At 44.8% G+C, this 576,716-nt stretch overlaps 1 protein-coding gene across 1 annotated transcript; it reads right to left on the bottom strand.

Annotated features, from left to right (window-relative positions):
- Nucleotides 1-130,470: 130,470 nt before the first annotated feature.
- CLVS2 (clavesin 2) lies at nucleotides 130,471-539,506 on the bottom strand. Its single transcript, XM_069607559.1, has 5 exons — nucleotides 538,240-539,506; nucleotides 290,624-290,798; nucleotides 216,178-216,288; nucleotides 152,350-152,570; nucleotides 130,471-132,815 (listed from the first exon to the last, which is right to left on the bottom strand). The coding sequence occupies exons 1-5, from the start codon at nucleotides 538,626-538,628 to the stop codon at nucleotides 132,728-132,730; spliced, it is 984 nt and encodes a 327-aa protein (XP_069463660.1). The 5' UTR covers nucleotides 538,629-539,506; the 3' UTR covers nucleotides 130,471-132,727.
- Between the last annotated feature and the right edge of the window lie 37,210 nt (nucleotides 539,507-576,716).

Below are 576,716 nucleotides of genomic sequence, written 5' to 3'. Positions count from 1 at the left end.
ACATAAAAATGTTACATGAGAAACTAGACAAAGGGGATACTAAGTAACTCCTCCAGCACCCTATGGTAAGGTAGTGTGTGCTGGGTCTAGAAAGTAAAAAATTGTAAATAAAGTCAATTTCACTTCACTGCTCTTGGAAACAGTAGTTTATCCAAGAGAAGGTATTTAAACCTTGGGGAAATCTAAATGTGCTGTGTGTCACATTGCAAAGATGATGCCAATGGAGTTTGTCAGACTCCAAAGTCAAAAGAAACACAGAGTCCAAATCACAGAAAAATACATGAGAGAGTGGGAAATAGGTCTCTCTCCAGTTTAGAAATACATACCTAAAGTCCAGCAAAGGAGCTGGGGGTCTCTAAGGTACAGAGGAATTAGCACATTTTTGAGAATTCTCTCTAACACTCTCCAACCTTGTGGGAACCAAATTGCCAAGCCAAAAAATCAGACAGGCGCATTGAGACATTTGACAGACCCATCTTTGGGATCTGTGAGGAAAGTGCCTGCCCAAATTGAAGGTTGGATGGTGGGTTCACCAAGGTGGCCCGGTGCCGTGATAATTCTAATGTTGCTGTTCCCGGGGGCAGTGTCGAGAGGATCCCCTGGCTATCCCCACCACGGCATGAACAGGAGGGAGGGAATCGCCAGATGGCAGTGTCAAGGCCCACTGTCCCTTTAAGGCATGGATGTCAAATACAAACCGACAGGAGGTGGTTTGGAGTCCAACACAACTATTCTGAGCTGCACAAACAGCTCTTTGAAAATTTAAGGCATAATAATACAACGTGGTGACTGATGTATCGTTAAAGTGGTTACAGCACGCGATTAGTTCAAGGGAAGTGGGGCTTCCTGAAAGCATTCAGTAGGGTTCAGAAAAATGTCCCTACCGAGAACATTTTGTAAACATAGTTTCAAAATGACGTTGTACTTAAATAGTGACATAGGTTTCATATTTGTTTCAGATATTGAACAGGTTTCAGGAGCCACATCCTTGTCCTGGTACGTCACAGGCTACAGTGATCTTTTGTGTCATTTTTGTGCATCTTGTTCAGTACAAAATAATTGCCTCCTCTTTATAAATCGAGCCAAAGTTATGGTGTGTTTGTTAAAAGAATGTAGCTATTTTAATGGTAAGATGACTGTTTGCGTTTACGTATGAATTTTGCATTATTTACATATTGTTTAGATTATAGTTCATCTCTGCATTCTTTAACTTGTTCTAATATGCAATCCTTTTAGGCTGTTGAGCTTTCAGTCTAGTGGTGATCCCAGAGAATGCACACATGGCGACCGTGTATTCCCCTTACACGACGCAAAATGCAGCCTCTTCATTGGAGGAGCCTTTCCTTTGCTGCTCGTGTCAAATCGCACCCCCTTTCAATGTGCACTGTTCATGTGGAGGTTCTGACGAAAGGTCTTCAGGGGCCTGATATTGCCCATGGGCGTAATGGTTCACACATCTGCTTTAATGAACTGTTTATGAGGGAAATACCCTTTGCTGTGATGCAGAACCCAGGAATGTTCTTTATCTATTTGTGTTGAACCATATTGGAAAAAGCCCTTGGGTATGGTATCATCTAGTATAATGAATTCCAGGAAAAGAGAGGGCAGTCCAGAGGATCCAGCAGCTCCTGTGCACTCAGTCCTTTTCAGAAAAGTGGAGGAAACACATCCAAAATGGCAGTACACGATTTATCCGCTAGAACTGTGGAACCACAGGAGGGAAAGACGCTATCCGAACTGAGGCAGAAAGCTCATGCTGTCAGTAAATATCAACCGTTGGCCATATTAGTTGCATCGGAGGGCCCTTTTAAAGGAAAGGACCGTGGCAGAAGTCTATGGGAGTTTGAAGAAGGAGTTCATTTGTATATGGTTGTGGAAGAGAGCAGAAGTAGCTGGGCATGGAGCAGGAGGCTGGTGATCAGACCCAGGAGATGGGGTGGGGGTAGCAAGAGGCTGGACAGGGGTCAAGTCCTAAAAATTAAAGTGGGGGGACTCATCAATAAACGTAATGGAATGTGACGTCACTGTAAATTAGCATATCAAGGTGAAATATGCATATTTCATTAAATTGGCTTTGCATAACCACCCAAATTGCACAGGACGAATGGCATTTTACTTTCATAAATTCAAAACACACAAAAAACCAAGAGAGGATATTTTCTTCTAATAGTGTTTTTGAAAACGTTAAAAGGAGTGCATGTTTTAAACAGCAAGAATACATATGTGTTCCCTGGAACTTGAAATACCGAAATGGGACATTTCACCTTTAGTTGTTCGTTATTTTTTATCAGGTTATATAGTGCATTGGTGAAGTGTCTGGTCTGTAAACCTGATGACTTGGTTCGATCCCCAATGTCTGCTTTTCATAAATGCAAAGAGGAAATTCAATGTTTCACATTTTAGCTGGGGGAGGGGGGGCTGAGTCCACCCTCTGAAGAAGGTGGTTGGACTCTGTCTGCCCGCGTGTACCCTCGACTTGAGCCCTGAGGCTGAAGGAGAACCAGAGGAGGGTGGGGAGAGAAGGAGACATATGGCTGTAGGGACAGAGAGGGGCATTAGGGAGAGATTGAGTTGATTCAGGAGTTGGTGGTGAATAGCGAGGAGGCGGTGGAAACTAATACAGAGGGGTCCAAAGAGGGGGTAATAAAAAGTGAGGAGGTGACACTGGCTATGGAAGTGCCCAAGGAGAAGCTTGTGAATAATGAGGAGGGTGTAACACTGGATTCAGAGGTGACTGATAGTGAAGTAATAATTAGCAGGTGGTAAACAATAAGGAGGAGGCTAGGAGGAAAAGTAGAAAGGAAGAGGGTGAGAAAAGTGGATACATACTTGAAGACAGATAAAGGAGGATATGTAGAGATGAAATAAAAGAGGTTGGGGAGTAGAGGGTGTGATGAAAAAAGAGTAGGAGAGGATAAATAGGTGGGGAATAGAGGAACAAGAGAAGGAGGAGGTAATTGAGAGCACATGGGAGGAGGAGATGGAGGCTTTCAGTAGTGGGCAGGAAACGGGTTGTCCGACCCTAAAAACATTAAGGGGTTTGTATGGAGGGAGGTGAACCTTGAGCCTGAAAAGGGGCGCCTGTATGGGGTGGAGAAGTAAGTTTTTGTCCAAGAATTTAGTAAAGAGAAACGGAAGAGAATGCAATAGGGGCAGGCAGCTCCTTAGGTTCAATCTTGTCTTGAGATGTTGATAAGCAGAGAGGGTTTGGATTAGAGGTCTGTAGATACAGGACCCCAAGAGAGGGGGGTGGTGAGCCCTTTAGTAAGGTTCAAGGCTGTCTCAAAAGAATCACTGAAAACAGAATCAGCTAACAGACTCAAATTTTGACTTGAGACATGGGAGGAGGTCTCCACACTGTACTATAGCTATACTAGAACCTTCCAAGAAAACAAAGCATACTAGTGACTGGGACTTTGCTTAAAGCATGAGACAGATGGGTAGTGGCCATAAGAAACAGCAGGAAGTATTGTGACAATTGTTTTTCAATAGTTATTTATGGTTTATTTGACCAAGTGGCACTTTTCCCCCATTTCTGTTTGGTCGTGTTACGCAGTCAGGGAGACCAGCAGCGAGGTTGCACAAAAACAAAATAATCTTTGCTTGCAACAGTTTTGCACTTCCCAGAGAGAGAGCAACTAAATCGTGATTTTTTTCCTGAGAACTGACCGCATCATGGCTGAATGACTATCTTGGCCTAGATTAAGTTATTTTGTGCAAATTCATGGCCCTATAGGAATTGCTTTGATTTTCCCCTACATGATACCCTAGGAAAGACATGTTGAAACATACCTTTTGTATCAGAACTATATTTAATACCAATTTACGTTCTTACAGAACCAATATCCCAAATCCAGTTAGAAAGACTAGAAATAAACTTCTCAACTATGTACAAGCCTAATCAAAGAGGTCAGATCCTTTTCTCTCACGTACCCCATTCTGTGGGCTATCAGATTTAGTGCCGGTACATATACCCTCACTAGCTGGTTGTCCTGGTTGTCCTTCTCTACTACTACTGACTGATCTTGGTGCCTTGGGCGCAGCGATCATGAAGATTCCATGAATGCCTTCCAGTTTGCTCTGGTTGGGGAATATGTTTGCTTCCTTGTGAGACCACATCCACTGAGACAAGTCTTTTAATTATGTCACATCCCAACCCAAATTTTGGGAATTTTGACTAGTAGGACCTGCTGATGTGTATCTAGCAAAAAACCCTTATTCAAGTTGGCGGTTGATAACCACCAGCAGAGCTCCTCTTGATGGGATTAATACACTGGGATCATGGCCTTGTACCAACATGAACTCAAAGTCCAATGACAAAGAAGGTGTTGAGCCACAGGTTGCAATTGCATACAGACTGAGGGGAACACCTGAAAGGAGGCCTCCATGTTGCCCCGTAGCAGGAAAGTATCTTTTCAAGACTTGTTACTTTGAAAGTAATTTCCGAATTTGAAGCAAGAATTTAGAAATTTGGATTTATTGTTAGGTGACATTATTTTTATTTAATCAGGAAAACATGAATTTGAACCCTATTAAAAATCTTGACACAACATCTGAGTCTGCCTTAAAAAGAGCAAAAGTGAAAATCAACCCATCATCCAAAATCAGAGAACATTGACACCTTGTTCCTGTAAAATAAAAAACACTGAAGGAGCTTTTGCCTTTGTAAACACTCTTGGTGAAGATTCCAACTATGTAATAATACTACTCTTGATCTTATTCTTGGTTCCAAACTAGAGTTTCTCTCTCTTGCTGGTACTTAAATTAACCTTTTAATACTTCTACTCTCAAGGCTCTCATCACCTCTCAAACTGCCTTTTTCTCATGTTCTGCCCATGGTGTGAATGGCTTTCTTAATTTTTCATTGCTCCGCTCAATTTACCTTTACAGAGACTTTCGAGAGGGCTACTTTGTTTCGCTGGACCACTCTGTTACTTAGTATCGCAGAACTCAAAGCTGCCTTTTACTTCAAAGTTCATTCACAGGTCTGCCTTTCGTTGCTATTCAAAACTTGAACACTCACCGGTCTTTCATGTCACTTGCCAACTCACCGGCTTAGTGCGTTTCTTCTTTGCTTTATGATTTCCAATTCATGAGTCAAGGTTAGTACCACAGGCTTGGCCTCGCCTCCCCAACTCTGCCATTCACCCGGGAAGGTTGCTGGCGTCCTGGAAACACAATGCAGTTTTCACTTGCGGAATAAGCCCTTCTCTAATTGTCTCTCGTGTCCTGTCGGACGCAACATCCCCTGGTAGGGAACTCTGGGGTTTTCCCACCCACTGCTCTCGTCTCTTGGTCTGTCGCTCTGCTCTAATAGGTTTGCCTTCATCCCGAAAGTTCTGCTCATTCTAGTGTTCTGCCTTGCTCAGCGCGTTTTTTTGGGTTCTGCCTTTTATTCGTGTGAGGAGAGCTAATTGGTATCAGTGTGTATGCCCTTAGATTTACCTGTCAAGCCATCATGTGTGAAAGTTAATGTTGTTACTCTCAGTCACCCTCTTCCTCGGCCCAGTGTTTGTGTAAAAAGGGGGGGAGTAGGAGTTGGGATCCCACAGCATCCTGAAACAAAGGATGGGTTGGATGAAACAAATAGGGGGGAATACTGCGTCTCACCATCAGCTGTCTCACCCCCACTCCCTGAAGACCCCTCACCCAGGTGATTCTCCCACACTGGTCCACCCCCAGGGTCTGGATCCAAAGACGATGGCGGTGCCCTGGTCACCTGAGGGAGAGATCCCGGGACTAACAGGTGAGACATCCTCTGGTTTCTCACACTGTGCAGTGAAGGAAGTAGCCATCTGAGGAGTGAGATAGGGAAAAACAGTAAAGCACAGAGAATGATGGAAGGTAGAGAAAGAGGGCACACTTAGAGAGTGGAAAATGTGGGGAGAAAGATAAAAACCCAAAGAGTGGTGGAAGGAGGAGAGCAAGGGAAAAGCAGGATGTGGAAGATAGTGTAAGAGCAAAAACCAAAGAGCTAGACATCTTATCACAGGGGAATAAAAGCATTAGCGGGCACCTTATTATCATTGAACAATACAGATGCTGTGTCCCTTGAACAGTCAGACGCCTTGGCCTACATATAGGCAAAGTAGAAAAAAGGCAAGGGGCCCACCTTATCCCAAGAGATTAAGTAGACATTAACAGGCAGAGGCTTGGTTCACGTACAAACAGAGGAGTAGAAGAAGAAGGTTAGTGGGGTACCATGTCCCGAGAGAAGAGAGACAGAGGTGGTGACTGTAATCAAACAGAGACAACAACCCCATGGAAAGGCAGTACAAGTAAAGTCATATGTTGTGAATAAGCAGAAGACGCAGAGATAAACGGCCAAAACTCACTCAGAGAAAGATAAACAGTCAGTTCCGACCAAATAAAGGTTGAGTGGAGAAAGGTTCTGAAAAGTCAGAGAAAGTGGAAGAGGAAGCCCTGACCAAGGAAACATCAGAGACCCAGAGGTCTGAAGCACTTGCCAGGAAGGCAGAGAATGAAAACACAGACTGGCCAAGGAAAACAGGCAGAGGGTGCCACTCACTAATACCCAAAGACGAGTAGGGGGACTGACCGGGCACTAACCCAGAGAATAGAGAAGCCACAAGAGGAGCCTAGTTTAGTAACACTCAAAACCCCAGATAAACTGACAAACGCCCTGCCAAAAAAATATATCCCCTGCAACTAGAATTCCTTGTATTCCAGACTTTCCACATTACGTTTCACTCTGCAACTGCATTGGTTTGCGCAGGAGGGGGTTAAGCTGCTTTTACTAGCGCCATGACTGAGACAAGTCAGGGATTGCTTGCTAGCATATCATTAACTGCCTTGCTAGTCAGATTAGCTCCTTGCAGAACTACATGAAGAACATTTTCCAAATGCCAATGTAGATCTTGCCAACCTCCATTTCATATTGCTATATCTAGAATAGATGCTTAATTCACTAAAATGTTATACCTACCTAGTGTACTCTCTATGACAAGCACCATCATAGTGCTGAAAACCACTGTCTGGTTTTGAGAAAGCAAACACTCCTTTATTCCTTAGTTTCAAACTATGCTTCAATAGCCTCAGTTGAGGTTCATCATGCTGAAAATAGTGTAGAACACAATTTCTACAAGTTAGGTCAAGGCTATTTTCATATGCCACTAGCAGTTGTACTTGTGCTTTGCAGAGTAATTCCTACTAAAAAAATTAAAAAAAGACGAAGCTATAGTTATATTTTGCATTGTCTACGCCATGAACCTACCCACATACCACAGTTCAGGTCTCTATCATGTTGAGAAGTATGCTGAACATTTCAAACACACACACACATATCCACAAACGCCCCCACCCAAAAAATAGACAAATGTATTAATTGTCCACGCCATGGAACCTACCCACATGCCAAAGTTCAGGTATGTAGCATGTTGGGAAGTATGCTGAACATTTAGAACTTACACACACACACACATTTCGCTTTCATATATAGAGGTATGAGCCTTTCTTATATTCAAATCAATATTCTCAGATGTTGGTACAAGTACAAAAGGGCTATTCCATTGACAAAGAAAGATCTTGTCAATAAGCCCCAATGCAAGTATTTTGCCCACCTTATTCTTGATGATTCCCTGGACCCGACCTGAAAATCTGTACTGCTGCCCTTTAGAATTTCAGCCTCATGCAAATCAAGAGCTGTGGGAGTCCATTCTGGAGGGAATAGGGATCGTTCCATGTCATTTCATCGCAGGATGTTTTTTCGTGGGGTTTTTTATGAAAAAACTCATCCAATTTTTTAAAATTATTTTTGGGGGGTTTCCCCCCGACCCTCCCATTTTCCTTCATTTATATTTATTCCCAAACACCCCCACCCCATATGTATAATTTACTAACCCCCCTAAAAAATGTGATGTGTTTTTTTAGAGAAAAAAAATTGCTACATAAAACCCCACGAAAAACCATCCTGCGATGAAAGAAAGTCGTGCCATAGGGATGTTGCTTCCTGTTAGTATGCCAATGGGCATTTCTGCAACTTCCTAACAGGACCTCAGGAACATACCTTACCCCACCCTTGCTGCTGCCAATAGGAACATCCCAATTAATTTCTCAAGTCGTTTAGGGTCTGTGGTGAGCACCTAGAAAAACATTCCGAAGACTCTTATCTCCCCAAGTGCAAATTCAGAACACTGTTTCTGGAGTTTAATATATGAAAGCAACCCTTAAGCAATCACAGTCTCTACAGAAACATTTGACATTAGGAGCATGCTCACTATTAATACACCTCACTAGAGGCCACATGCACTGCCCATGATGACGTGCCTGGCTGTAGTAAAATGACTGGCTGCATAGTCGCTGCATTGGTAGTGAAATGGAGCTAACGTGGGGTCTGGGTCTGAATCTCACCTCCTTCAACGACTATTCAAAGGGGTCTTATTTTTCGTTTTCTTCGATCTTGTTGCAGTTGTTTTTCCATTTGCAAACATCAAACAACAGAAAATAAAGATGGACTTGATATGCATTCTTAGAGAAGTAATTAGCCTCATGGTTTAGTAAAGGGGGTTCCCATTTGTGACACAGAGAAGATTAAAGCACCTACATTTGTTCCCCCTAGTCAAACATTGTCACCATTTTTAATTACAATACGACTTTCAAAACCAAAGTGTAATTAGTACCCAGCGGGGGCAAAGGGGCTGGCGGCAGCATCATGGTAACCTCGCTTCGTTCAGGCCTGTAACTATGGGCCCTGGGGCATTACCTGAAGTGGTAAGGGCCCCCTCTGCTCGGGGCTTATTGCTTAAATGCATGCTATGTTTTTCAGACACGTTTTGGAATTTCTTTCATTCATTTCAAATTTGGGCAGCTGCAGAGTGAGGGGCTTGTGAAACTTGTGTTGTTTGATTGTATATGCGGGAGTGCCCGTCTGCTTCCTTCCTACACTCTGCAATGTAGAACCACAAGAAAGTGCAGGGCCGGAAAAATGTGTGATTTCTGTGACATAGCAATCAGCACACCGTGGTGGAATATATCCACTTAGTTGGCACTCACCTTTAATGTAACATGTATTTTGTGCTGAGGATTGTATGTTTGGTGTGGCAAAGGGGTAGCCTACAGATTGGGGCACGCCACTGACGTGGATATTTTAACTTCCTTCACCTTTCCTGACACCACATTGGCCCTCAATGGCCCATAATGTCTAAAACCAAAGGCAGACAGATGAAAACCGATCTGAAGGAACATTTTGGATATGGGTATTCAATTTCATAAATCCAACGATGCCTAATAATTCCCATAATGCCCCCCGGTTACCTGATATCAACAAAGCACACCAGGGGGAAATCGCACCCACAGAAAATGTGCATTATGTATGTGGATGTTGTTGTGGGATGCTGTGTTGCTGTTGCTATGTGTCATTGATGTTTTATGTTTTCCCTCCTTAAATATCACACATGCCAAGTCAAGTCATTCGGCAAGCAGAGTTCTCAGGGATGTCTTTCACCAAAATGACTGAGGTAGCGGAAGTAACATCACACGACCCCTGATGACACAGACCCTACTCTGAAGTGCCATCACGGGAAGCGATGGAACACGACAGGTTGGGTGATATTGTATGTATATTTGTTCTATATAAAGCGCGCAAGGGTAAGCGCTATATAATAACACATCATTATCATTTGGCCTTGGGCGTCTGATGGCACAAAACAGGAAGTGGTATCACATAGCATTGTTCCTAAGTACACTATGAAAATACATTTCATACAAGAATGGATCACCACATGTATCGTTAATATCAGTGTGAATAGGCCCATATTATCAAATTACTGTGAATTCAATCAGACGCCCAAGGCCAAATGATAATGATGTGTTATTATATAGCACTTTACCCTTACGTGCTTTATATAGAATATACATACAATAACACATAACTTATGTTGCTACTCATTTATCAACTTCAGAAGGATGAAAAGCTGAGTTGGCCTTGGCGTGTTTCGAACCTTCAACCTGCCGATGGTGTCCAGTCAAACGATCGAAAAAAAAGGATTGAATGACCTTTTGCTCGAATGCATACATATTTTTTTAGTTTGGATTGGTAAAAAAAATGTTTTTAATAAAGAAAACAGGGGCTTGGGGGGACCCCCCCATAAAAAATAAAAATAAAATATCGACCCTTGTTTTCGATCCTTTCACTGTCGAACAAAAGGCATTCGATCCTTTTGTTTTCAATACTATCACTGGTAACCCCTGCCGATCATACCCACATTGCTTCAGCGAGTGAGCCACCCACTGAACTATCTTACCATCTATAGCTATCTTACCGGCTATAGTAAAATGATCAATTACATGTCTGAATGTTCAGAAAGTCAGAAAGCAAATTACACTATGTAGTGGATACCATTAAATTGGTAACAGATTTAACAGCACACTGGTGCAAAGTTGGACACATGTCAAGCCAGCATGGATCTACTTTTCAGGCTTCAGAGGTTGGTCTCACATGGCATCCCGTACTCTGGGTACTCGTTACCTCATACATGCAAACAAACATCCTGAACAGCATTCCATGGAGATAGGAAAGATAGACGCATTAGAACATGGCACTCATTGTGGCACAATGAAATCAAGGGCCACTTTATGTGCTATGGTCAAACATTTGTACACTGTACACATGCTTTCAGGCACAAGGATTTTGTAAAGTGACCAAGGATAGCAAGAAGCAATGTCTTGTGATGATTATACCAGAGACAACAACAGAAACAAACATGCCATAACTGCAACTTGCAAAAAGCTAAATAAATACTCCAAAATGAATGCTTATTTTACTCTAAATGCTTTTTGGAAGTTAGTGTCTGGATTGTGAATTTTTCGGTGTTTAAGAACAGACTAAATTAGTTACTCACCCCTGAAGTGGGCCTGAAATAAACCTTTAATGAGTCTAGCAATTATTGTATAGAATTCCAGAAAGACAAATTATTTGTTATTCCTATTCTATGGCATGACAGAAGGCTTCATATTATGCATGACAATCTTTACTCTGAAACTACAGCAGCAAAGAAAAAACTTTTACAAACAAAAATGTTTCAATAACAGAACTAAATAGAGTTCGAACCTTCAACCTGCCGATGGTGTCCAGTCAAACGATCGAAAAAAAAGCATTGAATGACCTTTTGCTCGAATGCAAAAGGATCTGAAAAAAAGGGTTGATTTTTTATTTATTTATATATTTTTTTAGTTTGGATTGGTAAAAAAAATGTTTTTAATAAAGAAAACAGGGGTTTGGGGGGACCCCCCCATAAAAAATAAAAATAAAATATCGACCCTTGTTTTCGATCCTTTCACTGTCGATCAAAAGGCATTCGATCCTTTTGTTTTCAATACTATCACTGGTAACCCCTGCCGATCATACCCTCATTGCTTCAGCGAGTGAGCCACCCACTGAGCTATTTTACCGGCTATAGCTATCTTACCGGCTATAGTAAAATGATCAATTACATGTCTGAATGGTCAGAAAGTCAGAAAGCAAATTACACTATGTAGTGGATACCATTAAATTGGTAACAGATTTAACAGCACACCGGTGCAAAGTTGGACACATGTCAAGCCAGCATGGATCTACTTTTCAGGCTTCAGAGGTTGGTCTCACATGGCATCCCGTACTCTGGGTACTCGTTACCTCATACATGCAAACAAACATCCTGAACAGCATTCCATGGAGATAGGAAAGATAGACGCATTAGAACATGGCACTCATTGTGGCACAATGAAATCAAGGGCCACTTTATGTGCTATGGTCAAACATGTGTACACTGTACACATGCTTTCAGGCACAAGGATTTTGTAAAGTGACCAAGGATATCAAGAAGCAATGTCTTGTGATGATTAAACCAGAGACAACAACAGAAACAAACATGCCATAACTGCAACTTGCAAAAAGCTAAATAAATACTCCAAAATGAATGCTTATTTTACTCTAAATGCTTTTTGGAAGTTAGTGTCTGGATTGTGAATTTTGCAGTGTTTAAGAACAGACTAAATTAGTTACTCACCCCTGAAGTGGGCCTGAAAAAAACCTTTAATGAGTCTAGCAATTATTGTATAGAATTCCAGAAAGACAAATTATTTGTTAGTCCTATTCTATGGCAGGACAGCAAGCTTCATATTATGCATGGCAATCTTTATTCTGAAACCACAGCAGCAAAGAAAAAACTTTTACAAACAAAAATGTTTCAATAACAGAACTAAATAGAGTTCAATGTCAATGCAAGAGGAGCTCCCCAATCCATCATGGAGGACACGTCATGCCCTGCAGGGGACCAATGAGCAGGGACCCTCCTCTATATATATGTCCTTTACTCTAAACCCAACTCCTCTTTCTGCAGCTGTCTTGCACCAGACGCCCAATATAACGATTCCACTGCGTAGCGCGGAGAAAGGATCCAGTGAAACTGGAGGGATCTCAACCTCTCCGCAGTCGGAAGCTATGACAAAGCTCTTCTGGATAGGACTTCTCACCCGAAAGCTGAAACAATATGAAAAAGAACAGGCAGAGTTTGATGAAGAGCGCCGGAAAGCTGGTGCCCTTCAAAGGCAGAAGGACGACCTGGCAGCATAGATGCAGGCTCTCAGTCAGGAAAGAGACACCATAGGCCAGGAAGTCTGCCATTTAAAAAGGAAAATGGAAGAAAATCACCTGGCCCTCCAGGGGCTGGGTGACCTCCAAAAAGAAAACCAGAACTTGTTAGAGCACACCAGGAGGGTGGAAGAGGCTCTGGCAAGAAAGGAGCAGGCCAATAGGGACACAGCTCAGGAGGTAAACCTCCTGCAGCAAAGACTGGCCCAGTTCTCCAGGACCAACCAGGAAGCACAGAGGGAAAATGAGGCCCTCTGTCAACACAATGATAGGCTCCAACAACAGGTAGCGATGCAGGAGAGACTGATAGAGTCTAGTAAGGCCTTAACTGAGGAACTGAAGGCACAAATGCAGGCTCTTGCATTGCAACAGGGAGCAGGGGCGGATAGAGATGAGGTTCGCTGGGAAATGGAAACTCCGGAGCATAACCTCAGGAGCCCTAGTACCAGAGGCCCTCATACCTCTCAGTCCCTGGACTCTGCCACCCCCATGTCCCCTGGCGCACATGAGCACAGGGCCACAGGGATGGCAGATTACTATCCAGCCAGAAGCATGGGGCTCATAGGCCAGTACCTCCCAGGAATGGATGGGCGGGCATCTGGGCATGGGCACCCAAGCATGGTGCAATTCAGTGGGGAACCCCGGGAGAATAGGCCCATTAAGGGCATCCTGAAAACCACCGCCCAGTTAGGTCAGTGGAGGGGGTACCCATCAAATCCTGGCAGCAAGGAGGAATCTGAAGACTCCTCTGAACTGCACAGGACACAGGAGACCAGGTCCCCACATTCTGCCAGCCATTCCCAGGCTCGCAGAATCCGGGAAAACCTGGAAGAGCAGAGAGGAACCTCTGGGAGCAGTGCCTCTGAATCCGAGGACGAATGGACAAGGGTTACCCGAACCAAAAAGGCCAATAAGGCAAAAAGGGCCTTGCTTAAGGACCCCTTAAAGCAGATTAAGGCGATCCGGAGCGTCATCACGCCTTACCATAAGAACGCTAAGTATTCTGTTTGGGAGCACTTAGAGTTGTTTGAGCAAATGATGGAGACTTTCAATTTGAAGGACAGCCAAAGCTGTATTCAATATGTAAAGTGGACTTTCTCCCCGGAATACTCCAGTTTCTTTGCGGGGCTGGAGGACCAAAATCATTTAAGATGGTCCACCTATAAGGTGGCCATCTTGAAACATTTTTCTGTTCACAGAAATCCTCAAGAGGCTCGCAAGGCAGCCTACAATTTGCAATGTGGGGAGGATCAGGCCCCACAAGAATTTGTGCAGGAGTTAAAGCGTGCTTTTGCGCAGACCACCAGAAGGGTGCGCACAGACAGTAGAGAATTCATTAATACATTTTTTCATGCCTTGCCCAAATACATAATGACCCAGCTCGTGAGGGATTTTCACGAGAAAAGATCTTTAGACTGGGTCATTGAACAGGCTACCCGGATCTATGAGGTGCAGAAACCGGTAGATAGCAAAAGTAATGCCCAGAAAAACCCCAAAGCCAACAGCACCCCTGCTGCTGCCAAGGTGGCAGAGGTAAAGGTCACCCCCGTTTTGGATTTGGAGATGGGGGGGCATAAAAACCTACCTGCACCTAATAATGCTAGGCCCAGGAGGTCCTCGGGTCAGTCACAGACAGGGAGCCAAGGAGGCAGCCCCACAAATGGGGTCCCTCGCTCTCCTGATTATGTAAGTCCCCGTTACAAGGGAAATCGACCCATCCTGGGTTATGTGTGGACTCCTCCAGCCCAAGGGGGGGGATCCAGCCAAGCACCTAACCCAGGGAACTTCCCTCCAAACTTCCCACAGGAGGGCAGAAATTTACCAAACCCTGGGCAGAACTTTTTCCCCAGATATCCACCCGACTTTCAGCCCCAAAACCATCCATCCTTCTTTCCCCAATTCCCTGAGCCCAGACCACTGAATCCGGGTGAGGGGAGGCCAAGGGTGGAGGGGTACCCAAATCTTCCCAACCCGGGGTATTACCAGAGGAGGGACAGCTACCCTTCCCGGGATCAGCCCAGGGGAGAAAACAGGGCCCCGTACCAGCCTGAGCGGGTTTCCCAGTTAGAGCGCCAGGTTCAAAACATGGCGCGGGATCTGGGTCACATACTGACGGCTCAGCAGAACCCTCAGATCGGCATGCCGGCGCAGAACGCACCCAACTCTGGACCTGGTGCTCCAGAACAATGACGGCGGCAGCACCCCGATAACACACCGGTCCCCAGGGAGGAGGCACAAGGGGAAGGGGGGTGTAAAGCCTTGGAGGAAGCTTCCTTCCTCACTTGTAAACAGCCCCTGGAAACCCAGGAACCGGAAACAAAATCTCTTGCCCCTGAAAGTCTGCCTCCTAAGGAGCAGAGGGGGGGTAGGAGAAACAAAAGACCCAAACAGACTCAGTTTGAGGAGGAGGTACAGATCTTCCAATTTGAGGGAGAGGGATCCTCAGAGGATCCTGGGAAAAGGATCTTCTCCTTCAGAGAGGGGGGAACTCCTCCCAAAGAAAAATGGGTCCCTAGGGATGTAAATCCAGACTGGGGAGATGTGGAGAATGAGCTACCGCCACCCACCATCTCATCCCAGAACCAACAGCAAGAAAATCCCCTGGTTCAAACCCACCCTGGGGACTGCCTCCAAAAAGGGGGGGGCGGCCCAGAACCGGAGCCAGGGGAACCCACAATGGCTCTGATCTCCAGTTGCCAAATTTTTCTTTCAGATTCCCAAGGCTCTCCACAGAATTCTGCCCAAATCTCTTCGCTAGCGATGTCCAAAACCAGAAAATTAGCCCACCAATTGTCCGAAAATGTACATTATCTGTGCCCCCTTGAGGAGAAGGAGGGACGATATTATGCCCCGGTACAAGTACAGGGGCAGGGTACAATCCTGGCACTGGTGGACACTGGATCTCAAGCTACCCTTCTGTCCAGAAGGGCCTTTGACGAACTGAATGCAGGAAGGGGAGAGAATTACCAAATTCCTCTCACCTCTCTTCCTGGACAACTGCAGAACTTTGACGGGAAGGAAATTCCCGTTGAGGGGACTGCAGACTTGGACATTAAGATCGGGGGACACAAGTTGAAACACCCAGTCATAGTTGTGACTCCAGAGGGCACCCTTTGTTTACTAGGGAATGACCTCCTGAGAAGGTTGTCACCCCTAATAGATTGCGTAAACAAGGTCCTCTGGACCCAGACTAGCCGACCCATAAAATTAAAACAGAGTGTCAACCATGTTAGTTTAAACGGCACCTGCCACATGGTTGAACAAAAATCTGACCAAGTAGAATTTCACTTCCAGAATAGCCAAATTCCAGACGTGACAGTAATAGCAGTAGGACAACAGACTGGTGATGGGGGGCCCTCTCTATTTCTGAAAATCAACCTTCCTTCCAGTCTAAAGTGGTACTCCACGCTGGAAGGAAACACTCTGAGATTCTATACTAATCCACAATCAGAAACTCCCACTCCTATAGTCCAGAAAGATGTGAAATCAGCTCAGAGCCTGGCTGATATTCAGCAAATTGGAGAGCAGTTGTTCATCCCTGTTCAGTTAAATGATGGGAAGGACTCTGTTCTCGCTCGAGTGTGTGTGAGCAACGGTAAGAGCTTCATCAGCGAAGCCATGTTTCGCCAACTCCCAAAAGATCCAGCCATTCCCACCTTCAAACTGATAGACAAATGGGAAATGGACCTGGAAGCACCTGATTCCAAACATCTCCTGCCAAGCAGGTGTATGCTCAAAATCTCCATTGGCAACAAGAGCATAGTCCACAATTGTTGGGTCGTGCGAGACGTCCCTGCCGCCTTTTACTTAGGCAGTGACATTCTCAATCGCTTTGCCATTAGTTTGGACCTAATAAACTTCAAAGCTTGGTCCCGATTAGCGGATAATCCCATGAGCTTTGATGATCCAGAAAAAGCATTTAGGTCAGCTCAATTGCTACCTTATGCAGTTGAAATTCAGGTTAAAGAGGAAGTCACCATCCCAGAAAGGACCCGACAATTCTCCCTGGAAGTGAAAGTCAAAAGGGGACAAGAGTTGAAAAACCCTGATGCTTACATACATCTAAATGCTTCTCTCCAACAGCAAGGGTTGGGGTTAAACCCAACTCCATTAGTCAACATAGAACATGACACCATTCCAATAGAGGTGGATAACAGCGACTTAAAGAGTATTACTCTAGCCGCAGGCACCATTATTGGAATGGCGGTTGATGACCGACATTTTTCCATCGACTTATTAAATGAACTGTTAGGACCAATCCCCAAGGACTGTTTTGACAGTGACAGTGAGGACAATACAACACCAGACAGGATTTTTACCCGGCATGGGGGGAACTTCCTGGTGTACACTTCCTGCCCTTATGGTAAGGAAGATGTGACTTGTGACTTCAGGAGGGATGAGGTGATTTTCCAGGTCCATGAGGGCTGCCTTTCCCACCTGAAGCCTCCAGTCCAAATCAGCACTCTGACCAGGGACTTCTCCACCCAGCTGGAGGAGGCCGCTGAGATAGCCAAACCAGAAGTCTTTCCAGGCTTCAGGCAGATGGTGGAAGAGAGAGTCAACCTAGCTGATGCCTGTGTGACTCTGGAACAAAAGCAAAAGTTGAAACAAGTTTTCTTGGATTTCCAAGATCTCTTTGCGGTAGACTCATATGACTGTGGTCGCACCGACATCCACACCACAACAATCCCCACGGACCCTGGCATGACTCCTGTGTTTGTGAAGCAATATCGCTTGCCTCTCGCATCAATGGAGTCCCTCACTGAAATAATCAAGAACCTTGAGTCCCGGGGAATAATCCGTCCAGTCCACAGCACCTTCAATAATCCAGTGCTGGGAATATTGAAGCCAAGCGGCTAGTGGAGACTCTGCGCCGACCTCAGGGAGCTCAACAAACGGGTCCATACTTCCCGATGGCCTCTGCCCTACATTGACCAAGGGCTGGCCCAGATTCAGGGGTCACAGGTATTCACTGCAATAGACCTGACCATTGGATACTGGACCGTGCCTGTCAGTAGGGAGGACCAATACAAACTGGCTTTTACCTTTGGGGGCCAGCAGTACACCTGGACCCGGACTCCCTTCGGATACCTTAACTCCGGTAATGAGTTCAATATTTTCCTACATAAGGCCATGCCCGACCTGGGTGCGAGGGGTAACCTGGCTTATGTAGATGATGTCCTCATCAAAAGTTCATCTGTGGAGGAACACATAGCGGAGATCCGTTATGTTCTGACGCAGTTGAGGGCCGCCGGAGCAAAACTTTCCTTTCAGAAAGCACAGTGGTGTAGAACCCGTGTTAATTTCTTGGGGCATGAGATTACTCCTCAGGGTCTCTGTCCCCAGGAAAAGAAAGTGGAAGCACTTCAGAAACTGAAAGACCCCACAACTCTGCGAGAACTAAGGAGCCTCCTTGGACTGACTAATTACAGCAGAAAGTTCATTGAGGGCTACGCAGAGATTACCAGACCCCTGATTCATCTCCTGAAGGGGGGGGTCAAGTGGGAATGGGGTCCAGAACAAGCCGAGGCGGTAAAACAACTCAAAAGAATCCTCTCACAAGCGCCTTGCCTAGCTTACCCTGTCAGAAACAAGGAGTTCTTCCTGGAGACCGGGTTCTCTAATACGTGCTTGACGGCAGTATTATACCAAAAGCATGACAAGGTCAATAAAGTAATCTCCTATGCGAGCAAAACTTTATCCTCTGTGGAGGAAAAATTCAACGATTGTGAGAAGGCACTCCTGGCAACGGTGTGGGCATTGAAGAATTACCGCCCGTTTATCCAGGGGGAACACATCATAGTGGAGACTCCACACCAGCCTCTGCAATATCTCCAAAGTGACAGAATCCGGGCCGGAAATGTGAGTAATTCCCGAATTACTTCCTGGATTCTGTCAATGCAAGGCTTTCCTGTGGAGGTCAGATATGGCCAAAACAAGAAGAGTCCACTCGCGCAAGGTCTGGCTGACTTGCATGATTGTGCCAGAGAAAACTGTCTCGAGGACGAAAGTCTAAAAATCAAGGACAACACGGAGGCATACCTTAATTCCCCATACAAAGTCTTTGAAGAGGACAAGTGTGAGGGAATGCCCACTGTCTATGTGGATGGATGCTCTTACCATGTTGACAACAACGGGGAGAAAGAACTGGTGGCTGGCGTAGGGAATGCATGGGTGAATGAGTCCCCAGAACCCTCCGCTGGATACAAAATTGGTCCCCGAAGTAGTCAGGTGGCAGAATTGATGGCTGTGCATCAGGCCATCCTCACTGCTGTCCAGCATCAACTCCACGAACTGGTCATAATCACAGATTCGGATTATGTACGGAACGGGTTCGTGGAGCACCTGGTTAATTGGAAAACCAGAGGCATGTTATGTGCTAACAACAAACCCTTGAAACATGGGAAGTTGATCCAAAACATTGATGATCTGGTCACCTCGAATGAGATGACCATCTATTGGAAAAAGATCAAGGGTCATTCCAAAGTAGAGGGACCAGACAAAACTGGAAATGACTTAGCTGATCAGCTGGCCAAAACCGGGGCCATCCAAGGGGATCTAATTGAGATTGAGTCCCTGTTGGGGGAAATCCAGGTCACTGCCATCACTAGGTCCCAGACAAATGCTCACAACGACCTTTCAATTGTACAATGGAGTAAGGAGACCCCTGATGCTGATTTGATTACCGCTCAGAAGGGGGATCCAATTATTGGTAAATTTTACCAGCACCTTGAGGACCCTGAGAACTTTCCCCTGACGGATACCGATTACATTGGGAAAGAGGACCTAAGAGTGTTGATGAAATGTCCAAAAATGTTCCGGATCCAAGACGGTTTGTTGGTAAGGAAATCCAAAGCTGGCCACGATCAGTGGGTGGTTCCTACCTCATTCCAAAGCCTGATGTTAAGTCACGCCCATGATGCGGCCACCGCCGGTCATAGGGGGTTTCACACAACATTGGAAATCTTAAGAGAGGTTGCATACTGGCCACACATGGGGCAGGACCTCGACCAATACTTGAAGGGGTGTCTTGTGTGTGCACAATTTCAGCCATCATCCCTCATGCACCGTGCGCCTCTCCAAAAGAGGGGGATGACACTGCCATGGTCAGATTTACAAATCGACTTTGTAGGCCCTGTGATTCGCTCTGCTAGGGGGAATAAGTACATGTTGACTGTGACATGCTTGTTTACCAAGTGGGTGGAATGTCTCCCAGCCCCAAATTGCAAGGCAGAAACGGCAGCTGCCTTGATGATTAACCACATCTTTTCTCGTTTTGGTCTACCTCAAAGGATTGAGTCAGACAGGGGTAGCCACTTCACCAGTGAAGTAATGACAAAGATGTGGGAGATACTGGGGGTCAAAAGGAAGTTGCATATTGCTTACAGGCCAGCTTCTTCTGGGGCAGTAGAGAGATATAACCGAACCATTGTGAGCATGTTAAAGAAGTTTGTGGCAGATTCTGGGCCAAGTTGGGATATCCGATTACCTCTGGTCCTAATGGCCATCAGATCTACCCCTTCATCTGCAACCAAAATGTCACCATTTGAGTTGATGACTGGACGCAAGATGGTGCTTCCTCAGCATTTGCTCTACAGGACCCAAGAGCAGACACTGATAAATGCCTCCACTACTCATGAGTATGTGGAGAATTTAAGGAAACACCTCCAACATACTTTTGCTTACGCTCAGCGGAATCTAGAAAGATCGGCTGATAGCATGAAGACCCACTATGACCTGAAAACTTCCAGGAAGGAATATCAGGTGGGGGACCGGGTCTATCTATACAACTTCCAAAGGAACCAGGCCAAGCAGCGCAAATTTTTGCCTAAATGGAAAGGACCCTTTGAGATCATCGACAAGATCTCCCCTGTGGCCTACAAGATCCGCATCCCCAAAGGCGGTTCGGCAGAGGGGGAAGACAAGTGGGTCCACATAAACCAGTTGAAATGTTGCCATCCCAGGCACACTCTGCAACAACTGGAGGAATCCTCTGGAATCCTAGCGGGTACTGTCTCCGACTAATTCAGTTCCAATCATAAAACATACCACATCTAGTCTCTAAAATATTGTGATTTGCATGAAACTGTCTTTTAGTTATACTGTTTTTTTTTCAAAATAAGAATGTAATGTTTCGTGATGATGAAATGCATATGCTCCCCCACTATCTCAACAGTGGTGGAAAAACATCTATGAGTAGGTATTGCCGCTCTTCCTTTGTAGTCCTAGGAGAAAGAAGACCTTGAGACTGGCCAAGGAGGATGACCCAGGGACCGGGAACGAAGATCCAATGGGCCCGGGGTACCGCCCAATATTCCCATCAGGACCGACGAGGCGAACCCATCGATCAGTACCGGATGGAGGAAAAGATGCTGAACTGTGCCATCTACCGGAAGAAGATGAGAACTACATCCCAGATCTTGCGGGTCCCACCAGTGAAGGATCAGATGGCCACCGCAAGAAGGGGGGCTTGTGGGATGTTTTTAGCCATGCCTCCGAGCCCTACCTCAAAACTGTGCATTACTGGCATTGAAAACATCATAATGGCCAGAGCTCCACAGAAAATGCACAGGAAAATCCCATTTTGCCTATGTTGTGAGCTCAGAGAGGCAATGCTGGTTGCCAAAAGCAAACCCATAACTGTTGGGAATTCATTTTTCTTGAATGTCAAATATGGCAAAATCATGGGCACAGAATTACTTTACTTCAGAAACACACCAATGCCATGTCCTGAACATGGACAATATACTCCATGTAATATCACTTGCTGAAATGAATCAATCTAAAAAAAAATCCCAAGGATGGATGCAGTAACCACAAAATCCTGATGGTGGCGCTAGCGGTCTAAACTCTGACAGGAGAGCTGTCTTGCAAAACTGTCTAAGTGCAAAGAAAGGGGTCCCATGTCATTAAAAGTTCAAAGGGGTTGCCTGTCCTGAGAACTCTTGACACTTCAGAACTCAACACAAGAAGCCAGGAAATAACAGGGTTCTGTTAATTAAATGCAAAGTGGCTCCCTGGCCTCCTGATCTGAGCTTGCAGGACACCACACAAAGGACCCTTTCCTCTGAAAGGAATATGTTAATTCTGAATGTTTGCTGTCAACAAAGGCCTGCCTGCCCAGAGGACACCTGTGACTGACCCACCCAAGTCTTGGAGGCGGACCTCAACACTCTGAACTGACTTGAAAGCAAAATATATATTTTACAAAAACACTGATAACTCTTTGTAATCAAATGACAGAAATGTATAACTTTGAGAGCCTTAATTTAAAAAATGTACCTTTAATTCAAGCCCAAACTCCAAATTGTGGGATATTCTGGGACAAAACCCTGCTGTTTATTAATATTACAGACTCCCTGTTTCAGCTAGACAAACGAAAATGCATTGGTATGTGGGTAGATATGTGAGGAACAGTTGTATAAAATTTAATGAAGATCCAATGTTGTTTAGCACATTAAAAAGAAACGCCAGAGTCAGAACAGGGGGTAACATCAGTAATGCCTCATGTGTGTATGTCATTTTAAACAAATGTGTACCTGTGCAAATATGTCTTTTGTTATCAAATATAGAATGTGTGCAATTTGACAGGGGAGTGTCCTCTCTGCAAGCCATAAAATGACATCACTCTGACACAACTTAGCTCCCCCAATCAGGGGAGAAATGAAAGCTGGACCAATGGCAAGTGGAGAGGGGTAGGGTCTAGTGATGCTGCATACACACCCACTCTCAAAACCCATAAACGCAGACAGTCAGGACAGATAGGGACCTTCATTTCCATCTGCCGCTGGAAGCTCTGCCGTAAAAATCCATATTTACCTCCATCAAACCTCCAGAGAGACAAACTAGAGACTTCAAATCCATCAATCTCCAGAATCCAGAAGCAGTGCTGTACCCAGAGAGAGAGCAGAGCTGACCCAGACCCATGTTAGCAGTTCCAGAGACCAGACCGCTGTGCGGAGAGACCGTCCGTGGCGAGTGAAGAAAACCTGACCAGATCCGTGACGAGGCCCATTTAATTCAAGAATATAGTGTGAGTACATAGTAAAACTGTACCAAACCAAAGCTCTTAGTTTAAATTCATCTAATTCAATCTATTTAACCTAAGTAGAACTGCCTGATAACTCCAAATCTGTCACCTGTCATTCTAGCTGCAAAATATGTCACTTGTCATTTTGAGCTTTTAAAATTTCAAATCTGAAAAACAACCTTTACAAAATCGCTCATATCTCCGCGACCGTTTGTCTTAGAGACTTGCAGTAACTTTCATTTGGAAGCTGAGATCCTAGGCTTTCCTAGGACCCCAAAACGATAGTGATAGTCCTTGTAGTTGTTCTGTAATAGCGCCCGGCGCATTCGCGAATTTTACCGCGATTTGCAAATTTCTCCACGTGTAAAAAAATCTGCTGCTGCTTGCCTTCCATTTGACAGAAATTCGTTTAACCTGCTAATCATTCCTGAATCATTGCAAGAGTGAGCCTGGACTAATATTAACTAGATACCACTCACCCTGAACCTCTGAAAGGGAATTAAAAGCATTTCCAGCATATTTCTCATCCATTGCTAGCACATATAAAAGCATTTGGGCCTGTGTTTTCAAAACTCCTATCTGTTTTCTTTAAGCGTGCTTGGGGGGGATTGAACTGAATTAAATTGATTGCATTTCTGAGAACTGTGTGCTTTCCTCCCATTTCCTTGCATTGCATAAAGAGGGGGGGAGTGAATAGCCAGAGAAAAGTGATTACATTGTTTGGTTGAAATCATATTGAGTATTTTCTGTACTGCATTCATTGAATATTGCATCCACCTGAGCTTACATAAAGCATTCTGTACCACCTTCTTCTTTTGTTCCTATTCACCTGTGTGCTACCTTATCCATTTCATGTCAACTCCTTATTGATTATAGAGAAGCGTGTTGGTGCCAGATTCTCCGTTGTTAATCTTTATCATATCAGATTAAGTGTGCTATTCAATTATTAATTTATTATAAAGTGTGATATCTATATCTATTGTTTAAATTATCAAATAAACCTTTTAACTTGCAAAACAGAACTACTTCTTGGCTCAGTGGGGTCAGGAGGATTCCAAGAGAGGGGTGTTATATAGGGGTAGTCATCCAGAACGCATGAACTGGACATAAAGGTATATCAATAAGGGTTTTCATTCAGTATTCCAGACTAGGCGTCGACTTAGCTGTAGTGTTGAATTGAATCCTCTTACAGGTGGGTGGAATAAGAAACAGAAAACAAAGGGAGGGTGGGTGGGATAATATGGATTGGGGTGTCCCCCTTGCATTGACATTAAACTCTATTTAGTTCTGTTATTGAAACTTTTTTGTTTGTAAAAGTTTTTTCTTTGCTGCTGTGGTTTCAGAGTAAAGATTGTCATGCATAATACTTGCCTCCTTTCTCTAATAGAATCTAAACCCCCTGTCACGTTAGTGAGGGGGATTTTCCATTCTTTCTTACTTAGGGTCACAACTCAAAGTGGTACACTTGTGGAACCGCCTGTTTTGTTTAAAGAGGCCTGAACAAGAAATACAGCCACTCCAGAAACAAAGAGCCACATGGTGCTGGCCCCAGCCGAAGACCCTCCATTTAAAAAAAATAAATATAATTAAATGTTCTTTTTTTAGGGGTAGCAAGGGAGATCACAGGGGTAGCAAGGGAGAGCTCAGGGGTCGCAGATGACACCCCTGGTGACCCCTAAATGACATCTCTGAGAGTTCTTCCATTTTCCATCTGTATGCAAAGTCTTTTTTCTTTTTTTTTGCATGGGTCTGAACATTAACAATCCATTCAACTGTGCTTTGCTGTACTTTTTCATGTACTTTACTTTTAAGCACTTGTTTGAGATCATTGGTCTTCATTACAAGTTTGGTGGGAACTCCGCTGAGATACCACCAAACTGTATTACCGTTACCGCCACTTGCCCCCATGGTATTGCTGCTGGATTACAAGTGGTGCTAGGTGGTGTTAGTACGCATTAATTGGAATCTATGGGACTCCATGAGAGATGTTTGGAGGAATTAGCGCTGTAGTAATAGCTGAAGGTGAATCCTCCAACTTTGTGCTAAAGTTATTGTTGAGTGGTGCGGTAATGCACCGGTATACGGTAATACAGCTACATTTTATCCACACCACCCAACTTTTCTGTGACCAAGGAAGATGATAACTAAACTGAATAACTGCTCAGATCTCTGATGTCTGCTCTTTGCAGGATTCAAGTTTCAATTGGAGCCATCCACTGTGCTTGGTGAGCTCTGGACGGGATATGGTGGGCGGATTGTGAAATGAAATAGACTTTAAACTTGTGCTAGAGTGAGGGTGGAAAGTTCTCTACTTAACTATTGTGCATTACATTAATGCATGCTTCTCAACTCACCCTAATTTGAATGGAGCTTGCCACCTGGCTTTAATGGAATCACACACCAAAAATCTAACCTGAATGGAGTTTGTAGAGGAACAGCCACATGCCTCTGCAGGAAGTCCCAACCCCCTCCCATCTGTATGCTGGAAGCATGAAATGTGTGCCATCCTTGACGCCAGCAGTTGTGACCATTCTGCAGAGAATATTCGAGAAAAGGCACCCGCTGAGAAAATCCTATGAAATGCATTCCTGAAGCGATAACAATTTGATGGAGAAGCACCTCGAAGGAATACGAAAAAGAGTGAAAGAGAATCTTATGACATTATGAAAGACAAGCGTGATGCACAGAGAAGACTGGCTAACAAAGAGAATGTATGGACCTTATAGAAACTGATAACAAAGTAAAGAATCAAGTAAACTTTCATATGCAAAGAGAAGATTGCATGTGTGAGAAGCACTGCAGAAAATGCGAGCCACTCAATAACTATACTGATGCTGTAACGCAAGTAGATCAAGTAATCTTACGCGCTGGCTATAACTAGTGGATAAACTGCAGGCGGAGCCGCCATTGCATAGAAGCTGGACATGGGTGTCATTCATTTAGTAAGCTTGGACCCATGAAGAGAGCAGCACAAACTAGCTGGGATTGTGGAAGAGTCTGGAAGAGCTTTCTGGCCTGGTGTCCAGGCTGAAGCAGCCAAGACCGGTTATCTCTTCTTGAAGGCCGTGAACGTGAGATGCTGCATCATCCCTTGTTAAGGTGCAAAGAAAGAACATCATGAGTGTCAGGTTTAATTTATTTAAGACAATTAAATGCTGCAAAAAGGACCAAATCGTGGTCTCCTGGCACGTGAGCCATGGATGGAAATAGAGTTGGCCGAGGAGTTCTAGAACGACGATAGTGCATGCTTCTACTCCCTTATATTCCCAGGGACAAGAATACTCTGCAAGGCCTAGTTCAAAGACAATCTTCATGGCAGAAGGTGTGGGTGATGAGAGATGTTGGGTTAATTGGGTGGGGAGGTACAGTCAAGTCCACCTCCTGGCACCTGGGGTATGAGCTTACATGCTGCGAGTGAGTCAAATGTTTGAGGCTGGCACAAGCATGCCAACCAATTGTAGAGGGCCATACAACAAAGGGCCTTATAGTTTGAGAGCCAATGATATACTGTGTACCTAATAGTGATGAAGATAACTTGCACTAGAGGTGGGGATACGTTGTCCGCTGACAGTAGATATCCAATCACAACCCAACCCCTTATAGAAAGTATACTTAGATGTTCCCCTTGAACATATCGCAATCCCTCATAGTTTTTTCTTATTTGCCACATAGTATGACGTGCCATATGATGAATTATTGCTATATAACTGTGATTTTTTTAAAGATATGCTGAGAGCTTGAGCGATCGTCCATTGATGTCCGTTGTAACTCCGTTTTAGACCATTGATAATAAAACAGAAACCTTTGTCATCTTCCTGAGTTGTTTTTATTTTTGGGACGAAACAGCTCCAACCAAGGGCTCACCGCAGCTGCAGGGGGGGGCACAGAAGAGACTTGAGCTACCAGAAAAGAGGGGGCCCCTGCAGCCCCCCTCATCCCAGCAACGAGATGATCACCAGAAAAAGCAACCAATTCCCAGCCCTGGGACGCCCTCCCCGGCTATATGAACCCACATTTGTATCAGATGATTCTAAAATTTCTGCAGCCCCCCCTTCCACCATTAATATCCTTCACATTGTGTATCAACAGGATTTCTATGTCTGTTAGATCTTTTAAGAGACCCTTGCTGGCAGATAATTGGGCCTGGAATAAATCATCCAAGTCGGCTCCATCCACAATTATATGTTGTGATAAAGTCAAAGGAGCTGACGTTATAGGCATTGCGGGGCATCGGGGGTGGGGGGGGAAGGGATGGCTGTTGAAGTGGCGACTGAGCTCATAACCTTACATGGTTGAGGTCCAAATAAAAAAAAACTGCCGGCTTCCACGTTTTTGCCGACAGGCCCATGCAGACACAGTGCTCTGGGAAAGCCGATAGCCATGACAACCGTCACAGGAGAGTTAGTGGCTGCAGGGTTAATAAAGTCATTAACTGTGCCATTTGCGCTAACAGGAGCAATAGTCATGGCTGGTATCGCTGGTATTGCCATCTGCAAAAGTTTAAAAACAGTTGTATAAAGAAAGGTGGGTGGTAGAAGCATGGAAGCAAACCACTTTCTGGGATGGGAGCATTGGGGGCACTGATGCAGCACGGCACCCAGCTAGCGTTACAGTGCATGAATCAGTCATAGTGTGTAAGGGCAGAAATGGTAGGCGCAGGGATAGGGGCTTAAGACTGCCATGGACGTTGTGGGTTTGTGCAGAGCAAGACAACTGCAGCCCCCCCTCCCCCACCATTGCCATTAACATTCTCCTTTGAGCCCACCAAGGCCGACAAGCACATCATAGCACTTCAGTGGAGAGCTCTCCTTACCACCATGTCTTGGATCATTCATAGTAGGCAAGATTGTTTCCTGTGCAAAGATCTTACTGGTCACTGGATGCCAAAGGGCCAAAGCAACTTGTTTTCAGGACCGTTAGTGTCACACCAGTTATGCAGTGAAGGACTCAAACGCACCACACCGCACTCGACGAACTGTCAAACTTGTAAAACACTTGCTGAGGCGCACACGCCAGGCGCGTGCAAGGTAGCTTTAGTAGCTGCAGCTGGGTTGGAGGCAGAGTAAAGGCTGTGTGATGAAAAAACACTGGTATTTCCAATACTGAGGCAGAGAGACAGCGTTTTCTGGCAAACTGGTAGAACACTTGTGAAACATCATGTGGTGGCAGCCTTTAACAATGATGTTAGTGGATTTACTCCCAGTTTTGCTGTACATCCAAATCTCAACGTTTGTTGAAACTGGAAGACAAAACCTCACGCACATGCCTTAAAAATATAGAAGAATTATCGCTGGTGTATTTACAGCCGGCGATAATTCCACTGGGGCTCCATAATGGGGATTAGCATTGCCTCCCTGCCACTCGTAATTCCGCAGATGTACCACCAAAATATGTAGCGCTAACACTAGACGTGTTTTCAGGAATTAGCACTGGTGGTTCTGTCAAACTCATGATGATGAGGGCCATTGTGTTATTTACCATTTGCAAATGAATGAATAGGTTAATCCACAGGTCTGCATCCTTTGGCTCTACAGCTGTTCTGAACTGCAAAGCACGAGATGCCTCACTGTTGGTTAAGATGGTTAGGGCTAATGGGAGGCATGGTCCAAACATCTGGAGAGTCAAAGGTTGCAGACCCCTGAAGCAGCCAGCCCTTTAACAAATGTCTTTGCACCAAATCAACCTCCCTTTTTTACATTTTCAGCCATCTTTACTGCTCAAGATTAGACAGTCCCTTACAATTCTACCTCCGAAAGACTTGTTCCACGTTCCTGTCTTCATGTAACCTGGTTGGTTAAGATGAGCATGTATTCTTCGTCCATTTCCCTAACTAGCTGTTAAGCATCTTTTACACATGTCTGACCCACATTAGGCTTCCACTGTCACTTATTTCAAATGTTGGTCCCTATGATTGATGCCGCTTGTGGCATATTTTGTTCCTGCTTGTCAACTCCACTTGCATTAGATTTCCACAATGTGAGCTCAGCGGGCACCTGCGGGCTGTTGCTGTTTTTTAAGATATGCATTTTTCCCACTTAATGGTTTGTTTTTTCAAAGTATAAGGTTCCAGTCAGAGAAAGTATATGTCCAAAACTACACCTCAGCGCCAGGGGACCCCTCCGGTGGTGACATTGAGCAGTATAAATATCCTTTAACATAACATCACATAGACAAAATAAGTGGGGTGGCGAATACCTGTACCGTGCAAATTGCTAGTCAGCCATTTTGCGTTGACAATATATATATGTTCAAACCAGCCGCATAATGCTTTGCATTAAGCATATCATAACTCTTTCAAATGTCGTCTGACGCCAAGACATGGCCGTTGCGTATGTAGTTGCGTATTCAACTCTTGCTAGCGGGTTGTGATAAAGTACTGTTCCTGTGCCTAAGAAACAGTATGCTAATATATGCTTCCGAAAGGAGATTTTTGACGTGTGTGGGCAGACATTTTTAAACTGCTGAGGGAGGAAAACGTTTGTCAGGCACCAATATTCAGACCACTCGAGGCTGTCGGTGCAGCTGGAGTACGGGACTCGGAGACAGACGTCTAACTTGACAGGGCCTATTTTAGAAAATGGCGCACGTAGCCAATTTACAAGAAACTTGAACTAAGGGGTCTTTCCAACCCAGACAAGGAGACGAGGCCTTGACGTACAGAACGGATTCACTGTTACTTAAGGTCACTCTGCTTCAGAATGTGCTGTGACTAGATATGCTGACCACATTAGTTATTAAAAGTGAAAAACAATGCACGCAGAGCACGCGCGTTCCATTCTTAGAGGGACTCGCGCAGCAAGAAAGTGAAAAAGAAAGGTGAATGACGTTTTGTGGGGCATTATATCTGAGAGCCCAGTCCAGCTGTTCAGAGGTGCATTGCACTACAAATCCGTCCCATTAACCGCTTCGGTGATGGTCATTTTTACGAATCCTTATGCGCCTTTTGAACGTAGTTCTTTATTTCATAAACTAAGTCGTCATAATGTAGATTTTTCTTCAAAATAGCCTATTTTCCATGTACCTTTTTTACAGGTCGTTTGCAAAGTCCAAAGGTCATGCACAATTTCCTCTCCACACAATATCGATTCATCAGTGGGATGTCCATAATGTCTGGGCCCAAGATCAGAATGATTTTGGGAGTGTGATAAAAAAAATGGCGGTAACCGAATTAATGTATGTTTACCACACCACCATGCTACGGGTTTGGAGGAAATGTGGAGCACGTGACTGGAGATATTTCCTCCACTGTAGCACAAAGAAACGGTAGGAATTACTGAAGTGGAATTAACACCTGCAGTAATTACTCCAAAATCACCATACACTCCTAGGCACGTCGAAAATGGGTCTGGCATACCATTACCCGGCCACTTGTAATTGGGCAAATAATGCATACGTATACGCATGTGGCAGGCGCGTTAAATACGTTCGGCTGTAATTCCTCCAAAATAAAACCTAGAGTTTCGCCTGGGGAAAAAAAAAGAAAAAAACGAATTTGAAACATGTATGTTCTAAAAAAATAATTGGGATCCTCAAACATATGCCTCGTGCGATATGACCATGAAAATTGCAGTAAGCGTGTGACGCAAAAGCCCAAAATAAAGCATGTCTATAACAATCTGTAGATCAGGCACCGGAACCCGCAGCTATCCAGATGTGTGGGATTACAACTCCCATGATCACAATTGACAATGCTGGCTAGGGCTGATGGGAGCATAGTCCAAAACATCTGGAGAGCCAATGTTGCAGACTGATTCTGCACACATGGTGCATTGGGCCCTTTGCATTACTATCCTTATCACAATGTAGTCCTCATCTAAAGGGAGGCAAGAAGGGAACTGTAAAGGTAAGAAAGAATAAGAAAGTGAACAATCTGAACTAAAAATGTGTGCAACATGATATCGTTGAATAGTTGTGTCTACAGGCAGAGCATAGGCGCATAGTTCTTCAATATTCCATTTAGTCCATCTTTATGAGTTGGGCAATAATGTTAGAAACAAAAGGCATTTCAAATACTGTCTCTTTATGACGTCTGGCAAATTATAAGTCATGTGATGTTTTCCTTGTGTGGTATTTCTGGAAATATGCAATGCAGCAAATACCAAATGAATTTGAGTAGGAATGACACCTTCCAATTACTCCAATTTTTACTGCTGACCAAAAGGTAGCAGTAAATTTGAAATCGTTTGCAACCTGCATGAAATAAATCTTGCTGTCCTTTGTTTTAACTCGAGGGATAAAACATTTGCAGGGGAACTACTGCAGCGTGTGGAAACACAGGCGTATCAGATGTCCACTGTGTACTCCATAATGCAATGTAATATGCAGAAGAGTCAATATTGAATCGTGTGTGCATTATTTAATTTACTGCAGTAGTAACGTGAATCTGCAATCCGTTTCCATCCTCCAAACAGGGATGGAAAGGGATTTTAAAACAGTTACAAAAAATATGTACATTTTCTGAAATGCTGCATTCAGTATTTTAAAGATTCTCTATGTTTTCAATGCTTTTACCATTTTAATGAAGGAACATTTGAATTGTGCAGCTATTATACGATTTTAGTTGGGGCCATGGCAATTTACGCACGTATAAATCTAGTCCAAAATCTGCCAAACTCATAAATCAGGCTCTTGGTTAAATGAGGACTTATAGTAGTAGACTATGTGTGGCAGGTTTAGTGTGGAAAAAGGTGAGACTGGTCTTGTGTCATCAGAAAGAACCAAGATATGAATAGTGTACATGCTGTCACTGGGTTTGGGCTGGGTAAGAGTGGTGATGTAATTAAGGTGGCGCCAATGAAGTTCATAACATCTTCAACATCTCTGATATTTATAGATCGATTTTAATGTGGATGGTTAGGACCAATTTATTAGGCCTGTACATACCTTTTAAATGAGTGCCCGATTCTTCCGCACCTAAGATAGGTGCCCTAACAACATTCCCTATCAAGTGAATAGAGCCTAACAAATCTCCATATTCATATTGTACTTTTAATGGGATGTCCTGTATGAAATAAAACCTAGCAGGATGAAATGTGAGCAATTGCTATTTTATTTTTACTTATGGACTGCAATTGTGTACTAAGACTGAACTGTTGACATTTCTATCATTGAGGCAGCATAATATAATCAATCACTGTCTATAGTGCCTCACTGTGATCAACATCTTCTTATCTAAAATCACCCTCAGAGTCCGCTATGTCTTGCACAGTGTGAGAAACATTATCATATAGTTCATTGTTTCCTCCACGCTTACACACCGCTCTACAAGGTCGGTTGTTTGCTAAACCGGTACACGGTGGACTGCCGCTGTTCTTCCCACGCAATCATCTTATCAGCTGCAGACTGGACTCTGGAGCGCATGGCATCTCCATGCTCCATCCGTGTCTAATGGGAGATAGAATCGTTGGCTTTGATTGGTCATCTTGATTCCAAATCATGACCTGGAAGTTGACTCTCTTCATTGCAGGTACAAAATCATTTCTTGTAGACAGTACATTTTCCCAGCTCATTTGTTTCTGAAAAAACATTGTCCACTACAACTCTGCTATTTGTAAAAAAAATGGTGCCTTCAGCCACTGGAATGAGTGCTTTCCAACATAGAATGTGTACTTTCCCAAACACAGCACCTGTTCAAGCGTATCCAGACAAGGCATGACATTAAGGTAATGCAGAAGCCTTCAAGGAACTTAGTGATAGGAATATCTCTGCACTTGATTTAATGTGTTTTGGCATGTGTAAGTATATAGATTTGTGTAACTCGTTTTCCTGGGGCAACAATAGCATCGGAAATGCGTTCAACATGTGTCTTGATTAGTACATCTAAGCAGATACAAGGGTGGTTACCAGAATGATCAATTTAACCTTGACAAATCATTGAAATCATATTAGAAAATGCCACAATAAAAAAGTATGTAGCAAAAAGCCACTGTGTGATATTTGTATATTTTGGCCATAATCACACTAGTTGCCATTTTGTTTCATGGCTTTTCTGGCAACAACATTGAATATAAAACTCAAACGGTACTATATTCTGTAGAGGAGGATGATCTAAGTAAAAACAGTATCTAATTGTACTATTCTTTAAAACAGTAATGGTTGTCCCAAATATGAACACTGAGGAACAGTTTGAGTGGTATCTATTCAGATTATTATTTAAACCTGGTATTATGTCTTTTGAGATAACATATGATATATGTTAACAGAAGAACATACAGAGTTCACAGGTGCTGAAAGACATTTGTACCAGAGAAAGCCCGGGAAATGAATTTAATAACATAAACCACAGGATCAATTTACCCTTTGCAGACAAATAAGGTCCTATAAAGATATTGCTATTTAATGACACTTGGGTACTATCAGTTTCTTACTTCGAATGGACCTGTATTTGAAAAGCAGGAAAGGTGGACCCAGCTCATACTGGTGGTCTTGTGGACGACTGGTGTGGGCCTGCATTCATCTATCCTGATATTTTCTGTAGTCTCATACCCCACTGGATGAAACTCCTGCTCTTTGCAGGGTCCTCAATAGGCCTATGGGTGTTATAGTTCCATTTGTTCTTTTTAAGTTGCGCTTGTCTGTACAGGATTTAGCTGGGTTTCCAAAGTCCTTATGTATCAAATCATTTTCTGCTCTCCCATTGTGTTGTATGCTTAGCTCCCTATGTGTCAGACCTTAAATAGGGCACTCATTCCAATGAGGGTTTTCCTGACTTGCAAAGATTCCATTGTCAAAGGTGTGTTCAATTAACACTTAGTTTAGTTTATGTCTGCAATTGGCCATTATACCTTAGTAAATATTCACTACATATACTTCCATAGTCCCCAATGAAAGAAAGTGTGAGGATAGAAAAATCAATCATTCCAATAACAATTGGGGATTAAGGTATGACTCGTTTTCTCCTCTTTCCCTAAAAAATTTAATGTTGCATCACACTCTTCAATCACCATACAAGTGTTATTATTGTGTCTCCTTTTTTATTTTTTTTATTTATTGTGCAATTTTTTTAAGCACATCTAATCAACAATATTTAAAAATGAAATAAAAGAAAAGGATTGCAATTCACTTTATTTACACCATATAATTAATAATAAGGAAGGAATGTATTTCAGTTAGTACTCTAAGGTCCAATACAATATATGGCACATAAAATAATGCTACAATAAAGAAAACAAAAGATAACATTTTATGTACATATACAATACATTTAACATTTCTTCAGAGCGTTCTTCCATATATTAAAAGTGGCTGCTACTATAACTATCGAATTTGCCTCAAATTAAGTAGACTACAATAGGTCCTTGACAAAGTCCTCAATATATGAGACAAAATCAGCATAGGCCCTCTTATAGAACACTTTCATTTTCATACAATTAGTCAAGATGTGGCAACTAGTCTCTCTCCCCCCGTGACACAGTCTACATAAGCATGCATCAGTAGTTTCTTTTTTTTCTTTGCCATGAGTCCATGGTTGGTAATAGATTTAAGCGCAAGTATAGTATAAAGCGTTTTAGTTCCATCGCGCGCAGCTTAGTCAGATATCCACACAGCCTACACCATACAAAACCTTGTTGTAAATATTCTTTATATCTTATTTTCCTGTATAGCTTGTCCACATTCATCAACCTATCCCAGCACCTTGATTTATTTTTTATTTTAGTTTCAAAATTGGGTTCAGTTCTTAAGATATCTGACTCCAAATTTAATGCTTCTATGAATCGGTCTGCGTTTTTTGTAGTTCAGTGATGAAGATGTTTTTATCTGAGATAGCCACCTTCGTACCCATTACTAAGAAAAACTCATTCGAATTTTGACTATGATTCAAGAACTTCACAAACAGTAAAGTTATTTGAACCCGCCAAGTTGTCATAGGTTACCCCAAATTCTAACTCTGTAGTGCAATTTGTGTGAGGTCTAGCATTGTTATATAATCGGCGTACGAGAGCCAAGGTATCTTTTATTAGCAATCTTTCAGATGTGTGAGATTCACAGAAGCTAAGACATTAAACCTTCTAATATGTAAAGGTGATCATCTGATTTGTATCAAATTTGGGTGTTTTTATTTCTCTGAATATGAGCTTCATAACAGTAAAATTAATATATCTCAATCACCTACATTCACTTAATTATAGGTAGCGGAATTTAGTGCAGGAACAAGTATAAACGACTTTCACTTATCAGCTGCCTGTGGTAACAAGAATGGTGTGTCATATGAGTTTCGCTTATTTTTTTCTTAAATCACAGCTATGTATTTCAAATCCATATAATCAATTCTCAAGGATGTGACATCGCATGAAAATGTGCTTACATTTCACATAGTATTTCTTACTACGCTGACATATAGTATTGAAATCACCCAACAAGGACACCTGTAAACATTCTCTTGTCTCAGAGACCCTTGGAATCATATCGTTTTCATATTTACTAGAAAGTCTTTAATTCATGCATGCCCATCTGTTCCAACTGGAGAACAGATATTTCTCAGTACCTAATCTGAACTGGAGAGTGTTTCAAATGGAACAATTATGATGGGTTTTATTATGTGTTTTGTTTTGAAATCAAACCTTTCACAAAAATATTAATTGCAGGACTGAGAATAAAAAGCAACACAAAATGTTAATGAAGAAATGATGAAAGAAAAAATAATCTATACTATATTATGGTTTCAACAGCACATGCTCACCCAACTAATTTATCTTATAGCTAATTAAAAGCATTTGACATAGTAACCAAGTGACACAAAGAAAAAAGGACAAAACAAAAAGGGTGAAAAGAGAAGAACCGAAAAAGAAAATTCATAATAAATTCCATCATTTAAAAATATACAACCCACAAAGTTTCAGATATGGAAGAAAAATGAAATCATAAGGTCAGAATTCAATTTCAGCACTTCACAGTGCCAAGCAGCCAACACATTTAAGATACCTATCTTAGAGTTGACAAGGTAAAAAAGAAACCTGTTTCCCAGCTACAATCCTAGAGCAGAAACATGACAATGAGATACTATTTGTATCTCATATAATACTGTTGAGAGGCAGATGAATTCATCATCCATAGCATCTGGCCCTCCCCCAGCTCAATACTGCACAGGTGAAAAACATTACTCACTAAGACAACGTACTGCCCTTACCCCAGGCAGTTACAGCAGGTGATGGACACATCCTAATCTTAAAATGGCACAAGCAACCAAATTAACATTGTGACTATACATGTGCATGCATTAACCACAAAGCAAATGTGCACTCAACATCGAGAACGCTGAAACAAGGTAACGTATGCATGTACACTTGAAGAAAATTAACATAGCATTGATAAGACATGAAGAATCCTAAAATAAGCACTGTTTAAGCTGAATGCAACATGACCAACATGCAAATATAGCTCACTAAGGTAGAAACGCAACAGTTATGGGCAGCCATATTTTCCAAAATGGAAGCCACAACCTACTTCTAAGTAAACAGAACACCTCAAGGCTTCACAAGAACTCAAAATGCTGGAGTCATAAAAATGCAGATCTGTCTAGCATTCAAGCAGGAGCTGGCAACCACAGCCAGGGTAATTGCAAATTAATAGAGGGTAAGAACATTGCAGTGAAAGATTGAAATAGCAATTCCCAGGATGCAAGAAGGATACTCCCAGATGAATTAAGGCTTTACAAGAGAACAGCCAGCCTTTGTAAACTAGGTGCACGACAACTAAAAGTCAAAATACTCCATAAAGAACGGGTTCACCTAAAAAGACCGATATAAATTGCCTGGATGCGTGATTTGGGCAAATTTTGGCCGTTCCAACATTCCAAACTGCTGAAAAGTTTGACCAAATCAAACATTTGGTGCTGGGGGCTGCAGGGGGGGGGAGGTCCCCTGCACTCTTGCTCACTATAATGTGAGTGGGGGTCGCAGGGGTGTCCCCTGCAGTCATCCCAAAATAAAAACAAAAACAAAAGGAATGGACCCTGCGGCCCCGGTTCCCGGTCATGGAAGTGAAAGGGAACAGGTGTTGCAGGGACCAGCGAGTCGGGGACAAGGTAAGTAGGGTGTTGGAGGTCAGAGTGTGTTGGGGTGGGGGTGGGGTTGTGTTACAGGTGTGGGCAGGGGTGTGAGTGGGGGTGTGGGCAGGGGTTTGGCCAAGTCAGAAATGTTCTGGGGAGAAAAGACCCTTGAATATTTGTAACTCAGTCTTTCAACTCAAATCCTAAAGAATAGCTCAAAACTGTCCCCAGTGGCAAGAGAAAGTATAATACTCCCATCAATATTAGCTAAACTCCTAATAAATGAAGGGTGAAATTATTCCAAACACAGTCCCATCACCAGTGACCCATAATGGATGAACACTGTCTATTCATTAGCACAAACTCAAATAGGACACCTGTCTTACTCCTTACACAAATCCCCAGACACAAGACACCACACAAGGCCAAATACAAAGAGCTCATCCTGGCTCATGGCCTTGAAATGAGGGATGATATCTTCTTTAATTGAAAGGAAAGCAGTCTGTGCACCTCTCCCCCCCTGCACCACCTACTCCTGTCTGACTCATGTCTTGATGACCTGTCAGTTGTCCAAGGTTGGTTAGTAAGAATCCAACAAATGAAATCTCTAATGATATACCGTGCATGAAGCAATGTGCCAAACAATTAAATATTAGAGTGATGATGTCTTGCTGCCGTTATCAATTTAGAGGTGGTCACTGGAGGAGCCATAAGCAAAGCGTTACCACATTAGAAATGGAACCCCTACAGAATGTATATGTAGTTACCACTATTATCCAATCCCTGCACCCTGTAGGTTTTGGTAACTAAGATTGCACTATGATGTCAGTTATGACAAATGTTGAATATATAAACCATTGTTTTTTATGTAACAAGCGAAAACACCATATGCTTGTATTCCGTCCCTGCTTTATTTTAATGGTAATAAAGCTGGATTTTGACTTGCACTTTCTCTATTTACGCTATTGAGTCCGGTTTGAACTGGGGAAGGCAGCTGGCTGTTCAGGGAGACGCAACACTGAAGACCTCCAGGAGGACCATGGATGACAGTTTGACGTAGGCCTGTAAAAACAGGAGGAGGGGATTGTTTGTATATTGGGGATTGTGATGAAATGAAGAGGTACATGATAAAGGGGACAGCTTCTGACAAGGGTCAGGAAAGATCATGTGGTAACACTCGTTACAGGGTACTGATAAGAAGAGATGAATACCTCACAAGGATTTGGGAAGACAACCGTAGTATATATATTTGTGTAGTAATTGCTGGTGCCAGCCCTATGTTGTAAGATAGCTAGGCTTTGTAAAAGTGGATTTTGTGTATATTGGTACATATTGTGGAGGACGTGAAGTTGTGATGTGGACTGAGGAGTGTGGCCTTGTGTGGGAACAGCGAGGTGGGGCTGCTCAGAGCATGAATGGCAATTGTGATGCCACTGTGAAACATTTGGTGACGTAGGAGGCGTGCTCTCAGAGAGAGAGATGCAGAAATATTAAGTAAGAGAATATTGGTGGGAAAGGGTGTGACACAGAGGTAAAAGGTGGTGAGTGAGAATTGAAATAAGAAATGTGGTCATTATTGGTAAGTTAAGCTGTGACATTTAATCATGAGAGACACTCTATTATCCACCTGTGCAAAGCATTACCCCAGAATAAGGACACAATTATTAAATACGACACACAGTGGGTGCGGGACACAGTGGGTAAAATCTTTATGCCGTGGCTGCAGGAAGGCACTCATTCAAACACAGTACTGCAACACATGTGCACCTATTTACACCCAGCTTATAAAGGAAAACAGATACAGAATCGACTAGCCATTCTAGAACTGCGGAAAATGTATTGGGAAGAGATAGAGGAGCCACCCGCAGAAGAATGGATGCTTGATCAGCATGACGAAGGAGGCACATGACCCACGGCTCTTCCTCCTCCATCTCAGAGCAGTGATCGGTCTTCGGAAGTACAGGGATTATATGCATTACAAGCATTAAAAGCAGCAGTGCAGTACACTGATCCCACATATGTGCCCCCCATGTACATTAGTGAAGACATTAAAAGTGGATAAAAAAAATAAGTAAGCAAAAACCAGTGTCCATACATATAGAATATAACAAGCGCCATGATTTACAGGTAAAATTGACAGAAACCGGAGAGGAAGTCCAGAGGAAGTCCTGAGAAAGAGAGGAAGTCAGGGCAACAGGGATGAGACAGCGATTGTATCGAATGAATGGGTAGGAGGAGAGATAATTCTCAAGTTGGATGGAAAGAGCATGGACAGTTTTAAAGTAAGAGAAAGGGAAGTTAGAGAAAGACAGGAGCACTAAGAAGAGAAAAGAGAGAAGTGAGTGAAAGAAAGAATGAACCAGGAAGAACAGAAGAGAATAGGGAAGCAGACAGAAAGAGGGAGAAGAAGAAAGCAAAAAGTAGAAACGAAGAATTGAGGAGAGGGAAAGAGAAAGGAAAAGAGAGGAAGAAAGGGAAAGAGAGAGACAACAAGATGCAAAAAGAAGTAGGGAAAGGCGGAAAAAAGAAGTTGATGATGTTATTAAAGTGTGTATGCTCTCAGACAGAGGCAGAGACAGGAAACAAGAACAGAGAGAAAGAGAGAGGAGCTTAGGAAGATGTCGCAAAGAAGGGGATAGTGGATGAGATTCTTAAAAAGAATACGCTTCCAGATGCAGGAGAGGAAGGGGCTATTCAAAGGAGGATTGGTAATCTGTACAGGAACATGAGGGATGGCACCAGCAACATAAATGGGAGTAGAGGAGGGTTTCCACAAGATTGGGGAAAGGATATATTGGAAGACGTGATGAGTGGAGCGTATAGGATGAGTCCCCTTGGGAGACAAGATGACACTATCCTCTGTGTTCTGTGCATGGGTAGCATGAGCCTCTTGCCCCCACAACAGTGTTGGGGCCTGTGGGTGTTAATACACACAGGCCTCCGCAACCCCAGCAGGGAAGGAGGGTTAGGGTTCTGTTGATTGGATAGATAGAGGGGAAATCAGGAAAACTGGATACAAGATCAGGGCGAGGTTATTGATGGGTAGCGGTAGTTAGGGTAAGTACAGCTCCTCAGCTTCTGCATTCCAGTTGGCAGTCCTGCCCCTTAATTCTGATACATACACACACTGGGACTCCTGTCCTCTCGTGCATACACACACTGGGACTCCTGTCCTTTCATGCATACACACACTACTCACACTATGCCCTTCACCGCCTGTTTTTTCACAGGCAGTGTTTTAATAATGCCCCCAAAATACTGTACTAACTAGCAACCTATTTGGTTGTTATAAGCTGCTCAGTGCGAACAAAACAATGAACATAGCACAAGAAAGGGACTTAGCTTCATGTAGTGTCCTGGTTGTCTCCAACGAATTGTGCCTCTTTACGAGTTCAGTGGTAAAAATCAGGTGTTTCCGTGATGATGGTCCCATCGTTTCCGGCAACCCGTGATGCCGGAAATAACAAACGGCATGCCAAAACGGTGGCCCCGGCGTCATGGAAACACCGTGAAACACTGTGAAAAGTGGCAAAAAACAACAGCACTGTCGCCACCGGTTCCAGTGCTACCGGATCTGGCATCACAATGCCGTAGCCAGCGGCACTGGAAACAGTGTCCCTGGAAACAGCGGCACCGGAAATAAAGTGATCACTGGAACAGGAAACAGTCCGGTGGCCATCATAAAAACACAATCCCTTGCAATATGCAGCATCCACTTTCCATCCTCCCCCTCCTAACTGCATCAATCTAAAGTGTAACATGTCTACTCGCATTCGTGAGACCCGGCAGCGCACGCTGCGCTTCTCAGAGGCGGAGCTTAACATACTATCTGATAGCAGAAAGGCCATATTGGAAGAAGTGGCAAAGAAGGTCTCTGCAGTGGGGACAACTCCACACACAGTCAGGGATTGCCACAAGCGGAGGGATGAACTCTGCCTCAGGGTCCGGAACCTCCTCTCAGAACACTGCAAGCAAAACATGGCTGCAGGTGGTGGAGCCTCCTCACCAATTAGACTAATTCCCCGGGAGGAGACGTGCTGCACAAAGAGGCCATAGAAGGGGTTGGTGCTTTGGAGGCTGGAGTCAAGACAACTGATGAGGGCAGTGAGTACACATAGCCCCAAAATACTGAACAACCCCCTGGTCACCCTGCCCCCACCAATTCATCACCACATCACTGAGATAGGAATTGCACCATCCCCTTCCCTCAGAATACATTCTCCAGGCACCCCCCCACACTTGAACCATCACCCAGTGCTTTGTCGTGGCCATACACCCAGGCCCCCTCACAATCACCCATGCCTGTAATACATGATGAACACTGCACATGCACCCTGTACTGCCAAGTGTAGAGGCATCTTCCCCCACACAGCCACACAGCACACTGACACAGTGTACTGCATGTGCACCTGGCATGCCACCGCTGGCACCAGGACACAAAAATGTACCTCAGCTCCGCCCACACATGGCCACCCTCTCATACAATGGCAATGACACAAGTACACCAAATCCCTGACAGAACTGACAAACACCCCCAATAGACATACTGGCCCTTCAACTGGGTCATCCATCAAGTCCAGCCTTGCCCCATCCACACCCTCCACACCTCCTCCACATCCCAACACCCCACACTCTGACAGAGCCCCCATACCACCATCCCCAGCAAATGCCAGGATATCACGCCAGTAGTCCCAGTACAGCAGTGTATCATGTACCAACATCCCACAACCGGCAGCTGAGTCCTCACAACAGATGCATGTGTGCACCATGCCATGTTCAACGGCATGTCCTCTCTACAGCTCACCTCACAACCTACACATTGCATGTATCTGTACATCTTGAACCCACACTGGTCCCTAACATCATGCCTTTCTACCACCCTCAGGCACCTCGTCTAACAGCGATGTAATGCAACTAGGCACCTCAAGGGGCACCAGATGCTGATGGCAGCAAACTGCACGGACCACCACCACCACCCAGGACACTGCAGCAACCACTGCAACAGTCACAACTGCCACTCTAACACAGTCTGCACGTGTTTTGGCTAAACCTGCTGCCCCCTCCGCCCTACCAGCACCTGTGGTGGCTACACCTGCTACCCCCTCTGCCCTGCCAGCACTTGTGGTGGCTACATTTGCTGACCCATCCGTCCTGCCAGCACCTGTGGTGGTGCAATTGCTGCATGGCCAACAGCAGGAGGTCAGAAACTACCCCCACCACAGCACCTACATTCACAAGTCGACTCCAGTGCAGAGGAGGCTGCTGACGATGCAGGTGACACCACAGGGCCACCAACCATACCACCGATGAGCAGCCAGAATTCAGCCTCATGAACATGTCAAACCCCCCACGCCCAACATTCCCAAGTGTCAGGGACATGGAAGGCCATCTGCACCACACTGATGAACAGTAGGAGGGATTGACTGCCCTGGTTCAGCAGCACCTAGAGGAGCCCTGCCTGATGCGTGGGGAGGCATCCCTGCTGCACACTGAGGCCCAGCTGATGCGTGAAAGCATGCAGGCCACTGGGCACCACACTGCACGCACTCTTGGATGTTCTACATCAGCGATTGGCCTCATGGCCAGGAGGGTCAGCGAGGGGAACGGCATCATGCCGGCCATGGGCGAGCGCAACGGCATCATGTCGACCATGAGCGAGTCAATGGCAATGACCCTGCAGGTGGCCCTGGATCGACGGGCTGGTGACCCTACATAGACTCCATCCACAAGCTCCATGCCTACCAGTTCTCTCCGTGGCAGCCGAAGGCAGAGGTCGATGCACCTGTCAGGCACACCACACCATGGCAGCCCAGGTGGCAAGTGAGCACGTGAATAGTTCAAGGACTAACATGTGCCATGGGTGTGTCTTGGGCTGAGACATCATGGACAACATGCCACAAGTTGAGGAAAGGGCGAGGGGAGGGGTGTTGGGGAGGGGGTGTGGGGAGGGATAGTTGGGGAGGGAGTGTGGGGAGGGATAGTTGGGGAGGTGTTGGTCAACCTGTTATTTCAAATCATACATTTCAATACACCGGTGTTGCATAGAAATCATGACTGGACATTTATTTTTCCTGTGATTGTGTGATTTATTTTGTGCATGATGCAGATTGTGGTTGGTGGCCTAGGCCATGTGCATGTGTGATGTGCTCAAAAGTAGTGTCTGATCAGTCCATCCCTGCGATGGGGCAATACAATTTCATCCTCACTGTCAGTGTCATCCTTTGCCTCCGCTGGGTGCATGTCCATGTCTAGGGGACGGGGAATGTGGCGCCTGATGCACATGTTATGTAACATGGCACAGGCCAGGACAATCTTGCCCACCTTCATGGGGCTGTACATAAGTGCACCCCCAGACCGACTCAGCAGCGGAACCTTGCTTCAAGCAGCCCAAAAGTTTGTTCTATGGTGCTCTGCATCCGGATGTGTGCACGGTTGTAGGCATTGTTGTGCGGTTGCCTGACGTGGATCATCAGCCATGGCATTAAGGGGTATCCTGCATCACCTGCTTGGGAGGGACACAATGGGGACAAAGTCAGTGTGGTGGTAGTCATGGAAGCCAAGTCTGGATGTTGGTCTGTGTCACATGGGATTGGCACAAGACGTAGGCAATGGCACAGATGACCCTAGTATCCGGTGCATTATGTTAAAGGCTTCCAGTTTCCCTTTTTTACTGATTTGTGCACATTGATGCAGACAGAAATCAGCCTACTTGCAGTCTGTATTTATGTATGTACATGGTAAATAAGGCTAAAACAGGTCTCTCTGTCTGGTTCTCAAAGGCGTCACTCATACATCACAGGGCAATCTCAGCGCAGATTGGCGACAGGGATAGTGCAATAGTTGTATGAAAATTGCAGTGAAGGTCGTAGATTTGCTCACAGCATATATTTTAAGGCAGTAGGTGTCACACGGGCTATCGTTTGATGCTATGGAAGGAATGGAGTTATGCTTTCTTTCCTATATGGCCGCATGCATGCTTTAATAAATGGATTTTTTATATGCAATTAAAGCAGATTAATACTGCCTGTGAATTATCTTTTCATACGACGCCACAGAAATGTGGATGATGCAGAATGAAGGGCCCAGAAATAGATGTGGATGAATGCAGACGGAAATGCAAGTTAATATATGCCATGCACTGTAAGCCTTAATCATGATACAAAGGGAGAGGGATGGGTTCCGTTCAAATTTCCCTCACCATTTTAAACACACCTTGCCCATTGACCCTATGGCAACACCAGCTTCTACCTTGTCCATTGCCTGTGCTATTTCTGGTTCAGTTTGCATGTTATACAATGGTCATCTCACCCTTTGTCCATCTGTGTTCCAAAATGTTATGCTTCATTTCACATGCATATCGGTATGTGCACTTGTGACATCTTGTGGGGTACAGTGCTTGGGTCGGGGGGTTACATCAGTCTCACATGGCTGTGTTGCAGGTGGTGGGGATGTGCACATTGTGTAGATGCTAGAGTAAGTGGCGTGGGTGAAATGCATTCTGGTACCTGCAGTGCATGTGCTGTACCTGTCTATCAGTGCAAAAATAGTGCTCGGATGTGCTCCATTTGCTCATGTACCACATTAATGATATTCCCTCCCGCTCATGCATGCTATCTGTGTACATGACATTGCATTATGCCCATGCATCCCCCGTCCCACTGTGCACATGCCATGCTATTTTGTCTCACCCAACAGCCAGGTCCGGTCTCCGCTGTGTCGTGCCGTATAACCTGGGAGTGTGACGTTCCACAGCACCATGGAATCATGCGTTGAACCAGGGTAAAGTGCACAGCAGTGGGTGATGAGGAGGTCTGCATCGCACACAACCTGCACATTCAGGGAGTGGTACAGTTTGCGGTTGTGGTAGACTGCCTCATTTGCATGGCTGCCCACCATGTCTGACCACCAGCTCAACATGTGTGCAGTCCAGAGCACAGATGATATTGGGCATACCTGCCAGCGCTTGGAACCCCACTTTGGTGGCATTCACCTGGGCAGGTTTTCTGGGGGGGCTATATGGTCTGACACATGCCGCATCCAGGAACTGAAATAGCACCCTGGAGAACAGGGCTGGGATAACCCATGCAGCTCTCCCACAGTGTGCTGAAAGATGCCAGTGGCCAAGAAATGCAGCACCCATACCACCTTGAGTGAGGGGGGTATTTCAGTCCTGAGGTTGATTAGGGTGCTGGTGTCATCATAGATGAAATCAACAATGTTTGTAATAGTCTCCCTGTCCAGCCGATACAGGGTGTGGATCTGTGCTGCACTCAGGTTCAGGGTATGGCCCTTAGGTGGGGTATGGGTGGCTGCCTGTGAGGTGCTACCTTCGCCCCCTGTGCCTCCACCACCTCCTCTGCTCTCTCCAAATCCTCCTCATATTGGACCCAAGCTCCATGACTGCTACTGCAGCTGCCAGCATTGTTGTGTTGGGAGGTGTGTGGGGTGTGGGTGTGGTTCTTTTGAGCATTCTCAGTGCTGATGGTGTGCAGCTTGGCTGATTATTTACACCTGTGGCCTGTTGCTGCAGTCCTGAGGCTGCTTTCCCGCCCGATCCGCGATGCTGGTGTTTCCTGTGAGGGGATCACAGTGGCACCAGTATTTTTATGCCAGTGATTCCGTGATGGCGGTACTCAGAATGTGTCCGTACGACCGACGTGCCAGTGTTTCAGGCACGGGCTATGGGTGCGATCGATGGTCGCGGTCACAGTGCTGCTGGCAACAATGGCACCGTTTTTGTGGCATTGGTGTTTCTGCCATCGCTACTCATACTGAGGCGGTCCAGAAAATGGTGCTCATACAGTGCTACCGGCACTGCCATTTCCAGACTGCCACACTTGTAATGAGGCCAATTGTCTGGATCCTCAGAATTCGGTGAAGTGGCTGCAAAAAGAGTCGTGTGAGGGATATACCATCCTACAAGTATGCACAACAGCAAGGCGTTCATTGGCAACAGCGAACGCAACACGAACACTGCCTTTCGTGTGGTTAGTAACTCTAGGTTGACAATAAGTGAACTGTTATCATGCGGTATGGTTCCCAAGCTTTGATGCAGTGTCCTTATTACAGCAAGCACATTCTAATTCCTAGCACTACTATGGGCATGGATTAGTCAGAAAAGTGTTGACATGCAGGATATGTGGTGGGGAGATCAGCGATCTGACTGTGCAACTTATCTGCGCATACAGGAAAAGTTCTTTAGAAATGGGGCAAGGGGGAGGCTGCCCACAAAATGTGTACAGTATGTGAAATTCCTGAGAAGCAGACAGTGAAACATCTTTTGATGGAATGTGAGAGCACCTGTCCCTTTAGAGCAGCCTTATTCCAAAGATTTGTGGACAAACTGGAGGGTATTCTTACAGATATGTTTTGGGCTAGGTTGATGTTAGGGACAAGAATCTAGTTTCATGATAAAGGTAATACAAGTGCTGTAAAAGATCAAGATTTTCTTCTGCAGTCTAACTATTGTCCCTCTCTGTTTACTCTGGCTTTGACATCCTCTTTCTTTTGTCCTTTCTTTAACTTGAGCTTAGGTTGTCGGTCATATGAGCAAATAACTGTAAATGAAGGTGACTTTAACCTACTAACCACTAAACCACCCACTCCAGTCCTACAGGTGGCTCCAGCCTGCCCCACAAGAAACAAAAAGAATATTACAGTGGATAATATTATTCCCCTGATCCTTCCAACCTTAAATGCACTGCCAGACAACCTTGACCCTAGTGCATTGGTCAACGAATACAACAATATCATGCGTACCACTATGGACAAAGTCGCCCCACTCAAAATGCGAACAAGCAAACCCAAGGCACACTTAAACAAGTGGTTCACGCCAGAACTTAAGGTCCTGCGCTTAACCAAAAGAAAATGCGAATCTGACTGGAAACTATGTCCAACCGAGGAGAACAAAGTTAACTTAACTAACATCTCTCAGACTACAAAAATGAAATTTGTCTAGCAAAGCGTAACTCTTACAATGTTCGCATTGCCAACTCTAACTCAAGTATGAAGGAACTCTTCTCCATCCTTAAAGAACTTGAGTCTCCCATTGCCACACCAGATACCTGTATTAAGGACCAGACCTGGTGCACAGATATCCAAACTGCCTAGCAAATAAAATTACCACGCTGCAAAATAAAATCCAACTAAAAAAAGAATCCTTAAACCTCCCAAACAAGCCGCCACTCAATGACACCACCAACGACCCAACTAACAAATTCTCCTTCACTAAAACTACCACCTTAGAGGTAGAGAAAACCATCCTTTCCCTCAAACCTTCGAATTGCAAAGGTGACATCTGCCAAGCTCAACTAATAAAAGACGCTGCCAGAGACCTCTCACCATTCATTTCCAAATTGATAAACGCCTCCTTCACCACAGGCAACGTCCCGGCTAACCTAAAACAATCATGGGTGTTCCCACTTCTCAAGAAGCAGACTCTAGACCCCCTCATCCCCACCAACTCTCGGCCCATTACTACGGTACCTTTCTTACTGAAAATACTGGATATGGTTGCCTATACACAAATTCAAAGACACCTTGAACTACATAATCTATTGGGAGCTAGACAATCTGGCTTCCGTCCACTCCATGGAACTGAAACTGCCCTCATTGATTTAAAGACCCAAATAGATGAACTAAGAGATCAAGGTAAGACAGCACTCCTCCTTCTACTTGATCTCTCAGCTGCTTTCAATCTGGTGGACCACAAGGTCCTTTGCAAACACTTGGACACTGCTGCACACTTCTCCACCCATGCCATTAAATGGATTGAATCCTTTTTGAACGAGAGAACAATGAGAGTCTTCTCCCCTTCAGCAGCAGCCGACCCTTCACCATTCACGTGCGGAGTCCCTCAAGGCTCTTGTGTCTCACCGAACCTATACAACATATTCACTAAACCCCTCTTCGATGATCTGGACCTTCTAGGTATCACCTACACGAATTATGCAGATGATACACAGATTCTTCTCCCGCCTTCTGGGGATCACAGCAAGGACAGGGAGTTGGTGAATAGGGTGTACCTCATTATTCAGGCATGGATGGCATCCCATGGCCTGTGCCTGAATGTTGATAAGACCGAGCTGATCATCCTGGACACGCAGGCCAATATCAAGAAGTTAGGCAAGGACTACTCCATGTTTAACATAGATGGCAATAGCATTAAGGTTTCGAGAGAAGTAAAAACACTAGGTTTCTATCTCGATTCCACCATGTCTTTCACCAAACAAGTTAACTCCTTAGCTTCCACTACAGCTTATACCTGTAAATTAATAAGAGCAGGTAAAACTTTCTTATCTAACGATAGTTGCATGATCCTAGCGAGAGCCTTAATATTATCCTGACTTGATTATTGTAATGCCCTTTACAGTGGTGCTAACAAAACTATCACCAAAAGGCTACAAATCTTACAAAATAATGCCATCAGAGCTGCTCTAGGCATAAATAAAAGGGAACATATCTCCTCTATCAGACACCAATACAAATGGCTTTCCACTGACAATAAAATCCATCTAAAAATGTTCTCCTTGACGCACAAAGCCCTCAACAACGCTGCTCCCAGCTAAGTGATGGACAAAATAAAAAGAAAAATCTCCAGTAGGCCTACAAGAACTCCCAACTCCAGCTGCCTGGTAATTCCTAGATTTAAACTTGCTAAAATTGGCGGTACCTGTTTCCCCGTGCTAGCTGCTAAATGGTGGAATGCCCTGCCACACAACTTGAGAACAGACCAACCTTTCTCACACTTCAGAACAAATCTCATCAAACACCTCAATGACAAAAACATGTAAGGTACTGATAGACACTTGTGTTATGCTACTTTATCTGAACGTATATATGTATTATTAGAGATATATCACAATTGTAAATAATTATAGTAACATTGTATATAACTGACCACCTCGCCTTATAGCAATGCCTTAACCTCTTGATTAGATACGATCCCTGCTAAGTCTGTACATACCTTCTCCTTATCACTGTAAATTATGTAACATTGTAATCCTATGCAACATTGTATCTCTTTGTAACACTGTAATTCTATGTAACATTGTAAGCTTTGCATATTCTCTTCACTGCGCCCGGTTACCCTTGGTCTGGCGCGCATTACAAATAAACAAACAAACAAACAAACAACAAACTGTACCTTTTATTATTTTTTTTTCTCTTGTTATGATATGAATTTGATTTGAATTTCTCTCTCTTTTCTTTCTTTTTAATGATGGTGTGAAATTGTATGTTCTGTTCTTCAACTGTGGACATAGGTAGATTGTTTTTAGAACTAATGAATTTTGAACTATAATGGAAATAACGTTTTTATTCGTTTCATGCTTTTCTTTCTGATTGTAAAGGTTCTTTGTAACCATATACAAATACAAACAAAGTGTGATATTTGAACATAATCCTCTCTTCTCAAGTATCTCCAATATTTCTCCAGTGTACCACATTGATTGGTTGATCACATAGGACACTCAATGGTCAAATTGCAAGGGTTAATTTGTAGTTCATGCCCCCTCAAACCAGCACAAAGGGGTTTGGCTTGTTTCAGCTTTAGTACCATTGCTTCTGACCAAAATATTTAAGCACCCATGTTTTATTTGGTATGATCGAATTGTCAATACCAAATTGTTGCAGAGTGAGAAAATATATATATTAAAAAAACTTTAAACAAGCTTTCTTTTGTTCCGATGTATGACTAATTATATGTATATTTTGTCAATATGAAGGGAGTGTCCATTCTTTGTGTTTATAAGCTGTTTTAGATTAGTGGTAATTTTTCCATCGTCTTTTTTTACCATTGTGAGATAAGATGACGTAGCACGCTCAGATCATGTGACCGGAATGCGTATACTAAGACCATTAGCTCATGAACGCGATACCTAACAGTGGATCCGTGGCACTTGCGGGAAGAAGATGATGGATATTTTGGAGCGTGGTAACACGCACAGAGTATGTAAGTAAGGGAACGCTGAGGCATTTCCGTTCCGAACAACTTATGGAAATATTTCTGTGCTGAACAACTTATGGATTGACCTGGCAAGAAAGGAAGAAGAACATCATGCTCCCACCAGCTCCCACCTTCCATCCTCCTCTGGAGGAGCACTCACAACAAGGAGCAGCAATCACATCAAGGTAAGCCCCGTGGGGCGTGTAGTCTGCAGGAGAGTCAATCTAGCTTTATGCATTAAGATTTACATTTAAATTTAAAATGCGCCGCTTAGCGTGTGAAATGCTCCAAATTGGAACATCTGAAGTGCAATTAACTGCTATCAAAACATTTTCTACATTTGTCTTCAGTGTTGCCTCTAAATTGCCCAGTGTGTGCAATCTTTATATTTTTCCATAAATGTGGATGCTTTGTGTGCACTTTCCAAGATGGCCACCCCTGCCTAGGGCCGAGAAGCCATCCACTGCCTGTAGTCCTGCCCCCTGTACCATTGGCTGCCTCACTACACTTAGGCCAATCAGGGACACCAGCAGGCAGAAGCCAGACCACCCAACCCTCCTAGGCCCACATCCAAGGCCCTGTCTGCACCTGTCCCTGCCTAGGAGGGCTGGGAGTACCCCACCACAAACTATGCTGCAGCTTGCTGGTTTCATCTTGCTCTCCCATGAACTCGGGCCTCAGCACCCCTACAAACTATTGAGCCTTCAGTGAGTGATGGTGGGTCTATTTGATGCCTCCTCCACTAGCATCCAGATCTATATCTTCGGATATATATACATCACTTTGCTTAACCTCTTCTCTTCACCTTTCCCTTCTCTCTCTCTGGTGTGTCCTCAGCACAAATTAGTTTTTTAGTTGTGTGCACCCTAATTTACTGCATTTGTGGCCTTTCATTGAAAATTGTTTTTAGCTATGTGCCCTAATTTACTGCATTTGTGGCCTTTCATTGAAAATTGTTTTAGCTGTGTGCATTTACATCGTGCACCCTAATTCACTGCATTTGTGGCCCTTCATTGAAAAACATGTTTAGTTATATACATTTACACCCTGCACCCTAATTTACTGCATTTGTGGCATTTCATTGAAAATCGTTGTTAGCTGTGTGCACCCTAATTTACTGCACGTATGGCCTTTCATTGAAAATAATTTTTAGCTGTGTGCACCCTAATTTGCTGCATTTGTGGCCTTTCATTGAAAATCATCATTAGCTGTGTGCACCCTAATTTTCTGCATTTGTGGCCTTTCATTGAAAATCGTTTTTAGCTGTGTGCATATACATCCTGCACTCTAACTTCATTGGGTTGTGTCCTATGCTATTGCTAGGCCACCTGTGAGATTAGGTCAGAACTGTGCAGTGCAGTCACCCCTCACCTTTCAACTTCCTTCCATCAGCCTAATGGCACTCACCATCTCTCCTATCTTCTCTAATTGCTACTCTATCTCCTTTCCCCCCTCTCTCACTAAGTGTGGAATGAAAAAGCACATAAAAAACATCTTGCGTGCAAACCCTGGTCTTCCCATCACAGACAACTATGTCAGCGCAACCCTCAGAGAGGTCTTCATGGATATCCTTTTCTCTAGCCCCTATCCAAATCTTTGGACTCCTCATCTCATCTCTACTCTCTCCCCTTTCACTTCCTCTCCCATTAATGGTGGGCCAGGTGGGAAGTCCTCTTGGCAGGCTTATCATCCTCACGCATCGGCAATGTCTACCACAAGGGCATTATCCTGGTTCAGGGTCCTCAACCCAACCTTCTACTCTTTGACTGGATCCTGCCTTCACTCATCAACTTCCTTCCTTCTGCTGCCTCTCCCCTCGCCTCTCTCACTGTCCATCCTCTCCTGACAGGAGTACCACTCCCCTGTACTCCTCCTCAGAAAACCTTCAAACTCAGAGGCCGCCTCCACCTGGCAACTCTTAACAACCGCTCTCCAAACAAACACTCTGCTGACATCTGCCTTCTTCTTGAAGACACTGACATCCACTTTCTCACTCTCACCGAGATTTGGTTCAATGCCAGCTCAGTCACTGCTTTTGGCTCCCTCCTCACTGTCGGCTTCAAGATAATTTCCAAGCCTCAACCTCCCTGTGCTGGTGGCAGGGTTGTCTTAATCTATCCTGAGTGGGTGCCTTCTTCCATCGTACCCACACAACTCTATACTTCTGTCAAGAGACTGGTCTGCAAGTTGGTCATCTCTACGTCCTCCACTCTGACCATTGCTACCATCTACCAGCCTCCAGGTGCTACCACCCTGCTCCTCTCTGAATGGGCTGAGTTCCGCTCCTCTGTGCTTTCACCCCTTCCAACCTCCTCCTCTTGGGTGACTTCAACATCCAATTGGATGCCTCTGCCTCAGCATCCACTATTTTCTTTTTTTTTAAAAACCTTTATTTTTGACACAATGCCATCAGTATCTGTTAAATCACATGCGAGCAATATGGATGCCCTGGATGCCATCATCCACTCCAGACTCTGGCTCGCTCACCCTTTGGTTGCCCCTCTTTCCTTGTCAGACCATGGTCTCCTCTCCTCCCACCTAGGTCCCTTCGTCCCACCTACCACACCCACAATAGTCTTGCCAACCTTGTTTTCAAACATTCACCCAATGAAATGAGTGTCCGCCGCTGTCTTTGCCTCTACCTTGATCCACCTTTCCCCTCTACCTCAGACTCCACATCAGACTCTGCTCTCAGCAATCTTCACTCAGCAATCACCAATACCCTTAACATCCTTCCCCCAGTCATGAGGATCAGCATGAAACCTGCTTCTAAGAGTAACATCTGGTATGACTCCGAACATGCAGCCCTGAAAAGAAACTGCAAAGCAGCGGAACGGAAGTGGCAAACCTCAGGTTCACCCTCTGACAAAACTGGCCTGCCACCTGCTCCAAAGGCAATACAGACTCACCATCCATGCCAGGAAAAGGGCCCACATTCAGGCATGGGTATCGGGTGCATCCAATAACATGGCTGAACTTTACAAAATGTGCAGGCAGCTAGCCAACCTTTCTACAGTCTCGCCCTCACCAATTCCTTCCCAGGCACTCTGCAATGCACTGGCCACACACTTTGCCACCAAAACTCAGGACATCCTGAACACCCTTGTTACTCACCCACCTAACCCATCCCACACCTCCTTGCCTCCCTTGGCCACTCTCCCTCCTTCTTACACCTTTGCCTCCTTCAACTCGGTCACACCTGAAAAAGTTTCCAGCGGTGTCTGATCTATGAAGGCTTCTTTCAAACCGGTTCCCCCTGCTCGTCCAGAACTTTCATGGACAACATTGCTCTCCTACGCTCACACTCGTTGATTTCTACAATCACTCTTTCGCCACTGGTTCTTTCCCCTCCTGCCTCAAGAACTCCATTGTGCGCCCACTGTTGAAAAAGCCTTCAGCAGACCCTACATGTCCATCCAACTATTGCCCTATTTCAATCACCCTCTTCTTGGGGAAATTGCTGGAGAAGCTGTTGTTGCCCCAACTCAACTCAACTCGCACCCTGAACATGTTGGTGGTCTCCACGATCCGGTATCTCGGAACAGGCACTGGAATGGCTGAGTTCTTTCCTAACTGACTGCTCTTCCCATGTCATCGTGGGCACCTTCGTCTCTCCTACTTCCTTCTCCACCTGTGGTGTCCCCAGCGATCTATCCTCTCCCCTGGCGCTTTAACATTTGCCTTGCTCAGCTTGCTTGCCTCATCTCCTCCTTCTCCGTCAACTTCTGCTGTTATGCAGATGAAACTCAACTCTTTTTGATTTTGCTGAGTCACACTCAGGAAATCAATCATTCAGAAGTGCATTCATGCAAGCAGGCAGCCAATCGGGCTCATAGTGCATTCAGGCCATTCTTCTCCTTCCAGACACCCACAACAAAGAATGTGGATTGGGACAAGCACCCAGCCATTCAGCACTCCACACTGTATTCATACCAGTTTCGGGCAGGGCTGTCTCATTCATTGTGTGACACACAAGATACAAGACACCCATAACATGAAATGCATATTGGTCACACACTCCATTCACCCAGGTCCCACGCCAAGGGTGTACCCACAACAAACATTCACTGGGAAGGCTCCAGGTAGGCTGGCCTGTACTTCTCCACAAAACCTTACATAGAACTTCCACCCAACAGCCAGTCAGGGGAAGGGACAGAGTCAGGGCTTCCCAGGGCTTTGGAAGAACAAGGTAACAGGCAATAGAAAGCAAGAGGCCATAGGGCCCATCTTGTCTCCTATCAGGAATCAACTGATTCCATTGGCAGGGCCTGGGTATCCCAAAATAGAGGATACTCAGAGCACCTGCCGAAATTAAGCATGGGGCTGCCACCAGTGGGCAACGTACAGGGGCACAAAAACATACACTAGGGGTACAGGGTTGTACCCCCACCCATGGGTGCCATAAGGGTATCGCAAGGGTCTATAGACCAAACCAAAAAGAGGAAGAGCTGCACTGCAAGGAGTCCCACATGGACTCCTGTGCAGACAATAACAATGAACACACATGATAAAAGGACTACAGGACAAGGACATGGAGTCCCTGTCCCTCCAATGCATTTCCAGCATCATAGTCGCCCCCCCCCCCCAGACTGGGGGTTTACTCTCCCATGAGATTGACACCATCATCAAGACGGTCACTATACCTTCTGGATAGGCCATCCACATTGTTATGACTCTTCCCTGGACTATGCTCAATGGTGAAGTCTATCCCTTGCAAGCTAATGGACCACCTGAGCAGTTTTGGGTTTTCACCCTTCATCTGCATAAGCCATTTTAAGGGCTTATGGACTGGTTGGATCTTCAAGGTAGACCCTGTAAGGTAGCACCTAAAACGCCTTAGGCTCTAAACTATACTAAAACATTCCTTTTCAACAGTAGCCCACCTAGGTTCTCTACCCTTGAGTTGTCTACTGATGAATATGATAGGATGCTCTCTCCCTTTGTCATCTAACTGGGACAAGACAGCTCCAATTCCGGTGTCGCAGGCATCAGTCTGAATGATAAAGGGTTTGCTGTAATCAGGCGCACACTACACAGGTGGCCTACACAGACTTTCCTTCAAGCCAGTAAAGGCCCTCTGACAGTCTTCTGTCCAATTAACCTTCCTTGGTTGTTTGGGTAAAGTCAGAGCTGTCAGAGGGGCAGCGATGGTTCCATAGTCCGCCATGAAGTTGCAATAATACCCAGTGACGCCTAAAAAGGCTCTCTCCTGGGTTTGAGTAGTGGGAGCCTCCCAGTCATATACATCCTGTACTTTACTGGTGAGAGGTTGGATTTGACCCCCTCCTACCTCATGACCAAGATACATGACTTTCCCCTGAGCTATCTGGCACTTGGTGGTGTTGATAGTGAGGTAAGCCCTTTTCAAGGCCTGCAACATCTTATCCAAATGAGTCAAATGCTCTTCCCAGGTGGAACTGTAGACAGCAATGTCATCTAAGTAGAACACACAAAAGGCCTCCAGCCCACTAAGCGCATGGTTGACTAATATTTAGAAGGTGGCAGGTGCATTTTCCAACCCAAAAGGCATGCCTCTAACTAGTGGAGCCCCTCAGGTGTTGAGAATGCAGTTGTTTCCTTGACATGGTCCGTCAGAGCTATTTGCCAATAGCCTGAGTTAAGGTCAAAGGTGGTTCCAAATTTGGCAGCACCTATTGTGTCCACAAGCTCATCAGCCCTGGGCAATGGGTGCGTGTCTGTTTTGGTGACAGCATTGACCCCTCTGTTAGGGACAATGAGAAACACCTTCGTTTTCATAACTCTTGCTCTTCTGGTGGTACCCTTCCCTGTAGTTTGGTAATTTGTGCTAAGGGTAGCATATTAAAACCTTCCTTCATCACCATGTTGCATGCATGTGTGTATCTCTTCAGTGCAGTTCATTGCAGCCACACTGTCAGATATTTTCAGGAAAATATGCTTCTCTTTTTGCTTCAAGATTGGCAGCTTTCTTGCTGTGAGAAATCAAATCTGCACCTCTTGTGTGAGCTGCAGACTTCAGCATGTCAATGGCCAATGGGAGTTGGAGTGCGGGTATGAGCCTGGCCAATGGTGGCGCATGCTGCACTGGTGTGTTGTCTGCATGCAGGAAGCCCCTCTTCTTCCAACATGACAGTCCTGCCTGTACTGTTGACGTAATGTGTACGGGGTCAGAAAATACACCATCACTGCATCTTCTTCACACGCTACAAGTGTCAAAATCAGCACTACCAATTCTGCTGCTTGTGCAGGGAAATGAGTGGGTAATCTTGCACTTGTCACTGTCTCAAAGCTGTTATTCTCCTTTGCCTTCATTACTTCTGTGCCACTGAGCTTTTGCCGGTGCTCTGGTCTATTGATGATGACCCGTCAATGAAGAATTATCCCCCCTCTTATGGTGTTTTCCTTAACATGTGGTAGTTAATGATGGTATTCAGTGTACTTAGTGCAATCATGCACGTTATCTCCTTCCTTTACTGGTTCTGCTGTAAATCTGCCTGGATGTACCACTCGAAACCTGACAATTTTAATTGATGGGTTTGATATAATTACTTCATAACCTGAGGCTCTTTGTGTAGTCAATGGGGTCATTACGAGGTTGCCGGTCTGGAAACAAAGGTACCGGTAAGCTTGCCGGGACTGTTGTTTCCAGACCGGCAAACTACGAGTTCTGCGACCGGGTGCATTTCAACCAGCCAGGTCTGACCTGGCAGGCAGAACGGCACCCACGCACAGACCTTGATGGATGCACCGGCACCATTCATGATTGGTGCTGGTGCATCCGTCCTCCCCATTCCCATTGAGTACAATGGGACTTGAATGGGAATGGGGAGTAATATTTTCCGGCGTCCGGCAATGGGCAATTACCGGGACCGTTGGGGCCGTAATGCCCCAGTAAGTCCCCATTGTCGGGTGCCGGAAAGTTAATGACTCTGGTGGTAGCCGTGCCCGTATTTACCGGCATGGTTACCGCCAGAGTCATAATGAGGCCCATGTGTTTTGGGGCTTTTCAGGTATGGCAGACAGGGAATGCTCAACGTATAATATAACTGTGCAGCCCGTAGTTATGCTGGCAAATTTCTCAATTGCAAAGGATACTGCTGTCAATGCTTGCTCGCAGGGATAATGACCTCTCATGATTGGATCTAAAATCCCACTATAGAATGCTAATGGTTTGTGTCGTTTTCTGAGCAAGGACAGCTGTCATTGCTACTCCATTTGAATACAAGCGTAAAAAAAATTCTTCATTGTAGTCACAGATCCCTAATGCAGAAGCTGTGCTAATTGCTACCTTCAATTAATCAAAGGAATCACTCATCTCGCCTGTCCAAGCTACATTACTGTTATCTTTCTGTGCCTCTTTCAGGCCTTTCAGAAGTGCCCTTACATATGTGCCGTAGTCAAAAACCTATGCCCAACAATAATTGCAAAGGCCTAGAAATTGTAGTAAACCTGTGTCTGTGTCTCGCTTGAGTGTCTTCATGATTGCTTCTGCTCTTTCAGGTGTTACCTTCCTTCCATCTTTTGATATTAGCTGGCTTATATACAGGACTACTTCCTGGCAATATTGCATTTTTTCTTTGTCAGCTTGGAACCCTTTCTGTTCCAACACCATCATCAGCTCTCCCAAGTCTCTCCTGCACACTTCCTCTGTGTTGGTGCACACTAAAATGTCATCTACATATTGTATTACTGTGCTGTCATTTCCTAAGCCCATTTTCGGTGCTCGGTTAAAGACTGAGGGGGATTCGCAGTACCCCTTGGGTAACCAAGTATGTTTTAGTTAAATCCATGGTAAATGAACGAGGTCAAATATGGCAATTCTTCATGCAAGGGGGAAAAGAAAGCATTCTTTAAATCAATTGCTGGAAAATATTTAGCTTTGGATAGGATGTTACATAATACTGTGCCTGGGTTTGGAACCAATGGGATCTCTGCCTTCACAATATTATTCAAGGGGCATAAACCCTGGATAAATCTCCATTTTGACCTGGTACTGAGCCATTTTACATGGGGGTTCTAAAGGCACTAATATCTCTTGCTGCAGTCAGGCATCAATGATCTAATAGATACCTTCGTCAAATTCTTTTGACATGGGATATTGTCTTACTCATGGTAAAACTGCTCCTGGCTTTAATTTAATTTTGTCCGCCCCCACTGCTTTCAATCCAATCAATGTGCAAGGTACGTATGCCAAATGTTCCTGGTGAAAGGATGGTTCCTTTTTTACTAGTCAGGAGTCACAATTTACAAAAGTACCAAAATTATGTATTTTTAATTGGTACAAAAAATATTGACTAAATCATTAAACAATTAATTCAATGCAGGTGAATGATAAAATCACAACTCATTCTCACATCTGAACTGGGCAATGTGCCCTAGTCTCAACACTCATATCTGTCTCTACTGTTCACACTCATACATAACAACTACAATTACATGACAATTACTATTATAAAACATCACAATATGATCAACAATATTTACAAAACTGTATGTTTTACTCTCTCCTGGAATGAGTGCTATTTAATTTATTGTAAAAAGACAATCCCATTTTCAGGTACTTAACCAGGACCGACCGGTTTCAACGTATTAGGCACAATTCATCCACATCTTCATCAGGGAACATACAGCATTCCTACAGGGGTTCCACATAAAAACAATTCATTGGCCCTCATTACGACCTTGGCGGAGAACCATGGTGCTATTAGCACCATGGTCCATGGCGCTAAGTTGCCAACTCCGCCATGGTGGTTGGCGGACTTACCGCCCCATTCCGACCTTGGCGGGGCGGTAAGTCCCCAATCCCCATTTACCCTTCCCCATTCCCATTTTTGCCCCATAGGGCATAATGGGAGTGGGGAAGGCGTTAATTACACCACCGTAAATTACGGTGGCGTAATTAACAACAGGGTCCCTTAGCGCCATGGATTTTAACACCTGCTAAAAGCAGGTGTTAGATCCGCCATGGCGCTAAGGGAACTCGTACTCAGGCGGTAAGGGTCGCCGATGTTTACGCCGGCGTAAACCCCTTACCGCCTGGGTCGTAATGAGGGCCATTGACCCAAATAAAACATATATTCCAAACCCTTTTAACACATTGGTGTCATTTTCCACCTTTTTTAATTCATCATGTACGCAGGAACATATGGTGTGTCCCAATAGTCCCTGAATAACCTTTGTGCCACAAACACCAAGCCATGGCCCAAGTAAGTAGCCACACAACACCAGTATGGACAGGCCAGCGATTATCACCTTGATGTATCATGGAGAAAACCACATCACTACTGGCCCCTACCAGGATAATAATCTCCCAAAAGTACAATTTCAAGGACACTTTACCATTTGAGACCCCGTATTCACCTGAGACTTCGTACTGTTGGCCAGACTTTGCTGTACATAGCAGGTACATATTTTCTTCACTTTCACCTGAACCACATGTAGAACATACTACTTTGACTCCAAAAACATGTCTTCTGTCAATGCAAAGTGAGATCTAATGATCAACTTGTGTATACAATCATATGTTTGCAAAATGATTGTCCGTGGGACTATGCATGGGCCCACAACCTACATGATGTTGACAGTACTCAGAGGGTAAACTCATCTATCAAATTCAAATGGACAGAACCATCAACAATACACAAGTTATGCTGAAAAGGCCATGCTATATTTATTTATTTATTTTATTTATTGTTTGCTTTTTAGGCGATTGTACAGGAAATAAATTACGTTTCAAATCACCTACAGGGCAGCACAGAGGGAACATGAGATAGCAGTGCAATTAATTACAAAAAATACAGATGGGGAAGTGACGGCCATACCTACTATGCCTTGTGTGTATTCAGAACATGCACGTGCAGGAAGGAAGAGGGCAGTGGGGTAGTTGCTGTGGTGTCAGTGTGAGAAGGTGAGCCGCGGATAAAGTGCAATGTATCGTAAGTGCTATGCGGCCAGGAGCCGCGTTGGATGGAAACTGTGTATCTCCAGTGAGTAGGTTGTACTGAGGCAATTGCTGAAGGAAAACATATGCTGCGGAGATTGGGTGGTTAGAGACCCAGAGGATGCATAAGGGTCACCATTCACAGCAACTGTGGGGTTAGCAGAGGAAGGAAAAGGGTAAGGAGGAGGAAAAGAGCAGAGTCTTGAGGTGTTTTCGGCACTTCAGAAGGTCCTACTCAAGATGGAGAGGGAGGGGGAGGCTGTCCAGAGGAGCTATCCAGCTGAGGAAAGTGAGCGGCCTCCTGCTCTCTGTTTAGCGAAATGCTTTACACACAGAGAGTTGGTGCCAGAGGAGCAAAGAGGTATAGAAAGAGACTATTTGGTAAGAGAGAATTGCAGAAAGTGTTGTTCCTGGTCCCATACAGCCTTGTGGATGATGCAGAGGGATTTTAATTTGATCCATGCAGCAACCAGGAGCCAGTGGAGGCTTTTTAGGGCATGAGAGATGTGGTCCTTGGACTTAAAACCAAGGATAAGTATTGCTGCTCTATTCTGGGTTAGCTGAAGGGGTAGTAGAGTGGAAGAAAGTAGATTGAGGAGGAGGCTGTTGCAATAGTAAAGCCTAGAGAGAATCAGGGCTCGGGAAACATTGAGCTTCTGGGGGAAAGTGAGAAATGGGAGGATTCCTTTGAGAAAGAAGAGTTGGAAGTGGGACTTCTTGGCAATGTCCTGCATGTGATAGAGGAAGGATAAAGAGGAGTCAAAGATTACGCCAAGGTTTCTGGCTTCAGAAGAAGGAGCAGAGGGAGAGCCCAAGGTGGGAGGCCAGAGAGAAACAAAGAAGGAGGGAGCAGGGATCCCAATAGGAAGGCGCTCAGTTTTGCTGGCATTGAGGCGGAGATCATTGAAAGAGCACCAAGCCAGGATGCCAGACAGGCAGTCAGAGATGAAGGATGGTGCGACCAAACTTTTTCTGGGGACCTCTCACTGATGGAAATCGCTCAGAAGCTGGAAGAAGAAGGTTAACTGCTGTTTCCCTTTGACGCAATCTGAAAGCTGCTGTGCCTTCAAGCAACTGATCCAAGAGAGGACCTAGCTAGGAGACCCCTTCCTGAGCTAGGAGGGACCATTGTGCACCAGCTAACCTTCACCAAGGTTCCCTGGAAGTCAGCCTTTTAAAGACTGTCGATCGGAGACAGGGACCGCCGAGGACACTGAAGAGAAGCGCCCAGACATTCCATCCACTGTCATCGACCAGGGTTCAGAGAATCGCTGTAACCACTGGAGGCCCGTCGAAGCCATGTTTCCCAGAAGTGGGGACAGCTTGCCGCCGTGCCACTGACAACCAGAGCCGCAACGCTCCATTCCCTAAGAACACTTTGAAACAAGGACTCCCTCGCTCATCGCTGATGACCGCTTTGTAAAACCGGAGAAAGTCAAGGCCACCGACGGACTGAGGAGAATCCGCTGGTGGGTTTCTCACCACCCGAAGACCACAAAGACGCTGACGACCCGACATCCTTGCTGGGCCAAAGTTCTTCATTGACTCTTTGCAGCAACAAACTATCGTCATTGAGGTGCACTGCATGTCTCATCTTCGCAAGACGTCCACGACCAATCATCGACGAGCACCACCAGGTCCGGAGCTGCTGCCTCAATGCCATTGTTCACCCATTTCTTTGAGGGATCTCGACGATCTATGGTTCCTGATTTAAAGCGAGTAGAAGGATCTGTTGACGACCCGACGTTGAACTCTGCTATAAAAGGTACTTTTCAGTGGTAGAACAATTATAGAAGGAGATAAGTCTCTGAAAAGTAATATATGGGGGGGCGTGGCCAGCATGCGAGCAGGCAGGACGTGAGTCCGTGGAGCTCCAACGGCCGCCAACGAAATCCTGTTTAAACATCTTTTTTGGTGGAACATATTTGGCTTCAAACACATCAGTGGCGAAGAGGACAAGGTGTGGCACAGATACACGGAGCTGGAAAACAGAAAGCCAGCCTCTCACCGAGATATTCGACGACAATGAAACCCGATCGGGCGTGAAAGCGTGAAACCAAGATGGCTGCCGCGACTTAGTGGAGCTGCAGAAGAGAGCTGCGGTGTCCACGAAGGGGCTGGGAACGTGGCTGTGCTGTCACCCGGTTAGTGTGCCCAACACTGAGGAGGCAGGCAACGAGCGCAGAGCTGCAGTGCAGGATGGAGGGAGAGAAGCTAGGAGCAGCGGGAGTGGCGGGTGATACGCGGGGCGGAAGGCACAGCGCTGCGCGAGCCTCCCGGAAAGAAGGTAGGAAGGGACGCTGTTCCGAGAGGGAGCGGACGGATTCCCCCTTCCCCCAGCTGGAGTGCACGATCCCTCGGACCGGAGAATATCCTTTTGACTCCACTCCCCTCCCCCCAACCTCATTGGAGTAACGGCTCGCCGTTGGACTGGCGGTGAAGCTGGGACTACCCTCTGGGGACGAAGCAAGAGACTCAAGTTGGCGTGTAGCGGCCTCCCCCCGTGAATGGCACTGGCTTTGCGGCCCACGGCCTATCCTATCCTCGCCCCCCGCCCCCGCGGTGAGAACTGGAGAAAATCTGCATCCCACAGACTGGGCAGAGAGGCAACAATAGATCCGGAACCGGCGCCTACAGGGACACTCCTGAAAGTACTTAAACACAACTCCTACCTCGGCAGCTACCGAGAAGCGAAACAGGCACAGAATCGCACCAGAAAGCACGAAGCCGGGGCGGACTCACGGGGGGCCATTTGGGGGGGCACGGCTGCACATTTCAGACAGCATAGCAATCGCATATCTAAGTAATACCTGCAAAATCAGTTAAAGAGTTTAATAGAGCAAGCTCCCACACACTATACTGCCACCTCCCACGCTACAGAATGGGGAAAGACAAACCGCGTAAATCGAGCATACAAAGCAGAATGGACCAATATGCTTTCGCCACGCCATCTCAACCGACGGATCAAACACCGCTGTCAAACTCTCCAGGCGCGGAGGACGCCCTCTCTCTGAAAGATGTAATGGCGGCCATTGCGAGTTCCCGCACCTCCATGGAAATGAAAATAGACAGTATAGCGGCAGATGTGTCCTTCCTCCGCCATGACCTGCAAAAACTCACTTCCCGCATGGGGGAATCGGAACAACGCATCTCAGGTACAGAGGATAACATTAGCAACATTAACCAACAATTGTCACAGACATTGCGCCGGTTGCATACCCTGGAGGCCGGAGTGGATGAGGGAGAGGGCAGATCTCGCCGCAACAACGTGCGAATCCTCGAAATCCTAGAGGGGACGGAGGGACCGAGCATGGAACTGTTCCTGGAACAGTGGCTAGCGGACATTAATGACCCACATTCCTTTTCCAAGTTCTTCTCAGTAGAATGTGCCCACAGGATACGTTCTGGCAAGCCCATCCCTGGAATGCCACCCAGGACTGTAATTGCTAAGCTCCTTAATTATCGTGATAGGGATGCGCTGCTCCAGATGGCCCGTGCGAAGGGAACGGTCACTTATAATGGCTCCTGGATAGCCTTCTTCCCCGACTACACGAAAGAAGTGCAACGCGCAAGACAATCATTTGTACCACTGAAGCGGCAGCTATCCCTCATGAAAGTAAAATTCGGACTGCTATTTCCAGCTCAGCTCAAGATTTATCATAAAGGTACGACTACACACTTCACTGACCCTCAGGAGGCCTGAAAATGGGCGGAGACCCACATTGAGGGTGACTGGTCCGCGTGACAATGGAGACAGGAAGCCAGACCCCGGCCCCGCCCGGACCTGGCCCCCCGAGGGAGACCCCCGGCGGACATGGAACCAGTGACTCTAGAACAAGCAGTGGAGTCTGCCGAGCACCAGCCAGGATGATGCACTCTCACTCCGAGCCACAAATAACATCAAGAAAACAACATAGCAACGGTGGCCACCCGAGGCCACCTCCCAGGAACTTGAACTTAAATTTAGACTGTGACCACGAACAGTCAGTTTGGCAACGGAACAACCAAAGTAAGACAGTTGGAGATTGGTTAAAGCAGAAGCACAGAGACTTGGGTAATGGTTATTAGTTAATGAGTTACCTGTCCGTTTGACAAGGTGTTTGATTGTTGTATTGGGCGACAGATGCTTCAGGTTGGGTGGAGTATGGGGTGGGAGTAACCAGGGTGAGAGTTGTCATGTTAAAAGTTGCACCAAGTTCAAGAAGTACATAGCAATAACTCCCTCGCGTATGACCCGCATGGAACGAAAGAGCAAACAAGTCCCAACATTGAACCAACAGATGTACAATCCAGCTCAATCCCTGCCCGGGTTGGTGGATCATGGAACACTCTTAGATACACAATATACTGACACCACACATGCACAAGTTACATGGCACATAGCACCAACATAGATAAAAGCAGAGCCATCCGGGTGATGACATGGAACGTTAACGGACTCGGAAATAGTATTAAAAGACGCCTACTCCTACAACCACTGAACCGTCACTCACCAGATGTGGCCTTCTTAACAGAGATACATCTGGCGGGCACAAAATGCACATTGTTTAGACGCACAAACTACCGAAAAGCCTTTCATGCCGGATTCACCATGGGATCACGTGGTGTATTGATCCTAGTACACAAAAGACTTCCCTATAGCCCCACTGCAGTCACCCAGGACCAGGGAGGTAGATATGTACACACGACAGGAACCCTTTGGGAACACACTATCTCTATGATCGCCGTATATGCACCACCTAACCTCCTACCCCCCTTGACTAACGATATTACACCCCCAATTGTTGACAACACTGAAGGCCTCACGTTGATTGGAGGAGACTTTAACGAAGTCATGGACACAGAGTTGGATAGGACACATGTATGATCCAGAAATCCAAAAATACACACTAAACTCGCCACATTTACAAATGCACTGGGGTTACATGATGCATGGAGATCCCTACATCCCAACACAAGAGAATATTCATACCACTCTGGTGCACATGCTTCGCTATCCAGGTTGGATTACTTCTTCCTACCAATGTGTAACATACATGAGGCGTGTGATGCACAACTGCTCCCCAGAGGTATTTCAGATCATTCCCTACTCATGTTAACGATTAAGACGAGCAGGCCACTCCCCCCACCCAGTTGGAGACTGAATGGTTATTACCTGGGATTTCTTGAATTGATGGAACATATACGAAAGGTTACGAAACATACTTTGAAATAAATACTGACTCTGTGGACAGCCCAACAACGCTATGGGAGGCACTAAAAGCAGTATTAAGCGGTGAAATCATAGCCTGGACTGCAGCCCATAAGAAAAAACACCTTGAAGCGATACGTGCAGCTGAAGCCAAGGTACAGAATGCAGAATCTGCTCACCTGACCCATGACCTACCCGAGACACAACGTGTACTGCAGTTAGCACAGAAACAGCTACAGCACATAAGCGCATGCAGCAATGCGAGCGAAAATATATGAAACTGGGGACAAGGCGGGGAAAATTCTGGCTTGGTTGGAGCGCAGGGACTTAGGCCTCACCCAAGTTAGGAAACTAACAACAGAAGAAACAGACCCACTAGTAACAGACCAGGACATAGCGGAGGGATTTGCTAAATATTACGCTGAATTGTATAGTGCACCACCTACCGATATATTAGAGGAAATTACCCTTCATACCCTAGACGAGCAACAGGCGGTCCTACTAGAACAAGAAATCACAGAGGAAGAAGTAACCTCTGCAATGTCAGAACTCCAGTCAGGGAAGACCCCAGGCCCGAATGGTTTTCCTGTCAAAATATGGAAAAAAAATAGGTGTAAACATAATCTCTCCACAACTACTGCACCTCTTTCAACACTCGCGCTCGCAGGGTTGCCTCCCCCCAGACCTCAGAAAAGCTACAATAATAGTTTTGCCAAAAACAGATAAGCCACCTGACAAGTGCAGTTCCTACAGACCCATCTCTCTTATAAACTGCGAGGCCAAAATATGGCGAAAGTACTGGCCAATCGGCTGCAGCGGGTCATACACACACTAGTGCACCTGGACCAATGTGGATTTATGCCACAAAGATCAAAAGGCAAAATATATATAGATTACACACAGCACTAGAAAAAACACCTAAGCTATCAAACCCCCTAGCCCTACTGTCCATAGATTTCGAAAAGGCTTTCGACTCTGTGCACTGGGAGGCAATTTGGGAAATTATGCGATGAATGGGCATAGGCCCTTACTTCATGAGTTGGGTTAAACTACTATACCACCTTCCAGTAGCAGTAACAAGAGTGAATGGGTATACTTCCGAACCCTTCCAGCTAGGTAAAGGCACGTGACAAGGCTGCCCCCTGTCAGCTTTGATTTTTGCGTTAGCAATCAAACCTTTAGCAATCCTGTTAAGAGCCACGCAAACATGGAGTGGCTTCAGGTGGGCGGACGGCTGGGAAGACAGAGTGTCTTTATACGCGGACGATCTGTTAATTTACCTGGCGGACCCGTGGGTTTCGTGTCCCGTTGTGTCGCATTTATTAGAGAGATATGGCGAGTTCAGTGGACTCCGCTTCAACTGGTCAAAGTCCATACTATTCCCGGTGAAGTATATAGATATTGCAATACCAGACATGTGCCCCTACCGTATTGAAAGGGAACAATTCAGATACCTCGGTATACAAATCACACACAAACTAAAGCACTATGTGGGGAAAAACTTACATCCAGTGGCGACCAGGTTCAAGGATGATGTTCGCCACTGGATGTCCCTAGCACTCACATTACTGGGACGCGTGGCACTCTTCAAAATGATGGCCCTTCCCCGTTTTCTCTACGTACTACAAAATGCACCATTGCCAATAGCACCCAGTGAGTTCCATAAAATAGATCAAACACTTAGGAGGTTGTTATGGAAAGGGGGGCACCCACGAATGGCACTTACTACCCTACAAAGATCCGTATGGGAGGGTGAGATTGGACTCCCCCGGTTACAGACCTACTACTGGGCCAGTCAAATGGCGATAGTTAATGATAAATTGCATGGGGATACCACTCTACTGCATAACATAATACAGGACACCGACGCACAGGAAAGACCCATCATGAGCCTCCTCTACCGGAAAAAAGGGCGACCCGCTGACCCATCCATGTTGTCGCATATAACTGTAGTCTGGGCAGATACACATAAATACCTAGGTTGGGATAAAAAAATAACTCTAGCACAACCACTCTGGAACAACAGACATCTCCCGGAGGTGAACAAACTCCCTAAATGGCAAGCATGGGCCCAACTATGTATTACGAAAATTGGCGATGTGATGAAAGAAAATGTAATAATAGCATTTGCAGATCTAGCTTCCACCTTCGCACTCCCACCAAACGAACAATACCACTATGTCCAGCTCAAACATGCGTTGCAGGGTCATCTCCCTGAATTGAGTGACATACCTGATTACTCTCCACTAGAACGTAATGTATTCCCAGAACTGCTTAAACAGAAAGTCACATCGACTATGTACAGTGCTATTAACTCCTTTGCTACGAAAGAGCTGTCGAGCCTGAAAGCCAAGTGGGAGAGGGAGGTAGGTGATATACTCCCAGAGGAATGGGTGACTGCGCTGATGTACCCCAGAGAATCAACTATCTCCTCCAGGCTTAGGTTAATTCAACTGAAGATACTGCATAGGATTTATTACCCAAGGGTGGCACTGTACAAGTGGGGAAAGGCTACGAATCCATACTGTTTGCGATGTAAGAGGGAGGAAGGCTCCTATTATCATATTCTGTGGGACTGTGCCATCATTCAACAATACTGGCAACAGTGCTGTGATGAACTGTCAAGGGTAATGGGCAAAAGGATACTTGTAAATCCAAAACAAATAATACTGGGGATAGAAGGAGACACTGATCTAACGAGGTATGAGAGAGCGTTCTTATCTACCACCACAGCAATACTTAAAAGGAACATAGCGCAACTCTGGGGCTACGAGAGGCCACCGAGCCTTGAACAATGGATCTCGGATGTGGATATCTGCATCGCGATGGAAAAAAGAGTTTATACTGCCAGGTGGTGCCCAGAAAAATCGCAAAAAATCTGGCAAAGCTGGGAAGAGGCAAAATGTGAACATTCCTTTGTGGGTGCTTGGGGACTGCACCGTACTTCAGAACAAGCCTGCATCACCTCCTGAGAGCATAACCCTTGGTTGCTTGTCCACAGCTACCAAATATAGAACGTTGGCTGGGGTGCTCTGTGCTTCTACTCTGCCATATAGGGAGCAGGAGTACAGATACCCCCTCCAGTCTTTACATGACCCTACCTGACTCTATTAGTGGGACAACTTGAGTTCTTTCTATGGTGGGTTTCCCTTACTTTCCTCATGCTACTCCTATGGGCAATTTATACTGATCTTAGTTGCGTCTTCCTTGTCTCAGTATTTAGTGGAAATGGGGAGAGGGAGATGGGGTGAGACTGGAGATACCACATAAAGTCTGAGGGAGTTTAGGTTGGGGTGTTTTTGGGACTGGGGAAATACCATGTCTCGCCCTTGGGTAACCTCCTCACAATCCCTTGTGACCCTCCACTCAGGTGATCCTCCCTCGCTTGTCCACCCCCAGGGTCAGGATCCAAAAGCAATGTCCATTCCCTGGCTACCTGAAAGCAAGATCGCTAGGGAGTGGGTGGGAGAATACCATCAGATTTCTCACAACTGGTAAAGTGTTTATCAATGCACTTTAGTTTGATTTTGGCCCTCATTACAGTTTCTCAGTATCTCGCAAGTGAGTTCGGCGGAATTCTGGCAAAACTGCCTTATTATTTCTGGTGACCGATATCCAGATATTACCGGGATATTACGGGCGGCGGAGGCACTGGTAAATTCCCATTCTGTGGATTGCTGTGGGAATTCTGTGTGATTGCCAGAGGCACTGGTAGTACGGATGCCAGTGATTCCAGCATATATTTGCAGGTAGGGCCTGAACTGTCGGCAGGTTAGGCCTTCCGGTAGATCCCTGCCCCCTCTCCCCTGGCAAACTTGTTTCTCTCTGTTCTGGAAAGAATGCAGACCGGGGAACTTATAAAAAGCCCCTTTTTGACTATTATGGTCCATGGGGCCCTACTACACAAGAATAATGCTAATCTCTGCACTGAAACAAGAGGTGAAAATGCAGTGCAGGATTACTCTACAACACCTCTATAATGGTGATCCCTGCACTGCAGCAGATGTTAGACAAGATTGACAGTGGGCCTCTGCCTCATGAGTGCAGAGGTGATCCATGCAAAGCAGAAGGAGTTGCATATGAGGCCCCAAGTAACCTTGTGTCACCACTACAGCCGTGATCCATGCACTGCAGTGGGATATGGCAGCTCCATGTGAGGGAGAAGGCAGCTTTATCTAGTGGATTTCCTTCAAGCTTCTTGGAATATGCATTACAAAGCGTCACAGTCGGAAATGGGCTTTACACTAAACAATACGTTAACACGCAGGTCATACAATGAATGCTGTTTATTATGCTAATCTGGATTAAGGCTCTGTAGGACATGTCTCAAATGGATTGGATTAGGGGAAACGCGCCATTCAAAATAAGATGGTTAAAAATACGAAAGAGGATGCACTTCAGAATGTCTATAACAAAGAAAAAAATGAAGAAACTCAAAGTTGGTTTTGCAGGAATCAGCTTTTAAAGGTCTGTTCTTCCCAGATGCAAGGGTGTGAATTTCTGAGAAAATGAAGGAAAGCCAATGCATTAAACCTACATTTGTGGTATGCTTTGACTGAGCAATGCTCGTTACCTGGCAAACTACAATATCCCTTCATGTGAGTTAAAGGTCCTTGTTACAAGTTCGGCAGTATTAGCAGTGCAAATACCGCCATATGAATATGCTTTTGCCTCCAGCGGGGATGGTTATTATGAGTTTTAGTTAATCCCTATTCTGAACTCCCACAGGACTTCACTGAGGAGTGTGGGCTATTAATAGGAACACTGAAAAGCAGGCAGTTCTCATGCTTTATTGGTTCCCAAACTATAGCCAGGCAGAGTGGACAGCTGGTGGCAGTGGGCCTCATCGTGAGTTTGGTGGTAATCCAGTGGTAAATTCACAGAATTACCAAAAATGTTGCTTACTGTTATGCCACTAGGTCCTGTGATATTGACATGGGATCACCATGGTATGACGACTGGTGGTAAGGCGGTAAGGCGATGCCAATCCCCATGTTTGGGGTCCCATGACTCATTGGGGATTTGCAATGGATTTACTACAACTTCGGCACACAGTGTTACCGCACGGTGAGCCAGCCAAGGTTTGGATATAAAGGGAAGGATTTACCTCCAGTAAAATGCTGGAGGTACGTCATCCATCCACTTAACCCACAAACCTATAATACAGTGGTGAGGTAATGCGGCAGTAAAGTAGCAGTGATATAATTGCTGCCACTTTACCACCCTTTTTACTGCACACTGTAATGATGGCTCTTTTACCATTATTGCCATACTTATAATGCGTCCCAAAATATGTACTTACAAAAATGAAACCTCCATAGGGATTCACTAGCGCAATGCCTGATGCTAGCCCATTAAAGTTATATCACACAAGGAGACATAGAAATTACTGATTGGAAAAGTGTGGAGACCAACTTGACTCCAGTTGATATTAATTATGAAAAGATATCTCCGGGGAAAATCAAGGCCGTTATGCTTGGTTTGGTTTGCACACAGGGGAGGGTTTAGAGTTAATTACAAGAAAATCAATAACGGTCCAAGGACAGGTTTTTATTTATCCTTCAGGAAAGAATCCCAGCGGAAATTTCACATTAAAAGACACCACACTGATTGTTTAAATATATTTTGAACACACTGCTTTAGAATGCATAAGTGGCAGTGCCCGGACCCAACAAAACAAGCACTTAGTACATACTTGGATAAGTTATCATTAAAAACAAAAACGGTTGAGTTACCAGAAGTAACGCTGCAATGTGAAAGAAATATCAATATCGTCCAAAAGAAGATGATGGCAAATCCTTTGCTGAAAAGCTATGCGGATGTGATTTCTGATGACAAAGCAGTGAAAAGGGCCAAGGATTCCCAATACAATCCATCCGCTGAAAGAGAGCTTGGAAGCATGCCAAGCTGTCATGGAATCATTCTGAAGCAATGGCAACTCTCCTCAAAGGAACAGAAGAGGATACAAGCATGATGGCATGACATTTGCAAAAATGGGCTCTAAACATTTAGATAGGGGTCATAGCTCTGAATATGTGAGATTCCTTCTGTGCACAGCTTCTCGGTATATCACTGCTGTGTATCTCAGCAGAAGGAATAGACAAGTCTTCCCATACAAACATCGGATCACCCACATTACAGTTCATTCAACCAGTTCTAGCCACAGACAAAGCTTTGGAAAAGTTTATCTGAAGTTTGACCACATGGCCTAAAGATGGCATATGGCTGGTGGTCGTTCAGTATAGGGCAGCCATCAGAGAGGCAGGGCAGAATTGCTGGAGGCAGGCATAGGACATTTAGGTAAGGGTTAATGATGATGAGTGAAGTCTGAGCAGCTCAGAAGGATTAAGGGTAAGGAAAGGTAGTGAGTGACTGAGGACCCAGAGAGTTAGGCTTAAGGTTAGTTTACTTATGCAGCACTGTGTGACACATTGGCCCTCATTAGGACTCTGGCGGTAGCCGTGCCGGTAATTACCGGCACGGCTGCCGCCGGAGTCATGAATTTACCGGCACCCGGAAATGGGACTTACTGGGGCATTCCAGCTCCAGCGGACCCGGTAAATCCCCATTGCCGGGTGCCAGTAATTATTACTCCCCATTCCCATTTGAGTCCCTTTGGACTCAATCAGAATGGGGAGTCTGGATGCACCGGTACCATTCGGTAATGGTGCCGGTGAATCCGTCGAGGTCTGCTCCTGGGTGTCGGTATGCCCGCCAGGTCAGAGCTGGTGGGCGGAAAGGCACCCGCAAGCAGACCTTTTAGTTTGCCGGTCTGGTAACAACAGTACCGGCAAGCTTACCGGTAATGTTGTTACCAGACCGGCAAGCTTATAATGAGACTCATTGAGTGATTTGAAGTGGGTGAATAATCACTGCCCTCTGAATAGAGTTTAGGGAGAAGGAATCCCTTGGGTGACTGGGAGGCACAGCCAAGTATCTAATCATTTCCCTGAGAGCAGTTTGCGGGGGAGTCATTACCACTTCTTCAGGATTCTCGCCACCTCCTCCTACTACAACCACCTACTCTGATGTTACCACCTCCACCAATCTATTACCACCCCTTCGTCTGACTACCACCTCCTCCTAACTTGACTGCTTCCCATAGTCTCCTACCAACCCCTACTGGTTCCTAGTCCACCTCTCGACTCCAGCAGCATTCAATCCTCCGCATTCCTTGTGACTTGCTCCAAACTCCTCCAACCTCCTGCTACAAACTGCTTCAACAACCCACACTCAGCAACTGGAAATGATTGAATTTCTATACTATGTTCTTTCTACCCAATAGATAGGCGTTACACTGAGGGTCTGCTGCTGCTGATTGAGTGAGTGCAGGGAGTTGTTAGCTTGCCTGAGTGCACCTGCCAATACTTTTGTCTCAGGTGATTGGACCGACCCTGTAGCTGGCCTGTCCACCATCTTGGGTTTTAAATTTGCTCTTCCGATCCTCGCTGAAGCTGCCTGCGCTAAGCTGAGGGCTATGGTTTTTGCAGAGGAAGAGATAATGGTTGAAAACACACTAGGAAGGCTTTCTCTAGGGTCATATTCACTGGTGGTATTGTGTGAGTTTCACCAGCATAAAGGTTTGTTTGAGGGAGAATACTGGTGTCGTAATGTGGCTTCCTGTGACAGTTTTCTTCTGCATTCGGGATGTTGTAGGATAGAAACATTTCATCCTTCGAACCGCAGAGCTCACCACGGGTTCCACGGCTCTCTAAAATTAACTCCTTTGATGTGCTGCTTGAATGTGCCGCAGTAGCACTATGTGTGCTACCTTCCTCTATAGCCTATAGGACGGCTCTCCCTCAAAGGGAAAGCTTTTCTTTTAAGTATAGAATTTTGAGTCTGGCTAGGACAGGAATTAGCCTCACTCCAACAAGGGGGTGAGATCTCCAATAAGAGGATCCAAACGTCTGTTAGGGATGGTGGGAATGGGTGAACCCCTGAGACTGGCCTGGGATGAAGCAATGTGAGTGTCCGCAGCCTTGAGTTGGGACAAGGGTAAGGTGCCTAGGGAATCCTCCCCATACCACCCCCAGGTCCAACATCCACCTGCTCTGGGTGGTAACCGGCACCTTGAGTCACCTTCCTGGTGGTAACTGTCACATATTTCCCTTGGTTTCAGGATGGGAACGTCCTGAATACTCTTTATTTTGGCTGCCTGGGGTTGGATCATTTCTTTTCCGAGATGGAAATCAAGATGTTTTTACTGATTAGAAGGTCACATGACTCTTGTCTGGGTTGATGTTGATGTCTGCCTAGATAGGTCGAGGTGCTACATGTGGTCGGCTAGGTTTGATAGTAGATAATAATAATTCACATTTACACAGCGCTAGGAACCCTCAGGTATCTGAGCGCTGCTTATTATTACCCACGGTGTCTAGTGCTCATTTATCGACCTCGGAAGGATGAAAGGTTGAGTTTGGCCCTACCAGGATTCAAACCAGCGTCAGCAGGCTCTGCACGGATGTCAAAGTGAGCACTCTATCTGCTGTGCTATCCGACCGGCTATAATGACAAGCTAAGCTCCTGAGTAGGCCGAATGGGCCTAGAACACAACCTTCATTACCCTTTGAAAGGTAAGCAGCACACTATGGAACCAAAGAGCAACACAGTGAACTGGTAAAAACCCATCTCTGTGACAAAGGCTATTTTGACGTGTTCTTTCTCTGTGCAGTATTATTTCACACGGGAAAGGCTACGGGATACCGGATTGCAGAGTCAAGGCATGACTAGAATATAAAGGTTCTCTGACTTAGACAGGTTGTGGGGTCCCATCATATTCCTATCTTTCTGGCAGAAGTGTTCTTCAATAATGAGTACCTTTGGAGAGGAGACATGCCTACATCATGGAAGAAGATTGTCTGAAACATGGGGCATTCGTAGCAGCGCTTCTGAATATTGTAGAGTGTGCCTGGACACAAAAACCCAAAAACCTACTGAGGACATGTTCTTAGATTTCCATGATCCCTTGATACCCGGCTGATAGATTGCAATGGGCCAAGCCCAGGACCACCCTTCAGCTTTCTGCTCTGGTCTCCGGTCCGCGTCCTCCGAGTCCCGGCACTAATGAAGGGAAAGCCACCCAGCGGTAGACTTTGGTTACTACAGCTGGCTGGCTTTTCCTTCATTAGTGCCGCAAAAGCAAAAGCCAGCACAGGAGGTCCTCCATTTCATAAAATGGCTGCGCCCCTGTGCTTGCTTTTTCGAATTTTGAGCTTGAATAGCTCAACATTTTACATAGGAAGTTTTAAAACGGAGGATGCTAGTATTTTTTTTTTTATGTGGCCTATCTATTTTTTAAATAAAAATGTTTACTAGACCATCCCTTTAACTTAGTATGAGCTCGAACTTGATGGTGGGCAGCCTCCGTTTGTGCGGAGCTGACACTGACAACTTTCACTACATAGAAAACATATGATGGGTTGTGATAGGCTTAAGGAGAACATCTAGGTATACTTTCTATGGAGGATAGGATTGTGATTGAAAACACAATGTGGAACATCCAGATTCTATACACAATATATATATAATGGTGGCACCGCCTGCAGTCTATTCACTATGTACAGTCAGCCTTCATGATTACTTGGTCTACTTGCGTTTCAGCATCTGTACAATTGTGAAGTGATTTGCATTTTCTTCAGTGCTACATGCAATCTTCATTCCGCACATGAAATGTCACTTAACTCTTTACTTCGTCATCAGAATCTATAAGGTCTATATACTTTCTTCTTTGGCATCTCTTCTTGGTGCGTCATTTCTGCTTCATGTGATGTCGCCAGTCTCTTGCCTTTGCCACCTCACACTTCTTCAAGAAACTCCTTTAAGAGGCTGTCATTTTTCCTCGGATACACCATGTAGGGCTTTCTTAGTGGATACCTTGTTTCGAGGACTCTTCGCGGGATAGATACCAATATTGGCGTTGTGCATGTCACAATTTCCGGCTTCAAACAAATGGGCAGAATTGGCGCGGGACTTCCAGTAGAGGCATTTGGCTCCTCCTCTACAAGAGGGCTTTAAAGAATATGACCCACTCCAATAAAGACCATAAAGAGTTAGTCAGAAAAAATGATTATGTAGTCTAATTCAAGGTGTGGAACCAAAGTGTTCAGGTTCATATCCTGGCTTTGCCAGTGGACAACACAGTGATTCTGGAAAAATCATTGTATCTCACTGCATAGTAATCTGCTGCCTTCCATGGGAAGGCTTTCATTGTCGCATACTGGTGCCATTGTTTAGCCCGTTGCCCGACCTTTCTTTTTATGTAGGCCATTTGTGTGAACGGGTCCTATACAGAAGAGAGCTGACAAAATGTTGCCAGCCTCTGGCAAGAATTCTTTCCTCTGTGTTTATTTAGCACAGAAATTGGTTGCTATCTTATACAATTTCAAAAGTACTTCTGCACATCATACATAACAGTCAACATGCCAGATTGTTGGGTATAGTTGAACCTTTAAAATAGAATATAAACACCCAAATTAAATCTTTTACACTCACACCAATTGATATTCTGGTACCTGCATACTCACCTTGATGATGGAGAACATGAAGCTGGAATCATTCTCCTTCAGTATAACATGTTTCTATAAAGTAATGTATTTTCATATTGTTAAGTCAGGTTATTGTGTGATTTGTGTACTCTACTAGGTCAGTTGTACAAAACAGGTTATTATTTTGTATTGTATTTTATTGTAAGGATATTTATAGAGCACAGCAAATATCAAAAAAGCATCAAGGCGCTAGGTAGGGTGAGAGAAAAGAGGGCGCCATCAAGCTAGAAAAAATATGTTTTTAAAGCCTTTTGAAAGAGAAGGTATTCAGAAATAGAACAAAGATCAGAAGGCAGAGGGGTACAGACCGTGGGGGCCAGAACTATAAAGGATCTTCCTCCCGCTCTGGCAGGATGGATCATAGGAATGCACAACAAAGATTGATTGGCCAATCAGAGAGATATGCTAGGAATGTAGGGCACAAGTTTGGATCGTAAAAACTTTGCCCCACCATCATGAATTGCCCAATGAACAAGACAGAGGATTTTAAACTTGACCCGGTACCTGATGGAGAGCGAGTGAAGTTGACAAAGTAGATCCTGACAATGAGTGAGTCTGGGGGCTCTCAGAGCAAGGTGGGCCACCGCATTTTGGAGAGTTGGCAGGCATTGTAGTAGAGCCTCAGGTTGGCTGAAATAAATGCCATTGCAATAGTGCCGGGAACTCATAATAGATGCAGTCACAATTTTGAACCTAGATTCGAGCGGCAGGAATGGCAAGACTTTTTTCAATTCTTTCAATTTGGCGTAGCCTAATTGGCAGACTGCAGAAATCTGGCCTTCTCTAGAGCTGTGGCCATTAGTTTGATCAATAGGCTCTTCGTTGTCGGAGAAGGGTCAGGACATGGGCCCAGGAGGTTGGCCAGTAATCACAGTTCCAGGGCTGTCCTTTGCTATTTAAGCCAACTAAGAGGACCTCAGTGTTATCTCTATAAAGTTTGAACCAATTATTGGCCATCCAATCCACAACTACAGACAGACAGTCCTTCAATTTTTGAGGGGGGTCAGATGATGGTACATCAAGGCATATGAATAAAAGTGCACCCATAACTAGCAATCAGATTTGCCAGAGCCCATATGTATAGGTTAAACAGAAGGGCAGAAAAAGCGGACCCCTTGGGGACTCCACAATCCAAAGCTGTGGGAAAAGAAGTAAAAGGGGGAAGGGAAACAGTTTGAACCCGGTCAGACAACAAGGAGGAGCACCATTTCAGTTGGATGCCTGAGATTCCTGCCTCCCAAAGACAATGAAGCAGGCTGTCATGGTCAACAGTGTCAAAGGCCGCAGAAAGGTCAAGGAGAATCAAAGCTCCCACCTCTCCACTGTCCTGAAGCAGAGCAATATAGTCCATGAGAGCAACCATCATGGATTCCGTACCAATGGCGGGAAGGAAGCTAGCCTGAAAAGGATGAAGCAAGTGATTAGATTCCAGGTAGGTGGAAAACTGAGGGGTCACAATGGATTCTATCAATTTCATGAGGACTGGAAGGAGCGAAATCGGCAAGATTTTAGTTCATGAAAGTCGAATATTCACAAATAATTGTGCTTGTCCTGGGATGAGAACTGGGAAACAAAAGTGTCAACTGCAGAAATTGTGGACTGGTTAAAATCACAGCTTTACCTCATAACCACTGTACAGGAGGGCGGAGCATCCTCTGACGGGCCCATAGGTCAGAGCTCACCCTCGAGTACCTGTAAAACAAGATAGCTGCACCTTGAGGAGGATAGGGTGCAGGATTCTCTTACTCAGACACAATTCAATAAGGACAACTCAATAGTTTGGCAAAGGTAAGTCCGTTTAATGACAAGTACAAAGAATGGGGAAACATGGAAATCAGCAGTGTTGCGTTCGCCTGTCTCGCTTCAACTTCCAAATTCTTCATGCAAACAGTAACGTTTATAGTAAGTTCTCGTCACCATTGACGTGTAACACTCATAAGTTTGACATGCAATTCTATTGGTTGGAAAAGGTAACTTAAGTATAGGTGCTATATCTGTATATGGTAACAGAGCATGAGGATTGGATGACTCTTATCGGGTGGGCATCTACGCCCATCCCTCTACATCAATCGTGATAGACGTCACTACAACTACAACGTCTTATTCGTTCTACAAGATATAGGACCCTAGATTATTTGGTCCATTGTGATTGGGTAGGTTACACCCCTAAGCATAAATCTCCACTTTAATTAGCAGCATGCAGAATGGACACCCAGATGCGGAGGGCCCCTAGATTCACCCTACCTCCCTTCCATCAATCAGTACTTTTAGGGCTATGTGTCAATTAGTTGGCTGAGGATGGCCTATAACTGTAGTTTCTTATCAGGAAAAGTTATGGCATCCTCGGGTTCTGGGTGACATCAGACATTGGTACCTCTTGCCCTTGGCTGGTCATGTGTCTGTTCACTGTGAATCTGCTTCATTTTCCTGTTATTCCCGTATTTGATTCTTCCATAGCATCGGCACCTTCCTGGGGCCTCTTTATCTCGACCTTCACTGGCTGGCTGGTATGCTCTGAAGTTTCGATTCTCTGAGGCTGTCGCTCTCCTCCCTTCCTTAGGTTGACCTCAAATTGCCAGGCATTGAGCTGCTTCTTACTGAGTTTCGATTCCGCTCTTTCCTTTGGCTTTGGCTGGAATATGAATCTTGGCCTTGTTAGTCCTTTGCTGCCTGGGTTTAATTCTGCTTTACAAAATGGAGTCGCACTTGTATACTGTGCTTCATTGAGGTAGATATATAATTGGTGCATGCCGCTCTATTCTTCTACTAAGCATTGCAAGCAGTTCCGTTTTCTTAGCTTTGTGCGTTCCAAGCCTATTTACAAGCGTTAGCTGGTTGAAGACTTCCATCTTGCTTCACAGCTACGATTCCTTACGTCTCTTTATGTATCAACATCGTTTCTTCTTACACGTCCATTACATCATTATTCTTTGTATTTCACCCTTGTGTGTCATCTTTCGTTCGTCGTTTATGTTCATCTGTACGTCTGTCTGGGCTCTTATGTCATCACCATTTACCCTCCATTAGGGCTCTTTGGGTCTCTTCGGGGACGGCCTGTAAGTAGTCTTCACTTTGTGTCAGCTGCTAGCACGGTTGTCTCAGTGGGTACCGAGCTGCCCATGGTTGTCTGGTCATAGGCACTTCAACAGGTATTGCTCTTCTGATGTGCACTGGGCATAGGCTCAGTCCAGCTATCTGTTGGTTCAATTGCTCCTCGTACGTCACGTACTTTGGCGAGTATGTTCCAGGTACCTCAAACTGTGGGGTTGGGGTGTAGGCCATGTCTGGGACCTCCTCTACTCTCCCCCCTCTGGTCGGTTCATCAACCACTTCTGCATCCTCATTTGGGTTTGTCTTATTTCGCTCTTCTGCTTGTTGTTCATCTTCTTCTGGGTTTGTACACAATGGTGTGAACCTATTTATCTTTGGAGTCCATATTTTTATTACTCCTTTCAGACTTCCTGCTGTTTTTACATGTTCGTCTTTGTTCCAGGTCATGAGCTGACATTGTCCATTTGGGCTGCAATAGATCCACTTCCCTTCGTACCTTTGTTATTTTCTGGGATACACAAACTTTGTTCCTTCTGGCGCAAATTCGCTAGCCCTAACACAGTCTCTGATTTCTTCATCAGTCAGGTCTCTGGGCTTCCATCCTGGTTTGACATCGACCACGATCTTTATTCCAATGGCTTTCTTCGCAGTCTTCCGGCATTGTGTGACAATTATCTTGATAACACAAAATCCTATTAGTATCATTACTAGTAGGGCTCCCAGAATTTTGAATATGTCTGCCATCCATTGTGTGACCCATAGAAATAGTGTTCCAAACCAGCTGTCATCGTCAACCTCATCGGTTTCATTGACCATCTGGTTCTGCAGGTTTGTCAGCATACTTATGGCTTCTGTTAAAGTTCAATTTTCTTCATCATGCGAAAGTATAAACGTGCAACATGATTCTCTGATTTTTGCGCAAACACCTCCATCTATCGCTGTGATCATGTCTAGTACATATCTGTTCTGGAGGGTCATCAATCGGATTGCTCTCAATTCTTCTTTGATTGCGTTGAATGCTTTTATGGTGGTGTTGATGGTCTGCAATTACTCCCATCTGGTTATCTGCAACCATTTCGTATTTACTCCAACTTCGATATGTGGCAAGAGTATTGTTGTGAGTACTGATGAGGTGAGGCTAAACAGCCTGTGTTTGTATGGGATTGCATAAAATGCTTCTTCTGATTTGGTAGAAAAGTAATTTTCCCTCTTCATTCGGGATACCAGTTCCGCAGACCTTCTCTTCCTTAGGTGAGCATCTGCTTTCGGGAAACTGTCCATAGTCAGGTCACTTTTTGGGATTACTAGCGCAGGAACATGGACGTTCACTATCGTGCATATGCCTCCCCAGTTTTTCGGCAGCCTAATGTATGCTTTAGATCCACATGCCCAGAAATGGTCCACAATGACTGCAGTTCCCTGAGTCATTCCTAGAGCTTCAAAGATTTGTCTGCAGTTTTGATTCTCTCCCATCTTCCTCGTGCCATTGTTCCTGAAGCACAATTTTGGGCTTTCAGTGGCACTATCTGCAGGGGTCCTCCTCTGTCTTCGACCCACGTTAGCAACTTCACCAACTTTGTCCATCGAGGTTTGCACAGTTTTTGTGAATTTCCTATTGCTTCCTTGCAGGCTCCAAGGAACATCCATGCTCGGCATATCACTACTCCTGCTTCCCATCCATCCTGGGATAGCACTGTTCCCCAAATCTGCATCTGGCCCCTATTCTTCCAAATTTGGGCTTCTTCTGGACTTTTTCCTTGGATGTTTAGTCTCGGGTTTATCTCCCATTTTGTTCCTGCTCCTTGCGCTTCTGGCTTTGCATACCTGATCACGTGATTCCTGATATGGGCTCTGTTTCTTGTCTTAATGTCCTGGAAATAGTCATCTTCATCGGGATATGCTGTTTCTGTTGCCCATAGCAGTGAGGCATCTCTTCCCATAAATTGTCCTTTGGTGTTGCACATTGCTACGTGTGACAAACAGTGTGCTGTCGGGACATCAATTTCTACAGCTACGAAGATGTTGGATTTTCCCATGCTGTACGGTAGGAGTGCACAGACGTAGCATTCTCCTCCAGCTTTTCTTCTTCTGACCTCTTTCATGTGTTGGTACCAAATGTTATTTGATAGATGTGCTGTGCTGTCCAGGTAATCGTTCAGTTCATTGTTATCTTCATGCGGGCTTCTCTTGATTCTTAGTGTCTTTCTGTAGTTAGCCATAACTACATCTGTAAATGCTTTGGTGTGACTTTTCCTTGCTAGAGGACTCTCAGACATGCTTGTCGGTGAAGCAGGTTTCATTGTCTGTATCGCTGTGATAAGAGGCAGTTTTGTATTTCTCTTCCTCTCCACTTGTATTCTTTCGTAGAGTGCCTTTATCCAACATCCGTTTGGCATCAGCCCAACGTAAGGTTGTATCGTGGGCCTGGTGTTTGCCGTTTTCCTTGGAACTGGTATGCTTGTCACTCTAGTCTTTGTAGTTTTATTCCTCAGCTCCTCGTGTAGTTTCTTTGCTTTAGCTACAAACTGGAATAAAAGATCTATCAGCATTTGTGTCTTTGCAGTAAATTCTCTTGTAGCTGCCTCTGTCTTCTTGAGGGCTTTTGTTGTGTCTTCCTTAGTTGGTCTTTCACTTGATTCTTCTTTGTCACTTCCACTATTTTCTGGGACTGATTGTTTGGTAGGCAGTCTCGTACTTCCTGTTGCCATCGTTTGGGGTTTGAGAGCCATTGACACTTGCCCTTGTTCGTGTGCATTCAGTGTGTGTGCGCGTGTAGTGGTCAGTGCTACATTTTCATTCATTTCGTGCTGACCCTGTCTCCAGCTTTTCTCTTCATTCGTTACCTCAAGTGTGTATGAATCACAGCTAATTACAATCAATTTTAGGTCATTTACTTTACCATCAGATTTTCTTGGGACTGGAATTACTATATAGGGTCTAGGTGCTTTCATGGGACTCATGCATACCTTATCCGGTGGGTGCACTGAAATTGGGACACTTCGTGCACCAATGAAAAATGCAGTTCTGATTGTTAATGACAGAAAAACAATTATAATTACTATGCATATGCACATGATTGATCGGTTTGACAGCTGGCTGCATTTTCTTCCCAGGAAGCGGGGGCACCCCTCAGTTTGCGGTACGACCAAGTTACTGTTCTGAGCCCCCATTTCCATCATGAGACAATTGTCAGTGTTTATTTCTTTTCACTTACTCGATTCTTGTTTCTCAAAAGATTTGTATCATAAAGTGTCAAGTGCTTCTCGAGTGTCCCCCTCTTGTGGTGGACGATTGTCTCTGGTTATGTGAACTAGTTCGCATACTGGATTATGGAAAAAGCTTAGACTAACACCTTTGGTAAATCACATTCATTATGCATATTCAAAATAGGTAAGTTCCCAATGCACTCCCTGAATCTGCTTCAGTCCTGAGGACATGCGGAAAAAATGGAAAAAGTGGTATCACTCAAAATTAAACCAAAAATAAAAATGAAAAACAAAAATAAAAAATAAAACAAAACGGTGAAGTTCTCTAACGGTGAAGTTCTCTTCTCTGCTTTTCTCGGTCTGTCCCACGGCGCAAAGATGAAGAACTGTGTCTCTGTCTCCTCGATCTGTCCCTCGGCGGAAAGATAAGGAACTGTGTTGTGTCTCAGTCTCTTGGATCTGTCCCTCGGCGGAAGGTTTCACTGGAATCTCCGTAGATATTCTCGTTGGAAGTTGGACAGCTCCACTTGGAGCATGATTCCATAGAGGAGTGTTCCCATGTGTGCAACATTAGCTGGATCGCTGATGAAGGTGATGACGTTAACTTCGGCAGGTCTCCCCACCATTTCTGGATAGTCAGTGACTAGAAGGAATAGGAATTTGTGAGTCAGCCGGCTGTCCTCGGGTGACAGGGACATTGTCCTGCTTTGCTGGTTTCTAGATCATAGGCCTTTCTTTTGACGTGAACAGTCTCTGCACTTTCCTGCTGCGTGGATTGCGACCACGTAGTTTAGCTTGATCCACAGTTGGTTCAAATGTTCAGTGTTTCTTGGATCCCTAATGTACGTGAGTGTGTCCGTGGTTCTCCCGACGAGTCCTAGGCACTCCTCCATGATACGAAAGAAAAGCGTGTACGTGAGTTCATCTATGATCACTTGTGGTGGAAGCATTTGTGTCCTTATCACTGTATTCGGGCAACTCAGCAAAGGCTTCCACAATAACAGTCAGCAGATGCCGGATAACTTTGTTGTTAGCAGGAACTCGAACAAAGTCTGTGACACAGGTTACTCTCCCTATAAGTGACGGATAAGATAATACCACTAACTGGAAGTAGGTGAGTACATCCCATGTGAGATTTCTGCTGGGAGATACCATGAATTCTGTGAAGCAAAGTCTTGGTGTTGGTTGCTTCAGGACCTGTTTTATGCTCTTACACGGAATGTCTTTGCTCACAGTCTCTCAGAGTTTTGTTTTCAAACAATGCTTAAGTATGGCTTGATTCAAAAGTTGGTATTATCTGTGTGTTGTGGCTTAGATGAGCAATTCTCTTCTTCACCTTGCAACTACGATGCACAGAGTGTCCATTATGTCCTTATCCCCTTTTTTGCTTAGAGGACATGTCCGGTTTAAGCCACAACTTGCAAACAGGCTCTTTGATTTGGGTTCCCTGCTCATGCGTCCTTCTTCCTCGTCATGGATCTTGTCTGCACATGCTGAGGTTCTTCCCCGTTGTCTGTAGTTTCTTCGCGGTGGGGTGCAGCTAGAGGGATCTCACCGATAGGGTTTAATGTCATTAAGGAAGATCCATGCTCGCCTGCCTTGAACTTTAACTGCTAATGGAGTGCAGTCCTCGACGATGAAAGGCCCGTTGAATCTTGGCTCTTCCCACCTTTTTCTCGTGTGGTTCTTTACCAACACTGCATCACCAGGGAAGATGATTGGCACACATTGACCTTGAACTGTGTCTGTTTCAGCACCTCCTGCTGTGTCTCGTGTTGTGCTGCACCCTTTTCGTTGTCGCTGTACTTGGTCTGAAACGATAAGAATGCTTGATGTCATGCAGTTCAGGTGTTCCGACAATTCGGTTCCCAGGACCTCTCGAGTTGACTGGGCATCACATCTAGCTCTTTTTCGTGGGGTAAGGGGGGGTGTTCATTCTTCTTCCTGTGACTATCTCGTGCGGCGTAAGATGATGGTCGGAGCCTGGTTGGTTCCAAAGAGCATAAAATGCCAGTGGAAGGCAGTGCAACCATCCCTTCTATAGAGTATGCTTCAACGTGGCTATCCTTTGCTTTAACAAGCCGTTGAGCCTCTCTCAAATACCATTACCTTCCGGATGATACACCGACGAGAACCTGTGCTTTATACCCAGCAGCAAGCTAATCTGCTCAAAGACAGAGTTTAGAAAATGAGCCCCATTGTCTGATCTCATCACCTCGCACACCCCCCATCTAGGGAACACTTCCCTCACCAGGAATTTGGCAGCACGGGTTGAGTCTGGGTGTGTACAGGGACCTGCTTCTATCCATCTAGAGAATGGACACACCGCTACAATTAAATACCTGTACCCGTTACACACTTGAATCATGTCGACATAATCGATATGTAAGTGCTGAAAAGGCCCATTTGGCCGGGGGATGACTCCTCTCATTACTTTTGATGTGTGCCCAGAGGTGAATTGCTGGCAGATTATGCAGTTCACCATGAACAATGCAACATGCTCCGCTAAATTCGGTATGAACCAGTCTTCTGTGAGCGTTGCAGCTAGATTTTCTTTTGTCATGTGAAATGGTTAATGTAGTTGTTCCAATGCTATTTTTAGTAGGGCTACAGGCATTACTGGTTTACCAGTGCTGTCTTGCCGCCACAACCTATCTGAGGGGTTTAAAGAACACCCTCAACGCTTCCACAGGTTCTTTTCATCCTGTGGTGCCTCCCCTTGAATCTCCATCAGTTGAGTCTGCCCCATATTACTGTAGGCTTCTGGAGTGGCTCGAGCTACCTTAATTCGTTCATGGGTGCGTGCCACTTCTACTTCCATGATCATTTAATTCTTGGATGCCACACACTTGGCTTCCGTGTCTGCTGCGTGATTTCCGTGTGACACAAAATCTGTCCCATGAGTATGGGCGACGCATTTCACGACCGCTATGCCCACTGGGAGCTGCAGTGCCTTTATCAGCCTGTCCAATAAGGCTGCATGCTGCACTGGCGTGCCGTCTGCTCGGAGGTAACCCCTCCTTTTCCAGCACACTAAACCTGCGTGTACTGTTGACGTCACATAGGCGGAGTTGCTGTACACCGTTACTTCCTGATCTGTGTGATTCTCAATGGTGAGTATCAACGCCAATAGTTCTGCCGCCTGTGCTGAATAATGAGATGGTATTTGTGCACTGATGAGTATTTCAAATTCTCTGTTTGCTATGTGCTTTACTACGGCCACGCCTGTATATCTTTGTCCGTCTTCTTGGTCGATTTTTGACGAACTGTCAATGAAAACGATCTCACCTCCCGCCAGGGCATTTTCCTTCACCCTGGGGATTTCATCATAGAACTCTTCATAGTTTGCGCAGTCATGTATCGGCTCTCCTTCAGTGACTGGCTCAGCTATGAATGGAGCTGTGTTTACAGTTTTACATCGAACTATTTTGATCGATGAATTAGATATGATCACTTCATAGGCAGAAGCCCTCTGTAATGTCAATGTGCCTTTTGGTTTCTCCAAGATGGCGAATAATGAGTGCTCGACATATAACGTCATGGAACAGCCCATTACAATGGTTGTCCCCTGCTCTATGGCGAATGCTGCGGCAGCTAAAGCTCTCATTACTGGGTCCAGATTTCCACTATAATACGCCAGGGGCATGTACCCCAACAAGGTTTTTTGAGCAAGCACTGCCATCCTAACTCTGCCATCTGTGTGCAAGAACAGGTAGAATTCCTCTGCATAATTAGGAATCCTGAGAACTGGAGCCGTGCAAATTGCTCTCTTGAGTTCTGCGAACCCTTTGTCCATTGCCTCAGTCCATTCAATCTGTTCCTTTGTCGCTTGGGCCTTCTTTAGGGCCTGGAGCAAGGGCTTGGTATACGAGCTGTTGTTGAAGACCCATGCTCTAACATAATTGCACAGGCCTAAGAAGCTCTGCATTTGCTTTATCGTGAGTGGCTTAGCCGTGTTCATGATGGCTTCAGCCCTTTATGGGGTCACCTTTTTTCCTTCATGCGAAATTAACTGGCCTATGTACACCACCTCTTTTTGATAGTATTGTAGCTTTTCCTTGTCAACCTTATATCCGTTCTCTGCCAATATGGTCAGTAACTGGATAGAATCGCATCTGCATTGCTCTTCAGTGGTGCTGCAGATCAGAATGTCATCCACATACTGCAAAACAACACTGCTTACTGCAATATTGCTTAGGTCCAGTTGCAGGACTCTGTTGAAAATAGATGGGGACTCACAATAATCCTGTGGCAATCTTGTGCTCTTCAGACGCATTTGTCTGACTGTAAATGACATCAGATCTTGCGAGCCACAGGCAGTGAGCATGACAGCGAGGAGCAGGAGAGCCACCGGGCCAGCACCTCCAGGGGCCAAGGCAGGGGCCGCCGTCTCCCTGCGAGGAAGAGAACACCTGGAGACACACCACCGGCTCCAGCAAGGCCCGAGGAGGGTGCACCACTCCATCCCCACCCCAGCCTGCACTGGTGGCAGACACATGCCCTACGCCACGCTCTGAGGAGTCGAGTGTGGCTGGAGAGGTGGCAGCCACAGCCTCCCTCGATGCTGCCGACAGCCCTATTTCCATCTATGGAGTGACTGAGGAGGACACATTTGCAGTCGTCCACATCCCTGATGCCCAAAGAAACCCCCAGGACTCCTATAGTGACTCGGGTGAGACCGACACACCTGAGATCACTGGGCAAGGAGCAACACAGGGACATGCCAGTCCTGTGGCCAGTTCCCTTGCGGAAGCGCCGGAAACACATGTGAGCCCGATCCCCAGCAGGGCCACAACATCAGCCATTGATGCACAGCGGGCTGAGCAGCTCACAGGCCTGATCACTGACTTCATGCAGGACAATCGGCAGGCCAGGGAGGAGTGGCGGGATGAACTGAGGGCACTGGGCCAGGTCATCATGGACAGCACCAACCGGCACTGTGATGTCCTTGGCCGGATAGCTGATGCTCTGGAGGCTGCACATCCTGCACAACAGCCCCAGCATGAGGACACCCCCTCAACTAGCAACTCAACACAGACCAGCCCGCTCCACCGGTCCCTCCGTACGAAGCACCGCCAGGACATGCCTCCCGATGGCTCTGAGATGGCACAGTGACAATACTGCCATCCACATGTGGGCTATGTGGACCCTATGGGACTAGTGTGGGGTTGTTGTGGTGGGAGGGGGATGAGAGTGTGTTTGGGAGTTTTGGTGGGAGGGGGAGGGGTGTGAGGGTGTGTTTGGGAGTTTTGGTGTGAGGGGGAGAGGGGTGAGGGTGTGTTTTGGAGTTTTGGTGGGAGGGTGAAGGGGGTGAGGGTGTGGTTGGGAGTTGTGGTTGGAGGGGGAGGAGGGGACGGTGGTGGATGGTTTGTTTTTCACGTTTAAATTTTCACTTTGAATACACCGGTTGTTCATCTAAAAAAACAGAGTGGATATTCATCATTGCGCATGTGTCATTTAATATTGCACAGTGCATAGTGTACATGTATCCCCACACCCAGTGCCCGATGTCCTGACATCCTCACACCCTCTGCTGACTTGTGTGTCAGAAATATTGTCCAATCAATGATTGCTGCACGGCACGTCCCTCCTGTGCATTGGCACTCTGATGCTATCCTGCCACTTCTTCCTCCTCCTCCCCTTCATCATCATCAGGTAGTAGCAGTTCTATGTCAGGGGGCAGGGGCACATTCCGATCGATGCACATATTGTGCAGCATTACACATGCCATGGTGATCTTGGACACCTTCTCATGGCTGTAGATGAGTGCCCCACACGACCGGCTGAGGCAACAAAATTGTGACTTCAATAGGCCAAAGGTCTGCTCAATCACCATGCGTGTATGGGTATGGGACTGATTGAAGTCCTCCTTGTGCCTGTCTGTGGGTTTCGGACAGGGGTCATGAGCCACAGCTTCAAGAGATAGCCACCATCACCTGCATGAGAGGGGAATGAAGGTAAGTGTTCGTACAATCATGGCAGACAACTGTACCAGTCTTACATGGCAGCAGGTGATTTCTGCCCCTACACACATGTCACTGGATGCATTGACCCCATTTCTGGCCCCGCTATGTGCCCTGTGCAATTGAATGATGGAGGGGATAGCAACTTCAAGATGGGTTATGGTGTGCACTCACATCTTGTTGCACGTGCATCGTATATGCATGCAGCAGTGTTGGCCTAAAATCATTGATGTGTTGTGTTCTGTGAGATTTGGTAGCAGGGAGTGTTGACTGTAGTCAGTAGCATATTCGTCATTCTGCACTGATCAGTACCATGGTGACTTGCAGCTCTCCTATGGGTGTGCGGAACCAGTGACACGCTGTGGTATCCCTGTTAGGCTCAATTCAATGCACTCCCAGGGTTGACTGTCCTGTGTGGTGATATGCTGGAGGCAGTGACATAATGCATATGCAGTGCATAGTGCAGAATGCCCTTACGGTGTGTGAGGGCGCCGAAGAGTGGGGCATGTGTTGTGGGATGTGGCCTGGTTGGTTACCTGTTAGTCATGTAGTGTTAGGTGTCGGCCTTATTTCATCACTGTGTGATTTGGTAGTCATGTGCCGTATCACTTGCTTTGGGGCACAGTGTCAACATTTTCACCCAGGTGAAGTATGCATCTCCCCCCCTTCCCACCCAGGTGGAGTATGCAGCCACCCACCTCACAACCCTGATGTACTGCTATGGCCCAGTCAGGCAACTCACCAAGCAGCCAGGCACATCGCCCAGCATGTCGCTCCATGTAGCGTGGTAGCGTGGAGTTCCGCAGGACCAAGGAGTCATGAGTTGATCCTGGATATCGGGCACAGCAATGTGTGATGATCTTGCTGGCATTACATACCATCTGCACATTGATGGAGTGGTATTGCTTGTGGTTGCGATATGCCACCTCCATGGCATGCGGGACCACCAACTCCACGTGGGTGCAGTCGAGGGATCCTATACAATTTGGCATGCCTGCCAGTGCATGGAAGGCAACTTTTGTATCGAATATCTCCTGGGGAGTCCGTGGTAGGGATATGTAGTCCCTTGTGTGCTTGAGGAGGGCATCCAGCACTTGGGTCAGTATCTGGGAAAATAAGGGTTGTGATATGCCATGCATGTGCCCCACTGTGTGCTGGTAGGTGCCTGTGGCAAGTGGCAAGGAAGTGGAGCACAGACACTACCTTCAGTAGAGGGGGATGGCGGTGCGTATTTCTATGAGGCTCACTATGTCATCATGTATCAGGTCCACTATGGTGGTGATGGTGTCAAGGTCAAGCCGGTACAGGTTGTGGATCTGCTCTGGTGTTAGGTTGAAGGGGGTGGCTCTGATGCGAGGGATTGGGGGCTGCGGCGTGGTAACGGTGGCTGCACTGGTGGGGCATGCTGGGCCTGTCTCACCCTCCTTCTCCTCCTGCGTATCCTCTGTGGTGGGGGCTGTGGTTGTTGTTGTTGCTGTTGTTGTTGTTGCTGCCTTGCAAGCAGGGCCTCCAGCTCCAGTAAGGCTACTATTAGTATCATCTTGGTGTGGGAGGGGGTGTGGTGTGTGGGTGTGCTCCTTCTGTGCTGTGCCACACTCCAATGCCACCACTTGTGCTGATTGTGTGCACCTGTGGGTCTTGGAATCACTGCTTAGGGTTCTTAACACCTTCTCGGAGATGCCTGTATTTACTCCATGCCGGTAAGGTACTTTTCGGCCTTAAGTAGGCCATTATTTGCATGTCCGCATGGCTTGTGATCAGCTCCGGTTTACGTCATGCCGGAATTGCTGGCATGTTGAGTGGCGCGCGCTTTGACCGCTATTTACAGCATCGTAAATCGCGGTCTGGTTGGTCAGAATAGCCCGTATCGGTTTTACCTTACCTCCAACCTCGGAATGACCCCCACAGTCATATTCAACTTTGTCATTAAGTCTCGACCCAAAATGTTTACTGGGGTCTGACATATATATAATAAAGGTACATTCATCTCACAATCTCCTACAGAGACTGGGAGATTGTCCTTAAAGGGAACTCTGAGTATATATGGCCTGGCCGGACAAGGAAAACTTGCCTTCTCGTATGCACGAGCGTGTTGCACCCGTGTCAACCAAGAAGGAATATTCTTTCCCCCCTATGACGACATTTACCCTCGGTTCCCTGTTAGGGTCTAGTGTCACTGATAGGATATACCACATCAGGGTTCCCAGCGAGCTGTCCTATTTCATGTATAAGTTCGGTCCACTGTATGCTTGTGTATTTTCTCCATTCCCAGGGTTGCCTCCCCTTCTGGAGTTTGTGCCCTGTGACATTTGCGGTGGTGCCTGTTGGGATTGCCCTTTTGGCGGGTTCCCCATGTTTGAGGGTTGAACCCCTTGTTGCGCACCTTGCTGCAAGCCTAGTGCTTGCTGCTGTACTGTGTGATTTTGTGCACCACCTGTTGTGGGATAGCAGGTGGATTCACTGTGCCTGCTCCCATTCTTTGTCCATTTTGCCACGTGCCTTGGCTTCTGCTTCTGCGCATGCCACATGCCCTGTCATACCACACAGCCATCATACTGGCGGTGGTCGGGCTATCTTTCCATATGACATATCTGGATTGCCTATCTGCACGTTTTGAAAGCCTCCTTGATTATTCTGGAAACCTCCCTGATTACTCTGCCATCTTCTTCCTCCGAATCCCCCTCCCCTCGGGTAAAATCCCGCGTTACCCTGGTTATTCTGCGAGGGGTTAGTCACCTGTTGTGTGTTCGATTCAGCTGGGCTGGTCAGCATAGCTCCTTCAAGAGCATACTTTGAGAGTTTCTTTTGCACCAGCTTCGCTTCTTCACCCTTACGAGTTGCCTCCCTTTTTCGATTCTTTTCTTGCAACAATCTACAGTAATGTGCAATTGTCAACTGTATTTCGTCCCATGGTTTAGTTTCTACTCCTACCAATTTCTTGAGCTGTTTTTGCACCGGTTCTGGTAACCCTTGGCACAATATATGGTAGAATACAGGGATAGATTTCGTCCAAGATTCATGCGTTTCGAGCACCCACTCGTCTTGGAAATTCTGGATATAAATCAATGGATCTTCTGACTCCTTCATTTTTCGAGTCATTATAGCTCCCATATCGGAAGTGTCTGGGTACAATACTCGTAGCGCTTTCCACACCGCTGCTCTACAATTATTAAATGGTGCTCCGTCATGGGTAGTGTTAATTATGGTGACCCCAGGGTTCCCTGCTCTTTTCCACACATCGTATGCTCTGGTAGAATAGAGGGATGGATTTCGTCCAAGATTCATGCGTTTCGAGCACCCACTCGTCTTGGAAATTCTGGATATAAATCAACGGATCTTCTGACTCCTTCATTTTCCGAGTCATTATAGCTCCCATATCGGAAGTGTCTGGCTACAATACTCGTAGCGCTTTCCACACCGCTGCTCTACAATTATTAAATGGTGCTCCATCATGGGTAGTGTTAATTATGGTGACCCCAGGGTACCCTGCTCTTTTCCACACATCGCCTGCTCTCTCATCAAGTATGGTGATCAGTAGGCCCTTAATGTCCCCTATAGCTAACGTGACACCCCCTGTCATTTTCTCTAACTCGTGTATCCATTTCCCAGCTTCGGATGTCAGCATTGGAAGTTTGTTTTTCAGCTTCTCTCGATCCATGTGTGGCCATGGAATATATTGTGGTCTTATTCCGCCTTTTTCTAGCAGCGGGAATTGGGATGCGCCATTTTCCTTCTCCTTCCCCATGGCTCTCCTGTCTATTGCTGGAGTAGCATTTCTGCATCGACGTCTACCCGGCAATGTCCTCAATCTGTCTACATAGGCAGGTGCTGACACCCCCCACTGACCGTGGGGTGTTCCTTCATGTTGGCCAGGCTGCGTGGCAGTCTCTGATGCCCTAGATGCAGACTCACTGGCGTCTGACCCTCGTACCCCTTTGTCCCTTGGGAGCCGCTTCTCGCGCGGTCTCCCTTGTTCATTTATCTCGTCCTCCGTTTCCCCTCGGAGTCGGACATTGATTGTTCTGAGTTCACACAACTCCTTGCATCATCATTGTTCTTACTAATTTCTGGCCTGTCCAGGGACAATCTCCCGCTCCCACTACTTCGGGTGACCTCCTCTGTATCATATAACTGAGTGCTCTCCAAGCTCTCCTCTTCCCTTTCCCTGTGGGATGTTGGCTCCAACCCCATTTCATCATATATTTTATCGATCGTTTCCCCGATGCTTCTGGTGTCGAAGTCATCTTCAATATTTGCCCCACTTGTGCCCGGTACTGAGTCGTATGCAGGAAATAATTCTTCGATATCTTCCCATTCTACAACAGGATTGGGTTTTTTTAACTTCCCGCTCCAAATATTCAAGATTGCGTGCCCTGTGTCTACGCTTACATTCTATATCATTGTCAAATTCCTTGCGTCTCCTCGCATCTTCTCTAGTCCTTTCTTCTTCCCTTTTTCTTTCATTCCTACGTTTGTTTACCCTTCTAACTTCCTCATCCTTTCACCTCTTTATCCTTTTTTCACATACTCTTTGCTCTTCTTCCAAACTTTGCTGATTCTGACTGTACTGGTCATAGACTGCCTTCTGTTTGTGAACGAGCTGTTTTTCTTGCTCTTCGCGATATAGCTGTTCTCGCCTCAGCCTATCTTTCCTTTTTATCCTTTCATCCCTTATTTCCTTCTCCTTTTCTTTCTCCCTTCTTTGCATCTCATCAGACTTCTCTCTCGGTCTCACATCATCACCTCCCTTTCCATCGAGTTTCAATAATATCTGTCCTCCCATCCATTTGTCTTTTATGAATGCTATCTCATCAGCTCTATCTTCACTTCCTTTCCACTTCTTTCCTTCTCTCTCTTTATCGAGAGGTACACCAATCTGTGCCTGGTCCTTCCTTTCACCATTGTGTCTCTCCTTGTCCCTCGGGACAGTGGAGGAAACATTAATTTCCTGATCCTTCCCCTTAATTTCGTCACTACTATAAGTAGGTGACTCATATGCAGGGTTGCTATAACCGGTGGCTGCCTTAAGCTCTCTTAATGGGTAGAGTCCCTCTGACTTATTTCCCTCGATCTCTGGCTCAGGCAGGGCTGGTGGCGCGGTAGGCGTCTCACCCCCCTCCGTGCATACGTTTAATATCCAGTCTACGGGTGGCTCCTCCTCTTTCGGCTGTTGGAACATTTTCCAAAGTTCCAGAACAACGAGGCGTTTCTCTAGTTTTTTACCTGTATATGTGTCATGCAGATAAGTCGTCATGTGTTGTAGGACGGCTTTGGATAGGGACCCGTTCTGTGGCCACGGCATAAACATCTTGTGGGCGGTACCCTTAACCCACTCAGCACTATATTTCTTAAGCTTGGGTGCATGTTTAGGCAATTGCTTACATGAGTGGGCGAATGGTGTAATATCCTCCATGCTTGAATTCTGTTTTCAACAATATTTTCATGCACTTTCAATACTCCCAACAATACGAGCAAGCACCAAATACTGCAAGCTCCAATCCAATCTTTTCCCTCCAAAATTTTATATCATCAATATATTCAAGAACACCAATCAATGTGCAATTCCCTCTCAGTTACAGAATCGAGTAAAACCCAAACTTCATTTCAAACAATGATACAGTTCTCTACATTTGGCATATAACAGAACACGCACGACAGACACTTGACAGACCAGACAGACACCAGCTGGACACATATATCTCTGCCTTCTAATCAATACCCCGACATGGAGTTTAAACAAACCCCTTTTACGGCGTCTTTAATCGTAATAGTAGCCTAATTTTTCCCTATTATGTGGACTATGAGTTCACATTTCTTCTGACCGCTATATTAAAGCGCAGGAACAAGGCGAATCCTCTTACTTTTTTATCTCAGGTGTCCTTCCTGGTATCTTCAGTTTTCTCTCGGTTGCCCTCCCCGTAACCACTGTTTTTCTCTCGGGTATCTATCCCGGTAACCACTGTTTTTCTCTCAGGTATCTATCCCGCTAACCACTGTTTTTCGCTATTATACTCGAGTCATTATCCCCTTATACATATATACAGTCTTCTCTACTTCTGATTATTTTATTTTCTGCCACCCTCCGTTACCTTTTCCCTTACTTGTTCTAATGCCTACAAAACATTTGCCAAAATATTGAATCTTTGTCGTTCACTCACCGCTCGCATGGTTCCTCTCTGGATCTTCGGGATCACCTGCCCCTCTGTTACCGCCTCTCCGGTCTTTTCGTCCGAATGGCTGCCCGTAGGAATGAGAATGGTTATGCTCTGTAAGGCAGGTTCCTTCAGACCCACTGCAGATTTTATGGACTTACTCTATCATTGTCCACGGGAAGTTTCTCAGTCTACTCAGCCGAATGGCAAAGGACTTGTGATATTGGCGAAAACCTAGGGTTACTTTGTGCTGTCGGTCAATAGGTGTCTTATCAATAGTTAATCAATACTCGATGGTCACAACCGTCCTCTTGCTACCAAGTGTACAGGAGGGCGGAGCGTCCTCTGAAGGGCCCATAGGTCAGAGCTCACCCTCGAGTACCTGTAAAACAAGATAGCTGCACCATGAGGAGGTTGGGGTGCAGGATTCTCTTACTCCGACACAATTCAATAAGGACAACTCAATGGTTTGGCAAAGGGAAGTCCGTTTAATGACAAGTACAAGGAACGGGGAAACAAATAGAAATCAGCAGTGTTGCGATCGCTTGTCTCGCTTCAACTTCCAAATTCTTCATGCAAACAGCAACTTTTATAGTAAATTCTCATCATCATTGACGTGTAAAACTCATAAGTTTGACATGCAATTCTATTGGTTGGAAAAAGTAACTTAAGTATAGGTGCTATATCTGTATATGGTAACAGAGTGTGAGGATTGGATGACACTTATTGGGTGGCCGTCTACGCCCATCCCTCTACATCACTCATGATAGACGTCACTACAACTAAGACTTCTTATTCGTTCTACAAGATATAGGACCCTAGATTATTTGGTACATTGTGATTGGGTAGGTTACAACCCTAAGCATACATCTCCACTTTAATTAGCAGCATGCAGAATGGACACCCAGATGCAGAGTGCCCCTAGATTCACCCTACCTCCCTTCCATCAATCAGTACTTTTAGGGCTATGTGTCAATTAGTTGGCTGAGGATGGCCTCGAAACTGTAGTTTCTTATCAGAAAAAGTTATGGCATCCTCGGGTTCTGGGTGACATCAGATGTTGGTACCTCTTGCCCTTGGCTCGTCATGTGTCTGTTCATCGTGAATCTGCTTCATTTTCCTGTTATTCGCGTATTTGATTCTTCCATAGCATCGCCACCTGCCTGGGGCCTCTTTATCTCGACCTTCACTGGCTGGCTGGTATGCTCTGAAGTTTCCATTCTCTGAGGCTGCCGCTCTCCTCCCTTTCTTAGGTTGACCTCGAATTCACAGGAATTTAGCTGCTTCTACTGAGTTTCGATTCCGCTCTTTCCTTTGGCTTTGGCTGGAATATGAATCTTGGCCTTGTTAGTCCTTTGCTGCCTGGGTTTGATTATGCTTTACAAAATGGAGTCGCACTTGTATACTGTGCTTCATTGAGGTAGATATATAATTGGCGCATGCCGCTCTATTCTTCTACTAAGCATTGCAAGCAGTTCAGTTTTCTTAGCTTCATGCGTTCCAAGCCTATTTACAAGCGTTAGCTGGTTGAAGACTTCCATCTTGCTTCACAGCTACGTTTCCTTATGTCTCTTTATGTATCAACATCGTTTCTTCTTACACGTCCATTACATTGTTATTCTTTGTATTTCGCCCTTGTGTGTCATCTTTCGTTCATCGTTTATGTTCATCTGTACCTCTGCCTGGGCTCTTATGTCGTCACCATTTACACTCCATTAGGGCTCTTTGGGTCTATTCGGGGATGGCCTGTAAGTAGTCTTCACTTCGTGTTAGCTGCTGGTATGGTTGTCTCAGTGGGTACCGAGCTGCCCATGGTTGTCTGGTTATAGGCACTTCAACAGGTATTGTTCTTCTGATGGGCACTGGGCATAGGCTCAGTGCAGCTCTCATTTGGTTCAATTGCTCCTCGTATGTCACATACTTTGGCGAGTATGTTCCAGGTACCTCACACTGTGGGGTTGGGGTGTAGGCCATGTCTGGGACCTCCTCTACACCACTGTTTGTGATCTTCAGCAATTCATGTAATCATTTGTTGCCTAACTGGTCAGAATTGCCATTCTCTAAATATGTTGCATTGTGTTGTCAGCTCCTAAAAGAGATTTAGTTCTCCAGATATGTTCTTCAAAAAAAGTCTAATTCATGGTTTAACTAGCTATAGTGTTTTTTTCAAACATGCTAAGTGCTTTCATGCGCGGAAGGAAGGTTACCCTCAGGCACACCGCTTTACATAACACTCATACCCCCGGCGACTCCCCGACACATAACACAGCTAGACTCCCCAAGTCACAGTCAGCCCCTCATAAGGTCACGCTACTTGTGGTGCGGAGGAAGCGTCATCAGCTCCAAGGCTCTGTCAGAGGGCGACTTTGTTTGTTCCCTCGTTTTCAGTGGCAACTGCCATGGAGATTGCGAGCAGGCTGGAGCAGCCGACCGCAACCGCTTCCTGGTTCTGGGCCGACTTCCCGGTCACGTGCCCTGAGCTCCGCTCACGTGATCGGGAGTCGGCAGACATAAAAGCCGCGCAATTTGAATCATTTGCCGCTTCACAGCTGTTTCACGACACTGTTTGGCGTTCTCGATTCACGTTTTGGATTCATTGGAAAAAGACCTCGAGCTTACGGATTATGGACTGGTTATTCTGCTCCTTGAATTTGTGGTTTTGGTTTCTGCTCGGATTCACAGACTTTTGGATTTTTGGCTAACGGTTAACGGATTCTTTGGATTACCCTTCTCTGCTTTGTCACTTACTTTTCTGTCTTCGAGGTTCCTTGAACTGCTACGGTGCCTCCAAGTAGTCCATGAGTACCACAGTGTCACGAATACATCCAAGAATCATCAAGTGTGTAGCCAGCACTGAGTTTCTGGCGCCTGGCTTAATGGATTGCTGACGCTTCCTTGCACCACAGCCTCAGAGTTCCTAGTACCTTTCCATTAAACTTAGGTAAGCCCCTTTTCAATAACAGTTACATTGTTTACAGTACTGTGCTTGTTCGGACTAATACCTGAATTCATTCCAACAGCTCTGGGGTCCTCGGCGGCGTCTGATCCTGAGAAACAACAACCACCTGTGGCCTCAAGGCTCGCTCAGGGAATAGTTTTCTCTCTCCCTGTGTGGAACTTCGGACAGAGGCCCATATATTCTTCATGACGCGTCAAGTCAAGACAAGTGCCCTTGATATACTGCAGACCATAAAGCCATGTGTTTATTCGCTGACTAATATCAATGTAGCTTGGCAGAGAAGTGAACTAAGTGGGTCAAATCAAAGAAGAAGAGAAACATGGGTTGGGGACCCAAACCAACAGAGTCATGTGAGTCATGTTTCTCATGGCAGTACTTGGCAGTGAAGTGAACCATGTGAGACAAACCAAAGAAGAAGAGAAACAATGGTCGAGGACCCAAACCAAGAGTGCAATACAAGTCATCTTCCTTGTGGTAGTACTTGGCAGGGAAGTGGAGCAAGTGGGCGAGACCAAAGAAAAAGAGAGAAGCCAGTGTTGCGGATCCTCATAACACTCAGAGTTGGGTGTTGTAAGTCTTAAACCTAATGAGGAGAAGACTAGGGAAAGGGAGTCATTCTCCCTGGTTGTAAGATATTGTTTTGAAAATACCAGGAGAAGGGAGTAATTCTCCTGGTAACTTGGACCTGGAGGAAGGTCCAACAGGCCTGGATTAGGAGGTCATTCTCCCGGGTCTTTTTGAGACTGAGACCAAATGCCAGGAGAAGGGAGGCATTCTCCTGGTGCACCGAGAAAGTCAACACTGTTTTGGAACTTTGTGATGCGGGGAAGGAAGTAATTCCCCCAGGCTGTTTAAGACTGAACACAAGGAGAAGGGAGGCATTCACATGGCCTACAAAGTGAATATTGTTTTGGAACTTTGTGACCTGGGGAAGGGAGCCATTAACCCAGGCTGTTTGAAACTGACCACCAGGAGAAGGGAGGTATTCTCCTGGGATCAGAACACTACTGACTTATTCTTTAGGTTATAGTGTAAGGGCCAGAAGTAGGGTTTTCTTGACACAGGATGGTGGACACTTTTACTTTAACAGACATCCTGTCAGTCATCTTAGATCTTTAGTTGAGGCAGGGAAACCCTCTTAGGAATAGGGAAAGATGGGTTTTCTCTTGCTTTACTACCGAATAAAGGGCTTTCACCCCAAACATGCCATATTTGTGTTAGAGTACTTCTTCTGCACCCTTACAGAGCCCAAATATATTTTTTAGAAATCCATTTTCCATTGTTAGTAGTAATTTGGCTTTCATGGAGCCCCAATGTTCGGTGCCATATAGTGCCACCTGTGATGCTTGGAATTTATAGGCTTTTCATTTCTTCCATCACTACTTCTGTGAGGATTGGCATACAGAATAGCCATAAAGTCTGCTTGCACCCCTTTTTATTCTTCCAAAGCCCCCATACTAACTCTGTTACTTATTCACCATGACTACTGTAGGGAGATTGTGAGCAGGTAGTAGCATGTCAGCATGTGCTGTTTGTGTGATGGGGCTAGGTTACAGGCTGTAGGCCTTTACAAAAATAGTAACGTTGTGGCAAGCTAACATTGCAGCACATGCTATGTGTAGTGTAAAACATGTAGCAATAGGAACTGAAAGAGGGGTGTCTTTGCAGTAATAGCAGCTGATGTAGGGGTGATTTTTGTGGCCAGGATTTGTAGGCCAAAAACTATGTGTGTACTAACAGTGCAGTAGGTGCATGAACAACACGCTGGCTGATCATGGCTGGTTTCAAAATAATGTAAAATTGAGAGTTGACACCAGTCCTTTGGAAGGCAGGACACATGCAGTCAAGGACCTTAAGAATAAGTTCCCATTGTTCGTACAAAGCAAGTGCAGGAAGAGAGGATGGGATGTTTCCATTCTTTTCTGAGCGCAGAAAGAAACAATGAACAAGCAGGAATGCAGCTTGCCAAAAATCAGCGGGTGTGAGCTGAACCAAAATGGTGTGCAATGGGTGCTAGAAGACACTGGAAGATTTTCAAATGTCTCCGCACATGATAAAGTTGGAAGTGACTTCATGAAAAGGGAAGGCTGGTAACAGCTGGTCACCAAACAGGAGGGACAAGATGTTCAGAATCTATGTGTGATATGCCAGACTGGACTGGGATTCTGGAGAAGGGATATAAGTGGCTGTGAGAGGTAGGTGCTTTTGGGCTTTTTGGTATTTTACATAGTCTGTGGATTGTCTTGGGACGGCAACAATTTTAAAACTGGGTTGACAAACACTGACTTCTAGTGAGGCCTGTGGTTTTTGGTTGCCAAATTTTGAAGAGATCTGGGCCTTACAGAAAGCCTTTGCTACCTCCATTTGCATTGAGTGAGCAAACTGTGCTGGCTTGGTTGGTGTGCTGATTTGAGCACAATCGAGAGACTGAGACCTTGAAAGTTGCTTGGAGCCGTCTTTGAGATGATATATCTGGGTAGCTGGCAGTGCCACAGAGTTCCGAGCAGTGCAGTGTCCTGGGATCTTGTCAGCTGGAAGATGGGGGCTGCTGCAGAGTGGACCCCAGGTTGCAGGCAGGCCAGAGGGGCTGGCTTCTCCGGAGTTACAAGTGAAATAAAGTAAGTACTAAAAGGGACACAATTAGCTGAGACTCTCTTGCAGGGGTAATCTGGCATGGTCTCAAACCGACACAAAAGGTATAGCTCCCGTTATTTCTAAGGTACCCACGGATAAAGGTAGTTGTCTGAATCAACTTTGGTTATGGGGGTTGTTCTGCTATTCAGGATAGTCCATAATATCCACTCCCATATTAATCCAACCATACCTAAGGGCAAGCGGTAAATAGGAATTAAGGATGTACCTACAATGCATTTGCTACCATAGCCAGGTGCCAGATAGGGTGTCTCCCAATTTCTTCCCTACCCTAACTTAATGGTAAGTGTGGTTGGGGGCTAAGGGTGAACTTGTTTCATGCTGTGTTACACTCATTATTAATGCATGTCAGCTAGGGTTGTTTCAGAACCAAAGGAAAACTGTCAGTGTGGAATTGCATGTTTTGTACTTCCTTCTTTCCAACACCATGCACTGATAAACATTATGTTCTGCTTGCTCTTACACATTACCAATGTAAAAGTCTGAAATGTGTGTCTTTTCTTGCTACAAAGTTTAATGCTTTTCATATAAAGAGTAAACCGGTGAGCCTGTGGGTGGTCTTCTTATTTCTAGAGTATGCTCAATTTATGGTATCCAGTGATACAAGAATTTGGTGTGTGCCTGGTGCAGTACAAAGCCTTCTGTTGTATGGCCAAAGAGCCTGTAATCTAACATAATTGTGGCAACAGAGAAGTGTCTGGTATGCATCTAACAATACTATGCTAGCCAAATATTGGGCCTTCTCTTTTACTCCTTCTACCCATTCAACAAAGTACTTAGCTTCACTAGCGGCACAGCCTATAATATCCCCCCTCTGCTCCACTTCTCATTACTTACTCAATGCTGGCTGGCTTGCAGTGCAAACCCCACGCCCTTTCAAGTTCTTGCTGCTTGTCTTTAAATCCATACCTGGCCAGGAATAATGCCCATATAGGCAGTAAGGCTTAAGTGTGTTCTGTTCCCATCACGATATGTTAGAAAAGAAGCATAAACATGTTTTCCCTAGGGAAACCTAGAAGGAACACATTCTAAAACATAACAGTACAACATAACAGTACATAGTGCTTCAATACACAAGTGGAACAAGTGTGACATAGACACTAAGTTCTGTGGTCAACACGACAGTGTTTCAGCCTTAAAGGACAAGATCAGTGGGAATTGGGAGCTTCCTGCGGTCACATGATGAGTTGATACCACGGTAAATGGTTGCAGACCATCTGGACTGTGTCAATCGGTCCTTAGCACAAGCTGGTAACTGATCCAGTGTTGCGGGTCCAATCTAGTTAGATGAACCAAATCCTAAATCAATGGATTTGTTGCGAAGTGTAATGCATGGAACATCAACGCGAAAACTGTCAGCTTGTGTCTGGGATCACACCTGACAATGGATAGTCAGACGTGTCAGTGGAATGCAGGCACCTCCAGCTGCTTGCAAGCAGAGTCCAAGTCACTGATCTTGTCCTGATGAGGGCCCATACAAGAACAGCTGCAATCCCAGCCCTTTAAGGCCGAAACACAGTCATGTTGACCACCGAACTTTGAGTCTTAGTGTCTATGTCACACTTGTTCCACTTGTGTATTAAAGCACTATGTACTGTTATGTTTTATAATGTGTTACTCGTATGATCCTTCTAGGTTCCCAGGGTATGTACTTGTCATGTAATTGGAGTATCCAAGATAATGACTTTGGACCAGCATTAACTGTATCTTTTGTTGATTTTGTGTCTAAATATTGAGCATCCTGCTGTCAAAATACAGTAAAGTCTTTGGAATAACTAGTAAATACTTTGTATTCCTGTGTATTCAAGAAAGGAGTGTGTGCTATGGGTGTCTTTGACCCTGTTCATTCTGTTGATTGAATGTCTCTTAGACAAGACATTTGGGAAAGAATTATGGGCCTTTGATGCTGTTAAGGTGACTGAAATATAAAAATATTAGATATTGATATGAAATAAGATATGAACATCTGAAATATTGTTGCCTGGATGCAGGGGCAGAGAAGAAGGCATGCAGAGCTGTTACACCGCCATATTGTTTCCAACACATAAATCCGGGGCAGAGCAAGATATACTGCAGGCTAGGTGTAAGACGACATAGGAATAAAGTAAAATCCTACATCAAAGTATTTGCCAAAGGAATACACAGACACACCAGGTCCAGTGACCAAAGATGTGGGGCCACCCTTTAGAGGTCAGATACTGAAAATCAAGTGTAACACTGCAATCCCACTCATCTGCATATGCATGGATCACACTGTGTGGTGAGCACCCCAGATAGCTATGCATTCTGCCACGATACAGCTAGACTGCACATGTACAAATGGGGCCGAATGAAAAGTGCCCCAGGATGCAATGTGCCTCTTCACTGAGCGTTGTCATCGGTCCTTTGAGACATTGCTGTATTTGTATTTGGGTTTTAGATAGAGTGAAGCTAGCACACTCTAAATATAACAGGTAAGAGACCTATGTGTAATTGGATGTGGTGTTTCGTTTCTAAAGAGTTACAAGCCAATTCCTTGTTAAAACTGGTTACTGTGCTGCCATACGCAGCCTTTCAGTGTTTGTGGACAAGCATGGAAAGTCTGATTCCTCCAAGATCACTGCATGAATCACAAGAATAAAAGGAGGCATTGAACTCCTCCACCTAATTCTGTGCCCCCCCCCACATTCTGGCTTATGGTTCCCTGGGATTGATCAGGTTTCATCACTATAGAGTCACAATAGAGGCCAGGCTGGCAAAGAGCAATCCTATTGCAGAGCGTCCTCGGAAATACAAGATCATTGATGATGCCAATGGAGACGATGGTGAACCGAGGACACCATCAAGGATGACGCCCTTCAATACGGGAGTAGATACAAATCCAGTTAGACATACGGTCTGAAATAATGGCATGTATGCAATGATATAGATGTTATGAATGATGATTTACCAACAATATTAGATGTAAGGATTTCCAGTTGAAGACCCCTGGGGCACTAGGGATTCCAGTTATTCCTCAAATCGTGTTGGTCATTACAGAGGAGTTGAATGAGCTGCATAACCCAAGAATGCCCAGATTTCTCAGTAAGATGCAACCATTACATGGTTTTGAAGAAAGTACCCTGCAAAGCTAAAAATGGACTCTCTTTCCCTTAGGTAAAGCAGCTGTAGTGTCATGTAAGAGTTATCCATCTGATAACATAGATAACAAATTTGAATCTTCATTGAAAAGAAGCTATGTATCCAACAATTGTTTTGTTATGGCATCCACCTATGGCACATACAATACAGAATCTGTTAAGAATGATTTCTGAGGTAGATGGACAGTAGCTGGAGTTAGATTAGGCTGTTGGAGAAGCTTATGGCGATGGTAAAGCAAATGCAACTGGCATAACATATTGCTTGTGAGCCTCTGGCAGCCACAGTGCCAGCATGCACTCTGAGGTTACCGTTATTAAGTATGGCAGCATGACATAGTCTACATCTCTTAGATAGGCTGCACAAAGAGAAGAGCTGATTGAAATTGGCATGTCCTCACAAGTAGCCCTTGCAGTCTAACCATCTAGGCGGCTCTATCCCTGGAAGTGCTACAATTGACATTGTCGTTATTTTCAACTTGTTGCTTTTTGCCTGGTCTTCTCTTGTATCATTTAAGCAGATAAAGATCCTGGAATTCTTTCAAAGTGGGTTCTCTCGAAGTGTGGCAGATTCTAGGTTGTAATGCAACCGATTGTGATAAGAGCTTTTAGCGAGCCCACAGCGAACCTCACAAAATGGATTGTTAATATATTTTCTCTCTCCCGCTCCCCCACTCCCACACCCTCCTCCAAGGCTGTTTCCCCCTCCCTGAGACCTTCTGTTAACTACAACCATGCTATATTTAATGGCTATACCTTCAGTTAGACGTCTTGTTGAAACAGAGACTCTACTATGCTAGTTTCTTTAGGTTCAAATCTAATAGGAGGGATTAATCATGCAATTGTGACCCTCATATACTCCTAAAGTTACCCCACCTTTTCATAGGGTGAAGGAAATTACTCTCCCCACATTCTTAAGCCATTGGGGAGAAAAACCCATTCCTTATATGTAGGAAACACCATAAAAACATACATCTCTCGCAAAGCTAACTTTTGCGAAGGGGATCTATTGTTTGTAACATTTGGCCCTTGCACACAAGTCCTTAAACCGTCCACTGTGATAGAAAGCATATTGCTCAAACAGATGATCATTGTGCTATTTAAATTGGAAACGCCCCTGCTTCATCACGTGGGCAGTGTAAATTGACTAGACGGGATACAGCATTCTGGTCAGAGCTGAAAGTAGGGTCTTATGTCAGAATCTCTTAGGGCTGGCACCTAGGAATCCACATCTAGGTTTATACAGCACTACTAACTCCATGTGGAGACTGATCCTGGGGCATTCTGTGCTGGGGTTCTGTAGGCAGCTACTCGATAGGTGAACAGTATCACGACTGAATTACATTAACTTGCACTGCCCTTTATGAGTGGTGTGGTTTGTGGCTCAAAGCCTTTTACTTTCCATATCATCACTTGTTTAGGACTGGGAAATTGTAACGAGTATTTTCTGTATGATATCAAATATGCACACTGAGACTGGAAGTAGGTGTTATTTTGTTTCAGAAACAACTTTTATTCATCTTAACTTTCTTTGATTTCTTTTCTCTTAGAAAAAAAAGGATACGTTTTCTTCTCTTCAGACGTCTTGGATTGCAAGTAGTTTTCAGGCAAAGCACTTGGGACACATTCAGGTAAATCTCTGATAAGCTTTCTCACTTTTTCAAGGTCTATTTACAGTATCTCTTTACCTCTGTTCTGCTCACGTTTCAAAAATCTCATCTTGTTATTACATTCACTTCGACTCTTCCTGTCACATTCGGTTATGCAGTCTCTGGACGTCTATATTATAGTTCTTTCAGTTTATTCTCATTCATATTAATCTCTCTTGGCTTTTCTTTAATCTTTATAATCATTTGGTCTCTGTTTCCTCTTTAGGCAGCTTGTTGTTAAATTGTTTCTTTAATAAATAACTTCTAACACCAAATTGTAATATTCACTCTTTTGTCTCTTCTTAATAAATCAAACTGCCTCTCCTGGATTCTGTTTAATCAGTCTTCACCTCATAGTACGACACTCTGGCTCTTAAAACAGACTTGCACTTCCACGTCCCTTCTTCACTTTACTTTTCTCTCTCTGGCTCCCACGTACCTTCTTCACTTTACTTTTCTCTTTCTGGCTCTGGCCGCATAGAGTTTCCTCCCCGTGGTCTTCTGAACAGCTGTTAGTTCTCGCAGGAGGTCCGTGTGGTCTCGGCCCCTCCCCTTCAGCTGACGATCGTGTTGCAGCAACTCCATCTGAACTCCGCCCCTCGGGTGTGATCTTAGCCGAGCTGTGGGTCCTGAACTCCGCGCTGCTCTCTCTCTCTCACCTTCCAATGTTGCGATCCTCTGATCGAGCGTTTCGGGAGCCTTGTTGATGAGCTCGTCCTCGACCGGAGAGGATACAGAATGTAAACAGACACTCTTCAACAGGTACGGTGTGATGTTGAGTTTGGTCTTTCAATTGAAAATGTGTTACTGTAACTCAGCAGATGTTATGATGCATTTATGATGTAATGTCATTCCACATAGAGTTCTGATGTGTGTGTTAGTTCCATTTAGAATATGGAATTGTTTACATTTGCCTTGTAAGGGCAGTTGAGGCGAGTCTTCCCAGGAGGACGCCTGCTGTCACTTGTGTTCTCTTCAACTTATAATAAATACTTTGTAACTATCTGTGGCAACCTTCATGACTCAACATTGGCGACGAGGAGCTCATCAACCCATTGTGACGGCCCCAGCGTGACCTGAGCAGTGTTGCCTCCCTGTGGCGGCGTGACAGCAGGCGTGCGATCAAAGTGCCGCCGAGGGAAACGAGGCCGGAGAGGTGGCGTCCTCAACAGGTCAGGTGTATGTGTGAGCCTGTTTGCACGGGAAGCGCCGCGTGGGAGAGCCGCTTTCGCTCCCGTGTTCAAGCAACGAGCAGCGCCGCCTGCTTCAGAGCGCGAGCCCCGCTCGAGCGTGAAGGAGACTCGCGAGCAAACCAGAGCTCGCGAGCGGAGGCAGCGCCGCCTGCATCAGAGCGCGAGCCCCACTCGAGCAGAAAAGAGGCCCGCGAGCAGACGTGAGCTCGCGAGCAGGGAGCGGCGGTGTTGTGTTTACTCGCGGCGCCAGGAGCTGCATTTGAACGAAATGAGTTCGCGAGCTGAGGACTGGTGCTGGAACGTGTAAAAGCACACGCGCACTAAGGAAGGAGTGTGCGAGTCTTCACGGCTCATCAGTGTAACAGAGCCTCACGCCTTCCTCTGACCCCCATTAGTCCCACTATCCAGTTCTGCAAGTGTGCACTCCGGTCTCCCAAGTGACATTTTACATATCATTTTCAACTATTGCGGAAGTCCAATTTGGGTGCTACCCACCAAAATAAAACTGTGTTTTTCTTTTCACACGCAAAATAGTAGTTTTAAAACAACTACACAGTTCAATTTATTTCCTTTCAATTGGCAACATAGTTTTCCTCTCTCCTGCACAACATGACCTCCATACCACCTCCTCTTCCGTTTGTCAGCGAGCCAGGTCGTCCTGTCATCCCATGGGATAGGTGGAAAGACATTTTTGAGAATTATTTAGTGGCCATGGGTGGAGACAGATATCCTGCAGCACGAAAGAAAGCGTTACTTCTTCACAATTTAGGCACCGAAGGGCGCAGGATCTATGATGGTCTTCCAAGAAATCGCGATCAGGGATCTGGTGATATGGATGAATACTCATTTGCCCTAAAGCAACTTCGAGACCATTTTGAGCCGAAGAAGAATGTCAGCTTCGAAAGGCATAGGTTCTTTCAGAGGGTCCAAGAGAAATCAGAATCGGTGGAATCTTATATTGCCTGTCTCAGATCATTAAGCTATACGTGTGAGTTTGAGCAATTAACAGATTCGCTCATCAGGGACCAGCTAGTCAGATGCACAAACAACCCTAGAATTCAAGAGAAACTATTGACAAAAGATATGGTTCTCCAAGAGGCAATCGAGATGGCGAGGAGCATTGAACAAACGTCTGAGTACGTAAAGGAACTTAAAATTGACAAATCCAGTGTTGATCAATCCCCTGTATGTGTTGTGGATCAAAAGAAGAGGGGTAATTACTCCATGGGCAAGAAAGGGCCTTGGAATGCAAAGAATATATGTCCTCGTTGTGGCAGCTTCAAGCATGGAATGAACTATCCGTCATGTCCGGCCAAGAACGCGGATTGCTTCAAGTGCAAGGGCATGGGCCATTTTGCAAATGTTTGCAGGAGTAAGTCAATCAACTATGTAGAACCCAAGATGGACAATACTGGGGAGTTTGACAGTAAGACAGGATATTATACTCATCAAAATTCGGCCGTTCAGGAGATGACCCCTAAGCATGTATTTCAAGTATCGGAAGTATCCGCTGACAATAAAGGCCCCGTTGACTTATTCAGCATTGATGGCGTTGAACTGTCAATGAAGGTAGACTCTTGCTCACCGTGGTCCATCATATCCAGAGACACTTTGAGAAATATTCTCAAAAAAGATGATGCAGTTATCCTTCCCACCGGCATAAGAGTATGCGGATATGCCAACTCTGACATAAAAATTGTTGGTCAAATCTCTTCAGAAGTGTGTTACAAAGGAAGAACCTGTCAAGCCATGTTTCTTGTGGCAGAGAAGGGAGCATCTTTGCTGGGTTGGGAAGAACAGAAGAAATTAGGAATAATAGTGCAAGCCAGTGCACCAGTTCCTGTATCGATTGCCGAAGTGGAGGATGGCTGGACCAAAGAGTTTCCTGAAGTGTTTACGGAGGGTCTTGGCAAACTTAAGGATTTTGAACATCACATCAAGTTGAGAAATAATGCTCAACCTGTAGTACACAAGGTTCGTCAAGTCCCTTTGAAGATGAGGGCACAGCTCAAGGAAGAACTTGACAGTCTGATGAAGAAGGGAGTTATTGAACCAGTAGCAGCCACAGAATGGTTGTCTCCTGTCGTTTTAGTTACTAAGGCCAATGGTAACTTGAGGTTGTGTGTGGACTTACGCAGTCTGAACAGGAACATTGTGGTGGAGAGACATCCATTGCCTAATATTTCGGAGATTCTGTCCACCCTGGGAGAGCCCAAACTGTTCTCCATTATTGACCTGTCGTCTGCATACCACCAAGTGCCACTGTCTGAGAATTGCCAACATTTAACTGCTTTTATCACTCCAGAAGGGGTTTTTATGTATAAGCGCATGCCATTTGGTTTAGCTTCGGCAGCATCTGTTTTCCAGAGGGTGATGGAAACGGTTCTCAAGGGTCTTAACAATGTGACCGTGTTTCAGGATGACATTCTCATTTTTGCTAAGAATATGATTGAACATGACAATGTGTTAAGATCTGTTTTAGCTAGACTTAGGAATGCTGGTTTAACAGTACAAAGAAGGAAATGCAGAATTGCCATGACAGAGGTTGATTATTTGGGACACAACATTTCTAACAAGGGTATTTCTCCCAGGAAGTCTTTGGTGGACAGCATTGTGAGTGCTCCGCAACCCCGTGATAAGGATCAGTTACGTTCGTTCATGGGGTTGGCGGAATATTATCACAAATTTGTTGATGGGTTTGCAAACATATCGTCTCCTTTGAGAGATTTATTGAAAAAGGGCTCCAGATATGTGTGGTCGGATCAATGCCAGGAAGCCTTTGTTAAAATAAAGCAGGGCATTGTTGAGGCTCCTTCTTTGGGTGGGTTTGTGTCTGGAAGGAAGACTGTGTTAGCTGTAGACGCAAGCATGTTGGGGCTCGGAGCTGCCTTGTTTCAATATGAAGGGAGCGTTGAAAATGTCATAGCTTTTGCCTCTCGCCCATTGAGGGGGGCAGAGAACAATTACTCTGTAGTAGAGAGAGAGGCATTAGCCGTTTCATGGGCAGTAAGTCATTTTAAATTTTTTCTTTGGGGCCAATCTTTTCTTGTTAAGACTGATCACAAGCCTTTGGTTCAGTTGTTAGGCAGTGCAGACTGGACAAAGGGGTCTCCTAGGATATCCCGGTGGATGGTGGATCTGTTGGGGTATGATTTTAGAATGGTCTATGTTCCTGGTGGTGATAATGTTATTGCTGACTGTCTGTCCAGACTGCCTATTCAAAGTGAAGAATTCAATAATGCAGATGCAGAGTTTTCTGTTGGGATTTGTGAAATGGTGCACAATGCAATATGCGAAGAGGAGTGGGTGTCGGCGGATAATCTTGATGATATCTTAGGCCAAGTTAAGATCTGGGTTAAAATGGGTTGGCCCAGGAAGGATCTTGTGGAAAAGAAATTTGATGCATTCTATAATATCAAAGAGGAGTTGAACTTGTCGGGGAATGGGGTTCAACTTAGGAAAGGGTTGAGGATTATACCTCCCTCTGCAGTGAGAGCCAAACTTGTAGGGATAGCCCACCAGGGTCACCTGGGTATGGGGGGCACCAAGAGACACATAAGGCAATCGTTTTGGTGGCCTGGTATTGATGGAGAAGTGGAAAGAGTAGTCAGGAAATGTAAAGAGTGTGAAAGAAGTGATAAAACTAAAAGTGTCAGGGAAACACCTTTAAGGCCTGTTAGTATTCCAACAGAGCCTTGGAGGAAGTTAGCAGTAGATTTGATGGGACCCATTCAGGAGTTGGGAGAAGAGTTCAAGTATATCATTGTACTGGTGGATTATCACACAAAATGGGTTGAATGGAAAGCCATAAGGGAGGCGACCACGTCCCAAATGATCACTTTCTTTGAGGAAGTGTTCTACAGGGAGGGGTTTCCTTCCGAGCTTGTCTCAGACAATGGTGTCCAGTTTTGTTCGGACAGAATGCTGGAATTTTTGAATAGGTACGGAATCAGACATTACAGGACAGCGTTGTATCAACCTAGGGCGAATGGCTTGGTTGAAAGGATGAATAGATTTCTCAAGGGGGGTCTGCAGTTGGCTATGGCATCGGGACTTAAATGGCAGACAGTTTTAAGAGAAATGGTCTGGAGTTACTGTGTAACTCCACATTCCATCACTGGAGTCTCCCCCTTTTCATCTCTCAAGGGTAGACACCCGGGGACAAAACTATGTCCGGGTTGGATGGATCTTGCTAGGAGTGTGAATATTGACAGAAAGAAAATTATGGACTTAGTTAAGGAAACTCAGATTGAGTACAAGGTTCGTTTTGATGACAAGAAAGCTGTACGAGAAACGAGTTGGTCTGTTGGGGACTGGGTCTACGTTAAAAACCCTAGAGCATCTCCCAAATGCATTACTAGTAAGTTTATTGGTCCCAAGAGAATTGCAAGTATAAGGGGAAATGTTGTTATTATGGAGGGTGGTGAATGCTGGGCAATGTCCAGATTAGCCAAAAGCAACAAAGATACTGCTGAGGGTAGTGAGTTGGATCAGGAAACAGAAGAAGCTTCAGTGTTTGGACCATGTGCGGATAGAGTGGTGAATGCTGAGTGTGACAGAAATAGTTGTGTCGAGACTGGTCTGAAAGTGAGTAGAGTCAGGAACAGACCAACCAGATTCAATGACTACTATGTGGGTTAGAACATTTGTATTAAAGGAAGGAGATGTGTTGAGTTTGGTCTTTCAATTGAAAATGTGTTACTGTAACTCAGCAGATGTTATGATGCATTTATGATGTAATGTCATTCCACATAGAGTTCTGATGTGTGTGTTAGTTCCATTTAGAATATGGAATTGTTTACATTTGCCTTGTAAGGGCAGTTGAGGCGAGTCTTCCCAGGAGGACGCCTGCTGTCACTTGTGTTCTCTTCAACTTATAATAAATACTTTGTAACTATCTGTGGCAACCTTCATGGCTCAACATGTGACAACCTTGCTTTCTTTCTCTTCATACAGCGTCACGTCAATTTCTGAAACTGGCCGCAGTAAACTTTTAAATAAACAGTGATTGAGTCGATCGCTTTAACTATGAAGTAATAACTTGGTATAAGCGCAACGGCGCAACTTGACTTTCTTTATATTAACTTTTAACTTCTCCTTCTTCAAAAGACTCTCAGTAAGCTCACTCGTAACAGTCGCTTCGGATCTCCTCACCCTCCGTCTCCTAGCAACCACAGGGAAGCAAAACAAACAGTTGTTGACAGAAGAATATACCCGGAATTGGTAGAGAGGCTCTGATTGGTTAATAGAATTGTCAATCACTCCTTTTCCCTCTGATAGCCATAATTAACCCATTCATATGGCCGATTAGCCTAGTATTGGCAGAGCCTGAGCCAGTTTGTGCACTAACTGGATATAATACATTAGATTTATCACAGTCACGTAATATTGGAAAATGAGGTAATGCCTTGATTATTTATGAATTCCAATACTCTGACTCCATACCTTCTTCATCACAGTACTCTTTGCTCCCTCTCTTCCTGATTGTTACTCGTGACAGTGAGCCATGTTCTTGGCTTGAGAAGGACAGGACGTCTGGGGACAGAACCGCTCTTAGTACCTCATCATATGAAGTGGAAGAATATTATGTGTTTACATATATATATAGAGAGGCATCAGCTTCACCTCACTGATGATCCCCAACAAGGGTGAAACACGTGTATGGGGTTGCTGGTGGTACTCTCGTTCAGATTGGAGTTGCCATTGTATTTCGGTGCTGGACTGCCCCTGGGCAGGACAAAGACTGATATGCAAATGGATATTTCCCATCTGTGAAAGGCACAGTGAGTAAAAGCAGTGGCTGCGAACTCTCAAGTGGTTAATAACCACTGAACAGGTTATCATGTCTGTTCTTGCGAGAGAGGGGCGCCCGCTACCTTTGTAAAACTATTTTTTAAGGAACCTGGGATTGGTAACCCTAGGTCTCCTGGGGGCAACCAGACGTGGTCTCCCTCTCACTGTGCTTAGAGAGGCATCAGCTTCACCTCACTGATGATCCCCAACAAGGGTGAAACACGTGTATGGGGTTGCTGGTGGTACTCTCGTTCAGATTGGAGTTGCCATTGTATTTCGGTGCTGGACTGCCCCTGGGCAGGACAAAGACTGATATGCAAATGGATATTTCCCATCTGTGAAAGGCACAGTGAGTAAAAGCAGTGGCTGCGAACTCTCAAGTGGTTAATAACCACTGAACAGGTTATCATGTCTGTTCTTGCGAGAGAGGGGCGCCCGCTACCTTTGTAAAACTAATTTTTAAGGAACCTGGGATTGGTAACCCTAGGTCTCCTGGGGGCAACCAGACGTGGTCTCCCTCTCACTGTGCTTAGAGAGGCATCAGCTTCACCTCACTGATGATCCCCAATAAGGGTGAAACACGTGTATGGGGTTGCTGGTGGTACTCTCGTTAAGATTGGAGTTGCCATTGTATTTCGGTGCTGGACTGCCCCTGGGCAGGACAAAGACTGATATGCAAATGGATATTTCCCATCTGTGAAAGGCACAGTGAGTAAAAGCAGTGGCTGCGAACTCTCAAGTGGTTAATAACCACTGAACAGGTTATCATGTCTGTTCTTGCGAGAGAGGGGCGCCCGCTACCTTTGTAAAACTATTTTTTAAGGAACCTGGGATTGGTAACCCTAGGTCTCCTGGGGGCAACCAGACGTGGTCTCCCTCTCACTGTGCTTAGAGAGGCATCAGCTTCACCTCACTGATGATCCCCAACAAGGGTGAAACACGTGTATGGGGTTGCTGGTGGTACTCTCGTTCAGATTGGAGTTGCCATTGTATTTCGGTGCTGGACTGCCCCTGGGCAGGACAAAGACTGATATGCAAATGGATATTTCCCATCTGTGAAAGGCACAGTGAGTAAAAGCAGTGGCTGCGAACTCTCAAGTGGTTAATAACCACTGAACAGGTTATCATGTCTGTTCTTGCGAGAGAGGGGCGCCCGCTACCTTTGTAAAACTATTTTTTAAGGAACCTGGGATTGGTAACCCTAGGTCTCCTGGGGGCAACCAGACGTGGTCTCCCTCTCACTGTGCTTAGAGAGGCATCAGCTTCACCTCACTGATGATCCCCAACAAGGGTGAAACACGTGTATGGGGTTGCTGGTGGTACTCTCGTTCAGATTGGAGTTGCCATTGTATTTCGGTGCTGGACTGCCCCTGGGCAGGACAAAGACTGATATGCAAATGGATATTTCCCATCTGTGAAAGGCACAGTGAGTAAAAGCAGTGGCTGCGAACTCTCAAGTGGTTAATAACCACTGAACAGGTTATCATGTCTGTTCTTGCGAGAGAGGGGCGCCCGCTACCTTTGTAAAACTAATTTTTAAGGAACCTGGGATTGGTAACCCTAGGTCTCCTGGGGGCAACCAGACGTGGTCTCCCTCTCACTGTGCTTAGAGAGGCATCAGCTTCACCTCACTGATGATCCCCAATAAGGGTGAAACACGTGTATGGGGTTGCTGGTGGTACTCTCGTTCAGATTGGAGTTGCCATTGTATTTCGGTGCTGGACTGCCCCTGGGCAGGACAAAGACTGATATGCAAATGGATATTTCCCATCTGTGAAAGGCACAGTGAGTAAAAGCAGTGGCTGCGAACTCTCAAGTGGTTAATAACCACTGAACAGGTTATCATGTCTGTTCTTGCGAGAGAGGGGCGCCCGCTACCTTTGTAAAACTATTTTTTAAGGAACCTGGGATTGGTAACCCTAGGTCTCCTGGGGGCAACCAGACGTGGTCTCCCTCTCACTGTGCTTAGAGAGGCATCAGCTTCACCTCACTGATGATCCCCAACAAGGGTGAAACACGTGTATGGGGTTGCTGGTGGTACTCTCATTCAGATTGGAGTTGCCATTGTATTTCGGTGCTGGACTGCCCCTGGGCAGGACAAAGACTGATATGCAAATGGATATTTCCCATCTGTGAAAGGCACAGTGAGTAAAAGCAGTGGCTGCGAACTCTCAAGTGGTTAATAACCACTGAACAGGTTATCATGTCTGTTCTTGCGAGAGAGGGGCGCCCGCTACCTTTGTAAAACTATTTTTTAAGGAACCTGGGATTGGTAACCCTAGGTCTCCTGGGGGCAACCAGACGTGGTCTCCCTCTCACTGTGCTTAGAGAGGCATCAGCTTCACCTCACGGATGATCCCCAACAAGGGTGAAACACGTGTATGGGGTTGCTGGTGGTACTCTCGTTCAGATTGGAGTTGCCATTGTATTTCGGTGCTGGACTGCCCCTGGGCAGGACAAAGACTGATATGCAAATGGATATTTCCCATCTGTGAAAGGCACAGTGAGTAAAAGCAGTGGCTGCGAACTCTCAAGTGGTTAATAACCACTGAACAGGTTATCATGTCTGTTCTTGCGAGAGAGGGGCGCCCGCTACCTTTGTAAAACTATTTTTTAAGGAACCTGGGATTGGTAACCCTAGGTCTCCTGGGGGCAACCAGACGTGGTCTCCCTCTCACTGTGCTTAGAGAGGCATCAGCTTCACCTCACTGATGATCCCCAACAAGGGTGAAACACGTGTATGGGGTTGCTGGTGGTACTCTCGTTCAGATTGGAGTTGCCATTGTATTTCGGTGCTGGACTGCCCCTGGGCAGGACAAAGACTGATATGCAAATGGATATTTCCCATCTGTGAAAGGCACAGTGAGTAAAAGCAGTGGCTGCGAACTCTCAAGTGGTTAATAACCACTGAACAGGTTATCATGTCTGTTCTTGCGAGAGAGGGGAGCCCGCTACCTTTGTAAAACTAAAAAAAAAAATATATATATATATATACAATGAAAACCTTTTGTTAAAGGGACGTTATGGTTAAGTTGCACTAATAAAAATGTATGAAATTCATTGAAAAAACTTGTTAAAGGGACGTTATAGTTACAAGTAAAACCGAGAAACCTCTGAAATTCACCAGTTATGGTAAGCTAAGCAACCATAACTCTCGCCATCACCATGCACTGCTAAGACTAACACCCAGGACATCTAAGTTGACATCACAAATGTCATTGAGGACATCACTGATGACATCACATGCAAAATTAATTTTGATGAAAAGTTCCTACAAGGGGTTGTGTTTATAATGTTGGTAACAAGATGTCAGGGGTGATCAGGAGACCTATCATGAATTACTTAATATATTAAAGAATGTACTCATCCAACTAACATTGTATTGGAGTGTTGTTGTTTATACAGGAACTTAGGTTTATATTAGTGCAATTTAACCATAACATCCCTTTAACAAAGCTTTTTCATGGAATTTCATAGGTTTTATTAGTGCAACATAACCATAAGACAAAGAAGAGGAACACAAAGATGAGGTTCCTGCCTCTAGCACCCACCCAGAGAGAATCATGGGTGTGGCAATTTTTTACCACTTTTGGGAATGTACCAAAGGCTAAAACTGCCAAAGTGAAATTCACTTTGTACACAGTTGCAGCCTCCTCAGACAATACTCCTACCGGACCACCTCCATATGCTGCCAGGCCAAATCCAATGACTGCAATGCTCTCTGAATGGTTGTTCCTTTCTTAGCAAGTAGGAGGCTATCTTCATCCACCTCATCTTCCTCAACCAATACTGTAACCACAAAGCCTACTTCTTTGGGACACAAAATCCCACTAGCTACCTTGCAAGCAATAAAAGATGCTGCTAATCCATATTTTGGAAGACAACAGTCCTCTGTATATACTACAACACATCATTCTGTAGAAGGAAGCAATTTTGAAGTGTTTTTGAAGTGGTAATCAATGAGCATGAGTAACACTGCCCCCTACCTTAGAAGTAATACATGTGGATCATCTTCCCCTGTCCACCTACCCCTCCATATTAGTGCTTGGTGCCTCTTCCCTCTTTTCCCTCCCCACCTTTCATTCTGAACTCTCCTGCCAAAAAAAATAAAAACATCAGAAAACAACAAAAGAAATGTTCCTTTAGGAACCACCTTTCAGTTAGAAAATAGTAGAAAAAAACAACTTAGACTCCATCTACTTTACATTTCCCAATAAAGTACATAGACTCAATAAGATTTTCCAACATTTCCATTAGCAAGTTGTGTTATACTAATGGGAATATTGTGGCATTCATCCCCCTTTCCAGCGACTGGAACAGTGGATACCAGGCCGGCAACCCAAGTTATCAGCCAAACCGAGGGTGGATAGTGAGGATTCAGGACCATTATCCCCCCATTTCTGCTCCTGCAATGGGGGATGAAGGCCATTAGCACCCCACGTTCCCAAAGCGGCAACCCGGGATGCTAAAGAAAATTGATTTTTCTTCCAATAAGATGGCCACCATGGAAAGGGAAGGCGGTGTTCAATACAGGTTCCCATGGCAGCCTGCAGAAGATGAAGAGAGAACCCTATGACCATATTACCATAAGCACATTTTTCTTCCATTTCAAAGCTATCCCACTTTCAAATAACATTACCACAAAGCTGGTCCCAGGTGGACAGGGCCACTTTAACCCGATGTGCTGTCCCTCATGGTCATGGCCAGTAGCCAGATTGTCCGGATCATTACCTTATCCCATGACCTAGACAATGTGGTCACTGCCCATGGCCACAGGATACACCTCAGTCACCAAAGGTATATCACTATTATTTGTACCTACATCATGACACTTACCAAAAAATAAAACACAGGCACATTTGCAAAACCATGCTTTAAGCTTCTTGCCAATGCTCCTTACACAAGTTTGCTGGAAATTCACCCATATTTTATTTTTTCAAAAGTGTCAAATGTATGCACATGCAATAGTCATATAACTTAGCCCCACTTGACAAAATCCATTCAGACTTTACAAAAACGTTTATATCTAGATCTAAAATCTTTTTGCAAACTTTTGTGTAGATTCATCAAATTGCACCACATTTATAAGCCTTTACAATATTTTTGGATCCCCCCCTCTAATTTTGCATCCTCTTGACAGAATCCCACCAGACTTTGCTAACACATTTATATCTAGATCTATAATCTTTTTGCAAACCTTTGTGTAGATTCTTCAAATGGCACTATATTTATAAGTCTTTACAATATTTTGGGACCCTCCTCTAATTTTGCCCCCTCTTGACAAAATCCCACCAAACTTCGAAAAAACATTTATATCTAGATCTATTATCAGTTTGCCAACTTAAGTGTAGATTTGTCAAATGGCACCACACCTATAAGCCTTTACATTATTTTGGGACCCCCCCTCTAATTTTGCCCCTTCTTGACAGAATCCGACCAGACTTTGCAAACTCATTCGGAATCAGCTCAAGAATATAATTGCAGAATTTCATGCATTTTCATTAAGTGTGGCCAAAGTTATAAGCCATCCAAGAACTGCTTTTCAACAACCCTGTAATGCAGAGGTGTCCGCGAACTTCACTGGACTGTTCAGGGACTTTTACGGCAAAAAACACCAGTTTTTTTTGCTTCTTGCAGCCATATCCCTTCCCATCCTCATCACCCCTCACCTCCCCAGAGATTATTTGATAAGTTAGACAAGTGTAATGTTGTGTTTTTTAATATGTTTTTACTGTGATGTCCGCGGAAACCGGCTGTTGTCCGCGAATCCAAGATGTCGTGCGTTTCCAAAAATCTGACGCACTTCACACTTTTCACCATCCAATCAGTGGGTGTGTCCGATGTCCGCTGACACCACGTTGCCTTCTAAGTCAATCGGAGCCCTGTCCGCGGACCGAACAGGAAAATGGGTCAGCGGAACAAATCCAGATATCACTAATATTTTTGGACCTACTTTTTGGTTATTTTTTAAAAATCTACTGGACGGATTTCCACCAAATTTACTAAAGCACACTTTCGGGACCAAGCGCTCACTCCTGCCACAAATTTTGTGAAAATCTGTCCAGCCGTTTGGGCTGTAGGCATAAGTAAAGTCTTTCTCCAATCAACCTAAAAATTGGCCCCGATTGACGAAACCTCACCAATCTTTGCAGAATAATTCAGAGAGGAACATATACTATTTTTAGAAAGTTTGGTGAGAATTCGTCCAGGGGGAGCGAAGTTATAAGCCACCCAAAAAGTGTTCTTCCTATGGATTTAGCAACTTAACCATAACTAAACGGCTGCTACCGCGGGCCGTGTAATATATATATATATATATATATATATATGCATGTACATTATTCTTTGCTCACTCGCAGATGTCTGTCTGGAGAGGTTGACACTTCACTTTTGTTATTACTGTGATGATGTGGGAGTAGCTGTAGGAGCTCAGAGAATTTTAGCGGTGACTCCACATTTCAGCTCATCATTGTAGCATGCACATGCAGCTTGTTGATTTAGCATGCACATGTTAGCGTGGGTTTGAACTGCGATAGGGGATCAGAGAAAAACTCATTTCTGAACTCAAGAGTGTGAGTCTCAGACAGAAATAAATGCACATTCCAATGCACAGACCACATGATTAAAATTGCACGTTGTGGCAGGATGATATTTCACTGTACTGGTCTGCACTTCACCTAATACTAATATATATCAACATACTAACCTAGTCCAATCCCAGTTAACAAACTGAATCCCTTAGTAGCTGGTCAGACATCTTCGGGCACTGAGAGATGGTGGAACAGGGAGCTGGCTGGAGAACAGGCTGTTTGGTGTTGTAGCAGGTCTTGTCTGAGTGATGAACCCTGAATGATGCAGGCGAAAATTACTGATGGGGATGTCCATGCTAAACTGAATCAGAGACATCGCCGAAATCCGAGGTGAATATAAGTTAAGTGAGGAGCTGCTGTGTTGAATGGGATCAGTTAGTCAAGGCGAAATAAAAGAATTCATGCTAAGTGCTGTCTACATTTTTTAAACGTGCATCGAACCCTGCATTTATGCTTTGCAAAGTTCATTTTATTTTCTTGTTTCCAACTGTATCTCTGTTGCCAAGTCCCACGTTATCAAGGACAATTGGTAAGACTGAGCACATCTAATCATTGAAAATGTTTGCAAGGTATTCACACTGTGAATTATCATGTGGGCATGAGTGCCACTCTTTGTATTTCTATTTATACGATAAAAAAAACGGTTTTCAAAATAACCTATCATTGTATTGCATTCATGTTGCATTTAGTCTCTTTTATTTGATATGCATAAAGAGACAGAAGTGTAATGAGAGATATATGGACATAAAGTAGCTATTTAGCTAGAGAGAGTCTGAATGAATGTGCAGTGTTTCAAGTGCATGCCTTACAATGGTTGATAGTCAGCCAAAAGGGCATTTGTGGCATCGTACATAAGATACAACGAGGAAGTATAAACCATTCACCCAGAGTGTACCAAGTCCAGTAATCAGTTTGTTGTTAGTGACCGTGGTAAAAACAATAATTAGGCAATATTCTGAAAATAGTCTCACCACGATAGAAGTACCCCAACAAGTTACCACATATACCACAATAATTAAAAAATACCATGAAGCAGTAGCTATAACCCCAAAATATATCCGACATATTTGGCGCATTGGCCATTGGGAAACTTTAAAACAGTTATTGGGCATGACCTTGCATTCTAAAGCATAACCATATCATGCATTCCTTAATTGTATTAGTGCTGTGAGGTGGTGCAGTACTGTGTGCTCATTTGAATTACGCAATAGTGTCAACATGTCGCAAATCTAGGCTGAGTTATCTGAACAGGCAAACTATCTTGAGGCAAAGCTTTATGCCCATGCAGTCTGGTCTTCAGAAAAAAAAGACAACATTACCACAGAGATAGAACAGGCGGCATTTGAAAACATTTTTGATGAAGGAAGCATTGTGCAGGTGTGCCTCATGAGGCTATTCCGAGCATCAGAGTGCAAGGAGGAGAAAAACTGCATTATCAGATTGAGCGCAAAGTTGTAGTTTTTGCTGCATAGGCCCATAAGGATGCAGGGAAATGATACTGAAACTATTAACAAGCTACAATGCACTTTGCACAATTAATGTGATCAGATGCAGCAGTTAAAAGCAGAATTAAAACAGAGTGAGCTAGACACAGAATTGTAAGTTCAATTCAGCAATATGGCTACTCAATTGGCTCAGAAAGAGAAACGATTCAATGAGAGTGGGCAAGAATGAACACACTTAAAATCAATTTTAGAAGAAATAAGGCAAGACAAAGATGTTTCTATTCCAGGAATACAAACCCTTAGAGAAAATAACAGGGAGAAAGACAGAGAATTCCATGCTATGGAACAGGAGATAATCAAATTACTGGAAGAAAATGACAAAAAGGACAGAGAACTTAATCCGTGTCAGGCACAAATCAGTGAATTGCAAGCAATAATCAATAAGGTCAGGGATGATAATTCTGATCTCTGTCATGAGGCAGAACAGCTTCATGGACAGTGCAAGAACTCAGAACAGCAAATACTAGATTCAAGTCTCAGGAAAGGCGACAAGGCACTACATTCAATGGAATTGAAATCAATCACAGCTCTGTCCCAGGAAACAATGCACCAACAGCTGTTCCTGTGGTCAGACCTGGTTATAGCCCAATGGTGGGATATGAATCACTGGCAAATATTTCCAATCATTGCGGCCCACAAGAGAACAGAAATGAGTGACAGAATGACACACACCAGAATACACCATGTAGCCCTATCAAAATCACGAAATCTATCAAGACCTTGATTAAACCATTCATAAAGGGAGGCAATTGTTGCATGGAAGACCATTTAGAAACCGTTCACAATATAGTTAAAGCCCTCCAGGTACCTAGGGAACAATATAGGCAGTACTTTCACCTAACTCTAGATTCAAAAGCTGTCAGTGTCATTCGGGGTCTCAAAGAACAGGAAAATGGATCATGGGCAGACTTTGAGAATGAGGTTAGACATCAGTTCTCACCTTATCAGTCTATACAGGATGCAAAAAAGCAGTTTATACTATGCCTGCAAAGCCAGATATGCCCCCTTGCCAATATCTCCAAAATTTGAAAAAGAGCATTTTCACGCTTTGATGTGGCCTTTAACCCCAACTCTGTAGAATTGAAGGCTGCATACTTTTATGGACTCCAAAAATAAATTGTATCCCAGTTAATTTGTGAATTTGACAGGGAAAACCCACTAGAATGGATAATATAATAGGGGACCAAACTATATGAAGTTATATTTGGTCAGAGAGAGGAAGGACCTAAGGATAAGCAGACAAAACCAAAGTCCAAAGAACCCACACCAGTGATTCTGGAGGTAAAATCTGTAAAGATGCCTCTTGAATCAGCCCAGACTCAGGCAAGAAACAGCATGATGCCTAGCTAAAGGGGCATGCCTCCATTGAGGACATCACCCTAAACCTCTATGTTCCAATCCATTGATCCCAGCAATAGGAATTCTTACATTAGCACTAGATATTTGGGTAATTCGCCCAGAGTGGGATTTCACCACGATATGTCAAGTCTAAATAACAATAAAAATCAAATGTACAATGGCCCATACCAGAAACTAGGGGCTCAGGGTAGATTTGACCTTAACACAATGGTATATGGCCACCAAAAAAAACCAAGATATGTGGATAGATTAATTGAAAATGGAAACCAGAACAGGGGACAATTTCCACCAAATAAAAGACAAAATATGAATTCTGTCCCTCGCCAATATAACCAATCACCACCACCAGTCGACCATGGTCAAAGGATGGTCACACTGGGTTCTCCACCTCCTGTGTCACAGGAATTCAAAATTAACAAAACATAGAAATCAGTCTCCTGAGAGGTACCAGAATAGGCCTAATCAGGGAGAATGTAACCATTACCAGCCCATGCCACAAAGAGAAGAATTCAGAGACATGGACAGGTTTAATTGCTTAGAGGCCCAAGTTAAAATGTTTGTCTAAACAGATAGGAAAGTTATGTGCAGTTCAAAATCAACAGCCACGTGAAGGTGCAGAATGTCATGGGAATGATCTTGTGCATTCTGACACTAAGTGACTTGTTAATAATCTCTGTACTGATAAAAACACAGAGGCCCGTGAATCACCTTTGAATAATGGTTCTGAATTGCCTACTGATTTACAAAATAAGAAAACAAATGAATGAAGGTGAGACAGGGAATTTCAGAACACACGGAAAGGAAGTGTGGTTCAATTTAGAGTTGAACCAGACTATTGAGGTGTGTGAAAATGAAGAACAAAAAGGAGAAAAAGAACAAAACCAAAACAACAGAGAATCAGATTTAAAAAGAGCATCCAATGTGAAAATAAAACACAGAGTGAAGAGTTAGGATGAACAGTTAGATTATCCTCAATTGAAAGTCAGAATACTGTTGATACCCATACAGAGAAAACAGTAGCTCAAAAGGAGGGTGCAAGTTAGTCACCTGAGGAGTATTTTGAACCACAGATATTACAAGGGACAGAAATGACAGGCTCCATGTAAAACATAGACAAATGTCATGTGCCAGAAGTTGATAGGTTGTCATGTGATACGTGTAAAACATCCAGTCAAAATGTTGCTGCATGTAGAGAAACCAGACTATGAGAAAAGCACAACATGAAATTGGGGTGTGAACACTGGTGGTCCCAAGTTGGAGGGGCAATCAGTGGCTACACTCCAAATGGGTTCTGATCCCAGGAGAATAGACAAATAAATTCAAAATGTATATTTCATCCATCTCAGAAATACTCATGGGAGATGGGCAGCCATGGATTCTTATCCATGTGAGTGGGCATCCTGAAATGATACAAGCCACTTGAGCACTTGAACATGAAAGAAGTTTCATTAATGAAAAGGTACTCTAGCAAATAATTGACAGGGAGGAGATCCCAAAGTTCAGAATAAAGAATCAATCCATTTTTGGGCTAGATGATCCAGAATCAGGGGAAAGAATTGTAGGAAGATGAATGTTAAAGATTACAATTGGTCACAAGAGTATTCATCACAATGTGTGGATCGTGAGAGGGACACAAAACAAATTCTATTTGGGAAGTGACATCATGCACAGAATGAGTGTGGTGTTAGACTTTCTAAATCAAAAGGTTTGTTCAATATAGGGTGGAGTTGCACCTGAATTTGAAGATAAAAGACAAGCTTACCATTGCACCCAAATAACCCCATATGCAGTTGAACTGCAGGTGAAAAGGGATGTTACCATTACTGCATTCACCAGACAAGTTGCAGTAGAGTTAAAATACAGAAAAGGACAACCAATAAAAGGTTCTGATGCATTTGTATGCCTAAATGAATCCATGAGGCAACAATCATTAGAAAGCGTATATACAACACTGATAGAGATTGCGGATGGACCCATTCAAATCCTGGTGGACAATACAGGGTATCAAGATATTCAGCAATAGGAATGGCAATACAGAAATCTTAATACACTGCCGATTTCAGTGACGCAGTGATTATGAACATTCCAGAAAGCTATGTGATGGCACAGCGTGAGTTGCCAGAATTCTTGGATTCTAAGCCTTAAGGAATCTTTAAAGTTCAGTCTGTGTACCCTTATGTGCCAAGTGAAATAGTGTGCTGTCATCAAGATGATTGTATTCTATTTTAATTAAGTGAATCTAAAAGAGAAAAGCAGCTTATTGAAATGGAAGTCAATGTTCTAAAATATTTGAGTTTAGCGACCCTCCAAAGAAGTACTGCCATACGATTGGAGGAAAGTACGGAGGTCCTCCTTTGCAGGACGTCCCAGTTTTTTCTAAAATGGTAAAAGAGCAGTTTCAAGCTGCAGATGCTTGCACAAGTGAAGAAGAGAAAGACCAATTGAGAAACATATTTATGGAATTAAAACAGATTTTTGCCAAGACGCATATGATTGTGGGTTAACAGATTTGCATGTTGTCACACTACCAGAAGGACATGGTAGGGAGCCAGTATTTGTGCGACAGTATAGGTTACCCCTGGTATGTTTGGAATCACTAGGTGAAATAATCAAAAATTTAGAATCTAGAGGAATCATTAGGCCTTTTCATAGAACATCGAATACCCCTTTATTAGGTGTGTTAAAACCTAATGGTCAATGGTGCTTGTGTGCAGATCTACGAGTATTAAACAAAAAGGTACCTGTTTCAAGGTGGCCCCATCCATTTATTGATCAGGGTCTCGCACAAGTCCACGGGTCAAAGGTGTTTACCACATTAGACCTTACAGATGGTTGCTGATGTATGCTGCTAGCTGAAGATATTCAAAATATGTTGGCATTTTCTTTTGAAAAATCACAATATGCGTGGTCCCAGACACCTTTTGGGTATGTCAATAGCAGGAGTGAGTTTGGGATATTGCAGATGCAACTGAAAGGGGGACAATAGTTTATGTGGATGATGTGCTGATCAAAAATAAAGATTTGAGAACCCACTTCAAGGAGATTAAACAAGTAATTAGCGAGCTGCAAAAGGCTGGGGCAAAGGTATCTTTGCAGAAAGCACGGTGGTGTGAAAAAAGGGTAAACTTCCTAGATCAAGAAGTGACAGAACATGGTTTAAACCCACAAAAGAAAAAGGTGGAGGAGGTTCATAAACAAGAAGATCCCACTAATTTGAAAAGTTTAAAGAGTTTGTTAGGAATTAGAAGTTAGAACAGGAAGTGTATTAAGAATTATGCAGAGATGACACACCTTTAAAATAGGATCGTACACACCCTGAAATAGGACGTAACCTGGAAAAGGGAAAAAGAACAAAGTGAGGCATTGGCCAGGCTAAAAGAGTGTCAGCTGTGTTATATCAAAAACATGATGTGAATAACAAAACTGTTGCACATGCTAGCAAAGCATTGTCACGGGTAGAAACCAAATTTATTGAATGCGAATGAAAAGCGCGTCTGAGCACTGTCTGGGCATTACAACAATTCTGTCCCATAATTCAAGGGGAGCGGGTAATTACTGAAACAAATCACCAGCCTCTACAATTTCTGCAAAGTAAGAGAATCAGATCAGGGAATTTGGCCCAGTGAAGAATTATTTCCTGGACATTAGCACTTGAGGGGTTTCCTGTGGAGGTGAAATATGGACAAAATAAAAAGAGCCCAGTTGCTCAAGGACTAGCAAAGTTGCATGATTTTGCATCTGTATCTGCACCTGATGACACAGAGCTAGAAACAAGTTTGTATGAATTTGAGCAATCCCCACATAAAGCATTAAACGAAGAAACATGTAAGGATTTGCCAACTGTGTATGCAAATGAATGTGCATACCATGTAGAAAATCATACTGAAAAAGAGCTTGTAGCAGGAATAGGAAACATATGATATGACATTTAATTTATATCCATACACAAGTGTTTCAGGGTGCGACGAGGCAAGGGAGCGGTACAGGGGAAGAAAAAACAATGATCTTACTAGGCCCAGTGACATTGAGAATGCGCAAGTGCAGGGGAGAGGGAAGGGGAAAGTGCAAGGGCAAGGGGAGGATTGGAATGCGCTGAACATGTGATCAACAACAGGTAGTGCGGCCAGCACATGGCAAGTGCAAGAATAAGGCGCAGACAACGGGCATCTGTTAAGTGCAGGAAAGGGACTGTAGGGTTGCAGATACAGAACCCAAGTGCAAGGGTTGCCAGGAGGCAGTGCAGGTGTGTGGATGGGTAGATAGGGATCTGGGCCTGAAATCAGAGGCTAGCGAGGTGCCTAGTGCCGAAACAGACAGAGACCAGCAGGGGAGAGGAACGGAGACGGCACAAGTGAAAAGGCAGGTCTTGAGGTGCATCCGGAACAGAAGATGGTTCTCCTCAAGTTTCAGAGAGGCAGGGAGGCTGTTCCAGAGGAAGGCCAAAGAAAAAGATCTACCCACAAATCGTTGCTTGGAGAAGCGACTGACCCTGAGGGAGTTGGAGGTGGAGAGGAGAAGAGCTCGAGTAGGAAGGTATTTCAGAAGACAGAGTTGAAGGTATTGGGAACCCAGGCCCCAGAAGGCCTTGTGGACAATGCATAGGGTCTTGAACTTGATCCTTGCAGCCACTGGGAGCCAGTAAAGAGATGTCAGGGCTGGAGAGATATGATCCCTGGGCTTGAGGCCAAGGACAAGTCTCGCAGTTGGATTCTGAATGAGTTGCAGAGGGCGGAGAGTAGAAACAGGCAGATTTAGGAAAAGGCTGTTGCAGTAGTCCAGCCTAGAGAGAACAAGAGCTCTAGAGACAGTGAGCTTCTGGGGGAAGGAGAGGAAAGGAAGGATACCTCTGAGGAGGTGTGGTTTAAATGTGACAATATTCCAAGAGTGAGCATGAGGATAGATCCCAGAAGTAGTCAAGTTGCAGAATTGGCTGTTATTCATAAGGCAATATCTACAGCAGTAGAAAATAAACTCAAATAAATTGTTCTAGTGAGTGATTCTGATTATGCGTGAAACAGTTTGTAGAGTATTTACCTGGCTGGAAAGCGAAAGGCATGCTCCCCTATAACAAAAAAACCACATAAACATGGCAAGATGATTCAAGCCAAAGTCAGACTTGTGTCAGAAAATTATCTGATAATCCATTGGAGGAAAATACATTGCCATTTGAGAACGACAAGTGAAGATAAGGAGGAAAATGACAAGGCAGATCAGTTATCCAAAAGTGGAGCTGTAATTGTGGAGTTATTTCCTATTGAACACCTGCTTGGTGAAATACAGGTATACGTGATAACACATTCCAATACTCCAAAAGCAGTTGAGCAGTCTGTGGCACAATGGAGTTTTGACACTCCAGATCAGGACCAGATCAAAGCGCAAAAGTAAGACCTGATTTTAAGCCTATTTCATAACCATTTGCTAGATGCAGAACAAAATCCTCTGACTGAAGAGGACTGCAAAGGCAAAAGGAATTGAGAGCGTTACTATAAAACAAAAAGAACATTAGATTACAAGATAGACTGATGATTAGAGAATCTGTGAAAGTCCAAATCCAATGAATAGTGCCTTTGTCATTTCAGGGATTGATGTTACATCATGCCCACGACGCCAGAGCTACTGTACACAGAGCTTCACAAAAAACTTTGAACATTTTAAAAGATTATGCTTATTGGCCACACATATCCCAAGATGTTGAGCTCTAAACTAGAGGGCGTTTAGTGTGCTCACAGTTTCAATCTGCATCACCAGCTCATAGAGCACCATTAATGAAAAGGGGCTTGACACCCCAATGGTCTGATTTCCAAATCGACTATGTCGGGCCCGTAAAAAGATCAGCAAGGGGAAATAGGTATATGCTGACAGTAACTTGTCTAATGTCCAAATGGGTGGAGTGCATTCCAGCCCCAGACTGCAGTGCGCAAACGGCGGCCACTTTACTTGTAAATCATAATTTTTCAAGATTTGGTTAAACTCAAAGAATAGAATCGGATCGTAGAAGTCATTTCACTAGTGCATGGATGACACAAATATGGCAAATCTTGGATGTGAAGAGAAAGCTGCACATTTCTTACCGGCCCTCCTCTTCAGCGGGAGTGGAACGGTGTAACAGATCAATAGTTGATATGTTGAAAAAGTGTTTAGCTGAAGAAGGTTCTGGGTGGGATTTGCAGATTCCATTGGTGCTAAGGGCTATCAGGTCCACACCTGCTCAATCAACAACTCTCAGCCCTCATGAAATATTGACAGTAAGGAAAACGGTTCAGCCACAACACTTACTTTACAGAACAAATGAACAGGTACTTGTAAATGGGTTCACAATTCATGAATATGTGGAAGAATTGAGAAAGCACTTGCAACTTGCATTTGCATTTGCACAAAAGAATTTGGAAAATGCTGCTGATGGTGCAAAGACATATTATGATAGGCAGGCATATGTGAGGGAGTATGAAATGGGAGACCAGGTTTACAAATTTAACTTCGGGAAGGGCAAACATAAAAACTCTAAATTTGTTGCAGCACGGCAAGGGCCATGTAGAATTGTAGCTAAGGTTTCACCTGTGGTCTACAGAGTTGCTAAAAAAGGAGGGAGAATTAACAGTGGAATACCTGAAACATGAAGTGAAAAAGCTAGAGCAAATTGAAACTAACAGAGAGTAAAAAAAGAAAAAATTGAATTTCCATAGGGATAAATAGTGTTAGTACAAAAAGGTACAAAGGGGCTCGTATCTGAAAAATGTGGTAGTGGTGTGATTAATTTTGTACTTATTAAAAAAAGTCTAGGCTGCATGGCATGTTATTCATATAATTTGTATTTGTGTGCATAATACAATTTGATTTCAGACATTCCAGTGAGAAAGAAAAGTAAAAAGGTTTGATGTGCTTGATACTTAAGTTGTCTTTTTATTTTACTCAAAAAAATAATTGTTTTCCTCGTCAGCAACGGATCCTTGGAGCGCTGGAACCCTGGAGGATACCACTGGATTAGAGTCCCCTGGAAAGCACTGTGGACCTAAGAAGGGGGTGAAGGTGATGACCCCAAAAGATGAGGAGAGGACCCCAAAAGATATGGAGATGATGACCCCGGAGGAGGTCCCATGGAGTCCTAGAAGGGAGGAGTTCCACCAATAACGATTTCCTGTGTGATTTTCTTTACCACAAATTATTATTTACAAAGTCTATTTCTATTACAGACTATTTTACAATTCCAGTCATAAACTATTTTATTACAGGAGGTAATACAAAGACTATATTTATCACAAATTGATTTTTATCAAAAACTGATTTTTTGATTTATTTGTTCTGGTTTTTGCATTTGACTAAAGCCAATGACACAGTTTTGTTGGATGTATTTTTTATGAAAATGTTAATGCTTTATTTTAAATTACAAAAAAGAAGAAAGAAATGGATCACCAATTTAAAAAAGAGATAAAAAGATAATGGTGATCAAAAGATGAAAAGATAAAAACATATTTTTAACAAAATAAATTTCAAATAAAAGAGACAAGAAAAAATAAATAGAAGAACAAAAAAGGTCACCAATTTAAAAGAGATGAAAAGATGAAGGTGATCAAAAGATACAAAAAGTTAAAAATAAAATTATTTTTCCAATTTTTTCTTTAAAGTAGATGTTTTTATTGCTTTAATCAAGACTCATTTATTTTGCTCAGGTCTAATAATGTATATATTTCTCACATATGGGTTTTGTCATTCACATGTTATTTATTTATGACTGATAAGATAAGATTCAGTTGGGTGAAGCACATTTGTTGTAGGACATCTGTGTTTGTTTTTTCTGCAGTGATTTCCGGTTATATCCCAGCAATAAAAAACGGAACGAGTGTATTAGTAACTGTAGGAGCTCAGAATTCTAGCAATGTAACTCCATATTTTAGCTCATCATTGTAGCATGCACATGTGGCTCATCGTTTTAGCATGTACATGTTAGCGTGGATTTGAACTGCGATAGAGGATGACGGGATGACTCATTTCTGAACTCAAGAGTGTGAGTCTCAGACAGAAATAAAGGAACATGCCCATGCACAGAGCACATGATTAAAATTGCACATTGATGCAGGGTTATTTTTCAATGGACTGGTCTGCACTGACCTAATGCTAATACATATGAACATACTAGCCTATTTCAATCCCAGTTAACAAACTGAATCCCTTAACAATATTTTGTGCAAATTGGTCTATCATGAAATAATCTGAAGGCAGATTGGAAACTGCATGATGCTCTTTAAAATGGGAAAAATAAAATGTGCAGGCTGAATATTTGCGCTGGGTAAACTGAAAAATGCAAAGATCCATTCTACTAAAAAAGGGCATTGTGTGAGTGGGAAATTCAAGAAGAGATGTATCTTCTTGCTCTCCAACAATGAAATCATGTGCCGTTTCAGTGGAATGATCTGGTCAACGGGAAAGGTTTTCCTTGCGTGGCAGGAAGAAGTAATAAAACGAGTTTGAGAGGCAGTAGCTGGTCAGAAATCTTCAGGCACTGAGGGACGGTGGAACGGGGAACTGACTGGAGAAAAAAGTTCAGTACTGGAAGGCTGTTTGGTGTTGTAGCAGTTCTTGTCTGAGTGACCGACCCTGAATGAGGCAGGCGAAAAAGAATGATGGGTATTTCCATGCTAAACTGAATCAGAGACATTGTCAACATCCTAGGTGAATATAAGTTAAGTGAGGAGCAGCTGTATTGAATGGGATCAGTTAGTCAAGGAGAAATAGAACAATTCATGCTAAGTGCTGTCTACATTTTTTAAATGTGCATCTAATCCTGCATTTATGCTTTGCAAAGTTAGTTTTATTTTCTTGTTTCCAACTGTATCTCTGTTACCAAGTTCCACGTTATGAAGGACGATTGGTAAGACTGAGCACAGCTAATCATTAAAAATGTTAGCAATGTATTCGCACTGTGAACTATCATGTGGGCTTGAGTGCCACACTGTGTAACTTGCAATTTCCAATTATACGATAAAAACTGTTTTCAAAATATCCTATAGTTGTATTGCATTCATGTTGCATTAAGTGTCTTTTATAAAGTAGCTTTTTAGCTAGAGAGAGAGAGAGAGAGAGAGAGAGAGAGAGTCTGAATGAATGTGCAGTGTTTCAAGTGCATGCCTTACAATTGTTGATACTCAGCCAAAAGGGAATATTATGGCATTGTACATAAGATACCACGAGGAAGCATAAACCATTTACCCAGAGTGTACCAAGTCCAGTCATCGGTTTGTTGTTAGTGACCCTGGTAAAAACAATTATTTGACAATATTCTGAAAATAGTCTCACCATGATAGAAGTACCCAAACTAGTTACCACAAATACCAAGAAGCAATAGGTATAGCCCCAAAAAATATCCGACAGATAAGGAGGACACAGAGTCAGAGTGAAGAACATTACCAGTAAGTAGCTGGGGTATTTCCTTCCTCTTCTTTTTCCTCGTTCTTTTCATATACGTGATAGAAGCTGCAGCCTTGGGAATGCTATAGAGTGCTTTGTGACATAGTAAACATATTGCAATTTTAAAAAGTGACTTTGAAAAACACACACAAACATAAAGAAAACCTTGGTGGTTTTTCAGTGGGCGTGATAAGGAGATGTCCTCCTCCGGCTGACTGGTCAATATATTTCCAGGCAAAAATACAGCAGCAGAGTTCATGGAAAAGGGCATTCATGTGACTCACAACTTCCTAAAGGAGTCCGTGCACTACTGCACATGTATTTATTTTTCCAAATGGCACATGATGGCAGTAGTTGCACATTTGAGGATAAACCTTACTACATGGCAACCGGGGCAGTAATACGATGGCATCATTGTGACATTTCAGTCTGCACTTGGCATAGGTGAGCCAAGAACTAGTGACATTTCCAATGCTTGATTTGCATGCTCTTGGCCCTTTAAATTGGAAAAACATGGGTTCATGATCTTGGCCCGTATGTATTACTTGAACCTGATTGACACACTACAATATCCAGATTTTATTTTATGACCAAAAATGTCAAGTTGATTAGAGTTGATGAACATGCCACTATAAAGTGCAAGAAAAGAAATGAAGACACTCGCGAAGAGGGGAAGTAAACAAGAACAGTGTTTTATTGTTTGGTTTCTGCCAACACACTTACATTTCTTTCTTTTGTTTAAAAAAACAAGTACATTTCTCCAAGGGTAGGCGCTGAACAAGCAGAAACGTCCCTGAAAGAACATATAGGTTTGGCATGGTTTGCTGGCCATGTATGGGATCACTTAAAATACATGGCAAAAAATGTGTTATTGATGCTAAACATTAGCTTCTTTTTAGATTATGTATTGGGATGTCACTAATGCTCAAGCAATAATTGCTGACACAATCGTGTGAATTTGTCATGATTGTTTTGTATATTCATCCTCAATCAATCGCTTACGTCTTAACTAGTGCTGCAAAGTGTATATTCCTGGCCAGATTTAAATGTGTATCTTCCTTTGAAAGAAGATGGCATCTCCCTCTCTAAGCTAGGACAGTCCTAAACGAGAAGTAGTCAAGTTCATATTCAGGTTCATTTCATCTTTATTTCGCAAACAAAGCAAAACATACATAATTAAATAAATAAACCAATAAATAAATAAATACTTAATGATGCATTTAAACACCTACTGTGTGATGATTGTTTTAATCTTCATGTTAAACAAATCAATACGGATATAAAATAACTGATTTCCCACATGAAACGAGTAAAAATAAAGAGTAACCAGGAGTAACTATTTTACAATAGGTCAATGATTTATGCTATTGTTGATAGCTCTGAATGGGCTTTCCTTAAATTAATTGGATTGCCAATCACATGTGTAATTTAATGGCCATACCTTATTTATTTACACAGCCAAAATTAACTTAAAACACCTTTGCATGTAGTGAGAACACTAAATAGCACCCCAAAGACACTGATGGCACAAAGTAGGCATTGGCAAACTGGTAAAGAGAGAGTGTGCAATATTGACACAAGGGTGTAAATAACTGCCATGTAATCCAACACGTCTATGAAAGGACATGTTGTGTTTCTGTAAACGTAGTCCAAGACACAATATTAATGTTCATGTGCAGCAAACATGAAGATGGCCAGTCCAGGGGATCCCCGTCCGGAGGTTTGTAGACTCAAAAGAAAGGAGGAAGCAAACAGTGGATTGCAGTCTGGGGTACCCCTAATCAGAGCAAGAGTGGGGTATAAGCAAGCATTCGTCTTCCCAACCCTTTCACCCGAGGGCTTCCCATTAATTTTCGATAGTCCAGGTAGTGACAGATGGACTTTGAATCCCAGTTGGTTTGAAAGAGGAAGAATGCCACTGGCATTCCCCGTGACCAAATTGGGTGTTTCTGCCCTTAATCTCTGCACCCCCCACCCAGGGTATGTATTTCTGGCGATGACGTAACATAGAGTGTCATGTAAAATGCCTGTCTCATGAAAATAGTGTTATTTGGCTTCATGAACAAAACAAATGGGTGTCAAGAAGAGAAACACATCGAAAATGAAGTCCATGTAGAACGACTGGTTTCCCCTGGTTTTTTTTTTTCAAACAGGTTCTAGTTCCCTTTGTGAAAGATAATACTATCCTCATGAAAAACCACAAGCGCTATCAAAATGCTAACCCAATTGTTCTTGATATGTCGACCAATTCGTATATCTTCAAATGTCCGGTTCACTTCAAACCAAATGTAACAAACTAACATTTCAATAGAAATAGAAAAATTTGGCACAGCACATCTTTTTAATACTATACCCACTTGGTCTGTTTGATTTTTCAATTGGGCGGTACGAACCCCCATTGTCAAAGCACAGCGTTGATTCCAAAAAATATGTTTTTCTTTGTTTAATCAATAAGTGGCATCTGTTTCCTAATCAAATCCAAGCTGAATTATCATATCATCTGTTCTCCTAAAAGATGTGTTTCAATTTTACAAGAAAACGGCAGAGCAGGAAAGGCGGTCCACAACTTTCTCGCAATATGGCTTCCTATAGAAGGACAATATGTTCTTGATTTTTGTAATGACAATATATGCCACAGATACATATTTTTAACACAGCTTTTGCTATTACCACTTACTAATCCAAAGTGGGTTACATCATATATACAAACGAGTTGGCACTTACAGAAATAATTACAGATGGTTTCTGGCTGAGGGCAGCCATGGCTTAGGCTGGCCCAGAAACCTGCTGCCTCGATACATTATGCAACATTAACATGAATACATATATTTCCAGCTGGTACATTCTCTTTAGAGGGTTGCTTGTTGCTGAGAGGCAGACGCCGCCACCCCGATTCATGTTCGCGGTTGACATGCTGCGTAGAAGCTGCTAGTCAAGGGAAAGCAAAGGCTGCATATTTTCCTCGTCGCTTTTGTCCGTGCGTTTTAGTACCCCGGGATCCACGACTGACTGGGATCTGAAAAAAGAACAAGAGGACATGTTATTCCGCTGCCATCAGCTCCAATCAGAAATGCACATCTCTCAGTGATGCATGGCGGCCGGCCTCCGTGCTCGTCCTTTTTGCATAGACTTGCATAATAGCCTGGCAGTTAAGGGGTTAAGTCCATTCTAATGGATAGGCTATGGCTGTATTGCACCGGATCTGTGATGCCTGTGTTTGCCAGCGGTCTCTACCTTTTACAGGCGAAGGGTTGGAGAGCCTCATGAAGGTTTTACGCTCATAAAGAGGTAGCTCGTGAAACTGTTGGCCGGTGGTGCAAAGAGCAGCAAAATTGCTAAGACAGCAAAGCGGAAAATTATATGTGTAAAGCTCTGCTCCAATTCGCTATGGCATTTAGCGGTGCGTAGTACTCTGCGACCGCGATGTTTTACCCCTATTAGGTTTCATTCATGATAACACTGAAAAACAAATATATATATATACAATGAAAAAACTTTGTTAAAGGGATGTTATGGTTAAGTTGGACTAATAAAAACCTATGAAATTCAAAGAAAAAACTTTGTTAAACGGACGTTATGGTTCCAAGTAAAACCGAAAAACCCCTGAAATTCGCCAGTTATGATAAGCTAAGCAACCATAACTCGTGCCACCACTGTGCACTGCTAAGACTAACACCCAGGACATCAAAGATGACATCACAAATATCATTGATGTGAACCAAACAATACAGTAAAATGAATTAAAGAATGGTTGGTCGTCTTGTCAAATTTGAAAATGAACCCAGATTTTCTAGATAACTTAAATGAATACGTTTGAAAATAAGGACCACAGGACCAGCACAGAAAGAGCACACAAACCCAATTTATATGTTTCTATGTTTCAATTAAGGAAATATGTTCATATTGTTGCTTTTTTTCTCGCAAAAACAACTGCAAAAGATGCTGAACCAACAATAAATAATGACAATTGTTAGGGAGAATGTTCATTTATGTGCTAATTTTCTCCCACCGTAGAGACCACCAGCTATTATGCTGGACGTAGGACTTTTTAATTTTACCTCCTGAGGGAGTGAGACCTTTTTCTCACTCTCTCATGTGTTTTTCCCTGATTAGGATTTTATGTTGTCACTGTTTTTGGAGTCTGACAAAAACTCAATAGGCATCTGCTTTTGTAAAGTGACACACAGCACCCTCAGTGCAGTGTCATTGAGCTATCCCTTGGATCTCTCTTAAGGTTAAACTACCTTTTCTTGGATGAACTACCACTCCCTAGAATAGTAAGGGGAAATTGATCTTACTTACCTTTTAACTTTGTCGGTCCAGCACACACCATCTTGTGTGGAGTGCTGGGGGAGTTATCTAGTAGCCCCTTATCCTACTTTCTCATGTAACATGTCCTGTTACCCTCACTACTTTAAATTACTTGTGGCAGTGGTTTCCTTGTTACTACCAGTGTGCATTTTTCACCGCAGGCTAAACCCTTAGCTGCAGTACAGCACCCAGGGGTGACCATTTTGTCAAAATGGCCACTGTCTTCTTTTTTTGCCATTTTCTGTTTGTGAAGTCTTTCTTGGCTTTTACTCTATGCATTGAGATGTTTCAGCCCTGAAGCTCGCCCCTGGCTCCAGTCTGTCTGCAAGGACAGGAAGTGAGGGATGATCCCGAAACTCCCCTGTCCTTTGTCTCTAGGTGTGCCTGATTGAAACCATTCCTGATTGGCCAGCAGGATATTTGGGAAGGATAGCCACCCTGCTTTGGGATTGACAGCCTAGGTCTGTGAATGAATGAGAACAAGCTTAAAAGGCAAGGTTCTTGGGACTACCAACAGAATCCACCACTAGTAGAAACATCTGAAGAAGATATCAGGAAGCGAAGCCTGCTTCAAACTTCTGGACCTCGAATTGCCTGGTGAAGCCCTGCTACTCTGCTGACCTCCTCTTTTCCTATTGACCTAGAAGCTACGGATGGAATGACTTCTCCCATTGGGCTGGTGGGAAGAACTAGCCACGTGGCGATCTCCACTTTGGTGCAATCAAGCCTCTCCAGTCTTGCAGAAGCCCAATGCCAGGGGTCGAGTGTCCATACCCAAGTGCAACATCGTCCGGGGAACGAATCTGGCCAAAAGCTCCCAGAGCTTCTTAAGAACACTCCATAACCAGGAAATCCCTCACCAGAGTCCCCTCACCAGAGTCCAGCCCCAAGGAAGCAAGCAAAATCAAACAGAGATATTCGTTCTGCATCAGTGCAGTTAGCGAGGCGCTGAAACCGCGAAGAGCCACTGAATCAAAGAGAGCCCATAGCTTCCGAAGTCCTTCCCGAGAACTGCCGCAGGAGCCCTCCAGATAACCTTCCTATTATCCCCACAATTGAGGCTCAGGAACCAGGGTTTGCTTGGCTTTAGCCAGACCGAATCCAGGTGCACCACTTTCTTCAAACCAGAGGTACTTTTCCTGGGCTTGGGGTACTTACCTTATTACCCTGAGTCGTGTTTTTCTCAATTGAGAAGTGCCCCTGCTTACCAGAGAGGAGGCTGTGGCACTGATGAACCATGAGTAGAGACTAGCGATGGGAAGTCTCTTTTCCGTGCCTGCTGCAGAGAAGAGGAGGAGCAGAGAGGAGGCTTTGGCACTGTTGCACCGTGAGCAGTGAAAGGGGCTGCTGTTCTGCGGTTCCAGTTGTTTTCATCAGCAGTGGCTCAGTGCAGTGCAGAGCAAAGCAGTAGCTTGGTGGCTATCTGTTTACTGCAATTACTGTGGAATGAGAACACTCTTTCAAGGACCAGGTAGCTCTGTATCCTGTGGTGGTGAAGTGGTTAATGGTGGTTCGTGGTGGGCGCAGGAGATGCTAATCACTAAGCCACGTTATTTCCTAGTTATAATTAACAGAGTGCATTCTGTGTTTAACACTCTGTTTATGTCCTCGACTTCAGGCACCATTGTGAGCGGCATTAGAAGGTATGTGTCTTTCATGGGTTGGAAAGCAGCATTACTTTGTGCTTTCAGAGTATTCATACGCTGCCACTGATTACTGGAGGGTGCAGCTACTTGTCAGCCCTTTTCATCTCATCTCATCATGTTATTCCGTGAGCTTGGTGGGCTGGATTGTCATCGCTGCTGGTTTTATTTCTCTACTTACTTTCAAGACACTCAGGGAAATCCATCAACAATTTGTTTGAACGTATAACGGGGCAGCGGCTTACTGTAACTATTAACTGTGACCACCTGTTCTGCCTCGTTGTTTTTGGGATTTGCTTCCCTCCCTTTGTTTACCTGCTCCAGTGGGACACTTTGGTTTTGGAACTTTCCCGCATAATGACTTCTTTAAGTACTTGGAAAATTTATGGAACACTCTTTTCATATACCGATTAGAGGAGCAGGGGGGTGCAAGCGAGGAGAGACAGTCTTATTGTTCAATTTTGTAACTTTGCTTTTTGCCATTACTACTATCCCTTAGCATGGGGAAAAGGAAAGCAGGGGCTGAAGGGAGATTGGGGGCTTCAGGAAAAGGCTCTAAAAAGCCTAAACATGCCAAACCTGCAAAAACGGGTAGAGTCCCCATCAAACCTAAGTCTAACCTTTTGCAGAGGTCACTGGACTCATACCTGGATGTAATGGCTAGCAAAATAGTGAGCTGCATTAATGCGGCTGAAAAAGTTACCGTCCCTCCCACGAAAGGGAGTCCAACACCTGCTAATAGTGGTGAGTTGGGTTGTTTGGCGGGAAGGGGGAAACAAGCAGAAGGCCAAGCTTTAGCTTTCAACAAGGAAGTGCGGACATCAAGGATGGTGAAGGTAAGGAAGGGTGTGCAGGGAGGGGGTAATGGCTAGGGATGAGATAGCCCCTGGGATGGAAGAGAGTATTTGGGTAGGCCCCAGGTGAGTAGCCTTACAGGTGGGTGTTTGACAATTGAACAATGCCCTGATTTTGAGTCCTCTTTTGCCGGGGATGACGATAATCTTTGGCTTGAGGCCTTGCTTGATGCAAAGCTTAAGCCTCTGCAGTTGGTTCTTGAATCATTACAGATATTTAAGGCAGGGTTATGAGTACTTTGCCAATTATGGACGACTCTATTAGAGCACTAAAGGATAAGGTGTTGGATCTGGGTATGGCTGGGACTGGATCAAGGGTGGGGGCTGGGTTGAGCAGGGTGGTGGAGTTGGAGAGGAACGTACCCAAAGTGAGTAGTGGTCGGGCAGGGTAGTGGTCGGGCAGGTAGCCCCTGTGGCCGGAGTGAGGGAGCTCACAAGTAACCAAAAAAGCACATCTACAAACCACACTACTCTGAGGGGGAGCTGGCATGAGCAAAGCTCCAGGTATGGGGTGGGAATCCCTGAGGCCATAATGTCTTCAGGTGTGTTGGATCAAACTACCCTGAATCTGCCGCCTGCAGCAGCACCCTTCATAGGGGTAATTACAGGTTTGCCAGGGCTTTCACATGGTGTCTTTGAGTCAACCATCTCCCTAATGAATAAAGCAACGCACTGGATCAATACTAACCTGATTGGGCCAAAAGTTGATCCATCCATCATACTCATGGCAAGAAGGGTAGGCTGGGTCGGCCCAAGGGCCAAACAATTGGAAGGGTATTGTGTAGTGGTGACTTTTTCAGATCCAACGGTGGTCAGTTATCTGACCGGCTCCAATCTCTCAAGAGGTCTTCAACCAAATGGTAGCAGACTCTATAGTAGTCTTGTTACTCTGGACCTCTTCTACATGGCTGTGGGGACCCAGGTCGCCCAGGGGAATGGTTTCGGTGGACTAGCGGGGGTTAGGGGGGGAATGAAGGGAGGGAGCAGGGACCCTAGTATCCATTTTTTGGTCGTAGCAAGGTTGGGGGCTGGAGGACAATACCAAAAAGGGTTGGGTTGAGTTATATGAGGGGAAAGGAACACACTAGTGGGCCAGAGCTAACCAACCGTTAAGAGGTTCTAACCTCTTATGAAGATCTGGATTGACACACAGGTGTCCTAGCTCGGTCGGTCATCCAAGAGGACAAAGTAGAATGGAAGGAGCAGCAGGGTATAGAGCTCTGTGTGGGTGGCAGGGCTCTCAATATGGTATCCTCATAGTCCCGCTTCTTATCATGGAATATAGCCGGGTCGAGGGGGAAGTTTGATAGAACGGATGTTGTTGGGCTCGTAAAACCCCATGAAGTTATCCTCTTGCAGGAAACGTGGGCATTGGAGACACTGTTGCTGCATGGCTTTTTATCATTTGGGATCACTGCTAAGAAAAATGCAAGAGGAAGATGCTACGGGGCCCTGACAACTCTAATTAAGATCTCTCTTTATTGTAGGGTCAGGGTGTTGGAAACCAATATGGACTTTCTACAGGTTTTCCACTTTTCCCCTGTAAAGGGCGACCCACATTTAATTATACATTTGTATGACAGCCCCCACAAAGCAGAGGCAGACAGGCTATTAAGGGTGAAAGGGTATATTGATGATCTTTTAGCCAACAAAAAGAATAGGAATGAACGGGGGGGGGATTTCAATCTCAAAATGGGTGTTGGATTGCCCAAAGACTTATTAGATCCATTGGATGACCAGTTGTTAAGAAATCCTCAGCCACAAATGAGGGATGCTAGGGGCTGTGCTAAGGGTCTCCAAATGTGTTTATGGCTCATTGAATGCAGGTTTACGGTTAATGGTCGCCTAGCACCAGATATACCAGGGCATCTGACCTTTAATAACCATCTAGACTTGTCCACTATTGATTACTTTTGTGTTTCTCTGGACCTTTGGGATAGGGCTGTGGGCTTTGAAGTACTGCTGAATGTTAATAGCGATCATCATCCTATCCGTCTGACAGTGAATGGGGTGCTGGGGGATGGGGGACCACTAGATCTTTCAGTGTGCCCGGTAAAGGTGCAGGCCCCCTGCACTAAGATAATTAAGTGGGATAATTACAGGGACACCAATTTGCACATATTGACTATATCAGAGAATTTAGCTTTAATTCTTGGTATTCTCAACAACACTTCAACTCCTGGGGTGATGGTAGACCACTTTGTGGAGCTCCTGGGGGCCTTCTCCATTAGCTTCATGGTACTCAGTAAGAGCAATGGGAAGGCTCACAATACAGTGTGGCTTGATTATGCCTATAAAGATGCTAAGAGACCTCTGCTGAAGGCCCTAAAAGCTCTGGTCGCACTAGGAGCGAGATTGCTCATGCTAGTGCTAAATATCGGGGGGAGCTTAAGAGAAGGAAAATGCAGGTTGAAGGAGATGTATGCAAGGGTGCTCTGGACTCTTCCAAACGTAATGATCAGAAGGCTTTCTGGGAATATGTGAAGGGGGTGCCTTGCAGTCCATAATGGAAAGGTCCAGCGGGACCCATGTGGATGAGGCGGCTTGGCTGGAGAATTTTGGGAACCTGTTCAAGGGAGGGACTTTAGTGGACAGCCCTGGTCAGAGTCATTCCTGTTTGAAGTTTAAGTTGGAGGATGTGTCCCGAGCAATTAGCCAGCAAGCCCGTAATCGTGCACCGGGTCTTGATTAATTCCTTCAGACCTGTTTCAGGAGCCCTTGGATTTGTGGGCCCCGCTACTTACTACTTCGTTATCCTCCCTCTTGTAAAAGGCCATTATTTTCCCTATCTTTGCGAAGGGTGACCCAGCGAGCCCGATATTTTACAGACCGATTTCACTCTTGGACACGTCCTTTAAGATCTTTGTGGGTGTTTGCTGGGTTTAATAGAGGCCTGGCTCTCGGAGGAGTCGGTTTTGTCTGATGTGAAGTATGGTTTTCACCCCGGGGTCGGCACCATGGAGCAGAGCCTCAATCTGTATCTGTTGGTTGCCAATTCAGTTTTCAGTAAGGGCGAGGGGGTGTTCTTTGCGTTCATGGACTTGAGCACAGCCTTTGACAAAGTAGATAGGTCAAAATGATGGGCCGTGCTCGGGTCCATGGGTTTCCCGGGGATATCCTGAAGGTTTTGGAGGAAATTCATAGAGATAATGAGTCCTGTGTTCGCAGTGGCCTGGAGGGACACTGCACAGGTTGCTTTAAGGTTGGCTGTGGGGTCCGGAAGGGATGTGTTCTGGCTCCCATCTGCTTTTGCATGTATATTAAAGGGCTTTTAAAGGATCTGATTGATACTAAGGGGGATAATTTGGTTTTGGGGGGCAGGGCTTTTTCTGTGCTGGAATATGCGGATTATAACGTGTTGCTAGCCAGGACCCCTAGAGCATTACAGATTCTTATTAATGTGTATGCATCCTTTATAGGAAATTTGGGGCTCAATGTCAATACTATGAAATCAGTTGTAATGGCCTGTGTAGGCAAAAAGCGGTCAGCGAAAATGCGTCCTATGATTTGTAATGGAGAAACCATCCCAAGGGTGAAGGATTTGATTACCTTGGGATTAGATTCTCTGAATCTCTCACAGGGATGGCTCATGTAAAAAAACAATCAGTCAAATTAACCCAACAAGTAGGGGGCATATCCCGGTTGCTGTCTCGTTGTGAGGGCCAAACCGTTAGATACTGTACGCAAAATCTATTCAGCACAAACGAAACAGTTACTTTGTATGGCGCTCCACTGTGGGACTTTCAAAAAAGCTCATGAGTTACAAGTGAAGTAGAATCTGCTTCAAGGAGGCTACTTGGGCTCCCAATTTCCTCTCCCTGTATCTCTATTCATAGAGAACTGGGTATGGAATTCTGGGAGGACCAGTGGTCATTGGCCCCTATAATTTTCTGGGTCAGAATATGAGCAAATTAATGTGCATCACTCTGCCATTTTATAATTAGGTCTTTAATGTCTAGGGATGGCTGGAGAAGAATCATGTGGCTCGATTATATGGACAAAGCCTTCGTAGAGGGCAACATAAGGGTTCTTTCTCCTCCAGATGCACTCCTGACTAAAGTTCAGTTGAGAAGTTACAAACACATTTTGGGGGAAGTGTTTGCTTTGAAAATAGCCGTTCGGGAACATGTTATTAATTCAGATAAAGAGCATGCAGTGATTAGCCGGGCAAAGGAGATACAGCCCTATCTAATTTGGGGCACTATCAGGAAAGATCGCTGGCTAGGTTTATAGTCAAAATCTCGAAAACAAAATCTCGAAAAAAAAATCTCGAATACAAAAGGGCGAAAAAAAATATCGAATTTTTTTTCAATGTGTTTTTTTCCAAAATGGGGGGGTTCCCCCCCCCAACCCCCCTTTTTTTCATTTTTTTTTTATTTTACCCCTTTTTTTTACTTACCTGACCCCAAAAACATATATAAATAAATAAATAAAAAATTCGATATTTTTTTTTCGGCCTTTTGTATTCGAGATTTTTTTTTTCGATATTTTGTTTTCGATATTTTGACTGACCACCCGCTGGCTAATCACATGACAAGTGCAAGGTTTGATTGCCTTCTCCTGAGGGGAAACACAGCTAAATGGAGTGGTTACTTGCACCTGGGTGGGTGTCCGTTGTGTGGCCATTTAAAAGAGGACCTGGTCCACCTGCTATTGTTTTGCCCTGGTTACAGTGGGATTAAATGATCAACCATATTGCCAGTCCTAAGGGAGGCTAATATCCGATTACATAGGCCGGTTATCCTGTTTCTTCTGAGTGCTGACTCTGTTTTAACTGCATGGGCATTACTTTCTTTTTTTAAAAGAGCCATGCATTTTAGGAATGGGTGGTTAGGTGAATGATCCTATCTGGCTATCTGTACTGCTCTCTTCTTTCCCAAGAATTGGGCTTTTTGAATATTGGATTTTGTCATCAAGAGAGCTGCTGATTTCTTTTTTACCATGTTCTTAGCATTGGCTATCTAGTAAAAACTGATATTTTATGCATTGTAATTTGTTATGTAATTTGCTATGTGGTTTTGGATTTATTTGGATGTGTAAGGGAAGGGATTCTATTGATTGTAATTCATTTTGTGTTATGTATTTTTATGTGTTTGATGGATTTTTAATCCAAATAAACATATTGACTGACTGACTTTTGCTGAGCTGATTTTCAACTCCCCTTGCAAGGGCTTAACAGCATGTGTTTCTTCAGTGATTTTCTTGAACAAACTAACTTTGTGAAAGAATGTATCCAAGAAGTGCATCAGAACTATAGACTTTTTCCAATTGACTTTGGCTGCCCTGGCTCAACTAAAGGCACCCTTCTGAATCTGTTGACTTTGGCATTGCATGTCCCTCATAGGTTGTAATTTGTTGACCACTTTTACTGCTGCGAAAGGCTTATCTAGATTTCAATGGAGCATTCAAACTGTCTTTACTTTATAAGAAAGTATGTTCTAACCTTTCTATTTTCCTTAATCCTTCCTTCCTGAACCCCAGAGTCTAAAAAGTATATTGGTGTTTATGATAAATGCAATACTATCCTTGTTATTGAAGTCACTTCAGGGTGTTGGAGAAATGTATTAGCATAACCAAAGTGTATTCACCAACTTTATTGACTTTGAAAACTGATTCTAAAGTTTGCTGGACTGTTACAAACAATTGCCTTTTTAAAGAATGCTTAACTAAAATGTATGTGTAAATAAATATATATTTATAACTGAATCCTTGAGTGTAAGTATTACTTGGTTACTTGTATTGACTGATTTTATCTGTACAGCTTTAAAGCTCACATTTACCCTTGTGGGATAGGCCTGGCTGCTCACTCACACTACCAACTTGTGTAGTACAGACCTATACCAAAAGGTGGGTTACCTAATACCAAGCAGATAAGTCTTGTGTAGTCTCACACAGAGTGACTGCACCAATTCTTACCTAACACCAATAATAATGAGGCAATGCACAGATGAAGACTTCCTAAAGGAGACATGTGTTTCTCATAAGTATAGGTCTCTCTTTAAGCATCAGAATGAGTTTTTGACATTCTTACGTTGAATTCTGCTATTAGGTTTATGTTTTCAGACTTCAATCCCCAAATCAGATAGATTTGTCAATATAAGTGGACAGGCGTTTTCTGCGCTTCTTTGAATATATGGTTCTAATGTGGAAGGTGATACTGTGCAGGGAGAGCACTGTAGTGTGAACCAACTTTTTACTAGACCCTGCTTATATGGACTGCTAATAGCGACTATAGTCATGGTTAACTGTAATGCCCCTAAGAATGGCATGTTTGGATTCAAAGAATCTTCACAAATCTTTCCCAAAGAAATGTTGGCCTTTCTCAGGATGTTTCTTCAGAAAAGTTTCTGTAGCTTTGTCAAGTGGAAACAAAGTTAGCGGGGGGTCTCAAAACATACATTTCTCACATTCATTAGACACATATTTGCACACTCCTACAGCCTGAACCTCTAAATTGATTTGCGCCAAACCTCCGCAAGGAACTCACACTCAATCTGACAAACGAGCCTTTGAAATTCGGTGCAAGCGGTCACAAGGGGTCTCTTCGAAATCTTCTTGAGAGTGAAAACAAAAAACAATTATCTAATTTCAGTTCACTTGGAACACTCTGTTGTTCTACATGCCATGTTTGGGCTACCTAATTGGCTATCTTGGTCTAGGTCTGTGTAGCAACTTCTGGGTAGGCCCACACTCGGCCCATGGATCAAATGAGGGGCACCAGATTGGGTCAGGAAAGAGAGCCAATTAGCTGGGTTACGAGAAGCAACATTTTTGCAAAGGCAAAACCGAAAGCCCTGCCATGTTCAAAAGAGCCAAGGGGCATGGAAATAGACCATGCCTCTTTTTGCCTAGCCTATTGGGTGTCTCAGTAGTTACCAGGGCCAGACCAAATGCACTGCCAGGTCAAAGTAGCCACTGACATGGCAACAGGCCAGTGTGCTAATCTGATGGCTTTGGGCTTCCTGAGGCTTCAAGGAGCTACCCCGCCCAATGTAGCCGCCGAGCATGGCTGCCAGCAATGACTAGTTTGCACACAAGATAGACCCAAAGTACCCAGAGCATTGTACACACTGGGCCTATGGGCGGTTTAGAAGTTCCTGTGACAGGGAAGAGGGCCTCCCTTACTAAAATTAGCTACTACAAGGCATGACTGCAAGCCATCCTGAATCGACACCCTGCTGCCTTTAGGAGCGAGCCCTCTATGATCGGCGAAAGACTAGTGAAACTAGTAACTAGGCATGGCTGCAAGTCATGCCCATTGGTCTTTTCAGGTGGTTCAGGGGTTCCCAAGCAGGGCTTAAGGACACTCCCCTCTAAAAGTATACTTTGAGCAGACAAAGGTTTCCTTGGACTGCCTTTGGCAGCATAGATGCAGACCATGCCCAATGACGACTGTCATTGTGACAACGCATAGCATTAAACAAAATAAATCAATTAACTGCTGTTTTGTTAATGGCCATTGCTGTTAAGCTTCCCATGAAAAAAAAGTTAACTAAAGGGATGTGGAAATTCAGAAAAAATACTGCTTAAAGCAACAATGTGCTTGCAACTCCTAACACAAAAAAAACATAACTCGGTCACAAGCATGCACTACGTCTCACACCACATAATCCAACACAAACAACATGCACCCAACTTTGCATAGGGCTTGAGCAACGAAAAACAGCTGCAAAAAAAAGAAGTAGCTGAAAATGGTTTGAATCCATTCAATTGTAATATCGAGGCCAAAAACAAAAACAGTTCTAACAACTGTTAACAAGAATGTGAAGACCGGATTTCACACAGGAAGCAAAACACTATATCAAAGTCACAGCAAAGTCACTGAAGCACAGCAGCGACATTTAAGATATACCCCTTGCACCAAAAGTACGATAATCATAAATACCCCATGCTGGTGGCAGGGTAATCCCTAAGAATAAGATATGCCTGAGTTAGGCATAGTGCATGGCAATACTTATGATCATGACCACCACATCCCAATTCATATTGCATGTGTTAGCTCCTGGAGGTCCGCTTTATTGTGGCAGGGAATGGGAATTAGGGTCAGACGGGTAGATACGGCCACACTGCAGGACAGAAACCCAGAGGACCCAGTCTCTCTTTGATTCTATTTGTGAGGGCCATTAATCCCCTCCACCAGAGAAAGCCGCACAGCAGGCAGCTGTCCTGGGCCCAGGTATCAAAGGAGCACACCCTTTCAGGAGGCTTAGCCTCACACCAGGGTGCTACATATCCAAAGGTATTTGTTGCCAGTGGATGGGAAGGGGGCAGAAGTAGGCTAGGCTGGGGTGGTCTGAACACTCGACTCAGCCTCCCACCATCTTGTTTCACACTGTCTCTCTTACACTTTCCTGTCACCTCAGCTTTCAGTGGAGCAAAGCACTTTGGGTGCAAGATCAACGGGGCAACGTTCTGTCCAGCCAGTAGCAGGGATTGGTCCCCGAAAGCAGGCTAGCTTTAGACCAATCACCTGAGGACTGGTACACTTAAAAGAAGGAGTTACACACCCATTCCGCAGAATAACCTCACTTTGGCAAGGACCCGTTAAGGCCGAAGAGGTGTTCTGAACATTCTCACATGGACTACCTCTGGGACAGATGCACTGTCCAAAGCCTTCCACTAGAGGTGAAGAAGGAACTGTCTAAGACAGATGGAAGATCTGTCCCCTAAACACTCCCAAGGAACAGGGGAGTGACCAGTGCTGGGGACAAGGAAGAACCACTCTGCAACGGATCTTCTGTGCCAGAAGAACAGACCGTGAACTGAAGTATTCTGTCTTTGAGTCCTTTGCGAAGGCATCACCGTAACCGGAGGACCAGACCAGCCATAGCTCCCTCTTCTCCCACACCGAACCGGTCGCCTCGTGTTCTCCAACCAGCCAAACATTTGCACTGCATCTAAACCAGTTTAACACTGCATTGTGTTTTAGTGAAGCATGTCACTTGCTAGGCCCGAAGTGACTGCTCAAAGCCAGAACGCGAATCAAATTTTTGGACGGTCACTCAACAACTCTAACCAGGGGTTACAACCACAGCTCAGCCCAGCTAGCCCCAGAATCGCTACCTCATTGATAGCACATCAACACACCCTTGATAACCACATCAGTGACAGTATCCCACCGACTCGAACCACTCGAGCGTCACTCACTGACCAGCCAGCGGCTAAAGCCTGACTCACCCTAGCCTACTGGGCAGCATTGCTGGGACCGCCCCAACCTGCATCACTTGAGCCACCGCCATTCAACTGCACAGAGAACCCACATTCAACCCTGCTTGACGCCTGCTTGCTGCCAGGGCCTCCGCAATCCTATGTTCGCAAACCTGAGCCTGATCAGCTGACATCATTGTTCGATACCACGTCTGATGCGTCAGCCCATCAATAACTGAATCCAGGTACTGTTGACACTGAACTGCCCCCATGGACAACTTGAACCCTGGAGACTGGTTAAGCCACGATCACTCCTGTTTTTAATCCAGTATTCTTTTGATGTTAGCACCTTACCTACCACCCCTGGAATTATACTTTCAGGGTGATACTTTCTCCAGTCTGTTGCATCTTCTCTGTTCTTTACTTTCGGGTGGCTTTTTGTATAGCAATCACTTTTCTATCTATAGTCAGATGGTGTGTATTTTCGACTGATACTGGGCCTCATCACGAGTTGGGCGGTAACAGCGGCGCTATTAGCGCCGGCGCTAATAGCCCTACTGCCAAACCCCCGGCGCTATTAGCGCTGGATCACGGGTTTGGTGGAACGGTTAGTGCCCATTCCCCATTGGGCCATTTGGGAATTCCTCATTCCCAATTGGGCCCAATGGGGGAAAATTTGCGCTATTACCAATGGTGGATTTCTCGCCGGCAGTAATATTGGAAAATCGGCAAATTTACCGTGGATTTCCCCCCACCTCAGAGCTGGGGGGAAATCCACCATGGCTATGTTCTCGCGGACCCTTAAATGCGGCAATAATAGTGTTACCGCCGCATTTAAGGGTTACCGCCAGACTCGTGATGACGCACTGTATTGTTTGGGTTATGACTAGTTCACCGACACACTCCTCTTGAGATTATAGCCTTCCCTTGGCCTATGTTACATCAAAAGGTGAAGGAGGTGTATCTATTGACTGTCCCTGTTTTATCTTAATGATGATTGTGTTGTGTTTTTACCTTAATAATGATTGTGCTGTGTTTGTAGACGTGTGAGAGCTGAGTCGGCAATTTTATCCTTACTCCTCATTGTACTCCTGGGAGGCAGAATCAAATTCGTCACATCAACAGAATTAAATTGTGTGTTTTATTTTTGATAACACCATTTAAAAGCGATCTGCATTTCACAGAAACGCTGGCAAGCCTTTGAGATTTGTTGTGGGTTTTCCTTTCTCTGCCAGGCACTCAATGGTTTTCTTTGCAATATCTACTCTGGGACTGCTTGATTGAACACTCACACACACGTTAGGGCATGCGTATTTAGGATAAAATGAGTGAAGACGCTGCTTAAAAATCTGCTGAACATTTAGGGTTTGGCTTCAACATTCCAGGCTTCCAGACCAATTTCACAGTCCTGATCACAAGAAAATATCTTATGAATGTGAGAACTCATATTGCCCTCATGCTTTATATGCACACAATGGGAGGGGGGAGCTGGTGTTGAGGAACCAGTCTGTATTTATGTTTACTTTGGTGTTGCTGCAGTCACGTGTGCAAGCCTAGTGATTCTGCTTTTGATAGCAGCACATTTAATGTCTCTACTTGAGCAAGGAGCAGGCTTTTCCAGGCCCTCTCAAGAGAAAGGTGGAATGAGCATCTGTAGGTCTGAAAGAGTGGTATCAGGAGCAAAGATCATTGCATGCAGCCTCTTTCCTTTTTGTCAGCTCCTTCTGATGCTCTACTTCAGGTGTCTGCCACCTTTGGATCTCTAGATATTTGGGCTGCAATTCCCTTCAACCCTAGCCAGCAGAGTCACTGGTGATTGATCAAGGAAGTCACAATCCAAAACATCCGGAGAGCCACAGGTCACACATCTCACTCTATTTCATAATTGGGGAGAGACAATGTGGTTGGAATAAGACTGAAAAACCTTCCTAATCTCTTCTTTTCTCCCTTCCACACATTCGTATCCCCACCAATCAGAAAGTACAAGATTTGGAAGTGTGATGGAAAGGCAGGTCTGAAACTATGGGCCTCATTACAAGTCCGGCCGTAACCCTGCCGGTGCTACCGGCGAGTTGCCGACAGACTTGCAAGATTTACCGGCACCTGGCTTGCCGGTAACACCAGGGGATTTCAACCCCAGCGTTCCAGAAAGTCAGGTGCTGGTAAAGTGTAAATCCCCATTCCCATTGAGTCCCACAGGACTCAATGGTAATGGGGCCCACAGACTTTCTGTGTAAGTCTGTGGGCGTGTGCCGTTCCAACTGCCAGGTCTGATCTTGGCGGGCGGGACGGCACCCACCCACAGAGTCATATTGTGCCAGTCCGGTAACAACAGTGCCGGTAGGATTACCAGTACGGTTGTTACCGGACCCGCAAAGTAGTAATGAGGCCCTATGTTTCACCTGCTTGTAGCCCACCCATAATAGTCCACCTTAGCATTATTCCACTAAAAGATGTAGGAAGAGAGGAAGGATTTAGGGGCAGGATGACTGATAGCATTGCATATCTCATCTTCAATTATATCACTAGTTCTATCATTTATTAAATAAAACCATGCTATCTGCATCAGCACTTTCAGGTTTCCCTATTCTTACACTCTTGTACTCAACAGTTCATATTTATTTTTTATTTTTTTTTTTTTATAAAATGTTTTGCTTTGTCTTTCAAACCTTTCATTTTTTTAATTTCCCATTGTTCACTCTTATTGCCTTTGAGAGATGTTTTCTGTTTCCTACCCTATCTGAGCAAGCTCCATGATACTAGTCCAGTATGAAACAACCGCATATATCAATTTCTTTTCCAGCTAGAATTGATGTCCATCGGTCTTCTTGCGAGAGCGGTATGTGGTTTTGGATAAACCATCCTACAGCTAAGTTTCTTTTCTCGCTTAGGGCGGGGCATATCATTATTATGTGGTACAAGGTTTCTATTGTCGCTTCATCTCCGCAGAACCTACAGTATTTTTCTTGGGCAGGTATTTTTTTTCTGGCAGCCATGATTTCTCTTGTATGAAGGATGTTCAATCTCATTCGCATGAAAGTATCTCTGATTTTCGCTGACGGGAAGCATTTGAGGTATTCTGGTAGTTTGTTGATTGGTCTTATGTCTCGTATACACGGGACATCCAAGACGTATGTGGACTTGATCTCATTTGCCTTTATCCAATCGTTTTCTATCAGTCTCTTTTTTGCTCTCTGTGGTCTTTTCATGAGCTTGTCTCCAGATATGCCTTCAGCTTCGTATTTTGCCTCGATAGGTTTCGAGTGGTTGTGCTTTTATCTCGTTTGTTGTTTTTTTGAAGATTTCTAACGGGGGAGCATAGTTTTCACTCGAGATCTTTCTGTACAGATCCATTTGTTTCCAGGTGAAGAGAGATTGCAATGACTGTAACGCTAGTTCTGCACGTAAACGTGGCATTGGAAATGATGTTGGTAAATTTAAGACTTTCCTCCAGAACTGTCCTTCGATCTGTTGCCAAATGTTGTTTTCTATGTTTAGTAGAGCTTCTGAACCATATGTGAGTATTGCCGTCACTTTTTGTTTATAGAAATGTATGACCGGTATCAAAGAAAATGTTCTGTATTTTGCATGTAGCACTTTAGCTTGCCCTGCTAATGCCAGAGCTTTTTCTTTGAGAAGCTGTATCGTGCCAGTCTAAACTGCAGATTGATTCAGCCATATTCCAAGGTACTTGACTTTGATTACTACCTTGATTTTTTCTTTTCCCATTCTGAAGTTGTTCGCTATCCTCTTCTTGCATCTTTGCTTCATCAGTGTCATGATTTTGGTTTTCTTTGCATTTATTTCGAGGTGATTTTTGACCATGTATATCTGTATGTTTTCTAGAGATATCTGTAGACCCCGCTGTGTTTTTGCAAGTACGACGATATCGTCTGCATACAGAATGCATGTCAGTGTTGTGCCATTCAGTTTTGGTGGATTGATCCGGGGTGAATATATGCATTCTTCTAAATCAGCTGTGTAAAAGTGAAAAAGCGTGGCAGCCAAGCAGCATCCCTGTTTCAGTCCTTTGGTTGTTTTTATCAAGTCTGTTAGTGTGCCTTCTTTGGACATTCTTATTCTTATGGAGGTGTTCTGGTACAGTAACATGATCCGCTCCAGGATGTTGCTTGGACAATCCCAATCTCTCAGTTTCTTCCAGAGAAGGTCTCTGTTGACTGAGTCGAATGCAAGTTTGAGGTCTATGAATCCTGCATAGATTTGCGTCTTCAATTGTATCGCTTGACGTTTGAGCAAGTTCAAAATGAAAAGGTTGATGTTCGTTCCTATGTTTTTTATGAATCCCGTTTGCCTTCTGGCAAATTTTTTTTCCTTCGTAGCCCAGTTGTTCAAGCTTCTTAGTAGGATTTTTGCGAAAACTTTCCCTAACGGGTCCAGTAAGGCCAGTGGGCAATAGTTGCTTGGTTCTTCAGTTTTTCCACTTTTATATATAGGGATTATGGTGGCTTGCCGCCACGTTTCTGGTATATTTTTCGTTTTCTCTATAAGGTCAAAGATGCTGTTACATATTAGGCCCCAGGGCTCTGGATTTTGTTTGATGATCATGTTGGTCAGTCCATCTAGCCCTGGTGCTCTTGACGCGTTCAAGCTCTTTATTGCGTCAGTAATATCATCTAGATCCCAAACAAGGTGCCATGAGTGAGGCACTGCGCACTTTTTGATCTCTTTCCGTCGTGTCTTTTCACCATACAGGTCCATGAAATATTTTGTCCAGCTTGCCTCCGGGACATTTGCTATCATGACATCTTGTATCTGTGGCTTTGCATTCAGCAGTGACCATAATTGTCTTGTGTTCTGGTTTCTTGTGGCATAAAGCATGTTCTCCGCATCATCTTGCAGAATCATTGCTTTGTTGTTTTTCATCCAGCTTCTGTGTTGACGCTTGACCCATTTCACTTTTCTTACTAAGTCTCGTGAATTCTCTTTCTTTAGTGCATTTATTGCATGTCTCAGATCTTTCTTCTTTTGAACTACCTTGTGATTGTAGGCATGTTGGTGTCTCTTTGTTGATTTTTGAGTTCTTTTCATTTCTTTCCTGTATGGAAGTAGGAGCCACGCATAGTTCAGTTTTTGCTTGTCCTCCAGGTTTGTTTTGGACATTATGCTTGGTAGCTTTCCCACTTTGTGCTGGCTGATCCTTAATCTGGTCATTCCTTCATTTATCTCCATATCAGGTAGGGTACAGGTGAGTTTCTTATTAGCCATGGTATTCAGAACTCTTTTCAATATATAATGGTCACTATTGGAGTTTTTAAGGTTGATAGCAAACTTTGTCTCTTCGTATGGTCCTTTGGACATATAAATATAGTCTGTTATTGCAGTTTTGTTGCCGATTGTCCAGGTTTCAATCATTCAACTTCCTGTTGTGTCCCAGCAGTCTGATCTGAATAGTTGTCTATTAGCTGTCTCTTTGTTCCATTTTCTCGCCAGTTCCATTTACTCAACAGTTCATATTATCTTCAAGATTTCCAGTTTCCTAATGCAGCAATTCCTGCACCAGTGGCTGCAGAGATAGTCACATACCTAGAGAAGTGTCTATGATGTGGGAAACTGTAGAAGACAGTAATTCACTAAGGATCTGAAATATTGGGCCTGCGGTGTGTGGAATGTTGTAGTCGGTGTACGCGCTGAATGTTGAGCCTTCTTAGCAGGAGATTATAGGACTTGGAAACCGACATCTGTAATACCTATCAACAGTGTGCACTTTCTGGGAGTGTGCAAACAGCTAATGAGTGGTACAAGTATCTGTGCAAGACATATAAATCTGAATATTCTTAGAAGTGTCTGGGGGGAGTATTCATATTAAGAGTGTGTATGCAGGGCACATGGGTGACAGGAAAAAGTCAGGAAGGTATTTATGAAATTCAAGAGTGGGCGAGTAGTATGGGCATACTATGGGTGTGTACACAGTGAGGGTTACTGTTCTCCATCTGTAAAAGGTGTATGCAGACCAGATATTGGTATTCATTCAATATGCAGAATACATCACTTCTAGCGAGATATATATATATATATATATATATATATATATATATATATATATATATATATATATATATATATATATATATATATATATATATATATATATATATATATATATAAAATGGGAACATGGCTACAAAAAAGGTGTCCTGTGATCTATTTAACAAAATTGTGTGTACCGGGAACATGTGCATCCATTTTAATCTTCAGTACAGTATGGTTTTAGAAGTGGTACCTCTGATGTGATGCCATTTGTGATGTCAGAGAAGAAATTGGTAATCCATGCGTGATACTTTCAGTGATAGAATACATGATTTTCTGTGATGTCATCATTAGGGCCATGAGACATGCATTGCTGATGCTAAGGTTACATTCTTACCCTAATTTGAGAATGTATGATCTGTTAAAGTTTCCAGGTACTGACTAATATAAATTCATGACTGAAACATTCTTGCCTTAATGCATCATGTTGCTTCTACATTTACTCGAAACTACGTGATCCGGTTAACACATGAATGCGGTATACAAGTTGCAACCGGGAGCTCAGGAGGCTCAGAAACACTGTGAAGAACCCATGTCTCAAGCGTACCTTTTCATAGATTTTGGAGATAGATCTTTATCCATGTCTTTAGTTGGCATGCTGTAGGAATCAGCATTAAATTCATTGTCATCATCATACTCATGGTCAAGCAGCGTCCGTGCCCATGTGCCCATGTCATAGGGTGGCAGCATTCCTCCAAACTCTGATGGAAGGATCTCTGGGTGAATGAGCTGGTGCAAGCTGTTCAGGTTATTCCCATGCAAAAATATCTGTGCAAAAAAGAACATAAACATTGTCTCAACCATAGGTACATGCATTTACAATTGTACGTCAATTAGTTAAAAAGTTGTCTCACAGAGAACTATCTCCATAATGAATCATGTTTTGTCAAATAATCTCCACTTCCTAAGTGTTTTGGAATAATTATTGTCAATTAGAGATGACATTTTTCAATAACAGCCCAGGTGCACGTTCTATTGACTGTTGTGAGAATAACTATTCTAAAAAAGTAAAAGATTCAGAGATTGAAAAGTACTGTTAGAATGTGAAATACTGTGGAATTTAAAGAACAATATAAACAGTAGGGGCAGTTAAGTCCCCCAACTGCTAGGCCTTGAAGACCCTCGCGTATGGAAACAAGGCACAATCACCATACACCCAGTGATATCACAGACAAAAGGATCGATTTCCAGGTACTAGGGTTTATTGCAAAGCAAATATTCTCAGTCGGTGGGTCTAACGTCTCGCAACATGTGATCACCCAGACTTCGTGAGACGCAAGAGAGCAAACATTCTACAACAGTATCATACATATAAAAAGACAATCATACAATCTCTTTGTGACACATCAAAACCACCTATAATGTATCTTCTTGAGCTAGGGTTCGGTAATTGACAATTATGACAAATATGACACATTATGACACGTTCCTTTCTCAATCTATATTACTTGGTTTAGCAACAGTTACAATTTGCAGTAAGCAGACATGGTTCTTTGTTATGAAGACCACAAACCACTTGTTTAGCGAGCAAACTGTGTTCGTAGGAGAGACACATTCCACAGCATGCTATCTTCTGGTTTCTATTCGTGAACTAGGGGTCAGCCTGATCTAAAGAAGGCCCCGAAAGGGGGGCCGCTAGGAAAGTATAATTCATGCCTTAATGGCCTGTTTCTACAGTTTCAGCGAGACCGGCTGGCACCTGGCTTCGTGATTAAATGCCTCTCTGCTCGCCTTCAAGGACATTTGAGGGAGGAAAACAATGTATTTCTGTCTGCTTGGCATTTCTGTCTGGGCCGGTCTCTCAACATGTAACTTGTGGCCTCGCTTCGTGTAAGAGGAGAATGAAATAAAATACATTTTGCAAAGTGTTTTGAACAGAAAGGCAAAGAAAGCAATTGGTGGATCTAGAGCACCAAATGGACGCTCTATGTTTATGCTGACGATTCTGTATTGGCGATGTAGGGCATGTGATGCGATTGGTTTTTGGCCAACATAATATACCATCTATGCTTTGGTAGTGTAATTTCTGGACTCACAAACCCTCCTTTTGGCCATAAGCCAAGAGCATCATCCACACATCGCATCTTCCTCTGACCATGTATCTACTTCTGTGCTATGCATACTACTGTAACCGTCATCATCAATATTAATCGACATGAATTATTTCATAGTTTCTGTTTCGTGGTTTGCATTCGTATCCACCTTGGAACCTCTTTTTTCTATTACCATGTGTATACATTCATTTGTTATTTCAGAGCAAATGATTGTCAGGCAGTGTATGCAACAACAACATATCATGAAGATTCGAGTAATGTTACTAGGATTGCAATTAGTTTCCATCCCCATGAGCGCAGAAACTCCCAAAACCAGGAACTTATATTCAGCTCCCAACCACCTGTCGGGATACGAAGGTCAGAGCTCAGAATGTGTAATTTCTTTATTGCCTCAAAAATCGTAGGGGAGGAGTCACTTACAAATACGCAGGATGCTGACCCCATGATGTTGCAACCACCTCCACGGTCGGCCAAAATTATATGAAGAGCCATTCTATTCTGAAGTGTCATTAATCTAACTGCCTTCTCTTCTAGTGTCATATTATACAATATGTCGGCCGTTCCATTTATAGTTTTTTCTAAAATTCTGGACAATCTCCGTATATTCCAGGTGTTTATTGCTTGGCCCCAAAATGGTATAAATGATTTTGCTATGTCTTCCACAATTAATCCTGTTCATCCTGCCGGTGCCTGGATCTAGATAATTTCGATATGTCTGACGTTCTGGAAAGGAATACACCTGCGAAAAGGAACCCTAAGTAACATGTCCCTCCCCAATTTCTAGGCAACCAGGGATAAGCTTTTTCTCCACATATAAAATAAACGGGATCACCTACATATATTGGTTCTTTTTCTCTTTCAAGTACTGCAATATTCATGCATCTAATGAATGTCCCTACTGAATAGGAACATTTTTTTCATAGACTAAATGGGACAGTGCGAGGATTGTAATTTATAATATTTGAGGGAGGCACTACGTCCTTGTTCCCTACTGGGTTCATGTGAAACATGATTACAGATGATGTATAAGGCACATACAGTCTATCTACTGGCCTTACCATTGGTTTTATCATTCTTGCTCTGTTAAATATGGAACAACCTACAGGTTCCATTATCACTTTTTCAAACTCATCTATGTTTATTCCATCTAACTGACCTGTATCACTCTTATTCCACTTCCCATAAAATAATGCACTTAGTGATGCATAGCATTATGTATAGAGGGGTAATGGCTGTACATACCAACCCATTCCTTTCCCACCATGCTGGGGTAAATGGGAGCAGACCCAGCAATTTGTTCTGTTCAGGATAGAATGAGTCATATTCATTATCAAAAGCAACGTGTTATTGCCATAACCTTCCCTGTGTCTTTCTTCGAATGGAGGGAGAGTATAAGAGAGTACATGGACTGGACTGTCTGTGGCAGGCGCTTTGGTGGCAGGCAAAAGAGAACTCAATGGATGCACACTCTCTAAATACCATAATACTGGGATCAGTATACTCAGAATGCAAAGTAGTATTATAATCATTAGCATGAATTTTCTACAGCAAATTCTTCTAGACATTTTTATAGTCTCTATATCTACTACGTCATCAGCGTTGGTGCAGGAGGGACCAGAAGCGAGTATGGGCATTGTGTGCATTTCTTTTTCTCCAACAATGTTCATCGTGAATAATTCTTACAGCAGCGCCTGTTAAAACAGTAAAGTGTTCGAAGAGGTCAGCAAAGCGTCTTGGCCAGTTCTCGGCAGCCCAAATTGCTAAAAATGTGGCAAGATTATTGTGCCTCTGCACTGTGTTCCAAAGACTTTAGAGCAGGCATCAATTGTGTTTACACCATATGCGCCCCATTTGTCCCCATCGGGTGATCAACATAGGTCGTTCACTTTTTCAAAGATAGCACTGGGAAGCCGCGTTCCAGAACTCCCAATTTGGTGCAGATTGGTACAGCTCCCACGCTCCACTTCCCTAGGCCTCCGATTCCCAATTCATCCGTGTTGAGAATAGAGGCAAAAACAAAACACGAAGATCAGATCACTTCCGATTTTGAGAACGTAGGTTGTACCTTATCGCTCCAGGTACTGTGTGATCAATTGATCAATGAACAGTGCAGATGCACTTCCACATGCAGGCTCAGTGTCAGCCTGTGATGCAACAAGTGATGAAGGAGGCTTTATGTCAGCCTGTGATGATGCGGGTTCAGCTGGGCAACGTTGGGGCACATTTAGCCCTTTCTCCTTTTTGGCAATCTTTTCAGGCACTTTCTCACCTTTAGGCAGTATTTGTAGCAGACAACTGGCGACGGTGTCTTTCGAATCAAGGGAATCTTTTTCTTTCTTGTCGTCTGGATCAGGAAGCTCTTTCAATGGAAATGGAATTCTCTTCGTGTGAGTGGCATGGATCCATGCCTTACGACCATTCACACAGACTGCAGTCTGCGTTGCCAGGAGAATTTGATACGGGTCCCTCCACCTGGGTGCGAGCGAGGATTTTCTCTCGAAGTTATTCACCAGCACCCACTCTCCTGGCTGCAGACAATGCCCTGGGCCTGTGTATCTGACAGGAAGAGCCTCCTGCACCTGCTGATGAATCAAACAGAGTTTCTGAATTAACACGTTACAATAAGTGATGAGCAAAGGGTATTCTACTTCATTCAAGTGCCTAGGCTGTGGGGCGCACCACACATTTGCAGGTCTCCCCATGACAATTTCATACGGGGAGAGTCCAGTCCTTGCTTGCACAGATGTGCACATGCACAACAAAGCTAAGGGCAGCGCATCAGGCCACCTCAATTGACTCCCTGAATAGATTTTGCTTATTTTGTTTTTTAAGATTCCGTTCTGGTGCTCAACAAGACCGGCACTCATTGGGTGTCTGGCCGAATGGAATCGTTTATCAATCTGAAGGCCTGCACAAATCTGCTATTTCCCGCCGGCAACAAAATGCGGGCCGCTTTCTGACCATATGACCCGTGGCAGGCCAAATCTAGAGACGTGCTCTTTCAGCATCTCTTTTGCTGTGCTCTTTGCCGTGCAGTCCTTAAGCGGGTATGCTTCCACCCATTTACTGAATGCACAGACTACCACCAGGATATACTTAAGGTTCTGACATCTTTCCATTTCTAGGGAATCAACATGGATGACTTCAGAGGGCATAGAGGGGGGGCCAAAACTACCTACTGGAGTAGTTGTTCCTTTTCCAATGTTATGTTGCAAACAAGTCATACAATTCTGGACTAATCTTTCCACAGTTTTTCTAATGTGTGGATTCTGCCATACTGTGGCCAGATGCTGAATAATGTTTTTAGCACATATGTGTGTCGGACTGTGGGCCATGATTACCATCGCGGTTACATAGGCGTTGGGCAGCATCCACTTTCTACTTTCTTTCTCTACCCAGCAACCATCTACGTCTAATTCTGCTGAACCTTCAGCGCATGCTTTTATTTAATCTGCAGTTGCTTCCGCCTGAATCTCTTTGACTGTGGCAATCCCATTTTCTATCATGCAGGGCACTTCTTCTGCCTGTGGTATAAACATTTTTGTATGTGGATCAGTGGCAGTTTGTTTCGCAATTTTGTCTGCAAATGCATTTCCTTTTCCAACGTTACATGTTACTTTCATATGTGCCTCGCATTCCATTATTGCTAGTCACTTTGACACGTCAGTGCAGACAACAATCTTGCTATTAAAGCACCATGTTGAATCTTGGTTCCATGTGATGTTAGGAAACCCCTCTCAGCCCAGAGTCGACCAAAATTGTGTACCATCCCAAATGCGTACTGACTGTCAGTATATATGTTTGCATTCAAATTTTCATAAATTGCACATGCTCTTGTCAATGCTATTATCTCTGCAGCCTGTGCTGAATTATACGGGATCCTTTTGCTCTCTACAATACTCTTCAGTGTCGTGATGGCATATGCAGCAGTTGACGTGCAATTTGCCAATTTAAAACAGGAACCGTCACAAAACAGTTCTCCGTCTGGCTCTTTCTGTGGATTGTCAGTTAGGTCAATGCTTCCTTGTGTTTCTTGTTCAGTAACCATTATACAATCATGGGGTGGTGATTTCTTCTCACCTGTTCTTTCATTGCGAGGGGGCTTTAACTCCGCAGGATTCAAAGCGCAACATCTCAGAATTTGAATATGTGGTGCAAACAGGACAATTTCATATCTCGTCAGTCAAGCTGATGTAAGATGTTGCGTCTGTGTTATATTTAAAAGAACGTCTACTGTGTGGGGCACCATCAAAGTTAAGCGGTGACCCAAAACCATTCCCTCGGTTTGTTTTACTGATGCGGCAGCTGCAGCAACAGCTCGCAAACAGCATGGCAAAGCGCATGCAACAGAATCCAGCGCGGAAGAAAAATAACCGCATGGTCTATTTCTTGTTTCTGAGTCAAAACAGCCAGCGCACAGCCATTATTTTCATGCACAAATAACTTAAATACCTTTTCATAATTTGGTGTGCCCAAAACTGGAGCTGAGCACAACGCAACTTTGAGCAGATCAAATGCATTCTAACATTCCTCGCTCCATGGTAAAGGTAAAGCAACATCCTTCTTTGTCAATGCCACCATAGGTTTCACAATCATAGCAAAATTGGCAATCCACTGCCTGCAATATGAAGCCATGCCTATTATGGCTCTGACTTCCTTGTGTGTCTTTGGAATAGGTATACCAGAGATGCTTTCTATTCTTTCTGGTGTCAGTCTCCTTCCCTCTTTCGAAAGTAGGTAGCCCAAATAGGCCACCTCCTTTCGACAATACTGGAATTTTTTTAATGAAGCTTTATGTCCACGTGCTGCCAAATGTGTCAACAATTTAACAGTACTCACTTTGCAAATGTCTTCTGTGTCGACAGCAATCAATAGGTCATCAATGTACTGCAATAGTACACAACCCTTTGGCTATTCTAACATGTCTAGCTGTTCTTTTAGTGCTCTGCTATAAATACTCGGGCTCTCAGTGTAACCTTGTGGAATTTGTGTGAATGTGAAAGAACGTCCTCCTAGTGTGAAAGCAAATAAATATGTGCTATCTGGATGTACTGGGATGCTAAAAAATGTGTTCTTAAGGTCTACAACACTAAAATGTGAATCAGAGGCTGGAATCATTGTCAAAATGGTAGTGACATATGGGACCAATGGAAATTGGGGATAAACTACTTTATTCAATCTGCGCAAATCAATTATAAAACGATATGGTATTTCATTACCTCCTTTCTTATAAACTGGACTGTTGCAAGTGCTACCAGTAATCTCTTCTATCACGCTTCATTTAATCAAATCAGAAACAATGCATTTCAATGCTTTTTCACCTTCCAACAAAATTTTATACTGGGGGCTTACGTGGCAATGTAACTCCTTCCTTCAAAACAATTCTCACTGGCTCTATTTTCAAACAACCAACATCGTGGTCATTCATCGCCCATATAAGTCGGTACGTTACTTAATTCAGTTGGTAATGGTTTAGACAAATATTGTGATACTGGCATCTTTTGTGGTGATATTGTCAAATACACTCCATCAGGAGAACAATGAATAACCACATTTAATTTTTTCAACAAATTTAAACCCAATAAATTCTTGCTGCAATTTTGTGTCAAAAGGAACGGGCAAGACTCAGTGAATGGACCTAGCGTTGTAGGCAATGTTCCCTGTAAGGTGCGCGCCTGTGCGGCCGCGCACCTTTTGATTGTGAGCCGCGCATAGTGCTTATTTTACCGCGCACTTGCTCTAATCATCATTTTGTGAACAAATTATTTTCTTTTTGTTTTACATTTTTTTAAAATAAAACCTAATTTAAGGCTGGCCACCAAATATAAATATGGCGGGTTTGTGGCCAGCCTAGATGCAGGCCAGGAGGCAGCAGCAACGTTCATGATTACTGGGTGACACAAACTTTGCTGCGGCCTCCTGGGTTGCTACTCGTGCTGGTGACGGGCCTTGGCTCAGGGCTGCACTCTGTGCTTGCGCAGGTAGCCTAGCCACTGCCCTGTCGCACAAATGCACTTGCCCTGCTGCTGGATTTCTCCTTGCCTTGCGCAGTAGTCACTGCCAGTAGCAAGTTCGAGAGACCCCGTGCCTGCATGCAGAAGACACTGGCTGGTGACAGACGCCACACCACCTGCTGGAGCTTGTGTGACCCCCCGTCGGCCATCACCTCACCCCCGTGCAGAGAGCTGGGAGTCTGGAACTGTGAGTGTGCACTGCACTAAGGTAGACAAAAATAGTTTGAAAATTGGAAGGTAGTGGGAGACAGTATGGGCCAAAAGTCTCCAATACACAAAACTGAGGGCCCTCCATTGATGGGCTATCAGTTTTGTGGATTACAGACTTTTGATATTGCCTCGTGTTCGGCAATGGGAAACATGGCAGGTATTTCAGAAATATAACAGCTTCAAAAATGTTATATTTCTGAAATGCCTGCCATGGGAGGCCCTGAGTTTTATGGATTGCAGAGAGGGGAGCGCTCAATGACCCCAATGTGGAAACCTGTGTGTTTTTTTTCTAAGTGCTCTCTGGCTAAATATTAGAAACTTTTGGTTTCTGGGAGACCTGGGCGGTCTGGATCTGCCACAATGCGTGCCATTGGTACACCTATTACTTTGAATGTAATGATACAGTTATCTGGTTATGATCCTTGAAGTGGGTGGCCTCCTCCTCTTGGGGAATGTCCACAGGTGGGGCCAATTGTGTTGTTGGGTTTGACGTCCCTCGGTGTTGGGGTTGGGCAGTATGGGAAGGAGTTGTAGGGGGCACAGTTTTGGGGGATTAACATTGAAATGGTCACGTCTCTGCAGGGGTTGGTACACAGGGGCAGCCCCAACTCTGCAAAGGGGATATGAGAGTGTACAGCTGGAGCCTAGTGATGGTGATGGTGGATGCAGATCGGACAGGGGTTAATGGCATTGTGTAATAATATTAGTTGGTATGTTCGCAGGCTCGACAACAACCCGCAGAAGATGAGAAAGGTATTGAGTTACTGCGAATGTCACAAGGCTAAACTGATACTGTAATAGGAAACCACCTGGTGGGGTTTGCAAATGAGTGTGTGGCAAAGACTTGGGGCAGTAGCACATATTGCACATCGTTTTCTATGTACTCCATTGGGGTCATCATGTGGCCACTAGCCGGACAATCCTGCATATCCCTTCATTTAAATGAAAATGTTTAGTTTGTATTTTTTCTTGTATTAACATGTCATCAGCTTACAATACATGGCAAAATTGGTGGTGCTCTCTGTCCTGTTGTGTGATGACATTTGTTTTCTGTGTTATTTATATAATAGTTTAATTTATTTTCTTAATTGATTGTAAAACAATTTATTTTGTTATGTGCTACCAGGATGCTAGTGCACTGTACCAGTCCCAGAGTCCCCCATAAATCCGATCCCCCAGTTCCTTCATCTTTATATGTTTTGTTCATGTTGAATAACATAGTAAACATAATATACTAAACCCTTACTTGTTAGAGTGTTGCCTATTGCTGGACCTCTGATTTGGTTGCAGTCCTCTTATGATGCTGTACTAGTAGTCTTTTAGTCACCCTTTTCTTGGCAGACTTTGAGACTGTCGGGTTAACTAGTTCAGGACAATCAGCTGAGATTACATGATTACATGATTCAGTGCTTTTTATTTAACTGTCAGAGTCCAATGTCCATTCATACCCCCCTTCTACTAAGTCGTCTTTGTCATTAATCATGTTCATGTACTGTTTATTTCATTAAACCAATAGAAAGCATTTCCTTTATATTCCATACATTTAGTGAACTGAGAATGGAGAAGCTAATGCTGTGCTAATATTAATTTGTGAGGCAGAATCTGTGTTCCACTACACGAACCCCTCTGTTCTTGTACCAACCCATCATAAAACGAAAGATCTTGCTAATGTTTAGAGATGTAAAAGGACACAATTTCAGATGAGCTAAGTCTTGGGAGGAGAATAGAGCACCCAAATGTCCCTTGAAGTAGAGCTTTTTGTGCCGCAAACTCGCATTCCTCGCTTGCACACTGTGGAATCTGATCACTAAGCCTTGCTCACTGGTGGGGTGCTGCGCCGCTGCTGACCACACCCGGTCTGGCAGCGCATCACTCAGTTGCGCACATGACTGAAAAACAGCCCGCACACAACTATTCTTTGGTGCACACAGCCCAAACAAATTAGAGGGAACATTGGTTATAGGTACTGGTTGTGACACTGGATTGATTACTGGGGTACCTGCGAACCCTACTGAAACATTCATTTGCCCTGACAGTGGTATCTCCGGAACCAAGTGATGGTCTAATGAGCACTTCTGCACACATGGGTCCACTAGAAAAGTGTGCTCTCTATTGCCTACTTTCATCTCTACGTAGGGCCCTTTCTGTTCAACGGGAATAGATACTGGTTCCGACCCCTTTCTCAGATGAACAATACATCATCCGATGTGAAGTCACCAGAATAGTATGAATTGGACTGAGTATCAAAAACATTTCCTTTCCCGCACTATTCTGCTGATGTTGGTTTTGGTTCTGGCTCGGGTTATTATTTCCTTGGTTATTCTGATTCTGTGGCATTCTTGTGTTTCTATTTTGTCCTTGCATTCCCGGGCAACCTCTATTCTGTCTTCTTGGGGCATTTCCATTCCTATTCTGTAAATGTGGGCACTGTGCTTGCCAATGGCCTTCTTCCTTACAAAATGCACATTGATTCAGTCCAATTGGACCTTCGTGCATGTTGGAGAAATTCCCTCTTGTTTGTGCATTTCCTCCACCCTTATTATTATTCGCTACCTGTTGCAGTAATACTCTCGTTTTTAGATTCACTCTATCCCTTTCCTCTTTCTCTTTCTGTGTATTTAGTATATTCTCATAGTATTGTGCCATGTGTAATACTTCACTCTGTGATTTTGCTTGCCATGCACTTTCAGACGTCATTATTAAATTTTGAATTTTCGTTAATAACCCTCTTACATATTTGTCAACAAATAGTCTCTTCCCAGGTTGAGTGCTTAAATCTTGGCCACTAAAGTCTGCAAATACTTCTTCAAATCTGTTAAAATAGTCAGTAGCCAATTCATCTTTGCCTTGTATGCATGCCGTTAATTTGTCCCAGATAATTCTCCTTTCGGGTACCAAAATCTTTAATTTCTTTACTATTCACGCTGGTAATGCTAACAGAGCTGGCGATGGCTTCTTGCCAGCCTTTCTGTCCATATCCTCTTTTATCAAATGTTCCCAGTTATCACCCAAAATCTCAGTGTCATCTACATTCCTAATTTGCTTCCATATATCTACTGGGAGAATCACAGGAAATAATAAATCAATATCACTCATTGTAAAAATTGACGATTTCAAATAGGACTCAATCTCTTTATAGAATTCTGCCGGATTCTTTTTCAAATCAGGGATTGTTTGTTTTATATTATCCACCTCTTGTCTCGAAAAAGGGACATTCACCTACTGGGCTGTATAATGGGCTTCTGTTACCTGCGCTGGAGCTCCAACAACGCCAGGTACTTCTACTTTTGGCACAAAAGTGGGAGGGACTTCTCTCATAGGATATATCGAACTGGCCCTTTCCTCGTTCTTTCTCTAGCTAGATCGAGGGGAAGGGCATTCTTTCCAGTTTCAGGTGAAAACACTCTCTTGTATATTGTCATTAGTTCAGAGGGACAACAATATTTTTTCTCAATACATTCATCTTGCAAATACTCAACCATCACCTGCAATACCTTCCTTTGCATCTCTATTGTATACTGATGGAACGTATCATGCACCTCCATTGTAGGAATGCTAGCATCCGTGATCCATCTAATCGCCTCTCGTGTACATATTTTAATTTCTTCACTAACAGGTTTTGATGACGGAAAAAATCGCTGCACGACATATGGTACCACCTCTTGTTTCCCTCTTTTAATTTCTGCAAGCAATTCATCCAGTTCATCTTTAAACTCAAATAGCCTGTCTACGTGCTCTTTTATTTCTGCCGCACTTTCCCTTATACACGAAAAAACATTCAGATCCCGTAACTTATGAGGTGCTATCATATCAGTCAATTTCTTCCATCTATCCATAAGATACTCCCCCATGCATTCTAACAATACCTGTTTTTCACTGAGCTTCTTATAGTCATACATTGCACTCAGCGTGGATCCCTCGTCATTTCCTTCAATATATGTTTCTGCCCATTCTTTAAGTTCTTCTCTCCTCTCCCTGCTAACCGTACTACGGGTTACTCTGGTGCTTCCTCTTTGTGTTGGCCCCACCTCTGTAGAGCTGCCTTCTCCTGCAGCTGCTAATTCCTGCTCTGTCAGTGGTGGAGGAAATGGTATCGTGTGCGCAGGGTGAGATGGTGCAGTTGGAACAACAGGAATGGGTGGTGGCAACTGATGTGGAGCAATGGGTACTGGTGCAATTATGTCAATCTTACTTTTAGGGCGTTCTTGTCTTTTTTCATTCAAAATCTTATTTATCAGTTCATCTGATGCATGTAACTCTTGTTGTGGATATATTTTTTGTATGCCTAATTGGATACTCCTATCCCCTCTTCTAATATCCTCAACCCATTTTAGCACTTCTAGTTCTATCGCTTTTGTTTGATTTATGCCTTTGTGCATGTTTCTCCCTACTTTTTAAATGGAGGTTAGCTTCTTTCCTCCAGTGTCTTATGACGTCAAATGTCATGGGGCGTGCTTTCTTGCGCAGCAGTACTGATTCTAAGTGTTCTATACGGGCCATCTCAAAAGTACCGTCTTTCGGCCACTGCAAATCTACTACATGTGTGGTCTGCCTATGCCAAATTTCATTAAACATTATCGCTCCTATTCCATATTTCACATTCATCTCAAACGCTGGGACCCTATGGGTGGCGCAACCTGGCCAGTTTCCAAAGATTGTCTACCGCAGTGGAAAAATCCCAATCGACAGGAAGACAATTTCCCAGGCATGTTGATCTTATTCCTACCTTACCCTGGGCGTTTGATCTTGCAAGAGCAACACTTAACCAATATCAGGGCTGTTAAGAATCAGGGCATGACTCACCTGATCAATCAGTTTGTCTCTCGAAGCGCAATTCGTCCATATACAGACGCAACCAAGAATCGTTGTGACTGTGTATCTGGCTCAATCTTCCTCGATTTGGGACCCTCGCCTCGATGCTCTCTGACCGCTGCTCGTCGATCAGGGACCGGTTGTGTACAGATCTGCAAAGGAGTCTCTCATCACTTTCACAGGGGCGCCCCGAAGACTTTTTGATCCCTGTTCGATGGCCTCGTACTCGATTCGTTTTCGCCTTCTTCAAATGCAAAGTACACGATGGAGCAAATGGGGGTGGGTCCCTATTCAGGCACCATTTTTTGCTAGGCCCTGAAGACAATCACATATGGAAACAAGGCACAATCACCATACACCCAGTGATATGACAGACACGAGGATCGATTTCCAAGTACTAGGGTTTATTGCAAAGCAAATATTCTCAGTCGGCCGACTGGGTCTAACGTCTCGCAACATCTGATCACCCAGACCTTGTGAGATGCAAGAGAGCAAACATTCTACAACAGTATCATATATATAAAAAGACAATCATACAATCTCTTTGCGACACATAAAAACCGCCCATAATGTATCTTCTTGAGCTAGGGTTCGGTAATTGACAATTATGACAAATATGACACATTATGACACGTCCTTTCTCAATCTATATTACTTGGTTTAGCAACAGTTGCAATTTGCAGTAATCAGACATGGTTCTTTGTTATGAAGAACACAACACTTGTTTAGCGAGCAAACTGTGTTCATAGGAGAGACACATTCTAAAGCATGCTATCTTCTGTTTTCTATTCGTGAACTAGTGGTCAGCCTGATCTAAAGAGGGTCCCGAAGGGGGACCCGCTAGGAAGGTATAATTCATGCCTTAACGGCCTGTTTCTACAGTTTCAGGGAGACCGGCTGGCACCTGGCTTGGTGATTAAATGCCTCTCTGCTCGCCTTTAAGGACTTATGAGGGAGGAAAACAATGTATTTCTGTCTGCTTTGCATTTCTGTCTGGGCCGGTCTCTCAACATGTAACTTGTGGCCTTGCTTCGTGTAAGAGCAGAATGAAATAAAATACATTTTGCAAAGTGTTTTAAACAGAAAGGCAAAGAAAGCAAATGGCGGATCTAGGGGACAACATGGACACTCTATGGTTATGCTGACGATTCTGTATTGGCGATGTAGGGCATATGATGTGACTGGTTTTCGGCCAACATAATATACCATCTTTGCTTTGGTAGGGTAATTTCTGGACTCACACAACCACCCTCACAAACACACACTAGCAGAAAAAGGGGCATACCATCTATATATCTCACGTGATAAAGAGGGGCTTCTTATGAAACATTTGCTTCCCAGAGGTAGAAATGTTGATTGGGTCAAATAGGCCTACATTCTACTGTGTTCATACTATGACATCAGCTTGTTAGTGCAGACAGTGCACTCAATCTCTTCACACACCCTACTGAGGCAATGAAGTTTAAGAAAACAAAACAGCACCTTAAGCTTTTTTATCCAAGCTCAGAGAGATACTAATGACCTAAGGAAACCAACTAATCACACAAATACAATATTGTCAAGTAATCGCATTCAGAGTTACCTGACTTGGAACAACTATCAGCAAAACAGGTGGTTGATCACGAGAGCAAGGCTGAATAGCATCCCCCTGAAAGCTATTTCAGCTGCATAGTCAGGTCAGGATGGAGTTCCTATTTGCCCATTATCCAAAGCACCATATTCTGCTTCAACAAAGAGCCATATTTGTTTAGCTCCTTTTTATTGTGTGTAATTCTTTTTTCTATGCATGGTTTTATTTGTGATTATTTACTGTGTGTTGTATGATTGTATTTATTACAGTCAAATAAGCATGTTTTTGATTTGATTTAGTACAGACGAGAGCGAGGCAGTGCCAAATATTATTGGCCTAGGCAGACTTTCCCGCCACTAACCTGAGTCACCATAATTGTGGGAGATTCTTCAAGGACGAACCTTGGATAACTTTTTGGAAATGTTTTTCCGCGGTACATCCACATAGCTAACTGCGGGACTTGTTGCTCCAGCGTCCATTCAGTGTTGTGAGATACCAGAAGGTGCCTCACCCACTAGTTCCTGTGGATCTCTCTCTGTGGCCAGGGCACGGCCATTGCCTTTGGTGTGTGTCAAAGATACTGGAGGCCCTCCCGCGTAACTGACAAAGGCGGGGAGGAGAAGCAGCCTCTGTGGTATCGTCCTTGGCTTCAAGAACAAAGAAGCACCAGAAAGATCAACACAGCCGGTGAGTTGGGGAATCCGATTCAAGACCAGTCTGTGTTGATGTCAAGGTTGCAACTGGCAAAATTGTATATCAAGCGCTCGAACAAACATTGTTAAATACGTGTCATGAAAGACGCGAGTAAAGCTAAATGACTGATGAATGTTTGAACTTGAGAAGGAAAGATATGATACCATTGACAGAGTGGTCCAGCACTGTGAGTGTGCTCAATCAAAGGTCTCTGTAAAGTATCCTGCCAAGAAGCAGTAGAAAAAAAAGTAGAAGATTGATCAGAACATTGTACAAATGTCTCTCCCAGTCTCTTTTTATGTTCTTTTTACCCAAAGAACAGTCCCCACACCATTTCTCAAGTCACAAAAAGAATGCCATTAGCATCATGGACAGCCTAACAACATTCAGGGATGCCAATAGCAATCGGGCCCTTGCAGTCCGTTTTACCGGGCTAAAACAGCCACTCCTGCATGGGATTTATTGCTAAAGTCCAACCTACGAAGATGAAAAGAGAGCCTCAAGAAAATGACAGCTGTGGATGATCCTGTCAAATAAGACCGACTCTATAATTTGTAAAAATGACTCACTGAACCTATACTCGAACTCGGGCTATAGAGCAAGGAGCTGCCTTAGACCTCCACAGTGCATATGTCTACATAGTCCCTGCCATTTCGAGAAAATGTGAAGATTTATATCCCCAATGTCCTTACTGACTTATATCTCCAAGGTGCAGAATGGCATTAAAGAACTTCATGGAAGTAGGAGCGGGTTGTTAGACAAGAATTTTCGAGGGAATGTTGGCATTGTTCTTTTCAAATTTGACCAACAGCCCATTACTGTCCATACAGAGGATTGTTTTTTCACTATTTATTTATGTACACGATTTTGTTCTGCAATACACATAACATTCTGTCAATTCTCTTAAAGCGCTTAGGAAGGCAGAAATAAAAATGGCAATATGTGATACATAGGGCCTCATTATAGGTTTGCCGGTCCGGGACCTACGGTACCAGTAAGCATGCCTGTACCGTAGTTCCCGGACCGGCAAACTATGAGTTGTGCTCGCAGGTGCCTTTCTGCCCACCAGGTTGGACCTGGCGGGCAGAAAGGCACCCGCGAGCACAGCATGTCGGAGGCACCGGAAAAAGGTGCTCCCCATTCCCATTCGGTCCCATTAGGCTGAATGGGAATGGGGAGCATCTTTTTTCCGGTGGCCGCAAATGGGCAATTACCGGATCCGGCAGGGCGGTAATGACCCGGTAATTGCCCATTCACGGGCGCCAGAAATTTCAGAAGTTTGGCGGCAGCCTTCCAGTTTGACCAGCAAGGCTACCGCCAAACTTCTAATGAGGCGCATAGTCTGGCAAAATGAAAAACTTCTCCTGATGGGGAGGAGGTCTCCTTTCTAACATTCTTTGTTATTTTGGCTATATCACCCAGGATCAGTGAAAGGCTTGTTTGAAGATCAGTTTTCTGAAATAAGTGATTAGATTTTGCTCACCTTATAGATTTGAGAGTGTCCCAGAGTATTGGACCCAATAGCCCAAGCGATCTGGCTCTCTGTTTATGGTGTTTCTAGGGCCACTATCAGAGCTGATTGGAAAAGCACGCCCTCAACAGCATGGTTGGATTGGAGTTATGAGTTACTTTCTCAAGGTATGTTGGATCTTTCCTTGGAAAGATCTGAGAACAATGCAAAGGAATTTGAAGTTGATTCTGGATTCCTCTGGAAACCAGTGGAGAGCATTGATGGCCGGCGTTATCTAATCCTCCTTCCGCCAGTTAAAACAAAATCTGGCATCTCCATTCTGAATTCTCAGTAGTCTATTTAGGAGATTTGTATAATGCCACTGTAGATTATTTTGTAATTATCCTGGGGCACCATCAAGAGAGCTCGGCTCTTCTCCACTCTATGTTTGGTTTGATGAAGTAACAGTGTTTTGCACAGAATGAACAGTTGAAAACGTATTCTCTATTGGCTACAGCTTTGATCTGAGCAGAAAAAGAAAGATCATTGCAGAAAGTAGCCCCCACATGTTTAGCTTGCTGTGTTGCGGCATGGCGGATTTGCAGAGTAGTGCACTCTTTGAAGGTTGAATCAGCAAAGTCCAGAAGGAGGATCTCAGTTTTTTAACAAGGGGGGTCCTGGGAGTCCCTCTGCCAGACATGAGTCCTGGTTACAAGAGCCTTACCCAGAGTCTTTAGCTCACTATCTTTCACAGAGAAAAAATATCCCAAACATATCAGCCTTTGTCCTGCCCTGGGGCAGTCCAGCACCAAAATGCTAGGCAATTCTCCTCTGAACAAGAGTTCGGGTCTCCCAGGACCCCCCTTGTTATCTGGGGATCTCAGTTTTTGCCATTAAGTCAAACAACTCTTTCTTTCATCCAATAGTAGATGAGCTCGATACAACACGATTTGGAATTATTCAATCGCAGAATATTTTCAAGAAGAAGATTACTGTGTATTGCATGTATACACTTTCTTGGGAATCGAGCGCTGGCCAAAGTTCTATGCCAGTGGGGGCACGTTTAGTGAATAGGATCCCTGAGTTACTCCTTGAAATATCTTGCTTGAGGATGTTACAGCTGAGTTTATATGGAGCTGTTGGTTTCATTGCCAAGGAAGGAAGGAATCCAATCTAAGGGTGCTCCAGCTACACAGCCCATTTTCTGAGCCTTTTAAGGAGACTCCTGTGGTTGGCAGTTTCGTAAGCAGCTGATAGGCCAAGCAGTACCGGAGTCGCTTGTTGATCCTCATGAAGTGTGGTGAGGAAGTATTCTGTGATGTCTGCTATGCTAAGGAAAAAGGCCCAAGTCACACTTGCAAGGATAACAAGTATTTATTTCTACAAAATAAAAGTGCATCAGCAAAGAACTGTGCTGCCGCTGAACGTTCTGAGCTCCGTAGGCCTGTGCAGCACATTATAAGCACAAACGACGTCACTAATGGTGTAACTATATATAGTACAATTCTACAATACGGATTGAAGGAGCCCTATACATGTAGGGCCTGCTCCATATAGGATGCCAGGCGATTTGTCTGTCTTCATCTGTCTGTCTCCGTCCACGTGAGCTCTGCTGGGCTCGTCATCCGTGGTGAAGCTGGACTAACAGTTAATTAGCTACTTGCAATAATAATGTTATTTTATCATTGCAAGAATGCACCTGGCAGATACAGGGATGAGATTGGCGGGGAGAGGCGAGGTCACACTAACTCACATGCTTCACTCGCTCCCAGACAGATCAGCAACTCCCAAGGTCCTCTACCTTAGTTTTAGGCTATCATTTTGATGGCACCATGCACCTCGCTGCACCCATGATAGCCTTGACTTCTAATCATAGTGATCGATTGAGGGGTGTAAACGTTTTATGGTCAGTGCTCTGGGTTTGGCTGGTGCTGTGGCATGCAAGTGTCATAGGAACAAAGCATGGTGAAGCTGTATTTCTTATGTGAGGATTGTTGGGGGCAGGAGGCCTTGCTATTTGTTCTGTGGGATAGTACTGCCAAGTGACACTCTGCTCCCCTCTCATGACCTTACAGGGCACATTTTTCCCAGGCCACGAGGGCCTATAATGGAGGGTTTGTGGATCTTTAAAAGCTGTCCAGGGTGGGGGTGGTGTCCGCGCTCATGCAAGGGATCTAATACTAGCACACATAATGCTGTTCGCTACGCTTGGACCTAAATTCTAAAATGGCTACCGTTCACCAAGATGGTGTTCACACCCACATCTACCATATAGCTTGAGCTGCATGCACTAAGGTGATCGCACATCCTCCTGTATGTGCGCCCCTCTCTGGATGTGCTCTCTTAGCTTTTATTTCCTGTTCGCTATCGCCTAGGGGGGTGGGAAGACCCTCTCTCCTTCCCAACATTTGCACTCAGATGATTTTGTCACCCAGGGTCACATGAAGCACCCTTGGCACAGGTAGGCACACTCTTGCTGGGGATCTTACATTGTGTGCCAATACACTCTGGCGCAACACGCTAAACTGCTTGTGTACTGACGGGCAGATTGCACTTCATCGGGAACACTGCAGGAAACCAGTGAAGACAGCACCGAGTTGGGAAATATCTTTGAAGAGCAAACATTTTGCATCAAAGGAGCAGCAGCATTTTGCAGAAGCTGCATTTTCTGGATTGGGCCTGCAAGCAACTGTACATAAACATATAGTGCAAACCCGTCAAGCCAATGGTATGGGTTAATGATGACAGATCAATTGGCAACAGGAAAGGCAACACATTCTTAATCCTAAAATCAAAAGCTTCTCATTTCACCATAGTTACTACCTTTCAGTCTCACACCAAATACACTAGTGCTGGCTTTTGTTCAACTGACGTTAAAGCAATTCAGGGGTCCTCCAGTGCTCATCATCAAGCAGACGAACGCACATGTCCTCTACACAACAGCAACTACACTTTTTGTGTCGCAGTATGGCAGCTTAATGCCTGAGGTAAATAACAGCAATGGACACATGGATAACTCTTTAGTATTCCTCTTCATCACGTGTATTTTTTAGAATGAGCGGTATATGTATAGCCTACTGTAATTCCTCCCAGGTTGTTGCTTTGAGGGGGTTTGGGCTGCATTCGTTTTTCGGGAAATTCTAGAGGTATCATTAATAGGGGGGCTGGTGGTGATCTTCAATGGCAGCATACTTTGACAAAGGTGCTGTCTTCCCAGAGATGATGATGCCATGTATGCACAAGAATGGCATGGTACTAAACTCCACGAAAACCTCATATGGCTGCTATCTAAGGCATGCCTAGAAAGGGAGTGGTGCTTGAAACGGTCTTTGCTGTTTCCACATCGAATTACTTTGAATTGTGTTAGGTATTTGTGGGTTCTGGCATAAAAAGGGTGTGTGAGGGGTTTGGGGTGTGGGTGGTAGTGAAGGGGAAGGGAGGACCTGCCCCCCTCCAAAAATCGAAGTAAAAATGAGAATTAGTGTACATGAAGTAAATTACAACAAAGTAAATGTTTTCATGGAAAGGAGATAAAACCTTTGAAACATCCAAGCTCATATTGAGCTCTGTTGCTCAGACTAGCTGGCCCTGGGTACTTCTAGTTCAATGACGGGCGTGAACCCTGTTACAGGGGCCAATTTTGTTTTTGTACCCCGTCTAATTTGAGGGTAAGAAGTTGTTGCCAATGTTCTATTAGTATGCTTTAGAGAAGATTGGAGAAAGTTTCTTTTTTTTTTTGGTTTCTACAATCTGCAGGGCTGCAGCTGAACTATGTCACAATTGAAGATTTGTATACCTTTAGGGAAGCTCTATAAGCGTCTGCTTTTCAGAGCTACATTATGGACCTCATTACAAGTATGGCAGTAAGGCAACAGTGGTGCCGGTAGCACTACCGGCACCGTTGCTACTGTGCCGCCATACTACGAGTTCAAAAAATTGATACAGGCACGGCTACCGGAAGCCTCGTAATGAGGCCCTATGTCTATAAAGTCACAAAGTATTGGTATTACTATTATTATTTATTTTGTGTATATTGCGCTAGTTCACCCCAAGCAGTCGTCTCAAAGGGCAAAAACCTTGCCCTAGTAAATTAGCTTAACCCTGCTGGAAGACTTTGACAGGAAAACAGTGTGATATAGAAGAGAACATGCCAAAATGTGTTGTGTCTGTAGAGGTGTGTGTTTTTAAAACACGAAGGAGGTCGTGTGAGAAACAAATAGAAGAAAAGAAATTGAGCTAAAATGAGTTGATACGTAGAAATTGAATGAGTCAGGGTCTCGAGATGAGCTTGGGCAATCATAAGCATGTTGTGGGCAAAGGTTTCCAAAAGGCACAGGCGATTGGGCTGGCCAAAGGCCTGAGGTAACTGAGTCCAACGTGCATACGCAGGGATCCTTGAAGTAAGTAGAGTCGGTTGAAACCGAGATGGCTAGGATTATGAGGTTGGAGGCAGTCAAAGGGTACGGAAATGGCTCAGGCATTGTGGGCATATTGTAGGAGGTCGATGGGTAGAGTATGACGAACATTTCTGTCTTAGAAGGACCATTTAACGAGGTGTGTAAGAAAATATGCCAAACACAATGATTAACGCTCCAAGGTAGAGGAACACTCAACAAGCTTTGAAGCGAAGGTTAAACAGTAAACAGCGTAAGTTATATATTTGTAAATAAGTACAGACGTAGACAGTCTTTTGGACATCAGAGGCAAGTATAATAAACCATTTATTTAAATGAGCACGGTTAATTGCCAACACAGGCATATAACATAACAACTAACTTATTTAGAACTATAAGGGGGAAATTAAAAAGAGAGGATGTGCTGAGAAGTGTTGTACCTGCATCCACAGAAATATCAAAAGGTCAAAAACGACAGCGGAAGAGGGAGGGGTGGATGTCTACAACGCCGCAATGGCTGTCTACCTCTCTACACCTGCGACATTACACACGCCTCTGATGGTGAAAGGTGAGGGTCAATCAATTGCTTTGACTGTTGGGCCAGATTTTCTGTAGGTGAGGGAAAAGAGGGTTGATGGTGTAAGATGGGTTTTCAGCAATTTGATAGTAGCATCCCATGTTTTGGCGGGTGTGGGGAGGTCGATGGGGAAAAGTTGTGTTTCTGGGGTGCATGAATTCCCTACCCTGTTCTGTTTTGTATTGTTGGGCCCAGTTTCATTAGGTTCTTTTCTCAGAAGTAAACTCTCCATAAAAAACGGTTATTTTTTTCCATTGCGTGAAATTACTCTGCAGTAGTGTACATGTGTGCATTAACACATACAATGGTTATTAACGATATGTGCATGTGTGTTTCTTCATGCATTGTCTGACGGAGGATTGCATTCCAACTCCTGGTGTGATGCTTGCAGCGGAGGTGACAGATACTTGGCAAGCTGCCGCTGAATGGCGTATTGCAGCTATACCTATTTAATCCCATGTCGTCGTATAGACTATGAAGCATAGGGACACGCTCTTGGGTCCCAACCTTAACCCGCTCTGGCAGGCATCTATGGCTGCACTTGTATCCTTTCAATGACTTGTCAGTTCGCATTTAGCTCAGCGGAAACCCTCTGCACAATCCAGCTCAAAGTTGTTTCCAGGGTGCCATCATGTGGTGTGTCATCCGATAGGCTTAGAAGACAAGGACATAAGCAGGCTTTACACAGTTTGTGTATGGGTGATGGCCCGCATCACCCATACACAGACTGTCGCATTCAGACTAATAAGTCAATCAAACCCTTGCTTTCTAAGTTATTACAAGTGATTTCATCAGGCCAGTTGGTAACATCTATCCACACAGGGCCTAATTCACAGAAGCGTTTTATAATGGCAAAACCCCATTGGAATCCGCTCTGTGAATCAGGGCCACAGTATCTAATCAGGAAACCTGCTTTGCACAATTTATTATCAGGACTAGGGGCCTGTAATCAGGGCTGCAGTCAACCCAGAAACCTCTTGCTGCTTCGTCTGAAATACAAATGCCAAATTCAATTGTGCTTCCCTACATTGGCTTGCCACGGTGACCTTCGACTTGTTCTCTTTGATGTATATCACTACTACTTCCAGCTCTACTTTTATGACACCGCCGTTAAACTAGAACAACAGTCTCCACCAGATTCTCCCTCTAGCAACATCATGCTGGGTGCACCAAAGCCCTCTGATGCTGCTCCCACAAATTACAGCATCGAGATATGGGTGCAACGGCCATCCTACCGACGCTGACAATTGAAATCGTACTGGGGTGTTATCGTGAGAATTTACCGGGTGTATAACTATGGCAGCTGCAGGAAATTAGGGCAACAGCACTTTACTGCAGCTCCCATGCAGCAAGACTGACCTTATTTTAATGAAGACTAAAATCTATGCTGCAAGACATTTGCCACTGGAGAACCGCAGTCCGCCCACCCAGGAGTCTCCTGGCGATGAGCTTCATTTAGAGTGTGGCGGAGGCTCATATCCACTGGTTTTTCAACAGCGGAATGAAGGCTGTTTATAGTTAGCACTCCACCAGGTTTAAACCAGTTTTCTGCCAGCTTTCCATGCATTGCAATGGGGACCGGCAGATATTCCGCCAGCTTTCCACCGGAGGAAAACCGGTATAAAGTTGGTGAAGTGCTAACTTTAAATAGTAAACTAATACCACAACACAACTTGCGCCAGTGTGGGACTGAAGATCTTTATTGGGTTGTAATTCTTAACCCTCAATATGCATGGCGTCCGTCCTAAATCCGATTTATAATATGTGGTCAATGATATTGTACCTTGTGTAAGGAATCCTCAAAGACCTTCTGTAAACCGTAACATGTAATACAAGATGTGTGTACAAATTAACTATTACATCTCAGATTTGAGCAAATATGAGTAACTAAACACTTTATCATGTCATGATTTAGAGTTAATCTGATTCCGAACTTGTAATTATTCATGGATCATACCATTCTATACCATTTCAAAACAAGAAAATATATGAGACAGTTGACCTTTCACCACATGTTCTTAAAGTGAATATAAAAGAAAAGAAAAGAAAATGTTCTAGAAACGTCATTTTCCAGTTATTTGGTTCCAAATTCCTGGTTACGCAAAGAAACGCCCCCATCTCATGGTCAAAATTCAAACCAAGTTCAGTGGCTCTAAAGTGACAAATAAGTTCTACTTCCATTTGCCTTAATGAGCGTTCCATGTTTCCACCTCTGGCATTCTTAATGATCCTTTTCAACCCAATAAACCTTATTGTGTCTTTATTGTGGAGTTGATGTTGTTGCTGCCTGTGCACAGCTAGTGGTAATCTTGGGTCTTACTTGAAATAGAAGAGATGTGTTCACGGATTCTCGTTCTCAGATTTCTGATCGTACTTCCAATATACCATTTTTTGCACTGGCAAATTAATGCATAAACTTCATATTGGGTTTTACAATTGATTACTTCTCGAATAATCCATTTGGCACCTGTTTCATCCTTATATTCCATGCTGTTTTTGCATGCATAGCGACACATGGTGCAAGTTCCACATTTAAAGAATCCCCTGGTCCTCGGGGTAAGCCAATTCGCATTGCTACGGCTTATTGGTGTTCTCATAAAGGATGGACTCAAAATGCCCTTGAGAGTTTGCGCTTTTTTAAAAACAATTCGCGGTTTTATGTCCAAATGTCTTGATAGATCTTTATCTAATAGAAGTATGTGCCAATGTTTACAAAGAATTCTCTTTATTTTGTAATAGGCTGCACAATATTTAATGATAAATTGCACTTTCGAGATTTGATCTCTCATTTTTATTTGGGTTGTCGCAGTGTTTTCTCGGCTCATGTTCCGGGCTTTGTTAAGCCCTTTTTGGATATGTCCTTGTGGACAGCCTCTCTGGTGAAACCTCTCTTTAAGTAACTTGCATGCACACATCTTTTATTACATGTTAGTGCTTACAGAAGGTCTTTGAGGTTTCCTTACACAAGGTAGAATATCATGGACCACATATTATAAGTCGGATTTAGGACGGACACCATGCATATTGAGGGTTAAGTTTTACAACCCAATAAAGATCTTCAGTCCCACACTGGTGCAAGTTGTGTTGTGGTATTAGTTAACTCTTTGTAAAAGAGGCTGTGTGAGCACTCTGTGACCACACCCAGTGCGACAGTGGGCCACAATAAGAACACATTTTCTATTGACCACATTCAGTTTCTGGCGCACGACAAAACTTATTGAATCAAATCCCACAACGCAAGTATACTAACTTTAAATAGCCTTAATTTTGCAGGCAGATTTGAGTATCCTCCACACTCTAAATGAGACCAATGAGGGAAATTCAGGGGTTTATGGAACCCTCATTTTCAGTTCACAACTTTGAGGCACTTTACACTATCCAGGGCCCTATTGATCACAATCACCATATCATAGATTCTACGTTTGATAGGGTACTGTTTTCCCTCTCTAATTTGCATGGGCGCCGGGTGCAAATATGCAGTAATTAACGCTTACAAAGCTTGAATTCAGAACATTGGCAGCAATCTGACTGTGCTGAGGGTATGCAACTTGTAAACTGCGGGAAAAACAAGGTTTTCAACTGCATGAAGAACTGCTGGAAACATCATTTTGCCGAAATAATTTCTGCATTCTCGGTGTACCAAAAAATGAAGAGGGGCCAGTTGATGATGTAAGGCTATTTGTAGCTGACATACTGGACACAATTCTGGTTGATTCCAGCTGATGTGTTCAGTTGAAGAAGGGTAGCCAAAGAGTACAGAGAGTTCTTGCCACCCTTGATAAAAGCAAAACAAGGTTCATTCTAAACCTTCCAGCCATCACCTCTTTGTTTTTGCTTTGTCACCCCAAGTGGGACGGGTATGCCCAGATGTGGGTGTCAGACCCCCGGGCTGAAGACTCCCAAGATCCTGACCTCCCCTCTTCTACCTCCTCCTCACCTGACAACCAGGAATCAGAAGTAGCCTCTACATACGGTCTACTGGAGAGATAGTCCTTCTTCTTCCTTCTTTCTTTCTTTGTGGACAGTGTCACGCTCCCGAAGAGAAGCCACAATGGCTAGTTGAAAACAACTCTACCAGTGGCCCCTTCCCCGGTAAGGGACTAATGGGGAAAAAGCCGTGAGGCATAAAAAACCCCAGCCGGAGGTGGAACGTGGGCTCCGCAGGCTCAAACGAGATCTGGACCAAGATTGGAAAACTTCTCTGAACTACGGAGCAGGACTGGAAAAAGTGCGGTGAGATGAGTCACACCGAAGGAAGACCGTGAGGAGGAGCTCACAGAGAAACCAGGTAAGTGAGAGGCGGAATAGCAGAGAAAGAGCCGGGAACAGAGCGAAGAGAGAAAAAGGCAGCGGCGGGGCCGCAAGAGAGAGAAAGGCAGCGGCGGAGCCGCAAGAGAGAAAAAGGCAGCAGCATGGCCACAAGGGAGAGAAAGACAGCGTCGGGGCCGCGAGAGAGAGAGCGCCAGGAGAAAAGCCCAAATAGGGAAGGAAAGAGGAAAACTTAGCGCAGCAAACCAAAGAGGCAACAGGCTCAGAAGCGAAACCCAGAACTGAAGCGGTTGCAACGTGCAGCACGCAGGGAGGGCGTGTCCTATAAGCCTCCCCCTATAAGCCTCCCTGAACACAGCGTGAAAACAACTAGACCGCTACAGTACGCACAGAAGATACGTGGCGGTACCCATAATGGTCACCTCGTAACCGAACTCGGGGCAGCAGGTGCCACGAAGTGAGGCGTGTGACAGTATGCCCCCCCCTGTATCGCGAGCCCCCTGGCTTGCCGGGATGAGCTCGGTGGAACCTACGAAGTAGGATTGGTGCACGTATGTATGAGGAAGGTTCCCAAGAATCCTCTGCTTCTGAGTACTCTTTCCAATGTACAAGATACTCTAGGCGACCTCTCCGATACCGAGAATCCCTGATTTGGGATACCTCGTATTCCAAGTCGGTATCAACAAACGGAGGTGTCCTTAGTGGAGTGGTGTGAAGAGGTAATGTAGACGCCGCTTCCCTAAATAAGGAGGAGTGAAATACAGGATGTACACTTTGCAGACAAGGGGGAAGTTTGAGATGGTAGGCTACAGGATTGACCTTAGCCACAATGGTATAGGGACCAATAAAGCGTGGTGACAACTTAGAGGGGCGAGTCCATCGTGGCAGAAATTTAGTGGAGAGCCATACCCTGGTGTCCACTTTCCATTCCGGCATCTGTAAGCGGTGATGGTCAGCTTGGGCCTTGTAAAACCGTAGACTGTCTTTGAGGCTGGCCTTGGCCGTTTGATGAGCTTCCTGGATTCTGGATATTGAATCTTCTACTGCAGGTATATTGGAATGCCTGGTCCAGTCTGGTAGGAAAGTGCGGGGATAGAGTCCATAGGTACAGAAAAATGGGGAGAGGCCCATGGCGGAGTCACAAGAGTTGTTGTAGGTGAACTCTGCTGTGGGAAGTAAAGCAACCCAATCATCTTGTTCTCGATTGACGTAACAGCGAAGGTATTGTTCCAGAGTACCATTCAGTGTCTCTGTCTGCTCATTGGTTTGTGGGTGGAATCCGGAGGATAATGCACTCTCAATACCCAACTCTTGGCACAGGGCAGACCAACATTTTGAAATAAATTCACTTCCTCTGTCCGAAACAATCTTTTCTGGAAGCCCATGTAACCAGAAAATGTCTCTGACAAAAACTACCGCCATTTGTCTGGAATTCCGGTTAGTCGGGAGAAATGAGCTAGTTTGCTCAACGTGTCGACAGTGACCATGATACAAGTACAGTTCTGGGACTTGGGCAAATCAACTATAAAGTCTGTGGAGATATGGCTCCAAGGGTGATCCGGAACTGGGCTCTGTTCCAATAGGCCCAAGGGTGTAGTAGTGCTATTCATACTCTGATTACACACCCTGCATCATTTAATTTATCGAATGACATCAGCTCTTATTTCAGGCCAATAAAAAGTACGACAAATGAGATCCATCGTACCAGCTTGACCTCGATGTCCCGCAATCTTATGGTCATGACACCAAGACAAAACCCGACGGTGTAGGGACTCCGTGGTTAGGTATAACCGATGCCCTTTAAACCACAGACCCTCTCTCTCAACAATACCTTCCCTGGAAGAAGTGGGAGACATGGATACAGTGGCTTCTTTGACCTGTTGTAGGAAAGTGGAGATTTGATTTATCACTCTGGTCCCTGGAAAAAGCTTCTCCAAGGGAGGACTATAGGGACCTGAGTGGTCTCTTTTGCGGGACAAAGCATCTGCTAGAGTGTTTAGGCTCCAAGGAATGAAGGTGATACGAAAATCATATTGAGCGAAAAAATGAGCCCAGCGGGCCTGCCTGGAGTTTACGCAGTCCATGTTTTGGACAACCTGTAAGTTCTTATGGTCAGTTCTAATGGTAAAAGGATGCAAGCTTCCATGCAGCAAGTGCTGCCACTCTTCACAGGCCAACTTCATTGCCAAGAGTTCCCTTTCTATTACCGAGGAGTTCCGTTGGCTCTCTGTGAGTGTTCTTGAAAGGTAGGATATGGGATGTTCCTCTAAGTCTTGTTCTTGCAACAGGACGGCCCCAATGGCGGCAGCAGAAGCATCGGTCTCCAGGACAAGGGTGACGAAGTATGGGAGCACTACAAAACAACCCCTTGAGGTGGTTAAAGCTCTCTTCGGCCCGAGAGTCCCATGCAAAAGTAACTGAAGACTTCTTAAGCAGCCTGGTGATTGGCAGGACTGTCTCAGAAAAATTTGGAATAAAGCGCCGGTAGAAGTTGGCTACCCCCAGGAATCTTTGAACTTCCTTGACAGATATGAATGACGGCCAGTGGAGAATGTCTTCTGTCTTTTTCCTATCCATCTGTACCCCTTGTGCTGACAATATATAGCCCAGGTAGCGGACCTGGTCTGCTTCAAAAATGCACTTCTCCTTCTTGGCGAGGAGTCGATTTGTCTTCAACCGGTGTAGGACTTCCGTGAGGTGAATCTTATGTTCTGCTGCGTCTCGAGAAAACACTAATATGTCATCCAAATAGATGATAACTGACACATACATTAGATCCGAGAACACTCTGTCCATGAATCTTTGAAAAACATCCGGGGCATTGACTAAGCCGAAGGGCATCACATGATATTCAAATAGGCCAAATGGAGTGGGAAATGCTGTTTTCCATTCATCGGCGGAACGGATTCTCAATAGATGATAGGCGCTGCAAAGATCTAACTTCATGAAGATCTTGGCACCCTGAAAGGCCTAGATAATGTCGGATATGAGAGGCATGGGATAACGATCCCGTATCGTCACCTTATTCAACTCTCTGTAGTCTATGCAAGGTCTGAGTTCCTTGGAGTCTCTCTTCAGAATGAAGAAAAGTGGAGCCCCGGCGGGAGATTTGGAAGGTCTAATGAGGCCGTTTTGTAGATTCTCGTCCAGATATGAGCGAAGAGCCTTCTTCTCCAGTTGGGATAAGGCAAACATGCGACCAAAGGGCACTAGGGCATTTGGCGTTAAGTTGATGGAGCAATCCTCAGGACAATGGGGCGGTAATTCCATTGGCTTTGTATCGGCAAAGACTGTTTCAAATTCCGCTAGCCCGATGGGAAGTGAATGGACCCCAATGGTATCTGTCGGAGGAGGAGTATGAGTACTTGCTTCCAGATAAAGGAGATTACACAAACAATTTGTCTTGCAGTAAAGAGACTCAAAACTCAGACTGTTAGTTGACCAGTCGATTACCGGGTTATGTCTTCGCAGCCAGGTGATGCCGAGAATCACGGGAAAATGTGCCGCTCTGTTAATGTCAAACTGAATTTCCTCAGAATGTTGGTGTATCAGAAGTCGAAGACGTTCGGTGGTTTGAGTAATGGGCCCAGAGCTGAGCGGGCTACCGTCCACTCCTTCCACCTTATGATCTTCCTTTCTATCCACTCTCTGTAACCCCACCTTGTTTGCACAAATGGTATCGATTAAATTTCCAGCAGCACCACAATTTAGAAGGGCCAATGCTTCCACTTGACGCTGATCCACACAAAGCGTGACCTTGAGTATCATGAGTCTTGAGTCTTCTGCCTGGTTAGTTGGGGCCACAGACGGCAAAACATAGGGACTAGATGAAACCCCTCGGTGTCCCGTCCCTCCTGGGACAGAGGGTGTTTGTTTCCCGATTTCCGAGAAGGAATCTCAGGGCAATTCCGGATTTGATGCTGATCAGAGCCACAATAGGCACATAGTCCTTTCTCCCTTCTTCTCTTCCTCTCTTCGGGGGTAAGTGAAGGTCTGGTGGTTCCAATCTGCATTGGCTCATCAGTACGTGTATTGACGGATGAGGGAGGAGGCGGAAGGTCAGGAGCAAAGGCAGAGGAGCGATGGCAACGTCTTTCCTGCTTTCTCTCCTGTAGTCTGTACTCTATCTGTAGGGATGAGGCCTGTAAGTCTGACAATGTAGCAGGCCTCGGGGACCTTGCCAACTCATCCTTTATGTCTTCTCGAAGACCCCGTCTAAAGATGACGAATTGGGATTGCTCCGACCACCCCGTCTATGTTGCCAGTCTTTTGAAATTCGAGATGTAAGAGAGAACATCTGCTTGTCCTTGGTGTATATCGAGGAGGTCTTCACAAGCAGTGTACGATATTTCATCTCTTTCAAAATTCTGTTTGATTAAAGTTAGAAATGCATTATAGTCCTGAAGTACAGGATCGCCTCTGGTGACTAAAGGGGTAGCCCAGGCTAATGCATTCCCTGACATGTTTGAGATGACAAACCCAACTCGGGAATTGCCTGTAGTGAACATATTAGGACGGAAAGTAAAGTACACGTTACAAGAATCCAAAAATTCCTTTAACTGTTTAGGAGTTCCATCAAATTTGCCAGTAGGAAGTGACATGGGAGGCAAGTCGACCTGTCTGGGTTCTCTGACTGTAACCAGCTGCTTCAAAACTGAGTTTTCGGCCTTTAAGTCTTGCACCTCCAATGAGAGGTTACGGACCTCGGCAGAGAGGTTTTGTACTGCAGCCACCATCTCTTGGAGTTGTTCTGCAGTAGCCATCTTTTCTTCTTGGCGTTGCAAACTGTCAGACCCCCGGGCTGAAGACTCCCAAGATCCTGACCTCCCCTCTTCTATCTCCTCCTCACCTGACAACCAGGAATCAGAAGTAGCCTCTACATACGGTCTCCTGGAGAGATAGTCCTTCTTCTTCCTTCTTTCTTTCTTTGTGGACAGTGTCACGCTCCCGAAGAGAAGCCACAATGGCTAGTTGAAAACAACTCTACCAGTGGCCCCTTCCCCGGTAAGGGACTAATGGGGAAAAAGCCGTGAGGCATAAAAAAACCCAGCCGGAGGTGGAACGTGGGCTCCGCAGGCTCGAACGAGATCCGGACCAAGATTGGAAAACTTCTCTGAAATACGGAGCAGGACTGGAAAAAGAGCGTTGAGACGAGGCACACCGAAGGAAGACCGCAAGGAGGAGCTCACAGAGAAACCAGGTAAGTGAGAGGTGGAATAGCAGAGAAAGAGACCCGGGAACAGAACGAAGAGAGAAAAAGGCAGCAGCTGGGCCGCAAGAGAGAGAAAGGCAGCGGCGGGGCCGCAAGAGAGAAAACGGCAGCAGCATGGCCGCAAGGGAGAGCAAGACAGCGGCGGGGCCGCGAGAGATAGAGCGCCAGGAAAAAAAGCCCAAAAAGGGAAGGAAAGAGAAAAACTTACCGCAGCAAACCAAAGAGGCAACAGGCTCAGAAGCGAAACCTGGAACTGAAGCGGTTGCAACACGCAGCGCGCAGGTAGGGCGTGGCCTATAAGCCTCCCTGAACACAGCGTGAAAACATCTAGACCGCTACAGTACGCACAGAAGATACATGGTGTCACCCATAATGGTCGCCTCGTAACCGAACTAGGGGCAGCAGGTGCCACAAAGTGAGGCGTGTGACAGTGGGTCTCGTGCCTGCTGGACCTAGAGACCCAAACTACTCCTCAATGATGAGGCCCAACAAGGCTGAAACATGTCTGGGGATGCTTGTGGTCTTGTGAAGAAGGGATGTGACCTAGTAGTTTGGGCTGGACTGCCCCTTTTGGGGTGGGACCAAGCCTGATTTGCATATGGTCTTTCCCCTTCTGTAATGGCTTGGCAGGCGAAGAACAATGGTCTGGAGGGTTGCCCAGTGCAAAGGTTAAGATTCATTCTAAAGCTTCCATCCATCATCTCTTTGTTTTCACTCTTGATAAAAGTCTATAGCAAACCAGAGCAGACTTGCTCAATTGATTGATGTTTTAGACTAGAGAAATCATCGCCTAAGACTCGCAGAGAAAGAGATCGATACTGCTCAGGAGATTTTTTCGTCTTCCAGATGAGAGCCGTTGCCAGCTCATAGAAGATGGAAACACATCAAGGTTGTTCTTAAATTACAAGCTCTGGGGAAGAGGCTCCATAACTGAAATGACAGAGATGACTTCTGGTCTGGGTAATTTCCTAAAGCAACCTGTAAAGGTATCAACATTGTTTTCTTTTTTGTTTGGGGGGGCATCTGACAAGCCTCTTGAGTTTACATGTTTTTATTCAACTTCTCCATATGCTGTTCTTATTTCTATGTGTAGTGAAATGAGTGCCATTGTGTGGTGTTGGTATCTTTCTGACTTGTGGTTTTGGAGTTTATTCTTCGAGGAGAGATGCTCATCTTTTTCAAGTACACATTTTTTTCTCCTTCACTTCTCTGCTTTGTTCGGTGTCTGACAACGTCTTTAACTTTGGGATGGGGGTTCAGCTAAGGGGGACCATAGGAGAGTATCCAGAATACTGAGTCTTATGAAAATATATAAAGCCTCTCCCCTATTTCAGAATCTGCTTATGTTTTGTCATGTCTGTTAAAGCTATGAGAGGGGCCTTTGCCCCCAGCATGGCAATTCTATGCATGGCTAACCTTGAGGAACAGCACATTCCTACATGCACTAATCAATTTCTGCACCACATTAAGTTGTGGAAGCGTTATATTGATGACATTATTTCATTTCCACACATGGGTCAATGGCATTAATCCACACATACAATTTACAATGACATCTGATTTTCACCATATAGACCTTTTAGATTGTTGGGTCTTTCATGTTGATAATAAACTATCAATGGCATTGTTTTCTAAGCCGACCGATCCTAATACTTTGTTACACTGCTCTAACTTTCACCCCAAGGGCTTTATGAAACAATTTACCACTAGGCCAATACAATTGAATCAGACCCTCCCGAGTGGGCACCTTCCCATTGAACAGGTTATTTGTCCGTGTTTGTTCTTCATAGAGGGCTCCCAGACCTTTTTGCGCAGGTGGAATTTTACACATGTACATTATTATGTACAAATGTAAATCTAGCTTGTGGACTAGACCTAAGACTTTGCAACAGAGGCTTCCCCAGGAAGCTCATTAAAACCAGCCATAAAAGAGCTATATGCATGAACCGTGACCTTCTTCTTTTCTCACAGGAAAAAGATGATACCCCTCCAAAAATGGACTGTGTCACAACATATAACAACCACACCAATAAAATCAGACAAATAATCTAGAAGTATTGGTTTGATTTGAACTTCACTTTATCTGTGCAGGACCAACATACGTGGCCCCAATGTATGTGATAATTTGATATGCTCTCATTTCCAGGACAAAAGAACTAACAGTCATCATAGTTCCATTACCAATCTACTTCCCTTAGAGAGACATTGTCCATGTGGCACATGTGTGGTTTGTTCATCTACGGCTCACATGAAAGCATTCCTGATTGGAGCTTTTGAATGGGGACTATGCAAATTCACAAATTGTAGAACAAAACAAACGATTTACTGTGTAGAATGTCCTTGCCAGCTCAGATATATAGGTCAATCATTACAACCTGTCAAAACCAGGATCTTGGAACATAAATCCTGCATTTGATGCAATAAGAGGAATGGCCCACTGGTACAACACTTCATATAAATTGGCCATTAACCTGATGACTTTAAATGGTAAAATATTGGAACTATATCAAAATATGTGCCTTCTCATTTAATTAGCATTGTACTTAACAGACGGGAAAAATATTGGATTTTTCATCTTAACACGATTAAATGATTGTATAGTTTGTCCTCACTCATTACTTAGGGACCTCAGCTATCATCTGAATATTTATGTAAAAGAGCAACATTTAGATTATGAAATTCACTCTGATGTTAAATGAAGAACAGCATGCTCTTAGTACGCTCCAATACATTTTTGAGTTTCATACTATGTAACATCTGTGTTCAGTAGTCCTTCTTTAACAATTAATTTTCTACTAACAAATTAGACACGTACCTCACTGTATTGAAAGTCACATTTAAATCATCAACATTTTCAGATTGAACATCCTCGTGTCATTGGTAAATTTATAGAATTTAGGATTTCACATAAATTGTAGTGTAGCTTTCCCCATTCCAATATGGTACTATACCTCAGCGATTCGTTTTAGCTGTTTTGTCTCAATATGGTGGCCATTGGTGCCATCATACGTCATGCTACATTATGCGTAGTACAAACAAGCTTTGATGAAAACACTGGTAACTGTGCTTACATTTGCAAATTTGGAACATGTTGTCTGTTAAAGGAAGTGTCTTCAATAGTTTTTTAAAGGTAGGCAAACTACTTTTCTCAATGACATTTTTAGTTCTCCTGACGTAGTTCTGATCATCCCATTGAAACTATGCTCTGTGTTCTCAACAGCTTCTAAACCAAGATGACATACAACAAGGCTACAATTACCAAGTAGCAATCACCAAGTAAAACCGCGGCAGCAGCTCACCATTCCAAGTAATTTAGGTGAGCCCGGTTTTTACCTTTTAACCTATTGCTTAACTCTGATTCTAAACTATGAGCCAGTGCCATATTCAGTAAATAACTAACTATGGATTCTTTAGGAAATAAACCAGCAGCAATTCATACCAACCCTACAACTGTTTTCCATTTCAAGTACCAACAGGTATTTACCTTTTTCTGTACTATTCTTTTATAGATTAAATCATTGAACATGGGACCCCTAGTAATTCTTTATTGAAACGCAAGTGCAGAGCTGCAGAACTGAAGTGGAAGACCTCAGGTACACCCTCTAACAAACTGGCCAGTCAACTGCTCCAAAGGCAATGCCGACTCTCCATCCGCTCCAGGAAAAGGGCCCACATCCAGGCCTGCATCTCTGGTGTATCCAACAATACCGCTGAACTCTTTAAAATCTGCAAGGAACTAACCAACCCTTCCGCAGTCTCCACCTCACCTCTTTCCTCCCAGACCTTCTGCAATGCACTGGCCACACACTTCACTGCAAAAACTCAGGACATCCTGAGCACCCTCGCTTTACCCCTCCCCTGACATCAGCCTCCTGCCACCTATGGTGTCCCATGCCCCCTCTGCCTTTCTCCCCTCCTTCTCTCCTATCACCCCTGATGTGGTCACTAGAGTCGTCCACTCTATGAAGGTCTTCTCCAAACAGGTCTCCCCCAGTTCTTCCAGAATTATCAAGGACAATATTGTCTCTCTTGCCCCTGCACTCGCTGATTTCTGCAATCACTCTTTAGCAACTAGGTCTTTCCCCTCTTTCCTCAATCACTCTCTTGTGCTCCCCCTCCTGAAAAAACCTTCTGCAGACCTGTCCTGTCTGACTAACTACTGCCCCATCTCTATCACCCCCTTCCTTGGGAAACTCTTTGATAAGCTGGTCTTCCCCCAATGGAACCAGCATACTGAGCTTGTTGATTGCCTTCATGACCATCAGTCTCTATTCCGAGCATCCCGAGGCACAGAAACTGCTCTTATGAACACCTGTAAAGAACTGCTCACATTTCTTGATTCTAACTCTGCTGCTGTTCTCATTCTTCTTGATCTCGTCTCTACATGCAACACGATCAACCACTCCATCCTCATAAAACGGCTCCGCAATACCCTAGGTATCTCAGAGCGGTCACTGGACTGGCTGACCTCCTTCCTCAATGACCGTCCCTCCCAGGTTATCCTAGGCACTTTCTCCTCTCCCACCTCTATCTCCACCTATGGCATCCCCCTGGGCTCCAACCTTTCTCTGTGGCTCTTTAACATCTATTGTACCCCGCTTTCACACCTAATTTCCACCTACCCCCTTACCTCCGCTGCTATGCAGATGACACACAACTATTCTACAAACTTCCCTCTGATCCTCTCCTTATCTCATCCACCGTTCCTGACTGCCTATCTGCCATCCATTCCTGGTGTGCCTCCAATGATCTCTGCCTCAATGCCAGCAAGACTGAGATCCTCCCCATTGGGACTCCTGATCCCTCTTTCTTCCCATCACTCTGCAACCCTATATGAGGTCTTCCTCTTCTCCTTCATCTGGAGCCACCTTTGACTCCTCTTTTTCATTTCTCCCTCACATCCGGGGCCTTGCCAAGAAGGCCCACTTTCAATTCCACTTCCTCAAAGGAATCCTTCCTTTCCCCATTTTCCCTAGAGGCTCAATGTCTCTAGATCTATGGTACTGTCTAGGCTGGACTACTGCAATAGACTCTTCCTTAATCTACTTTCCTTCTCTCTGCGTCCCCTCCAGCTAATCCAGAATAGGGCTGTGAGACATATCCTTGGCCTCAAGCCCATAGACCTCATCCCCCCAGCCATAAAAACTCTCCACTGGCTCCCGGTTGCTGCAAGGATAAAATACAAATCCCTCTGCATCATCCATAACGGTGTCTGGGGCTGGGGACAACGCTATCTACAACTGACTCTCAATAAATGTACTCCCTCCAGATCTTTACGTTCCTCTGGCACCACTCTCTGCGTGTCAAGCGATTCGGTAAACAGCGAGCTGGTGGAAAATCTCTTTCCTCCGCTGGCTCCCTCCTATGGAACAGCCTCCGCCTTCTTCTTCGTCTTGAGTCGGATCTCCTCACATTCCAGAAGCTCCTCAAGACTTTCCTTTTCACGTCCTCCTTCCCGCCCTCCCTCCTTTGCTAAACCCCACAGTTGCTGAGATTGGTGACCAGCGCCCTTATGTATCCACCTGGGTCTTGGCCTCCCACCCCCAATTTCCTTCAGCCTCCGCCCACTCCCAGCACTTGCCCTAGGCACCCACTGACCTGTGCTATCATAGGACTGCACTTACTTATTGGCAGTTGACCACTCCCACCAAGTGATCTATGCCAGTCACTGAACAGTTTGCTACTTACTCCCTAGTACTTCCCTCATTGTTACTCCTATCACTTACCCTGAATACTCACAAGGCCTAGTGGGACCACCTCTCTCTTTCATTGTTATATTTGCCTTTCATTCCCATGTTCCTTCTCTGTTGCCCTGTGGGCGCTTTGAAACACAAATTACTTGATGTATAAGCACCTTACAAATGCACAATAAATAAATAAATACATATTATGGCTTCAGCTGATTAAGTCACGAGAATTGCGTAGAAATTCAGAAAATGACAATCACTAGAGAGGTCTTGGTGCTGACGAAGGCTATAATAAGATGCTGAAAAGTAGTACACGTTGGCCTGGATTAATCTATGACCTATGTTAATTCATAAACTGCATTAATGCATGGGTTCTTGATTCCTTAATACAAATGCGTCTTTAGCACTAAAACGTTAGATTTTGTCTCTAGTTTAGTTGATACATTGACGATTCACATAATCTGACTTAGTTAATGGATGATGTTTTGTCCCACAAATATGGTGTTATGAGTTTTACCTTTTTTTGGTGCATTCAGTTTTTTAATGATCACATTTAACCATTTACCCCAGCTAATCCTTTTGTTTGACGGTGTAATATGTTGTCCAACAAACTGTTTTAGTGTCATCAGGTATGCATTTGTCTGTTTATGCTATGTATTGTATTTTTTCATTATCATTATTGCTATGAATGTCTATTTATAAACAATTGATACATTTTTATAATTGTGTGTTCATATGTATTCATAGGACCAACAATAATTGATTTACTCTACTGTCTGTATACGTTGTTTCTAAACTTGTTTGAATAACAAGGGGAACACGCATGTTCTTACAGTATAAGCAAAACGTGCCATTGCTGTGCAGGGAAGTGCCATTTAATACATAGATTCATCAACCCAAGCCTGACGGCTCTCAACAATATCATCACTCTCCCAATACGCCTTAATCCCTTACTCATTATTATCTGTGCAGTATAGATTGACAGCATGCAGGACGAAGCATTAGGGCAGTTTTACCATTCGTCATCATTTCTTTCTAGTGCGTTTTTAAAAGAAGCCAGGAAGAACCTTTCTATCTGCAATGCGGTATCAGAATAGGCAATTGAAGCCAAAAAGTCACACATGCACAGTGCCACGTAGTAACCATCACTGGAAAATCACCCCTAGGTCAGAGCCACATTAATGCACTATTGTGAAAAGCTTTCTTTCTCCCACGTCTGGGAAAAAAAGAGATTGCCCTTTAGGGCAGCTCTATTTTATAAACAGCTTTATAAATCTAAGAGCAACAGCTCTCAAGAATGCAACAACCAACCACATATTCACCTTTGCTGGGGACAGTCAGAGTGGTGCAGGTTGACATCCCATTGTCTAGGGGGGATAGCTCTGGGGCAACATGCTCACCTTGGAAACAAGACAACATGGAGCAACACTGGTTCGGTGCCCAGGTCTGTGCTCAGAAACCTCTGGGTATTAAGCATGTTATAAATAACCAAATATAATAATAATCCCTGAGACTGGGGCATTATAGTTTCTCTATTTCCAAAGTATGAGGCAAAAGGAAAGCTTATTTGCATACCCATAATGCATTGCTGCATGTCTCTGATCTGGAGATGAACTGTATATGTGGCTTTTTATGTATGCCAAAATGCTCCAATCTCAAGCATGCAAACTCACACCACACTGATGATCTCCAAACTGGTGGTGACGTTTTCAGAACGGTTAATCTGTGTGTGGTAAAGATTTACATTAAATAGCATTTCCATTTAAGAGCAAGGCAATGTTCTCACATGAGGCAAAATGGAAGTTTATTAGCTAATTAGGTACCCGTAGTGCATTACTGTCTGGCTCCAGTCTGAAGGCGAGCTTCCAGTGAAGGCTAATGGGTGGTGCTGTTCATGTGTGGCACTTTAGCTGAAATTGTCTATTATGCTAAAAGCACACTCAAGAACGCGGCTTGTTGTAGAATGCACTAAAAGCAGTTTTAGGGAGGTGTTGCTGCTTTCACCGTAGGACAGGGCAGGACCAGAGTAGGAGAGGTTAGTCCCTTTGAAATTTCTCATAGAAGCAAAGATGTCTGTAGACTTAGTTGGTCTTATTCTTGAGATGTCTAGAAAGAATCATATTATAGTCAACTCAGCTGTTGCAACATATATTTAGGTATCTAAAGTGCAACATTCATGGCTAGGAAGCCAATCAACATCTTTTCTTACTGTTCAGATGTGATTGCGCTTGGAGATGTTGAGAGCTGCTCTGAGGGCATTGTTCTGAACAGTTTGTATTTTGTTGATGTTGTGAGAAGAAGCTGCCGCAAAAAGGGCATTGCAGTAGTGTAGTCTGGATCCTAGAAGTGCTCTGGCAATGGAGATGCAATTTTAAGCAAACAGGAATGGTCTGCAAGCGTTGATTAGTTTGGAGGTTGAGTGGACGAAGAAGAGATAGCATTGACCTGTCTAGTGAGGGAGAGAGTGGAATCCAGGTAAACACTCAGGGTTTTCATGCTGCTAGAGACTTGGATGCAGAAGTCCTCAGTGGTGAAGGATTTGTAGGCAGGGCATAGTTTCTTGAACGTGGAGTGTGATCCTACTAATAGAATCTCTGTCTTTTCATCATTAAGGCAGACGTGGTGGGAGGCCATCCATGTGAGGATGGTGTGATAGATGGATTGGAGATTTTGAGAATCAGTGGCATAGTCACCTTTGGGGGGGAGCAGGACCAGTGTATAATCTGCATAGTACATGTAGGTGATTCCTTTGCCGTCAAGCAGGTCAAATAATGACTTAATAAATATATTGTAAAGTGTTGGGGAACCACAGGAGCCTTGTGGGACATCACACATGACTGGGGGTGGAGAAGCTGCCGCATCGGTTGAGAACACCCTCATGGTTCTTTCAGATAGGCATCAGGTGTAAAGAGTGCTGCTCTGGCTAGATGTTGGCACAAGATTTGGTGATTCACCAATCAAAGGCTGAGGTCAAGTCAACTAGCAAGAGGAGTGCTGGCTTGGTGGCATCTTTTATGTCATCTAGTTGTATATTTAGGTTCAAAAAGCCCAGTGAATTGTGTAATTCCACAAAATTTTGGTTCTGAAGATATTGGCCCTATTTAGGATTTTTAACAGGAAGTGGATGATTGTGATGGGCTTGTAATTGGTGGGGATGCTGGGATCCAAGGTGGACTTTTTTAGAAGAAGGAGGACTCGGGCGTTCTTGAGGCTAGAGGGTACAGTGCATGAGGTAAAAGAGAAGTTAATCAAGGCTGCTATGAAAGGTGCCAGATCTTCGGCACAGTCCTTGATGACAGTTGCTGGAGAAATGACGCCCCTGCAACCGGATTGTTTAAGGCCTTTGATGATTAGCTCAGTCTGTATAACTGAGATGGGTTTAAAGCTGAGGGGGTACATTAGGATGGAGGGCTGGGGTGCCTTAAGCGATGGATGCAAGGATTCCTAAGGCATTGCTTCTGTCTGTAATCTTTTTTGGGAGGTGTCATTTTGGATATTGCAGGAACCAGGTACTATCCTGGGTGCAGTTAGCGGGCACAAACACTGGGCAGTCGAGTTCGTGCAGGATAGTGAAAAGCTCCCTCAAACCGGACTTAGCTTTCTCAATCCTGGAGTTACAGGAGGTTTATTTCACCAGAATGATTGCTTTTTTGTAAGCTTTGGCTGCCAGGGTGAAGCTAGCTTTGGTTGGCTTGGAGGGGTGGTTGTCCAACTTGGCTTCTGCCTGACTTTTATGGAGGCACAGAGTTTTGAGTTAAGGAGAGAACCAGTAGTTGGGATGCAGGATCACTTTCGTTTTTCTCTGAGTAAGGGGAGCTACCATGTTGATTGCGTGAGTGAGAATGGTGTTGTAGCTGTCCAATAAGATGGCAGGGTCAAGATCAACTGTGGGAGCATGGACAAGCTTAACCAACAATGGCAGGATGTGGGTTTTAGTAAAGTTTTTTGAGCTACGTGTCACTGAAGGGGGGAATCTAAGGGAGGCTGTGGGAAGAGGGTTCAGGATAGGTAGAGACAAGGAAATAATATTGTAGTTAGTCCAGGGATGATTGTCAGTGACTGTGATGTTACAGTTCAAGTTAACCAGCCAGTCCAGGATTCGGCCCTTGGCATGAGTGGTGTGGAGTATATGCTTTGCAAAGCCAAATTCTGTGAGTGAGTTCGCGAAGTCCAATGTATTTGGGTCAACTGGGTTATTTAGTCCAAGGTTGAGGTCACCCAGGAGCAATATTTTAGAAGTAGGTTTGGCATCCACGAGAAGATGGAGGCCATCCTCTTGGAAGGAGAGGATAGGACGGGGGCTTGGTATATCAACTGGATGGTCACTGTAGAAGTGTGTGAGGTGTTGAGCTTGTTGGTCAGGAGTTTCCCGTCAGAGCAGGAGGCTGTATTGATTTCTCAGAGCGAGAAAGAGTTTTTAACTATAAGGGCAACTCCTCCACCCCTGGCATCTATCCTATCTTTACGATATATGGTGTAGTTAGGTGGGATAGTTAGAGAGAGGGAAGGGCCTGAGGCTGCATAAAGCCAGGAGATAGCTGCAAATCAAGATCATTACTAGTGATAAGATCGGTTATTTCAAGTGAGTGTGCCGTGGCAGATCTAGCATTCACTAATACTCTTTTAAAATATGTGGTCGCAGAGTCAGTAATAGGAGTAAAGAATTTGAGTTGTGTGTTGGCAGATGGGTGGTTGGTTGAGCCTATTAAGGGTGCCCTGGCATTGTGTCTAAGGATGGTGCATGAGGTGTGTATGGTGTCTTGGTAGGGGGTGTTTGTAGAACTCAAGTTGGCATCATTGGGAGTTCTACAGTGCTGTGTGTTAACACAAGCGACAGTCATGGGAGGAAGTGTAGGCAGTTCTTTCTGATGTAATGCAGGGAGTTGGAGGTAGATAGCTTGGTGTTAGGTAAGACATTATCATTCTTGGGCAACTTTGGAATGTCATTGGAAGTGCGATGCGTCTCTATGATAGGCATGCTCTTTTGGTTGCGAGCAGTGCCTGCTACCAAGGCCACAGCGCTGCGTATGATGTTACAGCAAGATTTGTGAGTAGTTAATGGAGAGTTCTGATGCCAAAAATCCTGTCTGCCTGGGGTAGCAATGCACCATGGGTTACGCAGTTTGTGTATTGTACGGGCTGAAAGGCGCTTGCACCTTTTCAGACCTAGACATGGTAGTGAAATGTAAGGCATCAGGCATGTTGGTATTATGTTGCAGCCGAGTGAATGAATGTGCAGCGGTGCCGGGCAGGCGAGGTGCGTGCGGTTGGAAAGGCAATTGTGTCATGAGCATCCTCTGCATTGGAAGGAGTATGTGAAGGGGCGCCGATGGAGAGCCATAGCTGCTGGGTTGGAATCAGACAGGAGAAGGGGTAGAAAGTGTGGGGGCTACAAGTTTAGGCGAAACAAAAACAGTGAACCTCCTAAGAGTAGGGAGCGCCGGGGATGATGGGATGGAACCATGGGGAGGCAGGCAATGAGACACACTCAGCTTGAATATGACTGTTTGTGAGTGCGACCTCACGTACCTTGAACTGTGCTGTTTTAGATGTCCCTCCTAGCCGGACAGGGCCAGATAGGATTTGAAATCCTTAGGGTGGGTCCTTGAAGGGGGGCCGGCTTCACCTGCCGGCTCCCTGGTACTCTCTCATTAGAGGCCTAGCAAGGCCAATCAGGGGATTGGCGATGCAGGACATTGGGCCAGCAAGGCCCTGCTGCAATCATTGCTATGACAGCCATCTTTTCAGGTAGCCGGGGCTCCATTGTACTGCATTCACTGCTCCATCTCGTTTCCGCTTTTTCTCCCTTTTGGCTCCTAAGCACTGGAATGCTCTCCCTTTGCCTCTATGCCTTAGCTTGCCACTATGATCCTTAGAGTTCAGAGGAACACATCTGACACTATAGGAAGACCTGCATGGCAGTCCCTTGTGCCACAACCTAAGGACCTCATTGGAATGTGCCTGACTGCTTCAAGGGTGTTTCATCTGACACAGAAGGGGGGGGGGGGAGCTTGTTCTCGAGTACCACCCTAGAGGTGTTGAAATCTCTACACCCTATTTCAACTGGTTATTTGTAAATGGTTTGGGCATCCACATTCCCCACAAGACATATGTATGGGGGAGGACATTTCCTATCAAAATCTCCTGTAATTGCCAACAATTTGTTTGTCCACAACCAAATGATATCTGTTAAAATTCTCTTATTCTGGATTAACACTTATGGCAAGACCTGTCACTAGATGAATTCAGGTTTGTCCATTTTGAGAAATGGCTGTGCAAACTGTGGTGAGCCACCTCCCGATAGCTAGAGCAGAGATCCTGTTCTGAGCCTGTTTTTAAGGTTTTAAAGGAAGACTCTTGGGAGATATGATCGTTAAGACAAAAAGATAAAGGCCGTGATTCATGGATTATCTGTGCCGAACAAAACTGGATTTGTGCCCCATTCTGCCCCGAAATCCCTGTTTAACAAATGGGGATTTGCAGGCAGAATGGCGCACAAATCCCGTTTTTTTCAGGCGCAAATAATCCATGAATCAGGCCCTTAGTTTCTTTCTGTGAAAACTGTCAATATTTACTTTTTACTGGACATAAAGTGGTTATTTTAAAAAGGGCAGTGTGTGCAATGAAGGCATTAAAGAAAAGTGTGATGCATCTTGAGCTCACACAAGGGCTTGAATGGGCACAAATTGGAGTTGACATATTTTCTGTGCTTTCCTCTGTCTCATCAGAACACTGTTTTACGCTTGCATCAAATTTAAATAAACGCATAAGAATTAATGGATTCCGATGGAACCTTCCTCCATTTAGCACTTGCTAAAGAGCCGGAGAATTCTATAGGAATCCATCAGTAAACAGCATCTGTAAAGCATAATTTACAGGAAGCATACCTTTTATTACAAAATCAAAACTGAAGAGTAAAGATGATTTTGCCTGGCATTACTTTTCAGTTTTCCATCCGCCTTGTACATTTTTTAAATTGCGTGCAGGGGGCCGAACAGCACGTATATGCAAATGTTCGTTGTCTCCTGTTTGCAATTTGCATTTTCTTCCGGCATACATTATAGACCTGTAGTCTTATTAGTTTTCCACCTTAGCCCATAAAATCTTGCCAGCTTTTCCTCCATCTACATTATGGATGGATACCGGTCCTCTCTTCTACAGCACCAGACCATAACGGGGCAAGGAAAAGAAATAGCACCCCAGACGTACTTCCATCTTCCCCCAGCAATGACAGATTCATCACACTGCACGCCTTGAAAAAGACCCCTGGGGGTCGAAACACGTGTCGACTGACTTCTCACAATAAATACAGCACCAGCAGATTGGTTTGAATCGCTTTATTGCATCAAGATTGAAACACTGAACGACTGATTAATTTACCCAGCGCTCAGCAGGGTTCTATCTCACTTTCACAATTTACCTTTTGCAGAAAGAAGGGCACTTTCTCGTTGGAACCCCATCGCCAGCATCAGGCTACTTTAAGATGATACAAGATCTAGCACAGTGATCTACCCATTCTAATGCCCCTGCACCACTCCATGGTCTGCGGACCAGTGAGACAGCTGGCAATCCTGGCCCTTGAATAAATGTGTGTGACATACATTAAGCAAAGATTGGGCATTCTGCATATAGAAACTGTGACCTATAAATGGTTGAGACGGCCATTCATTGAGCTACATTCAAAAGCAATAGCCTGTCACTAGTGGCCATGGTCCATTTTCTATTGTTTTACATGTGGTACACTCTTTCAGAGCGAGTACTTATTGCAGCTTCTTGTACTCCATTGGTAATCCAACAGTGGTTTTTGCAACAGCAGATATTTTTGTGTATGACATGGGTATGCGGGGGGGTGGGGGAAGGAAATCAAGTGCAGGACCCGTGGGCATAAGGAATACGGTACCAGAAAGAGGGTACATGTAGGTGGAGAATACAACCTCTAACAAATGCACTGATATACAAGAGCAAGCAGCCACACTTAATGTAAAATGGAAAGTTTAGGTATACTGGGCCAAAAGGTTATGTAGAGATGTATGGACAGGTTTTAAGAGAATTGATGCAATCTGTATCATCATTGTATTTTATTTTCATATGATATGGACTGTGTTTAAAGAATGTGAGAGTTTTGAAAGGTTGATGTAATGGCTAAGCTAAGTAATACATGATTGATTAATGTTGTATATAACCTTTTATTTGGTAATTGATACTTTGAACATATAATATTCAATTTTTAACACGTTTCCCTTAATTTCATTTGTTTCTAGTCTCCCACTGGCTTCATATTTCCAGCCCCTTTCAGGATCGTTTGGTTCCTTTTATTTTAAATTCCACCTATATTATTGAGTACACGAATTTCCCATGATCTGACTTTGATTTAATTGGGTAGATTCATTATCCAGCAATGATGCATTTTAAAAATAAAACTATCACAAGAGTAGGCCAAAAATAATAAAGTAGGTCAGAATCATAGAGGTCAGCAGTCCTGTTGTCCTTCTCCTGATATAAAACATGCCCTACCTCGTTCACTAGTAGTTGTGCCTGCCACTTAACCCCTACATACTATATATTCACATCACAGTGGTCGCCTAAGGTTATAGAGTATGTATTTATGTGTGTAATTTATTTAATGCTTGGATAATTTCCATGCAACCAGTCAGTTGCTTCGAAGTTGCAAATGGAAGTGAGGAGCATGGACTCTACCGGTAAAAAAGCAAAGAAATGGGTCTTGATAGAACTTCTAAGCAGAGGTAGTGCACTCATGGGCAGACATTTCAGACGGTGGGTATGTAACTGCAAATCATCGACTTTCAACCCCAAGTCTCCACGCATGCAAGCGATTCATGGTCAATTTTGGAACTGTGAAGAGGTTGCTCAAGATGAGCTAAGGGAGCTTTGATAGATGTGTAAAGGTAGGTTGGCCTTCATCTACTTTGTGGGTAAGACATACGTTTTCAAATGTGATCATGGAATAGACATGAAGAGTGTATAGGTAAAACAGATCCTGTAAATTGTGCTTTTGGGGTTTAAGATTAAAGAAGAGTTTGGCAGATGTATTTTAAACGGCCTGAAGTGTGGTGATGGATGGCTGACAGAGGCCAATATGGAGAGTGTTTGCCCTGTCAATTCTTAGGAGAACAATGTCTCGGTGAATTCAAGGATAGATGCGTGGAAGTGATGTAGGGTGTTATGTCCTCTACTATCCAGACGTGGAAGAATGATTCAACAGTGTTGTTGATCTGGTTTGGAGATATTGTCATCAGGAATGTATCAGTCATTGCAGACGAACGAGGGCACATTTAACAATTTTACGGCTAACAGCTAAGCTCAATAGTGAAGAACCTTTTGAGAACTCAGCACATTCAACTTTTGTTTGCTTGTCTGTATCAAAGTCACGGATTATGGATTTAACAAAGCAATTTACTAGCGGTAAGTTCATAAACTGAAATTGTAAAGATCTAAATTACAGAGACAAACAATCGTTACCGCAAAACAATTTGACCTTCAAAAAGCTTATAAACAAACTTGCAGTTCACAGGCATAATGAATGGCAAATACAAAATACGAATTTGGTTGATAAATTCTGTAATTTTCCTTGTTTTGTCTTTGATATTATTTTAGAATGACAATCTTCGGCTATTATAATGTCTCTTCTTACTCCACTGATCATTCAGCCACAATGGCTTCAGTCACTGTTTTCATTCTCCATCTCGCCATCCCTTACTTTGATGTCCCTAGTAGTTGCTAATGTGATATACCAAAAGCCAATCAAGTAGCAAGCTGGTGAGGATGGCATTTGCCACTCAATGGAAAATCCACTCTTGTTGTCAGTGGGCAATGACTACTTCCACTATGGCTTTTTCTCCCAGTCTCTCATTGTGGTTTTTCAAGTATGGTCTGAATGTACCCCAAAGGTGATTGAGCCTTTGCCTTGCTGACAAGTTATTTACAAACTCAAAATATGAAGGTACTGCATTGCCGTCCACTCACTAAATATTGAAAGATGTCCATGCTGCTGTTTTAATTCTGAAGCCGGAGGAAGAGCTGTGTTCCTGATTGTAAAGTGTCTAAGCGCAACAATCGGGGTATCAGGTAACAGTGACAGGAAAGGGTAAGGGGGACCCAATGTCCCTCTCAGAGCTACTCCAGAGAAGGGGGCGCAGTGACAGAGATCAACACCCAAGGTTCCTGGCTCCCTCCTAAAGTTAAAATGGAGGCATCACCATGCAGATGAAGGCTTTTTAGACAGAGCAATAGTGTTAGAAATTGTGCAATTGCAGCTGCTTCTACCGTTTGAGAGGGAATGAAGGCCACATCGGGGTGGCAGCAATTAGTGACTGCATTTGTTCTGTTGGGGGCTTGCCACTCCTTTTCAAGGACATCTCCTCAGCAAATCCTCTAAAAGTGGCTGTGGACGTCATCACTTTGCCAAGATTTGCTACATGCTATGCTAGGCAAGTGCAAACAAAGAAAGTGTGTGCCCTCGCGGAATCACTGCATGCCCATTAAATCACCCTGTGCACCACTCTGTTGTGCAGTGGGAACAAAGGATATTTATTTCCCGTTTCATATTAGGGCAGTGTGCAGAATCTTCAATCTCGGGCCCCATATTTTGGTAGTGTTGCGTTTGCAAAGGGGCCTGGATCGTGCAGTGTTCCAGATGTGCTGGACTACAACTCCTGCAACATCTCGCCATTGAGTCTGTTGGCTGAGGCTGAAGGGAACTGTTGTGCAAACTGACTAGAGAGGCAAGAGCTGCAGGCCCTTTGCCCTTCCTACACCGTTGCATTGTCTAGTGTGATATCATCTTGTTCCATTGACTTTCTTACCATTTCATTTTAACTTTGAATTTGGTTAGTACAACATGCCAATCAACGGCCAAGCCTCCCAGATTGGAGAAGCTCCAAGCACCCTCTGGGGCAGTTTTTTTGGTTTCATAAAGTTATTGGTAGATTCTTTCCTCTAAACACCCCCACCAATTTCCAGTGTGCACTAGGTCACAGGGTCATATTGCTCTGAAAATGAATTATTGTTTGACTAAGGTAGCCAAGCGTTCTTGGCCACTGAAAGCCACTGCTGGGCTTTGAACGCAGACTGAATGGAATAATTCAGTTCGTGTGCTTGTTATGAACAGTGTATGTTAGTCGGATTAGTAGTTTTAAAGTATTACCTTGAAACTAATTGTAAGGTTTGAGATGAAATGTTGGTGCACGTGAAGGTGTTCATGTCTGTCCTTTTTAAGACAATGTTGTTATTCTTACCCAAACTCACACGAAATAAGCTATTGTGGTTTAATATCTCACTACAAATGTCAATACAAGTCTCATAATCTAAGGTTTTAATGGTGTACTTACACCGTGTAGACAAAAGGATGCCTGGGGCAAATAGCAAAACCCCAAAGACTATTTGAAGGTTTAGGCATATGGATATATAGAGTTTGTCATCAACTTCATGGGACGCTGATAGTGGGTAAATAATATATGATATGGTACTAAATGATTGACAAATTGGCTACATTTGTTTAAAAGACAACATTACCAGAATATATGTGTATACAGGGTTAGAGAAGTAGGAGGGATGGGGTGGTGGGTGAGGGATGGTGTGGGCAAGAGGGTAGAATGGGTGGAGACCCCACATTGAAAAATAAATTGTTAAATTTATGATGACCAAAAATGCACGAACACAGTCCACACATTTAAAAACACTTGGAACCATATTTATCACTCAGTATGTAATTCAGACAGGGACAGATGCATCAGGCCGAGGGATGGTCAGTGCCACTCACTGGACAGGAATAGTCAATAGAGTCTTATGTAGTCAATGGGCGGGAATTTGAAGTATTCTCAGGGTTTCTGATCTGTTTTTTTTTTAACTATGGACTGGAGTATCGAGGATTCCAGTTTTTCCAGGAGAATGTCCAGCTGAATGTCTTTCCAAGGTATAACTAAAGGTAGCAGAGCTTTGGCAGATTGGGGGTGGGGAGGAGAGGCGGTGGTGAAATTCCCTTTGCAGAAGATGCCATCCTGAGTGCAATCAACTGTGTGAGTTGTTCTTTTTAGCCATTTGTTTGATTTGTAGGGTGGCAAAGATTTAGGAGAGTGATGCTGTAACTATGTTGCCCTCCTTTCCAGATTACGTCCCACAGTACAGTGAGGCGTTGGCATCTACTGAGTGGTTGATGACTGTGTCAGCCAGACTGTTTGCGAAAAAAGGTGGGTTGTATGAGAGTTGACCGTGGATCATAAGGAAGGTTAGCATAGATGTGTGTGACATGCAGCAGATTAGGAGGAACACTTTGCAGCAATGGGTGTTGTCAGAGGGGGCAGTGTTAACAACGATTGAGACTTTATAAAGAAGTGAATTTCATCCTCCTCTCTTGACCATTCTGTTGGCAGGGGACGGCTTTGTGTACAACTGGACAGCAGTCCTCTAAGAGGCAGGTTTCCTGATGAATAGAAGCTCTATTGAATGCTTGTCACTGAGATCATAGATATCAGAGAAACGTTTAGCCATGGAACAAGCATTCACACAGAGACACTAGGTTCCATCATTTCCTTCGAGATATCTTCCTGTTGCAAGAAATTGCCCAAAATGTTCCATCCTAGGTGGTGGACCCCAAACACTTCCAGTTGCTGACATCATTTTTTTTTTTTTAAATGGATGAGTATGTTCCTCTTGCTGTCTGGTTGGTCATACTAGTCCAGTGAAGATTAGTGCTCAGGTGCTGTTTTGTGATGAAGGGTTTAATCTGTTTTAAATCCTGGTGTGAATTGTTTCTGATTGTTTTACAGTTTGGTGGTGAAGGGCCATTAGTCGAGGTTTAGGCTAACTGATGTTTCCGAGTTGTTTCAGTTGTTTTGTAGCAGTCATGTGTGCATTATCGATTGCCAACGGTCAGGCTGTCTGGCCTGTTAATGGTGTAGGAAGTTGCTCGACAAGTATTTTAAGATGAAGAAGGGAGAGGTCTTTTTAGTAGGTTGCATGGACTAATGCTACTGTTTCTCAATTATTGATTTATTGTTTTCTTGAAGGAGGAATTCTTGTCTTTTATCTCTCTCTCTCTCTCTCTCTCTCTCTCTCTTTCTCTCTCTCTCTCTTTCTCTCTTTCTCTCTCTCTCTCTCTCTCTCTCCCACTTGAACCCTGCTATTTTTCTGCCCCTTCAGCATGATGTGGTCTTGTTGATCACTAGGATGGCATGAATGCAGATGATCTCAATTGGGCCATCAGCTAGTAACTTCTCTTTGCAGGTCTGTCTAGGCAATTGAGTTTGTGCTTGAGGTGGGAGGCAAAGGGTGAAAAACAGTCAGGCAGCAACTAATTAAACTGTGCAGTAAGTAATCTGGGGCAATCATGGATTGAGGAACAATTTGACAACAAATAACCTAGTGGTTCCATGGAATGATTGATCCAGTGATGCAACAACTGAAGCTGACTGTGAAACAATTATTCTAGTGTCGGGATTTACTGTAGTGGTAAACATTTTTATTTGAGGCAACCAAGGAACAAAGCACAAAAAGACTACAACTAATCTAGAGTTTCAAAAGGTTAGTAGAGTTGTGCAGAAACATGATATAGATATACAATACTTTATCTAGAGATATGCAAAATTAATCCAACTATACAATAATGAATCTGTCTATGGAAAAATGTGTGTTTTGTGCTGAAATTAAAAAATGTATGCAGAAATGTATAAAGCTTTGCCAAGAATTAATCTGGTGGTGTAAAATATTAATCTAGCTATATATTAATTACATTTGCTATGCTGCAATTAGTGTGATAATGCAACTGTTAATTTACCTATGCTACAAATGATTTAGCTGTACAAGACAATCTAATCTTGCTATGGCACAATTGTTGCAATGCTATGAGAGAACAATCGAGCTATGCGGAAAATGTTCTAGCTATGCAACCATTTAGCTATATATAACACTGAAGCTGCCTATCCAACAATTAAAATCGCTATGCAACTATGAATCTACAAGTGCGAGAAAATTATCTACCTGTTTAATAATTAATTAATGTAGCTGTGCAGCAAATAATTTAGCTCTACAACAATTCTTCCTATGCAAAATTACATTTAGCTGTAAAACATATAATCTATGTAACAATTGATCTAGTGGTTTGAGAAAAGTAATTTAGTTATGTTGCAACAAGTTCAGCTGTGCCGAATATGGCTAGGTAAGAATTAATCTAGGGGCGCATCAACAATAATCTACCCCTGCAAAAAACAACTAGAGCTGTGTAACAGTCAATCAAGTTTTGCAGTAATTATTCATCAAATGGGTGGGTTGCAGTATTGGAAAGTAATCAAAAGGGGACATAGCATTTTTCAACATTCACGCAAGATTAACTTCTTACTGCAGTGCTGCTGAAGCCAGGAAAACAGCTTGTGAGCACTTGGTAACTAATGTTACTTATCATTATCATTGTTACCTGCACCGTGGTACTCAATTTATCAAACCGAAGGGTACAGAAAGGTGAAGAGCTACGTTTAACTGACCATCGTATTGAAACCATGATGATCTGAATCATCCTGTTTCTGAAGCGAGAGTTCATGGGGAGCAAAATATGTCTACGGTGGGCATGTTTCGTTGTTCCAAATTATCTAAACATTTATCCAAGAAAATGAAACAAAAATATATGTCACACAACTCTGAACTCAAATCTCATATGAATACATCCATACAGATATATCTGTGTATATACATATTGTGAGGGTGTAAATTCCTGTGTACCTCACACAAAGACAAGAACATAACTATGAAATAAAGAAAAACAAAAGAGCAGAAGGTAAATAAAACAAATAATTGTGTCAAACATAAACAGGCAGAAAATAAATCAAATAGGTAACTATATAAAAATTAATCAAACAGGTAGCTATGTCATGGGGGTCCCGCCAAAGTATGTCCAGCTGGGTCTACAAAGTTTAACATTAGGCAGAAAGCACAAGGTTACTGAATCTCAGGGATGAGATTTGAGCTTAGAGTTTTGTGATATGTATGTTTGTTTCATTCTCTTGGATAAGTGTTTTTTTTTTAATATAATTTGGAACAATGACATGTTCCTACATTGTAATATTGAATGTATTGGGATTTACTCCAGGCAAATGTAATGTCACTATCACAATATATGATGATTGTTTATTAATAAGGAATTAGTCAATATTACAATGTTCTCATGTTATTGTTGTTTTGAGAAATAATGCATCATTGAATGTCATGAGCTTACACAATTTGGAAAAACGGTCACATAAGACTCTTTCCAATAGGAACAAACCTTTTTGATAATAAGTACAGGGATAAGGCAACACATTTGAAGCCATAGACATGTGCCCCTGTAATATGAAATTAATCGCACTAGGCTATATTTATAATCTCTTGGTAGGCACACATCCACATCTAATTCAGAATTTAAATTCCATTGACATCAATAATGGTACGTAGAGTCATGTAGGACTGGTAATAGTAGGTCCAGGGTAGGATTTCTCTTTCTCCTGGACAAAGCCCTTATAAGGGGGGAATGGCTAATATGGGAAATCTGACAGTAAGTACACAGACCCTAACAATATCCTCAAATACAGGTATTGGGGGACAGGTGATCAAAAATAGTGTCTTAGAAGACACGTGGCATTGAAGGATGCAAAGGGACCCCATCTTACCCATGTTTCCAAAGCATGAAACTGCTACTCTTTGGATCCATGGCTGATTTGGCATGTGTGGTACTGATTTATGCATGTCGTTTTCCTGCATAAAAGGTGAGCATACTAAAACACGTATTGATGTATGATAACAAAGTGTCGAATGAGACCAATAACCAGCGCCACAACCAGTAATATTAAAAAAACAGGTAAATGCACACTCCCGTTACCCCTGGTGGTCGTTGACCATGCTACTAGAATAGCTATCCAAACATACAATGCATTCATCATTGGTATTCCGAAGGAAAAACTATCCCGAGTGCATAAATCATGCTTACTACCATGGCAAAAATGCAAACAATTGTGGTTTTCCAGAAATCATAAAAACAAGGTTATTACATGTTTGTACGCAGGTAAGGATGTGGACCAGCATGTCAATGCAAGAGAGACCTGTTAGATGAGGTCAAATCTGTCACGTTTGGAGTCTATCACAACTTGCAAAGGACCTACTCATGTTAGCTTGATGGAAATATTGCTCGCTGAAGAACCCCAAATATATCTGGAGCGCTGAGTACTCTAGGAGAGAGTTTGTATACTTGCAGGGAAAGCCATAGCTTTAAGGATCGAGGAAGACTTTGTCTACTCACTCAATGACAGGCCTCTGCAACGTTGGCCCTCCAGATGTTTTGGAGTACAACTCCCATAAATCCTTGAAAGTATAGTTAATAGTGAGGGTTCATGGAAGCCAGACTTATAATTCAAAACACCAGAAGAGCTAGAGGTTGTAGACTCCTGCTCAAGGACAAGAACATTTCCATGAAATGGTATTGAATCCAGACAGCTTTCAGGTGGTTGAGGCTTGGCTTAAGAGCGTGGCAGATCCCAATCACTTAGGAGAAATTAAACGAAGATTGGTCGAAAGGAGAGACCTAACATGGTGGCATAAGGAGTGTAACAAATGCTCAATACTGAAAAGCATGGTTTAAGTCTAAAATGCTGCATGTTTATTGCGATGTCATGATGTTTTTTTGCAGTTTCACAACACCAACAAAATGGACTCGCCAACCCTGCTCCCTACCATCGCTCCTAGCATTCACAGCCAAAGCCTTAGTGGAGCATAAACTGGGAGCAATGCAAGTTCCACTCACTGAAAGTCCTATTATCTAATACACTGTACAAAAAGAAAGAGAACTATTAACATCATCTTGTAAAACAAGCATTTGCAAAGACAATCAGAGTCATTACGAGTTTGGCAGCATATGATAAAAGTACCAAATTTACTGTTTCACCGAATTAAGAGTCGGCGGTAATACCGTCAATGGTAATTCTGTCAATGGAAATTCTGCCAACTGTAATACAGAACGCAGAATTAAAGTCAGTGGAATTACCGCAGAGAACACAAAAGATGAATTACTGTTTTATTACAAGTTGGACATAGTGGTAATACCACATAAATTTGGTTTTAATACTGCCCAAAACACAGCGCTGTTACCTCCACCTTTGAGGTGGGGGTAAATGCAGGCAAGTGCTACAAATGAAGCCACAGGTGCACTTTATCCACTCAAGAGGGCTACATGAGGCCCACACCCTCCTCAAACACACTCTCACGCTGCACATGGACCTACAGAGGCAGGAGAATCAGCCCAGGGCACAGGGTGCAGAGTGGAGAAGACAGAGACTCCATGCAAGATGAGCGCCCATACCTAGGATCAGGCCCTCACCCTGGACACTCACAGACATCCAGCTGGTAACTCTGTACCAGCCCAACAGGGAGACCATAGATGAGCTGCTCAACTTAATCCAGGGGGACATTGAGAGCAGGATTAACATCAGGACAGCTGTGCCCCCACTGCTAATGCTAGTGTCTGTCCTGCAATTCCAGGGAATTGTCACCTTTCAGCACTCTGTGGCCATGATGCTTGGCACATTGCAGCCAACCTTTTCAATCATGCTTGGAGAGGTGTTGGAAGCCCTCCTTTGCCATGTGTCACAATATATCTCTCTGGACACCACCCCGGCAGAAGCGTGTGCCATGATTATGCCGTGGTACATAAAGGGTCTTGCAGCCCTGGACTGCACCAATGTGGCGTTGGTGGCCCCAGGCACTTGAAGCAGTTTAGCGCAGCAGGTGGTACTACCACTTACTGAACGTCCAGGTGACCTGCGATCCAGACCTCAACATCACACAATGCTATCCCCGCTTCCCTGGTTCCACTCATGATGCCATGGTCCTATGCAATACTACATTGTATGGATACATTGAGAGGCACAGAGAACAATGGACGTGGATAGCGGGTGAGTACAAGTGCCATCACACAATGTCAATGTGCTGCACTACAGCAAAGCATAGTGAAGGGGGAACTGGTGCATAGACACAACAGCAAAATGCATGCCCCAACAAGGCCAAGAACATGCAGGGCCTGCCCTCTCACCGCACAAGTGACAGCCTACTACCCACAGGACTAGGACATTATGGACAATGCTGTATGAATACGCATATGCACATTGGGATAACAGTCTATCAACACACACACACACACACACACATGAATACAGGTACCACAATGCAACATGATACATCCCTAATCATTGAAGCAAAAAGTGCAAAACAGCACCAGAGAACAGTATCACTGGCAGTTGTTCAAACAAGTACTCAGGTACACGACACCATCATGGAAGAGATGCGGACACTAGTAACCCGCTGAGGTACAACATACCAAACATCAGGGCACATGCCTGAGAGCAATGTACAGGCCCAAATCAGGCACCATGTCATCTTTCCATAGCAAATATAGACCCTGAAAACGGCTGCTGCTGCCAGTGAGCTGGGTGCATGGGGCAAAACAACAATGCAAATACTGCCGGATTCCACATGCACATACTGTGAGAGCAAGACATGTGGTGCAATGAAACTCATTATCCATGCACACAATGTCCATCAACATGCTGTAGTAAATGGAAACACATCCACAGTGCACTGCGACTGACACCTTTGACCTTTCTCCTTGCAGGTGACTCTGAATACCCCCAGCTGTCCTGGTTCATGACACCTGTGCAGGATCCACATACACCACACGAGGTGGCATACAATGACGCACAGAGCAGGATCAGGTTTTCGCTGCTTGGCCCATACGGGAGGGGCACTCATGTGTAAGCCTGAAAAGTTTGGCAAAATTGTGCTGCTCTGTGCCATACACACAATATGTGTCTCAGGTAAAATATCCCTTTTCCCCCTGAAGTGGACATGCCACACCCTGAGGAGGTGGATACACTGCCTGTGGCTGAAGCAGTTGCACACAGTGGCCGGGAGGAGGTCAGAGTTGGACGATTGGCACATCAGAAACTCATGGACAATTTTTTTTCTGGGCAAATTTCTTTCAACATGCCATGCACCACTGTATATATTGTCAAATTAAGGATTGAACACATGTACACATAAAGGAATGTCCTGGCATTGCTTCAGGCGAACTAATGTTTAATGTTAAATTGAGCAGACACCAAACACACACTCCCCTTTCTGCCCTCCCCACACCATCCCTAACACACCCTCCCCAACACCATCCCCAACACACCTTGTGCCTGACAACAAATGTCTGATCGCTTTTGTGGCCTCTTCCCCTTACTGGTGTCCCCCAGCACCTTTGGGGCTAGCAGGAGCGCTGAGTGGCACCTGGGGATACTGGCCAATAAGCCCTCTCTTGGGCTGATGGAGCTGGATTCCCCAGACCCTTGCTCCCGGATGTGCTGCATGGTCTGCTGCATGTTGTCTTGCATGGACTCCGCAAAGGCTTAGATGCCTTTGGTGAGCTCCCGTGCCCTCTGACCATAGACAGACAGGGCAGCAGATGTTGCAGCCATCTGAGGCCTGTTGCGGTTCATGTCCCTGACAATCCTGCAGGGGCCACCCTGGCCACAATCCCGGATGACCTGGAAGTGGAGGACCTGTACATCTGCGCACCTCCAGATGCACCTGGCGTTCCACCATTGCGTCCAGTCTCCTCTTGATTGCCTCATCTTGTGTGCCTTGGGGAATGAGTTCAGGGCTTTGGAGAGGGCAGGGGCAGAAGCACAGTGACCCAGGACTTGATGTCAAAGTCACCCTGTGATGCTGGCTGCCCTGCTCAGGTTTCAAGTTCCTCTCATGGGCCTGTTGGGGGGTGGGATGCTCCGTGCTTCCTGCACACTTACTAGCTGCTGGTCCCTCATCATATCCACATTTGCCAGCTGTTGGTGGGCATTTGCAGGTGCCAGGGGTGCAGTTCCATGGCCGTGTCCCCATCACTGGCAATGGGTGCAGTACTTGCTCTGGCACAGCAGGTGTTGTGCAGCTGGACTCTGGTGTCGGTTGCCACCCCCTTTGGCTGCCCTTCCCATCGGTGGCCCGTGCTGAGGTGGTGACTGATGGTGTGGACCTGGTTGCCGGCCTTGGGAGGCTGATGACCCTTCCTCCTCCTCTTCCTCCTGAGTTGGCTGCAACCCTGCTGGGTGAACAATGACATGCTGTCAGTCAACATGCATAATGGTATGTTGGTTTGCTAGTCACATATGCTACATGGTTGAGGGACATCCCACGCATGTGGATTGCAGTGCATGGTTGTTTGCATACAAGGTGGCCATTCCATGAGGTGGGCTTGGGGGTCCACTATGGCACTTGTCCTTTCTCAGCACACATGGGTGCTGCACAGGGCTGGCCATAGTGCAAACCTGCCTGGGGCGATCTAACTGTGATTTACGTCCCCGTCAGGGGGGGAGGGAGATGACCGTGCACCTAGCATTGGTGCTCCATTTCAGTGTTTGACTCCCCGTGCCCCTGCTGGAGCGGGAGCACAATACTTCAATAGAGTGCTTTTTCTACTCTATCATGGGGCAATCGCCCCAAGCTAGTGTGGTATCAGCACCCTATTGTAATGACATGCACCCTGCTCCTGTGCTGAAACTCCTAGTGCCAGCAAGAGAGAGAAGCACATTTCCTTTCAATAGGGCGCATTCACCCACCATGCAAGCTTGCGGAAGCCATTAAATGATTCCCCTGTGCTGTCGTGACAGGGTGGCCTATGGGGGACTGATGTTGCGTCCTGGCGCTGAAGCCAGCCCTGTTGGTGCATATGGTTGCATGTGCACCGATGCAGATACATACTGCTGTGATTACGGCGCACCCCTCCTCCCCCCAAAGTGAATTGTTAGGGGAAGGTGGGGTGTTCAAACTTACCAGATTGTCCATGGCTGCTGGCTCCGGCTTCAGCTCCACCAAGTCCCTTGATTCCCTCCATTTCCAGGATGAAGCTGGCCTTCTGCTCCCATGGGGTGAGGGTGAGGTGCTCTGTGGTGCCACCTCCAGTAGCCTGCAATTCCTGCTGGTGTTTTCACAGGAGGCTGTGCACCCTGGCCTTGAGGTTGTTCTACCTCTTTCAACAGTTCTCCCCATCCTGGGGGACTGTGCCCACAGCTGACACTTTCTGGGAGATGGATGCCCAGATGGCTGAGATGTGGCGGCTGCCAAACAGCTTATCTTCATGTACCACAACTTCATCAGTGAGTACCTCCAGCTCATGCTCACTGAACTTCGGCTTTCTGAGCCTGTGTTCTGGCACCTTGGCTTTGGCTCTGTCCTGGAACATGGCTTCTGCATCATGTTGTTGTGGATGGCTACAGGAAGTGGTAGATTGAGATTGGATTTAGTTGTATTAATGGCCACCGCCGTGCTTCCCATTCCGATGATGACACTATTTCCGCCGGCAGAAATTTCTGCCGGTGGAGTTAGCACTGATGGCACCGCAGTAACAGTAATTCTGACAATCAAGGAAGGATATTTTTTCAAGAACAATTCAGTGGTCATTCCGACAAAAGAACTTCAACAGAAGGTAATGAATCTATGCCATGATACTCTTCACTCCGGCCATCGAGGAGTAACCAACACCTTCCGTTTTATACAAAGACAGTTCTGGTGGCCAGGGATGAAGGCCAGTGTAGTTCAACACACCAAGACCTGTGCAATTTGTAGTCAGAACAAATACGATAATCAGAGGACGGCGGGTCTGCTTCTACAACCTACGTTGCCAACCAGACCCTGGGAAGTTATTGCCACTGACTTCATTGTTGAATTACCACCTTCCCGAGGATATACAACCATCATGGTAACCATTGACTTGTTCACTCACCTAGCTCATTTTACACCATTGTATAAACTACCATCTTCCTCAGAACTTGCTGGAATTTTACTGGAACATATTTTTCGTCTTCATGGCCTACCTTCCAAGATTATTTCGGATCGAGGACCTCAGTATATTTCACAATTCTGGAAACATCTCTGTCGTGTTCTAGGAATCCAACGTGCCCTTTCTTCAGGCTATCATCCACAAACCAATGGGGCAACGGAACGAGTAAATCAAACCCTGGAACAATATCTTCGTTGTTTTGCCACCAAGGTTCAAGACGATTGGTCTCTCCTTATACCTTTAGCCAAATTCTCCTACAATAACTCAGATCATTCAGCTCTCAAGATCAGCCCTTTCTATTGCAGTCAAGGTTATCATCCGTCTGTTTTACCATCAGTTCTTCCAGAATCTACTCCGGTACCTACCCTTGACTCTTGGATTCAAACGCTGATCGACTTACAAAGAGAGGCCAAGGATCAGTTAGAACAGGCCCAGACTCGAACCAAAAGATATGCATACTCTAAGAGAAGACCATCACCTTCCAATTCAGTTGGCGATCAAGTCTGGTTAGCCTCGAAAATGTTACCTCGACATCTACGACCAAACAAATTGGCTCCTCGCTATTATGGTCCATTTTCTATAAAGGAGATCATCAATCCCGTCTCCTTCCGACATAAGCTCCCGGATTCCTGGAATAATATACATCCAGTTTTCCATACTTCCCTGCTGAAACCCTAAGTTAGTTCTACTCGGAAACCCTTCAAATCTCGCAGTCCTGTTTTGGATGAGCTGCAGAGGGTGGAGAGTATAGGCAGGCAGATTTATTACCGCCAAACTCGTTATGACCAGCAATATGTTTTGGATTATATGCAAAAATGTCAAATTTCACCTCATATGCCACAATAAGTCCATTATATTGTTCACATAGTTAGCATATGTTAAGTTATAACACCCGCAAGTACAGCTGCTGTTATCAAATACCATGGGCTGCCTCAAATACCCCAAGACATGCTATAAAAAAAATATTCCAAACAGAAGAAACGAATACATACTGGAATTCCTTGGGTAAGTTGTGAGTCACATGAATGACTTTTTCTGTTTACATTAATGTCTGGTGATAACCTTGACCAGATAGCCAAGGAAAAAAAATCTCTTTATCTCCCACTGACCTGCAAGCTAACATTTCTATGTGTTTGTGTATGTTGGTTTTATCATTTTAAAATTCTGTATATGTTTACTTATGATTAAATCTGCTTTTAAATCTTCTTTTTTCATAAATAAATACATGTTACCCCAGTGAGCCAGATGAAGACACATATCACCTTATCACACACTGATCTACCACTAAAATTGCATGTCTGTTTGTGTATTTCAAAATCTGGCTATTGTCAATTAAAATTTCTGCTTTTCTACATTGTCACTGAGTGCTGTGTAGCAGTCCCAAGGCAGCAAAAGATTTTTGCTGTACAAGCAGGGAAGCAAGGACAAGAAGCTGAGAAGTGAGGAAAAGAGGGGCCATGGTATGGAAAGGAGAGGACTGGTAGGCTGCTGAAATGATAGGGTGGTGAGAGAGGATTGGTAATGCCCAGTAGAAACCCCAATCACCACAGTAACTTCATTGCGGTTCAGAAGATGCACAACAATAGAATGTTAGCGATAGAGAAAATAAACTTGCGAGTGGAACTTCCAGCATTCAATAAAAACACCTCAGACAGAAGAGGTTGGCTAAAACACAGTTGTGATATCTCTAGTGGTTCCATGACTGCTGATGTGATTATCTCATGCTAGTGGAACTTCTAGTTAACATCTAAGAAATAGGGGAAGCCATGCGAAACGTCAAAACGGCCACACTGAACAATTGTATCCAGGACAATTGAATATTTAGGATTCTAAAAGAACAATTATATGAAAGATAACCCTACTAACTGAGAGAAACTGACATAATCATAAACGATATGAGGACCATTCCCTATCTATGAACCCAAAGAGATAAAGAAAGTGAAGAAACAACAAACCATATAAAATCCTCCTGAAGATCCACCAAACAAGGTAGTGAAACGCGTGTAGAGGTGCAAAAGAGGAGATTCAATGAGGAAATTGAGAAGCTTATCCTATTTTTGTAGATACTATTTGAACAAAGGCAAAATATAAGAGCAATTGAGGTGGAGAACACCGTTGTTTCATAACTAATGAGAAAACCAAGAAGATTATTGTTATTTTGGAAGATATTTACCAAATAAGCCTCATATTAAAGGTCAAGTTGACAACACATACAATTTCTTACCTATTTGTTGAACGATTTTCATCGATTGGGCATTCAAACAAACAACTGCAATACTCTTTTTAACATCTAAGAAATAGTTTTTAGCGGGTCCTTTCGTAGATTGTGTTTGAGACATTGGACACAAAGGTGAAACATATGGGCTGTGAAAAACGACAATTTCTGCAAGGGTAGCTTGCTCTCAATATTTTGTTAATACAATTGTGCCATTATGGGACAATAGACATATCCACCTATCAAACAAAGAAAACCCATTGATTTAAAATATTCATCACAAACATGTCCTGCATTTGAATTTAGGAGATGCACAAGAACCTATGCATCTGACAAAATCATTTGAAAATGCTTTTATGGGATCGCTTTGCTGACATACTGGGTATCATTTAACAATCAGGTTACCAATACGAACCCAGAAAATAAATAGCCATCGTATTATGCACCATCAAAACACATTGATTGTAATATATCAAATTCAGTCTTTTACTTTAAATGAGGAGCAAATATATGGTATTATCCTTAAACCTGCTTCGACACAAAAGGTTTTGTCCTATACATAATATAAATTAACACCCAGGGCTGGGGATTGTACCAATCAAGTTGCTTAGAATGCGGGCTGGATCTACCAATGCAAGAACCCTGATGTCTGCTTCCCCTGTCATCTTCCCCCAACCCTCAATTCACTTAATTTCTAATTTCCCATCCCTCCCGCCCCCAGCCTTAGTTACCTTATTACTTCAGCTGCCACTCCATGTGCATCCTGGCCACCATGGAAATGAAACTAGGGGCTCCGTATGGAGCCCCGCCTTCCTGATCCATGGTGGCCATCTTACGAAAGTATTTTGTTTCAATGAACAAAATTGATCGTAGCACCCAGGGTTTCCAGATTGCAAACTTGGGGTGCTTATAGCCATAACCACCCATTCCACAGGCTGCAATTGATGGTTACAGCACCACAACCATTGTGAAAGGACTTTGAGCATATTAACTCGGGCCCCAGGCCGTTAACACACGTTCCAGCCCATGAAACGGGTGGTTATGGCTAAATGAATGACCGTTCAATGCACCTTTAACATACATTCTATTAAAGACATACCATATTATCCAAATGTCCCTGCTTTGTATTGCACATGTCGAGCAACATACAATGCTCAACAGTCATCTCTTTAAATGCTCTTTTTATGAACAAGCATTTAATTATAGGTTACGGCCCATAATATTCCATGTAAACATGCCTAATAAACACGAAGGTAAAACAGAAACACAACTGCTTAACGTATTTGATCCAAACATCATTATACATAATAAAATTGCCAATGAAACTAAAATCATCTGTATACCCTACACACAGAATGAATAAGCACCCTTTATAATCCTGTCACCATATGCATGCTTCGTTTCCATTAAACAGTCATCAGATAGGATGTTCAAACATGTTCCACAGTTGCAGTCCATGAGCTTGATACCGGAATGAGATCAGAGAAACTGAATAGCAACCACATAACTTCCTTCAGTAGCTTGCCCTTGCTAAATCTAAATGAATGACACTAAGGGCCAATAACAGATGATGCACATGTCCCGTTGTAAAGTGGGCCACAAACGTGTGTGAAGTGGGTGGGGGTATGGGCAGAATTCAGGCATATATGCATCCAGGGCTTAATTTGTAAAAAATAATAAGTGCTAGGGCCCCAACTTTTCTAGCACTCCTGTGACACTGTGGGTGGGCACCACTGCTGTACCACCCGTAGCGGCTCCCCACAGTGTTGACATATTTGTGGTTACATTACAGGTCGCACCTGCTGATTGTGCTTGATGTATGCACTGCCTATCACCACTTCATAAAGTGAGTCTGAGGCAATAAGTGTCGGGTCTAAAAATAAGTGCTAAGGCTGAGCCCTGGCATACAACCCCACAATTTAAGCAACAGTGCTTACATTCGCACCCATCGAGAAATCCAATCCTTCAAATTCACACACATAGTTTTTCGCGGTTTATAGTCATAATTTCGAAATCAAAAATTTCGAAAGTCAAAAAGTCGAAAAAAAAATGTCGAAAAAAATAGTGTCGAATTTATTTTTTATGACGTTTTTTTTTCGAAATGGGGGGTTCCCCCCCAACCCCCGTTTTTTCTTTTTTTTTTGTTTTTACCTATTTTTTTTATATAAACTAGAGCCCAAAAAAAAATATCGAAAAAAAAAATAATTCGACATTTTTTTTTTCGACATTTTTGATTCGACTTTTTTGCCATTCGAAATTTTGTATTCGATATTATGACTGGACACCGTTTTTCGCTACACTATGTATTATGAGAGTGAATGAATTGGCACTTCTTTAAGGAAAACACAATGCCGCATGGGAAAGGCTCTGTGCAAAAGGTTAAAGGGGACAGTATAGTCATATTGTTGTATTTTTGTTATGTGTCAGTCTTACACAAATCCAGTAGAAAATGTAAAGCTCACAGGAACAATGGAAATTAATAAAAACATGCTATGTTAACCTGCATTTTGGGACTGAAAAAAAACGACCAAGAAAATGGCCACCGGGAAAGGAAAAACGGGGTCTGTTTTCCCTTTCAATGGCGGCCATCGGGGATGGACGTGCTGGGAACAGAAATGTTCGCAGTGTGTACGCTCCCAAAAGACGACAGAGAAGAAGGTATGTGGGGTTGGGGTTTGGGGGAGGGGAAAAAAAAGGAAGACGCACCAGAATCCCCAGTGGGGGACGGTGGTAACCTCCAGCCGTGTGGAGGCTGCCACACCACCCGCAGTGGACAAAGGAGGCAGAAAGTAAGTGGCGTGGGGAGGGCAGGGTGGTGGGAGGAAAGGGGAAGAAAAAAAAACAAACAAAACCCTTACCTGAGTCCACGGTGGGGGGGCAAAGGCAGCTTCTCAGCTGTGAGGCGCTTGCAGCGGGGATGGCCCTGCTTCAAGCCTCCTCATTGGCTGAGGTGCTGCCATACCCCCCACCACGGACAAGACGGCTAGAATCCCGGCCGAGAATCGAGGGATTCTCAGCCGGGTAATGACCTGGTGAGAGCCAATCAGAATGCGTGTTGCATTCTGCTTGACTCTCGCCGGCTACTAATATCTTGAATAACAAAGGACTGGAGATATTAACATCACTGTTCCGCCCCATTACATTGAATATGTATAATGGTGTTCAATGGCTTAGTAAAAGTTGAACCTCATAGAATTAACTGCCATTTCTGATCGTGCTTTCTAAGTTCAATAATCAGTATTGATTTGTAACATTGTCTAATGACACTAGACCAAAAGATAGAAAAGGATTTCATTAAACATTATGTTGAGGGTTGTGAGCTATACATTCTTCTACAACAATAAGAGTTATGATTACCAAAATAAAATTACCCTTTTCCGCGTCTTCTCCTTCAAGAAAGGTCTTATCACCGTATATAGGGCATGTATATACCACGGCTGGTTGACAAAATGGATTCCTCCAAACCGAGCAGGAAAACTGTCCTAGAGAACAGGAAAATACACAAAAATTAAAAGGCGTGAATGGAACACAGTCAATATTTAGTTAGATTGCCTTAATAGTGAAAGGCCTTAGTGTACTCATATTCGCATACATTAAATGCAATTTCTCTTTCAAGATTTAAAATGTTAACACTTGAGCATTGATTTGAAAACATTCCAAATTAATGTAAACAGTACAAAAGAATATGTGCTTAACAATGGAAGGTCTATTTCCTGGAGAAAAAAAAATAAGGCCATCTGAAACAAAGATGGATGAAGATCACTCAGGCACCTTCTGTTGCAGGCTGAGAATTGTAGGACAATAATCCGTTTTTCTCAATATAGTCCTCCAAACTAGAGCTAAAGTGTCCTCTGTGGGCCCTCACAAGGCCAAGGGTCCTCCTGTGAGGACTTAATAGGGAAGCCAGTAAAGGTTCTAGGTATTGAGGTTCGACCCAGGTCAAGAAAGCTAAGGATCAACTCTGTGAATACTTTTCACAAAACCCATTAAGACATCTTAGTACCCGGCGAGGGACATGGCAGCTACTCAGCCAATGAGAAGCTCGAAGCGGTGCTATCCCCGCTCAGAGCCTCCCCACGGCTGAGAAGCTGTCTTCGCCCCGCACCGGGGACTCAGGTATGTTTTTTTTTGTATTCCTCCCTTCCCGTCCACCTCAACACCCTCCCCACCCCACCCACCCCACTTACCTAATGCCTGCTTTATCCCTGGCGGTGTGGCATGTAAGCCTCCAACCGTGTGGAGACTCAAAGTGAGGCCATCCCCGCTCCGAGCCTCCACATGACTGGAGGCTTCCCTCGTCCCCCGCCAGGTACCCAGGTGTTTTTTTTTTTTCTTCCTCCTCCCTCCCAACCCCAACCCCACTTACCTTCTTGTCTTCTTTTTGCGAGAGCGGACACGCTGGGAACAGAAGTATTCTCAGTGCGTCCACTCCCGATGGCCACCATGGAAAGGGAAAACGGACTCTGTTTTCCCTTTCCCGGCGGCCATTTTCTTGGTCATTTTTTTGCTTTTAGTGCCCCGGTCACGCAGATCTTGTGGGCCTGGGTACTAAAAGCCATATGACCCTCACGGCGAGGGCACTACCGACTCAGTAATGCCCCCGCCGCTCGGGCCATATTACTTAAATAACAGGCTCAGTTGTCAAAAACATGTATTGATCAAAACTACATACTACTACAAAGAGTTTAAGATAGAGTAGATTATAGTTCCAATGTTAAAACCTATCCAAGAGCATTGGAATGAGGAAACTACACAGGAAAGATAAAATTGTGTCATCTAAAGGATTATGGGATCATATGGTGCTGCCTAAAGGGTCTAAATCAACTGACACCCTTTAGAAACTATTTTACCATAATTATACCAAAGGAAAATTAAGCAGCCTGAGGAAGTGAGGCATGGCCAGGCTCCCTAAGACAGGTTTCTTGATTCAAACGGCTGTCTGTCAATATGTTTTTAGAGAGAATCAGGCAAGGAAAAACAGAGCTTCACTGTAATGATCCTGAAAGGTAATTTACGGAATTCTGGTGGAGAGAGAGGGATGGTCTTGTGGCGCTTGGTCAGTTCCACTCATGCCCCAGATATCTTTGCTTCCCCACCTATGAATGGTTCGGGGTGTTGGAGTGCTTAAGACCCGAGGACAGTTTGGGTTCGATTCTCACAGTTGCTATTTCCTTATTAGGGGAAAGCACTAGCCCTTCTGCGAGTGGGCCCAGACAGCTTGTTTAACCACCAAGTTGACTGTGGATCTTAATGGGAGGGCAAATCCCTGAAATTATTGAGGGTGGGCTTTGGGCATTCTTTGAGTCAATCAACTGGGAAAACATGGTGCTGCTGAGGCGGGTTGCACTGGGATCTTTTCTGGGATGAGACAGACATGGGTGGCAGCTCTGTGATGTTTAGAGGATGACACACTGCTGGTTGTGTCCACTTTTCATTCAAAACAAGCCAGAGGTTCAAAATCGTAGTAGCCATTATCTGCTGGGTTACTAGGGGAGCAGGGGTGGCACAAAGGCAAATCTGATCCAGTGTTGACATTTGTTCTATGTAGTACCCTAATGTGCTAGTGTTTCATCCATTCTCCCCATGAGGCAGGAATCAGGAGATGTTTTGTGCACACAGGCCTATGGGTGAGCAGGGACTGGACAGGTGATGCACTGTGCCCAATTATTTTTTCAACACTAGTTCACTTGCATAGAAGCCTGGTCATTGGCAATCCATTTTCTAGCCACTAGCTAGTACAAGCAGAATCCCCCAGGGGAGGTTGCTGGAGAAGGGAGACAAAGTTTCAAGGAGCAAATCATAGCACATTTGTATTTGTATTTTTCAAGTTTTTCAAGTTTCAAGGAGCAAATCATAGCACATTTGTATTTGTATTTTTTAGCTGATAATGTTTGACTTCAACCAGAAGTGCCATACAGAGAACAAAACAGACAGTGGAGGCAGTCCCTTTTCATGATGCATTCACATGGCAAGATAAAGTATATGGATGCAGGTGAGCTGGGTAGAGAAATAGTAGAACATGGAGACTTAAAAAGGGGATACATGCATTGCCTTTCTCTTGATGGGAGTTTCTCGGCTGAGCTAGGAGAGGGAGAGGGTTTGCACTCCTCCCATCAAATACTACCCTTAGATGGTAAAGCTTTTCTTTTATCAAAAATCCTAATCTTGGAATGGGTTGACAAGAGGTATTGCTGGGTCCACAAATGGCAAGCAGGGTGGAGTACCAAGTGTGTCTAATGTTGGCGAGAACACAATCTTCCATTACATGATAATTGGTCTGACTAGCACAACAACATTATAAATTACCTTTTTCCACTGTACTCAATCACTTGGGAAAAAGCAATGGGTTTCCTGTTTGACTCATGAGAGATACATTGGACTTATATATCAGGGGGCCATATGTTAGCTACATATTTCACACAGCTCTCCAATTTTAGTGATATAATAAGATATTGCTAACACCCCCAAAACATTACATTGGCTCCAATCCTTTATTTTAATAATCTGAGAGGTGTATTTTTATTAATTTTATTTTCTGGGAAAATTCAATTGTCATTATAATCAACTCTATGGCAGTTTGTCTGAGTTAAAATATTTGGATATGGCAAAATACGTTAGCACAAATAAGGAGATTTGATTTAAAATGGTGTAGTTTTCAAAATCATTAGAAAATTATATTCTTAAGAATATATTATTGACGGATAAATGGAACTTCTTCTAAGATAGCTATTTGGAGGTCGATAATTGAGCAAACTGATTGCTATTAGAAAATAATTGTACTGGATGGATAACTCTTCTTCCTCTTTTTCCTTCTTTAGTTTGGTTTTAATACCCATAAAACATACAATACAGTAAATAAAACACTGTTACATACAGTTAACAATCTAATAGAATTAATACTTAGAAGTTAGAACTTGCCATCTTTTGCCATTTCCAACCATCAAGATAGTTCCTAAAATCCATTGTAATATAGATTATAAAATCTTAGCTCAATTAATAAAATCAAATTAATATACCTAGAAATGACTTCATCTTTGAAATCTCGAATCAAGTTGAAATGGTCAACAAGCTAATTCATAAAATCGATCGCAATTTAGACCCTACAAAGGATTTAATAAACTCCATTATGCAGATTATAACATCTAAAATCGACTCATAAAATCAGAGAAATTAATTTTAAAATCGCATAATGCCAAATATGGCAAATAATATTAAAACACTAAGACCAGTTCCAGTTGAGCAATCAAATGATTGCCATTAAGACAAAAAAAAGCAATCAAACCCCAAGTACCGCCCATGGTTTTGCATGATTTCAGAAATAATAAAGCAGGTAAGCAGTTAGGCTATATTAACTTAGTTACATATTAGTTACATATTAGTTACAGCACCACGAGGCCCAAGGACTGCATTGTGCGCTTTATAAATGTAAAAAATAAAATAAAAACATTATACTTTCTTAAAACAGGTAGAATCGACAAATGTATTTTGAACTTATAAACAGGACAAAATAATAAGAAGTGCACCTGGCACTCTAATATTGTTGGGCAAAATGTGCAAAAACTGATCCTCAAACATCTTTTGGCTCCAAGAATAGTTCTCATCATTAATAGAAATAGAATGAAATCACAATTTAGGAATAATCGCAGATTATGACTGCAAGTGAGACTGTTTTAAAAAGGGTTGTAAAATATAAGATCTTATCTAAAGCCTTATTTGTTTGCTTTGATAATGCTTAGATTTCTCTGCAACTTCTATAGTAGTTTTTAAAGCACATTTTATATTAGTTATCAAGTGTTTCTTTAAATTGACCCTTCATTGAAACAATGCAGGATAGTTCTGATTTTACAAACTTGATCCAAGAGGTTTGTGAAGCAACATCTTTCTCTAGAAGGACATTTGCTAGCTCTTCTTTTGCTTTAATCTTTAGCTTTAAAAACATCAAAAAAGGCTTAATGTTTCATAGTTCCATAGTTTTGGGGTGAAGGCAGAGAAGGCCTGTTTTCTGGTCCTTTCCTTTTTGCAGCAGCAGATTTCAAGTCTGCAGGTGTCCTAGATTTTGGTGGTGGGCTGTTCGCTGGAGATGCTGAGTTTCTCTGCGAGGTACCTGGGTGACTTGAGGGTGACTGCCTTATAAATGATGCAGCAAGTCTTGAAGGTAATTTGTGTGTGAAGTGGGAGCCAGTGAAGGTCGATGAGTTCCGGGGTGATGTGGTCGTATCTGCATAGACCCTTAATGAGACGTGCGGCAGCATTTAGGACACTTCTCAGGGCACAAAGGAGGATGAAGGGAGGCCTTCGAGGCGTGCATCGCCCCCATCCAGGTGGGATAGGACCAGTGCTTGAACAGTGGATCTAAAGCTGTCTAGACAGAGGAAGGGCTTGATGTTCCACAGGAGGGAGAGCTGATACCAAGCTGTCTGAGTTTTCTTAGCTACATGTGTCTTGAAGGAGAGGTGTTTGTCGATGTGGAACCCGAGGGACATGGCGCAGGAGACAAGCTTAGGTGTGAAGCCCTCAGAGTTCAGAGTTGATAGCCAGGTCTGTATGTCTGGGTGTTCAGTGTTGTTGGTGAGGAGTAGGAATTCAGTCTTGGAGGGATTTAGCTTCAAGTATACATTGGACATCCACGACAGGATCAGCGAGAGGCAGTTGAGCCTATGGATGTCCTTGATGGAGTTTATCTTGAGGTATAGCGGTTTGTTGTTGGCATATTGTGGATGTGGATGTTGTGTGTGGCTAAGAGGGCTCCCAGTGGCTCCATGTATAGATTGAAGATCACTGGGGAGAGAATGGAGCCCTGTGGGACTCCACAGGTGACAGGTAGCATGGGTGATCTATAGGAGTCCATCTGAACTGCTGGCGGTTGGCGAGGTAGGACTTGAACCAGAGTAGGACAAGGTTGCTGATCCTCATGCACCAATGTAGGGTGTCTGTAAGCGCCTGGTGGTCTACTGTGTCGAAAGTGGGCAAGAGGCTGAGTACCACCAGGAGTCAGTGGTGGCTGTCATTAAGGATTTTAAGGGCATTGTCAAACACCTGTATGGTTGCTGTCTCCCAGCTGCATCTGGGTCTGAACCCGGATTGGTAGGTTTGGAGGAGATTGTTTCTGTCGATGTATTGTTGCAGTTGTGAGGCTCCATCTTACTCAATGATCTTACCTATCAAGGGAAGATGGATGATGGAGTGATAATTACCTAGATTGTCGGGATCCACAGTGGGTTTCTTTAGTAGAGGGAAGATTTGTTCTGTTTTTAGGGTCGATGGCAAGGTCCCTTGAGTTAGGCAGCTGTTGATGGTCTCCAGGTGGTGAAGAAGACTTTCTGCGGGTAGGGTCTTGAGGATGGATGCTGGGAGGATGTCGTCTGTGTACGATGTGGCTTTGAGAGCGGCCAGGTTTTCTGCCAGGTCCTCTGTTGAGAGTGTCTTGAATGTTGTCCAGGGTGTGAAGATTTCGCAAGGAGGGACATGAGATGGGTCTGTGGCTGCAGAGCTGGTGTCTGTGTGCTTGCGAATCTTGCTGATTTTGTTGATGAAGAAGGTATTGTTGGCGGTGTATTTTTCAATGGCATGTGGTATAGCAGGGTCGGGAAGCGGATTGATGCAGTGCTTGACCGCTTTGAAGAGGGATATGCGTTTGTTGTCGGCTTCTGTTCTTTGTGGCATTTTGGATCTAGATCACATGGCCTAAGCCCCACCCACCTGTCAATCACTTAAACTGTTGGTGCCTTCCTTATTTGCCGCCCTTTTCCCTATTTAAGCAGCCCTACAGCCCCTTTTCATTTGCAGTCAATGAGCAGGTGCAAGTGGATCTAGGTCACATGGCCTATGCCCACCCACCTTCTTAGCTCTGCCTCTTCCTTTCTGCTCTTAACTCTTATATCAAGGCCAGCTCTCGTCTGAGCCTCCCAAGTGAAGTGCAGACAAAGAAAAGGGGAATTCCTGTTCGAAACTGTTCAGACCAGGAGGACCAAGGGCCCAAATCCCTGCTCAGACAACAGGTAAGGCTCCACTGACACGTGTTTTCTCCCTCTGTTCCCACAGGCCATCCCCGCCATCACCAGGCAACACCAACGTCAACGACATTGCACCTCCTCTAAGGCATGATCTAGATCCACTTGTACCTGCTCACCAACTGACCAGGTCACTCATTTTGTGAATAACATTGTAAAATCTCTTCTGTCTACTCTGAAAGTTCAACATAATGTGCATTGCCCTCACCACCCCCAATCTGCAGAAACAGTGAACAGTAGAAATGGGGTCCTCAAATATAAATTAGCAAAGTTATGTCAGGAAACTGGTTTGAAATGGCCTGAGGCCCTGCTGTTGGTGTTGTTCAGTATGATAAGAACTCCAAATAGAAAAACAGGCCTTAGACCATATGAAGTCCTTCCTGGGCGCTATATGCGATTTCCTGTATGACTTGCATCAGACAGATAATTAATTACTAAATATGTAAAGTCTTTAATCTTCACCATTATCCCGGGTCTATAAGAAACCTATGCTTGTTATTACTAATGCAACACAAATACTTGAGATGTCTGAAGTGCTATGAATCTAATTATATCATCACTCCTTTCTCTGAGGTAGCCTCTCCCCATGTGGCCATTTGACAGCAGCTGCTACCTGATCCTGACACTGGGGGTGGCTATATGAAAGAGGAACACCTGGGCAGAGGTGACATTCAGGGAGATGACATGACATCATTGGGGAAAGCAACATGCTCTCCATTCCCTTTTATGGATGGTTCCTCTGTTGCTCATACCCCAATGGCATATTGAACACTCTCCCTCAACCTCTTACTAGGTCTATTTTAAGTACTCCCCAAAATGCCACAAAGAACAGTATATTAAAAGCTGGGACAAAGGAAAGGCAGGGCGCAGTAATTATAACTCCCAATATGATCCAATATCAGCTTACTCAACGTCATACAAGGTACAACCTGGTAACAACTGAGATGAAAAAAAGAGCAATAAAGAAGTGAAGATGACTAACACTGGTAAACCAACTCAATGGTCTAGGCTTTGGATACTATGTAATCATGCCGGGCAGTTTAAAACTACTAGAGCTGACAGGCAGAGGACGAGAGATCTAAGGATGCGGGGCTGCACCACGACGTGTGCCGATGCCGAACACCACGGTGAGGGAAAGTACGATATGGAAAACGGTGTGGAGGTGAGTCCAAACAGCAGACAGTGCACACAGTTTGCCGCCTGTGAACACAAGGCAGTGGGAACCGCACACTGCAGAAAAGGACACAGCGGCTAATGGGACACACATCGATCCAGCAAGTTGAAGGGAACCAAAGCAAAAGAATGCAAGAAACAACTGGTAAACCCCGTGGAAACAGATGGGTTACCGGGTTGCCTGAAAGTGTGCAAAGTTCCATGCGAATTAAGCGAGAGACACAAGGAGAAGCCAATGAAGAAGTTAACAAATTTGTGTAGCACACCACAGTTGGGTTGTTGAAGACATATCCCAAGGGAGGAAGCAAAGTGAAGGTGAAAGCTCTTGGAAAAGGAACAAAGAGAATCATTTGGTAAAAGTGGAAATGAATATTGAAACAAGGGTTGATGCCAACAATGGTTTAATCTCACTTCATGGATCAAATGTAAAGTAAATTCCATGCAGGCGAGTATACCAGGTGAAGAGAAGTGTTTGAAAGATTGCATGAAAGTCCTGGCAGGAGATTACACCAGGCAAACTTAAGTGTGTATACAAGTTATAATAGACGGATAATCTCAAAGAAGATTCATGCCCTTGAAAATGTGAACTATTGTAAATCTGTAAGAAGGGCATGACAGGGGAATATCCCAGGTGACCTGCGAGTATAGGACCTGCATCCTAGTTGTAATGCAGTAAAAGAAGAATCCCTGGGAAGATATATACCCTTAGGATTTTGAATCATATTGAAGGTAGAGAGAAACCTGGGGAAGGGAGCTATTTCCCTGAGAACTGTGAATGTGCCAAGAGAAGCGATTGATCCTCTTGGGTACTAAGGAACTTGACTATTTTTTGTTTGAACTTTTCATATAAGTTAAGGGAATCTGGAGAAGAGAGTCATTCCCTGGAACTTTGAACTTTGTCCATTTGGTAACAGGAAAGTGTAGGACTGAAGACCCGAGTGTGCTGTAAGGGAAGAGTTCTGGGTGCTCCCCACAGCTAGTGCGATAGTTACTGACTACATTAGATTCTAGGAATGATACTCAGATGATAATAATTTGTTCAAATTCTTTTAATGCTTTTTGTTGTTCTACTAGAGACATAGATAATAGATCTTGTACAATGGTTCAACATCTGATGGCTCCAAAGGTTAAGATTAGGGAGTTTATGAAGCACACTGAAATACATAGTCAGAGTCTTTGGTCGGATGAACTGTCTAATTTACATAGGTAAGGGTATAGCCACATTGTTTTAAATGCTATGATAGCTACCATCATGTTTACTGTGCCCCTGTCTGTCTTTTAGTTTTCCAGACATTTCCCCAGTTGCTCTGAGGGCGCTGCGATCGATCTCCAACAGCAGAATGAGGAGTTCCAGGAAGGACACCAGAAAAGTGATGAAGTACATAGGATTTGGAATGGGGCAAGTTTTGGGCTTGCGGCTTGGGATATCCATAAGAGGCCAAATTTAGATGCTTGCGTAGACTGCTCAGAAGAAGCCACCAGGCTTATATCAGGGGCAGAGCTTTCCAATGCCAATATTAACATTGGCAAGCAGCATGTTATTGAAACTCTCCGCCATGACCCGAGAATCATTGCAGCAACTGATGAAGAGCATGCTAACAGAAGGAATGAGGCTACAGTAGGATAAGGCATGCAAAGAGGTACAAGATTACCTGAACTCTGAGCTGCTTTCCATCTGAGAAGATGTGGAACAACACAGCTGGTCGAGACTTCTGGGAAATAATGTGGGAGAGCTGGAGTATTTGTGGCCCTGGAGAAACATTTGGCAGTGTGCCGGTTAGTACTGTGAGCTGACAGACTATACCTTCACCGCCAATGGTCCAATGAAATGTCTTTGGGCCCTGGCCAGCAGAATACTCCCTGATCTGTGGGTGGGGTGCAATTGGGACTGGATGACACATAAAGAAGTGAAACACTAGGGGTGCCAGTACCTAACTTCTGCCCCAACAATAACCCCTAACTTGTGGTGTAGGATGGGTTTTAAATGGAAATTGCGACCACTACAGCCACACCAGTTGCAATGATAGAAGAAGTTGGAACAGGGCCAGATACAGTTGGTAGAGAATGGAATATGCTAGGGAAGGGAGGCATCTGTGTGCACTTTGGTAGGTAAGAGGGTGTTTCAAGCTAAATGTAAATGCATAGATCTTTATTTTTATTTATTGGTTATTTATATATCGCCTATAAGCTTAACAAGCATTTCAAAGTGCTCCAAAGCAGGGAGGGTGAGAAGCTAAACAAGATTAACATTCTTAATAGGCATTGGGATATTCAGAATGGGCAAGTGCTATGCGTTTAGTGGTACAACATAGGACAGAAGGAATACAAAAAATACTGCACGTGACTAACGGTCGTTAAAATAATGCAAGAGCTATACATGAAGAAGGGAGAGAGGGGACGGGGGGGTGTAGGGCAAGACTAACAGAGCAAATAAGTGTAAGAGACACATAGGAGGGGAGGAAGGGGTGAGGAATCGGGAGGGGGGAGGGCGGGGGGGACTCTATGCACATCCAGATGAAAAAGTGGCTGCAGATGTAAAAAATGCCCAAATTATTTTTAAGCAAAGCACAATTGAACACATGAGGCAAATGTGGCTGCAGATGTAAAGAAAACACCCACATTTGATTCTTAAGCAGAACACAATTGAACACACATGAGGCAACAGTGACTGCGATGTACAAAACACCCAAATTCGATTTTTAAGCAAAGCACAATTGAACACATGAGGCAATAGTGACTGCAGATGTAAAAAATGCCCAAATTCGATTTTTAAGCAAGGCACAATTGAACACATGAGGCAACAGTTGCTGCATATGTAAAGTCACGGAGCGACAACCTTAGGTGAGCTGCCTACTCACAGTCTGCATGTGTCCTCAAGATCTGGAGGACCAAGGCGCGAGGGCTCACCATCAGCCCCATAATCCAGATGACATCACCAGGTTGTGCAGAGGATGAGAATGAAGCCCTCCCCTGGGTGGGGAGGGAACCAGTGCATCCAGGCACAAACAGGGTCAGACAGGGGCCTTTGTTTGTGGGGCTTGGTGTCGGAGGGCCGGATATTCGCCTGTCAGTTCCCCATGGGTCTGGAAGAAGGGGGAGAGGGATAAATCAGCGCAGGTCAGGGGCAGGCATCAGGGCACTCCAGTACTCAGGGGAGGCGGGCAGCTAACTTGGAAAAGTGCTGTTCCGAAGCACCATGTGGGCAACAATGGCAAAAACAAATTAAGAAGGCCCTTAACCCTCCCTGATGTATGTGGAGAGCACAAAAAATGAATGTTATCTAGTCATGTCCAGCACATTTTGCGCGCATCATTGCTCAGGATGAACAAAGAAATAAAATATGCCAGAAGCCCTGCTGGCCCTACCTCGCATCAGCTGTGCTGGTTAACTGACTCCTCTCTTTTTAGCACCTGAATATGACGTTCATTTCATAGGGCACACAGAAACTGGACACTTTAATGTATTTTGGCCAGCAATGGAAAGGAGGTCAGCTGGGATAGATATAGAGTTTTCGAAAGAATGGTGAAAGTTGGTTCCCAGACGATTTGAAGAGATACAAGGTTTTGAGTTGGAAATTAAGAGGTAAGAGTTATGCTGAAAAGCCTGCAGTTAGTAGAGGCTGTGTTCAATGTTAGAAGTGTTTCTTTGAGATAGCCCACCGTACAGCCACTCTGTGCACCCCAGGGGACATTATTTTATCAGTTTACCAAGAAGAATCTGATAAAACTTACATTACCACCTATGCGTGTTTAACCATCTTCTTTTTGGTTTTGGCAGGAATTATTTCCTGCTATCATAGATGTTTCAGTAGACATTATTCAAAAGTGCCTAACATGGCATCCTCCAAAACAGCTCCCTTAACTCGACCACCAAGGTGTATTTCTCCTTTGCACTGTTGGAAGTCAACAAAGAGACTGATGCACTGGATGATTTAAGAAGGAGTGTGCTTACTTGCAATTATGAAAACACTGTAGTTGGGGAAGTGAAGCACTTTTCTTGGGATCAATGTTGACAAGTTGAACAAGAGGTAAGTCCATAGGTAAGTGACAAGGAAGGTGAGAAAAATATCCACTGACTCCCATTTACTCAGGGTCTCAGCCACCAACTGATATTCCAGGAAAACTCAGGGCACGCGTACAGCAACATTCCACACAGCAGCATTCCAACCAGGCATTCCACATGCATACAGGGCCAGGGCAGGGGAAAAGCACAGGACACAAAACTTCTCCCTCCCAGACAAAAGAAAAAGGTAAGGAGCAGAGCACAGGGGAATACAATAAAGAAGACAACGAAAGTATGGAATAGCGACCAATGAAGAAGGTACTGTAAGGAAGTCATGGTATCAAACAGTGAAGACAGACAGAAGTGATCACAGTTCAATGGTGTTTTTGAACTTCAATGGGTTGGTAGGACACCTGTCTAATCCTAAATCTAAGAATGGGAGCAAGCTCGGCCATCAAATAATAATAACGCAGTCCTAGTGAAGTCTCCGTCAAAATAGAAGTGCCTATACTAATAAACCTATTGCCAATCCTGTAGTGCGTGTGCGAAACATGAGCTAAACAACATGGCGCCGATGCGCGGCCAGTTTTGACATTCACTTCCATTACCACATTGAAAGCCTACGTTTTCGTAGGCTCAGTAAGTAAACGTCCATTTTTGCAGCAGAGGCAAGGTCACATAATAATATCAGATGAACTAACTGCAGGGAATAGTTGTATTGTCCTCCAAAGGACAAGCCAGAAAGGGAGTCAGAGTACTAGATGGGAAAGAGCGTTATAAACAAGTGAAATGACAGGAGGTACATTAGCCCAAAAGGGGTGAGGTCCCTTCTGCACCGCCCCTGAGGAGGGGGACGATGAGTCCCTAGGTATCCATCCATCAAACCATCCGACTTGTGCGAATTTGGGGAAAACGGTGAGTGCAATTGTGGAAATGGAGTCTAAACATTTGCACTCAAAGTATGAATAGGATGGTGATCAAACTCAGGTAATAACTGCCCATATTAAGGTAGACAGACGGCCTGGTGAAATTATTTTGGCACTCAGGAAATATACAGGAAATATACAGGAGCTACGCGCCTTAATTGATACCGGGGCAGAGGCCTCATTTATACATGGGAATCCTTCAAGGTTTAAGGGAAGACATTTAACGATTACAGGCTTAGGGGGAAAAGAGACTCCTGCAGTTCAGACTAAAATTGCTATGAAAATCAGAGGTTTTAAAAGGAACACCTATCAGGTGTTAATTGTCCCGATCCCTGAATATATTATTGGATTTGACATTCTAGGGGGACTAACCCTCGAATTGGAAGGGAAACTTTATAAGTTCAGGGTGAGTGCTCTAACCTCTACCCCCGTGATTGTAGGAAAGTTGAAGATGCCCCTAGTGCTGGTCCTGTTAGCCACAAAAAGAGTATCCATGAAACAATATTGTATTCCCGGGGGGGAAAAGGAAATTTAAGACACCATCAAAGGGTATGTCGAAGCCGGTGTATTGCTCCCCTTGACCACGGCTTGGAACAATCCGGTCTGGCCTGTTAAAAAAATTGACAGAAGATACCGGATGACTGTAGATTATCGTGAGTTGAATAAATACACTCCTCCATTAATACCTGCAGTCCCTGAGGCAGTGACTTTGATTCAAAATGTACAAAAGTTTGAGGGAACCAGGTATGCGGTGTTGGACTTGGCTAATGCCTTCTTCACCGTACTGATTGTGGATGAATGTCAGGAGCAATTTGCATTTTCCAGGAATTGGAGGCCGTATATGTTCCAATGCCTGCCAATGGGATACATGCATAGCCCGACAATCTGTCACCGGCTGGTGGCAGAACATTTAGTCAAAATTCTGTGCAAATTGTGCATTACATTGATGACATATTGATACAGGAAATGGATGAGCATAGTGTGCGAGTGCACCTAGATCTTATCATGGAAGGACTACAAAAGGAAGGATGGGAAATTAATGAAGCAAAGACCCAGGGTCCAGCAGAGACCGTGATTTTTCTGGGGATTCAGTGGCAGAATGGGCATCACGGAATGGTGCCAAAAGCTAAGCAAAAGATCACAGAGTTTCCCACTCTGAGGACTAAGAAACAAGCTCAGCAGTTCATTGGATTGTTTGGATTCTGGAGACAACATATACCACATTTGGGGCAGATTTTGGTGCCCCTCTACAAAGTGGCACGCAAGAAATTCAATTTTGGATCGGGTGAGGAGCAAGATAGAGCGTTCCAACTAGCAAAATATACTATACAGAAAGTACTTCATCTATGGCCATTGCCAGATGGGGAGGTGGAGCTGAATGTATCTGTACAGGATACCTATGCAAACTGGAGTTTGTGGCAAAAACAGGACAGGAAGCGGGTACCTTTAGGATTTTGGAGTCAGAAGTTGTCTGAGGTTGGTGACTAATATACTCCCTTTGAGAACCAATTGTTGGCATGTTATTGGGCACTCCTGGATAGGGAACAAATGATGGTGGGTCATGATGTATTAATCCGACTGGAAATACTGATCATGCAGTGGGTACTGAGCTCCTCTAAAACACATCGAATAGGGCATGCACAAGAGGCTAGTATTATCAAATGGAAATGTTACATCCAAGATCTGGAAAGGGCGGAGGGGCGAAACTACACAAGCAAGTGGCAGGGGTTCCATTAGTAGATCTGGAGCCCGAGGAGGGGAGGGAAATCTGTGAATCTCCAGTTAAATGGGAAATCCCCTATGGTGATTGAACGAGTGAGCAAGTTGAACATGCCTGGTTTAGTGATCAGCTAAATATGTGGGAACTGAGCGACACTGGAAAGCAGTCACATATAATAATAAATCGAAAAAGGTGTTAACCACCTCTGGAAAAGGAAACCATAGCCAATTTGCAGAATTGTATGCCGTGTATCAGGCTTTGAAACAGAAAGCACCTGGATGCTGTTATATTTATACAGACTCCTGGTCCATTGCGAATGGGCTGGTGGTGTGGTTGCCTACTTGGCAAGCAAAAGAATGGATGGAAAATTCATGGCAAAGAAGTGTGGGGAAAGGAATTGTGGCAAGACATTGCTGAAATGTTAATGCATACTGCAGTAACTGTGTATCATATTGAAGCACATTGTGCAACAGATTCAACAGAACAATGGTTCAATTCTGTTGCAGATGAACATGTCAAGATTTCGGTCATGGACACGAGGTCTGTGGAAGGTGATTTGGAATGGTTTGCTAAATGGCACCACCAGAAGAGTGGGCATCACGGAGAAAAAGCTACTATCAGGTGGCACAAGACAGGGGAATTAGCCTCCCATTAGAGATTGTGAAAACAGTGATTTTAAAATGTCCCGTGTGTCAACATCAGAAACAGAGATCTATTCCACATATGATTCACGGCACATTGGAATGGGGAAAATTGCCCTGACAGATCTGGCAGATGGATTATATCGGCCCCCTACCTATTAGCCAAGGATGTCAACATGTGTGTACTGTTGTAGACACATACTCTGGTTATTTAATGGTGTTGCTATGTAAAAGAGCCACCCAATTGAATGCAATCAAATTGTTAGATCAAGTGGCTGTGTATTATGGTGTTCCCTTACAGATTCAAAGTGATAATGGGTCACATTTCAAGGGGAAGTTGTTTTAAACTATTGTCAGGAAAAAGGTGCTGAATGGATCTTTCATGTCCCATATCACCCTCAGGCTTCAGGGTTAATTGAGAGAATTAATGGATTGTTGAAAGAACAGCTGCGCAAAACGGGTGAGGGCACCCTGAAAGGGTGGCGAGAGCATGTGTTGTATGCGGTTCAGATTCTCAACAACCGTCCCATTGTGAACGGTGAGACTCCATTGATGTGCATGTTAACGCCAGCCTTACAAGTCAGACCTAACAGAGCTATGGAAACCCTCTTGTATTGGGAAATGTTTCCTGGGGCATTGGCTCCTTATCAAGCCCCTCCTGAGTCTGCTGGGGTGGATCTGCATGCGTGGGAAGAAATCCGACTTGAGCCTGGGGCATTGGGGTGATTGATACTGGGATTGCGGTGCAAATTCCGTTTGAACATATGAGATTAATTGCCCCTAGATCTGGCTTAGCCCTAAGAGGTATTCAGGTGTTGGGAGGGATTGTGGATGCAGACTATCAGGGAGAGATCAAAGTAATTCTTAAGAATAGTGGAGAGAATATTTTGCCCATCCATAAGGGAGATAGGGTGACACAATTGATACTGGTACGTGTGAAACTGTCTATGGTGAAGAAAGGGGAGCCACCTACGGTAATACCAACTCGTGGGGACAAGGGTTTTGGCTCATCAGATACAATGGTTCTGGGTGCCAAGGTGTGGGTGGAAAAGCCTAATGCTTCGCCCGTCCCAGCGGATGTAATAGCATCAGGAGAGGATCAGGTGGTTCTTGTGATGGAACATGGAAAAAGGAAATTGACTCATATTGTGGCGACAAATGTTATTTGCGCGAATGATGTACTCCACTGATAACTTGTTTTTTAATACAAATTTTTTAGATCCTAAGTATACTGATTGCCTGTGTGGAGCGCAGTGGAGGCCTTTCAGGAGGGCCCCGGGACATGCTTGTAGAGGTGGCAAATGTCTCCATTCTACAGAATGGGAGTTTGGATGAGGACTGACACGTCTGCTACCACCTTTGCACCCGATGATGCGTCCATTGCAGCATATCGTGGTGCGCAAAACGACGAGGGAGCAAGCGTAATGCCTCGCCCTCTTCTGCAGTTTCTATGTCCTTTGTGGAGAATTGCTATTCCGCCATTGTCAGGCAACCTGAGAATATATGGGTTTACCTGGCACGACAGGTATTAAATATTTCACATTTCTGTCTGGCGGATGTACACGATTCCGCAAATTTGATTTCCACCTGCCTTGTAGCTATACCAACACCTACCACGGTATTGCAATATCTCCTTTAGGTAATGCATGAGGATTCTCAGATAGATGATTCTGAAGTACAGAGTTCTTTTTCCATTTATGAGTATTGTGTGGACACGGACCGCAGATGGAAGAATATAACTAGTATCATCACTTACAATATCGCTCCTGCTGATGTTTGTTATCAAATGACTTGTGATCCGAACTATATCGGTAAATGTCAACAGCTAGATTTAAACAAAGATACAGAAAAAACTGGTTTTGAGCAGCGTTTATGTGCATGATGACCTCTAATAACATGGTGTGTAATTTTACTGTTTATACAACCAGTCACCTGTATCATGTGAAACTCGCTACGGGTTGGTTATTTTCCTGAGGAAATTATACCTAATTTACCTCAATATACCTATTCATATATCCCTGCTAATATTTCGGGCGGCCCCTGTGCTTAAACTTGTCTTGGTTTAATTATGTTTCCTTTGCAGCCTGCTGTTCGTCGATCTATGGAATCTGTCCATAATATTGCCCTGTCACCCTATTGTAATTCTGATGTGCATTTATTGTCTGAAGCTGAAGTTTTGGTGCTGGCCATTTTGATAATAGGAATTTGGGTCCTGGCAGCCAGGGAAAATAAACCCATGATTAAATTATCTTATTTGGTAGTGAAAGGCTATTTTGCAGAATAGAGCTGCTATTTATTATTTGTTTATAAGCATAATTTAGGTTGTGATGCCATAGAAGGGATGTGTTGCTTAAATTTGGAGGATCATTTCCGTTCCATTGAAAAACATATTGGTAGGTTGAAAGATCTTATTGCTTAGGTCACCCAGAATCAGGACGCAAACTGGTGGGGTCAGTTGTTTGCTTGGATTCCCGAGGGGTTGCGTACCATATTTTGGTTTTTGGGGTTTTAGTTATTTTTATTTGTTGGTGTTGTTGTATTTTGTGTATTCCGAATTTGTGGAGGATGTTTCGGAAGTTTTGTCAACCATCTTTTCACCCACTGGGTTATGGTAGTTGATTGTCCCAGGGGTGTAGTGTAGTGTGTGTGCAGAAAATGAGCTAAAACAACATGGCACCAATGCACTGCTATTTTGGACATTCACTTCCAATACCGCAATGAAAGCCTCCGTTTTCGTGGGCTCAGTAAGTAAACGTGTATTTTTGCAGCGCAGGCAAGGTCACATAATGATGTCAGATGAACTAACTGCACGGAATAGTTGATGTATTGTCTGCCGAAGGACGAGCCAGAAAGGGAGTCGGAGCAGTCTGCAGGTGTAGTGATAAGGGGTGGGAAAGAAGGCAAGGAAGAGAATCTGGGTTTTTCCACTTCTAACTGGAATGTTCCACTATTGGCTGCTAATGCTTATTGTCTGCTCTTCGGCCGAAGGCAGTCTGGTAGCCTACCGGGATGGGGACTCCCCCATAAAGAGAAGAGGTATTCCTCTTAGGAAAGACAGATAGAACTAGACCCCCGGGTGATGCAGTCTCGCTGAGAGGGAGGATGCTCCGCTCCAGACCCCGTTAGCCCAAGTGATCTCTCTGCCTATCTGCTCTGGGACTAAGCATTGTTGTGGTGGCCGAGATTAAGGAGTCTTCTGCAACCATTCTAACAGTGATGCTTTTTTAATGTTTTTTTTTTATAATTGACTATATATATATATATATATATCTATATATATATCTATATATATATATATATATATATATCTATATATATATATATATATATATATATATATATATATAGATATATATATATATATTGTGTGTATGTATAATGTATGAATAAAGGGCCTATAACGAGCCATTTTCTTTCTTTATAACTATTGGTCCAAGTGTGATTTCTTGCCTATCCAATAACTTGTTTTGTTGGGGTCTAGGGTTATATACGTTTGAGGTCCCTCCACATGGCCTAGCAAAAATCGAAACAAATCCTTACTTCTAAATACAAATGGTGTGGGACAACAATGTATGCAAAAAGAAAATTGTTTAAGAGAAATGATATGTCAGGATAGTCGAGCAGTTTTCCCTTCCCCACGTTTTCAGCACATGACAAGGTGGCACGCTCGATCTTCGCACCCGCTCTGGCTTCTCTGCTACGAGGATATAGTTTGAAGCATAGGTATCAGGGCTTTCGGCACCAAAGTCTCTTTCCCAATAAAACTCTGGGGAGGGCCTGACATAACAAACAAGCACCAAAGTTCCTTTCTTATCAGGATTTTCATATTCATAAGTTCTCGGGTCAACTGTTCACCATGGGTCTCCCTCCTTCAGGCTTGGACCCCCTTTTAACACAATGTGCACAATTGGTCTCCCTCGATCGGCCTCAGACAATGGATCTCCCTTGTTCGGGCTCGGATCCCTTAAGCTACAATGTTCACAATTGGTCTCCCTCATTCAGGCTCGGACTATGTAATCTCACTTTCTAAGCTTTCCTCTTTATATAAAAAATCGAAGACTTTTGATTGAGCGATACAAAGTGAGATTTTGCTCACACCGTCGCAGGACCACTTCGATTCACTTAATTTCTCATTTTCATCTTTTACTTTTTGCTACTACCAATTCTTGTCTCGATACCTCAGAGAGACCTTCGATTGAGCACACTCACATGCCGATCCACTCTGTCACTGGTTTTGAATCTTTCTCTGTTAAAGTTTAAACATCCATCAGCAATTAAGTTTTCCTTGTATCTTTCCTCACACGCATTACTAATCTTTGTTCTTGCACTCTTTATACAATGTTGTGGCTTGCAACCTTGACTTCAACACAGACCGGTCTTGCATTGGTCTCCCCAACTCATCAGCTGTGTTGATCTCTTTGTGGCTGCTTTGATACTGGAACCAAGGACGGTACCACGGCGACTGCTGCCCCTCCCCGACTCGGTCAGCCATGAAGGAGGGCACAGATATCTCCGACACACAATGCAGTCTGGTTTCCTGACCTTACGCTTTTTATCTGAAGGTTTCTGGAAAGTAACGGTTTCTTGCCTGAAAGGTCAAGGCATCTCCCTAATTGTGCATCCTCCTTGGTTTATCGTCTGTCTCTCCTCGTTCAGCTGCCATCTAGAAAACACTGTTCCTTCATGTGTATTGCCTCGCTCAGAGTGTGCTCTTGGGCTGAGCCTTTTATCTGTATGAGGAAGCTTAATGGAAGTGTGGTATGAGTGGTTACCAGTAATTGCCTGACCTTGCCTGACTATAGTAGTGGGATGTGTCAGGTACAATGCTCGGGTGTGAGTCTGTTTTCTTCCAGAGCGGGTTGTCTGTGTGAAAGTGTTTGTGAAGGGAAAGGCGGAAGGGGGGTAAAGTTCCCAAATATCCTACCGGGTAGGATTGGGTAAAGGTGTTACAGGGAGGGGGATACTGCATCTCACCATCAGGTGTCCCACTCCCGCTCCCCGAACACCCCTCACCCAGGTGATCCTCCTGCACTGGTACACCCCCAGGAACAGGATCCAAAAGTGATGGCTGTGTTCTGGCCACCTGGATGACAGATCCCCCAGGACTAGCGGGTGAGAGACTTTCTGGTTTCTCACAGTACCAACCACCACGTTGGCCCAAACAAAACAACAAAAAACTGAAGGCTCAAAACTCCCCATAGCCTCTCGCTCCATTCTAGAGAACAAGGAGCACATGCTCCCACCAATCTCATTCCCTCAACATACTGCACAGAAACAGGATATCTATACCAAAACACGTGCCAGTCTTGTACTGGCAAAACAGCGAGGCACTAAGAATAAGGGAACCAGCCCACCATCGTCTTCATCGCAAATCCACAAGTCCACAAAAACACAATGTCACCCATCTAGAATCCTACTACCCAGCACTGTGGTGCACTGAGGAAACAGTACGCCACTCAACAACTAACTGCCAAAGGTGTCACAACTCACTGCCAAAAGCAGAACAAATCTCTCCTAAGAGCACTATAACTCAACACCCAGAGCGCTAATCAAACCATGCACAACTCGACTCAGGGGATCAGGCACCCACCACCAGCACACCAAAGAGAAAGAGGATCACCCTCTCGAGGCTACTGGGTGTCCAACTGCAAGTTCTGCAGAAGCACAGGTGGGAACCCCCCTCCCTCCAACTATAACATTCAACAAAATAACTAACGGGTGTCCAAAACCCCTCCACCACGAAAACAGGCACCGGTAAAACCAAAAGAAACCACAAGGTGCTGGGTGTCCAACATCCTGGGCAGCCTGTGGCCAATTCAGGCTCAAAAGCAGACACTGCACCACACCACTTACCCCATTCAGATTGTGCCCCCCTGGCGGACACTGAACTGGTAACCCACACACACACACATTGTTGGGCCACTGTAAAACCTGGCAAGTGGTTTGCTACGTCACAGGCTGTATTTTTACAAACACACAAACGCACACATGCGCATGCAAGACCTCCTAGCACAAACACACACATGCATGACCTCCGAGCGCAATTTGTACTTAATTAAGCATGGCTAAGAAATAAACCTCTCTGCTAAAAAGTCCATGCCTTAGCTAAAAATTCTATCATGCCGGTGGTCCTGTGGAGGAAGAACATGTTAACATAAAACACAACATTCAACATAATATAATTGCTGTGATATTAAATGGCCCTAAACTTAATAACAGAGGCTGCGCCATATATATCTGAAACACACCTCATCATTCAACCCCAGGCATGAACCAGGTCACCACACACTTAACAGGCCTCACATGACCTATCTAGTGTCAACCAACAATGACAATTCCACAAGAATATTGCCCCAATAAAAACAGCTATTGCTCACACAACTACTCCACAGCACCAACTATGAAAACATAGAACACAGACGTCAACTGTTCCTGCTGCTGCTGCAAAGCGGCACATTACAACGAATAGAAACCGATCAATAAGCAGGTGCAGAACGATGGCAACAGACCAATTCACAACAAAACTAACAAATACATGTTTTTTAAAAAAAAACATCTTCTTCCTCACATTGCCACCAGCCTTGAAACACAGCGTTACTATTTTCCCCACCTGGAAGCTGCCCACATAAGACAGAGCTGCCAGCCAAACAACGCAGTACCTCAAATGCAAGCACCTTCCTTGGCACCAGACCTTAAATTTCAGCGTGAAATGTTCCTCGCGAGACATTACTTAACTTCAGAATATGCTGTTAAGACAGTCCTGCAGCCACTCGACCCGACTGTGCCGCTCTCCTATCTCTTCCGGCGTAAAGAAAACTGAAGCCACTGCCGTGTTTCGATACCTCCGCATAGTTCTGCGTGGCCCACACAGCAGGGTCCTTTTCTTGAAAAGAGACGTACGTTCCCAATGATGCGCTGAGCTTCCGACCTCAACATTCCATCACTTCATCATTATGGGGGACCCTCTGGAGAGTACGGAGCTCCCAAGCTGCGCCCAAAGGACCTCAAACCCTGACCCTCGTGGCTCTGAGTCCCGCTCCAATGAGCCCGCTCATGAACTCCTCAGCACACCGGACCTCCAGGCAACCCCACTTAGCCCAGGAGTAGGACAAACTCGTTGCAGGAAAGGTGGTTTACTCCCGGTCACAAGGCTCTTGTTGTCTTTACTGCAAACTCTCACCCACGCCAAAACGCTGCCTTACTTGTTCTCTCCAGGGCCACTGTCCCCTTGCCTGTTCCCTCCCAGGCTCCTGCAACCTTCTCTGGGGATCTGTCCCAGGCCCACACAGCCACCTCGAGGGTTCTCTCCCAGGCCAAATGGCTGCCTTTAATGTGTGTCTCCCAGGCTGGGGTCCAGACTCTCCCAGCAGCCTTAGGTGCCAGACAACGCAGGATGGCCCAACTGCTCAACAGGCCCTCTAGCTGCCCCTTGCAGCTACGATCTGCCCCAAGCTGCCCCTTTCTAGTCCTGTAACTCCTTTGTTCTGCACAGGGGTCAGCTCACTTCACTAGGGTCGGGGGCCGGTGCATGTTTCCTCTCCCTGGTCTCACTCGTCCTTTCCTTTTCTCAGATGCAGCTAAAAGTTCCTGGCCCTTCCGGCTCCAAGCCAGCTCATCACCAGGGAAAAGATGTGCAATGAAACATCTGGACACTATAGTTGGGAAGTGACGCACTTTACTTGGGATCCATGTTGACAAGGTGAACAAGATCTAAGTTCATAGGTAAGTAACAAGAAATGTGAAGGAAACATCCATTAGGCTCCCATTCACTCATGGTCTCAGCCACCAACTGACATTCCAGGAACACTCAGGGCACTCACACAGCAGCATTCCATCCAGGCATTCCACTGGTCTACATGCATACAGGGCCAGGGCAGGGGAGAAGCACACGGCAAATAAAGAAGTAGACTCATTCAAACACATATCCCCATAATAATCTCAGGTAGTCTTCTTTTGCCCATGGCAGAATGATCATCTGTTTTACTGGAACAACAAAGGCAAGTCATTTTCTTTTTAATGGGTTGCCAAATGTCTGGAGTTCTGTAAAATTGCCATGCCAGTTCAAAATTGTAAATGCAATGGTTTCCCCAGAAACAGATCACCATTCCGACATCATAATGTGTTTTACTGGGGCAACAATGGCATAACACCTTCTGGGCCGAAAAACATGGAATGGCAATGTGTTTTGTTGGGGGAGGGCTTGCATGGCTTTTTTCAGAGTGACATCATAATTGTCTATGTCAATGTAAGTGTCAGTATGATCGTGTGCATTACTAGAGAAAAAAACAGGCATGCCACTTGTAAAACCAGGAATACAACATTCTGGAGACAAAATACAAATCCACTCCTCAATCTGATGCCAGTCTAAAACATTGCATGCCAATGTTGACCAAGAAAAATACGTTATTATGTTAGCAATAATGTGTTCTAATGGCACATGTTTCGCAGATGTGCTCACATTGAAGGCTGACTTCTTTGGGTTCCCACAGTCTGACCTTACTAAGTGCGCGGTTTAGCCCCTGAGTCTGCATGAGCAATCCTCTCACGTGCCTCCATCTTCAATTAGAGAGAAAGCAAAGGAGTTCTCTTTTTTTCCCTACAGACTTCTTCAAAGCAGCTAATTCAAAAAGCCGCACCAGCCGCATTTCCCATCCCTTTTTCTATTCTAAAGTTGATGGCATTTACAAAAGCAAAGCTGAAAGTAATATTTCGTTCTTTTCTCTGCAGGATTCCACATTGCTTAGTATAGGTAGATAGATTTTAGTTGGATTATGTAATCAGGAGACCATATCCGCCAAGCGGTATCTAATGTACTTTGAGTTATCTGCATAAATAAATAGGTGTGCAGTTGTTTTGCTAAAATGCTAAACAGCAGGCTACAGTGGATGGATGGGGGGGGGGACATGTCATTGGTTCCCCTAGAGAAATGCATGCACATTTAATGGCTTTCAATACAATGTTCTGTACAAGGCACTATGTCGAGACATTTTTCTTAAAAAATAATGTATGCTCCTCCACTTCAACAATATACCAGCCGAAACCAAACTGCACATACACTGATTTGTAACTGATTTGTAACTGCCCAATACCACAAACAAGGTCACCAAAAATCGTTTTGATATTCAGTCAGAAATGTTTATTCGGATCAAACACAGACAAAATACAATGGCTCAATACATATTAAGATAAAATTGCTGTTCACCTGGTCATAAAATACAATTTTCCAAAAATAAGTACCAGTCACAGTACAACTTTCTACAAAAATGAATAAAATCCCATAACATACAGAAAAAAGTTCATAAATGCCAATGCACATTTCAACCAGTAGGGTACCTCCTTGTTGCTGCACAGGTATTATAGACATTATAATACAGCATGCAAGACATGTTTAAGGAAATAAGATGTCATCAAAATCACCTAAAGGGAATCAGGTATTTTGCCTGGTTATAGCCTTCTCTCGATAAGGTGGGGAGTCAGACCTCAACAATTAAGTTAATTTAATAATATTTACTTTTAATTGTATTTATTGAGCATTTGTTAGGCGCCTATACAACAAAATAGTGTTTCCAGGAACCACAAGACAAAGTGGGGATGGAACAAGCGGAGTAAATAATAATGGAAAAAAAGATAGTAAATATACAATCGTGGTTCTACTAGGCCTTGTGACAGTGCTGGGTGGGGGGGGGGCTGGTGTCGACTGGGCAGGGCCTGGTAACCTGTGAGATACATGAAGGTGCAGGCCGCCAGTCTCAGCAGCAGTAGGGTGATTAGCAGGGAAGGGAAAAAGGGAAAGAGGTGGAGAATAGCAGAGTTTTGAGAAGTTTCCGGAATTTAAGGAGGTTTGGCTCAAGTCTGAGAGGGACAGGGAGGCTGTTCCAAAGAGAGGGACCTTCTCTCCCACTCTCTTCTTGGAGAAGAGTTTGACAAGCAGAGAGTTGGAGTTAGAGGAGCGAAAGGCTCTAGAAGGGAAGTATTAATGGGTGGAAAGTTGGAGATAGCATGGTCCCAGCCCCCAGAAAGCCTTGTGGAAGATGCAGAGGGTCTTGAATTGGATCCTTGCGGCCACAGGCAGCCATTGGAGAGATTTTAGAGCTGGAGAGATACGGTCCCTGGGCTTGAGGCCAAGGATAAGTCTTGCAGCCCTATTCTGGATTAGCTAAAGGGGCATAGGGAGGAAAGGGAGAGATTGAGAAAGAGGCTGTTGCAGAAGTCCAGCCTAGAGAGGACCAGAGCTCTGGAAACATTGAGCCTCTGGGGAAAGGTGATGAAAGGTAGAATTCCTCTAAGGAGGTCAAGCTGGAAGTGGGCCTTCTTGGCAAGGTCCAAGATGTGCGGGGTGAAGGAGAGAGAGGAGTTGAAAAATTACCTGAGGTGTTTGGCCAGATGCGAAGGCAGCTAGAAGGTAGCAGGAAAACAGGGCGCAGGTGTCCCAATAAGAAGGATCTCTGTTTTACTGGCATTAAGACAGAGGTAATTAGCCAGACGCCATCCCTGGATAGCAGTCAGACAATCAGGGATGAGAGAGGAGGAAGAGGAGGTAGCAGAGGGAAGTTTGAGGAAAGCTGTGTGTCATCAGCATAACACTGGAAATTAGGAGAGAAGGAGGAGATCCATGGTGATAGGATAGAGCCCTTCAAGGATGCCACAGGTGGAGAGTGAAGTGGTGGAGGTTAAATAGCCCAGCTGCAAATAGGAGGGGTGGTTAGTGAGGAAGGAGGTCAGCAAATACAGTGCCTGGTCCGTGATGCCAAGGGCATCACAGGGACGTTTTATGATAGAATGGTTGACCGTGTCAAAGGCAGAGGAGAGATCGAGGAGAATGAAAACAGCAGGAGAGTTAGAGTCAAGATTTGCAAGCATGTCTTCACGGGTGTTCAGGAGAGCAATTTCTGTGCCTCTGGATGCCTGGAATCCAGATTGATGGTCATGGAGGCAACCAACGAGTTCAGTATGAAGGATCAGTTGGGGGAGACCAACTTCTGCAGGAGTTTACCCAGGAAGGCAGTGGTGGAGATACGGTGATAGTTAGCTAGGCAGGAAGGGTCAGCGGATGGCTATTTTAGGAGGGGATGCACAAGGGAGTGCTTGAGAGATAGAGGGAAAGAGCCAGTGGCAAAGGAGTGGTTACAGAAATCGGCAAAAGTCAGGGCGAGAGAGGAGATGTTGTCCTTAATGGTTCTAGAAGAACAGGGGAGCACCTGTTTGAATGAGACCTTCATAGAGCGGAGAACTTTGCAGACCTCATCAGGTGGTATGGGCAGGAGGGAGGGAGTGCGGGGGGTGGCAGGAGGGGAGCCAATGGAGGCAGTAGAGCAGGAGTGAAGGTGGGGGTGGTGGAGATTGAAGACAGGATATCTGAAGTTTCAGATGTGAAATGGGAGACCAAAGTGGTGCAGAAAGCCTGGGAAGTAAGGAGATAGGTGAAGATTGCAGTTGGATTAGCGAGTTCCTTGCAGATTTTGAAAGGTTCAGCCATGTTGCTAGTGGCTCCAGAGATGTGGACTTGGATTTGGGCCCTCTTCTTGGAGCGGATGGAAAAACGATATTGCCTTTGGAGCAGGTGACAGGCCAGTTTGTCAGAGGATGAACCCGAGGTCTGCCACTTCTGTTCAGCAACCCTGCACTACGTTTCAGAGTTGCTAGATCGGAGTCATGCCAGCCGTTGCACTTGGAGGCAGGATCCAGGTGGATCCTCATGACAGGGCAAGGAAGTTGTGGTTAGAGATGGAGAGGGGCAGTTTAGCAAGGACAGAGTCAGAGAGAGAGTCAGAAGCTGGGGTGGGACAGGGATGAAAGTGGAAGCAAAAGCAGCGGCTGACACTCACTTCATCAGTCGGATAATATGGAAGGAGGCTGTCATCTGTCAGTGCGGGGTGGGGGGTAGCTCAGATAGAGGGCCAAAGGGCCCCAAGCGGGATGTCACCATAGATTAAGGCATCCAGATTGTGTCCTGCTGAGTGGGTCGGACCGGAAGGAAGAATAGTGAGAAAGAGGGAGTTACAGAGGTCATGGATCTGTGAGGTGGATGATTCAGGAGAGTTGAGGTGGATATTGAAGTCACAGAGGAGGAGGAATTTAGAAGAAGAGGTCAAGAGGGCAGAGGTGAGGTCAGCCCATTCAGAAAGGAAGAGAGAGATAGGGGCGGGACACTGTAGATGGTAGCGAGGAGGAGTGAGAAAGTAGGAGACCCCGTGCCTATAGACGAGGTATTCAAAAGAGGGGTAGGATTGAGTAGGTATGATAGAAGCAGGGACGCACTCGGGAAAAATCAGGGCCACTCATATAACCCTATGCATTACCTTTGAAGATAAAAAAACTCTCTAAAAAGAGCCCTTAATTTGTGCTGAGGTGAACATATACTTTGGAGGGACTGGGGTGAACTGAGAGCCTGTGTCTCTTCCCCCCAAATTCTGGAGACCCCCGAGCAAAACATTTTCTTTGGGCTCAGGAGAGTGACAGGGGCCATGGGCTGCTGGTGCCCTTCCCCCTCAGGGCTCAGGGCTGCTCTCCTAAGCAGGCAAAGCAACGTGTGACATGTGTCAGTCACCTCATAACATCTACTCAATGCAGTATTGTTATCGTCCGCAGAGCAACATACTGCAGTCTGGCATGTTTCCATGGTGATGGCTGTCAACAATCGTTGATAGTCTTTAACGATGGCGGAGGCATTGACGCCGATGCACACCTGCTAGCTGCAGCATTTGTGAAAACATCAAAAGCAAGATGTATGTTATGCTTCACCTGTATTGGTTGCCTGGGAGTGTGGCAGAAATCCAATTAATGAAGATTTGTTTGCACCGGGTGTGTCCGTTCATGTTTTTTGATTGTCTTCCTGTTGTGCTAAAAATTGAAATAACATGATACATCTGATCAGAATGATTACTACAGGCGAGATAATTGTGTTTTTTTGTTGTAAGCATAGCAAACATATTTTTGCACGTGTGGCATAATGCGTCTGTAGAGGATTGAGATGTACTTTGCTGACAAATGCAGACAAAAGCATCCACATGTGCGTGCAGTCTCCCTTTCTTCGTGGAAAACGTTTTTATCCACTGGAAGGATAACACGGGGGAGCAATTAGATGCCTTCAGGATGGATAAATGCATGCACGTGCCTTTGCTTTCATCAAAGTCTAATTGCCTCCCAGCAGGGGCGTTGCTAGGGGGGGGCTGAGGGGGCTATAGCCCCTGATCTTAGTTGCAGCCCCGGATAGAATCTCAGAAGCTACAGCCAAAAGACTAGCTAGCCCCCAGTCCCAACTGTTCCGACATTAGCTTAGCCCCGGGTCTTTTCCAGACCTAGCAACACCCCTGCCTGCCAGAATAGTTGGTAGCTCGAAGCTACATCTTAATAGCACAGTACATATGAAAGTACTAAATGCAGACACATCCTTCCAGACTAATTGTCAGGAAAACAGAACATGTGTTGCATCACACTTTTTGCCATGGATGCATACTTCAGATCGGCTTGAGTAACCATGAAAGGAAATATCATTGGATAGTAATGTTTGCGGACCGAATTTCATCTAAAATAAGTGTGTGCGTGACTGTGTAAAGAGTGCAGCCACTGGCAGTGGAGCTACAGCTCCCCGCCTGCTTCTGCCATCAGCAGGCTGGCTTTCCAGGAAGTCCTTCCCCTTTAATTCCCGGGAGGATAGCTCAGCGGCAATGTGCTCGCCTTGAAAGCAAGATGACACGGAGCAACACGGGTTCGATCCCTGGATCCCTGGGTCCGTGCTTAGAAACCACTGGGTATTAAGTGCGTTATAAATAACCTATCATATCATAATTCCACCTAAAGATGGTGTTTGAGTGTGATAGGGGAGGTGAAACAGTTGCTACAAAGTGGCAGATGTGACCCCACTATTGTAAAGTTTAAGGATGCCACGGGTAGGACTGACAGCTAAGTGAGAGAGGGATCTTTAATAGCAGACGCACTGCAGAAACGTCAAACGGCAACTGGACCTCTAGAATGTTTCTCTACTTTTCTAAGCATAACTCGCTTGAGCATCCCTGTGCAAAAGCAGCATAACAAGGCACACAGAGCAGGGGAAAGTATTGAAAGAGCGGACAGAGAGGGTGGGGGTTGGGACCATAAACAAAGGGTGCAACCAATACTACAACATATATAATATAACCTTGGGATCTTCGAGAACTATGGAGTATGGAGTATCAGACCATGAAATATTTTGTACAGCTTGAGTGAATTGATCTGCCCTCTGACTTATATCTGGCTCTCCCGCACGGCTATCTAAGGCCCACCAACTGTGCTATGCTTTGGGCATGCATGGCACTTTGGGAACCCCTAGCTATTCTTTCTGCATTGCAAACTCTGCCATCCCTGATGTGGATGGCATTTCCCAATAATTCTGCTCCCCCCGCTGGGCGGCTGGACCTGGGCATACCTTTTGCAATGTGTCACGGCAACCTAATCCTACCAGTTCACCTTTGTGCAAATGTGGGACTCTGACAGCATTCCTGGGATAACACAACGTTTTCACAGACTGTTTTTCTGACACCCTTCTACAGAGACCTTTAACTTCTGATGTGATGTTCATGCCTCTTTTGCGTACTAACCAGCATTGCCTGATAAAGGAGTAGGCCTTCCTCCCCCATATAAAATCGCAAAGAGCTATCTATGCCATGATGTTAGGGGTTGCAGTACATTTACAGAACCTCAATCACTTTCTAAAATCCAACCCATTCAACAATGTTGCTTTCAGCACGTGGTTTAACTTTTCTACAAAGCCATTTTGCTCCTATGGGTTTCACCCAAAGGTCTTCCTAAGCAGGGGACAGCTGGTTGTTCCGTGCCCAGTGTAGACTCCTTCATGACTACCACAAAGGCAATACACGCCAAAGCTTAATAAATCAAGACTTACCACAAATATGTACGCTGAGGCCCAGCGTTGTAAGTCAGCTTCATTCAGGGTAGCAAAACAGTTTGCTTGTCTTCTGGATACCTACCTCTGCATCTTTCTCGTCCAAAGCTGTCCCGTACATCCCTAGGTTTTACAGCCCATTCAGAATTATACAAAAGATAAACCTAGTTGTGTTTGTCTTGCAGCGGCAGCCAAGGTGGCGACATATACATCCTGTGTTCCACATATCACAACTTAAGGCACATCAACTCACCCCGTTTCCTGGATGACTGTCCTAGCATCTCCCCCTCACCCCTTCAGTTCTTCGTGATGGGGAGCCAGAATACAAAGTTGCTAATATCTGTGATGCCAAGATTTGGTAGGGGTGCATACAGTATCTACTTCACTTGAGGGTCAAGGCTCAATCTGCACAGTTTGGGTAATGGAGATAATAGTTGAACCAGGCCATGGCCTGCTCCCATCACTTAGGAACGGCGGTACAAACTAAGAAATGTTCAGTGATCTCTCAGCAAAACACAAAAACTCACATTGCCAAAATTAAGAATAGAAATGTTGTGTGACACAAGTAGGGCACAAGGTAGTATACACTTATAGAATAGGAGGTTCCAGAACACGTAGATAGGGCACACGTGCAACAGACATGAAGAACATTTACCAGGCACAAAGATCACTAAAATGGCAGGAGGAAAACTGACCCAAATTGGCAAGCCTCAATTCTGAAATACTGAATCCAGACATAAATTGCTTAGCACATAGTTTTCCAGGCCTCACAAAGCCCAGACATCAGAGCAATGGCAAGGTCAGTGGGCTAAAGGGAGGTTTGCATGAGGAGCCAAAGCCGCACCAAATAACATTTCCCAGAGCACACAGCATACAATTGTAAGGTTCATTAGTTTGAGTTGGTAGCAGTGAGGAACACACACACATCCCTGAATACTAGGTGCAGGTAGCTACCGTGCCAATTGATCCCACAACAAACAAACACACAGTGCCCCATATGGCCACTGAAGGAGAGCGCATAAATGCAGAACAGTAGGAAAATCCCAATAAATGATCAAAATGATTTTAGCACGGTGGTCCAAATTAGATGCGCCTGCCATATCCCCAGCACGACCAGACACCAAGACGAGATGCCCAGGGCTACGAGCAAGATGGCAGATGTACCTCAGGGATGGGAACGACTTGAGAGTATTACTTTAACGAGATCATGGCGGTTCATCCACTTCTCCTTCTCCAGCACCTTACTTGGCACAGCATAACCATGTCCAAGTCTGGATGAACGAAAGACTGGCCTATCAAGCTATGCTCTTACATCAACTATTGTAGCAGCGTGCCAAACCAATAGCAACTAGGATAAATTGTATAATTTGTAGAAGGATGCATCTATGATGAGTTATTAGCTGTGAAAGGACCAATAGTAAAAGATCCATGTATAGAGAAATATGTGTTCCATATTCTATCGTCCTATCATGTTAGAGAGTAGACGTTTTTTATGATTACTAATGTGACATCAGTATGACACATTTTATGGTTTAGAGCTTGATGTTTCTAACTCCATTTTGTGATTGCCCTTTATACGCTCTCCCGGCAGCTGATTATATTGGAGTAAAGCTGGGTTTCTACATTACACTGATTATTGAGATTTCATTGATTATTGATATCTGGGCCTATCTTTACACAGTAAAAGCAGTTCAGTTACCACACTCTTGCTATTCATCGCTTGCTGGACCTGACAGTTTGATATTAGCCCACTTACAATACCTGTAAGGACATCCATGGGGTGGTACCTAGATAGGCGGGTAGCCTGGTATTGCAACTAGAAAGAAGAAAGGACAGGCAGGGTAACGCATTTGGTATACCTAGAACAATCTTGCTTACAATGTTTAGCCCACCAATGACGCTCAAACATATATTTTGGTAACCCTCCATTGCCCTTATAACTGCTTAAGTTAGCAATTGTAACGCACAGTGGTTACATGCAGCTTTCCTTGAAATCACATTTATTATCCTGCTTTGGTTAGCGTTTATAGCACTTGGAAGATATGTTTTAAGACAATACAGGTAACCAATCTATTGCGCTCACAGAATTCCATTAGCCTAGTTTCTATGGTAGCCTGTCTGTCCCATCTAGAAGATGTTCTAGGACTACCAATCTATTGTACTTGGTAGATTTAAGGGTAACCATAGCAATTAAAGATGACAGGTCAAGATTTGATCTTCTGTATATTTGTGCGCCTTTATTACCATATCTAGGTCTTGTGCAAGAACACTGGCATCCCATCCCCAGGCGGCAAGCCCACTTCAATGCCAATCTGGCTCTCACCTATGACACCAGCCCGACGATACCCGAGGACTCCTACAGTGTCCACACGAGTACACCAACTCCACCTCAAGCGCCACTCGACACCTGGCACTGCCGGATGGGACGATCACAGGGAGGGTGATGAGCTCACACGTTCTGCCACCCACTCCACAGCAGCAATCCCATCCTCGTCACCAGTGTGGTAATTAAAGATGACAGGTCAAGCTTTGATCTTCCGTATATGTGTGCGCCTTTGTTACCATATCTAAGTCTTGTGCAAGAACACCGGAATCTCATCCGGCAAGACATCTTCATTCATCGGGAGGGCGATGAGCTCACACGTTCTGCCGCCCCCTCCACAGCAGCAATCCCATCCTCGTCGCCAGTGTGGTGATTAAAGTTGACATGTCAAGCTTTGATCTTTTGCATATTCGTGCGCCTTTATTAGCATATCTAAGTCTTGTGCAAGAACACCGGCATCCCTTCCGGCAAGACAGATCTTCATTAACGGCTCCTCCCGAAGCTCCACACGTCACCCACACTCTCCATTCTAACATCTATCACGCACGAGGACACGTCAGACACATCATAACAGTAGTCGGTCCATAGTGCCTAGAAAAGTATATGAAGGTAACTGGCTTTTTCTTCCTCACAGAAGATCGGATGACACCGCGACATCAAAGATAAGCTCCATCTGAGCTTAAGGTATGTATAAATGCACCACTTCAGTAGACATCTGACACAGGCATGGCTATCCATCCACACACTCTAAAATGCAGCTATGGCAATGACAAATTCGGTCTAGCTGGTCACATAAACACTTTGCACTGAATCACCAGATTTGCCTCAGCACCACTGCCATTAGAATACAGCGACAACCCATGACAAATTTGGTCTAGCTGGGTACAAATCGAGTCTCCAGCACTAGCGCTCCCTCAGCATCTGCCCACGTGCCCAACCTCTTGGGTTGCTTACTGGAGCCAACCAGCCCTCCTAAGTCCTCATCTTGGCCAAATGCACACACGCACCTAAAGCCTCCGCTTAGAAATTTTCCATACTTGGACTTCGGTCCCCAAGGGCGTACCTACCACAAAGCATGTTGAGGCCATCCAAATGGGAAAAGGCGCTATATAAATGACTACTACAATACAATAATTGGAGGTGTCCTTTTCCGTGAATTCATCTTGCTTACCCCTACTGAGGGTGTGCTACTGGGTCATTGGTCCCTGAAGCCTCTGAAGATACACACCTGGCCCCCAAAAGGCAAGGTCTTCTCCTTCAACTCTCCACTTTACTCTGCATAGTCGGGGCATGTGCCCCTCTGTTCCTCTGGTGGTGGGGAACGCTACACCACTACTCTTTTGTGCTATGCCTTCAAGGAAGGGGGCATGTAAGCTGCCCACTGCCCCGCTGAGCAGCAATTACTGCAGTCTCACTGGGATTCCATCTAATGCTCTCTTGATCCCACACTCCTTCCCTGCACAAAAACAAGCTGGGGTGTAGTCATCACCGTTTCCACCCCAACTTGGCAGACAAGGACTGAGACACCTCAAGGATCACAAATACTTTGGGGGTGTATGATTTTCGGTGCTCCAAGCAAGTATCTCTATACTGGTTTGCAGTCCCTTCAGCTCTACTGCAGATACACACAATTACACCTGAGTGCTGAGGCTAGAGCATAAAATAGCTCCACAACATGAAGCATAGAGTGGTGCACTCTTCTCAGCCAGAAAGCACACATGCACCAGTCCCGCCATGCCAATCACTGAATGAAGCATGTCTAAGTAGGCTGCAAGTCGCCCTTGAACATTAAAGGTGTTGCAGTGGCTAAGCTGCTCAATTGACGCGGGTGAGGGATCTTCTCGCCGGCCTCAATGGACCAACTACTTCTATAAATAAGCAGAGTATCGACCTCACTTGAACATCAAGGTAATTGGTTACACTTTATTTTTGTGCTTTAAGCACATAAGCACAGGCGAGACAGTTCATCAGTTTGCCAAGAATCCAGTTATTTCTGAACTACCAAGTCTGTAATGCTCCAGGGGAACCTCACATCAACATTCGACCTAGGCATTCACACACACGGCATTTATATATTTATTTATTGTGCATTTGTAAAGTGCTTATACATCAAATACATTGTGTTTCAAAGCACCCATAGGGCAATGGGGAGGGGGCATGGGAATGAAAGGCAAATATAATAACAATGAAGAGAAAGAAAGAGGCGGTCCTACTAGGCCTTGTCAGCATTCAGAACGTGCATGTGCAGAGAGAGAGAAGGGGTGAGGGAGGTGGGTACGCGCTAGGAGTTCCACAGAGGGAAGTGCTAGGGAGTACGGTTGCAAGCAGCTGTGAAGTGCCTGGCAGAGAACACTTGGTAAGATTGGTCAACTGCCAATTCAATAAGTGCAGGCTGTGAGACAGCAAAGAAAATTGGTATAGGGACTACAATTTAACATTGCCAGCGTGAACAATTGAGTTTTGATTAAATGTCAGCCAGTCCACAAGGCATAACACTAGCTATTAACACAGTACGCAAGTCTTTCCGAGATTCACTGACTAACAAAATGACTCCTGCTCTTCATGTAAGTTGCACTGTGAAAACAAGTAGAGAAGTGGGAAAGGCTGCTGGGTAGGAAAATATGAGTGTCAAAAGAGAAATGAGGCAGAGGAAAGGAAGGGAAGAACAGAACTGCAGGGTGGTAGGACGGTGGTAGGATGGCAGAAGGGTCAATAGTGGAAAAGGTGTCCGTTGGCATTTAGAAGGACACACAGAAGGACAGACAGAGAGGATGAGCTGTACACCCTGCTGGGTTACGGTCTGATCCAGGGCGGACATGGCAAGAGCCTCGAGCATGCGCATAGGATGCTAACATGTGAGCGACGCAATCTGTGGATCGCAAAGGTTCACTGGGACACGGCTGACAGGCACGCTCGCCTTGGGCCTCAGCTCTGTCTCTGCTGCAGTTTCCTGAGCGCTAGGAAATGCCAAATGGATAATGGCGGTAAAATGGTATGCTGAGTCTCGGGGACAGCACACACATCTGAATTACCGCCTCGGATGTCTCTTGCCCTTGGGAGATCTCAGCAGCGGCAATGGCATGGCGAAGGGCAAGCCATCATGTAACATTACAAACAAGGTTAAAAAAAAGTATCCGATTTAAAGAGAAACATAATAATGACAAGCACTATAGGCAGATTTTGTATTTTTCTCCATGTCCATACTCATGTACCATGCTAACAACAACAATGTCTTGAATATTCATTAACTCAAATATTTGACTTTTTTAGGTGATGAATAGTGTATATTTTGGGCACATACAGAAACATGACATTGGTTAATAGGTACATGACAGTGGGGAGTAGGCTGACACACTGACTTAAACTTTAACAAACTGTGTGCCTCAGTTGTTGCCAGATTTGTAGCATGCATGTCGAAATGAGCATGCTGGAGCGTTGGCGTGAATTCACGCTTGCTTTATTCTTCACAGTTTATGGGTCACCGTTTCAAGATCCAAAAGGGAACACCTGTAGGACCACTAACCAGGGGTGGACTGGCCCACAGGGACCTCTGGAGATTTCCCGCTAGGCCTCTGCACCCTGGACCTCTTTTGTGTGGTTTTTCAACATTTTCTCATAGGAAAAGCATTGGGCTTGCTGAAAATTTGTAATATGGGGCTACTTTGAAAATAATTTCCATGGCTTATTTTGGTTCCCAGTCCACCCCATGCCACTAACTAGGCATCATGTAGCGCACGCACACAACTATATTGCAGGTCGTACGCTCAGCATTGCATACTGCATAACTCTCCTGTGTCATTCGCGCGCCTCGCCACTCCAATCATTGACAAGGCAGAGCGCAACATCTCCTTCCTCCACAGACAGGACACCAGCAAACGCTTTAATGAATGTCCTTCTTCTAAGTGGGATTGTTCACCTAGAGCAGGCTTCAACATTGCTGCCATTAGATTCCACTGTGCATGCATTTGCTAATACGAAAGACCTAGCCATGTGTCTGGTGTTGCTGAGCTTTCTGCAGAAGTATGCGACATTGTGCAACGTGCCCTGCACAGCTCTGATGTGGAGCCCAAGATTTTGCCTCAACAATGTACATCATAACTTACCCTTCCTAGCTTTTGGAGGTGGTCAGAGAGTGATGTCTGTCATGAGAGACAGAATGTGCACTGCTCTGTGTGTGATGCGTGTGTACAACAGTTCCACTAAGAATATGTATGCATCAAATGGGAGGGAGTCGCTGCTGACACAAAAAACCCCTACAACTTATCCATCAATGGTCTATGTGACCACTTATTCCATTCAGAGTAACCAAATCAAAAAGAATCATTAAAAGATACTGTCCTAGGATGCACATGGACCCACTATTGCACAGACAGTTTCCAAAACCGCCTACTTTCGCCTACAGAAACAGACGGGCCATCAGGAACTCTTTTGCGAGAGCAGAATTATCCACTTCAATCAACACCAAAACTCGTTTCTCTGGCACACAACCCTGCCATAATTGCCAGCACTGTGATAAGATAATCAAGGGGGATATCATCACACACCCACATTCCGGGCATAAAATACAAATACAACATTCATGTACTTGTGATTCTGTAAATGTTATATACGCACACCAAATGCCCATGCGGGTTCTTCTACGTGGGAATGACTACAAGAAAGACGAAGGTCTGTTGGACAGAACATAAGTCCAATATAAGAACAAAGAACCTAAAATCAACTGTGGCAATGCATTGTATTGTGGCAAGACACAACATAGAAGTGAAGACCACATTTCTTGAACAGGTTATTGGATCAACGACTTTGACCTCACGAAAAGACTAATGCAGAGAGAAATTGGCTGTGTTGACAAATTGGACTCTCTGATACCTAGAGGGATGAATAGTGGCTGTGACCTGACATTCTATCTGTAAATCTGAGAGCTAACTCAGCTGTGAACTGTACTTTGCAATCTGTTTGCGATTCCCACTTTGGGAATACTGGTCGTGCATTTAGGACACATTTTTTGGGGGACACAGAGTTGTTATCTGCTAGTAGTTAGTGGGTGTGTGACAGATCCCATAGATTGTGATGAGAGTTATCTGAGAGGTATCATCGCTTTGGAGATTGTGAGCAGGTTTAACTGGAGAGAGGTTTGAGTGGTATGACCTATATACTATTCCCACATGTGCTGGACGGTGAACTTTGATATTGGTATTGTTCTGACACACCACTTCATTATGTCCCAATTAAGAATGAGAGCAGGTTCACCTGAGAGGGGAACCACTGATTAGTACACCATTTGATAGGTCTGATATTATGCAAGTTGCTTTCAGTACACATATTGATTGAATGAGGTATTCCTTTTAATCAACAAAGACAACGATTTTGGACAGCTTACTTATGCATTACCCCCTCATTATGATAGGGGGTGGAGCAGTTGGGACTGAGGGCTCACTTAGCATCCTAGTCAGTACAGGTGTCTGTAGTGACAGTATAAATAGCCTAGGGGGCCTTGTTGTGGATGAACGCTTATGGAACCCTTAGCTATACAATGGGCCTTATTATAAGTTTGGCGGTCCGGGAACTACGGTACCGGTAAGCATGCCGGTACCGTAGTTCCCGGACCGCCATACTACAAGCTGTGCTTGCGGGTGCCTGTCAGCCCACCAGGTCTGGCTTGGCGGGCAGAGCGGCAACCGCGAGTGCAGCATGTCGGATGCACCAGTACCATCGTTGACAGTGCTCGTGCATCCGACGTCCCCATTCCCATTGAGCCCTATGGGGCTCAAATGGTAAAGCGGACTGACAGGCAACGGCACCCGGCAATGCAGGAATTACCAGGTCCGGCAATGTCAGAATTACCCAGTAATTCCTCATTGACGGGTGCGGGAAAAAATGCAACCATACCGCCTGGGTTGTAATGAGGCCCAATTACTTTTTACATTAACTCACAAGTGCTTATGCAGTTTTTAGCAGGAGAGAATTTTACTGGGTATACATGTTCCCTTTGATTAGGACCTGGAGAACTGTGTAATGTATCTATATTTTGTTAACTCTGCATCTCTTTGTGGTGGTCATTGGATCACGTCCCCATGTTCCAGAGCTGTAAGCATTGACCACTCCAAGATGGCCGTGATGTGATGCCTCTTTTCCCTTCATGTGGACGGGGTGGAGCTACTCTTGGTCATTTATCGGACACGGTGCACTTGACCGTTTTTTCCGGTCTGCCACCCGGCGTTCCGTTTCACTTCTTGAGGGAAGTGCTGAAGCAAACACTGATAAGTACATGAGCAACGGTTAAGCGATACCATTACTGGACAAATACAAATAAAAATTAGGGGGAGATAGATGGCCCCTCATACCTCCGTTTTGTCTTGTGCATTGTAGAGACCTCTGGACAGTGTGAGCGGATTACTAATCGTTTTTGATTTGCAACGTGAGACTCACCTGGGGGTGTGTGGGCATTATGTACGTTACACAAACTGTTAGATGAGTAGACCTTAAACATGAGGGACTGACTGGGCCTCTTTTTCGCTTTCGTGTTGACATTTTGCTTTAAGAGGTTAGTAATGGATATGATATGGGTTTAGGACTGGAAGATTTGTTTGTATGGCATGGTAATTCGTGTTTGTATGCTTTAGGTTTTGTAGACACTTTGAACATTGAGAACACGCAGTGTTACAGCCTTGAAAATTGATTTCAATTCAGAAACGCGTCAGCTTTTGTGAAGCATCAGTGAATAACATCTGCAGGACTGTGTGCTTCTTATGCCACTGTTTGGTATTTGTTTGGACGTTTTCCAAATTGTTCAATTTGAGTAGAAAATATATATGTCTTGACGCTTACTTATGTATTGCAGGCACATATCAAAAAGATCTTTTACTTTGCATAATTGATTGGAGTTGTGTACATGAGGTGTAATGCTAAACACTTTGTAAATCTTTTTGGTTTCGAATTGAGTAAATCACATTACAGGAAGTGTGATGTTTGTTAAACATTTTTTGTAAACTTTTCTGGTTTTGAATGTAGTCAACTATATTAAACAATGGTATTGACAATAGGTTGTTTATATTAACTCAATTTAGTTCTGAATTAGCTGATTTTGTATGAAATGCATTGGTATTAGTCCCTGACGAGTGCATTTGGGGGTACCAGTAGGCAACAACGGGCATTCTGTGATATTATGTATCACATGGGTGGCCATAAATGTGAGCCTGTGTATTTGCTTCTTAATGGTATTAATGATTCAAAACATACCACGATTTCAGGGTCCAGTCGGATCACTGTGAATTCACCATCTTCATTCATACATTTGTGATGAGGTACACAAGAAACTGTCGTGAGGGAAGTCAGTCTCCAAACTGGAACCCACTACTGTCCATGAAAATCCTTACATGTTTAAGTAATTTACTGACCTACCAGATCCCTGGTCTTGTGTTTGCAAGGTGACTCTCCCTGTGCATCATGCTGGCATGTGTGCATAAAAACAGCTCTGCAGTTCAGGTGGAGGCATGATTAGCGTAATCCTCTGCTCCCTCTTTGCACCCCACTGGAATTTCCCTATTCTTTTACCACTGGCTGAGACCTGTTGCAATATTCAGAAGCCAAAGTGCGTGCTTATCTGGGATATTGTTGAAGAGCGTCCTGGGATGGTGGAGGGCAACTTGTGCCATGCGGTGCGTGGGATGGCTTCGACCCTTGTTAGCTGCAGTGGGCCTTACAAAAGTACTGACACTGCAGCAGAGGAGACATAGAAAAAGGACTACAGATTTAGCTTACCTATGAATCTCTGGAAAGTGGAACTGGAAATGAAAACATGCCTTCTTGGGTGATACACCTTTTTGAACAGAATCATGTTGTGAACATTGCAGCTGCTGGCGTGCTAACATGTCCTTAGTATAATCTGGATCCCTACTAAGGGGACTGTACAGCAGGCACAAAGGCTAGCATTATTCCTTTCAATCCAGCAGCCCTTTTGCCTGCTCTCTAATCTTACATTGGCTAGATGGGTTAGGGCAGCAATATGCTTATTTGATTTGCACTTCTCTGTTTGTGGGGTTCACACTACCAGAGGAGTGATGGCCACCAAAGACCTGGTTCCAGGTGGGTGCCTGGAGGATATTCTCTGTGCCGTGGATTGGTCTTGTATTGCAACCTGTTCCACCTTTTATGCCATGTCCATGAAGTATGTTTCCCCTGTACATTGTCAAGGGGCTATGAACTTACAACAATGCTAAACTCTGTTCCTACTATAAAGTGGCACCTTTTATAGCAGGTTGGCCTGAAAATCGAGCGTTTATTAGGTAATTGAGGTTAGTATTATGGCCTCCTATTAGATGTTTCTTTCTGATACGTTGTGCAATATGGAACAGACACAGCAGTACCACAAAGAAGAAAAAGAAGAAAGAAAATGCATACAGCATTGGTTTCCTTTCATGTAGGGATTTACAGGAAGGATTGCGTGGTACACCAATCGGAGGGGTAGGGGCAGAGAGAGTGGAAGGGGGAGAAGCAGATGTGGGGAGGAACTTAATGAGGGATAGTAGGCACCGGTCAAAGAAAAGGAGGTTGGGTTGATTACCCTGAACCAAGATAGTGACAATGTGGTAGACATTAATGATACACCAGAATGATGAGACGCCTGCCAAGAGGACATCTCAATTGGTGCCTAATGGGAGAGGATGTGAAAGGGGAGAGAGTAGAGATGAGATGAGGAGCCCATAGCTCTGGAGAGGGGACAGAGAAAATGATATTTGGTGGTCAGGATGTCGTTTTTGTGCCAGACTTTGTGAGAGAGGGAGTCTAGGTGATAGTATAGCAGTTAGAATAGATAGGAGAGAAGGTGAGTGCCATCAAGGTGGTGTAGGAAAGTTTGAGGAAGAGAAGTGGATACACAGCAAAGTTAGAGGAAGAGGAGAGGTTGCAAAGCACGGTCAAAGCCCAACTCACCAGGTGGCCTAGTAGTTTTAAAGAATACTAGGACACACAAAGTGCAGTGAAAAGCACACACCTAGATTTTGAAATCAAGTCAGGGACACAATATGCAGTGGAAAATAGGGGGTGCAAGATCGTAAAAGCACACACCTAAATTCGGAAATCAAGTTAGGGACACACAAAATGCAGTGCAGAATACGGGGTGCAAGATGGTAAAAGCACACACCTAGATTTGAAATCAAGTCAGCGACACACAAAATGCAGTGCAGAATATGGGGTGCAAGATGGTAAAAGCACACACCTAGATTTGAAATCACGTCAGGGACACACAAAATGCAGTGCAGAATATGGGGTGCAAGATGGTACAAGCACACACCTAGATTCGAAAATGAAAGTCAGGGACACAGTGCAGTGGAGGAGGGGGTGGAGATTAGGTGAGTTTAGGAAGTCAGAGAGAGGGAGGCACAGTTTTGATTCATATTATCAGTGGAAGATGCAGTAGAAAAGGTTCAGCCATCACTCACATGGCAGTTCAGCAGGGAATGTGGGGGTGCAGAGTCCCAAGTTCTTAGGGTAGCCAGCAACATCAGGGCCAACATCGGGAGGCAGCTTCATAGTTAGATGAGGGGGCGGATGGTGGGGGCCCCCCTGTCCCTCCCTGGCCTGCATAATTACTGCAGGGCCTTGAAGTGGGGCTGGATTTTGCCAGCGGACGAGCAATTCAAGTATGTAGTTGCAAAATCACAGAGGGGGCCTCCCTGGTGCTTCGTCACCTCATCTGAACAAAGAGGTGGTGGCCAACTTGGAACGATTTTGCCTATAAAGAATTCAAGTGCCCAAGCAGGCTGCTTCCAGTAACTGGATCCTCTGTGCTGCGTCACACGAGCACTAACACCACAGAAACACTAAGGCTGCTTCAGTATTTTTTACGTTGGAGCAAAGTGCTTGTTTTGCGATTTCTGAATTATTTAATTATTTCCTTCAGGAAATGGTATTGTGAGCCATTCGGGGCTTACCTTTTTGTTGAGAAAAGCTAGGCTGCTCAAGCAGTGTGTGGTAGTCAGGTTGAGGGGCTGATTGAGGAGGTTTCATTGCTGAGTGCCTGAGAAGATGAAATGCTAATTATTTTAAGTCACAAAGCCACGATGGTCCTCAGGGTTTCCAGGCCATTCTCCCTGCCTGTTCACCTGGGCCCCTCAGGTCTGTTTCAGTCACTTCTATGAAATCAGGTCTGCCTCAGCTAAAATCTGCATCAGGCTTCCTCCTGCACAAGGCCCATTTACCTCCTGGTAGAAACCAAACTAGCACACATCCAGTTGGCAGAGGTTTGCCTTTCTGCAGCCTTCACAATCCCAGCGCTCCCTTCAATTCCATCTGTGTTTCTGCTTATATAATGTGTAAAATGTCCACAGTATGTCACACCTGACATCACGCTTTTTAATCAGGTCAAGTCTTTCCATTGGCTTGCTGAGCATACTGACACTCCAAGAGAATACACCTCTTATTTGTATAGGTTGATCATATTTTTGCACGTGACAGGGTGGGGCTGTACACTTTAGATTCAGGATCATATTATCTTCCATATTTTCTATGAGGATTTCCAGATTTGCATGGTGAGATCAAGCAGATGTGGAATGCGTTTGTAAGATTAATTGTAAAAAAGTTATTCAATTATATAACGTTATTAATAATGGATAAATAGAAAAATATTGTGTCTAGTCTCTTTGGTGCAGAGGAGCCTCGCAATATCATGGCATCTCTCCTTTTTGCTCTAAGTTATATTGTTATGGAGTTGTGTGGAAGATTTGCATTTGTAATATCTGTAACATGATGCATTTCGTTTCTTGAATTGTGATAGTGAAACCTTATGTCTTGGGCTGCCTTCAGTAAATGATTGTTTTGGGTAGTTTACAGGGGTCCTTTTGTTTGTTCGTCCAATAGCTGGGCATTTATTGTTTTTAATGGGTAGGCTAATGTCAAGAGGTGAAACCTTAACTGTATTCTGCCCTTTTATGTTTCTCAATGAACTCTCTCTTCATCATTTGATCTGTTTATATTATATCAGTTCATAAGACCATATTTGAGGCCCTACTGAAATGTAATTCAATGTATTTTTTTTAAATAATATTTATTTTGAGATGAGCCCATGTGGGTGGAGGCAGCCCCTTAACCAGACACAATGAGTTTGGGATTCCTTGTAATGCAGGGCCCAAACTATTCATTTGATGGGTGGGTAAGGACCTAGCCCTCCGGATGAGAATTTACAATTCCCTGGGTGACAGCCCTGACCCCACCAGCAATGTATATCCTGGGTTAAACAAATGTTGAGCATGTTGTTAGGCTCACTGAAGATCCAATAAATCCAACATTGACAAAGCTGCATTAGAACACCAATCTGACCATACAGATTAAAACAGTAATGTATTCCTTGTAAAACCTTTAACAGTCTCACATTTTGTTCCCCACTATTTGCAGAGGAGTGGTGTTTTTATTGATTTATCTGAAAGGTTGTTCTGCATTTCACAAGCTCCATATGTCCTGTTTGCAGAGTTCTGTCAAGTATCTCAGTGTTTTGTTTTCGTGCAGTACAATATCACACTTGCTGGTCAGAGTTGGAGGCAAATTATACCATAAATGAACACAGCACGGCAACATTTCAGCATTCTGTGTTCTGTTTTTGGCAGTCTCTATCTTTTTCTATTATTTCCCTTACATCATGGAGTTTTGGGGGAATCACGCTGGGATGCATCTGTCAGTCTTTAGAATGCAAGCTTTGACAGAAATGAAAAAAGGTATTCTGCAAAATTGAAACACTTGCTGAATTGAAAATATTTTGTGACTGTTCGCTTGCACAGGAGCCTGTGATGTAATCCCTATCACTACCAAAAGAATGCCAATGACAACACAGTAGTTTGAGCTTCTTGGAAGCAAAGAGATAGTGCTCAGAGACACTAAGTTCTCTTAGAGTGGTATTGCAGAATGTTGTGAGTGAGGTGTGTAATTGGAAGGGTCCTGTTAGGATAGCATGATATGATTTGGGACATTGTCCAGTATATGAAATGAAATGTTCTGGTCATAGTGGACTGAGGGAGCTTTGATTAACTGAGGGAACCTATTTTGGCAGCCCATCAGAGAAAATTTGATTAGGTTAATTTCCTACTTTGTTTTACATAATGAACACGTTCTCTGGTTATTTTCTCATCAATATTTGCTTTCATTTGGCATTGCAAGCCTGTTGGTAACCTTCCTGTCCATTCTTTTATATTTTATTTATTGGTAATGTATATCTTACTTAATGCCAGACTTCACAAGCCTCTAAGAGTGCGACTCAGTATCCATCTCATATTTAAGGGCATAGCCTTGTTTCCTAGGTGAGTGTGTTTCCCCTGAGCTATCCTGACATTCGTGTGACGTTCTCAATAGAAGTGGTTCTGATGCCTTTTATTTTTCCCATGCTTTGCATACTGTGTATCATTACTTTACTTGCCACATAACTACAGGAACATGTTCTTGGTATGCTGGTATGTGTGTGTGTGTGTGTGGCTATGTGTGTGTGTGTGTGTGTGTGTGTGTGTATGTGCGCATGTATAGAGGTGTTAGAGGGATTTATGAGCATACTGTGAGATATAGTGTATTACATTTTGAGCAATGTTGCAGTTATGCCTTTTGCATGTATATTGTGTACTTTCCCTTTCAAGCTATGCGTTATTGATTGAGTTTTTCCAAGTTCTGTGGAGTTTTAACATGTTGTGATATTTAGTGTTGTTTGATGCATATAATCGGCCATCTGTCCGGTGTTTCACTTTGTAGGTGACACATTTGCTATATTGTGGCTTTTTCATACTGCCTGGGAGGATTAGATGATTCCCCTCTGAAGCATCTTGCCAGTTGCACAGTGCAATAAATCTGAGCTGCGTGTGTGCAGAAAGATCACTCAGAGCCAGCATTCTTCACATGTAATCTTTATTAACGCAATGACCTATCTATCGTCATCATGTGTTGTCTGCATGCATTCAAGACTGTGTAGAGCTGGCTTATTAACATTACATTGGCACTCTCTGATATCTGTCCATCACAGTGGCATGGAGTGGTCAACAGCATTCAGAATCATTCGACACATGTGGGGAGGATGCATATCTGGTGTTTTTGTTTGTAGTATGGGCTCCTGCAAAAACTGCAGTTTTAGTGTCCACTTACAGGTACGTGTATGCAGGAAGCTGAAAGTAAAAAGGTGTGTCGCTTATTTAACTATTTACATACATAAGTCAGAGGAACATGACAGCAGGACGCATCAGGGCTCCATTCCTCTGGTAACATATCTAACTGTCCTGGTTGGAACCCATGGGCAAGGAACATTCTGAACACATCATTTCACTAATGAAAGAACACACTCTGACCTCTCACCCTCACAAACTTCCAAACACACAGACATCAACTGAGAGAGAAGTCCATGCTGCACACTTCCTTTCCGTCACATCACACACACATACACACACAGACCTCAGGGCCATGCAGTTAGCACACACAAGAGAGCAGATCAAAAGAACCTAAAGAGAAGCCACATTTTCAGAAAGGTCTGCCATACATTCCAGTCTTACACTCTACAACCACCAGGGGCACAAAAAATATGAGCAAACTCTGCCTGACTTGCTATGAGAGAAACCATCAATTGTACCAACCCCTTACATGGGGCCAAAACAGAAGATTCACACACTGATAAATAACAAGGTCCATTATGTTTTACACTGATATGCCCAATACTTTTTCATTTTGTTTTTATGCAATTTCACTTTATGTATGGTACAATAAATGACTAATGATTCTTGGAGCTCAGTATCAAAACCAAATATTTATTGGTAAATTTGTTCTTTTTCTATATTGATCTCTTACTGTTTTGGGCTGTCATTTACTGTTATTTACTTCTTTTCCAACCATTCTTTACATTATATACACATTGTTTTCAACTGATTTCTTTCGTACAAGATGCATAGTTTGAAGTCTATTTTCACGAACAAACAAACAATAACAAGGTCCAACCACACTGAGAAAGCAACTGTCACCCAGTATTCACATACAACCTACAGGGACTTGCTGCAATCATTAGCAACCTCCACCTGCTTCACTGGTGTTACATTTTACTGCATAATTCCACATACCATTTTGCACACCAGGTGTTTTCTGGTTGTTGCATTGCATCGCCTATAGTGTGGGTTTCTAGGAGGCCCTGTTGTCATTTTATGTAACGCTATGTTATGCTAATGGCTCACCACAGCCAGTGTCATGGAATATTTGTTGAGATGTTTGAAAAGTCTAATCCACTATATTTCATTTTGAAATATTATTATTTTCGGTCTATAGATGGGGATTCTTCTTGATGGAATTCTACTCCTTGGCCATCAATTGCTCGTTGAACATTGCAAAGTGTTCTGAAATAGATCCTTTTGTTGACTGACAGCTAGTGCATGGATTGTAGTCCTGGTGACATTTTCTCTCTTGCTGAGTCTTAGGAGGAGTCTTTTTGCTGTGTTCTGGATCTGTTGCAGTTTTTGGTCATGTTGTCAGGCATTCCAAGGTAGATATTGTTGCGTAGTCTATTCTTGACATGACAAGAGAGATGATGACAAGTGTTCTGTGTGGGGCGGTGTGAAAGGGTAATATCCGCTTCATAGTACATAGGTGGAAGACGTATTTCTTTACTACTGCATTGAAATGAGGTTGCAGTGTTAGCTCGTTGCCAATAAGAATTCCAACAGTGTTAACTATTTTGGATGCTTCATGTCTGGTTCATATTTCAGTAGGCCATGGTAGATGTTTTTGTATGGTGCCAAGATTACCATTATTATAAGCTCAATGCGCTGTTAGTAGGAACGCCCTCGGAGGACCGAAGTCCAGAGTGTTGCAGGTCATGGACCACGATTAGGATGCATATGTGCATTTGGCCAGAAAAAGGCTTAGCAGGGCTGACCATGCTCCAGTAGAGAAGCAACCCATGCGGTCAGGCATGTGGATGGGTGCTGAAGGTGTAGGGGTGGCGTCAGTGCTATAGACTCATTACATGTTCAGCATGCCCGAATTTCTCAAAGGTCTGTGCTGCATTCTGCTGTCAGAGGTGTTGTGGCATAGTATGGTTTTAGTAGGCGCAGAGTTTATATGAACAGCATGACAGAATGTTTTCATTGTCCTTGCTGTATACCACCATAGGTGAGTTTGCGCCGTGTTCACCTGAAGGGTGGTAGCCATGTGGTTACCGTTCTTTCTATCTGGAAGTATTTCATCCCATGTAATAAGATGTCGCTTATCCCTGCTTCTTCTATCCTTTTAAAGGGGGTTGCATGGTTGACTGCATCAAACGCCACAAAAAGGTTGAACAGTGTCAGGGCGGAAGTGATGTTGGAGTCTGAGTTCATTTTTAGGTCATCCCAGATGGAGAGTAGACCTGATTCACATCCTCTCATAGGTCTGAACCCGACTTGTGCCTGGTCCACTAGCCAGGTGGTTTTCACAAATATTCTGGTAATTTTATAGTGTGTATTATGCACAAATTCTCTGTGTGCAAGTGTTTTCTATTTGTAGCTTAGTGGAAATTGTTAGTATGGGTAAATTAGATGCCACGGTGCCACCTTCTTAGTGTTTGTTGCCATGTATGATGTACTTAGCTTGCTGTTACATAGAAAGGCACTGCCAATGTTGGCTATTTTATTGAATGATATTTATGTTGTGTATTATGCTGCTGTAAGTCTCTCATAACCAGGACTAATGTCTGGCAGAGGGACTCCCAGGATCCCCCTTGTTAATTTGCATATTGAAGTAACTTTGGGTCTCACCCTAAATTACTAGGGGAATCCAGACGTGGACCCCTTGCTCAATACTCTTAGAGAGGCAAAGCTCCTCCCTACTGATGAGGTCCAACCAGACCGAAACACGTGTCTGGGGATGCTGTTGGTACTCTTGTTCAGAGGAGAATTGCCTAGCATTTCGGTGCGGGACTGCCCCAGGGCAGGACAAACACTGATATGTTTGGGATATTTCTTCCCTGTGAAAGATAGTGAGCTAAAGACTCTGGGCAAGTCTCTCGTAACCAGGACTAATGTCTGGCAGAGGACTCCCAGGATCCCCCTTGTTAATTTGTGTATTATGCTGCTGTAAGGCTGAATTGGACGGTTGATATATCCACTAGCCTGGTCCCTGTGAAATATCCATCTTCATTACTTCACATAAACACCATTATCTCTATCCCATTTGAAGTTAGTTGCTTGGAAACTATGATCCTCCTCCCTCCTTGGCAGCTGAAGGATTGTACGACAAATCCTGTGGTCATTTTCTTGGAACAGTCCCAGAAATGTGACTGTACTCTCACTGTCATCTACTCTGTTAACAGTTCATGGCCTTGTGCCCTGAGGGGTTCATCTTTGTGTTTTAGCTGTCTAAATGTTAATTGTAGATGTTCAGCATATGGCAAAGCGTGAAGTTTTTAATCAGGGACTAGCTTCTAAAGGTATTCAGTCTCTGACACCGAAAATATTGGTGCACAGGGCATTTCATGAAAAATTCAGTGAGAACAATTTGATTTTAAGGTGGCTTACAGCACTGTTGCTTTTTCGTGTTGAGGTGCATAATAGCCTCCTGGAGTGGATTTGTTTGCAACTTGTCTTTTTTTGCAGCTTCTATTTTGAATTGTTATACCGTAGCCTGGGGTGGGCATTGGTTTGGATCTGCGTTACAACCAGATGTTGGTGTCCCAAAAGGGAGCAGAACTATTAGTGTCCAACTAATCAAAATATTAGTCTCATGCGTTTAGAAGGCTTAGTTCTGGTGCTTTGGGAACTGGTGCAACGGGGTGCAATTAGCATCTCCTTCCCAGCACACACATACTCCAGCGAGAAGCTGCATCTGTCTCAGGTAGTTGCGTAATGTATAAGAACACTTAAAATAGTTCTTTTTTTTCAGGTCAGAAGTGCAGACCGATGTCAGATAATACCCCAGTGTTATTTATTTTGTTTTCAATTCATTTGTTTCATGCCAGGAAAGGGCACCATGTTTACCTCTGCTGTGTTCATTGGTGAACATTCATTTCAGACATGCTAACACAAAAATGGCTTTCTTTCATCCAATAAGGCAGGCGATCCAAGCATATTGCAACATGTTCCCTCATCCCTAGATCATTTTGAAGGTGGAAATGAGTCTGGAAAGCTTCAGTGTGCATGTAACACTGGTGTGCTCGTCTATTTCTTGTACTAAGGGCTTCATGAATATCTAGAATGGAAGGGATGAGCAAGGGAATCCCAGAGCAATGCCACAGGAAACAACTTTTTGGAGGATGTACCGGACCCAATTCTCGATTGCTGACTGTGGTGTTATAACGATGCGACTATGTACGCCAGCACGGTGCCAGAGATGCATAGCAATAGGGTGCCAGAGACCATGAGGAGATTCACAGCTACATGCTATGCTCCTCTATTGGGATGACGGGGTCATCTCTCATGTTCTGAGTGGCAGTCGCAGATCCATGTGCGGGTTTGCACTCTGACTGTTGGACAAGGGATGGGAGTGATACTTGTCATATTCAGGAAGTTATCTGCTCCCCTGTCTTTCTTGGTTTTCAGTGGGCCGTTGCTTTCCAGTATTGCCGAGTCTGAAATGTTTTTTTTTCTTCAGGATTTCATCTGAAGCATATGATTTGTGTGTGCATCAGAAACAGCCCACAAAAGGAAGGTCTCCAGAAATGCTTAGCTTCTGTCTAAGTACTAGCATCTTTAATTTTTGTCATTTAATTTTTTACACGCTGGTCAGATAGCACAGCGAGTAGAGTGCTTGTTTTGACATCCGTGCAGAGCCCACTGACGCAGGTTCGAATCCTGGTAGGGTTAAATGCAGTCTTTCATCCTTCCGAGGTCAATAAATAAACACCACACACCGTGCATAATAATAAATGCTTAATTATTATTTTGTGATAACATGTTTCATCGATCTACTCTTGATATGATATGATATTTTATTCGTATCGCGTTCATATACAAGTATTTCAGAGTGCGACGAGGCAAGGGAGGGGAACAAGGCAGGAAAAAATAACGATCTTACTAGGCCCAGTGACATTGAGAATGTGCAAGTGCAGGGGAGCGGGAAGAGGGAAAGTTCAAGGGAGAGTGGAGGAGTGGAAAGTGCTGAGCAAGGGATAAAACAACAACAACTGGTAGTGTGGCCAGCAAGGTGGCAATTGCAGGTTAAAGAACAGACAGAACAGACAAGGGGTGGCTGATAAGTGCAGGTAAGGCACTTAATGGTTACAGATACATACCCAAGTGCAAGGGTTGCCAGGAGGCAGTGCGGGTGTGTGCTTGGGTGGGCAGGGACCTGACTCGAAAAACAGAGGGTGACCGGTGCCGAAGAAGATAGATCAGCAGGGGCGACGAAGAGAAAAAGAAGAAGCAAAGAGGAAGGTCTTGAGGTGCTTCCGGAACCGGAGGTGGTTCTCCTCAAGTTTCAAAGAGGCAGGGAGGCTGTTCCAGTGGGTGCCCCAGCCGAGGAAAGAGACCTACCCCCAACTCGTTGCTTGAGTAATGTACCTATGCCAGTGATGTTCTGGTCCGCTCTATATGTTGGGCAAGCTCTCAGCTGTACCATGTGTTGGCCACTTTATGCACCAAAGTGTTTTTCTCCCTTGAAGGAAGTTCTCCTGAATAATATGGTCTTAATTCAACTCCTTACTAGGATAAGCTTTGTTATTATCCTTTGTTGATCTGCATGATGTTGGATTGTAGATGGTCTTGCGATGAGGAAGAGAACAGGGTGCGGCATTCTAATATGGATAGTTGAATGTTATGAAGTGTGTTATGTTTATTTGTATTTGTATATTTCATATCTACCATTGGTATGGACTTGTAGTAGCACCGGAGGCTTGTACAGTTGTCTCTGTGCATGGGTCTGGGGACCCAACAGGTTAGGGCATGGGTGCATAGGTTGAAGGGTGTGTGATTGGTGTATGATATGCAAGAATTGCCTCTCCGGATGTTTTGGCCCATCATCCCTACCTGGCATTGTCAATGCTGAGAGATCAGAGGAGTTGCAGTAAAGAATATGTGCAAAGCTGAAAGTAGGAGAACGCTGGGGGATGTCCTATGTGGCAGAAACTGCAAGAGTTTCAAGGGCAAGCTTTGAGAGACATATCCCAGCTGAATAACTGGATTGATGAATCCTACGAGATCTGAAGAAATTAGAGATCTACCCTATGGGTCTCCCTTCATTAATGGTGAGGGCTCACAGCTAGCAAAATGCATTGGAGTCCCCACCCACCTCTCATATACCCGAGTACTACTCCTCATGTGTACATCATAGAGCATGTGCAAGAGTACAAATGATCATGCCCCTTTGTTTTTTATATCAGAACTCTATCGGAGCTAATACCTAAAGATCTAAAACCAAGATTATCAAGACAAATGACGTCAAAACAAACTGCTCCCAATGTCCTGTGAGGGCCAAAGCATTCAGGAACATGTGATTACCCAGACAAAAAGTTACAAACAGAAGCAGAATCTCCCTCACTACAAAGATAATGTTTGTCTTCTTTTGAAATTCCACAAATAAATCCTTTTAGGCTGTTGTCTGAAAGAGGTTTGGGGCCCCCCACCATAAAAGTAAAAAAAGGGGATTCATAAACAAATATAATAACAATCAGAATTCATAGTGATTACATGGAGGAGGACATTTGTAACCAAACAGTGAGGGTTTGAAGGTATTTATTCTGCTGACTGTTCTAATCCATTTAATCAAATCAAAATGAAGGAATTGGAGTATTTCGAGCTCTGTGTATGGCTTTTGTTTTAAAGGAAATCTATTCCTCTCACGTTTTTATATGGTTTTGGATAGCGTTAAAGATTTTTCAATACATTATATCTTGTTTCATAATGAAATGCCTTTTCTTAAGAATACATGTTGCTTATTTATAATCGTGCATATGCCCAGACTTAGACCACCTGCTCACTGTGTCTAGAGACTCAAGTATAACTTCAATGATGAATTCCAATGAGATTGAATCATTTTGTTGGCTGCTTCTAGGTTTGTGATGAGGGAGATGGGTGCTAACAATTTGGGAACTTCATTTATGGTGGAGTTGAACTGACCTGCTGATGGCTGTCAAGGGTGGGCTGAGAAGCAAAAGTGGCCTTGCAAAACTTGACATAACAATTGTGCATACAACATTGGGGAATGTACAAAACCTATGCAAAAGTAACCCAACGCCTAGAGGCCACCCAGGAAGTCTCAGGTCATGCCTGCAGGCCAGCCCTCTGCTGCCTGATCCTGACCAGAAATGGCACAGACAAGAAAAAGAAAACAAGGTGATGCTTCACCAAGGGCATACAGTAAACAACAGTGGGCCTCATTACGAGTCAGGCGGTAGGGTTACCGGGCACCGGTAAGGAGACCGGTGCCCGGTAATCCTCTACCGCTCGATTCCGAGGTCCCCTAACGGGAATCGCAAGGGACGTGTGGTCGGACCACACTACCCTTACGGGTCCCGTTAGGGGACCAGGCCGCTAATTATGGACCTGCCATCAGCAGGCCCTTAAATAGCACCTGCCCCATTCCCATTGAGCCCAATTGGGACTCAAATGGGAATGGGGAATGATTGGTGCAATGGGGACTTACCGGTCTTGCCAGGGTCGGACTAGACCGTTAAGTCCCCATTGCACCACACCGGACTCGGTCCCGTTATTGGAGGCAGTCATCGCGCAAATAGCGCCATGACTACCTCCATTCTCGGAATGAGGCCCAGAGTTTAGGAACTATTAGCACAATCATTTCCATCCTGCATTCTGTTCTGTTCATTACAGACAGTGCCGGATTACACCATGGGGAGGTCCCTAGGCAGTCAAAATGTCGGGGCCCCGCTTACAAATGATCTCCTAATACACTTTTAATTTTCTGCATTGCTTTATTTTGATCCGTTGTCACAGGGCCCCTAAACGAAGTGGGGCCGATAGGCCGGCACCTACTTGGCCTAATGGGTAATCCGGCACTGATTACAGACCTGTGCTAGAAACTGTATGGAATATTTTGGGAAACTTTGTAAGAGTGTGCGTGTACGCCTCCTTTAGTGCTGATCTTGCCAAAGCAAAGTGGGCAAAAGCAAAATGTGCTTGAGTCAAATCAAATCAATTGAAAACACTTTATTTGGAGAACAGGCCCAAAAAGGTGCAAGTGCAAATGATATATATAACACAAAAACCTAAAATCATAATACAAACAATAAACATATTATCCACAGCAAACAGAGGAGAAATTGTTAAAACACGAGTTAAAATAGTATATTCATGAAAAAAGGCAAGATCTTAAGAAACGATTAAAATACAGTAGCCAAAAGGAGACAGGGGGCTAGCAGTTAAACATTTGCTTCGAGCTTAGATCGTACACATTTGCTAACTGGCTGGATAACTGCAAAAGCAAGATCATTATGGCATGTTAATTTACACATGTCTATAGCATCACAAGGAGAGCGGGCTTGGTATTTCTCCCCCTGCTCCACAGTATTTAGGACAATCCAGGAAGAAATGTATAACAGTTTCCGTCACATCTGGGCAAAATGGGCAACATTTAGAGGGGTTGTTGGACCATCTGAATGAGCACTCTGCAACTGGGAAAATGTTCAGAAGGATCTCAGGATGCAATACTCTTGTTAAAAACCAGGAAGGTCTCGTTCAAATAAATTTCCGGAGCGAGAGACGGTTTGTGGACAATATATCCAGGGAATTGTACCCTGAGTTACAAATGCAAACATTTCGTTTTTTAACAACTAAGAAATCAGGTTTGTGCCTAACCTCCCCATACACTTCCTCAGTGATCTCCATACCGTTATTCAATAAATGAGCACAATTTACCAAGGACAGCAAAGAGGATACATGATGGATCCAGGACCATCATTTTCCCCTGGTGTATTTATAACATCCCATAGCATTTCTTTGTGGTGGTTTAGTTTAGTAACCTTATGGAGACGAGGCCAATGCAGTAAAGGCTTACTTTGCTCAATGTAATTCACAGGTTGCAAGCCGACCTTCAACCGTAGAAAAATTGTGCGGGTGCTCTGAGGTAGTGTAAAAACACGTTTCATAGATGTATTTTCAGATTTGGCAAGATGGTCCAGGCCCTCGTACCCCAGAGCTCTCTCCCGTAGGGTGCAGCCGGAACTGCTTGCGCCTTAGAGACCTCAAGAACTATTAACGGAGAATGGTTCCCCAAACAGGAATTTACAGTGCAAATTGCATTTGCGCAATGTGTCAGGGAAAGTTTGCTTTTAGATATTTGGCCGTTACATTTTACATAATTTTAGAACCTTATACCTAGATAGCCATAATAGTTTAACTTCATCCATGGTGATATTTGCCTTACACTTGACAGTCGGGTGGCACAGCCAGTAGAGCGCTCGCTTTGACATCCGTGCAGGCAGGTTCGAATCCCGGCAGGGCCAAACTTACAGGCCGATTCATGGAAACAACGTGCGCCGAAAAAACGCGTGCGAAAACGTGCGATTCGCAGTGAAATAGCGAAAATCGCAGTGCAAGTGCGATTATCGCAGTGCAAGTGCGATTATCGCACAGAAAACATCGCACATCTATTCATGGAAGTCCGTGCACGCGCAAAATGTGGGATGTGCGCTGAAAAAGTGCGCGGCGCACGCTGGCGCACAGGTCACCGAACGCCGTGCGATAAGGCCACAGCGAATTCGCACATAGCGCGGCGCACATAACAAAAGTAGGCGTAACACGGGGCGTCACACGCAGAATGGGGAACAACTGGTGAAAATGTGGGCGTCACGGGGGAAGTACAGGAGGCAAGTGCGCAGAACGCCCACACGCTTGCCTACAACACGTATTCAGGGAATCGAATAGGGAAAAACAGCGCACGGCCAAAGACGCGCACAGGCCCATACATGTCCGCCACACGAAAGCAGGCGGTAGCGTCCCTGCGCAGGAAAAAAATGTGCGCCAGAGAAGGCCCACACGCGATCGGGCCTGGGGGAGCGTGTGCGTGTATTTCAGAGGTGCGCGAGAAGTCCCACACGCGATCGGGCCTGGGGGAGCGGGGTACATGTATTTCAGAGGTGCGCGAGAAGTTCCACACGCGATCGGGCCTGGGGGAGCGTGTGCGTGTATTTCTGAGGTGCGCGAGAAGTTCCACACGCGATTGGCCTGGGCGCGGGGTGCACGAGAAGTTTCACACGTGATTGGCCTGGGCGCGTGTATCCCAGGGGTGCGCGAGAAGTTCCACACGCGATTTGCCTGGGCGCGTGTATTTCAGGGGTGCGCGAGAAGTTTCACACGCGATCGGGCCTGGGGGAGCGTGTGCGTGTATTCCAGAGGCGCGCGAGAAGTTCCACACGCGATTGGCCTGGGCGCGTGTATTTCAGGGGTGCGCGAGAAGTTCCACACGCGATTGGCCTGGGCGCGTGTATTTCAGGGGTGCGCGAGAAGTTCCACACACGATCGGGCCTGGGGGAGCGTGTGCATGTATTTCTGAGGTGCGCGAGAAGTTCCACACGCGATTGGCCTGGGCGCAGGGTGCGCGAGAAGTTTCACACATGATTGGCCTGGGCGCGTGTATCCCAGGGGTGCGCGAGAAGTTCCACACGCGATTGGCCTGGGCGCGTGTATTTCAGAGGTGCGCGAGAAGTTCCACACGCGATTTGCCTAGGCGCGTGTATTTCAGGGGTGCGCGAGAAGTTTCACACGCGATCGGGCCTGGGGAGCGTGTGCGTGTATTCCAGAGGTGCGCAAGAAGTTCCACAAGCGATTGGCCTGGGCGCGTGTATTTCAGGGGTGCGCGAGAAGTTCCACACGCGATCGGGCCTGGGGGAGCGTGTGCGTGTATTTCTGAGGTGCGCCAGAAGTTCCACATGCGATTGGCCTGGGCGCGTGTATTTCAGGGGTGCGCGAGAAGTTTCACACGCGATTGGCCTGGGCGCGTGTATCCCAGGGGTGCGCGACAAGTTCCACACGCGATTGGCCTGGGCGCGTGTATTTCAGAGGTGCGCGAGAAGTTCCACACGCGATTTGCCTGGTCGCCTGTATTTCAGGGGTGCGCGAGAAGTTTCACACGCGATCGGGCCTGGGGCAGCGTGTGCGTGTATTCCAGAGGTGCGCGAGAAGTTCCACACGCGATTGGCCTGGGTGCATGTATTTCAGGGGTGCGCGAGAAGTTCCACACGCGATTGGCCTGGGCGCGTGTATTTCAGAGGTGCGCGAGAAGTTCCACACGCGATTTGCCTGGGCGCGTGTAATTCAGGGGTGCGCGAGAAGTTTCACACGCGATCGTGCCTGGGGGAGCGTGTGCGTGTATTCCAGAGGTGCGCGAGAAGTTCCACACGCGATTGGCCTGAGTACGCGATTCCATTGGACCAAAGGCCCTGACAGCGCAGGCGCGTCTGTGACGTGACACGCGCGGGCGTGTCCCTGTACCCGGGGGAATGTTACAAGACCAAAAACAGCACGTCCGAGTGTCAGCCCGCGAAATTGGAGGATAGTGCCTCAGCGCGTATACTCGGAAGTGACGTTGGACGTGTGGTGCGGTTTAAAAGGTGCGTGTAGTACGTCATTTCCTTGTACGTGCTTCCCGTGGAGAGCGAGTGGGTGAAATCTGTACTTCTTGTCGGTTCACACGCGATTTACTTCACAGCGTTTCTAGTTCGTACTCCCTGTTACCTCTGTCAGTATTTTTCTGATTTTCTCTTCGACATGTTTCCTCAAACAGCGTTGACTTCTCCTTTTGTCCTGTCTCCTCAGACAGTGTACAATTCTTCTTTTGGCGGGGGTGTTGCCAACGTGCACATGCGCGTATTTTTCACGCTCTTTTCCCAGGCAGACGGTGAGTCGCGCACATATTTACCAACTGTGCTAGCCCCGTGTGTAGCGTACCCCTTCAGAGGTCATTGTAGGCTGCGTGTGACACGCATACGTTCATTTTTGTGTTTCTGGGTGCCACAGCGTAGTGCAGGTTCCTTTTCCCACGCACGTGGTCTACGAGGGGTTGTGTGCACGTCATTTTCTGTTTTAGGGGTGCCTGTGCGTTGCGTGACCCGTCATCTTTCCCCAGGGGTTCCATACAGCCTTGCTAGAGCACTTGGGTACGAATTCCATCTAGTACCCTACCCCTTTGACCCCCAATTGCCCAGGACAATTGTCCACTGCAACTCCCATACGCACAACTCCATCAGTGCCAGGCGAGCAAGTGGTAAGGGTGGCAAAGGTGGCCGAGCCTCAAGAGGTGGGCGTGGTGGGCGCGGTAGGGGACGTGGCCAGGATTTGCAGACTCCCCCTAGCCCCCCACGTGTGGAGGGCCAGTCAGGGACACACATCCCCCCCCCATGGTTGAGGGAAACGTGGCTGACACCATCCCTGCTCAGCCCTTGTTGGACCGGCCCGTTGTGGCACCTGACCTAGCACAGGGTGACTCCCAGGCTGACTTCCAGGTCGCCAAGTCTAGGCCACGGGTGGCGGCGCAAGCCAGTGTCACCAGGCCACTTGGTACAGGGGCAGCCATGTCATCTGCTGCCCCGAGTAGGCGGGGTGGGGAGGCTGCAGGGGCAGCTGCAGCTCCGTCCACCCCAGCTCTGACTCCCCCAGCAAGGACAGTGTTGGTCCCGGTACATCAGACTGAGGTTCCCCCTGCCATCATCACACTTCAGCTAATGCCTGCAGAAAGTCATGTGGTCAGTGTGCCATCGCACACTACTACTACACAGTCCACCGGTGCTCCTGCCTCTAGTGTCCAGAGCGGCGTAGGGCACTCCGGATCCCCACCACCCACAAAAAGAAAGAGGAAGAGTGCTCGTCCAGTACAGGCTGATGACCCCGACATGGCTACACGGTCCGGCACGCCAAGGAAGCCTAGCTTCAATGATGCCGAACTGGATGCACTTGTGCAGTATGTGTCCGAACATGACGCCGAAATGTTGGTCACTTCAGGGTGTAGGATTACACCTGCTCGACGTTAGGCACACTGGCAGTCCATCGCGGACAGCATAAGTGCCCTTGGGTTTATGAGGAGCACAGCTGTTGAGTGCTACAAGCGCTGGAACGACCTTAAGCGTAGGGCTAAGAAAAAGCTGGCATCAAGTCATGCCGCAACTCTGGTAACTGGAGGCGGGTCTCCACAAGAGGACATAAAACTCACTCTACATGAGCATGTTGCTGGGACCTACGTCACAGAGGAGCAGATCCAAGGTGTGGGAGAACTGCCAGATTACGAGGCATTGTCCGGTGAGTGCACATGCATGTGTGTGTGATCCATGTGTATGTTGTTTGTGGGATGGGTTCTGGTTGAATGCCAGGTCAGGGTGTGTGTGCCTGAGGGTTTTGGCCCACCCATGTGCTTCATCCAATGCATTCGGCGCCCCGGGATTTGGGTATTACAGTATCCCTTCTGGCCACAGTAGGCGTTTTGCACTACATCGCGCCAGTTGCCCTTGAAGTGGCATCTTGCTACAACATTGTTCCGTATTTAGCTGTGTTCATTCAGGCTGATTGTAGGAATTCACCTGGTTCTACTGCGCATCACTCTACCCTATTGCCACATATATGACATGCCTATGGTACATGCCATCTGTGTGATGGCATGTGTCATGTATGTGTATTGGACATGCCACTCATAGGCCAATGTTTGATGGCACTGATAGCCAGCATGCAGCTGATGTGTTGCTCTCCCATCTTGGTGTCATCAGGGTCTGACATTTTCCTCCCCTTCCAACTCATGGACAGTGCATGCATGAGAGGGTTATAGTCATGTGGGACATGTGTAAATCAAGTACTGGTACTGTAGCTTGTCTGGCCTAATTGCGTGCCATGGTGCTAATGCCTGTTTCCATTTTTTGTCTTTCATGTTTTTGCAGAGGATGACGCACCTGATGCTGTTGAGGGAGAGGAGATGGTGCAGGCCCAGGAGGGATCTGAAGCACGACCAGGCACCAGTGGGGGATGTGGTTTGGTGGTGGGGGAGAATCCTCTCTTGCTGCAGGCCATACTGTCCATGGGTGTCCCTGGCTGCACCTCCCCAGAACTCTTTTCAGGTGTTGATTCGGATGAGGCCTATGTGGATTCGCAGGTATGTGTTCATGGAAGGGATACTGTTCTGTCCGACCCACCTGCACCAGGGGTAGAGCCCACTATGGGGATGTCAGTGTTGGTAGGTGCGCCTGTGGTGGTTACGGATGCAGGGCCACACTCCGCAACATCTGATCCTGTTCCTGGGCCAGCAGTTCAGAGGGGAAATGCAGTCCTGCAGCCTCAGGCAGTGCCGACACAGCAAGGCGCAGTTCGCCTTGCCCCAGACAGGTGTGGTGCCCGCCAACGTGGTGGCCGTCCGCCACCAGGCAATACCGCATGGGAGCAATCCATTTACGGTATGGCCAACCAACAGGCAGCATCATCAGAAATGATTGCTCAAGCCATGGAGAGGGTGGCCACTTCAATTGTCCCCCCAGAAAGGCAGATTGAGCTACTACAGCAGGCAACAGACTCCATTTGCCAATCAGTCAGGGAGGACATGTTGGCGTCCAACAGGGACAGACAGGCGGCCCTGGACAATCTGATGGAATCAATTTCTATAGATGCCCAGGGACAGAGGGAAGCCCTGAGGGGAGAGGTCCGGCACCTCAGGCAGACTCTTGTGGACCTTGAGGCTTCCACTGTCACCAGGGCGGAACAGCTGCTGGAGCGCGTCACCCGTACGCTCTCAGCAGAGATGCAGGCAACTCGGGCGGAGGTCCGGGCAACACGTCGGGTGTTGCATGGGGATCTCCGCACCATATCCCTCCAGAACGAGGCCTTCCAGACCCGCATGCTTGCTGCCATGGAGGACCAAACTAGGGATTTGCGTGGGCTGCCTCCCATAGCCCCACCACCTCCTGTGGCAGCAGCAGCAGAGGTTGAGGAGAGCGAATCCAGCAGTGAATCTCCCACTATTTAGTAGCCGTGCAGGCCATGAGCCCATGGAGGTGTTTTTTTTTCGCAACATTCACGCAGGTGGCTGTTGGTGGGCACCCTGTCCTCGGACCTCCTGGGTGGCCTCCCCCACCCCCCCTGGCCCACACATGGCCATTTTTGATTTTTGATTTTTGATTTTTTGTTGCAGTGTGTTGCCTTGTGTGGCTCCCGTGGGCATCCACTGTATTCCGGCTGGGCACATGCAGGCTTGTCCTGAGTTTGGGTTAGATGCTTGGGTTCGTGAGACACACACCCCTCCTGCTTCCCGTTTCTATGGGCTTGCAAAGGGTGTGCCCAAGTGACAGTGAATTACACAGTGACGTTGGACTCCCATGAGCTGTGTGGGCAGTCTGTAGTCAATACTGTGTATACATTCCTAGTGCATATTGTTGTATTGTGCACTGCATGGTGTATTGATGTGTGCTTGTGCATCCATGTCTCCCTCCTAATTTGCAGGTTCATTCCTCATGTCTTCACAAGGCCGTCCACTTTGGAGATGGAGCTCATGTTGTGAGCAGTGGACTTCCAGATGTGCGTGGCAACAACACTGTACAGTTGGAGGTGGTGGATGTGCTGGCATTCTCATGTTGTAAGACTACGTATACTTTGCCTTAGTACTGTCATGTTTATGCTATGTCGATTGTATTGTGGTAAGTATTTGGTCATGTGTGTTGTTGTTTCTACATTTATGTGGGCATATTGTGTGTGGCCAGTTTCCATTAGGGACACTGTACTTTGTGACACGTGTCATGTTTGGGGGATGACTTTGTTTGCTCTCACATGGCATGTCATGCCATGGTGTGTTGGGTGACAGTGCTGGGGAGGGGTTGGGTGACATGGCACTGTTGTCATGTTGTGTCTTGCAAGGGGGTAATGATTTTAGCAGCATAGAAGTGTGTCTTTTGAACACAGCATTGGTGGTGTTTGTGTAGGTAGGGAAGCACACAATGGAACACTTCCAGATGTACAATCTCAGGCTGGTATGGTTGTGACAGTTGTCTGTCCATTGACACATCATAATTGTCAGTTACAATCATCATTGATTGTCAGCTGGTATGTGCCAGGGCTGTGTGCACTCCACAGGGCTGTGATTTTATGTGAAGTAATTAGCCACAAGCTGCCTACGGGCTTCCTCACTCCATGCCCTTTCCCCTCCCATGCGCAGTGGGCATGCATGTGGTTGGGATGTGGGGGCACCACCATGTCCACGGCCAGGCCCTGGCGTGTTGCAACATTGTGCAGGACACATGCTGCCACTATGATCCTGCACACTACTGGGGGAGCGTATAACAGCTGCCCGCCAGAACGGTCAAGGGAGCGGAAGCGTGACTTGAGCACTCCGAATGTGCGCTCCACGGTGCCCCGGGTTGCAATGTGGGCTGTGTTGTATCTTACCTGGGGTGGCGTGGTGGGGTTCCGAATTGGCGTCATCATGTGGGTGCTGAGAGGGTAGGCACTGTCCCCTGGGGAGGTGGTGATGGGTATCATCAGTGGGGTTGTGACATTACTCAGTATCTGACATGCATGCATGTGCAGTGGCATTTATACTCACTGAGCAGCCATGTATCGCCATGCCGCCCAGCTTCTATGTCCCGGTTTAGGGTAGACATTCTGTAGATGAAACTGTCATGGGTGGAGCCTGGATAGTTGGCGTATACTGAGGTGATGATTCCCTTGGCATCACATACTACCTGGGCGTTGATGGAATGCCAGTGCTTGCGGTTTTTTTAGATTTGCTCAGTTGCCCTGGGGGGACGTAGGGCCACATGGGTGCAATCAATGGCACCTAGCACTTTGGGGAATTGTGCCACCCTGTAGAAATCCTGGGCAACAGCCTGCCTTTCTGCAGGTGTTCTGGGCAGATATATGTGCCTGCTACTGATGGGCGTGCAGTGATGATGGCCACGACCTGGTGTAGGCAGCGTGACTGCGTGGCCTGTGACACCCCCCCCCACTATGGCACTTGTCAGCTGAAATGATCCATTGGCCAGGAAGTGCAGTACATTGAGGACCTTCTCCAGGGGGCTGAGTGCTTGGGAGCACAGGGTGGTTGATGTGAGGTCATCCTCCCACTCACTGACCAGGTCGAGTATTATGTGAGGTGGAAACCTGTACCACCTGTTACTCACCGCACGGGAGTGGACAAGATAGGAGGCCAAACCAGCGAGACTGTGCGTTGATTGAAGAGCTCGGGTTGGAGCCTCCACCCGAGCCTCCTCTCTATGAGGGAAAACGACCTTTCTGATGATATGACCCACTGCTGATATGTAAGCCAGACAGAGGGACCGATCACCCGAAAGAGCGGGGAGAAAACGCGCCGCCACGGACCCAGCTGAACAACCCAATCCTAGGAGCCTGATACCACAATGTTCTGATAGTCCTCTAGGAAGTCACAGTTCCCTTTACTCCAGGATGCAGAACAACAACGATAGTGCAAAATAATAAACGGGGAATGTTAGTTGGGTAACTAGTCCCGGGCGGAACGAGGGACGCACTAGATCCGGGTAGGTGCACAACTGCAAGGCGTCCCCAAAGTGCACTTTAAACTCTTGAGCAAAATGGGAAGACAATCCTTATAACGATCCAAAAGTCGGTACACGAGCGAGCAGGAAGGTAACAGAATCAGCAGGCAGACAGTCCTTATAACAATCCAAAAGTCGGTACACGAGCGAGCAGGAAGGTAACAGAATCAGCAGGCAGACAGGCAGTCCTTAGTTCAAAAGAGGGTTTGTTTACCTGAGCACGGGATGAAGCAGAATAGAACCGTAAGGAGGAGCTTCAGGAAGTAGGGCGAAAAGAAGGAACTTAAGCGCCGGTTGTAACTATCAAACAGAAGCAGCGTCCTCCGGGCTGCAGCCGCTTATATCAATGAGGAGGTGGAGCCAAGTGAGTGGAGATCACGTGATGTTGAGGACTACGAATTCCCTTAGGTTTCATGGGAATCGTAGTTCGGAACCGTCTGGCTGTTGCAGTAGTCGTTAGCCTCCAGGGCATTTTCCATTTCATCAGGAATGGCGCTGCAGAATGCCGAAGAGAACGGCGCAGCGCAATAGTTTTGTCGGATGTCCTTTTCCGCAGCCGGCCCTGAGGTAGGTATGGAGCTTGGTGTCGTAGTGTGGAACGGAGCCGAGGTGTGACAGCATCCGCCCCCAAAGGCGGCGCCCACCCCCTGCGCGCATGGAAGCGGCGTAGGAGTCTAGGAGAACGGATATTATGCAGCGGTTCCCAAGATCTGTCTTCAGGACCGTAGCCCTTCCAGTCAACCAGGTAAAACGGACGACCCCTGCGTAATCGGAAGTCCAGGATATCCGCCACTTCGTATTCAACATCGCCCTGCACCCGCACGGGAGGGGGGCGGAGTGGCAAACGAGTAGCAGGAGGACAGGGCTTAAGGAGACATACATGAAAGACAGGATGCAATTTCCATGAGGCGGGCAGAGAAAGTCGCACCGCCACAGGACTAACCACATCAGTGACAGAATAGGGACCCACAAATTTGGGCAAAAGCATGCGTTTACCAGGAATTTTCAGGTTGCGCGTAGATAACCAGACCTTCATGCCCACCTCGTATGTCGGCGCAGGACTCCGACGCCGGTCAGCATACTTCTTGGCCCTATTCTGGGCAGTGAGGAGATGCAAACGAACTGCCATGTGGACGGATTTGATGTCCCGAACGCATGCCTGAGCCGCTGGATTATCCAAGGGAACAGAAGGATCCAAGGGCAACGACCGTGGATGCTGCCCATACAATGCATAGAAGGGTGACACCCCAGAAGCCGAGTGCAAAGAATTATTATAGGCAAATTCAGCTGGCGGCAACATCGTCAACCAGGAAGACTGAAAGCGTAAGCACAGACAACGGAGGAACTGCTCTAGAGTAGCGTTGACTCTCTCAGTCTGCCCGTCCGTCTGAGGGTGATAGGCAGTGCTGTACCGATCGTCAATGTGTAAAGATACAGTTAAGGCTCTCCAAAAACGCGAGGTAAACTGTGGGCCGCGATCTGACACCACGATGGATGGTAGACCAAAGAAACGGAAGATGTGCTTGAGGAACATAGATGCCAAAACTGGTGCTGAGGGCAGACCCATACAAGGAATAAAGAGTGCCATTTTGGTGAAATAGTCAATGACCACCCAGATAGTATCAAAACCATCCACCGGAGGCAGATCCACTATGAAGTCCATGGAGACCATATACCACGGCTTGTGCGGCACCGGAAGTGGTTGCAATAACCCCACTGGTTTGGAACGTGATATTTTGCATTGGGCACACACAGAACAAGCGGCCAGATAGTCAACCACATCCCTAGACATAGAGGGCCACCACGCCCAGCGACGCAGAGAGTCCAGAGTTTTTTGTTGACCCGGGTGGGCCGCTATTAACGAGTCATGAGACCATTCCAGGGCGCGGAGGCGTGCCTCCCCAGGTGGCAAGTATAAACGACCCTGAATGTATGGCAATCCCTGTACTACATCGAGATTGAGGGCCATGCATTCCTCTGCATGTGAGGAAACCCATTCCGAGACCAGGGAGCGAAGCGAAGGCTGGGGTGTGCAACCACAAACCACCCTACAAGGTAACAATAGAGAACGGTCTGATGCAGAATTGCTCGGGTTGTGATTCAGACGCGATAATGCGTCGGCACATGTGTTGAGTCGGGCCGGCCGGAAGGTGATGGTGAAGTTGAACTGGGAAAAGAAGAGATGCCAGCGGGCCTGACGAGCGGTGAGGCATTTCCTGGATTTAAACGCCAGGAGACTCCGATGGTCAGAGAAGACCGTGACCAGATGACGTGCACCCAGTAAATGGTGCCTCCATTCTGAGAAGGCGTCCTTGATGGCCAAGAGTTCTCTTTCAGTGATGGGGTAGTTGCGTTCGTATTGGGTTAGTTTTCTAGAATAATAGGCGACTGGATGGATCTCCCCGGAGTCGGGACAACGCTGAGACAGAACCGCCCCAATGGCGGAACCAGAAGCATCAGCCTCCACTAGAAAGGGTAGATGAGGATTAGGATGTTGTAAGACCGGAGCGGTGGAGAACGCAGCTTTCAAAGCCTCAAAGGCGTTCTGCGCCTCCTCATCCCATCGATATGGTTTCTTAGAGCTTGTCAGAGCAGTGAGGGGGGCTGAAATGGATGAAAAAGAGTGGATAAAACGCCTATAGAAATTAGCAAATCCCAGAAAGGACTGCAAGGCTTTAATTGAGGTAGGGACAGGCCATTCAAGTACCGCCTTAACTTTGGAACGACTCATTCTGATGCCTTGGTTGGTAAGGTTGTAACCGAGGAATTCAACCTCGGTAGTGTTGAATACACACTTCTCTGCTTTGACAAATAGATTGTTTTCCCTGAGCCGTTGTAGTACAAAGCGTACGTGTTCAGTGTGTTGTTCAGTGGAGGATGAGTATATTAAAATGTCGTCCAGATAAACAACAACAAACTGGTCTAGACAGTCATGAAAGATGTCATTCATAAAGGCCTGAAACGTGGCCGGAGCGTTACAAAGTCCGAAGGGCATCACTAGATACTCGAACAGACCATACCGGGTTTTGAATGCCGTTTTCCACTCGTCCCCTTCACGCATTCTGACGAGATTATAGGCGCCCCGGAGATCCAATTTGGTAAAGATGACAGAAGACCCGAGTTGATCCAAAAGGACCGAAATCAATGGAAGGGGGTACTGATTTTTTATCGTAATGGCATTCAATGCTCTATAATCAACACAAGGACGGAGGTCTCCTTCTTTCTTCGGGACAAAGAAGAGAGGAGACGCAGCAGGAGATTTAGAAGGTCTAATAAACCCAGTGACCAATGATTTGTCGATGTACTCTTTCAGTACCTTGTCCTCGGGTATGGTAAGAGAATACACTCTCCCAACCGGGATTTTAGAACCTGGCACCAGATCAATAGGGCAGTCATATGGTCTGTGAGGTGGCAGGTGATCTGCCCCCCCCTTTGTCAAACACATCCCGAAAGGAGAGGTATTCCGAAGGAATGTGCGTAGGGGTAGAAACGGCCCCGATGACTGCCATGGATGCTACCAACGCCTGAGAAGATGATTCTGGATACACACTTGTGTTCTGAAAACATTTTTCATTGCACAAGGAGGAAGGGAACTGAACCACCCTGTTTGCCCAGTCAATAGAGGGATTATGGTGTCGTAGCCAAGGGATTCCCAATATGACCCGAAACTGGGGAGCTTTGATCAAGTCAAACGATAAGGATTCCACATGCCCGTCCTCTGTCTGCATCCGGAGCAGAGACGTGTTTTGGGTCACCAGACCGGAGATCAAGGATGTACCGTCAACTGCATGTACAGTTTCGGGTTGAGCTTTAGACAGGACTGGTACGTTGTTTTTTACAGCATATTCGTAGTCCATATAATTACCGGTGGCCCCAGAATCAATAATGGCAAGGGATGAAAATGAAGTGTCAGGGGTCACGGTAAAGACTACCGGCAGGCTGACTGGGGCAAAAGCGACCCCGTGAGAGTCCAAAGAGTATACCCCCGGCGTAGGGACTCCGTCTATCGCCGGGTTCTGGCGTTTCCCGCCTTTTTGTGGGGTCTCTTGGGACAATCAATTAGCAAATGTTCGGCTGATCCACAATACATACACAGATTATGGGATCGCCGGTGCTCCCGTTGTGCAGGTGTTAAAGGACCTCGGACGGCTCCCACCTGCATAGGTTCTGGAACAGAAGAAGGAAGACTGACAGAATCCAAGGGAGGGGGTATTGGTGTAGTTGACTTGCGTTCCCCTTTCCTTTCAGCTCTTCTAGCGTCAATCTGTAATACCAGGTCCAGGAGTTCACCAAATACGGTAGGGACTACTGGTACCGTTGCTAGGGTGTCCTTCAACTCTTCTGACAACCCTTTATAGAACACTGCTGATTTCTTTTCTTCGGGCCAGTCAGTCTCAGCAGCGAGTTGATTGAACCTGGTAAGATAAGTGAACAGAGAAGAAGTACCCTGACGTAAGTTCAGGAACTCTAGGTCTGTAGCTTGGGATTTATAACGGGTATCAAAAACCCTGTTCATGGCGATGATGAGGGCATCACAGTCATATAATAGGAAGCTATTAGCTTCGAGTAACGGATTGGCCCAGGCTGCAGCCGTCCCTCCTAGATGTGAAAGGACAAACGCCGCCTTTGTGGTTGAATTGGGAAAAGCTGCGGGGCGGCAAAGGAAGTGCAGTTTGCATTGATTGAGGAATGTCCGATAATGCTTTGGATCGCCAGTGAAGCGTTCTGGCGGGGCCAATGGAAACTGTGTGGCCATGAGAACAGGGGCTGCTGTAAATCCCGACGTGGAGGCCGGAGAGACACCGGAACCAGAAGCAGTGGCACCAGATGTGTCTATCCCCAGTGTGTGGGGAGGCGGGAAATGTTGCAAACCATCAATACGGTGGTGCAGGGCATCATATGCCGCCGTCATGTCCGACCGTAAGTCGGATACCAAACGGACCAGAGCAGCCAAAGGGTCCGTCTCTTCCATGGCTTCTGTTTTTGTTACTCACCGCACGGGAGTGGACAAGATAGGAGGCCAAACCAGCGAGACTGTGCGTTGATTGAAGAGCTCGGGTTGGAGCCTCCACCCGAGCCTCCTCTCTATGAGGGAAAACGACCTTTCTGATGATATGACCCACTGCTGATATGTAAGCCAGACAGAGGGACCGATCACCCGAAAGAGCGGGGAGAAAACGCGCCACCACGGACCCAGCTGAACAACCCAATCCTAGGAGCCTGATACCACAATGTTCTGATAGTCCTCTAGGAAGTCACAGTTCCCTTTACTCCAGGATGCAGAACAACAACGATAGTGCAAAATAATAAACGGGGAATGTTAGTTGGGTAACTAGTCCCGGGCGGAACGAGGGACGCACTAGATCCGGGTAGGTGCACAACTGCAAGGCGTCCCCAAAGTGCACTTTAAACTCTTGAGCAAAATGGGAAGACAATCCTTATAACGATCCAAAAGTCGGTACACGAGCGAGCAGGAAGGTAACAGAATCAGCAGGCAGACAGTCCTTATAACAATCCAAAAGTCGGTACACGAGCGAGCAGGAAGGTAACAGAATCAGCAGGCAGACAGGCAGTCCTTAGTTCAAAAGAGGGTTTGTTTACCTGAGCACGGGATGAAGCAGAATAGAACCGTAAGGAGGAGCTTCAGGAAGTAGGGCGAAAAGAAGGAACTTAAGCGCCGGTTGTAACTATCAAACAGAAGCAGCGTCCTCCGGGCTGCAGCCGCTTATATCAATGAGGAGGTGGAGCCAAGTGAGTGGAGATCACGTGATGTTGAGGACTACGAATTCCCTTAGGTTTCATGGGAATCGTAGTTCGGAACCGTCTGGCTGTTGCAGTAGTCGTTAGCCTCCAGGGCATTTTCCATTTCATCAGGAATGGCGCTGCAGAATGCCGAAGAGAACGGCGCAGCGCAATAGTTTTGTCGGATGTCCTTTTCCGCAGCCGGCCCTGAGGTAGGTATGGAGCTTGGTGTCGTAGTGTGGAACGGAGCCGAGGTGTGACACCACCCATACACATGGTCATCAGGCATCCCAAAAAGGCTGGTTCTGGGTGTAAAAATTCTGGCCCGGACTATCCTCCTCCTCCTCCTGCGGTATCCCACGGCCACTGCTGCTAGGAACGGTATGTTCATCCTGGCGTCTGTGCTTGTTTGTTGTTTGCGTGCACTTTTATGCTGTGCGGGTGGACATACGCCTACTTCCTGCTGGCGTACGTGTTTCCGGATTGGCCACATTAGTTTCCATGAATACGTGTTGTAGGCGAGCGTGTAAAACTTCCCGCGCAGCCCTGGAATACCCGCACCCAGCCCAATCACGTGTGGAACTTCTCACGCACCCCTGAAATACACGCACACGCTCCCCCAGGCCCGATCGCGTGTGGAAATTCTCGCGCACCTCTGAACTACACGCGCCCAGGCCAATCGCGTGTGGAACTTCTCACGCACCCCTGAAAGACACGCACACGCTCCCCCAGGCCCGATCGCGTGTGGAACTTCTCGCGCACCCCTGAAATACACGTACCCCGCTCCCCCAGGCCCGATCGCGTGTAGAACCACCCGCGTGCCCCTGAAATACACGTACCCCGCTCGCCCAGGCCCGATCGCGTGTGGGACTTCTCGCGCACCTCTGAAATACATGCACACGCTCCCCCAGGCCCGATCGCGTGTGGAACTTCTCGCGCACCTCTGGAATACATGCACACGCTCCCCCAGGCCCGATCGCGTGTGGAACATCTCGCGCACCTCTGGACTACACGCACCCAGGCAAATCGCGTGTGGAACTTCTCGCGCACCCCTGAAATACACGCACACACTCCCCCAGGCCCGATCGCGTGGGGAACTTCTCGCGCACCCCTGAAATACACGTACCCCGCTCCCCCAGGCCTGATCGCATGTAGAACCACCCGCGAGCCCCTGAAATACACGTACCCCGCTCCCCCAGGCCCGATCGCGTGTAGAACCACCTGCGAGCCCCTGAAATGCACGTACCCCGCTCCCCCAGGCCCGATCGCGTGTGGGACTTCTCGCGCAACTCTGGAATACATGCACACGCTCCCCCAGGCCCGATCGCGTGTGGGACTTCTCTCGCACCTCTGGAATACATTCACACGCTCCCCCAGGCCCGATCGCGTGTGGAACTTCTCGCGCACCCCTGGACTACACGCACCCAGGCCAATCGCGTGTGGAACTTCTCGCGCACCCCTGAAATACACGCACACGCTCCCCCAGGCCCGATCGCGTGTGGAACTTCTTGCGCACCCCTGAAATACACGTACCCCGCTCCCCCAGGCCCGATCGCGTGTAGAACCACCCGCGAGCCCCTGAAATACATGTAGCCCGCTCCCCCAGGCCCGATCGCGTGTGGGACTTCTCGCGCACCTCTGAAATACACGCACACACTCCCCCAGGCCCGATCGCGTGTGGAACTTCTCGCGCACCTCTGGACTACACGCACCCAGGCCAATCGCGTGTGGAACCTCTCGCGCACCCCTGAAATACACGCACACGCTCCCCCAGGCCTGATCGCGTGTGGAACTTCTCGCGCACCTCTGAACTACACGCGCCCAGGCCAATCGCGTGTGGAACTTCTCGCCCACCCCTGAAATACACGCACACGCTCCCCCAGGCCAGATCGCGTGTGAAACTTCTAGCGCACGCGTTTTCCCGAAACCCGTAATACGCGTTCCCCGCTTTGCGTTTGCTGTTTGCCAGTCCGGTAAACTGGTACAGGGTTGGCACGGCCCTTTGCGATGGTTTTGCGATCTTGATGGCTTTTCCTTGTGCAAGGGCGTTCTTGGGGGCGTAACTGGCGCTGCTGCAGGGTCGCTGCGCCACTCTGCGCCACGTCTGCTTTTGGTGGCGAGAATCCATGAATACGCCGTGCGCGGAAATTGATTTTATCGCACGCGGCTGGCGCAGACATTCGCACGGGCACGCTGTGCGCCAGCCACGTGCGACACTTTTGAGAGGAATTACATGAATCGGCCTGTTAGTCTTTCATCCTTCCGTTGATATGTGAGCACCACACACCGTGGGTAATAAGCAGCGCTCAGATACCTGAGGGTTCGTAGCGCTATTTAAATGCTAAATTATCATTATTATCGTTTTTTTGGCGGTTAACACAAAGACGTCTATCTTTTCAAAAATCAAGTGCGATGTCCAGCTGCTTTTGCAGGCCCATTCTGGCCTTGGAAACCAGGACTGTGTCATTGGTGTATAATACAATGCTGCCCTTCTTATTGTCTATAGATGGGGCATTGGCATCAGAATTTGAAATGTGTGAAGACAAATCATTTATATAATAAAAGAAAAAGAAGTGAGGCGAGTATGCACCCTTGACGTACCCCACTAGGCACAGGGAAGGGATCTGTAGTCTTGCCGCTCTGTTCAAATCTCGCCATCGCTGTGTTCGACTCATACAACCTCAGGATGGTGTTTAAAATGGACCATAATTCATTTTGGTTCACTAAGTTGATAACGGGTTTGAAAATCTATAAAAACCAAGTATAAGGGTACTTTCTTTAAAATCACACATTTAGTTAAAATAAGTCAAAGATAGAAAGCCTGGTCTACTGTGCCTAGTTCTCGAGTGAAGCCAGCCTGCCACTCTGTGATAGTGCACTCATCTTGTACCCATTTTTCCAGCCAGTTTAGAAAGATCTTACCATATACCTTAGCTAGGTTACCTACTAGGCTAATTGGCCTATAGTTGCCAGGAACAGAACATTTGTCCATTTTTGAAAATCAGAACTATTACTGCAGTTTGCCACCTTGTTGGGACAACATTGGCTGAGAAAAGACAGTTAAAAAGCCAAGTTAAAGTAGGAATCCAGGTGGCAGGTTCTTTTTTAAAAACATCAATGGGGATTCTGTCTGGGACCGGGGCTTTGCCCCTTTTCTGTGAGTCAATTGCCTTCAGGACCTGTGCTTCAGAGATGTTATTAAAATCCGGAGGATGGACCTACTTGAGCAGGCTCATTCTCAAATTCATTCATGTATAATTTGTTAAAGTGGCCAAACCAATCATTTTTAGAAATAAAGGTGTTGACTTTCGGATGATAACCAGGTATATGGATGGTAATTCTGAGATCACTTGCCAAAGAATGTTTAGAATCTCTACTTTCTTGAGCTTTAGGGAGAGATTCCCACTTCTGCACTTTTTTTCTAATATGAAAATAAAATGTATATAGGCTGCAACGAGCAGTGGACTTTTACAAGGATCTTTAGCTGTTTTAATTGAGTGAGAAAAGTGCACTGTTCAGAAATCTTTGTCATACCAGGAGTTATGTTTCCTAATTGTATGAATGATCTGTGGGTTAGGTTTGGTTACAAAAGGAAAAATAGTGTTCACTAAAGATAAATAAGACTTTGAAACAGAGAGTGAGTCATACTCAACTCCAGCAATGTAGGCCTCAAAATGGGCATTAATGTGTCATACAAGAGTAGGGCATTCGATTAGTAGTCTATGTCAGCCCATTTGACTCTCCTACCGTTATTATAGAGAGTATTTTTATTAGTAGGTAAAACAGTGAAAGACCATGGGTTAAAAAAAGTATCTGAATCTAAAAAAAGACAGGCAGGGTCATGGTCACTCTCGACCAGACTGATGACCTTCAATGATAGAGCAATATGACAATGGTAAGTTCCCAGAAAGATGTAGTCAATACAGCTCATCTGGTTCCCTCTCCTAAAAGTTGCATTAGCTGGTCGATCCCCAGAAAGGAGGCCATTGCAGCCACAAAACCCTAGTGTAAAAAAGGAGAGAGGCTACTTCTTGGGCATGAGTATAAGCGTGCTTAGGAGGGATGGGCAGCAATCCAGGTCAGGGGTTCTCCAAAAGACATCCACATCAGCTACCAGACTTTCAGTAATACATGATGGTTCAAGCTGTTTGTTAAAATACCCGAACAAAATATTTTATGTGAGATCTGAGTTATATCCAGGATGGTTATTTTGAGTGACACATTTTACAATCTTATTGAGGGCCGGGATTTTCTTAACATGCATATTACATCTGATATAGACATTAAACAAGAAAATGGATTGACCGGTACCAAAATGTAATTTAAGGTATACTAGATCATTGGATCCTGACTCAACTTTTTCAGTAGTAACATTCACCCTAACATCTATCCATAGCACTAATCCACCGCTAGGGCGGAACTTGCAGTTTTTAATAGCCGGAATAAAAAAAATCATATCTGCACTCAACCGCCCAGGTCACCTCAAAACAGATGATCTGAAATTGGTCCAGTCCTGGTCCATCATTTTGCTTTGAATATCAACAATGTTACATGGCCTCATTACGACCCCGGCGCTAAACCATGGTGCTATTAGCACCATGGTCCATGCCGGGGTCCGCCATGGTGAATGGCGGAATTAACGCCCCATTCCAAGGTTGGCGGGCGGTAATTCCCCATTCACCATGGGCCCTACCCCATTCCCATTTTTGGCCCATAGGGCTCAATGGGAATGGCGAAGGCGCTAATTACGGCACCGTAAATTATGGTGCCGTAATTAGCTCCTAGGTCCTTTTGCGGGTTGGTTTTTTAACGCCTGCTAAACGCAGGCGTTAAAGTGCAACCCGCAAACGGACCTCGTAAGCAGGCGTTAAGGGTTTAACGGCGCCAACACCTTTTATGGCACCGTTAACCCCTTAACGCCTGGGTTGTAATGAGGCCCACAGTCTTGAAAAATGGCACTTTGTATGTAGGAGACCTTTCGGCATGGAATTCGTAAAAGCCTTGACTAAGGGTTGAATGGCCTCTTATGTATGGCGGTGAGTTGGGGTGTGCAAATAACGAACATTTGGTGGCAGGGATCTGGCTAGGTCTAAGAGCAAATGCACCAGGTCCCCGCCATAAAATTACGTTTTGGAGCAACATGAGCTCCATGTTAGTAAACAGGAGAGACACAGAGTGTGAAAGAAGGTAATGTGGCTGTGTGATGATACAGAGAACATCATAACTCTGTTTTAGTAACAAGAGTGCCTGCCACTGATCATCTACAATCTATTTATGCCTTCCTCCTTCCTTCTTACAGCCTCTTAGAACATTACAGCTAACCTAAAAAATAGCACATGGAAGTCATTGTTGACCTATTCTAAACCAACCAGAAGGCTTGGAAAGCAGTCAGTGTCTGTTTTTGAGCTGAGCCCAAACATTCAGACATCAGCAGCAGCCAACATGCCGGTAATTATTGTATTTTATTCTACCACAAACTGATAATAGCCTTATAGATCTTCAGAGGCACCTTTATCACTTTGTATAAGTCCTCTGTTCATTAAGTGCAGCTGGGAGTAGGAAAGGATAACTAGGCTCTACGCTCTATCTACAGCTTAATAGCGATATCATAGTGCACACTAGCTGACTATTAGTAACAATTGCACATGCGTTAAACAACAAAACAAAATGTAAACCTCCTAAGCACATATGGCACACATTGATTTGAGGGTAAACAGACCATCAAGATAATAAAGAGGGGAAGACTAGTGTAGGTAGACAACATTGAACACTGGAGGCATCAGCTTTACTCAGTCTGAATGTCTGATAGCACTTGTTCACTTGAATACTTCCCTTAGAGTTCGCTTTTTTTAGATGTTTTGGATATTGTCTATGGGCTGGATTGAAAGTGGCCGATGGCAGTGAGAGATTTTAATTTTGTCAATTAAGCATTTCTTAGAGAAATTGTACTCTTATGGCTTGCAAAGACACTTATAAAATAAGAAGCTCTTTACCTGAAGACCCTCAATGGCTAATCTGAGCATGCTCGGGGTCAGTTTGGATGCCTGCTTGAAAGTAAAGTTGCTCCAGTCAATGATCAAGACAAATCCATTCACTTGAAGTTCCGGGTCTTCAATCATGGCTTCCAAAGACAGCAATATGGCACGTAAAATGTCCACCAAGGTGTACCTGCAAGTAGCAAGGGTAAAATGGAACTTCAGTTGAAGAGAATGACATGCTCGACAAGTTAATCTCAATTATTTGAGTTAGATACACAAAAAATCATATCGTTACTAGTACATACACTTCTTCATGCAAACCAAACTGTCATATTTAACTATTGGCACTGCAAAAGCCATGTAAAAGAAGCTGCTTTCTGTCAGATATTAGAACTGATTCAACAACCAATGCGACATGTTAAGCAAGAATTCCTATTTTGGGGAAACTAGGGTACCTTTTTTGGGTCCCTCAACTTTTTTGCTTTTTCCTCCTTTCTTTTTTGGTTCCTTGAATTTTTTTGGGGTAACCAGAGGGACTTCTCTAGAAATCCCCCTGCGATTACGACTGTTTCTACCTTGTATAAGGTCTATGGCACTTGATCGCTCCTAAGGAGTCCCAGGTGTTACTCCCAAGCAACCCACTGTTGCCCTGGGGTGATTTTATCTCACTACATAGGTTTTAGGGAGTGGGTTGGTGGCAGCTATACTTCAGGTTTGGCTTCACCAGTGGTACAAGTTATTTTACCTCATTCGTAGCCGAGGGTACCTTTTTGGAAGCAATTGAGGTAACAAGGTTTTTCTTTTTAAATCATGTGTTCAACCATTTTGTGTTTCAGTGCATTGCTTTCTCTTGGTGAAAATGAGGCAGACTAAAATGGACATTCTGATCATTTGGGCTCTTTGTGAGCCCATCATGGCAGGCACAATATGGGTCATAATTGGTTTAGACAAGTATAAGCCCCTGGACTATCCCTCTCACTTCCTGTGGAGGTGGATAAGACTAAGAGGCAGTTGCATTGACCGATCAGTATGGTCGGTAATCTGTCCCCATGCCCCCAGCCCATTTTAGTGACTGGCTGTTTAGACACTGGCCAGCCCCTTTTTGCAACGCAATTTAGGATGTGTCCTACTCCTGTTACACTCTCTTGCTTTCTTGTTGTTGTAACTTAGAGGTGCTAAGTCTGCCGACCTGCCGAAGGATTTGTTTCACAGATTCCCACAATTTTTGCCTTTTTTAAAAAAATCCCTTGCTGGAAATACTTGCTAAGTGCTGTGACTTGGACATGTCGTGATTTGGGGTTTTGGCTATTAGCGGTCCAGTACGGGTGTCTTAAATACTTCTGATGACTCCACACATCTGATGGGACTAGTGTCTGGGCCGTTTACTGCGGTCAACCACTGTATAATACCAGAATGATCCATTGGCTGTGCGTCACTGCTGATGTCCTGAAGGTGGTTGATGCCTCAAATAATTGCCAGATCTTCAGCTTAGGAAGTCAGAAGTTGCTACCATCCATTGTCCCCATCCTGGCACCATATACTGCAATGCGTCTGTCTTGTTTTTGTCAGCGAGCTGTTGGGTGCCATTTTAAAGGATGCTTTAGTCTTCCTGTGGTCCTTCTTGCTGACATCCTTGATGCAGGCTTAAGGATCCAAGTCCCGGGAAGATCCTTTGTTCCTTTGCTGGGTCATTGCAATCATCAGTAGCTCACGTTTCAAATCCCTGGCAACTGAATCTGAAAACCCCACATGTGAAAAAGAGCTGTTTACTCAAAGGGTTGTATCGGGTTGCTGAAGCTGGTTTTTTCCAAAACAAGTGATTTGAGTGCTTACCTTTAGGTAGTAGGGTGGGGATTAGTCAAGATACACACCCTCAGGCGGCCCCCTGTCCAGTATACAGATCCTTTCTTTGGAGGCAATTCCTTACCACATTTATTTCCTCTAGAGTGCTATTGGGATCATTCTGTTCTGCTACGTCTTCTTTTGGGTTTCTGGTTTTATCTTACAACCTCTGGAACACTTCCATGGAGTCTCCTCTGGTCTTCACTGGATTTGATAATTCCAGAATCCACACATGTTGGGTGGATCAGACTTACCTCTCTTAAAGTGGAAGGCCGTTTTCCCATTCATTCCTATGGAACTATGAGCTTACTCTGGAACTCTCTTGAAATTGACTCTGGGGTACTAGAGATTCAGTGATCTCTAGACCACGTGTCATACTTTTAACACTTTCTGTGATTTTATATACATTTTTGAAGTCATAGCCAGCATTTCTATCATGGAGAATGCACTTTAAACAGAGTGGGCCTCATTACGACCCAGGCGGTAAGGGGTTAACGGCGCCGTAAAAGGAGGTGGCGCCGTTAACCCCATACCGCCTAATTACGAGGTCCCTTTGCGGGTCCCCACCTTAACGGCTGGTTTTACCAGCCGTTAAGGAAGGAACCCGCCAAGGGACTTTTAAGGTAATGACGGTACCGCAATTTGTGGTCCCGTAATTACCGCCTTCCCCATTCCCATTGCGCCCTATGGGGGCAAAAATGGGAATGGGGAAGGGCCAATGGTGAATGGGGAATTACCGCCCCGCCAACCTTGGAATGGGGCGGTAATTCCGCCATCCACCATGGCGCAATCGGTAAAATACCGGCAACAACCATGGCGCTAATAGCGCCATGGTTAACGCCTGGGTCGTAATGAGGCCCAGTGACTGAATCTAGTAGCACTGTATCCATTTGTTTCTGTAATGTTAAGGAAGGTAACTGTTGCTAAAATGTTGTATTGATTCTTGCAAGCATTTGGCTATGGTTTACAACAGTTGTGTGTTCCCTATGGCTATAATGTATTATTTTAAAGTGACTGTGCATTAATACTTTTATAATGCCCTGGGCATTTTATTGATTGTGGAATAACAATAGTTCTATCCGTCTAAGGGATTTTAACCTATTTTTCCTGTTGGCTAAATTTTGTTATCCAATTTCTCCCATCACCTAGCATATGTGTTAGGTGTTGACCACCAGGCCTTCAAACTTCTACAAATACTAGGGCTGGATTGTGTCTTTAGGGCACTGTAGATTATTTTGTAGGCCCATAGGGACCTTACCTGCTTGATAGGTTTTATGGTTCTCTCGTTTTCACCAACCCCAAGTTTTTTTGTTTGGGTTCACCGATAGGAGAGGGCCCACATACAGACATTGGAGCTTAGAGAGTCCTTTTACAGAAAAATATATACACTTTTATATATATGCATGGTATATTTTAGTACTGTGTATTATTACATGCATACTTATTGACCTGATAGTGAAATATGGGTTATTATTTTTTTATTTTTATTTTGCTTAAAATAGTTTGATACAAAAACATTTAGCAAATGACATAAAATCGTGCAGGAGACGCTGCCCGATTACACCTAGCACGCTTCAATACATCCACGCTTCCATGCTTATAAGTACTGAGGTACGGACCCTCTGCAGCAAAGCCCTCGTAGGACAAAGATGCACTGTTGAGTGATGCAGGTTTTTGGCAGCAATCGGGTAGCAGTGTAGACAGCGAGTGCAGATGACCTCATCCTCCTCTCTGCAGCCGCACGGTAAGAAGGTGCAGAGGAGAGTTAGCTTGCTCCACTCCACCCAACCACCCTGAGCAGGTGCGCCTTCTCACTCTTGCACACACATTGTTTTTCCCACGACCGGTCCTCCCACCGACCTACCCCCTGCTTACTTGCGCTCCCTCGCACCTTAGGTCATGTGTGCTCCCTCGCATCCTAGGCCATGTGTGCTGCCTCGTATCTTAGGCCACGTGCGCTCCCTCGCATCTTAGGCTGTGTGCGCTCCCTCGCAACTCTAGGCTGTGTGTGCCCCCTCACAACCTAGGCTACGTGCGCTCTCTCACAATTTAGGCCACGTATACTCCCTCATAACTTAGGCTGCATATGCTCCCTCGCAACTTAGGCCGTGGGTGCCCCCTTTCAATTTAGGCCACGTGTGCTCCCCTGGTACTTAGGCCGCATGCGTTCCTTTTCTACTTGGCCGCATGCACCCCTCGTTCTTTAGCTGCTGCATTCCCAAGCATCTTAGGTCGCCATATTTTCTGCTGTCCCTTCTCTCCTCTCTCATTTAAGCTCCCTCCCTCGCTTGATCTATTGTGTACTGATCTTGACATTTTTGTTGCTCCATGGTTGTTGGATTACGTTGTCATTGCCTGCATTTCTGTTGTGTATGTTCTTTACTTCTAGGTTCCTTTTTTGATTGACCTTGTGCGCCCTCCTTTGCTCTGATTTGGTGCTGTTCTCCTTTGCTCTGATATTGTGCTGTTCCCCACGGTTCTTGGTGCCACACTACACTGCCTGCTTCTTTCAATTTAGGTCCCCTTCTGTGCTGCATGCTTTGTTGTTGGCTCTGTCCTTCTTCCCTTCTAGGTCCCATGCTGTGCTCTGTGCCTTGTTGTTGGTTCTTCGCATCTGCAGCCTTTTTCATCTAGGTTCCCTATTGGGCGCTCTACTTTGCTGTTGACTATGTATTGCATTAGATTTCTCTGGTCCTTTGTTTCTTGTACTTTGTTTGTCCCCCTCCTTTTTGTGTACCCCCTTCTATACCCCTATGCCTGCATGCTCCCCAGTGCTACCTCCTCCCCTGCTTGGGCTTCCCACTTTCACCCTCCCCCCTTCCTCTCTGCACCCTTATGGTGCTTTCTGTCTCACCTATCTTCTCTGACTGCTTTTCTGATGAATATCCTATCCCTCTCACTAAGTCTGGCAGGAAGAAGCTCAAAAAGGACATCCTGGTCTCCAAACCAGGACTCCATAACGCTGATACCTATACCAGTGCTTCCTCCAGACAGACCCTTACTGACATCCTATTTATTGTTCCTGTTCTAGGCCTATGGATCCCCCATATGGTCTCTGTTCTCTCTCCTTTTTCCTCTTTTCTCATTAATGGTGGCAGCCAGTGGGAGGCCCTCCTGGCCCCCTTCCACTCCTCCAAGACCATCATTAATGTCTACTTAAATGGCACCGTCTTGGTCCAGGGCCCTCAGGCCAACCTCCTCCTTTTTGATAGATGCTTCCCACACCTTATCAACTTCCTTTCCTGTCCTGCTATCCCATCTTTCCCCTATCTGGCTCCTCTGCCACCTCCATCCTCTGCCACCCCTAAGGCACCCTCTGCTGCTTCTCTGTCCACCCTGTTACCTCCTTTCTCCGCCACCCCACTGGCACCCTCTTCCTCCTCCCTGGCTATCATGCCTTCCCCTCCTTTCTTATCTGCCCATCCTTGGGCACCTCCAACACTTCTGCTGGGCATTCCTCTGACCTGTACCCCTCCACAGAAGTCCTTCAAAGGGGGCAACCTGCTTCACATTGCTACTCTCAACTCTCGCTCAGCTGTCAAACACTCCTCTGACATCTGCGTTTTCCAGGAAGAACTTGATTTGGATATACTTGGTCTCACCAAGACTTGGTTCACAGCCATCTCTGTCATGAGCTTTGACACTGTCCTTCCTGATGGCTACAAGATCCTCTCTGAACCCAGAACTAACCGTCTCAGTGGGGATGTAGCCTTGATCTTTCTGGAGTGGATCCCTGCTTCTATCATTCCAATGTAGGACTACTCCTCCTTTGAATGCCTGGCCTGCAGGCTCTCTATCTCTCCTTGCCTCTCTCTCACTGTGGCCACTATCTACAGGCCGCTTGGCCAGGTCACCCTCTTCCTCTCTGAAGGGGCTGACCTGTCCTCCTCCCTCCTCACCTCTACCTCTCAATTTCTCCTCCTCGGAAACCTGAACCTGGATGCTACTTGCCCTTCTTTGGGACTCTTTCAAAACTTCTGTGACTCTCTCTTTCTCTCTCTCTCTCTCTCTCTCTCTTTCTCTCTCTCTCTCTCTCTCTCACTCTCTCTCTCTCTCACACACTGTCTGTCTTTATTCTTCCCAATGGCCTGATTTACTCTGCAAGGCACATCCTAGACATTCTGATCTCCTCAGACCTCCCCTTCTCTAACCCTCTCACCACTCCTCTCTCTTGGAGTGATCACTTTCTCCTTTTCTCCCACTTCTCTCTCTCTAGCCCTCAGGCCAAGCCGACTCCAGCACTGCCCCTACCTTCTTGGTCAGCCGACACATGAAGCGTGTGTCAGTTAAGGCTTTCACCACTACTTTCGCTCCTACTTCTACACCTTTGGCTGACTCACACTCTGAGACAGCCCTATCTAACTCAATCTCCCTATCTCAAACACGCTTGATGTACTTGCCCTGTCATGAGGATCCGTGTGAAGCCCAAATCCAAGTGCATTTCTTTGTACGATTCCAACCTCATCTTAAATGCAGGTATATGGTGGCTGAGAGGAAGTGGAGGGCATCAGCCGCACCCCCTGACAAGCTACCCTGCCATCTGCTCCAAAGGCAATAAAGACGCTCTCTCCTTGCTAAGAAGAGAGCCCACAACTAAACCTGCATCTCTGTGGTATCTTACAACTTAGCTAAACTCTTCAAAATCTGCAAGAAGCTGGTCTCTACCTCCCCTGTTCCATCCCAGGCATGTGGGATGTATTTACCCATGCATCCGGGCCCTACCTCAAAACTGTGCAGTACTGACATGGAAAACCTCATGATGGCCAGAGCTTCCCAGAAAATGCACAGGGAAATGCATGAAGAATAGGCTGCCACTCATTTTTGCCGATGTTATGGGCACAGAAGGACACTGCCTAAAACCACCATTGGACTACCCACACAGTAGTCTGAAACCATTGGGAATGGCAATGCTGATTGCCAAATGCAACCTAGAATTGTTGGGAATTCATTTTCTTAAATCCCAAAAATGGGTGCAGTACCAGTACTCACCACTATCCAAAAGCCGGCAGTTTAAAACCACCCTGTGTTTCTCTGAAGGCAAGCCAAAGTGCCTATTTCAAACATTGCAATATGTGCAAAATATTCACTGAACACCAGCAGACATTTGGTAGAATGGAGTTTTGTGTGCCTACAAAATCTGGGAAATGAAGAGCCCAGAACAATGCTTATAACAAAACTGGCTGAGCTATGGAGTCAGCAGTTTAAGTTGCACTGGATTTAAAGACACTAAAATCGAAAATGTTTAGATTAAATGAGTGACCTATGTTTGGTGTCACATGCCTTTGTAACTGTTGGAATGTCATAGTTTTGCACTTAGAATCAGCATTCTAGCTGCATATGTAAAAATGTTTAGTTTTATTTGAATGCAGGAACTGGGGAACAAAAAGTGACATTTTATCTGAAACCTGGCTTAAGGAACTGAATTCTGCCTGGCAACTACCCCCATCAGGAGTGAAACTTGAGTCACAGCTGTGTTCCCAGGCCTAGCTGCCCTTTTGCTGCTCACACTAAGGATATGCCATCTATCTGATAATTGAATTACCTGTGCTCTGCAGGAAAGTGAACAAAGCCCTGCCCTTGCTCAGGCAAAGGTTTTATTGGCAGGAGTCGTAAATGGTCGTAAAAAGTGGCTTCCTCCTGAGTAAAGGGGAGGAGCACTGCCTGTGAGAGCAAGCTGGCTTGGCAGAACTGGAAAAACCAGAAATTCAACCTTGTGCTGAGGGTAAACCACACCCCTTTGGAGCCAGAACATAACTCTAAAAAGATGAATAACTCATAGAGCGGACATGTGAAAATTTTATAAATGATACCATAATTCTTGTGATTTTTCTGCCCACAGTTTAAGAGGTTTTTAGAACCGGTGGTATGTTCAGGGGGTTTTAGCGGAAAAGTGGATATTACTCTAAATGTATGCATGTTAAAAATCTGAAACTTCATCAGTTAATGTCCCTACTCCCTGCACACATGTATGTAAAGTTGGGTCAATGTCAGAAAGTGAAAAATCAGTTAAAAAGTCAATTATGTGCCATTTCTGAATGCAAGCTCTTAGAAACAGCAGATTTGGACAGAGACATGGCTAAATTCAGCCACACCATGTATATGTAATTTCAAGCAACTGTGTAACTGTGAAATATGTCTTTTATTATCAAATATAGAATATGTGCAATCTGACAGAGGAGTGTCCTATCTGCAAGCCATAAAATGACATCCCTCTGACTCACAGTTCATTCCCCAATCAAATAAGAAATGGAAGTTTGACCAATTAGAAGCTGAGAGAGAGGTAGGGTCAGTGATGCTAGAACACACCCACATTCTAAACACATAAAAGCAGACAGACAGGACAGATAGGGACCTTGAATTCCATCTGCAGCGGGACGCTCTGCCGGAAAAATCCATACTTTACCTCCATCAAACCTCCAGAGAGCCAAACTAGAGACTTCAATCTATCCAGAACTAGAGACCCAGACCAGAGAACCAGAGAGAGCTGACCCAGATCACTGTGAAGTGCAGAGACCAGAGTCCCGTCTAAAACCCTGACCAGATCCGTGATGAGGCCCATTTCACTCAAGAATATAGTGTGAGTACCTAGAAAACTGTGCAGATCCAATCTCCTAGTTAAAATAATATAATTCAATCCATTTTAACCTAAGTAGAACTGCAGCTTAGCAATTGTGTTATCCTGCCATCATTTTTAAAGCTGAAAAAGTGTGCGTTTAAAATTTCAAATCTGAAAAACGACCTTTATTCAATCGTTCATATCTCCGCAACCGTTTGTGCTAGAGACTTGTAGTAACTTTCATTTTGAAGCTGAGATCCTAGGCTTTCCTAGGACCCCAAAACGATAGAGATAGTCCTTGTGGTTCCTCTGTAATAGCGCTCGGCGCATCCGCGAATTTTACCGCGATTTGCAAATTTCTTCACATGTAAAAACTGCTGCTGCTTGCCTTCCATTTGCCAGAAATTCGTTTAACCTGCTAACTATCCCTGCCTCATTGCTAGTGTGAGCCTGGACTAATATTAACTAGATACCACTCACCCTGAACCTCTGAAAGGGAATTAAAAAGCATTTCCAGCATATTTCTCATCCATTGCTAGCACATATCAAAGCATTTTGCCCGTGTTTTCAAAACTCCTATCTGTGTTTTCAAACTTCTGTAGTCTAAGCTTGCTGGGGTGAACTGAATCACATTTTATTGCATTTCTGAGAACTGTGTGTTTTCCTTCCATTTCCTTGCCTTGCATCAAGGGGGGGAGGGGATTGCCAGAGAAAAGTGATTACATTGTTTTGTTGAAATCATATTGAGTATCTCTATACTGCATTTCATTCATTCAACCTTGCATCCATTTGAACCCTATAAAGCATTTTCTACCACATTATACTTCTGTACCTATTTACCAGTGTGCTACCTTATCCATTTCATCTCAACTCCTTAGTAATTATAAAGAAGTGTGCTAGTGCCAGATTCTCCGTTGTTGATCTTTATCATATCAGATTAAGTGTGCTATTCAATTATTAACTTATTATAAAGTGTGATATATATATATTTTAAATTATCAAATAAACCCTTTTAACTTGCAAAACAGAACTACTTCTTGGCTCAGTGGGGTCAGGGGGATTCCAAGAGAGGGGTGTTATATAGGGGTAGTCATCCAGAACGCATGAACTGGACATAAAGATATATCAATAAGGGTTTTCATTCAGTATTATAGACTAGGCGTTGACTTAGCTGTAGTGTTGAATTGAATCCTCTTACAAATTGGGGGCTCGAGCCGAGACGTTGGGTTAGATTTACCATTTGTGCAGCTTAATACAGTGTGCGAACTGACGGGATACATACATCCGGTCGGATCACCACGCTGCATTACGCTGTGAAGCATTCCTCAAAAGGGACACTCCAAGAAAAGTTCTGTTCTGCAAAAATAAAATACAAACTTCTGTAAGTCAGGACAGAGACCAATCTCTAGAATGACGACCTTAGTAGACATGAAAATAGCCAGAGAGCACCTCTTGCATAAGCTATTTGTGAGAGGTGAATGGACCGAACAGGGCCAGGATGTGTGGTTGCAGGCCATCACACAACAGGTCACTGAAACAGGGTCAGATATATATAGAGATCAGGGTCCCTTACATGTGGCCCTGAGTGAACTATATATGGCTCCTAAAGCCAAAGAGGAACACAATAAGATTGCCAGGATAGCAGCATACCTGTACCTATATATGGGAGACATGCAGGATAGATGTGCTGAAAGCCAAAATCTGGCAAATAGGCAACAGATGGCATTACAGAAGGCCCAATCTGATCTGGACTCTTCTGAGCAGAGGCTGCAGAGGAGCCAGGAGGCAGAAAATGATAGTAGGCAATATATCATTAAAATAAAAGAGGATATGGGCATACTACAACAGGAAAAGACAGACCAGGATACCCGATTTCTGGCCCTGCAGAAGGAGCACCAAGACAGTTTGGACTCCTTACTGCAGAACCAGAAAAAGCTGGAGCAACAGATCAATTTCAACAGGGCATGCACAGAGCAGGTAGCCACCCTGCAAATCCAACTAGACAGAGAGAAAGAGGAGAGCAATAAACTGATCCTGAAAGACCTGGATACCCAGGCAGAGTTTGATCAGGAGCGCCAGAAAGCTGGTGCCTTCCAAAGGCAAAGGGACGACCTGGCGGCACAAATGCAGGCTCTTAGTCAGGAAAGAGACGCCTTAGGCCAGGAAGTCTGCCATTTAAAAAGAAAAATGGAAGAAAATCACCTGGCCCCCCAGGGGCGGGGTGATCTCCAAAAAGAAAACCAGAACTTGGTAGAGCACACCAGAAGGGTGGAAGATGCTCTAGCAAGAAAGGAGCAGGCCAATAGGGACATTGCCCAGGAGGTAAACCTCCTGCAGCAAAGACTGGCCCAGTTCTCCAGGACCAACCAGGAAGCACAGAGGGAGAATGAGGCCCTCTGTCAACACAATGATAGGCTCCAGCAACAGGTAGCGATGCAGGAGAAACTGATAGAGTCGAGTAAGGCCTTAACAGAGGAACTGAAGGCACAAATGCAGGCTCTTGCATTGCAACAGGGAGCAGGGGCGGATAGAGATGAGGTTCGCTGGGAAAGGGAAACTCCGGAGCATAACCTCAGGAGCCCTAGTACCAGAGGCCCTCATACCTCTCAGTCCCTGGACTCTGCCACCCCCATGTTCCCTGGCGCACATGAGCACAGGGCCACAGGGATGGCAGATTACTATCCAGCTAAGAGTATGGGGCTCATAGGCCAGAACCACTCAGGAATGGAGGGGTGGGCATCCGGGTATGGGCACCCAAGTACAGTACAGTTCAATGGGGAACCCCAGGAGAGTAGGCCCATTAAGGGCATCCTGAAAACCTCTGCCCAGTTAGGTCAGTGGAGGGGGTACCCATCAAATCCTGGCAGCAAGGAGGAATCTGAAGACTCCTCTGAACTGCGCAGGACACAGGAGACCAGGTCCCCACATTCTGCCAGCCATTCCCAGGCTCGCAGAATCCGGGAAAACCTGGAAGAACAGACGGGAACCTCTGGGAGCAGTGCCTCTGAGTCCGAGGATGAATGGACAAGGGTTACCCGAACCAAAAAGGCCAATAAGGCAAAAAGGGCCTTGCTTAAGGACCCCTTAAAGCAGATTAAGGCGATCAGGAGCGTCATCACGCCGTACCATAAGAACGCTAAGTATTCTGTTTGGGAGCACTTAGAGTTGTTTGAACAAATGATGGAGACTTTCCATTTGAAGGACAGCCAAAGCTGTATTCAATATGTAAAGTGGACATTCTCCCCGGAATACTCCAGTTTCTTTGCGGGGCTGGAGGATCAAAATCATTTAAGATGGTCCACATATAAGGCGGCCATCCTGAAACATTTTTCTGTTCACAGAAATCCTCAAGAGGCTCGCAAGGCAGCCTACAATTTGCAATGTGGGGAGGATCAGGCCCCACAAGAATTTGTGCAGGAGTTAAAGCGTGCTTTTGCACAGACCACAAGAAGGGTGCGCACAGATAGTAGAGAGTTCATAAATACGTTTTTCCATGCCTTGCCCAAATACATCACGACCCAGCTCGTGAGGGATTTTCACGAGAAAAGATCCTTAGATTGGGTCATTGAACAGGCTACCCGGATCTATGAGGTGCAGAAACCGATAGATAGCAAAAGTAATGCCCAGAAAAACCCCAAAGCCAACAGCACCCCTGCTGCTGCCAAGGTGGCAGAGGTAAAGGTCACCCCCGTTTTAGATTTGGAGATGGGGGGGCCTAAAAACCTACCTGCACCTAATAATGCTAGGCCCAGAAGGTCCTCGGGCCAGTCACAGACAGGGAGCCAGGGAGGCAGCCCCACAAATGGGGTCCCTCGCTCTCCTGATTATGTAAGTCCCCGTTACAAGGGAAACAGACCCATCCTGGGTTATGTGTGGACTCCTCCAACCCAAGGGGGGGGATCCAGCCAAGCACCTAACCCAGGGAACTTCCCTCCTAACTTCCCACCGGAGGGCAGAAACTCTCCAAATCCTGGGCAGAACTTTTTCCCCAGGTATCCACCCAACTTTCAGCCCCAAAACCATCCATCCTTCTTTCCCCAATTCCCTGAGCCCAGACCACTGAATCCGGGAGAGGGGAGGCCAAGGGTGGAGGGGTACCCAAATCTTCCCAACCCGGGGTATTACCAGAGGAGGGATAGCTACCCTTCCCGGGATCAGCCCAGGGGAGAAAACAGGGCCCCGTATCAGCCTGAGCGGGTTTCCCAGTTAGAGCGCCAGGTTCAAAACATGGCGCGGGACCTGGGTCACATACTGAGGGCTCAGCAGAACCCTCAGATGGGCGTGCCGGCGCAGAACGCACCCAACTCTGGACCTGGTGCTCCAGAACAATGACGGGGGCAGCACCCCGATAACTCACCGGTTCCCAGGGAGGAGGCACAAAGGGAAGGGGGGTGTAAAGCCTTGGAGGAAGCTTCCTTCCTCACTTGTAAACAGCCCCTGGAAACCCAGGAACCGGAAACAAAATCTCTTGCCCCTGAAAGTCTGCCTCCTAAGGAGCAGAGGGGGGGTAGGAGAAACAAAAGACCCAAACAGACCCAGTTTGAGGAGGAGGTACAGATCTTCCAATTTGAGGGAGAGGGATCGTCAGAGGATCCTGGGAAAAGGATCTTCTCCTTCAGAGAGGGGGGAACTCCTCCCAAAGAAAAATGGGTCCTTAGGGATGAAAATCCGGACTGGGGAGATGTGGAGACTGAGCTACCACCGCCCACCATCTCATCCCAGAACCAACAGCAAGAAAATCCCCGGGTTCAAACCCATACTGGGGACTGCCTCCAAAAAGGGGGGGGCGGCCCAGAACTGGAACCAGGGGAACCCACAATGGCTCTGATCTCCAGTTGCCAACTTTTTCTTTCAGATTCCCAAGGCTCTCCACAGAATTCTGCCCAAAATTCTTCTCTCGCGATGTCCAAAACCAGAAAATTAGCCCACCAGTTGTCCAAAAATGTACATTATCTGTGCCCCCTTGAGGAGAAGGAGGGAAGATATTATGCCCCGGTACAAGTACAGGGGCAGGGTACAATCTCGGCACTGGTGGACACTGGATCTCAAGCTACCCTTCTGTCCAGAAGGGCCTTTGACGAACTGAATGCAGGAAGGGGAGAGAATTACCAAATTCCTCTCACCTCTCTTCCGGGACAACTACAGAACTTTGACGGGAAGGAAATTCCCGTTGAGGGGACTGCAGACTTGGACATTAAAATTGGGCGACATAAGTTGAAACACCCGGTCATAGTTGTGACCCCGGAGGGCACCCCTTGTTTACTAGGGAATGACCTCCTGAGAAGGTTGTCACCCCTAATAGATTGTGTAAACAAGGTCCTCTGGACCCAGACTAGCCGACCAATAAAATTAAAACAGAGTGTCAACCATGTTAGTTTAAACGGCACCTGCCACATGGTTGAACAAAAATCTGACCAAGTAGAATTTCACTTCCAGAATAGCCAAATTCCAGACGTGACAGTAATAGCAGTAGGACACGAGACTGGTGGTGGAGGGTCCTCTCTATTTCTGAAAATCAACCTTCCTTCCAGTCTAAAGTGGTACTCCACGCTGGAAGGAAACACTCTGAAATTCTATACTAATCCACAATCAGAAACTCCCACTCCTATAGTCCAGAAAGATGTGAAATCAGCTCAGAGCCTGGCTGATATTCAGCAAATTGGAGAGCAGTTGTTCATCCCTGTCCAGTTAAATGATGGGAAGGACTCTGTTCTCGCTCGAGTGTGTGTGAACAACGGTAAGAGCTTCATCAGCGAAGCCATGTTCCGCCAACTCCCAAAAGATCCAGCCATTCCCACCTTCAAACTGATAGACAAATGGGAAATGGACCTGGAAGCACCTAATTCCAAACATCTCCTGCCAAGCAGGTGTATGCTCAAAATCTCCATTGGCAACAAGAGCATTGTCCATAATTGTTGGGTCGTGCGAGACGTCCCTGCCGCCTTTTACTTAGGCAGTGACATTCTCAATCGCTTTGCCATTAGTTTGGACCTAATAAACTTCAAAGCTTGGTCCCGATTAGCTGATAATCCCATGGGCTTTGATGATCCAGAAAAAGCATTTAGGTCAGCTCAATTGCTACCTTATGCAGTTGAAATTCAGATTAAAGAGGAAGTCACCATCCCAGAAAGGACCCGACAATTCTCCCTGGAAGTGAAAGTTAAAAGAGGACAACATTTGAAAAACCCTGATGCTTACATACATCTAAATGCTTCTCTCCAACAGCAAGGGTTGGGGGTAAACCCAACACCATTAGTCAACATAGAACATGACACCATTCCAATAGAGGTGGATAACAGCGACTTAAAGAGTATTACTCTAGCCGCAGGCACCATTATTGGAATGGCGGTTGATGACCGACATTTTTCCATCAACTTAGTAAATGAACTGTTAGGACCAATCCCCAAGGACTGTTTTGACAGTGACAGTGAGGACAATACAACACCAGACAGGATTTTTACCCGGCATGGGGGGAACTTCCTGGTGTACACTTCCTGCCCTTATGGTGAGGAAGATGTGACTTGTGAATTCAGGAGGGATGAGGTGATTTTCCAGGTTCATGAAGGCTGCCTTGCCCACCTGAAGCCTCCGGTCCAAATCAGCACTCTGACCAGGGACTTCTCCACCCAGCTGGAGGAGGCCGCGGAGATAGCCAAACCAGAAGTCTTTCCAGGCTTCAGGCAGATGGTGGAAGAGAGAGTCAACCTAGCTGATGCCTGTGTGACTCTGGAACAAAAGCAAAAGTTGAAACAAGTTTTCTTGGATTTCCAAGATCTCTTTGCGGTAGACTCATATGACTGTGGTCGCACTGACATCCACACAACAACAATCCCCACGGACCCTGGCATGACTCCTGTGTTTGTGAAGCAATATTGCTTGCCTCTCGCATCAATGGAGTCCCTTACTGAAATAATTAAGAACCTTGAGTCCCGGGGAATAATCCGTCCAGTCCACAGCACCTTCAATAATCCGGTGCTGGGAATATTGAAGCCAAACGGCCAGTGGAGACTCTGCGCCGACCTTAGGGAGCTCAACAAACGGGTCCATACTTCCCGATGGCCTCTGCCCTACATTGACCAAGGTCTGGCCCAGATTCAGGGGTCACAGGTATTCACTGCAATAGACCTGACCAATGGATACTGGACCGTGCCTGTCAGTAGGGAGGACCAATACAAGCTGGCTTTTACCTTTGGGGGCCAGCAGTACACATGGACCCGGACTCCCTTCGGATACCTCAACTCCGGCAATGAATTCAACATTTTTCTACACAAGGCCATGCCCGACTTGGGTGCAAGGGGTAACCTGGCTTATGTAGATGATGTCCTCATCAAAAGCTCAACTGTTGAGGAACACATAGCGGAGATCCGTTATGTTCTGACGCAGTTGAGGGCCGCCGGAGCAAAACTTTCCTTTCAGAAAGCACAGTGGTGTAAAACCCGTGTTAACTTCTTGGGGCATGAGATTACTCCTCAGGGTCTTTGTCCCCAGGAAAAGAAAGTGGAAGCACTTCAGAAACTGAAAGACCCCACAACTCTGCGAGAACTAAGGAGCCTCCTTGGACTGACTAATTACAGCAGAAAGTTCATTGAGGGCTACGCAGAGATCACCAGACCCCTGATTCATCTCCTGAAGGGGGGGGTCAAGTGGGAATGGGGTCCAGAACAATCCGAGGCAGTAAGACAACTCAAGAGAAGCCTCTCACAAGCGCCTTGCCTAGCTTACCCGGTCAGAAACAAGGAGTTCTTCCTGGAGACAGGGTTCTCTAATACGTGCTTGACGGCAGTATTATACCAAAAGCATGACAAGGTCAATAAAGTAATCTCCTATGCGAGCAAAACTTTATCCTCTGTGGAGGAAAAATTCAACGATTGTGAGAAGGCACTCCTGGCAACGGTGTGGGCATTGAAGAATTACCGCCCGTTTATCCAGGGGGAACACATCATAGTGGAGACTCCACACCAGCCTCTGCAATATCTCCAAAGTGACAGAATCCGGGCCGGAAATGTGAGTAACTCCCGAATTACTTCCTGGATTCTGTCAATGCAAGGCTTTCCTGTGGAGGTCCGATATGGCCAAAACAAGAAGAGTCCCCTCGCGCAAGGTCTGGCTGACTTGCATGATTGTGCCAGAGAAAACTGTCTCGAGGACGAAAGTCTAAAAATAAAGGACAACATGGAGGCATACCTTAATTCCCCCCACAAAGTCTTTGAAGAGGACAAGTGTGAGGGAATGCCCACAGTGTATGTGGATGGATGCTCTTACCATGTTGACAACGACGGGGAGAAAGAACTGGTGGCTGGCGTAGGGAATGCATGGGTGAATGAGTCCCCAGAACCCTCCGCTGGATACAAAATTGGTCCCCGAAGTAGTCAGGTGGCAGAATTGATGGCTGTGCATCAGGCCATCCTCACTGCTGTCCAGCATCAACTCCACGAACTGGTCATAATCACAGATTCGGATTATGTACGGAACGGGTTCGTGGAGCACCTGGTTAATTGGAAAACCAGAGGCATGTTATGTGCTAACAACAAACCCTTGAAACATGGGAAGTTGATCCAAAACATTGATGATCTGGTCACATCGAATGAGATGACCATCTATTGGAAAAAGATCAAGGGTCATTCCAAAGTAGAGGGACCAGACAAAACTGGAAATGACTTAGCTGATCAGCTGGCCAAAACTGGGGCCATCCAAGGGGATCTAATTGAGATTGAGTCCCTGTTGGGGGAAATCCAGGTCACTGCTATCACTAGGTCCCAGACAAATGCTCAAAACGACCTTTCAATTGCACAATGGAGTAAGGAGACCCCTGATGCTGATTTGATTACCGCTCAGAAGGGGGATCCAATTATTGGTAAATTTTACCAGCACCTTGAGGACCCTGAGAACTTTCCCCTGACGGATACCGATTACAATGGGAAAGAGGATCTAAGAGTGTTGATGAAATGTCCAAAAATGTTCCGAATCCAAGACGGGTTGTTGGTAAGGAAATCCAAAGCTGGCCACGATCAGTGGGTGGTTCCTACCTCATTCCGAAGCCTGATGTTAAGTCACGCCCATGATGCGGCCACCGCCGGTCATAGGGGGTTTCACACAACATTGGAAATCTTAAGAGAGGTTGCATACTGGCCACACATGGGGCAGGACCTCGACCAATACTTGAAGGGGTGTCTTGTGTGTGCGCAATTTCAGCCATCATCCCTTACGCACCGGGCGCCTTTACAAAAGAGGGGAATGACACTGCCATGGTCAGATCTACAAATCGACTTTGTAGGCCCTGTGATTCGCTCGGCTAGGGGGAATAAGTACATGTTGACTGTGACATGCTTGTTTACCAAGTGGGTGGAATGTCTCCCAGCCCCAAATTGCAAGGCAGAAACTGCAGCTGCCTTGATGATTAACCACATCTTTTCCCGTTTTGGTCTACCTCAAAGGATTGAGTCAGACAGAGGTAGCCACTTCACCAGTGAAGTAATGACAAAGATGTGGGAGATACTGGGGGTCAAAAGGAAGTTGCATATTGCTTATCGGCCAGCTTCTTCTGGGGCAGTAGAGAGATATAACCGGACAATTGTGAGCATATTAAAGAAGTTTGTGGCAGATTCTGGGCCAAGTTGGGATATCCGATTACCTCTGGTCCTAATGGCCATCAGATCTACCCCTTCATCTGCAACCAAAATGTCACCATTTGAGTTGATGACTGGGCGCAAGATGGTGCTTCCTCAGCATTTGCTCTACAGGACCCAAGAGCAGACACTGATAAATGCCTCCACTACTCATGAGTATGTAGAGAATTTAAGGAAACACCTCCAACATGCTTTTGCTTATGCTCAGTGGAATCTAGAAAGATCAGCTGATAGCATGAAGACCCATTATGACCTGAAAACTTCCAGGAAGGAATATCAGGTGGGAGACCGGGTCTATCTATACAACTTCCAAAGGAACCAGGCCAAGCAGCGCAAATTTTTGCCTACATGGAAGGGACCATTCGAGATCATAGACAAAGTCTCCCCTGTGGCCTACAAAATCCACATCCCCAAAGGCGGTTCGGCAGTGGGGGAAGACAAGTGGGTCCACATAAACCAGTTGAAATGTTGCCATCCCAGGCACACTCTGCAACAACTGGAGGAATCCTCTGGAATCCTAGCGGGTACTGTCTCAGACTAATTCAGTTCCAACCATAAAACATACCACATCTAGTCTCTAAAATATTGTGATTTGCATGAAACTGTCTCTTAGTTATACTGTTTTTTTTTCAAAATAAGAATGTAATGTTTCGTTATGATGAAATGCATATGCTGCCCCACTATCTCAACAGTGGTGGAAAAACGTCTATGAGTAGGTATTGCCGCTTTTGCTTTATCATCCTAGGAGAGATGAAACCATGGAGAATGACCAAGGAGGACGATCCGGAGACCGGGAGCAGAGACGCAACGGGCCCGGGGTACCGCCCAATTTTCCCATCAGGACCGGCGAGGAGAACCGATCGATCAGTACCGGATGGAGGAAAAGATGCTGAACTGTGCCATCTATTGGAAGAAGATGAGGAAACATCCCAGGTCTTGCGAGTCCCATTCGTGAAGTAGAATGGCCATCGCAAGAGGGGGGCTTGTGGGATGTATTTACCCATGCATCCGGGCCCTACCTCAAAACTGTGCAGTACTGACATGGAAAACCTCATGATGGCCAGAGCTTCCCAGAAAATGCACAGGGAAATGCATGAAGAATAGGCTGCCACTCATTTTTGCCGATGTTATGGGCACAGAAGGACACTGCCTAAAACCACCATTGGACTACCCACACAGTAGTCTGAAACCATTGGGAATGGCAATGCTGATTGCCAAATGCAACCTAGAATTGTTGGGAATTCATTTTCTTAAATCCCAAAAATGGGTGCAGTACCAGTACTCACCACTATCCAAAAGCCGGCAGTTTAAAACCACCCTGTGTTTCTCTGAAGGCAAGCCAAAGTGCCTATTTCAAACATTGCAATATGTGCAAAATATTCACTGAACACCAGCAGACATTTGGTAGAATGGAGTTTTGTGTGCCTACAAAATCTGGGAAATGAAGAGCCCAGAACAATGCTTATAACAAAACTGGCTGAGCTATGGAGTCAGCAGTTTAAGTTGCACTGGATTTAAAGACACTAAAATCGAAAATGTTTAGATTAAATGAGTGACCTATGTTTGGTGTCACATGCCTTTGTAACTGTTGGAATGTCATAGTTTTGCACTTAGAATCAGCATTCTAGCTGCATATGTAAAAATGTTTAGTTTTATTTGAATGCAGGAACTGGGGAACAAAAAGTGACATTTTATCTGAAACCTGGCTTAAGGAACTGAATTCTGCCTGGCAACTACCCCCATCAGGAGTGAAACTTGAGTCACAGCTGTGTTCCCAGGCCTAGCTGCCCTTTTGCTGCTCACACTAAGGATATGCCATCTATCTGATAATTGAATTACCTGTGCTCTGCAGGAAAGTGAACAAAGCCCTGTCCTTGCTCAGGCAAAGGTTTTATTGGCAGGAGTCATAAATGGTCATAAAAAGTGGCTTCCTCCTGAGGAAAGGGGAGGAGCACTGCCTGTGAGAGCAAGCTGGCTTGGCAGAACTGGAAAAACCAGAAATTCAACCTTGTGCTGAGGGTAAACCACACCCCTTTGGAGCCAGAACATAACTCTAAAAAGATGAATAACTCATAGAGCGGACATGTGAAAATTTTATAAATGATACCATAATTCTTGTGATTTTTCTGCCCACAGTTTAAGAGGTTTTTAGAACCGGTGGTATGTTCAGGGGGTTTTAGCGGAAAAGTGGATATTACTCTAAATGTATGCATGTTAAAAATCTGAAACTTCATCAGTTAATGTCCCTACTCCCTGCACACATGTATGTAAAGTTGGGTCAATGTCAGAAAGTGAAAAATCAGTTAAAAAGTCAATTATGTGCCATTTCTGAATGCAAGCTCTTAGAAACAGCAGATTTGGACAGAGACATGGCTAAATTCAGCCACACCATGTATATGTAATTTCAAGCAACTGTGTAACTGTGAAATATGTCTTTTATTATCAAATATAGAATATGTGCAATCTGACAGAGGAGTGTCCTATCTGCAAGCCATAAAATGACATCCCTCTGACTCACAGTTCATTCCCCAATCAAATAAGAAATGGAAGTTTGACCAATTAGAAGCTGAGAGAGAGGTAGGGTCAGTGATGCTAGAACACACCCACATTCTAAACACATAAAAGCAGACAGACAGGACAGATAGGGACCTTGAATTCCATCTGCAGCGGGACGCTCTGCTGGAAAAATCCATACTTTACCTCCATCAAACCTCCAGAGAGCCAAACTAGAGACTTCAATCTATCCAGAACTAGAGACCCAGACCAGAGAACCAGAGAGAGCTGACCCAGATCACTGTGAAGTGCAGAGACCAGAGTCCCGTCTAAAACCCTGACCACATCCGTGATGAGGCCCATTTCACTCAAGAATATAGTGTGAGTACCTAGAAAACTGTGCAGATCCAATCTCCTAGTTAAAATAATATAATTCAATCCATTTTAACCTAAGTAGAACTGCAGCTTAGCAATTGTGTTATCCTGCCATCATTTTTAAAGCTGAAAAAGTGTGCGTTTAAAATTTCAAATCTGAAAAACGACCTTTATTCAATCGTTCATATCTCCGCAACCGTTTGTGCTAGAGACTTGTAGTAACTTTCATTTTGAAGCTGAGATCCTAGGCTTTCCTAGGACCCCAAAACGATAGAGATAGTCCTTGTGGTTCCTCTGTAATAGCGCTCGGCGCATCCGCGAATTTTACCGCAATTTGCAAATTTCTTCACATGTAAAAACTGCTGCTGCTTGCCTTCCATTTGCCAGAAATTCGTTTAACCTGCTAACTATCCCTGCCTCATTGCTAGTGTGAGCCTGGACTAATATTAACTAGATACCACTCACCCTGAACCTCTGAAAGGGAATTAAAAAGCATTTCCAGCATATTTCTCATCCATTGCTAGCACATATCAAAGCATTTTGCCCGTGTTTTCAAAACTCCTATCTGTGTTTTCAAACTTCTGTAGTCTAAGCTTGCTGGGGTGAACTGAATCACATTTTATTGCATTTCTGAGAACTGTGTGTTTTCCTTCCATTTCCTTGCCTTGCATCAAGGGGGGGAGGGGATTGCCAGAGAAAAGTGATTACATTGTTTTGTTGAAATCATATTGAGTATCTCTATACTGCATTTCATTCATTCAACCTTGCATCCATTTGAACCCTATAAAGCATTTTCTACCACATTATACTTCTGTACCTATTTACCAGTGTGCTACCTTATCCATTTCATCTCAACTCCTTAGTAATTATAAAGAAGTGTGCTAGTGCCAGATTCTCCGTTGTTGATCTTTATCATATCAGATTAAGTGTGCTATTCAATTATTAACTTATTATAAAGTGTGATATATATATATTTTAAATTATCAAATAAACCCTTTTAACTTGCAAAACAGAACTACTTCTTGGCTCAGTGGGGTCAGGGGGATTCCAAGAGAGGGGTGTTATATAGGGGTAGTCATCCAGAACGCATGAACTGGACATAAAGATATATCAATAAGGGTTTTCATTCAGTATTATAGACTAGGCGTTGACTTAGCTGTAGTGTTGAATTGAATCCTCTTACAGGCATCTGCATGGCCCTGGCTTCTCATTTAATCACTAAAACTCAAGACATCTTGTTCACTCTCTTCCTCTACCTCCTCCTCCACTCCTGGCCTGCCTACAGCCATCTCTCCTCTCCCTTTCTCCTCCTTTCCCTTGTTCACCCCAGACAATGTTTCTAGATAAGTCTGTTATATGAAAGCCTCATCCAAGCAGGTTCTCCCTGCTCATCTAGAACCACCAATGACCACATTGACACCCTTTCTCCAGCTTGGGCAATTTCTGCAATCACTCCTTTGCCCCTGATACTTCCCCTTCCCCTTAAGCACTCCCTTGTGCACCCCCTTCTAAAGAAGTCCTCTGCTGATGCTTCCTCTCCGGCTAACTATCTCCTGATCTCCATCACTCCTTTCCTGGTCAAACGCTTGGAAAAGCTGGCCATCTCCCAGCTCAATCTGCACACTGAATCTGTTGGTTGTCTCCACGACCACCGTCTGGCTTTAGAGCTGGCAGAAGCACCTACACTGCTCTCCTGAACACCTGTGAAGGCCTGCTCTCTTACCTTGACTCTAACCTTCCTTCAGTCCTCATTCTCCTTGATCTTTCTTCTGATTTTGATACGGTCAACCATGCCATCCTGCTCAATCGCCTCTGTGATAACGTGGGTATCAATGATCAGGCCTTGCCCTGGCTGACCTCCTTTCTCTCTGACGGACGCTCTCAGATCTAACCGGGTTTCTTTCCGCTCTTCTATTCTCTCTCTTTCTCTACTTGTGGTACTCCCCAGGGGTCTAACCTTTCTCACTGTTTTTTAACCACTACCTGGCACCTCTTGCCCACCACATTGCTACTTTCTTCTCCAACTTTCAGTGTCATGAGGATGACAACCAGCTCTCTTTCAGGCTCTCCTCAGCCGCCTCTTCCCCTTCTCTCATACCAGACTGTCTGGCTGCATTTAAGAATGGTGTGCTGCTAATTATCTCTAACTTAATGCCATTAAGACTGAGATCCGCCTCATTGGAACAGCAGCTCCCACCTTTCCACTCTCTTTCTGCCCACCAATTCTGGGCCCTCTTCCTCTTCTATCTGTGAGGCTAATACCCCCCTTCATCTTCAACTCCACCCTCTCCTTCTATCTTCACATCTCTGATGTCTCTAAGAAGTCAAACTATCAGCTGCACCTCCTCAGAGCTATTCTTCCTTTCCTCAGTTTGACCCAGAAGCTCACTGGTCCTCTCTAGGCTGGACTTCTGTAAGAGCCTCATTCTAATTCTGCCTGCCTCTACAGAACAGGACTGCAAGACTTTTCCTTGGCCTCAAGCCAAGGGATCTAATCTCTCCAGCTCTGAATTCTCTTCACTGGCTCCCTGTGGTGGCAAAGATCAAGTTCAAGACTGTTTGCATTGTCCACAAGGCTTTCTGGGTCCTGCGACAGCACTACCTCCAATTCTCTCTTCCTAAACATCTCCCTTCTCGAGCTCTCCACTCATCCACTTCCAACTCCTTTGAGGGTCAGACACTTTTCCAAGCAGAGAGTCGGTGGCAGATCTCTCTCTTCAGCTGGGGCCTACCTCTGAAACAGCCTCCCAGCCTCTCTCATACTTGAGCAGAACCAACTCTGGTTCTGGAAGCAACACAAGACCTTCCTTTTCACTTCCTCTCTTCCTCTCCCCTGCTGATGTCTCGACTGCTCCACACACTGGTCACCTGGCTACCCTCTGAACTCGGGCCCAGGCTACTGCATGTCCAGTTGCCAGTGCACTGCCTCCAGACTCCCCCGGCACGTATGGTCTGTATCTGCAACCCTACAGTCCCTTCTGTCTTCCCTTATGGGTCACTTGCTGTCTGCAATTATTGAGTTACCTGCACACCCCGTTCCGTCCCGGCATTTCTCTCCTTCCACTTCCCTGCACTTGGGCAATCTGAATGACACAAGGCCTAGTAAGATTGTTGTTTTGTCCTCCCTCTGTTTCCCCCTCCTTGTCTTGTGATGCCTAGAAACACTTGTTTACAGGCGTCTTACAAATGCCATATCATGTAATTTCAAAGTATATTTCTCAGGATATTAGTGTTGCTATTTTCTAGATATACGAGTGGACTAATTGTACCCTGTGTCAGTCTATTACCCCTACCAAAGAATGAAGCCTTGCCACTCTGAGCACATTACCTACAAAAGGAGAGGTTTGGCTTCCCTTTCTTGCTAGGTGTCTTAGCCTTGCCCCTATGGTTAGTCGTTGTAGAATCCTCATCAAATGGTGATAGAAACACTGCCTTAATGCAACCTTTTTTTTTATAAAGAATCATATTTTTCATTTGAATGTCTGTTCATTAATGTTTCAAATGGATTTGATTTGGCTAGAATTTCTTCATAGAAATTAACAATTATATTATGTTTTGAATAATTGAAAGGTAACATATACATAGAAGGACTTACTAAAATATCATTTATCTGCACTTTTAAAAGAAATAATTGTCGGCTTCTGATTTTTTTATTGGAGGCACATAAATATTTCCTGCAAAAATGTGAGAGCAAGCAAGTGTAGCGAGGAGCCTGAAATAACCAAGAAGGGTTCGGGGGCATTCACACCCAAAAATATTTTTGAATAACGCATTACAATGATGCATTATACACTTTCTCGAACAAATTGTGTAAAAAGGCAAACGGTTTGCACTGGTTTTTGTAGGGTAACTCGTGAAGAAGTCCAATGCATGCAAGCCACCAACAATGGACAGGAGCTTTTCTCAAAGCATTTTTATGATGCCTTCCCCACAATGCCAGTATAAAAATACTTTTCGCTCTAGCTGTGCCCATACATTTCAATGCTGGCTGTACCAATATATGCCAGTGTCCCCAAGTAAGAATATACTCCAGTTGACTTTACCATTAAAAATGACCTGCCACAAAAAGAAAATATGTTCAAACTGGCTGCACCAATGTAGGTCAGTCTAGACAAATAAAAGAAGTTATCATGTTTGCTTTATCATATATGCCCAGTTAAAAATGCCATGGCACAGTTAGAAATTATAGCTACACTGAATGCACCAAAATGCCAGACTAGATACATAATAACACCTATCATGTTTGCTTTATCGCAGATATCCAGTAAAAAAAATGCCATGCCACAGCAGGATTTTGTAGCTAGACTGGCTGGACAAAAATGGCAGTCTAGATACATAATAACAGATATAAAGCTTGCTTAAGAGTAACTTTATGTTAAGGTTCCAAGTTACCGTTCTGAATTATTTGCTTAGTTTCTAAAGAGAGAATCTAAGTATTTTGATGAATTGGCTCCAATTTAGCATATGCATGACTGTACATGAAGCAAATGATGACGTTCCAACGAGTAAAACGATTTGCATGGATTCCCTGCACAGTGTACAGTGTGCAATTATATATTTAAATTCCAACAGAGGTATTGGGAAAAAGTTGTTGTCTAAACTTCAAATCACCCGAAAAATGGGTGAATCACAGTCTGACAAACCTCCAAACATATCAGCAGGTTGGGGCTAAATAAAGGTATCTACGATCAAACCAAAACCTTGCTCAACATAGAAAAAATACTATATCTCAGAAGGCCCTATGGTCCAGTGTGGCATGTTATTTTATTAAAATCACTGAGAACAAACATAGAGCAACCTTGTATATACTGGCAGAGTACATACAGAGCATGTATATAAAAGGGTAAACATAGATGCATATAGGTTACACTGAGCTCTTGTGGTTGTCTTGCATCTTTTTTGTATTTCTGCATATATTTGTATTAAATTATGAATACATCTGATGAATACCCTTTCTATCTTTAGATAGTATTAATATGAGGAGTTTTTCAAGAAATCATTTGAACTGTGAAACTTTGGCTCTTCACCAATTTGTGTCCCTGCATCAGATTCCCACATTCACTGACAGAGTTTTTTATGTTGACCCTTTTATTAAAAATAAGCCTGCTCAAGGATAGTGTTTTTTCCATGCCTATCATGGGTCAGGGGTTTACAAATGTAAACATGCCAGCCTGTCCCCTGAAGGATAGTACGACATGTTTCCTTACTTGTACCCACCCCCAACAGTGGAACAGCACTGGGTTTGAGGAGTGTGCTTGAGGCTTGATGTTATGGAGGCTAATACTGGAGACTTAAGATGTTGTACTAGTGACTTACAGATGTTGGGAGAGAGTGTTTGAGACATAATGTGTTGTAAGAGAGTTGAAATGCATTGAATGCAGATATAAGGGGTTTGAGGAGGGTAATTGAGACTCAAACTGTTGTGGTGTTGTTGGAGAATGCTGGAGACTTAGGCTGCTGGAGGGTGGCACTGTGTTAACATGAAGGTGTTGGAGCAAGGCATTGGAGGTGTAATGTGTTGGAGGGTGGGAGTGGGTGCCAGACATTAAAGGCTGTTGACAGAGGGCCCTTAGCGACTCACAGTGGATGTGGGCTGCGCTGGTGAAAATGGTTGGGGAATATTCAGGCTCTGTGTGACTGGTGGGAGTGGGTTGTTGTGCAATGGTTCAAAGTGCACTATTGACAAGAAAATCCATGCACGTATTGTACAAGTGTAAAAGCATGAAATGGCACAGTCTCTGATTGTCTTCTGTTTGCACTCAGGTTGGTCAGTTGCTGTTTCCAGTGTGTGTCCAGACACTTGGCAGGCACTGGATGTCAGCACTTGGGGGTAAAGGCCTCTTCAAGATGCTCTGTCTGTTTACAGTTTAACCCAAGAGATGTACCATAGTCTAGGTTGTTGTGTTGGACTTCCACTTACAGTAACAGTAATTTGGTAATATGGGCACTCATATCAACACTGCATATGATGATCCAGTCTTGTATGAAATGTTTTTCATATTACAGTGATACCATTATCATATTTCTCTTAGTGTACTGACTAACAATTCTATGTGATGCCACTTCCTGTTTTGTCAAGGGGTGAAAGGTTGTTTGCCAACACGTCCCATGATGCCACTTGGGGGTGGGGCCAAATGACATCACTTTCTGTGATGTCATCGGAGGTCAAGGGTTGTGTGATGTCACTGAGCTTAAGGCCCTTTGGAACTTGCATATGTAATGGATGGGATTACACCAGGTTCATTCAGAGTACAAATAACTAGACAAACTCAAGAAGATGGCAAGTTACTGTTTTATTAACAATTATCTAAAACATGGAGGTTACAACGAACATCAAAAGACGGATGATCAGTCTCTCAATGATTTCCACAAAAAACAAACTTCATATACTCAATTATGCACATTATACTATGAGGCAATAGTGAAAAACCTATCAAGGGTCGGTATTGGTTAAGGGAAACATCTAGATATACAATCATATAGGAGCTAGGATTGTTACTGGCTGTCCTTTATCAGGTGTACAACCTATGCCTACCTCTTCAAACATTTAAGAAAAAATAGTTTCATTTTGTTTCATTGGTCTTCTAAACTATAATGTCCTTAGTTATACAGACTAATACAATTGGTTGGCACTCTATCGCCGTGCCTGGAACATCCAGTTCATTTAGCAGCACATAAGCCCAAACCCAGGTGCAGGTAGATAGGACATGAAGCTACATCACCACCCATGCCTTCTGCCATGAAATTGTCTTTGTACCTGGCCTTGCAGAGTACTCTTGTCTTGGGAATGCACGGGAATGAGGGCACTCACTATTGTGTCTGGAACTCCAAGTTCAATCTCTATTTCCATCCTTGACTCACATGACAAGAGACCATGATCTGGTCCATTTTGCAGCTTTCGAATGCTCTAAATTAATTAAAACTTGGCATCCTTTGTGTTCTTTCTTGCACCTTAACATGAGAAGATTCGTCCTCCTTCAGGCTCGTTTTTCTTCAGAGTTAATAGCTGACCTCGATTTCTAAGATCTTGACTTCTGGCCAGACAGCCTCGCCCCGCAGCTCCGCTAGCCGGCTATTATGCTGCCACACAGCCTTCCATGCCCCCTTCATGGTTTCTGGCTGTATTTCATGATACCATTGTCCCGTTTCTGTACAATGGTGGCTTCATCTGCATTCAATTCACTGCTCATAGCTAGCCTATACGATGACTTGATCTACCTTGCATTTGAGCATCTCTACATTATTGATCTTATGTTTTCTGCAGCAGTTCACTCGATACTTTACTTCGTTATGTGTCTTCTAGGATCCATACATTGTCTTCATTCAGTATCTCGGGACATTATGCACACTTTCTTATGATGTCATCAGTTAATTTTCTTAGCTCTTTCTCATATTCCTTCGGGGAGTTCCTCCTGTAGGTTGCCATCAATTCGAGAGTACATTCGATAGTGTTGTCTCAATGGGTATCTCCTTCCAAATACTTGCTTCTGTATTGGCACGATAGCTGGTGTCAGGCAAGGCACGCTCTCATATCTCCAATACAGGGGAGGCAAGGGGGCGGGATCTCCTGCAGATGTATACATCTGCTCCTCTACATCACTTCAGCTACCCCTGGCATTTTGGTGAAATGACATCCCTGCGGAATTCAGGAAATTGTATGAGCTTCAGCAATTTCTTGCCGAATTCAAGACCCCAGAATCTGGATTTATCTTCAAGGTGGGCAACATATTTCACATGAGGAAGGACATATCTAAAATTGAGGAATATCGAAGAGAAAGGAGGGGAAGAGAGAGAAGCAGATTAAGCAAGGGATAGAGAAATGGGAAGACACGAGATAGAAGAGTGATAGAAATAGTGGAAGAGTGCTGACATGAAACAAGGAAAGGAAAGGAGGGAGTGGGTTGGCAGAAAGAGGTTCGTGAGGGAAAAGGTTAGAAAAGAACACCACAAATTGTAATCAAACGCTAACTTTTTAAGTCTGGATAAAGAGAGCTTTAGATCTCAGGTGTGGAATAACAAATGAGGTAAATTGAAGTATGGTTGGGATGATATGCCTACAAAAGTGTTTCATCTGCTTCTCTAAACAGCCTGTGGGAGACTGAAGAAGGTTGCATCAAATTTGATTGGGATTTTTCAGCACTGTCTGTTCCTGAAAGATTGATGTGCAGTGCGTGGGCAGTAAGTCACATGGAAGAGACGAGGGATGAGGGTAGACAGCTTTGTTAAGTGGTGGCGTGGGGAATGAGGAGGAAAAGTAGCATATTAAGAGCTGCACAGGGAAAAGGTGAGACAGAGAGCTGAGAGAAAGAGATGCAGATAGAGGTGTCAATACAACAGAACTTAATCAAGGCACGCATATCACTTCACTTCTTGCTCCGTGAGTCCAGGGGGGTTCTACGTGGTTCAATCAACCCCCATTTTCCTCGTTAACCTTTAGTTTGATTCCTTTTGTTTGTACCAATATCTTTAATGGATGCTGCCATATACATCCCTCTCAGCCTCTCCTCTCTCTTCCCCTGTCCCACCCTCCTCCTCCGTACCCACCTACACAAACATATGTGCGGTGGTGGCTCTCTATATATTGATCGTACCACCAGCAGGGGTTGAACAAAAAGTTAACAAGGTAAGTGTGGTTCACGAAACCACAGATTACTGCCAAGAGGACGAGAACAGGCACATGATGCAAACCTCCTTTCTCTCCCCCAGCCCAAAAATAATCAGATATGTAATATTCCCCAAGGGTTATAATAACCTGTTTTTTATACAGTGTTTACAACCACTATTTTGGGAGTTTTATAGACTTGTAAACCTAATTGAGTGACAATCAATTTATTAACCTCAAAAAGAGGAAAGCATCTGATAGGTCAGCAGGGGGTTGAACCACTAACCAGCAGATTAAAAACAGATTGCTTTCGCAAGGCCTTAACTCACTGGATAATCTGCCAAACATACCACTGTGACATGGGAAACCCTTGTTTTTGTGATTGTGCAAACAGACAGAGGGAATAGTTGGAGTTGTTGCGGCATGGTTGTATTGTGGCGATCAGCACTAGGCTTTCTTTGGATGCATTTATCATCCTTATGGGCGCCTAAGACCTGACACCTGTGGTAATCTAACCAGGTAAGGCTTGAGAGACCACTCCCTCTAAACACACTCTGAAACAATAGTGCATGAATATTGTACCCGCAGCTGAGCCCCTCATGGGCTAGTGTACGTGTTTGTGTCTTCATACTCCAGGAGTATGGCTCAGTCCATAAGTACTGAACTTACATCCCTCCGATGCCTGATCAGGTCTGGTGGACACTTGACAATAGTATCAATGCATAGATATGCCTCTAATGCTCCACCGTTGCCTCTGCTCTGTTGAGTCTAAATATTGACACCATTTTAGGACGTATGCATCTTCTGCAGTACTAATGTAGGATTCTGTTACAGTGCAGAACACATTTACTGCAACAAATCAATGAGAAAGAGGATTATTGCAATCAGTTTTTATTAGCTATGTGCCTAGACAAACCCAACTACCCTCGCAGGTCCTGTACATTCTTTCTAAATATATATTTTAATTATGTACATAGTTCAATGATAAGATTAACTCTTTCAAGAGTATCCCCATAAAGGATATTTGCATTGGATCCATGATTAGCCCTTTACGTGCCAGGGACGAATATGCTGGTCCTTTTTGCATAGACTTGCATAAAAGCCTGGCACTTATTAAAGCATCATATCACCAGATGCTTAATAAACCACAATAATGATATCATGATACATAGCTTTAAAACTGCATACCACATGATACCACTTTCCCAACCGCCCTGGCCATGCAGAAGCACCGTGTTACAATCAAATATGTGCGCCTTTGTCTGCCAGTCCTGGATTTCTTTGATGACGCATCTGCCTCAGTAAAGAGTCGGCGGTTTTTCCCCAGTAAAACTATGTATTTTGATGTGGATTTAAATTATTTGGATGTATTCATTAATGCAATTGGGGTTTTCTTGGTGTATGTAATAAACACATTTGCATGACCTCACAGGATCGAAAAGGCACTGTAAGTGCAGTAAAGGTCACATACCACTTCATGCTTAGATTTCTCTTTCACACCTATGGTCATACATGGGATGGAAACAGCCATGTTCAGTGTTTAGATCTTTACCATTTTGACCACCTCAGCAAAGTTAGGGCAATCCCGGTCTGCTTGACATTTCTAAGGAAAATTAACCTGGCACTCCTATACCTACCTTGGACGTCTGCCAACTACACTTAGCTCCACTGTCAAACCATGGGCCTTATTATGACCCTGGCGCTAATGGGTTAACGGCGCCGTAAAAGGCTGCGGCGCCATTAACCCATTAGTGCCTGATTACGAGGTCCCTTTGCGGGACCCGACCTTAACGGCTGGTCTACACCAGCCGTTAAAGTAGGGACCCGCAAAGGAACCTTGGTGCTAAGTATGGTACCGCAATTTGCGGTACCGTACTTAGCGCCTTCCCCATTCCCATTGAGCCCTATGGGGCAAAAATGGGAATGGGGAAGGGCCATGGAGGAAGGGGGAATTACCGCCCCGCCAAGCTTGTAATGGGGTGGTAATTCCCCCTTTCTCCATGGCGGAGTCGGTAAGTTACCGGCATGGACCATGTTGCTATTAAGACCATTGTTTTCCGCCTGGGTCGTGATGAGGCCCATCATCTCCAATGACCCCTGGTCACCCTATCATCTACGCTGCATCTGCCCTCTGGCCCATTCCACCTCTAGGCCACGGCACACTACCACCATTCCTAGATTCCCAGTTGAACAATGCTACATTGTCGGTAATGTTACCTGTAATTTATTCTGTTATTTTGTGATTCTGTGCACTATATTGTAGCCTGTACAAATGTGTAACTTTGTAAGCTTTGCCTTATCTTACTGCTGCGCCCTGTTACCTATGGGTTTGGTGCGCATTAGAAGTGAATAAACAAACAAACAAACATTATGTCAGCCGCATGCTGAGAAAGGCAATTAACTTGGTCAAAACCAATCTTAAATGCTGTAGTTGCAGAGAGCAGGCTGAAGCAAAAAACATAGGTTGCTAACATATCTACAACAGGCAGGGGTGGTTAATAGTTGGCTACTGGCTTCGGGCAATTGTCTGTCCATTCCCAAAACTGTTTTGTCACTTAAGACAGGCTGAGCGATGATAATAGAAGTCTGAGTGGAGTTTGGTGAGGCAGCACTAGCTTTGAGATTGGGTGCTCTGTAGGTGGCCGGGAACCATTTCACAAGTCCTCTCTGAGGGATATGCTGAAACTCGGCTGGTTCATCACTGAACCCATGTTTGTCGAGCTCACCAAGTTACCTGGAGTGCTGAAGCTCAGTAGAACAGCGTGCACTCTGATTTTCCCTATTGTGTTCTTGTGTTTGGATATATTTAGGTGCCAGGCTAGGCGTACAGGCTGTATGCAATCTGTTCTGGAAATATCAGCTTGTATGGAGCCTTCTTTGGGTTGCCATTGGATGCAACTACACGGATTGTCGAAGTTGGATGTGTTGCCTGGGGACTCATCAACAGCACTGCCCCTAGCCTGCACGGTTGGACTCCCTTATCACCCACAGTGCCTACAGAACTCTGCATGAAGACTAGGACCTTGACTACATTCACCAGAACTTCGTAAACAATGTAAGCAATCCCGGTGCTCACTCTGGGGCTTCGGACCCCCGGGACAGTTAGCTTCTGGGCATGCTCGATTCTGGTGTTCATATTACTACCTAGACTTTTTCCTCTTTCTTGCCCCTTTCCCTCTACCAGTCCTCCAGACAAGTATTGTACAAGGGCTTTTTACGCATTAAAACCTTGTAAATACGACGGGCCTCATTACGACCCTGGCGGAACGGGTTGAACGGTGCCGTAAAAGGTGACGGCGCCGTTCAACCCATTCCGCCACATTACGAGGTCCCCTCGTGCGACACGTTAAGCACGCCTGGGAAAACCAGGGGTGCTTACCGGGTCCCGCGAGGGGAAGAGGGAGCAAACAACAGGCCATCTCGTTATGAGCCGTTGTTTGCTCCCTCTCCCATTCCCATTCAGCCCTATGGGGGCTGAAATGGGAATGGGGAAGGACCGTGTCCGGGTCCTTGAGGGAGGAATTACCGGCCCATCTGAACTCGGAATGGCCCGGTAAGTCCTCATTCCGAGGACCCGGACACGGATGCGATTTCGGCGGCAGCCATGCCGCCAATAGCGGCATGGCTACCGGCCGAACTCGTAATGAGGGCCGACATCTTTTATATTTCCATCACTAAACCCGTGATTCTTATCTGCAGGGATGAAATTGCACTGCTTGGAGCAGCATCTACAAACATGTTTTTCTTTTCTGCTGTTTCTGAAAGGCTCACTGCACAAAGCCAGTGGAGTAGCTAAGGGGCTGAGGGTGGGGGGGGGCTTCACACTGGCCTCCCCTATGGAAGGGTATGCCCCTCTTGTATCCCCCCTGCAATGCAGCCGCATATTCCACCCCACAATGCTCATGCAGGCAGCGCCAGCAGAACACCTTCATGTCAGGACCGACGTTCTGCCAGCGCCAGTGAAGCAATGCAGTGTGGGGGAAAGCAGGAACTAAACGGTACTACTTTGACATGCTCCTTACCATCCAGTACCGGTTCAAACTGCAAGTTATTTTTTTTTAAACTTCTCCCCTACTGGGGATTCAAACCAGAGACCTGCTGATGCCAAGTCAGTGTAACATTACACCGTGCTATCTTGCAGGTGCTGGCGTAGTGTTGTTTTTTTTTTGTTTTTTTTTTTTAGACTGCTTAGAAATTTGGATACAAAACCCATTCCCAATTGAGAATGGGATTTACTTCTTGATTCCCAAGCTGTCTACTGAAATAAAACACCACCAATCCAAGCAGTCTATTGAAATTAAAGAACACCAATCCAGGATTCGCAAGCCAGTGTAACAACTCACTGCACAATTTCGTAGGTGCTGGATTGGTGTTTTATTTCAGTAGACTGCTTGGGAATTGGGTTACAAAACCCAAGTTTTGGATTGGGTTTTATACAGGGGAGGAATTGGGAAGGAACAAAATGGATCTGCTTTCTGGCAAAAATGTTCCTGCCTTTCCATGTAGACCCACCACAACAACCAAAGCAATTGTCCATGCTGATCGTATTGATCTGTGAGTGGAATTCAATGCCATTGATCACAAGGTGCAACGTGACCCCCTGGCAACATCCGCTGCTATTAGAAGGGCTGTCTTAAAGTAGTTTTTATCTTTCCAGGGTAGCCGTAGCTATCAAGTCAAACTAGCACCCATTCCATTTGGAATGAGTCACATATCTGGGTGAGTGGGCCATGTCTTAAGTGCACACCTCAGACATGGGGCCAGCAGCAGGTTTATAAGTTTGAGCACTTACAATCTGGAGGAAATCAGCATGAATTGCTATATAAGAACACAAGTTAATATTTTTCATCACAGACGACCTCAAGGATCGTCCCTCCTGCCAGTCATCTTAAATGTCTGCTTGGGCTGCTGACCTGCATCCTCAAAGTCCTGAAGGCACCTCAGACTTGAAGCAAGGAAATCTTGCTCTAGCAAAAATTATCTTGCCGTTCCCTGTAGACCCAAAGCCCCTAATTGCACCGACCCCACAAGTTGAGGGCATATTCTGTTCCGCCTTAACGATTTGCATCTGAAGTCTGCCGTGCCTTTGAAATCTGCAGTGAATGTCGACTCGCAATACCAGCGCCATAAGCAACATTCACAAACAGCCTCTGAAAGTCGTCTATTGCTCACCAGGACAGCTCAAACTCAAGCAATGAAACGGTCCGAAGCTGTGTATATGTCTCATGCTTTGCGCACATTTTACGGTCATGGTGACTATTCTGCCGGATGAAATGAGCACCATAACAAGTATTGATTGGTTGCATTTTCAGAAGGAATGCTCGTTTAGATGACTATTGCAAACATGTTTGATACATTCGTGGCCATATGTTCCCAAAATGCACTTTCTTTTTATGCAAAGAAGCAGCATCCGATATTCAGGGCATCCACATTTTTCAACACCTAGCTACGCCCTCAGTCCCGCCCACACCACTGGAAATCAGCCCCCACACCTAATACTTCCATTCCTGTGCGTGAAGGGTGGGGGGAGATTTTACTGTAGTAAATGGTGTCCATTTCTGGCACTGGTTTAATATCCTAATTGCCATGCAGTATGCTGAAATAAAACAATACCAATCCAGCACCTGCAAGCTAGCACAGTGAGATGTTACACTGGTTCTGGGAATCTCAAGCAGCCAAAAAGGCCAGCTCGGCAGTGATCGGCATATGAATGCAGACATGCCAACCCTCCCACTTTAGGCGGGATGACTCACGATTTTTTAAACACATTTTTTTGCTGTTTTTACTTTCTCCCGACTAAAATAATTTGTACTCCAATCCAAATGGGAGAATTCAATTATCCCCTTTTCTGTAGCAGAATATCACTCAGAGGTGCTGCAAAATGTTGGCATGCATGTGAATGGCTGTAGGCACAGTGTTCTTTGCAGGTAATTGGTGTGTGTGTGTGTGTGTGGCGATAGTCATGGGCATATCTTTTAGGAGGTGTGAATGGTGGTTGACTGGAGGGGGCTGCATAAAGCTACATGCTGCAAGCCACAATGACACACTAATGGTGGTCATTTAAATGCACTTTCGTTCATTGTGTTTTGTCAGTCTTAATAGTACAGTGGAGGAAAGAAAGGATCCAGGTATGGAATTTGAATTGGGGGGGAGGGGGCGGGTGACAGTGCATGGGGGGCACAGACAAGCTGACAGAGCAGAGGGAACATTGTTGACACTACTGGACTGCCCCTTTGGGGGTGGGACCAAGCCTGATATGCATATGGTCTTTCCCTTTCCTGTAATGGCTTGGCAGGCGAACAACGATGGTTGGAAGAGTTGCCCACGACAATTGTCAGTGGTTTAAGATTAATTCTAAACCTTCCAGCCATCACCCTTTGTTTCTGAATTGACAGCACCCTGCAGCATTTGATCAACACTGTGGTGTACTTTGATATAACATGGCATTTGGTGCTAACTCCTTTCAACTGTTTTTCTTTTAATATTCTGGCACTAACAACTTTCAACTGATTTTTTAAAAAAATATTTAATATTCTGCCACTTCCGAACCCAATGTTGTGCACCGCATGCTCTCCTGGCTCAATATTAAAACGGTGTCATTTCTACTGACCTATGATTCATGGCATTCTGCTTACAGTTGATGCTCTGGAATCAGAAGTATTGGAATGTTGATTGTGTTTCCAACAGAATTGCTTGCTGTATAAATGCACAATATTTACCTTCCATGGGCCACTTTGGATGCCTTTGCCTACGTCAATTTGGGAAAAGTATACACATTGCCCTTTTATAGACGGCCCCTCTACTTTTGACTGTGGCCCCCTCTGTACACCTCCAAAATTTGAATCCTGGAGACACCACTGCACACAGGGAGATCAGGAAGGGTTTGTTTCTGTTCAAATTCTGTTGTGTTGTCTGTCTCTGCATGCATATGTATTTTCCTAACATTTCAGGATCTATTCAATAGTAAGATGGAAAACAGTTGCAATTGGGAAGAATCCTTTGTAACAAACAAATAGTGATTTTTTTCAGTAAATGTATGGTTGTACTGCACAAAGGTATTTTTAGGAGTCCCTCTATTGTGTGCATGTATCATCAAGCTGCATCTACATGGTGTGCCCATACACATTAATACATAGGAGAACGTTTTCCACAAATGTAATGCATTGTTTGAAGCCAGATATCTGTGCTGCAGAACTCTGTTTGGGTTCTTATGTATTCTCTTTATTTTCAAGTGTAATCATGTGCAGTTGCCTGTCACATACTCTTTAAACTATTCTGAAGGCAAATCATTTTTACTCTTACAATTTAATTTACAACATAATTATAAAACCATTGTGTAAATCATTCCCACCTGAAAACCTTATCTCGGCCACAGATAAGTCACTGTGGTAAAAGGTTGTATAACAGTAACTATTCTTTGACCACAGGGGTAGCTCGTGTGTTAGTGCTCCTCTGTTCCGTTTGTGAGAGGGTGTTTGTGCTACTACTCATGTGCTTTATCTGTTATTTGTGCAGGAAACTTGATTTTCTGTCAAAACATGGACCGCTGCCACATAATGATTTCCACACAGTTTTAAATGTTTGCATACGTCGTCTAGACGTCACATACTATTTACTCTCTTGCAAATGCGAAAACTAATTTTGACTCCCCTGAAATCACATTCATTTTCAAAGTATAAAAATAGGGAGTACAATATTCCCACCTGTAAATCTGACCTGGAGCACTGCCTTACTTACCTTATGGCACTATGGGCCCGACTCATGGAAAGGTGCACATTGATCCCAAGAAGACCTCGCGCCGAAAACGACTTTGCATGTTCCTGCGTGCAGGAAAAGTTGTGCGATCCGCCATGTTATGTCTCCTGCAAAGTAACCCTATGCACAAGCAGCAGCCGGAATGCCCCGACACGCCCCCACGCAAAGCAAATCCAGCCACATACACCTAACTTTGCGGGCTCCTCTGCCACAAACTCATGCATCCCGGTAATACTGCGTGGGGTCCCCCGCAACCAAGCCAGCACCCCGGCGACACACCGTGTGGGGTCCCCCATAACTGTTAGCAGCACCCGACATGCATACCATATTCTGTAACTCAGGTAAATCTCAGGTCAATCTGCGTTGCAAAACCCATAAACCGTGGCTGCACCCCACTACTCTGCTTACATATACCCCTAATGGCAAACGGCACCCCAACTGTGTGCAGGCACCCCTAGTTCCCCATTTAGACCTTATCTTTGTGCGGTCATTCCTATATGATTGTTTCCTTCTGCCTACCTTCAAGTGGCGTGTGCTCGGGAGTTTTGCATGCTGAATCCTCCAACGAGATGTTGCGCGGTCAGATCCATGAATATGCTTGGTTTCTTGCAGTGTTGGGCGTGCAATTTCCTCACGCATGTCGTCCCCTCGACATGCCCATGTTATGCCTTGTTCTTCCTCATTCTGCGTGGATTATGGGTATTATGCATGTTCCACCCCCTATTTAATTCTCTGTGCAGTCCGACCCACACTACGCGAGGAGTTTCACGCAAGGTGCTTGACTGGTCACAGAGATATGTTGTCCCTTTGCGGAATCCCCGCAAGTCCCGGAAAAGTCCTGCAAAGGGGGTTTTGCATGTGGAATGGACCACAAAGTCACGGTTTATTGTGCTAAACATTCCATAAATTAGGTCCTACATGTGTGCAAAAATGTCCAACGTGAACATGTATTCCCATATCATGATCCGTCGCTGGATATTGTAGGGATGTAGCTGCAAATATATAAATGTTACAAGAGCAGCACATCTGGGGCTGGATTAAACAAACCATGGGCTGCTCCTGGTGTGGTGTACATGGCTCTGCACCATATTTTTTTAAAAACTCACTTGCAGTGCTTGGGAGCAGCACAGTATGATTAAATATAGCAGTGTGTTGACTGCCACCCCTCCTAAATGGAATCTTGCACTGCACTCAGTGTGCCTGCTTCCACCCGGGTTGTGCACATGCAGGGCACTCCTTCAGGGCCTCGTAGCCAGTGAATATGCTTTGATAATTCAGTGAGATCCCTTCATTTCCCTCTGGCATGCCCCATGCAAATGATGCAACACCAGCATAATGAGATTCTGTTTCCCTCTGGCATGCCCCATGCAAATGATGCAACACCAGCATAATGAGATTCTGTTTCCCTCTGACATGCCCCATGCAAATGATGCAACACCAGCATAATGAGATTCTGTTTCCCTCTGGCATGCCCCATGCAAATGATGCAACACCAGCATAATGAGATTCTGTTTCCCTCTGGCATGCCCCATGCAAATGATGCAACACCAGCATAATGAGATTCTGTTTCCCTCTGGCATGCCCCATGCAAATGATGGAACACCAGCATAATGAGATTCTGTTTCCCTCTGGCATGCCCCATGCAAATGATGCAACACCAGCATAATGAGATTCTGTTTCCCTCTGGCATGCCCCATGCAAATGATGCAACACCAGCATAATGAGATTATGTTTCCCTCTGGCATGCCCCATGCAAATGATGCAACACCAGCATAATGAAATTCTGTTTCCCTCTGAAATGCTGCATGCAAAGGAGGGAACACCGGTCGAAGAATGTTTATGCACAGTTGCCGGTGTGCATTCAGTATTACAGAAGGTCACCCACAGCCCCCACTGGAATAGTAAGCTGGGCTCACTGCGGGGCACATGGCATAATGTACCGTTTGTGTAATGAGCACTCATTCGTTGATGTAGCTCTGGGGATTGTGAATGTTGCAACAAATGCAGGTTTGTTGAGGATAAAACTGCTGCAGTAAAAGAAACGTCTCAATGTAAATAACTGAAGGCAATTAATTAACCCCATGCTCTTAGAGTTTAGTAACTCAGGTTCTAATGGCTTCATGTCAAGGCTTCATGTTTTTTGAAAGTTTCCTTTTGATACTTCTTCTTTTTTAGATACTTCCCTTCTTTTTGGTCTCCCTAACTCTTATCTTGCCCCCCTCAAATCCATATACCACTCCTCCATCCGTACACTTTGTCTTCTTGCCCCCCGTGACTCCATCTCCTCTTCGCTCTCTTTCCTTGGCTGGCTTCCCTTCGACTCCCAAATTAAATTCCATTCCTCTGTCTTGTATTAAAATCTCTCCATGACCTTGCTCACTTCCCTCCTCTCATTCTATACTCCCTCCCAGCCTCTCCGCTCTGCTGATCTCTTCTTACTTACTGTTCCCCCATCTCCTTGTGCCGCCTCACGATTCCATTCCTTTCAGCTCTTGGCCCCCCTACACTGGAACTCTTTACCTCTCTCTATCCACTCCATTCCCACATACTCCTCCGTCCGCACCTCCTGAAATCTCTTCTTCTCCACTCCCACCTGATCTCAATCCTACCTACCCACTCTCCCACTTCCCTATTCTCTCTCCCACCCATATCCCTTCCCTCCCTTCCCTTTCCCTACTCCTTCTCCTTCCCTTTAACCCTCCCTCACCTTCCCTACCTAGGTAAATTGTTCTATATATTGGGCCTCATTACAACCCAGGCGGTAAGTTCCCTACTTTACCACCATGGTGTAAACTCTGTTTACACCATGGTGGATGGCGGATTTACCGCCCCATTCCAAGGTGAGTGGGGCGGTAAATCCCCATTCCCCATTTACCCTTCCCCATTCCCATTTTTGCCCCATAGGGCATAATGGGAGAGGGGAAGGTGCTAATTACGGCACCGTAAATTACGGTGCCGTAATTAGCACCAAGGCGGGTTAGCGCCTTGCATTTTAACGCCTGCTAAAAGCAGGCGTTAAAATGGTAATCAGGCGTTAAGGGTTAACGGCGCCAACTGCTCCATTAAACCCTTAACGCCTGGGTTGTAATGAGGCCCCTTGTCTCATTGGTTTGCCTCATGATTGTTATTATGCTTCATTCATTATTCTTGTATCCAGTTGTTATACTGCAAAGCGCTTTGGATTTAAGCGCTATATAAACCTAATAAAAATACAAATACAAATACTAAAAGGAATAGGATCTTTATTGAAAGTCATTGTTGTGCAAAGTGTGGTGCCACTGCTGTGAGTGCACATTTTATCTCATCAGGCATCTTGGCTGGAGGTAAATCAGTGCCCCCACCGGCCAACTTGTGTTTTGCCTGTCCGGGACAATTGCTGGTGCGGAATTACCAGCAATTTTACCAACAATTTTCCCGGACCGGCAAACATGTAATGACCCCCAATGTGACAACCTACTCACTTATTAAAACCTATTTGACAGGACTGTAATGGTATACTATGGGCTTCATTTTAGCTTTGAACATCTTTTGGGAAACTGTATTTAGTACTGATGCACAATGCCTGAAATGGTTTATGAACTTTTAGTGTTAGTAACCAATTTTGGTTAATACAGAACTCTATTTCATATCCCAATGTTTTATGTATCAACTGTACTTAATTGTGTATTTGTGTTGGAGTTCTTATTGTGAACGTTTTTAAAGTAAAACAAATATTGGCTAGTGTTAGGAGAGTTTTCATTTGATGCAAGACTTAAACTATCCCAATGGTGTACACCCCCAACTGTTAGTATTAGTATGTACTACTCATGGAACCTTGGTAGAGTGGCAGAGCAGTCAGGCTCATCATAAGAGGAAGATGTGAGCTGTAGGTAAGTACACTGAACCGAGTTAGTACAGTAGTCCTAAGAAACACTTACACCAATACGTTTATATTAAAATATATCTCTATTATATTTACACAAGGTATGTCTTAAAATACTTAGTTCATTAAACCAACACACATAGCCATTGCGTCAATGGTGATCGCTCACAGTTACAATTGTTACAGAGTTTGACACTAATGACAGTTCTACTGTATCATCGGTAATACTGCACACTGGCGCAAAATCAAAGATATACAGTAATTGTTTGTAGTTAGCAAAACCACATAAGATAAAGTATTTTAGGAAGAAACAGAGTTGATTAGTCATACTGCAGCAGAGCGTAACATCCTAGAGGTGGTTCTTTAGCCATTAAAAGCATTTAAAGTCTGATCCCTAGCGCTGTATAAAAGTCAGTTCGGAGAGGGCTCAAAGTCTCACGAAGCAGCAGAACAGAAAACGTTCTGGAGGATACTTTCATTCTCTAGGAAAAGATACTTGTAGAGTTAACACAACATTGGAGACCCTGTAAAAGGACCCACAAAAGGGACACAAGCTGGCAACTTGGGTCAGAGGTAGGAGTGGAAACCCTGGACAGCTCATTGTGCACTCCGAACACTCTAGAATTACTTCTTGGTTTGGGGTAAGCAATACCTGTACACCCCACAGTACCTTAGGTTAGAAGAAATGTTCATGGCTGGATATTCCTCTGTGTAGCAGCTACGGACCCGGTCTCCAGATTTTTCGGTCTGGTGACAAGAGGACGGTCTCTGATGGGGAGGTATCAGCAGCAGTCTCGAGAGGGGACCGTCGGCACAGATTTCTTCAGCTTCTTTGGTCAGTATGTGGTTTTGGCACCTTTTTCTCAGCACCAACAAAGGACAGTACTCGCCCGGTCGATCTTCTTCGCTTTTTAAGTTCTGCACTCTGGTAAGGGGACTGTAGATGAGTCAGATCTTTTCTCTGGAGTTTCACCTGGAGCTTAGCAAAGACTTGGATGGGTTTGGCGTACAAACACAATGCACTTCCAATGGGTGGACTGACTCCTGGTTTTCGCGGTCTGCAGCTCTGGAGAGGCACAGCACCTTAGGAGATGGCTCAGTTTTTAGGTTGTCTTAGGGCTGCTTGGTCCCACCAGCCAAAGGGAAGGAGTCGGCCTATTCGGAGCTCTGTCGAGTAGAAATCGGGGTCAGGACAGCAGTAGTTGATTCACGTTGTTGCAAAGGGTATGCAGGTGTTTCTGTTTGTCTTCTTCAGTTAATTCAGTTCCAGTGGTCGACTTGCCTTTCACCTTGGGAACCTCACCTTTTATTCAGTTTCAGCAAACATCCCTCTGCAATCTCTCTCAGCAGTTTACAGAAAGGGGCAGGTGGCTGTCCAGGAAGGACAGCCAGCCCCGCAGTGAGCACTGCTTCCATTCAGGCACTCAGGCAGACAAAGGGCAGGGGTTTGAAAAACTCCTCTCCTACTTCCTGCCTGCCCAGACACACTGAAGCCTAGGCGGGGACACCCAAGGGTTCCTGCCAAAGGCGAAACATACCAACAGACCTCCCCCTCCCAGAATGGTAGAAGAAGGGCTAACAAAGGACAACCATGCTAGAAATGGCGAAAAAAGAAGGGAGCCACCATGTTAGAACATAGGTGACTCCATTGTGCACAACGGGGACTGTGGACAGTCTGTGGTAATAAATAGAACAATAATTAGTACACCACATCCACTGGCACCAGCCATAACTAGGAGGTTATTGATGTGACTAAAAAGTCACTGAAGCAGAGAGAAGGGGGACACAAGGTATACCTTTAGCACTCCCCATAACGTGGGGTGTGCCAATCTCTCACAGTATAAAGTTTTAGGAAGGATACAATGAATCCCTCTATCCTTGAGAACAGTATTTACTCAGGGATAGTAAAAGAATTTCAAAGGAGGACCCGAGGGGTCCCCAGCAACATTGCACATAAGGTGCTGCAAAAGTTAAACACAGATGCCTTAAAGAGATATGGAGGAAAGCAGACTCCATGAGAAAGTTAGCACACAGAGAACAGTCAGAGAGCTCCACTCATTCAGGATTTAATGAAAAAGGTCCAGAAGTCCATCAGAAAGTGCTGGGCACCTCACTGGGAGAGGGGGTGAAGCATAAACATGATAAATCTCCCTAACAGCTAGATTTGTGAATCACAATGATAGGATCTTTCCTCTTTTTTGATGGTAAATATGATTTCTGGCCAGGTAGTGGGTGTATGCGCCATGTAATATTCTGTGTTAGCCCTGTTTGTTGATTTCAATAATCGGACTGGACTTATTAGAGTCTGCGGTGGAGCACTGGAGGCTAATCTAGGTACACATGCATTGCTACTATTGTCAAGTGCCCACCAGGCATTGGAGTGCTGTAAGTGCAGTATTTACAGACTGAGCCACAGACCCAACTTATGAAGGCACAAGAACTTACCCCGGCCCAAGAGGGGTACGGCTGCGGGTTCAACATTCATACCAGACTGTTTCAGAGTTCGAGTGGGCGGCATGGTTTCTGAAGTGTTTAGATCATACTCATAACAATTACAGACGCTGTACACAATTCTAGTGCTTCCCACCACAAAACAACGACAGTGCAACAACTTAAACTTTGCTATCTGTCAATGTGCACAATCACATGAGCCTGGGATTCCCATGTCACAATGGAACAGGATGGCATGCTGGGCGGATAGCTAAGCGAGATAAGTGCTTGCTGAAGCAGGCTGCTTTCAATTTGCAGGTCAGCATCATGTACGCCATCAGACCTGACACAGACTTTTGTCATGTCGCCCCCCCCCCCTCCCCTGCCCTCTGGCAAATGCTTTGGACAGTGGGAACTGCGCAGTGCAGTGGGAGTGTGTATTCGCAGTTACCAGTGCTCGTTTTCGTGTCATGGGGTTATCCCTTTCTCTCTCCCATTATGCCTGTTTCCCCATGCATCTGTCTACAGGGGGAATTTGACAAAAGTTACCTCAATTTTCAGTTGTACTCACAACATTACGGCTTAGCTTCAAATCCTGCTTCTGGGTCTGCGGGTCTAATTTACAAAAATGCTTTAACATGGGAAAGTTCCATTGAAAACATTTTTTGTAAATCAGGCCCTATGTATCCTAACCTCGAAGGTAAATAAATGGCAGCAATCTGCAGATGCAACACTGAATTAATTTCTGAACATTGTTTTTTTTTACTCCTAATAAACGATTCCTGATTAAGGCCATGTTTCATGGAATTATTTGCGTGTAAAACGGGGATTTGCAGGTAGAATGGCACGCAAATCCCCGTTTTACACGCAAATAATTCCATACTGGAGTTTTGGGGCACACAAAGAAAAGACGCTGATGTAAAAAGACAGGCTGTGAACTGTTCATTGGGTGTTGCCACTCCTTTGGATGCTAATGCAAAACCAAACGTTACCAAGTCTTGGATAAAGGCATTAAAAAAGTATCCACGAGGGTGGGAAGCTCTCTAGCACCCCAATTTGGCTGTCCAGGATCTCCAGTGCAAATGTTTCAATCCCTGCACATTGCTTCTTTTAAGGCAAGGAATACCATATGCTGTAAATGGCTGTTCTTTATATTCACCATCTTAGAAAGCAGGCGGTAGATCGGCATTGAGGGAATTCCTATATAAATTCCTCCCGGAAGCGCAAACAGATTAGCAAAGCTGGTAGTGACTTTGTGATGTACAGTATTTTTTAAAAATATATGTTTTATTGTTTAAAAAGCGGGTCTAGCTCGAGAGGAGCGGTGCACCGTACAGATTGCGGGTAGCCGGCACTTAGGCTGCCATCTTTTGACAGTAGAGAAGTACCGTGAGGTCTGTGCATCGGTATGTGCGTCCATTGGAGTTAGTCCATGGTCAGGTGTTGAAAGAGCCATGCAGAATTGGGGGGTATTCCAAGAGGACACTGGGATCGAGTTATTGAGGGTGGGAGCATGACAAAAGACAGACAATACAGTATCTTCAGGTGTCACTCCAAGGCTAAAACACACATTAACAGCCGTCCAATGGCTTACCAGAATCTGTGCATTATTGTAATAATAATATTATGGTTTTATGGAATCCTGCATGCTGGATTCCTCCCACTTTTACAGGTCATCAGAATCTGTGTTATTAATAAATGTAATGGTGCTCAAGTAATTGACCTTTAAGGTTAAGGGCTGAGTGGTCTTGCCGGGATTGCAGTTTAAGAGCTGCCACCCCGGCCACATGTCTGTGGTGAGTTCCCCACTCGCTGATCCACATTCCTGGATAGTTGTAGCTGGTTTGTAGCCTCGGCCCAATAGTACTCTATCTCTGGAAGCCAGATTTAAAGATGATGTACTAGTTGGATGATCCATCCCATTCCAATAAGTCTATAGAGCCACTGTTGCAACAGCTTTGTTAGGAAAAGAGGGCACAACCTAACCTCTTAACGAATATTTCGTACAGATCTGGCAATGAAAGAAAGATATTTGAATTTAGGATTTATAATGAACGAGAGTTTTCAAGCGAGGGGAATTGCCCTAATTTCATGCCTGAGAACTTGAAATGTGTCTTGTATATTATCCAGTGCTTTGATTTGGGGGAGCTGACATTGTGCCTCATTACGGGTCCGGTGGTAGCCGTGCCGGAAAAAACGGCAGCTGCCACCGCACCCGGATTGAATTACTGCCGGATTCACCAGGGCATTACAGCCCCGGTGGTTCGGTAATTCCGGAGGCAGAATTACATTACTCCCCATTTCCATGGGGATGGGGACCATGGAAACACTGGCACCGTAATTAACGGTGCCAGTGTTTCCATTTCCGTCTGCAGGCCAGACCTGGTGGGAATGACACCACCCGCCTGCAGAACTCGTAGTTTGCCAGTCCGGAAACAATGGTGACAGCGGGTTTACCGCCACCATTGTTTCCAGACCGGCAAACTCATAATGAGGCCCATCGTCTTTCTCTTTTGTGTCATTCCCTCAATTCTAAGGCGACCTACAAAGGAGTGTGTTTTGTGTTGGAGCAGGTAAACTTCCCACTCCAAAGGGTTTCCAGCGGCATTTCGCATTGAAGAAGCACTTACCAATTCGGCCAAACAACGCTGGCATATTAATTACGGCCAAGAACCAAGTATGTGTTATCGCCTTCAGTTTAGGCAGTACAAAAAGGCATGATGGCAAAAGGAGTTAAACATCTAAGCATTAAACTTAATCATGGCATACATGACATAATTCCCCACGAATTGGATTCCCTGGAAAAAAATGAATATAAGACCTGATAAGGGGGCATACACTAGGACTACTCCTAGGGTGTGAAGCTCAAATAAGAAGCATGACAGTAGCCTTGAAACGTATGTGCGTGTCAAGTATGTTGCGTAAAAAGCCAGACTGATCACGGCTATCCTGAATTAGATAAGGGATTAAAATGCTCATTTGGGAGGCAGTGGTGCTAAAGGATCGACAGACGTCAAGAAATAGGGTCTAAAAAGATTAATTTTTTTACTAAACAAATAGTCCAAGAGCTTGGGGTGGACTGGATAAATGCATGAACGGTTTTCAAACGAAACTAACCAAGCGTAATCTATATCGTTTGAGAACAGTAGCCAATTAGTCCATCTCTACCATCCGAGGGGCTTTACTTCCTGATGGTAAAAGAAGTTGCTCATAGTCAAGTATCACTTGGTAGGTTCTTCCCAATCTCATCAATCTAGTTATAATGCTGATTCCTTTGAAGTTGCTGGCCCCATGCCCTAATGCCTGTCTAGTCTCACCTGGGTTACGTGTCACCAGATGTCAATGAGTCCAGGTACCTTTGGATGGGCGCCCCAAAGTACTGGCTGCCAACTGTGCCACAGTCTCTGCCAGCAGAAAATGGACAAGTGCTCCTTTGGCAGGGCATCCCTATTCCATTTATATCAGTCCCTCTTGTCCCTTATCTCCCTTCCTAGCTCCTATTGTTGACACCATGTGTGATTCTGACTTCTTCCCTTTCTATTCTCTCCTTCTACTTTTATTTATTTATTTATTTATCTATTCATTTATTTATTTATTTATTTATTTATTAGCATGTATATAGTGCACAGCAGCCCTGAGGCATCGTGGCGCTGTTACAGTGAAAATAAATTGGTTACAGGGAGTATAACAGTCTACGGATACAGGCAAAAAGCAAACTTAATTACAAGAAGGTCTGTTCAGTTATACAAACTTAGTTACAGAAAATAGAAGGGGGTGTGTTGGGAGGTTACAGTTGGAGTGTGTGCTGAAACGTGTGGTTTTGAGACTTTTGCGGAAGGTAGTGAGGGAGGTTTCTGCTCGAAGGGCGTTGGGCAAGGCGTTCCATAGTTTGGGAGCTAGGTGAGGAAAGCCTATCCCCCCTGCTTTAGCCCTTTTGATGGGTGGGATATGCAGTTGGTTAGCGTAGTGCGTTCTTCTGGGAGGTGCAGAGGTGTCTCTGTTGATGGTTTCAGATAGGTAGGAGGGGGCAGAGAGGCTAAGACATTTGTGAGTTAAGATAAGTGTCTTAAATGTAATTCATTCCTTAACCGGGAGCCAGTGGGCATCTCGTCTGGCTTGTATAATGTGATCTCTTTTGGGGATGCTGAGTGCTGCTCTGAGCACATTATTCTGGACAGTTTGGAGCCGGTTTATGTTTTTTGCTGAAGTGCCTGCAAGGAGAACATTGCAGTAATCTAACTTTGCACCAATAGTGCCTCGGGCGATGGAGAGGCAGTTTTGGTTAAAGAGGAATGGTTTGATGGCGTTCATTAGTTTAGTGGTGTGGCCAGAAGCGGAGGCAAAAGCACTGACCTGTCTGTTCATGGACAAGGTGGAGTCAAGATAGATCCCATGGGTCTTTACTGCGGAGGAGACGGGGATGGTGGTGTTGTCAATGATGAAGTTGCCGTATTTTTGGTTCAATTTGTCAAGTATTTCTTTGGGACCTAAGAGAATGATCTCTGTTTGGTCTCCGTTGAGGCATAGTCCATTGGCTGCCATCCAAGCTTGGATGGTAGAGTATATTTCGAGAAGGGATCTAGAGTCATGGTCATAGTTTCTGCTTTCTCTCCCCCTCTCCCCTGCTAAATTCTTGACTGAAACTACACTGAATCAGCAACTGGGCCACTCTCACCGATCTCGGTCCTTGGGCCAGCCACTCTCGCCTTGCACTGCCTCCCTGGCAACCCCTGCACTGTGGGACTGTCTCTGTATCCCTAGAGCCCCCCTTCCCAGCACTTGTCTGCACTTAGCTTGCACTTGCCACCAGCTGGCCCTAGTATTTATTTGTTGTTCTACGTAGCCTGTACTGCACTTTCCCCCCTCCCTTTCCCCATGCACTTTTCCCTTCCCCTCCACCCATGCACTTGCGCGATCTGAATGACACCTGGCTTAGTAGGATCGTTATCTGTCTTCCCCTTGTTCCCCCCCTCCCTGTATCGTCGCGCCTTGAAACACTTGTGTATAGGCGCGTTACAAATGCCATATCATATCATATCATAAGGGGAAGGAGAACTTGTGTATCATAGGCATAGTTGGTGTAGGCTATGCCGAGGGAGTCCAGTTTGTCACAAAGGGCTTGGTGAATAGGTTGTAATGGGTGGGCGGAGTGCACCGCAGTGGATGGTGGTGGGAGCAGCATTGGTTGTATCTGAGAAGACTTTCATGGCTTTGCCTTCTAGGAAGGAGGTTATCCATGAGGCGGCCTGTTCAGAAAAGTGGGCTGCATTGGTGAGGTGGGAAGTGAGTATTATGTGATCTATGAGGTCAAATGTGGCTGATAGGTCCAATAGCAGCAAGAGGGCAGGTTTACCATTGTCCATTATCTTAGTTATTTGTTTTTTTAAGTCCAAGAGGGCGGTTTCGGTGCCATGGCCTTTGCGGAATCCAGATTGTCTTTTGCCTAGGACGGAGTTGGTGTCAAGGTAGTGCTGGATTTGATTATGGGCGGCTTTATCTAGGCTCTTAAGCAGGAATAGGACGGTGGTAATGGGGTGGTAGTTGTTGGCGGAGGAGGGATCAAGGGAGGGCTTCTTGAGAAGGGGGTGAACCCACGTTTCTTTTAGGCTGAATGGGATGATAGCTGAGGTAAATGATACATTAATTAATGCAGTGATGGAGGGGCCAGGGAGTCAACACTGTCTTTAATGGTGTTGGATGGACAGATGTCACCTTTGCACATGGGTGGTTTGAGGTGTTGGAGGAGAGCTGTGACTTCGGTTACAGAGACGTCTCTGAAGGAGAAGCGGGGGGGCTTCTGTGTGGGGGTGGTAGGTGTAGCAGGGGGTCAGGTTTAGGTAATGCGTTGCGTTGGGATTGTATTTTGTCTTGGAGAAGGGAGATTTTGTTTAGAAGTGCTGCTTGTATACTGGTACACCAAGCTTGATCTTTAATGATTACATCGGGGCTGGTGGGCGGGGTGGTGAGATCTTTGAAGAAGATGGAGAACAGCTCTTTGGACTTGGAGATGGCTTTAGAAATACGGAGGTTGATGGAGGTGGATTTGGCATGGACGATAGCTTTTTTGAATTGCGCTGAGGCTCTTTTGAAGTCTTCATAGGTCGAGTCACAGGGATTGGACTGCCGATTGGTTAGGCTGTGTGTTTGTTTGAGCGGAGGACTAGTAAGTCATCTGTAAACCATGAGTTGGTGTTCATGGATTTCTTTTAATTTTTTGCTTCAATTGGAGCTATTGTTACACCTTTCCAACGATGGCAGTTGAGACCGCAATGGTCGTTGTGTGGATCCACATTGTGCGGGAATTTCAAGATGGCTGTGAATCACTGGCACGGGAGAAGTGACAGTCTAGTTGTTGCACGTCTTCCGCACACGCGATCGGGTGTTCACGTGACTGCATTAAAGGACTGAAAGACTTCTATCCTGTGCGTCGCTTCTGCTTTAAATGACGCTTCGTAAGTTTGCAATACTATTTGTAAAACCTCTGTGGAGATTAAATTGCTCGACCTTATTTCCTATTTTCTGTCTTCCTTTCCATATAGCAATCCTTCGCGTATCCTCTCTCCCGCAATTATTTCTCTTCTGGAATTCCCGGCTCATAATTCGTTTCCCGCTCGGGTTTCATCTCTCCGAGCAGATACCATTTCTGGGCCAGTCTTCCCTTTTGAGAAAGTGAGTTCTTTCACCTCATCAACCATTTTCCTTCTCTCCCCTTCTCTTATTTCTGTGACTGATCCTCTTACTCTCATTAGGAATCTCCTGTTAACCCGTTGAGTCAACGTCCTTCCCTGCTCTCGATACCAGTCTTCTCCAATTATTTAAATCCCTTTTAGAGATTGAATACAGTAAGTGGGGTTCCCTTCCAACGGATTCTCTTCTTCAGACACTCTCTCTTTTCCCATTACTTTCCTGTTAATCCCTTGTTCTGTGGGAAACGCCACTCCTGCACCAGCAACCTTCCTCCAAAGAAGAGCCAATACCTCAGAAGCACTCTTCAAGACCGCCCAGGGTTTTCTTCCCTATAGGGTTTCCCTGGGGCCCCTGCCTCTCCCTCATTGGCTTCCATTCCGCCCGGGATTCAGGAGGAGCAGGGGCTTCCGGGAGATTCTTGCATTCTTCCTTGCTGCTCCAGAAGATTGCCGTCAGAACAGGTTAGTGACAGTAATATTATTGACCTGTTATTATACGAACCTTTGAGCAGGGGTATTCTCGAACCCTGTATAGTTTCCATTAACAGAATAACAGTAACAGTAATCGATGCCCAAAAGAGAAAGAAGGGTTTACCTTGCCTGGTGGCTTCATTATGGAGCAGCAAATGCAACATCTAATGGCTGAAATGCAATCCATGTCATTGGAAATGCAAAATCTTAAGCAAGATAATGCCCAATTAAGACAACAGGTGAATCGAGCCACAATAGCCTTAAGCACGGGCAAGTTTGATGGGGACCCACCTAAATTAAAGGAATTCCTAGATAGCCGCACAGTCCAATTTACATTTAAATCCCGGTTTTTCCCTACGGATAAGGATAAGGATAAGGCAGGTTTTCTAATTTCCCATTTGTCAGGCCCTGCCTTAGCTTGGGCCACCCCCTTAGTCACATCGGGCAACACCATACTGGATTCTTATCCTGCCTTTGTCAATAGTCTAAGAACTATGTTCAGTCGTCAGGAAATTTCTGTGACCACACAAGAGAGACTTCTGGACCTTCGACAGGGTAGTAAGGATCTGATGTCTTATATTACCCATTTCAAGCAGTTATCTTCGGAAACTGGGTGGCCCGATGATGGATTTTTGACTCTATTTCGCCGAGGTCTCTCAGAAGAACTTAAGGATGAGATTTCTAAGGTTCCCCGACCAGCTAACCTAGCAGAAATGATTACCCTTACAATGCAAATTGACTATCGGCTTCAAGAACGAACTCATGAAAAGAAGAAATCTAAGGGTATTCGTTGTCAAGCCGAATCTTTTCCTAGCGTGAGTAAACCCACGACAGTTGAAGAACCTATGCAGATCGGTTCTGTGAAAGGACCATTATCAAATGCAGAAAGAGAATGAAGGAAATCCTTAGGACTGTGTATGTATTGTGGCTTGTCCTCTCACGTTTTACGTGATTGTCCCTTTGTCCCTCCTCGCCGGTCACGAATCACTGTTTCGGGAAACACCAAATCCCTGCCCTAGAGGGAACCACAGCAAGGGATTCTCACTAGAGTTCCCCCCATAGATTAAGGTTATCTCTAGACCCATCCGTTCTCAATCACTCTATGGTAGTCCTTTCTTTGACACTTAGTCTGCCTGATCGAGTAATCCCGCAGATTCCGGCATTACTTGATTGTGGCGCTGCAGGAAATTTCTTGGATGATCAATGGGCGGCTACGAATGGGATCACTAAAACTACCAAATCCTGTGCCACTCCGATTCAAGGAGTAGATGGGAACCCTTTAATATCCGGTCTTATTCGGGAACAGACCAAACCATCGACGTGCTTGATTGCGTCCCATAAAGAACAATTGGTGTTCGACCTGATAAAGACGGCTCATTTCCCGGTGGTTTTGGGACTCCCTTGGTTACGTATACACAACCCGTTTATCAATTGGAAGGCAGGAACACTTTTCCTGGGTTCAGAATACTGTATTAGTCATTGCCTGTCTCAAAACGCTGTAGGAGTGCAGATCTCTTCTGAGAATGCTAATATTCCCGAGGTATCCTCTGTCAGCCATTTACAACTGATCCCACCATGTCAACAACATTACTGCAAGGTCTTCTCAAACCCTCTCTTTCCCACATTACATCCCCACCATAGGGATGATTGTCATATCTCTCTGCTCCCAGACCAGCCTCTTCCATTTGGTCGGATGTACATTTTGTCCCAAAGAGAAAAGGCAGCTCTTAAAGACTACCTCCACTCTAATTTGTAAAATGGATTGATCACCGAATCCAAATCCCCTGCGGGCGCTTCTCTGTTCTTTATTCCGAAGAAGGACTCAGAGGAACTCCGTCCTTGTATTGATTATCGGAGACTCAACAAGATCACCATTCCCGACAAATACCCTATGCCTTTAATCAAAGACATATTGGAGGCAGTTCGAGGAGCCGCATTGTATACCAAGTTAAACCTTTGAGGGGCATATCACTTGATCCGGATTGCACCAGGAGATGAGTGGAAGACAGCCTTCTGTACTCCCTTTGGTCATTTCCAATACCAGGTGATGCCCTTTGGTTTGGTAAACGCTCCCGCTGTTTTTCAGCGATTCATGGATCACCTGTTTGCCGATATCCTTCTACATTTTGTCATTATCTACTTAGATGACATCCTGGTTTTCTCTGCAAACAAGAGTGACCATATACGTCATGTCAATATCGTATTGGATCGGCTACAGGCCAACCAGTTATATTGTAAAGCCGAAAAGTGTGAATTCCATCAAACACAAATTACCTACCTTGGATTTATCCTATCAGCCCACGGCATATCCATCGACCCAAGGAAAGTTTCAGCCGTCGTAGATTTTCCAACCCCGACTACTGTTAAAGAGGTTCAACGATTTCTAGGGTTTGCACATTTTTACTGTAAGTTTAGCCCTGGTTATTCCAAAACCATTCTACCCATTACCAGGCTTCTAAAGAAAGGAGTCACGTTCCTTTGGGATTTACCTGCTCAACAGGCATTTGAGAATTTGTAAGGATTGTTCACTTCAGCTTCTATCTTAATTACTCCCGATCAGACATGACCTTTCATCGTGGAAACGGATGCCTCGCACCATGCTTTAGGTGTGGTTCTTTTACAACGATCGAATCAAGGGGAGGAAAGACCTGTTGCATACATGTCCAAGACATTCACCTCGTCAGAAGAACATTATTCGGTACTAGAAAAGGAACTTCTGGTGATCAAAAGGGCCTTTGAGGAATGGAGACATCTCTTATTGGGGTCTCCCTTTCCGGTAGAGGTACGCACTGACCATCAGAACCTCAAAGTCCTACAGCAGGCCCAAACGACGAACAGCAGGCAAGCATGATGGACCCATTTCTTTTTACCTTATAAAATCGATTTCACCTTTCTACCAGGGAACCTAAACTTACGGGCAGACGCTTTGTCTCGCAAGAACCCTCAACCTTCTAAATTCTGTTTGGAGAAGATGTTCCCTCGAGCCCGATTTATTTCAGTCATCTCTGATTTTCTTCAGATCCTTAAACATGAAACTTCCCGACAACTACAGCAGTGTGAAGATTTAGCTACCACTTATCATCTGACCAAGGATCGGAATGTATACTTTCATGCAGATCAGGTGTTGGTTCCCACACCTTCTCTACAATTGGAGGTGCTCCGGATGTGCTATGATTCACCAGCAGCTGGTCATCGGGGTATTTCAACCACTCTCGATCTCGTCAGACGTCATTTCTGGTGGCCCACTCTCCAGTCGGATGTCATCGACTACGTTAAAGCATGCAGTGTATGTCTCCAATCTAAAACGGTACGTGCTCCTCCTTTCAGGTTACTTGCCCGTATGCCCGACCCAGAACGACCATGACAAATGATATCTATAGATTTCATAGTGGAACTTCCGCCTTCCTCTCAATATACTACCATCATGGTCACCATAGACTATTTCACGAAATACGCCCACTTTACTCCATTGCTCAAGATCCCAGGAACAGCCCAGATGTTCAAGATCTTTATTTCCGAAATATTCTCTCGACATGGTCTTCCTGACAAGATTGTCTCTGACAGGGGTCCTCAGTACACATCTCAATTTTGGAAGAGATTATGCCACGTTCTCGGTATCAACAGGGCTCTTAGCTCTGGGTTTCATCCTCAAACCAACGGGCAGACGGAGCATCTAAATCAGACTTTAGAGGGCTATTTACGCTGTTTTGTTTCTGCCTCTCAAGACAATTTGGCTGATATCTTACCTTTAGCAGAATATGCCTACAACAATGCCAGACACTCGGATCTGAACACGAGTCCCTTCCATTGCTCTTATGGATATCATCCCTCATTTATCCCTACTGTCTCCTCGACTTCCTCAAGATTCCCTGGAGTAGATAGTCTTCTAGCTGACATCCAGACGGGACATAGGATAGCTCATTTGACCCTTCAAGCAGCCCAGGACTGGGCCAAGAAGTATGCTGATAAACATCGTTGAGATACACCACACGTTGGCAAGGGTGACAGTGTTTGGCTGGCATCTCGATTTCTTCCCAAACATCTGGTTCCTTCTACGTTATCCCACAGATTCTTTGGACCCTTTACAGTGATAGATCGGGTACGGGCCTCAGCAGTCCGGTTGTCCTTACCTCCTTCCTGGTGTCGCATTCACCCAGTTTTTTATCTATCCCAAATTAAGTTGGCAGTACAAGATCATTTTCAACGATCTGCCAAACCTTTTCCTCCTCCGGTGATGACCAACTCCAGCAGAGTTCAAAGTAGCGAGCATTTGTGACTCTCGGTATCACCAAGGTCGTCTCCAGTTTCTTATTGATTGGAAGGTCTACTCCCCGGTGGACAGGACCTGGGAACCTGCCTCAGGGGTTCACGCACCTTGTTTGGTGCAACGGGTTTTTTCGCCTTCACCCGGGTAAACCGGGATCGCCTCCTCTGAGGAGGGGGCATACTGTTACACCTTTCCAACGATGGCAGTTGAGACGGCAATGGTCGTTGTGTGGATCCGCATTGCGCGGGAATTTCAAGATGGCTATGAATTACTGGCACGGGAGAAGTGACAGTCTAGTCGTTGCACGTCTTCCGGCCACGCGATCGGGTGATCACGTGACTGCATTAAAGGACCGAAAGACTTCTATCCTGTGCATCGCTTCTGCTTTAAATGATGCTTCGTAAGTTCGCAATACTATTTGTAAAACTTCTGTGGAGATTAAATTGGTCGACCTTATTTCCTATTTTCTGTCTTCCTTTCCATATAGCAATCATTTGCGTATCCTCTCTCCCGCAATTATTTCTCTTCTGGAATTCCTGGCTCATAATTCCCTTCCCGCTCGGGTTTCATCTCGGGTTTCATCTCTCCCAACAGATACCATTTCTGGGCCAGTCTTCCCTTTCGAGAAAATGAGTTCTTTCACCTCATCAACCATTTTCCTTCTCTCCCCTTCTCTTATTTCTGTGACTGATCCTCTAACTCTCATTAGGAATCTCCTGTTAACCCGTTGAGTCAACGTCCTTCCCGGCTCTCGATACCAGTCTTCTCCAATGATTTAAATCCGTTTAGAGATTGAATACAGTAAGTGGGGTTCCCTTCCAACGGACTCTCTTCTTCAGACACTCTCTCTTTTCCCATTACTTACCTGTTAATCCCTTGTTCTGTAGGAAACTCCACTCCTGCACCAGCAACCTTCCTCCAAAGAAGAGCCAATACCTCAGAAGCACTCTTCAAGACCGCCCAGGGTTTTCTTCCCCAGAGGGTTTCCCTGGGGCCCCTGTCTCTCCCTCTCTGTCATCCATTCCACCCGGGATTCGGGAGGAGCAGGGGCTTCCGGGAGATTCTTGCATTCTTCCTTGCTGCTCCAGAAGATTGCCGTCAGAACAGGTTAGTGACAGTAATATTATTGACCTGTCATTATACGAACCTTTGAGCAGGGGTATTCTCGAACCCTGTATAGTTTCCATTTACAGAATAACAGTAACAGCTATGGCGTTGATGGCTCTGGTGAGAGTAAGAGCGTAGATGTCAGTAAGGGTATTGGGGTCATTAGCGATAGGGGTTTCAGTTCCTTGACATCTAGCAAGGGGCGGAGGTTGTTAGCTCTGAATTTTTTTGGAGCTTCTGACCATAGCTGGGCGGGCATAGGAGAGTGGTTTGGTGGTAGGCTTAGTGGGGAAGGAGAATTGGATGCACTTGTGGTCTGTCTCGGGGTATGCAAATTTGGAGGTTATGGTGGAGGAGCAGTTATGGTCTGCCACCCAATCAAGGGTGCAGCATTTAGAGTGGGTGGGGTGAGTGACTTTTTGTGTGAAGTCAAGATCCCTAGCAAAGTCTGAGGCTGCTTTGCCCTTGGGGTCGGAGAGACGAGATTGAGGTCGCCGAGTAAGATGGTTTTGGTAGAGTTTTTTACATTATTGATTAGGACATGGAGGAGGTGCCCTTGGAAGTCGGGGGCTGTGCCGGGCGGCCTGTAAATGATGTGTATATTTATAGAGCAGTTCGCAGATAGGGGTAGTTTGGCTGAGAAGAGGTCGGTGTTGCCTTCCCAAGTGTGGTTGCATAGTCTGACGGGGAGTTCATCCGTGGATATGAGGGCAACACCACCACCTGTAGAGAGCTTTCTGTCCTAGCGGAGGATGAAGTAGGCCAGCGGGAGAGCGAGCAAGATGGCTGTACCGGAGGCCTTGTTGACCCAGGTTTCTGTGATGGCGAGTAGGTCTATGTCGAGAGAGGAAATGAGGTTGTTGATCTTGAGGGTGTGAGCTGGGAGAGATTGAGCGTTGATGAGGGCGCATTTGAGGGCATGGGTGGGCCTAGTCTTTCTGGGGTGGGACGAGTGAGAGAGGGAGTTAGTGGGGTGTAGGGAGGGAGTGGCTGAGGATGTCATAGGGTGAGTGTGACTGGTGGGGGGGAGTCCAGGGGCATTGGAGGGTTGTGTGCGGAGGTGCTGATGTATGGTCTGGCATGCTAGTGCTAGCTTGCATGGTTTGTGTTTGGTCATGGAGTAATGGGAGGGTGTGTAAATGGCTTTGGTGCGAGAGCCTAGCTTGAGATTTCTTCTTGTTATCAGACTTTAGAGGGCTATTTACTCTGTTTTGTTTCTGCCACTCAAGACAATTGGGCTGACCTCTTACCTTCAGCAGAATATGCCTACAACAATGCCAGACACTCGGCATTGGGAGTTAGGTTAGGGAGACTGAAGTGAGGCAAGGGCTCAGTGCATGCTCTGAGCCTTGAGTTCCTGTTTTTAACATGTGTTGTGAGGTCTGGGGGTGGCGAGGTTGCTCATGGTGGTGGTGTTAGCTGGCCTGATGAGCTTGTGTGGAGAGAGTGTGGAGAGGTGTGTGTAGGATGTAGTCGGTATAGTTGGGTCAGAGTGCATGAGAGTGGCTAGTGTGAATGCTATTGCTATAAGTGTGAGAGGTGAAGGTGCACTGAGAGACGTGTCTTGAAGTGTAGACATGAGAGGTGGCCGGTGAGGTGATGATGGATACATTGGTCTGTGAGGTGTACACAGGCGTGAGAGGGTGGAATGGTAAGAAAAGGGCACAGTGGTAAGATGCAATATTCAGGACACAGGTGGGCTAAATGCAGCATTCAATATTCAGGGCAAAAGTGGGCTAGATGCAATAATCAATATTCAGGGCACAAGTGGTCTAAATTCAGCAATTCAGGGCACAGTGGCTAAGATGCAGTAACCAATAAACATAGCACAGTTCTCTTTTTGATTCTCTTTCTCATTTCTCACGAGCCCGGGTTCTCCCCTTTCCCAAGACTTTCTGTTCTGTAACCTCTCCACAACTAAATTATGTATCCCTTTTTCCAGGTCTTGCTGGTTTGCCCTGCTTTCTATGCTCTTTGTTCTGCCCTTCAATGTCTATTCTACCTTTGTCACTCTCTCCTTTCTCGCTCTGTGCCACTTTACCTCCCTTGCTCTCTCTCATTTCCCACTTTAATTTTCCTCTATTGTTAGCTTCTCTCCCAACCAGCTCAATTCTTCCTTCTTGGCTCTCTTCTCTATCCATCAGCCACATTCCGCTTCTTGTCTCCCTCCTTTCCCTGCCAGCTCTACTCTGTCTATCCCTCCTCCTCCCGCTCTATCATCCCTTCTGGCTCACCCATCTTATATTTCTGCCTTCACTTATCTCTGCTCTCTGCCCTCTACACCAGTGGTCAAAGTGCATAAAAAGAAGTACTGGAACTATGTTCCCTGCTGGCTTGCCCCCTCGCCCCACAAACCCCATCGCCACGACCCCCCTCCCACGCACAATAGAAACCCACAAACAAATGCGTCTGCTGTTTAAGTCTGCTGCTGAAGTGCAAGTTTTTACTTCTTTCTACACTTTTATTTTAAAATGTTCCAGAACCACTTCTTTTTAAAATAAAAGTATAAGAACAGCAATCCTTAACTCAAAAAGTAGAGGAGCACCGCTCCTGCCCACTTCGACCATTGCTCTACTCACTCACCTTCCCTGCCAAGCACTGCAATGCCTCTTTCAATAACCCCCACTCTGAGGATACTGCGGGCTCATCTCTTGTCAATAAAATGCCCAATATCCTTCAGCTGTAATGTGCAGACCACACCACGCAGTGATTGGTCATTATAATTCAAATTCAGTTCCTCAACGATTGTGATTGGTTCTGCAGTTGACAGGAAATATCTGTGCAATGATCTGTCAAGGGGGCAACAGCCATCCTGCTTTGCATATTGATCTGTTCATTAACCCTGCTGCCTGCCTTTCCCATGGTACAGCGCCAGGCATTGTAGCATACGTTGGGTGTTGAGGACAAACTTCTTTACAGCATCAGCCATCTTTGGCAAGTAACGCATTATTCCATAGCCTGGAACCAGTGATGAATGGTTGATGGTATGGACAGCAGATCCCTGCGATAAGGGATCCTCTTGCGAATCCTGCTGTTTGAAATGTAAGGTTTGTCTGACTTTTAGAAATACGGGTTTAAAACAATTATCAGAGTGTAATATTTACAATGTTTTCGGATTGTACAGTTTCTATGTTGTATTTTTCATGTTACCCTATCAGGTCCAATGAAAACAATGGAAAACCTGACACATACAAAGCAAAAACATTTGATTGAATATGGGGCTCGTTCGTGAAATTCAGAAGAGATAATTAGTTAGAAATGTCTTCGTTTCGTTTGAAGATTACCCTGAGTAATATTTTCTCAACACATTCATGCAGTCTTAGTATTTTATTTTCAAAATATACCAGGTATTTAATATAGACAGTAATGATTGATATTCTTTAGACAATGAGGCGGGAGAGCTCTAGTAAAAGTAAAGATTTCGAAACACAATTTGTTATTGCCTGGAAGTGTGATTTTTCACAGCATTGTTAACATGGCATGTGATAACAGTCTAACTGCCACCAGTGATGGCAACACTCCTCCGGGCACAGGTTTGGATTGGAGTTTGCGAGGCAAATTAGTACTTGTAGGCCTAGAGATGAGCTAAAAGAGGTTGGTGAGTGACCTGAACTCAGTTGGTGTTTGAAGGGTGTTGAATCCAACTTTCTGTGATTATACATTTTTATTAAGCGGTTCATAGATCGTTTCTGTTGTAATGTACTTGATGCATCAGTGTGGGCTGGCATGGAACACTGTGAGAGCTCGTGGAATGTTTGCCTATGAGCCCTGCTCCAGAGTTCCAACCCTGTCAATTGAGCCTGATTGATGGGACCCTGTGGTCTGCCTTAGATCTATTTTAGCTAACAGCTTATGTAACTGTAATAAAGTACTTACTAAATAACCTAAGAAGTCTCCTGAATATGTATCTTAACATTGGCGACAAGGATGGTCAAGAACCTGAGGAAGAAGAAGAAGGCTCTGGGGTGAGCAGCAGAAGAAGGAGGAAGACCACTGCCCCCCAAGCATCCAGAAGTAGGTCCCATCACCCAAGGGCCCAGAGCCCATGGGGTTAAGAAGAGAGGATATGGGGGAGTTTGAAGAGGTAGTGATTGGGGAAAGCTGTGAAACCCAATGTAGTGTCAAAGTGGGAAGTGGAGCAGTGAATGGTGAAGCACGGCTGCATAAAAAGGGAGCATCCAATGTCCAAGGGGCGAGGTGGAGAACCTCAGAGAAGCGCCCATATATATGCTAGTCTGGAGGATCAGTGATCGGCTTTTGTAAAAAATGGAGGCATAATTGAATTGCTTGGTTGAAGACAATGATGCTGCGTTGGCCGTGAGCAGACTGACTTTAAAGGTTCAGATGTGTCCGTTAGCATACAGGATCTCTGTGTCAGCAGAGGCCTGTTTTGAATCTGGTGACGTAGCTATTTAGCTGCAGGAGTTGGCAGAGCAAAGGAATGTTGTGGCGTAATAGAGCAATTGGTTTAAGGAAAGATGGGAAATTATGCACCTTTGTTGAGCACAGCGTCCTCCCTAAAGTATCCAAATGCTACGCATCAACGGAGCTGCGTGGAGTCTTTCAGTGCAACAGGGGAATTTCGGTGTCCACAGTAGTTAGGGCCGCGACTAAAGGAACCAACAGTGTGGAGTTGCGTAAGGAAGATGGTGGTAATACAAGCGCCACCCCCTGTGTAAGTGTTAGATAGTGTGTCGGATGTTGGGTGACACTTGAAGGGGAATGACTCTCTCGTGAGGTCAGGGTCTAGAGAAGTGGATCCATACGTCAATAGACTACGGACTATGGTCAGATCAAGGATTATGAGCTCAAGGTGCAGTGAGGTTGATGAGTAGTCTCCGTGGGACAGATCGCGGCAATGTAGGAAATCGTCTGTACGTGTGATTTGCAGGAATTGGATGGAAGTAACAGTTTCTAAAGTAGCCGTGAAAACACACGTAATATTAAAAAGCCTTTGAGAACACGCCTAATATTAAGAAGCCTCTGTATCCTTTTTAAAGTAGTGATTGTCACCACATGGATATGCGCATATGAATAAGCAAAGTTGGAAGTTATATGTGCATATGTGAGCAAAAGAAGGTGTGCATGTGGTGTCTTGTAGACTGAAGTGTGCTGTTATGTGATGCATTGAAGCATAGATGTAACTTTAAAAAAGCCTAAAGTTTTGAGGATTTGCAGCTAAACATGGACTTTAATGGACGTGATAGAACTCTGAATTTTTCTAGGTAGAAGTGTGGAAGTGTCCTATGTGTAGTAGGATGAGTGAGCTAGAGCTAATGCTTTTGAGGCATTTCAGGGTAAGTTGCAAATAGCAACATGAACTCTTAGGAAGTTAAAGTGCATGTATTCCCATTACTGCTTAAAGCTTGAATGTCAAGGGTTGTTGAAATATTCAAAGTTGTGTTGTGCCTATGTGTAGGGAGGTAACTCCTCTGTGTGTTTGTGCGTGAGTACCACAAAGGTGTAGGGAGGTAACGCCTCTGTGTGTATGTAGGTATGTGCCACAAAGGTGTAGGGAGGTAGCCCAAGTGTTTGTGAGTGAGTGGCACAACGGTCTAGGGAGGTAAAGCCTCCTGTTAAGTGACCTCAATTCAGCACTCCAACTAAGTCAATGCCGAGTCTGGGATGCCCAAGGGAAGCCCTTAATTATATATTGTTATGACAAGTTCATAGATCTGGATGATAAACCATTGTATAACGCCCCTCTCTTTGAATCCCCCTGACCTCACTGAGCCAAGAAGTAGGTTTGTCTTGCAAATTAAAAGATGTATTTGAAAAATTAAACAAGATATATATCACACTTTTATAAATACATTAATATTTGATAGCACACTTATGAATATGACAGTGATCAACAATGGATAATATTACACTAGCACACTTTTTTAATTACTTACGAGTTGGTATAGAGAGGATAAAGTAGCTGAGAATGCTTTTATGGGTTCAAGGAAATGCAATGATGGAAAAGAATGCAGCAAAGAAATAACAGATGATTTCCACAAGAGATAATATGATCACTTTTTCTTTTGACAATTCACTCCCCCCCCTATGCAATATAAAGAGATGGAAGGGGAGCACACAATTTTCCAGAATGCAATCAAATGCAATACCAATTCAGTTCCCCCCTAGCAAGCTTAGAGCAACAGGGATGATTTTAAAACACAGGCAAAAATACTTTAAATGTGATTTGCAAAGAAGTGAAAATACGCTAAAAATGATTTTAATTCTCTATAGGAGATTCAGGGTAGGTGATAGCTACTTAAGATTGGTTCAGGTCAACACTATCAGTGATTCATGAGGGATTATCAGGTTGAAAACGGATTTCAGCAGTTGCCAGCAAAAGACAGCAATTTTGACAGGTGGAGAAATTTGATTCAAATTGCAATTCGCTGCACTTTTTCCGAGTGCGTCGAGCGCGATTACAGAAAAACTATAAGGAGTAGAAAGTTAGCTTTAATATGGAAGTTAAATCTCGTCCCTAGCACACGCGGTTCAATATGTGGATGTAGATTTCAGAAATGAAATAATGATTCAGAATGGCAATTGACACTTTCACAGGTTTGAAATCACAGAATGGGCACACGATTTCTATGCAGTTCTAAATAGGTTGAAATGGTTTGAATTAGATTATTTTTAAACTAAGAGATTGGTTTGAACAGCTCTGGCGGGATACTCACTCCTAATTTTGGAAGGAATGGGCCTCGTCACAGATCTGGTCAACAGGTTTAGCTGCAGTTCTCTCTGCTCTGCAGGTCTGGATCTCTGGTTCTGGCAAAAGTTCTGGCACTGCACAGCGGTCTGGTCTGGGTCTGGTCTTCTATCGGCACTGCACGGCGGTCTGGATACAGCTCTGCTTTCTGGGTTCTGGCACAGGGTTCTAGCCAGAATCAAACAGCTCACCAAGCTGTTGAATAGTTTGGTTAGGTGGCTGGATTTTGAGGCCTGCTGAGAAGGATTCAGCTTTGGGACTAGGCCTCTCTGCTGCAAGTTCTGAAGTCTGGATTCTAAGTTCTGGTTCTGGAGTCTTCTGGATATTGGCTGGTCCGGCAAAGTGCTTTGCAAGAAATCAATTTGAAATGGAAAGTGAATGTCCCTACCTGGGTTTCAGTGGTCCTTTTTATGTCTTTTGAAAGTGGGTGGGGAGGCTGACTTTCTATGCCCAACCCTCTGAAGATCCTGATAGGTTAGCGGATTTTCTGTGCTCTCACTGGAGAACAGAGTTGTGAGTCATCTAGTGTCATTTTTATGGCATACAGAAAGAACACTCCCCTTGTCACTTTGCACACAAATCTATTTTTGATCCAAATGCGTATTTATCTATGTACAATTTTTCTGATATTATATTTCCAGTTAACATATTTTCTGTAGCACCAAACCATCCGATCCCTGTCTTTGTAAGATGTTGTGTCCACTTCTGACAGAATTCTGCCCTTTTCGTCCAGAACACAACCTCTAAACTTTTCCAGAATTTACACAAATGTGCGCAAGGAATATGGGCATCAGATGATGAAGTGTCAGATTTTTAACATACAGACACTTGGAGGAACACCCTATTTTCCGCTACTACTCCCCAGAACATACTACAGAGTCCTAACACCTCTTAAAATGTGCACAGGAAAATCATAGAAATAATGATATTATTTACATAATTTTGACACTTCTGTACTATGAATTATCCATCTTTTTAAAAGTATGTCTGGCCCAGATGGGTGTGGTTTAGGTTCTAAAGCACATGGGGGAATTCCTGTCTGTCCCCGCCTCCAGCTCAGGTGGCTCCCAGAGGCAGTGCCCCTCCCATTTCCTTCCAAGAGGAAGCCATTTACGACCCCTGATTTAGCATTTGCCTGAGCCACGGAAAGTTTATTGTTCTGTTTTCCTGCAGCCCCAGGTACCCCTCCCCTAATTCAATCAGAGAGGTGTAATCTCCTTTTGGTGGGAACAGCAGAAGGCAGCCAGGCCTGTGAATGCAGTTGTTGGGCAAGTTTCAACTCCTGTCGGGGGTAGTTGCCGGGCAGAATTCAGTCCCTTTAAGCCAGGCTTCAGCTAAATGTCACTTTTGTCCCCATTTTTCTTCATTCAAATCAAACTTACAATTTTGACACATGCAGCTAGAACGCTGATTCTAAGTTCAAAACTATGACATTTAAACAGTTGCAACCTATGTGACACTCAAAAGTAGGTCACTAATTTATTTTAAACATTTCGATTTTAGTTGCTTTAAATCCCATTTCACTTAAACTGCTGACATCCACAGCTCAGCCAGTTTTGGTATGAACATTATTTTAGGCTCTTCATCTTTCCGGATTTGGTATGCACACAAGACTTCATTCTACCAGACGTCTGCTGGTGTTCAGTAAGATTTTTGAATATCTTGCGATGTTTGAAATAGGCATTTTGAGCTATCATTCAGAGAACAAAGGTGATTTCAAAGCGCTCTTTGAGCTAACAGGCACTGCTGTTTTTCCTTTGGCACCACGTTTCACTCATGGCGCTTCTGGCCCATCAAGCTCGCACTGGTGGGTGGCGACCATTTTGGTGTGCGCAAAACTGTGCGGTTTTCCTGGATTCCGGTGCAAATGTGGGCTTTTCAGCCATCTTGGATTTTCTAAGCCCACAGCACCAAATGTTGTAGCATAATAATTCAAACGTGGGTCAAGACACCTGACACTCCGAGTATATGTGGTTTGAGTGCCACAAAGGTGTAGGAAGGTAGTGCCTCTGAGTGTTTATGGGTGAGTGCCACGACGGTGTAGTGAGATAGTGCCTCCGAGTGTTTGTGGGTGAGTGCCACAACGGTGTAGGGAGGTGGTGCCTCCGAGTGAGTGTGGGTGAGTGCCACAACGGTGTAGAGAGTTATTGCCTACGAGTGTTTGTGGGTGAGTGCCACAAGGGTGTTATCCCAGACAATTGTGAGTTGTATCGTTTCTAAAAGATGTTTGCGATATCTCTCCTGAGTGAGTTTCTCCTTGTAAGTTAACCCTCGTATGGGTGTCGCTTCCTTGGTGGTACCACGAAAGGAGGGGTATGTGTGTTTTGGACATTTTCAGATTGTCTTCCTTCACAGGGTTTCCCCTGCTTGGGGTTGCTTGTGTTAAGGAGGGGTGTGAGTGTGTTGGACATCTCATGTTTGATTTGTCATCGGAAAGGGAGGCAATGTGTTGCAATGTACATGATGCATAATTGTGAGGTGAGTGTGTTTGACATCTCATGTTTAGTTTGTGAAAACAAAGAATTTGATATCAGGCTGGGAAACCCAAAGGAAACACACCAACACAGGTTACAAAGAACATACAAAGTGCTTTATTTAAAAGCTACAAAAGTTACCAAAAAGTCAATTGACAAACGGATAGCTATTCGGCTCTCAGAGTAACATAACAAACTTCAACGAGAGTTCCCTGCGTTAGTGAGAGAGACCGTACATTGGAATATTTGTGCTTTTATACTCTTTATCCAGCTCTGGCCAACCCCCTCGCGGGTTAACCATTCTTAAGACCAGGCCTAGGGTTCCTTGCCAGGTCAATCCCATAATGTATGCATTATTGATCAGTTCCGCTGATACAGTTGTTCATTTACACATAGGTCAGGGATAGGACAAGGTCTCAGTTCGCGACCCCAACAAGTGGCCTGCAGGCATATTACTTATTCATGTGTGCGGAGGTCACAACGGCCAGAATCTCACTCGGAATGTCATTCGGCCTCCATTTTGATGTTCAGGGTGACTTCCACATTACAAGAGAACCTAAAATGGCGGCTAAATCCAAGATGGCTACTTACACAGTTTTCGTTAAGGTCAAGACCTTGCCGCGGAATCTATTTGCACGATATTTTAGACAACTTGGCGTAGGCCAACACACATTCAAATACTGCGATAGGAGGCATAATATTATTTCAATTCCAACAAGTTTGTCATCGGAAAGGGAGGAGATGTGTTGTAATGTACTTGATGCATCAGTGTGGGCTGGCATGGAACACTGTGAGAGCTTGTGGAATGTTTGCCTATGAGCCCTGCTCCAGAGTTCCAGCCCTGTCAGTTGAGCCTGGGTGATGGGACCCAGTGGTCTGCCTTAGATCTATCTTAGCTAACAGCTTATGTAACTGTAATAAAGTACTTAGTAAATAACCTAAGAAGTCTCCTGAAGCTGCATCTTAACAGTTTCCAAGAAAAGTTTGTTATTGGATCCTTGAAAAGTTGACTCCCTATTATGATAGTTGCTTGCATATAAACTGTCTCCCTAACAAATCACACATTTGTCTTAATCGATGCCCTGCCTACAGAGTCTCCCAGAATACTGATTCCATGAAAATGGAACAATGCATTATCGTCTAACAATAATTGTATCAACATACTGGAAAAAGGTATTATGATTCTATGTAAATCAACAGGTTCCGCATATCAATCGTGGATGTACATTAGGTGAGGGTTAATACATATGCTTTTAAATTAAATAGGGGGAATCTTTGGGGTCTAGCTTTTGTGGGAAAGGGGCTTCAAGGTTTTGGCTAGGGCATATCTGCATGACCCACTGGATAAACTCTTGAAAAATGTTACCAGTCTTCCTTTTTAAAGGAATATAGAATATTAGGTTAGAATGGCATTTCATAGGAAATAGCAGAAATGTGCTTTCTTGTAGTCAGGTTAGTAGGGAAATAAGATGCAGGCTTAGTGGTTGAAGCTGAAATGTTTGCAAACCAGAGTGTATAAATTAACTCCCAAGCTGCTGCAACAATACTTCTAGGCTAGTGATTAATATACTGTATGCATATAATCTCTTACAATGTCTTTGAAACGGAAAATGAGCATGTGCACAGCCATCCTTATCCTGAGAGCTCACTTACATTGTTTGAAGGAAAAGGAAACATTATCTCCGGATGGCCCTCGGGCCCTGAGTGATTGATGTGGCAGCTGGAAAAGAAAATATTATTTCTGTAAGGCTATTGCGCCCTATTGGGGTGATTTATTTTGCAGCCATTCTTAATTCACTTCATACTCCAGTGCATGCACAAACCAGTGTATATTGTTCAACAACAGAAATATGTGCGAGTGTTGTGAATAATGAAATGAGCAACAAACTCAGTGTACATTAATGCACACTGCATTTGTTGATCATTTCATCCTAGTGATTCAAGCATACCACTCTTTTATGTAAGATATATTTGTCAAACGTGACTATCTGTGGTCTTTTTACATTCCCAAAAGCTCTTTGACGTTCATGCAATGCAGGCTGGGACACTCAATTGTGTTATTAGGCCCCTCTGCCTATCTCATCGGGGTATTTAGGAAGAGTATGTTAGAAGTCAATCAGATAATCCGTCTTGGAATGGTAACCTTCTACCTGACATTTTTGAATATGGATATTGTAAGGTTTTGATGATGAGCTTTGTACAGTAAGATAGGTGTAATCTTCCTATTATGACTAAACATATGTATTGGAAGCGATCATTAGAAATTAATATTGTAACATTTTAAAAAGAGCCAGTTTTCATTGTGGGTAAAATCAAATGATCTCTTTTTTATTTAAAAGCAGCTATTGCAAAAAAAGTAAAACACACCCTGCCTGCTCTCAGATCAGACCACTATCAGCTGCTTTGTCATTAACAAATGCACACCTAACAATGGTACTCACACACACACAGAAATATACAGACGCATAGAGTGGGTCAACTAGAAGCACAAAGAAACATTTAGCACAGAGAGAGCAAGAGAATGAGAAAGAGAGGGCCCTAGATTGGTGTGTGATGCATGAGGTACAGCTAGCATATCCATAAAGCATAGTCTGCATTATATATACTCAGGATGATTCCGTTATTTTGGAAGATATTGGGCCTCATTACGAGGTATGCCGGTAGCCATGCCGCTATTGGCGGCATGGCTGCGGCAAAACCGCATCCGTGTCCTCGGAATGATGACTTACCGGACCATTCCGAGTTCGGATGGCCCGGTAATTCTTCACTCGAGGACACGGACATGGTTCATCCCCATTCCCATTTCAGCCCCCATAGGGCTGAATGGGAATGGGAGAGGGAATAAACAACGGGCCATTACGAGATGGCCCGTTGTTTGCTCCCTCTTCCCCTCGCGGGACCCGGTATGCACGCCTGGTTTTCCTAGGCGTGCTTAACGTGTCCCACGAGGGGACCTCATAATGTGGCGAACGGGTTGAACGGCGCCGCAGCCTTTTACGGTGCCGTTTAACCCGTTCCGCCAGGGTCGTTATGAGGCCCATTGACAGTTCTGCAAACAAGCTGCTAACGCATAGTTTGTATTCTAAGGCTTTGTAAAATCTCAGAAAGTCTGCATTGAAGGAGGAAATATGGAGTGATCTGTGTATTAAGAACAGATCCTCGTGTGCATATGTGTGTATGTTGACTTATTTTTCTAAGTTTCAACATTTCCTCTTAGGGGTGGTGCTCCCAAACTCGTAATGAGGCCCTAGAACCTTCATTCCAGTTTTATTGGATCTGTTTGATAAGTTTTCAAATTACCTAGCTGCAAGTTAAATTGATCTAACACTGATTTTTGAGACTAGCACATTGGGCTGATGATTTCTTGCAGTCAGGGATTATCATTTCAAGAGTTACTTCTACAGTAGGATTAATGGATTCAAGATATACCTTGCACTCTTGTTTCTTAATATGTTGTATACACTCTTCCGTCCTTATTTTAATTAGTTGAAACTGTATATTTTTGATTCTTGAGGTGCAGAGGACAAACTACATCCCTGGCACATGGGATGTTTACGGGAAAATTGGGAAAAAGAAAGTTCCCTAGGAAACTTTCTACAGTAGGATTACTCCAGAGAACTTCTCTTCCAATTGAACACTGACATTAACTTAAGTTTTCCAGGTGGAGTTTGTATGTCTAAGTTTATGGTGGCATAAACAATTGGATGAAATTGTACACTATACTGTGTTTAATCTATAGACTACGAACTTTGCCCATTGTGACAAAGTGAACTCATGGACATTGCCACATGGACCTGGCAATAATATCCCCAAATACCTGACACCAGCTATAACCCATAACGCTATATTTGCAGACCAAAGCAAAACCAAACATTAATGGCTGGAAAGATTTGCATAAATCATAACCACAGACACAGCTCTGGAAACCCTCCAGACCATTGTTTCTCAGCCTGCCAAGCTGATGTGTCAATGCAGGGGCCAGGTGTAGAGAGAGGGTGGCAAAGTATTCCACAATTTAGACAAAACAACTGAGAGGGTATGTCTGGAAGTTTGAGACTTCTGTAACGCATCTGTCTTTTCTACAAGTAAATGTGTGGCTAACCACAGCTTGAATCTTTTCTTACTAAAAAAGAAGATAGATGTAAACCAGTCCTTAGGCGACACAACCCAACTTTAAAAGAATCTGTGATTTTAAGGGCAACAAACAAAGCTGGGCAAGAATTGGGTCATATTTCCACAGCCGTCAGGTAGCATTTCCTAACATATGCATATAATGGTTGCTCGTTGGGGACCAAGGCAATGCAGAGCAAATGCAAAGGACATATGCTTTGGCAAGTACCCGTAGGATTCACCGGCACTTGGGCCTTACATGACAAAACACCTGTTTGTCATTGCTCATGGACACACATACTCAAGCATCCTTAGTCCCTCTACCCTCTCACCCTTCCCAAGCACGTCTAACCCTCTGTGGCACTATGCACCAGAATGGTCGTTTTCCATTTGCCACCACCACCAGCGCCACAGCTTAAAGTTGGTAAGCAGGGAGGAACTGAAAGAGGACTCATGCTGTATTATCAGATAGCCACCACTTAGGGGGAGCTGAACCCCACAGCATAATGGATGTCATGGAGAAGCATATGCTCTGGATACGCCTTACCTTCTCGTAGGTGAACTGCTAGGAATTGGACAAGCAGGAAGCAAAGGCGCTCATGGAGTGACTACCCTCAAAGCCAGATGGATAGTTGTCAAATATTGATATTGATATGTGTGAGAAGGGGCTGTAGGGAATGTCAGAATCTGCGTAGTTGTCCTTGCCTCCTAGCTCTATGACTGGGGTATTTTCCTCCGCATTCTCCTCCTTTGGAGCACTAGTTTCCAAAACCATTGGGTTTCAGAGAACTGAACTCAGATGGGTTAAAGCCTATATTTTGGTTGTCGTCATCATCATTAATCTCAAACTCTTCACAGTGGTTGCAGCTGGTGGTGGGGGAGACTAGGAACATCCCACAACTGGCACTTCTGCACTTGTTTGTCCCGCCCATCAGTAGATATAATGTGTACCTATGCTGACCCCTCTACCCAGATACAGTGGGATGAACCTTTTTTGCATTCCTCCCTATGTCTCTGGTTGATTTAGGCCAGGGGTCTGCAACCTGTGGCTCTCCAGATGTTGTGGACTACACCTCCCATGATCCTTAACCATTGATTATGCTGGCCAGGGCTGATGGCAGATGAAGTTCAAAACATCTGGTGAGGCAAAGGTTGCAGACGCCGGTTTTACGTGCTCTGGCAGGATGGCATTCAAATTAGTCACTCTTCGATATACAAAAGAAGATGGCATAATTCAGGCTCAGTTATGGCCACTAAATATTTTTTTGTCTGAAAAATAATTTGCAACTTCACAAGAAACAAGTACAATGAAAAGCCACAATGTTTTTGTTCAATATATGTTCAAGATTCCTGTGGTAATCCTGAAGGAAGCTGAAAAAGTAAAGGGCTCAAAAAGATATTTGTACGAGTGAAGGGAGTGGATTCACATAAGGGTAGGGGTGAGGAGAGGCAAAGACACATTCTGCCGGACACACCTTGGATGTACTCAACCCCGCAGACATTGCTTCCACCATTCCTCTCACCACTCCTCTCTCTTGGACTGACCACTTTCTGCTCGCCTAACACCTTGTACGTCTTGTCACGCAGACCAAGCCTACACCAGCACTGCCACCTACCTTCTCGGTCATTCGGCCCATGAAGCAAGTGTCAGAGGAAGCCTTTGTCTCTACTTTCTCTGCCCCTCCTGCTCCTGCAGCTGACTCACACTCTGACACAGCCCTCTCTAACGTTCATCTTTCTATCTCCAACACCCTGGACATCCTTGCCTCTGTCATGAGAATCCGCCTAACGGCAACCTGCAAGTGCAACTCTTGGTATGACTTCGACGTTGCCACAAGTGCAGGGTGGCTCAGAGGAAGTGGAGGGCTTTGAGTGCATCATCTGACAAAATGGCGTGATCCAAAGGTAATATAGACGCTCTGTCCTCTCCAAAAAGAAGGTCCATATCTAAGCCCCCATCTCTGCGGCATCTGATACCTGCGGGCTTTCAGAGCTTTATAAATATATAAATAAATCAAAATCTAACAACACAGCCAAACTCTTTAAAATCTGCAACAAGCTGGCCAATCCTACTGCAGACTCCACTCTCCTGATCCCTCCCAGGTCCTCTGCACAGCGCTGGCCTCTCATTTCACCACAAAGGTTCATGACATCCTGTCCTCACTTTCCTCTTCCTCTACCTCTCTCAGGCCCCCTCTGGCCGCATCTTACTCTCCTCTTCATTTTTTCTCCTTCTCTCTGACAACACCTGACGATGTTTCTAGACAAGTCTGATCTATGAAAGTGTCATCCAAACAGGTGCTGCCCTGCTCTTCCAGAACTATCAAGGACTACATTTCCCCCCTTGGTCCAGCATTGGCCAATTTCTGCAATCACTCTTTTGCCACTGGATCTTTCCCCTCTCTCCTCAAGTACTCCCTTGTGCACCCCCTCCTTTGACAGCCATCTACTGATCCAACCTGCCTGGATAACTATCCCCTGATTTCTGTCACTCCGTTCCTGAGCAAACTCCTGGAAAATCTGGCCATCTCCCAGCTTACTCTCCACATTGAATCTGTTGGTTGTCTCCATGACCATCAGTCTAGCTTCAGAGCAGCCAGAGGCACGGAAACCGCTCTCCTGAACACCTGTGAAGATCTCCTCTCTAATCTTCATTCCTGCTCTCCTCTATCCTCGTCATCCTTGACCTTTTCTCTGTTTTCGACAAGGTTAATCATGCCACCCTGATCAATCGATGCTGTGAGAACCTGGGCATCATGAATCATGCCCTGGCGTGGCTGACCTCCTTCCTCCTGGACCCAGAACTTGGGTCCTTTCTCTCCACCACCTCTCTCTCCATATGTGGTATACCCCAGGGCTCTAACCTCTAACCATAGATCTTCAATGTCGATCCGGCCTCTTTGGCCCACTAGACCTACACCTTCTCTTCTAACTTTCAGTTTTATGCAGATGGCACTCAGCTCAGCTCTCTTTCAGGCTACCCTCAGCCGCCTCATCTCCCTCGCTAATTCCTGACTGTCTATCCACGTTCCAGGATTGGTGTGCCTCCAAAGATCTCTGTCTAAATGCCAGTAAGATGGAAATCCTTCACATTGGGACCCCTGCTCCTGCTTCCCTATCTCACTCTGGCTGCCCTCATTGGACCCTATACCCTAATTTTCCTGTGTGGAAAAAAACCTTGGTGTCATCTTTGACTCCACTCTCCCCTTCTCTCCTCACATCACGGACCTTGCCAAAAAGGCCCACTTCCAGCTGCACTTGCTCAGAGGTATTCTACCTTTCTCACTTTCCCTCAGAAGCTCACTGTCACCAGAGCCCTGGTTCTCTGCAAGCTAGACTACTGCACCAGCCTCTTTCCCAATCTACCTGCCTCTACCTCTCCGCCCTCTGCAACTAAACCAGAACAGGACTGCAAGACTTATCCTGGGCCTCAAGCCCAGGGACCGTATCTCTCCAGCAATGAAATCTCTCCACTGGCTCCCAGTGTCTGCAAGGATCAAGTTCAAGACCCTCTGTATAGTCCACAAGGCTTTCTGGGGTCCAAAATACCTTCAGCAGGTCGAGGCCCACAATGGCCTCCCTGCCCCTATCAGACTTGAGCTGGATCACCTGAAGTAAAGGATGCAGCTCAAGACTGACCTTTTTGCCTCTGCCTTCTCTCTCTCGCTTCCCTGCTAACTTACATGTCTGCTGCACTGACTGGTGGCCTGGTACCCTCAGAGTCTCATAGGGTACCAGGCTGCTCCTTCACCAGTCTCCATTGCACTGCCTTGTGGCCTAACATACACTTAGGGGTTGTTAGCTGGAATCCGCTACAGCCCCCTGCCTCATAGCACTTACCTAGTGCTGCGCTGCCCTGGCCGCACTTGCTCAGAGCCAGCTGCCCTGCTCACGCTTCCCCTTGCATTTCCCCCTCTCCCTTCCCCTTGCACATCTCAGTGCCACACTTGCATGATACGAATGACACAAGGCCTACTAGGATCGTTTGCCTTGTCTCCCCTCCCTTGGCTTGTGGTGCCTAGAAACACTGTTGTACAGTTATAAATGCCATATCATATCATCACCATGGTAATCAGAAAGTGCTGTGTTACCGTGAGAATGATTAATGGGGCAACATCAGGTGCTGTATAGGAGTCACTCAGGGAGTCACCCCAAGTGCTGCACACACTGCCAATGGGTCAAAGTGACCTTCGAGATACATGTACAACATAAGCGATTGCAGAAATGTGAAACACACTAAGTGTGAAGCACAGAAAAAAAAGCGTGTTAACAAAATAGATGATTCGGAATGGTTTAAATATACAATGGTAAAAAGCGAGGCAAACAGATTACATGTGTGATGCCACTGCATTTCAGACATTCGTGCATTAACAAGGCTGAATCTGCATATCAAGATAAAGGAAAGAAAGAAAGAAAGAAAGAAAGGATCAACTTATCAAAAACTCATCCTTAATGCCACATAAAGCAAGCAGGACTCCCAGTGCACACATCCTACCTGTATCCAATCTCAATAAGTGCAAACACCAAATCATCAGGCTAGGAGTCAAGACCGGTATCCTATGTGTTAAGAAATCCACATAAGTGGATAAAGAATGAATGACTCCAATTGCACAAGTAAAAACAAACAGTTCAAAATGCAGGATTCTGAAATAACCAAAGTTACCTAGAACAATGCGAAGCAGATCCTGAGTAGCTGAGTAACAGCTTTTTTAGAAGAATGAAGCCGCTAAAAGACGATAATTACTGTCAGGGTGATTGCAGGTTTCTTACCATGGGAAATTCCCAGGTAAAACTATTACAGAAATAATAGAAGGGGGAAAAGAGAGGAGATGGGCCACTAGCAATGGCCAAAGGCCATGGCCAACGGACCAAGGTCTTTTAGCCTAATTGTTGCAATGGGGACAGTGGCTATCTCTAAAGGCGGTGGCCTTTGGGATCACCTTATTTACTTGTGAAGGGGAAAGGGGCCACAGCTGTAGGCCTTGGCCACTGAGCCAACATCTTTTATCCTTTTATTTTTCAGAATGGACAGTGAAGGTGCTAGAATGGTACCTTCTCAGTACAGATGACACGGCTGTCTCGTGTACAAAAAGAAATCCTCTTTTCTTGGTTGCAGATTACATAAAATAAAGGTGTCAGGTTACAAGACCGGTACCCTGGGACGTATCCATCCGCAACCCTCTCTCTCAACCAGCCTCTCATCAACTGCCATTCACAGAACACTCAGCAGAGAACATTCACTCAACATTCTACATCCGGGCACCGCAGCCTCAATCACATTCAGAACAGAATAGAAGGGAAAGGCAAATCACGACATAAGGCCTTGGCCAGTGGGACTGGATAAGATGACAAAACCCTCTAAACTCATTTAAGACAGATTTAAGATGAACCAATTCATCACAAAACCAAACAAAATGTTGCTGATGCGGGAGATGATGGCAATCATAAGTCAAAATCCCACCCCGTTGCTCAGCCCCTGCGGACATACATGAGATCACAGCATGGACCAACAATGAGATGCACAATGCCATCTACTGCGAAGACTTGAAGTTAAGATTGTCATCACCTATCACGCCCACTAAAAATCATGGTTTTTGCGATGAATTGAAGCATCTTAACTCTGTCTGAAAAATAAATAATCAGTCTTCTTCGCTGCTGTCTGCATTGTGTCAGGGACTGGAGATTCTGCCATATTAACATGCAGTGATGCAGCCATGTGCAAGCCCGCCAGGCATCGAGGAAATCCTCCTGTTAATGGGGAGAAATCTGCATAAATGTATTCTATGGCTTTTGTGCTGCTCAAACAAAAATAATGGGCTTTTTATTCAGCTTCATTGGAACAGTTAGTTAACGTGAAGGACAGCTCGACACAAAGAGGGCTTTCTGTATAGGTCTGTCATGTATGCTTGGCCGACAACGTTTAATGAAATTCCTAAGAAATGTTGCAGTGCCTGGTGATATGTTGGAAACCAGCCTTGCAAGTGTGGAAGGATGTGCAATTTCATCTAATTCTCTCTATTACTGTAAGAATTTTGGACTTTTCCATTCAGGGGAGCAAATGACACGACAAAAAAAAACATTTACCAGCAACTGGCAGATAAAGAGCGGGTGATATTGTATTAACGAAGCAGTTACATTTACATCTTTCACTGCCTGATACCAGAAACCCATTGGAAATGTATTAACATTACAAAGTGCCAATTATCTCATCTACAATTGCTCTAATTAAAGGCTATCAGGTACCTTTTAGCCTGCATAGAACCAGTAAATGGGTACAGTCAACACTTTAACAGAAAGACCTGATCATTGCCATTCAGTTTATATGAAAGGGGAGTCCATCTACTTAGAATATATGGATCTCAGCACAGATTTTGATAAGGTTAATGGGGTCAAACTGTGGCTCATACTGAAATCCGTGAATTGCCTAGCATTACTGCTTGAAACATTGGTTCGGATCCATCAGTGTGTGTGTGCCCCAGTTAAGTCAGTATTCAATGGACAATGCACAACAGACTTCACAGCTCTTGGGGTGGTTCAGGGCTCTGTTCCTGCCCCAATTCATTTTAATGGCCTGTTCAATGCTCTAATTTCTGTAGGAGTAAATGTTCCTAAAATTGCTAACCGTCACATCCCTGCTCTTGTATATGCAGACACACTGTTATTCTGGCTCGAAAAACCTCGTGCATTGCAACGTGTCACTGCAAATACAACCTTTGTGAGCTCTCTAGACCAAAAAGTAAATACTGAAAAATCACTGTTAATGTCATGGCATGCAAGCAAAAAAAGAAATATTAAACATCCTTCAATCTTTGCAAATGAAAAACAAATACCGTGACTATACGAATTTCACTATCTAGGAGTTTGTTTTAATTCAAGGTTTAATGGTAAGGCCATATCGCAAAACAGGGGACCAGTATGCAACAGTCAATTAACAGCATTTTACGATTTATGAAAACCTGTTCAGTTCAGTTTAGAAATCTATAGGGCAAAGTCCCTGGATTTTGACAGATACAGTTTGCACATATGGGGCATGCCAATTTGTGACATCTGAAAGTTATTGAAAATAACTTTGTGAGGAGATTCCCTGTTCTATGTGTGTGCACATGTAAGTTGGGAGTGGGCGGTTCCTCAGGGCCGTGGCATCACGGGTGGAACCTGGAAATCGGGTGCGGCAGTGGCTGATGATAAGATCTGCATCGCATGTAATCTGAATATTCTGGGAATTATACTGTTTCTGGTTCCGATATGCCAGCAACACTTCAGGGGGTGGGCACTAATGCTACATGTGTGCAGTCCAATGCTGCTATGACCTTGGGGAACTGGGCAATAGCGTAAAACTGTGGGTCAATGGTGATAAACTGTGCCTTTGCAATGTGTAGGTGGGTAGGGCGATGTGCTGATTTGCAGGCCTCATGAGCGAATCCAAAACTTGTTCAAGGACTTTCGAGAATGTTGGCTGGGACGGTTCTATGTTCCTTAATCAACATTACTTTTTCAAAAGAATTTTTTAAAATTACGTTATTTTAAAAAAAAAAACTCATCAAATTATATGTTTTTACCTTTGGGGGTCCCCCCAAACTCCCGTCTTCCCTAAAAAGCCTAGCCCCTCCAAACCCCTTGCAACCCCTTACCCCAGTACCCACACATTTGATGAGTTTAAAAAAAATAATTTTGCCTTAAAATTATTTCAAAAAAGCTCCTGGGGATGAAACAATGAGATATCAGCTGGGAAATGCCATGCAGCATTGTAACAGTGTGTTGGAAATGTTCCCGTGGCACGGAAGTGAAGGACAGACACCAGCTTGAGCAGGGGTGGGATGGTAGTTCTGATGGTGCTGGCGCTCTGAAGATCAGCCTCAATCAGTGTCAGCGGGTCTGCAATGGTGTGCCGGTCCAAGCGATACAGTGTGACTAATTGTCAGTAAATGTCCAGGCAGAAGGGCAGACACGTGGTATGGGTGGCCTCCACAACACACGTCTCCTCCCCCTTTGTGGTACCTGTATCCGTCCCTGCAGTGGCCTTACATGCCGCCAGAGTCAATGGACAGAAGCGGGTTGTGGAACCCGTAGTTTATGTTTGGTTGTGGCTACATATTACTTGGAAGTGTGCTTGGGGATAGTGTGGGCTTTAAATACACTTTTGGTGGCAATTATTGGCATCTTTGATTGATTTTCATCACATGGACACTTTCCCTCCACCTTTTAGGTGGAGGTAAATGCACTGTGTTTTTGGCGAATTACTGCCCATTTTTGGCAATAGTTTGGCAATATTTGTATTTGTAATGTGTTGCAATTACCATTTTTATTTCTGGCGGTAATTCCATTGGGACTAAATCCTCCAGTTTTCAGTGGAAATTCCACCAGGGCTCATTCCACTGGCAGTGGTGAAAATGGCGGTAATTCTGTTACCACCACCTTTACCACTTACTGCCCAACTTGTAATGAGTACTACAATGGTTAAAGAAGGCTTCTTTACACTTTTCAGTATTTTCTTTGTATCCCTTGCTCTAAATATCACATGCAATTCTAGCTCAAAGTTAGGCAGTATTTGAACAATCGGAGGTATTTAAAATATACAAATTTACCATTGTCACCATATTCAGAGGGAAGTTCCCGGTGTTCAATTTTTGCCCTCCCCAATACTAAGTATATTAGGAAGCAAGTGTTCTTTTGTAAAATTCGTCCACCTTTTAATGAACGCCAGTAGAAGGCACCAGCAATGACACAATGATGGCTGACATGTAAACTGAAACATGCAAGTGAAACCAACATGAGGAAGTTTATGGTTAATTTATTTATGCCTGTGGGCTTGACTGAAGTGTGTTTGTGCGACCATGATTGTTTTTACACTTCACTTCATTGAAAAGGTGGGCTTGTGAGCTCAGGTCACTGCTTTATGAGGGAGGATAACTGTGGTAAAGTGGAGTAATGGTATCAAGACTGCTTGATTGTAGCTATCAAGATGATAGCCCTTGCGACATGCGCTGTCTGTATGTTTCCTAAATAGCAGTCTGATTCAGCAGTGTGTCTGTGAAGCTAAACGTTAGTCAAGTGTTGATAGTGGAAGTGGATTGTCAGTCAGTTTTAGAGTCTGGAGGCTGATCCTGGTTGTGAATAGGTGGAGCTGCAGGCCTGAATCCCGAGGCTATGTCTCTTATTTTAAAGCCTGTAGCTCCTGCTGTGACGATGATGATCCCATGCCATGTGTCTCCAGAGATTTACGATAGGTTAGAAGGTGGACTGAAACCTCCTTGAGTTGCCTGAGTTCCCAGGACGCTCTGTTAATGAGATGTGACATTAAACAGAAGCCCCTGTGACTGCACGGGGCAAGATGGGATATGGTCATTTTTTTTTCAGAGTGTGAAGAGCTGAGGGACTGGTTGCCCTGTGTCAGGAATGAAGGTGGGTTGGCTTCGTCCCCGTATTGTCAGAAACAATATGGATGTTCTAAAATGCGAGACTCACATTTACCATTCTGTAAACACCCTCTTAATAGCGCACTAACACCTTGCAGAACAAGGCTAATACGAAAATATTCTTCTTTCTCTTCCCGCTGGAGGTTGCCATGGAAATTGAGTCAGAGACGCTGAGACTTATGACGTCAGACGCACGTTACAGTCATGTGACCTGAACTTCATAAAACTCCTGTTTGCCCAGCACTCTTCGCTTCTGATTAGTTCCGAAGTGTGTTACGTTCTTGCGTTCAAGTTGTCTACCTTCCTGGTTATTGACCTTCTGAGAGTCTATTAAGAGACTTTACCACCCTGTGTTTCCCGTACTCCCTATTTCCCTTTCCTGCCTCTTGTACCTTGTTTTCTCCACTGTGTATTTCCTCCCACTCCAGAGTTAACCCCCACTCTTCCTTCCTGATTCCCTATTGTCGACCCGGACTTCCTAATTGGATTGCCTACGTCTCCCGAATTAATAACTGTTCTCCAAGCACGTTAGTCCTATACCTACAGTGCCTTACAGTCTTACCCGGAGCACTTGTTTCACCTCTGGCTATTCCTTGACCATCCGATGGTAAGAAGTGTCTGTCCTTTTGTTCTTTGGTTTTCTTTCAAGGCTTGGTTATTTGTGAGTATTCAGGATTTTTTCTGTTGTCTTTTTGTATTGGAAACAGATCTCCCAGGGCTTCCTTTATGTGATGTGATTTTCAAGCTTTATTACCTTGGGGTCTTGAGTATCTACATTAAGATCGTACGCTTACCTGTTTTACATATATTGCCCAGGAAAGAATAAGGCTTGTTGTTAACCATTCTTTTCCTTTCCAGTTTAGGAAGTCTCCTGCCACGCATTTTGGGTCCATTCTTCCACACAATTGATCCCTGGTGCTGGTTTCATTGTATACAGACATAGGGTTACATTGTAGGGCAGAATTCTTCTGCTACACTTGAGGGCAATCTCGAACAGGCAAATCTGACAAAACCTGACAAAATCAGAAGCCTATATCATGGACCCAAACGACGCCTTGGCCCAAATCATGCAAATGGTTACTGAGTTACGCGCGGATATGACAGCTGCTCATACCGCTACTCAGCAACATATTAATGAAATACAAGCCGGCATGATACCAGTTAATCCTCCTGTGCCAAATCCAATGGCACCTCCTGGTGCAGGAGCGGCTTTGTCAGGACAGGAAACTGGACCTGTCTTCATGACAGCTCATTTTCCGTTAGCTCAACCAGAACGATTTTGCGGTGATCCCCGTACTTATGGTACTTTCTTAAATCAATGCTGCTTGCATTATCTATGCAGGCCTTCTTCGTTCCTGGATTCTAAGACAAAGTCGGCATTTTTGCTGTCTCATCTCGGTGGCACAGCCGCCTCCTGGGCCAATCCTTTACTGGAACAAGGTAGCCCCCTATTGTTTGATTGTGATGCTCTGATTGCAGTGATGAGTCGGGTCTCTGATACCCGTTATAAGACCCAAGCCACAGATCTTGAATTATTGAGTCTACTTCAAGGTGAATCATCTTTGTTGGCCTATTTAGCCAGGTTTAACCAATTAGTGGCTGAAACAGGTTGGCCCGAGGATAAGAAAGCCTCTATGTTCTATCATGGGTTGTCAGATTCTCTTAAAGATACCCTGTCCACGGTTCCTATTGTACCCACCACCTTTCCCGAACTATTAGATATGGTTCTCGAAATAGACTCACGGAGAGCAGAAAGGAAGGGTGAAAAAAGGTCTTCTACACCTTTGGCCTTATTACCCGCAACTTCTGCTTCGGGAGGCCCAGAACCCATGCAAATAGATGCCGTTCGTGGTCCATTGACTACTGAGGAAAGGGAATTACGAAAAAGGAATAATCTATGTTTTTACTGTGGATCATCAGAACATCTATTAAAAGCTTGTGCTAAGAAACCTAAACGTCAGGGAAATGCCAAAGCTCGGCAGTAGAAGGGGTCAATCTGCCGAGCTCTACGTTTTTTGACTCCCTACTTACGAGACCTTTTTCCATACCTACCCGATGTTCCTGCGCCCCAGATCATGAGTGGTTCATCGATGCTGTACTAGATTCAGGAGCAACAGGGAATTATATTGATAATGCTTTTGCAAAAAAATTGGGTATCCCAAGAGTACAGAAAACCCAACCAGAGATGGTCAATGCTGTGGACGGTACTGTCAAGCTGATTGGCCCGAGAGGACCGCGTACCTGTAGTCTTGGTGGTTGGTCTCGCAGAGGTCGCCAGTCTGGAGTCCAGGAACCGATGAGATAGCGGCACGAGGAATCAGCCTCTCCACCACCCAAAAGAGGAACTGGGTGAAGGATGGACCAACCCCCAATGTCACGAAGGCACTCTCCCAGGTAAGCGTGACAAGAGGATGTAGGCTCAGATGGATGGAACCATAGTCCAGGTAGAGCTTGTAGTCAAGACCATGATCAGCCTCTCCACCACCCAAAAGAGGAACTGGGTGAAGGATGGACCAACCCCCAATGTCACGAAGGCACTCTCCCAGGTAAGCGTGACAAGAGGATGTAGGCTCAGATGGATGGAACCATAGTCCAGGTAGAGCTTGTAGTCAAGACCATGAATCTTCCGAGAACCTCAGTGCAGCGACAGTTGATAGATAGACCAGTGTAGCAGAAAGGTATTCGCAGTAGGCAAAAGGAGCTTGGCTGGTGCAGATGGTTCCAATGGTACACAGGATGAGATTCGGAGACAGGCAAGACAGGAAAGAGTGAGGACAGAACTCCGGAATGGGCTGAGGGAAGATTGACCCAGGGCAGAACCCAGGTAGTAGCTGGAGGCTGGCTGGCCCAGGGCAGGCCACAGGTAGGACTGGAGGCAGGCAGGCCCAGGACAGGCCACAGGTAAGGACTGGAGGCAGGCAGGCCCAGGACAGGCCACAGGTAAGGCTGGAGGTAGGCAGGCCCAGGACAGGCCACAGGTAAGGCTGGAGGTAGGCAGGCCCAGGACAGGCCACAGGTAAGGCTGGAGGTAGGCAGGCCCAGGACAGGCCACAGGTAAGGCTGGAGGCAGGCAGGCCCAGGACAGGCCACAGGTAAGGCTGGAGGTAGGCAGGCCCAGGACAGGCCACAGGTAAGGCTGGAGGTAGGCAGGCCCAGGACAGGCCACAGGTAAGGCTGGAGGTAGGCAGGCCCAGGACAGGCCACAGGTAAGGCTGGAGGTAGGCAGGCCCAGGACAGGCCACAGGTAAGGCTGGGCAGGAACAACGAGGTGAGCAAAGCGAACCGCGTTGAGACGCGGCCCGCTTTGACTTGCGGCCTCTTTTATGGGCCGCCGGCGCCCTAGAGGCCTGGAACGCAAACCGTTCCGTTTCCGGGCGCCGGCGAACCCAGAGCGAGGCTTGGGAGGCAAGCCGCTACGGCGCATGCGCGGAACCGAGAGTGAGGACCTCCGCGCATGCGCCGAAGGCCGCCGGCCCCGTAACCCGTCGCTCCCCTCCCGGCGAGTCCCCAGACGCGAACGCGCGGGTAGACTCGCCAGGAGGAAATGGGAGCGGCAGACCCCAGTCTCCCGCGTGACATGACACTATGCCCCCTCCCAGGAAGACCCGGGGCCCCAGGTTTCCAGGGAAACCGTACGTAGAACTCACGTATCAGCCGGGGAGCATGCACGTGCTGGCGCGGTTCCCAGGTACGATCACAGGCTGGGTACCCCTTCCAGTCAACCAAATAGTGGAGCACCCCTCTACGGTACCGGGCATCACAGATCTCATGTACCTCAAACTCAGGGACGCCCTGTACCAAAACAGAGGCCGGACGAGGAGAGGTGCGGCCGTAATCATCGACCACATAGGGCTTTAACAGGGACACGTGAAAAACGGGATGTACACGCCAGGAAGAGGGTAGGCGAAGACGGAAGGCTACAGAGGACAACCGTTTGGTGATAACAAAGGGACCCAAATATCGAGGGGCCAGTTTGACGGGCAGATTGCGGAGAGGCAGGTTCTTTGAGGACAACCACACCTTGTCGCCCTCCTGGAAATTAGGTTCTGCACTCCTCTTCCTGTCTGCCTGTCTCTTCATCCGATCCTTGGCTTCACTTAAGGTCTTGCGTGCAAGTTCTTGCTGTTCCCGGATGTGTAAGACCAGACCATCAGCAGAGGGAACAGTACTAGATGGAACTGGTTGAAAAGGCATTAACCGAGGATGTAGACCAGTGGAACAGAAAAATGGGCTGACTCCAATGGAAGCATGAACAGTGTTGTTGTAGGATACTTCGGCCAGATCTAACCCACCTTTCCAATTAGACTGTGTGGCATTGGCAAAACAGCGGAGGTACCCCTCCAAAGTCTGATTGGTCCTTTCGGTTAGCCCATTTGTCTGTGGGTGGTAGCCTGAGCTTAGAGCTCGATGTATTCCCAGATGACCACACACCTGTCTCCAAAATGATGAAAGGAACTGGGTACCTCTATCCGATATGATTTTCTCCGGTAGGCCGTGCAACCGGTAGATGTCGTGCAGAAACGCTGAAGCCATTTGTGTAGCTGTAGGGATTTTCTGGAATGGGATGAAATGGGCCAGTTTGGTGAAGCTGTCCACAACCACCATTATACAGGTGTACCCTTCAGATGGAGGCAAATCCACAATGAAATCGGTGGCGATGGTATGCCATGGATAGGGAGCCACTTCGGTGGGCATTAACAAACCCAATGGTCGTCTTCTGGGAACCTTGCACTGGGCACAAATTGGACAGCTGTCGATGTACTTCTGGACCTCGGTCGCCCAACCAGGCCACCAGAACTGTCGGGATATCAACTCTCGAGTGGCTCTGACTCCGCGATGTCCTCCTATGGGTGAATCATGGGATCCATGTAGAATGCCCCTTCTAATGGCTCCTCTAGGTATGTAGAGTCTTCTCTGAAAAAACAACAGTCCATCTCGTTCTGAAACCAATTGTCGACTAAGAAGGGACGTTCTTTCTGGATCCGAGCGAGTGGCTTCCGCGATGGACTTAAGGTGAGAGGACAAGGCCAGCAGAAAATGGCGAGGAGAAATCAGTGGCAGTTCAGGACAAGGCATTCCATCTACGTTTTCCAGGGACCTGGAAAGCGCATCCGCCTTTGTATTGGAGGTTCCCGGGATATAAGTAACATGGAACTCAAACGGAGAAAAGAAGAAGGCCCACCGGGCTTGACGAGGAGTCCGACATTGCAGAGAGCGAAGATATTGCAGATTGCGATGGTCTGTCCGCACCTCCACGGAAAAGCGTGCTCCGAGGAGAAAATGTCTCCATTCCTCGAATGCGGTCTTGATGGCCAACAGTTCCCTTTCAATCACCGCGTAGTTTCGTTCGCTGGGACTCAACTTGCGAGAATAATAGGCCACTGGATGTTCTACTAACGTGGTTGGGTCTTTCTGAAGAAGGACTGCTCCTACAGCAAAGCTGGAAGCATCGGCCTCCACTATGTAAGGCAACTCTTCCTGGGGATGGTGCAGGATCGGGGCAGCCATAAAGGCCGACTTCAATACGTCGAAAGCCCGGGAAGCCACGAGATCCCATTCGAACGTGATCTTGCTGCTGGTTAGCCTGGTGAGGGGCGCCGAGATCTGTGAGAACTGTGGGATAAAGCGCCTGTAAAAGTTTGCGAATCCCAGAAAGCGTTGGAGAGCCTTGATATCGTGTGGATGTCTCCATTCTTGTATGGCTCGCACCTTCTTGGGATCCATCCCAATGCCTTCTTGATTGATAACAAATCCCAAGAACTCAATGCTGGGTTGGTGAAAGCTACATTTCTCCGCTTTGGCGAACAGGTTATTGACGGACAGCCGATGAAGGACCTCACGAACGTGTTCCACATGCTCGTCTAAGGATTTAGAGAATATCAATATGTCGTCCAGGTAAACCCAAACGGATAATCCTAACAGATCACCAAAGATGTAGTCCATGAATCGTTGAAAAACAGCGGGGGCATTACATAGGCCGAAAGGCATAACCCTGTATTCAAAATGCCCAAAAGATGTCTTGAACGCTGTCTTCCACTCGTCCCCACTCCTGATGCGCACCAAATGATAAGCGCCGCGGAGGTCCAATTTGGAGAAGATTCGCGCAGTATGCAGGGTTTCAAGGATACTGCGAATTAAGGGTAAAGGATACCGGTCCTTGGCTGTTATGTCATTCAACTGCCGGTAGTCGACACAGGGTCTCAATGTACCTTCTTTTTTCTTTACAAAAAACAGGGGGAATCCTGCAGGTGATTTTGACGGCACAATGTACCCCTTTTCTAGACTCTCCGACAAATACTCCTGAAGAACTAGCTTCTCGTCACGTGTCAAAGCATATAATTTCCCATGGGGAATAACGTGGTCCGGTAGCAGGTCAATGGAGCAATCAAAAGAACGGTGTGGAGGAAGGGGTATGTTGCCGGGTTCAGAAAACACCTGTTTGAATTCGGAATATTCCTGTGGGACCAGAGACGTGGAACATAGATGAACCCCATTGCTGTCCGTTACTAGAGAAGTCGAGACGGTCCTGGTGGGACCCGGTAGCTTGCATTCTTGGGCACACCTTTCAGATGAAAAGGTCAAGGTCTGGGTTCTCCAGTCTATCAACGGATTGTGGTGTTGCAACCAAGGTAATCCCAAGACCATCTTGTAGTTCGGTGACCTAATAACATCAAAGGCTAGTTCCTCGTAATGATCAGCAATCAGAAGGGCCAGTCCAACTGTGAACTGACTAACGGGTCCAGAAGACAAGGGAGTACCATCAATAAGCTCCACCGACAGGGGCGTGTGTCTGGAAACGAGTGGTATCTTATGTCTGGTGACGAACGTTTCGTCGATGTAATTGCCGGAAGCCCCACAGTCCAGTAGACCGGATACTTCCAGGTTCTTGTCTGGTAGTTTAATTCGGACCTTCAGGGTCTGTAGTACCGCTGGTTGCATGGGCAGACGAATAGAACAAATAACAGAAGGGTCTGAGGAAGGAATGGGACCTGTCGTTGCCCTTCCTGTATACGACAGGTCTCCTAGTTTCCCGACTTCTTCTTCTGCGGACGCAAAGGACACGTACCCAAATAATGTCCAGCTGCTCCACAGTAAAGACACAAACGCAAAGACCTCCTTCGTTTCTTCTCTTCTTCCGTCAAAGGTCCCCTCATGGCTCCTACTTGCATGGGCTCAGGTCCGGACTCGGTCGACCCGAACGAACCAGCGGGTATGTTGGTGGTCCGGGGACCGCTTCTGTCAAGCCGACGTCTCTCAGCCTTTCGTTCGGCTAGCCTTTGGTCAATACGGAGTACTTGATCAATCAAGAGTTGAAGGCTCTCTGGTTCAGGGATGTGAAGTAACTCATCCTTGTACTCCTCTCTCAGGCCTCGACGAAACAGTGTCTTCTGTGTAATTTCGGGCCACTGGGAGTCGGTAGCCAAAAGTCGGAAACGGCTGATGTAGGTGATGACGTCATTGCTTCCCTGTTTGTAGTCCATCAATTGATTCTGTGCAACGGAGGCCAGGTTCGGCGTCTGAAATACCTCAAGAAAGGCCTTTTCAAAGGCAGCAAAGTCATTCAAAATAGGACTGTTCGTAACCACAAACGGAGTTGCCCAAGCTAATGCGTTCCCTGTTAGGTTCCCCAAGATGTAACCAATCTTGGCCCTATCGTTGTTGAAGTAGGTAGACCGGAAGAGAAAGTGTATCCTGCAGTGGTTACAAAACTCTGCCACCCGTCTAGGGTCTCCGTCGAATTTGATGGGTGTTGTATGAGCCAATGATCCTTCTACTTGAGAGGTACTAGGTGCTCCTTGCGTTATCATTTGTCGTAATGTTTGATTCTCCTGACGCAGGGCGGTCATCTCGGCCCTGAGCGCTAGCAACTCGTTCCTCATGTCCTGCGATTCATCCATCTCTGATTCAGGAGGAAGGCGTCTCAATCTGTCAAGCTGATTGGCCCGAGAGGACCGCGTACCTGTAGTCTTGGTGGTTGGTCTCGCAGAGGTCGCCAGTCTGGAGTCCAGGAACCGATGAGATAGCGGCACGAGGAATCAGCCTCTCCACCACCCAAAAGAGGAACTGGGTGAAGGATGGACCAACCCCCAATGTCACGAAGGCACTCTCCCAGGTAAGCGTGACAAGAGGATGTAGGCTCAGATGGATGGAACCATAGTCCAGGTAGAGCTTGTAGTCAAGACCATGATCAGCCTCTCCACCACCCAAAAGAGGAACTGGGTGAAGGATGGACCAACCCCCAATGTCACGAAGGCACTCTCCCAGGTAAGCGTGACAAGAGGATGTAGGCTCAGATGGATGGAACCATAGTCCAGGTAGAGCTTGTAGTCAAGACCATGAATCTTCCGAGAACCTCAGTGCAGCGACAGTTGATAGATAGACCAGTGTAGCAGAAAGGTATTCGCAGTAGGCAAAAGGAGCTTGGCTGGTGCAGATGGTTCCAATGGTACACAGGATGAGATTCGGAGACAGGCAAGACAGGACAGAGTGAGGACAGAACTCCGGAATGGGCTGAGGGAAGATTGACCCAGGGCAGAACCCAGGTAGTAGCTGGAGGCTGGCTGGCCCAGGGCAGGCCACAGGTAGGACTGGAGGCAGGCAGGCCCAGGACAGACCACAGGTAAGGACTGGAGGCAGGCAGGCCCAGGACAGGCCACAGGTAAGGCTGGAGGTAGGCAGGCCCAGGACAGGCCACAGGTAAGGCTGGAGGTAGGCAGGCCCAGGACAGGCCACAGGTAAGGCTGGAGGTAGGCAGGCCCAGGACAGGCCACAGCTAAGGCTGGAGGCAGGCAGGCCCAGGACAGGCCACAGGTAAGGCTGGAGGTAGGCAGGCCCAGGACAGGCCACAGGTAAGGCTGGAGGTAGGCAGGCCCAGGACAGGCCACAGGTAAGGCTGGAGGTAGGCAGGCCCAGGACAGGCCACAGGTAAGGCTGGAGGTAGGCAGGCCCAGGACAGGCCACAGGTAAGGCTGGGCAGGAACAACGAGGTGAGCAAAGCGAACCGCGTTGAGACGCGGCCCGCTTTGACTTGCGGCCTCTTTTATGGGCCGCCGGCGCCCGAGAGGCCTGGAACGCAAACCGTTCCGTTTCCGGGCGCCGGCGAACCCAGAGCGAGGCTTGGGAGGCAAGCCGCTACGGCGCATGCGCGGAACCGAGAGTGAGGACCTCCGCGCATGCGCCGAAGGCCGCCGGCCCCGTAACCCGTCGCTCTCCTCCCGGCGAGTCCCCAGACGCGAACGCGCGGGTAGACTCGCCAGGAGGAAATGGGAGCGGCAGACCCCAGTCTCCCGCGTGACATGACAGGTACAACATTGCTTTCTGGGTTAGTGACGGAACAAACGGTTGATCTAACATTAACCACTAATCAAGGCCATGTTGAAAGCATCAGTTTTGATATTATAGCAGCACCACAATACCGTTTGATATTGGGCCTGCTTTGGTTAAAGCTCCATAATCCTGTAGTGGACTGGAATACCAGGGAACTGGAATTTAAGTCCTCTCATTGTGAGTCTTCTTGTTTCTCCTCGACTCGAGAACCTAGTAACCCGTCGACCCTTGCTACACGGTATCTCGTCCATTGGAGCTATTGTTAGTAAGAACTTAACCAAGGAGTATATATCCTTTAGGGATGTGTTTGATGCCAAAGGAGCAGAATCCCTTCCACCTTATAGACCATATGATTGTCCGATAGACTTGGTCCCTGGAGCCACTGGACGTATCTATTCTCTTACGCAGAAGGAGTAAGTGATTCTTAAAGAATATATTGACAAATCTTTAGAGTCTGGGTTAATTCGTCATTCACGCTCACCGGCAGCTACTCCTATGTTCTTTGTACCCATTACCATCAGAAACCAATACCCGATTCCTTTGATATCCGTTTTGCTTGACCAGCTTGGGTCTTCCAAAATCTTTACTAAGTTGGACTTACGTGGGGCTTACAATTTGGTAAGAATTCGGGGTGGGGACGAGTGGAAAACGGTATTCAAGACCATTCGGTTTGTGCAATGCTCCGGGTACCTTCCAACATGTTGTTAATGACATTTTCAGGGATATGAAGGATCGCTTCATCATCATTTATCTAGATGATATTTTGGTCTATTCCGAAACTTATGAAAGCCACGTACAACATGTCAGTTTGGTTCTACAACGATTAAGAGAACATTCATTTTATGCCAAAATGGAAAAATGTATTTTTCATGTGTCCTCTGTGGAATTTCTGGGGTATGAAATCACGAACCAGGGAATACAAATGAGTACAGCAAAGGTCAGGGCGGTTCTTGACTGGCCGGCACCGAAAGACCTGAAATCATTACAGTCTTTCCTGGGTTTTGCAAATTTTTATAGGCGTTTCGTGCGTTCCTTTTCCGAAATAGTAGCTCCTTTGACAGCCTTGACCAGTAGCAAGAAGACCTTTGTATGGGATGAAGTGGCCCACAATGCTTTCGAATCACTCAAGTTAGCCTTTACCATGGCCCCTGTTCTTCAACACCCAAATCCAAATCTGCCTTTTGTGGTTGAGGCAGATGCTTCAGATACTGCAGTAGGAGCTGTGTTGTCCCAGGCTTGTCGTGACTCGAGTGCCTTACATCCTGTAGCTTATCATTCCAGAAAGCTTACCGTTCATGAGCGGAATTATACTATTACTGAAAGGGAACTATTAGCCGTCAGAGACACATTCATAGTCTGGAGGCACCATTTGCTTGGTACTAACAACCCTGTCCAGGTATACACTGATCATCGCAATTTGGTCTCCCTTCAATCATTGCAATCCACTACAGCTAGATTAGCCCGTTGGCATGAGTTCTTTTCCGCTTTTAACTTCACTATTACATATCGTCCTGGTTCATGAAATTCTAAGGCAGACGCACTCTCACGTATTCCAGGTACCGCTATGTCGAAACCTGTTCCTACCTCTGTCTTGTTTCCTCAACAAGTGGTTTGTGGCTGTAATGTAGACTCTTCTTTAAGGTCTCTTCTGGTTGCTTGGGTGGAGCAGAATCCACAGACCATCAAAGAAGAGAGTATTAAGATTGTGCACTCATTACCCTATGTTAATGAGAAATTCTTTCTTCCTAATGATGCTACTTGTTCTCTGGCATTACAGTGGTGTCACGATTCCAAGTTCTCGGCACACCCGGGTACCAGAAAGACTTTAGAGTTACTTGACAGGTGGAGTTAGTGGTCGACCATGAAAACAGATACCAGTCATTATGTCAAGACTTGTACTGTTTGCGCTCAAGGTAAATCATCTCACACCAAACCTATGGGACTTCTACAACCACTACCTGTTCCCAGATTGCCGTGGCATATGATATCCATGGACTTCATTGTTGATTTGCCACCAGTGACGGGGTACACCATTTGGGTTATTGTCGATTACTTGACTAAGACCGCTTTGTTCATCCCTTGTTGTGGTTTGCCGTCAGCTCCAGTGTTGGCAGATTTATTTGTTTCTCATGTGTTCAGAAGATTCGGTGTCCCCAGCATTATCATTACGGATTGGGGTTCACAATTCACCTCTCGCTTTTGGAGAGCCATTACCACCTCGTTAGGCATTGAAGAAAGATATTCCAGCTCCTATCACCCCCCAGACGGATGGGCAAACGGAGAGAGTTAATGCAACCCTTGAGCAATACCTTCATTGTCTCCTACTCCACCATCAAGGATCTTGGCTGTCCTTGTTGGCCATGGCTGAGTTCGCTTATAATAATTCACTCCATACGGCTACTGGTACCACGCCATTTTTTGCCCTTTATGGACACCATCCCCGCACTCTGCCCATGTCTTCCTCGCCCGGTTCTAGTAACCCGGCAGCTAATGCCTGTGTTCAGTCTCTCAGAGTCTTACATTCCCAAGTCAGACGGCATCTCTTGGAGGCTCAACGTCGTACCAAGAAACACGCTGATGCCCACTGCTTGGAATCGCCAGTCTACTCTACGGGTATGCAGGTCTGGTTGTCCACAAAGAATTTACGCTTACCCGGTCGTAGTTCTCTGTTACCTCGTTTATCTGGACCTTTTTCTGTTTTGGAAGTGATCAATCCAGTGGCTGTTTGTTTGCAACTTCCGGCCACATGGAAGATACACAATGTTTTCCATGTTTCTCTACTGAAACCTGTCCAGGGAGGTTCTCGGTTTGTGCTTCCCAAACGCCCTTTGCCTATAAGAGGATCGGATGAATATGAGGTGCAACAGATTTTAGACACCAAGGTCTGTCGGGGGTGCGTCTGTTTCTGGTGAATTGGAAGGGCTATGGCCCCGAAGATCGTACATGGGAGCCGTTGGGTCATATCCATGCCCGGAGTTGTTTGTGGGATTTCTGGCCCTCCCGTCGGGGGAGGCGTTCTTTGAAGTGGGGTACTGTCAGGAATCAAGGTGGGTTGGCTTCGTCCCTGTATTGTCAGAAACAATATGGATGTTCTAAAATGAGAGACTCACAGTTACCATTCCGTAAGCACCCTCTTAATAGAGCACTAACACCTTGCAGAACAAGGCTAATACGAAAATATTCTTCTTTCTCTTCCCGCTGGAGGTTGCCATGGAAAATGAGTCAGAGACGCTGAGACTTACATCGTCAGACGCACGTTACAGTCATGTGACCTGAACTTCATAAAACTCCTGTTCGCCCGGCACTCTTCGCTTCTGATTAGTTCCGAAGTGTGTTACGTTCTTGCGTTCAAGTTGCCTACCTTCCTGGTTATTGACCTTCTGAGAGTCTATTAAGAGACTTTACCATCCTGTGTTTCCCGTACTCCCTATTTCCCTTCCCTGCCTCTTGTACCTTGTTTTCTCCACTGTGTGTTTCCTCCCACTCCAGAGTTAACCCCCGCTCTTCCTTCCTGATTCCCTATTGTCGACCCGGACTGCCTAATTGGATTGCCTACGTCTCCCAAATTAATAACTGTTCTCCAAGCACGTTACTGACCCGGACCCTCTATCGGATTGCCTTCGTCTCCCGAATCAATAATTGAACTTTCAAGCACGTTACCGACCTAGACCGCCTACTGGATTGCCTACGTCTCCCGAATTAATTCACGGTTCCTCCAAGCACGCTGCCGACCTGGAATTCTTCGGACTACTGAAATCACATTGGACCCGTCCCACCGCAAGTGCTCCCCGGGAAAAGACTGTTGGCACCATCCTCCTCACCTTTTTCCAGTACGGACTAGAGACTGGCATTGTACCTTGTAGGAGAAAGGGAGGAGCGTCCTCGTTTTGTCGGCTGTTTCTGTTGGACTTCCTCTCCCTAGGCGTTTGCGTGCTGTCGGGAATAGTCCTATACTTATAGTGGCTTACAGTCTTACGCGGAGCACTTGTTTCACCTCTGGCTATTCCTTGACCATCCCATCGTAAGAAGTGTCTGTCCTTTTGTTCTTTGGTTTTCTTTCACGGCTTGGTTATTTGTGAGTATTCAGGATTCTTTCTGTTGTCTTTTTGTATTGGAAACAGATCTCCCAGGGCTTCCTTTATGTGATGTGATTTTCAAGCTTTATTACCTTGGGGTCTTGAGTATCTACATTAAGGTGGTACGCTTACCTGTTTTCCATATATTGCCCAGGAAAGAATAAGGGTTGTTGTTAACCATTCTTTTCCTTTCTGGTTTAGGAAGTCTCCTGCCACGCTTTTTGGGTCCATTCTTCCACACAATTGATCCCTGGTGCTGGTTTCATTGTATCCAGACACAGGGTTACATTGTAGGGCAGAATTATTCTGCTACACTAAGAGGGCAATCTCGAACAGGCAAATCTGACAAAACATGACACCCGGGTTATGAGAGGAGAGTGGAAATATATACCAGGGTCGTGGGCCATTCAGAGTGAGAGGACTCTTCAATAGCATGAACCTTATAGATATTGTGAAATATATGTTGGCTTGTCACCAGTAGGCAGAATAACATTGGGGGCCTGATTCATGGAATATATTGCACGCTAAATAGGGACTTTGTGCGCAAAACTGTGTGCAAAATCCCATTTGATTCATGGAATCGTCTGCACGGCACATTTGCATACTTTGCACTGACTTCGCACAGGCTAGCCACGGCTCTGTGATTGCCTGTGTACCTTGCGCAAGACTCCATGCAGGGAGTGGGCGTGGCCTGCACAAGGACTTGAGTATGGGGCGCACCATGCAAAATGAGGAAGAACAAGGGAAAAAGTGAGGAACGGGCTGCAGGCAGTCCATAGCATGCTCACAAATGAGCACGACAAAGCATATTCATGGATGTGACCTCGCAACATCTCACCTGCGAAATGCTCACGCACAGCCCTCGATCTTTCTGCCACCTGAAGACAGGCGTACAGACACTTAGGGTTCACAGAGCGGAGGAGAGTTCTCATGTAGGATTTAGTTGTGCGTGCATACAGACAAGGTTCCGATCAGACTTAAGGGTGTGCATAGGCAGAGTAGTGGGGTGCAAGGACGGTTTACAGGGGTTTGCACACGGTTTGACCGAAATAAGACATGAATTACAGGAAAAGGTACACATGTTCTCGGGTGTAGGTTGCAGTTACGGGAGACCCTGTGCAGTGTCGCTGAGGTGCTGGCATGGTTGTGGGGACCCCATGCAGTTTTCACGGGGTGCCTGTGTTCGAGCCAGGAGAGGCTGCAAAGGTAGGTGAAAGTGGCTGTTTTGGCTTGGCATGGGGGGTGTTGGGGGCGTTCTGGCCGCGACTTGCGGATAGGCCTACTTTGCGGGATCAATTCCATGTATACGCGGAGCGTGCAGATTTCCTTCTGCGCTTAGGCTCGGGCAGAGTCGTTCTCGGCGAGCAGGCTTTGCAGGATCTCTGCGCACTTTTCCCTGAATCAGGGCCTGGGTATCTATTCAGATAGATATCCAATCTCAAGACATGAAGCAGCTGTGCCCGCAGTGGGTGCCATACAAATAATATTATACATTAATAAATTAATACACACATATATGTTTGATGCAATTTATATTTAAGGGGATCATAGTAATATATATATATATATATATATATATATATATATATATATATATATATATATATATACTTATTTATATACTTATTTATGTGCTTATGTATAGTTGTTTTTTTTAGTGCCAACTGCAAAAAATAGTTACTTTTTGGCACTCCAAGAGGGGGGAAGAGCAAGATAAAAGAGGGGGAAAAGTACACTGACACTCTGTCTTGCAGTAAGGATGGGATTCATTTTATAGCCGATCCCTGAATGTCTAGAGCATGCACAAGTCTATGTAGATCGGTACCAAATCTGATAGTGTTCAAAGCTGCAAACAAGTCAAACAGGAAAACAGGAAAAAAAAAGACAGGGCTGTTGTCACATATTCTAACCAGGAGAGCCGCCTTTGCAGAATAAAGATGGGAATTTGTGTAAGAGATTTTCTTGTTTGCACTATTCCATGCGCTGTTGTTTCCATTTTTCAAAAATAATTCAAATAAAGGCAATGTTTGTCTTTGGTTGAACATCATTTAGTACAGTGGTGTCTGCTGCGAGTTGTGTGGGTAAGAGCACTATGGTGGCTATCTTGAGAGCTTTTGCAGCTGCCCAAAAGTAAATGATCAATTTATGAGAGTAATGAAGCCAGGGGCCACGGTGGATATGTAATCTTTCATGGTAATAGCTGGACAAAGATGGCCTTTAAGAGAGGATATTTGGAAATCACAAAACTAAAAGTTGATGGCTGCGAGATTTGGAATAAACTGTAACCTCTGCAGATGAACTGACTATATATATTACAGGGCCTGCAGTAGCAGCTGTGTAGTTATGGTTAAGTTGCTCAACCCATAGAAAAAGCATTTGTTTGGCGGCTTATAACTTTGGCGCCGCTGGACGTATCCTCACCAAATTTTGCAAAAAAGTACATGGTCACCTCAGAATGATTTTGCGATGTTTGGTGTGGTTTCGTCCAGGGGTGCAAAGTTACAGGGGGCGTCTGAACATTTTTGAAATCCTCATAGACACAATGTATAAATCAATCTAGTAGTTTTTTTTACAAATGGTCAAAAAGTAGGTCAAAATAATTAGTAATATCTGGGTCTGGTCCGCTGACTCATTTCCTTATTCAGAGTCCGCGGATGCCTCCGGACCAATCAGTGAGTAGCTTGGTGTCCGCAGACACTGAAGACGCATGCTGATTGGATGTTGAAAAACGTAAGGTGCATCATAATTTTTTAAATGGTCGACATATTGGATCCATGGACAGCCGACGTTGTCCGCTGACAAAAGTCTGGATATTACACTTGGGTTATTTTGTGGCCTAAAGAGGGCCTGGAAAAGGTGGGGAGTGGAAAAAAGTTGATCCTTGGGAGTGGGGGAGGAGTGGTTCTGGTGAGTCTTGTTATTTGAAGGTTTATTGTACACACTTCTTATATAGTTCAATTCTATTGTGGTGGTTTTGGCCAATGGCCCGATTTTTGGGGGCATTGTCCCAGGCCGTTACCCCAAGAATCTGGCTACTGGCCACACACATTATAGGGGGAGTACACAGTGTTTGTAATATGGTGGAATTATACATTTGAATGTATCCAGTATTTATGATTGTAGTACAATTGAGGTTGTTATTTATTCAGGTAAGAAGAATTGATTGTTGAGAAAAAGAGTTTATAAAGTTGTGGCCAGATCAACTAACCATGGAAGGGTAAACTTTCAACTTGAAATATCTTATATTGGCTGAAAATGCAGTTTCAAACTGTCCGCGGTGCACGAACACCGTCCGCAGACATGCTGTTACACCACACAGGTGCAGTCACATGATGATGTCTGGGGATGTCTGCAACCCCAACTGTTGTCTGCGAATCGCGGTAAGCGTGAGATGACGGGCACATGCGGATGCATGTCCGCAAATGGGGGCTCTGTCCATGGACCAATTAAAAGTGTCTCGTGCCATACCAAGCTTGTCTGAATACGGCGTGATGTCTGTGGATGGCCTATTTTGTAAACGGACCCCCGAGCAATTGTATGGTCCTCAGACTATTGATTGGGGTTTTTCAAAAAAAGGAATTTATCAGAGAATAATATACAAGATATTTATAGTATAAAAAACAAATGTATTTATGAAAAGGATGCAGTATCGGAATGGGAAATATAAATGGGAGGATTTGGAATTTCTACAAAATTATCATCGGGAAGGGAGGGAGAGAATTTTCTCAGACTGTCTTTGATTTATATTTTGTGAATTTGATTGGAGTGATTGTTGGGATCAAGAGGGACAGGGAGAAGTAGGACAGTGATAATAAACATTTGCAATTACATGATTTTAACATAATTTAGAAGTTGCTTAAAGTCATTTATATGTTCATCTAATTTTGAAGACAAGATCATGATTTCATTGTGTACAGTTGGGGACTAGAATTGTCTTTTTGATTGTTGGGATTCTCTATAATTAATCTGTGGTGTAATTTCTTCATGTAAACTATGTATTATAAGAAAGGAAGATGTTATTATTTGAATGAGCTCTGAATAAATTATATTATTTGTTTATATTGAAAGATATTTTGTTTACCATTAGAGATTCCAAAACCAGGCATTTCTTCTTTGGGAAAGTTTTCTTCTGGCCACTCAAGAGTGTTTGCCATTTCTATCAAAATAAAAAAAATGTGATATTTGCTTATGAGAAATGTTTATATAATGGATGGTGTGTCAGTCCAGAAAACAAGTGGCCTAGATATGTAATGTCATCAGTGATGTCATCAATGACATTTGTGATCTAATCTTTGATGTCCTGGGTGTTTGTGTTAGCAGTGCACGGTGGTGGTGAGAGTTATGGTTGCAAAAATTGCTCTTTCTATGGTTGAATTGTTGTATTGCCCCCGAAATCTCTCCACTGGCTACACATATTATAGTAATATGTTTATTACACGGCCTGCGGTCGCGGCCATGTACTTATGGTTAAGTTACTGAACTCATAGAAAGAACACTTTTTGGGTGGCTAATAACTTAGGCACTAACAGCAAATGGCCACCTTGGAACCATTTCGCGAAGTTTGGTGTGGTTTCATTCAGGGGGGCAACATTTTAGGGGGTTTCAACAATTTAGAAATCTTAATAGACATAAAGGAAACATTTTGCTTGTGCCTACAGCACAAACAGCTGTATGGATTTTGATCAAACTTGTCAGAGGAGCGACACAATCGTTTTAAATGCATGCTTTTGCAAATAGTAATTATAGGTACTAAAGAGGGAGTATACAGTATTTGTAATATGATGGAATGATATAATTGATATGGTATTTATGATTGTAGTACAATTGAGGATAGTGCTTCTTGAATCTGTAGTTATTTGTTTGTGAAGAAAACAAATGGTATAATACTGGGTATTATTACTTAGTTATATATGGTGATGAAGCTGGAATCTGGTTCTTTTTCTGGGGAAAAACAACAGTATGACTTGTTAAATAAGATAGTTTAAAACCTTTAATTGCCTATGATTGTATATATAGATTTACGTTGTTGACCTTCATAAATAGCACATTTTATGTACTATGTTTGCTACAACATTAGTGTATTAGTATGCGGTACACTGTTGTTGTAGTAACATGGGACAATGATTGGGTGGGAAAACATCTATAGTGGATTAGAAAAACCATACTGTATTTGCATACAGTTTGTGGAATATACATCGTTTTAAAGAATATATGTTACAGAATATATGTCTTTGGTAACATGGATATATTATGTGAATGAAAGTGTAATAGGACGTGTGTTTGAAGTGTGTTGCAATTAAGGGTATCCTTAAAGTGGTTAGATACCCATATTCTAACTATATTGGATTTTACAAGAAGTATTGCAGTAACAATAACTGTGATGTTTAAAATAACTATATTTATGTGATGGGAAAGGGTAATAAAGTATTGATAGTAGAATGTGTTCAGCACTAATGGTCTTAGTGAGTAAGGGAGTGGTGTTGTGATGGAATAAGTAGGAACATTATGATGTTTTGAGGAAAGTAGTGGTGGTTGTTTTAATGGTGTAATTTAGTGCATAGGTATGAGGGTTGTGTGGGTGTAATTGAAAAGGGACGAGGACGTGTGTGTATTTGTGCTAATGTGTGATAGGGGTATGGAAGGGTAAGGAAATTAAATTGTGGTATAGAAGTCGATGAGAGATGGAGGTGTTGTAATGCAGTAAGGAATTGGTGGTGTCTTGAATAACGAGCAATGTTTAGAGAGGAATAGAAAGTGTATGAATGTTGTATCTGTAACGTGTTGCAGTGTTTTTAAAGAATCTGTGGCCTAGTGGTAATGTAATAGTAGTTTGTAGTTGGAGCTGCGTACAGCGTGTTATAGTCGTTGATGGAAAAGAACCGTTCTTTTTATGTGAGGAGTAGGGTTGTGTATTGATACTTTGACAGTATACACATACATATCAGCAGGTGGAGAACGATAGCAAACAACAGACTCACCTCAATGCCTGGTTCACCCCCCACCTTAAAGAACTTAGATTGGAAAAATGGAAACTAGAAATTCTATGGCAACACTTTCCGATGGAAGAAAATAAACTAAAATTAAAACTCTGTGCCAACAACTACAAGAAAGATATTTTTAATGAAAGAATCTCAAATGCCAATCCAATACTAAGGAACTGTTTGCGATCCTTCGGGAACTAGAATCGGCCATACCTCCTCCGGATAACTTACCTAAAGACAAGTAATGGTGCACTAGCATTAAAAAAAACACTGCAAACCAAACACTAAAAACAGGGCAAACCAAAATTGCAGCAAAAAAATTATCCCTGCCCCCTGCCGAAATACCAACTACTACTATCTCCAATGACAATCCTGACCTGACACCATTTAAATTCTCTAAGGTCTCCATTAAGGAAACTGAAAATATCATTGCATCCCTGAAACCGTCTAACTGTAAAGGCGACAACTGTCCTGCCCAATTAATTAAGGATGCTGCTAGAGATTTAGTCCCCTTTATTTCTAAACTCATTAATGCCTCTTTTTCATCTAACACTGTCCCAAGCAGCTTAAAAGAATCCTGGGTTATACCTCTTCTCAAAAAACAAACCATAGACACCTCCATCCAAACAAACTACAGGCCTGTCACTACGGTCCCCCTCTATGGTCCCCTTCCTCCTTAAGATAATAGATAGAGTAGCCTATCTTCAAATTCAGAACTACCTTGAGACTAACCAACTTCTGGGCTCCCGCCAATCGGGTTTTAGACCTCAGCATGGCACAGAGACGGCGCTAATAGACCTTAAAGCGCAAATTGACGAGCTCAAAGACAAAGGAAACACAGCCATGCTGCTCCTGCTCTATCTGTCTGCAGCATTTGACTTGGTGGAACATGCAGTTTTATGCAAACACCTAGCATCGGCTGCCCACTTTTTCGAGTGAAGCCATAGCCTGGGTCCAGTCTTTTCAGGCCAACAGAAATATGCGAGTCTTCTCCACATGGCCATCAGTAGACCCAATTCAAACAACATGTGGGGTCCCACAGGGCTTCTGTGTCTCACCAACCATGTATAATATTTTTACCAAGCCTTTATTTGACAAATGGGATAGACTGGGTGTCACCTACACAAACTACGCGGATGACACCCAGATCCTCATTCCCCTTTCAGGCAATTTTGTCTCAGGTACAGCCTTGGTAAATGAAATATACACTCTCATTCAGGCATGGATGGCAACCCATAGCCTCTGCCTGAATGACGATAAAACGGAGATCCTAATTCTTGGTTCAGCTACCAATCTAAAAACACTTGACACTAACTATGCTGCCTTCAACATCGATTGCAACATAATTACAGTCGCCAAAGAAGTGAAGATGCTCGGCTTCTATCTGGACTCCAAGTTAACTTTAAAAAAACATGTAAACTCCTTGTCTTCTTCCACTGCCTACACCGGCAAACTTATTAGAGCATGTAGATCCTTCCTGTCACAAGCGAGTTGCATTATCTTAGCCAATGCTCTCATTTTATCAAAACTCGACTACTGTAATGCATTGTACTTAGGAGCAAACAAATACATCTTCAACAAAATACAGACACTGCAGAATAATGCCCTCAGAACGGCGCTGAACCTCTCCACTAGAGAGCACATATCTAATATTAGGAGAGACCATCACTGGCTGAAAATTAGTGATAGGATCCTCTTGAAACCTGTGTCTCTAACCTTCAAATGTTTAAATAATGCAGCCCCATCATACCTTAAGGAAAGAATAATCAGAAAAACATCATCCTGCCCTTCCAGGGCAATCAACTCCCACTGCCTTCAAATACCGAGATTCAGACTTAACAAAACAGGAGGGAACAGTTTTCCAGTAAAAGCTGCCCAGCAGTGGAATGCATTGCCACTTGAGCTCAGAATAGATCAGTCCCACTATAGCTTCAGTCGGAACACCCTTAACTGGCAACGCTCTAACGACCATTATGACTAATGATCGCATCAGTTACAACTGGCAAGAGATCGCTCCGAACCCGTCCTTCTGTACTGTACTCTATGCGCTGCATCTAGATTATACCATTAATGTTTGTATATATGTATGTTTGCTACTTGTACCTGCCTATACCTGTAACTAAGCTTTTAAGTATTCTTTGTATGGTGTGCGTCCATTTACCTAAGGGTTTGGTGCGCCCGACAAATTAATAAACAAACCAACAGACAAACACACGAACAAACAAACAAACTATGAGGTATGTAATAAGAAAGATTGGAAAAGTATGACATTTACATGGAAGGAAAAATGCAAAATGCTGTGCATTTGCATTTTTTTAGAGCATTTTGTTGAAAGTTAAAAAATTCATATGTGCATTTATTGCAGCACTATATACAATGATTTTGTATAAGTAAGGGAAATGCAGATGCAAAGGATTTGTAGAATACTGTTAAGTGGCAGCTGGCAGTTGGTGTGTGGAAGTTTAATATGTTGACAGGGTTGCATGTAGAGTTTTTGGATGTGAATGTTGGATGGATGTGTGACTTTTCGAAAGCAGGCAATCATGGAGTGAATCAATTTCTTATGTGATGTCATCAGTGATGTCATCAATGTCATTTGTGATGTCATCTTTGATGTCCTGGGTGTTAGTCTTAGCAGTACTCGGTGGTGGCGGGAGTTATGGTTGCTTACCTTACCATAACTGACACATTTCTGGGGTTTTCGATTTTATGTGTAAACATAACATCCCTTCAACAAAGTGTTTTCACTGAATATATATATATATATATATATATATATATATATATATATATATATATATATATATATATATATATATATATATATATATGATACATTACTCACCGTAATCGTATTTCTGATTCTTGTATCTGCTTAGATTCGCATGCTGTGCATAGGCCGACATCTAGTGGAAGCTGCAGAGTATTACAGTTGTTGTTTTCAAAACTCAAAAAGGGACGTCGACAGGGCGTGCCAGTAATACTATGCCTAGTGTGACGTCCACTGCACCCATGATCCCTCATGCGTAGAGGTCCCTCAGATTGTTATTTTTTCTGACATGGGGTAGCATGAGGTGTAGCGTGAGTACAGTTGTATCCAAGCAGAAACGTATCAGACAAGCTCATAAGCATCCATGCGCCTTCTCTCCGAGGGGAGGAAGGGTGGGTTGCATGTGAATCTAAGTAGATAGAAGCATCAGAAATATGATTACGGTGAGTAATGTATCCCTGCTGAGGCTTGAGGAATCTGCTTAGATCACATGCTGTGCATAGATTAGCGAGCAGTCGAAGAAGGAGGTGGGTTATGAGACGGTTCATGAGCGAATATGTGTCTTAGAACTGCATGACCCACTTGTGTATCTGTCTTGGAATGGGTGTCAATGCAGTAGTGCTGAGTGAAAGTGTGAACAGAGCTCCATGTAGCTGCCTTGCAAATATTGTCTAAGGGAACATTTGCAATGAATGCCAAAGTGGGCCCAGTACCTCTCATGGAGTGAGCCCTGGGCATAAAAGGCAGTGTTTTATCTGATAGGGAATAGCACAGTTGGATACAGCTGATTATCCACCTAGAGATAGCGTTCTTAGAGATGTGATCCCCTTCTCTGCCTGGTACTATGGAGGCAAACAATTGATTTGTTTTTCTTCGCGGTCTGGTCTTGTCTACATAGTAGAGGACCGCTCTTCTCACATGTGTGGAGTTTTACCTCAGCTCTCCTGAAAGAAAGCCGGTAGCTCAATTGACTGGTTTACATGAAATTTTGAGATGAATGTAGGTGAGAACCTAGGGTGAGTACGTAAAACCAGCTTGTCCTTATGTATAGTAAAGAAAGGATCCTGCACTGACAATACTTGGATTTCACTAACCCTTCTTATGGAAGTGATAGCCACTAAGAAGGCAGTTTTATAAGTCAGGTGTTTGAGACTACACTTGCGCATAGGCTCGAAATGGGGTCCCACAAGCTTAGCGAGTACCACATTGAGGTCCCAATCTGGCGGTGGGTTAGAAATTGGAGGGTGTAGCCTCTTTACCCCTTCCATAAATGCTTTGATGACCGGTACCTCCCACCATGAGACCTTATTATGGGAAGTGGTGTAGACTGACAAGGCCACCAGGGGGACTTTTAGGGAGTTAAACACTAACCCTGCATCTAGCAAGTGGAGCATATAGGTTAGAATGTTAGATGAAGTACATTCTATGGGGTTGATCTGCTTAGTCTGCCATCAAATTACGAATCTTCTCCATTAGTCAAAGTAACAGTGTCTAGTGTTTGGTTTCTTTGATTCTTTCAAGATATCCATGCATATTTGCGGTAGATTGAGATGCCCGAACTCTATGACCTCAGGAATCATGCTGCCAAGTTCATTGAGTGTGGTTGTAGGTGCACTGTTAGTCCCTCCTGCTTGGTGAGTAGGTTGTATTGGCACAGGAGTTTGATTGGATCGCACATTGCCAGTTTGCACAGATGTGGATACCATGGTTGTCTTGCCCACATAGGAGCAACTAGGATAAGCGTCATCGGTTCCTTGTGTAACTTGTCCACCACCTTCCTAATGAGAGGAGTTGGGGAAAAGCGTAAGCAAATTTCCCTGAGCAGCTCATCCATAGGGCGTTCCCCTTGGAGCCTGGCTGGGCGAAACTTGCCACGAATTCTGCGCATTGACGTTTTTCCCTTGTGGCGAATAAGTCTATAGTTAGGAAACCCCATTGAGAGAAGGGGTGTTCTACGACCCATTCGTGTAGATGCCACTCGCGTTCCTCTGGTAGGGGACCACTGGGCCGTAGAAAGGTATCCCTTTTGTTAGGTTGTCTCTTGTCCACCAGTGAAGATTCTGTATAAGTGTTGGCGAAATGTCCACTAAATCATCCCACTGACCGCTTGCCTGAGACCACTGTTTCGCCAACCACTCCTGTATGGGACGCATACGCAGGCGCGCATGAGGAACCAGGTAAATGCAAGATGCCATCATGCCTATTAAATGCATTGCTTTGCGCACCCTTATCTGGCGGTTGAACTGATAATGTGGTATTTGCAGTAACAAATTTCTTACTCTTTCCTCTGAAGGAATGACCAATCCTTCCTCTGTGTTTAAGACAGCTCCTAGGAACTGTTTTGAAGTGCTTGGCACTAGGCTTTATTTTTTCTCGTTGATGGAGAAGCCCAATTGAAAGAGGAGGTTGATTGTTCTGTGGATGTTTTGTCTGCAAATCAGAGGTGTTTCCCCTGTTATGAGCCATCCAGGTAAGGGTAGACCGGGATGGCCTCCCTGCGCAGGTGTGCTGCCACTACCGCCAGTACCTTTGTGAATACCCTTGGAGCCGAGGCTATCCCAAAGAGCAGCACTTTGAATTGGTAGTGCTTGTTCGCTATCTTGAAGCGCAAGAATCTTCTGTGCGCGGGGAAATATGAAAATAGGCATCTTTCATATCCAGTGTAGCCATGTAATCCCCTCTTTTTTAGTAGCGGGATTACCTCTTGTAGCATAGTCATGCAGAACTTTTGTGGCTTGACATACTTGTTTGCAGGGCGTAAATCTAATACAGGTGCATTGTTAGATCTTTCTTTGGCACAAGGAAGTAAGTTGAATAAATAGCCCTGTTTACCTGGTTTGCTGGGACCACTTCTATGGCGTCCTTTAATAGAAGTGTAGTTATCTCTTCTAGAAGGATCCGCTGATGCTCTTCTGAGTGGATTTCCTGTCATGGGGGGTGGTTGTGCGGACGTTGAAGTAGTTCTATACAGTAGCCCCCTGCTACCGTGGACAGCACCCATCTGTCCGAGGTGATACCCTCCCATGCGTGGGTGAAGTTGGACATGCGTCCTCCTACTGGAGATGCATAGGAGGGTACCTGGAGCGGAACGTCACTTGCTCTGAAGTGGAGTGCCACCTCGAGCAGGGCCTCTGCCCTGACTACAACCTCTGCGTTGTCCTCTGGGATATCCTTGAAAGGTTTGTTCTTGATTACTTCCCCAGGAGAAGCCTTGGCTCTGATTGTAGCTGGATCCTCTTTGAGAATTTTGGCCCCGGAAACGGCAAAAATTACTGTTAACTCTCTGACCAGTAGGCTTGTTTGTGAGTTGACCTAAAGATTTTTGAGTGTCATACTCATCCTTTGCTGTTTTAAGTGTGTCTTCCATAGCTTTACTGAAGAGCACGTTAGGTTCCACTGGCATGTTTATAAGAGTGGCCTGTGTTTCTGGCCTAAACCCTGACTGGCGCAGCCATGCATGCCTCTTTATGACAGTCCCCTCTGCAATGACTCTCTCAGCATTGTCTGCCGCATCGAAATTCGATTTAAGGAGACGGGTAGATACAGCTCTTCCATCTGCTGCCACCTGAGCTAGTTGTGATCTGAGTGGCTCCGGGGCAGATGAAAGTAAAGCAGAAATTTCTTACCACTTATGTCAATTATAGCTAGCCAAGAGGGTTGCGTTGTTGGCTATCCTGGTTTGACAGGCCGCAGAGGAGGCAACCTTTCTGCCCATGGCATAGATATTTTTGCTTTCTTTACCAGGTGCAGCCTCAGAGGAAGCAAGGGGTGTGCCTGCTCTCTTTCTAGTTGTGGTGACAACTAAGGAGTCTGGTTTTAGTTGGCCTCTAATATATAAAGGGTCTGAGGGTGCAGGCCTGAATGATTTCTCCACAGGCGGGTTAACGGCCCGTGTGCGATTGGGTGTTTCTAAGGATGGCTGTATCCTGCCTTGCACTGATTTTAGCAGTGGATAAACTGGCCCACTGTCCTTTTGACCCCCAGGATTTGTTCTGCTAAGTCTCTATCCTCCTGCACCTCCTGTATGTCAATTTGGGAGTGTTCCGCCGCTTTGGCTAATACTTCATTGAGGAGGGGCTGATTATCCACAGGGGAATCGACTATTGGAGTGTCCTGATTAAGAGTGGAGTCTATGGAGTACATGTTAGCCTCTTGGTCTGCCTCTGGATCCTCGTAATCCCCATAATAAGGTTCATCTGTATCCTCTTCAATAGGTTGAGGGTCAGATGCCTCCACAAAGGAGAGATCTTCTTGGTCCTCTTGATCTAACTCAGGCCATATTAATCTATACCTGTATGAGACCTCTTAGAAGGGGGTTGAGTAGGTAAGGCAGAGGCTTGAGAGCCGGAAGGGACTGTGATGGGAGGAGTGGAGTGGAAACTCTGACAGTAATCTGGGTTACTCTCGTAAAAATTGGCCATAAAGGTCATTCTTCGCATTACTCTATCAATATCCTGGGCAGACCATTCCTTGGAACTTGGGATCACAATAGATTGAGGGGTAAGACATAAGTCCTCATTAGTGGGAGGTATTACTTTAGGCCTAGAATCCTTAGGTTTTTCTATGGGCTTGGATAATAAGGGTTTTCCCTTCCGTGGTGTCTTTTCCCTAGGAGGGATCTTGTCCCTTTGAGGGGTTTTATAGGTCTTTTTGTGATGTTTTCCCCCACACTGGGGCCCAGAGGAGTGTTTTACAGACTTCTTGGGGTCTGCCGCTTTATCCGACATCAAGCGTCGAATTTCGGATGTGGGAGCCGAGACATCGTCCATGGACGCTTGACATTCGGAAGGAGTTTTTCAAGCGACAACCTGGCCGTCCTTCGACAGTTGAACCCTGTCGTGTGGCGATCATGATCGAGATTGCCCAGAGGACCGGGACTCGGTGGACCTTTCTCTGGGTGTCGAACGTTGTCGAGTACTCGACTTGTTTGTCAAATCTCGACTAGGGCTTTTGTGCTTGGTGGTGTGTGCTTTTGTACCGCTGTCCCCACAACATGGCTGCAGGCCTGTCCTACAGGGTCAGGGGTCTGCGTTTCAGTAGCTGAAGCTACTCCATCGCCCTCACCGTCCGAAAGTATGCCGTTGCTGCCATCGCTAAAGGTTCCCTCTACCTCCATGGCCTCGAGTTTCCTGGCGTAGTGGGCCCAGCGTTTCGTGGAGCGGTCCTTTAATGTCTTTGGCTTGAAGAGCATGCACGCTCGACAAGACGTTTCGACGTGATCTCTTGGAAGGCACAAATTACAAACTAAGTCTTTGTCCAACCATGGGAATTTTCGGTTACACTTGAGGCAAAATTTAAACGGTGTATTTCCAAAATTACAGGTTATGGTTATGGCAGCTGGGCGAACAAAGTGTAGGAAGGGGAGAATATGCATTCTAAAATGGCCTCCCTACTCTCTTCCTACTGTCTGGGCTGAGGCCTGGGGCAGCCTTCCAGGGTCGAACGGTCCATCGCGGTGGTCTCTGACGGGCAGTTTTATATCTTCAACGGGGTGGTGTTTCGGAGGTCGGTGAAAGGATAGAAAGAAATACTATCGTTAATTGTGAAAAGTCAATGGCTTAGCGCTGAAAGGAACTCAGCTATACGCGTCGGTCTAGCATGGCGAAAAAAAACAATCTTAGGGACCTCTACGTGTGAGGGATCATGGGTACAGTGGACATCACACTAAGGATAGTATTACTGGCACGCCCTGTCGACGTCCCTTTTCGATTTCTGAAAGTTTGGTGAGGTTTGGTCCAGGGGGGCAAAGTTGTAGGGGGGTCCCAAAATGTATTTTTTTCCCCATAGACTGAATGGGGAAAAAACTTTGCTCACGCCTACAGCCCAGACCGCTGGATGGATTTTCACCAAATTTGCGGCAGGAGCAGCGGTTTGGTCCCGAAAACGTGCTTTTGTAAATTTGGTGAAAATCCGTCTAGTAGTTTTTTTAAAATTGACCAAAAAGTAAGTCACAAAAAATGTGTGATATCTATATCCGGTCCACGGACACACTTCCCTGTTCGGTCCGCGGACAGTGTCCTGATTGGCTAATCGGCTTGCGTCATGCCCGCAGACATGCAACGTGTTCGCTGATTGGATTGAGAGGAGCGTGAAGTGCGTCAGATTTTTGGAAACGCCCGCCATCTTGGATTTGCGGACAGCGGCCGATGTCCGCGGACATCGCGGTAAAAACATATGAAAAAACACAGCATTCCACTTGTCAATCTTACCAAATAATCTCTGGGGAGGTGAGGGATGATGAGGATGGGATGGGATATGGCTGCAAGAAGCAAAAAAACCAGGTGTTTTTTTGCTGCGAAAGTCCGCAAACAGTTCGGATGTTCGCGAACAGTCCTGTGAAAGTTTGCGAACACCTTAGCATTACAGGGTTGGTGAAATGCAGTTCTTGAAAGGCTTATAACTTTGGCGCCATTTAATAGAACTGCATGTAAATGTGCATGTATATTCCTGGGCTGATTCTGAGTGGGTATGCGAAGTTTGGTGGGATTCTGTCATGAGGGGGCAAAATTAGAGGGAGGATCCCAAAATAATGTAAAGGCTTATAAATGAGGTGCCATTTGACATATCCCCCCTTAATTTGGGAAACTGATAAAACATTTTGATATGAATGTTTTCCCGAAGTTTGGAAGGATTTTGTGAAGAGGGGGCAAAATTAGAGGGGGGTCCAAAATTAATGTAAAGGCTTATAAATGAGGTGCCATTTGACGAATCTACACTTCATTTGGGAAACTGATAATAGATCAAGATATACATGTTTTTGTGAAGTTTGGTGGGATTCTGTCAAGAGGGAGCAAAATTAGAGTGGGGGTCCCAAAATATTGTAAACGCTTATAAATGTGGTGCCGTTTGACAAATCTACACAAAGGTTTGCAAAATGATTATAGATCTAGATTTAGATGTTTTCGTAAAGTCTGAATGGATTTTGTCAAGTGGGGGCTAGATTATATGACAATTGTATGTGCATACATTTGACACTTTTGAAAAAATAAAACATGGGTGGATTTCCAGCAAACTTGGGTAAGGAGCATTGGCAAGGACCTACAAGCATGGTTTTGCAAATTCGCCAGTGTTTTATTATTTGACAAGTGTCATAATGTAGCTACAAAAAATAGCGTTATACCTTTAGTAACTGAGGGGTAGCCTGTGGCGATGGGGAGTGGCCAGATTGTCCGGGTCATGGAATAAGGTCATGATCCGGACAATCTGGCTACTGGCCATGATCACAAGGGACAAAACATAGGGTTAAAGTGGCCATGTCCACCTGGGTCTGGCTTTGTGGTAAAGTTATTCGAAATTAGGATATATTTGAAAGGGAAGAAAAATGTGCTCGTGGTAATATGGTCATAGAGTGTTCTTTTTGCCATCTGCAGGCTGCTATGGAAAGCGAAGAGGGGCCCTGTATGGAACCCTCACCTTCCCTTTCCATGGTGGCCATCCTGGAAAAGGATTTTCCTTCCAACACCGGGACGCCTGCAGCGTCCCGGTGTAGGAAGGAAAATCCTATTTTTTAACACCCCGGGTTCCCGCTTTGGGAACCTAGTGTGCTAATGGCCTTCATCCCCCATTTCAGGGGCTGGAATGGGGCGATAATGGCCCAGAGACCTTGTTATCCACCCTTGCTTCGCTTGGGCTGATAACTTGGGCTGCTTTGCCGGTATCCACCGTTCCAGTCCCTGGAACAGAGGATGAACGCCACAATATTCCCATTAGCATAACACAAAATGCAAATGGAAATGTTGGAAAATGTTATTTAGTCTATGTACTTTACGGAGAAATATAAAGTAGATGGAGTTTTTTAACTGTGAAAGGTGGTTCCTAAAGGAATTTGTCGTTTGTTGTTTTTGGATGTATCTTTTTTGGCAGGAGAGCTGAGAACGAAAGCTGGGGAGGGAAATGGGGGAAGAGCAACCAAACGCTAATATGGAGGGGTAGGTTGACAAGGGGAAATGTTGCGCGTGTGTTTTTTCTAAGTTAGAGGGCACTGTTTCTCATGCTCCTTCATTACAGGAGTGGTGGTGGCTCTTGGGGAGGAGGGATGGCATTAGCTGATGCCATGTTAAGATAAATAGCAGTTTTGCTAAAAGTATGTACTGTGTACTAGATTGTTAATGGATAATGAGTAGGAATAAGTGTTGGAGCTGTGCAAGGGAAATTTTGAAGTTGGAGGTTCCTAGATTAGTAGAAAATGCAGTTCCGAACTGTCTGCCAAGCAGAGATCTTATCGGGAAGTGTGGACGGGTTGTCAGACACGTCATCATACCGCGCGCCAGCGTATGGTCATGTGGCACTGTCCGGAAGGTTCGTTATGAAGGCAGATATTCGTAGACATCTACAGATGCAAAACTAGTTGAACTAGTTGCAAGAAGTGTATAGAAGTGTTAAAAATTAGTTCAGATGGTGTGAAATGGCAGAGTTTTAAGGTGAAAATTTGGAAATTGGACACACATATTGCTATATTAGGTAACTAAAGTATGATATTAGTAAGTTATAGGAAAATAGCATGCACTGGTAAAAACCTATGAAATTCAATGAAAAAAATGTGTTAAAGGGACGTTATGGTTAAGTTGCACTAATAAAAACCTATGAAATTCAATGAAAAAACTTTGTTAAAGGGACGTTATGGTTAAGTTGCACTAACAAAAACCTTTGAAATTCACTGAAAAAACTTTGTTAAAGAGACGTTATGGTTAAGTTGGACTAATAAAAACCTATGAAATTCAAAGAAAAAACTTTGCTAAAGGGACGTTATGGTTAAGTTGGACTAATAAAAACCTTTGAAATTCAAAGAAACAACTTTGTTAAACGGACGTTATGGTTCCAAGTAAAACCGAAAAACACCTGAAATTCGCCAGTTATGGTAAGCTAAGCAACCACAACTCGCACCACCACTGTGCACTGCTAAGACTAACACCCAAGTCAATAAAGATAACATCACAAATGTCATTGATGACATCACTGATGACATCACATGTGAAATACATTTTGATGAAAAGTCTCTACAAGGAGTTGTGTTTATATTGTTGATAACAAGATGTCAGCAGTGATCGGGAGACCTATCATGAACTAATTAATCTATTACAGAATGTAGTCATCTAATATCATTGCATTGGAGTGTTGTTGTTAATACAGAAACCTAATTATATATAAACATAGGCAATGACTGCAGCATGCACCATAGAAGTACACTATTTATAATATTGTAATTTTGGATAGTACAATAATGAATGCTCCCTTATCAGAGTTTTGAGTAATGTTAAATATGTAATAACTAGCTCACAATTCAAGACCTACAGCACTTGTGCTGGTACAAACAATACATATGAAGCACCACAATGCATACAAATCAGAGGCACATACAGCGAAACTAAAGTAAGGAAGAAAGAAACTGCATCATCTTCATGTATACAAATGAAGTGTGTGTTTGAGGCCTGCTCATTTCCCCATGTATGTGCACGATGAGCTGAGACCAAACCCTAAGGAAAGTACTTAAAGAACATATGACAAGGTTAACATTTAGATATATAGCACCTTTTTAAATTTTAATATTCTAACTGCCAGTGAACAAAACCACCTGGCCTATATATTTCAAGGAACAAAAACAAGTGGCCCAGATATGTGATGTCAATGATATTTGTGATGTCATCCTTGATGTCCTGGGTGTTAGTCTTAGCAGTGCACAGTGGTGGCGCGAGTTATGGTTGCTTAGCTTACCATAACTGGCGAATTTCAGGGGGTTTTCGGTTTTACTTGGAACCATAACGTCCATTGGATTTCATAGGTTTTTACTAGTCCAATTTAACCATAACGTCCCTTTAACAAAGTTTTTTCATTGAATATATATATATATATATATATTTTTTTTTTTTTTAACCAAACGATAATTTGTGCACTGGAAGTGTGGCCATATATTTTTCTACAGTATCACCAAAGTACTATCTTATTTGTTTTTACAATAAAATAGGCCTGTGTCCTAAAAGAAGTGTATGTACAGAAACACAACCCTGCCCAATAGCATACTCCTGTGTACAAAATCACAAGTTTGCAGTACTACCTGTTGGTGTGCTGTAAAACCATTGGCAGACAATGTATTTAGTGAAAGCAGGCTCCTCATGGGCCAACGGTCAATACCATATTAATAATACTTTGCGGGCATCAGAAGGGGGGATCAGCAGGATCTAAAAGGATCCCCAGGGGTACCACCCAAAGCCACCTCTTTACCTCTGTCACTGAAATAAACATGAGCCGCCACATATCTCTCCTCAAGGTCTCAAGGAATACATTGAGCAATTGTTGTTTGGCTGAATGGGGTAGGATCCTGAAAAGAACTCAGGCTGGGTCCAGGGCTAGCCTGCATACTATAATTCAGGGTTTTAGACTCTACCTGATAATGCAGAAAAGTGCATCAAAGAAAGCCTCCATTTTCTTTCTAGATTTGAAAGCTGCATTTGATTCTGTGAATATGGATCTCTTGTGGCATCGCTCAGAAAAAGGGGATTGGAAGAGGGGTGTTGTTTTTTTTTATTTTACACAATGGAAATGTTGGGAGAGTTGGCTATTGACAGAGTGGGGAACATATGTAACAGTTTAAAGTAGAGAAAGATGTCAGGCTAGGGTGTGTCCTGGCCTTCACCTTATTTAGGCTCTTTTTAAGTGACCTGGAGGCTTTTTGATTGGAGAGAGACTAGATGTTCCAAATATGAGGTTGCAGGACATACCGATTTTGCGGTTCAGAGATGATGCAGTCATGATGAATCGCACTGAGCTAGCAATCTGCAAACTATTAGGTGTCTTTTGTAGTTATTGTAAACAGAAGGTCCTTGTTATTTAAGAGGAAAAAGCAAATGTTGTGAGGACAGGAAGAGCCAAGCAGATAGGTGCTTGATTCGTTGGCAATAATGCATTCCTGGCACAAGTTTTTGCTTGATTTGAATAATTAGGGTTGGTTTTAAGAAAAGCCAAGGGTGGGGGCCACCGTCTGAGAAAAGCAGAAGCAAATTACCCCAAGCTGCTGCAGTATATTGAGGTGTGTAGAAGGTTTGGAGGGTATGGGCCTTGGATGTTTGTCAGCTGAAACCTGTCCAGACAGCATCTTATGGTGCAGAGATGGGGGGATATATGCCCTGCTGGGGCTTAATTTGTAGGGGTGCCTGCCATGGTCTGCCCTGGGAATTATTTTGGAGCCCTGGTTATTGTCTCAGGCTCAGTTTGATTATGTTGTGGTGTTTTGGAAACTGTATCATTTTAACTGTCAGTCAGTTGTAGTCACACAACAAGCAACAACAGTGTGCAACAGTGAGGGCCTTTCCATCCTGGACTGGTTCATTGTTATTCATGAACCTGATGACCCAGGCAAGAAGTGCTTGATACCCATGTTCATACATGACAATAGGTTGGAGTGTGGCAATGTTGGGCACTCATGCTGGCTATGCCTGCACACTGCTCCAATAAGCTTGTATGACATTGATGCAGCTCTGCTGCTGTAATAACCTACAGCATTGGTGCAGCAATATGGGCTGGCAACAACACAACAACTGAACAGTCACCAGCCAGCAGCACCAACAAAGGAGCAAAAAGGACACTGCCAAATGGAGTGCCTTGCAAGAGCGCCAACCAATACAAGAGGATCTTGCTGCAGTGTATGACAGGGCGAGTTGCTCAGTTCAGTACTGATGTTGGCTGCATTTGGCCAACAATTTACCATAGGAGGAAAGCATGTGTACGTAGCATTATTTGTAGCTTTGTTGTCTTTATCTTGTTTTGTGTATTGTTTTGTATGGTCAGGGTCTTTGGGGTGTGTGTGGTTTATGTTGTATGGGTGGCTGGTCTCTGTATGTGAATGCTGCCATCCTCTGGATGCCAGGCGTGTCCAGAAAAGTGAATTGTGGCTGTTGGGTCACATATATGCCTACGTGGGGTGGTGGGTAATTGTATGCGAATGCCGGCATCCGTTACATTGTGTTTGTTCAGGAGTATGGGTTCTGGCACGGCTGACTTTGAAGGTGCAGTGTCGGTTTGGAGAGTCCGGTGTTTGGCTGTGCTTGTGATATATCCTTCATGATACTGGACTTCTGGAACACGCATAAAGGAACCTACTTACGTTATGTGGCCTGAGTTTGGTTCTTCACCCCTTGGACAAGGACACTTCATACAGCTTTGCCTTTAGCTGTAAATGGAAATGGCTGAAGATGACATTTTGGCCACAGTGGCGTAACAACTCAGTGGAAGAACTCAGAAAGTGGTTCGCTTACATATTGAGGTGAATAAACCTCTTGCCATAAACTCTTCAAAGGCCATTTTTCTTTAATCGCATAATTTGAGTTAATTGGCCAGAGAGAGTCAAACCATCGCCAAAACACTGCTTATCCTTTCACCCAAATGCACTTTTAAGATGTGCAAATATGAAACTTGCCAAGTGGCTTAGAAAGCTGCTATTTGGAGCTACGCTCAACCTCATTTACAGAGTTCACAGTAGCCGTTTTGCTTTTTGACAGACGAACAAGTGACGATGAAAGCACATGTGAAGATGAAAAGATGGAATCGGAACTCACTTTAAAAGAAAGTATTCCGGCGACTCTGTTTGAATTACATGTGGGCGCCTCAAGATGACGTCAGGACTCTGAACAGTTCTTTTCTGGTATGTAATCACTGGAAGTTGTTAAGGGGAAACCAATGTTTGAGGGTGTGGGAGGGATGACAAAGTTGGCATTGCTTTTTTTTTATACTTCCTGTAGATCCCACGGCGACTAAATTCAAAAAAATCTGGTTGTGTGTGTAAGAATCGCAGGCTCATGGGGCAACTGTTCGCATTGCGATCCTATGTACACAAGACAACAATCTCCGGTGTGTAGGTATGCCAATGTGCACAACAATTGCCTGTTTTATCACTCAAAGATGTGCTTTATATTATCCTGGAATTAATGAGCTCATTTTTAGAAAATATAGCTTTTTTGATTTGTGTATATACACGTAGCTTGCTTACAGACTCCAAATGATTACACCGTGCAGCCTTGAAATATGTTGGTATGTTAACTGCACAAGTACAAATGGTAAACATTGCAGCAGAAATATTTAAGGAGAAATAACCGCATATGCTCTGAAGAGAGCAGGAATAGGAGATATTTGCAATTAATGGGCTGGCTTCCACTTGAAGGATGAAAGTGAAACAAAGTTTCGCCTTCCTTGCGGACACTTCATCAGTGCTTCGGATGCACCTCCCAAGATGTGCTTCTGCGAGCATTCATTTATCAACCTCCCCCCTCTCAGACTGGTGTAGATGGGCACCATGCATCGAGCTGTCATCATTACTGCTTCCAGCAGAAAGCGGCTATGTGTCACTCCCAGACATTTATCAATACTTGTGCCTCACAGGCTCCATTAATAAGAAGTGCATTGCGGCCAAGATGCGAGCGGATTTCTTTCCTTTGAGAAATGGCCTGCTTGCGGATCACTCTATGAAGTGCTCTCCTCTGACTAAATATGTTGCTAAGCATTTTAAAAAGGTTAAGGGAGTGTCCGATAGCAATCATGGCAGGTCCACTCCCGAGGGGCTCCCATGGGCGGCATGACATGATGAGTGGGCAAATCAATATTTGCACACATTTATGAGTTTAAGAATCGCCGCCATTACAGCAGGGATATTCGTTTGAGAGGAGAGGTTAGTTGAGAACAATGTATTCTATATCTAACTAAAATGCTCTCCAACACGAAACACTAGAACAACAATAGCATGCATTTGGGTCTTGGCTGTGTAGGGCACTCTGAAGACATGAGGAGTTTGTGATAATGATGAGTACTGTCTGGATCTATGAGGTTTTCCGGAATCCGTTTCGCCGAAATACACTCTGACCAAATTTCTTCCTGATTTTACCAGTTTTATTTACTGCAAAATGAAGGGGGAGACCCCTCGCACCCACTTTTCTCCACCCAGACCCAACTTTTATATACCTTATTGCAATTTACCATCTCATTAATGCAGGACAAAAGTGGTAAAAAAGGCAGCAAAAAGCATTCGGCAAAAAGTGTATTTTTTGGGAAAAGGGAGGAATATAGTGGGACTTACTTCCTACTAGGAATAATATATATTGTAGGAATCACCTGGGAAATGGCCGCTATGGGGCGACATTTCCCAAAATGTGGACTTCCAAGTAAATGAAGCACTTTCCCCAAATATTCTACGACTAGAGTATACAATAGTAAATGATACCCGTCATAGAATATGTGGGGGAAGGCTTTTAGGGGTGCAGGAAACAAAATCGCCTGCCTGGCGACTTTTCCAGACGATATATCACCTAGAACCATGTCGTATGGTGAGAACAATGCTGAGCAGTCCATTATTATTGCTGACCAATCGTGGATGTCTGACAGCAGATGTCTAGAAGATTGTACACTGTTCTTCAGAATCTGATCTCACTGAAGTGTCCAATGCAATGGCGTTCATATTATCCTCACCGCGTACAGGGAGTGCAATGTAATGTCCCAGGGAAAGTCACACATTTATTATTTGCTGAATAACAATCAGCCTGGGGCATTCTGGTGCAATGTTTACTTATGTCAAAGTTGTGCTTTTGCACTAGAGCTGCCCTTGCCGGCTCCCTGGCGTCAGAATTGCCCTGTATGAATGTCTTTGAGTATGCTTGTACTTGGTGTCTTTAATTATATGAATGGATTAACAAAATCATTCCCTTTTATACCCATGTGCATAGGTGTCCAGAAAGGTACTCTGTGCTAGAAAATAGTCCTTACACAATTCTAGTATGCCTCACTTTTATCACCAAATATATTGGCACGTGCCCTCATTAGTGCTGCCGTATTACATGGAGAGTGGTCTTACCCCACGTATAAATAGAGTCATTACTATTATGCACCACGTTTTTCCCTAGAGTTGGGAATTTCGGAATATGAGCAGCTTTCTTGAAATCACCAGCCGGTGTACTTCCTCTCTGACTGTACTTATGATTCGTGGGATACAGCATAGGGTGCACATTGAAGCGGTATTAGCATAATTGACGTAAAACTTTCCAGAAAGGGAGTGGGGTGGCCCAGCTATGAGGAGTGAGGTTCTGGAGAAAGAGAAAGTAAATATTTGAGGGAGGGACATTGCAGGGTGAAGGAGAAGTGTGTGGATGGACGAAAGAGGTGTTCCTGTAGATTCCACAGTAAGAAGGTACCGGCACATACAAAGCTTGTGACAGACATGCTCCTCATTGTGGAGTACTCAGGTCCCCTGTATGATTTAGCAGGTGGGGGTCCCCAATTAATTCTAAACGAAGCTTTGGCATGGCCTGAACCGTGAGAGAAAAAGCCCCCTGAGACAGAGATGGACTGGAGTTAGTCCTGTCTGAGCCCGTGGAGGGACTTAGGTGCCCAGTGGTTGTCAAGGGACTAATGACTGAACACATGTCATTTATGTCAATAAAAGGAAGTACCCACTCTAGTGCCAGTGCCCTAGGTCTGACCACTCTAGCTCTCACCCTGAGGCCCGGATGTGGCTGGACTTTAAATGCCTTTTCTTCATGGGACTGCCTGCTCTAGCTCTCCCCCAGAGAACCCAATATGGCAGCATTCAACTCTATTCTTCTGGCCAGACGGTTGTTTCAAATGTCGGTCTGAGTGCGTTGCATCAACAGATCTTCCCAATAGGTCAATAGGGGACTAACAAAGCCGTGTACAAACTAATTAAAGAGTCCATAAAAGAGGAATACACTGACAGTGTCTAAGTGTGTGTTTGTTATGTAAGCAGAATTCACGGTTATTTGATGGGAGCTCTATTTGAATTTGGACACACAAAAGTAACTGCACATATATATCCTCCTTAACTACCTCTTTCCACCCTGTGGGACAACTGGAGGCACTGTTGTGTCATAATATCTTAGACATCATGAAAACCAGATCTCCACAATGTTATGGGTGTGCCAGCACGTTGTACCACAGGCCCCAATCGAGGGGGCCCGTGTCTCAGAGGAAGTGGAGGAGTAAAGAGAGGAAAGGGTTAGTTAGGAATAAAAAGCTTAAGAAGTAAGTTGTTTCTCTGTGTCGTCTGTTCCATGCCCAGAACAAGGGCATCCAAGCCAACTACTGGCTAATGGCAACGAGATAGATGTCACACGCTGCATTAGATTCCAACTGCTGTCTGCAGTGTCCTTTGCCTGCTACACTCCGTAGTGTCCTTGTCACTCAATCTGCCGTGTGACCCAATACCCTCCATGGCATCCTGCTACCATTCTGACAAGGCGTCCATAGGTCTACCAGGCCAACTGAAGTTTGCAGAACGTGTGGCATCCATTCATCCTGCACTCTGCAAGGTGTGTCTCCCTACCAGCTGAAGTTCTCAGAGCATGTGCTGCTTCATTCATCCTGCACTCTGCAAGGTGTGTCTCCCGACCAGCTGAAGTTTGCAGAACGTGTGGCATCCATTCATCCTGCACTCTGCAAGGTGTGTCTCCCGACCAGCTGAAGTTCTCAGAGCATGTGCTGCTTCATTCATCCTGCACTCTGCAAGGTGTGTCTCCCGACCAGCTGAAGTTCTCAGAGCATGTGCTGCTTCATTCATCCTGCACTCTGCAAGGTGTGTCTCCCGACCAGCTGAAGTTTGCAGAACGTGTGGCATCCATTCATCCTGCACTCTGCAAGGTGTGTCTCCCGACCAGCTGAAGTTCTCAGAGCATGTGCTGCTTCATTCATCCTGCACTCTGCAAGGTGTGTCTCCCGACCAGCTGAAGTTTGCAGAACGTGTGGCATCCATTCATCCTGCACTCTGCAAGGTGTGTCTCCCGACCAGCTGAAGTTCTCAGAGCATGTGCTGCTTCATTCATCCTGCACTCTGCAAGGTGTGTCCCCCGACCAGCTGAAGTTCTCAGAGCATGTGCTGCTTCATTCATCCTGCACTCTGCAAGGTGTGTCTCCCGACCAGCTGAAGTTCTCAGAGCATGTGCTGCTTCATTCATCCTGCACTCTGCAAGGTGTGTCTCCCGACCAGCTGAAGTTCTCAGAGCATGTGCTGCTTCATTCATCCTGCACTCCGCAACATTCATCCTGCACTCCGCAAGGTGTGTCTCTCCGGCTGGGCTGGCGCATCGATTCATTACAGCCCACAGACTGTTTTTCCCACGACAGAACCAAAGTATTACTCGTCCAGCAGGCTGCAGGCTTACGGGATTTCTCAACACCGACAGGCGGCTGCTGACATTGCAAGTGAGCGGGTGAGTATGGAGCGTACTCGTCTCTTAGTGAAACCCTCACCGGGACCTGCCATCCGCTGGTAGCCTGCATAAAACATCCATGGTGGCCACACCACAGGCCTGGCCAGCCTGGTAGCAGCACGAAGTACTGCATCAGGGCAGTGGCACATGTGAATATGCAGAGCCAACATAGGCAGAGGGGTGATTTGCATCAGAACGCATCTGACATTAAGGGCTTCCAGTACCGCATTCTAGGCCCACCAGTGCCGCATCTCGAGACTCTTGGAGCTAGAGGCATCGAAGTATACACCTGAAACACCTGTGAGGTTTGCTTGTGTCCACCGATAACACGAAAGAAGTAAAGTGGAAATGACTAATACAACCAAGTGACACACCGGTTGTGCAGTGCAAGACGTAAAGGAAAAATAGAGGTGGAAGGTTGGAGCTCTAATACGTGAAGTGCCATCATGGAAGATCAAGGATCAAGGGGCTTCCCAGCAAGGGCTGATTCATGCAGGCACATGTGCGTCCTTCCTCGGAAAACCAGACCCATTTCCATTGCAGCCCGAACAGGATAAAGGACCCTGAGGGTTGAGTGGGTTGAAGAATTTAATGACTTTAGAGTGGATCGAGTTAAAAGAGCCCTCAGAAAACATGTGGGGACCGACGCTGGAGGTTTACTTTTAAAGATCATGAAACATAAAGCTTTGCGGGCAAATAGTATTCTGATCTATGTGGCCTCAATAGATCTCTCAAGGGCCTTTGTTATGTTGGACGGGAATACTCTTAGGTCAAAACTCCAACTGGCTGGACTGCCCTCCTCTTTCCTTTCTATATTGTACCACCTTCATGAGAGTCTAAACTTCAGGTGCACCTTAACAACACGGGTATTCTTTCCCATTCCATCAAAACCTCCAAAGGCTTACGTCAGGGGTGTATATTTGCCCGCACTATCTTTAACTTGTATATGACAGATGCCAGTGCTGTTTTGGACAAAGCCGCCTTTGCACCCCCCATGGTGGAGGGGGTGAAGGTAGGCTGGACTGCTTATGCTGACGATTTTATGTTTTTCGACCATACCCCTCGGGGTTTACAACATCTGTTGACTGTCTTTAAGGGCTATACACAGTCAAACTCACCTCATATTAATGCTAAAAAGACAGTTGTCATGTGGTTTTTCTTTAAATCTAGCCCATTAAAGTATACTTGGTTCTTGAATCACAAAAAATTGGCTGTCAGGAGTTTCATTCGCTACTTGGGTTCCCCATTTTTGGGGACAGAAAAAAATCCATTATAGGCAATACCTTGTGGGGAAAGCTGCCTCTCAAATCATGCAAAAAAAAATGGATAACAAGTTTGAGAAGTTTTCTTTCCTCCCAACGCTGCACTATTACAAATGCAAAGTCATCCTGCATTTTTGCTATGGTCTTGAGCTCTTACCGGCTTGGGGCGAGAGGTGAATTGCAGAAATATGAGGTGCAGATTTTGCGGTCAGTTCTAAGATTTCTTCTCAAATGCGGCCGAGCTTGGTCTTTTTTCCTTGGAAACGGTGCTAATGTGGCGTAGGCTCTCCATGTTTGGGAGGTTGATCACCTGTCTAAATCTACTCTATATGATCTGATGCGGAGTAGCCTGCATAATGGTTCCATCGTCTCTGGCTATTTGGCTGATTTAAAAACTGAATGTATGGAATCCTTGGCAAAAATGGGCGTGTCCTATGAACCTTTCCTCTTCAATCCTGTGAAAGTAAAACAAATGTGGGAATACCTGGATTGGAGTAACAATACAGATAAGGTACTGGAAACCAAGCTCTACTTTCATCTGGTCTCTCACAGTAAAAAGGTGTGGGGGGGCTGTTGGAACCTAATCTGATCCAATTCCCTGACAAAAGGTGGCGCCACGTATTTATGCGCTTCAGATTTAACCTACTGATGACTGGAGAGATAATAGATCTTAGGGGAAGAGGAACTTGTGAACCTTCGGTGTACAGATTTTTTAAAGTTAGCGGTCTTATTGAAACTCTAAGACATCTTGTCACTGAGTGCCCCTGTTTGAGAACTGAGCGCATAGGATGTTTTAAAAAGTTTGTGACAAATTTAGATTATGTAAACCTGGACAATCTGTGGTGGCAAATGCTCCATGGAAATCGGGAGTCCTTACAGATTTCTGTGTTCCGCTATTTCTGATGCATCATTGCAAACTATGTCCTTTTATTGATTGTACGGTTAGATCTATTTCATAGATGGTGGTTTTATTTGTGTTGTGCTGTATTATCGTAAATTGTGTGTTTACATTCAACGTATGGTTCATTGAATCATGATTTTATGTAATTAAGTTTTCAGGTTTAAGTCTTATTTTATGTAACATATTTTAGCATTCTTCCGTGCAATTTGTCTTATTCGTTCTAGAAGACTTTGTTTGGTGGGTTTGTGTATCATTTCTGTGAAATTCTGATTTTAAACTTTTTTTTGTAAAGGTTTTTCAAAACCGAAACATATAAATAAATGAAATGAAATAAAAGAGCCTGGTGAAGCGGCTGCTCGTTCCCTGTTCTGACGGCACAGGCTTGGAACGAGTTGCCAGAATCACTCCGAAAGGAAGAAGACCACCTGGTGTTTAGGAAATCTTTAAAAACAAGATTGTTTATGTAAACGTCCTGAGATGCCGGATGCATTCCCTTAAAGCTCTGTCTCACTGCTCAGCACCTGGATGCCCTAGGGCTTTGGCGCTCTACAAATTAAATAACATGGCATAACAGAACATTTATAAGGGCCGTACGAGAAGAGAAGTTACCCGTCATCAAAGACATTTTAACCAATTTGGCAGGTAAAGAAATCAAAGGAATTATTAAAACAATCCCGGATGGAGAGAAAACATCTGTGATACAGCCCAATAGACACAACGAAAGGTAGGTTTGTAATCAGTGCTCACAAGTACCCATGAAACCGTAGACAGGTTTATCACCCAACTCAGGCGGATGCTGGTGCACTGCCAGTTTGCACAGTTTTCGGATGACAAGGCCATCGAGGGCTGCCCCTCATCAGCGTTATAAAAGTAGCTTCTTAAAAAAACTCTGGAAATAGACAAGGTGATTGAACTTGCAAGAGTTCATGAAAGAGTGGAGATTCCAGTGAACTATTTGGAACTCCAAAGAAGAAGGGGGGAAAAAGACAAGACTGTACTGGCCATCAACAGAGACGTGATCAGAGGACCCATAAACAGCCCTTCCATGACAAGAGGATCTACAAGAGATGGATACCAACAACTAAGACTGGGGCCCCGCCCCCAGCAGATATGTTTCAGGTGCAGGTTGGCATTCCCACACTCAGGAATGTACCCAGCAATCAGCTAATAATGCTCCAAGTGCAGAAGGGATGGTCATTTCCAAACAGTGTGCAGAGAAGGGAGACCATTCCCAACCTTGAGGCACCTGACACCAGCAACTTGGAGGCCCACAGCCAGGCAGCCCCTGCAGGCAATGTGGAGGCCACCACCGACATACCCACAGATGTCACGAAGAATGGTGAGTGCAATGGACCAAGGTGCAGACTATGGGGAAACGTAGTTTGAAGAGGAAACAAACCAACACATGTACTACCCCGAGCAATATGAGTACCCATGGGACTTGTATGAGGACTACAGGGAGTACACGTAAGACCTTTACCCACAGAATACAGATGAGTTTCTCAATTTGATGCATTGGGGAACAGGAGACTGCAGAAGCCCTAAAGGTCATGGACAAGATGGTGGACGCAACATATTGCTTCCTGATTGATACAGGTGCCACCCTCACCATTATGGGGGTACAAGAATGTTTAAAGACTGGGGACAGGAACAACCTATCCCAGTCAAAGGTGCACATATTCCAATGGCACCCCAATACAACACTACCATCCATTGGGCAATTTTAGTGGACACTGTCACATAAAGGAAAAATGACGACCACCAACAAACAAGTCTCAGAAGCTCTGTCAGTGGGAAGTTCCTACTCAGTTACCGGACAGCAAAGGATTTGGCCCTCATTGATGTCCACTACCAGAACAATGAGGTGGTCAGGTGTAGCAGTGAGCCTAATGACAAAGAGATCGTCTCCTAAATGACAGGGACGCCAATATCAAAAGACACCATAAGGCAGGCATTTCCTGAACTATTCCAAGGCTTAGGTAAAATACACGGAACTGACTGTGGTACGGCTACACACCGATGGAAGGGTACGGCCTGTGCCACAACACCCCAGGCGGGTGGGGTTCCATCTTCAGCAGGTGGCATCCCAGGAGCTACAAGCAGTGGAACTGATGCAATGGATCTTGCCGCTGGTGGTGGTAACCAAAGAAGGAAACAAAATCAGACTCTGTATTGACATGTTATTGACATGATGGTGGCAAGCACAGCAATACAAAGCGAAAGACATCGCGGTCCAAAAATAGAGGACATTATTGTCCAGCTGAACAGGGCCACCAAGTTCTCTAAACTAAATCAGAACCAGGGGTATCATCATCTGGAACTGCACCCTGAATCAAGACCCATAACAACGTGTGTAACCCATGATGGGTGATTTCGACTCAAACGCCTCAATTTTGGCATTTTCTCTGCTGCAGACATTTTCCAGGAGGCCAAAAGACAGCTGCTAATCCCGTCAAGTCCACGTTCAACTTTAGCAATGACTTACTGGTTCATGGGATGACTCAGGAGGAACACGATCAGTCTCTCATGGCCGTATGTGACATTCTAAGCAGAGCAGGCCTCACGCTGAACTTCGACAAGTGCAACATCAACAAAGCCAAACAGCAGTTTAACAGGCATATCTTCTCCGGCTGCGGAATGCAACCAACCCCGAGAAGGTGTGCACCATCAATGAGTTGTCTGCACCCATGCAGATAGTCAAAGTGAGGTTATTTTTAGGGATAGTTGGGTACTGTGCCAGGATCTTCCAAGGTACATCATCATCACAGAACCACTGAGGAGGCTGCATGCGGAAGGAAGAGCCATTCCAGTGGTCACAGGATTGCCAAAAGGCATTCAACACAATCAAGGGTGAACAGGAGAATGCAACACACCTAGCCTATTTCAAGCCAGTGTGGCACACAGAGATAATGGTTGATGCCAGCCCCGTGGGCATAGGGCCATCCTGGCCCAGCAAGTAAAAGCAGAATCACCCACGAGCCACATGGTAGCCCACACCAGCCTATGCCAGCCAGCGTTGACCCAAACTGAAAGAGCCTACTCCCAGGCCAAAAAAGAGAGACTGGCCGCTGTCTGGGCATGTGAGTACTTCCATCATTTTATTATAGGGAAGAAATTCATGCTAGTGACAGATAACCAAGCACTATTGTCACTATTCGACAACCCAAGATCGAAGATGCCACACGGCTTTAAATCTGGCTTCAGGAATAAGACTACAACATCGTCCACAGACTGGGTGGAGAAAAAACCCAGATGATTACATCTCACAGCACCCAGGCCAATGACAACAAAAGCCGAGCGAATAGGATGCAGAATACCTATTTTATATTATAGAGAATGCCCTGCCACCGGCATTGACACTAGAGGCGTAAACTCAATCATCCCAGGAGCCATAGAGCTGATCAGCACCAACAAATGGAAGGACTACACATGGCAATTGCAATGCAACAAGAACACCAGCAGTAGGACAGTAGAATGGCTGGCTAAAGTCAACACTGAGCTGGCTGTGTCCAATCAATGCATCCTGTTAAAGGGGTGTCATCTAGTCATACCTCGGCCCTCAGGAGGAGGAAAAGCTGGGTGTAGAGAGATTGCAGTTCCCAGACAGCCTTGTGGATGCTGCAAAGGGTCTTGAATTTGATCCTTGCGGTAACCGGGAGCCAGTGGAGAGATATGTGGAGCATTCGTTCTTCATGATACTGGAAAAATCAAAGTCCACACTGACAACTCAGAGACATCAGAGTATGAAGTGATATTGTCCAATCCAGCAATTGAGGTAGTGTCATGTCGGGTTGTTAACCCAGCGACATTCATAGCACAATCGACAGAGGTAGGGGAGTATGTGCACAACTGTGCCTCATACATGGACAAGCTCAGTGGCGAACCTAGAGTACAGGAAGAGCCCCTAAAAGGAGGAGAGATGCTCTTTGTTGATGGGTCCTCAATGACAGATTCAAGCATGGGTTGTTGACACACAGGAGCAGCAGTGGTCTGTTATCATGAAGGACGCTCTATGGTGTGTCTCAGATGAGGTTGCCTCTACACTATTCAGCACAGGCGGCTGCGTTGACAGCTCTGATAATGGCCATAGATAAGTCGGAAGAGCAGCCTGTTAACATATTCTGAGATTGACCCTACTTCACAATCCGGATTTTCCCAATGGAAAAGGAGGAGATTCCGGAGGAGCATCGGCTCCACTGTGCAGCATGCAGAGTTATTGTCCCGGTCAATAGACATACTGCCCCTCCCAATAGAATTGGCGGTAGTAAAATAGACTGCCCATACCAACAGCACTGATGTGATTTCAAAAGGCAACAACAGGGCCGATTTTGCCATAAAAGAAGTAGCATATTAGCCACTGCAAACAACACTCTTCATGCTCTGTAAAAATGATCAAATGCCCTTGATGGCATTTCTGCAAAGGCAGCACTCAACACTTGCAGAGCCATTCAACTTATTACCCATTGTTCAAGTGATAGAATTACAGGGGGGTGCACCCCAGTAGGAGTTATTGTCACGACTCGCTCCCTTCGCTCCCGTTCCCGCCACTTGGGGGCATGTTTTGGGGCTTATTCCTTGCTGGACATTTCCTCCGAACCTAATGCCACAGTGCTGTAATGAATTGGGAGCGCAAAATCCCTATTTTCCAAACTACTTCCCTTCCGGATCCATTCCAGGTCTTTGGCAGCCAGCATGCTTCTTTAACCAAATGACTGTGTTTCCCAGAATGCCTGGCCCCCTGCTCCACCTCCACCCTTGCAGGACTAGGTTGGGTGGAGGATAAGCAACACCTGTGGCTGCAGGTGCAGCAGTCAGCACACCTGAGGCGTGTGCTCGTTTAGCAGCTTTAAAAGCCACAGTCTCACTTCAGTCCAGCGCTGGTCATCGTTTGCAGTGTTCCTGTTTTTGACTAGTCCCTTGTTCACTGTTCCTTGCCCTTTTACCTAGGTCCTGGTTCCTGTTTTCTTGTTCCCTCCGCCCTGAATCTCTGATTCATGCTCTAATTGATTTCTGCTCCCTTGTTTCCCTTTTTTCCTTCCTCTGTTTACAGGCAGCATTTCTCAGTGCTTTCCCTTTTCAAATGCAGCCCAGTTGGTATTTCTTTGACTCTGTCCTTTGCTGCTGTTAACCCGTATGCCTTAGCCTTCCTCTTTAGCTTCCTGTCTTTTCCTTGGAAGGATAGGGAGAAGTTTGCATTGGTTATTTAGCTTTTTCCCTGCTCCTGATCCTTACTTCTTTTGGGATCCATTCCAGGTTTTCCTTAGCACTTCTGCATTTATATTCCCATTTGATTTTAGGTGTGGTGTGCAGTTGTTAGCTAGCTCCTGTGTGAATGCTTATGTTTTCCTCGCTATTTGTTATCACTATTTCAACTTAGGTATTTAGTTTTCTGCAGCGGATCACTCTCGGCTGCCTTCCAGCCTTCACCCTTGCCCTGTCGGGCTCCCCACATAACAGCGGATCACGCTCTGCTGCATTCCAGCCTCCGCCCTTGTCCTCTGGGCTCCCTGCCCTGCAGCCTGCCTCGCTCCGGCTGCCTTCAGCCCTTGTCCTCTTGGGCCCCCTGTTCTACAGTCTACCTCTCCCTGGCAACCTACAGCCCGTGCCCTCTGGACCTTCCTACTTCTCCCATTGCTGTTCTAGCCTCTCGGGGTCCCAGTTCATCAACAGGATTCATGGGCTAGCTGACGTTCAAGAGGTTTATTCTCGTCCTTGTGAGTACAGTTCTTTAGTTCCCTTATTTGATACCATCAGAGTGTTAGTTCACAGATCCTGTCATTGCTTGCCCTCTACGTGGGTTTAGCGCTGTCAGTACCTGTAACAGCAATTGGGGGTAAGGCGCTTGCCGACTTTCCTCGCGGTCAGGTGCTTACCCCACATCCCTTTTCACATATTGGGTTTAATATCACACTCTGTTTGCACTCCTGGCTTCTAGCATACATGAGTCGTTGTTCCTATGTGCACATTTCCCTTGCCATATTCGCTGCCTTAGTATTCGCAGGACTAATCCTGACAGAATGACCAGCCCAAAATTCCCATTGAATATGGCAAGTTTAAGAAAGAAAGGCAGCAAGGCCTCTAACAAGTTTGTACAGAAAGCTTCCCCTACATTTACCTGTGACAATCAAATCACTAGTCTTGGTTTAAATGAACTCCTTGTCACGAATGGGCATTTACGAGCAGAGTATTTTTCCCATAGGATGGCTCATCCTACATTGCCTGATCCTAGTTCGATCTTTTGTTCTGATCCCGATTCTATGTCAGCGCAAGCCTTAACCGTAGAAAACAACACACTGTCAGACTTATTAGACAAGAGTACCTCGGTTGTTGAAACCCATGATTCCAGTTGTGCTTCACCTCAGATAGAACAGTTTCATGGTACAAACATAAAGAATGGAGGGGTTCCTTGCATAACTTCTGTTTTCTACCCTCAGTCCAAATACTTCTTTGCACAAGTACATACGGTAGTCCCTAATGTCAAGAGGTCTAAGGTCAATAGTTTGCTTAAGGGTAACACAGACCAAGTTAGTATGAGAAAGTATAAATCTCAGAACCTGAAAGCAGTAGAGGACAGTGCACAATCGGTGCACATCCAGATTGCTAGTGCAGGATCCAGCCCTGATGCTACTATGCCTCCCCTTGTGCCTACTGATAGTGATGTACAGTTAATGCAGGGCATACTAAGAGCCAAGCTTGAGGAGTTAACACAAGAATTCATTTCTTTACAAGAGGAGAATAAGATCTTGCACGCATTCCTGAATACACCTCAGACTTTATCCATTGATGTTGATGAAGTGAACACAGTTCAGCCCCTGAGTGCAGAGACTTTGGTAAATCATGATAATTGCCAATATGTTAGATCTATTGGAAGTGAAAGTCTTTCTTCTAGCACAGCGCTCAACCTGGGCACAGTTTCTAACAATTGTTCTGCTGATTATCAGGGATTGCAGTTAGCTGAAGATTTACAAGCCACTCCTTTACCTAAAGTTTCCTGTGTAGCAGTCTGTCATAATTCTGAGCTAGCACACATACAAGCTTCTGATCTCCAAACACAATACACAAAGGTGGCATACACAGATTCAGTCACTACACTAGGCTTAGGTCCTGCTCTTGATACAGCTGCTGAGACTGAAGTAGAGTTTAAAGCTGATGTGGAAGACGATCTTACCTCTGGGTTCACTCTTCCTTCTGCCAATTCTGATCAATACAAACAGTCAGAGACTGTACAGATTGCATGTTCTGATGAACTCATTCCACAGTATACAGAACCAAAAGACCAGCAGGCGAATCCTGAACTGTTGATTGTTAATCTGCCTCTTTCAGAAGCTAAGACAGAGGAATGGACAATTGACGAAATCCTGATTAACAGAGACTTTACTATGGTGATTCCACTGGTTGATTTTGACTTCCACAAAGAAAGAGACTCTGTGTCACCCACTAAAGAAAAGGACCGCAAGGGTACAGTTCAGTCCTTGGTTACTGGAGCCAAGGAGTCTAATGCCCTAAAGGTGCCCTCCATTCCTGAGACACCAATGTGTCTATCAACTTCTGAGACTTCTGTGTGTCCTCCTACAACCATTGACTCTTCTATGATCCAATCCACAGCCCTGCAGTCATCTTTGGTACACGTGTCTTCAACCAATGAACCACTGCCATGTCTGCCATTTCATCAAGAGCCTCCACCATGCACGGGGTTAGTCCCAAAGACCCTGACATGTTTGGATTCAGCTACCGAGATGGCTCCAACTTGCATGCCTTCCGCTTCAAAGTTTCCTCTGGCCTGCCTGTCTACAGTGACTCATCCAGAAGATCATCCTTCAGCCAGAGAGCCTCCGGTAGTCCATCATATGTGCATGTCTTCAGTTCCAGAGTCTATTGCTTGTTTGCCTTCAGTTCATGATACACCGGTATCCTGCTTAGCTTCGCTTCCAACATCAGAGGTATACCTGTCTACACCATCAGATCCTGCTGTATTTTCTACTGCTCCAGACAGTCCACCTGAATCCCAAACATTTACTGTCGATGAACGTTTAGAATGCCTTTCTTTTGCTTCAGGAGGAGCATCAGAATGCCAGCCTTTTCCACAAGACGATTCTCCCAACTGCTTCACTTTAGCATCAGAGCCTCCAAAAGATGCAGCATCAGATTTTGAGACTTTTGCCAGCTCCCGCTTCAGAGCCATCAAGCTAGACCAAGTGGTGAGTCAGAACCACTCACCTGGGTGTGCACAGGGGGTGGTGCAGACCGGCGTATTACCTACAGAACTTGTGCAACAGAATTCCGCCAAGAAGCACCAGTTGGGTGCTAGTAGCCAAAGGAAGGGAATGACTGCTGCAGTTCAAGATGTGTCTGTTATTGCTCCTTCTGCAAGTGTGCCTGAAATACCAAGTACTGTGTCTATCACTCCTATCAGTATGCCAAACGTCCCTGCTGTTGTATCCAACGTGCAATCAAACCTTAATCATTTTCAACCACAAGCCTTTTCCCAGATGGATGACAGAAAAAGATCTGAACCTCTACCTCAGCCGCCACCTTCTCTAATGGCTGAACATGAACATTTCCTGAAGCCAGCAACTTCCTTACCTCCCGCATGTGCGCTCTCGGCAGAAAGGCTAACAGAACTTCTACCATTGTCTAAGGCAAGTTGCACCAGCCTGCCTCCCTCCTCAAAGACTTACAAGGGTCCACTCCCAGTGACTGAGCTTCCTGGACCTTTCAACTTTGCTTCAGGTCTTGCAAGTCCTTCATGCCTTTCTTCAAACCATGAGTCTCTTCCTCACCAGAAGCCATCGATTCCAGCAGTATCACTTCCAAAGACAAAGCACTCCTATCATGGAAGCCCATCTGCCTTTGCCCACAAGCCACCATTTCCATCAGTGCCACCTCCAAAGAAAAAGCACTCCCATCATGGAAAGAAGAAGTCTCGTGCGGGTGGCGGGCACCCGAAGAGGGCCGTAGGAGGGGGTATACTGTCACGACTCGCTCCCTTCGCTCCCGTTCCCGCCACTTGGGGGCATGTTTTGGGGCTTATTCCTTGCTGGACATTTCCTCCGAACCTAATGCCACAGTGCTGTAATGAATTGGGAGCGCAAAATCCCTATTTTCCAAACTACTTCCCTTCCGGATCCATTCCAGGTCTTTGGCAGCCAGCATGCTTCTTTAACCAAATGACTGTGTTTCCCAGAATGCCTGGCCCCCTGCTCCACCTCCACCCTTGCAGGACTAGGTTGGGTGGAGGATAAGCAACACCTGTGGCTGCAGGTGCAGCAGTCAGCACACCTGAGGCGTGTGCTCGTTTAGCAGCTTTAAAAGCCACAGTCTCACTTCAGTCCAGCGCTGGTCATCGTTTGCAGTGTTCCTGTTTTTGACTAGTCCCTTGTTCACTGTTCCTTGCCCTTTTACCTAGGTCCTGGTTCCTGTTTTCTTGTTCCCTCCGCCCTGAATCTCTGATTCATGCTCTAATTGATTTCTGCTCCCTTGTTTCCCTTTTTTCCTTCCTCTGTTTACAGGCAGCATTTCTCAGTGCTTTCCCTTTTCAAATGCAGCCCAGTTGGTATTTCTTTGACTCTGTCCTTTGCTGCTGTTAACCCGTATGCCTTAGCCTTCCTCTTTAGCTTCCTGTCTTTTCCTTGGAAGGATAGGGAGAAGTTTGCATTGGTTATTTAGCTTTTTCCCTGCTCCTGATCCTTACTTCTTTTGGGATCCATTCCAGGTTTTCCTTAGCACTTCTGCATTTATATTCCCATTTGATTTTAGGTGTGGTGTGCGGTTGTTAGCTAGCTCCTGTGTGAATGCTTATGTTTTCCTCGCTATTTGTTATCACTATTTCAACTTAGGTATTTAGTTTTCTGCAGCGGATCACTCTCGGCTGCCTTCCAGCCTTCACCCTTGCCCTGTCGGGCTCCCCACATAACAGCGGATCACGCTCTGCTGCATTCCAGCCTCCGCCCTTGTCCTCTGGGCTCCCTGCCTGCAGCCTGCCTCGCTCCGGCTGCCTTCAGCCCTTGTCCTCTTGGGCCCCCTGTTCTACAGTCTACCTCTCCCTGGCAACCTACAGCCCGTGCCCTCTGGACCTTCCTACTTCTCCCATTGCTGTTCTAGCCTCTCGGGGTCCCAGTTCATCAACAGGATTCATGGGCTAGCTGACGTTCAAGAGGTTTATTCTCGTCCTTGTGAGTACAGTTCTTTAGTTCCCTTATTTGATACCATCAGAGTGTTAGTTCACAGATCCTGTCATTGCTTGCCCTCTACGTGGGTTTAGCGCTGTCAGTACCTGTAACAGCAATTGGGGGTAAGGCGCTTGCCGACTTTCCTCGCGGTCAGGTGCTTACCCCACATCCCTTTTCACATATTGGGTTTAATATCACACTCTGTTTGCACTCCTGGCTTCTAGCATACATGAGTCGTTGTTCCTATGTGCACATTTCCCTTGCCATATTCGCTGCCTTAGTATTCGCAGGACTAATCCTGACAGTTATCACCCACGGATTTGGTGTGGAGCTAGAACAGTACAGGTAAATCAGTGATGCCCAAGGGGCTGCTCAAAACAGCACTGGATCAGCGGCCGTACCCAGTACATGTCTCAAAAGAGCAATGTTGCTGCAGAGATTAACGACCAATGGTTCATGCCCAATTTACAGGAACTGATAACTGAGTTTGTAAATAATTGAGTTAAATGCCGGAAGTTTACAGCAGGTTACACACTCAAGACTGCTACGGCAACATTACCACACTCGAAGGGGACCGTCTGGCATTTGCATATTGTCTATGTTGATATTCAGAATCAATGTAGCTCTTACAGGTACATGATCATTGTTGCATGTCCTTTTTCATGTTGGCGTGAGGCTGGCCCATGTGCTCATAATGATGCAAAATCTGCAGCCAAATGTTTAGAATGTCAAGTATTGCCCAGGTGGGGAGTATGCAATGTGTTGAGGTCCGACAACAGACAACACTTCGCCAATGATCAATTTAAAGAGGTTACATCCTTACTGGGCATCAAGCATATTCTGTGCTCTGCCTACCATCTCCAAGTCAACAGACTTGTTGAGCGACTCAATGGCCTGCTTAAAGAGTTAATAGCCAAGTTGTCAGACACAATTGGCAAGAACTGGCTCTATTGTTTGCCTCTAGCTTTGTTTGGACTGTGCAATTCCCCTGGTGTTGATCACCATTTGAATTTCCACGAAATTGACACTGACAGGATAATGCATGCTGGCCTCAGTCCTGCACATACAGTTGCAGATGCTAATAACACTGCACAGCTCCTGGGAGATGAATTCAAAGTGTTCTTAAGTGAGTTCACAAAATCTCTCAGATACATTTCACGTCAGGTTCAAACACATCAAAGCAGGCCTGCCGGCCCGACATCAAGTACAGACATTTCATCAGCACAATAAAGAGAGACCTTTGCAGCACAGCTTCCTCTTTATCCCAGTGACAAAGGTCTTCATCTGCAACTTCACAATGTCTTGGAAGGAGCTAACACAGTGACATATTGCATCCCAATATCAATGAAGCCATCCATGGATTCATGTTACATACATCTGCCAGGACAAGACTGATGCTCCCCTCACAGGAGAAGAGATGGGGCCAACTGTATAAGTATGAAGTATAGTCCATCTTTTACTACATTTTTTTCTTACTTCCACCTTTACAGAAGACACATGAGTGTGTTGCAGCAACTTAAAGTAGCAACTTCAAGTAGCAGGAGGAGGAAAGAAATTGTATTAAGTATGGTGTTATAGTGCAGTGTTTTTGTTTTTATGTTTATTTGGTTTTTAGTTCAAAGGGGACAGTTTCCCCCTAGTAGGAGCAATAATGAAGGAGTGTACAACAAAAGAGAAGTGTTTCATTCTGAATTGTTCGAAGATGGAATTTGGGGTAGTCATGGAACTGTGTCTGGCAACATATGGTATGATGATATAAAACAGGTGGGGGGAGAGAGGGCCAATGACACATGTTATGTGTGCTCCCTCATTCCACATGTTACAAGGACGCCCAAGCTCTTTCTCCCTCAAGACATGTCAGTTGAAGAGGGGGTGTCTAATGCACTTGGCATTCTGTAAAACAAGTGCAAGGTACACTTGGTTACTGTCCAATGGATCGATGAGGTGAGGAAGTGTACACTTACATTTATATGAAAATTACAAAGATAGAAAACGTAAAAGCTATAAAGCACATCATATTAGAATATGTGACATAAGGGGTTAAAATGGGGGAGAAACAATTCACAACCCACAGCAGATTAGAGTGTTACAATGCCACAGGGCATAGTATTCTGTGGTGTCATACCAGACCATTAATGCGCATGGAGGGCTCAGTTTTCCATGATGGGGAATGGGAGAGGGGAATGTTGCAATGTAGGGATGGAAGGACTGGTAGGGTTTGAGGAAAATGTGGCCAAAAAAAATGAACGCCAGTTGTCACATAATTTGGAATAAGCATGATATGCTCTAACATGGATAGATGAGAAAAAATAAACTTTACACATAAGGTAACTAACACGCTTTTCTTTGTGTTTTAGATGCAATGGCTCGATACATTTGGGGACCAACACAGGCTGCACAAAGGTGATGATGTTCCTGCCGCTGGGGAGCGGGACTGCAGTTATAATGGGCACGTGGTGGGCATGTGGGACCCAGGCATATGCCCAGCTGCCTCCAGACAGGGGAGGAACTTGCTCCCTAGTGACTTTGCACAGCCCAGCAATTGTGGTGTCCCAGTCAGAGCTCATTCCATTTGCTGATCATCCTTCATTATTGAATAGAGATTTATACACTAATAAAGCATTGTGCAGGGAGGTGCATACACGATCAGCCCGATCTCTGAACCTGAACAGAATTCGAGGGGATAGCAATTACTGGTCTCAGAAATCATCCGACAGACTGGCTGCCATTCCACCAGAATGTGGCTTATTCAATAAGGCATCTTCCTTTTTCGCATCATTATTGCTCGCAGGCATGCAGGTCGCGGCGAACTTGAAGTGGGTTCAAATAACCTGCTATGAAGTTTTACAGTTGGTGAATTCAAAAGGGAAGGGCTTAAATGCTGTAAGGGAGGAGCTAAGGGTGGTAAGGGGGGCAGTAGCAGAGGATAGCATCAGTAGTATAAGACACATGCCATAGGTCTGATTAATCTGCGTTTGAGAATGCATTTATAAAAATGTAGCACAGCTCCTAGGAAAGAGATTCTGCTTCTGGAGGCTCTGGTTACAGTAGGATCAGGCAATACATTGCAGCCAGTTTCCAGTATAATGCTGTAGACTGCATGCTGCATCATTCTTAAGATACCTCTTTTTAGAGCACTGGCAAGTCAGTCAGGTGCACATGTACTATTTATTTGTTTGATTATACCCCTTACGTAAATGTGACTGTTTTGGAAAAATGACAGTGAATTACATTTTAAAACATGGAAGTATTGGTGTTTCATCACGTGCCTATGGAACCCTTTTCCCAAGGCAGTGTTGCATCACTAGCATTGTGTAGATTGAACAGATCATGCAGCACGGTATCCTGTGGTTAAAACTACCTACATTAGATTATTTAGTGTTTTCATTGAGCCAACCAAATATATATTTATACACACATAACATGGCCTGCAGTAGCGGCCATGTAGTTATGGTTAAGTTATGGTTAAGTTATGGTTATGTTGCTAGACCCATAGGAAGATCACTTTTTGGGTGGCTTATAACTTCGCTCCCCCTGAACGAATCAAACTTTCAAAAAAAGTATATGGACCACTCCGATTTCTTTTGCAAAGTTTGGTGAGGTTTGTCAAGGGGGGGCAAAGTTATGGGGGGGTTCCAAAATTTCTTTTTTTCCCATAGACATAATGGGAAGACATTTCTGTTGTGCCTACAGCCCAAACCGATGGACGGATTTTCACCAAATTTGTGGTAGGTGCGGTGGCTTGGTCCAAAGGAGTGCGTTTGTTAATTTGGTGTAAATCCGTCCAGTCGTTTTTATTTAAACGACCAAAACATAAGGCAAATAAATTACTGATATCTATGTCCGCTCTGCGGACACACTTCCCTGTTCGCTCAGCGGACAGGGCACCGATTGGCTAATCGGCTTGCGTCCTGTCTGCGGGCACACGTCGTGTTCTCTGATTGGCTGGGATGAGGCATGAGGTGCGTCAAATTGTTTCGGTGCGCCCGCCATATTGGATGCAGGGACATGCGCTGGAAGTGAGCATAAGTCCAATTTCAGGGAGTGTGTTGGTGTGGATGAGTGCTTGGAGAGGGTTGATGTGATAGATATGACTGCACTTGTGCATAGTTGAATGCTTTTGTGCATTCTAGAACGGAATGGGCAACCAGCTGGAATAAGAGACCTCTGTAGATTGGAAGAACAGTTGTAGAGGCAGTGGTGTTGTTTCAGCTGGGAGCCTTTAAAACGATATTGGCTATCTGTGTCCATAAATAAAGATGCATGTACTCAACTTGGCTGCCTGTCATTTTATAACACACTAGAAAGCTTTTTTCCATAATTATAGTTATTTCTCCCATTTTTTAACATGAAAAGACACTTTGCTAGATAGCTGTGTGTGTTGTGTCTGATTACTATTATAATCATTCCTAAAGGAAGTTCAAATGATAGATTGTATGTAAAATATCCAGAATGTATAGAAAGGAAATTGCATGTACATCCCATGCACTATAATGCATTAAATGCTATTATGGTTGAAATGTGGATAGATAGGTGGCAGTGGTTACACAAATGACAGAATGAATGAAGAGAATAACAGTTTGCACATTACAGTTAGTAAAGTGGTTAAACAGAAAGTTGGAGAGCAGACAGTTTTTCAAGTGACACTTGATCATAGCAGATGAGAGAAATGACAGTAAGCTTTTTTACAGGTTATACAGGGTAAGTGGAAGTTACCCTGTTTATATGTATTTATATAAGTGGTGTACATGTACTGTGCAGAACATGTTCATAACTGTAGTTTGTGTTCATGTATGTGGATGGGCATGAATCTGCCAGCAGAAGTATTGGAGAGTTTTATGGTAGTTGTTGTAAGTCCTTTTCAATCACAGCACAATTGTACTCAGACTGATCAACAGTACATCTAAAGTGCTGAACTGTGATGATGGAGTTAGATGAGTTCTTGGATGTGATTGGTGGATTGTTGTGTGACTGCTTAACAGTAGCCAATGAGGGAATGGTGTAGAGAGTGAAGTAGAAAGTGTAGAAGGGCTGCCTGAGTGTTAAGCGCTCCGCGGACAGCGTGGCTGTTCACAGATAGGACATGCGAAATCCGGGGCTTCTCTGCATATCTGGCATGGAAATAGTACTAGGGGATGTAGCCAATCAGGTGCTGAGGGTGTCATTAATAGGGAGAGAGGGTATTAATTTGTTTTCATTGCTGTATGCTTTGAAGATAGCTGTGGTTGCTGAGATTGACAGGGTTAGATTGTGGATAGTGGGAGATGATTATATTACTAATCTGCAGTGGTATGCAAACATATGTGGCATTTCAGACAATGTTCGAATGCAGGGAGTGGAGGCTACCTGGTGTGATGTGCCAGGGGAAAATGTGCAAGGTGTTAATACAGTTGGTAGAAATATGGCTTATTCTAACACTCCTGATATTGTGGTGGTAACTTGTGGAGCAATGTATTTGGGCTATCTGAGTGCAACAAGTTTGCTGGGTGCACTGAAGCAGTTGCTGAAGGAACTGATGCACATGTTTCCATCTGCTAAAATAATTTTTTCACATAAACCACCCAGGACTGCATGGATGCCTTGTCATGTATTTAATCCTCAACAAGACATAGCAAGATGTCTCGTTAATGAAGGAATATCTTGTTTTATGTATTCTGTGGGCATGTCATCATTTCAAAATGAGAACATTTGGAAGATGGTGCAATTTTTTCTTGTAATGGAATGACTTTCATAGATTTTGGTCATGCAATATTTCTTGGTAATATGCAGACCTCAATCAGGAAGTTGTTGTGAAGTCATGTAACAGATAAAATCTGAAAAAAGCCTAAAAAGAAGCCTGAAAAAATCTTGGAAAATAGAAAAAACAAAAAAGGGTCTTTTCAGAGCCAACCACAAAGGGGAAGTGGGGTACACTATTTAAATTTTCATTCACCACGCTCAGATTTTCCGATTTGTCCGCGAACAGTGCGGTTGTCCGCGGGCAGCGCGTTTGTCCGCGGGCAGCGCGTATTACATACAGGGATATTGAGGTTGAGAGGGATGCAAATGAGATGTAGCACAGGAAGAGATTGGTCAATAGGGTTTACTGGGTGTGGTGTGTGAGCAGAGAGTTTGTCAAAAAGTATTTTTCCTGAGAAGAGAGGAGATAGCTATGGCTGTGTGTTTCAGAAAGCAGATTGTCTAGATTTTGGGAGATTTGTGGATAAATTGGTTGGAGTTGCATGCAGATCGCTGCAGAGTGGCTGTACATCTTGGATTCCCCCATGTGGAAGTGCACTGGCATGGAGTGCGTGGAATGAAGTGGCTGGATTTGGTACCTCTCTGTGCTCATTTGGTGACGCAGTGTCATCCAGATATTATTATTATTCATTGTAGAGGGAACAGTTTAGGACATGTGTCTGGAATCTCTTTGCAATTTGCTATGAAAGAAGGACTTGGGAAAGTCATGGATTCCAGAGTAATTTTTTCCCGTAGTGCGCAGAGACAAAAGTGGCTGCGATCTTCTTCATTTGGTCCACAAATGGAGAAAGCAAAACGCAATGTTAACAAGGCTGTCTGTGCCTTTTTGAGAGATGTTGGTATGTCCTCTTTTCACAATGAAAACATTATTTTTAATGTTACACACATTTTCCGCAGAGATGGAGTACATCTTACTTATGCCGGCAATCATATTTTTCTATGAAATATACAAAATGCATTGCGATCTTTTTAGGAATTAGAGCAATTCATTTTGCAGTAGGTGTTGTCCATTTGAAGTTTTTGAAACACAAAAAAACACCACAAAAAGGCTATTTTCAGATCCACCACTTCCTCCCAGAGAAAGTGCAATGGTTGTGACAGGGCAGCACTGCACCGATTTTAGATGTCCGTCGACAGTCCGCTGAATTCTGAAAATGCACAAGGCCATGCACTATTTATTTGCCTTCTATTTTTAAACTGTGAAAGGCAGCTCTGAAAAGAGCCTTTTTTTTGTTTTTGTTGTTTTATATTTTTGTTTTTTTTTAAACACGACACACAATTAAAGGAAGGGAAAGGATGGTAAGGAAAGGACACCAGCCACGGGGATAATAAAGGGCAGGTGGAGAGAAGAAGATGTAGGGTGGGCCTTATTCAGGTAGGTAGCAGTTCTTCTCATGTTCCTTGACCACAGTCTTGAAAGCACTTCCAAGGTTCTCCCCCCCTGCAGAGTACTGCATCACAGTACATGCACAATAGTGTGACCATCGAAAGGTAAGGCTCAACAGCATCATGTATGGCCTGCGAGGGAGATGGAGGGATGTGCTCCCCACAGGAATGTCTCTTGTGGTGGCAGGAGCGGAAACGGAGGATGCTGTAGGGGAACTCAACCTACTACGTTTATCGCAAGGTACAACCTTATGAATAGCCCCACCGTGGAACGATTTTAGTTGTCAATTCATTGAGGTAGTACCATAGCTGTACAAACCCGGTTGACCACGACTCAGCACCATCTTGCACTGATTGCAGGTCACCTTGTGTGCACGTGCTTTTGGTACTCCATCAACAGTGGTAAATAACCTCCACACCCAAGATTCACGGTGAGAACTAGTAGTAGGGACTTCCACTACCTCATCCTCTTCATCACTCTCCTCTGTATCTTAACGCCTGTTTCCTCTGCAGGCCCTCGGGGAGAGGTTGGTGGTGGAGGGGATGCGGGTGCTGCTGAGACAGCAGTAGCACCAGAAGCAGTCATGGATGCCATCAGGACAGCTGTTTTAAAGAGAAAGAGCAATCCAATGGAACAAGGAGCCGTCTCTGTCCTGGAAGCCCAAAAACAGAATAAGGAGCAGCTCTGGGGTGTGGCCTTTTATACGGGTAATGGGGCGTGCTTTGCATGCAGACAACCGTGCTGTCCCAGGACACTACAAACACCAAGAAAGGGCTCAAAAAATTCCAAAAAGTATGCAGAGCGCCAGGGACATAGTGTGAGACATGTGCAAGGGTGACCTTTTCCAGGAAAATACATTGGATTGCTGAAAAAAAACACTTTTTAGGTGTCCGGGGGCCCGGACAGTGTTCGTTACCATAAGTACGGGTGCGGTCACATGATGACATCGAGGACACGTTGGCGAATGGGACGGCTGTCCGTAGGACACCAAATGCGCGGGGTCAGGTCTGCGCATGCGTGCAGGTGTTCTACGGACAGTGTTCCAGTCTCCGAAGTAATTAAAAGTGCTACACATGTGCGGCGGACAGGCACGATGTTCGTAGGGGCAAAGGTGTGCTACGCATGCACACGGGTGTTCTACGGACAGTGTTCAGGTGCCCGACCAAATAAAATGTGCGTAACAACTCTGCGAACAAGCGGACGGTCTATGTGTTCTACGGACATATTCATTCTGGTTACGGACAATGCGAACAGGCAGAATGTTCTTAGAACACTTTTTTTGCATAGCTCCAAACATGCGGACGTCTTTATTGTTCTGCAGACATCCCCCATTTTAACTACAATCTATTCAAACAGGTATATTGTCCTTAGGACACCCCCATTTTGGTTAATTACAGACAGAAGATCATCTTGTGTGTCCTACGGACACTTCCATCTTGATTGAGGACAGTGCAAACAGATATAGTGTCTTTAGGACACTTCCATTTTGGTTAATTGCAGACAGGAGGACATCTTGTGTGTCCTAAAGACACCTCCATTTTGATTGTCAACAATACGAACAGGTAGAGTGTCCTTAGGACACCCCGATTTTGGTTAATTGAGGACATCCCGGACAACCGTGCTGTCTGCCGACACCATAACTGCCTTTTTTTTAAAAATAAGACACAGAGGAATATACTAACAAGACACTTGATATTTTATTATTGTATAAAATATAAAAATTAAGAAAGAGAGGGGTAAGCAGAAACGGATACAAAAACGGGTATTAGGGGCTTGGACATGATGGATGGTAGGGGAGGAAGGGAGTGAAGTCTCATCGTAAAATGTTTCTTGCTGGGGAGTTTTTGGGGATAGTTGGGTGGGACATGTAGAGGGGGTACAGGTACATGTGGGGCAGTGATATTTAATTTTTTCTCTTATATCGTCCTCCACACAGTGTTTTAGAACATTCAAATTTTTCATTAACACGTCCATTTGTAGCTCCATTTGCGCGCAGAGGATTCTCTATTATCTCTGTTGTTATATTATTTTGAATGTCTGTATGATCTGTTTAAAAAAAAAAAAATTGGTAAGTACACATAAAGTAATGGTTATTAATTGGGTAACATAGAGAAGTGTAGTGTCTACCATTAGTATCACTGTCTTCAGTCATGTCTTCTTGTGTACATAATACAGAACGTTTATACATATATACAATAAATGTAGTGTACTCACAAGTTTCTTGCTAAGTTTTGCTGTTTCTGATGCGTAGGTGTCCTGTTGATTTGTGCTGTGGAATTTCTGTGCGGTTTTTCGCTTGGAGGCATATTAATTGTGTTTTGGTATATTCCACTACGTTGCATATGCTATGTTATTGGATTGTACTGTATTATATACACAGTTTCACTTCTTATTTATTATTGAATGTAATTTATTTATGTGCTGCTTTTTGAACATGTTTAGTGTTTTTTTTGGATGATATACCAATGTGATATACCCCCTGAGTTTTTGGATAGTGCTGATGTTGTCAGAGTCCGTCCGTGAACCGGCGCATGGTCCCCAGACATCAGATCCACTAGCGCAGGTAGGGGGTTCAGTATGTTGTATGTTACATATATATAAACTAAGGGCATCCTAGTAAACATTTATCAAATTTACATTTTCTATATATCTATATTTAGTGAAAAAAAACTTTGTTACAGGAACATTATGGTTAAGTTGTGCTACTAAAAACCTATGAAATTCAATGAAAAAAACGTTGTTAAAGGGATGTTATGGTTCCAAGTAAAAACGAAAACCCCCTGAAATTCTCCAGTTATGGTAACCTAAGCAACCATAACTCACGCCACCACCGTGCAGTGCTAAGACTAACACCCAGGACATCAAAGATGACATCACAAATGTCATTGATGACATCACTGATGACATCACATGTCTGGCTACCTCTTTTTTCATTTACTGAAATATCTAGGCTAGTAATAGTCAGGAACAAAAAATTCAAAAAGTACTATATTTATAGACTTATACTTTAAATAAGTTCTTACAGTAATTCCCTTGGGGTTCACTCACTGCATATGAAACATATACAAAGGGGAAAACACAAACTTGGAAGACAGCAATGCTTTCTATGTATGAATATGATCAATAAGGTTATCAACACTTTTTTAGAGTCCTACTGTTTTTTTATTACTGTACTTTCCCTGGATATGCTCATATTTGTATACATTGTACTCACACTACTTTCCTTAGGGTCTAGTCACATTATGTCATAGTTATAGATAGGGAAGTAGTAGCTTTGAAGCACAGCAATCATTTCTGTGCATGAAGATAATCGGTTAGGTTATGAAGATTGTCTGGTAATACTGCTGTTTTTTGTTTACTTCATTCTCCCTGTATGTGCTCATATTTGTATGTGTTGTTGTCTGTTTGTGTTTTGTTTGCAATAATGCAATTATGTAGTATGTGGGTTTTATTAGGTACTTATTCAATATTTCACAGTACGCAAAACTCTAATAAGAAAGCATTTTTGATTTCACTATTCCACATGGCAAGATTATTAATATTGCACCTCCATCATGTTGCTGCACACAATGCCTACGTTTCTACATCAGTAATAATACAAAAAAATGTTTAGCATTTATATAGCGCTACAAACCCTCAGGTATCTGAGCGCTGCTTATTATTACCCACGGTGTGTGGTGCTCATTTATCGACCTGGGAAGGATGAAAGGCTGAGTTTGGCCCTGCCGGGATTCGAACCTGCATCAGCAGGCTCTGCACAGATGTCAAAGCAAACGCTCTACTCGCTGTGCTATCGGACCGACATAAAAACCTATGTATACTGGAAAGAAATTCATAATAGAATCGTATTTATATCAATGCATTGCTTAATGCACTACATACCTCATGACATTTATTCCAATGATCCTTAACACCTTTTTATCAACATTACAATAAGAATCCCTTGAACAGACTTTTCATGAAAAGTAAATGCACATGTGATGTCATCAGTGGGTGTTAGCCTTAGCAGTGCACGTTGGTGGCACGAATTATGGTTGCTTTGGTTACCATAACTGGAGAATTTCAGGTTTTTTTTGGTTTTACTTGGAACCATAAAGTCCCTTTAACAACATTTATTTCACTGGATTTCATAGGTTTTTAGTAGCGCAACTTAACCATAACGTCCCTTTTACAAAGTTTTTTTCACTCAATATATATATATGAATTTATATACAAGGAGGATCAATCCTCTTTTGATCACAAAAGAACATACAACACTTCTTCTGAGGGTCTTTTGTAAACCATATCTCAGAGTTCTGCCAGTGGTTACAATCAGTTGATAAGGATATTTAAGGCCAATATTGGAACTGCGGACAAGTTCTGTCAAATGGTTCAGGAAGAGTCTGATGAGTGTGTGATGATTAACATTGGTATAACTTGCAACGTGCATCATCTACATTAACCTCTAGAAGCCCCTTGTCGAAATACACAGCTTCACCGAGGTTCAATGGGCAGAACAGGTGTGATACGGAAGATAGATAGGCCTCCTTCTCCCAGGGATATACGTATTGAAATGTTGGAAATGCCTGTTATTATGGACAAGAAATTCATTTTGGATAAAGGGTACTTCATGATAACAAATGTTGAAAAGCCAGTGAGGGATGAGACAAGAGAGACACTTGGGAGCACAGTGTTAGCCTGACTGCATCAGAGAGCAGGACATGGATGTATCAGACCGCAGGATCTAAGAGTACTCAAGAGGGTACAGCTTGTTGACTGTCTCGCTCCTGGTAATAAAGACTGTGGGCCTCATCATAACTTTACCGGTGCAGAAATGTTATTTCCGCACCAGTAAAGTACAAGTTTGCTGGTGGGGTGGAGGAAGCTAAGAGCTGGAGGTAATTCTGCCACCCTACCAGCAAATCCCCCATGGAATCTGATAGGACTCCATGGAATGGGGATTTACAACCCTTACCGGCACTCATAATCTGGCAGTAATACCACCGGACCGAGTGCCGGAAACAATATTAACGTTTCCTGGTATCCTGGTGGAATTACTGCCAGAATACTGGAAAACATATAATGAGGGCCACAGTCTTAGTAGGGTGTGGACAGAGAATGTATAACAGCTTATCTGACGTCCTGTCTAATCTGAATATTGTTATGAATTTCGCAAAGGGTCTACAACTTTGTAGGTTTAGGTTAATTATGTTTTGGGCACTAGCTGTAAAGTATTTGTTTTGGAATTAATAGTTCCTATTGATTTGACATTAAATAACTTAGGTTTACTATTGTGAGTTTTGTCTTACTCAGTTTTCTTTATGTTTATTTTTGGGTTTTATTAGTATGTATTGTAATATATATATATATATATATATATACATATATATATATATATATATATATATATATATCTATGTGTGTTTTTGGTTTAATTTATTGCTGTAATGTGTTTGTTATTTTTGCTAGCGCCCTGATGCTGACGGGCTAGCTTTGGCGCTATATAAATAATAAAACATAAAACAACATAAACATATCTGGCAGTCGTTCAATTAACCGAAATTACCATCTGTACAAGCAGCAAAAGCACACACACAACAGTCAGCAGGAGTTAGCAAATCAGATTTTATTTTGAATAGCTCTGACAGAAATGCTGACCTATCTTCACTGGGGGAAGGGCAGACTAATAACATACTTCTGAAGAATAATGGACGTGTCAAAACGTGTTTGTCAACTGCCGATGAACAGGAGTCCGGCCCGCTGCTCACGGCATAATGCAGTATTTAAAAGTTCAGCAGTGGTCACAGATCTGTCGGCCTGAATGTGTGGGGTCTGCACACATCTTTTCTTCATATGTGGCTCTGCTCTATTTCCGCCCCCTTTCCTGCATAACTCATTAGTGATGGCGGAAGAGAAGAGGTATTTCCGTGTAAACTGAGCTGGGTTTTCAAAGTGACACAAACCAAATTAAAATCAGATTCACAGAAGTTTACTGCATGGAGAACTTTCTTCACTATTTTCATTGGCGTTATTTTCAGCGCTGTCACTGTATGGTGGGTCGACACACCCACATCTATTAGAAAATATATTCGTTAGAAATGAGTCAGTAATATAAAGCATGTCAACACTTATTTTAACGCAGGTAGAGCTCACGCAGTAATACTGGTGTGCATGAGTTCACGGTCGATGAGCCTCCAAAGGTAGGTGTATGTGGCTAGATTTGCTTTACATGGGGGTGTGTCGCTGGGCATTCCGGACGCTACTTGCACATAGGTTGACTTAGCGGGACACATTCCATGAATACCTGGAGCGTGCACAAAGTTTCCTGCGCTCAGGGACGCCTAAGGCTGTTTTCAGCGCAGGGACTTGGCAGGATCAATGCACACTTTTCCATGAATCGACCCCATAATATTTGAAAAGAAGAAAGCATTGCATATTTAATATCGTTATGTTTCAGATAACAGTGTGTATTAAGCACCTATCCTCCTGTCCTCAAAGCCATTTCCACTGACAATAGCATCTGACTCCAGAATCGACTGTGTCTCTTCATGTCTGCTTGTACATATGAAACTCTGTGTTACTTCTACTAAGCTAAGTGCACTATAGGGAAAGAGTTTCCTTCTAGATCAAATGTGCTGTCTTAAATAGACGGACAAGATGGCCTCACTTTATCTAGAGCTGAAAATTGCCCCCTAATAAGCTTGCCAAAGCCCTCTTTTTACTAGCCTTCATCTTCTTGGGATTCCATACCAACGACGGAGAGCAGGCACTTTTTCAGTAGGTGCCCCCTAGCTATGAATTGTCCTTCCACACAGCATTTCTCAATTTGAACGGTAGGGAGAGTTCGGAAACCCTAACTGTTTAACTAATACTTCTATGTGCTCTTATTCTTAGTGTTCTTTGGTAATGGTTGCACAGTCCGCACCCCAAACGGTTTACGGATGTAATGCTCACCCAATCAGTCTCTTAAAATACAAAAGGTCCAAGTCTTTCTAACCCACTACTGTAAAACGTAACCGTAAAAATATGCCAGCAACTCAGCTGGGGGCTGGGGGATTCACCTGATATAGAATAATTGTTTATTGGCACCCTGGAGGGGAGAGCCAGCCTATCAGGTGGTTAGGAACGCAGGCTTGAACCGCCAGTGAAAGCCTGCATTCCATTCCTCCACCCTCTGTCCCGTTGTTTTGTTTTTTTGCCTCTCCCTGACCCCCTCTTACTGTATTTTGGTGGCAGCGGCACTCCATAACCGCCACACCTTCCCCTCCGCTCCTGCGGGCGCCATGGAAAGGAAAGAGGGTCTTCATACGGAGCCCAGCTTCCCTTTCCATGGCGACCATCTTGGAAAAGCATTTTCCTTCGTTCAACAGGACACGCATGGCGTCCCATTGAACAAAGACAAACATTATTTTTTTACCACCCCGGGTTACCGCTTTGGCAACCCGGGTGCTCATAGCTTTAATCCCCCATTCCAAGTACTGGAATAGGGGGTAACGCCCTGGTGCCCTCGTTATATGCCCTCACTTCGCTCAGTCCGAATACTTGGTCTCCCAGTCGTTAACCTCCATTCCAGCCCTTGGAACAGGGGATTAACGCCATATTGGAAATATTCGTATAAGTCACCCTTATCTTACCTTTACTGTACATTCTGTAAAAGGTATTCTGTAATATGTGTCCATGCATGCTTTTGCTCAGATGATAATCATACATATACAAATAACAATGCATATAATACAAAAGAATTATATGGGACATTTGTATGGTGCCTATACAGAGGTGTTTCCAGGCACCACAAGACCAGGTGGGAGGGTTGCGCGGGACATGGCAATCAAAAATTAGAACAACAAAAACGATTATATTGGTCTTGTGACAATCCTACCATGCAAGTGCATGACAAGGTGGTAAGTCCAAGGGGAGGTGGAGGAGAGAGTAGTGCGGGAGTGGGGGAACGCTGAGGGTGGGGGCTGTAAGAGGATTCAATTCAACACTACAGCTAAGTCAATGCCTAGTCTGGGATACTGAATGGAAACCCTTATTGATATATCTTTATGTCCAGTTCATGCGTTCTGGATGACTACCCCTATATAACACCCCTCTCTTGGAATCCCCCTGACCCCACTGAGCCAAGAAGTAGTTCTGTTTTGCAAGTTAAAAGGTTTATTTGAGAATTTAAACAATATAGATATATATCACACTTTATAATAAATTAATAATTGGATATCACACTTAATCTGATCAGTAATCAATAATGGATAGTCTGGCACTAGCACACTTGTGAATAGGAACAGAAGAATAAGGTGGTAGAGAATACTTTATATAAGTTCAGATGGATGTAATGTTGAATGAAAAATGCAATACAGAAAATACTCAATATGATTTCAACAAAACAATGTGATCACTTTTCTCTGGCAATCCCCTCCCCCCTTTATGCAATGCAAGGAAATGGAAGGAAAGCACACAGTTCTCAGAAATGCAATCAAATGTAATTCAGTTCACCCCAGCAAGCTTAGACTACAGAAGTTCGAAACACAGGCCCAAAATGCTTTTATATGTGCTGGCAATGAAGTGAAAAATATGCTAAAATGCTTTTAATTCCCTCTAGAGGTTCAGGTTGAGGATTAGTTGGTTTAAATTAGTTCAGGCTTACTTTAGCAATGTTCTAGGAATGATTGGCAGGTTGCAAACGACTTTCTAACAGTTCTAGCAAGAAGCTGCTGTTTTCACACGTGGAGGAATTTTCAAATCGTGGTAAAATTCGCGCGTGCGTTTTTCGCGATTGCGGCAAAAGTATCAGGGGTAGGAATGCGGTTTTAGGTTCGTTGAAAAGCCAAGATTCCCAGCTTTCAGAGGAAAGTTACTGCAAGTCTCTAGGACAAACGGTCACGGAGATATGAGCGATCAAATAAAGGTAATTTTTCGGATTTGGAATGTTAAAATTCAAAGTGACAAGTGACAGTTTTGCAAAATGACAAGGTACAACTTCTAGGAGACAGTTCTGGTTAGATTAAAATAGATTGAATTATATTATTTTAACTAAGAGATTGGTTCTGCACAGTTCTGCTAGGTACTCACAATATATTTAGAAATAGAATGGGCCTCGCCACGGATCTGGTCAGGTTTTCTTCACTCGCCACGGACGGTCTCTGCGCACAGCGTCTGGGTCAGCTCTACTCTGCTGGTCTGGTCTGGGTCTCTGGTTCTGATCAGGTCTGTGGGTCCGGATACAGCGGTCTCCTGTTCAGCTGGTCTCTCTCTGGATACAACACTGCTCTCTGGCAAATGGCAAGGGTTCTTGCAAAGAATTCAAACAGCTCGCCTGGCTGTGATAGTGGCAATGATTTGAGGCCTGCTAAAGAGGGATTTAGCTTGTAGTTGACCTCTCTGCTACAAATTCTGAAGTAAAGTCTTGGTCTCTGAAGGTGGATAGATTGAAGTCTCTATGTTGGCTCTCTGAAGGTTGATGGAGGTAAAGTATGGATTTTCCCGGCAGAGCGTCCCGCAGCAAATGGATTTTAAGGTCCCTGTCTGTCTGCTTTTATGTGTTTTGAAAATGGGTGGAGAGGCTAGCTTCCTAGGCCCTACCCCTCTCCACTTGTCATTGGCCACTTCATCCTCTTCCCCTTGATTGGGGGAATGAAATGAAGTGTCATCATGATGAGGTCTGTTTATGGTACAGAGAACCCACCCCTGTCAAATTACACACAATCTATATTTTGACCCAAAAGACATATTTGCACAGGTACACATTTGTTTAAAATTACATGCACCCATCACATATCACAGGAGGTATACCCTGTCCAAATCTGCTCTTCCTGGGAGCTTGCATTCAGAAATGGCAACATTTGCACTTTTTAACTGGTTTCGTAATATCGGACATTACCCCAAATGTATACACATGTGCGCAAGGAGTATGGACATTACTTGATGAAGTGTCAGATTTTTAACATGCATACCTTTTAAGTAATACCCTCTTAACTGCTAGCTTGCCCCCAGATCATGCCACCGGTTCTAAAAACCTCTTAAAATGTGGGCAGAAAAATCACAAGAATTATGGTATCATTTAAATAATTATGACAAGTCGGTACTATGAGTTATTCATCTTTTTAGAGTTATGTTCTGGCCCCAAAGGGGTGTGGTTTCCCCCCAGCACAAGGTTGAATTTCTGGTTTTTCCAGTTCTGCCAGGCCAGCTTGCTCTCACAGGCAGTGCTCCTCCCCTTTCCTTCCAGGAGGAAGCCACTTTTACGGCCCCCATAATAAAACATTTGCCTGAGTCAGGACAGGGCTTTGTTCAATTTCCTGCAGAGCCCAGGTAATTCAATCAGGGAAGTGTCATATCCCTTTTGGTGGGAGCAGCAAAAGGCAGATAGGCCTGGGAACACAGCTGTTGTGCAAGTCTCATCTCCTGTCAGGGGTAGCTGGTGGGCAGAATTCAGTTCCTTAAGCCAGGCCCCAGCTAATGTCACTTTTAGTTACCCAGTTTTCTGCATTCAAATAAACTAACCATTTTTTACATATGCAGCTAAAATGCTGATTCTAAGTTTAAAACTAAGACATTTAAACAATTGCAACCTATGTGACACTCAAAGTAGGTCACTCATTTCTTTTAAACATTTAGATTTTTAGTGTCTTTCAGTCCAAATTTACTTAAACTGCTGAAATCCACAGCTCAGCCAGTCTTGTTATAAACCTTCAAGTCACTTCAGAATATAACTTTACATTGTATCCACCTCTCAGTAAGTCTTTCTTTGGCCTGCTTTGGGTTCATTTATTCAGTTTTACACAAAAAAAAAGTCTGGTGTTGTTTTAAAACGCCGGCTTTCTGATAGTGGTGAGTACTGGTACTGCAACCATTTTTGGGATTTAAGAAAATGAATTCCCCACAATTCTAGGTTGCCTTTGGCAATCAGCATTGCCATTCCCAATGGTTTCAGACTGCTGTGTGGGTAGTCCAATGGTGGTTTTAGGCAGTGCCCTTCTGTGCCCATAACATCGGCAAAAATGATTGGCAGCCTATTCTTCATGCATTTCCCTGTGCATTTTCTGGGAAGCTCTGGCCATCATGATGTTTTCCATGTCTGTACTGCACAGTTTTGAGGTAGGGCTTGGATGCATGGATAAAAACATCCCACAGGGCAGGCAAATGCTGGGCTGGGCTGGCCAAGGCAGCAAGTGCCAGGGGAGAAGGGAGGAAGAGTGCGGTGGACAGGGAGGGCCAAGTTGGGCTATTCTGGGAAGGGGGGCCCAAGGGCAAGTGCTGAAAACGGAATACTGGGGCGACTGGTAAGGGGTGGTCCGGCCCATGTATGACTCTGAAGGGATCAGGCCCCGGTCGCAGCGGCAGATGGAGAGTTAGCAAGGGAGGGGTGAGGAAAGGAAGAGGAGAACAGGAACGTCTTGAGAATTTTCCGGAAATTAAGAATATCGGCTCAAGTCTGAGGGTGGAAGGAGGCTGTTTCAGAGGGAGGAGCCACCCAAGGAAAGGGATCTACCTCCCACTCTCTGCTTGGAGAAACGTTTGATCTGCAGAGAATTGGAGCCAGAAGACTGAAGGACTCTGGCTGGGATGTATTTAGGGAGGGAAAGCTGAATGTAAAGCGTTCCCAGGCCCCAGACATCCTTGTGGAGATGCAAAAGGTCTTGAATTTGTTTCTTGCAGCCACCGGGAGCTAGTGGAGAGATTTAAGGGCTGGAGAGATGTGGTCCGTAGGCTTGAGGCCAAAGACAAGTCTTGCACTCCTATTCTGGATTAGTTGAAGGGGGCTTTACCACAGAATGCATGCCAAACTCGCAATGTCACATTTTCTGATTTTGATTGAATACTATGCATTTCTTCATTTGTATATTCAAAATGAATATCTGCAAACTTAAAGGACTAATCATTAACCTCAGCAGAAAGATCTGCTTGCTTTAAATATTTGCGTTTAGCAACCTGAAGGAGGGCCGCCAGCCAATCGGGAGGCACGGAGCGCAGGCTGTGCTGTATGGTACAATCCCGCGTTCCGAGATGCCTGGGCAGCTACTGCCACTTTCCCTTCCATGCACGCCCCTTGCCCCCCTCACATACCACCCGTGCAGATACACGAATGCTAATGGTGACTTAAAAAATTAAAATAAATAACATATCTTTCCTGCGCAGCCTGGTGCCGGCAGTGCAGCTGTCCCCTGAGTCCATTTTCAATGCTGATGATGTCAAAGTCATGAACATGGAAAATGGACTGAGGCTTTCAGCAGCACTGCACAGCAAGGTCGGTGGCGTGCTGGAAAGCTAAGTTTCTCTTTTTTTATTTGTAAAAAACAAAATGTTCACCCGTGTAGGGAACTACACGGGTGCTAATGGCGATATGACCCTAGATGGCAGGCCGACCCTTTTGGCAACAGCACTGCCACCCTCGTTAAGGGACCCTCACTACGCTCAGTCCCTTAACTTGGGTGGTGGGCTGTTACCTACAGAGTCGGCCCACCATCTAGGGACTCTAGCAGACGGCATTATTTTGCTTTTCTGGGCATGTTGAACATGTGTGATTGCCTGTGTATAATACCTGAACATCTGGCTTTGTTTTTGGATTATATTGTGCTACAACGCATGTCCAATATGTATTTGATGGCTCTTTCTAAATGGCAACATACAAATATAACAGCCGAATCCTTCACTGAAGTTGTTTAAAAACTGTATTTTTGGCTCAGGAAATAACTGCGTTGGCACTAATCATGCGCTCGAGCGCACGCTGTCAATTTTATGTGCGCCATAAAGCTATACTGCTCAGAGCCAAGCTCACTTGCCTTGACAAGTCCCATAAATGAACAGTCCCATAAACATAACGCCACGCGAGCAGTATACACAACACTGTTACGAGGTGCAGGGGGCAGAGCATAAAAAGCTTCACAATTCCTACACTATGGCAACACTTTGCCCCCCCCCCCTTTTATACCTTTTTCTTTCTTTCATGAAGCGAGCAAAATATGTTATTTTTCCTCTCAATCTTATTTAAGGTTCGCTTCAGAGAGGCACTAAACTCCACAGTTAGGGTTGTGTGTGGCGGCCATTCACTTCCCATTGACATTTTCATTCCCTTACCACTGAATTACTGCCACAAATGTACTGTAGTGCACTGCTGCATTTGTAATGAGGCTACTGAGCTGGAATTTGTATTTGGTATAAAAATAAAACTGGGTAGAGAGCGAAACAGAGAGATTTATATCCTCACCACCATGCTTCAGTCACATAGTGCAGTATATAGCCCAGAATAGCAGGTCTCTCGGTGCAGCAGCTGCAGCCAGTAGATGTCGTGGCCCACCACAGGTCACCAGGGCGGGCCACACCAAGTGTCAGGGTCACCCGACTCACCAATGATGCTGCGGGCACGCAGCAGATAATCAGCAGGGGGCACCCTGCTTTGTCCGGACCACAAAACAGTATACCGTGGCTGGGGGGGGGGCACCCCGGATGTGGCAGCATCGGCTCTGGGGGCACAGGGCAAATGTCGAACAATAAGAGGACACAGACACGAGTTGCCACTTCGTGGGGCTCTGCTGCACTGTCTCCCAGGTGCCAGCAGGGCCCTTTTTATTGAGGAGTGTCATGACTCTGTCATGATGCTCTTTCTTAAAGAGGCAACGGGCCCACACTTAAATGGATCACACACCACAGTAGAGACAAGACAGTGAAGCATCACCATGTATGTGAACTGCAGCAGGCTGTAGGCTTCTGGCATACTCTGAGGACAGTTTCCCCCAGGGAAGCCTGGCAGAAGTTGATTTACCTTCACTGTGAAATTGAATGTATAGATATAGCCGATGATCATGGCTCGTACTTTGAAGACTCACACTGCAGTCCGTTCGCCAGTGCTCAAGAGCGTGACCGAGCGTGTCACGCTAATATTTCAACACACTTAGCAGTGGAGTAACTTTGCTGAAAATGTTGGGAGGGACATGACATGGTGCCCCAGCCAAATGAATGGGGACTAAATGGTGTGCCATGAAAGTTGAGGGGGACAAAAAGCCCCGTCCCCCCTAAAATTACGCCCATGACACTTAGAGAAAACATACTCAAAACTCTGCACCATTCCATGGGACCCATATGTTCAAATCCCATGGGTGATAAGAGTGGGCACGGGCGTTGGTGTATGTATGCCCCGCCCCCTTTGCCGAGGACTTTAAATCCCATCTAATGCCCTGCGACGGCGAAGCCAGCGGGGTATAAGGGCGCAGGTGTTGGAATCCTGCATGGTGTTAGCAGGCGTAGGGGGGGTGAGGAGCTGACCTGAGTGATGCTGTGCTCAACCGGCCGTAGATTGCTCTGCCTTTGACTCACTCACACCATGGACCTTCAGGAAGGTAATTAAACCTCATATTGAAGTTACAAAACTTTGAAAACAGTATTACAGAAACATTGAAACTCTGCCATTTTCAGCATGCCCCCCAAGCTAAATCACAAGACTGGTTAGAAGATTGCCTCTGCCCCTGGTAACTGATAATTGCTGACAAGTATACATTGCACTTGAAAATAGAGGCATTTAACAGTATTGAAGAAGTAGTGGATTACCAGTGGTTTGGTATTTGAGAAGCTGTGAGAGAAGCTGTGAGAGGGGGAGCTATATTGAACTGTTAATCAGCTGCATCGCATCTAATTTTCTTTCAACCTGGCCCAGCAGCTGACAGCAACGGCCCCTATGGCGGAGGCTAGCTCCCTCTCCCTTCCGCCACGAAGCTTCCCCCTGTTTGACCATTCTAAGCAGAAAATACTGACTCTCAAGCGTAAAATGCCAGTGCTGGCTTCGGCAACAGGCTTCAAACCTGGTTAAACCAAGGCACAGCCACGCAGCCCCATTAAACGCACGGGCGAGGCTTACAAATTCATTACTGAGATTAACCGTTTTCTCGGTAGAAACATGGACACCATGGGGAGCAAAGTCACTGGCCATAACGCAGAGGCCAATCTATCCACCAGTAATGGCACTAGAGGGATCGCCCGCAGCCCCATGCGAGGCAGATTAGACAACCTTGCCACCAGTGTCGTTAACTGTGGTACCAAGTCCCAGGATTTAACCAGTCTCCGGGGGACGTAGACTGGAAAAGGGTGGCCTAGGGTGTCACAAGCTAATAGCCTCCTCCACTCCTACTGCCACAACTTTTGAAAAACTTCACTGAAAACAAGACCTCTGCAATTTGCACAGATAATCCTGACACTGCTATAGTTTCAACCCCTGCCACAAACATATTTGATGCGGCTGAAGATATTACAGACCAGAACGCAGTGCCCAGACATCTGCAAAAAAGGCTACTGGGGGAAGGGTCACTCACAGCTGCTTAGGATTAGCCCACTAACCTCCCCAAGAGTCCTCAAAGATGAGGGGTGGGCCATGTGTGCTGAAAGGAGCCCTCGACTTTCCCTGCACCTTTGTACTCCCTGGAATGCCTACTACTCCCGCCAGGCACCAAGTCGACGAGGGATCACCAGCGGCAACGGGACGCAAATGCAAATGCAACCTCATCTTAGCGGAAGTAGCAGCTCCAAAGAAGCTACTCTAGCTTATTCTTGAAGATCGAAGAAGAGGTGGAACTATGGGGGGGGTGTGAACCCAGAATCAAGGACAATATAAGGGTCTTCGAGCCACCAGTGGAGAAAGCCCACTATATCCTGGCGCCCGTCCCAAAACTAACCAATACCATTGGTGAAAGTATTGGTCATACCAATGATCTGTCTGACAAGGGGCCCATGATACCAGCTGTCCCGCGCATATGTGCCCAAACTCCAAGCCAACAGAACAACACTGCCCAACTAACACAGCAGACCGTGTGTGGGCAGGCTGACTGGGGGTTTAGAGCCAATGATAAGCGTGGCAGACCAGGTAGAGGGACAGGCCATGCAGATTCAAAATCAGCCCCCAATGACACTAGTCATTGGGGTACAAGGCCGCAGCATGGGCTAAGAGAGGAACATGGAAACATGAGAGGGACTTGAAAATGGGGTCTGATATTCTTGCACAGAGTACCCAAAATAGCCTCTGATCATCTAGAATCAAGGAAATCACTCATTAACAAGTGTACTCATTAGTTCTGAGTGGAATGTGGATGTTCATCCTTGATTCGATACAACATTATAAATTGTACAAGGCTACAATATAATGGGGGCTGCGCCTTTGACATCATACGCATAGAATTGAGGGAAAAAAGATTGGCTAATGGCATACTGGGTATTGCTATGAGACATCGTCCATCATCACGCAGTATGATTGCAATCACTCCCTACCCCCATTATAACAATGTTCACTCCCTAGAAACTAGGCTGCAACACACAGTGCTTCCCCATTGTGGGAAAGGTCCTTGGGAACCACCAATGGAAGATAAGACACTGTTTCTTTCACCTATTTATTAAAATCTAATTGAGTCAATGGTTGTCCATATCAGGAAAGGCCCTGGGGATTTGGCCACTGCTTTCTTACTTTTTTGATGGATGGATCGTAATAAGAGCTATTGTAACAGTTTATGTGTTTTGGGCTATGATGTACTTTGATGTCCCTACGGGCAAATACAGTTAATATTGCTGAATATTCAAATCCAAAATGGAGGTTCCAGATCACAGCATTGCCTTGTATACAAATACTGTTTTATTAATCCACACAAGCAGATTAACGTGTTTCACCCAACGGGCTTTATCCGAATGAAAAACATATGTCTGCAACATTTCAGTTTAAAACCAAACGGTAGTCCCATTTCCCTTTCCGCCAATTCCTATGTGTTCCCCAAATAGTATGCATCGTGATCACTATCTTGGAGTGTACGCAAATTCATTCACATATATGGTTATTATATACCAGCAAAATATTCTTAAAGGAACATTATCTTGGACTGTATACGTGAAACTCGTCTCATTTTTTACACATTATAGCGTGCAAAATATCACAGACAACATATGAGTGGTGCTTAGTGCATTGTAACTTATTTTATTGCTTTTATATCCCATATGTGACGTAACCTGTACCATCCCTATGGGTTATATAAAGTGCATTGTGCTTTGCAGCTTATACTGTCAGAGCCCACTTGTTCAAAAAGGTAGAAATTATGCATTGCTTGCCAATCATATAAAGTGCATGATGCTTAAAAAATTTCTTTTTTTATTGTTTATTGGCTAAACAAAGTTAACCTTAACATTACATACAAACATACATACGAAATTATATCACAATCTATAAAATTACAAAATTCCTTTTTCGATCACAATTAGCTTTAGATAATTTAAAAAACCAACAGTAGCAATTGATAAAGATCTGTTCTCACCACTCAGACACCATTTCCAAATACACCCCGAATTCATACACTTTGTTTTATCCAAAAACTTAGAAAGAAACATGCGTCGTTCAGTACACACATTAGGGCAATATGCAAACAGATGTTCCAAAGTCTCGTTTGAGTACACTGCTTTACAGAAGTGACATACAGTGACTTCATCTATAATCAGGTTGTAGCGCTCCAATGTCTCTCTCCTATACAAGTTCCACCTAGCTCCAACAAAGTCATTTCTCAATATCGGACATGGGAATAATCTCCAATGTGCTGAAAGCAAGCCTACGGTTTTATGCTCATGCTTTTATGCTCATGCTTCATGCTCATGCTTTTCTGCTCATGAAATTCATTTGTTAAAATAATCCAGTCATGCTTATATACAAATCTCTTAACAATTCCCAGGAATAGTTTTAAATCCTCAACTTTTTTCCCCAGATCATTCAATAAATTTCCACAGATCACACTCCCTTACCGAAAAAACCTTATTCATAGATAGCATTTGATTCCAATAGATAAATGAGGATTCGGGGCAAGGGCACAGGATTGTGTATTAAAAAAAAGGCACAGCCACTTCCATCTAATCATAGAGCAAACCCCACATAAACCCAAACCAAAAAGCATGTCAGACTTGGGCACTGCATCTGGGAGTCCCAAGACCTGCCGCCACATCCTTCCTTCAATTCTGTGTAAGATTGACACAGCCCACATGATATGACATTTATAACGTGCCTATACACAAGTGTTTCAAGATTTCTACTCCATACTTTAATTTTGCGATAGCTACCGTGGTGCAGTAAGTCACCAGAGGGATCAATGAACATTTACAAAACCTGTTTTTGTAAGTTTCATTTGGTTAATCATTATTTTGGCCTTATCTAGATAAAAATGGAGCATATTCCCATTCTTCTGCGTGCATGTGATGTAAAAACCAGGATGAATCATCTCCTTTTCTTTATCTAATGTACACCCCCCATGTACCAGTTTATCTTAATAACTCCATTCCTTTTCCTAAATGACAAAATGTTAGTTTTCTTAGCATTGCCTTTAAAATAATGTTTTACTGCATACTCCTGGATGGCAGTAAGAAAACAATTTAGGCCTACAAACGTAGTATCCAATAAGATACATGTGTCTGCATTAGCAATCCAGAATGTTCTCAAAATGCCTAATTTAGGAGCAGCCATCACCACTGTTTCAATATCCTCTCCCACATCCGAGATGTAAAGATTAAACAAAGTGGGGGCTAATATACACCCCTGGCACAGGTATTTCAGATGTCAAAGTACCTGAATTATTCAGGCGCACCCAAATTAGTGTAGTCTGATATAATTGAATAATGAGATTAAATAAACCAGGGGGTATCCCCCATTTATTTAGCTTCCACCAGAATCTATTGCAGCTCACTAAATCGAATGCTGTACTAAGGTCAATTGATGCCACATGTATCACATTGTAGGTACGTTCCAAGACCAGGTGCTGGAGACATCTCAGCAAAAAAACGTGCACAATAGTTCTGTGTAGCTTCCTAAAACCGATCTGCCACTTTTTCAGTCATCCTACTTCTTTGGCCCATGACTCCAGATGTTCCAGCAAAATAGCAGCAAATACTTTGCTATCTGAGTCTATTACAGAAATGGGCCTGTAGTTCTTTGGATCATTCTGAAGGCCATGTTTGTAAACCCGGATAATATGCGAGAATTTCCAAGAAACTGGCAAACATCCTGTCCTTATTATATCTTCAAACATAAGAGACAAAATCCCTGCCCATCTAATGCGATTACCTTTAAACAATTTATTAGACAACAAATTAGGGCCTGGCGGCTTTGAATTACTGGCTCTAACAATACAGTTGTAAACTATTTGTGGTGAGAAGTCTATTCCTAAACTATTCTTTTTAGGCCCTAAGTCCTGTATAACCCCTAAATCAGGGCAAGGAGTTGGACCCTGAGAATATAATGACGTGAAATGGGAGATCCAGACCTCTTCCGACACCGACTTTAATTGAGAAAACTGACTCTTCTGATCCCTCCAAAAATCCAAACTACTTTTTGATTTCAAAATAAAAGCATTGCTACAGCATCCCGCTGCTTCAGTCCAGCACGCTGCTACATAGACCAGTTTTTATATTTCGCCCTCGCTTTTCCCATCAGCTCCATTTCTCATCTTTTGGGGAGGGCCGGCTTCTTGACCGCTGTAATGGTAGATCTAAATTCCCCCTTATTCAGAGCTATAGCCGAGTCATGCCAGGGAGTTTTAGAACTACGTTCAACTGCCTTTCCAGTTTCAGGCCCCCATTTATGGAGATTTGCAACATCAGAAGTCAAAGAGACCTCACAATTATCCACAGTAAAACATTATGTATGTTCCAATCTAAATTAATCTAAAAAAACAGCAAGTTTAACATTAGAGCACTTAATATTATATCCATCCCACCTTAATCTCTTCCCGGAATTACTTGTTAGGTTTACAGGATGTAGAGAACAATTGTGGCCAATTTGTAAACTCATCTCACAGATCAGAAAACTGTGATCACTGAGGGGAGTTGGAATCACTTCAAAACTACTACATTTCTCATAAATGACCACGTCGATAAAGATATAATCTAACGCGGAGCTACTAATACCTCTCCTCCAGGTGGTCTTGCCTAGGGTAGCTCCTTCTACAGTTCAGTTCAGTTTAAGCAATCCCAATTCACCCAAGCTTCTCATCCATCTAACACCTTTTTGCACGTTACCCTTAACAGGCTCCTGTCCCCATCCACATTTGTTCAATTTGAATTCAAGTCGCCCAAAACTATTACATTGCCGTGTTTTTTTCGCACACAGCCAGTTCTCAACACAACTCTTCATTTTCTGTAGAATAAAGTCTCGGGAACAACACCCTTCATGCCATAGATGTTAATAAATAGAATCTTACATTTTCCACTCCGTATACATACACTAAATTCCATAGCTATAAAACGATTTCAGGACTCAATGGTTTGAATTTCATGGAGACCACACCCTAGTCTGAAGAGGCTTAACACACCACCCATGGGCCACCCCCATACACCCTTACGGGCTGACAAAAGCAAGTTGTGCAGCCATCAAGGCTGGGTTGGTTTGTTAGCCAATGTTCCTGTATAAATAGTATCTCATGAGCCCTGACACATTTAATTAACTCATCATTATTGAAAAAAGAACTGTGACCTCTAAACCTCCTCCGTTGCTTAATCCCCAGCTAGCCAAGAGCAATCATCCTTTGACACTCTTCCCCTAATACTCATTCCAGGGACCCTACTCCATCCTTTCTCTTGTTTCTCATTTTGTAAATGCAACTTTATATTTCCATCCTGCAGTCCATTTCTAACTTCCTCTACAGTATCTGGTGCAATTTATTTAACCAGAATCACCCCCATCACCAGATTAGAAGCAAAATTGACTAGTACAAGGTAATTCGTGAAACCCAACTCTTTCAATAGCTTTAGTGTTTATCCTTGACAAACTGGGATTTCTGAAGAAATAGACAGTAAGGTGGTCCTATTCAAAGCAAACTGACCCTTGTTGTTAAATATACTTTTAATCTCGAATTTATAGGAACTCGGTACCTGGTTTAGATTAGGCCTAAGTAAAGACTTCCTATATTTCATACCCCTGTTTTGATCTTCATTCACCTAGGTTTGTGTTCCCAAACATACATCTTTTTTCTGCGCACCCCTCAAGACGCTATACCCTAATGGCACTGCATTTGTTAGTTTGTTGACACAGCTTCTCAGATATCAAATATGCTCTGTTATCCAACACAAGTGGAAGCTTGGAAGAGTGTTCGGGGTCTGTTTTCTGTGCAGGCCCATACTCAATTGCGGCCCTTTCAGAACAACTCCCTTCTCTTGATAAACCTCACCTCCCAAACCAACAACAGAACTGTTTCCAGAACCGGTCTGCGTTACCTTGGGCTACAAATGTACTCCCCTATTTTCATTTAATATAACACCAAGAGAAGAGACATCCTCAGTATTACCACATACATTTCTTTGTGTGATGCTACCTCTAATTGTTATTTTCCTCAGAGAGTCCACAAAATTCATATTAGTGTTAGAATACAAATCTTCAACACCATTAAGATGTTCAACCTAATCATTCATGAATCTTGTGTTATTAACAGAAGTAGAATCACAACCACCATACTTCCAACCATATTTGACTTCACATTTAAACCTGGGTAACCATTCAGATCCCTGGACAACTCTAATACATTTCAAAATGGTGAAGTAGCTTTATCACACCTCACCTTACTAGGAGCAGGGCCACATGCTACAACATGAGATGACTTACTAATGAAGAGAGAGTCCCCAGAATGGCCCTCAAGTCCCCTATGCATATATCAGCCTGAAGGATAAGAAACGAGAGATGCCACTCGCTGTTTGGCCAACCAATGTGTGAACCAGTGAATCCCACGTATGGCAACAGATATTCTCTTAGACAACCATTCAAACCCTATCCAGCTGTTGTTTCACAGAGACAGGTACCTCATCACTGGATCAGGTTGACTGATAATAACAACCAGATGTGTGACGTCACTAGTGACAACAGGACATAGCAACGTTAGTCACGAATTAAACTTGCATGCCTGCACGAAGTTACCCAGACACAAAGGCACACACAAATAACATGCTTACACCGTTCTTTAGATAGAGGACAGACACATATACATACTGTCAAAAGCTTTTCCTTTTCACTAGCCAAATGCAGAAACACAAGACAGTAAAGCATACATGGAGCTAGCTTGCAATCGCTTCATCATAACTAACCATAAAGGAGCTACGGGGACATATAAGGAACCCATGAGAGCTCGATCAATACTAATTTACAAAGTAGAAAGTAGCAGAACATATAGGGAAACCATATAGGACTGTGGTGAATTTTCATGAAGCCATAGGCCTCAAAATATGGAAGAAGAGATGCAAACTCTACAGCGCAAAGCACAGAGCCAGTGTTTACAACCAAGGACAGAGACGGGTGAAAAATTCCGGATTTCCAAGGCAATGAGTCACTTGTGAAATACAGAATAAAATCCTCAATAATTGCAGACTGAAATGCTAAGTTTCGTGGTCCTCGCCAATGTGAGCTGAGCCAAACAATGGCCTTATACTCATGGTGGGAAGAGGAGCTGTTCCCAGGGTAGCAGAAAAGACGGATACATGTGTTGTCCACAGAACATTGCAACCTGCAGGCACTCTCCCAGGATAGGTGGCTATATCAGTGGCAACAATGGGGACACACAGTCTTTCCCATTACCTTGAAACGGTACACTAAGTACTGTGAACAGAACATGTACAGGCCTGGGGACACCCGCTCCAGCCAATCCAGATGCTCAAACCCGGGGGTGGTGTATAATGTTGCAGGGGCCAATTGTCATCGTGCGACCCTGAAACTAAGTAATAGATAGTTTTTGGGGAAATCTCAGGTGAACTCACCTGACATGGGAAGACCAATGGAATAAATCACATATGGGATTTCCATAGGTACTATCACCCGAGCTACCCAATGGATACAGCCCTTAGGTTTTTGGAATGGGTTGGTTGACATCACTAAGAAACTAAACAAAGTGACGCAGGCTCAGGAGCTGTGATTGCCAACGAGTTTGTTGTTTCTTGTATGACCTCTGTCTTTTAGAGAATAAAGATGGTTTATTTGCCCCATGGCTGAGTTCTCCGTTATTGCCAGGGCAAAAGTTTGGATGCACCCCAAATACTCTGCTAAATTGTGATATTATTGTTACGAACACCCCCTGTCCTCTGGTATACTGTTACAAAGTGGTAGCAGAGGATGGTTGGCTATGTTCAATCTGCACGAAACCATCTCTTCCAATCGCAATGCCTGGAGGGCTGTGATGTGACCCACGGAGATCGAGAATCACATGGAAGGTGCAGCCCATGAATAGGCCGTCAGGAGACGCTTTGGAAAAAATCCTGCTCGCTGGTCATGGGACGCCCAGCAGACCAGAAGGGCGGAGTGGCAGATTGTGAGAGAGCAGGTGGCCGAGCGACATCAGCTGATCACGGAGTGTGACTATAGACTCAACCATATGGCAAATTGGGACAGTGGTGAACAGATGGGTGTGGGGTGATGTTGAATATTGTTTGGTGGGAAGACACAGAGGTGCATGTTAATTGTTCGTGGGTTTGGAACATTCCATCTTCAGGGGATCAGTTTCGGCAATTAGCCTAGGTGATTGGCTTGAGGGAATGGATGATAAAAGCTGTGTAAATATTGGATTCCCTGTGGATTGGGCATTATAGCTCAGGTCATGGATGATAGCATCCCCTTGTATAGGGCTTAATGAATGAAGTTAGCTTGAATCGTGGAAGTTGTTCTTCTGGTTAAGTCTTGGTCTTGCAGAGGCCTTTTATCTGCAAGTTGAGCATGTGAAGTATTGGTATCCCCCGTTTAGAGGCAAGAAGATGGCCGTGAATATATGCTGTTTGTATTTGTTGGGGTCGCATTGGGAAATGTCATGACAAATTCTGTGACTAGTGGGCAGATATTGGCGATCCTTTCTCTCTTTCCTTATGTATTATAGAGGTGATGTCACCAATAAGGTTTGTGTATAGGACTTGGAAAGCACGAGGGGTGCAGGAGTTTTTATTATGATCACGGTGTAGAGGAGTTGTTGTGTTTTGTGAAGGTTCGCAGAAGGCGCGCGCACAAGATTAGTGGGTGTGCTTATGAAGGCAGAGAGTTGAAGAAGGGCGGTGCACGGAGCACTCCTAGGGCATTGATTGAGAGTGGGAGAGGCTTGTGATTTTTGGGGCTGAACTGTTATTTGAATATTTGATGTTAACACACAGTAAAGAACATTTGTTTGATAACAGAGGAAGTTTTGAAAACCCAGACTTGGGGTCAAGTGAGTATTGAAGTAATGTACTGTGGCAAAACTGTAGGGGACACACCCCTACAGCACATGAGCAAATCCCGTCCGCAATATAAGGACAACATTTGTAAATATAGCACAGAATGGACATGAGCACAGAGGGTAAATTACCTAAGCCATGGCCAAAAGGAGGGAGCTTCTCCAAATGGGTGCAGCAACCCTTACACACGCATATTCACGAGGCTAACAAGGGGGAGAAGTTGAACAAGAAAATGGCTATATTCGAGTTGTGGAAAATGTTCCAGGACGATGGAGTGAATGTGGCGCGGCATCACTGGATGCTGAACCTACAGGACGCTGCAAGGTGAAAAACCCTCGGCCCCTACCGCTCTTCCTTTCGAACATGAGAGCGAAGGCGCAGCAGCAGGGGTACAGGAATTATATCAAGCGAGGGAATTAAGAGCAGCGACGGGTTATACAAATCCAAAACATTTGCACCTCCAGAATACAGCAAGAGGGAGGGGCAAGACAAGACCGGACAAGACCGCACAAGTAGTCGAAGGAGCTGAAAAAGCAGGAGGCCAAAGAGAGAGCACAGCGAGACCCAGGCAAGCATAAAAGAGAATGACATTGGGATAGAGGGAGGAAAGGAAGGACCGGATAATATAGTTCCAAACGAGTGGGTAGGCAGACAAATATTACTAAAATTAGACTGGAAAGTAGTTGGAGAATTGGGAGACCCTACCCAAGAAGTAACAGGGTGCAAGGACATGAGTGAAGCAAGGGAATGGGCAATAATGGAAGAATTAGAGAGGCGAGAGAATGAGCAAAATGAAGAGCGCGAGAGAGCACGAAGGCAGAAACAAAAGGCAGAAGTGCGAGAGCGCGAGGAGCGAGAGGTGCATAGACGAAGAGAGCTCGAGGATAGGGCAAGAATGAGGGTAGAAGAAAGGGAAAGGCAAGTGAAAATAAAGAAGGAGACGAGGAAGTTGGAAGTGGAGCGGCTCCCTAGAGAGCGACAGCGCAGATAAGAAGATAAGTGTGCTGTAAGGGAAGTGCGAGTAAAGTTGGGTTTAGCAAATTTTAGTGATGACGAAGAAGGAGAGGAGCAGGCGAGATTGCACAAGGGGGGTGGTTGCACCACACTCTCAGCACAGCAAGAGCCTTCGATGACACTAGCCTAACCTGATTTAAAAGCTTCTGTTTAGAGAAATAGACACGAGAGTCTAACTGTAGTCAAGCGGACTGTGCAGCAGGTAGCGTTGTGCATTGCTTCTCGTCAGTTCTTTCACAGACAGCCCTCGGGAGTAAAAATTCCCTCGGTGGGCAGCAGGTCGCAGCCAATGTCTGATGAGCAGCCTACACACCTGGGTAAGTTCAACATGGATGCTTGTAGTGTCGAATTTTGGAGCTGTAAAAAACTTTCAAACCTGGAAAAGTTGCTAGCAGACACTAATGCAGGATAAACAGCTGATAGTGTGCTGGGATATTTTGAGAGACTCTGAGCTGGACAGTTGCTCCGAACATCCAATGAAGCTGCTAATTTGGCATGATAGGCTTCTCGGTAAGCGGAAGCCAGTGACACTTCCAATTTACTGGGTGTAAACACAAAGACCCTCGTGCACATTGTGCTAAGCCTGACACACAGGCCAACCCTTATGCAGAGTATTGTAATGGGGGATTTGACCATCCACTGAGCCTATTAGAATCCTATCAAAAGTACTCCTTTTCATATGATCATATTAATTTACTTTTATTTTGGCTGTGGCTGAGAGTAATGTTTTGTGGGGGATGATATTTCTGCCGATGCTACATCTAGAAGTATGTTCAGGTTAGCTGTACGGTCTGCGTATTGAACATGCTCTTTTAAGTAAATAAATAATAACAATAGGATGTCTTTATCTTTACACACAGCAAGCTGGCATGTGTTGATTCACGTTTGCTTAAACCATTGGCAAAGGCGTTTGTAAATAGGCCCATAGCTGTCTGCTTGGGACATGTAGCAGGCACAAAAGCATCCAACTCTACCTAATTGTGAGGGTCAATGTCTTAACCTGCCTTGAGGATAGAGATTGTGATGAAGAAAGAAGGGCCCACAATAAACACATCAGTTTCACAGGGATAGGCCTTGGCCAGAGGGTGATGGGAATGTGCTATGTATCTCCTTTGAATCTAAGATTACCTTAGTGTTCTCATTCGAGAAGATGGTTGGGGAGCACAGCAACGTCCGATGCTTTGTACAGAACAGCATCAAAGGGTTATCGTTAGGGGTATCGCCTCAGTTTGTGTGAGGTATCAAACAGGCTACTTATAATAGCCCCTCCACCTAAGACTGGTTCACTTTAGGGAGAATGCTGATCGCTTGCTTTGGTGGTGGAAATAGAGCAGGAGCGGGGGAATGACAGGGTCAGTGGAGTAGAGAGAGCGTGGGAAGGAGAGTCAGAGGCTGCCTCAATCACGGCGCCCCATCTGCCTCACTTTTCTTTTGTTCACGGTTATCTGGGAGGGAAAGGAGGCTCCATGCCTCAGATGTTTTGGTGATCAATCCAATGGCTGGAAGCAAGTTGCTGAAGCCCTAGTGGTGGACTGCCCAGTGGAATGCCATGGGAAGAGGCCGTTTTCAGGGTGGGCAGTGTGTGCATGCAGCGGGATAGCATTGCCCACCACAGGACATGCAGGCATGGGGCTGCTCTGAGCTGTGTCTCAACGCTGCCCTACAGTCCGGTGTGACTGAGCAGCAGAGTGGTGAAAAAAACAGTCACTCAGTATTTGAGCCACCCAGGAAAAGAGACAAGAAGGCAAAAAGGGAAGAGAGGCAAGAACAAGAGCTGCTTAAATCACCTGGTCTTGTTATTGACTTCAATACACGAAGATGTGAAAGAGATGAGTCACGTGATGACTCTCCTATAAATATGTGTTCTCTTAAACTTCAGCCAGTTGCAGGCTGCAACAGTTTATACATGTCTTAGGCACTCATGTGACAGCTTCAAGCACGTCAGCCTGTGCTATCCCTCGGTTTGATTTAGATCAAAATTTTTGATTTGTAATTCGAAGAATCTTAGCAGTGTCTGAGGGTAAACAGGAGTCTACTATGATTTATGGCTATGAATATAATGGCATTCAATAATACCTGCATCCAGAAGCCTTGTTTAGCTGACACATAGTGCTGAACATAAGGAGAGCTATCCTGCATCGGGATGCACTTGGACACACTTAATGCACTTAAAACACCATACACTCCAGCACAATGCGCTTCTGATGACAAGCAGTAACTGTGTGCTTTGAAGTCAAATACATTATTTACATCCATAAAGGCAAAGTTAAAGGCTGCAAATAGAAGACTCCATTTCTAGCAAACGTGAAAGGTAATCACCCAGGCTATTACTTCCACAGGTTTTTTGGGGCTCGCGGGCCACAGCGTAATAAGTCAGTGTAAGCTTAACGAAAGGTGGCCATCACTTCTAGCTAGCCCAAGCTGGGAATTAGCACTAACTGAGTGATGTTTCAGGGATGTCTGGCAATATAACCGAAAGATCCGAGGACTTTTCATCTGTACGATCCAATCAAAGATTTGAGAGACGTAGAGGCTGAGCGATGGTGGGAACTGATATATGGCTGTCAAAATATGAAAACAAACTACGCCACTGTAAAGTTTGTAGAGGTTGTGTTAGAAAAATAAAATTGAAGGAAGAGGGATGAAAGAATACATTGTAAAGGATAAAAGATAGAGAACTAATCAGAGAAAAGCCTTTAGTAACTTCCTGAGGAAAAGCGTGTTATTTAATTTATTTTAATTTATTTTGATTTTACTGTATTCATTGGACTCAAATGGTGAAAAGTTTGTAACAAACTATTTGACACTAGTAAAAAAAATGTAAAATATATATATATATATATTTGAAATGAATTAAGTGAAGCTACAGGTGACTACATAGCGTGGGATCCCAACTAGAAACAAGTATAAAAAACTAGAGCAGCCTTCACTGTTTGTGTGTGAATGTAGAGAAATGTCCCCGAACAAAAAGGCCCATCCTATATGTAAATGCCCAAAACAATGTCAGGGAAGAACATGGCTGGGACGGGAACGAGGCTTCCTTGACTAACCTTCTAAAGGGGAAACAAGTGCAAAAGCCCCCATCTCCACCTCTTGCCCCACCCATTAGGGGAGGGATTAGTGACAGAGTTCAAGTTCTGGGAACTATTAAAAACATTAGCCTACGATGGAGATCACAGCTGAACTACCTTGAAGTGAGGCAAGGCATGTATCTATATGTTCATTCATGTACACAGCGAAGTATGCATTACCTAACAAGCACACACATGCGTCTCACCTCTGGAAATAGGCAAGCAGTCTTTACTTGAGGTGAGAGACATACTTTTGCTGCTCCTGGTTGATGTGGATTTTGCTGTGTGCATTGGTGAAAGTGCAGATATAAGCTGCACTCGTTGGTGTGGTATGCCTGCCCACAAAGTCTGCATGCACTTTGTGACAATAACAGCCTTTTGTATGCACTGCACAGTTATGACTCAAAGGAGGGAAGAAAGCAACGTATCTAGTCAATTCCTCTAAACCAATTCCATCTAATACCATTCCATTGAAATGTTTCCATCTAAACAATTTCCATCTAATGCATGTTTTTTGGGGGTAAAGGGTTAATTTTTGTTCAGGTGCATTTTAAAGGGTAAAGAATGCATTAGATGGAAATTTCTTAGATGGAAATATTTCAATGGAATGGCATTAGATGCAATGGTTTTAGACGAAATGACCATAAACTGAAATGATGTAAACTGTCTGAAAATAAGGACAAATCCGCTGGGGCAGAAGGCTGGATTAAATACCAGAGCAAATGATAACTTAATTAGCAAGTCTGAGCCATTTATAATACCAAATATGAACAGATGAACTGGGAAAACAACGGAGGAAATGTAAATGCTAGTAGGTAGGGAACACGAGAATGTTACCTAAGTCATTCTATCCTATCACAAATGTTCACAATCATGTGCGGGACAGGTAGGATCTGCACAAGAGAAATAGGCCTTCTATAGTTTATGGAGGTGATCAAAGGAGCTTGTACAAAGCATGCAGAAGGAAGCAGCAAGTGTGCAGAGAGGTGACTGGAAAGAACATTAGATTAGATGGAAGCTTGGAAGTAGAAAAAGGAAGGGTGGAAAGATGGCAGGGGGAGGAGGTTGGTGAACATTGTGGAGGAAGACCAGGTGAAGGTCAAAGAGTAGTTGGGTGAAACATCACAGCAGAAGATGCAGCAAATGAAGTGGAGGGTGATAAAGATAGAAGAACGTTGATATGGAGAGGAGGTGAGGAGGCTTATGGGAGTGAACATGGGAGGTGTAGGCGTAGAAACAAATGCAGAATAGCAAGAGTTATTTAAAGAGAGAAAGGTTGAAGAATAGATGACAACAGGTGCAGGAGAGGTTCCTGTGGGCCAAGGGTCTGCAACCTTTGGCTCTCCTGATGTATTGTACTACAACTTCCATCAGCCCTAAACAGGTTTATAAATGGAGAGGCATCATGGGAGTTGTAGGCCAAATTTCTGCAGACCGCTGCTCTAGGCACAAGATTGTTGGGTCCCATTAAGTCGGAAGTCAGTGAGCAGAGGCGTTGCTAGGGGGGGGCTGAGGGGACTATAGCCCCAGGTCGTTTGGTTGTAGCCCTGGATAGAAGCTCAGGAGTTACAACCAAAAGGCTAGCTAGCCCCGAGTCCCGACAGTCCGGACATTAATGTATCCCGGATCTTTCCAGAACTAGAAACACCCCTGTCAGTGAGTAGGGGGCTGTGGGGAGTAAGAGTGAGACCCTAAGACAGGGAGGTAGCAATAGGGCTCAGGGAGAACCTTTGGGTAGTCTCAGGTCACCAGCCTCCTGGTGGAAGTTCCAGGGTGTAGCCATGTACTGCCCTACCGCCAACCTCTTTACTTTGGCTGGCCAAGTGTGTGAGTGCACATGGGACGTGGAGAGCCAGGAAACACGTCCTAACAGAAAGTGAAGATGAGAAGCAGAGGATCGTAGTCTGCCAAATGAAATATCAAGAAGGAAATTTGGTGGGGCTCAAAATATTCCTAGAACTCCCAGTGACTGAAAATGTACAATCATCATGGGTTGAGATTTACTAAGTGGGACAACAACTGCTGAATCCAAGGAAAGACATCCTTGTATTGTGGAAATGTTATGTTGATCTTTCCTAATGTTTATCAAAACTCATAAATATCCCTTATAAACCTTACCTGAACCATATCCTTCTGAGTTTGTGTCATGGTGATCCTACCAGCTTTGAGGACAGGTGGCAATAAATAGCTACCCACTGGCCCCTGACTGGTGGGCAGAACACCTATGTAAGGTGTTGCATCCTTGAGCGACCCTGTGTACACACCTAGATTCTTGCAGCGGCAATGCCACTGCCCCAGTATCAAAAGAGGTCTCAAGCCGAGACCTTTCCCTCGTGCACCATTTCACTGCTTACTAAAGTGGGTCATTATTTCAAAAACTGCTTCCTGCTCCCTCGGAAGATAAGGCTACCGAAGTAAACCCTTCAGGGTAATCTCTTGGAGATCTTATCCATGACGGATCAATGAATTATCTACCACACTTTTAATCAAATTATGCCATGCAATGCACTAGGGAAAACAGCTACTTTTCAGCATTCAACATGGTATGTTTGGGTTTGCTCCAAATGATGGGGAGGAAAATAGACGTAGATGGGACATTATCAACAATCGCGGGGGCGATCCACATACGTTCAAGTACAAAGTTACGGGTGGGGAGAGAAGACGCCAACACTAGCAGCAGCCCTGTAATGGGGGGACTGAGGCGAGGGCTGCATGCTGGCATTGTTCCCAAATTCGATGTATGCCCTTGGAGTGCTTCTTTTCATGACACACCCCGATTGGTGCACAGACAGTGATGTGCATATCAGCAGAGTGCTCAATGATAAACATAATGCAAATAAATATGTGCAACATTAAAACAGTGATACTTGGCCACGAGGACAATGACGCGTGAACAACAGGATTGTGGGGATGGTCTGTAAACCAAAGGGCAATGGAATCTGGACAATAGGGTCAGGGATATGGTGTTATAATTTAAATATTCAGGTGTATTCTTTGACCCTATGGGTATGTTCACCCTCATTGCATTTTAAAGACATAACCATGGCGGTACAGCGCTATCCAAATATCAAGAACCTTAGCATAGCCTAACAAAGAACGCCAAGTACAAAACGAAATGTGAGAGCGGTGCAGAGGAGGGTGTCGCGTTATTTCACCTAGTATGGCAATGCCTGTGTATATTGAGCTTTTTCTACAGAGGTGTGATGGATTCTGGATCAATACTGGGGTGAAATGTGCAATTGAATGCCCTGCAGGTGTGTATAGGAGTGGTGCTGAGCTAACACGACTGCAGGCACATTTGTGCAAATGGCATTAGTACTGTGAGAGTAATGACTATCCCTCAGATGGATGAAGAACAGTCCCCATTACAATAATGGGGATATGAGGGACCTAGCCATATGCAGTGTGCGGAAAGGAGGGCTATGCATAGCATTGGAACAGCTCCAACAAAGGCATGCAGAGTTTAGGGTGCAGTTCAGAGCCTGACTTAATCTCTCTTATTCTTCATTGTCATTAGGGTCAAGGTGGTAGCAACTACCCCTCAAGAAATACTGAAGGGGGCCTTGAAGAGGAAGCTGGAAGATTGTACCTGGGTTTAGAAATGGTCCCAACCGAATGAAACACAAAGGAAAGGACAACGTGGAAATGTAGACTGCCAGACCACAGTAAAGGATGTGATGATACAAGAATGCAGGAAAGGTGGCTGAAACACCATGGGGCATGAATGAACATCCCCCGATGAGGCAGTGTCCAGAACTGGTAACTAATGAAAACAGATTGTACGAGTTGAGTAAATGTTGCCCTTTGCCTAGTAGCAGCTACAGGCGGGTTGAATAACAAATTAAGGGCCTGATTCATGGAAGTGTTTTATAATGGTGCAATCCCATAGGAAAACGTTCCATGAATCAGGCCCTACATGTGTTCAGTCTTGGCTCGTTTCTATATTAATGTGGGTGTTGTATGCATTGTAAAAAGCATGGGGACACACCTGAAATACCCTTTTATTCATTAATGCATTTTAGGACCTTGTTTTCAATTGAAATACCTAGATAGAGATTTATATCACAAATTAAACATTGAAAAAATACTTTATGAAAAGCAGATTGCCTTCAATACATTCTGGGTTGATTAAAGTTCAAATGTTCCTGCTGGATTTCTACATGCTGTAGCTGAAACATGTGGAACTCAGAGATCATTAAATGAGTTGCCCGTCCTTCAAAACCTAGAACTTTCTTATTTATTAGATTCAGTCTGATACGTTAAAGTGGGCACAGGGTGTACGGTGTCCCGTTGCGCAAGGCTAGTGGTCAGTGGCAAACCCTAAAATCATAGAACTTCATATAGTGTATAGGTACCACTTGGACTTCGCACTTAGCCTCTATTAGAAGATCAGTGTTGTGTCTGCAATGATTACACGCTGTATACAAGAATACAGTTGCAAGGAAAGTCCTTGAAAGAAGTATTCCAGATTCTTAAAGCTCTTGATTTGTGAGTTTATTCACACGTAGTCTATCGTGCATTGAAACAGCCAAAACGTGTTTCGACTCTTAGCCTTTTTCAAGGCTAGTGTGTTCAACTCATGTAACCTTACTAGGCGGGCTTCAGATTGCTCATCTAATTCTGCATGACTGGTTCTTCATTGCCAAATGTTTTTCCAACCCTTGTTGGTTCAGGATCTATTTCAGGAAGGTGTCTTGTCCGGAATCACCTTGTTAGCGGTCCGCATGCTAAGATTCAGTCTGATACGGTAAAGGACCTATTCTGCAGGTGGCTCCTGACAGGAGAACAGCATCTAATGTGTAGGTGGGGTAAAGGGATAGAGGAATTTGATCTTGCATTGTTTTAATGATGGCTCACAATGTAGTGCCTTTCTATCACATTTAGAACCAAATCTAATTATGGAGAGGGGCAAGATGAGCTTTGGGAAGGGATACCCTAGTGCTTTGACCATTTATGAACCCTCTCCACATTAGGTATTGGGCCCCCCTTCACAACATAGCATGGGAAGCACCTGTGTTTGGCCCTTTGCACTGTCATACAAACTGTGCAAGTGCAAGCTTCTGAAGGCAGATGTATGTCAGACCTAGGTTATCACCTCTTACCTCACTCCCGGATCACATTAAATGTAGTTCTCCCAAGCTAATGGCCTGCAGAAGTAAGTCAAAGAAATGTTCCTTTTTTTAATGTAACTTTTTCACTTCATTAGCTAGTCCCGGAAAGTAATACTTCTGCCTTTTGATATTTCTCTAAGATTAATAATACTTTTGTGAATTCTCCAAATGATTATGCCCTTCGGCATCTTGTTCAATTGTTACTTTTCCCAAATAAATCATGCACATCACTGCTATGAATGTGCTTTTTTTAAAATAACAATGTCATGATATGCATCCCCCGTTCAAAGGGTATCAGGTATTAATATCCCCTACAGAAATATCGCCGTAAATATGGCCGTTTGGTTCGCCATAGGCGATATTTTTATTGGGGATATTATGTGGGAGCGGGGGTTGCAGGGTTTTGCGGTGGATTTATCACATGGAACCGTTCAAAGCCAGTGTGGTGTACTTCTGAAAAATGATGGCACATTGAATATCCAATCTGGCTCCTTGATCATTTTCAAAATTATTTTCATAAATGTAGTTAAGTTCTTTCCCAAGTTGAAATACTCTTATCTAAAAACAAAAAGATAGGTAGAATTGGTCAGTGCAGTTTAATAGAAAAAAGGCATTGCCAAAGCCAGAGGTGTTGGCCTTAGTGTAAGTTGTATAAACATGTAAAATGACACTATGGTATCTCTGTTTCTGTGAATAATGAGGAATTTTGAAAGTGTAGTTTATTTACGTTTTTATACAATTGTATGTCACTAAAAAGGTTATATGCACTCCAGTTTAAATATTCTATAAAAACTATGTTTTTTATGTTTGTAAGCACTGGATAGGTGTCAGACTTCGGCTCCACCTCCCCCTTCTCCTCACCTGAATCTTATGATACTGAGACCTTTACCGTAGTCCGGATTCGGGGACGTTCCTTCTTCTTGGTAGAGATAAGATCCTTAGGTGTTCTAACCTTCTTATCGTGCAAGTAAGGTCTGGCCCATCTGGAGGCCACCTTGGCAGTAGTGGAAACCTGCCGTGGGGGGCTCCCAGTGGGCCAGCCTCGGTGCCCAAGGGAAAAAGCCGGAACGGCAGAAAAAACCCTTGAATGAAGATCTGCAGGCAAGGTAAGGAGTGGTTCCTAAGGCAAGGTATAAGGCAGGTACTCCCAGGCTGAAATGATGAAGATTCAGGAATTATGGATCAGAAAGCGAGGGCTTTCTCCAAAGTCAGGACACTATAGAATGTCTGGAGTGCCAGATGCCTCGGATACAGAAACTGATAGGAGCCGCAAGCGGTATAAGGCACAGGAAGGTAACAACGATAAGTAGAGTGCGAAAGATTTCGCTGGCAGAGAACTGGTTAACTGGAAGGCTAAGAGAGGAGTGGAACGTGAAAGGGATCGCGAGCAGAGAAAGGTTTCAGGAAGGCAGAGCGAAGAGCAGAGTGCGAAGGGTTTCGCAAGCGGGGAAAAAGTAAACAGAAAGGTAAGCAAGGAGCGGAGCGCGAAAGGGATCGCGAGCGGAGAAAAAGGTATCAGGAAGGCCGAGCGAGGAGCAGAGTGCGAAGGGTTTCGCAAGCGGAGAAAAAGTAAACAGAAAGGTAAGCAAGGAGCGGAGCGCGAAAGCGATCGCGAGCAGAGAAAGGCAGAACTCAGATAGTCGGTAACGAAAACCACACAGACAAAAACACAGAGCGGACAGAAGGAGAAAAAACAAGCTCACGCTGAAAACGAGAGCGTGAAGGAAAACTCGGAAAGAAAGTTACAAGCAACTCTGAGCGCTGGTAGAAGTGTAGGCAATACACAGATACAACGCGCCGAGCTGGAGGCGGGGCCTAGATTTATAGTGGAGGCAGCCATGATGGGTGAGGACTAGAGCATCCATCGATCCCACAGCTTCCACCCTCGATTCCTGACAGTATACCCCCTCTTCCTTGGGGGTCCCCCCGGCTTGCCTGGGTGAAAACGATGGAACCTTTTCACAAGATGAGGAGCATGTATGTGGTAGTCAGGCTCCCAGGTTCTCTCCTCCTTAGGATAGCCCCTCCAATGTACCAGGTACTGTAACCTGCCCTTACGATACCGGGAATCGATCAAACGAGCCACCTCGTACTCGTCCGGGGCAGGATCAACCTTAGGGCGTCCCTTATGAACAGGCCTCTGAAATGGGTCTTCCTTGTACGCCTTGAGAAGAGAAGTGTGAAAGACAGGGTGAATCCTCTTGAGGGAATCCGGGAGTTTAAGTTTGAAAGCCACCGGATTGATCTGTTGAACTATGGGAAAGGGTCCTAGAAATCTAGAAGAAAACTTCCCCTTGTGAATCCATCTCGGAAGAAATCTGGTTGACAGCCATACCAATTGTCCCACCTTCCAGTCGGGGTTTGAGCGTCTGCTCCTGTCTGCCCACTTCTTCTGGGCATTCTGGCTGGCTAGATGAGCTTTCTTGGCTGTCTCCTGTACCTCGTGCAGATCTCTGAGAGCCTCATCTAAGGCCGGAACCTTGGTCGATCGTGTATTAACCCAGGGTAGATGGTGTGGGTTGAAACCATATGTACAAAAGAACTGACTCATCTGTATGGTGGTGTGAATTGCATTGTTATAAGCAAACTCGGCCTGGGAGAGAAATTCAAACCACCTCTCTTGCTGTGGACTACAGAAACACCTAAGGTACTGTTCCAAGCTGGCATTGAGTCTTTCCGTTTGGCCGTTGCTTTGGGGGTGATAGCCCGAGGAGAGAGCCCTATGGATTCCCAGAACCCGACAGAGAGTGGCCCAGAATTTTGAGGTGAATTGGGAACCATGATCAGAGACTATAGTCCTAGGCAAACCATGCAGGCGGACTACGTCACGAAGGAAGACGGTAGCTGTCTCTGAAGCCGAAGGCAGTTGCTGAAAGACTGAAAAGTGTGCCAACTTGCTGTAGGAGTCACAAGTGACCATAATTACAGTCATACCAGAAGACACCGGAAGATCCACAATGTAATCCATGGAAATATGTTCCCAGAGGCGATTAGCTAGAGGAGGCTGTTGCAACAAACCTATTGGCCTACCAGTCTGATACTTGTTTGCAGCACAAATCGAGCAAGTAGAGACGTATTGACTCACGTCCTTTCTTAGCGTTGGCCACCAGAAACCCCTACTTAATAAGTCATATGTCTTTCTGATGCCAGGATGACCTGTCAAGGGTAAATGATGGCACCAGGAAAGAACCATTCTTTGAAGCTTCTTGGTGGGAACATAAAGCACCTCCTCATGGTAATACAATCCATCCTTCCCCTTGGTGATAGTAGGCGCGAGCTCTGAGCAACTCTGATACAGGGGTATAAGCTCCTTGAGAAAAGTGGTCGTGGAGGCCAAAATCCTGAGCTTGGGGAGAACAAAGTCATGCCCTTGATATAATCCTGACATCTCCCCCTTACTTCGGGATAAGGCATCAGCCTTCTTGTTCTCCGTCCCAGGAATGTAAGTTATCACAAAGTCATACTGTAGAAAGAAATAGGCCCATCGGGCATGATGGGCATTGGTGCATTCCATTTGCTGGAGTACCCTGAGATTTCTGTGATCGGTGCGAATCAAGAAGCTATGAGCAGCTCCCTGTAGGAGATGACGCCATTCCTGACAAGCTAGCTTGATGGCTAGTAGCTCTCTTTCCAATACGGAATAGTTCCGTTCGCTACATATTAAGGTCTTGGAAAAATAAGCTACAGGATGCTCAAGATCGTCCTCAGATTCTTGGAGGAGTATGGCTCCCACTGCTCCAATGGAGGCGTCAGTTTCCATGATGAACCATCTTGTCTGGTCAGGTTGGATCTGGCTGCGAGCCGTGGAGAATCTTTCTTCAAGGAGTTGGAAAGCCTTCTGAGGTTCTCCTTCAAAAGAAAACCGTACTCCCTTCTTAAGTAGAGAGGTAAGGGGGAGCACAGTTTGTGAGAAGTTGGGGATGAAACGCCGATAAAAATTGGCTAAACCCAGAAAACACTGTAGCTCCTTTATGTTTCCGGGTTCCTTCCAATCGTGAATGGCCTTAACCTTTCTTGCGTCCATTTCGATCCCTTCTTGAGAAAGGATGAACCCAAGGTAGGACACAGAAGTAGCTTCAAACTGACATTTTTCGGGCTTGATCAACATCCGATGGGTAAGGAGTCTTCTCAACACCTTCTTGACCTGTGCTCTGTGTTCATCAAGGGATTTGGAGTAGACGAGGATGTCGTCTAGGTAGACCACCACGGATAGGTATAACATGTCAGCAAACACCTTGTCCATATACCTCTGGAAAACTGCCGGGGCATTGACAAGACCGAACGGCATGACTCTATACTCGTACAAGCCGAACGGAGTGCGAAAGGCGGTCTTCCATTCGTCCCCCTCCTTGATCCTAAGGAGGTGATAGGCCCCTCTTAGATCTAACTTGGTGAAATACCTAGCTCCCTGAACCGCCTCCAGGATGTCTCGTATCAGGGGCATGGGGTACCTATCCCTTATAGTGATCTTATTAAGGCCTCTGAAGTCTATGCATGGGCGCAACTCATCCGAATCCTTCTTGGGGATAAAAAACAATGATGCACCGCAGGATGACTTGGATTCCTGAATAAGCCCGTTCTTTAAATTAGCGTCCAGATATTCTCTGAGGGCCCTTCGTTCCGGAATGGACAAGGGATACATCCTTCCGAAAGGCACGATAGAATCAGGCACCAGGTCGATAGAGCAGTCCTCTGCCCGGTGTGGGGGTAGCTGCTTGGGGAGAGTATCCAGAAAGACTTCGGTGTATTCATGGTATTGGGGCGGAACTGTTGCTACGATTAAGGAGCCAGGAGCTTCGGGACCTTCCCCAGTCACCACCATAGCTGCAGCCGTAATCAGACAGTTTGATTTGCAGAATTGGGAGTCGAAACACACCTTGTTGGCAGACCAATCGATAAGAGGATTATGTCTCCTCAACCAAGGTATTCCCAGAACTAAAGGAAAATGTGCTGCACGTATCTGGTCGAATACCAGGAGTTCTTGGTGATTGCCCACTCTCATCTGCAATGGAATCGACTCCCACAGGATAGGACCCGAAGAAAGAGGTACACCATCAACACCCTCAACAGGTATGGGTCTGGACTTGGGTCTGGTAGACACTAGGTTCTCCTTAGCCCAGTTAAGGTCCATGAAGTTACCCGCGGAACCACAATCCAACATTGCCAGTACCTCTACTGATGTCGCTTCCGATAACTTCACGTGGACCTTGAAAACCAGTAAACTATTGTCTTCGCCCTCTTCTAGGGTTCTTGAGTGGTTGCAAGGGTAACTGGCAGGTCCCCCGAGACTTCCCTTGCAGCAGCCCAGGGGTGGAAGTTTTCCTTCTTCCTAGGAGGAACTTCTGGACAGTTTCTCAACAGGTGTTTAGAGGATCCACAATACATGCACAATCCCGCCTCTCGGCGCCGTCTCCTTTCTTCAGGAGTCAGAGGTCCACGAGCTGCTCCGATCTGCATTGACTCTTCGGTGGACGATATCGGTCTCTGGACTGGAGTCTGGGAGGGCATGCCTATCGTCTGTGAGGTTCCCCGTGGGCGTCTCCTTTCTTGTCTGCGTTCATGCAGCCTGAACTCGATCTGGAGAGACAAGGTCATCAAGTCACGAAATGACTGTGGTCTGGCTATCCTCGCAAGCTCATCCTTGATCTCGTCCTGAAGTCCTCTTCTGAAGATCGTCTGTTGAGCCGAGTCCGGCCAGTCCGCCTCTGCAGCCAGTCTGAGGAAGCGTGAGATATATGTTTGCACGTCTGTATTTCCTTGACGGACATCAAGAATGGCTTCTAATGAGGAGTATAGAACCTCAGGTCTATCAAATCTATCCTTAAACGCTGTCACAAACTAATCGTATACATTCAGGGATGGATCATCATTGGAGACCAGTGGAGTTGCCCATGATAAGGCATTTCCAGAGAGATTGGAAATTATGAATCCGACCTTGGCACGGCTGGTCTCATATGCATGAGGTCTGAATGTGAAGTATACTTTGCAGGCTTCCAGGAAATCCTTGAGACCTCCTGGATGACCATCATACTTGCCGAATGAGAGAGACATCGTGGGTAGGTCTCCGTGGTCATCTCGACGAAATACTACTTGTTGGCGAAGGACTATGTTTTCAGCCCTTAGGGATTGTACTTCAGCTGTCAGGTTCTGTATAGCCGCTACGAGTTCCTGGTATTGTTCCAAGGATGCCATGATTGTAGTTGGGTGTTTTTTATGTTTGTAAGCACTGGATAGGTGTCAGACTTCGGCTCCACCTCCCCCTTCTCCTCACCTGAATCTTCTGATACTGAGTCCTTTACCGTAGTCCGGATTCGGGGACGTTCCTTCTTCTTGGTAGAGATAAGATCCTTAGGTGTTCTAACCTTCTTATCGTGCAAGTAAGGTCTGGCCCCTCCGGAGGCCACCTTGGCAGTAGTGGAAACCTGCCCAGTGGGCCAGCCTCGGTGCCCAAGGGAAAAAGCCAGAACAGCAGACAAAACCCTTGAATGAAGATCTGCAGGCAAGGTAAGGAGTGGTTCCTAAGGCAAGGTATAAGGCAGGTACTCCCAGGCTGAAATGATGAAGATTCAGGAATTATGGATCGAAAAGCGAGGGCTTTCTCCAAAGTCAGGACACTATAGAATGTCTGGAGTGCCAGATGCCTCGGATACAGAAACTGATAGGAGCCGCAAGCGGTATAAGGCACAGGAAGGTAACAACGATAAGTAGAGTGCGAAAGGTTTCGCTGGCAGAGAACTGGTTAACTGGAAGGCTAAGAGAGGAGTGGAACGCGAAAGGGATCGCGAGCAGAGAAAGGTTTCAGGAAGGCAGAGCGAAGAGCAGAGTGCGAAGGGTTTCGCAAGCGGGGAAAAAGTAAACAGAAAGGTAAGCAAGGAGCGGAGCGCGAAAGGGATCGCGAGCGGAGAAAAAGGTATCAGGAAGGCCGAGCGAGGAGCAGAGTGCGAACGGTTTCGCAAGCGGAGAAAAAGTAAACAGAAAGGTAAGCAAGGAGCGGAGCGCGAAAGGGATCGCGAGCAGAGAAAGGCAGAACTCAGATAGTCGGTTACGAAAACCACATAGACAAAAACACAGAGCGGACAGAAGGAGAAAAAACAAGCTCACGCCAAAAACGAGAGCGTGAAGGAAAACTCGGAAAGAAAGTTACAAGCAACTCTGCGCGCTGGTAGAAGTGTAGGCAATACACAGATACAACGCGCCGAGCTGGAGGCGGGGCCTAGATTTATAGTGGAGGCAGCCATGATGGGTGAGGACTAGAGCGTCCATCCATCCCACAGCTTCCACCCTCGATTCCTGACAATAGGTTTTAGTGGCAGGAGTTGACTTCTGAAGAATAAAGGGCGGAGAACTCTCGACCAGAAACGAAACTTCGATTGTGCAGAACACACATATTTTTGCAGCACAAGCTCAAGACATAGAGGCATCTCAAAGACAGTGGGCCTCATCACGAGTTGGGCGGTAACACCGGCGCTAATAGCGCTGGCGCTATCTGCTCTACCGCCAAACCCACCAGCGCTATTAGCGCCGGATCACGGGTTTGGCGGATTTGGAAATCCCAATTGAGCCCGTTCGGGAATGCCCCATTCCCCATTGGGCTCAATGGGGAAATTTCACACTCATACTGCCGGCGGGAAATTTTCCGGCGGTATGAGCGCAAATTTTCGGCGGATTTCCCCCAAGCTCAGAGCTGGGGAGAAATCTGCCAAGGCCATGATTTGGCGGACCCTTAAATCCGGCGGTAACAACGCTACCACCGGATTTAAGGGTTACCGCCAAACTCGTGATGAGGCCCATTGTAAGGTTTCCCACAGCTAACTGAAACTTAGTATGTACCTCAAATGACAATGATTTATATTCAGAACCAATCACCAAAATAGTGCTTTTTATATAAAAATAACAATTTGAATTCAATAAAAAATGATTTCATAATGCATGTATGTCTCTTTATGATATCCATCACCATGACATCATCATTGAAGTACAAAGAGATAGTAAAATAATTTCAGAAAAAAATAGCTTTCATTCATTTGTATAATATTAATATATTTCAATTATTTCAAGCTAAGAGAAAAAATAATATGACAGAACATTTTTGCAACCGGAGTAGCTAATATTGCTGAACTAATTTAAGTTCTGGCAGAATGTAATTCATGTCCATACAATTACTCTGTTTGCTGACACGCGTCTTCATTTATCGCAAATGCTTGTGAATATAAACCATTCCCGTTTAGGGTACATCCTAAGAATCAATTAAGTGAGGCACAGTCTTCTTACATTTTCATTGATGCCACCATTCCCTTCCTGATAGCAGGCGGCGCTCTTTGTCTGTAACCATACACATCCTGATTGTAAATGGGGCATAGTGGTGCATCACGGCGCTTATATGCCTTGATTTACCGCTCTGCCCTAATTTCCTGCAGTGATAAGACGGAGAAGCGGCACGGAGCAGAGGTAAGATCTCTGCCATGCATTCCTCCTCCGTCTTTTCCTTGGGTTTCCGTGTACTTTGGCATAGTATTTTCCGTGCATCCATACAACACATGGATTCCTATGGAATCTGTCACGGTTTTGCACTTGATCAATACCAGCCGGATTCCAGATGAATCCATTAGTAAATGCTGCCTGCATGGCGTATTTGCAGTTGGTGTTTACATTTTCGCAAGAGTTTGTTTCACGTTTACTCTTTTCTTTTCCCCTCTGCCTCTTGAATGTATAAAATGTAAGGCAGAGGACCCTCCCCCCCACAGCACGTAAGTGCTAAAGTTGGCGGTTCGCTACATAAAGCTTACATCTTTTTAAATGAGCTCCAGTGTATCTTAAAGACAAACAGCATATTGTGTCAAGTTGCTCTGGTGCCAAATGTCCCTTGTTTAGAGAAAGTAGTAAAGATGTTCTGTGGTGTGGTATTAGAACCGGTCCCTTTGCAAATTTCCTTCATGTAGTATGTATTTTGTTTCTTAGCATCTAAGATTAATAGGTTTCCCTCAGTAGGAGTTGTTTAACCCGACACTACAAGTTTCCTCATGCCCAAATACACTATACACAGACCAACTACCTCACTTAAACTAAGCAATTTAAAATCCCTCCTTAAAGACATCAAACAGAAATATATCCCTACCTCTCGACAAATATGTTACATACCAAAATGCACCCTACAACCAAAGGCATATGAGGCTCCCTTCTGTCCACAAATGCCTCTGTACCATAGGCTCCGACAACATGGCAACCACACAATAACTGGGTACTTCCAAACTCCACATACCATCATACCAGCAAAGCAGTGTTGCATTTTCCCTCTCTCCTCATGACCTAACCCCCACCTTCTCGTCCAGATCTACATAGTGCATAGAGACCATGCAAATGGCCGAAGTGTGAGGTAAAAATCCCAGAATTCTAACACAGCATCAAGTATTTATTTGGTTTCTTCCAATGAGCTAATGTATGCTAAACCTCACTTAAAGTGCAAATACCCTGTCTGGTTTCAACAATGCCAGTACTCCCAACAGAATGCCAAACCTACTGCAAATGTGACACCAACATATTCTGGCAGGAACAAAAATGAAGACATGAAAATAGTTACTTGCACAAAACTGCACAACAAAGTGCTAACTGTGGGCAGGGAAATGTACAGCTATTGTGGCACAGCACTGTTCCTTTGTTACTTGACACCCTTTAGCAGGCCTCCCTGTTATAGGGGATTGCCGGTTAGGGAGTGTAGTTTCCCATGTCTATGTCTTTGTCATTTTGTACCATGTCTATGTCTGCCAACCCTGGGTCTTGACATGGGGCTCACGTGACAGGAAGGGGAGGAGAATCAGTAAGAAGTATGAGAAAGAATAAAGAGAGACGTGCTTATAAACCCCCAGCTACGTGTCAGCGTCATCATTTCCGTTGGCACCTTTGGTGAAGTTTTATTAATGTATTTGTGTGCATGAGTCCCGTGCACACAACAGGGAGTCAGTGCCCTGCCTTTGGCAGAGCAAAACCATTCGATTGAAAATAATGTTCCTTCTCTAAGTAATTATTTGTTATGTTAGAAATGCTGTGGATGCATGCATTTTTCCTCCTGACACATGCACTTTCCAAGTAACCTGTATCTACAGTAGCATAAGTGTATTATTGAAAACAATTACAGATTAGGAAGACTGGGCCTGCTCCAAACAGAAACCCTGTATAGACTGCCTACTCACAGAAAACAGGTCATGACCCATTAGACAATCATGAAGCATACCGTTTAGATGAAAGGGAAACGGAAAGCTTTCAAAAAGAACAACTATCTTAAACATTTGATTAGGAATGTGTAGTGATGGAATAGAATAGGGTACTATAATAAGTCCATGGTTGCTGTGTTATGTTATGATAAAGGTTTTTTATACTGTAAACGATCACCACCTGCATAGTCCCCTGGTGCTCTGGCAGATCTGTAAGGCAAGTGGGTGATGGGGTGGAGGTTAGTGGGACTACGCGGGAGAAAAGAGCAAGAGAGCTGTGATGTGCTGTTGGCAGCTTCACTTCGGTTTACACTGTTCGCTGAGCGTAGGCGTGTTTTTCAGTTGGTAGCCGTCATATGCTGTTGTGCTGCCTTATACAAGTAGGTTAAATGCAGACTATGGCTCATAAACTTAAATAGGCTGAATGCTGGGGAAGTAGGATACTAGGTTGTGAGGTAATGAGAGAGGTGGGGTATTTAATGGAATACAGTAATGCCTGTACCCCCTACCTACCCCACACTAACCTTATCAGTCGCTGTTGGTTGACAACTGCAGGCTTCCCAGGCAAACACGGAGTGGAGCTGTTTCTTCAGGAGCTGCCCTTTGCCTTGTAACCTTTAGCCGAGGACTGCCCAGTCAAAATGCTGCCTGTGAGAGCCAGGGAAAAAGACATTACCGGAAATGTGTTCTACACAAGCACCAATGGGGAACAGGGAGGGAGGGAGTTCAAGGGAGGGACAAATAATGGGCTAAAATAGTAACAAAATAACTAAGAGAACCACGCTGCACCAAGAAATAAATGAAAAAATGCACAGTTAACAAGTGCAGGGCAAAGGAAACGAACAGTGGAAACATGCTTGCCCATTAAAATGAAAGGAAAAAATGCACAGAAAATAGATGCAGCGCAGAGGTGCTCAACAGGTGCAAGTTCAATTGCAAATGGAACAGAGGGGCTCCTGAATGGAAATTAGAGACACTCCGGGCCTGCCTTCCTTTCCGGGCACGTGTTCTACACAAGCACCAATGGAGAACAGGGAGGGAGGGAGGTTGAGAGAGGGACAGAAAATCCAAGATTGAAACGAAACAACCAAGAGAGCCGGTGAAATGCACAGTTAACAAGTGCAAGGCAAAAGAAATGAATGGTGGAAATACGCTTACCCATTAAAATGAAAGAAAAAAATGCTCAGGAAACAGATGCAGAGCAGAGGTGCTCACCAGGTGCAGGTCCTACATAACATGATGTCATTGTAGTAATACAACACTAGGTGGAGGGCTTGCCTGGTGTAAGAACCACTGCAGCAGATGCTCTTTTAATCTAATCGAGGTAAATAACTGACACCGGACACTGCCCGCTCGCTCATATCATTTGTTTGAAAATGCATTGTCTCAGTGCTCTATAAAGTGGTAAGACCGGCATATTAAAACTGTATGAAACACAATAAATAGATAATATCAAGCAAGCTAGCTCAATGCCTCAATACGCAATTTGCCTACACTGTTGTCAACAGATAACTGACCTACATTTCGATAGGTAATTTTTTCATATATGCTGTTACCCAAGTGTGTATGCAATAGCGCCTGGACCGTTCCAAGTGTAGAATGTGATTACCACAATAAATGATCTCAGGGCCAAATACTGGGACAGACTCAAGGAATATGGCAAAAACACAACTTTATTATCAGTTAAATAAAGTAGGGAAATATGGCGAACAAACAGATTGCTGCCCAAACACTCTCAAATGCATTTTGGTTATACAAAAGGTTTTATGCTTTGACATACGTCAGCTATGATGTCATCCTATGTGGCTAACAGTAAAAAGCTACTAGGTGGAGGGATTGGTTAGGGTAATCGTATACATATAGTTGGTACGAATATTAGTATCATCATTGGATGCCTGTTATCTGGTAGGCACGCCTTGAACTACCTCTTACTATGTAAACTACAGATAATAACATAATAACAGCAGCGGATAGGCCCATGCAACAATGTATGGTCCACCATTACAAAGGTCCTCATGATTGGTTGGCACTCTCTTACCAACCTTGGACATTCGACTTGTTAGCAGCACGTAAACAACGGAACCCGGGTGCAACTGCCTTTCTAAGCTAATTAGCCTACCATCTCTCATCAGTAAGGCCCTAAGCCAACCCATCATCTTTGTAGTTGACATTGCTGAATGTTCTCTTCCTCAGAACTTTAAAGAGAGTGAAGATACATTGCTATCTTCATCTGGAGCTTTATGAATAGGCCTTGTTTTATGGTTTTATACCACGTGTGAGGAGACCATGATTTTGTCGATTCTGTTCTTCTATTTAGTGCTATTTGATTCAATTATATTCGGTTCTATTACTCTTCTTGGCCTCTGCAGACTTGGGTGCTCCATCCTGCATGTGCTTCACACGTCTTTAATTGTACAATTCTTGGCACTTACAATTATTCACTCCTTTAATAAATCTAAGATAAATATGTCCTACGTACATGAGACTCCTTTCAAGCCATGTAGTTGCTCTTGCTGCAGCATCCTTGATTCTGTGCCAAACAAATAAACTTTTTTCTTGCACAAATGTGTATTTCAGAGCCAGTGAGCACTGCAGCCTTGGTTTCCCTTCTCGTTGCTTCTCACTTACTATTATAAGATGCAGATGTCCATCTTCTCAACATGGCTGCTTTACTCATGTTCTATTTTCTACTTTAGCAAGCTTATATGTTGTCTTTTTTACCTTGCGTTCTGCGTATATAAATCTATTACATCTCTTCTCACTTATATTCTTAGTGTATATGGTTTTCCTTTTCATTCACATATGTGTTTACTTTGTTGCTTCAATTACATCTTCATTCTTTAGATATACATACATCAGAGTAATAGTGTGTCCACATATCTTCTTTCTTTAATGATGTTACTTTTCATCTATCAGACAGCACTTATAATTCTTCTATATCCATTGGTGTCTGCAGACATATTTCTACCACATCAGTTTGAGGGTACATTAGGTACGGTTGTCTGCGCCCATAATGTCGCTCATATCTTCGATGTGGTATTGGGATAGTACCAGGTGTCATGAACAGTGTTTTCTTGCTGTTCTTCCAGTATGACGGAGGTGAGGGGGTGGGCTCTATAAATTACATGTACATCTGCCTCTCTACATGTGCATTGGGCAGGCAGAGATACATGTATGCCACCAGCGTCACAGTACCCTAACAAGTTGCATAAAGATGCTTCTGTCTGAAGATTCTTCTGAAAGCATTGGCCTGAAAGCTAATGCATTTGTTGACCATCTGTACATTGGGGCTTCTCTAATGAAAAGTCATTTTACTTTACTACTCTTGTTTTAATAAACATTTGATGTTTATATGCCTTGGTTGAAACCGCTGAAGTGGGTTTTTGGTGTTGCCCTCTATGGTAGCAGTGGAGAGGTTACGATAGACTTTACCATCTCTAAAAAGAAACTTCTCAAGGCAGTGGGGGCATCTGCAAACTTCTCATTAAGCCTTACCCTAAGTTGTTAACTGAGGAAACACCTATGACTTAATGTGTCTACGAAAGAAGAGGTGGCCAGTTATGGTAGCAAGTTCAAGAGATGTATTTTTACTATCGCAACATGAAGGCCCACCTGCTGGTTTTAACTAAGTGAAAATGTAGCTTTAACCCTTGTGCTGGCTTTAAATGTCCGATGGTAGAGAATTGAATGGACCAAGTAAAGAGGAATTGAGTGCTAATTAGACATGCAATGATGACAGAGTCATTCTACTTCACAAGCACACATTGTGATGCACATAGACCCACTCTGCGTCATTCCGATCACAATGGTGTGAGTACCTGACTTTTAAAGGCACTAATTGCAAGCCATCATAGTACTTGAACAGATGATGAAAATATGTGGTATGTGAAAGCAATACCTTCCGTGTGGCACACTATGGTACAAACTGGCATGGATAGCAATACCTGGCAAATTGTGTGGGTGCCTGTGCATAAAACAGCAGTTGCCGGGCCAATGCCCACACAAATGGCAAAACTGTTGGCTTAGTCGATGTTTATTTTCCACTGATCCCTGCCTTAGAATTAATGCTTACAATGTGTCACTGAACACAGCTAACTATACCAAAAGATCCCAGGGCAGAGGGACTGGAGTAACACCCTAGGTCTGAAAAACAGATCGCAAACAAACTCTGTTTCTTCATGTATTTTTTTTATTTATTATGAAATAATGAAGTGTGATGGAACAGAACAACCAATGAGTATATCCCTGCTGACATACACATAGCCACATTTAAAAATATGGAACACTTGAGGGTCGTGGCCTAGAGCGCCATCGATGTGGTCGCTCTCCTAACGGCCTCCGTGGGAAGCCCGCTGCTACACATGAATTTCAGCGGTTGTCATGTCCGAATTGAATCAAAAACCATAGCCGCCGCTCCCGGAACAACCTGAGCACAATCGGTGCTGAGTTGTGCGACCGTTTTTCCCCATAAGCCATCGAAATCGGGGAAAAGAAGCACTGCCCTCTGGCCCCGCTGTCCTTCAAGATGGCGGACAAGTGCTTCGGCGGGAGGGGGAGGAGCGGAGAAGTCATGGAGTCTGAGTGAGGCGTCTTCACCTCTCCCGTGCTATGCTGGAGGAAGATTGGTGACCCTACACTGCAGACATCGGGACCCGTTGAGGCGCTGCCCCCACCCGCCGCATGAAGAGCGGGGGAACCGCTGATAGAGGCGGACCTTCGCGATGCACTCCTGGGGTGTGTCCGCCAGCTTACCTGCCTGCTCGCCCGCCCGACTTGCGCTCTCCGGAGCCAACGCCATGGATCCTGTGGACCCCGCGCCCCGATCCGCGCACTGGGCGTGCCGGACTTCCTCTGGGTGGGGAACGCTGGGAGACAGCCGATGAGCTCCGACGATCTAACAGGAGCTGGTCCGTGTGGATCACCTAAGCGCCAGTCATCAGAGGTGCCCGCTTGGGGTATTCTCGGATTCCCGGTGTCCCTAGCAGTAATTCGGATGACTCGATTTTGGAACCCTCTGCTGCAATCACTGGGATAGCCTGCTTCATGACACATAGCAAGTACCCTGTCTGTCCACGATTCCCGGGGGAGTACCGGAACGTTGCTGGCCCCGTTGCCTCTGGCAGACCCTGAGTCTCCTGGGAAGTGAGCATTTGGACCCAGGATCGGCCCGCTCTCCCCCTCCGCGTGCCTACGCCGAACTGCACTACATCGGCCGCCTGAGTCCGGCGGACCCCGACCGTGACCTGCTGGGACTGCATCACACCTGACCTTGTTGCATCCTCTCCTGGGGAGCCCTGGCCCACTCCCTCTAACCCATATATCGTAACTTACGGCCTAAGAGCAGTTCGTGAGCACCCTGAGCCCCCCCTAATAGGGAACCTCAGCCTCTGCAGCTGCACCTAGCTTTCCACTACGCCTGCAACACTGCCGCCTTAACCTTTTGGGGGCACACTCCCTCTCCCCATACTAGAAAGCACAATGACCAAACAAACGAAACCCGGTAAAAACTCCGACATTGCCTCAATGCTGATGTCCTCTGAAAAGTCAAGGAAACAAGATCCTCCAGCCTCTCCCCTTCAAGGACCCCCAGAAGACAAGGGAACCCTGGCAACCAAGAAGGACATTCAGGCATTTATGGCAGATATCAAATCCGAATTCAGGTCATGTATGACAGAACTTTCTACTAAATTAGAAAATACCGACCGAAGAGTAACAGAGGCCGAACAGAGATTGGGGGAAATCGAGGACCAGGCCCATGACCAGGCTTCCACTTTAGTAGAAGTCCAACGCGCAATCTGACTTCTTCAGGATAAGACTGAAATTCTTGAATTTAAACAAGAAGACTTGGAGAACAGGGCCCGACGCAATAACCTACGCATTCGAGGGCTTCCAGCGTCAGTCCCAGATAGGAAGCTGGCGGAATATGTAGGCAACTTTTTTCAAGCTCTCCTTTGAGACCTGGACAAATCACAGCTCCTTCTTGACCACACGCACAGGATGCGCCCCCGCCGCGGAGTACAATCAGAGGGCCCGCCAGATGTCATCACTAGGGTGCACTTTTTCACCACGAAAGAGGCCATCTCTGCGATCAGCCGCTCCCGGGACGAAATAACTTTTCAAAGCTCTCCTCTCCAAATTTATCAAGACCTATCGGCCCTCATCCTCCAGAAAAGACGAGCCCTCCGACCCTTGGCGGTCTTTCTACAGGACCAGCAAGTCCGTTATAAATGGCTCTTCCCCACAGCCTTACAGTTTACGTACAAGGGCACCCAGAGGAGAATTAGCCGCTTGGAAGATGCCGAAAACATCATGAATCCATCCTCACCCAAGGCTCAATCGCCCCAGGTCTCCGAAAACAACACCGACACGGATCTCCCGGCCCCTCCTATATCTCAGCGGTAATCAGCGTACTCACCACCACAACCCTGCAAACGCTACTAACGGAAGCAGCGGGCCCTACCCCACGGCCCATGCCCAATTCCGAGGTACTATCCATCTGCGTCCTTGGAATTATTAACCTGCAATTTTAGCCATGTTGGCTACCTTTAGTTATTTGGCCACGTTGGCCGGAAGTGGTGCCAGCCTAACAACACTGGCCCTCTTCATAGTTAAACCTCTGTCCTCCCGTTGGAGGCCGGAGCAAAAATGTCACTGGCAGGTGACAATGCAATCACGACTTCAACGAGATGCCAGCTGACTCGTCTCTGCCTCACACCCCCCCCTCCGAACAAGGTGACATCTCCACCCCACGTTCCTGATCACTCCACTCTGAGATTCATCTCTCTAAATGTCAATGGTCTGAACTTTCCGGCCAAACGCAAGTCAATCCTGCAAAAGCTTCAAAACGAAAACGCTGCAGTGGCCATGCTACAGGAAACTCACTTACTGCCGGCTGATTTTGGGTGCATCCGCTCCCGGCTCGTTCCGAAACAATTCTGCGCATCAGGAAATACAAAAGAAGGAGGCACAGCGATCCTCTTTAAGAGGGGGCTAGACCCCCAGATATTAGGTACTAAACTTTGCCCAGAGGGCCGATTTGCGGCGGTGAAATGTCTGCTGCTGGGCCAACTCTTTACCTTTGTGTCAGTCTACGCCCCGAACACAGGGCAGGCTGCTTTCTACGAGGCTCTGAGCGCATCCCTCTCCCCCTTTATGGACGGCCAGAGCATCAGCGGCGGTGACTTCAATGGAGTCCCTGACCCCACGAAGGACAAATCCCATCCACCCTCATCTGGGGACTTCTCCACAGCGCTAGCCCTTCTGCAAGTGTTCAGAACCCTAGATGTGGTCGATTCATGGAGAGTACTTCACCCCGAGGAAAAAGACTTCTCCTTCTACTCGCAAGTCCATAGAACCCACTCCCGGATAGACCTTCTCCTAGTCTCTCCCCAACTCCTCTCGTTCACCAATGATGTAACTATAGGCCCAAGAATCCTCGCTGACCATGGCCCATTGACCTTGGAGCTCTGAGTACAGGAGGCACCCCGCTCAGCGCAATGCAGATGGACACTCTATGATCCAATCCTTAACGAGATGCCGCTCAGGGACACAATCGCTACTACAATTAGGAACTTCTTCGAAGAAAACCCTACAGCAGACACCACTCCTGCTAATACCTCAGACACCATGAAGGCGGTCGTACGTGGAGAATTGATAGCCCAAGGCACGGCTTTTCACAAAATCAGGCGGCAAACCCGCTTAGCCCTCGAAGAAGACCTCCAGGAAGCAGAGAGAATCCAAAAAGAAAAAGGATGGTCCCCTAGAACACAACGCTCCACTCGCACGGCGCGGTACAAGATTGAGGCCCATTACGCGGAACACACAGCACACCAATTGGCAAAAGCCAAACAGTTTTATTATGCTAAAAACAACAAGGCAAATAAACTTCTGGTTGCCAAGCTTGCCAAAGCAAAACAGACCAACACGATAATTGCCCTACGGGACCCACAAGGCAGAATACAGTACGCCGAAAAAGACAAACAATGCCTAGCAGCTGAGCACCTAACACGAGTAATGACCGCCCACCCACGGGACCATGAGGAACAGAAGGAATACCTAAAATCAGCGGCACTTCCTCATCTCTCAAGGGCCGCCCGAGACACTCTGGATGCTCCAATCTCTAGTGAAGAGGTGGATGAGGCTATCAAATCCCTCAAATCCCGCGCCCCGGGCCAAGATGGTTACTCAACCAGGTTCTACAAAATCTTCAGGTCCCAACTGCTCTCCCCACTGGTGCAATTATTCAATTCATTCAGAGACACAGGCATCATAACCCCCTCCATGCAGGAGTCGATTACAGTCCTTCTTCCGAAACCAGGAGGAGACCCAAGAAACCCAGCGTCATACAGGCCGATCGCCCTACTCAATATTGATGCTAATATTTACTCCAAAATTCTAGCAACACGCCTCTCTCATATCCTACCGGGCATAATCCAGCCGGATCAGAGCGGCTTCCTGAGGAATCGATCCACAGCTGACAATATAAGCAGGGCCCTAGACCTGGTGGCCCTGGCCACCCGGGACTCACAAGGAATGGTGCTCATGGCTCTAGACGCGACCAAAGAGTTTGACAGGGTGGATTGGACGTTTATGGAACTCACCCTGAAGGCCTTTGGATTTGGGCCGGAATTCCGCTCCATGGTCATGGCCAACTATAAAACTCCCAAGACCCTGCTTAGAATTAATGGCATCCTCTCCGCCCCCATTACTCGGACCTGCGGAACCAGGCAGAGATGCCCGCTATCTCCACTCTTATTCGCTCTGATCATGGAACCATTTGCCCAACTGATTAGACGGAACAATCTGATTAAAGGATAGTTCCGGGACTTTTTTTTTATTGTCCCTACGGTTCGGCCATGTGTTTTTAAGCATAAATCGGTAGATCGTAGAAAACTTTCCTATGGACCTTACCCGACTTTTCGTCCATTAACGCACTCGAAATCAGCCGCCATTTTCTGATAATCCTATCATTTCCCCCCATCGCCCTGGCTCACCTGCTTTTGCGGCACTAAATCAAATCCCCCGCCCCTGAGCCTGACATCAGCAGACGCGTACCGCCCATTTCCCAACGCCAAAGCACGTTTCGTGTCAACAATCGCTGCGCCTCAGCTAATGACGTGTCGCCATGGAAATGGCAGGACGCCTCTTTCCTCAATAAGTATAAACACACCGTTTCACAACACACAGCAGCAGATTTTCGATTCCATTTTTCTCTCTGTGTTACTTTGAGTATTCTGTGACTCGTTTCTGTGCTCTGGTCAGCTACCTTCGCCGCTTCTAGGCCTTGTGAACACCTGTACCATCTCTGTAAATTATTTTACTTTCTTTACCACACAACGGCTACAATAATGCTGTATATGTACGAGCCCGAGTACACCGAGGAAGAACTACTGGAAAGGCAAGCACGCGGAAACAATGGGGATTCGGACGGCAGTTGGGAGGACCAGTCAACGGATGAAGAGCCTGGACCATGTCGCATGGACGGCGTCTCCACCTGGTGCACGTGCAATCGGTGCGAGCTAATGCCAACTGAGGAGGAGAACTGCTGCTGCCGTGAAAATTCCGGGTGCTTGGCCTACATTTCGGAAGGCGAGCCAAGTCCGCAATGCATCACCGAGCTGCCAGAGTTCAGGGAAGCCTGCCTCTCACGGACCGTGTTGAGGATGATGAGGGTGCTTATGCACGAACTTCGCGGCACTGTTAGTCCGCGTAATCCGAGTAACGAGTAAGTATACTGTGGTTGTGATGTCAGTGATGCCACTACTATTTCATGCTCGTCTCCCACATGTAAAATTACATCTACATATCATTCGAATGCATGTAAATTGGTTCCATATTGTGCATTTTCTAGATAGAATTTTTTTCAAAGCAGAATGACATTTTTTACCTGAATCGACAGTGATAAGAAAGTTTTGTCATTTTAATACAGTTTGCATCTTTCATTTTCACAGGTGGTACAGGCTGGTGGCCTATCGTTGCTTCACTTGGTGGCTTCACGGGAGGCTCGGACACCGCGTTCGGAGAGTAATACCTGCCTGTGCGGTACTTGCCATTAGACAACATTTCCCCAGCGACAGTGGACAATACCGCGGATTTTCCCTGGATGTGCTGCAACCGGAACTTTACAATGTGTAATGTTTATTATTTATGTTCAATTGAAATTAAGATCTAAAATAAAACCCAACATATATTTTAACAATGGTTGTTTTGATTTTTTAAATGAATCTAGTGTGTCTCCATTGAATAGTCTTCCTGTGCCTTGTCTTGTCACACCACATGTCTCCGGCCAGCATCCTCCCTCACGCTGGCCGCCCACCTTCAATCCACATAACCGTTGAACCGATATGCAGCAGACATACATATGTTATTTTGCGGGTTGGCATCAAGCCTCCCGGCCTTGCCTCCTCCCCCAAAAATACTTACCACACCACTTTGTTCAAGCGTTGGCAATAAAAGGCTGTTGGATTTTATTGATACAAAACATGGTTATAGGTAAATAATCAATATGGTTGATCATAATAAATCATCCTTTTGGGCACCGGGTACAGAGATGACCCCCTCTGGCCCGTGCCGCCTTGCCACCACAGGCCAGCCTGCTGCTGACTAACTGCCTAGGCATCCAGGGTCTCCAGGGTGAACTGCACCCATATATTCTCCTGGGAGGCTGAGGTATTTATAAACTCACCCCCCTGCCTTCCATGTACTAGATCCTGCAGCCTGCCTCTTACATGCAGTTAGATGGCCTCTCCTTGATGAGGCCCTGCGGCAAACGAGTCTTGTCTGCACGACCACCGCCCCAATCCACCCCCCCGCCCTATCAAAGGCAGCTCGCACCGGGGTACTTGTGCTGGCAAGTGGAGCTGTCGGGGAGCGATAAAGGCCAAGAGGTGCCAAATAGCATGTACACTTCAAAGTGGTCTATAGAGCATGGGTTGTTGTTCCCATGTCTACCTCCAGACCCTGTGTCTCCTGCCAAGCATCCCCCCTCACGCTGAACGCCCCCCTGCAATCCACATAAGTGTGTCTCCATTTACGAGTCTTCATGTGTCTTGTCTGCACGACCACCGCCCCAATCCACCCCCCGCCCTATCAAAGGCAGTTTGCACCGGGGTACTTGTGCTGGCAAGTGGAGCTGTCAGGGAGCGATAAACGCCAAGAGGTCCCAAAGACCATGTACACTTTAAAGTGGTCTATAGAGCATGGGTTGTTGTTCCCATGTCTACCTCCAGACCCCGTGTCTCCTGCCAAGCAACCCCCCTCACGCTGGACGCCCCCCTGCAAACCGCATAATGCCACGACATATACACGTCATTCACAAACACACCCCTGTTTCGAATTCTTTATAACCCACTTCATATTTCTAATGAGAACTTCTTTGCGCTTTGCTAGTCAACCCGTGAAGGTGCTGGTTATCTGCTCTTCGTCTCTGTGAACTTCCGTGACCACTTCGAGGAAACTCGTCAGTTTGCAACCTGTGAACTGCTCCCTGTTCTACGACAAGAAACTACTCTGATCCCTGCATCTAACTGTTTGTTCGTCAAGGTAAAGCCATGTACCATAATCATTTTGCGTCCAATTTCTTTTCGTTCAAGACAGTACATGCAAGGAACTAGTCACATGTTCTGAGTTTAGTGAAATTATTTTTCTATTTTTTAAAAGTTATTCAAATACTTATCCGCATGTGAATAACGTGTATAGTTCCAAGAACCAAAACGAACCTTGCATTAAACCTTTTATGTGTCATTTTATTTTTTAACACATTGGTATTCATAGAGAATTGTTGATCTTTACTTTTCAGAACTTTCCACAATGCCTGCCTGTTCCATTGGCGGTTGCCCTTCGAAGACTCATAGTAAATCTGAAGGTACTATAATGCATGTTTTCCCTAAGACAATAGATCAGATAAGAGAATGGGTCCGATATTGCGGATATCCACCGTCTGAGCTTGAAAGTAGAGTCCTAGAAGTCTTTGCGGACAAGAGGGGTGATCGATACCGCATCTGCAGCAGGCACTTTACCTCTGACATGTACTCCACATCATTGCTAATAAAGAAGAACACACCGCGAGCGAAGCGAAAATTGCTCTCAACCGCTATTCCCACTCTATTCGTCCACATCCCTCCACTGGTGAGTCAAGTTTACGGATTTATCTCTCGGCCTTCCGGTAGTGTGTAGCATTAGCTAACAATAATTTCCCCATTTATCTATCCACTCAATATGAAGGCGGAAGATTCTCCATCGTTATTGCAGTCATCAGCCACTTCAAGCGCCTATCGGGTAATCTTACTTAGCTATTCTGCCACTGACTTGATTTAGGCATGTAAATCAATAGTTTTAATTTATCGTGTGATTATTTTACCTAATGGTACACCCTTGTACTCATCCTCTAGTCTTTGTTTTCAGTTATAATTATTGTTAACCAAAATAATGCAAGTACTGTCTTTCAGGGAGATGCTGAGGAGTCCAACGCATTGACGACAACCGTTGATGTCACTCATATGCTCGAGGTACGTTTCCGGACAGTTCTATCGATGGAGATCATCAGATCTTGCATTCTTGTAGCGTGATTGTTACACACAATGTTTCTTTCGTTTTTAGCCATTGATATGTCCTTCTGTCGTCGCCCTCCTATGTGTCTTCTTTTTTCAATATTGTGTTCATTACTAATGAAAGTCCTATGTTTCAGGGAGTCGATGGAACATTAGTCCAAGAAGAAGGGGGAGCATGCAGTTACGGGTCGGCGCAACAGCTTGCAGAAGTGTGCACCGCAGTTACATCGTCCCTTGATGTTCTTATGCATTTTGAGGTATGGATACTGACAGTTCGATCAAGCGAAATCATATGACGTGATTACATCCGCTATACTTCCTTCTTTATTAACGCAAGTACTATGTTTCAGGGAGATGACGGAGCTTCTTCTACAAGAACATCACCCCTAGTAGTTGATGCAGATCTCTGGGTGGTGACACTTCCAACGATCGAGCAAATCGAATCATATTTAGATATCCATTATTTATTTTAGACAACTGATCATTTGTGCAGGTCTATTTAGATGAGCCGTTGACGCCTGCACAAAGTGTATGTTCTTTTTAACAAAATAGAAAACCATACTAATGCAATTACTGTGTTTCAGGGAGTTACTGAAGCATCATCTTCAATAATATCATCAATGGAAGTCTATGAGGAGCCCGAGGTATGGATCTTGACAGTTCCATCTAACTAGATGAACAATGCGTGAATAATTGTCGTTTGAATGTTCTACACAAAGCGTTCATTCGTGTTTTGCTATTGAGATGTACGTGGGTATTGGTCCCCAAGTACATTTTGTGTTTTCAATATTATTATACATACTAATGAAAGTTCTATGTTTCAGGGAGTCGATGGAGCGTCAGTGCGTGATGGATGTGCTTATCATGAAAATATAGTCGTTGCAGCGCAAGAGGAAGTGGAGACATGCACACACGAGTCGGAGCAACAGCGTCGCGATGTTGAAGTTCGAGGCAAGAAAGTTTCAAAGAAAAGAAAGCAAAAGAAGGTTAGTGTCCTGGTCATTATATTATGTTGTTTTTCACTGTTAATAGTTCAATACTGTAAGTTGTGTTTAAACTGAACATCCCTTTTCCAATCTGTCCTCTAGTTGCGAGTGGGTGTACGAACTAGATCTACACAGACAGTGAAGCGAACGAGAGATGTTGCTTGTCAAACCTTTTGGCAGGGACTTGAGACTGGAGATGCATCGTGCCAATGGGAAGAATACGAAGTGATTGACAACGGAGCTATACCACATCCAGCCATTGATAGTGAATGTCCTCCTGGTAGTTCGGATGCAGTCGGAGATCAATTCACAGAATCCACACCCGCAAAAACTAAGACCGCGAGAAAGTTGAAGAAATTGTTTTATTCACCCATCGCCGGAGAAGGAACAGATGTTGCAATGGAAGAGAATGAAGTGGACGACAATGAAACACCATCAATATCACTGAACATAGCGGAAGACAATATCAGAGATTCTACCTTTCATGTGAGTGACATGTCCTCAACGTTACAGGCCGAACCAGCTGGGATGCAGAGTGACAGTATAAGGAAAGAGGCCAAATTCATTGTATTCGATAGTTGTTTGATTGATATTATTATTCGGATGAAATGTGGGCATTCGGTTGGTGGGGAAGTATGTGGGGAGCCATTGATTAATGTGACTTGTGCAATTCGAGGCACTAACCTTAAAATACATGCCACCTGTACAAAATATCATCCTTTCTCATGGTCTGCACAACCCATGCTGGGGCAACTGCCAGCAGGCAATCTACTTTGTGCAGCGGCTGCACTTTTTAGTGGTTCAAGTTTTAAAAAGTTAGAGTCTTTCTTTCAGTTTGTGGGAATCCATTTCATTGCGAAAACTCAGTTCTACAAATACCAAACCGATTATCTATTTCCAGCCATTAGCGAAGCTTGGAGAATGGAAAAAATGTCTATTGATAGTACATTCGCGGGCAAACGGTTCAGGCTAGCCGGTGATGGACAGTGCGACAGCCCAGGATTTTCAGCCAAGTACTGCACCTACCACTTTCAGGACATGGAAAGTAAGAAAATTGTGAGTTCGGTGGTCGTGCAGGTGTCACAAAGTACATCCTCAGTGGCCATGGAGAAAGTTGGCTTTGTAGCATCATTGCAAGAACTACAATCGCGGGGAATGGTGATCGACCTGATAGCCACGGACAGTCACGTTTCAATTGCCAAGACAATGAGAGAAGAGTACAAAAATATAAATCACCAATTTGACGTTTGGCATATTGCAAAAACAATCAATAAAAAAATGTTGGCTGCAGGTAAAAAAAAAGATATGCAAGGTATTTCACAGTGGTCCAAGTCAATCAGCAACCATCTTTGGTGGAGCTCAAAAACATCTGGAGGGTCGTTGGAAATTCTACTGGAAAAATGGCGGTCAGTAATGCTACACTGTAGCAACGTTCACCGCTGGACCACAAACCAACATTTCCACAATTGTGAACATGGCCATTTGTCCACAGAGGAGGCACGGAAGAAGAAGTGGTTGATTCCTTCATCACCCACTCACAAAGCCATTGAAAAGATTGTATTTGATAAAACTATAACAAGAGATTTGAGGGGACTCACGGAATTCTGCCACACAGGAGATTTGGAGGTGTTCCACAATATGTGCCTAAAGTACAGGCCAAAACGATTGCATTTTGGCATGGAGGGCATGATAAATCGGACTCTTCTAGCGGTCTTGGCACATAACCATAATGTTGGCCGTCAACAAAGTAGGACGACCGGAACTTTAGGGACGCTTCGCTACAATAAGGCCTTCACTAAAAGAAGTAAACAATGGGTGATCAAACCAATGTTTGAGGATATGCAATATGACTTTATTGAGAGACTTATTGTTGATGTCCTAGATAGGCACATACATGGAGTTGTGAACGAACCTGTGCAGGGGACAACTGCATTGCCACCCAACATTGCCTCTGTTCCATGTCCACCTAAAGAAGAGCTCATTGAGAAATACACATCACGGTTTAAATGATTGTAATTTGATTGTCTGTTCTCTCGAGTCTCCTCATGTCGCAGGCCCATTGAATATGTGTATCTATGTAATGTGTAAATAAAAGTGATTGCTCAGTGTACATGCAATGTGTCTCTCCACCCTTGCCCCTCCCTTCACCGTGCAGTTGTGCGAACCACCCGGGTGTCACCTGTGACTTTGCTCTGGAGTCTCCTCATGTTGCAGGCCCATTGAATATGTGTAACTATGTATTGTGTAAATAAAAGTGTTTGCTCAATGTACGTGCAATGTGTCTATCCAACCTTGTTCATTTGCGCATTAAATTAAACCAAACAGTAATATAAATCATTTTTCAAAAAATATAGAATGTCTCCGTATTTATGGTTCTCTGGGGCTGCAAATGCACGCAGACAAAATGCAAAGATGGAGTGTAAATTTCAAGTCCTGTGAGATGGCCTGACACTGAATGTAGCTAACTAGGAATGTGTGCTTGTTCAAAGTGAAGGTCAGCTGCTTTGATTTTTTGCTCGGGTGCCGGAATGGCCCACGACTCAGTATAAGGTTCTATTGTTATTTGACCTTGACAGGCCGGGACCATCCCGAAAGACTTCTTTTTGGGGGTGTGGGGCAATAAAGTAAGAAACGATAATGAATATAATTTCAGAAACGAAAGCCATTTAATGTTCGTTCATTAGAAGAAATAACGTCGGCATGGAAGGAGTGGTATTTCGGGGCTGCCCTACGCACAGACACAATGGAAAATGCAAATATAATGTAAGTAACTCTTTAGATGAGTTTATACCGCAATTTAATTACTATACAGTAGCTTTAAAGACGGGTTAAGTTGTACTTGTTCGTTCTATGTGGCATATTGTTTTGTACCGCGCACTTGAGGAGAACCATCTCCTTTTACGGAAGCACCTCAAAACCTTCCTCTTTGCTTCTGCTTTCTCTCTCCCTCTCCCCTGCTACAACTGGTCCACTGTCTGCGTCCTCGGTCCTGGGCCCTTCCATTCTCCACCTGCACTGCCTCCCTGTCAACCCCTGCACTGGGGGACTGTCTCAGTATCCTACAGCCCCCCCTTGACGTATAATACCCAGTTGCACTGTCCTAGCTATGAAATAATTTCCCGACCTAATATATAAAATGAATAATATTAATAAAGATCTGATGGTGAGACTAATTTCATTTTTTATGTTTTTAAAACAGGTACATCCTTCATTATTGTATGTGTCACGAGTACCAAACACCGGCGGATGGCTTTTATAACCGCCAGTTGCTTCTCCGCGTGAACAACGTTACCACCCTGACCATTTTATGGGACGATCGCCAAGTACAAGTATGCCCTTACGCGGTACTAACGGCTAGATGCAACATACAGACCGTTGTGGTGGCCTAGTGCCTCGTTGTTGGAGCAGCCATGCGATTATCAGTGCGACCGAAGAGCTTATTTTATCGTAAACCAACACCCTGTGTACTGCACACGAACATCGCTTGCCTCAAGATGAACTATTTTGGGTCGAGAGCAAAGAAAAATGCAAATCGCAGAATATTCTCTAAACATTTGATGTCCAATAAATGTACTTTGCCAAATAGACAATCTTGCCGTTTGCTTTTAAACCACAGTTTCATATTCCGAATTGTGGCGCTGTATTGTGAGATGATCTAAGACCCTGTGTACAGCAAAGGAACATCGCGTGCCTCAAAAAGAACTTTTTGGAACGTGAGCAAATAAAAATGCAAATCGCTGAATATTCTCTAAACATTTGATGTCAAATAAATGTACTTTACCAAATTTACAATCTTGCGGTTTGATTTAAAGGTACAGTTTCATATTCCGAATTGTGGCGCGCTGTGTTGTGAGCCAATCTGTGTTGGTTTCCGGGTTCTGTGTGTAGTCGCGTAGAAGACGCCTGGGCGCGTTTGCCTACGCAGCACAGTCACGTCACGGATAGAGGCGGGGAATATGAATGTTTTGATAAAGTCTGTTTCAGGGGCGGGGGATTTGATTTAGTGCCGCAAAAGCAGGTGAGCCAGGGCGATGGGGGGAAATGATAGGATTATCAGAAAATGGTGGCTGATTTCGAGTGCGTTAATGGACGAAAAGTCGGGTAAGGTCCATAGGAAAGTTTTCTACGATCTACCGATTTATGCTTAAAAACACATGGCCGAACCGTAGGGACAATAAAAAAAAGTCCCGGAACTATCCTTTAAGGGCTTCCAAGCTGGCTCCTCACATCATAAACTAGCGCTCTACGCGGACAATGTTCTTTTGACCATCACGAACCCCCACAGCTCCCTGATGCAGGCTTTGGCAGAAATACACAGTTACGGCAGGGTCACGGGATTCACTATCAACTTCAACAAATCAACAGCTCTCGGAATAGGGATTTCTCAAAGGGAGCAAAAGAAATTGACTTCTATGTGCCCAATCCAATGGAAAACGAAGGCGATCACCTACCTGGGGGTCCAAATCCCAGCCAACCCAAGAGACACCTATCAGGTAAACTTCCCCCCACTCTTTAAAGAGCTTGAAGCAGACCTGAAATGCTGGAAGACACAGGAGATATCTCTAATGGTCCGGATTACAGCATGTAAAATGAACCTGCTCCCGAGATTCCTGTACGCATGCGCCGCCCTCCCTGTCGCAATTCCGACCCCGGCGCTCCAAAGACAGCAAAGGAAGGTGTTCCAATTCATTTGGAAGGGAAAGAAGGCCAGGATCTGCAAGAACACGATGCTGGGAAACGCAAGACTTGAGGGCTTGGGGGTGCCGGACCTGCAGAATTACCAGATGGCCACCCAGCTATCCTGCGTTCAGGCATGGCAGACACTCACCAACCGCCCCAGGTGGGTAGATCTGGAGCAATCACGTCTGACCCTCCCCCTACGCTTCCTCCCCCATATTCCCCCAGCGACAAGGCGGCAATGGCAGGGACTTCTGTTAGCCACTAAACACACTATTGCCATCTGGGACAGAACTCTGAGGCAAAAGAAGATTCCAAGAGGCCTTAACTCTTCATCCCCGGTGTTCCTAAACCCTGCCTTCTCACCTGGAACGCCCCCCCAAAACTTCAAGAATTGGATTGAAGGGGGGTTGGAGACCTTGGGGCAACTCTTTGAGGGAGGACAACCGCATTCCTTTGAACGATGTAAGGAACTCTTTCAACTGCAGGAACGAGATAGGTTCACATATCTTCAACTACGCCACTGGTGCTCCCACCCGCAAACACGTTGGGCAGTAACTCGCCCCCCCCACAGCTCTGGAACTAACCCTCAAGGACTTACCATCCCGGGGCAGAATCTCTGTGCTGTACAAACGCCTCCAGAGAGACTTTCTTGTCGGCAGGACTCGGGCCATGGCACAATGGGAAGCAGACCTGGGCCACCCGGTGGAGGACCAGGCTTGGGTGGACATCTGGACCCCCTCCCACTCGTCATTGGCATGCATTACAAACAGAGAATGTGCTTACAAGATCTTACTGAGATGGTAGTATTCCCCTCTCCGCCTCCACCACATGACCCACACTCTGGACCCAGCTTGCTGGAGGCGATGCGGCCAGGTAGGATCCTTTTTTCATATGTGGTGGACCTGCCCCAAAGTCCAAAACTTCTGGGAACAATGCTTAAGGGTCATAGCCGACATCACCCAAACTATTCTTCCGTTGGACCCTGAACCCATCTTCCTGGGCCTTCCGATCGCCGGAACCTATCCAAGATCAGGCCCCAGGGCCAAACTCGTGTCCCAATGCTTGCTTGCGGCTAGAATAGTGGTGGCCTGCACATGGAAATCCGCGGAAGGCCCCCACATTCCCCTTTGGTGGGTAAAATTATGGGATGTACTGATAGCGGAAAAAGTGATGGCAGCTAAAGCAGACCTCCTCCACCAATTTCAGCACATTTGGAACCCTGTTCTTGACTATGATAGAGACTTCCCGGCCCTAACCTACAAACCCCAACTGGCCAAGAAAGTCCTAGAAAGCAATGATGCCCCGCAAGAGCAAGAATGATGGAGAAGTCCCTTGAAGAATGGAGAAACGTGAGGGAGGTGGGAGGGGTGAAGAGATGGGCTTTACATTAATGTATTTTAAGTGTTGATAAATGTCGGTACTGTTATTACCCTGCCGTGTTAAAAAATAAACACCTTTAAAAATATGGAACTCTTTAAAATCCACTTAACCTCATGCATAGTTAGTCCATTTCAAAATAGTTTGCCTCATACCATTGGTTCCGCTTTTTTTACAAACACAATTTAACACACAATACTGCATTCCTTTCAGTATTATCTTCAACCTAACTACATTAATACATACAACAGATAGACCACCAAAGTCTTTACAATAGAAGATAACTTGATCTTGCATTACCTTCTGTTGTTTCCCAGGGGAAACAAATGGGAGAAAAGAGCAATGCGCATAGCATTTAACAACATGACATACCTTTATTTAATTATCTAGCAATTTCATAACTATATATTGAATAATGTACTCCATCAAAATCGTACATCACAATGATATTAAGAGTCCCATAAGATTTGTGTGTCATATAAATTACTTCATGTGGGTATGTTTTACTTAATAATACCAAAACAATGTGAAACCAAAACAAATTACATTTTTTGCTTCTGATTATCTGAAATACAGTGTAGTGGAATACGATGAGGTAGTTTACATAGCCCCCAAGTTCTGAGTAAAGTCGGGATCAGGGAGGAGCGATGAGCGTCAGAATGGAGAGGGTACCTGGGGTGTCTATGTATCTCAGGGAGGGTCTCTGTTTTAGGATGGGGATGTGCCTTAGATTGGTGACTGGCTCTATGATGATTATGTGCCTCCGGGCCACGAAGAAACTCAGAGAGAGGATGTTTCTTAGAGTGGTGGTGGGCCGCAGAGAAAGGATGGGCCTCAGAAGGGGAATGGGCCCTAGAGCTTTACTGCTCAGATCAGAGTTAAGCCTCAGGCAGGGATGAGCCTTGATGCAGGGAAGGAATTCAGAGCAGGCGTGAGCCTCAGGCTGATATGGGTCTCGAAGCAGAGATGCTCAAATGATAAGCCTTGGTCCATGCACAGAATAGTCCGCGGATGGGAAGCAGACACAACCCTCAGAAGACTATTTTCTGTTAACTTTGACTAGGGAAAGCAATTTTTAAAAAGTATGTCACGTGTACAATGCGATTGTGTCAGACCTGACTGATTACACTATTATTGGCTAGCTCGTTATCATTACTCGCAGATTATTTCATTTTAAGTTGTTATTAATGTAGTTATTCATTGCCAATTGCAATACACCCATGCAAACAAGGTTCCCTTCAGAGCACTGAGTACAGTGAACAATCATGACTTCAGAAGACTTTTTTTTAAATTGAATTGATATTTTATTTCTATCGCGCTCATACATAAGTGTTCTATCGCGCTCATACACAAGTGGAAGACTAACAGGTCTACATAGAGAGGAAGGTTGATGCATTAAGGGTAGATGCAGCTAAATATAAGATGTTTCCCTTGACTGAAGAAACTGTGGTGTTTGATGATGATATGAGGTTTCAAAGGCTGGGCGAGTCATTTAGATATTTAGCGGCTCTGGGTGAAAAAGATGCCAACAACCCTCACCATTTCGCAGAGGCATTAGAGAGGTAGAGATGGAAACATCTCTACCTCTCACCGATTGGAAGAATATATTGAGAGCATGGACAGCACACGGTCAGCCTGAAGATCTCGGTTCCCTGAAGGGAGGCCATTCCTAGCCAGACTGCATTTCTTAATGCTATGTTGTAGAGGGGAAGGTGTTTTGCCGTGGATTGGTTTATGGATGATGTACACTGTTACATGTTGAACTTGATGAAAAAAATGATAAGAAGCCAATGGCATAGCTTGATGGTTGGAGGGGATGTTAGCATGGGGTTGAGGTTAAATGTGAATGTGTCCGCTTTTATTTAATCCTTTCGAGATTATCTGCGAGATGTTGACGAGATTGACCTATAGAGAAATGCCTTTGTCTAATCCGGTGATGGCTCATGTTAAATATGCTCAGTGTGATTTTCTAGGAATGGGGTGTTTGTTTTGTAAATTCAGGGTTCTAAATGCAGTTCTTAATCTTTGTGTTACCCCAATTGTCTACCTACAGCATGTTGTTGAATGTTGTTGAAATTTGATCTATGATCAAAAGTCAAAGTCATTGAAATTTCCCACCAGCCCCCTTGACCAACCATATTGATACATGCAGCATACATTATCCCATTTAATGTATACAAGCATGTATAGCCACTCTTCTTTCCACATTGATTCTCACCTCCTGTAAAGAAGAGCATCAAGACCCAAACCACCATTTCAAAGGTGTAAACAAACCCCACCACCTCTGCCATTAAATATCCCAACCGTTCGGTAAAATACCTACCCCGCAATTCCATAGGCAACCAAAAGTTGCAAATGGAACACAACAGGGGAGTACACTTCGCCAACCGATAGCACCCAGCATCATGTAAATCGTATGCATTAGCTGCTGTTATAATCATCCCCTAAAAATTATCCCATTCCTTCCCCATAGCAATTGTCTATAGAAAAAAAGCATACGTGTTTTGTACTGTTCTTAATATCTATCATTTACAAAACACTTTATCAATTTCATCATCAACCCGTTACACATTCTGTTCAACCATATAGAAGTAGGATCCCTAAAAAACATGGCAAGAGTAGAATGAACAGTGTAATTTAAACAGGCCACCACGAGCCACATCTAAAAAAACTCAAACCAGCTAGCCATTGTGTTCAAGTGGGTTTCATGTATTTTCGCTCCGGCTGTTTTTACTGTGGATATTTTAACCGTGGACGCTTTCAGTGATTTTTGTTTTTTTTAAATGGGGAGTTTCCTCCAAAACCCCCATCTAACCAACGCCCACCACCTCACCCTGCCACCCACCACCCCAAATCCCCTATCCCAAACACACAACACATATATGTAAAGCCACGACAAAAACACGATAACCGGTTCAGGTGTTCTTTATAGATGACCACCTCCCTTTATCCGAGAAGCCAGATGCCTCAGGAGTGGAAGATTACTTTCACAACGTCATAATGAAGTTGTTTGCTGCTTCGGGAGAGGTAAATACATCCCTTTTAGGAAATAGTATTGAGTACTTAACATTCCTGCCTCTGATGGAACTCTTGAATTCAGCAAAGGAACTTCCGGAATGCTTGAACCATATAAGAGAAGTCAGTGCAGAAGTTCAGTATATCGTCTTGTACTACCTTTATCTCCTTTCTCTCGGCAGGCGTTGGATTTGACTGCAATATCTGGCTACTACAGGGTTAGGGGAATCACCTGGCACAGGCTTGGGGGATAATGATGTATGTGCCCTCTCCACAATAAACTTAGGTAAGAAGAATGCTGAGTCAAAACCAATCCGTTATTAGCTGCTCCAAAAATACAACCTTCGATTCGGTTTTGGTCGACTCCATACCACCGGTTATACCAGCAGTGTTCTGCCTTCTGGTTGGTGCAATCTCCATTTGTTTATGCACTCTCCTGAGTTCAAAGGCCATGGATGCCATATATTCCTCCAGTCGAGATCCTACCTTCAGCTGCCTCCAGACTTCCTCCCTATATATTTAGTCCGGTCTTCATATGATCAACCTTAAATGTAAGGGAACCCAATTTGGAACTCAAGGGGGACTCATTATTATTTTGGCGATAATGGGAAAAAGTGCTTGTAATGTAATTGCCACTACTTTTACCACACTTCAAAATTACAAGTAACACAAAAGTGGTGGCAATTCTCTGGCGCTAATTCCTTTGGAAGTATTAATGCCAGAGGAATTAGTGCCAATGCATGGTGGTAATCCCTCCGGTGCTAATTCCTCTCGAGGACATTGCACCAAAAAAGAAAATATGAATTCCATAGTATGACAAGTTGAATTACAGCTGAAATAATGCCAAAACGGGCAGTGATTCCAACAAAAATCATTGCGTTTACCTCCACAAATGTGTCCATGTGATGAAAATGAAGTCACAGAAGCGATCAATTTCACTCAAAAGAGTATTTAAGGGCCACACATTCCCCAAACCCATTTCAAATCAACAGGAATCCCCTGGCATGTGTGGACTAAGACTGCCAGAATTTGTTTTGGTTATTTGAGCTGCAGAGACATGCAGTGCCGCAGCAGCCAAGGAAACCAGCTCAGCAAATGCTGAGGACCCTTGTGATGAAGAGGCCACCCATACCTGGTGCCACCCCCTCACCTTGAGGGCTGACCAATCCCCAAATAATCACACTGAATTAGCTAAACAGGGACACACAAGTGCTTGACACAGGTGCTTGACACCCTAATGGTATATGTGCCAAATCACATTTCCCTGCCCACCAGCCTAACCTAGTTATATGCCACTATGGACTGTTCATATGCTACAGCCCACATCCCTAAATTGGACTGCAGACATGTGCTGCTGGCCCCACAGCAGGCAGATGAACATGTCTACTGAAACAGGAAACAAAACCATTCAATGAACATGCACATGATGTGTGATGCTGATCTGATGGTGAGCCACTGTTGTGCTTGTTTCCCTGGTTCCATCCATGACACCATGGTGCTGCGGAACAGCACCCAACCAAAACACATGGGGACCCAGAGGGGACATTGTACATGGATATTGGTAAGTAGCAGTGTGTATGTAACGCAAGTATTGAGAAGGGGAAAATATGTGGGGGGTGCAGGGCAACTGCCATACACATGTAATGTATGCTTTGCCAAATCCTTGTCACTAAAGGATGCACATGTCTGTATGATAGCAATAATATATGGTCCAGAAATTGTCAATACTATGTAAGTCCTCCCTGGCTACTGCTAGACTCCTCATGAGCCTGAAGATGGCCATGATCACACCCTTGATGAAGAAACAAAAAGGCCTTACCTGACCAGGCTGGAACCGCTGAGGGATTGTATCTACACTGTACCTTCAATGTTGTAAATTAGTCCAGACAAGACGATGCTAATGTAACTTGGCCCTTTTAATGTCAGGACAATATCTAGCCTGTATGCTCGACCTGCTTTCCTTCTTTTGCCCAAACATTTCTGCCCTCTTTTCAGATAACGCTGCACGGTAATTTGTAAGCATGTGGCATCTAAGAAAATACCAAATAAATAAATAAACACTAACAACAAATGTAAAATTCTAATTTAGGCATCTAAAATCCCACATCTCTACCTTTTCTCTGTCCGTGCAGCTGGGTACCAACGTAGCCCATACAAAAACAGATAGAAATGTTTTAAAGAAAGATGCCAGTTGGAGTTCAAATAAAATTGGTTATTGACCTTATGAGATCAGCCACAGATGGTGGCTTGTCTAGCCACAACAACATCCTAGTGCAGCTATTGTGCTGGAACTTCAGAGACATTACTCATCCCATTGAATCCAGAAAGGTTTGACTATATATGAAAAGCCATGACATCAGTATTGCTTTCTTTTATCTGAAGTCAAATGAAACGGGGTTCGCTAAAACATGGGGATGTCGCAGATACTACTCTTCTTTCTCCATACATGCCAGGGTGGTCACTATTATGATGCACTATTCTTTAGGTTTTAAGACGTCCAAGACCCTGCAGGATCAGGAAGGTGGTACTCTCCTGAGGATATCCAGGGAATCAAAATATCCTCCGTCAACACTTATGCCCCAAATAGAGAGCTCCTTGATTACTACAAATGGTTTGCTAATCATCTATTAGGATTTACTGACTCATGGATAATATGGGGTAGTGATTTGGTACTGTAGTAGATTTGCATCTCAATTGGTCCTTTAGTGTCACTCTCAAACTTCACAAGTCAGTGTGGAGAATACTGCAGTTCATTGAGTTTTATGGTCAGACTGATATTTGGAGATGCAGGCAGCCAGACTTGGAAAGACTATCTTTTGTCTTTTGGTCCATGATCCTGCATCATGTGTTGATTATGTTTTATCTCGGAATTAGGGGTGTGTTGGGTTAGTGGCTATTCAGTTTTAGCCCATAACCTATCTAATCATTCTCCGACACGTTTGTAGTTGGTTGGCATTAAGCCAGAGGGTGGTGGTTTAAATGTGAAGCACTCTTGGATGCCATTTTTCATTTCGATCTCCAAAAAATGATAACCGATTTTCTTTGAAGTAAACAAATGCTCTGTTATATTGCAGCAGTGCTTTGAGAAAACTATCAGTGTTCGATCCGTGGTATGTACTTCTCCAAAGAAGCTGTGTTCTTATGGATCTTTAGATCTGATTTCAATAAACTTGATAAGAAATAGTAACAGTGCCGGTGCTTCAGTGACAAACATGCCGGTAAGGGCCTGCACTTGCAACAGGTCATGCCGGTAGTTCAAAGCCACTACCAGCCGGTAGTGCCGGTAACTTGTTACTGGCACCTTTATTTCCAGACTGGCTCCCTCATAATGGGGCCCATTAATGGCTTGCAATCTAAGGCAATTGCTTGAATAAGTGCATTTACTCGGTCCAGAGCTTCCTGCGGTCTCTGTTTTGCTTTATGCAGAGAAAGCCTTTGATTCCATTGGATGGCAATTCCTCTTTTCAGAGCTCCGACAAATGGGGATGGAACCTCATTTTCTCTCATGACCAGTCTATAATATCATCCATCTTCTGCCACATAATGTGCAATTGGTTGTTTTCTGAGAGCCTTTGGATGGGCTAGGGTATGCGACAGGGATGCATCATACCCCTTTACTATTCACCCTGGCCATAGAGATCCTGTTGCACTTCTTAGAGAGAAATTCTCTCACCCATTTATTGTTTCACCAAATGCAGATAATATGAGGTTATTTAATAAACATCCTCACAATAACTTGGCTCGCATTATGTAAGATGTCTGTACTTTTGGAGAATATTCGGTTTACAAATTGATGCAGCTAAATATAAGATGTTTCCCTTGACTGAAGAAACTGTGGTGTTTGATGATGATATGAGGTTTCAAAGGCTGGGCGAGTCATTTAGATATTGAGCGGCTGTGGGTGAAAAAGATGCCAACAACCTTCACCATTTCGCAGAAGCATTAGAGAGGTAGAGATGAAAACATCTCTACCTCTCACCGATTGGAAGAATATATTTGGTAAAAAATTTGCCGTTATATTTATCCCATGTATTTTTATAGAATTTCACGAGTGTACTCTTGGAGTTCATGTGTGGGCTGAAAAGAGAGCTTGACTCAGCAAAAACGTATAGCTTCTTTGGACAGGGGAGGATCGGTGTTGCTGGATTTTGAGAGCTACTACATAGTCACTCATGCTCACTTTGTAGCATTTTGGTTTTCACTCTAGCCGGACCGGACTCATGTTCGGGGTAAAAAAGCTATTGCGGTATGGGCACTGAAACTGGCTTCCAAATTTGGCGCGACTGCTCTGTAACCACTATTACTTCCTGTAACAAACATGGCTGATATGGACATTTCGACTGGAAAACATTATCTACGTAATATTAAACACATGAATTGGCCTTATTACGAGGTTGGCCCTAACCCCGTAACACTGTTACCACCGCCTGATATCCCGGTGCCAATGGGATATTACAAGTGGCGGCGGTAACAATTACCATTTCCATGGAGTCTCATATGACTCCATGGAAATGGACACATGGAATAACCGGCGCAGTTGCTAACAGTGCCAGTGCTTCCGTGACAACCATGCCGGTAGGGGCATGAACTCCCAGCAGGTCAGGCCTGCCGCGGGATCCGTGGCCTCTACTCGCATCGTTGTAGTATGGTGGTCTGGAAATGGTGCCGGTACGTTGCTACCGGCACCCTTATTTCCAGACCGCCATACTTGTAATGAGGCCCATGTTGAGATTTGTTTTCCCTACAAGTTAATTCAATGCCACTAAATACATTTAAAGAATTGGGGGCACATTACCTTTAGAAAAATATGTGCGCTTTAGAATAGACAGTTCCTCTTCACTCCATTGCCATGCTTCTCCCCTTTTTATTGCCCAAACACCTAGCAACAATTAACTCTGTGGTCTGTGCTGCACAAAGCAGTACAAATGAGGTCAAATCAAAACAAAAACAATCCCCACAGCAAGGTCCGTTAAATAGACCTACTGTTTTCACTGTCTAGGGACCCCAAGACAATATTTTATAGTATAGAAGAAAACAGTTGTGCTGTACAAACACATAGAAAAATAATAATAATAACATTTATAAATTTGTATTGTACGCTTTTGGCCCAAAAGCCTTTTGCATACAAGATCCGCACTTATAAAAAAAAGATTGAAAGAATAACAAATGAGCTACTATTCCTCCCTCTAAAAAATATATTGCTTCAAGAAAAAATGGAAATGGTGGGAGACGCAGGATAACAGGTAAAGATATTGTGTTTGTGTTTCACAGTCTATGGTACTCCCTCCATATGTTGAACACTGTGTGCTTCTCCGTCTTCTCTAATCATTTATTCTACTTAGAATCCTCTCGATTCATACCGCTTTTGGTCTTGGCCTTTCAATCATCCTTATCTTACAAGGATCTGCCAGTAGGTTGTGCGAATCATTGTTACCACAAGGAAAATGTTGCCTAGAAGACTAACATTCCCATTTTCTATGTTTTGCACTTGTTAGTTTCGGCTATTAAGGGGTGCTTTAGAGCCACCTATAAGCCTAAACTGCTTTCATTGGTGTACAAATTGGAGGTAAGTGGGATATAAATAAATAATAATAATAAAATAATTTGGCATTTATATAGCACTACGAACCCTTAGGTATCTGAGGGCTGCTTATTATTACCCACAGTGTGTGGTGCTCATTTATCGACCTCAGAAGGATGAAAGGCTGAGTTTGGCCCCGCCGAGATTCGAACCTGCGTTCAAAGCGAGCGCTCTACTCGCTGTGCCACTTGACCACTGGGTCACACAGCTTGTAGGTGTTGTTTGGCTTTTTAACCACCTATTTATTTTATTTGTACATTTTTAAAGCGCTCACACAGCCCGCGGGCATCGAGGCGCTTTTACACTAATTGTTTTTGTTTATTTAGTTGCGTAATTGTTTTTGTCTTAGTTGCATATTTATAACACGCTTAAACACCCAAAGGTCTCTAAGCACCGACCCGGGGATCGAACCTGTGTTGCTTGGTGTCGCCTTGTTTCAAGGCGCACACGTTGCAGCTGAGCTATCCTCCCGGGACTATTGACCCCTCCCCCCATGTCCATGCCAATCTTTATGGCCATTCCATCACCCCAGCTATCCCTCCCTGCCCAAAATGAACCCACTTTGAATTTCGTTTAGCTCGCCCTCTCAAGCAGAAACATGAAATTGTGTCTTGTTTAGGGCCCACCAATGTCATTTCTAAGCAGTCTTCTGGGAGTTAATGGCTGTCAGTTGTAAATGCAATACTGGGGTAATGGAAGTGATGTAAGCAAGTGTGCCTTCAGCCACATGATTTATATTAATTGCCATCGGAACCTCTACGGCCTACACAACGAAACTTATCAATGATGCCAGACCCTTCATAGCCCCATATAACTGCCTCACCATTGCAAGAGCCATCACCGGTTCAAGATTTGACTATTGCAACAACCTTTTTGCAGGCACCTCCACTCGCAATATTCACACATTACAAGTGATCTAAAATAACGCCATCAGAGCGGCTCTCAACATCCCAAAAAGAGAGCATATCTCAGAGGCAAGAAGAAATGAACACTGACTGCCAATCAAAGAAAGGATCATCTTTAAAACACTTGCTATTACCCACTGATGCCTTTCCAACCTAGCGCCGCTTTACCTGTCTCGAAACTTTGACAACGCTCAGTTCTCCAGACCAATCAGGAAGGCCAACGCTCACTGCCTAAATCCAAGCGAGCAAAAAGTGGAGGCTCCAGCTTTCTCTCCATAGCCCCTCTCACTGGAACAGTCTCCCAATACACTTGAGGGTGGAACAATCTTACTGGGCCTTCAGAAAGGCTCTGAAAACATTGCTCTTCATCTAACGTTTGACACTTTCGCCACCTTGCCACGAACTGTACCCTTTCTCTATTATGTAAAAGTACCTGGTTGTAACAGTTCCACAATGCCTTAGGGTTTTGCACGCTTAACAAATGTAAAAATAAATAAATACAAAATAAATAAATACACAGTCAGTGTGTCCTTGCATCTGTTCCTTGTACTAAAGACTTTTTTTAAAAAATTGACATTTCCAACAGTTTTGGTTTGTGTACAGTGGCGGATTCAAGAATCTTGTGGACCATTCTCACCTAATGCCATTAATAAATGTGTCCATCTTACCTAATGCCATTAATCATTTTGGTCGTTTTCAGCACTTAGTACATAGTTAAAGACAGTCATGTTTGTGAAATGTTTGGAGACTAGAGATGAGCTGGGCAATATAGCAGGTGAATGCCAGACCACAAAGAGCACCCATTATATTTATCAAAGTGATAGCTCTTACAACAAAACACGAGTATGCTGAATAACTATGAAAGTAAGCCCTTGGCTTTAACATTCCTTAAAACTGTTAAGCCCATGTGCAGGAGGTCTGTTTCATTTGTTTTCAGGGACTGCACTTTTCCATATCATCAAACTGCATGCAGGTGCTCGCTTTTAGACTTCAATGACTCCCCCCATTCTATAGCTTGCAGGACAGAATCTCAGTGAGAAAATAAAAACATTTCAGGTACCTCACAAGAATTAGGCAATAATATGAGCAAAGATATCAAGGTTTGGAGTTGCAGACCATCTCGGCTAGGGGAGACCTTGAAACCTGTGTGTTCAGCATTTTGTTTAGAAATAACTGGGTGATTAACGAGGGCAGTAACGTGTCGGCGTTTTGGGCTTTGCTGGGCTTTCACGGATGCTTACTTAGCAGTTGATTCACATGCACATTCACCACCACTATGTTGTCCTTTATATGGTTGGCGACACGCTCATTGACCACCATGAAAGCATTTCTATTGCAACTTAAAAGACATGGGCCTCTGAGGGGCCGGTTGGTCTGAGCTACGGCCATTGGTATGACCGGATCATGACATGTGACTAACCCCATCCCATGCGTACTGGCTTTTCGGAAGCAAGAGTGTGAAATGCCAGTGCTCTGGGGAGATTTCCAAGTAATTCGAGTGAGAGGGTGCTGCAAATGGGCAAAATCTCTTTCCTTGTTGGTGGCTCCTCCCAGTTCTATGTCATTTAATCGACGGGTGTAATTTATGCTCATCAACATTGTTTATTTTTTGGGGGTTTGCCCCTAAGCCCCATCCCCTATTTTTGTTTTATTCCTGAGCCCCCCACACTCTCCCCCCCTGCTATATATTTCGATGAGTTCTTTTGGTAAAAAGTATTAGTTAAAAAAACATTGATGAAAGAACGCTATAATCATATGCAGACACACTTGTAACGCTTCTGGAGTGGCTGTGGTCTACTGTGATGGGGGGGAATACCTGGAAGACAGGGGGGTCAGGTAAGGCAACAGCTGATAGAGTAACCCTGTCTCACTCTAAAATATTGTTGGGGAGTCAGGGAATTCATGCAGAGAGCCAAGCCAGAGCCGGGCCATGGAGTCTATAGCCTGGCTCTAAGAGTCAAGTGCAAGTCCAGCTGGCATGACAATGGCTGTGCCAATACCTGGCTTCCTGTTTCCTCACCTCGTAGAACACAACACCTATATCTGCCATGCAGTCTCCCTGCCTGTCGCTCGCTCCTCTGGTTGTATCAGCGAGAATATGTAAACCAGAGCCATTTCTAGGATTTGCATGGCCATGTGCAGCTTGCATCATGCGTGAACCCTAATTTGCATATGTATTTAGATCATCCGAAAAGACATCACAAAAAATGACATCACAGGGAGTAAACTGAGTCTTATACTCATGAGCATCATGGGATGTTCCATTGCAAGAATCTAATATTAGGGTGCCAAACACAAATACGTGGTATGAAATATATAAAGGGACATTATTATTATTGTATATAGAACAACACTAGTAAAGACAATTAAAAAAGGATTCTGAATATTGTTCAGAAGGAGGCACTGTAAATAAATTTACTTTATAAACTCCCAATTTTGGTAGATAATATCACACACATTGGTTTCATAGTGAAGCTGGGATTTGAGTCAAGTCTGTAATTTAGGCACGTGACCACATATGTTCTCAGCTCTAGTTGGTATAGATAACGTTCATGAATTACTCTATCACTTGAGCCCAGCCTGGAGTGAATAGTTGTCGACCACTAGAACCAACTTGCCTTCCTTAACCAGCAATGCAAGCCAATAACATATAAACAATGGAACAGGAAGTGCACTCACTTCATGGGTAGACCATAAAAGAGCTATCAGACAAGAAACGTCCTTCTCCATCTACCAGTTATTGTTTAAGTGTGGCCCCGTAGTCCATGCATTAGCTTTCTTTTTTGTTTGCTGCTGTGAATAAATAGGAGTTGCTAGTTTAGGTTTCCCTGCAATCCACATTTATTCAACTGTGATTGTGGTGATTGGCTTACAAAGTATATATTGTGAAGCCCAAATTTGTTTTTGGACGATAGGACAGGAGCAACGTGCTGGTCTTGGAACATGCAGAGCAACAGAGGTTTGAATCTTGCATCCGCACTTAGAAACCAAACTCATGGTATTAGGCGTGTTGTAAAAAAACTATTAAATACATAAATACATCTTATGTGTGTCCTGCTTAGACCATGGTATATCATGTTCTTCCTACTAGTTGATGCCAATCTGCTAATTAAAGATGGGACACATTTGCCTATCACAATCACCGGTAAGGTGGGGATCTATTTCCCACAAACCCAATGAATGGACTTTCTGGACTCTGAATACCTATCAGAATAAAGGTTGCTTATCCCTTTCTTGGACGGCCACCCTCAAAGAGGGCAGCGAGAGAAGGTTGCATCCTGTGAGGCACACCACAAAAGTGTGGAAGGAAATTGCGACAATTAGCACCTCTTAGATGTACACCAGCAGTCATATACTATATGTACTAAACATTATTTTGGCTCAACTTGGAGACACATGCAGTATTTCATATTTCTCAGTGCCTCTTCAATATCATATCTTTGTTAACCCAATTATTAGAAACTTCAGCACTTTAAGCACCATCCAAGTTTGTGGTTATGTTATCTCATCCCTATTTTGTCTCATCATAATGCCTACTCTCACAATAGTGTGACAGAGAGGTCCTAGTTTTTTCCATTCTCCGATCACTACATCCAAGTTACCGAGCAAGAAAGGATAGAAGTAAATGTGGATTGAGCAGGAATGTACTTTGATGAGTGCTGCAGTGGCTAAGGTTTAACAATGTGATGGTGGGTGGCCTCATAGCTGGCGTGTCATGTGGCATCACATGCCTAGGAAGCCATCTATAGCTATGGGTGTTAAGGCCCATTTAGGCCTGCGTGTCAACTACCTTGTAAGGATAGCCTGAGCTGTGGAGTGAAACAAAACACAATATAGTGAGAACTTGCAAAGAATAGTGCAACACTTGGTCACAGCCAGGGCTATGGCACCATAAGCGATGGAATACATTTGGTAACTTCAGAAAATACAGGTCCAGGCATGTTCAGGTAGGTCAGGACAGAGCTGCAGAAGGCAGCATTGTTATAAATTGAATGCTTTGCCACTGGACAGTGGGTGATGATAGGTGTCAAAGGGTACCCAGATAGGGGACGGGGGTTGCCTGGAAAGTTTCAATTTGGTGGGCTGTCAAAGGATCCTTTCGAGAGTGTCTGCAAGGGTACCCTAGTGCTCTTCAGTAGGGTACAGTTGAGATAATGATTTTTGATTGTTTCATGGAGAAGTTCTTGAAAGGGATGTTTTTTTAATTTATTCATGTACAAAGGTGAGGGAGGGGGCAAGCGAAAGTTCAAATGGGAGCTGTTCCACATTCTCAGAGCGCAACCTGAGGCAGACTGTTTGAGAGTATGTTGATTCTTAAAACTTAAAACATATATCCTCCCGGTGTAAGCCTTTGTTACTGAGTTGGTTGCAAGAGCCTGCAAAGGGAGGGGGGCTCCATAGTCGGGTACGTTTGGGAGTTTAAATGTATAGCTTTATGTGAAAGCTTAGCCACCTTTTTGAGTATATTCGTTTCATTAAAAACATGGAAACTGCATTTTATGACCGACCAGGCAGTACAATAGGACACCCGTTATGTTTGCAACCCCTCTGCCTGCCTCCTTCACCACCACACTGAACTTGTTCAATCTATTGGGGGAAATCAGAGGCACAGACTACACAAACATCCCACAGTTTAACCACATTGAAGGCACTTTGAGATTAAAGGGGAGCAAGCCAGTGTTTAGAGATGTGGGCCAGGTGAATGTTGTTAAAGTGGCGGCTGTCACAGAACAACTATGCAAATGTATAATTAGTAAAAATCAATACGAATTTTCAGGGGCAAATAAACAAATGATATTCCCAACTGTATATTCTCAGATGACATATTAAACTGACTAGTTCTCTGTCAATTACCTTCTGTAAGATGCTTAATAACTCCTGCTAATGTGAAATGAGCATAAATAACGAATGCATGTGACTTACAATTGAGATATGCCTAGAATATATTTGAAACTCGTAAAATGTGCTATTGACATGTACAGTATCAACACATTGAGGATGTAACTGTGTGTAATCGTTAGGCCTAAAAAAAATAAATGAACACACATCAGCATCTCAGGTCAGTAGCCCGGATACACATTTTGAAATAGAACCGACATGCTCATTTTAATCGTCAAGAGGTTGGATACATTTTGGATATCTGGGTCATTCGCCACTGAACGTAATGAATGCGGGATACCACCTGGCCTCTCCAATATTCTGTGCAATACCGAAATTGACACACATTTATTTACCACACTGGGCTTGGAGCCATTTGAACCTAATACGTAATTGACAATTTCAACAATCACATTGGACTTCACAGAATCAGGCATCCAGACAAGGCCCTTCATGTTTAACATTTACTCTTGGCCTGGTACAATCAGGCACTCAGGGTAGACGCACAATTTATCACTGATCGCTACTAGCGATTTACAGCAATGACGTCACCCAAGTGTATATCAATTAAATACAAAATGGCGGGCGGCAGACGAAAACAGGAACTGCCGACTGTGGCCAGCTGCGCCATACAGGGCACCATGCTACAGAGAAAATCAGGTATGTTTATATCCTCTCTTAGCTAATGACAGGACTTCATGCTTGACAATCTATTAGATATCCTTCTGACCTACCTTAACCTCTATTCTCTGCAGACTTAAAGCACATTATTATCCTTTGAAGGAGAACTATTGCAGATAACCACTAGAGCTTTAATCCACATTTTCGGAATTTAGGTGCGGTAACCCACACTTTATATCATAGCACCCACGGCTAGACCAATTAGATTTAGCATTGCACCGGACTCTTTTACTTTGCAAGCCAAGACTAAATTTGCTGATAACGTTCGATCCTAGTTAAATGAGAACAACAATATATTACTCATCAGAAGCTAACCATAATGTTGAGCAGTATTATTCGTTTTGGACAACTACCGCACTACTCCAAATCCAAACATATTCTCACCATTATCTCTTCTCTGCATCATCAGATTCTACAACCTATTACTGAGACCACCCGACAATTCAGAGTTTATTTTCTCCATTCAGTTAATGGGACAATACAAAATGGTGGGTTGTGCCCTTTGGAAACCCTTATTAGAAGCATGGATCCTTGATAATTTAATGGGCACTCAGGCAAACTTTGCCATATTAGTAATGATCATTATAAATATCCTTAACAACTATTCATAAAATCATGGTAGGACCTGCTGGGAATATCTAAAGAACTATTGGACAATTTCACAATATTATTCTATTATACTAACAATTAGGAAGGCACTCACCCTGTGGTGCATTGTTCTAAGTGCACTAGTTACTGAGAAGGCATATGTGTGGTCATCACAATCTACACATCTGGGCATGGCCCATTATTTTGATGTAATCTGCAATATAACTTACCTTATCTTGTCTTATCTCTTCTTTTGTCTCCCCTCTCCTCTCAAATATTATTTTCTTTCTGTTAATTTCATTTATTTTTTAATTTGGTTGATTTCACTTTGGTACAATTAATATTGTTTGTAACTAACATGTAACTATGCTTTCACTATTGTTAAACCTTGAAAAAGTCTGCATGGTCGAATCACGTGTTGTCTTAGTCAGGACATGTAGTCTTGTGAGCACTGATAGACTGTACTTAAACTTCAATATTAAATACTAAAAAAACTATGCTAGGCTCAGTGCATGTATGATTGGTATTCGTACAAACCTTCCACTATTTCTCAAAGAGATTAGGGCGTTCCCTCTCGGAGACCTGAATACGCAGCGTGCGGCCTAACTATTTAGCTGTTACTACTTCATCTTAGCCCACAAGACAATTGGCTGCCCTAGAAACCGTTGAACACTTCCTATGCATAGACTGCAAGCAAATGCATAGGATATTTGACACTAAAAATATGTTTCCACTTTGTAAGTTAACAATCGAATGAGGTTTTTTTAAAGTGTATCTCCATTGCTGCTAAAAATGAATTTAGTTTCAACAGACTGTTGAGAATTCCATTCCATACATTCCCTCTGAATTAATAAGGTGAGGTGTGTCAATAGATGTCTGTAATAATATGAAGGGGTTTCCTTACAGCAGTGGTATTCAACATGTTTAATAGCGAGCCCCCCCACCTAGGGGTTAGCCACCCTAAGGGACCCAAAAGATGTCATGGGAAACCCCAGGCTCTTTAAAGTATAAACAGATTACCTACTGTTTATAGTTTCTATTAGACGCAGTCACTTTAATCCATGTTTTTATATTAAAAACAGTCATCGTAATCCATATTTATAGAGACTGGGGCCCCTTCAGAGGAGCCAGCCCCCCAGTGTGAAGACCACTGCCTATATGAAAAACAGTTCCTCAGCTTCTGAAAGCACACATTTACTTGCTGTACATAATGTTATGTTAGGCACTGTGTGGCCTAAGAGCTGCTGGCATTCCAATTGCCGGTGCCCATTGGGATGTACACACGGGGTGTCTTCAATTATACACCAAAAGGGTGGCAGATTCACCTGGGGAGAAATTGCACCAACACTAGATTTTAAAAACAGAGCCCTGTCTAAATGTGAGGCTGTTTAGCGGATCTAACTTTTAAGGTAGAATCCTTTCACTTGATCACCTACAATTTTTAAAATGTGGGAGAACAATTGGAAATCCATCACACGACCCCCATCTGAAACATGGGGGTCGTGTGACTATGGGGAACCATCTGTGCTGGAATACCTTCTTGCAGGAACAAGCATGATATCTATACTAAATCCTAGTAAGGGTCTGCACAATGACATGTGCACTGAGTATTCCTTGGGCCCAAACATGGGGCTCACATGGGGCTTTGGATCTCGATTGACCCGCTACTACCACTACTATAATACACCCCATCCAGTTACCAGGACCCCCTTTCTCTGAGTAACCATAATCATGGGGTTCTGTTTACCAGTAGTGTATGTTCTCTCATCGTTCAGTTGCATACCTACACATATATACCATTGCCCTGTTCTCAGGGGGATGGTCCAACACTGTTCTCCCTGTCTCCATGCTGTACTCCCAACCTGGCATCGTGTAGAGAACAATGACTCCTTGTAAACCAGGAGGATGGGTCGAACCATCCTATGCTGAGAGAGGAGGCTCAGAAGAAGCACTGACCAGTCTCCATCAAAGAGTTTTCAAGGCTGAAACTCTTAGGGAATCCTTAGCCTACAAGAGAGACAGCAGATGGTAACCCATAGTGGCCAGTCTACATTCTCCTTGAGTAGGGGTGAAGGTGTCCTCTTGTGGTGTCTGAGGCCAGCACTCTCTCAGGGCCTGCTCATCAGATTTACTCACGGCCGGGGTAACCACTCTTCCCAAGCCTAAGCCTAAATATCACAGGCCACTCCAATTGGAAGTTGATCCTGGTATCCATATAAACAGGAGTAAAGTGGTAAAATCCTTCTCTCCATCCTCCTTGCTATACGTCCAGGTAACAGATTCATCGCCTACGTTTCTATCTCATTGATCTACCTTTGTCCTGGTTAAGGTAACAGATGCAGGAAGTTTTGACAGGGCCTCACGGCTCTCCTTGTGCTCTTTTCCACCACTAGTGTAAAGGGAGGTAGCACTTTACGGTGGTGTTTCACCACCAAAGTTCCTCTTGGATCAATGACCACTATTTCATCTGAGAGATCCAGGTCATGAGTCACCACAATCGGCTTCTGATAGGCACGCTTAAGGCAGGAGCAAACAATCCCTATCCCTGTATGCTTAAAGAGTAATTTGTCACTTGTCATTTGTCATTTGCTTTGGTGTCACTCTTTTAAATCATGCCAGGAACTAAACACCTCTTAGTAATATCAGGGGATGGTTCCATATCCCTAAGGCCTAGGCACACCACTCTTGGATTTAGCACATTCTTTTCCAGGTATCAGGTAATAATGTCCCCATACACAATACATAATGTCGCCCGGAAAAGCCATTGTATATGGTGTCATTATGTATTTGGACAGGTTGCGGGGATGTCCACTGCTCCACTGTTGGGGGTTGCAGCGGTGTCCCCCACATGTTCAATGTAATAATGTCTCTGCAAAAAACAGCAACTTTTTTGTCGGAAGACATTTTTGTGGGGACATTATTACATGGAACCCTTTTCCAAGATCTTCCTCTGGGCCTGCAGTTCAAGATGTCAGGCCTGCCTCTCAGCTAAGATGCCAAGACACAGTGTTCTCATCAATGTTAGGGTTAGCCCATCTGGATACACAGGATGTCTCTCTGAGTCTGGAAGGATATTGTGTGTGCTCCACACTCAGAGAGTCCACTTTTGTCCTGTGGGTGACACCCTCATGGACTGACCTAAAGGTAGCAAACTTTGGGTTGCTCTTCTGGCTCACCAGAGATAGTTCAATTGTCAGCTTCCCAATCCAGGGCTAAAACAGCACAACTGTATTAACTAGGACAGGAAAGTGTAGAGGCAGCAACCTCCATGTGCCCTGGATATAAGCATCCCTAACTGGCAAGCACATGTGTCCTTCCTCCTTGATCACCTCCTCCAAGTTAGAGGTTTCACCTTGCTCTGGATACTTCCCTGTGGGGAAAGCCCTACCAGGACAGCATGCTCTCAGAATGTCAGGCATCAATCAGTCTGATCTGGCCCCAGCATCTAAGTGAGCAGAGGCAGGTCCTTCAGCACTAGAATTCCTTCTTGTGGTGTCTCTTCATCAGAGACTTCTCTATGGTACCTGTGCTTACTTTCAGCAGAGAGGTCAGGGAACAGTTGCCCAGTCCAGGAGCTGAGAAGCCCAACTGGACTCAAGTGATTATTTTTGAGACCAATGTAGACATCATCTGACATGGCTCGCTCAGAGGATTCTCTGTCACCCCCTAGGTTTAAAACCTTAGGGGACACTTTTGAGAGTTACACTCTCGGGGGTCAATGTCCTCCCTCCTCAAAGGTGTCAAGGGGCAATTACCTTACCAACGGGCAACATATCCCAACTGGACAGAGTACAGGAATCTTGCTCAGAGAGTCCTATTCTGTCCCTATGCCAACAGCCATAGGAACCCTTTTGAGGCAGAAGCCTCAAGGTGCTCTGACAGCAGAGGTATCAAGCAAGCAAGCACGAATTCCTCTCCACCCCTCTGACTTTATCCATGGCTGCGGCACACCACACCCACTGGAAACCTTATGTGCAAAAATGCACAAGGACAGGCTGCTCCCTTAGGACCTCATGAACGTCAGTCTGATATGGGGGTAATTGACTGCCTCTCAGTCACAACAGACAAGGCCCCTAGTGCTATGGTTTGGGAGCTATACTCAGCTCAGGCTCCTTTCCCGTAAGATTAGTAACCTCTGAAACCACCAATTCCAAACCCTCAACCCTCCTTGTGGTCCAACTGCAGGTTCACTCTGCCTTTCACTTTTGTCAAATTGTTGACACAGGAAATGAAGAGCTGGACACTCACTGATGCTATGAATATCTGGAACTGCTCTCTGTGCCTTCCTCAGGCATAAGCAATACAGAGGACACTGCCCCTTTCCTTCAGGAATAGAAAATGAAGTGGACACTGGGAAAGGCCATATTGATGCGTATTCACCGTTCTCCAAACCCTCATGGTTTGGTGCAGCACAGGGCCCAGTTTCTGAGTCTGACACCTGAGACCTACCCTGAGGTTGGGCCTGTGGTTTACAATCGACTGTCTCTGCCTCAAAAACATGCAAAAATTTGCCCAGTGTACACTTTTTAGGGTATGTGGGACATACCACCACCTTTCATATGGCAACTAAACCTCGTCCTCCCAGCATCTTCTCTGGGTCTCTCTCACTGGCCCTACAGAGAACAAAGAAAGAGATTACCCTTCCTACCTTCCTCCGAGGCTCCACTGAACATTGTAAGCCTTGCATAACCTTTTCTGCGCCCTGCTACCTCCGGGTCTGGTGCGCATTAGAAATACAATAAACAAACAAACAAACAAACCAGCACCTTTTTCAGAGTGTGAACCTTTGCAGGCTCTGTCCCCTTTTTAAGATGTATTTCCCAGAAACCCTTACCTTACAGGAGGTTAACCAGTGTTAGGGACACCTATCTCTTTTGTTAATGTCTTTTGGGATCTTCAGAACTTCCCCATGCATTTTCCCAAATTTTAGGGGTGCTGGAAAACGTTTAGGGGTTGGGCCTCTGCCTTATCGGAACACCTTTCTGTGGGTGGAAACACCCACAGAATGTCTCTCCTTTCCTAGGAGTTCAAATAAACTTCACTCGCCTCAGCTAGCGGACTGAATTTTGTGGTCTGGCAACTACAGAGGGTGTTGCATGGAATCTGCACTCTTCGGCTCATGGATTTCAGGAAATGTGTCACTTATGCTGGTCATCGAAAAGTACAGATTTCTATACGCCTCATCAATGAATTCCCTGTCAGTGGAACTTGCTTCATAATTTAAAATGAGCCCCCCACCTGTTTTGGTCTAAACAGAGATGCACAGTCCTCTCACTCTTCCACTGTGTTTTAACGTCACTTGCTTGGCCAAAGAAGTATGAGGGGCAAAACAGATTGAGGTTATATATGGACACCATGCCGAAACTTGGTACCACAATTAAACTCAGTGTGCCACCAAGACAGGGAAAAAGGTTGAAAGGCTAACCAAAGAAAACTCCCTCATGGTGTATCTTAATTGTGCTACTACGGAGAATAAAAAATATAGGTTGAAAAATTGGTTAAAATTATTTATTTTCAGCCCCCAAAATATTGAAACAGTTAAAATATTTTGGACAATTTGGCAAAGCCCCTGGAGCATGTTATTGTCTCATGGTGAATGGATCTGAAAGCTGTTTGCTGATTTCTACCAAGCCAGCTCATCTTTGTAATTTTTTTTCACTCCAATTTATTGAAGTAAGCATTAAAAATCAGAATTTGGAAAGATTATAAAAGTGCGACATTGTAGGCTCATAAGGCCTCAGCACAAGTTTGGCAATGCTATTACCGCCATATTTAAGGGTTGGCCAAATCTCAAGTGGAGCAGCAAGTGTCAGTTTTAGCTCAAGCTTTTTGCTGGAGGTAAAAATCTGCACTTACCGCCCACTTTTTGGCCATTTTCAGTGTTATTGCCGCCGGCACAATTACCGCCAGCGGTAATAGCACCCCCCAACCCCATGGACCAAATGAGGTATAGGGATTTACCGGCCCCCTGCAACTCAGGATCTGGTGGAAATTGCGGCGGACCGAGTTGCGTTAATGCAAATTGCATTGGGCAGTATCCCGGTGCAATTAGCGCCGGTTTACCGCCCAACTTGTGATGAGGCCCATAGACTAGAATTACAGTCAGGCTCTTGTCATTAAAGTTTCAGCTGGCTTCCTTTCCCAGGTGCTGTCAAATCTTGTGGGTCAGCAGTTGTCCCCCTAAGCTCTTGCCCCTCATGATCAACAGTGTAATAGTCTTCGATAACATATCACGAACTCCTTCCAGTCTGCTAAAACAGCTGGTTTATAATGGATTAGTCTGCGCCTCTTTCCATGTTAGCTAATTCAATTCTAACAGGTAGTGATGTCATTCATGTAATTAGTAGAAACAGTAGTACTGGCGATTGTGTTTATTTATATTTTCAAATTTAGACAATTTGTCATTATCGAAAAAGGTGCAGAAATTGGCATGTTTTGAACAAGAAGGACTAATGCCAAATGGTACAAGATGGCAGTACATTTATCTAAAACATGTTCAGCTATCAGTTTGTCCAAATTAAGCATTCTCACTTGGTTGTTTATTTATATTAGCAGAGACATCTGTCTTTGTATTGACATAAACATCTTTAGATGTGGACATGTAGCCCTATCAAGATTGCAGTCCACACTGCATATGTTTTAGATTTTTTGCACGCTCAGCTGCAATATTTTAATTACACATGCTGATAATGTGGCTATGTGCTCATAATGTCTAAGCAGGGAGATCATTTGTTTTCAAAAGCAATTTGTAAACAGGACAAGTTAGAAATGAGTCCATATCTATCTTTTGGCTGCGCTGCTGCATAGAACAAAAAACATTAAATGCACCAAGCCATGTGTGGCTTCTAGTAAACACATTAACCCTATCATACATTCTGAAAGGTTCCATAATGTTCTGCATGGTATTCACTTGTGCTTGAAAAGATAAAGTGTCAAATGCTATGATGTTGAGTCAATGGAAATGTTCCATTTGTGAAATGTGTGTCTGTCAAGTCAATAGGAATGTTCCACTTGTGAAATGCATTTTTGCTCAAATCTATATGAATGTTCCATGTGTGTCTGCCAGCATATGTTGCCTTGCTTGGAGTAACAGATGTTAAAATTATAGGTATACAAGTGCATTGTATGACACAATGATATCCATTACCGATTTAGAGGGGCAGAAAGAAATGAGGGTGTAAAATAAGTGGGATTTAACTGTGTCTCCTTATTAACACTCAAGTTAAATTTCCCCTGGAACACCGCTCCTGTGCTTTGTGGATAGTGATTATCACTAGCCATGCGGATCTCTGTGAAGTCAGGAAGGAACCAGAAGCCACAAGTACAAAACAAAGATGTTATTGTTGCAGCTACAGGCTACAGGAACAGGCTAGGCCCCAGCAGGTAAGTAGAGGTATAGCACATATGGCTCATACGGGTGACCACTGGCACACCCTATCTCCAAGCCTACCTCTCTTACCCGTCAGGCACGGAACACTCAGCAGCTCCTTCACAAGGGATTCCACACTTAGTACTCTCCTAGCTTCATGCATACAATCATGGAAGAGGGAGAACAGATAGAGATCACATCACAACAGCCTCCCTCGCCTGACTAGCTCACTCACCTGCTAGCAGGCCAGTACTGAGTCCCTCCCGCTTCCATCAGTGTGACGAAACGCCTACTGCTCAGAAATAATACAGCGCAGAGCCATGGTTTCTAAGCCTATGCGCCCGCCACTATTACTACCACAACAGTGAGATGGTCATTAAGACGAAAACGAAGCTGAAATAAATTGTGTACCTCCTTTGCTTCTTAAACTCTTCTGGAATGTGTGAACTAGTGCAGGAGCATCCAAACAACAATACCATTGGATACCTAAATAAGAGGAGTGTCCACAAAGGGTTCTTATAAAACATTGATACTTTACTCAAACACTGACAAAGTCTCAAAAACACTAAACAATCAGATCCTGTAAAGTAAATACACATATCAAGGCAAGGTTATATATATGATGATGACACTGGGTATAAATGATGGTAGAAAGGGAAAACAAAAAGAAATTCAAAGTGATTACTTTCAGAAAGTCCATTTCCATTTCACTGCACAACAGTATTTTCCAGGTAGCTAGGGCCAGCCACGGTCTTAGTAGGCAACCGGTGTACCAGCAGTCTTCAGTTGCAGGCAATCTTTCCTCCTAGCAGTCAGCTCACTTGTCCAACAGAATTGGCTAGGGAGGGAGCTGCCAGCTTCCCTGCAAAGCGTGTCTTCATCCTATGAGAGGGACCTTGAGCAACTGTTGCTCCAACAAGAATTTCACTAGATGTTTCTTCTGTTCCAAGATGTGTCCAAAGCGATCACCCCAAAAGTGGGTTCAAATGTATAGGCCCAGTAGGCACAAATTATGGATGATAATACTATTGCTTCCACTATGCTTGTGCATTCATTCAATGAAATACTCCAAAGTGCAAAGAATCACAATTCCCAGCTTATGAAGTGTGTATGAAGACGCAAGCAAAATGTAAAACATTGTGCCTAGTCCAGAAAGCACTACGTAGTCAAACTCCCAAAGGTGTTTCCAATGTCTTTCAGGATTACCAATCGACCTGAAAGCTGCATTCAACAACCTTGAATCTCCTAACCATCTATCTGTTTGGTACAAAAGTTTGCGGCAGATCCCTTCACTCTCAGGGCTTTTCTCTCAAAAACATTCTAACTGTGCAACCAAAGGCTACAATGATTTCCTAGTATTCAGGAGAGACCTGAAGACCCACCATTTCTGCAATGCATACAATCAGCACTAGCTCATCACCCCCACCCTTGCAATGCCACCTTTCCTCCGTCATTTACTATATGTCTATCTTCCATCAGTCAAAAGCATAAGAGCTGCTATCTCTGCTTACTACCTTCAGCAAGCACTCTGGACTATTTCCGCCTTGGCCAGTAAATCTTCTTTGTTGATATGTCAACAGGCAACAAGGCATGCTTGGGGAACTGTATCAACGTCGTCTCATGTTTGTTGTCTGACTGTATCCTTTACATGCCATCAAGGACCATAGATAAACCTCTTCTCTACATGGTTGTTCAGCATTCAAGGCCAATGAAGCAGGTGTGAAGGAAGAGCAAAAGAACATTTTACAAAAGCCTTAAAATAAACAAATACATATGAGACATGGGTGGGGGGACATCTCCACTTCTATGACATTTAAATGTCATACAGCTGCCAGTTTACAAAGAAAGCCACTGTGTGGCCAGTCGTTGCACCCAAAATAATTTCCCAAGATGGAGCAAAACATTGCCAACTGAAGTTAGGTATGATCTAAGAGGGATTTAACATTGCCAGCTTCAGGCAGGGATATCCTACGAGGGTGTTACACATTGCCAACTCAAGGCAGGAATGTCCTAGGAGGTTGGTAAACATTACCAACCCAAGAAAGGGATGTAATAGGATGGTGTTAAGCATTGCCAACACAAGGCTGGAATGGCTAACAGATATTTTAAGGAATAATCAAAGATGAGTTGAAAGCAGAGGGTGTTGTCACATTTTTCACATTGTGCCCAAATAAAATCAGATATTCTTTTAAAAAGTGTGACACATTTTGGAACTGGGGTGGAATGATTGGTGACAGTGTGGTGAGTGCTGCTCCATGCAGTAAGGTGGACAGGGCATGAGAATGTTCACTTTGTTGGAATGCAAGTGCAACGTACGTCCCAACCATGGAAAGTGGTTTAGCTGCTTAAATTATATTAGCAAAAAGAGCTGATCGTTTAGTGTTAATACTTTGTCATTTGGTTTGGCAGTTCTGCACACGTGTTATTTGCAGTTAGCTTTCACACAGTTGAGAGAGCATCATATAATCTTATATGACAAAAGAAGGAGCAGCAATGTAATACCGTTGCTTACTATATTTAGAGATCAGAGTCAGGGTGTTGTTTAATAGTTTCATAGCTAGCAGTAGTTTCTTATGTTGTGCTGTGGTTGTTTTAAGGAGATCTCAGAATATGCTATTTTATTTTATTTCCAGGAAAGCTTTTGGTATCTGGTAAAAAAGGTACCTGAAGTGTCCAGCAGCGAGATAGGATAAGTGTTGTGCTTTAAGTAACATGAGTACTGTGTGTAGCAGTAGCAAAGGTTCTCCCATTTTGGATTAGGTCCCGTTAGAAGTTGTAGCTTTTGGTAGTTAGAGAATTGGGCCGCCCATTGGAGCTTTTGCTCTCTCCATTTAATTAGAGTGTATGCATCCTTCCCCCTAGCAAATTATCAGACAGCCAAGGTAAGGGAAGAAGGGAGGCGTGCAGGGCAGATACCAGTTAATTGTGTAAGGCCTAGCAGCTCACAGGAGCTGGGAACAGAATGTTGATTTCTGATGATTAGATTAGTGCTGCAGCTGTGAAGGACTAATCTTATGAGAACAAGGCCTAGTGTTGGCCACTGTTAAGGTGTCGAGCTAGGTTTGGAGTAATAGTGCCCCCACTGAAAAGTGACCGGTCCATTTAAACTACAGGTGTTTGATTAAATAGAGCAAATAAATAAGAGAAATTCATCCCAAAGAGCAGTGTCTTGACGGTGTTTTTTATAAAGCACTTGGTTTTTATTTATTTATTTATTGGCTATTTGTAATGCCCCTATACAGCAAAATTGTGTTTAAAGGTGCATCAAGACAAGGAGCGGAAGGTACAGGGGAGAAAACAATAGTGTTCCTACTATGTCTTGAGACCGTCGGATCGTGCAAGTGCAGTACAAGAATGAGGGGGGAGGGAAGGAGCGGAAGTGAAGGAGTGGGGAGGAACAGGTAGGAAGACAGACAATATCGCTCCTACTAGGCCTGGAGACAATTCAGAGCGTGCTCGTGCAGTGACAGAAATGAGGGTGGAGGGGGAGGAGAGGAAGAGCAGGGTGGGGAAGGAGAATGCTCAGGAAGGAGGTAGGGGAAGGTAAGATTAAGTGCAAATGAAAAGGTTCAACACAACACAAGGGTGGAGTGAAGAAACGACATTGGAATGGGTACACAATATAGAAAGCGTCACCTATGGTGCTGGGGCTACATCACATATGCAGGTACAAATAGGTAAGTTGAAAAATTGGACTGCCAAACCTCATGGAGAGGGGGCTACATCAGCTGTGCAAGGACAAATAGGTAATATGCAACATTGGGCTGCCTCTCCACATGGTGAGGGGGGTGGGGGGGTACATCAACTATGCAAGCACATAAGTAAAATGTAACATTGGGCTGCCTCCCCACATGGTGAGGGGGCTACATCAACTATGCAAGGACAAATAGGTAACATGCAACACTGGGCTGCCTACCGTCATGGTGAGGAGGGTACATCAACTATGCAAGGACAAAGTAAAATGCAACATTGGGCTGCCTCACCTCATGGTGAGGGGGCTACATCAAGTCTGCAGGTACAGGTAGGTACTAATGCTCACGGCTGACAGTGTCAACAGGTGGATGGAGGCCAGTTAGATCAAGAACGGTACAGGGCTGAGAGTGTCAAACCGGTGGTAGAAGGTAGGTAAGGTTCAAACACAGCAAGGTAAACAGCAGTGTCATTGTGTGCGCACAGGTGGAAAGCATCACCTCAATGGTCGGAGGGCTACACCATGTAGGCAGATACGGGTAGGTAAAAGTAGAATAATAGGGTGTGCAGAATTAGTCAGCCAGCTTGTAGTACAAAGGTAATGAGTTGCGCACATTACGAAGAATAAGAACATGACCTGCCAGATTGTACGGGCGAGTTGGGTCAAGGAAGGAGGGAGCAGGAGGCCAGCCATGTTAGCACAGAGCTTCTAATGCGTGCCAAGGAGTGAGCCGCTAATCTCCCAAGAGAGATAGGGTAGGAGGCGTGCCAGGGATGCAATGCATTCTAAGACGGGAGTCGCAAGGGGTGATGCCAAAAGAGTGCAGCTCGAAGGTCAAAGAAGCCAATCGGGAGTGCCAAATTATCTGGTCTCATGAGAAAGCCATTGTATTATCAGGCGTTGACCTCGTTGTTCACATTCACTCCCCGATTGGGCCCTCTGAGGGGTATGCACAGCACAAAATGACCGGAGTTGTCTTGACCAATAAGGAGAGCAAATTATTGCAACAATTTACCTGCATATAGTGCACCAGTCACATCAAAGTGTTTTCTGCTGACTGCACAATTAGGTAGTCGTGTAAGGGGTTGTATTTAGATATGCATGACTAATGGGCTAATTAACTACAGGAGATGCTTAGATTTTTGTATAGGTGTTAGCCAATGAGGTGACAGTCCTGTAGAGAAAGGACCCAGTATCCCTCTGTCCTACATAAAGGGGGCATGAAGAGGGTGAAATTCTCTCTCAAGAACAGAAGACAGAGGAAGGGTCTACACCATTGTTTAAATAACTGTTTTTCGATTGGATGATTTGGTAAATAGTTATGTATATAGAAGTGTTTTGGTGTGTGACGTTGGTTGCCAGTTGTGTGGATAGGGATTGTGTTGTGGTGAGTGTGTGAGTAAAAGTGTTTTAGGGAGAGTGGGATTTGGATTTTGGGTTGTAGGAGGAAGGAAGGGTTTTGTTGGGGCATTGAGGGTTTTCTGAGTAAGCCGCTGCTGGACCGGTGGTTGGTATATCTAGGGCTTTAAATAAGGTTGGATTTGAAAAAGAGTATCACTACTCCATTAGAACACATGTGTGCGGCGCTGCTGTGGTAAACGCAAAGAATCTTGAAGTATCATCGTGAGTGGGTTCAGGGCACTGCAAGAAAGATGTTTACATGTTGGCCCGAGGAGGGCACGAACGATAAAGCAATCCTTGAATGAATATATACTTATTTGGCATTTAAAAAGCAGGCACAGTATACTCGAATTATGGAAAATGTTTGAAGGTTTAGAGAATGCACCTAACGACAGCAAAGAGACAACAGACCCAACACAGACACACACCTCACCACCCTCGAGACACTCCTCTTCATGGGTGCTTTCCTTTATAGGCTGCCATGGGATACACCAACACCCAGTATGCACCCCCCACCGAGCACAGGCAGGCAACCTCAGCAGGGCATAATGATGCCACACGGGACGCATTGATTATGGAAGTTAAGAATAGAGCTCGTAGAGAATTAGAAACAATGCTGAAGAAAACAGAGGCGGAGCTAGCATGAGCGATACAGGGACAAAGGGAGGGACAGAGCGCAGGGATGATCACAGACCAATGGAGAGTGGGAGAGATTCTTTTTAGAATTGATAGCATGGCCATCAATGATATCCAGGTAGTGACAAGTGAGGAACATCCCATTTCAGGGGGAGACCCAGAGAATGTGCCACCAGGGTTGCATGCGCCAATAGTGTATATTATCTCTCAGTGGTTACTGATAGGGAAGTGGAGGTCACAGAAGAGGGGTGAGCAATGGATGAGGAACAGGGGGTAGAACAAGGGCAGAACAGTGGGCATGGACACCATGGGTCAGAGACTTAGACCGTGTCAGGGCTGAGTGGCACCAGCAAAAGGCAAGAGGTAAGAAAGAACGTCATAGTCTAAGAAGACGGGAGCACAGTTCCCATTGTTGTACAAGGGAATACGGAGAGCACACTGTGTGCCCTGGCCTCATATGGATCGGAAAAATGTAATGACGGCACTACCCTCACTCACAGCAGGTGCGGACAAGTAGATATATGTAGTAGAAAAGCAGACGGCAGGGATCACTTTATCTGTAGGGGACATGAAGAGTCTATTTGCCACAATGTTGGGGGAACAGGCAGACAACATATTGAGGAAGGTGGGGTATTCAGGGGTACAGATGAACAGTGATGATCATAATGGAGTGCCATTTATCAACACTTGAGCACATATATGGAAAGTGTTGAGGGTAGCACAACCAGACACACTTCACATAAATTCAATCATGGCCCGTACCATGAAGGCAGACGTGACCTTGCATTGTATATTAATCAGATTCAGGAGATTTGGTGAGTGGAGACAGAGGAAGCTTGGAACAAGAATATAGCTATATTTGATCAAATGTTACGTAAGGGTCTCCCCCAAGGAAGTGCAAATGGTTTAGATAAATTGGTTGCTATTGAGGCAAAGGGGTGGGATGAAATTCTGGCACACCTAGTGCATCATTTTAGAAGGAGACAAGAGAAGGAGAAGGAGATAGCTGAATAGGTGGAAAAGGCAGAAGCAAACTGGTACAAAAGAAGTTAACTAAACTGAGTGTGGAAGGAGCTATGATTAATAGTGCCACAAAAGGGCAGCCTGACCAGAGACCAGCACAGGAATGGTTTGAGTGGTATACAGACAACAGTATGGAAATGGAAGGTTTCCAGAGAGGAGGAGTAGGGTTCCAGAGAGACAGGGGGTGGATTCAGATGGAAGAGGCCTAGGTTTGGAGGACAGTGTTGGTCCTGTTGGAAGATGGCAATTTTGCACCAGAATGTAGAAGCAGACCACACTATTCTTATGGTCCCCATGCCAACCCTAGCAGACCAGCGTATGTGCTCACTTATCACCTGCTGTTGATGATGCCGCCTCCAGTCATCCCATATGCTCCAGGTCCCATGCAAGCAACTGACCCACTTAAACCACTACAGTTTCTGTACCCCACGCCTGTACAGCCAATTCAGTAACCAGCACCAAATGTCACACAGTCATACTTGCAACAATCACCCCTACAGACCCGTGCACAACCAAGGTATACAAATCCCCTGCCACAAGGTGCAGTGACACATTACAGAGGAGCAAACATTTTAGAGGCAACCCCTTCCCACTTCCTGGAACAAACACTTATCCCAATAGGACAGCCTACAGAGAGCTCTGATGTGCCCAATTCTGTCAGTCAATGCTGACCCCAAAGAGGAACCCCATGTGGGAGTGAGGATAGGAAGTAAAACATTCACATTGAGGGTTGACAGAGGAGTTACAAAGTCCTGTATTAGGGAAGGAAGGTTTCCCTTGCCAGGCAAATAATGGAAATGCAGGGATTACCTGGAGCAATAATGTTGGTTCCTTTCACTGAAGATTTACCCATCACTGTAGGTACACAGGAGGTGTCAGCTCCCTTACTATACTCCAAAGACACCCCTGGCAACCTTTTGGGCAGGGGCCTCCTAAGTAAACTAAACATAACCATTGCATTTTCTGAGGAAGGGTGTGGTGTGCACAACACCTGGGATATACCATGCTAGGGCAGCCACAATAATAAGAGGGCTTTACAGTGACAGTGCCAGCCATAAGGGAACTGCCCTCACATCCAGATTTGTTTCTTTACAGGGTGACAGTTTTATTAGGATGGGTGCCAGGAATAAAGGATAGGGCACTATTCAGGCCAGCTTTCCCTCAGGAACATGCCCCAGGCACCATAACTACATTAGATTTGAAAGCAGTGATCATGAAAAAGGATAGAGTAATTCTGATGGGAACAGACAAGGAAAGGGACGAATGGTACACAGATTTGTGCATTGACTCAACACAGAGACTGAGAGGAATGTCTGACAAACAGCTGTTCAAGAATGCCATGGGCACAGGAGAAAATATTTTTGAAATGTGCATACCCTGCCCAATAATGATACAACACAGAGTAGTGCCACACACTGTGTTCATTGCTAAAACATCACCATCACTCTTACAAGAGGACATGGAGAAGGTACCCAGTAGCCTGTGGACTAGAAACACCCACAATGTAGGATTATTGAAGAGCATAGGGGCAGTTTGCATCAAGCTCAAGCAGGGTGCAGTATTGCCCAGAGTGTACAATACCCCATGTCAAGGGAAGCAGATAAAGGAATCTATGGCACCATTGTAGCATTATGGCAACAGGGTATTCATAATACCATCATCAGAGTACCCGTGCAGCACGGCTATAAGCCCTGTGAAAAATACAAAGGGTTAATCTTGGAGGATGGTACAGGACTCACGCATACTAAACAATATTGTAGAAGCAGAGTTTCCAGTGGTACCCAATCCCACCATGATTCTTTGCAACATACCCGCTGAAGAAACACACTTACTGTGATAGATTTCAAGAATGCATTCTTCTCCATTCCACTGCACCCAGATTCCCAATATCTCACAGTGGTTATGTGGGCAAAGATTCTAGCACACAAGATTACCTTGAGGGTACTGTGAGTCCCCAAGTATTTTCAACAGGCTGTTACTAATGGATTTAGGTAACATACAAGTATGAAGCACAATCATTCAAAATGTAGATGACCATTTGGTCTGCAGCCCTACAGATGAACACTGCAGGACAGATTCAGTGACACTTTTGACATTTCTTGCAAAAAAACGATACAGAGTATACAAAGAGAAATTGCAGTATTGCCAGAAAGAGGCAGTATACCTAAGGAGGCGAGTAACACTAGTGCAAAACACACTACAGCCAATCCCTGGCAAAGAACATCAACAGTTTCTAGGCCTATGTAATTAGTGAAGGTCATGGATTTTTAATTAATCCAGTAACACCAAGCCCTTGTTGCAAGGGCTGAAAGAAGCACAGAAGGTTATGGGAATGATCACCTGGACAAGAGACATCATCACATGTTTTCAGGAACTCAAAAATGCAAGCAGCACTGCCCCGGTGTTAGCAACACCAGATTATCCAAATCAACTCTCACCAGATAAAGAGCATCCGGCTACAAGGTCATATTGTCCAACTCTTCCATTCACATTATGAGGTGTCGCAGAGTGAACCCAGCAACATTCATTACAGAAACCTTAAACCCGGTGAGTTAGGGCACGATTGTGTAACATAGGAAGGGCCTGAAATGACACAACTCAGGTCAGGGAGGATGCACTTGAGGAAGGGGGTGCTTTTCATTCATGGTTCATCAACGATTGACCAAGAGATGGGACAGAGACTCACTGGTGAAGTAGTAGCAAGCCTTGTAGATGGGGAGTACGAGGTCATGATAAAAAGGATATTGCCTGCCTATAATTCTGCACAAGCTGCAGAACTTCTAGTACTCATAGAAACATTATAAATGTCAAATTGTACTCTAGTTACTTTTTATTCGGACTCAGCATAATTTACTTCCACTGTGCATTCAGAATTGTCATGATGGGGCAGGAGAGGGTTTAAAAAATCAGATGGAGCACCCGTGCAGTATGCAGTATTGCTAACTAGATTAATTGATGCATTAACTGGTCCCTCAGTAGTTGCCATGATAAAATGTACAGCCCATATGCATAATGCAGAACCGATTGCTTATGGTAATGGTGCAGCAGACAAAGCAGCAAATGGAGCAGCCTACCTAAATATACCACATATCACAGCATACCCTGAGATAGCATTTCAGCAGGTGCAGCTGCCAACACCATACAATACAGCCCCTTTACACAGATAATTGAACTGCAGGGACGAGCTGTGTAACAAAAGAAGTATCCGTGGGTCAAAAGAGGATGTTCCCTTTTATCTACAGACCTAATTTGAGGTGAAATATTACAGGTAAAGTAGTAATGCCTCAAGAATTGCTTACAATTGTCTTTGAGCAATTGCACTATACTACACATATATCTAAGCAATATATTGCAGCAGACATGCAGCAGCACTAGTTTGTCCCCAGTCTTCAGCAGTATGTAGACCATTTTGTAGTTAACTATACTACCTGCCACATCTGTAATACTGGGCAGAACCTCAGAACATTAAAGTGAACATTGCCCCAACCTTTAGTGCCCTTTTGATAGTTCCATATCAAATATATCACCATGGTTAACAGGTGCAGTAACTATAGTGATTTGATGGTTGTAGTATGCCCATTTTCTCTTTGACTTGAGTAGAGCCCTTTGGCCACCCTGATGCAAATTTGGCAGCTAAATGCTTGGTACGTCAGGTACTTCCTTGCTGGGGAATATGTGATTTCTGAACTCTGACAAGGGGACACACTATTTTTAATGAGCTGTTCAATGACATTTCCTCCCTACTAGGAATAAGGCACAAACTGTGTTCAGTTTTCCACCCACATGCCAATGGGATTGTACAGAATATTAATGGTTTATTGAAGCAAGGCTTGTCTAAAATATGCCACTCTTTGGTTAAGAACTGGCTCCACTGCCTCCCACTCACTCTTTATAGCCACAGAAATCAGCCAGGGAAAGGGCATCATTTGATACCTCACACAATTGTGACAGGCATGATGCTGCACATAACACTCACACCTGCACACACAGTCTCCGATGCCCACAAAACCACAAAAAAAACTTTAGGGAAGGAATTTCAGGGATACCTTAGGGACTTAACCAAATATGTTAGAGTTTTATATCAACAGCTTGCACCACGTCCATAACAGTTGGCTGCAACAGACACTGTTGACCCATCATCTCTGCAACAACCTCAGCTCTTCCCAGGAGATTCAGTGTTTGTCCGCTCGTTCATCAGGAAGTGGAACAACACACGTTTCCACTGGCCCTACAAGGTTATCTATGCAATGCCATCTGCTGTGAAAGTGGAAATACTAAAGCATTGGATCCAACTCACAGACATCAAAAAAGACACGAGCACCGGCCCTCCTCCCCAGGACACAGAAGACTAAGTAGCATGTGTGTTAGTACCCAGAAGCAGAAGGGACACTGAACATCAAGGGCTTCTCTTTGACACTGTTGCAGATATGCATCACCCCAACACGGATAACCTTTGGTACGATCATATGATGGAGATGGGAAGAGCGGGGTCCAAGGATTCCTGCTATTTCTGTTCCCTGATCCCACGCGTAACTTGCACTCCTAAAGCGCACTTCCCCAAAGAAATACCACCACTAATAGCACAATGTTTAGTCCAGTTAGACCTATTTTGGGTATGAGGGTTGTTCCAAGGACACAAGGTTCAAGCAACTGTGCTAGAAACAGACACCAGTGAGTGTTCTCGGAATAAGGAGCAGGTGCAGTATCAAACCACAGTTGAAAGGTGCTGTGTTTTCTAACAACAGATGGGAAGAAGGGATGGTGAGCTGCAGAGCAGAGGGACTGATGGGGTCCTCGCATGACATAGTGGCACATGTAAACAAGACCCGCTTTGATGTTTGGAATAGATATATTCGGAGGTTAATGTGGATAAAGTTTAATGAACAACCTGCTAAACTACAGATACTTACATGCTTCTCCTTCTGTTTCAGAGGCAATGGCAGCGTGCCTGTTGGCTCTAATTAACACTGCAATCAAAGACTTTATATTGTAGTCCTGAATGGAGGGACTGCAGCGCTCATGGACATATTTTGGATCTGCAGGAGCTTTACATATTTCCACTTTCTGCCATTTTGGAAAGGTGTTTGTTCCCTGTCGACATTACATTTTGCTGTACTTATCGTACCCGATGCTGACCTCACCATCATAAATGTGCCACAGCAATCCCAAGTTACAACTGTGCTTCCTCCCCACCAGCATGGCTGTCTATAAATAAGCTCCCTTCACCATAAACTTTCAAGTTATTTCTCACAATACTCAATTGATAAGGTTAAGGCCAATCCAGACTAATACCTTATATTCAGTAAGACAGAAACTTTATATACCTCTCTGCTTGTTCCAGGGATCTAGACTGAAGCCAATTCAAAATGGCTACAGATAATGAGATGGGAGATGATACAAATTGTGAATGACACAGAACATGGCCTCAACTCAATCAGAGAAGAGTTAAGGGCCATCTGGGTTATGACACTCCAGAACCGGTACATACAGGACTCCTCACTGCCATGGATGGGGGGGGAGAAAAAGAGGAGCTCATTTTGCACCTATATCCCACCCATTAACTCAGGCAATGGGTCCCTGAACCAAGCAATTGGGGCTGTGCACAATTTGCATGTTGCCATGGGGAAGGAAGCAGTGGTGGGAGAGCTGGATCCATGGCTGGATTTGTCATTCTCACGGGCCCCTTCCTGGTTGTGCCCAGCCATAAAAGTGCTAGTTCCCATCACTTTCCTTTTACTTTTCGTATTTTGCTCCTGCCAGCTTGTCCTACGATTCTGCTTCAAGACATTACCCAAAGGAGCAATGATGATGTCCCTCACCCTCACAACAGCTAAGGCCCCTCCCAGGGGTGTTGCTAAGTCTGGAAAGGATCAGGGGCTAAGCTAATGTCGGGACTGGCAGGATTCGGGGCTAGCTATATCCTTTTGGTTGTAGCCCCTGAGCTTCTATCCGGGGCTACAACCAAAAGACCAGGGGCTATAGCCCCCTTAGCCCCCCCCTAGCAACGCCTCTGGCCCCTCCCCTCTTAAAACATGTGCACACACAGAGAAATGGAATGGCAAAATAGAGCACAGGGTAAGTGTAGAACATCCATTTGGTCCACTAGGGACACTTTCTTACCCCCCACCTGACCCAAAGAATTATGTAGAGCACTGGGTAGATCTTGCAGGTGATGGGGGATCCTGCTTTATGATGCGTAACACAGAAGAATATGCCCAGAGAGAAGAAAGCTTACATCATGTGTGTAGGGTGTGGATGCCCAAGGGAGAGGGAAGCAAGATTAGTTAATGAATTGACTAAAGGGGGCGTTTGTAGACCCAGGGTGTTGTTTAGTAGTTTCATAGCTAGCAGTAGTGACTTATGTTATGCTTTGCTTGTATTAAGGAGATCCGTTTTGTAAAAATGTTATATTCAGGGAAGCTTTTGGGAGCTGGTAGAAAGGTAGCTGAAGTGTCCAGCAATGAGAAACCGTAAATGCGGTGCCTTAAATAACATGAGGGCTGTGTGCCGTGGTGGCAAGAGTTCTGCTATTTTGGATTAGGTCCCGTTAGAAGTTGCAGCTTTAAGTAGTTATAGGATTAGGTAGCCCGTTGGAGCTTTTGCTCTCTCCATTTAATTTGAGTTCAAGCATCCTTCCCCCAGCAAATGATCAGACAGCCATGATTAGGGAAGAAGGGAGAAGTGCAGGGCAGGTAGTAGTTAATTGTGCGAGGCTGAGCAGCTCACAATAGCTAGGAACAGAATGTAGGTTTCTGGCGATTAGATTAGTGCTGCAGCTGTAAAGGACAAATCTTATGAGAACAGGGCCTGGTGTCGGGCACTGCTAAGGTGTGGAGCTAAGTTTGGAGTAATAGTGCCTCCACTGAAAAGTGGTCGGGTCATTTGAGCTACTGGTGTTTGATCACAAAGAGCAAATAAACATGAGAAATTCATCCCCAAGAGTTGTGTCTTGACTGTGCTTTTTAAAAAGCAGCTGGTTACTAAGAGAGATAGGGTAGGAGGCGTGCCAGGGATGTAATGTACTTTAAGATGGTCCCAAGAGGTGATGCCAAAAGAGTTCAGCTGCATGGTCAAAGACGCCATTCGGGAGTGCCAATTTGGATGGTCTCATGAGAAAGCCATTGTATTACCAGGCGGGAACGTACATTATTACAACAATTTACCTGAATATAATAGACAAATCACATCTCAGTGTTGTCTGCTGACTGCACAATTAGGTAATCTTTTAAGGGGTTGTATTTAAAAATACACAACCAATGGTGTCATGAATTAATGGGAATGTTTAGATTTTTGTATAGGTGTTAGCTGATGGGGAACGTGGCATTATGCTGTATCTGATATGCTTTGCTTATGTTAACCTGTGGTTTTCAGCTATTAAAGGTGTAACTTGGAATGGGCCAGTCGAGGGTAGTTTCAGTTTTCGTTTTTACGTGACTGATTTACACTCCTGGCCGTATTTGCATTTTTGGGCCTACCCTACAACTTCATGACTCCATTTTACCGGAACATAATGATTGTACGGAAGTGGACTTTCATTTCAAAACCTCATATTTTTCCCATATTTTTCCCTGGTGTTGTTTCCTAGGTTCACTTCACTTGAGTAAATTATCAGATGACAAACATCTGAGAAGGAAAAGTCGGGAATGGTGCAGGATTTTTGCAGGATTTTTGCCACTTCCAGCAAAGTGGAATTTTAGTATCCTCTCAGTTTCAATGAAGCCGATTCGATGCCTTAAGGGACACAATTCCACCTCTATTGCCTGTCTGCATATGGCAAATTAAGGGATAACTTGGATGATCCTTCTTACACACTAACCCTGAGTTACATTGTCTTATGATAACCACAGAAAGGGTTTAGGGGTGCCCGCCTTTCTGTGGCCAGCTAACAATGAGATGTTAGGTATGAGTGTGCTTCTATAAATAGTTAAAGACTAGGGCCTTTATCACATTTTGTTTTTTTTTTGTTTTTATTTATATGGCGCTTAACACCTAACACATGAATGTTCCTTTTTTTGCTTTATTTGCCCTAAAATGAAAAATTCCGGGGGCCACAAACACATGCAATGGAGCAAGGCATAGTAACATTGGGACATATGTTGCCCATTGCAAATGCTGATGCCAATTGCATTGCCCCACTCTAACATATCTACTTATAATAAAAGGCTAGATGTATGCTTGTCCGATGCCGTTATGAGCAGTAGAGGCTGCCTGCACGCGCTGAATGCTCCGCTAGAGGGAGCTGTTGCCTTAGGATATACAGTGGTCCAATTCCAAAAGCTTTGCGTGTTGTCGCCACTAGAGGGAGCTGTAGGCTTAGGATATATGGTGGTCCTACTGTGTCAATGAAAACCTGCACTTTGGCCCGTGTACACAGGCCTCCACACTAGTATGTAATACACTCCAAGAACTGTCTTACTAATCAGTATTGTTTTACAAGGAAAAGTAAAAACTGCACTCTGTGTTATGCACAGATATTATTTTCTGTGCGCCTATTCACATTTTTGCGAAATAACTATAATACCAGTATTGAGAGAAGTAGGTTTTAGGCAATGTCGACCTGCATTCTATTATCGCTGAAGATCAAATTCACCTTTAATTACCTGGGATTTGCTTTCTCTCTTGTTTAAACTTGGTATGCGTTATCATTTTTTATGTATGGCATTTTTTTATCTTGGTGTGAATGTTTTATGGAGTGTTGGTTTCGAAATGAGCTTTATTTGAATGAGTATTTTTTTTAATACAAATTCGTATTAAATTGTGGAAACGCCCGTGCACCCACACACACACAGACACACACCTGCCTCCTTTAATGTGAGGTGATTGAAGAGCCTGGATTTTCGGTGTTCAATGCACAGGTGAGGGATGTTGTCAAGTTTTTTCCACAGCTCTCGAAACGCCCCCGAAAATAATGGTCTAGCCAAAATGGACGCTTTCCGCTTTCTGATGTGAATTTGTGTTTAATAGCTAGCCATTGCTGTCCACGACAAATCAAGATACAGAACAGTTAAATATCGACTGGTAACATTGACGCCGAGGCACTCCCAAACGGATCCATTAGTGCATTTCAGAGTGCTCTGTTGCTCCCAATAGGGCTCTGATGACGAAGGTGCAAATGGCGCGCCCTCGCAGAGCTCTTCTTTAGTTTGCAGGTCTCAGTGCATGTTGCCCTGTTTGTATGCATTCCATTTCGGAATGCAAGCATTAGAACGCTGCCGACAAAAACTCTAGCGTGGCATTCATAGTTACCCCATTGTACGTAGACTAAGGGGAATTGCAATGCAAAAATGGTAGGGGGTCGGAGGGCAAGGAAGTGGGGGACGGGAGGGGGGCACCTGTAAGAATAACGCCAGGGGCGTTAATGCCTGCAGCATTAATTGAGCCCCATTATGACATAGAAGCCTGTGTAGGACACAACATCACAGAAAATGCAGGTGGGAATTTAGTCAGCCCTGAAGTGCACTCAGCAAGAAGTGTTTTCCATTGAGTGGGCTGGCACAGTGTCCTAAACAAACTGTTCCAGGCTTCCCAAGGATGCGTTGATCTGTAAAATCTGTAAATTGCTGCGCGGATGAGTCCCCTCGCTGCTCTCATGCTTGGATGTCCCCTCATCTATGTCACTCACTTTCAGCCCGGCCCTCCTCATAAGCTGCACACTCGATGAAGCAATCAGTTCAGGCAAATGATTAATTCTAGCATAGGGGAAGCCGGGGGGCCCTGCAGAGCTATAGCATGAGGGCGTTGAGGCACTCAACAGGCTGCACTGCAGAAAACCTTGAGTCACTGCCAGGAAACAGAAGAGAAAAAATAGACAAATGATTTCAGGAGCTACCGTTTTTGTTTTGAAGGTCTACAGTACAAATGATAGCATTGTTCAGGGTGAAAGATGTTCGCACATGCTCTCACAGGCTTCACTGTGAAGCAGCCAAATTAGCTCGTGTCATGGGTTCCAACTTCCGCCATACCTACTAGCGAGCTCTGTTGCTCGCCTAACCCATTCTGCCTCCCCATATGTCTGCCTATAGCATAAGTAGAGTAGATTTGTAATCACCTTGACCAGAGGTCCCCAAGTTTCTTTCTCGGGTTCCAAATCCACTCCATCTTTTCAGGATACCAACACAAGTTATGTGTAGGGACAGGGTTCATAGTCATAGTTTCGAATCAAAAGATTCGAATAACAACATTTTCGAAACAAAAGTTTCAAAAACAAAAGCTGCGACATGCTATGTTTAACATGCAAAGTGAATTTCTTTCTAAACCAATCCATCGACAATAGTCATGGATTGGTTTCAATTGAAATGCACTTTTACATGTTAAAAGTAGAATTTCAATGCTTTTTTTTTTTGGTAACGTTGAAACGTTAGATGGAGCCGTCCAGTGCTGTTCAGCACAGGACCGCTCCATGTAACATTTCAAAGTTTTTGTGCATATTGGCATTTAAATTCTTTTTTTTTACTTTGAAACGTTACATGGAGTTGTCCAGTGCTGTAATTTCAGCACTGAACAGCTCCATATAATGTTTCAAGGTTTTACTGTATAATGGGGGGGTTCCCCACCAGCCCCCCCCAGCCCTCATGCCACCCTCCCACCCCCCAACCCTAACCCAAGTTTCGAAAGGCAAACGTTCACATTTTTTTTGAATTTTTTTCTAATAAATTGTCATTCGAAAGAATGGCATTTCGAGCAAAAAAGATTCGAAAGCTTGCTTTTCGAAACTTTTGTATTTGAAAAAATGACTGGACACCAGAGACAGTGCATCTAAATGGGAGTGGTTTACACAGTCAGTGGTTATCCTGAAAACCTGCCGTGGTTGGACTCGCCAACAGGATCAAAATCTGAGCCCCTGACTTTGACTATGTTTATTTTTTTTTTTTAACGAACTGGTTTAAAATCTGCTCCGAGTTCTTCATGTTATATTTCTAAAAGCAATCTCCACTTCTCTGTGCTGAAGGAGACGGGCGTTCTCACACCGAGATTACTTTACCTGAAGTACCGGATTACAAGAAATCCAAGCACTATTTCATTCAAGTGTTTCTTTCAGTATGATTGGGGGTGGCCTTTGTTTTCAGTGAATTATCCCTTCACGGTATTAAACCTACTTCTTGTAGCCTGCAAAAGCTGGATTGTCATGTGTAAACCCACGCACCCATCCTGGTTTTTCCCACTGCATTGTGGGTCGTGTAGGCACATACTTACAATGGGAAAAACAAATAAAAAATACTCAGTGTACAAAGGGAAAAACCAGGACTGGTACAAGTAGTCACTTATGACACAGTACAACATGGCTGCTACAGAGTTTACACATATAATTGGAGGACAAGTGTTCAACGTGGACCTTTCACATGTCACCCAGATGTACTTTGACCTCGTTAGAGATGAAGGGTGTGAGGTATTGCCATTTGGCAAGGGAGTAGAAGTCTTGGCTTTTTTTTTTAATTACTAACATGCTGCAGGTCATTCCATCTCTGAAAGAGTAATCTGCGATTCGAATTCCATTTTTACCAAAATCATGGTTTACAATTGTGCCCTGCTGCATCAGTAGCGTGTTCTGGATTGCATGTTCTGCAGTTACACAGAGCAGGATTGGAGGTCACAGGTGCCCGTTTGACAGCTGCAGTGACAGCCAAGTCTCTAAGGTATAAGATACGCACCTCTGTGCCAAAACTATATAATGATGAGGAATCAGTCTTGGTGGCAGAATATTCTTTGAATATAAGCCATGCCTTACTGTATGATATTTCTCATAATTATTGCAGTCACCACAATTTCATATCACACAAGTGTCAGCCTTTTGAGCCCATGCTCAACTGTGGAAGGATGATGTGTATTCTTCCCAGGTAGGCTGCCCTTGCCACTGCTGGCAGGACAGTAGCCTTGGGGGTTGCTTCTCTTTGTTCCTTTACAAGGAGAGATAACACCCCCCTGACCCACCAGAAAGACAGTCACTCCGCAGGAAGCTGCCCTGGGAACTGTAATAAAAGGGCACACCAATTCTATTGAAAAGGGAAGGGAGCAGGGTTAGTGTAGACAGAGGGAGCTCTTTACAGCTGAGAGAAGGTTCCACCATCTTCTTTCTCTCTGCCTCTATCTTTCCTTCCTGTCCCCTCCAACTCCTGTATCACATGGCACTTTGGGTGTGATGTCAGGGGGCAAGGTTCACTGATTCCCAGAACAGGGATTGGACCCCTAATACATGCTAACTTTAGTCCAATCACCTGTGGCTTTTGCCTTTAAAAGAATGAGTCTACCACTCCATCTCTGAATCATCCCTTCACTTCAGCCCTTGCAGAAGAATGAATTAGGATGCTGTTGGCAGAGTAGTCCTTTCCAAAGTCCTTAAGTTGTGAGGCGAGGGCATGTAGTCTATGGCAGGGATGAGCTCTGCTCCCTAACCATGCCCAGGGAACATGGGAGTTACTTGCTGCTGGAACAAGACCTGCCTCTCTGCCAACCACAGAGGTACCTAGGATCGTACAATTACTGTGCCGTTTTTACGGCGACTACCAAAAATGTCAACTTTATTTTTATTTTGGAGCCCATATATATGTGGGGGGGGTGGTTACAGTATATAATGAATGTAGGGGGGAGTAGGGTGAGATGCGGTGGTCTCCCATGCATATATATGGCGTGAAAAGGGTGGTCACAGTAAAATCGGCGCATTGATCACATAGACCTCACTGTGTTCAAGTACCCTGCAATTGTGTGCCAGCCTCTCCTATGTTTGGGAGCCCAAGAACAGGGACCCATCTTGTCCCTGAGTCCCTTGAGTGAGACTCACAGCAACTTCGAAAGTAACCTGCGGCTGGAGCAAGACCTGGATTTCTGGCAGCCACAGTGGTCCTCAAAACCTCACTGTGTTGAGGGATGCCTACAGTTGTGTGTCGCCTCACCTGTGTTTGGGGACATGAGAAAAGGCCTCACCTTGTCCCTGAAGTCCTAGATTGGGACTCACAGTACCCTGTGAATAAAGACAGTGGGATCGTAGTGTTTTCACCATTGAACATCTTGAAACTGTGCTTTAAGAAACGCTCGACACATTTAAACCACCAGAAGCCTCTGGTGCTGCCTTTTGCACTCCCTCAATCTTTGAATTGGTCACACAGCACCAAGAAGTCTGATTCTGGATTGCCGGACCACCAAGAACTGAGAAAGGTATTACTGACTGCTAACTGCCACTGTGGTCCATCTTTGGATGCTCGAGACTGGCTAGGTCACATTAATCTCTTTTTGCATCCAAGAACATATCCATATCCTTTTATTGAACATTGTGGTTGTTACTTGCCCTAAAGCCCTGATTCATTACTCAGAGTGTTGCATCTTGCTGCCTTCCCTTATTCTGTGTTCTTTCCTAGGATGGGGTTCGTGTAGTGTTTTTCTACTTGGTTATTCTACATGGTGTGATTAATTAAGGCAGATATGGACGTTCCTTTATTGTGGACTGTTTGACTTCGCTGTTTGGGCTGCTACTGAACCACATTCACAAACCTCTTGACAATATAGCCTTCTGTCAGCCAGGTTACCACTAAAGTCGAAGAAGTTATATCTCTTGACAGTGCCTGTTTTATCTTTATGATTGTGTTGACTCTTGGTTTCTAGAAGTGTCAGGGCTGAGTGGGCCTTTTAGCCTCTTACTCATCCTTGTACTCCTGCAGGGCAAAAGTCAATTTAATTTGTCACAAGGGGTTGATCATTTTAAGAAGCACCCTGAGTTCTACTGTTGTGACTTTTCAGATGACATCCAAGGAAGACTTTCACCTGTGAAAGGGGGAGTGGAGTGACAATACCAGATAGTTGTACACATCGCTACTTGGCAGCCTTTTTGCTGGTAATGAGGAAGCAGTGACATCAGCATGCGGTACCTCGTTGACAATAATGCAGGGCTCTTAAAAGGGCTGTGTAATTAATGATGGCACAATGCCCAAGCAGTCGTGCTCAAATATAGAGTCTTCTGGAGTCTTTACACACCTTTTAACATACTCAGAAGGTATGTCCCATTCAAGCGCAAGGGACACAGACGTAATTAACACATCACAGTTAGAACTTGGCATGCTTTTTTGCACACAGTTGTGCACCACTCCTTACAAAATCAAATAATCAGAAAACGACAGTGTGCACTTTAATATGTAATAGATACAGATATCAGTGTATGTTATTCTTGTCATCCGACCTTAATAACACCAGCCACAAGTGAAGGCATGCGGTCTAGTGTTTAAATGAGTCACTGTGGGCATTGTAGGCCAGGGCTTTAACACTAGCTTGACCACAATGTGCCATTCTGAGCAAATGAGTTCATTTTGCAGCGCGTCAGGTCTCTACGCAGCCAGAGGTACGTGCATTAAGTAGAAGAAAGAAGAATTTTCCAGATTGTGACACATTGCTGTTATGGGGTGTGTCACAATCTGGAAATGTACACTGACATGATTTGGGGAAAACGGGGATATTCGAAGCCTCATTTGATGACCTTGATTTGTAATCTATAATGTTCGCACATCTGCTCTAGCGAGGAAAAGCTCTGACTGATTTATCGACAGAGCACTAACAACCACCTGAACTACACAGCAAGTGTGTTTCACCTGCTATGACATAATGGCAATATTAATTTAATAAATTGCTTGGATCGTATAAGATAGGTGTCTGCAACTTATGGCTCCAGTTAATGTGGACGCTGACTCCCATGATCCCTTACCATTGACTATGCTGGCTATGGCTGATGGTAATTGTAGTCCAAAACATCTGGAGAGTCAAAGGTTGAAGACTCCTGATATAACATGAGGTCAGAAATGAAATGCAAGTTATGGAGCTTAGCATTTGGCTATCACAGGTGTGTGTAGGACACCAAGCAACCCCTCAAGCTGCCAGATGCATCTGTGAGGAGGGAGACGAAGAGGCATCCTGTCAGAAAAATGGCCAGTGATGGAGGCACCAGAAACACATTTTCCGTAACGGTCAAAAGACAAACTTCCTTCTCGTTGGCCCAGTTGATCCAACTCGTCTTTCAAATTAATGACATGATATGATATGATAGGTTCTTTATAACGTGCTTAATACCCAGAGGTTTCTAAGCATGGACCCGGGGATCAAACCTGTGTTGCTCCGTGTCGTCTTGCTTCCAAAGCGAGCATGTTGCCCCTGAACTATCCTCCCCTCTCTTGAGAACATGGGGCCACTGCCAGAGTTGAAATCAGACAATTTGGGTGTATGTGTTAAAAGAAACCTTTTCACAATAAGTACATGCATCGAAAAAGCTTTCTTTAACTTCTGTCTTCTTCGCTGGGTCCTGCATTCATTCCACCAAATGTTCTTGATCAAGAAAGTGGTTGTTATGCATGGACTATTGTAACACCACCTACATACACCTTCCTGAAAAGACCTTATAAATGTTTCAGAGAGACCAAAACTCTACTCTGTTCATATTCAGCTTATGGTGCACATGTCATAATTCACCTGCCCCAAAGACACTTCATGGGCAACCAAAGAAATATCACAGTTCAAAGCCTTCTGTGGTGTGATATGATATGATGGATGAGTCATTTATAATGTGCCTGTACACAAGTGTTTCTAGGCGGGACAAGTGCACAAGGCTGTGCATGGTTAAATCCTGGAATACCTGTATGTGGTGTTTGAGTGCTATCAGCCTGCCTGAAACCCAGGTCATCTTAACACACTATTGGCAAACTGTGGCCCGCCAGATGTTCTGCCCTACAGCCCTCATGACCCCTCACCATCGACTATGCTGGCTGGGCTCACAAGAGTTTTATGGCCAAATATCTTGATGGACGCCAATCGCCCAACGCGGCAACGCATATGACCATAAAGCCAACATTTTGAAATAGTTCCCTAAACGTTGCCTGATCACCTTTGCAGAACGCACCACCCCTTCACACAAACTGGACTTTGGGAAATGGTGGAAGGCCTCAAATGCACACATGTTCCACATTTCTATGAGCTCAGTCCAGACCTGGATTCAGAATCGGGGAGGAAGGATAGCTCAGGGGCAACACTTTTGACTTGGAAGCAAGACATGCAGCCCAACACAGGTTCGAATCCTGATGCCACGCTTGGAAACCACTTGCTGGTATTAAGCCCTCTCTGCTCTTTTCACAGCAGCAGTTGATGGACCTCACTGGCCTTACCACAAGTGCACAGGTCTGGAGGGACTGCACCTCCAATCGAGGCGTTTGCCTATTAACCCTTAACAACTGATAAGGATTAAAATATTCCCTCTCCTTGGTCATTGTGGGGAAGCACGTGGGCTCTCCTGCTCATATTGCTGCTGTCTATATGTGTGGCTTCTCATCCCTGAGCTATATCAAGTGCCTCTAAATCATTCCAAAAGTAAATTACAAATAACCAAAAATTGTTTAACAAAAAATACAAGAATGTTTCTTTCCAAAAAACAGATAAAGACAAAGAACATAACAACCAGTAAACGGGACAACTTCAGCAAAAAAGAAATCAACGTGGCATCCATGCAACTGCGGTTTGGTGCATGTCGCTTTATAACTGTCCAACATGTTGTCTCATTATTTGGATAAACAGCAATGACACAGTTAAAATGTTACAGAAAGCGGAAGTCAATCCGTCTCTAACATGCTAAAATGCACCTTTAACCAGCGGGAAAGTGGCACCCTGTAATGCTCCTTGAACACTTGTTCACACAACGTTGTTCGCTGTAACACCTATTTATTTTTTTACAGAGATTCAAGAACAAACACACCCGCGTTATGAATAGGGAACCGCACTGCACGCCCACAAACTGCTCCCCGCAGTAGAGAATGAAGCTACATGTCGTATACTGTGTACCACTCTTTGGGCGTGATGTTGGGGTCGTGGGCCAATGGGGCGAGACATTCCTGGATTCCAGGCGCCCCATACAGTGGGAGATGCACCTTCCTGTCAGCCCTTGGCATTTCCGGAACACAATCTGAGGCAGCCAATCATTGGAAGTAGCACTGATGCACAGGTAGCTTAAAACACCATATTTGCATGCATGCACTACAGGGCTCCATTTCTACCAGGCAGGAAATGCAAACATATAACGATACCTGCTATGTGCAAAGCAATTAAGTAACCTTTGCGCAAATGAGGTACCTGCGTCATGCCCACAGGTGTGGGCGGGTTTACCTGCTTTGGTCCCAATTGGCCGCAAAGAGCACCAGGATCTTCCTTCCATAGTGGTCCAGGTGGGAGAGCACCCCCGGGAAGCCGTCCTTCAGCCCCTGCTTGATGCCCGGGTCGGTGGCCTTGAAGTTCTTGAACATGTCCAGGTTCTGCTGGCGGTACTCGAAGTACTGCGCCAGCAGGCGGAAGGCCTCGAAGTGGTTGAACTTCCTGGCCCGCAGGAACCGCAGGATGAAGGCGTCGTCCGTGCGCAGGAAGCCGATGTCCGGCCGCGTGATGACCATGTCCCGCACCTCTTGGATGTCCTGGTGCAGGGTGTCCGGGTTCTCGTTCAGCTCCAGCCGGGCTTTCTCCAGCGTCTCCGGGGTCAGGCCCGCCTGCAAATGGGTCATCTTGGCACCTGCTCGGGCCGCGAGCCTCTCCCTCCCCGAAGAAATGGCCTGTCCGGGGCCGCAGTCAGTGCGCAGCAGACGCAGAAATTAAGCACCGCATCGAGTCATATAGAGTGGCCACCCAAAGGCCTGCAAACCAAACGAACCCTAGCTTCACTCCAATCGACGCATTGTCCGTTTTTTTTTTCCAGAATGCCGAAAGATGTGACAGGGGCCGTCTCCCGAGTCCCACCCGCTTTGCTAGATTCCTGGCATCCTCGAACTCAGAGGCGGATAGGATTTCTGCAGTCAAATAACTGTCTCATTCGCTTTGCGGTTATCATGTGCTCCCCCGGTGTTGTTTCTCTTCCAGACTTTTTTTTCTTCCTTCTAACAGCATCCATCAACACACCATGACGAACCGCGTCGCATCTGAGCTTGGGTTAAACGTCTATCGATGGCTTTGTGCGGTGAGAGGAAGCAGAGGCGATACAAATGTGGCACTCCTACCAGCTCAACGCCTAGCAATGCGGCAACCTGCAGCAGCGGCTCCTCCGGCGGCGAGAAGCGTTGGGAGGCAGACGGCGAGCATCACGCGGCCCAAGAAAGGACCAGGAGGAGGAGATGAGGCAGAAGCAGTCCACAGGCCAGGCTGCTGCCGTCCTCGCAGCTGCGCGACGCCCCGGACAGCCGCCCCCACCCCTAAGAAGCAGGGGATAACGCGTGGGGGCTGACAGGTTGTGTAACCAAACAGGCGTGACAGAGGAGCCAGCGGACAGCTGATGCTCGCGAGCCGTGCCTTTGTGTCTGTGGTGGTGGGGGGGTCTGTGGGTGGCGGGGAGGGGCCTCGCAGCCTTGAATGGGAGCAGAGGCTACCCGTCTCAATAAGGGTGCTGCCCGGGACGTGACGTCACCACGGGCTTGAATCCAAGACCTGCGCTGGTGGTGCAGCAAACGGCTTTCCCTTTCTACCCCCCACCCCATGCAGCCCCCACCATCAATACACAAAGGCACTCTCATAATTCCTTTTTCTCTTTTTTTCATATCTAGCCCCGTATCACACTCGTCAATCTTCCTCCATGCGTCCTCCTCTTTCTGTGCTGGTGGATTCAGTCCCCCACTCTGTTTAGGGGGGTAGTCCAGTGCCCCTCTGTAACTGGGGGCACCTTGGGTCGCCAGGTCAGTGAAGGATAATAGCTCCTGACGACTGTAGATAGCCTGAAAAAGAAGCCCCTGTCATAAGGAGGAGGCACCAGAAACTTTGGTGTGCCCGTTTCTCCTGGCGCATGTCACCTCTGCATAACCCGGGCATTTGTCCATTGCTATGCCAACCTACATTACTCTTGCTCATTCCTCTTGGCACCTTCCTGCCCCCAACCAGTAAGGTGCAGAATGAGACATGTCTTCTTTTTGGCATAAAAAGGCCAGAGATTTATTTTCACACACATAATAAAAAACACAGCAAACTATTGTGAAAATAGTTCAGAAGGTGTGGCGACTGCTCTGTGTCCAAAACCTGCTTCCCCCTTTTCCCAACAAAGTCCATTATAGGCACAACTCTCCCAACCCTTCGAGCCTGAGACCCGCCTGCCCCTGCAGGTGTTCCTGGGCTGAGAGAGCGCCGTTTGTTCGGGGGAAGCTGGGCCCTTATTGCTACCACCAGACGCCCCCGCCGCTTAGGCTCCCAAGAGGCGCTGGTCTGAGAAGAGCGAAGACCCTTCCGGCTTTCCCATGGCTCCCTCGGAGTCTGTCTCTTGTCAATGGTCGCCAAAACACTGCCTCGCCTTCCCGCAACGCCACCGGCCTGGCCTAGCCGTAGCTGTCTCTTATGCTGAGTGGGTGGAAAACGAAAATCCTTTCCTGCTGCGGTGGGCATCCTTCTGCTGCCAGCTGGATGTTTCCAGCAGCCGGACGCCCGCCGCTTATATGGGGCTTGGCCCGCACCTTTTCTTTGTTGCCCTTCACAGACTTTTCCAATGCTTTGGCGCGCTTCGCCATATCCCTCCCCCTTACCCAGGGAGAAGGGAGGTGGAGGACCCTGCCCGATTTATCGGGGTGCCCCCTCCATTTGGTTTTTCCTTCCGTCGTTACCTTCATAACACGGGCATTTGTCCATTACTATGCCAACCTACATTACTCTTGCTTATTCCTCTTGGCACCTCCCTCCACCCAACCAGTAAGGTGCAGAATGGGACATGTCTTCTTTTTGGCATTAAAATTTCCTTCTCGACTTCTCCACCGCTGAGTGGCACTCAACACCTCTCCATTCACGCCTGGCAATGCGGAAACCTGCAGCAGCTCCTCCGGCGGCGAGAAGCGCTCGGAGGCAGACGGCGAGCATCACGCAGCCCAAGAAAGGACCAGGAGGAGGAGATGAGGCAGAAGCACTCCACAGGCCAGGCTGCTGCCATCCTCCCAGCTGCGCGGCGCCCGTACAGCCCCCCCTTAAGAAGCAGGGGATAACGTGTGGGGGCTGACAGGTTGTGTAACCAACAGGCGTGACAGAGGAGCCAGCGGACAGCTGATGCTAGCAAACCGTGCTTTGTGTCTGTGGTGGTGGGGGTGGTGGAGGTCTGTGGGTGACGGGGAGGGGCCTCGCAGCCTTGAATGGGAGCAGAGGCTACCCGTCTTCGTGTTCTCGTTTCAATAAGGGTGCTGCCCGGGACGTGATGTCACCACAGGCTTGCTTCCAGGACATGTTCTGTTGGTGCAGCAAATGGCTTTCCCTTTCTAACCCCCGCCCCCACATTCAAGCCGCCACCATCAATACACAAAGGCCTGCCCCTTTTCTTTGTTGCCGTTCGCAGACTTTTCCAACGCTTTGGCATGCTTCGCCATATTCCTCCCCCTTACCCAGTGAGGAGGGAGGTGGAGAGGACCCAACCCGAGTTATCAGGGTGCCTCCTCCATTTTGTTTTTCCTTCTGTCATCACCTTCATAACCCAGGCATTTGTCCATTACTATGCCAACCTACATTACTCTTGCTCATTCCTCTTGGCACCTTCCTCCCCCCAATCAGTAAGGTGCAGAATGGGACATGTCTTCTTTTTGGCATAAAAATGGGTGGTCAGTCAAAATCTCGAAAACAAAATCTCGAATACAAAAAGGCCGAAAAAAAAAATATCGAAAAAAAAAATATCGAATTTTTTATTTATTTATTTATATATGTTTTTGGGGTCAGGTAAGTAAAAAAAGGGGTAAAATAAAAAAAAAATGAAAAAAGGGGGGTTGGAGGGGAACCCCCCCATTTTGAAAAAAAACACATTGAAAAAAAAATTCGATATTTTATTTTTCGGCCTTTTGTATTCGAGATTTTGGTTTTCGAGATTTTTAAATTCGGTATTATCACTATGAACCATAAAAATGTCCTTCTCGACTCCTCCACCACTGAGTGACTCTCAGCACCCCTCCATTCCTGCCTCAGAATGATTTCTGACCACAAAATCTTGGTCTCCCCCAGTTGTGATGACAGCTCCTGAAAGGTAAGCATCATCTCGCTCATCAGGGTCCCTCTCCCCAAGCTCGTCAAATCGTTGCCCCCAAGGTGTATGATTAAGACATCCGGCTTTTGCTGCTTACCCTGCAGTTTGCGAATGTGCCCCTGCAGCTGTGCCCATCTCATCCCAGGCACGCCATGCTACCATATCCGGTACTCGCCAGCTGTTAGCTCCTCCTGCTCAGCTGTCCAGCTTGCCCCAGAACTTGACAAAAAGGAATGCCATACCACCAGATGGACCGCCTCCTCCTCTGTACTGCTGCTAGTAAGAAGAGGATAAGAAGGAAGCCGTTAACTTTAGAATTTCTCAGGCCTGATGTATCTCCTGTAACACCCCAACTTCCATCCCCCTATTTGTTTGATTGCTTCTGCGCCCAGGCCCATTTCCATTGCTGATGTGGCTGCCCCTATCCTAAATGAGTGAGTCCCGAACACCCCCTCCGTCACCCCAATCTTCTTTAGTGCCATGTCCATGACCCTCTTGAATTGGAAACGGCTCAAGGCCGACCCATCACTGTGCAGGAGAAGGGGGGACCCTTCACCTGTAGGAAATCTCTGCTGGATATAAGCAGCTACGCTTGCTACTGGGCAAACCATGCGCCCTTGAGAGCTAAGGAGTGTGGCGTCCTCCCTATTTCCTTCTGATCGGTCTTGGGTCTTCTCAGAAAAATGCTTAACCGACCCTCTGTTAAGCAGGGTCAAACTGGGAGAAGAAATAGGCCCAGTCACCCAAAAAAAGTGGCCCACCCCTCGCCTCAAAAAAGTGGCCCAACCCTCACCTCACGACCCTTGACCTCTTATGACATCACCAGAAGTGATGCAAACACAAAGAAGTAGAAGGAGGGCACTACATGCTGATTCTGTAAGTTAATTCTTCAATTGTATTTCACTTATATTGCTTGGTGAAGTTTTGACCTGGGGCTACCAGTCTATGTAGGTCCTAAGGCATGAGGACCAAAAAATATGACCAAAGAAAAATAGAGTGGTATGCCTCTATTAGGACTGGTGCTCTCAGTTTACCCTAAAATTAGGGAATATACACTATTGCGTTGCAAATACACATTTCCATGGCATTCAAATTGGATACTGTGAATCTTTTTCAAAAGAATATGTATTTATTTATACGTCTTTCTTGAATATTCTACTTCATATTCAATGAGGCCTGTCTCAAAGATCTTGGCTTGAATTCAATGTACGTTTGCCAATGCATTTCGGTTGTAAAAACCTTCGTCAGGGCCGTACAATTGCTTAATGATGCCCAATTATTCACTGATACGAAACAATAGGAATAAATCAACATAATCACATAATATGCATTTATCGGTAATTCAAAAATTAGAAATCAAACGCATGCAGTCAAACATACCCGTTCCAAGGTGTGTTTAAAATGTTCCAACAGTGAAAGGATGATTATGAAAAACAGAAAAACAAATCATTTTTAGAGATCAGTAATCTGCAGTTTAACCTTGTGGCTATTCCGTGATTAATAAAATAGGTACCTTAAGTATCAAGGGGCTCTAGGACTCGTAGAAGAAGTGTCCAGTCTGAGTAGTGCCTGTGGGTATTATGTGACAATTCATCAGGCTGAAGTAAAACTATCCACACGTATATATCTGCAGCGCAAGGCATTCGCTTACCGTTACTCAGCAGAATTGCTCCGTGCTGGTCAAACGTGGGGTGGGACCCAAGGCATACGTGTCCTCACGCGACGCCGTTGGATCACCATGGCAACGCATAAGTACTGCTGTCGTCATTCGCGCCTCGAGCTCCTGCAGACGCGTTAGACCAGCAGGGAGCAATTCTGCTGAGTAACAGTAAGCGAATGCCTCGCGCTGCAGATATATACGTGTTGATAGTTTTACTTCAGCCTGATGAATTGTCACATAATACCCACAGGCACTACTCAGACTGGACACTTCTTCTACGAGTCCTAGAGCCCTTTGATACTTAAGGCACTTATTTTATTAATCACGGAATAGCCACACAGTTAAACTGCAGATTACCGATCTCTAAAAATGATTTGTTTTCTGTTTTTCATAATCATCCTTTCACTGTTGGAACATTTTAAACACACCTTGGAACGGGTATGTTTGACTGCATGCGTTGGATTTCTAATTTCTGAATTACTGATAAATGCATATTATGTGATTATGTTGATTTATTCCTATTGTTTCGTATCAGTGAATAATTGGGCATCACAAAGCAATTGTACGGCCCTGACGAAGGTTTTTACAACCGAAATGCATTGGCAAACGTACATTGAATTCGAGCCAAGATCTTTGAGACAGGCCTCATTGAATATGAAATAGAATATTCAAGAAAGACGTATAAATAAATATATATTCTTTTGAAAAAGATTCACAGTATCCCATTTGAATGCCATGGAAATGTGTATTTGCAACGCAATAGTGTATATTCCCTAATTTTAGGGTAAACTGAGAGCACCAGTCCTAATAGAGTCATACCACTCTATTTTTCTGTGATCACCAGAAGTGAGGTCATTTGACCCCATCCCAAAGTGACATCCTGGGAAGTGATAAAACACGACCTTTCACCACTTGACAAAACAGGAAGTGGCATCAAATAGCATTGCACCTACGTACACTAAATTACTGTGAATCCAAGCAGACGTCCAAGGCCAAATGATAATATGTTATTGTGTAGCACTTATGCTTCAGCTCTTTTTTATAGAACAAATATGCATACATTATCGTCCAACTTGTGTTGGTACTCATTTATCAACCTAAGAAGGATGAAAGGCTTTTTGAAAAAAAAGAATGTTTTTTTTTCCAAAATTGTTTTCTTCCAAACCAGCCCAGGCATGGCCAGAAACCGGCCCTCACTCCGCAGGGATGATTTTGGCCCAGCCATGGGCCGAAAGGCCGAGGGGCCAATCCGACCCTGCTGTTAAGTGAACATCTCCCAGCCTCAAAAACCCGGAGACCCTGCCGTTCCTACTCTCCACCACCAACTCACTTACTCTGAATGCCCCAAAGAACGCTAATGTGAAGGCTGCCGTGAACAACATTCTTTCTGATTCATTGTGACAACCCCCCCAAGCATCCAATCAAACTGTGCAATTTCAAAACATCAATAGGCCGCCTTGCATCTGGCTTCCTTTCAGCCTGCTTGGCCCAGCCTTTCATTGCCATCACAATGTAATGCTCTTCCGTAGGGTCTGCCTTGCCCCCCAGCTTGCAATAATGGGCTATTGCTGCCAAGTAATAGGCCATTCAGGATCTGGTTTCCCAGACTGCCAACACCAACTGACAAAGGCCCGCAAACTCCCTCTGCTCTTCTGTTGAAACCTAATTCTGGAAGGTCAAGAACTGCTCCCAGCACACCTTTTATCTTCTCGCTGTGCCAGGTGCTAGCATGGTGTGAATTAAGGAGCTTAGATCACCCCAATCATGCCCCACCACTGAGCCTTGAATGGGGTCATTGTCTCGCTTGCTTCCGGACAGCTCCCCCGAAACCTCTCCCACTGCACACGAGAGAGAGAGTCAGCGGCCAAGTTTTTTACCCCTGGGATATGCCGTGCCCTAACTTCGATGTTCAATGTCAGCAAACATTTAATGAGCTCCCTCAGCAACCTCAGAACCCTGGGATTGCTGGGCAACCCCTGATTGATGATTTGTACCACTGCGAAGTTGTCAGACCAGAGCAACACCTTTTTGTTCTTCAACCGCTTGCCCCACAATTTAAATGCCACCACAATGTGGAATAGCTCTAGCAGAGTGATGTCCCTGGTAATCCCTGCATGATGCCATGCTACCGGGCACGCCTGACCACACCAATTGCCCCCCAAAATGGCCCCGAAACCATGTGAACCTGAGGAGTCAGTGAATAGCTTGAGCTGCTTGCTGCTGGTCCACTCCCCTCTCCGCAGCAAAACCCCATTAAAGTCATCCAAAAACTTGTCCCACATTCTGAGGTCCTCTTTTACTTCCGACCCCAGCCTGGCATGTTGTAACGGGTGCTGTTTTGAGCTCAATGCTATTCGCGAACACATTACCAGCCGGGATGACCTTACCAGCAAAATTGAGATTACCCGCCAGTGATTGAAGCTCCCTCAGAGTAGTGTCATGGTCATGAAGTCAGGGGCACAGGCATGCAGGGGTCACATGCACAGGAGACCTGGGTGGACACTGTCCTGGCGCCTTTGGCGCCAGGCCCATGAACAAAAGTAAACATGAACATCCATTTAACACCAAAAAGCTTTTATTATGGACATAGCACTTCAGATGCATTAACCTTGAACATTCCATCCATTAAGCAGGATGCATTAACCTTGAACTTTCCATCCATTAAGCAGCCCCAAGTGTATTCTTGGGTGTGGCTGCTAATGGATTGCCTTTGCACATGCTCACTCTCTAGGAGTGTCAGGGTGTGGCTGTTAAGCCGGCCCTAATGGGCGTGCCCACGATCTCAGCTATATAGGCTGCCCCGATCCTCTAGACAGACGCGTCACGTTATTCTGCTCTTGCAAGCAGCGTAACGCTCACCGTCGTCTGAGGTCAGACTTACCTTTGAAGATCCTGCTTCCTGGACATCCTGCTTCCTGCCAGCATACTTACCAACTGGGGGTACATCTCTACGGCAAACCAAGTATTCATCTTTACACTTTCCGGAATGCCGAAATCTTCATCTTGGCACCGCAGCACGACACACTCCCATCGTGGACAGCAGCGCCTGCAAGGAAAAACAGAAGACAAGGTTAAACATCGAAAAAACAGTCCATTTAAGTTTGCACTTTGCGATACTTCGTGCTTTTCCTTAAACCATCACTTACCTGCTGTCAAACATTGTGGTAGCATCCATCTTCCATCCGGCCAAGTCTCACAGCTGCATTGAGGCCGCATTTCCATGTAAGGGAAGAAAACAGAAGAGAGACATTATTGCGGGCATAAATAGGAACAACATATAAAGACATTAAACAGAATGAACAGCATCACAAGAGCTCAAGAAAGACTTACCAATCATAAGGAGAAGCATAGTCACAGCTGGACTGGACTAATCCTTATCACGGATCAGAGAAGGAACTAGATCCCATTCGACGGGCCCCTGCCAGAAGTAGCAGGACGGAGAGCTTATCTTCCATAATTCACAGGTGAGCTTTATGGGCCGGCGTATGCTCACAGAAACCGTACTTTGGGGTGACGGGTTCGAGAGGTACAACAATCACAGATAGGCGTACTCAAACACTCTTATCTCCACGCAGGAGCAGTATCACCATGTACCACCGCTCACAGCTTTTCTACTGAGGGAGAGGCCTGAAGGGGGTGATTCAAGTTCAGGGAGGGCTGCAACCGTGCCGCAACGCCTCCGCAGAGACCAGGTGAGCGTGACAGAACGCGAAGCCTCTAATACTCTCTGCCTGGGCGTTATGGAAACTTCAGAAACAGATCAGTTAGCCCTCTTACTAGGGGAATTACTGGCTGAAGTACATGCTTCAAGACAGGAAACCAATGCATTACGGAGGGATCTTATTGTAACTCAAGGAAGAACTGACGAATTGGCAAGAGAAATGCTACAAGCACAAGCAAGACAAGTTCCACTGCTTGGAGTGACCCATTCTTCTCATTCTTCCACACCACAACAGTCAACATCGGTTCAGGTTGTTCTTCCAGGAGCATTGCCTCTAGCCCCCTCCCGAACGCTTCATTGGCGACGCAAACAAGTTTGCTGTATTTATGAACCAATGTCGCCTTCATTTCTTGTGGAGACCAGGAGCATTTCCTGATGACCAAGCCAAAATTTCGTTTTACTCTCGTATTTATGAGGTAGTGTGGCGGACTGGTCTATACCTTTGGTGTAACAAGATGACCCTTTACTCCGGAACTTTGGGAATTTCCAACATTAGATGGAGAAATTGTTTGCCCGTCATACTCAAGGACAAGCTCTGGACAACGAGTTGTTGTCACCCAGACAAGGGAGTCAAGATCTATTAACCTATATTGCAACCTTCAATCGTCTCAAAGCCCAGATCAACTGGCCAGAAGAGAAGAGGAATACACTCTTTAACCGAGAATTATGTGGAGAACTTAAGGATGTGTTGGCGCAAGTGGTGAATCCCCCTGAGAGGTGTGCGGACTACATAGACCTGACGGTGCAACTCAATCATAGGTTGCAGAATCGGAAAATGGATCGAGCTAGATCAGAGGGACGGTCAGTTTACATACGACCTCATGAGAATCAGACTAAACCACATGAACAGTCTGAGCCAATGCAAATTGGTGGATTAGCAAGTCCCCTTACCAAAGCAGAAAGGGAAAAAAGAAGACAACAACAGCTTTGCTTATTGTGTGGACAAGCAGGTAACTTCCTCCCTGACTGCCCGGTAAAACCACCCAAGAAAACGGTTGGTGCAACAGACAAAACTGATGAAGAAGAAGAACAGAACTCGGGAACCGCCAATGCCCGGCAAGTGTAGGGGTCCGCTTGTCGAGCATGAAAAAGGAATCCGTACAGACCTCATATCTAATCCTTCCAGTGCTTTTAGTGAATCACAAGCAACCATCAAAAATACATGCCTTGGTGGCATATATTGATTGTGGAGCTGTGGGTAATTACATTGACCAAGATTTGGCTCTCTGAATAGGCCTTCCTCTCCGACAGAAGCAGAAATCGGAAAACATCACTGCTGTGGTTGGTTCTCAGCTATCATTCGGTTCGGTGACACAATACATGAGGAAGTCAAGCTTCTGTGTCAGGACGGGCATCAAGAGGACATTACTTTGGATCTAATCGGTGCTCCTCAGTGTCAGATGATATTGGGAATGGCCTGGCTGGAGACCCACAATCCTACCTAGGATCGACTGGCGAAAATGAGTTCTGACATTTCCTCATGATTGTGCCGACACATGTTCCAAAAAAGATGACACCAATCTGAAACCGAAGAAAGGAATCGTGTTGGGCCTCATCAACTCCTCACCGCTTAAATACTAAGATTACCAGGATATCTTCAAAAAAGAGCAAGCCAACGTTCTGCCCCCGCACAGACCCTACGATTGTCAAATAGATCTTATACCCGGAGCCCAGATCCCTTGCAGCCGAATTTACCCTCTGACTGAACAGGAAAATCAGCATCTTAGAACTTACCTGGATCAGTACCTGGTGAACGGTTTCATTCGCCCATCCAAGTCACCTTCCTCCTCGCCCTTATTCTTCGTGCCTAAAAAGGAGGGGAACTTAAGAACTTGCATCGACTATAGAGCCATTAATGAGATCACAGTAAAAAATCGATATCCTTTACCACCTATACCAGAGCTCCTGGACCAAGTGAAACATGCTCAAATCTACACAAAACTGCATTTAAGAGGAGCATACCATCTTGTGAGAGTAAAAGAGGGAGACGAGTGGAAAACGGCCTTCCACACGAAGTACGGCCTCTTTGAATAACAGGTCATGCCCTTCGGGCTATGCAATGCTCCTGCGGCGTTCCAATTTTTTATGAATGATGTACTCCGTGAACTACAGGACGTTTGCGCTATTTTTTACATTGACGACATTCTTATCTACTCAAATTCCATGGAAGAACATGTAGGCCATGTCCGGGCATTCTTCGAGAAGCTTCGACAACACCAATTGTATGCTAAATTGGAAAAATGTTTTTTACATGTAACCCAGGTCGAGTTTCTTGGTTTCATGCTCACACCACAAGGCATACATATGGATTCACGAAATGTGGATGCAATCCTCCAATGGCCCTCACCAACATCCACGAAAGGAGTGCAAAGTATGCTCGGATTTGCCAACCTTTACCATCGGTTTATACCTGAGTTTTCACAAATTGTAGATCCAATTACCTCCTTGTTAAGTAAAAATAAAAAGTTCCATTGGTTGACAGAAGCTGAAGAAGCCTTCCAGAAGTTGAAACTAGCATTCACTACAGCACCAGTCCTTCAACACCCACAACCAGACCTACCTTTCATAGTTGAGACAGATGCTTCAAAAATAGCAATGGGAGCAGTATTGTCACAATGAGACCCTGAAACAGGGCAACTAAACCCCGCCGCATTCGGGTCCTGCAAAGTATCAGCCCCCGAGTTGAACTACGCAATCACAAATAAGGAATTACTTACGATTAAAGCAGCATTCAAGGCCTGGAGACATTACCTTTTTGGGGCGAGTCATACGGTCACTGTCATCACGGACCACCGTAACTTGCAATACTTGAAAACTGCGAAAGCACAGTCCTTGCGTCAACTTCTTTGGGCTCTCTTTTTCACGGAATACGATTTTATTAACACTTATAGACCTGGAGTACGCAATGGGAAAGCAGATGCTCTATCATGCATGAGTGAAGAAAAAAAGGCTTTTGCAGCATCCGAATGTCACGCCCACACCCGCAATTGTCCCGCCCAGAACCACTCCATGCAACAATACCTGTATTAGGTCCCCCTCCCAACAGCAGCAATTTGCTCCAGCGGTTCCTCGCCGTATAGGAAAGGCTGCAAAGAGATGGTGCCCACAGACGTGCCAGCTATGGTCACGGTGGCGTTGGAAGTCACCATGGTTCCCGACGTACACCCGTACGCCTATTTTTGGGGGTTTGCCTATTCGTACAGGACCGGTTGTATCTACCTACCCAGGATACCCGTGTACGGGAGCTTGAATGGTCACATGATGCCCCGATCAACAGGCATCCAGGTCAAAAATGAACCCTTGCTTTGTTACAGAGATGTTGTTGGTGGCCCTCTATGCGTAGGGATGTTTGTAATTATGTGTCTAGCTGCTCGATATGTGCTCAGTGTAAGAACAGTAAGGGCCATCCCTTAGGAATGCTCCAACCCCTGCCCATTCCCCCACACCCCTGGCACACGATCACTATGTACTTCATCACAGATCTGCCTAAGATCAAGGGCCACAACACTATTTGGGTTGTTGTAGATGCTTTCACAAAGATGGCACACTTTATTCCCTGCACAGGTATTCCCTCTGCTCCGACTTTAGCCAATCTGTTCTTCCGATCTATCTTCTGTCTCTTTGGGTTGCCTTCTGTTCTGGTATCTGATAGGGGTTGCTAGTTCACCTCCCGGTTTTGGCGCTCCCTCACTAAACTTCTGGGTATTGACGCCCGGTTTTTTTCCTCCTATCACCCCGAAACGGACAGACAGACAGAGCGTGTCAACCAAACACTTGAACAGTGCTTACGCTGTCTCTCCTTGCAACACCAAAAATCATGGTATCAAGTATTGCATGTGGCTGAATTCGTTTACAATAACACCCCGCATTCCGCCACCGGGTTTTCCCCATTCTATACCTTGTACGGCCAGCATCCCTGGGTATTGCCCGTTCCCGAACTCTCTGCTGCTCACACCCCTGTGCTGCTTGTCTTAGGGATTTGAGGGGCATTCAAGCTCAGACCATCATCCATTTTAGAGAAGCTCAAGCTACCATGTGTCGCTCGGCGGACAAAAAATGCACTCCGGCTCCCTGCTATGCTGTTGGTGACAAGGTCTGGTTGTCTACTCGGCACCTCCGTATACCTGGGTGCCATAAATTGCTTCCTCGTTTTCTGGAACCTTACTGTGTCACTAGAGTCATCAATCCGGTGGTTTATCACTTGTCGTTGCCTTCTGTATGGCGTATAGACCCTGTGTTTCACACGTCCCTATTGAAACCCTGCCCGCCTGCCATGAGAGCTATATTTCCCCCTGCCCCGCTTGTGCGAGGTGCCACGGACAAGTATGAGGTCAGTGGCATTCTGGGTTCCCACATGCGCAAGGGGATACTTTATTATTTAGTGGACTGGTCTAGGTTTGGTCCAGAGGAAAGGTCCTGGGAGCCCGCTTCGAATATACACGCCCCGGTCCTGGTTTACAGGTTTCATCAAGACAATCCGTCCAGCCCACATGGTCGTGGGTTCTTGGGGGGGTTCTGTCACGCCCACACCCGCAATTGTCCCACCCAGAACCACTCCACGCAACAATAGCTGTATTAGGTTCCCCTCCCAACAGCAGCAATATGCTCCAGCGGTTCCTCGCCGTACAGGAAAGGCCGCAAAGAGATGGTGCCCGCGAACGTGGCGGCTCTGGTCATGGTGGTGTTGGAAGTCACCATGGTTCCCGAGGTACACCCGTATCAAGTCGTGGACCGCATCTGCTGCCTCTCTCCGGTCACGTGATCCCACGCAGCGCCGCTCACGTGATCCCATGAGGACACGCTCACTTGACCAATAACGAAGTTCTCCAGTATAAAAGAACGTCGGTCGCACTAAAACAACACTTCTCAGCTGTTTTCATCACCGTGAGTGGTGTATTTGGATTTCTGGACTCTGCTTGGTGGTTTTTGGACCCTGTTACGTTTTTTGGACCTGAGTCTGCTCCTTCATCCGGGCTTGGCGATTTGGCTTTTTGTCTTCACGGTTTTTGGACTATTTCTGGCCCTTGGATTACAGACTTCTTCTGGACTATTGTTTGGCAAAAGTTATTGGGGAAGGACACTGGACTTCTGCTTTCCAGAGGCTTTTTCACCTTCCTCCTTCAACCAGGACTCCTGGGTCCGACCTCTTCAAGTGCTGGTGACATCCATCAACTAATGCAGGTATTGGGGTACTGCAAATCGCTGTTAAACCCTGCTATCATCTTACTGCTGCTGGATTCCCTTTCTCTTCATTGTCCATCCCAGGGAAGGAGTTATAGGGATTCGCGTCATCTACAAATCCTCCACTGGCAGTCTGTTGGTAGGTGTCATTTCATTTCTTTTGCTAGAGATTATTCCTTGTATTACTTGTTTTGGGAATTCATGTGTTATTGACTTTTCCTTTGCAGCTGCCTGGGTACCCGTGTTCCTGCTCTCATCACCTGTGGCCTCAATAACTGCCTAGGGAGTGGTTCTGGTTCCTCCCTCACCAGTGCTTGGGGACGGAGGTATACATAGTAATTGCAGAGTCTATCCTTGAGACCGACCCCATTGCCATAATTCCTGAGGAAAGGATTCAAACTAGAACAGCTGCCACCACATGCGTGGATGACTAAAAAAACAGTTTGCAATCCCTGATGGATCAATCAACACAAGAGGAATGGCTGTTAAAAGGTGACCAGCACACCATCGAAGACAATCTACCTTATTTCCAAGGACGATTATATGTCCAAGACCAAGAACTGCAAAAGCAAATCATCACAAATCACCACAATTCATTAGTGGAAGGACACCAGGAATAGCCAAGACTCAGGCTAAGTTAAAACAAAACTACTGGTGGCCAACCTGGCGAAAAAAACATCACCCACTTTATTGAACCTGCGGTGTCTGTGCACAACACAAGTTTCAAAAACAGAACCCTGCTGGCTTACTACATCCCCTAATAGTACCGCCAGCACCTTGGCATACCCTGTTGACGGACTTCATCACGGATCTTCCACTCTGCAATGGATACAACACCATATTAGTCGTCGTGGATTTATTCTCCAAATTGGCCCATTTCATCCCTCTGAAGGGACTCCCAACTGCTTCACCTCTCGCTTCTGTGTTCCTAGAGCAAATAGTTTGATTGCATGGATTTCCATCAATATTAGAATCTGATTGCAGAACGTAATTTGTTTATGCCTTTTGGAGAAAGTGTTGTACGATTGCCAAAATCTCTGTTTGTCCACAAGCCATCACCCTCAAACTGTTGGGCAAACTGAACGAACCAACCAAACTTTAGAGCAATATCTCAGGTGTATGTTGCAACAGTCCGAGGATTCGTGGAAAAATATACTCTGGATAGTTGAGTATGCATGCAACAACTCAGTTCACCCAAGCACAGGGCAAACTCCATTCTACACTGTGCACGGAAGACACCCGAGGACATCAGTATTTGATCCACCCAATACCATGGAAATGCTAGCCATAAAAAAACGTGCATAAAACCATCACTCAGGTTCTTAAGGAGGCGACAGAGCATCTGACCAAGGCTAAGGAAAGACAAAAACTGTTTGCTGATCGACATCGGACGGAAGCTCCCGCCTATCAGATTGGAGAAAAGGTGTGGTTAGCATCCAAATATATTCACCTGAAGGGGCCAAGAGCTTTCCGCCCAAGATACCTGGGCCCTTATACTATAAAGTCCATAATCCTGTCGCCATGAAATCGGAGCTACCATCTCACATGAAAATTCACCCCGTATTTCATGTCTCTCACCTGAAACCAATGAAGTCCAATACATGGCTTAGTTCTCCGCCAGAGTCGGAAGTAAGAGATGGAGAACCAGGATATGAAGTCAAATCCATCCTGGACTCCAAGGTGGTTCAATCAAAATTGTATTACCTAATTGACTGGAAAGGTTACGGACCTCAAGACCGAACTTGGGAACCCAGTGAACAAGTCCATGCTCCGCATTTAATCAGACAGTTCCATCGCAATAATCCCACCAAACCAGGACCGGGAGGAGAACCACCCTTGAGAGGGGCCTTGAGTGGGAGTGCTGTCATGGTCATGAAGTCAGGGGCACAGGCATGCAGGAGTTGCATGCACAGGAGACCTGGTAGGACACTGTCCTGGTGCCTTTGGCACCAGGCTCATGAACAAAAGTAAACAACAACATCCATTTAACACCAAAAAGCTTTTATTATAGACATAGCACTTCAGATGCATTAACCTTGAACATTCCATCCATTAAGCAGGATGCATTAACCTTGCACATTCCATCCATTAAGCAGCCCCAAGTGTATTCTTGGGTGTGGCTGCTAATGGATTGCCTTCGCACATGCTCACTCTCTAGGAGTGGCAGGGTGTGGCTGATAAGCCGGCCCTAATGGGCGTGCCCACGATCTCAGCTATATAGGCTGCCCCGATCCTCAAGACAGACGCTTTGCGTTATTCTGCACTTGCAAGCAGCGTAACGCTCACCGTTGCCTGAGGTCAGACTTACCTTTGAAGATCCTGCTTCCTGGACATCCTGCTTCCTGCCAGCATACTTACCAACTGGGGGAAGCTGTTCTTACCTGTACATCTCTTCGGTGAACCAAGTATTCATCTTGACACTTTTCGGAACGCTGAAATCTTCATCTTGGCACCGCAGCACGACACGCTCCATCGTCGACAGCAGCGCCTGCAAGGAAAAACAGAAGACAAGGTTAGACATCAAAAAACAGTCGGTTTAAGGCTGCGCTTCACCATACTTCGCGCTTTTCCTTAAACCATCACTAACCTGCTGTCGAACATTGTGGTAGCATCCATCTTCAATCCCGCCGCATCTCACAGCTGCATTGAGGCCGCATTTCCATCTAAGGGAAGAAAACATAAGAGAGGCATTATTGAGGCATAAATAGGAGCCACATATAAAGAAATTAAACAGAACGAACAGCATCACAAGAGCTCAAGAAAGACTTACCAATCATAAGGAGAAGCATAGTCGCAGCTGGACTGGACTAATCCTTATCAGGGATCAGTGAAGGAACTAGATCCCATTTGACGTGACCCTGCCAGAAGTAGCAGGATGGAGAGCTTATCTTCCATAATTCACAGGTGAGCTTTATGGGCCGGCGTATGCTCACAGAAACCGTACTTTGGGGTTAAGGGTTCGAGAGGTACAACAATCACAGATTGGCGCACTCACACACTCTTATCCCCATGCAGGAGCAGTATCACCACGTACCACTGCTCACAGATTTTCTACTTAGGTAGAGGCCTGAAGGGGGTGATTCAAGTTCAGGGGGTGCTGAAACCGTGCCCCAACGCCTCCACAGAGACCAGGTGAGCGTAACAGAAGCCTTGCTCCTGCCCCTAAGGACCTTGATTGTTTCTTTCAATTTCATGACTTTGTCATTGAGCAGCCTGCATTCCCCTGTTACGGAATCAATCTCAATCCCCAGGAATGTCAGAGTTCTGACCGGACCAACTGTCTTCCCCTTGGCTAGCAGTACCCCCATTTCTTCCATCAACCCTTGAAAATTAGCTCATGAGCAACCTACACTCCCCCATCCCCTCTTTCCCGATAAACAAGAAATCATCGAGGTAGTGCAGGACCCTACCCCCTTGAAACCTCTGCTTCAATGCAAATTCCAAAAAGGTGCTGAATTTTTCAAAGTAAGCACAAGAAATAGCACAACCCATTGGCAAACATTTGTCATAAAAGTACTCATCTTGCATCTTGAAGCCCAGCAAATGGTAACTCTCCTTGTGTATTTGCAACAACTTGAAGGCAGACTTTATGCCTGCCTTCCCCATAAGAGCGCCTCTCCCCGCAGACCTCACCATCTCCACAGCATCGTCAAATGATGAATAGTGCACCCCGCACAGTTCCTCCGAAGTGCCATCATTTACAGATTCCCCATCTGGGAAGGAAATGTGCTGGATCAAACGGTATTGCCCCTCCTCCTTTTTTGGGCTCAGCCCCAATGGTGACCACAAAGTTCTCCAATGGTGGGGAGGTGAACGGGCCCGCCACCCGCCCGAGCTGGAGTTCCTTTTCTACTTTTTGTTTCACTACTTCTGGCATTCCTAATGCTGACTTCAAATTTGTGGCTTCCCTGCCCACCTTAGTCCCAGAGAAGGGAATCCTGAAACCCCACCTGAAACCTTCCCAGAGAATTTTTGCATCCCACTGTTGTGGTACACATTTAAGAAAGGAATCAATGCGTGCATGTGAACTGGTGTAGGTAAATGGGGTTTAATCTCTCTTTGCCTGCCCTCCAGTCAGTACGCCGGTGAGCTGTTATGGGTAACTTTGTTTCAATCCTGCTTTGCCTTATCCTTGGGTTTGGCACTGTTTCTCTGCTTCCCTTCTCCTAACGAGGAGCTGCGGTCCCCTGAGCTTTTACCCTTTGCATGCTTGAATCTACAAGTTCTGCCAAAGGTACAGTTCCCTTCTGCAAACTTCCCGAATTCAGGCTGCTCCCCTGGAAGCTGGAACGGTTGTTCCAAGAGGAGTTCCCTCGAAAGGACCCCCTACCTCGGTGTAAATAAGACCCCCTGTTTTTCCAGTACTGAGGCTTCTCCCCTTAAGCCTTGTCCCCAAATGCCCTGGCAGGTACCATTTTGACTATGTACACACCCACATCCACTTTATCCCAGGACATTGCAGGACATTGTGGGCCAGACCTGCATCTTAAGCCTAAAGGCCCTGTCATAATTCAGACAGGCATCAGTGCCATATTTTAGATTGTGAATGTACTGCTCATATGTAATCATTGCCACTGCATCCTGTGGAAATGTCTCAATCATAATGGATGTATACATTCTAAAGGCCCTCAGCCAATTGTGGATAGTAGCCTCCACCTTTGGTCTCTCCCTGCCCTCCTTCTCCCTCTCCTTCTCAGATAACTCCCTTAATCCTTCTCCCTCAGGTTCCATTCCTGCCAGATCCAGGATTTCCAGAAATTATTTCTGCCATACCCTCTCCTTATAGGCCCTCAGTATGTGCCACACCAAGGAGTGCACAGCCACCCTTGCAGGGGAAAAGCCTGGCATCGGCCTCACTTACTGTGTGACATTGCCCACGACTCCGCCCTGTACATGGTTGACTATTGGAGCCGGCACCGGCTGAGCTCCTCGGCTGTCCCCCCCACCAGAGGTGTGTGGGATGTATTGACCCACTTTTGCTCTGCTACGCTGCATCACTCTGTTATGGTGGGGCCAGAAACAGCGAAATGGCTGCAAAACCCTTGTGCGTGCCAAAACCCCTGAAAATCACGCTTTTCAATGCACAAAAATATGGCTGCCCAACCTGCCACGCTGTTGTCAGTGGTGTGACAGAGCTCTCACTACTGAAATGTGTCACTGGACTCCACAACAATTGAAAGTGGAGTGCAGAAGGAAAAAGCAGTGTTTTGCTAAATGAAACTCCAATATGGCTTTAAATCACCTTTTCTTTGCTGCTGAAACTTTAGAGTGCCGGTACAGAACACCTTCCAAATATTGAAATTTCGCGCTGGGTGATACAATTTCACTTAGTTTAAGGAATCACTGTGAACTTACAAGGTCCTGAAAGACTAAGAGCATAAAGAGATGTCCACAGCAAAAGTGGCCTGTCTGTGGATCTGTAAAAAAAATCTCTGTGCAGCAGAGGGCTACCTGTGATGACAGCTGTCAGGGGCCTTCCTGCTAAACTTTAACATGTTATAAACTGAAAGTCAAATGTTTGCAATATATGAGGCCTGTTATTGATAGCAACCCATATTATAGTTGTTTTTGATCCCACAGGTTTAAAGTTGTGAGCGAGAATTCTATTTGTTATTTGATACAAGTTTGTTTTGTGCTAAGGAAAAGCCAAAGAATTTAACAATTAAATTAAACCTGGCTGAAGCTGCAAAACTGGAATAGCAGGTTTTTCTCACAGAATGAAGGCCTTCCCTCAGCAGGAACTCACAGGGAAGTGTTAATTTCTAGGTTGGGACAGAATTTGGTCTACAAAGGGAAAAGGAACAATGACAAGCTGCAGCTCAGGAAACTCGAAGTGTGAATAGGGTCGTAAATGACCTCTGCAAGAAACAAACAAGGAGGAGCCTGCTCCTGGACTGCAGGGAGACAAAAAGAAGCGGACCCAAGCAACCATCTGTGGCTGAACATTAAAAAAGAACACTTTTTAAAAGACTTATAACTTGCTAGGCAAAATGGTGAAAAATATAAAAATGACAGAGTTGTTCATTTAATTTCTGGCTGCACGTTTTAAGAGGCGGCAAGACCGTGTGACCTGTTCTGGAAAGGAATGGCAAGACATGTGATTTTACGCAAAATGAATGACTGTTAGAATTGTAAAAATGTACACGCATGTCCCCATGTTAAGCACGCATATTTGTGGAAAGTTGCAGAAAAATCGGAAAGTGTGTTCATAGTGAAAAGGGCAACATTCTGTGGAAAGGGGAGACAAGATCCCACAGCTACGGGGTTTTGAGGAATGGCTGCTATGCAAAATATGACATCTTTGTGTGTAATTTGTATAAAAGTGACTAATGTAGAAATGTGTGTTTAAGGTAAAATCCGATTTTGAGACCAGTGGCTAAAGGGATGTCTCTGAGGATTGTAAAGCAAATCATAAAACCTGACATCACCCAGCCTTGAGCCAATCACTCAAATTTCAAGGCAGAGATGAAGTATTGACCCTATCCCAGCACAAAGGGGCAATCTTAGATAAGCCGGCCCACACCCCCCCTGTATGATGTCATTTCATAGCATAGATAGAGGCAGCTCACCAGACATAGAGACAGACAGATCCACTCACCCTCCTGATGCTGGCGCAGCGCCCTGCTGCTGAAATCTACATCTTCCTTGTTCCAGACTCCAGAAACTTGGCAAAGCAAAGGCAAATTGCACTGCTGAACCATTTTTCAGCTAGGCCTCAAATTCTAGAACAGAGCCCCGAAAGCCTAGCAGAAGCATCATAATACAGCCGGGCTGTGCTGTTACTGCTTACCTGCTGAAATTAATGATCCTCAGAACCAAGAAGGGCAGATCCCGTCCAGTCCTGTGCCGTGCTGTGACCAGAGCACCTTGCTGACCGTGTCCAGTCCGATGTGCCCAGCTGTCAGTCCCTGATAGGTCCAGAATCCTGATGGTCCCATTTAAAAACGTATCCAGTGAGTATAAATAGGAAGAACTGTGTCATATAGCGTATGTACTTTGCATAGTCTTATCCCTACCTTATACCCATCCTATCTTTCCTTTAGAACCAGTATTGTTAGAACTATCTTTGCACGGACTCTTCTCTCACATGTGTTCCTAAACTCTAACTTCCCATTGATTGATTAAGAAAGTGATTCCCAAACCAAACAGAAAGCAGAGTATCACACCTGAACTGTTATGATCGGCAGTAAATGACCTTCCTTTGTGGCATTCTACTTTTTGGGTAGTCTTCAATATAGTGTAAGCAAACAAAGTTGTCCTTTTTAAAAGTGCATTCCTGTCTCAAATCTTCAATTCTCGCGCCTATTTTACAAAAAACGACCTTCACTAAAACCTCTGTAACTCCCTCAGTGTTTGTGATAGGAACAACATTTCAACTCCTACTTGTAGCTAACATCTGCACCTATCTATAGAACACAAAACAGTGTGATTCTCCCGTTATCGTGAATATTGCACACTGAAAGGTTTGCCGCAAATGTTCATTTAGAGAAATATTTACACGTGTAAAATAGCTCTAAACTGCTTCCAACTTGGATTTTAAGATTTCAAATGTTTTGTTTGCATTAAATCATTGCTTGTGTTTGTGTGCAACTATTCAAAGCAGCTCCTATAAGAATTTAGAGCAATTTAAGTATTTTAGACCATATTTGGTGTTTTTGCCCAGTCTATTCTAAAGATTTTAAAAGTCATTCTGACAGTTGAAAAGCCCACTTCGTTTTTCTCTTTCTGTATAAAGGGGAAAGGGGGAAGTGAGACACTGTTTGACCTGTACATCCCTGGATACCTGCTCTCTTCTCCTATCTCTTTACACTACCTATTGGGGGGGTTGAGAAGTGCGCAGGGGGAACTGCTAACCACAGCGCTATCTGATCTGAACCAACACAAAAGTATTATTTTCTGTGCTGCATTTGTTTTGCTTATTACCTAGTCCCAGTGTATTAAAGACCTCATTCTAACATATATATTGTGTTTTTATTTAACTAAGTAAATAAATAATACCTTTTACAAACCAGCCTGATTTCTGGTCCAGCGTGACCCGGAGTATTCTTAAATAAGGGGTGTGATACGAGTGGTACATCTTTCAAATAATTGAATCTATATATCAAATAATTTTTTCCATTGCGCTGTACACTAGGCCGAGAGCAGTGTGTATCACCTGATTGAAATCCTTAACAGGTGACCCCAGGGACTGCCACCCTTTGTCCCCACCATGTTGGCCCTATCACCTGTGGGCCTACTGGTGAAGAACCAAACTGTGTCAACTGCCCCACACCTACTACTGGGTCTGCGCTGGGCAAGGAAAAGGCTTTGTCAAACCCTGCACCCAAGCCCCTCAACCCCATGTTCTCCCCTTGATGGTGAACCGCCTCAGCATTTCTACCCAACTGGTTGAATGCATTCACATTACCACACACCATTTGACCATTGTCCCCATTTCCCCATGCTTGCATACACTGCATGAACATACCTTTTACTATCTCCAAGGATGTGGGACCCTCTGCTGCTACCTCCGAGTTGGCTACAGGAGTGCTGGATGCACTGCCATGATTCCTCTGAGCCTCAGCAGGTAGAGGTGCCGTTGAGGCTACAGGCTTCTGCATCCTACCCTTCCTTTTGCGCCAGCTGATCTGCGCTTCTTGGCCACTTCAGCCTGCTGTTTGCTGGCCTTGGCCTTTTCGGTCATGATCCTCTTCCTCTTAGCTACTGGTTCTTCTTCATCGCGCTGTCCTTCTTATTCCTCTTCACCTTCTTCTAAGGCCTGAATCTCCTGCAAGGCCTCATCATTGGAATTGTACTGAAACAACAGTGGTGATTTAGCCCTTTGACTGCGCCCTGCCGCCTCTACCCCAAGATGAGAGGCTACCAAGTCCATCCAGTTTGGCCCCTGCTTGTCCGCCGCCATCCGTGCCATGGTCAGAAAGGCCTCCAGATCCTTCTTAGGGCAGGCAGACCCTCTATCCCCTTGCCCCTGTGTGGCCATCTTATTTGTTTCCCTTCTTCACACCACTGTCCAGTGCTCCCAAGTTGTGCTCCCGACTTTGCTTCACTCACAGAAACCTAGGCACATGCACTGCTCCTGCAGCAGCCTTCCAGGTTACCTCTTGCAACCAGTCAAATGTATCCCAGTGTTGTGGACACGCGCTTGCACCCACGTAAAATTCTCCCCAGGCTTCGCTGCTTGCTTTCCAATAGTTCTCTCAGCCCCAATTGCAGCCCAACAGCAGTATGGTACCTTCAATCAAAGTTCACAGTTCTCTCAGCCCCAATTGCGGCCCAGCAGTGGCCTGGTACCTTCAATCAAAGTTCACAACGTTCGCTTTAATACCCGCCGCTTGTTTCCCACAATAAGCTAAGTCCCAATTATGGGCCAAATGCGTACCGGTACTGTCAATCCTGCTCCCAAACCTTCGCCTTAGTACTCACTGTGTGTGCCTGCACCCACGTTTTCACCCATGGCAGCATGGGTCAATAAGTTTTCACCTTGTGGCGACCCAGTATCCCCATCAGCACTTGCCTGCTTCCTCGCACACCCACTCACCGTCCTGGTGCCTGTGCACTTGCTGGGTCCACCGCCGCTCCTTTCACGAGTCACCGCTGCTAAGCTTCAGCCTCCGCCTGCTTCCGACGCCTCCGACCTGTTTTCTTAAACTGGCGTCCTCCTCCAGATAAGTCCACGACGGGCTTCGCCTCCGCCTCCGCCCGCACCACTGCTTCCGACCTGCTTCCTGAGGCCTGGCTAAATACGGCAGCTCCCTTCTTCTCCCAACGCGACGCCAAACACTGCTGGGCACTGGCAGCTCCCTTCTTCTCCCGACGCAAAGCCAAACACTGCTGGGCACTGGAACCAGCGAACAAAACGAAAATCATTTCCTGCTGCGGCGGGCGTCCTTCTGCTGCCAACTGGATGTTACCTGCAGCCGGACGCCCGCCCATTATATGAGGCTGGGCCCGCCCCTTTTCTTTGTTGCCCTTTGCAGGCTTTTCCAGCGGTTTGGCATGCTTTGCCATATCCCTCCCGCTTACCCAGTGAGGAGGAAGGAGGAGGAGCCTGCCCAAGTTATCAGGGTGCCTCCTCCATTTTGTTGTTCCTTCTGTCATCACCTTCAGAAACCTTCTGAGTGCGGCTCGGATTCGGGTCAATGTTATGTTACGTTAATCTGCTTTTGTACGGTCCTAAATCACCACCATAGTGGTTTTAGAGCAGCTACACTTATCTGTGGGGTGGCAAACTGTGCCCCGCTGGGGTATCCAGACCTTGGTCTGCTGGAGGAGTACGCATGAATTGGGGGGAGGATGAGAGAATAGGAAAGCGGGAAAAGGATCTTTAAGTACATCGAGGGAGCGATGCAGGGAGGGGGAAATGTTTTGTGATAGGCTGGGTGCGTTTCAGACCTGGAAGGTGCAATCCAATCTGCAAAAGGGAGGAGGCGGACATGTCCTAAACTGAGGTGTTGTGGTGATTGTGAAAAAACAGACTATAGGCACCCCTCCTATGCATTAGGGCAGACGGTGTGTATACTCGGGTAACATTGCATACAATCACTTTATAGTTTAATGTTTATAGGTCATTTATAATGCACCTATACACGTGTGTGTCTCAAGGTGAAACAAGGCAAGACGGAATTGTGAGGGGGAACAATCCTACTAGCCCTTGTATATTCAGATTGTGCAAGTGCAGGTTATTTATAATAAAAAATAGTCCATAGGTGTCCCTCTGAGAGAACGAACACGGCTAAATGACCTGTTCTTTGGGAAGGTACCCACTCGAGAGTCCGCAGCCACATTTTAGCTCACTGTACCTTTCACAGAAGGGAAATATCCATTTGCATATCAGTCTTTTTCCCACCTACATGGGCAGTCCAGCACCGAAACGCTATGGCAATTCTCTTCTGAACAAGAGTACCAACAGCAACCCCATACATGTGTTTCAGCCTTGTTGGGCCTCATCAGTGAGGTGGAGCTGTGCCTCTCCGAGCACAGTGAGCAAGGGGTCCATGCCTGGATGACCCTAGGAAACTTAGGGTGACTAAACCTAAGTTCCTTAAACAATGAAAAAATAGTCCATGGGCGCCCCTCTGCGAGAAGGAAAACAGCGTTTGACCTGTTCTTTGGGAAAGTACCCACTCGAGAGTCCGCAGCCACACTTTAGCTCACTGTACCTTTCACAGAAGGGACATATCCATTTGCATATCAGTCTTTGCTAGCCCACATGGGCAGTTGGGCACCGAAATGCCATGGCAGTTCTCTTCTGAACAAGAGTACCAGCAGCAACCACATGCATGTGTTTCAGCCTTGTTGGGCCTCATCAGTGAGGTAGAGCTGTGCCTCTCTGAGCACAGTGAGCAAGGGGTCCACGGCTGGATGACCCTAGCAATCTTAGGTGGACTTAACCTAAGTCTCTTAAACAATGAAAAAATAGTCCATAGGCGCCCCTCTACAAGAACGAACACGGCCCATTGACCTGTTCTTTGGGAAGGTAGCCACTCGAGAGTCTGCAGACACACTTTAGCTCACTGTACCATTCACAGATGGGAAATATCCATTTGCATATCAGTCTTTGTCCCGTCCACATGGGCAGTCCAGAGGAATCCAGGCATCACTGCCTGACAGCTGCCTAAGGAAATTGGCTATCAAACCCAGTTTAAATGTGTTTTCATTTTCCTGAGGAAGTGAAAAATCCACCTGTTTAAAGCATTTTTCTGTGAAGGTCTTAATTCCTTTAAAATGTCAAAATCCATTATAAACTCTGTTCATTTTATATCTTTTAAGTAAACGATGGTAAGAGAATTTTACAGGAACACAGTCTGAAGCTAATCAGCTATTTAATTCTGATCTGACAGAGCCTGGCCTGGTAAAGTTGACTTCTCAGCTCGACACTTCCTTGCTACAGCAAGGCTTAAGTGATGCTAATGGTTCCTGCATTATGACAACAAGCAGTACAATGGGACCTCAGTAGACTTTCGTCTGGCGCTGTGCCAAATAACAAAGGACAGGCTGAGCATTGACCTCTGCTGGGAGGGGCAGGAACTTTCCCCTCCAGGAAGGGAACACACACCTCCTGATCAAAAGACTGGACAGCTGTTACCTGAGAAGGGGAGGTTACAAATGAGAACCTTGATGTTAAATCATTATGTTTGATTAAAGTTTAGAACTCTTTAACTGAGCAACCTAAAGAGGAAAAAATCTGAAAATTGGTAGACATTAAACTAATTTCAGCCTTGTGATTTAAAGACATTGAGGAAACCTGTACCATTTATGGAACCAAAGCTATGAAAAACGTCTTTTTGTAGCAGAATGATCAATGTTGCAAACCTAAAATTGTATGTATATGATCCACTGATCAGCGCCCAGAGATGTACCGAATTAGAAATGATTAATCCAAAACGTTATAGTTGAGATCGATAAAAATATGTAGGATAACCAAGACAGTTCGCACAAAGATGGGGAGTGAATGGGAATGTAGACAATCAAATATAAAATATATGTGTCCAATTTTATTAGGGTACATAATGTTAGAAATGTACATGTGTGCAAAAGTTATGTTTTGGTAAAAGTCATCAGTGGGAGTTCCTAAATTCTGTCATAAAAACAGCTCTGTTCAGACCGCCAACCAGGACAAAGTACATGCCTGTAGCCACTCACAGACAAGGGGGTGTGATTTGAAGTTCTGCCCACGTCATAAACTTTGTAATGGTTAAATATAGGAGTTTCACTATACATAGACACACTGATTCCAGAACACATCCAGAAGTCCGCGCAGCACCTTATTCCCGAACTCTTCATCTTGTAGCTGACTCCAGAATTCTTTGAAGATCCAGATTTCTTTGCAGAATCCAGAGTTAGCATTGCTGAACTATTAGTAGCTTGACCCAATTGCAAACCTCCAGAACTTAAAAGAATAATTCTGATTCAGCTTGGCTTGTTATCATTAAAGCTTGCCCGCTGAAACTTGCATCCTGTCATCTACCGTGTCCAGTAACCAGAAGGGCCCATCCTAATCCAGCCTGAGGTGCAGTCCATAATTGACCAGAACTGCGCCGCTGATCCAAATCCCTCCAAAGGTGCCCTGCTGCCAGTAGGCCTGATCCATCCAATATCCAGAGCTGACGGTCCAATTTAATTATAAAGGACTGTAAGTATAACAGGAAGAACAGTAACCCATAGCATATCTGTATTGTATTATCCCAATCTCAACCCATCCGATCTTTAAATTCAGAACACTAGTATTGTTAGAATCCTTCTTGCGCTTATTGTCTCACCTGTGTTACAAAACCTTAACTCCTATAGTGATTTTGAATAAAGTAAATCCCAGAAATCGAGCATCCATCACAGACTGGTGGCGCTGGCCACATAGCTGTAAAGTTTCATGTGTGGCATCCTCTTTTTCATAGTCCTTAATATAGTATAAGAAAACCTATCTGTCATTTTTAAAACCGAATTCCTGTTTCCATTTTCGTGCCTATTTTGAAAAAACGCCTCTTACTAAAACCTCTATAACTTCTTCAGTTTTAAAGATAGAAATGAAGTTAAAACTCTCACTGATACCTAAGACCCTTAGCTACATCCTCAAATAGAACCCGCATTGTATTTTACGAATTTGCAAAGTTCAAAAGTTTACACATGTCTTTGTCCCATTTCAAAAGTGCTCCTTCCATCCCATCCTGAGCTGAAGTGTGTACTGTTGTTTATATTATAGCTCATTTGTGTTAGTACCTGTTTAGTGTTGCTTCACTTAGAACTTTTCTCCATTTAAGCATTTTTGCACCCTTTTGCATTATTTTACAAACCCATCCTCATCTGTGAGTTTAAAAGTGTCATTTGCCAAAACGGTTGTTCTCACTTGTTTGGGGAGGGAAGATTGCCTATAAACTCTAGAACTTGTCTTTCATTCCAGAATACCTGCTGGTTACTCACATTGGTGTAGGATTGCTCATTTGTATTTAAACAAAACTTTGCAGGGGGAATATTAACCTAAACGCTATCTGTGCACAAAACAACACTATTCTTTTTCCTGTGTTTTCGACTCTGCATCATTATCAGTGAATTCAATTGCTGTGCTTATTCCCTGAATTGTATTGTCACCCTTTGGGTGATTGCTGCCCCATATCTATATATATTAAACTTATGTGTGATTTGAATAGTAAATAAATAAATACATAGTTACCCTTACAAACTAGCCTGATTCCTGGTTCAGTGTGACCTGGGGGGTATTTTGAGACGGGTGTGATATGAGTGGTATATCATTCAGAATATTGAACTTATAGACAAAAATAAATAAGGGTTCCATTGCACGCTACATGCTAGGCGAAACCTGGGTGAGTGCCTGATTGAAATCCCTTACAAGGTGTCTGCAAAAACTGGTATGGCCTGTACTGAAGTCCCCCGTCAGGACCCTGGAGCATTTGTGAGGGTACCTCAAGGGGTTGGGTCCCACCACCCACTTCATGATGGAGGTCCTGGAGCAGTGTAGGGAGGATCCCCTCCGCAACACAAGGGGTGGGCGGCATAGGACGGCTTCATATTATCATAGAGTGATGATAATGGTAGCTGGATTATCAGTGAGACGTAATGGAATAGAATAGAAATGCCTGCAATATTGGAGTACCTGAGCATTTCATGACAACACAGCCAATGATGGAACTCTGCTACTTGGTCATAATCTGCTACTTGGTCATAATTTGGAGACAGCTGGCAAATAGAGCAAGTACGAGAGGGCCTGGCAAATGCATCTCCAGTGCCTACACAAAAGAAAAAAAACTGTTGGCTTTATCAAGGTTTGCTTCTCCTGCAGTCAACCCACACATGCTTACTACTTATACATAAACCCAGCTACAATTGCACTCTTTATATTTGGGATCATAAAAGTGTATCAATAATCGGACATCATATTCCACGCTTGATAAAACAGAATACACCTTGTTCAATAATACATTTATCACATCTAGTAAGACGACCATTCGCAAAACCCTAACTGAAAGGAGTTTTGAAAATATAATACTATTTTTCACCATTACTGGCTATAGTAATATATATAGCGCTTTATAAGAATATATAGCGCTTTACTAAATGTGATGGCATTTTTTGTTGTTGTTGCCAGCAGTAATGTGGCACTCACATATAGTTATTTTTGTGTTGCCAATATAACATGTGAATATGTTGTTGGTGGCATGCAAGGTACAGAATTCATAACACAGCAACAGCCCAATGTGAAACTGCAGAGAATAAAGTGCACCATTTTTTTCTTGAATACCTCATACATAGAAGACTACATTATTTATATAACTGACCAACTTTAATTAACATTTACTAAACATAACTCTAACTTCATTAACATTATAATGTAGTCTCATGTGCAAAATGAGGTGAAAATACATATTCTGGAATTCGTTTTTAAATGTGCACTGGCATTTTTTTCTTCTCTCTTTCTGTGTTGGGTTGCAGAAAGCAGAAAGTATGTACGGAAGGAAATACAATTTTAACAGTTGCCCTGTTAGCGAGGATCCCATTGTGTAGAAGTGAAGGGTGGTTCTGAAAATATGCTTTCAACCTGATTGGAGGAAAGTGTCTGCAGACATATCAGGTCGACATGATAGGGAGGTCCCGAGTTCAGCTAAGGGGAAAACTTACAGAGAGAAAGCAGTTTGTGTTGACTGGGCTTTGAAGACAGAAGTTCATGGTGTCACTGAGCGCTGGCTTGAGAGTTTCTCACCTTCTTCCCAGACACCCAACATTACAGGAGCAGTTCATGCTGACTGGGCCTGTCTTTCTGAGACGAGCAAAGCAAGGTCGTGTGGGGGAACTTCAAACAAACACTTTTGGTAAGGAGATAAGTTAAGTGAGGTCACTGTGTGCGGTCGCATGGATGACTGAATTATAATACAGAGTAGACAGGATAGGAAATCCCCTGCATTTTACTTCATCATGTTCAGAGTCTTAAAAATTAACTCATGTTTTAAAAGACTTGCTTGTTCTGTTTCTTTTATTTTGTATTACAGATGATGGTGCAATGTTTATGGTAAGAACTGATAGTTGTGAATTGTATTTGTATGTAATATAATGAGAATATAAAAACAAATGGCTTAGAGTCATTCTTGCATCTGTGAATTTATATGAATACACAGGGGAGATTCATTCTTTTTAGTAGTGCATTTGTCAATTTGCCCATGCAGATAGAATAACAATCTAGAATAAGATGATCATATTCAGTGATAAAGGAGGTTTGTGTGTGTGCACCTTCCTTGCATGTTGTTTGGAAGGATACTGATTTAATATATAGATCGATGGGTGTAGATAAACCAGTGATGCCCAAGGGCGCATAGATCGCTGGATGTAGATAAAACAGTGATGCCAGCCGCAACCTATACGTGGCGCTCTATATAAAATTGTTGGGTTTCCATCACTTGCATAGGTCCAGGGCTCTCTATAGATCACTGGGAGGTACTCTAATAGAAAGAAAGGTTTTGTTTATGATGGGGTTATAATATAGGGAAGAAAAATATGCTCACCACTAAATACCGCAAACAATATATCACCAGATTCCCCAATATAATATAATAGGGTATGCTTACTAAAATGACATGAGGCCAAGCCCGATCTAAACGCGAGGCTGATTTACCACCAAACTACCACTCATATTTAGATGGTAAGAAAATACCACCAAACCCCAAATTTACCCCAATAAGACAAAATACCCTACATATATGGTGCGTTGGCCAGGAAAGTGGGTGTAGAGTACCTACTGGGCGTGGCAAGTGTGTCTCACACTACCATACGTGCACTAGAGGGAACCCATTTTATGAGAGCAGTGTGACACTAGAAATGAATTTCAGAATGTTTCAAATGGAGTCCACATTCCCAGAGCTAGTGCAATATCTGGAGGCAAAGCTCCATGACCATGGGACATGGTCATCAAATAATGCCACAGAATGGCATGACCGCATATATGGTGAAGTACAAAAAGAACCATTAGACAGCATCTTTGCAGAAGGCAGCATAATTCAGGTCTGCCTGTTGAGACTATTAAATGCAGCTGATAAGCATTCAGAGAAAGATTGTCTGATACGGCTATGTGCCAAGACATGGTTTATCCCAAATAGGCCTATGCGAATGCAAGAACATGATACCAAGCCGATTTACAGATTAAGAATTGAACTGGATGGAGCAAGTGAAAAAGAGGAGAATTGGAGGTATGTCGAAAGGACATCCAGTCAAAATATAGAGATCTCGACACTCAATTGTCTCAAAGCAAGAAACAGTTTGAGGATAGTGAGGCAGAATTAAAACACTTGAACGCATTGGTAGAGCATATTAGACAAGATAAAGATGAAGTTGTTTTGGAAATGCAGGTTTTACAAAAAGAACATTTTGAGAAAGAAAGTGATCTTCAAAATGCTGAACAGGAAATGGTTAAAATGTTTCAAGAAAGAGACAACAGAAACAAAGTATTTAATGAATGCCAAATGCAAATGGGCGATATGCAAGAGGTAATTAATAAGATGAGTGATGAAAACAACTATTTGCGTAAGGAGGCAGATAGGCTCCTTAAAAAGTGCAAGGATTTGGAAATGCAAATATGCATTTGCAGGTCCCAGGACAGACGACAGGGCACTACATTCAATGGAGTTGAGGTGAATTCTATTTCTGCACAGAGATATAGTGCCCCAGTGGCTAGGCCGGTGGCTGAACTTGGTTGCAGCGCTCTTGGGGAATTTCACACACCCATTCGGGCCGCAGGCAATCCCATATGCCTGAAACCAGGGTTGAACCACAAAGTAGTGCAATTCCATGCATATTAACGAGTAGCCCCATAAAATAATGAAATCAAATAAGGCTCTGATCAAACCATTTAAAAAAGGAGGGCAGTGCTGTATAGAGGACCAGTTAGAGGCCGTACACGATATATTTAAAGCCCTCCAGATACCTAAGGAACAATACAGGCAATACTTTCTCTTAACTCTGGATGCCCCCACAGCCAGTATCATTAGAGGGTTAAATGAACAGCAGAACATGACATGGGCAGAGTTTGAAAAAGAGATTAGACGTCATTTTTCTCCATTGCAATCATTATAGGAGGCGAAGAAAGTCGCTTACACAATTACGTCTGGGCCTAATACGTCACCTCGACAATTTTTGCAAGACTTAAAAAGAGCTATTTCTCGCTTTGATGTATCTTTTGACCCCAATTCCAATGAGTTTAAAACTGCATACTTCTATGGCCTACAGAAAGATATCATTTCACAGTTAGTCCATGAATTTGACTGTGACAAGTCCCTTGAACGGATTGTACACCAAAGTACAAAAATATATGAAGTGCTATATTGTCAGAGTAGAGAGAATGATAAAATGAAAGACACTAGACCAAAATCTAAAGAATCCTCAGCAACAGTGATGGAGATCAGGTCAGCCAAAATGTCCCTTGAGTCTGCTCAAAGTCCAGGTAAAAACAATGTGACACCTGGACAAAGGGGTAATCAACAGATTAATAGGGAGAGCTACATTAGCCCTAGGTACTTAGGGTACTTAGCAGACAGTCCCCGAGCAGGATATCGGCCTGATATGTCAGGTATGAACAATAATCAGAGACAAAGTCAGGATCAAAGAAATAATGGTCCCTACCAGACATAGGGGACACAAAGCAGATTTGATCCTAATACCATGATATATGGTAATCAGAATAGACCCTGATATGTGGATCGATTTACTGACAATGGGAATCAGCATAGGGGACAATACTCACAAAATGAGAGACAGGACATGAGGCAGAGTATGAATTATGCCCCATGTCAATACAATGAATTGCCACCACCAGGGGACTACAACCAAAGGATGGGTGCACCCGGCTCTCCTCCACATCAATCAAGAGTTCAGAAACAATCCCAATAGAAATCATTCTCCTGAGAGATATCAGAATAGATTCAATCAGGGGGAAAACAACCAATATCGACCTAGGCCGCAGAGAGAAGATTCTAGAGAGATGGAAAGATTCCAGTGTCTCCAGGCCCAAGTGAAAATGTTGGCTGAACAAATAGGAAAGCTCTGTATGGCACAAAAACAGTCATCAAAGGAGGGGGCAGAAAGCAATGACCGTGTGGTTTCCGATAATAATTGACTAAATATTAATGATACATGCAATACCAAAAAGACAGACTGCCCTGATTTGGTTTTGCATAATGACTCTGAGATGTTTAATGATTTAAAATGGAAAATACCGACAAATGAACATGTAACAGAAATTGCAAATACATCTAAAAAAGAAGTTCGATTTAACCTAGAGTTAAATCAAACATTAGAGATTTGCACAAATGAAAAAGGAAAACATGAGATTCCAAAAGAAAAAAGGGACAGATTTAAGAAAGACAACTCATGCATGGGTAATACAATTGAACAAGGAGTAAGCGGAGATGCTAGAACGTTTTCCCTAGACAATCAAAACACTAACCAAATACAGACAGAAAGAATAAATACTAGGCCATACAAAAATTGAGAGATCCTAGAAATGTGAAAGGTATAAAAAGTTTATTAGGAATGACAGGATATAACAGGAAATGTATTGAAAATTATGCAGAAATTACTCAACCATTGACTAAACTATTCAAGTTGAACACACCCTGGAAATAGGAAAAAGAGCAATCTGAGGCAGTTGCTAAATTAAAGGAATGTCTCATAAAGGCACCATGTTTACCATACCCCATAAAAAACAGGGATTTCTTTATAGAAATAGGTTTCACTGAACATTGTATGTCAGCAGTGTTATCTCAAAAACATGATTTGAATCACAAAACCATTGCTTATGCAAGTAAGGCATTTTCTCAAGTTGAAGTTAAATTCAGTGAATGTGAAAAGGCCTTTTTGACCACTGTATGGGCGTTGCAGCATTTCCCCCCATTGTTCAAGGAGAAAAGGTAATCATTGAGACAAATAATCAACCATTGCAGTTTTTACAAAGTAAAAAGGATTAGGTCAGGCAATCTAGCACAGTCCAGAATTACTTCATGGACATTGGCATTGCAAGGCTTTCCTGTAGAAGTGAGGTATGGCCAAAATAAAAAGAGCCCAGTTGCTCAAAGATTAGCAAATTTACATGACTGTGCAGCTGAGTCTGTATCAGTTGAAGTAGAGGTGGAATCTAGTTTGCAGGAGTTTGAACAATCATCACACAAAGCTTTTGATGAAAAGACATGCAAGAATTTGCCAACTGTATATGTTGACGGTTGTGCTTTTCACATTGAAAATGACAGTAATAAACAATTGGTATCAGGACTAGGAAATGTCTGGTTGAAATGTGAAGACATTCCCAGTATAGGGATGAGAATTGGGGCTAGGAGTAGTCAGGAAGCGGAATTGGCATCCATTTATAAAGCAATTACTTTTGCAGTTGATAATAAATTCAGTGAAATTGTCCTGTTGACTAATTCTGATTATGCACAAAATAGCTTTGTGGAATATTTGCCTGGCTGGAAAGCAAGAGGCATGATTACGTACAATAAAAAGCCCCTCAAACATGGAAAAATGATACAGGCCATAGACAAATTAGTGTCAAAGAATGATTTAACAATATATTGGAGGAAAATTTGTGGACATTTAAAAACTCCAGGAGACGATAAGGAGGGAAATGACAAAGCAGATCATTTAGCCAAAGTTGGGGCTGTGATGGGAGAATTGCTACCTATTGAACACTTAATTGGTGAAATACAGATTGATGCAGTTACACGCTCCAAGGCTCCAAAAGAGGTAGAACAACCAGTAGTACAATGGAGTTATGATAAACCAGATCAAGATTTAATTAAAGCGCAAAAAGATGATCCAATATTGGGGATCTATTATAATCATTTAATGGACCACGAACAAAATCCTTTAACTGAAAATGATTGTACGGGAAAGGAAGAGTTGAGGGTACTATTAAAGAATAAAAAACAAATCAGACTACAGGATGGACTCATGATTAGGGAAGCCATAACAGGACAAATACAGTGGGTGGTACCCCTTTCATTCAGAGGGCGAATGCTACACCATGCACATGATGCAATAACTGCAGGACACGGAGGTTCACAAAAAACATTAGAGATACTGAAAGATTATGCTTACTGGCCACATATGTCCCAAGTTGTGGAATTATATACTAGGGGGAGTCTAGTATGTGCCCAATTTAAACCCGCTTCAACAATGCATAGAGCTCCACTGATGAAAAGAGGCTTAACCCTTCCATGGTCAGATTTGCAAATAGACTATGTAGGGCCTGTAAAAAGGTAGAGCAGGGGGAACCATTATATTTTGAGCGTGGTTTGTTTGATGTCAAAATGGATAGAGTGTATTCATGCACCAGATTGTAGTGCGCAAACCGCAGCTACATTACTGGTAAATCATATATTTTCAAGATTTGGGTTACCACAAAGAATAGAATCAGATATAGGAAGTCTTTTTACAAGCGCTTTAATGAGTAAGGTGTGGCAGATACTGGGGGTGAAAAGAAAACTGCATATTGCATACAGACCCGCCTCTTCTGGGAATACTGAACGTTGCAACAGGTCTGTTGTGGAGAGATTAAAGAAATTTATAGCAGAGGCAGGTTCCAGCTGGGATTTACAATTACCCTTAGTTTTGATGGCAATTGGATCAACTCCTGCCAAAGCAACAGGTATCAGCCCTCATGAGGTGTTAACAGGAAGGACAATTGTACTGCCACAATATTTATAATACAGGACACATGAACAGACACTTCTAAGCGCATCTACAGTTCACGAATATGTGGAAGAACTGAGGAAGCATTTACAACATGCATTTGCTTTTGTGCAACAACATTTGGAAAGGGCTGCTGACAGTGCAAAATCATATTATGATAGAAAGACATCTGTGAAAGAGTATAACGTAGGGGATCAGGTATATAAATTTAATTTTGGAAAAGGTAAGTATAAAAATTCTAAGTTTCTGGCGGCCTGTCAGAGTCCTTTTCAAATTGTAGATAAGGTGTCTCCAGTGGGCTACAAAATATTGAAGACAGAGGGTGAAACGGTAACAGAGCAGTTTGTTCATGTTAACCAAATTAAGCCCTGTCATCACAAACATGAAGTCAGGAGGATTGAGCAAGTAGAAACAGCTTAAGTACCCTGAAGACATGGAAGGGAAAACATGGTGACTGTGTTCGTAGTACCCCACTTCATTAAAAAAAAATTAAAAAAAATAGTTGTGGTCCTTATTATAGAGATTAGAGAAATAAAAGTAGATGAAAATACCATATATGGTAAACATTGACAAAAGAGGCTGAAGCAGATTGAAGTATTACGATACAATGTTGAGATATGTTTTAAGGTATAATGGTGTTATGTATACGTTTATTTTTTCTCTAAAATGTGCTTAGTTTCAGGAGGAAGTGGAATGGTTTGGACATTTTTTTTTGGTAGAAAGGGTGAAATTGATATTATGCTATGTACTTACTCTGTCTCTTTTCTGTTTAATTTAGAACGACTAACCAATATTTTGAGGAGATCGCAGGACCGGAGTACACGAGAGATGATGGAGTCCAGGAGTCCACGGGATGAAGTTCAAGTAATGCCTCCGGACCGAAATATGGAGGTGAAGACAAAGTAACCGGGACGCCCAAGAGATGACTTCTCTGGAAAACCATCCAAGAGTGCCAGAATGAAAGAATTGCACCGAATGAACCAGATGATAAAAGTTGATGATCGGGACGTCTTATAGGTGCGATCATAATATCATAATGATAGCGAACATCAGTAATGGTACAACAGGGATTTGAACTTCATTATGCGGCGCTCTGAGTGGAGAAAAGTATTCCCTATGTGACTGGAAGTATGAGCGATGGAGTCCCACAACTTTATTATTTTATTTAATTATTTCAATTAATTTTGTTAGTTCATTGTTTTATTTATTTATTTTATTTTATTATTTTATTATTGACTTGAAAAGTTGATTTCACAGTTGAACAAAGACAATTGAATACATGGACACTTCAGTTGGAAAGAAACGTATACAATATTTTATAAGAACCTTTGGACCCATTTGAGATGAATTTTGCTTTTATGGTGAATGAGAAATGACTCATTATGAAAAATGTAAATGTTCATTTTATTGAGTTGCTATGATGGAAAGAAAAAGAGAAGCACAATTTGGGTTTACTCCAATTGTGGATTTGAGTATTGCCAAATTGTCGGAAAAGGAGGGAAGATGTAGTAATATATATAGCGCTTTATAAGAATATATAGCGCTTTACTAAATGTGATGGCATTTTATGTTGTTGTCAGCAGTAATGTGGCACACACATATAGTTATTTTTGTGTTGCCAATATAACATGTGAATATGTTGTTGGTGGCATGCAAAGTACAGAATTCATAACACAGCAAAAGCCCAATGTGAAACTGCAGAGAATAAAGTGCACCATTTCTTTTCTTGAATACCTCATACATAGAAGACTACATTATTTATATAACTGACTAAGCTTAATTAACATTTACTAAACACTAACTCTAACTTCCTTAACATTATAATGTAGTCTCATGTGCAAAATGAGGTGAAAATACATATTTTGGAATTCGTTTTTAAATGTGCACTGGTATTTTTTTTCTTCTCTCTTTCTTTTCTGGTTTGCAGAAAGCAGTACGTATGTATGGAAGGAAATAAAATTGTAACAGTTGCCCTGTGAGCAAGGATCCCATTGTGTAGGAGTGAAGTGTGGTTCTGAAAACATGCTTTCAACCTGATTGGAGGAAAGTGTTTGCAGACATATCACGTAGACAAGAAAGGGAGGTCCCAAGTTCTGCTAAAGGGAAAACTTACAGAGAGAAAACAGTTTGTGTTGACTAGGCTCTGAAGACAGAAGTTCATGGTGTCACTGAGTGCTGGCTTGAGCGTTTCTTGCCGTGCTTCCCAGACACCCAAGATTACAGGAGCAGTGCGTGCTGACTGGGCCTGTCTTTCTGAGACGAGCAAAGCAAGGTCGTGTGGGGAACTTCAAACAAACACTTTTGATAAGGAGATAAGTTAAGTGAGATCACTGTGTGCGGTTGCATGGATGACTGAATTATAATACAGTGTAGAGAGGATAGGAAAT

The sequence above is a fragment of the Ambystoma mexicanum genome, chromosome 4q, assembly GCF_040938575.1.
Source record: "Ambystoma mexicanum isolate Mex_15411 chromosome 4q, UKY_AmexF1_1, whole genome shotgun sequence".
In the NCBI taxonomy this organism is placed as follows: Eukaryota; Metazoa; Chordata; class Amphibia; order Caudata; family Ambystomatidae; genus Ambystoma; species Ambystoma mexicanum.
Note: the sequence above shows the minus strand (reverse complement) of the source record. Positions and strands in the feature narration are given on the sequence as shown.

What these genes read in the sequence shown, in the direction of transcription:
- CLVS2 (XM_069607559.1), bottom strand. Translation starts at nt 538,628, where the DNA reads ATGACCCATTTGCAGGCGGGCCTGACCCCGGAGACGCTGGAGAAAGCC. An exon ending in GCCAATTGGGACCAAAGCAG is followed by an intron (nt 290,799 to 538,239) that starts GTAAACCCGCCC and finishes TGCTACTTGCAG; the next exon opens with GTACACCTTGGTGGACATTT. An exon ending in TCTCCAAAATCTATGAAAAG is followed by an intron (nt 132,816 to 152,349) that starts GTACGCTTGAGA and finishes TTCTTTTTTCAG; the next exon opens with ATCCCAGTCAGTCGTGGATC.